Source organism: Ambystoma mexicanum, chromosome 8 (genome assembly GCF_040938575.1).
Source record: "Ambystoma mexicanum isolate Mex_15411 chromosome 8, UKY_AmexF1_1, whole genome shotgun sequence".
In the NCBI taxonomy this organism is placed as follows: Eukaryota; Metazoa; Chordata; class Amphibia; order Caudata; family Ambystomatidae; genus Ambystoma; species Ambystoma mexicanum.
The window spans coordinates 326,048,223-326,624,938 of record NC_090929.1 but is presented as its reverse complement, the minus strand read 5'-3'; the positions used below and the strand labels follow the sequence as shown (position 1 = coordinate 326,624,938).

General features: G+C 45.9%; 1 protein-coding gene across 2 annotated transcripts; it reads right to left on the bottom strand.

Moving 5' to 3' along the window:
* Window positions 1-236,877: 236,877 nt before the first annotated feature.
* On the bottom strand, window positions 236,878-539,385 carry LOC138471886 (uncharacterized). 2 transcript variants are annotated; one of them, XM_069609746.1, is made up of 15 exons: window positions 538,351-539,385; window positions 435,108-435,294; window positions 408,099-408,330; window positions 404,472-404,566; window positions 386,868-387,064; window positions 376,993-377,071; window positions 373,742-373,920; window positions 363,126-363,833; window positions 362,465-362,680; window positions 340,714-340,777; window positions 317,201-317,344; window positions 282,800-283,068; window positions 270,991-271,058; window positions 257,933-258,148; window positions 236,878-246,456 (listed from the first exon to the last, which is right to left on the bottom strand). In XM_069609746.1, exons 1-15 carry the CDS (start codon window positions 538,599-538,601, stop codon window positions 246,335-246,337), a joined length of 3,027 nt encoding a protein of 1,008 aa, XP_069465847.1. In that variant the 5' UTR covers window positions 538,602-539,385; the 3' UTR covers window positions 236,878-246,334. The 2 variants fall into 2 exon arrangements, with proteins under 2 accessions (XP_069465847.1, XP_069465848.1); XM_069609747.1 differs by lacking the exon at window positions 317,201-317,344.
* Window positions 539,386-576,716: the final 37,331 nt, after the last annotated feature.

Sequence of the window (576,716 nt, the reverse complement as noted above, 5' to 3'; positions counted from 1 at the left end):
ATTCGATTTTTGACAGGACAAGTTGAAAACAGATGCAGCAACTGGGCACAGCTAAATTAGCTTTTGGCAGGACAAGGTGAAACACATGCAGTAAATGGGCACAGCTAAATTCGATTTTTAGCAGGACAAGGAGAAAAACATATTCAGCAACTGGACACAGCTAATTTTGATTTTTGGCAGGACAAGGTGAAACACATTCAGCAACTGGGCACAGCTAAATTAAATTTTTGGCAGGACAAGGTGAAAACAAATGCAGCAACTGGCACAGCTAAAGTCGATTTTTGGCAGGACAAGGTGAAACACACAGCACCAACTCGGCACAGCTAAATTCGATTTTTAGCAGGACAAGGTGAAAACAAATGCAGCAACTGGGCACAACTAAATTAGCTTTTTGGCAGGACAAGGTGAAACACATGCAGCAACTGGGCACAGCTAAATTCGATTTTTGGCAGGACAAGGTGAAACACATGCAGCAACTGGGCACAGCTAAATTCAATTTTTGGCAGGACAAGGCGAAGCACATGCAGCAACTGGGCACAGCTAAATTCGATTTTTGGCATGACAAGGTGAAAACAAATGCAGCAACTGGGCACAGCTAAATTTGATTTTTGGCAGGACTAGGTGAAACACATGCAGCAACTGGGGAAAGCTAAATTCAACGTTTGGTAGTACAAGGTGAAAACAAATGCAGCAACTGGGCATAGCTAAATTAGCTTTTTGGCAGGACAAGGTGAAACACATGCAACAACTTGGCACAGCTAAATTCGGTTTTTGGCAGGACAAGGTGAAACACATGCAGCAAATGGGCACAGCTAAATTCGATTTTTAGCAGGACAAGGTGAAAACATATGCAGCAACTGGACACAGCTAAACTCGATATATGCAGCAACTGGACACAGCTAAACTCGATTTTTGGCAGGACAAGGCGAAACACATTCAGCAACTGGGCACAACTTAATTCAATTTTTGGCAGGACAAGGTGAAAACAAATGCAGCAACAGGGCACAGTTGAATTCGATTTTTGGCAGGACAAGGCAAAACACATGCAGCAACTGGGCACAGCTAAATTTGATTTTTGACAGGGCAAGGTGAAAACAGATGCAGCAACTGGGCACAGCTAAATTAGCTTTTTGGCAGGACAAGGTGAAACACATGCAGTAAATGGGCACAGCTAAATTCGATTTTTAGCAGGACGAGGTGAAAACATATTCAGCAACTGGACACAGCTAAACTTGATTTTTGGCAGGACAAGGTGAAACACATTCAGCAATTGGGCACAACTAGCAACTGGGCACAACTAAATTAAATTTTTGGCAGGAGAAGGTGAAAACAAATGCAGCAACTGGCACAGCTAAATTCGATTTTTGGCAGTACAAGGTGAAAACAAATGCAGCAACTGGGCACAGCTAAATTAGCTTTTTAGTAGGACATGGTGAAACACATGCAGCAACTCGGCACAGCTACATTTGATTTTTGGCAGGACAAGGCGAAACACATGCAGCAACTGGGCACAGCTAAATTCGATATTTAGCAGGACAAGGTGAAACACATGCCGCAACTGGGCACAGCTGAATTCGATTTTTGGCAGGACAAGGCAAAACACATGCAGCAACTGGGCACAGCTAAATTCTATTTTTGACAGGGCAAGGTGAAAACAGATGCAGCAACTGGGCACAGCTAAATTAGCTTTTTGGTAGGACAACGTGAAACACATGCAGTAAATGGGCACAGCTAAATTCGATTTTTAGCAGGACAAGGTGAAAACATATTCAGCAACTGGACACAGCTAAACTTGATTTTTGGCAGGACAAGGTGAAACACATTCAGCAACTGGGCACAGCTAAATTAATTTTTTGGCAGGACAAGGTGAAACACATGCAGTAAATGGGCACAGCTAAATTCGATTTTTAGCAGGACGAGGTGAAAACATATTCAGCAACTGGACACAGCTAAACTTGATTTTTGGCAGGACAAGGTGAAACACATTCAGCAACTGGGCACAACTAGCAACTAGGCACAACTAAATTAAATTTTTGGCAGGAGAAGGTGAAAACATATGCAGCAACTGGCACAGCTAAATTAGATTTTTGGCAGTACACGGTGAAAACAAATGCAGCAACTGGGCACAGCTAAATTAGCTTTTTAGTAGGACATGGTGAAACACATGCAGCAACTGGGCACAGCTAAATTTGATTTTTGGCAGGACAAGGCGAAACACATGCATCAACTGGGCACAGCTAAATTCGATATTTAGCAGGACAAGGTGAAACACATGCCGCAACTGGGCACAGCTGAATTCGATTTTTGGCAGGACAAGGCAAAACACATGCAGCAACTGGGCACAGCTAAATTCTATTTTTGACAGGGCAAGGTGAAAACAGATGCAGCAACTGGGCACAGCTAAATTAGCTTTTTGGTAGGACAACGTGAAACACATGCAGTAAATGGGCACAGCTAAATTCGATTTTTAGCAGGACAAGGTGAAAACATATTCAGCAACTGGACACAGCTAAACTTGATTTTTGGCAGGACAAGGTGAAACACATTCAGCAACTGGGCACAGCTAAATTAATTTTTTGGCAGGACAAGGTGAAACACATGCAGTAAATGGGCACAGCTAAATTCGATTTTTAGCAGGACGAGGTGAAAACATATTCAGCAACTGGACACAGCTAAACTTGATTTTTGGCAGGACAAGGTGAAACACATTCAGCAACTGGGCACAACTAGCAACTAGGCAGAACTAAATTAAATTTTTGGCAGGAGATGGTGAAAACATATGCAGCAACTGGCACAGCTAAATTAGATTTTTGGCAGTACAAGGTGAAAACAAATGCAGCAACCGGGCACAGCTAAATTAGCTTTTTAGTAGGACATGGTGAAACACATGCAGCAACTGGGCACAGCTAAATTTGATTTTTGGCAGGACAAGGCGAAACACATGCATCAACTGGGCACAGCTAAATTCGATATTTAGCAGGACAAGGTGAAACACATGCCGCAACTGGGCACAGCTGAATTCGATTTTGGGCAGGACAAGGCAAAACACATGCAGCAACTGGGCAAAGCTAAATTCTATTTTTGACAGGGCAAGGTGAAAACAAATGCAGCAACTGGGCACAGCTAAATTAGCTTTTTGGTAGGACAAGGTGAAACACATGCAGTAAATGGGCACAGCTAAATTCGATTTTTAGCAGGACAAGGTGAAAACATATTCAGCAACTGGACACAGCTAAACTTGATTTTTGGCAGGACAAGTTGAAAACAAATGCAGCAACTGGGCACAGCTAAATTCGATTTTTGGCAGTACAAGGTGAAAACAAATGCAGCAACTGGGCACAGCTAAATTAGCTTTTTGGCAGGACAAGGTGATACATGCAGCAACAGGGCACAGCTAAATTCGATTTTTGGCAGGACAAGGTGAAACACATGCAGCAAATGGACACAGCTAAATTCATTTTTTGGCAGGACAAGGTGAAACACATGCAGCAACTGGGCACAGCTAAATTCGATTTTTGGCAGTACAAGGTGAAAACAAAAGCAGCAACTGGGCACAGCTTAATTAGCTTTTTGGCAGGACAAGGTGAAACACATGCAGCAACTGGGCACAGCTAAATTCGATTTTTGGAAGGACAAGGTGAAACATGCAGCAACTGGGCACAGCTAAATTCGATTTTTGGCAGGACAAGGTGAAACGTACAGCAGCAACTGGGCACAGCTAAATTCGATTTTTGGCAGGACAAGGTGAAAACAAATGCAGCAACTGGGCACAACTAAATTAGCTTTTTGGCAGGACAAGGTGAAACACATGCAGCAACTGGGCACAGCTAAATTCGATTTTTGGCAGGACAAGGTGAAACACATGCAGCAACTGGGCACAGCTAAGTTCGATTTTTGGCAGGCCAAGAGAAAACACATGCAGCAAATGGGCACAGATAAATTTGATTTTTAGCAGGACAAGGTGAAAACATATGCAGCAACTGGGAACAGCTAAATTCGATTTTTGGCATGACAAGGTGAAAACAAATGCAGCAACTGGGCACAGCTAAATTCGATTTTTGGCAGGACTAGGTGAAACACATGCAGCAACTGGGGAAAGCTAAATTCAACGTTTGGCAGTACAAGGTGAAAACAAATGCAGCAACTCGGCACAGCTAAATTTGATTTTTGGCAGGACTAGGTGAAACACATGCAGCAACTGGGCACAGCTAAATTCAACGTTTGGCAGTACAAGGTGAAAACAAATGCAGCAACTGGGCACAGCTAAATTAGCTTTTGGCAGGACAAGGTGAAAACAAATGCAGCAACTGGGCACAGCTCAATTCGATTTTTGGCAGGACACAGTGAAATACACGCAGCAAATGGGCAGAGCTAAATTCGATTTTTAGCAGGACAAGGTGAAAAACATATGCAGCAACTGGACACAGCTAAATTCTATTTTTGGCACGACAAGGCAAAACACAAGCAGCAACTGGGCACAGCTAAATAAAATCTTTGGCAGGACAAGTTGAAAACAAATGCAGCAACTGGGCACAGCTAAATTCGATTTTTGGCAGTACAAGGTGAAAACAAATGCAGCAACTGGGCACAGCTAAATTAGCTTTTTGGCAGCACAAGGTGATACATGCAGCAACTGGGCACAGCTAAATTCGATTTTTGGCAGGACAAGGTGAAACACATGCAGCAAATGGACACAGCTAAATTCATTTTTTGGCAGGACAAGGTGAAACACATGCAGCAACTGGGCACAGCTAAATTCGATTTTTGGCACTACAAGGTGAAAACAAAAGCAGCAACTGGGCACAGCTTAATTAGCTTTTTGGCAGGACAAGGTGAAACACATGCAGCAACTGGGCACAGCTAAATTCGATTTTTGGCAGGACAAGGTGAAACATACAGCAGCAACTGGGCACAGCTAAATTCGATTTTTGATAGGACAAGGTGAAAACAAATGCAGCAACTGGGCACAACTAAATTAGCTTTTTGGCAGGACAAGGTGTAACACATGCAGCAACTGGGCACAGCTAAATTCGATTTTTGGCAGGACAAGGTGAAACACATGCAGCAACTGGGCATAGCTAAGTTCGATTTTTGGCAGGCCAAGAGAAAACACATGCAGCAAATGGGCACAGCTAAATTCGATTTTTAGCAGGACAAGGTGAAAACATATGCAGCAACTGGGAACAGCTAAATTCGATTTTTGGCATGACAAGGTGAAAACAAATGCAGCAACTGGGCACAGCTAAATTTGATTTTTGGCAGGACTAGGTGAAAAACATGCAGCAACTGGGCAGAGCTAAATTCAACGTTTGGCAGTACAAGGTGAAAACAAATGCAGCAACTGGGCACAGCTAAATTAGCTTTTGGCAGGACAAGATGAAAACAAATGCAGCAACTGGGCACAGCTAAATTCGATTTTTGGTAGGACTAGGTGAAACACATGCAGCAACTGGGCACAGCTAAATTCAACGTTTGGCAGTACAAGGTGAAAACAAAAGCAGCAACTGGGCACAGCTTAATTAGCTTTTTGGCAGGACAAGGTGAAACACATGCAGCAACTAGGCACAGCTAAATTCGATTTTTGGAAGGACAAGGTGAAACATGCAGCAACTGGACACAGCTAAATTCGATTTTTGGCAGGACAGGGTGAAACATACAGCAGCAACTGGGCACAGCTAAATTCGATTTTTGGCAGGGCAAGGTGAAAACAAATGCAGCAACTGGGCACAACTAAATTAGCTTTTTGGCAGGACAAGGTGAAACACATGCAGCAACTGGGCACAGCTAAATTCGATTTTTGGCAGGACAAGGTGAAACACATGCAGCAACTGGGCACAGCTAAGTTTGATTTTTGGCAGGACAAGAGAAAACACATGCAGCAAATGGGCACAGCTAAATTCAACTTTTAGCAGGACAAGGTGAAAACATATGCAGCAACTGGACACAGCTAAATTCGATTTTTGGCACTACAAGGTGAAAACAAAAGCAGCAACTGGGCACAGCTTAATTAGCTTTTTGGCAGGACAAGGTGAAACACATGCAGCAACTGGGCACAGCTAAATTCGATTTTTGGAAGGACAAGGTGAAACATGCAGCAACTGGGCACAGCTAAATTCGATTTTTGGCAGGACAAGGTGAAACATACAGCAGCAACTGGGCACAGCTAAATTCGATTTTTGGCAGGACAAGGTGAAAACAAATGCAGCAACTGGGCACAACTAAATTAGCTTTTTGGCAGGACAAGGTGTAACACATGCAGCAACTGGGCACAGCTAAATTCGATTTTTGGCAGGACAAGGTGAAACACATGCAGCAACTGGGCACAGCTAAGTTCGATTTTTGGCAGGCCAAGAGAAAACACATGCAGCAAATGGGCACAGCTAAATTCGATTTTTAGCAGGACAAGGTGAAAACATATGCAGCAACTGGGAACAGCTAAATTCGATTTTTGGCATGACAAGGTGAAAACAAATGCAGCAACTGGGCACAGCTAAATTTGATTTTTGGCAGGACTAGGTGAAAAACATGCAGCAACTGGGCACAGCTAAATTCAACGTTTGGCAGTACAAGGTGAAAACAAATGCAGCAACTGGGCACAGCTAAATTAGCTTTTGGCAGGACAAGGTGAAAACAAATGCAGCAACTGGGCACAGCTAAATTCGATTTTTGGTAGGACTAGGTGAAACACATGCAGCAACTGGGCACAGCTAAATTCAACTTTTGGCAGTACAAGGTGAAAACAAATGCAGCAACTGGGCACAGCTAAATTACCTTTTTGGCAGGACATGGTGAAAATATATGCAGCAACTGGGCACAGCTAAATTCAATTTTTGGCAGGACAAGGCGAAAACATGCAGCAACTGGGCACAGCTAAATTCGATTTTTAGCAGGACAAGGTGAAACAACTGCAGCAACTGTGCACATCTAAATTTGTCAATTTTTGGCAGGACAAGGTGAAACACATGGAGCAACTGGGCACAGCTCAATTCGATTTTTGGCAGGACACAGTGAAATACACGCAGCAAATGGGCAGAGCTAAATTTGATTTTTAGCAGGACAAGGTGAAAAACATATGCAGCAACTGGACACAGCTAAATTCTATTTTTGGCACGACAAGGCAAAACACAAGCAGCAACTGGGCACAGCTAAATAAAATCTTTGGCAGGACAAGTTGAAAACAAATGCAGCAACTGGGCACAGTTAAATTCGATTTTTGGCAGTACAAGGTGAACACAAATGCAGCAACTGGGCACAGCTAAATTAGCTTTTTGGCACGACAAGGTGATACATGCAGCAACTGGGCACAGCTAATTCGATTTTTGGCAGGACAAGGTGAAACACATGCAGCAACTGGGCACAGCTAAGTTTGATTTTTGGCAGGACAAGAGAAAACACATGCAGCAAATGGGCACAGCTAAATTCAATTTTTAGCAGGACAAGGTGAAAACATATGCAGCAACTGGACACAGCTAAATTCGATTTTTGGCACTACAAGGTGAAAACAAAAGCAGCAACTGGGCACAGTTTAATTAGCTTTTTGGCAGGACAAGGTGAAACACATGCAGCAACTGGGCACAGCTAAATTAGATTTTTGGAAGGACAAGGTGAAACATGCAGCAACTGGGCACAGCTAAATTCGATTTTTGGCAGGACAAGGTGAAACATACAGCAGCAACTGGGCACAGCTAAATTCGATTTTTGGCAGGACAAGGTGAAAACAAATGCAGCAACTGGGCACAACTAAATTAGCTTTTTGGCAGGACAAGGTGTAACACATGCAGCAACTGAGCACAGCTAAATTCGATTTTTGGCAGGACAAGGTGAAACACATGCAGCAACTGGGCACAGCTAAGTTCGATTTTTGGCAGGCCAAGAGAAAACACATGCAGCAAATGGGCACAGCTAAATTCGATTTTTAGCAGGACAAGGTGAAAACATATGCAGCAACTGGGAACAGCTAAATTCGATTTTTGGCATGACAAGGTGAAAACAAATGCAGCAACTGGGCACAGCTAAATTTGATTTTTGGCAGGACTAGGTGAAAAACATGCAGCAACTGGGCACAGCTAAATTCAACGTTTGGCAGTACAAGGTGAAAACAAATGCAGCAACTGGGCACAGCTAAATTAGCTTTTTGGCAGGACATGGTGAAAATATATGCAGCAACTGGGCACAGCTAAATTCAATTTTTGGCAGGACAAGGCGAAAACATGCAGCAACTGGGCACAGCTAAATTCGATTTTTAGCAGGACAAGGTGAAACAACTGCAGCAACTGTGCACATCTAAATTTGTCGATTTTTGGCAGGACAAGGTGAAACACATGGAGCAACTGGGCACAGCTCAATTCGATTTTTGGCAGGACACAGTGAAATACACGCAGCAAATGGGCAGAGCTAAATTCGATTTTTAGCAGGACAAGGTGAAAAACATATGCAGCAACTGGACACAGCTAAATTCTATTTTTGGCACGACAAGGCAAAACACAAGCAGCAACTGGGCACAGCTAAATTAAATCTTTGGCAGGACAAGTTGAAAACAAATGCAGCAACTGGGCACAGCTAAATTCGATTTTTGGCAGTACAAGGTGAAAACAAATGCAGCAACTGGGCACAGCTAAATTAGCTTTTTGGCAGGACAAGGTGATACATGCAGCAACTGGGCACAGCTAAATTCGATTTTTTGCAGGACAAGGTGAAACACATGCAGCAAATGGACACAGCTAAATTCATTTTTTGGCAGGACAAGGTGAAACACATGCAGCAACTGGGCACAGCTAAATTTGATTTTTGGCACTACAAGGTGAAAACAAAAGCAGCAACTGGGCACAGCTTAATTAGCTTTTTGGCAGGACAAGGTGAAACACATGCAGCAACTGGGCACAGCTAAATTCGATTTTTGGAAGGACAAGGTGAAACATGCAGCAACTGGGCACAGCTAAATTCGATTTTTGGCAGGACAAGGTGAAACATACAGCAGCAACTGGGCACAGCTAAATTCGATTTTTGGCAGGACAAGGTGAAAACAAATGCAGCAACTGGGCACAACTAAATTAGCTTTTTGGCAGGACAAGGTGTAACACATGCAGCAACTGGGCACAGCTAAATTCGATTTTTGGCAGGACAAGGTGAAACACATGCAGCAACTGGGCATAGCTAAGTTCGATTTTTGGCAGGCCAAGAGAAAACACATGCAGCAAATGGGCACAGCTAAATTCGATTTTTAGCAGGACAAGGTGAAAACATATGCAGCAACTGGGAACAGCTAAATTCGATTTTTGGCATGACAAGGTGAAAACAAATGCAGCAACTGGGCACAGCTAAATTCGATTTTTGGTAGGACTAGGTGAAACACATGCAGCAACTGGGCACAGCTAAATTCAACGTTTGGCAGTAAAAGGTGAAAATAAATGCAGCAACTGGGCACAGCTAAATTAGCTTTTTGGCAGGACATGGTGAAAATATATGCAGCAACTGGGCACAGCTAAATTCAATTTTTGGCAGGACAAGGCAAAAACATGCAGCAACTGGGCACAGCTAAATTCGATTTTTAGCAGGACAAGGTGAAACAACTGCAGCAACTGTGCACATCTAAATTTGTCGATTTTTGGCAGGACAAGGTGAAACACATGGAGCAACTGGGCACAGCTCAATTCGATTTTTGGCAGGACACAGTGAAATACACGCAGCAAATGGGTAGAGCTAAATTCGATTTTTAGCAGGACAAGGTGAAAAACATATGCAGCAACTGGACACAGCTAAATTCTATTTTTGGCACGACAAGGCAAAACACATGCAGCAACTGGGCACAGCTAAATAAAATCTTTCGCAGGACAAGTTGAAAACAAATGCAGCAACTGGGCACAGCTAAATTAGCTTTTTGGCAGGACAAGGTGAAACACATGCAGCAACTGGGCACAGCTAAATTCGATTTTTGGAAGGACAAGGTGAAACATGCAGCAACTGGGCACAGCTAAATTCGATTTTTGGCAGGACAAGGTAAAACACATGCAGCAACTGGGCACAGCTAAGTTCGATTTTTGGCAGGCCAAGAGAAAACACATGCAGCAAATGGGCACAGCTAAATTCGATTTTTAGCAGGACAAGGTGAAAACATATGCAGCAACTGGACACAGCTAAATTTGATTTTTGGCAGGACAAGGCGAAACACATGCAGCAACTGGGCACAGCTAAATTCAATTTTTGGCGGGACAAGGTGAAAACAAATGCAGCAACTGGGCACAGCTGAATTCGATTTTTGGCAGGACAAGGCAAAACACATGCAGCAACTGGGCACAGCTAAATTCGATTTTTGACAGGACAAGTTGAAAACAGATGCAGCAACTGGGCACAGCTAAATTAGCTTTTGGCAGGACAAGGTGAAACACATGCAGTAAATGGGCACAGCTAAATTCGATTTTTAGCAGGACAAGGTGAAAAACATATTCAGCAACTGGACACAGCTAATTTTGATTTTTGGCAGGACAAGGTGAAACACATTCAGCAACTGGGCACAGCTAAATTAAATTTTTGGCAGGACAAGGTGAAAACAAATGCAGCAACTGGCACAGCTAAAGTCGATTTTTGGCAGGACAAGGTGAAACACACAGCACCAACTCGGCACAGCTAAATTCGATTTTTAGCAGGACAAGGTGAAAACAAATGCAGCAACTGGGCACAACTAAATTAGCTTTTTGGCAGGACAAGGTGAAACACATGCAGCAACTGGGCACAGCTAAATTTGATTTTTGGCAGGACAAGGTGAAACACATGCAGCAACTGGGCACAGCTAAATTCAATTTTTGGCAGGACAAGGCGAAGCACATGCAGCAACTGGGCACAGCTAAATTCGATTTTTGGCATGACAAGGTGAAAACAAATGCAGCAACTGGGCACAGCTAAATTCGATTTTTGGCAGGACTAGGTGAAACACATGCAGCAACTGGGGAAAGCTAAATTCAACGTTTGGCAGTACAAGGTGAAAACAAATGCAGCAACTGGGCATAGCTAAATTAGCTTTTTGGCAGGACAAGGTGAAACACATGCAACAACTTGGCACAGCTAAATTCGGTTTTTGGCAGGACAAGGTGAAACACATGCAGCAAATGGGCACAGCTAAATTCGATTTTTAGCAGGACAAGGTGAAAACATATGCAGCAACTGGACACAGCTAAACTCGATATATGCAGCAACTGGACACAGCTAAACTCGATTTTTGGCAGGACAAGGCGAAACACATTCAGCAACTGGGCACAACTTAATTCAATTTTTGGCAGGACAAGGTGAAAACAAATGCAGCAACAGGGCACAGTTGAATTCGATTTTTGGCAGGACAAGGCAAAACACATGCAGCAACTGGGCACAGCTAAATTTGATTTTTGACAGGGCAAGGTGAAAACAGATGCAGCAACTGGGCACAGCTAAATTAGCTTTTTGGCAGGACAAGGTGAAACACATGCAGTAAATGGGCACAGCTAAATTCGATTTTTAGCAGGACAAGGTGAAAACATATTCAGCAACTGGACACAGCTAAACTTGATTTTTGGCAGGACAAGGTGAAACACATTCAGCAACTGGGCACAACTAGCAACTGGGCACAACTAAATTAAATTTTTGGCAGGAGAAGGTGAAAACAAATGCAGCAACTGGCACAGCTAAATTCGATTTTTGGCAGTACAAGGTGAAAACAAATGCAGCAACTGGGCACAGCTAAATTAGCTTTTTAGTAGGACATGGTGAAACACATGCAGCAACTGGGCACAGCTACATTTGATTTTTGGCAGGACAAGGCGAAACACATGCAGCAACTGGGCACAGCTAAATTCGATATTTAGCAGGACAAGGTGAAACACATGCCGCAACTGGGCACAGCTGAATTCGATTTTTGGCAGGACAAGGCAAAACACATGCAGCAACTGGGCACAGCTAAATTCTATTTTTGACAGGGCAAGGTGAAAACAGATGCAGCAACTGGGCACAGCTAAATTAGCTTTTTGGTAGGACAACGTGAAACACATGCAGTAAATGGGCACAGCTAAATTTGATTTTTAGCAGGACAAGGTGAAAACATATTCAGCAACTGGACACAGCTAAACTTGATTTTTGGCAGGACAAGGTGAAACACATTCAGCAACTGGGCACAACTAGCAACTAGGCACAACTAAATTAAATTTTTGGCAGGAGAAGGTGAAAACATATGCAGCAACTGGCACAGCTAAATTAGATTTTTGGCAGTACAAGGTGAAAACAAATGCAGCAACTGGGCACAGCTAAATTAGCTTTTTGGCAGCACAAGGTGATACATGCAGCAACTGGGCACAGCTAAATTCGATTTTTGGCAGGACAAGGTGAAACACATGCAGCAAATGGACACAGCTAAATTCATTTTTTGGCAGGACAAGGTGAAACACATGCAGCAACTGGGCACAGCTAAATTCGATTTTTGGCACTACAAGGTGAAAACAAAAGCAGCAACTGGGCACAGCTTAATTAGCTTTTTGGCAGGACAAGATGAAACACATGCAGCAACTGGGCACAGCTAAATTCGATTTTTGGCAGGACAAGGTGAAACATACAGCAGCAACTGGGCACAGCTAAATTCGATTTTTGATAGGACAAGGTGAAAACAAATGCAGCAACTGGGCACAACTAAATTAGCTTTTTGGCAGGACAAGGTGTAACACATGCAGCAACTGGGCACAGCTAAATTCGATTTTTGGCAGGACAAGGTGAAACACATGCAGCAACTGGGCATAGCTAAGTTCGATTTTTGGCAGGCCAAGAGAAAACACATGCAGCAAATGGGCACAGCTAAATTCGATTTTTAGCAGGACAAGGTGAAAACATATGCAGCAACTGGGAACAGCTAAATTCGATTTTTGGCATGACAAGGTGAAAACAAATGCAGCAACTGGGCACAGCTAAATTTGATTTTTGGCAGGACTAGGTGAAAAACATGCAGCAACTGGGCAGAGCTAAATTCAACGTTTGGCAGTACAAGGTGAAAACAAATGCAGCAACTGGGCACAGCTAAATTAGCTTTTGGCAGGACAAGATGAAAACAAATGCAGCAACTGGGCACAGCTAAATTCGATTTTTGGTAGGACTAGGTGAAACACATGCAGCAACTGGGCACAGCTAAATTCAACGTTTGGCAGTACAAGGTGAAAACAAAAGCAGCAACTGGGCACAGCTTAATTAGCTTTTTGGCAGGACAAGGTGAAACACATGCAGCAACTAGGCACAGCTAAATTCGATTTTTGGAAGGACAAGGTGAAACATGCAGCAACTGGACACAGCTAAATTCGATTTTTGGCAGGACAGGGTGAAACATACAGCAGCAACTGGGCACAGCTAAATTCGATTTTTGGCAGGGCAAGGTGAAAACAAATGCAGCAACTGGGCACAACTAAATTAGCTTTTTGGCAGGACAAGGTGAAACACATGCAGCAACTGGGCACAGCTAAATTCGATTTTTGGCAGGACAAGGTGAAACACATGCAGCAACTGGGCACAGCTAAGTTTGATTTTTGGCAGGACAAGAGAAAACACATGCAGCAAATGGGCACAGCTAAATTCAATTTTTAGCAGGACAAGGTGAAAACATATGCAGCAACTGGACACAGCTAAATTCGATTTTTGGCACTACAAGGTGAAAACAAAAGCAGCAACTGGGCACAGCTTAATTAGCTTTTTGGCAGGACAAGGTGAAACACATGCAGCAACTGGGCACAGCTAAATTCGATTTTTGGAAGGACAAGGTGAAACATGCAGCAACTGGGCACAGCTAAATTCGATTTTTGGCAGGACAAGGTGAAACATACAGCAGCAACTGGGCACAGCTAAATTCGATTTTTGGCAGGACAAGGTGAAAACAAATGCAGCAACTGGGCACAACTAAATTAGCTTTTTGGCAGGACAAGGTGTAACACATGCAGCAACTGGGCACAGCTAAATTCGATTTTTGGCAGGACAAGGTGAAACACATGCAGCAACTGGGCACAGCTAAGTTCGATTTTTGGCAGGCCAAGAGAAAACACATGCAGCAAATGGGCACAGCTAAATTCGATTTTTAGCAGGACAAGGTGAAAACATATGCAGCAACTGGGAACAGCTAAATTCGATTTTTGGCATGACAAGGTGAAAACAAATGCAGCAACTGGGCACAGCTAAATTTGATTTTTGGCAGGACTAGGTGAAAAACATGCAGCAACTGGGCACAGCTAAATTCAACGTTTGGCAGTACAAGGTGAAAACAAATGCAGCAACTGGGCACAGCTAAATTAGCTTTTGGCAGGACAAGGTGAAAACAAATGCAGCAACTGGGCACAGCTAAATTCGATTTTTGGTAGGACTAGGTGAAACACATGCAGCAACTGGGCACAGCTAAATTCAACTTTTGGCAGTACAAGGTGAAAACAAATGCAGCAACTGGGCACAGCTAAATTACCTTTTTGGCAGGACATGGTGAAAATATATGCAGCAACTGGGCACAGCTAAATTCAATTTTTGGCAGGACAAGGCGAAAACATGCAGCAACTGGGCACAGCTAAATTCGATTTTTAGCAGGACAAGGTGAAACAACTGCAGCAACTGTGCACATCTAAATTTGTCGATTTTTGGCAGGACAAGGTGAAACACATGGAGCAACTGGGCACAGCTCAATTCGATTTTTGGCAGGACACAGTGAAATACACGCAGCAAATGGGCAGAGCTAAATTTGATTTTTAGCAGGACAAGGTGAAAAACATATGCAGCAACTGGACACAGCTAAATTCTATTTTTGGCACGACAAGGCAAAACACAAGCAGCAACTGGGCACAGCTAAATAAAATCTTTGGCAGGACAAGTTGAAAACAAATGCAGCAACTGGGCACAGTTAAATTCGATTTTTGGCAGTACAAGGTGAACACAAATGCAGCAACTGGGCACAGCTAAATTAGCTTTTTGGCACGACAAGGTGATACATGCAGCAACTGGGCACAGCTAATTCGATTTTTGGCAGGACAAGGTGAAACACATGCAGCAACTGGGCACAGCTAAGTTTGATTTTTGGCAGGACAAGAGAAAACACATGCAGCAAATGGGCACAGCTAAATTCAATTTTTAGCAGGACAAGGTGAAAACATATGCAGCAACTGGACACAGCTAAATTCGATTTTTGGCACTACAAGGTGAAAACAAAAGCAGCAACTGGGCACAGTTTAATTAGCTTTTTGGCAGGACAAGGTGAAACACATGCAGCAACTGGGCACAGCTAAATTAGATTTTTGGAAGGACAAGGTGAAACATGCAGCAACTGGGCACAGCTAAATTCGATTTTTGGCAGGACAATGTGAAACATACAGCAGCAACTGGGCACAGCTAAATTCGATTTTTGGCAGGACAAGGTGAAAACAAATGCAGCAACTGGGCACAACTAAATTAGCTTTTTGGCAGGACAAGGTGTAACACATGCAGCAACTGAGCACAGCTAAATTCGATTTTTGGCAGGACAAGGTGAAACACATGCAGCAACTGGGCACAGCTAAGTTCGATTTTTGGCAGGCCAAGAGAAAACACATGCAGCAAATGGGCACAGCTAAATTCGATTTTTAGCAGGACAAGGTGAAAACATATGCAGCAACTGGGAACAGCTAAATTCGATTTTTGGCATGACAAGGTGAAAACAAATGCAGCAACTGGGCACAGCTAAATTTGATTTTTGGCAGGACTAGGTGAAAAACATGCAGCAACTGGGCACAGCTAAATTCAACGTTTGGCAGTACAAGGTGAAAACAAATGCAGCAACTGGGCACAGCTAAATTAGCTTTTTGGCAGGACATGGTGAAAATATATGCAGCAACTGGGCACAGCTAAATTCAATTTTTGGCAGGACAAGGCGAAAACATGCAGCAACTGGGCACAGCTAAATTCGATTTTTAGCAGGACAAGGTGAAACAACTGCAGCAACTGTGCACATCTAAATTTGTCGATTTTTGGCAGGACAAGGTGAAACACATGGAGCAACTGGGCACAGCTCAATTCGATTTTTGGCAGGACACAGTGAAATACACGCAGCAAATGGGTAGAGCTAAATTCGATTTTTAGCAGGACAAGGTGAAAAACATATGCAGCAACTGGACACAGCTAAATTCTATTTTTGGCACTACAAGGCAAAACACATGCAGCAACTGGGCACAGCTAAATAAAATCTTTCGCAGGACAAGTTGAAAACAAATGCAGCAACTGGGCACAGCTAAATTAGCTTTTTGGCAGGACAAGGTGTAACATACAGCAGCAACTGGGCACAGCTAAATTCGATTTTTGGCAGGACAAGGTAAAACACATGCAGCAACTGGGCACAGCTAAGTTCGATTTTTGGCAGGCCAAGAGAAAACACATGCAGCAAATGGGCACAGCTAAATTCGATTTTTAGCAGGACAAGGTGAAAACATATGCAGCAACTGGACACAGCTAAATTTGATTTTTGGCAGGACAAGGCGAAACACATGCAGCAACTGGGCACAGCTAAATTCAATTTTTGGCGGGACAAGGTGAAAACAAATGCAGCAACTGGGCACAGCTGAATTCGATTTTTGGCAGGACAAGGCAAAACACATGCAGCAACTGGGCACAGCTAAATTCGATTTTTGACAGGACAAGTTGAAAACAGATGCAGCAACTGGGCACAGCTAAATTAGCTTTTGGCAGGACAAGGTGAAACACATGCAGTAAATGGGCACAGCTAAATTCGATTTTTAGCAGGACAAGGAGAAAAACATATTCAGCAACTGGACACAGCTAATTTTGATTTTTGGCAGGACAAGGTGAAACACATTCAGCAACTGGGCACAGCTAAATTAAATTTTTGGCAGGACAAGGTGAAAACAAATGCAGCAACTGGCACAGCTAAAGTCGATTTTTGGCAGGACAAGGTGAAACACACAGCACCAACTCGGCACAGCTAAATTCGATTTTTAGCAGGACAAGGTGAAAACAAATGCAGCAACTGGGCACAACTAAATTAGCTTTTTGGCAGGACAAGGTGAAACACATGCAGCAACTGGGCACAGCTAAATTCGATTTTTGGCAGGACAAGGTGAAACACATGCAGCAACTGGGCACAGCTAAATTCAATTTTTGGCAGGACAAGGCGAAGCACATGCAGCAACTGGGCACAGCTAAATTCGATTTTTGGCATGACAAGGTGAAAACAAATGCAGCAACTGGGCACAGCTAAATTTGATTTTTGGCAGGACTAGGTGAAACACATGCAGCAACTGGGGAAAGCTAAATTCAACGTTTGGTAGTACAAGGTGAAAACAAATGCAGCAACTGGGCATAGCTAAATTAGCTTTTTGGCAGGACAAGGTGAAACACATGCAACAACTTGGCACAGCTAAATTCGGTTTTTGGCAGGACAAGGTGAAACACATGCAGCAAATGGGCACAGCTAAATTCGATTTTTAGCAGGACAAGGTGAAAACATATGCAGCAACTGGACACAGCTAAACTCGATATATGCAGCAACTGGACACAGCTAAACTCGATTTTTGGCAGGACAAGGCGAAACACATTCAGCAACTGGGCACAACTTAATTCAATTTTTGGCAGGACAAGGTGAAAACAAATGCAGCAACAGGGCACAGTTGAATTCGATTTTTGGCAGGACAAGGCAAAACACATGCAGCAACTGGGCACAGCTAAATTTGATTTTTGACAGGGCAAGGTGAAAACAGATGCAGCAACTGGGCACAGCTAAATTAGCTTTTTGGCAGGACAAGGTGAAACACATGCAGTAAATGGGCACAGCTAAATTCGATTTTTAGCAGGACGAGGTGAAAACATATTCAGCAACTGGACACAGCTAAACTTGATTTTTGGCAGGACAAGGTGAAACACATTCAGCAATTGGGCACAACTAGCAACTGGGCACAACTAAATTAAATTTTTGGCAGGAGAAGGTGAAAACAAATGCAGCAACTGGCACAGCTAAATTCGATTTTTGGCAGTACAAGGTGAAAACAAATGCAGCAACTGGGCACAGCTAAATTAGCTTTTTAGTAGGACATGGTGAAACACATGCAGCAACTCGGCACAGCTACATTTGATTTTTGGCAGGACAAGGCGAAACACATGCAGCAACTGGGCACAGCTAAATTCGATATTTAGCAGGACAAGGTGAAACACATGCCGCAACTGGGCACAGCTGAATTCGATTTTTGGCAGGACAAGGCAAAACACATGCAGCAACTGGGCACAGCTAAATTCTATTTTTGACAGGGCAAGGTGAAAACAGATGCAGCAACTGGGCACAGCTAAATTAGCTTTTTGGTAGGACAACGTGAAACACATGCAGTAAATGGGCACAGCTAAATTCGATTTTTAGCAGGACAAGGTGAAAACATATTCAGCAACTGGACACAGCTAAACTTGATTTTTGGCAGGACAAGGTGAAACACATTCAGCAACTGGGCACAGCTAAATTAATTTTTTGGCAGGACAAGGTGAAACACATGCAGTAAATGGGCACAGCTAAATTCGATTTTTAGCAGGACGAGGTGAAAACATATTCAGCAACTGGACACAGCTAAACTTGATTTTTGGCAGGACAAGGTGAAACACATTCAGCAACTGGGCACAACTAGCAACTAGGCACAACTAAATTAAATTTTTGGCAGGAGAAGGTGAAAACATATGCAGCAACTGGCACAGCTAAATTAGATTTTTGGCAGTACACGGTGAAAACAAATGCAGCAACTGGGCACAGCTAAATTAGCTTTTTAGTAGGACATGGTGAAACACATGCAGCAACTGGGCACAGCTAAATTTGATTTTTGGCAGGACAAGGCGAAACACATGCATCAACTGGGCACAGCTAAATTCGATATTTAGCAGGACAAGGTGAAACACATGCCGCAACTGGGCACAGCTGAATTCGATTTTTGGCAGGACAAGGCAAAACACATGCAGCAACTGGGCACAGCTAAATTCTATTTTTGACAGGGCAAGGTGAAAACAGATGCAGCAACTGGGCACAGCTAAATTAGCTTTTTGGTAGGACAACGTGAAACACATGCAGTAAATGGGCACAGCTAAATTCGATTTTTAGCAGGACAAGGTGAAAACATATTCAGCAACTGGACACAGCTAAACTTGATTTTTGGCAGGACAAGGTGAAACACATTCAGCAACTGGGCACAGCTAAATTAATTTTTTGGCAGGACAAGGTGAAACACATGCAGTAAATGGGCACAGCTAAATTCGATTTTTAGCAGGACAAGGTGAAAACAAATGCAGCAACTGGGCACAGCTGAATTCGATTTTTGGCAGGACAAGGCAAAACACATGCAGCAACTGGGCACAGCTAAATTCGATTTTTGACAGGACAAGTTGAAAACAGATGCAGCAACTGGGCACAGCTAAATTAGCTTTTGGCAGGACAAGGTGAAACACATGCAGTAAATGGGCACAGCTAAATTCGATTTTTAGCAGGACAAGGAGAAAAACATATTCAGCAACTGGACACAGCTAATTTTGATTTTTGGCAGGACAAGGTGAAACACATTCAGCAACTGGGCACAGCTAAATTAAATTTTTGGCAGGACAAGGTGAAAACAAATGCAGCAACTGGCACAGCTAAAGTCGATTTTTGGCAGGACAAGGTGAAACACACAGCACCAACTCGGCACAGCTAAATTCGATTTTTAGCAGGACAAGGTGAAAACAAATGCAGCAACTGGGCACAACTAAATTAGCTTTTTGGCAGGACAAGGTGAAACACATGCAGCAACTGGGCACAGCTAAATTCGATTTTTGGCAGGACAAGGTGAAACACATGCAGCAACTGGGCACAGCTAAATTCAATTTTTGGCAGGACAAGGCGAAGCACATGCAGCAACTGGGCACAGCTAAATTCGATTTTTGGCATGACAAGGTGAAAACAAATGCAGCAACTGGGCACAGCTAAATTTGATTTTTGGCAGGACTAGGTGAAACACATGCAGCAACTGGGGAAAGCTAAATTCAACGTTTGGTAGTACAAGGTGAAAACAAATGCAGCAACTGGGCATAGCTAAATTAGCTTTTTGGCAGGACAAGGTGAAACACATGCAACAACTTGGCACAGCTGAATTCGATTTTTGGCAGGACAAGGCAAAACACATGCAGCAACTGGGCACAGCTAAATTCTATTTTTGACAGGGCAAGGTGAAAACAGATGCAGCAACTGGGCACAGCTAAATTAGCTTTTTGGTAGGACAACGTGAAACACATGCAGTAAATGGGCACAGCTAAATTCGATTTTTAGCAGGACAAGGTGAAAACATATTCAGCAACTGGACACAGCTAAACTTGATTTTTGGCAGGACAAGGTGAAACACATTCAGCAACTGGGCACAGCTAAATTAATTTTTTGGCAGGACAAGGTGAAACACATGCAGTAAATGGGCACAGCTAAATTCGATTTTTAGCAGGACGAGGTGAAAACATATTCAGCAACTGGACACAGCTAAACTTGATTTTTGGCAGGACAAGGTGAAACACATTCAGCAACTGGGCACAACTAGCAACTAGGCACAACTAAATTAAATTTTTGGCAGGAGAAGGTGAAAACATATGCAGCAACTGGCACAGCTAAATTAGATTTTTGGCAGTACACGGTGAAAACAAATGCAGCAACTGGGCACAGCTAAATTAGCTTTTTAGTAGGACATGGTGAAACACATGCAGCAACTGGGCACAGCTAAATTTGATTTTTGGCAGGACAAGGCGAAACACATGCATCAACTGGGCACAGCTAAATTCGATATTTAGCAGGACAAGGTGAAACACATGCCGCAACTGGGCACAGCTGAATTCGATTTTTGGCAGGACAAGGCAAAACACATGCAGCAACTGGGCACAGCTAAATTCTATTTTTGACAGGGCAAGGTGAAAACAGATGCAGCAACTGGGCACAGCTAAATTAGCTTTTTGGTAGGACAACGTGAAACACATGCAGTAAATGGGCACAGCTAAATTCGATTTTTAGCAGGACAAGGTGAAAACATATTCAGCAACTGGACACAGCTAAACTTGATTTTTGGCAGGACAAGGTGAAACACATTCAGCAACTGGGCACAGCTAAATTAATTTTTTGGCAGGACAAGGTGAAACACATGCAGTAAATGGGCACAGCTAAATTCGATTTTTAGCAGGACAAGGTGAAAACAAATGCAGCAACTGGGCACAGCTGAATTCGATTTTTGGCAGGACAAGGCAAAACACATGCAGCAACTGGGCACAGCTAAATTCGATTTTTGACAGGACAAGTTGAAAACAGATGCAGCAACTGGGCACAGCTAAATTAGCTTTTGGCAGGACAAGGTGAAACACATGCAGTAAATGGGCACAGCTAAATTCGATTTTTAGCAGGACAAGGAGAAAAACATATTCAGCAACTGGACACAGCTAATTTTGATTTTTGGCAGGACAAGGTGAAACACATTCAGCAACTGGGCACAGCTAAATTAAATTTTTGGCAGGACAAGGTGAAAACAAATGCAGCAACTGGCACAGCTAAAGTCGATTTTTGGCAGGACAAGGTGAAACACACAGCACCAACTCGGCACAGCTAAATTCGATTTTTAGCAGGACAAGGTGAAAACAAATGCAGCAACTGGGCACAACTAAATTAGCTTTTTGGCAGGACAAGGTGAAACACATGCAGCAACTGGGCACAGCTAAATTCGATTTTTGGCAGGACAAGGTGAAACACATGCAGCAACTGGGCACAGCTAAATTCAATTTTTGGCAGGACAAGGCGAAGCACATGCAGCAACTGGGCACAGCTAAATTCGATTTTTGGCATGACAAGGTGAAAACAAATGCAGCAACTGGGCACAGCTAAATTTGATTTTTGGCAGGACTAGGTGAAACACATGCAGCAACTGGGGAAAGCTAAATTCAACGTTTGGTAGTACAAGGTGAAAACAAATGCAGCAACTGGGCATAGCTAAATTAGCTTTTTGGCAGGACAAGGTGAAACACATGCAACAACTTGGCACAGCTAAATTCGGTTTTTGGCAGGACAAGGTGAAACACATGCAGCAAATGGGCACAGCTAAATTCGATTTTTAGCAGGACAAGGTGAAAACATATGCAGCAACTGGACACAGCTAAACTCGATATATGCAGCAACTGGACACAGCTAAACTCGATTTTTGGCAGGACAAGGCGAAACACATTCAGCAACTGGGCACAACTTAATTCAATTTTTGGCAGGACAAGGTGAAAACAAATGCAGCAACAGGGCACAGTTGAATTCGATTTTTGGCAGGACAAGGCAAAACACATGCAGCAACTGGGCACAGCTAAATTTGATTTTTGACAGGGCAAGGTGAAAACAGATGCAGCAACTGGGCACAGCTAAATTAGCTTTTTGGCAGGACAAGGTGAAACACATGCAGTAAATGGGCACAGCTAAATTCGATTTTTAGCAGGACGAGGTGAAAACATATTCAGCAACTGGACACAGCTAAACTTGATTTTTGGCAGGACAAGGTGAAACACATTCAGCAATTGGGCACAACTAGCAACTGGGCACAACTAAATTAAATTTTTGGCAGGAGAAGGTGAAAACAAATGCAGCAACTGGCACAGCTAAATTCGATTTTTGGCAGTACAAGGTGAAAACAAATGCAGCAACTGGGCACAGCTAAATTAGCTTTTTAGTAGGACATGGTGAAACACATGCAGCAACTCGGCACAGCTACATTTGATTTTTGGCAGGACAAGGCGAAACACATGCAGCAACTGGGCACAGCTAAATTCGATATTTAGCAGGACAAGGTGAAACACATGCCGCAACTGGGCACAGCTGAATTCGATTTTTGGCAGGACAAGGCAAAACACATGCAGCAACTGGGCACAGCTAAATTCTATTTTTGACAGGGCAAGGTGAAAACAGATGCAGCAACTGGGCACAGCTAAATTAGCTTTTTGGTAGGACAACGTGAAACACATGCAGTAAATGGGCACAGCTAAATTCGATTTTTAGCAGGACAAGGTGAAAACATATTCAGCAACTGGACACAGCTAAACTTGATTTTTGGCAGGACAAGGTGAAACACATTCAGCAACTGGGCACAGCTAAATTAATTTTTTGGCAGGACAAGGTGAAACACATGCAGTAAATGGGCACAGCTAAATTCGATTTTTAGCAGGACGAGGTGAAAACATATTCAGCAACTGGACACAGCTAAACTTGATTTTTGGCAGGACAAGGTGAAACACATTCAGCAACTGGGCACAACTAGCAACTAGGCACAACTAAATTAAATTTTTGGCAGGAGAAGGTGAAAACATATGCAGCAACTGGCACAGCTAAATTAGATTTTTGGCAGTACACGGTGAAAACAAATGCAGCAACTGGGCACAGCTAAATTAGCTTTTTAGTAGGACATGGTGAAACACATGCAGCAACTGGGCACAGCTAAATTTGATTTTTGGCAGGACAAGGCGAAACACATGCATCAACTGGGCACAGCTAAATTCGATATTTAGCAGGACAAGGTGAAACACATGCCGCAACTGGGCACAGCTGAATTCGATTTTTGGCAGGACAAGGCAAAACACATGCAGCAACTGGGCACAGCTAAATTCTATTTTTGACAGGGCAAGGTGAAAACAGATGCAGCAACTGGGCACAGCTAAATTAGCTTTTTGGTAGGACAACGTGAAACACATGCAGTAAATGGGCACAGCTAAATTCGATTTTTAGCAGGACAAGGTGAAAACATATTCAGCAACTGGACACAGCTAAACTTGATTTTTGGCAGGACAAGGTGAAACACATTCAGCAACTGGGCACAGCTAAATTAATTTTTTGGCAGGACAAGGTGAAACACATGCAGTAAATGGGCACAGCTAAATTCGATTTTTAGCAGGACGAGGTGAAAACATATTCAGCAACTGGACACAGCTAAACTTGATTTTTGGCAGGACAAGGTGAAACACATTCAGCAACTGGGCACAACTAGCAACTAGGCAGAACTAAATTAAATTTTTGGCAGGAGATGGTGAAAACATATGCAGCAACTGGCACAGCTAAATTAGATTTTTGGCAGTACAAGGTGAAAACAAATGCAGCAACCGGGCACAGCTAAATTAGCTTTTTAGTAGGACATGGTGAAACACATGCAGCAACTGGGCACAGCTAAATTTGATTTTTGGCAGGACAAGGCGAAACACATGCATCAACTGGGCACAGCTAAATTCGATATTTAGCAGGACAAGGTGAAACACATGCCGCAACTGGGCACAGCTGAATTCGATTTTGGGCAGGACAAGGCAAAACACATGCAGCAACTGGGCAAAGCTAAATTCTATTTTTGACAGGGCAAGGTGAAAACAAATGCAGCAACTGGGCACAGCTAAATTAGCTTTTTGGTAGGACAAGGTGAAACACATGCAGTAAATGGGCACAGCTAAATTCGATTTTTAGCAGGACAAGGTGAAAACATATTCAGCAACTGGACACAGCTAAACTTGATTTTTGGCAGGACAAGTTGAAAACAAATGCAGCAACTGGGCACAGCTAAATTCGATTTTTGGCAGTACAAGGTGAAAACAAATGCAGCAACTGGGCACAGCTAAATTAGCTTTTTGGCAGGACAAGGTGATACATGCAGCAACAGGGCACAGCTAAATTCGATTTTTGGCAGGACAAGGTGAAACACATGCAGCAAATGGACACAGCTAAATTCATTTTTTGGCAGGACAAGGTGAAACACATGCAGCAACTGGGCACAGCTAAATTCGATTTTTGGCAGTACAAGGTGAAAACAAAAGCAGCAACTGGGCACAGCTTAATTAGCTTTTTGGCAGGACAAGGTGAAACACATGCAGCAACTGGGCACAGCTAAATTCGATTTTTGGAAGGACAAGGTGAAACATGCAGCAACTGGGCACAGCTAAATTCGATTTTTGGCAGGACAAGGTGAAACGTACAGCAGCAACTGGGCACAGCTAAATTCGATTTTTGGCAGGACAAGGTGAAAACAAATGCAGCAACTGGGCACAACTAAATTAGCTTTTTGGCAGGACAAGGTGAAACACATGCAGCAACTGGGCACAGCTAAATTCGATTTTTGGCAGGACAAGGTGAAACACATGCAGCAACTGGGCACAGCTAAGTTCGATTTTTGGCAGGCCAAGAGAAAACACATGCAGCAAATGGGCACAGATAAATTTGATTTTTAGCAGGACAAGGTGAAAACATATGCAGCAACTGGGAACAGCTAAATTCGATTTTTGGCATGACAAGGTGAAAACAAATGCAGCAACTGGGCACAGCTAAATTCGATTTTTGGCAGGACTAGGTGAAACACATGCAGCAACTGGGGAAAGCTAAATTCAACGTTTGGCAGTACAAGGTGAAAACAAATGCAGCAACTCGGCACAGCTAAATTTGATTTTTGGCAGGACTAGGTGAAACACATGCAGCAACTGGGCACAGCTAAATTCAACGTTTGGCAGTACAAGGTGAAAACAAATGCAGCAACTGGGCACAGCTAAATTAGCTTTTGGCAGGACAAGGTGAAAACAAATGCAGCAACTGGGCACAGCTCAATTCGATTTTTGGCAGGACACAGTGAAATACACGCAGCAAATGGGCAGAGCTAAATTCGATTTTTAGCAGGACAAGGTGAAAAACATATGCAGCAACTGGACACAGCTAAATTCTATTTTTGGCACGACAAGGCAAAACACAAGCAGCAACTGGGCACAGCTAAATAAAATCTTTGGCAGGACAAGTTGAAAACAAATGCAGCAACTGGGCACAGCTAAATTCGATTTTTGGCAGTACAAGGTGAAAACAAATGCAGCAACTGGGCACAGCTAAATTAGCTTTTTGGCAGCACAAGGTGATACATGCAGCAACTGGGCACAGCTAAATTCGATTTTTGGCAGGACAAGGTGAAACACATGCAGCAAATGGACACAGCTAAATTCATTTTTTGGCAGGACAAGGTGAAACACATGCAGCAACTGGGCACAGCTAAATTCGATTTTTGGCACTACAAGGTGAAAACAAAAGCAGCAACTGGGCACAGCTTAATTAGCTTTTTGGCAGGACAAGGTGAAACACATGCAGCAACTGGGCACAGCTAAATTCGATTTTTGGCAGGACAAGGTGAAACATACAGCAGCAACTGGGCACAGCTAAATTCGATTTTTGATAGGACAAGGTGAAAACAAATGCAGCAACTGGGCACAACTAAATTAGCTTTTTGGCAGGACAAGGTGTAACACATGCAGCAACTGGGCACAGCTAAATTCGATTTTTGGCAGGACAAGGTGAAACACATGCAGCAACTGGGCATAGCTAAGTTCGATTTTTGGCAGGCCAAGAGAAAACACATGCAGCAAATGGGCACAGCTAAATTCGATTTTTAGCAGGACAAGGTGAAAACATATGCAGCAACTGGGAACAGCTAAATTCGATTTTTGGCATGACAAGGTGAAAACAAATGCAGCAACTGGGCACAGCTAAATTTGATTTTTGGCAGGACTAGGTGAAAAACATGCAGCAACTGGGCAGAGCTAAATTCAACGTTTGGCAGTACAAGGTGAAAACAAATGCAGCAACTGGGCACAGCTAAATTAGCTTTTGGCAGGACAAGATGAAAACAAATGCAGCAACTGGGCACAGCTAAATTCGATTTTTGGTAGGACTAGGTGAAACACATGCAGCAACTGGGCACAGCTAAATTCAACGTTTGGCAGTACAAGGTGAAAACAAAAGCAGCAACTGGGCACAGCTTAATTAGCTTTTTGGCAGGACAAGGTGAAACACATGCAGCAACTAGGCACAGCTAAATTCGATTTTTGGAAGGACAAGGTGAAACATGCAGCAACTGGACACAGCTAAATTCGATTTTTGGCAGGACAGGGTGAAACATACAGCAGCAACTGGGCACAGCTAAATTCGATTTTTGGCAGGGCAAGGTGAAAACAAATGCAGCAACTGGGCACAACTAAATTAGCTTTTTGGCAGGACAAGGTGAAACACATGCAGCAACTGGGCACAGCTAAATTCGATTTTTGGCAGGACAAGGTGAAACACATGCAGCAACTGGGCACAGCTAAGTTTGATTTTTGGCAGGACAAGAGAAAACACATGCAGCAAATGGGCACAGCTAAATTCAACTTTTAGCAGGACAAGGTGAAAACATATGCAGCAACTGGACACAGCTAAATTCGATTTTTGGCACTACAAGGTGAAAACAAAAGCAGCAACTGGGCACAGCTTAATTAGCTTTTTGGCAGGACAAGGTGAAACACATGCAGCAACTGGGCACAGCTAAATTCGATTTTTGGAAGGACAAGGTGAAACATGCAGCAACTGGGCACAGCTAAATTCGATTTTTGGCAGGACAAGGTGAAACATACAGCAGCAACTGGGCACAGCTAAATTCGATTTTTGGCAGGACAAGGTGAAAACAAATGCAGCAACTGGGCACAACTAAATTAGCTTTTTGGCAGGACAAGGTGTAACACATGCAGCAACTGGGCACAGCTAAATTCGATTTTTGGCAGGACAAGGTGAAACACATGCAGCAACTGGGCACAGCTAAGTTCGATTTTTGGCAGGCCAAGAGAAAACACATGCAGCAAATGGGCACAGCTAAATTCGATTTTTAGCAGGACAAGGTGAAAACATATGCAGCAACTGGGAACAGCTAAATTCGATTTTTGGCATGACAAGGTGAAAACAAATGCAGCAACTGGGCACAGCTAAATTTGATTTTTGGCAGGACTAGGTGAAAAACATGCAGCAACTGGGCACAGCTAAATTCAACGTTTGGCAGTACAAGGTGAAAACAAATGCAGCAACTGGGCACAGCTAAATTAGCTTTTGGCAGGACAAGGTGAAAACAAATGCAGCAACTGGGCACAGCTAAATTCGATTTTTGGTAGGACTAGGTGAAACACATGCAGCAACTGGGCACAGCTAAATTCAACTTTTGGCAGTACAAGGTGAAAACAAATGCAGCAACTGGGCACAGCTAAATTACCTTTTTGGCAGGACATGGTGAAAATATATGCAGCAACTGGGCACAGCTAAATTCAATTTTTGGCAGGACAAGGCGAAAACATGCAGCAACTGGGCACAGCTAAATTCGATTTTTAGCAGGACAAGGTGAAACAACTGCAGCAACTGTGCACATCTAAATTTGTCAATTTTTGGCAGGACAAGGTGAAACACATGGAGCAACTGGGCACAGCTCAATTCGATTTTTGGCAGGACACAGTGAAATACACGCAGCAAATGGGCAGAGCTAAATTTGATTTTTAGCAGGACAAGGTGAAAAACATATGCAGCAACTGGACACAGCTAAATTCTATTTTTGGCACGACAAGGCAAAACACAAGCAGCAACTGGGCACAGCTAAATAAAATCTTTGGCAGGACAAGTTGAAAACAAATGCAGCAACTGGGCACAGTTAAATTCGATTTTTGGCAGTACAAGGTGAACACAAATGCAGCAACTGGGCACAGCTAAATTAGCTTTTTGGCACGACAAGGTGATACATGCAGCAACTGGGCACAGCTAATTCGATTTTTGGCAGGACAAGGTGAAACACATGCAGCAACTGGGCACAGCTAAGTTTGATTTTTGGCAGGACAAGAGAAAACACATGCAGCAAATGGGCACAGCTAAATTCAATTTTTAGCAGGACAAGGTGAAAACATATGCAGCAACTGGACACAGCTAAATTCGATTTTTGGCACTACAAGGTGAAAACAAAAGCAGCAACTGGGCACAGTTTAATTAGCTTTTTGGCAGGACAAGGTGAAACACATGCAGCAACTGGGCACAGCTAAATTAGATTTTTGGAAGGACAAGGTGAAACATGCAGCAACTGGGCACAGCTAAATTCGATTTTTGGCAGGACAAGGTGAAACATACAGCAGCAACTGGGCACAGCTAAATTCAATTTTTGGCAGGACAAGGTGAAAACAAATGCAGCAACTGGGCACAACTAAATTAGCTTTTTGGCAGGACAAGGTGTAACACATGCAGCAACTGAGCACAGCTAAATTCGATTTTTGGCAGGACAAGGTGAAACACATGCAGCAACTGGGCACAGCTAAGTTCGATTTTTGGCAGGCCAAGAGAAAACACATGCAGCAAATGGGCACAGCTAAATTCGATTTTTAGCAGGACAAGGTGAAAACATATGCAGCAACTGGGAACAGCTAAATTCGATTTTTGGCATGACAAGGTGAAAACAAATGCAGCAACTGGGCACAGCTAAATTTGATTTTTGGCAGGACTAGGTGAAAAACATGCAGCAACTGGGCACAGCTAAATTCAACGTTTGGCAGTACAAGGTGAAAACAAATGCAGCAACTGGGCACAGCTAAATTAGCTTTTTGGCAGGACATGGTGAAAATATATGCAGCAACTGGGCACAGCTAAATTCAATTTTTGGCAGGACAAGGCGAAAACATGCAGCAACTGGGCACAGCTAAATTCGATTTTTAGCAGGACAAGGTGAAACAACTGCAGCAACTGTGCACATCTAAATTTGTCGATTTTTGGCAGGACAAGGTGAAACACATGGAGCAACTGGGCACAGCTCAATTCGATTTTTGGCAGGACACAGTGAAATACACGCAGCAAATGGGCAGAGCTAAATTCGATTTTTAGCAGGACAAGGTGAAAAACATATGCAGCAACTGGACACAGCTAAATTCTATTTTTGGCACGACAAGGCAAAACACAAGCAGCAACTGGGCACAGCTAAATTAAATCTTTGGCAGGACAAGTTGAAAACAAATGCAGCAACTGGGCACAGCTAAATTCGATTTTTGGCAGTACAAGGTGAAAACAAATGCAGCAACTGGGCACAGCTAAATTAGCTTTTTGGCAGGACAAGGTGATACATGCAGCAACTGGGCACAGCTAAATTCGATTTTTTGCAGGACAAGGTGAAACACATGCAGCAAATGGACACAGCTAAATTCATTTTTTGGCAGGACAAGGTGAAACACATGCAGCAACTGGGCACAGCTAAATTTGATTTTTGGCACTACAAGGTGAAAACAAAAGCAGCAACTGGGCACAGCTTAATTAGCTTTTTGGCAGGACAAGGTGAAACACATGCAGCAACTGGGCACAGCTAAATTCGATTTTTGGAAGGACAAGGTGAAACATGCAGCAACTGGGCACAGCTAAATTCGATTTTTGGCAGGACAAGGTGAAACATACAGCAGCAACTGGGCACAGCTAAATTCGATTTTTGGCAGGACAAGGTGAAAACAAATGCAGCAACTGGGCACAACTAAATTAGCTTTTTGGCAGGACAAGGTGTAACACATGCAGCAACTGGGCACAGCTAAATTCGATTTTTGGCAGGACAAGGTGAAACACATGCAGCAACTGGGCATAGCTAAGTTCGATTTTTGGCAGGCCAAGAGAAAACACATGCAGCAAATGGGCACAGCTAAATTCGATTTTTAGCAGGACAAGGTGAAAACATATGCAGCAACTGGGAACAGCTAAATTCGATTTTTGGCATGACAAGGTGAAAACAAATGCAGCAACTGGGCACAGCTAAATTCGATTTTTGGTAGGACTAGGTGAAACACATGCAGCAACTGGGCACAGCTAAATTCAACGTTTGGCAGTAAAAGGTGAAAATAAATGCAGCAACTGGGCACAGCTAAATTAGCTTTTTGGCAGGACATGGTGAAAATATATGCAGCAACTGGGCACAGCTAAATTCAATTTTTGGCAGGACAAGGCAAAAACATGCAGCAACTGGGCACAGCTAAATTCGATTTTTAGCAGGACAAGGTGAAACAACTGCAGCAACTGTGCACATCTAAATTTGTCGATTTTTGGCAGGACAAGGTGAAACACATGGAGCAACTGGGCACAGCTCAATTCGATTTTTGGCAGGACACAGTGAAATACACGCAGCAAATGGGTAGAGCTAAATTCGATTTTTAGCAGGACAAGGTGAAAAACATATGCAGCAACTGGACACAGCTAAATTCTATTTTTGGCACGACAAGGCAAAACACATGCAGCAACTGGGCACAGCTAAATAAAATCTTTCGCAGGACAAGTTGAAAACAAATGCAGCAACTGGGCACAGCTAAATTAGCTTTTTGACAGGACAAGGTGAAACACATGCAGCAACTGGGCACAGCTAAATTCGATTTTTGGAAGGACAAGGTGAAACATGCAGCAACTGGGCACAGCTAAATTCGATTTTTGGCAGGACAAGGTAAAACACATGCAGCAACTGGGCACAGCTAAGTTCGATTTTTGGCAGGCCAAGAGAAAACACATGCAGCAAATGGGCACAGCTAAATTCGATTTTTAGCAGGACAAGGTGAAAACATATGCAGCAACTGGACACAGCTAAATTTGATTTTTGGCAGGACAAGGCGAAACACATGCAGCAACTGGGCACAGCTAAATTCAATTTTTGGCGGGACAAGGTGAAAACAAATGCAGCAACTGGGCACAGCTGAATTCGATTTTTGGCAGGACAAGGCAAAACACATGCAGCAACTGGGCACAGCTAAATTCGATTTTTGACAGGACAAGTTGAAAACAGATGCAGCAACTGGGCACAGCTAAATTAGCTTTTGGCAGGACAAGGTGAAACACATGCAGTAAATGGGCACAGCTAAATTCGATTTTTAGCAGGACAAGGTGAAAAACATATTCAGCAACTGGACACAGCTAATTTTGATTTTTGGCAGGACAAGGTGAAACACATTCAGCAACTGGGCACAGCTAAATTAAATTTTTGGCAGGACAAGGTGAAAACAAATGCAGCAACTGGCACAGCTAAAGTCGATTTTTGGCAGGACAAGGTGAAACACACAGCACCAACTCGGCACAGCTAAATTCGATTTTTAGCAGGACAAGGTGAAAACAAATGCAGCAACTGGGCACAACTAAATTAGCTTTTTGGCAGGACAAGGTGAAACACATGCAGCAACTGGGCACAGCTAAATTCGATTTTTGGCAGGACAAGGTGAAACACATGCAGCAACTGGGCACAGCTAAATTCAATTTTTGGCAGGACAAGGCGAAGCACATGCAGCAACTGGGCACAGCTAAATTCGATTTTTGGCATGACAAGGTGAAAACAAATGCAGCAACTGGGCACAGCTAAATTCGATTTTTGGCAGGACTAGGTGAAACACATGCAGCAACTGGGGAAAGCTAAATTCAACGTTTGGCAGTACAAGGTGAAAACAAATGCAGCAACTGGGCATAGCTAAATTAGCTTTTTGGCAGGACAAGGTGAAACACATGCAACAACTTGGCACAGCTAAATTCGGTTTTTGGCAGGACAAGGTGAAACACATGCAGCAAATGGGCACAGCTAAATTCGATTTTTAGCAGGACAAGGTGAAAACATATGCAGCAACTGGACACAGCTAAACTCGATATATGCAGCAACTGGACACAGCTAAACTCGATTTTTGGCAGGACAAGGCGAAACACATTCAGCAACTGGGCACAACTTAATTCAATTTTTGGCAGGACAAGGTGAAAACAAATGCAGCAACAGGGCACAGTTGAATTCGATTTTTGGCAGGACAAGGCAAAACACATGCAGCAACTGGGCACAGCTAAATTTGATTTTTGACAGGGCAAGGTGAAAACAGATGCAGCAACTGGGCACAGCTAAATTAGCTTTTTGGCAGGACAAGGTGAAACACATGCAGTAAATGGGCACAGCTAAATTCGATTTTTAGCAGGACAAGGTGAAAACATATTCAGCAACTGGACACAGCTAAACTTGATTTTTGGCAGGACAAGGTGAAACACATTCAGCAACTGGGCACAACTAGCAACTGGGCACAACTAAATTAAATTTTTGGCAGGAGAAGGTGAAAACAAATGCAGCAACTGGCACAGCTAAATTCGATTTTTGGCAGTACAAGGTGAAAACAAATGCAGCAACTGGGCACAGCTAAATTAGCTTTTTAGTAGGACATGGTGAAACACATGCAGCAACTGGGCACAGCTACATTTGATTTTTGGCAGGACAAGGCGAAACACATGCAGCAACTGGGCACAGCTAAATTCGATATTTAGCAGGACAAGGTGAAACACATGCCGCAACTGGGCACAGCTGAATTCGATTTTTGGCAGGACAAGGCAAAACACATGCAGCAACTGGGCACAGCTAAATTCTATTTTTGACAGGGCAAGGTGAAAACAGATGCAGCAACTGGGCACAGCTAAATTAGCTTTTTGGTAGGACAACGTGAAACACATGCAGTAAATGGGCACAGCTAAATTTGATTTTTAGCAGGACAAGGTGAAAACATATTCAGCAACTGGACACAGCTAAACTTGATTTTTGGCAGGACAAGGTGAAACACATTCAGCAACTGGGCACAACTAGCAACTAGGCACAACTAAATTAAATTTTTGGCAGGAGAAGGTGAAAACATATGCAGCAACTGGCACAGCTAAATTAGATTTTTGGCAGTACAAGGTGAAAACAAATGCAGCAACTGGGCACAGCTAAATTAGCTTTTTGGCAGCACAAGGTGATACATGCAGCAACTGGGCACAGCTAAATTCGATTTTTGGCAGGACAAGGTGAAACACATGCAGCAAATGGACACAGCTAAATTCATTTTTTGGCAGGACAAGGTGAAACACATGCAGCAACTGGGCACAGCTAAATTCGATTTTTGGCACTACAAGGTGAAAACAAAAGCAGCAACTGGGCACAGCTTAATTAGCTTTTTGGCAGGACAAGGTGAAACACATGCAGCAACTGGGCACAGCTAAATTCGATTTTTGGCAGGACAAGGTGAAACATACAGCAGCAACTGGGCACAGCTAAATTCGATTTTTGATAGGACAAGGTGAAAACAAATGCAGCAACTGGGCACAACTAAATTAGCTTTTTGGCAGGACAAGGTGTAACACATGCAGCAACTGGGCACAGCTAAATTCGATTTTTGGCAGGACAAGGTGAAACACATGCAGCAACTGGGCATAGCTAAGTTCGATTTTTGGCAGGCCAAGAGAAAACACATGCAGCAAATGGGCACAGCTAAATTCGATTTTTAGCAGGACAAGGTGAAAACATATGCAGCAACTGGGAACAGCTAAATTCGATTTTTGGCATGACAAGGTGAAAACAAATGCAGCAACTGGGCACAGCTAAATTTGATTTTTGGCAGGACTAGGTGAAAAACATGCAGCAACTGGGCAGAGCTAAATTCAACGTTTGGCAGTACAAGGTGAAAACAAATGCAGCAACTGGGCACAGCTAAATTAGCTTTTGGCAGGACAAGATGAAAACAAATGCAGCAACTGGGCACAGCTAAATTCGATTTTTGGTAGGACTAGGTGAAACACATGCAGCAACTGGGCACAGCTAAATTCAACGTTTGGCAGTACAAGGTGAAAACAAAAGCAGCAACTGGGCACAGCTTAATTAGCTTTTTGGCAGGACAAGGTGAAACACATGCAGCAACTAGGCACAGCTAAATTCGATTTTTGGAAGGACAAGGTGAAACATGCAGCAACTGGACACAGCTAAATTCGATTTTTGGCAGGACAGGGTGAAACATACAGCAGCAACTGGGCACAGCTAAATTCGATTTTTGGCAGGGCAAGGTGAAAACAAATGCAGCAACTGGGCACAACTAAATTAGCTTTTTGGCAGGACAAGGTGAAACACATGCAGCAACTGGGCACAGCTAAATTCGATTTTTGGCAGGACAAGGTGAAACACATGCAGCAACTGGGCACAGCTAAGTTTGATTTTTGGCAGGACAAGAGAAAACACATGCAGCAAATGGGCACAGCTAAATTCAATTTTTAGCAGGACAAGGTGAAAACATATGCAGCAACTGGACACAGCTAAATTCGATTTTTGGCACTACAAGGTGAAAACAAAAGCAGCAACTGGGCACAGCTTAATTAGCTTTTTGGCAGGACAAGGTGAAACACATGCAGCAACTGGGCACAGCTAAATTCGATTTTTGGAAGGACAAGGTGAAACATGCAGCAACTGGGCACAGCTAAATTCGATTTTTGGCAGGACAAGGTGAAACATACAGCAGCAACTGGGCACAGCTAAATTCGATTTTTGGCAGGACAAGGTGAAAACAAATGCAGCAACTGGGCACAACTAAATTAGCTTTTTGGCAGGACAAGGTGTAACACATGCAGCAACTGGGCACAGCTAAATTCGATTTTTGGCAGGACAAGGTGAAACACATGCAGCAACTGGGCACAGCTAAGTTCGATTTTTGGCAGGCCAAGAGAAAACACATGCAGCAAATGGGCACAGCTAAATTCGATTTTTAGCAGGACAAGGTGAAAACATATGCAGCAACTGGGAACAGCTAAATTCGATTTTTGGCATGACAAGGTGAAAACAAATGCAGCAACTGGGCACAGCTAAATTTGATTTTTGGCAGGACTAGGTGAAAAACATGCAGCAACTGGGCACAGCTAAATTCAACGTTTGGCAGTACAAGGTGAAAACAAATGCAGCAACTGGGCACAGCTAAATTAGCTTTTGGCAGGACAAGGTGAAAACAAATGCAGCAACTGGGCACAGCTAAATTCGATTTTTGGTAGGACTAGGTGAAACACATGCAGCAACTGGGCACAGCTAAATTCAACTTTTGGCAGTACAAGGTGAAAACAAATGCAGCAACTGGGCACAGCTAAATTACCTTTTTGGCAGGACATGGTGAAAATATATGCAGCAACTGGGCACAGCTAAATTCAATTTTTGGCAGGACAAGGCGAAAACATGCAGCAACTGGGCACAGCTAAATTCGATTTTTAGCAGGACAAGGTGAAACAACTGCAGCAACTGTGCACATCTAAATTTGTCGATTTTTGGCAGGACAAGGTGAAACACATGGAGCAACTGGGCACAGCTCAATTCGATTTTTGGCAGGACACAGTGAAATACACGCAGCAAATGGGCAGAGCTAAATTTGATTTTTAGCAGGACAAGGTGAAAAACATATGCAGCAACTGGACACAGCTAAATTCTATTTTTGGCACGACAAGGCAAAACACAAGCAGCAACTGGGCACAGCTAAATAAAATCTTTGGCAGGACAAGTTGAAAACAAATGCAGCAACTGGGCACAGTTAAATTCGATTTTTGGCAGTACAAGGTGAACACAAATGCAGCAACTGGGCACAGCTAAATTAGCTTTTTGGCACGACAAGGTGATACATGCAGCAACTGGGCACAGCTAATTCGATTTTTGGCAGGACAAGGTGAAACACATGCAGCAACTGGGCACAGCTAAGTTTGATTTTTGGCAGGACAAGAGAAAACACATGCAGCAAATGGGCACAGCTAAATTCAATTTTTAGCAGGACAAGGTGAAAACATATGCAGCAACTGGACACAGCTAAATTCGATTTTTGGCACTACAAGGTGAAAACAAAAGCAGCAACTGGGCACAGTTTAATTAGCTTTTTGGCAGGACAAGGTGAAACACATGCAGCAACTGGGCACAGCTAAATTAGATTTTTGGAAGGACAAGGTGAAACATGCAGCAACTGGGCACAGCTAAATTCGATTTTTGGCAGGACAAGGTGAAACATACAGCAGCAACTGGGCACAGCTAAATTCGATTTTTGGCAGGACAAGGTGAAAACAAATGCAGCAACTGGGCACAACTAAATTAGCTTTTTGGCAGGACAAGGTGTAACACATGCAGCAACTGAGCACAGCTAAATTCGATTTTTGGCAGGACAAGGTGAAACACATGCAGCAACTGGGCACAGCTAAGTTCGATTTTTGGCAGGCCAAGAGAAAACACATGCAGCAAATGGGCACAGCTAAATTCGATTTTTAGCAGGACAAGGTGAAAACATATGCAGCAACTGGGAACAGCTAAATTCGATTTTTGGCATGACAAGGTGAAAACAAATGCAGCAACTGGGCACAGCTAAATTTGATTTTTGGCAGGACTAGGTGAAAAACATGCAGCAACTGGGCACAGCTAAATTCAACGTTTGGCAGTACAAGGTGAAAACAAATGCAGCAACTGGGCACAGCTAAATTAGCTTTTTGGCAGGACATGGTGAAAATATATGCAGCAACTGGGCACAGCTAAATTCAATTTTTGGCAGGACAAGGCGAAAACATGCAGCAACTGGGCACAGCTAAATTCGATTTTTAGCAGGACAAGGTGAAACAACTGCAGCAACTGTGCACATCTAAATTTGTCGATTTTTGGCAGGACAAGGTGAAACACATGGAGCAACTGGGCACAGCTCAATTCGATTTTTGGCAGGACACAGTGAAATACACGCAGCAAATGGGCAGAGCTAAATTCGATTTTTAGCAGGACAAGGTGAAAAACATATGCAGCAACTGGACACAGCTAAATTCTATTTTTGGCACGACAAGGCAAAACACAAGCAGCAACTGGGCACAGCTAAATTAAATCTTTGGCAGGACAAGTTGAAAACAAATGCAGCAACTGGGCACAGCTAAATTCGATTTTTGGCAGTACAAGGTGAAAACAAATGCAGCAACTGGGCACAGCTAAATTAGCTTTTTGGCAGGACAAGGTGATACATGCAGCAACTGGGCACAGCTAAATTCGATTTTTTGCAGGACAAGGTGAAACACATGCAGCAAATGGACACAGCTAAATTCATTTTTTGGCAGGACAAGGTGAAACACATGCAGCAACTGGGCACAGCTAAATTTGATTTTTGGCACTACAAGGTGAAAACAAAAGCAGCAACTGGGCACAGCTTAATTAGCTTTTTGGCAGGACAAGGTGAAACACATGCAGCAACTGGGCACAGCTAAATTCGATTTTTGGAAGGACAAGGTGAAACATGCAGCAACTGGGCACAGCTAAATTCGATTTTTGGCAGGACAAGGTGAAACATACAGCAGCAACTGGGCACAGCTAAATTCGATTTTTGGCAGGACAAGGTGAAAACAAATGCAGCAACTGGGCACAACTAAATTAGCTTTTTGGCAGGACAAGGTGTAACACATGCAGCAACTGGGCACAGCTAAATTCGATTTTTGGCAGGACAAGGTGAAACACATGCAGCAACTGGGCATAGCTAAGTTCGATTTTTGGCAGGCCAAGAGAAAACACATGCAGCAAATGGGCACAGCTAAATTCGATTTTTAGCAGGACAAGGTGAAAACATATGCAGCAACTGGGAACAGCTAAATTCGATTTTTGGCATGACAAGGTGAAAACAAATGCAGCAACTGGGCACAGCTAAATTCGATTTTTGGTAGGACTAGGTGAAACACATGCAGCAACTGGGCACAGCTAAATTCAACGTTTGGCAGTAAAAGGTGAAAATAAATGCAGCAACTGGGCACAGCTAAATTAGCTTTTTGGCAGGACATGGTGAAAATATATGCAGCAACTGGGCACAGCTAAATTCAATTTTTGGCAGGACAAGGCAAAAACATGCAGCAACTGGGCACAGCTAAATTCGATTTTTAGCAGGACAAGGTGAAACAACTGCAGCAACTGTGCACATCTAAATTTGTCGATTTTTGGCAGGACAAGGTGAAACACATGGAGCAACTGGGCACAGCTCAATTCGATTTTTGGCAGGACACAGTGAAATACACGCAGCAAATGGGTAGAGCTAAATTCGATTTTTAGCAGGACAAGGTGAAAAACATATGCAGCAACTGGACACAGCTAAATTCTATTTTTGGCACGACAAGGCAAAACACATGCAGCAACTGGGCACAGCTAAATAAAATCTTTCGCAGGACAAGTTGAAAACAAATGCAGCAACTGGGCACAGCTAAATTAGCTTTTTGGCAGGACAAGGTGAAACACATGCAGCAACTGGGCACAGCTAAATTCGATTTTTGGAAGGACAAGGTGAAACATGCAGCAACTGGGCACAGCTAAATTCGATTTTTGGCAGGACAAGGTAAAACACATGCAGCAACTGGGCACAGCTAAGTTCGATTTTTGGCAGGCCAAGAGAAAACACATGCAGCAAATGGGCACAGCTAAATTCGATTTTTAGCAGGACAAGGTGAAAACATATGCAGCAACTGGACACAGCTAAATTTGATTTTTGGCAGGACAAGGCGAAACACATGCAGCAACTGGGCACAGCTAAATTCAATTTTTGGCGGGACAAGGTGAAAACAAATGCAGCAACTGGGCACAGCTGAATTCGATTTTTGGCAGGACAAGGCAAAACACATGCAGCAACTGGGCACAGCTAAATTCGATTTTTGACAGGACAAGTTGAAAACAGATGCAGCAACTGGGCACAGCTAAATTAGCTTTTGGCAGGACAAGGTGAAACACATGCAGTAAATGGGCACAGCTAAATTCGATTTTTAGCAGGACAAGGTGAAAAACATATTCAGCAACTGGACACAGCTAATTTTGATTTTTGGCAGGACAAGGTGAAACACATTCAGCAACTGGGCACAGCTAAATTAAATTTTTGGCAGGACAAGGTGAAAACAAATGCAGCAACTGGCACAGCTAAAGTCGATTTTTGGCAGGACAAGGTGAAACACACAGCACCAACTCGGCACAGCTAAATTCGATTTTTAGCAGGACAAGGTGAAAACAAATGCAGCAACTGGGCACAACTAAATTAGCTTTTTGGCAGGACAAGGTGAAACACATGCAGCAACTGGGCACAGCTAAATTCGATTTTTGGCAGGACAAGGTGAAACACATGCAGCAACTGGGCACAGCTAAATTCAATTTTTGGCAGGACAAGGCGAAGCACATGCAGCAACTGGGCACAGCTAAATTCGATTTTTGGCATGACAAGGTGAAAACAAATGCAGCAACTGGGCACAGCTAAATTCGATTTTTGGCAGGACTAGGTGAAACACATGCAGCAACTGGGGAAAGCTAAATTCAACGTTTGGCAGTACAAGGTGAAAACAAATGCAGCAACTGGGCATAGCTAAATTAGCTTTTTGGCAGGACAAGGTGAAACACATGCAACAACTTGGCACAGCTAAATTCGGTTTTTGGCAGGACAAGGTGAAACACATGCAGCAAATGGGCACAGCTAAATTCGATTTTTAGCAGGACAAGGTGAAAACATATGCAGCAACTGGACACAGCTAAACTCGATATATGCAGCAACTGGACACAGCTAAACTCGATTTTTGGCAGGACAAGGCGAAACACATTCAGCAACTGGGCACAACTTAATTCAATTTTTGGCAGGACAAGGTGAAAACAAATGCAGCAACAGGGCACAGTTGAATTCGATTTTTGGCAGGACAAGGCAAAACACATGCAGCAACTGGGCACAGCTAAATTTGATTTTTGACAGGGCAAGGTGAAAACAGATGCAGCAACTGGGCACAGCTAAATTAGCTTTTTGGCAGGACAAGGTGAAACACATGCAGTAAATGGGCACAGCTAAATTCGATTTTTAGCAGGACAAGGTGAAAACATATTCAGCAACTGGACACAGCTAAACTTGATTTTTGGCAGGACAAGGTGAAACACATTCAGCAACTGGGCACAACTAGCAACTGGGCACAACTAAATTAAATTTTTGGCAGGAGAAGGTGAAAACAAATGCAGCAACTGGCACAGCTAAATTCGATTTTTGGCAGTACAAGGTGAAAACAAATGCAGCAACTGGGCACAGCTAAATTAGCTTTTTAGTAGGACATGGTGAAACACATGCAGCAACTGGGCACAGCTACATTTGATTTTTGGCAGGACAAGGCGAAACACATGCAGCAACTGGGCACAGCTAAATTCGATATTTAGCAGGACAAGGTGAAACACATGCCGCAACTGGGCACAGCTGAATTCGATTTTTGGCAGGACAAGGCAAAACACATGCAGCAACTGGGCACAGCTAAATTCTATTTTTGACAGGGCAAGGTGAAAACAGATGCAGCAACTGGGCACAGCTAAATTAGCTTTTTGGTAGGACAACGTGAAACACATGCAGTAAATGGGCACAGCTAAATTTGATTTTTAGCAGGACAAGGTGAAAACATATTCAGCAACTGGACACAGCTAAACTTGATTTTTGGCAGGACAAGGTGAAACACATTCAGCAACTGGGCACAACTAGCAACTAGGCACAACTAAATTAAATTTTTGGCAGGAGAAGGTGAAAACATATGCAGCAACTGGCACAGCTAAATTAGATTTTTGGCAGTACAAGGTGAAAACAAATGCAGCAACTGGGCACAGCTAAATTAGCTTTTTGGCAGCACAAGGTGATACATGCAGCAACTGGGCACAGCTAAATTCGATTTTTGGCAGGACAAGGTGAAACACATGCAGCAAATGGACACAGCTAAATTCATTTTTTGGCAGGACAAGGTGAAACACATGCAGCAACTGGGCACAGCTAAATTCGATTTTTGGCACTACAAGGTGAAAACAAAAGCAGCAACTGGGCACAGCTTAATTAGCTTTTTGGCAGGACAAGGTGAAACACATGCAGCAACTGGGCACAGCTAAATTCGATTTTTGGCAGGACAAGGTGAAACATACAGCAGCAACTGGGCACAGCTAAATTCGATTTTTGATAGGACAAGGTGAAAACAAATGCAGCAACTGGGCACAACTAAATTAGCTTTTTGGCAGGACAAGGTGTAACACATGCAGCAACTGGGCACAGCTAAATTCGATTTTTGGCAGGACAAGGTGAAACACATGCAGCAACTGGGCATAGCTAAGTTCGATTTTTGGCAGGCCAAGAGAAAACACATGCAGCAAATGGGCACAGCTAAATTCGATTTTTAGCAGGACAAGGTGAAAACATATGCAGCAACTGGGAACAGCTAAATTCGATTTTTGGCATGACAAGGTGAAAACAAATGCAGCAACTGGGCACAGCTAAATTTGATTTTTGGCAGGACTAGGTGAAAAACATGCAGCAACTGGGCAGAGCTAAATTCAACGTTTGGCAGTACAAGGTGAAAACAAATGCAGCAACTGGGCACAGCTAAATTAGCTTTTGGCAGGACAAGATGAAAACAAATGCAGCAACTGGGCACAGCTAAATTCGATTTTTGGTAGGACTAGGTGAAACACATGCAGCAACTGGGCACAGCTAAATTCAACGTTTGGCAGTACAAGGTGAAAACAAAAGCAGCAACTGGGCACAGCTTAATTAGCTTTTTGGCAGGACAAGGTGAAACACATGCAGCAACTAGGCACAGCTAAATTCGATTTTTGGAAGGACAAGGTGAAACATGCAGCAACTGGACACAGCTAAATTCGATTTTTGGCAGGACAGGGTGAAACATACAGCAGCAACTGGGCACAGCTAAATTCGATTTTTGGCAGGGCAAGGTGAAAACAAATGCAGCAACTGGGCACAACTAAATTAGCTTTTTGGCAGGACAAGGTGAAACACATGCAGCAACTGGGCACAGCTAAATTCGATTTTTGGCAGGACAAGGTGAAACACATGCAGCAACTGGGCACAGCTAAGTTTGATTTTTGGCAGGACAAGAGAAAACACATGCAGCAAATGGGCACAGCTAAATTCAATTTTTAGCAGGACAAGGTGAAAACATATGCAGCAACTGGACACAGCTAAATTCGATTTTTGGCACTACAAGGTGAAAACAAAAGCAGCAACTGGGCACAGCTTAATTAGCTTTTTGGCAGGACAAGGTGAAACACATGCAGCAACTGGGCACAGCTAAATTCGATTTTTGGAAGGACAAGGTGAAACATGCAGCAACTGGGCACAGCTAAATTCGATTTTTGGCAGGACAAGGTGAAACATACAGCAGCAACTGGGCACAGCTAAATTCGATTTTTGGCAGGACAAGGTGAAAACAAATGCAGCAACTGGGCACAACTAAATTAGCTTTTTGGCAGGACAAGGTGTAACACATGCAGCAACTGGGCACAGCTAAATTCGATTTTTGGCAGGACAAGGTGAAACACATGCAGCAACTGGGCACAGCTAAGTTCGATTTTTGGCAGGCCAAGAGAAAACACATGCAGCAAATGGGCACAGCTAAATTCGATTTTTAGCAGGACAAGGTGAAAACATATGCAGCAACTGGGAACAGCTAAATTCGATTTTTGGCATGACAAGGTGAAAACAAATGCAGCAACTGGGCACAGCTAAATTTGATTTTTGGCAGGACTAGGTGAAAAACATGCAGCAACTGGGCACAGCTAAATTCAACGTTTGGCAGTACAAGGTGAAAACAAATGCAGCAACTGGGCACAGCTAAATTAGCTTTTGGCAGGACAAGGTGAAAACAAATGCAGCAACTGGGCACAGCTAAATTCGATTTTTGGTAGGACTAGGTGAAACACATGCAGCAACTGGGCACAGCTAAATTCAACTTTTGGCAGTACAAGGTGAAAACAAATGCAGCAACTGGGCACAGCTAAATTCGATTTTTGGCAGGACAAGGTGAAACACATGCAGCAACTGGGCACAGCTAAGTTCGATTTTTGGCAGGCCAAGAGAAAACACATGCAGCAAATGGGCACAGATAAATTTGATTTTTAGCAGGACAAGGTGAAAACATATGCAGCAACTGGGAACAGCTAAATTCGATTTTTGGCATGACAAGGTGAAAACAAATGCAGCAACTGGGCACAGCTAAATTCGATTTTTGGCAGGACTAGGTGAAACACATGCAGCAACTGGGGAAAGCTAAATTCAACGTTTGGCAGTACAAGGTGAAAACAAATGCAGCAACTCGGCACAGCTAAATTTGATTTTTGGCAGGACTAGGTGAAACACATGCAGCAACTGGGCACAGCTAAATTCAACGTTTGGCAGTACAAGGTGAAAACAAATGCAGCAACTGGGCACAGCTAAATTAGCTTTTGGCAGGACAAGGTGAAAACAAATGCAGCAACTGGGCACAGCTCAATTCGATTTTTGGCAGGACACAGTGAAATACACGCAGCAAATGGGCAGAGCTAAATTCGATTTTTAGCAGGACAAGGTGAAAAACATATGCAGCAACTGGACACAGCTAAATTCTATTTTTGGCACGACAAGGCAAAACACAAGCAGCAACTGGGCACAGCTAAATAAAATCTTTGGCAGGACAAGTTGAAAACAAATGCAGCAACTGGGCACAGCTAAATTCGATTTTTGGCAGTACAAGGTGAAAACAAATGCAGCAACTGGGCACAGCTAAATTAGCTTTTTGGCAGCACAAGGTGATACATGCAGCAACTGGGCACAGCTAAATTCGATTTTTGGCAGGACAAGGTGAAACACATGCAGCAAATGGACACAGCTAAATTCATTTTTTGGCAGGACAAGGTGAAACACATGCAGCAACTGGGCACAGCTAAATTCGATTTTTGGCACTACAAGGTGAAAACAAAAGCAGCAACTGGGCACAGCTTAATTAGCTTTTTGGCAGGACAAGGTGAAACACATGCAGCAACTGGGCACAGCTAAATTCGATTTTTGGCAGGACAAGGTGAAACATACAGCAGCAACTGGGCACAGCTAAATTCGATTTTTGATAGGACAAGGTGAAAACAAATGCAGCAACTGGGCACAACTAAATTAGCTTTTTGGCAGGACAAGGTGTAACACATGCAGCAACTGGGCACAGCTAAATTCGATTTTTGGCAGGACAAGGTGAAACACATGCAGCAACTGGGCATAGCTAAGTTCGATTTTTGGCAGGCCAAGAGAAAACACATGCAGCAAATGGGCACAGCTAAATTCGATTTTTAGCAGGACAAGGTGAAAACATATGCAGCAACTGGGAACAGCTAAATTCGATTTTTGGCATGACAAGGTGAAAACAAATGCAGCAACTGGGCACAGCTAAATTTGATTTTTGGCAGGACTAGGTGAAAAACATGCAGCAACTGGGCAGAGCTAAATTCAACGTTTGGCAGTACAAGGTGAAAACAAATGCAGCAACTGGGCACAGCTAAATTAGCTTTTGGCAGGACAAGATGAAAACAAATGCAGCAACTGGGCACAGCTAAATTCGATTTTTGGTAGGACTAGGTGAAACACATGCAGCAACTGGGCACAGCTAAATTCAACGTTTGGCAGTACAAGGTGAAAACAAAAGCAGCAACTGGGCACAGCTTAATTAGCTTTTTGGCAGGACAAGGTGAAACACATGCAGCAACTAGGCACAGCTAAATTCGATTTTTGGAAGGACAAGGTGAAACATGCAGCAACTGGACACAGCTAAATTCGATTTTTGGCAGGACAGGGTGAAACATACAGCAGCAACTGGGCACAGCTAAATTCGATTTTTGGCAGGGCAAGGTGAAAACAAATGCAGCAACTGGGCACAACTAAATTAGCTTTTTGGCAGGACAAGGTGAAACACATGCAGCAACTGGGCACAGCTAAATTCGATTTTTGGCAGGACAAGGTGAAACACATGCAGCAACTGGGCACAGCTAAGTTTGATTTTTGGCAGGACAAGAGAAAACACATGCAGCAAATGGGCACAGCTAAATTCAACTTTTAGCAGGACAAGGTGAAAACATATGCAGCAACTGGACACAGCTAAATTCGATTTTTGGCACTACAAGGTGAAAACAAAAGCAGCAACTGGGCACAGCTTAATTAGCTTTTTGGCAGGACAAGGTGAAACACATGCAGCAACTGGGCACAGCTAAATTCGATTTTTGGAAGGACAAGGTGAAACATGCAGCAACTGGGCACAGCTAAATTCGATTTTTGGCAGGACAAGGTGAAACATACAGCAGCAACTGGGCACAGCTAAATTCGATTTTTGGCAGGACAAGGTGAAAACAAATGCAGCAACTGGGCACAACTAAATTAGCTTTTTGGCAGGACAAGGTGTAACACATGCAGCAACTGGGCACAGCTAAATTCGATTTTTGGCAGGACAAGGTGAAACACATGCAGCAACTGGGCACAGCTAAGTTCGATTTTTGGCAGGCCAAGAGAAAACACATGCAGCAAATGGGCACAGCTAAATTCGATTTTTAGCAGGACAAGGTGAAAACATATGCAGCAACTGGGAACAGCTAAATTCGATTTTTGGCATGACAAGGTGAAAACAAATGCAGCAACTGGGCACAGCTAAATTTGATTTTTGGCAGGACTAGGTGAAAAACATGCAGCAACTGGGCACAGCTAAATTCAACGTTTGGCAGTACAAGGTGAAAACAAATGCAGCAACTGGGCACAGCTAAATTAGCTTTTGGCAGGACAAGGTGAAAACAAATGCAGCAACTGGGCACAGCTAAATTCGATTTTTGGTAGGACTAGGTGAAACACATGCAGCAACTGGGCACAGCTAAATTCAACTTTTGGCAGTACAAGGTGAAAACAAATGCAGCAACTGGGCACAGCTAAATTACCTTTTTGGCAGGACATGGTGAAAATATATGCAGCAACTGGGCACAGCTAAATTCAATTTTTGGCAGGACAAGGCGAAAACATGCAGCAACTGGGCACAGCTAAATTCGATTTTTAGCAGGACAAGGTGAAACAACTGCAGCAACTGTGCACATCTAAATTTGTCAATTTTTGGCAGGACAAGGTGAAACACATGGAGCAACTGGGCACAGCTCAATTCGATTTTTGGCAGGACACAGTGAAATACACGCAGCAAATGGGCAGAGCTAAATTTGATTTTTAGCAGGACAAGGTGAAAAACATATGCAGCAACTGGACACAGCTAAATTCTATTTTTGGCACGACAAGGCAAAACACAAGCAGCAACTGGGCACAGCTAAATAAAATCTTTGGCAGGACAAGTTGAAAACAAATGCAGCAACTGGGCACAGTTAAATTCGATTTTTGGCAGTACAAGGTGAACACAAATGCAGCAACTGGGCACAGCTAAATTAGCTTTTTGGCACGACAAGGTGATACATGCAGCAACTGGGCACAGCTAATTCGATTTTTGGCAGGACAAGGTGAAACACATGCAGCAACTGGGCACAGCTAAGTTTGATTTTTGGCAGGACAAGAGAAAACACATGCAGCAAATGGGCACAGCTAAATTCAATTTTTAGCAGGACAAGGTGAAAACATATGCAGCAACTGGACACAGCTAAATTCGATTTTTGGCACTACAAGGTGAAAACAAAAGCAGCAACTGGGCACAGTTTAATTAGCTTTTTGGCAGGACAAGGTGAAACACATGCAGCAACTGGGCACAGCTAAATTAGATTTTTGGAAGGACAAGGTGAAACATGCAGCAACTGGGCACAGCTAAATTCGATTTTTGGCAGGACAAGGTGAAACATACAGCAGCAACTGGGCACAGCTAAATTCGATTTTTGGCAGGACAAGGTGAAAACAAATGCAGCAACTGGGCACAACTAAATTAGCTTTTTGGCAGGACAAGGTGTAACACATGCAGCAACTGAGCACAGCTAAATTCGATTTTTGGCAGGACAAGGTGAAACACATGCAGCAACTGGGCACAGCTAAGTTCGATTTTTGGCAGGCCAAGAGAAAACACATGCAGCAAATGGGCACAGCTAAATTCGATTTTTAGCAGGACAAGGTGAAAACATATGCAGCAACTGGGAACAGCTAAATTCGATTTTTGGCATGACAAGGTGAAAACAAATGCAGCAACTGGGCACAGCTAAATTTGATTTTTGGCAGGACTAGGTGAAAAACATGCAGCAACTGGGCACAGCTAAATTCAACGTTTGGCAGTACAAGGTGAAAACAAATGCAGCAACTGGGCACAGCTAAATTAGCTTTTTGGCAGGACATGGTGAAAATATATGCAGCAACTGGGCACAGCTAAATTCAATTTTTGGCAGGACAAGGCGAAAACATGCAGCAACTGGGCACAGCTAAATTCGATTTTTAGCAGGACAAGGTGAAACAACTGCAGCAACTGTGCACATCTAAATTTGTCGATTTTTGGCAGGACAAGGTGAAACACATGGAGCAACTGGGCACAGCTCAATTCGATTTTTGGCAGGACACAGTGAAATACACGCAGCAAATGGGCAGAGCTAAATTCGATTTTTAGCAGGACAAGGTGAAAAACATATGCAGCAACTGGACACAGCTAAATTCTATTTTTGGCACGACAAGGCAAAACACAAGCAGCAACTGGGCACAGCTAAATTAAATCTTTGGCAGGACAAGTTGAAAACAAATGCAGCAACTGGGCACAGCTAAATTCGATTTTTGGCAGTACAAGGTGAAAACAAATGCAGCAACTGGGCACAGCTAAATTAGCTTTTTGGCAGGACAAGGTGATACATGCAGCAACTGGGCACAGCTAAATTCGATTTTTTGCAGGACAAGGTGAAACACATGCAGCAAATGGACACAGCTAAATTCATTTTTTGGCAGGACAAGGTGAAACACATGCAGCAACTGGGCACAGCTAAATTTGATTTTTGGCACTACAAGGTGAAAACAAAAGCAGCAACTGGGCACAGCTTAATTAGCTTTTTGGCAGGACAAGGTGAAACACATGCAGCAACTGGGCACAGCTAAATTCGATTTTTGGAAGGACAAGGTGAAACATGCAGCAACTGGGCACAGCTAAATTCTATTTTTGGCAGGACAAGGTGAAACATACAGCAGCAACTGGGCACAGCTAAATTCGATTTTTGGCAGGACAAGGTGAAAACAAATGCAGCAACTGGGCACAACTAAATTAGCTTTTTGGCAGGACAAGGTGTAACACATGCAGCAACTGGGCACAGCTAAATTCGATTTTTGGCAGGACAAGGTGAAACACATGCAGCAACTGGGCATAGCTAAGTTCGATTTTTGGCAGGCCAAGAGAAAACACATGCAGCAAATGGGCACAGCTAAATTCGATTTTTAGCAGGACAAGGTGAAAACATATGCAGCAACTGGGAACAGCTAAATTCGATTTTTGGCATGACAAGGTGAAAACAAATGCAGCAACTGGGCACAGCTAAATTCGATTTTTGGTAGGACTAGGTGAAACACATGCAGCAACTGGGCACAGCTAAATTCAACGTTTGGCAGTAAAAGGTGAAAATAAATGCAGCAACTGGGCACAGCTAAATTAGCTTTTTGGCAGGACATGGTGAAAATATATGCAGCAACTGGGCACAGCTAAATTCAATTTTTGGCAGGACAAGGCAAAAACATGCAGCAACTGGGCACAGCTAAATTCGATTTTTAGCAGGACAAGGTGAAACAACTGCAGCAACTGTGCACATCTAAATTTGTCGATTTTTGGCAGGACAAGGTGAAACACATGGAGCAACTGGGCACAGCTCAATTCGATTTTTGGCAGGACACAGTGAAATACACGCAGCAAATGGGTAGAGCTAAATTCGATTTTTAGCAGGACAAGGTGAAAAACATATGCAGCAACTGGACACAGCTAAATTCTATTTTTGGCACGACAAGGCAAAACACATGCAGCAACTGGGCACAGCTAAATAAAATCTTTCGCAGGACAAGTTGAAAACAAATGCAGCAACTGGGCACAGCTAAATTAGCTTTTTGGCAGGACAAGGTGAAACACATGCAGCAACTGGGCACAGCTAAATTCGATTTTTGGAAGGACAAGGTGAAACATGCAGCAACTGGGCACAGCTAAATTCGATTTTTGGCAGGACAAGGTAAAACACATGCAGCAACTGGGCACAGCTAAGTTCGATTTTTGGCAGGCCAAGAGAAAACACATGCAGCAAATGGGCACAGCTAAATTCGATTTTTAGCAGGACAAGGTGAAAACATATGCAGCAACTGGACACAGCTAAATTTGATTTTTGGCAGGACAAGGCGAAACACATGCAGCAACTGGGCACAGCTAAATTCAATTTTTGGCGGGACAAGGTGAAAACAAATGCAGCAACTGGGCACAGCTGAATTCGATTTTTGGCAGGACAAGGCAAAACACATGCAGCAACTGGGCACAGCTAAATTCGATTTTTGACAGGACAAGTTGAAAACAGATGCAGCAACTGGGCACAGCTAAATTAGCTTTTGGCAGGACAAGGTGAAACACATGCAGTAAATGGGCACAGCTAAATTCGATTTTTAGCAGGACAAGGTGAAAAACATATTCAGCAACTGGACACAGCTAATTTTGATTTTTGGCAGGACAAGGTGAAACACATTCAGCAACTGGGCACAGCTAAATTAAATTTTTGGCAGGACAAGGTGAAAACAAATGCAGCAACTGGCACAGCTAAAGTCGATTTTTGGCAGGACAAGGTGAAACACACAGCACCAACTCGGCACAGCTAAATTCGATTTTTAGCAGGACAAGGTGAAAACAAATGCAGCAACTGGGCACAACTAAATTAGCTTTTTGGCAGGACAAGGTGAAACACATGCAGCAACTGGGCACAGCTAAATTCGATTTTTGGCAGGACAAGGTGAAACACATGCAGCAACTGGGCACAGCTAAATTCAATTTTTGGCAGGACAAGGCGAAGCACATGCAGCAACTGGGCACAGCTAAATTCGATTTTTGGCATGACAAGGTGAAAACAAATGCAGCAACTGGGCACAGCTAAATTCGATTTTTGGCAGGACTAGGTGAAACACATGCAGCAACTGGGGAAAGCTAAATTCAACGTTTGGCAGTACAAGGTGAAAACAAATGCAGCAACTGGGCATAGCTAAATTAGCTTTTTGGCAGGACAAGGTGAAACACATGCAACAACTTGGCACAGCTAAATTCGGTTTTTGGCAGGACAAGGTGAAACACATGCAGCAAATGGGCACAGCTAAATTCGATTTTTAGCAGGACAAGGTGAAAACATATGCAGCAACTGGACACAGCTAAACTCGATATATGCAGCAACTGGACACAGCTAAACTCGATTTTTGGCAGGACAAGGCGAAACACATTCAGCAACTGGGCACAACTTAATTCAATTTTTGGCAGGACAAGGTGAAAACAAATGCAGCAACAGGGCACAGTTGAATTCGATTTTTGGCAGGACAAGGCAAAACACATGCAGCAACTGGGCACAGCTAAATTTGATTTTTGACAGGGCAAGGTGAAAACAGATGCAGCAACTGGGCACAGCTAAATTAGCTTTTTGGCAGGACAAGGTGAAACACATGCAGTAAATGGGCACAGCTAAATTCGATTTTTAGCAGGACAAGGTGAAAACATATTCAGCAACTGGACACAGCTAAACTTGATTTTTGGCAGGACAAGGTGAAACACATTCAGCAACTGGGCACAACTAGCAACTGGGCACAACTAAATTAAATTTTTGGCAGGAGAAGGTGAAAACAAATGCAGCAACTGGCACAGCTAAATTCGATTTTTGGCAGTACAAGGTGAAAACAAATGCAGCAACTGGGCACAGCTAAATTAGCTTTTTAGTAGGACATGGTGAAACACATGCAGCAACTGGGCACAGCTACATTTGATTTTTGGCAGGACAAGGCGAAACACATGCAGCAACTGGGCACAGCTAAATTCGATATTTAGCAGGACAAGGTGAAACACATGCCGCAACTGGGCACAGCTGAATTCGATTTTTGGCAGGACAAGGCAAAACACATGCAGCAACTGGGCACAGCTAAATTCTATTTTTGACAGGGCAAGGTGAAAACAGATGCAGCAACTGGGCACAGCTAAATTAGCTTTTTGGTAGGACAACGTGAAACACATGCAGTAAATGGGCACAGCTAAATTTGATTTTTAGCAGGACAAGGTGAAAACATATTCAGCAACTGGACACAGCTAAACTTGATTTTTGGCAGGACAAGGTGAAACACATTCAGCAACTGGGCACAACTAGCAACTAGGCACAACTAAATTAAATTTTTGGCAGGAGAAGGTGAAAACATATGCAGCAACTGGCACAGCTAAATTAGATTTTTGGCAGTACAAGGTGAAAACAAATGCAGCAACTGGGCACAGCTAAATTAGCTTTTTGGCAGCACAAGGTGATACATGCAGCAACTGGGCACAGCTAAATTCGATTTTTGGCAGGACAAGGTGAAACACATGCAGCAAATGGACACAGCTAAATTCATTTTTTGGCAGGACAAGGTGAAACACATGCAGCAACTGGGCACAGCTAAATTCGATTTTTGGCACTACAAGGTGAAAACAAAAGCAGCAACTGGGCACAGCTTAATTAGCTTTTTGGCAGGACAAGGTGAAACACATGCAGCAACTGGGCACAGCTAAATTCGATTTTTGGCAGGACAAGGTGAAACATACAGCAGCAACTGGGCACAGCTAAATTCGATTTTTGATAGGACAAGGTGAAAACAAATGCAGCAACTGGGCACAACTAAATTAGCTTTTTGGCAGGACAAGGTGTAACACATGCAGCAACTGGGCACAGCTAAATTCGATTTTTGGCAGGACAAGGTGAAACACATGCAGCAACTGGGCATAGCTAAGTTCGATTTTTGGCAGGCCAAGAGAAAACACATGCAGCAAATGGGCACAGCTAAATTCGATTTTTAGCAGGACAAGGTGAAAACATATGCAGCAACTGGGAACAGCTAAATTCGATTTTTGGCATGACAAGGTGAAAACAAATGCAGCAACTGGGCACAGCTAAATTTGATTTTTGGCAGGACTAGGTGAAAAACATGCAGCAACTGGGCAGAGCTAAATTCAACGTTTGGCAGTACAAGGTGAAAACAAATGCAGCAACTGGGCACAGCTAAATTAGCTTTTGGCAGGACAAGATGAAAACAAATGCAGCAACTGGGCACAGCTAAATTCGATTTTTGGTAGGACTAGGTGAAACACATGCAGCAACTGGGCACAGCTAAATTCAACGTTTGGCAGTACAAGGTGAAAACAAAAGCAGCAACTGGGCACAGCTTAATTAGCTTTTTGGCAGGACAAGGTGAAACACATGCAGCAACTAGGCACAGCTAAATTCGATTTTTGGAAGGACAAGGTGAAACATGCAGCAACTGGACACAGCTAAATTCGATTTTTGGCAGGACAGGGTGAAACATACAGCAGCAACTGGGCACAGCTAAATTCGATTTTTGGCAGGGCAAGGTGAAAACAAATGCAGCAACTGGGCACAACTAAATTAGCTTTTTGGCAGGACAAGGTGAAACACATGCAGCAACTGGGCACAGCTAAATTCGATTTTTGGCAGGACAAGGTGAAACACATGCAGCAACTGGGCACAGCTAAGTTTGATTTTTGGCAGGACAAGAGAAAACACATGCAGCAAATGGGCACAGCTAAATTCAATTTTTAGCAGGACAAGGTGAAAACATATGCAGCAACTGGACACAGCTAAATTCGATTTTTGGCACTACAAGGTGAAAACAAAAGCAGCAACTGGGCACAGCTTAATTAGCTTTTTGGCAGGACAAGGTGAAACACATGCAGCAACTGGGCACAGCTAAATTCGATTTTTGGAAGGACAAGGTGAAACATGCAGCAACTGGGCACAGCTAAATTCGATTTTTGGCAGGACAAGGTGAAACATACAGCAGCAACTGGGCACAGCTAAATTCGATTTTTGGCAGGACAAGGTGAAAACAAATGCAGCAACTGGGCACAACTAAATTAGCTTTTTGGCAGGACAAGGTGTAACACATGCAGCAACTGGGCACAGCTAAATTCGATTTTTGGCAGGACAAGGTGAAACACATGCAGCAACTGGGCACAGCTAAGTTCGATTTTTGGCAGGCCAAGAGAAAACACATGCAGCAAATGGGCACAGCTAAATTCGATTTTTAGCAGGACAAGGTGAAAACATATGCAGCAACTGGGAACAGCTAAATTCGATTTTTGGCATGACAAGGTGAAAACAAATGCAGCAACTGGGCACAGCTAAATTTGATTTTTGGCAGGACTAGGTGAAAAACATGCAGCAACTGGGCACAGCTAAATTCAACGTTTGGCAGTACAAGGTGAAAACAAATGCAGCAACTGGGCACAGCTAAATTAGCTTTTGGCAGGACAAGGTGAAAACAAATGCAGCAACTGGGCACAGCTAAATTCGATTTTTGGTAGGACTAGGTGAAACACATGCAGCAACTGGGCACAGCTAAATTCAACTTTTGGCAGTACAAGGTGAAAACAAATGCAGCAACTGGGCACAGCTAAATTACCTTTTTGGCAGGACATGGTGAAAATATATGCAGCAACTGGGCACAGCTAAATTCAATTTTTGGCAGGACAAGGCGAAAACATGCAGCAACTGGGCACAGCTAAATTCGATTTTTAGCAGGACAAGGTGAAACAACTGCAGCAACTGTGCACATCTAAATTTGTCGATTTTTGGCAGGACAAGGTGAAACACATGGAGCAACTGGGCACAGCTCAATTCGATTTTTGGCAGGACACAGTGAAATACACGCAGCAAATGGGCAGAGCTAAATTTGATTTTTAGCAGGACAAGGTGAAAAACATATGCAGCAACTGGACACAGCTAAATTCTATTTTTGGCACGACAAGGCAAAACACAAGCAGCAACTGGGCACAGCTAAATAAAATCTTTGGCAGGACAAGTTGAAAACAAATGCAGCAACTGGGCACAGTTAAATTCGATTTTTGGCAGTACAAGGTGAACACAAATGCAGCAACTGGGCACAGCTAAATTAGCTTTTTGGCACGACAAGGTGATACATGCAGCAACTGGGCACAGCTAATTCGATTTTTGGCAGGACAAGGTGAAACACATGCAGCAACTGGGCACAGCTAAGTTTGATTTTTGGCAGGACAAGAGAAAACACATGCAGCAAATGGGCACAGCTAAATTCAATTTTTAGCAGGACAAGGTGAAAACATATGCAGCAACTGGACACAGCTAAATTCGATTTTTGGCACTACAAGGTGAAAACAAAAGCAGCAACTGGGCACAGTTTAATTAGCTTTTTGGCAGGACAAGGTGAAACACATGCAGCAACTGGGCACAGCTAAATTAGATTTTTGGAAGGACAAGGTGAAACATGCAGCAACTGGGCACAGCTAAATTCGATTTTTGGCAGGACAAGGTGAAACATACAGCAGCAACTGGGCACAGCTAAATTCGATTTTTGGCAGGACAAGGTGAAAACAAATGCAGCAACTGGGCACAACTAAATTAGCTTTTTGGCAGGACAAGGTGTAACACATGCAGCAACTGAGCACAGCTAAATTCGATTTTTGGCAGGACAAGGTGAAACACATGCAGCAACTGGGCACAGCTAAGTTCGATTTTTGGCAGGCCAAGAGAAAACACATGCAGCAAATGGGCACAGCTAAATTCGATTTTTAGCAGGACAAGGTGAAAACATATGCAGCAACTGGGAACAGCTAAATTCGATTTTTGGCATGACAAGGTGAAAACAAATGCAGCAACTGGGCACAGCTAAATTTGATTTTTGGCAGGACTAGGTGAAAAACATGCAGCAACTGGGCACAGCTAAATTCAACGTTTGGCAGTACAAGGTGAAAACAAATGCAGCAACTGGGCACAGCTAAATTAGCTTTTTGGCAGGACATGGTGAAAATATATGCAGCAACTGGGCACAGCTAAATTCAATTTTTGGCAGGACAAGGCGAAAACATGCAGCAACTGGGCACAGCTAAATTCGATTTTTAGCAGGACAAGGTGAAACAACTGCAGCAACTGTGCACATCTAAATTTGTCGATTTTTGGCAGGACAAGGTGAAACACATGGAGCAACTGGGCACAGCTCAATTCGATTTTTGGCAGGACACAGTGAAATACACGCAGCAAATGGGCAGAGCTAAATTCGATTTTTAGCAGGACAAGGTGAAAAACATATGCAGCAACTGGACACAGCTAAATTCTATTTTTGGCACGACAAGGCAAAACACAAGCAGCAACTGGGCACAGCTAAATTAAATCTTTGGCAGGACAAGTTGAAAACAAATGCAGCAACTGGGCACAGCTAAATTCGATTTTTGGCAGTACAAGGTGAAAACAAATGCAGCAACTGGGCACAGCTAAATTAGCTTTTTGGCAGGACAAGGTGATACATGCAGCAACTGGGCACAGCTAAATTCGATTTTTTGCAGGACAAGGTGAAACACATGCAGCAAATGGACACAGCTAAATTCATTTTTTGGCAGGACAAGGTGAAACACATGCAGCAACTGGGCACAGCTAAATTTGATTTTTGGCACTACAAGGTGAAAACAAAAGCAGCAACTGGGCACAGCTTAATTAGCTTTTTGGCAGGACAAGGTGAAACACATGCAGCAACTGGGCACAGCTAAATTCGATTTTTGGAAGGACAAGGTGAAACATGCAGCAACTGGGCACAGCTAAATTCGATTTTTGGCAGGACAAGGTGAAACATACAGCAGCAACTGGGCACAGCTAAATTCGATTTTTGGCAGGACAAGGTGAAAACAAATGCAGCAACTGGGCACAACTAAATTAGCTTTTTGGCAGGACAAGGTGTAACACATGCAGCAACTGGGCACAGCTAAATTCGATTTTTGGCAGGACAAGGTGAAACACATGCAGCAACTGGGCATAGCTAAGTTCGATTTTTGGCAGGCCAAGAGAAAACACATGCAGCAAATGGGCACAGCTAAATTCGATTTTTAGCAGGACAAGGTGAAAACATATGCAGCAACTGGGAACAGCTAAATTCGATTTTTGGCATGACAAGGTGAAAACAAATGCAGCAACTGGGCACAGCTAAATTCGATTTTTGGTAGGACTAGGTGAAACACATGCAGCAACTGGGCACAGCTAAATTCAACGTTTGGCAGTAAAAGGTGAAAATAAATGCAGCAACTGGGCACAGCTAAATTAGCTTTTTGGCAGGACATGGTGAAAATATATGCAGCAACTGGGCACAGCTAAATTCAATTTTTGGCAGGACAAGGCAAAAACATGCAGCAACTGGGCACAGCTAAATTCGATTTTTAGCAGGACAAGGTGAAACAACTGCAGCAACTGTGCACATCTAAATTTGTCGATTTTTGGCAGGACAAGGTGAAACACATGGAGCAACTGGGCACAGCTCAATTCGATTTTTGGCAGGACACAGTGAAATACACGCAGCAAATGGGTAGAGCTAAATTCGATTTTTAGCAGGACAAGGTGAAAAACATATGCAGCAACTGGACACAGCTAAATTCTATTTTTGGCACGACAAGGCAAAACACATGCAGCAACTGGGCACAGCTAAATAAAATCTTTCGCAGGACAAGTTGAAAACAAATGCAGCAACTGGGCACAGCTAAATTAGCTTTTTGGCAGGACAAGGTGAAACACATGCAGCAACTGGGCACAGCTAAATTCGATTTTTGGAAGGACAAGGTGAAACATGCAGCAACTGGGCACAGCTAAATTCGATTTTTGGCAGGACAAGGTAAAACACATGCAGCAACTGGGCACAGCTAAGTTCGATTTTTGGCAGGCCAAGAGAAAACACATGCAGCAAATGGGCACAGCTAAATTCGATTTTTAGCAGGACAAGGTGAAAACATATGCAGCAACTGGACACAGCTAAATTTGATTTTTGGCAGGACAAGGCGAAACACATGCAGCAACTGGGCACAGCTAAATTCAATTTTTGGCGGGACAAGGTGAAAACAAATGCAGCAACTGGGCACAGCTGAATTCGATTTTTGGCAGGACAAGGCAAAACACATGCAGCAACTGGGCACAGCTAAATTCGATTTTTGACAGGACAAGTTGAAAACAGATGCAGCAACTGGGCACAGCTAAATTAGCTTTTGGCAGGACAAGGTGAAACACATGCAGTAAATGGGCACAGCTAAATTCGATTTTTAGCAGGACAAGGTGAAAAACATATTCAGCAACTGGACACAGCTAATTTTGATTTTTGGCAGGACAAGGTGAAACACATTCAGCAACTGGGCACAGCTAAATTAAATTTTTGGCAGGACAAGGTGAAAACAAATGCAGCAACTGGCACAGCTAAAGTCGATTTTTGGCAGGACAAGGTGAAACACACAGCACCAACTCGGCACAGCTAAATTCGATTTTTAGCAGGACAAGGTGAAAACAAATGCAGCAACTGGGCACAACTAAATTAGCTTTTTGGCAGGACAAGGTGAAACACATGCAGCAACTGGGCACAGCTAAATTCGATTTTTGGCAGGACAAGGTGAAACACATGCAGCAACTGGGCACAGCTAAATTCAATTTTTGGCAGGACAAGGCGAAGCACATGCAGCAACTGGGCACAGCTAAATTCGATTTTTGGCATGACAAGGTGAAAACAAATGCAGCAACTGGGCACAGCTAAATTCGATTTTTGGCAGGACTAGGTGAAACACATGCAGCAACTGGGGAAAGCTAAATTCAACGTTTGGCAGTACAAGGTGAAAACAAATGCAGCAACTGGGCATAGCTAAATTAGCTTTTTGGCAGGACAAGGTGAAACACATGCAACAACTTGGCACAGCTAAATTCGGTTTTTGGCAGGACAAGGTGAAACACATGCAGCAAATGGGCACAGCTAAATTCGATTTTTAGCAGGACAAGGTGAAAACATATGCAGCAACTGGACACAGCTAAACTCGATATATGCAGCAACTGGACACAGCTAAACTCGATTTTTGGCAGGACAAGGCGAAACACATTCAGCAACTGGGCACAACTTAATTCAATTTTTGGCAGGACAAGGTGAAAACAAATGCAGCAACAGGGCACAGTTGAATTCGATTTTTGGCAGGACAAGGCAAAACACATGCAGCAACTGGGCACAGCTAAATTTGATTTTTGACAGGGCAAGGTGAAAACAGATGCAGCAACTGGGCACAGCTAAATTAGCTTTTTGGCAGGACAAGGTGAAACACATGCAGTAAATGGGCACAGCTAAATTCGATTTTTAGCAGGACAAGGTGAAAACATATTCAGCAACTGGACACAGCTAAACTTGATTTTTGGCAGGACAAGGTGAAACACATTCAGCAACTGGGCACAACTAGCAACTGGGCACAACTAAATTAAATTTTTGGCAGGAGAAGGTGAAAACAAATGCAGCAACTGGCACAGCTAAATTCGATTTTTGGCAGTACAAGGTGAAAACAAATGCAGCAACTGGGCACAGCTAAATTAGCTTTTTAGTAGGACATGGTGAAACACATGCAGCAACTGGGCACAGCTACATTTGATTTTTGGCAGGACAAGGCGAAACACATGCAGCAACTGGGCACAGCTAAATTCGATATTTAGCAGGACAAGGTGAAACACATGCCGCAACTGGGCACAGCTGAATTCGATTTTTGGCAGGACAAGGCAAAACACATGCAGCAACTGGGCACAGCTAAATTCTATTTTTGACAGGGCAAGGTGAAAACAGATGCAGCAACTGGGCACAGCTAAATTAGCTTTTTGGTAGGACAACGTGAAACACATGCAGTAAATGGGCACAGCTAAATTTGATTTTTAGCAGGACAAGGTGAAAACATATTCAGCAACTGGACACAGCTAAACTTGATTTTTGGCAGGACAAGGTGAAACACATTCAGCAACTGGGCACAACTAGCAACTAGGCACAACTAAATTAAATTTTTGGCAGGAGAAGGTGAAAACATATGCAGCAACTGGCACAGCTAAATTAGATTTTTGGCAGTACAAGGTGAAAACAAATGCAGCAACTGGGCACAGCTAAATTAGCTTTTTAGTAGGACATGGTGAAACACATGCAGCAACTGGGCACAGCTAAATTTGATTTTTGGCAGGACAAGGCGAAACACATGCATCAACTGGGCACAGCTAAATTCGATATTTAGCAGGACAAGGTGAAACACATGCCGCAACTGGGCACAGCTGAATTCGATTTTTGGCAGGACAAGGCAAAACACATGCAGCAACTGGGCACAGCTAAATTCTATTTTTGACAGGGCAAGGTGAAAACAGATGCAGCAACTGGGCACAGCTAAATTAGCTTTTTGGTAGGACAACGTGAAACACATGCAGTAAATGGGCACAGCTAAATTCGATTTTTAGCAGGACAAGGTGAAAACATATTCAGCAACTGGACACAGCTAAACTTGATTTTTGGCAGGACAAGGTGAAACACATTCAGCAACTGGGCACAGCTAAATTAGTTTTTTGGCAGGACAAGGTGAAACACATGCAGTAAATGGGCACAGCTAAATTCGATTTTTAGCAGGACGAGGTGAAAACATATTCACCAACTGGACACAGCTAAACTTGATTTTTGGCAGGACAAGGTGAAACACATTCAGCAACTGGGCACAACTAGCAACTAGGCAGAACTAAATTAAATTTTTGGCAGGAGAAGGTGAAAACATATGCAGCAACTGGCACAGCTAAATTAGATTTTTGGCAGTACAAGGTGAAAACAAATGCAGCAACTGGGCACAGCTAAATTAGCTTTTTAGTAGGACATGGTGAAACACATGCAGCAACTGGGCACAGCTAAATTTGATTTTTGGCAGGACAAGGCGAAACACATGCATCAACTGGGCACAGCTAAATTCGATATTTAGCAGGACAAGGTGAAACACATGCCGCAACTGGGCACAGCTGAATTCGATTTTTGGCAGGACAAGGCAAAACACATGCAGCAACTGGGCACAGCTAAATTCTATTTTTGACAGGGCAAGGTGAAAACAGATGCAGCAACTGGGCACAGCTAAATTAGCTTTTTGGTAGGACAAGGTGAAACACATGCAGTAAATGGGCACAGCTAAATTCGATTTTTAGCAGGACAAGGTGAAAACATATTCAGCAACTGGACACAGCTAAACTTGATTTTTGGCAGGACAAGTTGAAAACAAATGCAGCAACTGGGCACAGCTAAATTCGATTTTTGGCAGTACAAGGTGAAAACAAATGCAGCAACTGGGCACAGCTAAATTAGCTTTTTGGCAGGACAAGGTGATACATGCAGCAACAGGGCACAGCTAAATTCGATTTTTGGCAGGACAAGGTGAAACACATGCAGCAAATGGACACAGCTAAATTCATTTTTTGGCAGGACAAGGTGAAACACATGCAGCAACTGGGCACAGCTAAATTCGATTTTTGGCAGTACAAGGTGAAAACAAAAGCAGCAACTGGGCACAGCTTAATTAGCTTTTTGGCAGGACAAGGTGAAACACATGCAGCAACTGGGCACAGCTAAATTCGATTTTTGGAAGGACAAGGTGAAACATGCAGCAACTGGGCACAGCTAAATTCGATTTTTGGCAGGACAAGGTGAAACGTACAGCAGCAACTGGGCACAGCTAAATTCGATTTTTGGCAGGACAAGGTGAAAACAAATGCAGCAACTGGGCACAACTAAATTAGCTTTTTGGCAGGACAAGGTGAAACACATGCAGCAACTGGGCACAGCTAAATTCGATTTTTGGCAGGACAAGGTGAAACACATGCAGCAACTGGGCACAGCTAAGTTCGATTTTTAGCAGGACAAGGTGAAAACATATGCAGCAACTGGGAACAGCTAAATTCGATTTTTGGCATGACAAGGTGAAAACAAATGCAGCAACTGGGCACAGCTAAATTCGATTTTTGGCAGGACTAGGTGAAACACATGCAGCAACTGGGGAAAGCTAAATTCAACGTTTGGCAGTACAAGGTGAAAACAAATGCAGCAACTCGGCACAGCTAAATTTGATTTTTGGCAGGACTAGGTGAAACACATGCAGCAACTGGGCACAGCTAAATTCAACGTTTGGCAGTACAAGGTGAAAACAAATGCAGCAACTGGGCACAGCTAAATTAGCTTTTGGCAGGACAAGGTGAAAACAAATGCAGCAACTGGGCACAGCTAAATTCGATTTTTGGTAGGACTAGGTGAAACACATGCAGCAACTGGGCACAGCTAAATTCAACGTTTGGCAGTACAAGGTGAAAACAAATGCAGCAACTGGGCACAGCTAAATTAGCTTTTTGGCAGGACATGGTGAAAATATATGCAGCAACTGGGCACAGCTAAATTCAATTTTTGGCAGGACAAGGCAAAAACATGCAGCAACTGGGCACAGCTAAATTCGATTTTTAGCAGGACAAGGTGAAACAACTGCAGCAACTGTGCACATCTAAATTTGTCGATTTTTGGCAGGACAAGGTGAAACACATGGAGCAACTGGGCACAGCTCAATTCGATTTTTGGCAGGACACAGTGAAATACACGCAGCAAATGGGTAGAGCTAAATTCGATTTTTAGCAGGACAAGGTGAAAAACATATGCAGCAACTGGACACAGCTAAATTCTATTTTTGGCACGACAAGGCAAAACACATGCAGCAACTGGGCACAGCTAAATAAAATCTTTGGCAGGACAAGTTGAAAACAAATGCAGCAACTGGGAACAGCTAAATTAGCTTTTTGGCAGGACAAGGTGAAACACATGCAGCAACTGGGCACAGCTAAATTCGATTTTTGGAAGGACAAGGTGAAACATGCAGCAACTGGGCACAGCTAAATTCGATTTTTGGCAGGACAAGGTGAAACATACAGCAGCAACTGGGCACAGCTAAACTCGATTTTTGGCAGGACAAGGTGAAAACTAATGCAGCAACTGGGCACAACTAAATTAGCTTTTTGGCAGGACAAGGTAAAACACATGCAGCAACTGGGCACAGCTAAGTTCGATTTTTGGCAGGCCAAGAGAAAACACATGCAGCAAATGGGCACAGCTAAATTCGATTTTTAGCAGGACAAGGTGAAAACATATGCAGCAACTGGACACAGCTAAATTTGATTTTTGGCAGGACAAGGCGAAACACATGCAGCAACTGGGCACAGCTAAATTCAATTTTTGGCGGGACAAGGTGAAAACAAATGCAGCAACTGGGCACAGCTGAATTCGATTTTTGGCAGGACAAGGCAAAACACATGCAGCAACTGGGCACAGCTAAATTCGATTTTTGACAGGACAAGTTGAAAACAGATGCAGCAACTGGGCACAGCTAAATTAGCTTTTGGCAGGACAAGGTGAAACACATTCAGCAACTGGGCACAGCTAAATTAAATTTTTGGCAGGACAAGGTGAAAACAAATGCAGCAACTGGCACAGCTAAATTCGATTTTTGGCAGGACAAGGTGAAACACACAGCACCAACTCGGCACAGCTAAATTCGATTTTTAGCAGGACAAGGTGAAAACAAATGCAGCAACTGGGCACAGCTTAATTAGCTTTTTGGCAGGACAAGGTGAAACACATGCAGCAACTGGGCACAGCTAAATTCGATTTTTGGAAGGACAAGGTGAAATATTCAGCAACTGGACACAGCTAATTTCGATTTTTGGCAGGACAGGGTGAAACATACAGCAGCAACTGGGCACAGCTAAATTCGATTTTTGGCAGGACAAGGTGAAAACAAATGCAGCAACTGGGCACAACTAAATTAGCTTTTTGGCAGGACAAGGTGAAACACATGCAGCAACTGGGCACAGCTAAATTCGATTTTTGGCAGGACAAGGTGAAACACATGCAGCAACTGGGCACAGCTAAATTCAATTTTTGGCAGGACAAGGCGAAGCACATGCAGCAACTGGGCACAGCTAAATTCGATTTTTGGCATGACAAGGTGAAAACAAATGCAGCAACTGGGCACAGCTAAATTCGATTTTTGGCAGGACTAGGTGAAACACATGCAGCAACTGGGGAAAGCTAAATTCAACGTTTGGCAGTACAAGGTGAAAACAAATGCAGCAACTGGGCACAGCTAAATTAGCTTTTTGGCAGGACAAGGTGAAACACATGCAACAACTTGGCACAGCTAAATTCGGTTTTTGGCAGGACAAGGTGAAACACATGCAGCAAATGGGCACAGCTAAATTCGATTTTTAGCAGGACAAGGTGAACACATGCAGCAACTGGACACAGCTAAACTCGATATATGCAGCAACTGGACACAGCTAAACTCGATTTTTGGCAGGACAAGGCGAAACACATTCAGCAACTGGGCACAACTAAATTCAATTTTTGGCAGGACAAGGTGAAAACAAATGCAGCAACAGGGCACAGCTAAATTCGATTTTTGGCAGTACAAGGTGAAACACATGCAGCAACTGGGCACAGCTGAATTCGATTTTTGGCAGGACAAGGTGAAACACATTCAGCAACCGGGCACAACTAGCAACTGGGCACAGCTAAATTCGATTTTTGGCAGTACAAGGTGAAAACAAATGCAGCAACTGGCACAGCTAAATTCGATTTTTGGCAGTACAAGGTGAAAACAAATGCAGCAACTGGGCACAGCTAAATTAGCTTTTTAGTAGGACATGGTGAAACACATGCAGCAACTGGGCACAGCTACATTTGATTTTTGGCAGGACAAGGCGAAACACATGCAGCAACTGGGCACAGCTAAATTCGATATTTAGCAGGACAAGGTGAAACACATGCCGCAACTGGGCACAGCTGAATTCGATTTTTGGCAGGACAAGGCAAAACACATGCAGCAACTGGGCACAGCTAAATTCTATTTTTGACAGGGCAAGGTGAAAACAGATGCAGCAACTGGGCACAGCTAAATTAGCTTTTTGGTAGGACAAGGTGAAACACATTCAGCAACTGGGCACAGCTAAATTAATTTTTTGGCAGGACAAGGTGAAACACATGCAGTACATGGGCACAGCTAAATTCGATTTTTAGCAGGACGAGGTGAAAACATATTCAGCAACTGGACACAGCTAAACTTGATTTTTGGCAGGACAAGGTGAAACACATTCAGCAACTGGGCACAACTAGCAACTAGGCACAACTAAATTAAATTTTTGGCAGGAGAAGGTGAAAACATATGCAGCAACTGGCACAGCTAAATTAGATTTTTGGCAGTACAAGGTGAAAACAAATGCAGCAACTGGGCACAGCTAAATTAGCTTTTTAGTAGGACATGGTGAAACACATGCAGCAACTGGGCACAGCTAAATTTGATTTTTGGCAGGACAAGGCGAAACACATGCATCAACTGGGCACAGCTAAATTCGATATTTAGCAGGACAAGGTGAAACACATGCCGCAACTGGGCACAGCTGAATTCGATTTTGGGCAGGACAAGGCAAAACACATGCAGCAACTGGGCACAGCTAAATTCTATTTTTGACAGGGCAAGGTGAAAACAGATGCAGCAACTGGGCACAGCTAAATTAGCTTTTTGGTAGGACAAGGTGAAACACATGCAGTAAATGGGCACAGCTAAATTCGATTTTTAGCAGGACAAGGTGAAAACATATTCAGCAACTGGACACAGCTAAACTTGATTTTTGGCAGGACAAGTTGAAAACAAATGCAGCAACTGGGCACAGCTAAATTTGATTTTTGGCAGGACAAGGCGAAACACATGCATCAACTGGGCACAGCTAAATTCGATATTTAGCAGGACAAGGTGATACATGCAGCAACAGGGCACAGCTAAATTCGATTTTTGGCAGGACAAGGTGAAACACATGCAGCAAATGGACACAGCTAAATTCATTTTTTGGCAGGACAAGGTGAAACACATGCAGCAACTGGGCACAGCTAAATTCGATTTTTGGCAGTACAAGGTGAAAACAAAAGCAGCAACTGGGCACAGCTTAATTAGCTTTTTGGCAGGACAAGGTGAAACACATGCAGCAACTGGGCACAGCTAAATTCGATTTTTGGAAGGACAAGGTGAAACATGCAGCAACTGGGCACAGCTAAATTCGATTTTTGGCAGGACAAGGTGAAACGTACAGCAGCAACTGGGCACAGCTAAATTCGATTTTTGGCAGGACAAGGTGAAAACAAATGCAGCAACTGGGCACAACTAAATGAGCTTTTTGGCAGGACAAGGTGAAACACATGCAGCAACTGGGCACAGCTAAATTCGATTTTTGGCAGGACAAGGTGAAACACATGCAGCAACTGGGCACAGCTAAGTTCGATTTTTGGCAGGCCAAGAGAAAACACATGCAGCAAATGGGCACAGCTAAATTAGATTTTTAGCAGGACAAGGTGAAAACAATACAGCAACTGGGAACAGCTAAATTCGATTTTTGGCATGACAAGGTGAAAACAAATGCAGCAACTGGGCACAGCTAAATTTGATTTTTGGCAGGACTAGGTGAAACACATGCAGCAACTGGGCACAGCTAAATTCAACGTTTGGCAGTACAAGGTGAAAACAAATGCAGCAACTGGGCACAGCTAACTTAGCTTTTGGCAGGACAAGGTGAAAACAAATGCAGCAACTGGGCACAGCTAAATTCGATTTTTGGTAGGACTAGGTGAAACACATGCAGCAACTGGGCACAGCTAAATTCAACGTTTTGCAGTACAAGGTGAAAACAAATGCAGCAACTGGGCACAGCTAAATTAGCTTTTTGGCAGGACATGGTGAAAATATATGCAGCAACTGGGCACAGCTAAATTCAATTTTTGGCAGGACAAGGCAAAAACATGCAGCAACTGGGCACAGCTAAATTCGATTTTTAGCAGGACAAGGTGAAACAGCTGCAGCAACTGTGCACATCTAAATTTGTCGATTTTTGGCAGGACAAGGTGAAACACATGGAGCAACTGGGCACAGCTCAATTCGATTTTTGGCAGGACACAGTGAAATACACGCAGCAAATGGGTAGAGCTAAATTCGATTTTTAGCAGGACAAGGTGAAAAACATATGCAGCAACTGGACACAGCTAAATTCTATTTTTGGCACGACAAGGCAAAACACATGCAGCAACTGGGCACAGCTAAATAAAATCTTTGGCAGGACAAGTTGAAAACAAATGCAGCAACTGGGCACAGCTAAATTAGCTTTTTGGCAGGACAAGGTGAAACACATGCAGCAACTGGGCACAGCTAAATTCGATTTTTGGAAGGACAAGGTGAAACATGCAGCAACTGGGCACAACTAAATTAGCTTTTTGGCAGGACAAGGTAAAACACATGCAGCAACTGGGCACAGCTAAGTTCGATTTTTGGCAGGCCAAGAGAAAACACATGCAGCAAATGGGCACAGCTAAATTCGATTTTTAGCAGGACAAGGTGAAAACATATGCAGCAACTGGACACAGCTAAATTTGATTTTTGGCAGGACAAGGCGAAACACATGCAGCAACTGGGCACAGCTAAATTCAATTTTTGGCGGGACAAGGTGAAAACAAATGCAGCAACTGGGCACAGCTGAATTCGATTTTTGGCAGGACAAGGCAAAACACATGCAGCAACTGGGCACAGCTAAATTCGATTTTTGACAGGACAAGTTGAAAACAGATGCAGCAACTGGGCACAGCTAAATTAGCTTTTGGCAGGACAAGGTGAAACACATTCAGCAACTGGGCACAGCTAAATTAAATTTTTGGCAGGACAAGGTGAAAACAAATGCAGCAACTGGCACAGCTAAATTCGATTTTTGGCAGGACAAGGTGAAACACACAGCACCAACTAGGCACAGCTAAATTTGATTTTTAGCAGGACAAGGTGAAAACAAATGCAGCAACTGGGCACAGCTTAATTAGCTTTTTGGCAGGACAAGGTGAAACACATGCAGCAACTGGGCACAGCTAAATTCGATTTTTGGAAGGCAAGGTGAAATATTCAGCAACTGGACACAGCTAATTTCGATTTTTGGCAGGACAGGGTGAAACATACAGCAGCAACTGGGCACAGCTAAATTCGATTTTTGGCAGGACAAGGTGAAAACAAATGCAGCAACTGGGCACAACTAAATTAGCTTTTTGGCAGGACAAGATGAAACACATGCAGCAACTGGGCACAGCTAAATTCGATTTTTGGCAGGACAAGGTGAAACACATGCAGCAACTGGGCACAGCTAAATTCAATTTTTGGCAGGACAAGGCGAAGCACATGCAGCAACTGGGCACAGCTAAATTCGATTTTTGGCATGACAAGGTGAAAACAAATGCAGCAACTGGGCACAGCTAAATTCGATTTTTGGCAGGACTAGGTGAAACACATGCAGCAACTGGGGAAAGCTAAATTCAACGTTTGGCAGTACAAGGTGAAAACAAATGCAGCAACTGGGCACAGCTAAATTTGATTTTTGGCAGGACTAGGTGAAACACATGCAGCAACTGGGCACAGCTAAATTCAACGTTTGGCAGTACAAGGTGAAAACAAATGCAGCAACTGGGCACAGCTAAATTAGCTTTTGGCAGGACAAGGTGAAAACAAATGCAGCAACTGGGCACAGCTAAATTCGATTTTTGGTAGGACTAGGTGAAACACATGCAGCAACTGGGCACAGCTAAATTCAACGTTTGGCAGTACAAGGTGAAAACAAATGCAGCAACTGGGCACAGCTAAATAGCTTTTTGGCAGGACATGGTGAAAATATATGCAGCAACTGGGCACAGCTAAATTCAATTTTTGGCAGGACAAGGCAAAAACATGCAGCAACTGGGCACAGCTAAATTCGATTTTTAGCAGGACAAGTTGAAACAACTGCAGCAACTGTGCACATCTAAATTTGTCGATTTTTGCAGGACAAGGTGAAACACATGGAGCAACTGGGCACAGCTCAATTCGATTTTTGGCAGGACACAGTGAAATACACGCAGCAAATGGGTAGAGCTAAATTCGATTTTTAGCAGGACAAGGTGAAAAACATATGCAGCAACTGGACACAGCTAAATTCTATTTTTGGCACGACAAGGCAAAACACATGCAGCAACTGGGCACAGCTAAATAAAATCTTTGGCAGGACAAGTTGAAAACAAATGCAGCAACTGGGCACAGCTAAATTAGCTTTTTGGCAGGACAAGGTGAAACACATGCAGCAACTGGGCACAGCTAAATTCGATTTTTGGAAGGACAAGGTGAAACATGCAGCAACTGGGCACAGCTAAATTCGATTTTTGGCAGGACAAGGTGAAACATACAGCAGCAACTGGGCACAGCTAAATTCGATTTTTGGCAGGACAAGGTGAAAACTAATGCAGCAACTGGGCACAACTAAATTAGCTTTTTGGCAGGACAAGGTAAAACACATGCAGCAACTGGGTACAGCTAAGTTCGATTTTTGGCAGGCCAAGAGAAAACACATGCTGCAAATGGGCACAGCTAAATTCGATTTTTAGCAGGACAAGGTGAAAACATATGCAGCAACTGGACACAGCTAAATTTGATTTTTGGCAGGACAAGGCGAAACACATGCAGCAACTGGGCACAGCTAAATTCAATTTTTGGCGGGACAAGGTGAAAACAAATGCAGCAACTGGGCACAGCTGAATTCGATTTTTGGCAGGACAAGGCAAAACACATGCAGCAACTGGGCACAGCTAAATTCGATTTTTGACAGGACAAGTTGAAAACAGATGCAGCAACTGGGCACAGCTAAATTAGCTTTTGGCAGGACAAGGTGAAACACATTCAGCAACTGGGCACAGCTAAATTAAATTTTTGGCAGGACAAGGTGAAAACAAATGCAGCAACTGGCACAGCTAAATTCGATTTTTGGCAGGACAAGGTGAAACACACAGCACCAACTCGGCACAGCTAAATTCGATTTTTAGCAGGACAAGGTGAAAACAAATGCAGCAACTGGGCACAGCTTAATTAGCTTTTTGGCAGGACAAGGTGAAACACATGCAGCAACTGGGCACAGCTAAATTCGATTTTTGGAAGGACAAGGTGAAATATTCAGCAACTGGACACAGCTAATTTCGATTTTTGGCAGGACAGGGTGAAACATACAGCAGCAACTGGGCATAGCTAAATTCGATTTTTGGCAGGACAAGGTGAAAACAAATGCAGCAACTGGGCACAACTAAATTAGCTTTTTGGCAGGACAAGGTGAAACACATGCAGCAACTGGGCACAGCTAAATTCGATTTTTGGCAGGACAAGGTGAAACACATGCAGCAACTGGGCACAGCTAAATTCAATTTTTGGCAGGACAAGGCGAAGCACATGCAGCAACTGGGCACAGCTAAATTCGATTTTTGGCATGACAAGGTGAAAACAAATGCAGCAACTGGGCACAGCTAAATTCGATTTTTGGCAGGACTAGGTGAAACACATGCAGCAACTGGGGAAAGCTAAATTCAACGTTTGGCAGTACAAGGTGAAAACAAATGCAGCAACTGGGCACAGCTAAATTAGCTTTTTGGCAGGACAAGGTGAAACACATGCAACAACTTGGCACAGCTAAATTCGGTTTTTGGCAGGACAAGGTGAAACACATGCAGCAAATGGGCACAGCTAAATTCGATTTTTAGCAGGACAAGGTGAACACATATGCAGCAACTGGACACAGCTAAACTCGATATATGCAGCAACTGGACACAGCTAAACTCGATTTTTGGCAGGACAAGGCGAAACACATTCAGCAACTGGGCACAACTAAATTCAATTTTTGGCAGGACAAGGTGAAAACAAATGCAGCAACAGGGCACAGCTAAATTCGATTTTTGGCAGTACAAGGTGAAACACATGCAGCAACTGGGCACAGCTGAATTCGATTTTTGGCAGGACAAGGCAAAACACATGCAGCAACTGGGCACAGCTAAATTTGATTTTTGACAGGGCAAGGTGAAAACAGATGCAGCAACTGGGCACAGCTAAATTAGCTTTTTGGCAGGACAAGGTGAAACACATGCAGTAAATGGGCACAGCTAAATTCAATTTTTAGCAGGACGAGGTGAAAACATATTCAGCAACTGGACACAGCTAAACTTGATTTTTGGCAGGACAAGGTGAAACACATTCAGCAACCGGGCACAACTAGCAACTGGGCACAGCTAAATTCGATTTTTGGCAGTACAAGGTGAAAACAAATGCAGCAACTGGCACAGCTAAATTCGATTTTTGGCAGTACAAGGTGAAAACAAATGCAGCAACTGGGCACAGCTAAATTAGCTTTTTAGTAGGACATGGTGAAACACATGCAGCAACTGGGCACAGCTAAATTTGATTTTTGGCAGGACAAGGCGAAACACATGCCGCAACTGGGCACAGCTGAATTCGATTTTTGGCAGGACAAGGCAAAACACATGCAGCAACTGGGCACAGCTAAATTCTATTTTTGACAGGGCAAGGTGAAAACAGATGCAGCAACTGGGCACAGCTAAATTAGCTTTTTGGTAGGACAAGGTGAAACACATGCAGTAAATGGGCACATCTAAATTTGTCGATTTTTGGCAGGACAAGGTGAAACACATGGAGCAACTGGGCGCAGCTCAATTCGATTTTTGGCAGGACACAGTGAAATACACGCAGCAAATGGGTAGAGCTAAATTCGATTTTTAGCAGGACAAGGTGAAAAACACATGCAGCAACTGGACACAGCTAAATTCTATTTTTGGCACGACAAGGCAAAACACATGCAGCAACTGGGCACAGCTAAATAAAATCTTTGGCAGGACAAGTTGAAAACAAATGCAGCAACTGGGCACAGCTAAATTAGCTTTTTGGCAGGACAAGGTGAAACACATGCAGCAACTGGGCACAGCTAAATTCGATTTTTGGAAGGACAAGGTGAAACATGCAGCAACTGGGCACAGCTAAATTCGATTTTTGGCAGGACAAGGTGAAACATACAACAGCAACTGGGCACAGCTAAATTCGATTTTTGGCAGGACAAGGTGAAAACAAATGCAGCAACTGGGCACAACTAAATTAGCTTTTTGGCAGGACAAGGTGTAACACATGCAGCAACTGGGCACAGCTAAATTCGATTTTTGGCAGGACAAGGTAAAACACATGCAGCAACTGGGCACAGCTAAGTTCGATTTTTGGCAGGCCAAGAGAAAACACATGCAGCAAATGGGCACAGCTAAATTCGATTTTTAGCAGGACAAGGTGAAAACATATGCAGCAACTGGACACAGCTAAATTTGATTTTTGGCAGGACAAGGCGAAACACATGCAGCAACTGGGCACAGCTAAATTCAATTTTTGGCGGGACAAGGTGAAAACAAATGCAGCAACTGGGCACAGCTAAATTTGATTTTTGACAGGGCAAGGTGAAAACAGATGCAGCAACTGGGCACAGCTAAATTAGCTTTTTAGTAGGACATGGTGAAACACATGCAGCAACTGGGCACAGCAAAATTTGATTTTTGGCAGGACAAGGCGAAACACATGCCGCAACTGGGCACAGCTGAATTCGATTTTTGGCAGGACAAGGCAAAACACATGCAGCAACTGGGCACAGCTAAATTCTATTTTTGACAGGGCAAGGTGAAAACAGATGCAGCAACTGGGCACAGCTAAATTAGCTTTTTGGTAGGACAAGGTGAAACACATGCAGTAAATGGGCACATCTAAATTTGTCGATTTTTGGCAGGACAAGGTGAAACACATGGAGCAACTGGGCACAGCTCAATTCGATTTTTGGCAGGACACAGTGAAATACACGCAGCAAATGGGTAGAGCTAAATTCGATTTTTAGCAGGACAAGGTGAAAAACATATGCAGCAACTGGACACAGCTAAATTCTATTTTTGGCACGACAAGGCAAAACACATGCAGCAACTGGGCACAGCTAAATAAAATCTTTGGCAGGACAAGTTGAAAACAAATGCAGCAACTGGGCACAGCTAAATTAGCTTTTTGGCAGGACAAGGTGAAACACATGCAGCAACTGGGCACAGCTAAATTCGATTTTTGGAAGGACAAGGTGAAACATGCAGCAACTGGGCACAGCTAAATTCGATTTTTGGCAGGACAAGGTGAAACATACAGCAGCAACTGGGCACAGCTAAATTCGATTTTTGGCAGGACAAGGTGAAAACAAATGCAGCAACTGGGCACAACTAAATTAGCTTTTTGGCAGGACAAGGTGTAACACATGCAGCAACTGGGCACAGCTAAATTCGATTTTTGGCAGGACAAGGTAAAACACATGCAGCAACTGGGCACAGCTAAGTTCGATTTTTGGCAGGCCAAGAGAAAACACATGCAGCAAATGGGCACAGCTAAATTCGATTTTTAGCAGGACAAGGTGAAAACATATGCAGCAACTGGACACAGCTAAATTTGATTTTTGGCAGGACAAGGCGAAACACATGCAGCAACTGGGCACAGCTAAATTCAATTTTTGGCGGGACAAGGTGAAAACAAATGCAGCAACTGGGCACAGCTGAATTCAATTTTTGGCAGGACAAGGCAAAACACATGCAGCAACTGGGCACAGCTAAATTCGATTTTTGACAGGACAAGTTGAAAACAGATGCAGCAACTGGGCACAGCTAAATTAGCTTTTGGCAGGACAAGGTGAAACACATGCAGTAAATGGGCACAGCTAAATTCGATTTTTAGCAGGACAAGGTGAAAAACATATTCAGCAACTGGACACAGCTAATTTTGATTTTTGGCAGGACAAGGTGAAACACATTCAGCAACTGGGCACAGCTAAATTAAATTTTTGGCAGGACAAGGTGAAAACAAATGCAGCAACTGGCACAGCTAAATTCGATTTTCGGCAGGACAAGGTGAAACACACAGCACCAACTCGGCACAGCTAAATTCGATTTTTAGCAGGACAAGGTGAAAACAAATGCAGCAACTGGGCACAGCTTAATTAGCTTTTTGGCAGGACAAGGTGAAACACATGCAGCAACTGGGCACAGCTAAATTCGATTTTTGGCAGGACAAGGTGAAACACATGCAGCAACTGGGCACAGCTAAATTCAATTTTTGGCAGGACAAGGTGAAACACATGCAGCAACTGGGCACAGCTGAATTCGATTTTTGGCAGGACAAGGCAAAACACATGCAGCAACTGGGCACAGCTAAATTTGATTTTTGACAGGGCAAGGTGAAAACAGATGTAGCAACTGGGCACAGCTAAATTAGCTTTTTGGCTTGACAAGGTGAAACAACACATGCAGTAAATGGGCACAGCTAAATTCAATTTTTAGCAGGACGAGGTGAAAACATATTCAGCAACTGGACACAGCTAAACTTGATTTTTGGCAGGACAAGGTGAAACACATTCAGCAACCGGGCACAACTAGCAACTGGGCACAACTAAATTAAATTTTTGGCAGGAGAAGGTGAAAACAAATGCAGCAACTGGCACAGCTAAATTCGATTTTTGGCAGTACAAGGTGAAAACAAATGCAGCAACTGGCACAGCTAAATTCGATTTTTGGCAGTACAAGGTGAAAACAAATGCCGCAACTGGGCACAGCTAAATTAGCTTTTTAGTAGGACATGGTGAAACACATGCAGCAACTGGGCACAGCTAAATTTGATTTTTGGCAGGACAAGGCGAAACACATGCCGCAACTGGGCACAGCTGAATTCGATTTTTGGCAGGACAAGGCAAAACACATGCAGCAACTGGGCACAGCTAAATTCTATTTTTGACAGGGCAAGGTGAAAACAGATGCAGCAACTGGGCACAGCTAAATTAGCTTTTTGGTAGGACAAGGTGAAACACATGCAGTAAATGGGCACATCTAAATTTGTCGATTTTTGGCAGGACAAGGTGAAACACATGGAGCAACTGGGCACAGCTCAATTCGATTTTTGGCAGGACACAGTGAAATACACGCAGCAAATGGGTAGAGCTAAATTCGATTTTTAGCAGGACAAGGTGAAAAACATATGCAGCAACTGGACACAGCTAAATTCTATTTTTGGCACGACAAGGCAAATCACATGCAGCAACTGGGCACAGCTAAATAAAATCTTTGGCAGGACAAGTTGAAAACAAATGCAGCAACTGGGCACAGCTAAATTAGCTTTTTGGCAGGACAAGGTGAAACACATGCAGCAACTGGGCACAGCTAAATTCGATTTTTGGAAGGACAAGGTGAAACATGCAGCAACTGGGCACAGCTAAATTCGATTTTTGGCAGGACAAGGTGAAACATACAGCAGCAACTGGGCACAGCTAAATTCGATTTTTGGCAGGACAAGGTGAAAACAAATGCAGCAACTGGGCACAACTAAATTAGCTTTTTGGCAGGACAAGGTGTAACACATGCAGCAACTGGGCACAGCTAAATTCGATTTTTGGCAGGACAAGGTAAAACACATGCAGCAACTGGGCACAGCTAAGTTCGATTTTTGGCAGGCCAAGAGAAAACACATGCAGCAAATGGGCACAGCTAAATTCGATTTTTAGCAGGACAAGGTGAAAACATATGCAGCAACTGGACACAGCTAAATTTGATTTTTGGCAGGACAAGGCGAAACACATGCAGCAACTGGGCACAGCTAAATTAAATTTTTGGCGGGACAAGGTGAAAACAAATGCAGCAACTGGGCACAGCTGAATTCAATTTTTGGCAGGACAAGGCAAAACACATGCAGCAACTGGGCACAGCTAAATTCGATTTTTGACAGGACAAGTTGAAAACAGATGCAGCAACTGGGCACAGCTAAATTAGCTTTTGGCAGGACAAGGTGAAACACATGCAGTAAATGGGCACAGCTAAATTCGATTTTTAGCAGGACAAGGTGAAAAACATATTCAGCAACTGGACACAGCTAATTTTGATTTTTGGCAGGACAAGGTGAAACACATTCAGCAACTGGGCACAGCTAAATTAAATTTTTGGCAGGACAAGGTGAAAACAAATGCAGCAACTGGCACAGCTAAATTCGATTTTTGGCAGGACAAGGTGAAACACACAGCACCAACTCGGCACAGCTAAATTCGATTTTTAGCAGGACAAGGTGAAAACAAATGCAGCAACTGGGCACAGCTTAATTAGCTTTTTGGCAGGACAGGTGAAACATACAGCAGCAACTGGGCACAGCTAAATTCGATTTTTGGCAGGACAAGGTGAAACACATGCAGCAACTGGGCACAGCTAAATTCAATTTTTGGCAGGACAAGGCGAAGCACATGCAGCAACTGGGCACAGCTAAATTCGATTTTTGGCATGACAAGGTGAAAACAAATGCAGCAACTGGGCACAGCTAAATTCGATTTTTGGCAGGACTAGGTGAAACACATGCAGCAACTGGGGAAAGCTAAATTCAACGTTTGGCAGTACAAGGTGAAAACAAATGCAGCAACTGGGCACAGCTAAATTAGCTTTTTGGCAGGACAAGGTGAAACACATGCAACAACTTGGCACAGCTAAATTCGGTTTTTGGCAGGACAAGGTGAAACACATGCAGCAAATGGGCACAGCTAAATTCAATTTTTAGCAGGACAAGGTGAACACATATGCAGCAACTGGACACAGCTAAACTCGATATATGCAGCAACTGGACACAGCTAAACTCGATTTTTGGCAGGACAAGGCGAAACACATTCAGCAACTGGGCACAACTAAATTCAATTTTTGGCAGGACAAGGTGAAAACAAATGCAGCAACAGGGCACAGCAAAATTCGATTTTTGGCAGTACAAGGTGAAACACATGCAGCAACTGGGCACAGCTGAATTCGATTTTTGGCAGGACAAGGCAAAACACATGCAGCAACTGGGCACAGCTAAATTTGATTTTTGACAGGGCAAGGTGAAAACAGATGCAGCAACTGGGCACAGCTAAATTAGCTTTTTGGCAGGACAAGGTGAAACACATGCAGTAAATGGGCACAGCTAAATTCAATTTTTAGCAGGACGAGGTGAAAACATATTCAGCAACTGGACACAGCTAAACTTGATTTTTGGCAGGACAAGGTGAAACACATTCAGCAACCGGGCACAACTAGCACCTGGGCACAACTAAATTAAATTTTTGGCAGGAGAAGGTGAAAACAAATGCAGCAACTGGCACAGCTAAATTCGATTTTAGGCAGTACAAGGTGAAAACAAATGCAGCAACTGGCACAGCTAAATTCGATTTTTGGCAGTACAAGGTGAAAACAAATGCAGCAACTGGGCACAGCTAAATTAGCTTTTTAGTAGGACATGGTGAAACACATGCAGCAACTGGGCACAGCTAAATTTGATTTTTGGCAGGACAAGGCGAAACACATGCAGCAACTGGGCACAGCCAAGTTCGATATTTAGCAGGACAAGGTGAAACACATGCCGCAACTGGGCACAGCTGAATTCGATTTTTGGCAGGACAAGGCAAAACACATGCAGCAACTGGGCACAGCTAAATTCTATTTTTGACAGGGCAAGGTGAAAACAGATGCAGCAACTGGGCACAGCTAAATTAGCTTTTTGGTAGGACAAGGTGAAACACATGCAGTAAATGGGCACATCTAAATTTGTCGATTTTTGGCAGAACAAGGTGAAACACTTGGATCAACTGGGCACAGCTCAATTCGATTTTTGGCAGGACACAGTGAAATACACGCAGCAAATGGGTAGAGCTAAATTCGATTTTTAGCAGGACAAGGTGAAAAACATATGCAGCAACTGGACACAGCTAAATTCTATTTTTGGCACGACAAGGCAAAACACATGCAGCAACTGGGCACAGCTAAATAAAATCTTTGGCAGGACAAGTTGAAAACAAATGCAGCAACTGGGCACAGCTAAATTAGCTTTTTGGCAGGACAAGGTGAAACACATGCAGCAACTGGGCACAGCTAAATTCGATTTTTGGCAGGACAAGGTGAAACATACAGCAGCAACTGGGCACAGCTAAATTCGATTTTTGGCAGGACAAGGTGAAAACAAATGCAGCAACTGGGCACAACTAAATTAGCTTTTTGGCAGGACAAGGTGTAACACATGCAGCAACTGGGCACAGCTAAATTCGATTTTTGGCAGGACAAGGTAAAACACATGCAGCAACTGGGCACAGCTAAGTTCGATTTTTGGCAGGCCAAGAGAAAACACATGCAGGAAATGGGCACAGCTAAATTCGATTTTTAGCAGGACAAGGTGAAAACATATGCAGCAACTGGACACAGCTAAATTTGATTTTTGGCAGGACAAGGCGAAACACATGCAGCAACTGGGCACAGCTAAATTCAATTTTTGGCGGGACAAGGTGAAAACAAATGCAGCAACTGGGCACAGCTGAATTCGATTTTTGGCAGGACAAGGCAAAACACATGCAGCAACTGGGCACAGCTAAATTCGATTTTTGACAGGACAAGTTGAAAACAGATGCAGCAACTGGGCACAGCTAAATTAGCTTTTGGCAGGACAAGGTGAAACACATGCAGTAAATGGGCACAGCTAAATTCGATTTTTAGCAGGACAAGGTGAAAAACATATTCAGCAACTGGACACAGCTAATTTTGATTTTTGGCAGGACAAGGTGAAACACATTCAGCAACTGGGCACAGCTAAATTAAATTTTTGGCAGGACAAGGTGAAAACAAATGCAGCAACTGGCACAGCTAAATTCGATTTTTGGCAGGACAAGGTGAAACACACAGCACCAACTCGGCATAGCTAAATTCGATTTTTAGCAGGACAAGGTGAAAACAAATGCAGCAACTGGGCACAGCTTAATTAGCTTTTTGGCAGGACAAGGTGAAACACATGCAGCAAATGGGCACAGCTGAATTCGATTTTTGGAAGGACAAGGTGAAATATTCAGCAACTGGACACAGCTAAATTCGATTTTTGGCAGGACAAGGTGAAACATACAGCAGCAACTGGGCACAGCTAAATTCGATTTTTGGCAGGACAAGGTGAAAACAAATGCAGCAACTGTGCACAACTAAATTAGCTTTTTGGCAGGACAAGATGAAACACATGCAGCAACTGGGCACAGCTAAATTCGATTTTTGGCAGGACAAGGTGAAACACATGCAGCAACTGGGCACAGCTAAATTCAATTTTTGGCAGGACAAGGCGAAGCACATGCAGCAACTGGGCACAGCTAAACTCGATTTTTGGCATGACAAGGTGAAAACAAATGCAGCAACTGGGCACAGCTAAATTCGATTTTTGGCAGGACTAGGTGAAACACGTGCAGCAACTGGGGAAAGCTAAATTCAACGTTTGGCAGTACAAGGTGAAAACAAATGCAGCAACTGGGCACAGCTAAATTAGCTTTTTGGCAGGACAAGGTGAAAAACATGCAACAACTTGGCACAGCTAAATTCGTTTTTTGGCAGGACAAGGTGAAACACATGCAGCAAATGGGCACAGCTAAATTCGATTTTTAGCAGGACAAGGTGAAAACATATGCAGCAACTGGACACAGCTAAACTCGATATATGCAGCAACTGGACACAGCTAAACTCGATTTTTGGCAGGACAAGGCGAAACACATTCAGCAACTGGGCACAACTAAATTCAATTTTTGGCAGGACAAGGTGAAAACAAATGCAGCAACAGGGCACAGCTAAATTCGATTTTTGGCAGTAGAAGGTGAAACACATGCAGCAACTGGGCACAGCTAAATTTGATTTTTGACAGGGCAAAGTGAAAACAGATGCAGCAACTGGGCACAGCTAAATTAGCTTTTTGGCAGGGCAAGGTGAAACACATGCAGTAAATGGGCACAGCTAAATTCAATTTTTAGCAGGACGAGGTGAAAACATATTCAGCAACTGGACACAGCTAAACTTGATTTTTGGCAGGACAAGGTGAAACACATTCAGCAACCGGGCACAACTAGCAACTGGGCACAACTAAATTAAATTTTTGGCAGGAGAAGGTGAAAACAAATGCAGCAACTGGCACAGCTAAATTCGATTTTTGGCAGTACAAGGTGAAAAAAATGCAGCAACTGGGCACAGCTAAATTAGCTTTTTAGTAGGACATGGTGAAACACATGCAGCAACTGGGCACAGCTAAATTTGATTTTTGGCAGGACAAGGCGAAACACATGCAGCAACTGGGCACAGCCAAATTCGATATTTAGCAGGACAAGGTGAAACACATGCCGCAACTGGGCACAGCTGAATTCGATTTTTGGCAGGACAAGGCAAAACACATGCAGCAACTGGGCACAGCTAAATTCTATTTTTGACAGGGCAAGGTGAAAACAGATGCAGCAACTGGGCACAGCTAAATTAGCTTTTTGGTAGGACAAGGTGAAACACATGCAGTAAATGGGCACAGCTAAATTCGATTTTTAGCAGGACAAGGTGAAAACATATTCAGCAACTGGACACAGCTAAACTTGATTTTTGGCAGGACAAGGTGAAACACATTCAGCAACTGGGCACAGCTAAATTAATTTTTTGGCAGGACAAGGTGAAACACATGCAGTAAATGGGCACAGCTAAATTCGATTTTTAGCAGGACGAGGTGAAAACATATTCAGCAACTGGACACAGCTAAACTTGATTTTTGGCAGGACAAGGTGAAACACATTCAGCAACTGGGCACAACTAGCAACTGGGCACAACTAAATTAAATTTTTGGCAGGAGAAGGTGAAAACATATGCAGCAACTGGCACAGCTAAATTCGATTTTTGGCAGTACAAGGTGAAAACAAATGCAGCAACTGGGCACAGCTAAATTAGCTTTTTAGTAGGACATGGGGAAACACATGCAGCAAATGGGCACAGCTAAATTTGATTTTTGCCAGGACAAGGCGAAACACATGCAGCAACTGGGCACAGCTAAATTCGATATTTAGCAGGACAAGGTGAAACACATGCCGCAACTGGGCACAGCTGAATTCGATTTTGGGCAGGACAAGGCAAAACACATGCAGCAACTGGGCACAGATAAATTCTATTTTTGACAGGGCAAGGTGAAAACAGATGCAGCAACTGGGCACAGCTAAATTAGCTTTTTGGTAGGACAAGGTGAAACACATGCAGTAAATGGGTACAGCTAAATTCGATTTTTAGCAGGACAAGGTGAAAACATATTCAGCAACTGGACATAGCTAAACTTGATTTTTGGCAGGACAAGGTGAAACACATTCAGCAACTGGGCACAGCTAAATTATTTTTTTGGCAGGACAAGGTGAAAACAAATGCAGCAACTGGGCACAGCTAAATTCGATTTTGGCAGTACAAGGTGAAAACAAATGCAGCTGGGCACAGCTAAATTAGCTTTTTAGCAGGACATAGTGAAACACATGCAGCAACTGGGCACAGCTAAATTCGATTTTTGGCAGAGCAAGGCGAAACACATGCAGCAACTGGGAACAGCCAAATTCGATATTTAGCAGGACAAGGTGAAAACAAATCCAGCAACTGGGCACAGCTAAATTCGATTTTTGGCAGGACAAGGTGAAAACAAATGCAGCAACTGGGCACAGCTAAATTCGATTTTTGGCAGGACAAGGTAAACACACATGCAGCAACTGGGCACAGCAAATGCGATTTTTGGCAGGAGAAGGCGAACCACATGCAGCAACTGCGCACAGCTAAATTAGATTTTTGCCAGGACAAGGTGAAACACATGCAGTAAATGGACATAGATACATTAATGGGAGTCCATATGAGATGGGGTGAGAGGTGGGACAGTCCCAGGTGTGAAGGAAGAGGATTGGTGAAGTTAGTTGAGGGAACTGACCTTCAGAGAAATGTTAGATGCTCCATAAATTTAGTGTGTCCGGAATGTGTGTAATACTCCTCACCCTCCATGTGCATGAGGGGGTTAGAGAGGACCCCCTGTCATGCTGGAAGTTGTGGGAAAGATTAAGACTCCAGTGATGGCCACTCACTTCTGCTCGTGGCGGTCTTGTCTTCCCTGCAAACAGCTCCATAGAAGAAGCCCACGCCCCCTACTAGTAGCATTACAAGCCGCTACCGCCAGTCCACTGACTCGCTACTTTGTTGCCTAAATCTCTTGATTTCCATCTGGGACACGTACCCTGTACACTGTCCCCGCTCTCCAGTCTTCTTTGCCCCTCTTGGGCAGTGCTAGCTCTGTTCTCGCCCCTTTTCTTTCTTGCTTTCACTGTGGCCGACGGGCCGACTCCCGCTTCCCTTGGTTCTGTGTATACAGAGCTGCCACGGCCGTGCCTGTCTTTCCTTCTTAGGGTTACTCTCAACCCATTACACCGGCTTCCGCTCCTTCCTCCTTCATTGTTCGCGGAGCCGGCATCCTCTCTCTCAGTCTCTCTCTCTCTCTATAATGGCTTCCGTGCCTTCTTCCTTCATTGTTCGCGGAGCCCGCGTCCTCTCTCTCTCTCTCTCTCTATCTCCCTTCACCACCGTCTTTCTGGGTTTCTTTTGTACCAGAACGTAGTCTCCCGGTTCTCTTCTGACACAAGGAGTTGGTGCATTGCCGCTCTACCCATATAGAGCGTTTCCTATCCTCCTCTTACCTGATCTCTACTGCTACAGTCCTTCTTAGGCAGACGGTTCTTGCTTCTCTCCACTGTGGCCTCCGCATATCTTTTTATCCAGCGTGCTCTCTTGGAGCTTGATCTTTCTCCTCTATTTTCTCTGTTCAAGACTTCCACATGCAATAGCTGTCATAGTGATTTCTCCAGTACCTCGTCACTCCACTCAGGGAATCGCAAGGCTGTGAACGAACACTCCAAACCAGCTGTGTGGAACAATCACCACCTCAATCAATGCAGTTTTTTTCCCACCAATTGGGATTTTTTCCCTGTTTTTGGGGGCCGCCTCCTCTGGGTCCCTCTCGACCGCTGTTCCTATCATGGTCAAGGTGGCCTCTGGTGGAGCTCGGCCCTACCTACACGAGAGAAAGAAATAATAGAAAACCAAGAAGAAGGAGGAAGAAGGAGTAAAGACCAAGAGGGAAAGAAGAAGTAAGAAGACAGAGACTCCAGACAGTTGCACGGAGGACCCAGGTGAGGGAGCCAGGGGGGAGAACTTTCAGAGTGTGACAGCTTGCAACGCCACCAAACCGACATGGCTTCCTTGGAGCAGTACCAGGAACTTGTGAACGCTTAGCAAGGGCTCCAAGTAGAGGTCCAGAACCTATGTGCAGAGAATGTCACCCTTTGTCAACAAGTAGCTGCACGAGAGGACAGCAGAGGCGATCTTCCACCTCTGGAAATATTTTTGGAAATATGATGGTAACCCAAGACACCTTAAAGAGTTCCTAGGTGTATTTCACCTTCCGATCTAAGGCCTACAACTGAATAGGTCTAAGGTTGTGTTCTTGGTGTCTAACCTGGTCGGGAACGCCCTGGCCTGGGCAACTCCTTTAATCACTCAGGCCGATCCTGCAATGAATGACTATATGTTACGCTCACCTGGTCTCTGCAGGGACATTGGGGCACGGTTGGAGCCCTCCCTCAACTTGGCTCCCTTGGATAGACTCTCTCCCCCAGCTGCTGCTGAGCCTGCTGTTGTGGACGCTGGTATTGCCCCTGTGGTTTTGTAACGCTGAGCTTTCCGTCCTGCTTCTTGTACCAGGGGCGCATAGAGTGGACCTAGTTGCTTCACTAGTCTGTGGAAGTGGTGATCCAGACCGGCTGCGACCAATCCGCTTAGAAAGTAAGTCTTTTGGTTATGATTAATGTTTGTTTTCTTATAATGTCTTTTGCCTTGATTATTAATAGTAATTCTTGCAATGTCTTATCTCTTTCCCAGTAGGTGTGAAGATGGCCAATCGGAGTCCTGGAGCGAGTCCGGGGATTCCCTTGAGGATGATGGAGCTCCCGAATTAGCTGGTAAATTGGCCTTTATAATGGAACTCTAGACTCAGGTACGGCGCGGCCAAGCGTTCGTTATTTATATGGTTTCGAACCTGTTGTGTACTTTTTCCCTTGCAGGAGAAGACTGGCAGCGTAGAGCGGAGTTTGGAGGCTTGGAAGCAGCACCGCGGCTGCAGGATGAAGGAACCACGAAGATGAAGAAAGGAAGTAGAGCTCCACGTTGCTGGATTCCGGTATCAGGTGAGGAAAGGCTCCAACTTCGATGGCGATGGGATGTAGGTAAGATGCTCACCCAGCGATGGAGCGGCTGGAATCAGATAAGGAGCGCCTTCAGCGATGGAGTAGCTGGATTCAGGTAAGAGGCGCCTTCAGCGATGGAGTAGCTGGAATCAGGTAAGATGGTCTTCCTGATTAATTAGAGACATTATTAAGAGTAAAAACTTAAATCAGACCCTCCAGCTTATAGCGATTTTGCGATCCCGCAAAATGGCGCGAAAACGGCCGTTTTGCGCAAAATGCCACGAAAACGGCTGTTTTGCGCAAAAACGTTAGTTTTTGCAAAAAAACCCTGAAAAAATTACAATAAAAAAAACATTTCCTCAGGGTCCCAGATTCTCAAACTTATCAATGCAAGAAATGACAAGGGACACCTGAATGGGCACATTTTTTAAAAATGTGCCCATTCAGGTGTCCCTTGTGGATTTTATATGCACGGCCACTCAGATGGCCTTTTTCACCTCTGAGTAAATCAGGGACGTTTCTGCCAATTTAAAAGCACATCCTAAATTTCCACGCAAGATGCACTTTTAAATGTTGCAGAAATTGTAGGCAACCCTACGTGCAAGCGCTGGGGCTGCCACTCCATAACAGGGGGCCTCATTACAAGTCTTACCGGCACGGCTGGCACTAGAGTAATTTTTTTTCTGGAGGTCCCTCCGGCCAGGCACAGGAAAAAAGAAAATCCCCATTCCCATCAGGTCCCATTGGACTCAATGGGAATGGGGAGGACGGATGCACAGATGTGTGCAACAGTGCCAGCGCATCTGTCAAGGTCTGCGAGCGGGTGCTGCTCCACCCGCCAGGTCAGACCTGGCGGGCTGAAAGGCACCTGCTCGCAGAACTCGTAGTTTGCCGGTCCAGAAGCAAGGGTAGCGGCAAGTTTACCAGTACCGTTGTTTCTGGACCGGCAACCTCATAATGACCCCCAGGGTCTTTCTTGACCCGGTCGTGCATTTTTTAAGGTATGAACCGCTGCTATGTCGCTTGCATTTCTGTTCCTCAAACAGGATAGAAATGCATTTTTTGGGTCGCGTTTTACAGTGGAGGCGCTGGGAGCTTGCAGAACACTGTCGGGAGAGCGCTTCTATTCAAGGTACTACCCATTTTGACTGCCAAAAAAATCGATGGAATGGTACAATTTGACCTATTTCGCCAGTACCATTTGATCGATTTTTTATAAATACCGAACCTGTGGGGGTTGCGGGGGTGTGACCCACTCCTTATGTTCAGTATTTTGGCCTTGGGGGTTGCAGGGGTGTCCCCCGCTTTCTCAAAATTGGAGGTGGGGGTCTGAAAACAAGAAAAAAAAACGAAAAAGGGACACTGCGGTGTCAGATCCGTCCTGCGTTAGAGGGACTGATCTGACACCGCAGGGTTGGAGGGGAAGCGGCAGCGACCAAGCAGTTAACTAGGGGAGGGGTGGGTTGGTGGCCAAAGGTACATTTTGGGTTGTTTGGCTGAAGTGCAAATCTATTAGTGGCAAAATTGGCTATGGTAAATTCCGCTGCAAATAATTACACTTCTGTCAAACAACCCAGAACCCTATTCAATGCAGCTGTCCAGCACACAATTTGCACTACAGCTCATCCTCGTGGAAATGCGAAGGTCGCCTTTGAGAATAAGGTGATCTGCTAATTTCCAAAAATGGGTTATCTAAAAATAGCATATCCTCGGTTTAAATGTCCCACTTTTTGAGGATCATGGTCAAAAGCTACATTTAAAAAAAAAAGGTTACACTATGAAAGGGAAGGGAGACAGAGGAAGAGTGATGGGTGAGATGTGACGTGGTAGGCAAGAAAGCAGAGGGAGAGCAGTGGATTAGAGGAGGAAGCAGTGCACAAGAGAGCAGAGGAAGTAGTGATGCGGTGGGCCAGAAATCTGAGAGCGAGCGGAGGTACAGAAAGTAGATGGAGCGTGTGTTCAGGGGGAGCAGTGAGCCAGAAACCAGAGAGGAGCGGTTGGCCGGAAAGAGGCAGTGAGCTGTAGCTTGGGAAAAAAGATGAGTGAAGAGTGCGATAGAATTAGGAGAAAGGATGCAAGATGCAGAAGCAGCACAAAAGAATTAAGGACTATATTGTGGGAGGAATTGTAGCGTGTAAGGTGCGAGTTGGGAGTATGATTTGGAGTTTGGAATGGGCGGGGAAGTGCAAATTGTGACTTGACAGTGTGACATAGCATGTTAGTATTTGTATGACAGAGTGAGAGGTTCAGGAATGCAAGTTGTAATGGGGAGTTGGTGAGCTGCGTGATGTGTGTTAGTGAGAGAGGTGTGTGGGTGTTTAGGGGATTGGAGAACATGAAAGGGGAAAAGTTTCAGCATTACAACTGATAATGGTCAATTTAGTTAATACTATTAAATAGGCATGCACATTAAAACAGAAATGTAGCCAAAACAAAAAAACTGCCAGAGACATCCGGGATTCTTCCTATTAAATTAGTACAAAAGATACATGATAATTACACCCTGACTCTTTTTTAGCCTTGCATTCTGCCTCTTTCCTACAATGTGGCAATCTTACACCATCCAGATAATACAAAATGTCCCACAAAAATGTTGCAATAAATACAGGTTTGTGCCGCAAAGTTTGCCATTTCATGCTGCAAAATTAGCCATTTCATGCCGCAAAATCCTGCAAGGTCTGTTAAATCATGTGACAAGACATTAATACTTATATGAATGTGGGATGTTTTAACCCACTCATCCAAGCCCTGCAACAGTACTGTGCATTGGAAACATCAGAATGGCCATTGGAAAGCATGCTGCTCGCTCAAAACCATCCAAACATGCGCAGAAAAATATCAGAAAAATAGGCTGACACCCACTTTTGCCATGTCAGTGAGCACAGGAGATCACTGCCTAAAACCACCATTGGGATACCTACACAGTAGCCTGAAACCACTTGGAACTAGCAATACTGATTAGCAAAAGCAACCCAGAGCTGTTTGGGAATTCATTTTCTTGATCGTCAAAATTGCTAAAATCATGGCTCACAAAACCACCAAAAGGATACAACTTCTTGTTGGGTGTTCTACATTACTCTACTGCAAGAATCCACATCAGTACAATGTCAGCAAGAATCATATGTTATTAGGACAAAATCCCATGTTAAAGACATTTGATTTAAAGACAGCTGTCAAAAATGGGTGCAATACTGGTGCTTGCCACTGACAGGTGCTGGCGATTCCTAATCCTGACAGGAGTGCTGTCTTGCAGAAGCTAAATAAGCCAAAGCAGAGAAGTCTATCAAAATGCCATATAGAGTGCCACACATTGATTTAATGTGGAAAAAGACTTGATTAAAGATATGTTGCTTATTTTCAGTTTATAATGTTATATTTTTTTTACAAGGAACTCTGGTGAAATTGACTAGAAGGCAATCTGATTTAGCTAAGACTTCAAAAGGCTTGCTTTTCTATGAGAACTCTTCACACCTACTCTTCTCAGGCCTCTACACCGGAAGGCAGGACATCACATGGTCCTGTTAATCAGATGGAGAGTGGCACCCTGGACTGATGCTCTGCCGGCAGGAAAAACAAGACAATAGACTTTTTCAATTGAATAGAATATGCTGATTTTGGGTGTAACTGTCAACACTGCTCTGGGAAAAACAAGACATGTGACCTATGAGTCAAGCCAGATTTTGGTGGCGGAGACAAACCAGTGGGTCTTACTGAATTGAAGGCAAATATATGTTTTATAAGAATACTGATAACTAATTGTAACCAGCTGACAGAAATGTACAATTTTGAGATTCTTAAAATGACACCTTCACTCACAGTTCAAGACTAAGTTGGACGCCGTGAGATGTTCTGAGGCCAAGCCTTGTATTTATTAATATTGTGGATGCAGTGTTTATGCTAGAAACCTAAAAACTTACAGTAATATGCGCAGAGAGGGTGTGTACCTCCGTGTAAGATTTGGTGCAAAACAAATATTGCGAAACCCAGTAAAATTGCGAATAAGTTGTAATTTCTGAAGCCAAGCTCTTAAAAAAAGCAGGGTTGAACAGAGACATGTCTTAATTAATATGTGACATGTAAATGTATTCTCAATAACTTGTGTACCTTGGAAACATGTTTGATTATGAAAAATTGTTTTTCTAAGTAAATGCAAGGGGGAGGGACTTCAGCCAAGCCATAAACATAGCATCACTCTGACTCATTCTGACTCACTACTCCTTTCTCCAGTCAGAGGATAGTAAATCCTTTAACCTATCAGGATCCTCAGAGGGTTGGGCATAGAAAGTCAGCCTCCACACCCCCTTTGGAAACACATAAAAAGAACCACTGAGACCCAGATAGGCACACTCATTTTTCCACTACTCATCGATTCCTGCGCAGCACGCTGCCCGGCCATATCCAGACAAAGACTCCAGACTCCTGAGGCTCCAGATTCCAGATGGACTCCAGAACCAAAACTCTAGAACCCAAATTCTAGAACCTTGGAGAAGCAGGGGCCTAACCCAAAAGCTGAACTCTTCTCAGCAGGCCTCAGAATCCAGCAACCTAACTAAACTATTCAACAGCTGGGCAAGCTGTTTTGCTTCTGGCTTGAACCCTGTGCCAGAACCAGATCCAGACCCAGAAAGCAGAGCTGTATCCAGAACCCATCAGACCCAGACCAGACCGCTGTGCAGTGACGATAGCAAGCCAGAGAGCGTGCTGTGAGCAGAACCTAGAGGGCCTGAGACCGTCCAGTGGGGAGTGAAGTCCAAACCTGACCAGATCGGTGACGAGGCCCATTTCCCTTCCAGTCCAAAACTAGAAGTGAATATCCAGCCTAGAACTGTACAGAACCAATCTCTTAGTTTAAAATAATCTTTTTTAAACCATTTCAACCTGACCAGAACTGCATAGAAATCGTGTGTCCATTCTATGATTTCAAATCTGTAAAAGCGCCATCTGTCATTCTGAAAATCTACCTCCACAAAAATGTCTGTATCTTTTGAACCGCACGTCCTTATAGTTTTTCCGTAATCGTGATATACGCACACGGAAAAAGTACAGCGAATTGAAAAATTCGCTCCATTTCACCACCTGTCAAAATTGCTGTCTTTTGCTTGCAACTGCTGAATTTCGTTTTTAATTTGATAATCATTCATGAATCATTGCTAGTGTTGACCTGAACCAATCCAAAGTAGTTATCACTTATCCTGAATCTCCTTTAGTGAATTAAAATCATTTTTAGCATATTTTTCACTTCATTGCAATCACATTTAAAAGTATTTTTGCCTGTTTAAAATCATACCGGTTTTCTCTAAGCTTGCTGGGGGGAACTGGAACTGAACTGCATTTGATTGTATTCTGGAAACCTGCGTGCCCTCCTTTCCATCTCTCCATATTGCATAGGGAGGGAGCGAATAGTCACAGTGGAAAAAGTGATTATATTATCTTCTGATTGAATTCATATCAAGTTTATTTCTGTGTTGCATTCTTTCCCATCTTGCATTTCCTTGAAACCATACAAAGTATTCTCTGCTGCCTTATTCTTTCTATACCAACTCCTAAGTGATTAAAGAATTGTGCTATTGTAATATTACCCATTGTTGACCACTATTATATTCATAAGTGTGCTATCAAATATTAACTTATTCATAAAAGTGTGATATATATATATTGTTTAATTCTTCAAATAAACCTTTTAATTTGCAAAACAAACCTACTTCTTGGCTAAGTGAGATCAGGGGGATTCCAAGAGAGGGGCGTTATATAAGGGTTTATCATCCGGATTCAAAGAATTTGACATAAAAATATATTAATAAGGGCTTCCATTGGGCATCCCAGACTAGGCATTGACTTAGTTGGATTGCTGGATTGAAGTCACTTACTGAGTGGTGTCTTGTAGCCGGGGATTCGGGATTAGATCTATCACTTGTGCATCTTAATACAGTGTGCTAACTGATAGGATACGTAAATCCTGTTGGATCACCATGCTGTGTTACGCTGTAAAAGCACCCCTCAAAAGGGAACACTCTCAGGAAACGGTCTGTTTTGCAAAATAAAAAACAAAATTCTGTAAGTCAGGAAGGAACTCGATTTCCAGAATGACGACACTGGTAGACATGAAGATAGCGAGAGAGCACCTCTTACATAAGCTATTTGTGAAAGGTGAGTGGGCTGAACACGACCAGAATGTCTGGTTGCAGGCAATCACACAACAGGTCACGGCAACTGGGTTAGATAACTGGAGAGATCAGGGCCCCTTACACATGGCCCTGAGTGAACTATACATGGCCCCTAAGGCTAAAGATGAGCACGAAAAGATTGTCAGGATAGCGGCATATTTATATTTATATATGGGAGCCATACAGGACAAATGTGCTGAAGGCCCAGATCTGGCAAATAGGCAATTGATGGCATTAGAGAAGGCCCAATCTGACCTGGACTCTTCTGAAAAGAGGCTACACAGGAGCCAGGAGTCAGAAAATGATAGTAGACAGTATATCATTAAAATAAAAGAGGATATGGATATCCTGCAACAGGAAAAGGCAGACCAGGATACCAGATTTCTGGCCTTGCAGAAGGAGTACCAAAAAGGTTTGGACTCCCTACTGCAGAGCCAGAAAAAGCTGGAGCAGCAACTGGACTTCAACAGGGCATGCGCAGAGCAGGTAGTCACCCTGCAAAGTCACCTAGATAGGGAGAGGGCAGAGAGCAATAAATTGATTTTGAAAGACCTGGATACCCAGGCAGAGTTTGATGAAGAGCGCCAGAAAGCTGGTGCTCTTCAAAGGCAGAGGGACGACCTTGCGGCACAGATGCAGGCTCTTACTCAGGAAAAGGATACCTTAGGCCAGGAAGTCTGCCACTTAAAAAAGAAAATGGAAGAAAATCACCTGGCCCTCCAGGGACTGGGTGACCTCCAAAAACAGCATCAGAACTTGTTAGAGCACACCAGGAGGGTGGAAGATGCTCTGGCAAGAAAGGAGCAGGCCAGTAGGGATGGCACCGAGGGGGTAACCCTCCTGCAGCAAAGACTGGCCCAGTACTCCAAGACTAACTAGGAAGCACAGAGAGAGAATGAAGCTCTCTGCCAGCACAATGATAGGCTCCAGCAACAGGTAGCCATGCAGGAGAGACTGATAGAGTCTAGTAAGCATTGATTGAGGAACTGAAAGCACAGGCTTTGGCAGGGCAAAAGGGAGCAGGGGCTGATAGAGATGAGGTTCACTGGGAAAGGGAAACACCTGAGCATAACCTCAGAAGCCCTAGTACCAGAGGCCTCCATCTCTCCCAGTCCCTGGACTCTGCCACCCCCAGGTCCCCTGGCGCACATGAGCCCAGGGCCACAGGGATGGCAGATTACTATCCAGTCAGAAATATGTGGCTCATAGGCCAGTACCCCCCAGGAATGGATGGGCGGGCATCCGGGTATGGGCACCCAAGTACAGCGTAATTTAGTGGGGAACCCCGGGAGAGTAGGCCCACTAAGGGCATCCTGAAAACCTCTGCCCAGTTAGGTCAGTGGGGGGGTACCCATCAAATCCAGGCAGCAAGGAGGAATCTGAAGACTCCTCTGAGCGTCCCAGGACACAAGAGACTAGGTCCCCACATTCCACCAGCCATTCCCAGGCTCGCAGAGTCCGGGAAAACCTGGAGGATCAGACGGGCACCTCTGGGAGCAGTGCTTCTGAGTCAGAGGATGAATGGACCAGGGTTACCTGAACCAAGAAGGCCAATAAGGCAAAAAGGACCTTTCTTAAGGACCCCTTAAAACAGATCAAAGCAATTGTCATGATGCCTACCTCTAAGGAGCCAGGCCGGGCCCAGCAACCCCAGAGGCAGACATCATTTTCCCCAGGGAAGTCTCAGTAGGCCCAAGTCGGGGCCCTTTGGACTCAGTCCTGGCGCCTTAGGCGCCAGGCTCATAGCAGACCCCAGTCCTGGCGCTTTAGGCGGCAGGCTCATAGAAGAGGATATGTGTTTAAGTGCTTGGGTGCACACTTACCTGATGCAGACCTTGCTGCTTCATCCAGGCCCTCTTGAGGCCTGAATGGGACTACTTAACCTGTAGGACTACTTCACCACCCGGGTGTGGTCGGGGAAGGATACATACCTGATTGGTGGAAGGATACATACCAGGAACTTCTTCCAAGGCTATTTAAACCCCACCCGAACAGCCACACATGCTTCGCGTTCTTCTACACCTAGCAGCTGGACGCTCACCGTGTCAGCTCCTGCATCCTGACTTCAGCCACGCCTGCCAGCACCCTGGAACACCTGCAAGGGGAGAAAGGAAGAGAATAGGAGAAGAAAAGCCCTTACCTGCTAAATCTGCATCCCGGAGTCATTTCTCCAACGGCCCTGAAAAGGAAGACATCATTTTAAAGGCATTTCGTTTCGATCGCTGCAGCGCTGCATTTTACTCACCTTTGCAAGGCGCTTCCATCTTCAGCAGCGATCTTCCGGATTCAGCTACGCCCCGGCGCCTAGAGGAAAAAAGACAAGAACAAAGGTGAGAGGGAGAAAAGGAATATGGAAAGCTCAGTTTCCTTTTAAGTCTTACCTGTTGGATTATTCCCACTGCATTTCGGGTCCTGCCGCTTCCTGGCATCTCCGGACCCCGGCCCCTATGGGGAAAAAAGACAAAGACATTGAATGAGCGAATGCAAAGGCATTACCTGAGCGCTCATCCAGAACTGTTTCACTTCGGGTCGGCGCCATATCTCCGGCACTCCGAACCCCGGCCCCTAAGGGGAAAAAGACATAAGCATTAGCGCTTGCTGCAATTAGACAACGAACATTATTATTAAGCTTGAACTTTTGAACAGAACTTTTACAGCGCCTTACCTGAACAGTCAAGCTTACCTGAACTCCCATCAATCCTCAATCCAGTGAAGTAACTGGGTTTCAACGCGCCCCTGCATCAGAATCAGGATGGAGAGCTCATCCTTCCAAACCCTAAGGTGAGGCTTCACGGGGAATCGTGGAGGAGGTATCGTGGAGGGTTGGAAGGGAGTGGGAGGCTTGAGCATTGTTCCACAGTTGGTAATACTCCCTTTTCACGCACAGGAGGGTATCCAACGAGCCAGGGAAGCCAGAATAGAGGGGCCCTTCCTGTCCATCTTCAGAGTTCTGCGCCTTCGACGCCGCGCCTCCGTGGGAACCAGGTGAGCGTTACAGCAATAAGGAGCATCATCACTCCTTACCATAAGAACTCCAAGTATTCTGTTTGGGAACACTTGGAGCTCTTTGAGCAAATGATGGAGACTTTCCATTTGAAAGACAGCAGTAGCTGCATTCAGTATGTAAAATGGACATCCTCCCCAGAATACTCCAGTTTCTTTGCGGGGCTGGAGGACCAAAACCATTCAAGATGGTCCACATATAGGGCGGCCATCTTGAAAAACTTTTCTATTCACTGAAATCCCCAAGAGGCTCGCAAGGCAGCCTACAATTTGCAATGTGGGGAGGATCAGGCCCACAAGAATTTGTGCAGGAGCTGAAGCGTGCCTTTACGCAGACTAGCAAAAGGGTGCGCACAGACAGTAAAGAGTTTGTAAATATGTTTTTCCATGCCTTGCCCAAATACATCATGACCCAGCTAGTGAGAGATTTTCATGAGAAAAGGTTACTAGACTGGGTCATTGAACAGGCCACCCGAATCTATAAGGTGCAGAAGGCCATAGAAAATAAAAGTAATGCTCAGAAAAACCCCAAACCGACCAGCACCCCTGCTGCTGCTAAGGTGGCAGAGGTAAAGGTTGCCCCCATTTTGGATTTGGAGATGGGGGGGCCTACAAACTTGCCTGCACAGAATAATTCCAAGCCCAGAAGGCCCTCGGGCCAGTCACTCACAGACAGGGAGCCAAGGAGGTAGTCCCACAAATGGGGTCCCTCACTACCCTGACTATGTAGGTCCCCGCTACAAGGGAAACCGACCCATCCTGGGTTATGTGTGGACTCCTCCAGCCCAAGGGGGGGGGATCCAGCCAAGCACCTAACCCAGGGAACTTACCTCCTAACTTCCCCCAGGAGGGCGGAAATTCTCCAAACCCTGGGCAGAACTTTTTCCCCAGGTATCCACCCAATTTCCAACCCCAAAACCATCCATCCGTCTTTCCCCACTTCCCTGAGCCCAGACCACCTAATCCGGGACAGGGGAGGACAAGGGTGGAGGGGTACCCAAATCTTCCCAACCCGGGGTATTACCAGAGAAGGGATAGCTACCCTTCCTGGAATTAGCCCAGGGGAGAAAACAGAACCCCGTATCAGCCTGAGCGGCTTTCACAGTTAGAGCGCCAGGTCCAAAATATGGCACAGGAGCTGGTTCGCATGCTGAGGGCTCAGCAGAACCCTCAGATGGGCATGCCGGCGCAGAATGCCCCAAACTCTGGGCCTGGTGCTCCAGAACAATGACAGGGGCAGCACCCCGATAACCCACCGGTTCCCAGGGAGGAGGCACAAGGGGAAGGGGGGTGTAAAGCCTCGGAGGAAGCTTCTTCCCCACTTGTGAACAGACCCTGGAAACCCAGGAACCGGAAACCAAATCTCCCACCCTTGAAAGTCTGCCACCCAAGGAGCAGAGAGGAGGTAGGAGAAGCAAATGACCCAAACAGACCCACTTTGAGGAGGAGGTACAGATCTTCTAATTTGAGGGAGAGGGATCCTCAGAGGATCCTGGGAAAAGGATCTTCCCCTTCAGCGATGGGGAACTCCTCCCAAAGAAAAATGGGTCCCAAGGGATTCACATCCAGACTGGGTAGATGTGGGGACTGAGCTAGCGCTGCCCATCATCTCATCCCAGAACCAACAGCATCAAAATCCCCTGGTTCAAACCCATTCTGGTGACTGCCTCCAAAAAGGGGGGGTGGCCCAGAACCGGAACCAGGGGAACCCAAAATCTCTAGTTGCCAACTTTTTCTTTCAGATTCCCAAGACTCTCCACAGAATTCTGCCCAAATGTCTTCTCTTTCAATGTCCAAAACCAGAAAATTAGCCCACCAGTTGTCCAAAAATGTGCATTATCTGTGCCCCCTTGCGGAGAAGGAGGGAAGATACTATGCCCCGGTACAAGTACATGGGCAGGGTACAATTTTGGCACTGGTGGACACTGGATCCCAAGCTACCCTTCTGTCCAAAAAGGCCTTTGACAAACTGAATTCAGGGAGGGGGGAGAATTACCAAATTCCTCTAAACTCTCTTCCTGGACAACTTCAGAACTTTGACGGGAGGGTAATTCCTGTTTAGGGTACTGCGGATTAGGACATTCAAATTGGGCGACACAAGGTGAAACACCCAGTCATAGTAATGACTCCAGAGGGCACCCCTTGTTTACTAGGGAATGACCTCCTGAGAAGGTTGTCACCCCTAATAGATTACGTAAACAAGGTCCTCTGGACCCAGACTAGCCGACCAATAAAGTTAAAACAGAGTGTCAACCATGTTAGTTTAAACGGCACATGCCACATGGTTGAGCAAAAATCCGACCAAGTAGAATTTCACTTCCAAATTCCAGATGTGACAGTAATAGCAGTAGGACAACAGATTGGTGATGGGGGGTCCTCTCTATTTCTGAGAATCAACCTTCCTTCCAGTTTGAGGTGGTATTCCACACTGGAAGGAAACACTCTGAAATTCTATACCAATCCACAATCAGACATTCCCACTCCAGTAGTCCAGAAAGAGGTGAAATCAGCTCAGAACCTGGCTGATATTCAGCAAATTGGAGAGCAGTTGTTCATCCCTGTTCAGTTAAATGATGGGAAGGACTCTGTTCTTGCCCGAGTGTGTGTGAACAACGGTAAGAGCTTCATCACCAAAGCCATGTTCCGCCAACTCCCAAAAGATCCAGCCATTCACACATTCAAACTGATAGACAAATGGGAAATGGACCTGGAAGCACCCAATTCCAAACATCTCTTGCCAAGCAGGTGTATGCTCAAAATCTCCATTGGCAACAAGAGCATAGTCCATAATTGTTGGGTTGTGCGAGACGTCACTGCCGCCTTTTACTTAGGCAGTGACATTCTCAATCGCTTTGCCATTAGTTTGGACCTAATAAACTTCAAATCTTGGTCCCGATTAGCGGATAATCCCATGGGCTTTGATGACCAAGAAAAAGCATTTAGGTCAGCTCAATTGCTACATTATGCAGTTGAAATCCAGATTGGAGAGGAAGTCACCATCACAGAAAGGACCCGACAATTCTCCCTGGAAGTGAAAGTTAAAAGAGGACAACATTGAAAAAACCTGATGCTTATATTAATCTAAATGCTTCTCTCCAACAGCAAGGGTTGGGGGTAAACCCAACACCATTAGTCAATATAGAACATGACACCATTCCAATAGAGGTGGATAACAGCGATTTAAAGAGTATCACTCTAGCCGCAGGCACCATTATTGGAATGGCGGTTGATGACCGACATTTTTCCATTGATTTAGGAAATGAACTGTTAGGACCAATCCCCAAGGACTGTTTTGACAGTGACAGTGATGACCATACAATACCAGACAGGATCTTTACCCGGCATGGGGGGAACTTCCTGGTGTACACTTCCTGCCCTTATGGTAAGGAAGATGTGACTTGTGACTTCAGGAGGAATGAGGTGATTTTCCAGGTCCATGAGGGCTGCCTTTCCCACCAGAGGCCACCAGTCCAAATCAGCACTCTGACCAGGGACTTCTCCACCCAGCTGGAGGAGGCCGCTGAGATGGAGAAACCAGAAGTCTTTCCAGGCTTCAGGCAGATGTTTGAAGAGAGAGTCAACCTAGCTGATGCCTGTGTGACTCTGGAGCAGAAGCAAAAGTTGAAACAAGTTTTCTTGGATTTTCAAGATCTCTTTGCGGTGGACTCATATGACTGTGGTCGCACCGACATCCACACAACAACAATTCCCACGGACCCTGGCATGACTCCAGTGTTTGTGAAGCAATATTGCTTGCCTCTCGCATCAATGGAGTCCCTTACTGAAATAATGAAGAACCTTGAGTCCTGGGGGATAATCCGTCCAGTACACAGCACCTTCAATAATCCGGTGCTGGGAATATTGAAGCCAAACGGCCATTGGAGACTCTGCGCCAACTTTGGGAGCTCAACAAACGGGTCCATACTTCCCGATGGAATTCTTCCCTACATTGACCAAGGGCTGGCCCAGATCCAGGGGTGACAGGTATTCACTGCAATAGACCTGACCAATGGATACTGGACTGTGCCTGTCAGTAGAGAGGACCAATACAAGCTGGCTGTTACCTTTGGGAGCCAGCAGTACACATGGACCCGGACTCCCTTCGCATACCTCAACTCCGGCAATTAATTCAACATTTTCCTACACAAGGCCATGCCCGACCTGGGTGCAAGGGGTAACCTGGCTTATGTAGATGATGTTCTCATCAAAAGTTCAACTGTGGAGGAACACATAGCGGAGATCCGTTATGTTCTGACACAGTTGAGGGCCGCCGGAGCAAAACTTTCCTTTCAGAAAGCACAGTGGTGTAGAACCCGTGTTAATTTTTTGGGGCGTGAGATTACTCCTCAGGGTCTCTGTCCCCAGGAAAAGAAAGTGGAAGCGCTTCAGAAACTGAAAGACCCCACAACTCTGCGGGAACTAAGGTGCCTCCTTGGACTGACTAATTACAGCAGAATGTTCATTGAGGGCGACGCAGAGATCACTAGACCCCTCATTCATCTTTTGAAGGGGGGGTCAAGTGGGAATGAGGTCCAGTACAAGCAGAGGCAGTAAGACAACTCAAAAGAAGCCTCTCACAAGCGCCTTGCCTAGCTTACCCTGTCAGAAACAAGGAGTTTTTCTTGGAGACAGGGTTCTCTAATACATGCTTGACTGCAGTATTATATCAAAAGCATGACATGGTTAATAAAGTAATCTCCTATGCGAGCAAAACTTTATCCTCTGTGGAGGAAAAATTCAACGATTGTGTGAAGGCACTCCTGGCAACGGTGTGGGCATTGAAGAACTACCACCCGTTTATCCAGGGGGAACACATCATAGTGGAGACTCCGCAACAGCCTCTGCAATATCTCCAAAGTGACAGAATCCGGGCCGGAAATGTGAGTAATTCCAAAATTACTTCCTGGATCCTGTCAATGCAAGTCTTTCCTGTGGAGGTCAGATATGGCCAAAACAAGAAGAATCCCCTCGCGCAAGGTCTGGCTGACTTGCATGATTGTGCCAGAGAAAACTGTCTCGAGGACGAAAGTCTAAAAATCAAGGACAACATGGAGGCATACCTTAATTCCCCACATAAAGTCTTTGAAGAATACAAGTGTGAGGGAATGCCCACTGTCTATGTGGATGGATGCTCTTACCATGTTGACAACAACGGGGAGAAAGAACTTGTGGCCGGCGTAGGGAATGCATGGGTGAGTGAGTCCCCAGAACCCTCCGCTGGGTACAGGATTGGTCCCCGAAGTAGTCAGGTGGCAGAGTTGATGGCTGTGCATCAAGTCATCCTCACTGCTGTCCAACATCAACTCAACGAACTTGTCATAATCACAGATTCGGATTATGTACGGAACGAGTTCGTGGAGCACCTGGTTAATTGGAAAACCAGAGGCATGCTATGTTCTAATAACAAACCCTTGAAACATGGGAAGTTAATCCAAAATATTGATGATCTGGTCACCTCGAATGGGATGACCATCTACTGGAAAAAGATCAAGGGTCATTCCAAAGTAGAGGGACCAGACAAAACTGGAAATGACTTAGTTGATCAGCTGGCCAAAACCGGGGCCATCTAAGGGGATCTAATAGAAATTGAGTCCCTGTTGGGGGAAATCCAGGTCACTGCTATAACTAGGTCCCAGACAAATGCTCACAATGATCTTTCAACTGCACAATGGAGTAAGGAGACCCCAGATGCTGATTTGATTACGGCTCATAAGGGGGATCCAATAATTGGTAAGTTTTACCAACACATTGAGGACCCTGAGAACCTTCCCCTGGCAGATACCGATTACATAGGGAAAGAGGACCTCAGAGTGTTGATGAAATGTCCAAAAATGTTCCGAATCCAAGACGGTTTGTTGGTAAGGAAATCCCAGGCTGGTCATGATCAGTGGGTGGTTCCTACCTCATTCCGAAGCCTGATGTTAAGTCACGCCCATGATGCGGCCACAGCCGGTCATAGGGGGTTTCAGACAACACTTGAAATCTTAAGAGAGGTTGCATACTGGCCACACATGGGGCAGGACCTCAACCAATACTTGAAGGGGTGTCTTGTGTGTGCACAATTTCAGCCAACATCCCTCACACACCGTGCGCCTCTCCAAAAGAGGGGGATGACACTGCCATGGTCAGATTTGCAAGTCGACTTCATAGGGCCTGTGATTCGCTCCTCTAGGGGGAATAAGTACATGTTGATTGTGGCATGCTTATTTATTAAATGGGTGGAATGTCTTCCGGCCCCAAACTGCAAGGCAGAAACAGCAGCTGCCCTGATGATCAACCACATGTTTTCACGTTTTGGACTACCCCAAAGGATTGAGTCAGACAGAGGTAGCCATTTCACCAGCGAAGTCATGACAAAGATGTGGGAGATACTTGGGGTTAAAAGGAAGCTACACATTGCTCACCGGCCAGCCTCTTCTGGTACAATAGAACGTTACAACAAAACCATTGTGAGCATCTTAAAAAAGTTTGTGGCAGATTCTGGGCCAAGTTGGGATATTCGATTACCTCTCGTCCTAATGGCCATCAGATTTACCCCTTCATCTGCAACTAAAATGTCACTGTTTGAGCTGATGACTGGATGCAGGATGGTGCTTCCCCAGCATCTGCTCTACAGGACCCAAGAGCAGACATTGATCAATGCCTCCACAACTCATGAGTATGTTGAAAATTTAAGAAAACACCTTCAACATGCTTTTGCCTATGCTCAGCGAAATCTAGTAAGATCAGCCGATAGCATGAAGACCCACTATGACCTGAAGACCACCAGGAAAGAATACAATGTAGGAGACCGGGTTTATCTGTACAATTTTCAAAGGAACCAGGCCAAACAGCAGAAGTTTCTGCCTACCTGGAAGGGACCTTTTGAAATTGTAGACAAGATCTCACCAGGGGCCTACAAGATCCGCATCCCCAAAGGCAGTTTGGCGGAAGGGGAAGACAAGTGGGTCCATATTAATCAGCCAAAGTGTTGCCATCCCAGGCACACTCTGCAGCAACTGGAGCAGTCCTCTGGAACCCCAGAGGGGGCCGCTCCAGAACAATAAAAATTCCAACCCTAAAACATCCCACACATAGTCCATAAAATATTATGATAAGAATGCAAATGTCTCCTGATTTATAAAATGTATATGTTCACCCCACTACCTTAATGGTGGTGGGGAAATGTCTAAGAATGTTTCTCTCGCTTTGCTTTGTCATCCTAGGAGAGATAAACCATGGAGACTGACGAGGAGGGGCCTGGGGTATCGCTCAATACTGCCATCAGGACTGGCGAGGAGAACCGATCGATCCACCCCTGATGAAGGAAAAGATGCTGAACTTGCCATCTATGGAATCCGGAAAGATGATGCGGACATCCCAGTCTTGCGAAGTTCCATCGATGAAAGTACAGAATAGCCATCGCAAGAGGGGGGCTTGTGGGATGTTTTAACCCACTCATCCAAGCCCTGCAACAGTACTGTGCATTGAAAACATCAGAATGGCAATTGGAAAGCATGCTGCTCGCTCAAAACCATCCAAAAATGCGCAGAAAAATATCTGAAAAATAGGCTGCCACCCACTTTTGCCATGTTAGTAAGCACAGGAGATCACTGCCTAAAACCACCATTGGGTTACCCACACAGTAGCCTGAAACCACTTGGAAATAGCAATACTGATTGGCAAAAGCAACCCAGAGCTGCTTGGGATTTCATTTTCTTGATTGTCAAAATTGCTAAAATCATGGCTCACAAAACCACCAAAAGGATACAACTTCTTGTTGGGTGTTCTACATTACTCTACTGCAAGAATCCACATCAGTACAATGTCAGCAAGAATCATATGTTATTAGGACAAAATCCCATGTTAAAGACATTTGATGTAAAGACAGCTGTCTAAAATGGGTGCAATACCGGTGCTTGCCACTGACAGGTGTTGGCGATTCCTAATCCTGACAGGAGAGCTGTTTTGCAGAAGCTAAATAAGCCAAAGCAGAGAAGTCTATCAAAATGCCATATAGAGTGCCACATATTGATTTAATGTGGAAAAAGACTTGATTAAAGATATGTTGCTTATTTTCAGTTTATAATGTTATATTTTTTTTACAAGAAACTCTGGTGAAATTGACTAGAAGGCAATCTGATTTAGCTAAGTCTTCAAAGGCTTGCTTTTCTATGAGAACTCTTCACACCTACTCTTCTCAGGCATCTACACCAGAAGGCAGGAAATTGCATGGTCCTGTTAATCAGATGGAGAGTGGCACCCTGGACTGATGCTTTGCTGACAGGAAAAACAAGACAATAGACTTTTTCAATTGAATAGAATATGCTGAATTTGGGTGTAACTGTCAACACTGCTCTGGGAAAAACAAGACATGTGACCTCTGAGTCAAGCCAGATTCTGGGGGCGGAGACAAACCAATGGGTCTTACTGAATTGAAGGCAAATATATGTTTTATAAGAATACTGATAACTAATTGTAACCAGCTGACAAAAATTTACAATTTTGAGATTCTTAAAATTACACCTTCACTCACAGTTCAAGACTAAGTTGGACGCCGTGGGATGTTCTGAGGCCAAGTCCCGTATTTATTAATATTGTGGATGCAGTGTTTATGCTAGAAACCTAAAAACCTACAGTAATATGCGCAGAGAGGGTGTGTACCTCAGTGTAAGATTTGGTGCAAAACCAATATGGTGAAACCCACTAAAATCGCGAATAAGTTGTCATTTCAAAACCCAAGCTCTTTGAAAGAGCAGGGTTGAACATAGACCTTTCTTAATTAATATGTGATATGTACATGTATTCTCAACAACTTGTGTACCTTGGAAACATGTTTGATTATGAAAAATTATTTTTCTAAGTAAATGCAAAGGGGAGGGACTTCAGCCAAGCCATAAACATACCATCACTCTCACTCATTCTGACTACTACTCCTTTCTCCAGTCAGAGGACAGTAAATCCTTTAACCTATCAGGATCCACAGAGGGTTGGCATAGAAAGTCAGCCTCCACACCCCCTTTGGAAACACATAAAAAGAACCACTGAGACCCAGATAGGCACACTCATTTTTCCACTACTCATCGATTCCTGCGCAGCACGCTGCCCGACCATATCCAGACAAAGACTCCAGACTCCTGAGGCTCCAGATTCCAGACGGACTCCAGAACCAAAACTCTAGAACCCAAATTCTAGAACCTTGGAGAAGCAGGGGCCTAACCCAAAAGCTGAACTCTTCTCAGCAGGCCTCAGAATCCAGCAACCTAACTAAACTATTCAACAGCCGGGCGAGCTGTTTTGCTTCTGGCTTGAACCCTGTGCCAGAACCAGATTCAGACCCAGAAAGCAGAGCTGTATCCAGACCCCGTCAGACCCAGACCAGACCGCTGTGCAGTGCTGATAGCAAGCCGAGAGCGTGCTGTGAGCAGAACCTAGAGGGCCTGAGACCGTCCAGTGGCGAGTGAAGTCCAAACCTGACCAGATCAGTGACAAGGCCCATTTCCCTTCCAGTCCAAAACTAGGAGTGAGTATCCAGCCTAGAACTGTACAGAACCAATCTCTTAGTTTAAAATAATCTTATTTAAACCATTTCAACCTGACCAGAACTGCATAGAAATCGTGTGTCCATTCTATGATTTCAAATCTGTAAAAGCGCCATCTGTCATTCTGAAAATCTACCTCCACAAAAATGTCTTTTGAACCGCACGTCCTTATATTTTTTCCGTAATCGTGATATACGCACACGGAAAAAGTGCAGCGAATTGAAAAATTAGCTCCATTTCACCACCTGACAAAAATGTCTTTTGCTTGCAACTGCTGAATTTCGTTTTCAATCTGATAATCATTCATGAATCATTGCTAGTGTTGACCTGAACCAATCCAAAGTAGTCATCACTTATCCTGAATCTCCTTTAGCGAATTAAAATCATTTTTAGCATATTTTTCACTTCATTGCAATCACATTTAAAAGTATTTTTGCCTGTTTAAAATCATACTGGTTTTCATACTGGTTTTCTCTAAGCTTGCTGGGGGGAACTGGGACTGAACTGCATTTGATTTATTCTGGAAACCAGTGTGCCCTCCTTTGCATCTCTCCATATTGCATAGGGAGTAGCAAGGAGTCACAGGGGAAAAAGTGATTATATTATCTTCTGATTGAATTCATATCAAGTTTATTTCTGTATTGCATTCTTTCCCATCTTGCATTTCATTGAAACCATACAAAGTATTCTCTGCTACCTTATTCTTTCTATACCAACTCCTAAGTGATTAAAGAATTGTGCTATTGTAATATTTCCAATTGTTGACCACTATTATATTCATAAGTGTGCTATCAAATATTAATTTATTCATAAAAGTGTGATATATATATATATATATATTGTTTAATTCTTCAAATAAATCTTTTAATTTGCAAAACAAACCTACTTCTTGGCTCAGTGAGGTCAGGGGGGTTCCAAGAGAGGGGCGTTATATAAGGGTTTATCATCCAGATTCAAAGAATTTGACATAAAAATATATTAATAAGGGCTTCCATTGGGCATCCCAGACTAGGCATTGACTTAGTTGGATTGCTGGATTGAAGTCACTTACCTGAACAATAATCATCACAAAGACTCCTACCTTCAAAGTGGTTCGGTCACAGCCGGCCTGGGCCACCACATCTATGGACCAGTGAAGCAACTGGGTCATCTTGAAGCGCTCCTGCTGATGAGAAGCAGGATGGAAAGCTGGCCCTAACTATATATCAGGTGAGCCTATATGGGTAAATGCTTACTTACATCATTTTGGCACGAAAGGTCAGAGGGGAGTCACGATACCTCCACACCCTTCTCATTGCCTCTCGTGTTCCCACAGGGGCAGTACCAGCATTCAGAACAGTGTACTTGGCAGCAGCTGGGGGTGGGAACCGATCCCGGGCAGTCGAATCCAGGGAGGGCTCCAACCATGCCCCAAAGTCCCCGCAGAGACCAGGTGAGCGTAACAGAACGCGAAGCCTCTCTGAATCTCTGCCTGGGCATTAAGGAAACCGACCAACTGGCCCAATTACTAGGGGAATTGAGGGCTGAAGTCCATGCTTCCAGACAAGAGACCAGTGCCTTGTGAAGGGACTTGATTGTAACTCGGGAATGAACCGATGATTTGGCAAGGCAAATGCTTCAGACACACGCAGGACATGCTCCGCTACCTGGGATGTCACAACCTCCTACATCACAGCCATCACCACTAGTCCAGGTGGTGCTTCCGGGGGCTGTTCTACTAGCCCCACCTGAATGTTTCACCGGCGATCCAAACAAATATGCAATATTTATGAATCAATGTCGACTTCACTTTCTGTGCTGACCTGTGGCCTTTCCAAACGATAGTGCATGAGTGGCTTTCGTCCTTTCCTATTTAGGAGGAAGCACAGCAGACGGCGGACCTGGAAATAACCCTTGTTAATGCTTATTGGCATATTGGTGTGGCGACCTAAATGACTTTTTGGAAGTTGTCACCCATACAATCCGGGACTGGCAGGGGTCAGTCCTGAACGGAAGGGTAATTCTGGCAGAGGATCTTAATTCTGATTGTTGCTTGTCGAGAATGGATGGCGAACTGTGGGAGATCTTGCCTGAAATGGTTTTGGATAATTTGAAGCAACAATGGGGGAGAAAGTGGAGTCTGTCGCTTGAGTATTTGGGTCTTGTTTGCTTAAATGGGGGAGTAAATGCTCTGGATACACCTATGCCTACCTAGAATAGAGGGGATGGTAAGTCAACTGTAGACTACATCTTTGTTGACACCTTTCTGTTCAACTGCAATGAAGGTCTTGAGATCATACCAAATGTTTGTAGCGAACACAGTGTACTGAAAGTGGATTTTGATATTATGGTAAATGAGACTGTCAGAGGTGCCTCAATACATTTTAGAACAGTGGGTCAGGGTAAAGCCATCTGTTGGTCTCCACATAACATTAAGATATTGAACATGGAATTGGTGTCCTTAATGAACTCCAGTACAATAGAATGGAAACTCTATATGTTCAATTCACATTGGTTTGACAAATTCCTCGGTAGCCTGATTGAAAGGGCTGAGGAGTGGTACTAAATCATGGGGTGAGGAGTGGTACTCCGTTCAGGAGACATCAACACATATTTGACAAACCGCATGCCAATGAAAAGGTGCTCCTGCAGCAAAGTGTAAGATCGATCCGCTGTTCTAATTGGGACCAGACACAAAAGTGTAGTAGCATTAGACACCATAAACAAAGGTATACACATTTCACTTACTTGATCAGGAACCGGTACTGCAGGGTCCTTTCCTTTTTTTCCCCTTCTTTTTCGGGTCAGCTGCAGGGGTGTCCCCCAGAACCCACGCTCACTATACTATACGGGACACCCCCGCAGCCTCCACTCACAGTATAGTAAGCGGGGGTTGGGGGCACACCACGCAGCCCCTGAAGCCCTAGACCGAATTGAAAAGACCTTCCCAACCAAAAGTCAAACTCTTAGAAGGTAGAACATTTGGTAGTATCTTATTTCAGACTTTTGGTTGGTAGGTATTTTCAATTCTGTCTTTTTGGACGAAACCCAAAAGGATGCTGAAGCTATGATTCACACTTTGCTGAAAAGGGAATTAAGGGCTTTTTGGGGTATGATCAATGGTCAAGAATTATCAGTGATTGTAAGCCAATTGAATGCAGTTTCAGAGACCCAATGTGTTGAATTCATCTCTGTGGGGTGGGCCCGGGGGTTCTAATGGAGATGGAAACCATCTGTTAGTTTTCAACAGTAAAGACTGGCAAGCTACTGTAGACTATGGGGTGGTTTTGAGGTTGATAAAAAATCTAAAGTCTCCCATGCAGCAGGTCCTAAGGGTTAGACAAACAATACATTCAATCAAATATTTGGGCTCATGGTCTAACCATGGTTTTAAAAAGTATATCTAAAAGCAGAGATTTACCGATTTCTTGCCAAACAGCACATGTGGTTATGATAATTAAGAGAGGAGTAAGAGATCAGGCAAGGAATTACGCCCAACTGCTCTTATAGACGCGGATTGTAAAATCTTTGCGTCTATATTGCTGATCCATCTGAATGAGTGGATGATTACAACACAGCACCTTAACAACTTTCAGACTGGGTTTAGGCCGGCCCACTCAACTAGTGTTAAGGGCCTATGGATTTAGGCCGGCCCACTCAACTAGTGTTAAGGGCCTAGTAATGAGGGCACTACAAGAATCAGCCTTGGGAGGGTACCCTGGAGTTATTTATGTGGCCTCAATTGAGCGGCCTTCGCCCGCTATAACAGAAGCTGTCATTGGCTAAAGTTGGTGACGTGGGGGCTGCCCGGGAGGGCTGCTGTGGCTAATCATGGCGATATATGACAAGGCAGGGAACTGTGTTATACTGAATCTAGATGGGAACATGTCACGTAGGATTCAAACTTTGGCTTAGTTTGAGGCAGGGGTGCGCACTTGCCCCCTGCCTCTTCAATCTATATGTCTCAGACATCGAGGATTGCCTTGCTTATGTGGGCATGATCACCCCAAAATTGGGGGAGCTGCGCATTCCCTGGTTGGCTTATGTGGACGATTTCCTCCTCCTCGATAGCACCAAGTTGGGACTCAAGCACTTATTGAAGACATTTGCGAAATACTTAGAGGACAATGGACTGATTGTCAACCCAGAAAAAACGCGTATTATGGTGCTGTCGAGGGGCCGGAAATGCAGAACGCTGAGATGGAACATGCAGGGGGTCTCGGTTACTAACGCAGGAAACATGCCCTATTTGGGTTTCCCTCTCTTGGCTTAGTCATTATGGATTGGAATTCACACTTTCCTGAGATAGAAAGATACAGTTCTGTCCAACCAGATGAGTAAATTGGAACAAAAATATGGGTGGTTTTCTATAAAATCCTCTGTCTGTTTTTATGAAGATAAGGTGGTCCCTAAACTCATCTATGTGATGGAATTGTACTATGATGAGATGGTAAATATTTTGGAAACACTTAAAGCAGGGTTGTGGAGCTGGACCCTGAAGCTGCCAAATGCTATACCGCCCTCGACTATTAGATTCGAATTGGGAATTGCAACCTTGGGGCCGCGGGTGCTATGGAGAATACTTTCCCTATTACGAAGCATGATTGATCCGTTGCCTAGTACATTGTATGAAGATCTGGGTAAGATATTGGACCACTCTGGTGTAGAAGATATCTCTAACAGGTTCCTGGTAAAAATTCAAGAAAGATGTGACTTGACATTGAGAGACCTATCTTTGGATAGGGATACTCTGGTTACTAATTCAGACAAGGTAAAAAAGGGCAGTGTACGAGAAAGACTGGGTTAAAATAACTGATAGGTTCCATGCATATCCATCTGTGAGTCATCTATAGTGGGAACATGAAAGACGTGGGGTCATTTCCATTCTCCTTCTAAAGTTCCCCAACCAATATTATTGGTCTATTTTGCTATAGTTACTCTTGAATATCCTACCGACCTGTGTGGTTTTAGTACAAAGAAAATAGGTTACTTTGGAAAATGCTTTTGTAAAGAGGAGGGAGAGATTGAAACATGGAGGTATCTTATATTGGTTTGCCCTGCGCTCTGCAGTGCAGGTCTGTTTTCATGGCTATGTTTGCAACATGGAGTGCTAATGCAAATGATGAGTACATTGGGCCTTCTGCATTAATATTCAGAACACATCAGAAGGTATTGCGATCGTGTCATTCATTAAGTCGATGGATTTATATAATTAATGTGAAATGCCATAATTTGATTACATGGAAGGGAATGCGCTATTAGAGGCACGACCCCTTGATTCACGTATTATATGAGAAGATTACATTATCCAAGGAACCTTCTGAGCCTTCAAAATAGTATTTTTTCTCTCTACTACTCCTCAGATGTGTCTTTCCATCTACTGAACTGTTGAACTGCGATACAGTTCTTGACCATAATATTACGTGTTACTCCACTTATGTGCTATGCTACCTTACTCATATTACGGCACATATTTATGATTATCATACTTTCTTTTCAAGACTTCAGGCCTTGAGGACGACCAGTTAGGTCGAAACATGTGGAGGCTGTTCAGTACCTGATTGAATATTTATGTGAAATCAATACAAGTGTATCTGCTACTACAGTATTTGCCTAATAATTCTCGCAGTGTTATTCTTTTCTGGCATTGCACGATTTACCATACTTCCAACCAAACTGGATCATTATTACCAAATCTGAGCCTTCTCTATGGGGGCTCTGTGGAGGAGTAAACGCAGCAGGCCATTACCTCTGTTATTTCACAGGTGGATAATATAGCGCACTGGCACATTTGTTGAACTCTTTACCCTTAATTACTTGGCAATTCAAGGTAGCTCAGAGAGCTGCGAAGGCTAACAGCCTGATTCATGAAATTATTTGAGTGAAAAACACAGATTTGCGTGCCTTTCTGCCCGAAAATCCCTGTTTGAAGTATGGGGATTTTCGGGCAGAAAGGCGCGCAAATCTGCGTTTTTCACGCAAATAATTCCATGAATCAGGCAGTAAGTCTCACGAGTAGTGGGGTGATCTGAGGTCTTGGATGAGCACACACAGTAGGACAACAAGAATTACCCTTAGACAGTAGTATATACACATATACAATTTATTAGGTCCAGAACAAACACAAGTGAATAATGGCAAACTCAGTAATATCACTACTTAAATACACACTATGTAAAATATATGTACAATAACTTTTCGGTGAATGCAGTAAAGTGCATTTTCCCACCAAGACCTGTCGGGAGGGAAAGCAGACAAACATCAATACATTGGCCAACTCCACAGATGAATATCCCTAATATAAAAAGTCCAGCCCTACGAATATTGGAGCCTTGTGCTCAGTGTGAAGTGTGTGCATAAAAACGCTTGGTGATGTGTAAAGCTTACAAAGGACAATAATCAAGGGGAAGGAAAAGTTAGCAAGAGGATTCTGAAGTGTGGAAATTCGGTTCCGAAAGTCAGAGGAGGATCTGCTGCAGAGAACAGGACTGTCCCCAACTTTCAGACATCTTTAGGGAGCAAGAGCCACCCAAGCCAAGCTAAGGACGAGAAGGAATCCTTTGTGCGTAAAAACAGGCAGGATGAACTAGGGGCCACCGGTAAGTGGTATGATTACTCACTGCCCCTAGCTCACACCAGGTCCAAACTTGGCAGGCTTGGAAATGGTCGCCTGGAGTATGAAATCCCCTCCTTGGTTAAGCTTCAAAGTGCACAGGTGCTGCGGGTGCAGATGCAGGTCTGGTTTACAACTGGAGCTGGATTTCTCGTCACAAATGCAGGACAAAGAAATCACTGATGCAGCCGTTCTCAGGACACTTGAAGAAAGGAGGCAAAGTCACCAGCAGCGACCGCCACAGTTGCACAGTGATGCAGGGACACCCAAGTCTCACGGTCTGACAAAAGCTCCTCTCTCGCAGCCCAAAGCAGATGGGTCAGCAAAATTTGGCAAGGAGATGCTTTGCAGTGCAAACTAGGATTTCTCCCAAGCTCGAGGCAAAACTCGATGTAGCAACTTTCCAACGCAAGTGCCAAGGGACAAGCTAGTCAGTCCACTGGAGTGCCCAGGGACACTTCTGAGGCATTGAGAGTGATTGGTCCCTCCACTCCAAGGAGCTGAAGGAGTTGAAGCACCTTTGCAGGCCTTCGGAGATCGAGCGCAAAGCAGGATAGTCCTTGGATCTGCTTTGCTTCTCTGGATACTTAGCTCTGTGTATAGGTCGATTCAGACCTATTGGTGATCTGCGGATCTACACTCAGGCCCTCTCCTCATATCCCAAAGTCCAGTGAGTTCTCGCACCCAGCTGGCCAATAAGGAGATCTGCCCCACTCATGCACGCCAGCAGTGGTCCAATCAGGGACCACTCACATGCTCTTGTACGCACCAGACATCCTGGCACCAGTTGTGTGGATTGGGACCAGACAATTCCAACCCACTTCCTGAGTACCCACACAAATAACATGCATTAGCCTGTTTTCGTGGGTGAATGGATACCCAAATAAGGACTCCCTGAGTCACAAAGACCAGGAGGAAAGTCAACTGAGAAAATGGCCAAAGGAGAAGACAGAAGACCTTGTGGCACCACCATGACAGACAGTAGCCACAGTCAGGAGCCAAACGCAGTAAGTGCAGTATGGCTCGGTAAAATCATTTAAAAACACATTAAAATGCTTCTGCTGCCACCAGTCTACTCATAGACACATTGTCCAGTTACCAAAACATCCTTAAGGGGTGTCTAGGGCCCAAAAACGCAAGGACCCCACTGCGTGGTACAGTAATGTACTTTGCATACTGAAATACAGTTGCCAGAAGTGGCAACAGTCATAAGACTAAGAGAAACAAAGTTTGAAGGATAAGTCAGTTTCTCCATAATGATGTGCAAAAGCCCACTGCAGTGCAGCTGAAGGATGTGCTTCACTGGCAGAATGTCAGGACAGGAGGCTGAAACAAAAGCAAAAGGTTGGGGGTCCACAAATATAGAGGTAAAATAGCAGTAAGTCAAAGTTTACCTAACACTCGCCCCTCCCAAACTAAGGACAGTGGGACTTAATCCACCCCTTGATGAGTCTCATGTTCAGGTTGGTTAAACATTCTGGATGTCACAATTCGGATATGAAACACACTGATCTACAGATGGCTTAACGAAGAGGGTAAGGTAATCCCCGAATCTGTCAGACCCCTGAGTGGAGATAGAGGGTCATACAGAATCGGGGGAAAACCCTTTAGGAGGGAAAAACCCCTGTATATTGTCAGTTCTTTTGTCTGCTGCATGGAGGTGGGGTCCGGGCGAGATGAGAAAAGTGAATCCTGAGGTTTCAGAGTATATTGCAATATTGGTGATTTGGTAGAGTAATCCTTTGGGAGTCAAATCAAGGGGATCTATGTGATCACTGCGCCACCCATAACTGTGACGGCGCAGCACACTGGTCATATAGATCACTGTGCCCGCTTCCCCGGCCTGCTTTTCCCTTCAGACCACCCACCCCAATTTACCTTTTACGGCGGCACACTTCTGCGTGTGCCACCTGCACCCTGCTATCCCTGTGACGTTAGAGCTGACGCCGCAGGGTGCTTTTCTTTTATTTTCTTTCGTGTTCCCCGCTTACCAAGCGGGGGACACCCTTGTAACCCCAGACTCCCGTTACGGTGCCCAAGCAGAGCACGGGACACCCCTGCAGCCCCCGCTGTGCTTCGCTGCAGTAAATGTCACCCTCATTTTGTGCCCCCCCAAAGTCGCAGTAGCTACGGGGGAGCACAAATGAGGATGACATTTTTGTACGATTCCAAATCAAGGCAGGCAGAAGAATTAAAGGATCCAGAAGGAATATGTTTGGTAAGTACTTGGAAAGGAATACAGATTAAATTTGTACCAGACGGTTGGTAGAGGGCGTAATGTGATGGAGGCAGGATCCAGGAAGTGGGAGAACAAGAGATGCTTTATTGCAAGGAATTCAAGAAGGGAATCAAAGTGACGGCTGAGAAAGAACAATGCTGTCGCGGCAGGGATATCGCGAGGACCGCTGTCAATGAAGGCTGTAGTTGCAATGAGAAGTGCAATGGCTGGAGCTGCAGGCAATGCGAGGAGCGCGCATAGAGGAGCTGCAGGAAACGTGAAGAGCGCAAACGGCCAAAGTTGCGGTCCTTGCGAGGAGTGCATGCTGCAAAGAAACAGAACGCCCAAGGCGCCAAAAAGTCATAAGAAGTTGCGCTGTTGGTATGCAGAGCGAGAAGGGAATGAACGGCAAGGCAGATGCTGCAACCGGGAGTTGCAGCAAAGTAATCCAGTGCAGAGCGCTGAGGGAAGGAGCCTCAGAGTACGCACAGAAAAGGGGGAGTAAGAGGCAAGGTCGGGCAGGGAAGGGAAGAGGAAAGCGCAAGGTGTGCGAGAGATAGGGAACCGAGGAGAGTCACCAAGTACAAGGAGGACCAGTGGGGAAGACAGGGTGTTACCGGGATCGGGATCAGTAGAGCGGAATAGCTGCCAGCAGGCTTCTTGAAGGAAGACATGCCGGAATCCACAGCTGCTGTCAACAAATGCAACAAGTAAGTAGCAACACAGTGTGCATCTGTGTTGTCTAGGTTTTAATAGGGAAGTTTGCTTGCCGCCCCACACTCCATTCCTCATTCCTTACTGTGTCCAATGTTGGTGGCCATCTTGGAGGTGTTCTTTGGCATAGATGGATGGGTTTTAGCCTCCATCTGTTGCATAATTTCCAGGAAATGGGACATTTCCTGACAGTGGACAACCCAACAGCATTGCTATGTTGGACACCTAGCCTATGCTGAATAGTGAAGTCAAAGCTTTGGAGGCCTAATGGACCACCTGAGCCACTTAGTGTTCTCTCCCTTCACGTAAGTCCTTAAACTGGCGACTTATCAATCCAATAGGGTGTTCCCTGCCTATCTCATCTAGCTGTGATAGAACTGCACCTATCCCAGTGTCAGAGGCTTCTGTCTCCACAATATAATATTTCTGATAGTCAGGAGCCCTGAGAACAGGGGCCTGGCACAAGTAGTCCTTTAAGTCTTGAAAGGCCTTCTCACACTCCTCAGACCAAGAGACCTTCCTGGTTTTCTTTGGAGTAGTGAGGGCAGTCAAGGGGCAGCTATGGTACCTTAGTCTGCCATGAACCCCTGTAGTACCCAGTGAGACCCAGGAAAGCTCTCACTTCGGTTTGGGTTTGGCTCATGCCCAAGGTAGACCACTGAACCCTGACCAATTTGACACTTGCTGGCCTTTATGGTCAGGTAGGCCTTCTGAAGAGCCTGCAACACAATCGCAAGGTGTTTTACATGTTCCTCCCAAGTGGGGCTGAAGAGTGATATATCATCCAGATATGCAATGCAGAATTCATCCAACCCATTCAGAACACGGTTTACCAACCTCTGGAATGTGGCAGGTGCATTCTTCAATCTAAATGGCATTACCCTGAACTGGTAAAGCCCTTCTGGATTTGAAAATGCTGTCTTCTCCTTGGCACTTTCTGTCAGGATATTTGCCAATACACTGCAGTGGGATCAAAGGTGCTGAGCTACTTTGCAGCACCTAACTTGTCTACCAATTCGTCTGTTCTTGGTAGGGGAGAGCATCCGTCTTGGTGACAGTATTCAGAGACTTGTAATCCACATAGAACCTCAATTCAGAGGTACCTGCCTTTGGCACCAGAACCATAGGACTGGACCATGGACTACTGGAGGGTTCAATCACCCCAAGATCCAACATCTTGTTGACCTCAGACTTGATGTGGGACATAACTTTGTCTGACATCCTATCGCTCCTACTTTTGGAAGGCACACTATCTCCAGAGTTAATGTCATGTTTGCATCAAGGTGTCAAACCTGGAGTGAATGAAAACAAGGGGGTGAATTACCTCAGCAAAGGTCTGACCTCGCCTTGCTGCTTAGGAGACAGCCAAGGGGCCAATTTGACACCCTCAATGAAGCCATCTGATGGACTACCTTGGAACAAGCCTGGGAGGGGTTCAGATTCCTCTTCCTCTCTGTCTGATGCCAAGAGCAGAGCAGCCATTTCCACCGTAGGGATGAATGCCTTCAGTCTATTTATAGGGAACACTTTTGGGGCTTGACCAGGCCTTCCAAGGTCCACTAAATAGTTCACCTCAACTATTTGCTCCAAAACCCTCTATGGGCCCGACCATTTATCTTGTACGGCCCTAGGCACTATGGGATTCATGATCAGGACTTCTTGACCAGGGGAAAGTGTACAAGTGAAGCTTTCTGGTCATACCAATGTTTGACCAATGCCTAACCAGCCTTCAACTTGTCACTGGCCTGAGCCATCAGTAAGGTCATTCTCATTCTCAATCCCAGCACATTTGTAGTGACATGAGAAGTGGAGAGCTCCCATCCTTCTTTAAAAGTGGCAGAGGGTCCCCTGAGAGGGTGACCAAAGAGAAGTTCAAAGCGACTATAACCAATACCTGTTAAGGGACCTCTCTTTTAGCAAAGAGTAGGGATGGTAAAAGGAGATCCCACTTTCTCCTCTGGGGCTCCTCCAGAGCTCCAATCATGCTTTTGAGAGTTCTGTTAAATTTGATTTTGGATGATAAGCAGATGAAAACTTATAGGAGACCCCACACTCCTTCCACATGGCTTGCATGTATTTGGACATCAAGTTGCTGCCTCTGTCAGACTCAACCTATTTACCTGGGCCCCCATGTTAGGGCAGTAGAAGTGCATGGATAACCTCTCCTTAGTCTCCTTGTTACCAAGATGACCTGCAAGGGGGACCTGATGTGCCAACTGCAGGAGGACGGGTACCACTTGAAGGAGGACCACCAACCTCCTATGTTTCCTTCAGTGGACACTGTGGGCTCACAATATAGTAACCCACCTTCCCAATAAATCACATGTTTTCCAGGAGGTTCACCCTCAAGCTCGGAACAGGCCTGTCTCCTAAGGCATTCCAAAGATGGGCACTCACGTTGGCCTTTACTGAACTCTTTCCTATCAGGAGCACCTTCTGCAAGTACACTCTGCAATTCAGGATGGTCATGTGGTTTAAGAATTGCAGGCAGCTCCTCTTCCTTGTTAGGTTCAGGAGCTTGGCCACCAGCCTCCACCTCAGTGGTAGGTGAGTTGGGGGTAATATTCTCTTTCCATCTCTTTTGCTTTTTGACTCCTTTAGTCTTGGGTTTCCCCTTAGGCTTTGGCTCAGCCTTGGAGCTGGCCAATGCCTCCTTGGTTTGAGACCCAGTGCAGGGTCTCTCTGCTGTATCTACCAACAAGACCTAAGTCTCCAAGAAAATGTCCCAGCAGCACTCTCCCAGGCCTCTGAACACGTACAGGTATCCTTACTACTCCACCATTCACAGCTAGCGTTACAGGCATAACTGGACACTTGTCAGGGGGTCCATCAGGCAACTTAGTGGGAATCGTAGGAGCTTTGGCAGGCTCCTTTGGGTTTACCAAAGTGGAATCGCACTACAGTACTGCTGACCACAGTGTCCCTGATGGTAGAGCTGTCTACACCATCCACCAAGACACTATCCTTCAAGTAATGCTTAGCATTGTCAGGGATGGAGACATATGCCTCAGACACTCTAGGTTCCCAGGATCCCAGGGAAACTAAAACTACTTCAAATCCCATCCCACTAGGAAAGGAATCAGAAGAGAAGGATGCCCCTGTGAGTATTTCTTCCTCCTCTTGGTGGAAGGCAAAATTCACAGATTGGACCCCTAAGATGTTGACCTTACATCTGGGGTCCCCTTCACGTGCTCACTGGCTCCACAAGCCACACAATAAACACTGGGCCTTGGGACATAGTGAAGCTTAGCATAACCAGAGTTGTGCCTGGGGTGATTAGTCCCACTACCCTGTACATGGTCATGTGACTTACCATTTTTAAAACTTTCATGGCCCTGTTGGGATGAAGATTTTTCAGTTGAACCACCCTCTTTCTCCTTCTGCTTCTTTCCCTCTTCCTGGTTCCCAGAAGCAGGTTTGTCCTTATGGGACACCTGGTGGAATAACCATAAATCTACTACAGTTGCTAACTTCTTAGAATCTATCTCCTTAGAGTCAGCCAGATGCTGCTTAAGCTTAGGGGAGCATGAGGCAAAAATATGTTCCAGCATTACCAAATGAATCATCTTTTTGTTTTTCCAGTTTTTCCATCTCTAGCTTAGCCATGTTAAACTCAAGTCCCTTTTCTCTCAGACTAAGCTTTTGCCTCTTGAGATCTAACACAGTCTCAGATTCAGAGGAAATAGAGGACACATGGGATTGGGAATCATCATCCTCTCCCTCTCTATGATGGCAGCAACAGACATATCATGACTAATAAGAGGGAAGAGGTACAATTCTACGTTCCTGCCAATCAACAATATTTTGGATTAGCTCCGTTTGTGTGCCAGGGGTAGTGATAACTCTTTCTGCACATAGCCTTCTGAGTGTTTCAAGTAAGTAATAGCAGTGACTGATTCCATTGTATACGTTTTTTAAAAAAAAACTTTCTTTGTAAGACGATCAGAACTATTGCACCTGAAGCTGCGAGAAACCATCCCTCCTAGCACCAGACGACCGCAAAGCCACTTCTACATCTTTATTAGGCCTGCCACCATTGCTAACCACGTGGCTCAGCCACTCAGCCACTCCAAAATGGCTGCCCGTGATCCTAGCTTCTTTGGACTTGCCTGACATCCTCCTGCTTGCGAGGAGCGTGACGCGATTGGCCCGCTTCCAACTCTTGAAGCCTATCACATCGCCGGCTGGCGAGCACCGCCCCACCAGCCAAGGCACACCTCCTGTTGAGAGCCGGCCCACCAGCCAAGCCTACGACTCCTGTTGGGAGCCTGTCAGGAGCCGAAAGAGCCGTGGTCCTGTGCTATCAATGGACTCCTGCATCCAGCCTCGAGAATCATTGGGTAAGCCCCCTCAACATTGCAGTGTGCGCACACACCGCTGTTCATGCAGCTTACTTTGCCACTTATAACTTTCACAAGGCCTGCCCTCTTACACTCTGCCTATTTTTCAAACTGGCACTGGCCTCACGAGCGCACCGGCATCATACTCCCTACACACTCAAGCACCTAATCCACAGATCATAAGAGTCACGTTGCGCTGCCTGTAAGTGTATGGGCCAGCTGCACAAACACCCCGGCACACGTGCCCTCACGCAATGTTCCCCTGCACTGATACAAGTCACTAAAGGGTATAACATTACCAGGGACTCCTTGCCTGTCTGCTTACACCTTTACCGGTTTGTGCCCTAATAATAATAACCAATCATGATTGCTATATGCCATTATTCAGTAATTGTAATTGTTTGCATTTCAACAAGTTATAACAATGTCTACTCTGCCACAGTCGCCATACCATTGGCTACGCTACTACAATTGAGTGTACTTTTCGCCCAGTGGCTACACTAATCTAAATGTTCTGTCAGTTATGTTGCAACTAACCCCTTTGCTAAGAATAACTTAGTGCACCCTAGCCATATCGTATACATAGAATTGACGGTTTATAGACATCATTTCGAAATCAAAAATTTCGAAAGTCAAAAAGTCGAAAAAAAAATGTCGAAAAAAATGTCGAATTTATTTTTTATGACGTTTTTTTTCGAAATGGGGGGATACTCCCTCAGCCCCCCCTTTTTTTAATCTATTTTTTTATATACACTAGATCAAAAAAAATATATCCAAAAAAAAAAATTCGACATTTTTTTTTCGACATTTTTGATTCGACTTTTTTGACATTCGAAATTTTGTATTCGATATTATGACTGGACACCAGAATTGACTACTGCCTGCTTTTTGTGCTGTATCTAGTACCCACTGTATCTAGTATCTACTGGCCCTGCCTTCTAATTATTGCATCTGTACCTAGCTACACTACCTTCTGACTGTCTCCTTAGCACCCAAACTCCATCTAGCATCCACTGGCCCTGCCATCCGATTGTTGGATCTGCATTGTTGCAATTGTGATTCTCAAATTCAGATGGACCTTGCTGCTACATGGTTCCTACCTGTGTGTACTTTGCATCTTAGCCTAAACTGTGATTTTTGAATTTAGAAGGACCTTGCTGCTATATTGTTCCTACCTGTGTGTACCTTGCATCTTAGCCTAAACCGTGATTCTTGAATTTAGAAGGACCTTGCTGCTATATTGTTCCTACCTGTGTGTACTTTGCATTTTAGCCTAAACCGTGATTTTTGAACTTAGATGGACCTTGCTGCTATATTGTTCCTACTTGTTCGTACATGTATACTCAGCCCAAACTGTGCTTCTGAACTTCGGTGAACCCTGCTGCTAAATTACCACTGTGAGCACGCTGCCAGTGCTACCTATATCATCCCTAGCTTGCCACACCTATGCACTTTACTTAGCCCATGTGTGCTAATATGAGCTGTCTCTTTACCTGCCTCATAGCGATGCGACTGTGACTATCGCGCCGCTCTCTGCTTGCACATTCTATTATACAGGCACCAGCGCCCATTCTGAGCTCACTCTTTATTTATGGTACCCCTACCATTAGCTAGCCCACCTCCCCATAAATTATGAATTTGCCAGCTACCCATACAGTCCTTTTGAAGACTATCCTACACTTACTCATCACAATAGATGTCAACATGCCTCCTTCTTTTCCCTCCCTGGCATCTGAGATTTCCCCGAACGATCTCAAAATCCCAAATGATATGACTACTAGACCATGTAATCTCTCCCAAAGAAACCTCAAACTTCGTGCCAGACTACCCAGAATTTATGAACCCACCGCCAAATCTCTAGACCTCCTCTCTAACAACTTTGCTAGAAACCCAAGAAGTGCCCAGCCCAATACCACAATATCCCTGCATAACTTGACCAACACTCAGCACCCACTCCAGCTCAACCGTTACGCTCACCTGGTTCCCACAGGGGTGTTGGGCGGAACTGGACAGTCACGGTCTCCACCAACGTGATGCGTAGTGCAGAGATGACTGACTGGACTGGCCCACCTAGCTTCGCCTGCTTGACCCGTAGAAGTAGTCTCCTAAAGGCAGAGAAAGGGAATTAGCCACCCGTGGAGTTGAGTAATAGCCCCTCACTGCGTCCCCATTTATCACCTCTGATATTCCCTTTCACCAAGCTCACCTTATAGTTTTGAATGATGAGCTCTCCATCCTGCGAGGAACGCAGGGGCGTGTTGATGGCCAGTTACTTCACTGGCTTGAGGATATTGGAAGAGTTCTAGACAATCTTGGCCCCAAAACTCCTGGCGAAGGGCCGTAAGGTTATAGTTCTAAAGAGTTCAAAAATGTCTGAATAATCACTCTTGTCCAATTCCTTTCTTTATCTTGCAGCTTAGACCCAAATGAAGATAGTTCTGTGGCAGCTGAAAGCGTTCTGGTAAGAGTTTGTGCTATTCCACACTGTTCGTTAAATGATGCCAAAGTTTAACTCGCTGCTGTCTCTTTTCTTACAGGTGCGGCGTAAGAAGATTTGGCGTGCTGGTGAATAATACCTCCGCCGGTAAAATCAGGTAAGTATATGATGGCAAGAGATTGTCCTTATTTGTTTCCCCTCGGCTCACCTTGTTGTTTTCTTGTCCCCCTTAGGTGCTGGAATGCGGCAACTTAATGATGGAGACATCGCCGGATCGTAGAGATGCTGCGAGGAACGGTGAGTATGGCGCGGCGCTGCTGCTGGCGATGCGCCGTGTTTAAAATAAAGTCTTTTTCTCGTGCAAAGATGTGATGAATCCGGAATCAGGTAAGAAACCCAATAATGTTCTTGTTCTAACCTTTCTTCTTTTTTCTCTTCTTTCTCGGAGCTCTGGACTCGAGGCGGGCGTAGCACGAGGCTGGATGCTGACTGCAGGCACGGTGAGCGTTACGCTGCTGGATGCAGAATAACGCGAAGCGTGTGCTGCCCTTCGGGCGTGGTTTAAATAGCCCTCCAAAGTAGTCCCAGGTAAGTATTCCTCCACAACCACACCCGAGTAACAAAATAGTCCCTAGGTAAAGTAGTCCCTTCAAAGCCTCACATGGGCTTGGATCTCTTGCAGCATGGTCTGCATCAGGTACGTTTTAACATATTTAACTGTTCCTCCATATGAGCCTGGCGCCATAAACGCCAGGACTGTACCCATATACCCCCTAACAAGGGTTGCTGGGTTTTCTCTGGGTAACATGATGCCTGCTTCCGGGGGTGCTGGACTTGGTCTGGATGCCCGGGGTAGGCATCATGACAGCACTCCCCCCAAAGGCCCCTCCTAAAGTCGTTCTTCCCCTTGGTCCTGGTTTGTCTGGGAAATTCTGGTGGAATCTTCTCACCAACCTAGGTGCATGAACGTGGTCACTAGGTTCCCATGGACTTTCTTGTGGTCCGTAGCCTTTCAAGTCGATTAAATAAAAAAGTTTTGACTTAACCATTTTGGAGTCCAGGATACTTTTAACTTCAAATTCGGGTTCCCCGTCTACAAGGATGGGGTCAGGTGGCTTGGTTAGTCTTGTTCCAGGTTGTACTGGCTTCAGAAGTGACACATGGAAGACAGGGTGAATCCGCATACTAGCAGGTAATTCCAATTTGACGGCCACCGGGTTGATAATGGCCTTAATAGAGTAAGGTCCCAAATATCTAGGGTTAAAGGTCAGCGTTCCCTTTAAAAGTATGTGTTTTGTGGCCAACCAAACTTGATCCCCAATCTGGTATTGTGAAGCATCACTTCTATGCTGATCAGCATTTTTCTTGTATTTTTCTTTCGCTTGCTTCAAATGTTCAGTTGCTTCCTTAAAGGCTTGTGTAATAGTAGCGTGCAGATGGTTCACTGCGGGCATTTCTAAGTGTTGAGGTGAGTCAAGTTCTGAGGTTCGAGGATGGTGCCCGTATATGGTATAAAAGGGGCTTTGTCCAGTTCCAGAATGTACAGAGTTATTGTATGCGTATTCGGCAATCCATAGATGTCCTTCCAATTACCTTCAGTCTGGTGTAACATACAACGCAGGTATTGTTCAAGAGTCTGGTTGGTCCTCTCCATCTGACCATCGGTCTTGGGGTGGTGACTGGTTGATAACCTCACGTCGATTTGCGCCAACTGACAACATTTTTTTCAAAAATGTGAAATGAATTGACTACCTCGGTCAGAGACCAATATGGAAGGAAATCTGTGCATGCGAACAATGTTTTCGAGGAACTCCTTGGCCAGGATTGAAGCAGAAGGTAATCCCTTTAAAGGAATAAAGTGGGCCATCTTGGAAAAAAGATCCACAATAACTAGAATGGTGTTAAATCCATTACATGGAGGTGGGTCTGTAATAAGGTCTAACGATAAGGTGTGCCATGGTGTAGGCGGGACATCCAACGGTTGTAAAAGTCCAGCTGGTTTTTTCTTCTGACTTTTGTTTTGGGCGCAAATGCCACACGACATTACAAATGACTTTATGTTTTTTTTTTAAATTATTTATTTATTTATAAGATTTACACAAAGATAAAAAAGCAAATCAATTAATACAATTAAAACAAAGCAATTAAGTACACACAGAATATAATATAGAAAGAACCATCAAAGAACTAATACAAACTCAGAAAATCATCCCAAATCTTTTCATGTAATCTCAACTTCCCTTGTCGCTTATAAATAACCCTCTCCATGGTTGCAAGCCCAGACATCCCCTCAATCCAGTCCTCCACAATAGGAGCAATCCGTGTCTTCCAGCCCCTCAGAACCAGTTACTTTCCCAACTAGCACCACGGAGCAGAAACTTCTTCCGTGAAATAGAGAGATCCTCTAGCAACTCACCTCCCCCCGAAATCATCGTCATGAAATCCAACTCAACATCCAAATTCAAAACACGCAAACAGACACAACAAACATCATGCCAAAATCCCCGCACACGCACACATTCCCAAAGCAGATGTTCCAAACTACCCAAGGCATTCCCACAACACCAGCAATCATCTGAATCAATCATCCCTCTCTTGAACATCCGTTCTGGATACCAAAACACTCTATTGAGGATCTTTACCTGTCTCGACCTTTCCTCCAAACTAATAGCACAAAGCTTAACATTCGCACACATTTCGAACCACATCTCTGGCGAAATCTCACACCCCAATCTCTTCCCCCACTCATCCCTCAATCCAGAATTCTCCTCATAAGCAGACACAATACTATTGTAACCTGCTAGCAATTGAACAACCACTTGGCTCCCTCTCCTTAAGAAAGAGATTCACCATTGCACCCCCTTGCTCCACTACATCACCAATACATCTTTTCAATTTTCTGAAATCATTAGTTCGGAAATTGTCAATGTTGAATCTCGCCTGTAATTCTCATTCACCAATCCACTCACCATCCACAAAGACATCATAAATCCAGTAAATTCCACTCAAAAACCAGTCAGGCCAGAATAAAGCCCTACCTCCAGCAGAAATCAACGGATTCAACCAGATGGATGCATGAGTGGTTTTCATAGCAACCAATCCTAACAATTCATGTACATGTCTCCACGTTTCTCTCAGAAAAACTGTCAAAGGCGATTTCTTACACAATTTGTTCGTAGCCGTGAGGACCGCCCTAGGAGGAAGCGGGCCCAACAAACTCGCCTCAGCAATTGCCCAATTATCAGGTGAGTCTACCAAAAAGGGTACAATGAAATGACTGGAAAAAGCTAAATGATACGCTTTAAAGTTCGGAACTTCCAGTCCACCCTTTTCCACAGGTAATTGAAGTTTCCATAACTTGAGCCGTGGCGGCTTGTTATCCCATAAAAAGGACTGCAACAAACCATCAATTCTCTTCCAAAAGTGTTGACCAATTTTCACCGGAATCATACCCAGAATGTAATTAATTTTCAGAGCCGCATTCATCTTAAGAGCGTTTACCCTGCCCCAAAGAGACAAATGAAGTAAAGACCACCTCAAAAGGCTCATTTTCAAGTCACTACACACTTCACTCATGTTCACCACGACCATCTCGTCTACCTGCGGGGCCAGCCAAATACCCAGATATTTTAGTTTCCTCTCACACCATTGAAATCCAAGTCCAGTAATCAAATTCTTATCACAGTATCCTGAAATCGGTAACACCTCGGATTTGGACCAATTGACCTTAAACCCTGCCACTGCATAAACATCTAATAAGACCGGAAGGGACACTCAAATTCCGCAATAATAATAGCAGATCATCTGCATAAAACCACAATTTTTGATCGGCACCATGAAAGTTCAATCCCTGTATGTGCACATCGCACCGCAATGTCATGGCTAATGGCTCCATTGCTAAAACAAAGATCAGAGGAGACAAAGGACAACCCTGTCTCGTGCCCCTCTGCAGTACAAAAGAATCTGATGTTTGTCCATTAGTTCTGACAGTGGCCGTTGGACAAGCATAAAGCAGGGCAACCCATGAAATAAATTCTTCCCCCAGGTTCATAGCATGCAGTACTGAAAAAGGATACTTCCAATCAACACGATCAAACGCCTTCTCCGCGTATAAAGAAAAAATGGCCACATCATCATCCAAATCCTGTGCATGCGTCATCAGCAGCAATACATTTCTAATATTACTAGAAGTTCTTCGACCAAGAACGAAACCTGATTGGTCAGTGTGCACCAATTTCACAAGCATAGTCTGCAAACGTATAGCCAACAACTTCGCCAATATCTTGTTATCCGTATTAATCAAACTGATTGGACGATAATTTGAAGGCAAACTGCTGTCTTTACCCTTTTTAAGAAAAACCAAAATTGTGGCATGGTTGGTAGAAGCAGGAAGCAGACCCCCCTCCCTGGACTCCACTACATATCACGTAAAAGTTCCACCGCTGAATACGGCAAGATTTTGTAAAATTCAACAGGCAGACCGTCGGGACCAGGAGACTTGCCTGAGTTCAGTTTTCCGATCGCCAACTTCATCTCATCCACAGTTACACTCTCAACCAAGATGCCCTTCTCCAAATCATTTACTCTAGGCATATCCAAACCATCCAAAAAGGACTCATCCACACCACCAACACCCAATTCATTCTGGTACAATTTCTCATAATATTCCTTAAACGTCCCATTAATCTGTTTTGGATCAGAAGTCACCATACCACCCGCCGTTTGCACCTTCCGACTGCCATTGCCTCAATCTGTGTGCAAGCCAGCGGTCGCATTTCTCATCATACTCATAATAGGAACATTTCAACCTGAACAGATATTTCTCAGATCGTACTATCAAATTCTCATTCAGCTCTCTCTGCAAATTCCTTAATGTTCTTTTATTTTCCAGGGTTGCAGGATCATTCATCAAGGCGTTTGAGCATTGTTTAATACGTTGTTCTAAATCTAAACTTTTTCTCTCCAAATTGTTTCTCCTGCTACTGGACAAGCCCAGAATCAGACCCCGCATTGTACATTTAAAAGCCTTCCAAATCGTCCCAACAGTAATCCCATCTGTTCTGTTTTCAACCACAAAATGTTCAGCCTCGGATCTGATTTTTTCCACAATCTGCTCGTCCTGAAGAATAGAGGTATTCATTCTCCAACAAAATGACCTGGATGTATCAAACTTCAGAGCTATATTCATAAACAACGGTGCATGATCGGTAACAGCAATACAACCAATCTCGCAACTTGCCAAATTTGATGTTGTAGATCCAGCCGTGAGAAACATATCAATACGGGAGTGTGAACCATGCGAGCCAGAATAATAGGTATATTCCCTCAAGTCGGAATTACGCAATCTCCAACAGTCCTCCAAGGCAAATTCAGATACAAGAGAGCAGAAAGAACAATAAGTCGGGTCCCTTCTCCGAGCAGCACAGGGGCCACTACGATCTTTGGCATCATCCATCACCAAATTAAAATCCCCCCCCAGGATCACATTCCGTGTACCCAAATCTTGCAACATCTGAGCCACAGTTCCAAAAAAAGAGCTGTCGTCCACAGAGGGAGCATAAACGTTACAAAGAACAGTTTGAACCCCCTGAACCTCCACCAAAAGTGCAATGACCCTTCCCTCACCATCAGAGCGGGAACGCAAGACTTTAATTGGGGCATTTTTCTGTATCAGAACAGCCACCCCTCTACTCCTAGAAGAAAAACATGAGACAAAAAAATCCCCAATCCACCCTTTGCGCAACAAATTAATTTCATCCAACAATACATGTGTCTCCTGAAGGAAATAAACATCACAGTGCATATCATTCAAACAGTTAAAAATCGTTTGCCTTTTGATAGGATTGTTGAGGCCATTCACATTCCAAGAGGATATGGACAAAAGGCCCCCCTTCCCTAGCGACATTGCAATAACAGTAAAAAGGCAAAAACCAAAAAGCACAAAAATTCTGCCCCCCAAATAGTCAAAAACCCACCCCCGCCCCCTACAACAGAAGTTTGAATCCAACTTCAACAAGAGCTAACAAAACCCAGACCAACCCCCGGTACCCCACCCAATCACATATCAGAATTCAAACAAGTCATCCCAAACCAGAAACACCCAGAGCACATATATAACCACTAGTCAAGTAACAAAGTACCCGGCAACCCAAATTACCCCCAACTCCATCTAATCAACTAGACAAATGAACATTATAAACAACACACAAAATGGCACTGATACATCATGAGAACCAACAAGAGTGCACAGAAAACCCTCTCTTCCCCACATAGAAAGGTGGAAACGGTTCAAACCAATGAACAGCCCCAAGAGGGCACTGGAATGAATTGAAGACTAAATGTAGAAAACGGATTTTCAAAAATTCATATTGAAACCGATGGATCCAGTAGAAAACTTCTGCATTTGACCAACGGGAATGCCACTACTGAGTGAATCGCCTCTCGAGAATTATTGTTAGCATTCAGAAGACAATATAATGTCACACGTGGGAGCTGGCGCAGCCAAAACCTTAGAGTGAGTGGTACCACTTCAGCGTCAAGTCACATGGAAAGGTGATGCAGTAATAAACCCATGGAGAAACATTGTGCACAAAACTGTCCAATTCACTTTACACTATATTGCTGCTTACTGATGGCATGGACCGACCCTATGCTTTCATGCGGTGCACGCAGTCACATTGCAGCAGGTAACGCTACAGGTTACTGCAACATGCCGCTCTCCAGAAGTCCGGGACCACAACTCCCATAATCCCCTCCCAATGACTATGCTGGCTAGGGCCGAAGTGAGCTGTAATCCACATCATATGGAAAGCCAAAGGTTGGAGATCCATAGTCGACATGTTCTGGCTCAGGGTGTTGAACATTCTATGTCAGGATTTAAATCACTCAGTTACCTCTTTTTCCCTTTTTCATTTAATTCAAAGTTATTTATTCTATATGTCCAGACGTGTCCAGACAGTGCAACTTTGAAATGTTGATCGCTGCGTAAATTGGGCCTGCACTTAGGGCACATTGGCAATTAGCTAACAACACCGCTCCACAATGCCAGCACACCTCAAAGCAGCAGTACCCTGGGAGGGGCATATCCACTCACCGGCGATATGCATCCCCTGCTGTCGATGGATGGATTCTCGCAGCTCCGGCAAGCAAACAAGGACAGGGCATGCCATACCACATAGTCCGTAGACCAGCCGATCGTGTAAACTGGAAGCGCGAACATCCGCGACTCAGACAGCCTCCATGCGTTGCACGCGTTATCCACCAATCACTCCAACCCCCACCTTTGGAGGGGTAGAGTCATCCGAAATTCAGCCGAAAGTGAAGGCTAACAATGCGCACGCATCCGGATGCCGACAAACAGCGTAATGACGTGCGACGCTGAACCCGTACTGACCAAAGGTTCTTTACTCAGGAAATCCAGCTTACTGTGTCACGAGCCATCGCACGTTCAAAGATAAACACACCAAGTTCCAAAAACATTCAACTGCATTTATATCCAGCGCCATTTTGTCGTTGTTCTTTTGTAAATTAACCATTAGTTCTAAAAAAAAAAAAAAATTTACTATAAAAATATATCATACTCAACATAATCAGAACAGCTGACGGCCTCAATCTGCAATTGTAGCACGGGCTTCCTTAAGTGTCTCCAACCACATAAGAGCCTCCTTTGGATCAGAGGTGATTTTCTCCCCATCAGGCAATATAACAGTCAAAGCATTAAATCTGTTAAGAAGGGTTTTAACCTTCAAGGTCTTAGCCATATCTTTTACACCTTTAAAGTTCCTCCTGGCAGCCATGACCTCTTTAGGGTAATCCGGGTAAACAAATAAAGATTTTTCCTTGTAGGTGACAGACCCCTTGCCCCTAGCTGCATGTAATAAGCTTTCCTTCTTTCTTGCCAGAACAAATGACACCATGACATCCCTTGGCTTAGAGCCGGGCTGCTAACCCACCCGGAAAACATTGTCAAAATCATCTTCTTTGAAAGTCATACCAGAACAGTCTTTTGGAGTCAGGATAAATCCAAGGAATTCAATTTCCGTAGCATGAAAAATGCATTTTTGCAATTTTGCATATAACTTGTGCTGGCGTAATTTCTCTAGGACTGCACAAACGTGCTTCACATGGTCTGATTCTGAAGAGGAGTACACTAGAATATCGTCTATGTATACGACAACACAGACGTCAATGAGTTCACGAAGGACATCGTTCATAAAATACTGGAAGGCTGCTGGTGCATTGCACAACCCGAAGGGCATCACCTGGTATTCGAATAACCCATACTTAGTGTGAAAAGCAGTCTTCCATTCGTCGCCTTTCTTCACACGGACCAGATGATATGCCCCTCGGAGATCTAATTTAGTGTAGATGCAAGCGCCCTTTACTTGGTCTAGTAATTTGGGGATCAGAGGCAATGGGTATCGGTTCTTAACCGTGATCTGATTCAGTGCACGGTAGTCAATGCACGTTCTGAGGTCACTTTCCTTTTTTGGCACGAAGACCAAAGCTGAAGATGCAGGGGACTTGGATGGACGAATGAAGCCATTGGCAAGGTATTGGTCCAAGTATTGTCGTAGGTGAAGGTTTTCAGGTTCAGTAAGGGCATAGATCCTACTACATGGAGGATGTGCACCGGGTATGAGATCGATTTGACAATCGTATGATTTGTGAGGAGGTAAGGTGTTTGCCTGTTCTTTTTGGAAAACATCCTGGAATTCTTGATATTCCTGAGGTAACTGCACGACTGGAGTAGCGACTGCGGCCAGGCCTTCGTTCAAGGGTTTTTTCGGGTAACAAGTATGTGCACAATCCGGGAAGGTTATTCTCTTCTCTCGCCAATCAATACAAGGATTATGTGTTTCCAACCAAGGTATCCCCAGTATTATTTGGAACTGCGGGGCTTTGATTAAATCAAACACAATAGTCTCTCGATGCCCATCCTGACCCAATAGTGTCATCTCTGCAGTGGAATGAGTTACAGGCCCAGAGGCAATTTCAGTTCCATCGACTGTGGTGATGACATCCGAAGTGGTCTTTCTGCAGAGAGGTAGATTCATCCTAGAAGCCAATTCGTGGTCCACATAGTTTCCTATGGCCCCGCTATCAATGTATGCCCTTACTGCGTGCATACGTGATGGTTGCCTTGGATCTATTAGGACCATTGGTATGATAAAGTGCGAGGTCTGAGTATCCTTCTTCAAACTCGGCAAGCGGACCTCTACGCTTGTCGGGCGTGGTCATTTCCCGAGTCAGACTCCATATGGCTTTTATCAGCAGCTCCTACCACTTTCTTGGGTGGTTTTACAGGGCAATCCCATAGAAAATGTCCCGAAGTTCCACAGTATAGACACAATTGCATTTGCCGTCTCCTTTCTCTTTCCCTCTGAGTCAAGGGTCCTTTAACCCCTCCAATTTGCATGGGTTCTGAGGCATCTGCTCCTTTGGGGGTAGCGTTGGGTTTAACCAACACCCGGTTCTCAAACTTGGCTCGGTCAGCCTTTCTGTTCTGAAGTCTGTGATCTAACTGGACCACTAAGTCTATATATTCAGCACAGTCTTGAGGTGGGTTCACAACTTGAGCCAAAACATCTTTGAGTTCTCCTCGAAGTCCTCGATGAAATAACGTAATCCGTTTTACCTCGGGCCATCCAGTTTCCACCACCAACCTATTGAAGGTTGAGATGTAGGTTAAAAGGTCCTGGTTACCCTGTCGTAGAGACAAAAGTCTGTTATCCAGGGCCTGTCCTTGGGAGAGCCGGGCAAATAGTCTTTCCATGCTTATTTGAAAACCCTGAAAATCCCGAAGAATAGGGTCATCCTGATTGACTAGTGGAATTGACCAATCCGCTGCACAGCCGCTGAGATATGATAATACAAAGGCTACTTTGGCTTGATCGTTTGGAAAGGCTCCAGGTCTGCATAAAAAGTGCAAGCGGCATTGGTTCATAAACACGGCAAACTTTTTCGGATCCCCAGCAAAACGTTCCAGCGGGGCTAAAGGAATGCTCCCTGGTAGAACCACTTGCACAGGATTGCTTGATGAAACAGGAGTTGAATTCCCCCCCCGAGTCCAGGAAATGGTGTTTGGCCAACTTGGTTTTGCAATGATTGTCTAGCAAGATCATCAGTGCGTTCCTTAGAAACAATACGTTCTCTCCTGAGGGTATTAGTTTCTTGACGAGCGGCATGTACTTCAGCCCTAAATTCCCCTAATAATAGGGCCAATTGGTCAGTTCCTGAGGTATCCATGACACCCGGGTGAGGATTTGTAGAGAGGCTTCGCGTTCTGTTACGCTTACCTGGTTCCACCAAGGGTGTCGGGCGGAACTGGACAGCCGCGGTCTCCAGCAACGTGATGCGTGGTGCAGAGATGACTAACTGGACTGGCCCACCTAGCTTCGTCTGCTTGACCCGTAGAAGTAGTCTCCTAAAGGCAGAGAAAGGGAATTAGCCACCCGTGGAGTTGAGTAATAGCCCCTCACTGCGTCCCCATTTATCACCTTTGATATTCCCTTTCACCAAGCTCACCTTATAGTTTTGAATGATGAGCTCTCCATCCTGCGAGGAACGCAGGGGCGCACTGATGGCCAGTTACTGGCTTGAGGATATTGGAAGAGTTCTAGACAATCTTGGCACCAAAACTCCTGGCGAAGGGCCGTAAGTATATAGTTCTAAAGAGTTCTAAAATGTCTGAATAATCACTCTTGTCCAATTCCTTTCTTTATCTTGCCGCTTAGACCCAAATGAAGATAGTTCTGTGGCAGCTGAAAGCGTTCTGATAAGAGTCTGTGCTATTCCACACTGTCCGTTAAATGATGCCAAAGTTTAACTCGCTGCTGTCTCTTTTCTTACAGGTGCGGCGTAAGAAGATTTGGCGTGCTGGTGAATAATACCTCCGGCAGTGAAATCAGGTAAGTATATGATGGCAAGAGATTGTCCTTATTTGTTTCCCCTCGGCTCACCTTGTTGTTTTCTTGTCCCCCTTAGGTGCTGGAATGCAGCAACTTAATGATGGAGACAGCGCCGGATCGTAGAAATGCTGCGAGGAACATTGAGTATGGCGCTGCGCTGCTGCTGGCGATGCGCCGTGTTTAAAATAAAGTCTTTTTCTCGTGCAAAGATGCGATGAATCCGGAATCAGGTAAGAAACCCAATAATGTTCTTGTTCTAACCTTTCTTCTTCTTTCTCTTCTTTCTAGGAGCTCTGGACTCGAGGCGGGCGTGGCACGAGGCTGGATGCTGACTGCAGGCACAGTGAGCGTTACGCTGCTGGATGCAGAGTAACGCGAAGCGTGTGCTGCCCTTCGGGCGTGGTTTAAATAGCCCTCCAAAGTAGTCCCAGGTAAGTATTCCTCCACAACCACACCCGAGTAACAAAATAGTCCCTAGGTAAAGTAGTCCCTTCCAAGCCTCACATGGGCTTGGATCTCTTGCAGCATGGTCTGCATCAGGTAAGTTTTAACATATGAGCCTGACGCCTATGGCACCAGGACTGTTCCCCCATATGAGCCTGGCGCCATAGACGCCAGGACTGAACCCATATAGCCCCTAACAAGGGTTGCTGGGTTTTCTCTGGGTAACATGATGCCTGCTTCTGGGGTTGCTGGACTTGGTCTGGTTGCCCGGGGGTAGGGATCATGACAGCAACAGCCGACTCTCTCTCGAGTCCCCACCACCTGCCCAAAACCCCACAATACTGCGATACCACCCACTGACCCTACACGGCCAGGTATAAGAGGTGCCTTAATAAATGCCGATCTCTGGTGGCACATGCCACAGAAATAGCGGACCTTATTACTACCGAGAAAATAGACTTCCTCGCTATTACGGAATCCTGGCTGCATTCAGAAGCTGGCCCAGCAATAATGCCAGCTATTCCTGAGGACTACACTCTTTTAAGAATAGACCGCACCTCCTCTCGAGGCGGTGGCCTAGCCATAATTGCAAAATCTAGCCTATCACTGAGACCTGCTACACCACTAAAGGTAGACTCTTGAAAACTCCTGACTGCCAAACTAACCACCTCAACGGTTACCAGACATTTTGTCGAAAAAAAATGGTTGACAGGACATTTTGTCGAAACCATTTGGTCGAAAACCAAATGGTTGAATTTTTTGTATTTTTTATTTTCACTTTTTTTTTTTTTTTGGGGGGGTCCCCTCCCCAAGCCCCTTTTTTTCTAAAAAAAACCTTTTTTCCCTAAACTAAAACCTAAAATATATATATATAATTAAAAAAAAAAATTCGACCATTTGGTTTTCGACCAAATTCCGTCGACCAAATGTCTTTCGACGAAATGTCCGGACACCCACCTCAACTACTCAAACTATATCTATCCACCTTATCTACAGACCTCTAGGCCCTTTAGGATCCTTTGAAGAAGATCTCACTAACATCCTTTCGGATAACCGCAAAAATACATCACCAATCCTCCTCCTAGGAGATTTTAATCTCGGTCACAAAGACCCCTTAGATCTTAATGCCACACTAATCAACAATTCCATTGAAGAATTAGGCTTCACCACAAAAGGTAACAGGAGCCACTCACACTAAGGCAGAACCCTCGATTGGATAGCAGAACACCATTGTGCAACATCCATCAAGGCCATAACACCTCTGTCCTGGTCTGACCACCACTTGATCTCTTTTACCCTTGAAGCCACAGCCCCCAATCACACCGTCAACATATCTCCTACAAGGAACAAAAAGAACATTACAGCTGAAAAATGTATTCCTCTGATCATCCCTACCTTGAATTCCCTGCTTGACTCTACAGACCCATCTACCTTGGTCGAAGAATACAACAAGGTAATGCTATCCGCCTTGGACACTATAGCACCTTTGAAAATCAGAAAATGTAAACAGAAAAAACATGTTAATTCCTGGTTCTCTCCCCACCTAAACACCATTAGACTTGAGAAACGCAAATGTGAACAAACATGGAGACCAAACCCTTCTGACACTAACAAAAACAACCCCACTAAACTAGCCTCCCTATACAAAAAAGAAATAATCATTGCTAAACAAGAATCGTACAATTTGCGCATCGCCCAAGCCAATTCCAATACAAAAGAATTATTCACAATTCTTAAAGAATTGGAAACACCTATCCAAACCCCTGACACCTGCCTTAAGGACAAAACCTGGTGTACTAGCATTCAGAGTGCTTTAGCTAACAAAATAACAAAATAACGACCTTGCAGGCTAAAATCAACAACAAAAAAGAATCCCTCCTCCTCGCCTCTAACTCTAATAATACGACCACTATGCCCCCGAACACCTCACCCCTCACCCTGTCCGAAATACCTAAACCCCTCTTTAACTTTAAGAAGGTATCAATTCTAGAAGTTGAAAAGGTCATCTTAACTCTCAAACCATCCAACTGCCACGGTGACCCATGCCCTGCACTAATTATAAAGGATGCTGCAAGGGACCTCTCCCCATTCATAACCAAACTTATAAATGCTTCATTCTCTTCCGGCACCATTCCCAACAATCTGAAACAATCGTGGGTCCTCCCACTTCTGAAAAAACAAACACTTGACCCGACCTTTCCCACAAATTATCGCCCTATTACGACAGGGCCATTCCTGCTTAAAATTCTGGACAAGGTAGCGTACCTCCAAATTCAACAATATTTGGAATGCAACCACCTCCTAGGAGTACGTCAGTCAGGTTTTAGACCGCAACACGGAATGGAAACTGCACTGATTGACCTTAAAGCACAAATAGACACTTTGCGAGACAATGGTAACACAGCACTTCTCCTGCTGCTCGACCTCTCAGCGGCGTTTGACTTGGTGGATCACAAGACCCTTTGCCACCACTTAGACTCAGCTACTCACTTCTCACAAGAAGCTATAGGCTGGATCCAATCCTTCTTATATAATAGAACCATGCGGGTCTTCTCACCCTCAGCAGCCGCAGACCCTATTCCTATCACCTTTGGTGTGCCTCAGGGTTCATGTGTCTCGCCCACTCTGTACAACATCTTCACGAAGCCCCTTTTTGATGATCTAGACGGCCTGGGTATCACCTACACCAACTATGCAGATGATACACAGATCCTCATGCCGTTGACGGGAGATTACAACAAGGATTTGGCCTTTGTGAACAAAGTATATCTCATCATCGAGGCATGGGTGGCCTCTCATGGACTATGCCTGAATGATGATAAAACCGAACTCCTCATCTTGGGCACTGCCGCTAATCTCAATAAATTAGGCCATCTATATTCTAACTTCACCATAGATAACAACAACATCCCAGTAGCCAAGGAAGTGAAAACTCTTGGCTTCTACCTAGACTCCACTCTCACCTTCAAAAAACAAGTAAACTCCATGGCCTCGGCCACTGCCTACACGTGCAAGCTAATTAGAGCAGCTAAGCCATTCCTCACACCTTACAACTGCATTACTTTAGCAAGAGCCTTGGTATTATCTAAACTGGATTATTGTAATGCCCTATACATAGGATGCAACAAATACATTACCAATAAGATCCAAATCTTACAAAATAATGCTTTAAGAGCAGCCCTCAACATCCCCAAGAAAGCCCACATATCTGACTTTAGAAGATCCAACAACTGGCTCTCCACCAAAGACAAAATCCTCCTCAAATCTGCCTCCCTAACTAATAAATGCTTACACATGGCCGCCCCCCAGTACCTTACTTGCAGATTCTGGAGACAATCCACTAACCGCCCCTCCAGAACAGCTAATACTAACCTACTTCAAGTGCCTAGATTGAAACGCATGAAGACTGGTGGTAGTAGCTTCCCGGTCAAAGCTGCCCACTTCCACCCTCTTTAAGAGAAGACTTGCCCTACCCACGTTTCAGATCTAAACTCATCCACTGGATTAAGGAGCATGACATTTGACCCTCTACCACACTACCACACCACTGACTACTACCGAGTATAACTGGATATATATATCTGTATCTGTATAAGTGTATATATTGTATATAACCGTTGCTCTGTGCTTCCTCTTGCTTAACTCTATGATTTAGGCAAGCACTGTTTATTATTACTTGTACTGTAACGCACAGCGATGTAACCTAAACTGAACAATCCTCTTTTTCTTCTTCTGCGCCCTAATACCTTTGGGTCTGGTGCGCATTATAATTAAATAAACAAACAAACAAACAAACAAACAGAACATGAAGAAAAAGGCTAATTGGTGAATTCATTACATGACATTGGTACATTTATAAATACATGGATTTCAAATACATTAGTCACACTCGAGGGTTCTCAAGAGGTATTCAGGGATATGGTCTTAAGTTTGGTGAGAAAGGATCTAAATGGTGACCAGATGTCTTTTGGTCGGCTAGTGGGAGAAACATTTTGGACAAAACCTTCTTCACATTTATTCACATATATCATGCCCTTAATCCAGAAGTTCAATGTGGGTGCAGTTTTAGCCTTCCAGCATTTAAGTATATTCCTTTTTGCCACGGCACAGGCCACGTTGAATAATCTGCGTGTCTTAACAGGGACCATTCCAATGTCGCCAAGTAGGTATTTGATGGGGGCAAGGGGAATGGAGATATTAAGGATGTCCTCTACAGCCCGGGCAACTTTCCGCCAGAATTTCACCACTTTTTGGGGAGTGAGGTGCAGGTGGTTCAAGATCTTGAATTCGATCAATCTTAAGTTGGCAGTAATTGACACTGTTTTGGTAAATTGACAGTATTTAGCCCACTGTGTTTCGTCAATGGACAAGCCCCAGTCCCGCTCCCATGCACTCTTAATAGAATTGCGATAGGAAGTATGGGTTTGTATTATTTTGTACAATTTGGAGGTTCTACATTTAATCCCGTCAGATGCCATGACATCGGTTATAAATGGGTGTGTCTCAGGTTCGCCCAGAACTGAGGGACATCGTCGACGAAATGCTGCCCTCATTCTGTGATATTGAAGTGACCTCAATGGTCTGTGTTCCACTTTAGTCATAAAGTCTGTCAATGACACAAATTTCCCGTCGGGGAACATGTCGCCTGGTTTTGGTTGGGCATGGGGGTCCCATGTGTTCCTGATGGCTGGGTCATATGTAGGGGCTATCCCAGGGAAACACCATAAGGCGCTTAAATATTCTGGTCCATGCATTTACTGTGGGATTAACCGGGTCGAAAGAACTAGTATCTGAGTAACGCTCAGCGAATAAGACAGAGCGAAGGTTAATAGGGGATGCAGCATAGCTCTTTACCCTGAGATGAGCAAAGTCATCAGAGGCGAAGAACCAGTACCTCGTGTATTGGGCCTGAGTGGCCAAATAGTATACCTCGAAGTCGGGTGCCGAGAGGCCGCCAGTATCGTATTGTTCGGTCATCTTTGCCCAGCTCATTCTAGCTGTCCTTCCACTCCAAGTAAATGAGGCGACCTTGGATTGCAATTTGGAGAAGAAAACCCTCCCAGGTCATATGGGGATGTTGCTGAACAGGTATAATAGTTTGGGTGAAGGTATACATGTGCAATATGATTCTCCAATTTTTGCACCATTATTTCTGAAACTGAATCTTGGGCTCTCCAATGGTATTATCTGCAAGGGTCCACCTCTGTCGTCGATCCATGTCAGTAATTTAGCAAGCTTTGGACATAATGGCTTGCATCCATTTTGCACTATGTCAATGGTAGCCTGGTAACACCCGATTACTACCCATGCTCTGGAGATCACTACTCCTTTCTCCCATCCGTCTAGTGAAAGCAGTGTTCCCCAGATTTGCATTTGACCTCTGTTCTTCCATCTGTGAGATTCTTCTGAAGTCTTTCCTGTAGTCTCCAATTTCTTGTTCACTTCTCTTCTGATCTCTGCTCCTTTTATTCCAGGTGTTTCGTATTTGATCACAATATTCTTTGTTTTGGCATTGTTTCTTGTCTTTATGTCTTGAACATAATCATCTTCATCTGGATCTTGTTTTTCAGTCACCCATTTGAGAGAAGCAACACTTCCCATGAACTGACCTCTGGTTTTTCACATTTCTATATGAGATAGACAGTGTGCTGTCTGCACATCTATCTCGATAGCTACAAAGATTTTTGACTTTCCCATGATATAGAGCAGAAGTGCACATGCAACGCATTCCTCATCCGAAGTTCGTCTTCCAACTTCTTTCATATGTTGGTACCATATGTTGTTTCCCAAATGTGCTGTGCTATCCAGGTAATCATTAAATTCATTATTGTCGTCTTGTGTGCTTCTTTTTGCTCTTATTATTTTGATATGAGCTTTCACAAGAATGTCACATAATACTTCTGTATAGCTCCTTTTTGCTGGAGGATTCTCAGGCATCTACATCAATGATCCGGTCGTTACCATTTCTACTGTTCGAGTAGGATGTTGTGCAATTTGCTTCATCCTTTCAATATACCAATTAGGCAAGGAAATGTCTCTTATAATTTCTGTTTGTGTCTTCCCACCAGGCACTGCCCTGATATTATGTCTCGCAGGATCAGGGGTGCTTCCAGGTGTTATCTTTCTTTGCTTATTCTCTAAAGCCTTTGTCTCCTTAAATGTTCAGCTTTCTCCATTTGTCTCTCAACTTCTCTTGGTTTGGAGCTTCTCATCGTTGATTGTCCAAACTCTCCCCATTCTTTGGAATGTGATTCTGATATCATTGACACTAGACCAAGTGTGTTTGTACTCATTATCTGTAGAGTTGTAACTTTCATCAACCCCTTGTCTGGTTTACTTTGCTGACCCTATCTCCAGCATTTCAACTAATTTGCTAAAACAAGAGTCGTGTGTGTGTGTCATTGCTTACCACATCCATTTCAAGCGCAGTCACTCTGTCATTTTTTCTTGGAACAGGAATGACTATATAAGGTCAGGGCGCTCTTGTGGGTATCAAGCGTGCATTCTCAGGTGGGTGCACGGGAACAACACTTTGTGCCCCTGTAAAAAATGAAGTTCTGATCGTTAATGACAGTAATACGATTATGAATATAATGCACGCATAAACAATGCATCGGTAGGTTATTTTACAGCATTTGTTCCTTGGGCAATATGAATGTCTTGCCTCCTGAGGGAGAACAATGCTGCTGCTCTGGCTTCCCATCTCGATCTTCGAAAGAATCAAAAAGTGGTTCTTTAATACATTTTCATTATTATCGCTTTTTTCTGGATTCAGCTGTCTCAGCTTTATGGATCAATAGTTCTGGACCAGTTGTCCTCTGATTTTGGATAATGGACTGTCTCTTGTCTCTGGAAACAGTTCTGTTTGCAATGTAATGTTCCAACAATGAACAATGACCTTGGTAAGTCTACAATACTTGTTCCATATAGACTAGTTCCCAGTCTATACCTCGAATCTGCTTCACTCCAGATGACATGTTGCTTCCCTGTCAGCAAAAGTGTATTTTTTGTCAATACTTCCACGATCTGTCCCTCGAATGAAAGTCTCTACACTCTTCTGTGATTTTGATGAGAAGAAAGTGCAACCTGTATTGTTATGCTATGTAGAAGCATACTCAAGTTAGTAGTGTTATCTGGGTCACGGATGAATGTGAGTACATCAACATTGGCATGTCTCCCAACAGGGAAAGTCTTCAATTAAACGAAAAAATACTGCATTTGCCAATCTACGATTCTCTGGTGATAGGGACATTTGTCTTTGTCCTCGCTGTAGTCTGGAAGTAAAAGAAACTGTTCTCCAATCACTGTGAGCAGTCTACTTATTGTTTTTTCATTATCAGGATCTTGAAGAAATTCTGTTATGACTGTAAGTCTCCCCACCAGTGACGGGTAGGATCTCAATATCAATTCGAAATAGGTCAGTATGTGCCGAGTGAGGTCACTATTGTGTGACACCATAAGTAAGTCCCAACAAAGACTTTGTGTGGAAGGATTCAGGATATTGTATTCTTTTCCAGATTATATATCCTCGATAAAAATTTGGGATAGCTTTTCTTATCAAGGCTTTAGGGTGCCTCAGTCCAAAATCAATAAGCTACTTGTGGCTCAACGAATGCAATTCTTCCTCTCTCACCCTGCAACTATGATTCACAGAGTGTTCGTATTTATGTCCTTTTTTTCCTTTATTTTGCTCAAAGGAAATGTCATATAACTGGGCCACAACCTTATCACAAAGGTTTCCTTGCTTTCTTCACTTGACTGGTCATACGTCCTTCTTCCTCGTCATAGATCTCGTCTGCATGTGCTGTGGTTCTTCCCCGTTGTCTGTAGTTTCTCCGGGTTGGGGTGCGGGCAGAGGGGTCTCTCTGATGTATGGCTTGATGTCTCCAAGGAAGATCCAAGCTCTTCTTCCCTGTAACTTGACTGCAGATGGCGTAATATCCTCTACAATGATATTGGCTTGTCCCACCTTTTTTTGTGTGATTCCGAACTAACAGAGTATCCCCAGGGTATAGTTGAGGTACACGTAACTCTGGAACCTTGTCAGCTGTAGTATCTCCTTCTGTGTTCTGTACTGCCCTACATCCTGCTTGTTGTCACTGAAGCTGTCCTGAAATTACAGAAAAACTGGAAGTCATACAGTTCAGGTAGTTTGCATTTCCAATCCTAGCACATGTGGCGTAAGATGGTGGTCAGAACCAGGCTAGCTTCTGAGTGCATACAATGCCAGTGGAAGGCATTGCAACCATCATTTCTTCAGAGTAAGCTTCAATTTGACTATCCTTTATTTTAACAAGCCATTGAGCTTCTCGCATATCCAAATGACTTGCGGAATTATACGCTGAAGTAAACTTGTGCTTTATACCAAGTAACAAGCTGATCTGTTCAAATACTGCATTAACAAAATGAGGACCATTATCTGACCTCATTACTTCACAAACTCCCCATCTGGGAAACACCTCCCTCACCAAGAATTTGGCTGCACGGGTAGAGTCTGGGTGTGTACATGGACCTGCTTCCATCCATCTAGAGAATGGTCACACCACAACAATTAGATACCTGTACCCGTTACATACATGAATCATATAGTCGATGTGCAAGTGCTGAAAAGGACCATTAGGCCTTGGGATGACTTCTCTGATCACACGTAGTGTATGCCCAGCTGTACATTTCTGACAGATTATGCAATTTATCATAAAAAATGCAACATGCTCCACTAGGTTTGGTACAAACCAGTCTTCGCCAATGGTTGCTGCTAGATTCTCTCTTGTTATATGCGCTGGATATTGTAACTGTTCCAGTGCTATTTTCAGTAGGGCTATAGGTATTACTGGATTACCAGTGCTGTCCTGTCACCATAAAGCCTCAGAGGGGTTTAAATAACACCCTCTTCGCTTCCAAAGGTTATTTTCTTCCTGCAGTGCCTCCCCTTGGAGCTCCATTAACTGAGTATTTGACATGTTACTGTAGCCTTCCGGCTCACTTCTTACAACAATCATTTTCTCATGCACATCAGGCATTCCCACATCCATCATTATTTCATCTTCAGTTGCCCCACGCTTGGCTTCAGCGTCAGCTGCTTGATTTCCATGTGACATAAAATCTGTCCCCTTCGTGTGGGCTGCACATTTCACGACTGCTATGCCCACTGGGAGTTGTAGTGCCTTAATCAGCCTGTCCAATAGGGCTGCGTGCTGCACTGGCATGCTGTCCGCTCGGAGGTAAACTCATGAAGACAATTTCTCCTTCTGCCAATGCATTTTCTTTTACTCGGGGGATCTCATCATAGAATTCTTCACAGTTCGCGCAATCATGTATTGGCTCTCCTTCAGTAACTGGCTCTGCTATAAACATAGCTGGGTTCACTATTCTGCATCACATCATTTTAATCGCTGAATTTGATATGACCACTTTATAAGCAGAAGCTCTTTGTGATGTCAATGTACCTTTTGGTTTCTCGAAAATGGCGAATAATGCGTGCTCAACAAATAACGTCATCAGGCACCCCATTACAATGGTTGTAGCTTTCTCTATGGCGAACACGGCAGCAGCCAAACTTTGTTCACACAGGAAATTACCTCTGATTACTGGGTCTAAAATCCCACTGTAGTATGCCAGGGGCTTGTACCCCAAGGGTGGTTTTCTGTGTAAGGACTGCTGTTATAACAATACCATCTGTGTGTGAAAACAGGTAGAATTCCTCTGCATAATTGGGAATCCCTAAAACTGGTGCTGTGCAAATAATCTTTTTTAGTTCATCAAGCCGTTCCTCCATAGCCTTAGTCCACATGATTTTTTCTTTCGTTGCCTGTGCTGTCTTTAAGGCTTGTAATAAGGGTCTGGTATAAGAGCTGTAGTCAAAGACCAATGCCCTGACATAATTACATAATCCTAGAAAACTTTGCATTTGTTTTACCATGTGCGGCTTAGCTGTTCTCAAAATAGCTTCAGCTCTTGCAGGAGTAACCTTTTTCCCTCATGTGAAATCAATTGGCCTATGTACAACACCTCTTGTTGACAATACTGTAACTTCTCCTTGTCAACTTTATATCCTTTCTCAGCATGTTTAGTGAATAGCTGAATGGAATCGCGGCTGCACTCTTCCTCTGTTGTGCTACAGACTAAAATGTCATCCACGTATTGGAAAACAACACTCTCTAATGCAATGCTGTTTAAGTCCATCTGCAGGAATCTATTGAAAATCGAAGGAGACTCAAAATAACCTTGGGGCAACCTTGTGCTTTTCATATGAACTTGCCTGAACGTGAAAGATGTCAAATCTTGTGAGTCTTTGTGCAATGGAATTGAGAAGAATGCATTTTTTAAGTCGATCACCGTGAAATAACGTGCCTCAACGGGTATATTACATAGGATTGTAGATGGGTTAGGGACTAGAGGGAACTCTGCCTCTACTATCTGGTTTATCGGGCAAAGATCTTGTATTAAACACCAAGACCCTCCCTTTGATTTTTTCACGGGGTACAGTGACGTATTACATGGTGACTCTAATGTCACTAAGATACCTTGATCCATTATGGCAGAAATTGTCTTGAAAATCCCTTCATCTGCCTCCCTAGACATGGGATATTTTTGTGCTCTTTTGGTAAGATAGCTCCTGGTTTCAATTTAATCTTCACTTCTCCAACTCCCTTTAGTAGGCCTACGTCATAAGGGCCTGTAGTCCATACTGAGACAGGCACCTTTGCAATGTCGTCATCAAAATATTCAGGACATTTTTGTGCCAGCATCATCCTCTGGGGCTCTCATTTAATCATTTTCACCCAATAAATGAGATGAACCCCAAATGTCATCTCACCCTCACCTATTCGTTCTTCAAATAGAGCGTCATCAGTGACGTCAGTCAATCTGTAACCTTCCCCAATGGCGATTTATAGCACACCATTGTCTGCCTTCATCATCACAGTCACCAAGCAAAGCCATCTCTCCTCGCACTATGGCTGCATGTATTGTCAAGGGAAACACTTGTCTCTTTTCCTCATGCATAGGTATTCTTGGTCTGCACAGAAACTCATCTGGTGTTCTCATTGTTCTGTCTGCAAGACCTGGTAGCCAAGACATTAATATGTGCACTCCATATGTGAATATCTCAGGTTCTAATGGAATAGTTCTCATAGCCACTCGTCCTGCGTATGATCTAATCATTTTGCACACATTCAAATAATGCATTCCTGGAGTTGAACACACTATGCCTTCCTCAGTGAACTATGCCTTCCTCATATTTAGCTTTGTCATTAAATCTCCTCCCAATATATTGACAGGCATGTGTCTCGAATATAATAGCGGCATTTTCATGTCACATTCTCCTATAAAAACTGAACTGGAAGTTCTTTTGTGAAAGGAACGCGGCTTGCAAAACCTTGGGTATTCATGGCGTCGCCAGATAAAGAAAACTTACCTTCACGTATAAACGAGCGTATCGCACCCGTGTCCACTAGGAACGAATCTTCTTTATCCCCTATAGTGACATCTACCCTTGGTTCCTCGTGAGGGTTTGGTGTCACTGATAGGATGGAACACATCAGGTCTCCCAGTGAGCTGTCCTAGTCCATGTACAATTTCATCCCACAGTTAGTGAATGGATTTCTGTCACGCTTTCTCCTCATTCTGTCCCTATTTCACAAGCATCTAGGTCAGACAATACTCACGCTCTATCCAGGACAGGCAACACTCACAATGCACCAGTTACCCCAGCCAGGTTTCCATTCCCTGTCACTCACAGTGGACGGGTGTCACGTGAGTGGGTTTACCCCAAGGCCACATATGCAGACTCAAGGGTTCCCCGTTCCTTCACTGGCGTCTGCCATGGCATCTGCAGGAGGGAGCTTGCAGGCGCCGGTTACAGGATGCTGCGCGCAGAAAGTCATTTCCGCAATCATGGAAACCATTGAGATCTAAACAACGCTCATGTGTCGCGTCTGCAGGTCACGTGACGCATTCATCCATCTCACTCACGGATCAGGTGACACGGAAGCATCCACTACTTAAGCGCTGAACTTCCGCACGTCCACGCTTCACAGCTGTTCTTTGCAGGACTCTGTACGGCTTTTGGATACTTTATGTTTCACGGCTCTTGACTCTTGGGCTGTTTTCGGATTTGCTTTGCTCACGTCTTTTGGCTCTGTTTACTGGATCATTTTGAACTCGGAACGCCTTTTGGACTGTCTTGGATTACCCTTGAATTGGACTTGGCGTTTTTCCTCTTCACTGCATTACATTATCAAGTACTTTGGATTTTGGTCCTTTCGTTTCATCAAGTTACAGGAGGGTGAGTTGGGTTTTTAACCCAGCCTTCAGTTCTTCTCCCTATTGTCATCGGGGAAACCAGCTCACGTGCCCCTCCACGGAATTATAAACCATCATAGGATTCTGGGCTTTGTCACCCATCAGCTTAGGTAAGCCCTGTTCTTTATTCTGTTTGTTTGTTTGTACTGTACTCATTTGATTGCTAATAAAGGTTTTCCTTTACAGCTTCCTTGGGTTTCAACATTTCCGTGGTTCCGGGCTTCGAGAACTACCCACCTGTGGCCTCAATGATCGCATAGGGAGTAATCTTGTATTCTCTCTTTGTGGTACTTGGGGACGGAGGTTTCAATGCACGACAATCAAGCAACCTGACAATTTCCTAGAAGTTGCATAGGAGACTGTTGAGACTGCCCTTGGGGGAAATTGGTCACAGTGTGTTGTGGCTCTAAGCTTTGTTGCACTGTCGGCGCTTGCTGCTGTACAGTTTGATTCTGTGCAAATCCGTCTCCACCCTGCTGCGTGAACGCAGGTGGATTCATCATCCCCCCTCGTGTAAATCTTGCATATATGAAAACCTCCCTGATTATTTTGCCATCCCCTTCCTCGGTAGCCTCTTCCTCTTGGGTTAAATCCATTATTGCTTTGATCAAACTGCCTTTGATTATTGACCTGTTGCGTATTAGATCCATCTGTGCTAGTTAACAGTGCCCCTTCAATGGCATATTTCGACATTTTTTTCTGCACTAATTTGGCTTCCCCGCCTTTTCTTGCGTCATTCTTCTTGCGATTTTTCTCTTGCAGCAGCCTGCAAAAATGCACAATGGTCAGTTGTATTTCTGACCATGGCTTAGCTTCAATTCCTACCAACTTCTTGAGCTGCTTCAGTACCTGTTCTGGCAGCCCTTGACATAATATATGGTAAAACACGGGTATAGATTTCCCCCAAGATTCACGAGTTTCCAGCACCCATGCGTCTTAAATCAACAGATCATCTCCCTCTTTCATCTTGCGTGTCATTATGGCTCCCATGTCGGAAGTGTCCGGGTATAGCACTCGAAGCGCTTTTCATACCGCGGTTCTGCAATTGTTAAACGGCGCTCAGTCATGTGCAGTATTGACTGTAATCCCACTGGGGTAACCTGCTCGTGTCCAAACATCGTCAGCTCTGTCACCAAGTATGGCGATCAAAAGACCCTTGATATCTCCTATAGCCAACGTATTACCTCCCGTCATTTTTTCTAACTCGTGTATCCATTTCCCAGCTCCGGATGTCAACATTGGGAGCTTGTTTTAGGTTCTCTCTATCAATCTGTGGTCATGGTATATACTGTGGGCTTGTCTCTCCCTTCTCTAATGAGGGAAACTGTGACACACTAAACTCTTTTTCTTATCTCATCATTGGTCTGTCTACGCAGGGGTAATATTCCTAAATAACCGTCTGCCTGGCAATGTCCTTAATCTGCTTATGTATTGTGGAGGAGACACACCCCTCTGACCGTGTGGCAGTCCTTCGTGCCGGTCTGACTGTGTCACTGACTCTGGCACTTTAGATGTGGACGCGGTTGAATCTGACCATCTTATTCCCTTTCCCTTAGAGAAACGTTTCTCGCTCCCTCGCTCTGTGTCTCTCTCTTTTTCTTCTCTTTCTTCTCTTTCACAGGCTTCCCTTTCTTTGTCTGATATTGCCTGTGCCCAACTCGTGCAGCTTCTCTCATCTTCCTCATTTCTATTTAGTGTTAGCCGATCTAACGACAGCTCTCTATGTTTTCTGCTGTGTGAAGCGTCCTCAGTGTGTTACAACTGAGTGCTTTCAAGGTGCTCATCCTTTCCTTTTCCTTGGGGTACCTTTTCTAGTCCCATCTCATCATATATCTTATCGATTGTCTCTCCGATACTTCTGGTGTCAAAGTCATCTTCTAGATTTACCCTAGACGTGCCTGGTACTGAATCGTACTCAGGAAATAATTCTTCTATATCTTGCCATTCTACCACTGGATCGGGTTTTCTAACTTCCCTTTCCAGATATTCTGGATCACGTGTTCTCTGTCTTTGCTTGCATTCTATGTCGTCATCAAACTCTCTACGTTTCCTCGCTTCTTCTCTAACCCTATCTTCCTCTTTTTTCCTAGTATCTCTACGTTCATTTGCCCTTCATATTCCTCATCTTTCCGTCTTTTTATTCTCTTTTCCCCGTATCTTTTGCTCTTCTTCTATTCTGTCCTGATCATCAGCTGTTCTTTGCTTATTGTTGTCATACCCGCGCCGCTGGCACACGCATTGGCAACCATCATGGACTACTTGGTACTCATTTATCCTCCTAATACTCCTTGAACAACTCCTTTTCACGCCTTGGTCTTTTATTTCCATTTGCTCAACTTTGGTTCTTTCTTATTTTATTCAATTAACTACATTTGCCATAATGCACCTGGCTACAGTCCTCAATTCCTGGCTATTCTCATTCATCGTTATTGGGACCACAATCCCCAGAAGCCCTAGCGGCCAGTGCTGCTTCCACCTGCTCAGGATCAGAGAGGGAGGAGGCAGATTGTCATCAGGTGTGCTGCCCCAGGTGCTGTCAATTAGCCTGCCTCAGAACAGGGCAGGGCTGTATATAAGCAGCGGCCTGCAGGAGCACAGTGTCTTGCATCTTGAGATCTCCCCGCTCCTGTTTGCCTTGACCTGCTACATTGTATGCTGTTCCTGTTGCTGCATTATCCTGTTTTGATCCAGTGCCCTTTCCGGGCTCCCTGCCTTGCAGGCGATCTCGCTCTCGTGCCTTCTACCTACAGCCCTTGTCCTCTGGGCTCCCTGCTCTGCAGCCTGCCTCACTCCGGCTGGCTACAGTACTTGTCCTCTGGGCTCCCAGCCCTGCAGCCTGCCTCACTCCGGCTGCCTACAGTCCTTGTCCTCTGGTCTCCCTGCCCTGCAGCCTGCCTCACTCTGGCTGCCTACAGTCCTTGTCCTCTGGGCTCCCTGCCCTGCAGCCTGCCTCACTCCGGCTGCCTACTGCCCTTGTCCTCTGGGCTCCCTACCTTGCAGCTTGCAACACTGCTGTCTCCAAGCCCTTGTCCTCTGGGCTCCCTACCTTGCAGCCTGCACCTCTTCGCTGCCTACAGCCCTTGTCCTCTGGGCTCCTTCCTTGCAGCCTGCTCCCTCCGCTGCCTACAGCCCGTGTCCTCTGGGCTCCTTCCTTGCAGCCTGTCTCCCTCCGCTGCCTACAGCCCTTGTCCTCTGGGCTCCTTCCTTGCAGCCTGTCTCCCTCCGCTGCCTACAGCCCTTGTCCGCTGGGCTCCCTGCCTTGCGGCTTGCTACACTCCTCTGCCTTACAGCCTGTTTTACACTTAGCTACCTACGGCCCTGCTCCTCTGGGCTCCCTACCTTGCGGCCCTATTCTTTTGGGCTCTCTGTCTGTCGCCTACTACTAATCTCTCTCTGTCCTGTTCTTCTGGACTCCCTGCCTTGCAGCCTACTACAGTCCTCCGCAGTCCACTACAGTTTGCCTGCACCTAGTGCCACTCTTGACTGCAGACCTGCTTTCTACTTGCAGCCCTTCTGTTTTCCTGACTGCTGCTCCCTTGTTCTCTTCCTGGAGTCCTCTGTACTCCACCTTAGGTTATCTACTTCAGTCTAACTGCCTTTCCTTCATTTCCTTCTGCTAGATTGCTCATTGACTTCCTTTTCGCTGTATATATCTGTTCTTGTCTTCTCATGTGTCTTATGTAATCCCTTTGTACAGAGCTTGCCTGTTGGTTTCTGGCAGGCAACCTCTGCCGCTTCCGTTGTCGCGTTTTCAGTGTTACAGACACCCACTGCTGTTGTTCCCAGCCATGAGCATACAGCGTGGGCCTCTGTTATAGCAATCTGTCCAGAAGGCTGGAGTTTCCTAAGGTTCGTGGAACACTCTTTCCCATTTCAGCATACACCCCAAGAGGGAATCCAGTTTGTTTGTACCTTTGTATCTTTTGCCCCTTTTGGCTCACAGCTACGGTTTCCTACTCTTCTTTCTTGTTTAACTCCCTGCTGTGTGTGCCTATCTGCTACCTTGCTTCGGCACAGCCACCCAAAATCTACCTGGGTACCCTGTGCCACTCTTGACAGAGTGCCATTCCTGACAATTGTCACGTTTTCTTTGTTCTTCCGCCTTTTCCTGTTTTCTAGCCTGTTCATTGTGGTATAACGGCTCTCGTTTATGCCTATCCTTTCTTCTTGCGCCTTCATCCCTCAATCGTTCTGCCTTTTCCTTATCCCTTCTTTCTTGTTCATCTCGTTCTCCCCTTTGTCTCATGCCCTCAATGCCTTTACCATCGAGTTTCAATAAAATCTGACCTCCCATCCATTCGTTCTGTGTGAATGCCATCTCATCAGTTCTATCATCATCTCCTGTCCATCTCTTTACCTCTCTTCCTGTACCTAGAGATGTACTTGCTTGTACTTGATCACCTTTTTCCTTTTTGCCTCTCTCCTTGTCCCTCGGGACTTTGGAGGTAATATTGCTTTCCCTATCCTTCTCTGGGCTTTCGTCACTTCTTTGTGCAGGCGACTCATATGACGGGTTGCTATATCCCGTTGCTGCTTTAAGTTCCCTCAGTGGGTACAATCCTTCGTCTTTACTAGCTTTGTTTTTTGTTTCAGGCGGGGCGGGTGGCGCAAAAGGCTCTTCTTCCCCCCTCTTTGCAGATATTCAGTATCCAATCTAACGGCAGATCCTCCTCTCTTTCTTCCTGGTACATCTTCCAAAGTTCTAAACTAGCCAGGCGCCTCTAACTTTTTACCCGAGCATGTAGCATGTAACTATGTCGTCATGTGCTGTAGGACCGTTTTAGATAGCGAACCGGCTTGGGGCCATGGCATAAACATTTTGTCTGCTGCCCCTGTAACCCATTCTGCACTGAATTGTTTAAGCTTAGGTGCGTGTTTCTGCAACTGTTTGCACATGTGTACTAACAGAGTGATATCTTCCATGCTTAACTCGTTTATCCCTTACTCATATAACACTTGCTTATTATTATTTTATTTTTTTACTTTACACTTTATTACAATTGCGTCTCAACAATCAACAATATGAGCGAGCACCAATCGTCGCAAGCTCCAATCCCGTTATTTCAACAATATCTTTTGCTTTAATCTTGCTAAAAAACAACCATCAATCAATGTCATGCACCATTTTCCTTTTACAATCGTGCAATTTTCATGCTCTTTTTTCACAAAAAACAGTTTTCAATTATGGCATCACAAATTTACTTAAACACATAAAACAAACAGACAAACTCTGGCCAGCCACATGAACCTTATGCCGTCTGCTCTCTCAGACGCATCTTACCCCTATGTTTATTCCTTCACGGAATTCAAGCCTATCTCTTTCATATCGTCGTTAATCGATCTGGTATCAGGACCTTAGATAAGGGCTTCTGCTAGCATTCTTTAAAATCTAGGAACTGAACGCATATTCTTTATCGCGGCCACACTGACAATAACTCTTTATATTGCTCGGCCACGCTCAAGTCAATTTCTTTGCTCTTATATATATTACACTCTTATTCTAATGTTATTATTTATCCTGCCTCTCTCCGTTACCTTCCCTTTACTTGTTTTCTAAGCCATGCAGGCTTTGCCAAAACATTCAGTCTTTTTTACTCACTGTTCGCATGTCTTCATCTACAGACGCTCGGGATCACCACCTTCGTTATGGCCTCTCCGTGCCGCTCGTACGATCCGCTACTCATAGAAGTAGGAGGGTTTTTTGGGGGAAAGCAAGGAACCTGTCACACCTAACCTGCACGATGTTTTAATTAATCTATCCACTATCTACGGGAGCTTCTCGTTCTATCAGCCGGTTGGCAAAGGACGTGTGATATTTCTGAGGACCCAAAGTTAGTTATGTCGACGGTCGATGGGTATCTTTATCTAATCTAACCATCTAATCTCTGCTACCAAGTGAACTGGATGATCTCCAAAAAGCCCTTTAAGATGAGTAGCAATACCCTTCAGATAGATGGGGATGCAGATTCATAATAATAATTAAGACAACTCAATAGTTTGGCAAAGGGAGTCCGTTTAATGACAAGTTTATAAAACAGGGAGTACAACGAACATCAGCAACCGCTCGATCTTCTCGCTCTCTTTACTTTTAGAAAAACACAATATTTATAGCAAAAACTCTTCACTGCTGACGTACAACCTGCGCACGTACTAACGTCATTCTACGTGGCAATCTTAAAAACCTAACATGCAACGTGATTGGTTATAGGAAGGTAACTTAACATAGGTACTATATCTGTATATGGTAACGGGGAGAGGGGATTGGATAATAAATGTCAGGTGGGGAAACTAAGCCTTCCCTTCAAAATGGCCACTATGAACGTCACTAAAAGTATGCAGTCCCATTGGCTCTACTCACTATAGGACCTTAGATTAAATGGTCCACTATGATTGTGTTGATATCAACCCCACTCATATTTTCCCACCTATGTCTAGCAGCATGCAGAAAAAACACCCAGGTGCAGAGAAGCCCGTCTGCACCCCATCTTCCCACCAATTATGCTACAATCACTCATCACCTCAGTAGACATGAGTCGATTACTGCTTTGTAGTTTGGCCTTGAGTCTGCTCTGTGCTCTCAGAACGTTCAAGGAGTATGGGCATGGCGGGGATCCATGCGTAGGTGTGATAGTTTCACCCTTCTAGCCTGCCTCTGTCACGTGACTGGACATCGTGAAATCAGCTTTTCTCTGTGTCTTTTCCTATATTTGATTTAATTCTACCAGTCATCTGACATCTGTGGCTTATCTTGACCTTTCTGAACAGTATCCTCTGTTCTCTTCTTTCCTTAATTGTACCCAATGTCGGCCCATTCCAGTCAGATAAGACCTTGGCTTCTTGGCATGGTCATCCTTTAGCTGAGTTTTGTTCTGTCTTGATTCTCGGTTTTCTTGTTGTGACTATCAAGGAGTTCCCCCCTTCTCACCTGGGTCCGTTCTTTGCTGGAGTCCTTGGTCGCTGCCTTCTTGCGGACAGACATGGTTTTGAACAAGGCTGCCCGAGTCTCTTCCGACTCCAGAGTGCGTTCAGTTTCCGGGACGCGGGTCCAGGAATCCGGGGAATTAGGAAAGGTGCAACTAGCACACGAGTCCAGGAAATAGGAGGAAAGGAAGGGACAAGGAACGGATAGATGGACAGGTGCAAGGGAATAATACAGCGAGCTATGGGACACACGTCAGATCGCTACTTTGCAATAGCATTGAGACGCGCAGAGCCGTGTAAGGCGTGGTCTATTAATAGAATACGTTACGTCCAGCGCGTGGAGCGAGAAAGGGGTTTCACGCTGGACGACCATGTTGGGAGTATTATGGAGTGCAAACCCCATTGTGACAAGGACCAGGAAGTCTGAAAGGGACGTGCTCTTTAGTTCATGACAGTGACACACTCCATCTGAGGCCTTTTGTAACCTTTGTTCAATTCTGCTTATGTGCGTAGTGGATTTACATTCATACATAAAGTGCTTCTTGAGGTATATATTTGTAAACGTTGGCGCTTGCCGCAATCTATTAACTATAAAGCATAAGCAAGCTTCACAATGTCTTTGCCTCTTGCAGTTATTTACTTGCATCTGTACATGTTTAAACTAACTAAATATCTTCATTATGTATGTGGCATAAGTTTCTTCATCTTGACATCAACTTCTTCACCTTGGGCTCAAGATGTCAGTTATCCATGGTATTTCATCTCTTGTCAGTATTCTCAGGTCATTATATCTTCTATATATGCGTCACTCCAATTTCTTATGACTTCACCATTCATCTTCCTTCATTATCTTCTTTGCTTCCTTAGGTATTTTATTCAAACAACCATCATATTGTTTAGAATGTTGGTATGGCTTTTTTAAGGGATACCTTACTGTCCAGGTTTTCTTAGGTGTCGGTATATTAACAGGTGCTGTCACCCTGGTAGGCACTGGGCAGAGCATATATGCTGGTCTCTGCTGATTTAACTGTTCTTCATAAGTCACATACTTTGGTGTGAACTCAATAGGCAATGGGAGGAGGGCAACTGGAGTGGGGACGATACTCGACACTTCCTCTTCATAAGGGTTTGGAACGAATCAACGCAGCTAGAAGTTCAATTATGAGGGCAAATAATAGGAGGCAAAGAGGGCATCCCTGCGCGTACCTCTGCCTAGGGGGAATGTATTCGAAAGGGTGTAGTTAGTTCGGACCACAGCACTGGGGTTGGTGTAGAGAAGTTAGATATAACTCAGCAATTGTGGGCCGAACCCAAAGCGTTTGGCTAAGATAGCGAAAAGATCTACCTAAATTCAGAGAGGTCGATCTAGTGGGTATAAATCCTGATTGATCAGGGTGTATCAAGTGAGTCATAAAGGGTTGCAGGCGGTTAGCAATGACTGGCGAATATTTTGGCATCCAAATTTATTAGAGAGCGAGGGCGGTATGAAGCAACTTCCTGTGGGGGCCTTTGTGGTTTGATTAAAACCAAAGTAACCCGTTCTCATAGCGATAGGGGAAGGGTCCCAGCTGTGAGAGCCTCGTTCCACACAATGCTAGAAATTTATGGGCAAGTTCGTGCGTGTAACATTTGTATAAATCAATCCCCACGCCATCAGGGCCGGGAGTCTTCCCAGCAGCTAGATCCTTTATAGCGGAAGTAATTTGGTCAATGGTAAATGAGCCTCTAGAGTTTCAGCCGCCTCTGATGACAAAGCGGGGAGTGGGATCGCAGCTATGTAATTGATGAGATCGCAAGCAGACAAGGTATCAATATTGGTTTACAGTGAAGAATACAATACAGCAAACACTTTGTTAATTGCAGTTTCTCCTACACATATTTCCCCATGTTGGTCACATATACTGATGATTGGTTGTCTAAGGTTTTCAGCTTTGATCAGTCTCGCTAACGACTTACTGGCCTTATTACCCTCACCATATTTTCTCCCTCTGATGGGTTTAGTACCATATAGGGCCTCGTTACGAGTGTGCCGGTCCGGTAACAACGGTGCCGGTAAGCCTACCAGCACCTTTATTACCGGACCGGCGCACTCTGAGTTCTGCAGGCGGTTGCGCACAGTGCCGGTGCTTCCGTCCTCCCCATTCTAATTGAGTCCTATGGAACTCAAGCGGGAATGGGGATTTATGAATGCCGCTGCCTGACTTACTGGACCGCCAGGGCTGTAATGCCCTGCTTATTCCGGCAAGCCAGGTAGCAGTAAATCATCACGGGTCTGGCGGCAGCCTTCCGGTTTTACTGGCATGGCTGCCGCCAGACTCGTAATGAGGCCAATAGAATCTCTCTATCATTTCTTTTTAGAACTCATCAAGTTGTGTGTGGATTTGAGCCAGCGTTGATTCCTCAGGATCAAGTGCATTAACGTTCTCCAGTGTGCGTATTTTAGATTCAGCCGTTTGGAGGTCTTGGCAGATGGTGCAAGGGCGCAATGTGTCTTGGATATAATCTGGCCTCGCAGCCAGACCTTAAAAGCCTCCCATGTTGTGGACAGAGAATCTACTGTACCCTCATTACATTAAAAAAAGATCTGTTATCTCTACCCTAAGTGGGGCCACCATAGTAGTATCATGAAGGAAGGCTGGGGGCATTTCCCAGAGTTGGTGGCTCTTACTTAAGTGTGTCTGCTTAGTACGGGAGAGTGGTCTGAGATTGTGTGTGGGAAGATTGTGCATTAAATAGTGTGCAGGGTCCAGTCAGGAGTGATTTACCAAAAATCGATTTGTGATCCTGAATTGTGCATGGATGAGTGAAAAGTGAATTCCTCTTCATGAGGGTGTAATTCCCGCCATATGTCTACCAGGGGCAATTATCCCATTGATTGGGTTATAGCCCAAGCTCTTCTGGTCAGTGTATGGGGGTTCCTGGAGGTTCTGTCATACATTGGGTCCAGAAAGGTGTTGAAGTCCCCACCCCAAAGTACCCAGGTATTGTCTATGGGGGATGTCAAGTTTATGATATGATAAAACTCTGGATCGTCTATCTTCAGGCCATACGTGTTAATATGTACAGTGGGCTGTCCATGCAATTCACCCCAGACAATGACATACCTGCCTAATGGATCTTTAATCTGTTCAATGTCCTTTCTGTGTGTGGTAACCATACCTTCTAGGTCTCCAACCCGGTTTTCAGCCTGCATGATGCGTCCACTCTCCTTCTCGAGTTTTGCCTTCAATGAATTTACTGTTGAGCCAATATCGTCTAGCTTGGCATTTACTGCCGCAAATCCTGCCTGCATTTTGGCCATATATGGGTCCATGGCTGGGTTAGTGGGGGAGCAAGTGTCAGAGGGTAGGTCCTGTGGGAAGGTGGGGTCGGTGCCACGCTGGGATGTGCCTGCAAATGCGTCCATGGGGCCCTTCTTGCGCCCCTGGGCTCCTCTTCGGGTCAATACCAGCAGGGAATTCCCAGACAGTATGTGCTTAGGCTGTCGTTGGAGGAGCAGTGTTGTTGGTGCTCTGGTGATAGCTGGGGCCAGTATGCACTCCTCATACGATGGTAAACACAAGCTCAGGATTTGTTGGTAGTGGTGCTAGGCCAATGCGATGGGGTTATTGTTTGTTCAGAGTGCAACCTCAGTGGATGACTGGTGCTCAGCCATGCATGAGGGGGAGACTCACCTGTACTTCGTCGTCGCTGTGCTTGGGTGTTTCCAGATTGTAGTCTGTCTGCAATTAGTAGGCTCCACAGGTTTGGGGCAGGTTGTTGTATGTACTGGGGCTGGTGTCAGGAACCGGGGTATTGCTGGCGGCAGGTGGCCAGTGAAAATCGGGTGGGCAGGTGGGTGTGCAGAGCTCCTCCTCACGGACGCCCATACTCAGCTGTTAAATGTCTTTATGACTTAATTCTGGTACCCGTATCACTAACACGGCCAGTGTCGGTTGAGGCTGTGATTGGCAGCAAGTCGCGGATGATTGAGCGGGTGGGCCGAGCTCCGCCTCTCGACCACCCACACTTTGTTATTCAATGCCCCTATAACTTTTGACTCCAGCACCCGTGTCCCTGGTAGGGCCGGTGAGGGTAATGTGCTGCGGTGTGTAACGAATGATCGGGCAAGTGTGTTCAGGGTGGCTCCACTGCAGCTTGCAGTTCCTGGAGGTTGTCCCTCAATCGCTGGCTCTGCTTCCCACGTATTATATTAGCTGCTGTCTGGATGCATGGATTTTGGGCCCGCTCTGCAATCAGCCTGTGAAGCCGCGCCTGACTTCAAGGGGGATTTCGTACCTGATTGTAAGGTGATTTGGACCAGGATTCGCTCCAGTAATTCTGCATACGTTCCCACACGCTACGCTGCAATCTTATCACATGTTTAAAACCTTGGAAGTTAGGATTTTTCAAACAGGATGTGTGTAGTCACAGAGCTCACGGGTCAGGCAGCCATTTTTGTCACTGCTCAATAGCACCCCCCTTCCATTTTATAGGTTAAGTGGTTTACAACTACTGGCTAACAAAAGTCACTGTGTTACTGTGTAATCCAGTGACACACCAGTGTGCAACACCCAAGTACTTCAGTTCTCATCCCACCGCTGTACACCAATTTGTTAGAATGGATTTCTAAACTCTGCTCTGGTGAACAGATGTTTTGGAGGCCACCCTTGGTAGTGGAACATGGAACACTTCTGTGAAATTAGCCAGGACAATTCAAGGTAGCTTTGAGAGTGGCCAAGGCTAAGTATCAAGCGTAGTGGGTGTGGGTGCGGTGATGTGAGGTCTTGGATGAGCACACCCATTAGGACGAAAAGAATTACCCTTAGACAGTAGTATATAAAAAAACACAGTTTATTAGGCCCAGAACAAACTCTACCAGGGTGGGCTTCAGCTGCAGATCGGGACAGCGCCCACTCAGAGGTGCGGGGCGGGGCCAACCCCCCATACAGCCCCAAGCTCGAGGCCGGTCCCCCGAGCTTCGGCTCCCCGACTAAGACCACAGATCAGACTTGGTGACCCGCTGAATTTAAGCATATTACTAAGTGGAGGAAAATAAACTAACCAGGATTCCCTCAGAAACAGTGAGTGAAGAGGGAAGAGCCCAGCGCTGAATCCCCATCCAGCAGCAGGCGCAAGAAATGTGGCATACAGCAGACCGACTCCTCAGCATCGGTCAGGGGGGCCAAGTCCTTCTGATCGAGGCTCATCCTGCAGACAGTGTTAGGCCAGTAGCGGCCCCTAGCGCACTAGGATTGGGTCTTTTCAGAGTCGGGTTGCTTGGGAATGCAGCCCAAAGCGTGTGGTAAACTCCATCTAAGGCTAAATACGGGCATGAGACCGATAGACAACAAATACCATAATGGAAAGTTCAAAAGAACTTTGTAGCAAGAGTTCAAGAGGGCTTGAAACCATCGAGAGGTAAACGGGTGGGTTCCATGCAGTACGCACGGAGGATTCAACACAGCGGACAACTCGGTCGCCCAGAATGGCGGTCCCTGTGCGGGTCCACCGCCAGGGTACACCCAGCCCCCGCAGGGCATATTTCTTCCCTGGCGGTGCACCGCAACCGGCTCTGGGTCAGGTGGGAAGGTCCTGGGGGGCAGGTGGCTCTCCCCCGGCGGAGAGTGTTACAGCCCCCTGACAGCAGTTTTGTTGTGTCAGCGGGCCCGAAGGAGATTGACTGCCACTGCACCCTCCTCAAGCAACCGTCCCGGTCCCTCTCGGGGTCCCCTGCTCAGGGTGCAACTGTCGACTGGGGTGAACTGTCCTTAATGCGTCAGGAGTGTGTTGCGTTGTAAGGCTGGGAGGCCCACGAAGGGCGCCAGGAGCCTGCGGTAATGCTGGTTACCCACCTAACCCGTCTTGAAACATAGACCATGGAGTCTAACTCGTGTGTGAGTCAGAGGGCCAAACGAAACCTTGTGGCGCAATGAAGGTGAGGGCCGGTGCATGCCGCCTGAGGTAGGATCCTGTTGCGTCGGGTGCACCACCGGCACGTCTCACCCGCTCTGTCGGATAGGTGGAGCATGAGCCGAAAAATGGTGAACTATGCCTGGGTAGGGTGAAGCCAGAGGAAACTCTGGTGGAGGTCCGTAGCTGCCCAGACCTGCAAATCGGTTGTCTGACCTGGGTCTGACCTGGGTATAGGGACGAAAGACTAATCAAACCATCTAGTAGCTAGTTCCCTCCGAAGTTTCCCTCAGGGTAGCTGGCGCTCAGAAACGCCAGTTTTATCTGGTGAAGCAAATGATTAGAGGTATTGGGGCCGAAACAATCTCAACATATTCTCAAACTTTAAATGGGTAAGAAGTCCAGCTCGCTGGCGTGGAGCCAGGCATTGAATGCGAGTGCCCAGTGGGTAAGCAGAACTGCCGCTGGGGATTAACCGAATGCTGGTTTAAGGCGCCCGATGCCGACACTCACCAGACCCAGGAAAAGGTGTTGGTTGATATAGACAGCAGAATGGTGGCCATTTAAGTCAGAATCTGCTAAGAAGTGTGTAACAACTCACCTGCCGAATCAACTAGCTCAGAAAGTGGATGGCGCTGGAGCATCAGGCCCATAACCGGCCATCGCCAGCGCTGAGAGATGCAGGCGCTAAGTTGCGGATAGTAGGAGCGCTGCTGCGGTGCGCACGGAAGCCCAGGGCGAGGGCCTGGATGGAGCCAAAGCAGGTGCATATCTTGGTGGTAGTAGCAAACATTCAAACAAGAAGTTGAAGGCCGAAATGGAGAAGGGTTCCATGTGAAGAGCCGTTGAACATGGTGTTAGAATGGATTTTTTAACTCTGCTCTGGTGAACAGATGTTCAGATAGCCACCCTTGTTTAGTGAAACAGGGAACATTTCTGTGAAGTTAGTTAGTTTCATTTATCATTGTTGAGCTGTTATTGACAGAGAGCCTGATTTAAAAAAGTGTTTTCAATGGAAAGCCTCCATTGAAAAACGCTTTGTAACTCAGGAGAGTGCAGAAAGGAGGCAGGAGATAGATGACACAAGAACAGCTAGTGACACTAGGGAGGTCATTACGACATAGGTGGTAAGAGGTTAACAGCGCCGGTAAAGGTGCCGGAGCCGTCAACCCCTTACCGCCTCATACCAGTCTGCTTGCGGGAACCCGCTAAGGACGCCCTTAGCGGGCCCCGCGAGCAATCCAGGGTGCTAACAATGGGCCTGTTATTAACGGGCCCGTTGTTAGCACCCTCCCCATTCCCATTGAGCACTATGGGGGCTCGAAAAGGAATGGGGATGGGTTCCTTGAATGAGGAATTACCGGGTCCTCCAAGGTCGGAATGACCCGGTAATTCCTCATTCAAGGAACCCAGACCCGGTACCCACTAATAGCGGCATGGTTACCTCCTAACTTGTAATGATCCCCTAGATCTTAAATCCACCTTGGCCGGCATGGTGGATAATGGTCATCCTGCCCTGCTGATGCTTCTGGACCTCTCGACAGCCTTTGATTTGATGGACCACTCTCTCTTAGTGACAGGCTTGGGGGAGGTTGCCCATTGTTCCGCTGGCCTCATGCCTGTCCCCAACATTGTTCAATCTTTATATTCGACCACTTCTTGACATGCTGTATGCTTTGGGGGTCCGGTATACCAACTACGCCGATGATACTCAGGTTGTCTTCCAGCTTAGTGTTAACATCATCTATAAAGCCATCCAGGCCTGGATGGCTGATAATTCACTTGCCCTTAATTGTAAAAAGACTGAGCTCTTGATTGTAGCCTCCAAAGCTCGTCTGGGCAAATTAGACCCTGCCTATGCCAACTTCACTATTGCTGCCAACACCATTCCAGTCTTAAAGAAGGTGAAGACGCTGGGAGTCATCCTTGATGATGAGCTGTTCATGCAGCCTCATGTACCCTATATCCGCTCATCTTGCAGCCTTATCATTAAGCAAATTAATTATATTTGCCCCTTTATTTCTACCAATAACTGTGCCATGCTTGCCACCCGCTAGTCAACTGTAGACTTGACTATTGTAACAGTATTCTGGCAGGCACCACACAGACTAATATTCAAGCCCTGCAGGTTGCACAGAACAACGTGGTCGAGCCATTCAGGGACTGCCCAAATGCACCCATGTTTCAGAGGCCAGGAGGGCCCTTCATTGGTTGCCTGTTTGACACAGGATTACACACAAATTCCGGAGACTTCCATTCAAATGTCGAATCAATACATGCCCCTCTTACCTCATTGGCAGAGTAAAGCCTAAGATAGGCGGAAGGAAGCTTTGCTCCGCCGCTTGCCCTACATTCGCTCAACCTAGGTACAAATTGGTACATTTTCGGAGGCACATCTTTTGATGTCCAAGCACCACTGCAGTGGAATCTTTTCACAGGACATATACGTATGGCTGAAAACCTGGCTCTTTTTAAAAAAGAAATAAATATATTTCTCTTCAACCTGAACCCAACCTGAACCTTAGCTATCCCTTACGGCCTCCCCTGCTTTCCCTCCTGCTGTTGTCTGTCCGTTGTTTTATGTGTGCTCTGAGGCCCACGGGCATGTGGTGTTTTATAAAAACTGAAATAAAAAAATAAATAAATAGAACAACTTGAGGTGTTTAATCTGCTGTGTGTTGGTTGAATAATTAATAAACCTTGCTTGCTTTTTTCATTATTGAAAACAGACATTTAGGATATTGCTCCTAGGTATTGCAGAATGTGCAGCTTTGCAACAAATATATTTTTTGATTTCATACAAGCCAGTTGCTTTGTACATTTCTATGATATAGTTGACCATTTCTTTAAAACATAAACTAAATAGCTTGTGAGAGCTATTGTCTGGAATAAAATGCATATGGGCCATGACAATTAACAGCCCCAACATCAGCACTTTGCATGAAGAGTTGGAACTTTGCACATGAAAGGGTCAATGAAAGTGAACTTGGCTCACGACCATTTTCCATTAATTGCTGCATCCTGGAGATCCCTTATCTGAAAATAGAGCTGAAATTACAGCTCAGGGAACACCACTGAATCAAAATGCAATTGAGAGCCTGTCTGGAAGCCCATTCATGACCACTCCGGCTGACTCACACCTTAAAACACCACAGACCACTTACGTTGCCAAGCCCTTAGAGTCTTGGAACTCAGACTGCCTTGCCAGGGAGAGATCACATCCGGATTTATTGTCTGTCAACTGGACAACCAGACAAATATGATCAGTCCAGATTAAGGGCCTCTTTACGGGTTTGACGTTATGGCAAAAAACGGCGATAATGCAGTGAAGTTACCACTGCATTACTGCACCGCCGAACTATGGGTTTGGAGGTAAGGTGGAGGTAGTTACTCCACCTTACTGCCAGAAAATGGCCAAATCGGCAGAATTACAGCCAGCAGTAATTCTGACGAAATCCCCATGGTGTCCTATGGACTCCAATAAATGGGGGTGAACGCAGCCTACCACCACTTCTAATTTGGCGGTAATTCCACCGGACCAAGTGGTGATAAGAGTGAATCTGTGTGGTGGGATTTTTGGGAGATTTACTGCTAAAATAACATCAGATCTGTAACGAGGCCCTAAATCCTGAGCGGGTGGAAACACAATGAAAAGGGCAACAGTCCCTGGTGGCAACAGGAGAAAAACATCTTGTGGGAGTAGGACCTATGCTGCCGATGGTCATGAGCACCTTTCAGGGGACTAGACAATACTGCAGTTATGTAATGTTATAGTGACTTGTACCTTGCACCAGTGCAGTTTTTCATGGTCTCCAGGCACCCATGCGGATCTGAAAAGGAAGGGGGTTGGGGTGAGTTAGTTAGTCGGATTGATAGGGAAAAGCGCAATAGAGCTTTGATGTGCTGTGGGGGGCTTCCGTTCGGAAAAAACGGTCACTGTGTGCTGTTGATCAACATTTGGGTGCTGTTTAGTGAGGGGTTGTATGTAGGCGTTATATGTGCTTCTTGGGTGTTGTGGAGAGTTAGCAGAGTGTCTGTAGTTTGGGGTGTTTTTGTTATTTGTGGCAAAGGTGTGTGTCTTGTTTCTTCAGTGTTGGGTGGTGGTTATGCAGAGTATTAGAGCGTTTTTTGTAAGCTTAGTCGGGGTGTTGCCTGGGTCTTTTTCCTGTGCTTTGGTTTGACCCATTAAAATAGTCTTATTCTATTGAGTTTGGGGTCGATATTTTCTTTGGATGATCTGTTTTCTTATTGTGTTGTGATGGTGTTTTTCCTCTTTCCAGTGTTCTTTATTTAGCTTGGTGCGTTAAAGGGCAATGTTTTTAACAGTTTTGTGAATTTGTGATCTTCTGTTGAGCAAGCTCCAAAGTCTCATGGCTATGCAGGTGGATGCTGATCCCCTACATTTTTGTTTTGCGTATTCTTTCGGTTTGAGTCAAATGTCATTGCTGGACCTTAGTGTTTGTGTTTGTGTTGGTTTGTAGATGGAGATTTTCTCCTTATGAATTCCGCTCCTTGACTGTGTATTGCTCTGTGTGTTCTGCAGAGTGTTTTGAAGAAGATTCGGTTTTTGACTAGTAACCAATGTAATGTTCTCACCACTGGGGTGATGTGTTCTCTCTCAGTGACTCTAAGGAGTAGTCTTGCTGCTGCGTTCTGTATTCATTGTATTTTTCCTCATAAGCTATTCTGGTATTCCGAGATAGATACTGTTGGTGTACTCTGTTTTGACATGACGAGACAGATGATGGCAAGTGTTCTGTGTGTGAAGGTGAAGAATGGAAGTATCTACTTGATTGTGTGTAGGTGTAATAATTACTGCATTAATTTGTGGCTCTTGTGTTAGTCCACTGTCCATTAGGATTCAGAGATTTCTTACCAAGTTATTTCTGTTCTTTCTGTCAAGAAGGATTTTAGCCAGAGAAGATCAGTGTTGCCGATTTCAATACCTTCTATTCTTTTGATCAGTGTCTCGTGGTTGACTGTGTCAAAGGCTGCTGACAGATTGAGTAGTATTAGTACTGCATTACCATTGTCTTTAGATCGCCCCACATGGGTCGTAGTGTAGTTTCCATTTCTCTCATGGGCCAGGAGCCTACTTGTGTCTAATCTAGTACCTGATTGTTTTATACATGTTGCAGAGTTTGTTCGTAGATGTAGCTTTCTAGTAGTTTCATGGGGTGTGGGATATTTGAGATTGGTCAGTTGTTGGTTAGGTCTTCTGTGTTTCCCGATGGATCTTTAAGGAGTTTCTTGATGTACGCTGATTTGAAGGCTTGTGGCATGTGGCATGGTTCCTGTTGCTAGTGAGTGGTTGAAGAGGTTGAGGTAATATTCTGCTGGTGTTCTCTGGGTGGGGATGATCTTGTAGACTTCTGGTGGGCAAGAGCCTGCTGGAGAGCCGGCTCTGTTGCTTTTGCTCACCAGGCTGTTGAATTTATCTGTTGAGCTCGGCGGGAGGTGGTATAGTTTATTAGGTGCTTCCGGTTTTGACTGGTTGAGGTGGTTGATGGTGCTTTTTGGCTTGCTCTCTATGATTTGCTGGATGTTTGCGATTTTGTTGTTGAAGTGGTCAGCAAGGTCATCGCACAGTTTTTGTGAAGGGGTTGGTCTGTTGTTGCATACAGATGGGATTCTTAGCTTGTTTATTATGAGTATGAACATCTCTTTCTGGGTATTGCTTAGGTTTCCAATCTGTCTTTGGTATGCATATTTTTCCCCTGGTCATCGTTCTTCCTCCATTCTTGCTCCAGCTATCAGTTAGTTGTTTTCAGTGCTCTAAGGTGGGGCGTGAACCATCTTGCCATTGTTTTCTTTAGTGGTGAGGTTATGAGGGGTCAGTAATGTGAGGCTGACAAGTGCTTGTGTTTTTCTCAAAATGTAACATTGTATTAATGGAAAAACGTTTCAAATAAATCCTTGCTAATCCTACTCTATCAGGGCATTCCCTACTAGTCTAAAGGCTAAGGGAATAACTCATAACATAAACAAACTGTCCCTCACACTAAACAACAAAACATTTAAAATAAATCATAAACAACATAAAAGAGTAAACAACAATTAACCAGTACTTGGATGGCCTTCACCTATCTTTGGTAAATCACTTCCCCCGGATTGTTCAAAGTCAACTTCCCTAAATGTTCAAAAGGATAAGTAAAGTCTTGAACCAGTTCTTAGAAGTTCCAAATGAAACAAAAGTTCACCAAGCAGAAATCTACTGGTGACAGTTCTTCCGCTTTCAGTTGCAAAGATCCCCTTCCAATGCCAGCCAAGAAAATAGCACCAATGGTATCCTGGATATCCTCTTTCCAAGATTGTTCTGCTACAGTTCAAATAATAGATGTACAACTTCTTCTATAACTTCACAAGTGTTTATAACCTTTGCAAAGTACTTGGTATAATTGTCAGGATGATTCTTCTTTTCTTCTTGGCTTGTTGCTTTCCTCTTGACAACCACCCTTCTACTACTGTCACTGTGGGAACAGACTCCTTTGTTCCACAGTATGCCACTACTTCAACCAATTTCAATGTAGCATCCCCTGGCAGTGTTATACACAACCACAGGATTGGTATTTCTGCACCAACTTTGTACTTCAGGATTGTTAGGCATTTAAAGACAAGACTCTTCAGCTTCTCCATGTAGGCGAGGCACTCTTCTTTGCTATGCTCCAAGAAAAGGGCAGCCTCTTCGCCTCTTCTGCCTGTCTTGCTGCCACAAGTATAACCTGTCTCTGCTTCAGGACTGACTTTCTCTTATCTTCAGCCATCTCAGCATTATAGAATATTTGATCAATCTTCTTACAACCACCCAGTTCCCTTCCCCAGCTTTATTCACAAGGTTTTGGTTCCAGTAGCTATCCTGAAGCCGTTTTGCACACTTGCAACATTGGATAACAATGTCACACTTGTGTCAGAGGACAGTGGACTTCAACAACTTTGCAACTCAGGTTGATAGTTTTAAACAGGGCTTGCTTCACTATAGAAAGGGCTTGTGTCTTGGCTTGAGTAATGCGTGTTCTTCTCGTTAGTACAACAACTCTGAGGTTTAAAGAATACTTGTTCTTAATGTTAAAAGGTTCAGTCTTCAAAGGAGAAACAGATTTAAGCACATGTGACAACTCTTTATGGTAGATCTTTAACCTTAAACAACTACAAGGGCTTGTATTCTTATCTATTATCATGGAGAGACTGGGCCTCATTGTGAGGTCAGCGGTAATCTCGGGTACGGGTGGGTTTCAGCCGACCTCGTAACACTGTTTCCGCCGCCTGATATCCCGGTGCCACCGAGATATTACAAGTGGCGGAAGACTGGGTTGTCAGGCGGTGGAAAACAGTAAGTCCCCATTCCCGTGGAGTCCCACGTGACAACAGTGCTGGTACTTCTGTGAAAACAATGTTTCAGGGGCCAGTATGCCTGGCAGGTCAGACCTGCCAGGAGATCGGGCCACTGGAGGCATTCTTGTAGTCTGGCAGTCCGGAAAGGGTGCTTGTACGTTGCTACCGACACCCTTATTTCTGGGCTATCAGACCAAGAATGAGGCCCACTGTCTAACTCCTGTCGGGAATCACAATTGTTCACATACAACCTTGCTTTGATAATAAATGTCTGTGACAATTGTGAAAGTCAATGTGATGGTTGTTGAAATGTTTTGGCAAGATTTCCCTTTTTAATTCAGGACACACAAACACTCCAGCAAGGTTAATGGTTAAACAATGAGAATTGCAATGCTTTTCTTCTCACACGAGCACTATAACTTTCACTAGAAGTGTGTGTAATACATTTCCATTGTTAGCAATACTTTCACAATGCCGAACAGTTCATAATCGCTTCTAGTCTTACGCGAGCCACTTTAGGGCTTGTAACAGTTATCGGCAAGGTTTTCATAGTGAACCTGAACGCCAAGCTTCACTCACCAGCTCCAGGAACCCTGCGGTTCCGGGCTGCTTCACCTTCTGGATTTCTTCCACTTCTATTACGGCTTTGGGCACACTTGGGAAACACACCCTTCTGCGGCATGGGTGTCTCAGGTCCGGCCACGCCAACTGGGAATCTCATTTACTCCTCTGTCCCTTGGCTTGCCTCATGCTTTAGCACTGTCACAGCTCTGCAATTATAGCCACTAGGCACACCTAGGAAAATCTTCACTCTCAGCCCGTCTTTCTCAGTGCAGCCACGGCAAGTCAGGGTATGTGAACACAGAACCCTCTCAGAACTTGCAGGCGAAATCTGCTTTCTCCCTGTTCCGGCGTCCCTTGAGTGATCATACTTCCTCATGAACTGCCAGCCTCGTGCTCTTTTCTTCTGCTACTACTGGCAGCCTTCCGGCTCCTGCTCCAGTTCTCTTCCCTCTCCTGCTGTAGCCTTTTATGCCTCATAGGTGGGGCAGTCGGTTTCAAGTGCAAGCCATTAATGTAAATTGCCTGACCCTTGCAAAGACTGTCAGGCCTAATTGCCTGTCTTCTACATCTTCGTCAGCTCTCTTCTTCGTCTCAGTCCCTATGGGATTCTGAGACACATAGTTTATTTTCTCAAAGTGGGGTTTTTCTACTACTTGTGTCTTTTTAAGGGTGGATTTAATTCCCTTAGTAATTTTAACAGTGTTATAACCTTACCACCTTAGATTTAATAGGAGGCTGAGAGACATTAAAATGACAATAAGCCATAACCCCTTCAGGCATAGTGGTAAGAATCTCCCTGTCAGAGTACAAATACAGTGTCTCATCCCACGGAATTTCCTCACTTCCCTGAGTGTTGTCTCCACCCAGGTGATCCTCCCGCAGTACACCAACCCCAGGGTTGGGATCAGGAAGCATCTGTCCTCCCCTGGCCACCTGGGAGGAGACTTTAGGCAGCGTTTAAGTGAGGGATCTGCAGGATAATTCACATACCCTTCCCCTAAAAACCTGCCCTCCCAGTCCAGGTCCCATTTCCCCTACTTTTCCTGCCTCACCCGCATTTTTAGTAGGTCCACAGTTTTCCAGTCCCATACTGGGTCATCTGGAAAGAACTCTTCATGAGCCCAAGAATAATTTGCACAATATGAAAAATGGTTAGGGCAATTGACATTCTGGTGTAATTTTTCAAAATTTGGATAATCAGTGCCAATAATGATTTCTTCTGGTAACCCTGGAATGAATGTAATATTCCTTTGGGTGATATTTCCTTGAATCCCAATGTGACAGGGGTGCGATAATAAATCTCTTCATCTCCATGAACACAAATAACTCTAATAGGTTGATTTCTAATATGATTTTTAGATGATATTAGATTAGGTCTTATAGCTGTTTGTCGGCTTCCAGAATCAATTAAAGCTTGAGCCGGAATACTGTTTACCAAAGCATTGTGAAATAACGTGGTACCATAAACCAACACCCGGACCAGCAGGTCGGTTTATTGGTAGATAGTTGCCAGGAAGGCACTGGCACGTCCCTCCATGCCAGCTTACACTCTCCAGATGTAACTGTTGGAACCCCTGTTCAGAACATAACACCATAGCACTCTACACTCACTGACATCACAGCATTCCAGGGTCAGTGATGTCACCAGCACTCAGAGATAAACTACAACACTTCTCCCTCCTTACATTTCTGAAACAAGAAGGATCTCACACTCTAATACTTACACCCAGAACAATGCCCCCACATATACGTGTGGCCAGCTGTCATGCCTCCGGTTACCTGGAGGCTCTGGAATAGGTACAGATGGGGCCGCCATTAGTGGTTCCATCACGTTCTACTGAACGTTCTGGTAATGGTCTAGTCTTTCGTTTGCACTATGGTGGCTTGGATATTCGTATACTGCTTCCTCCCAGTATTCTTTGCGTTGCAACCACTTCACAGCTTTCGCTCTGTTGCTCTTCGGTTAGCTAACGCTCCCAGTGATCTTTCCCTTTTTATCCTGCATTCATCTTTCCTTCTCTCTTACCTGGATCTGCACTCTTCTGCGCTGTCTTTCCTTCCCTACCTTGCCGCACCGCTGTGCGGTTCTCCTTTGACCGTGCCTTTTTCCCCAACTGCCGCGGCTTTGCTTTCGGGCTGTTCTGCCCCGCCAAGCGGCAGTCTGTTCTTTTTGTTTTTTGTTTCTATTGCCAACCGGATCCTGCTTTTTCCCAGGGCCACTTTTCTACCTTACCATTTGCCGCCAAGTTGTAACTAAAGAGCCTACATCACCCAGAATCCACCGGAACCTGTTTCCACGACTTTTGATTTTTCATTCTTTGGAACCACTTACCTGCAACCGCTGTTGTTACTCTCCCTGGGGTTTTTTCAGCCTTTGGCTTTATCCCCATTGCGGTCTGTCTTGGTGAAGGGGCCAGAGGGCTACAGCACACCGGTGGCCACTGTGGCTTCCCATCGAGACAGATAACCTCAGCGGAAGTAAGAAGAAAGATACAGGTACAGAAAAAAACGGGACGTATACGGATCAGACTCCAGCCGTACAGGTGAGGAGACGGAGGAGGGCAGTGGAACAGAGGAACTTGAACAGGTGTGTGAAAGAAGGGTACAGGTGTGTGACAGAACGGAACAGGTGTGTGACACCAACACGTAAATGCACCAACACAGCCGACCCCAAATGGACACCATTCACATCACATACCTAGAAGACACAGTCCACCTGGAGCTCGCTCACCATCCCAAAACAAACACACCACCACCAAAAGACTGGATGCCAACTGACCTAAAACAGCACCAAAGACACTGCGCCTCACTTAACACTGAAACCACAGCGCAACTGTAAACCTACGTGGCACCCCAAGAATCTGCACCCTAACCGTGCCAACAGATAAAATGATACAAAAGAACCTGCACTCTCTTCGTACCGAAGAATACACTCAAACCCCACTCCGTCCCCACAAGACCACAATGGATGAGGACCCCACCGAAGTAGAATAAGGGCTAACAGCTCCCCAAAAACTTGAATTGGGAAACACTTGAGGAAAAAAAATAAAAAATCATGCACTCCACCTGTTTCAAGCTGCCCCTTGAAACCTACAGCTTGCCACGCACCAGCGTTCCACAAATGTACATTACACTAACCATCTAAACCATCCATGCACCAACAACCTTCCACCCTGGTCTGCACCCCAGGGCACCAGGGCTGCCACCCCCGGGCACTATCCCAACTCAACAGAACAACAACAAGCACATTGCTGCTAAACATCAGTCCACAACAACACTCAATACAGAGAAGACTCAGAAACGTGAAAACCATCAAAACCCACGGTCAACCTTGACCGTGCCAAAATACGCCTAACCAACCCCACCACAAAACACCAGATCTCTGCTAACTGTACACTGCGGCACACCACATGTGCATTATACCACTGCACATCCTGAACCCCTAGTCCCTGCTAAAAAGTCACCATCAAACACAACCACGGGACACCTTTGCCCCAAAAAGACTGCCCACCGGGAGCAATTACCAGATATGGGACCCCTGGCACAAATTTCACTGCAGTACCCTAAGGCTGCAACCAAACTTATATACGCCAACTCACCAGGGCCCCAAGCCCCTGCCAGACTGTACCAACCACAGTTCAACCTCACAATACCGGACTGCTGGTCAAAAGCACACCGCCCACAATGTATGGGACCCCTAGCACAGGCCAGGCTACCATACTAAGATATGGAACTCTTGGTCATTTAAGGTCAACACCACACCAGAACCTGGGTAGGTATCATACACAACGCCCCCTCACCACACCACGCACAACCCATGCCACGCACGAGACAGATGACACGTATGAGCATAGCACAAAACTTTGGTATTGATATGCAAATACTCCCAATAAGTGCAATCTCACTGAACGACGAAAAGCTGCACTGCAAAGTCGTTCAGAACTTAGTTAACAACGCTGCCGTTAACCACGGAATAAAACCCACGAGTTCAACCCACCCACGAGTCCAAGTCGAGAAGACCAATTCGGCCCCACCTGCAAAATAAATCATGTTAAAACAACACAATAATAACTGGAACCCGCAACCCACGAGTCCAAACATCTACAGTTTTAGGCCACCTGCAAGAAAAACATGTTACTCAACAAAATATAATCCATATTCCAAAACGTATTCAATTTAAAATGACATTTGATTGAAATAACATCTGGGCCACAGCAAAAACACACGCATCCACACTGGCCGTGACACAGATACACTGGTGCGAAACACAGACAGGCCACAACACATAAACAAGACACCACACAACCGGTCAGACACCATACACTTACTACTGTCCTGAACAGAAACATGTTGTCCTCCTCATCTAGAACCGCACTTGGACAACAGAACTCAACACATCCAGGTTTCCAAACAGCACTCTGCAACTGCCGTTAATCTCCAGGAAGGGACACACGACCACCACTCCAGTCAAACAGGCTGTCCTCAATGTGATCCCTGTCAACCGTTCCGGCGTTGCACGCTCCGAAACACAATTTACAACTCCACCAAGATATGGCATCCCTGTCATGGTCCTGGAAGTAACCTTGCACATCATCCAGAACTTGACTCCCAAACAGGCTCCACAAACATGCGCTATACGTGCTGTGTGTTGGAATCCTCTTCCGCGTTCCAGCTGCCCACACTGGAACGCTCCACGACTACGAAGAGACGTCATCATTTCGCCGGGGGCGCCGCAGAGGATGCATCCCCGCCTCTCACACCTCACGGCGAACTCCCTTTTGTCCACAGCGCCGAGAAACCTCACCTCGGGCGCCCTCCGCCCCAGCTGCCACCCGACCATGGAACAACTGGGCAATTCGGATTCGGCCGCACCACAATACACACTGAAGATCACGGTGCAGCTCCAAGTCAACTGGACCTCCACCAGCCATACTGAATGTACCTGGCCCGCTCCGCACTGCCTGGGAGGAACGCGACTGCGCCCCCCGCCCCCTCGAACAGGCTCAGCACGGAGTGGCCAGGACAACACTATGGAAACTATAACACTGCCAGAATTTCTCCATTTCCTGCCACGCAACTCCAGCCGCCTTCAAGCACCGCCCAGCCTGCTTAGGCACACGCCACTGGAGCGCAGCTCACTGCTGGAGCACCCGCCAAGGGCACGGACCTCCGCCGCACACCAGACTGTGTGCCATGCAGCCCCCTCCTTGCAGGGGGCACGATGAACTAGCGCCCTGAAAGCCACAGGGACTTCAAAAGGGTACCTTCTCCACGGTACCCTCCTCCTCTGCACACAGCACTAAGTGCAGTTCAGCTCTGCTCTTAAACGCCTGTACTCTCGAGCTCAGCACCACCTGGCTTGCTGAGACAACGTCCCAGCTCAGGAAACCAAAAGCTGACATAACTCGCATGGCCCATGGGACGTGAGCACATGGAGGGCAATGTTCCTGGACTCAACTGCTGCCCTCTCCTCGACAGGATCCCATCCTCGTTGCCAGTGAAATAACGTGGTACCATACTAACACCCGGACCAGCAGGTAAGTTACTTGTAGGTTTATTGGTAGATAGTTGCCATTGTCATGTGTTTTAAACTTCTCTCCTCCTATGAATACGTTGTTTATAGTTTCTATGGGTTGGTATTCTTCCTGTTGCTCTTCCAATTCCCCTTCCTCCTCATTTTCTATCGTATATTCAATTTCCATAGGTTCTTCTTTTAGAGGGACAGTGTCGAGCCAAATGTCCAGCTTGTCCACATCAGAAACATAATATTGTTGATGGCTTTAATCTTCTAGTTTCTTCTACTTGAGTATTCTCTTTTCCTTTTATCTCAGATATTCTTTTTGGTTCTATCTCTAGTAGGTGGTTTGGAAACTTCCTTTGAGGTTTAACCTTCTCTATTTTATGAGAAGAAGGTGGTATCATTTTAGATTCCCTTTTCACCTCATCACTTTTATGTAGACTTTGTACATGTTTTCTGGCTTCTATAAAGGTTTTGGGCAGTTTCAACAACCAAAGATATATTAGGTTTGTTAATCTGTAAAATGGCTTTTTGTAAAAAATGTGGTACAGAATTAATAAATTGTTCTATAGTCAAAGTTTCTAATACGTCTTCTAATGTTTTCTTCCCCAACCCTAAGGATAAGGTGTTTTGAATCCCAGCAGCTAATTCTATGGGAGTTTCATCCGGGTTTAATTTGATGTTACTTAATTTCTGTTTGTAAACATTTTCTATTTGACCCACCTTCTTTAACAATAGACTAACCTTTCAAAGTTGAGGAAAAAAAATTCCCAGGTGTTCTCCTTCCTTATATGGTTTCATCAAATACTGTATCTCATCCCACGGAATCTCCTCACTTCCCTGGGCCTTGTGTCCATCCAAGTGACCCTCCCGCAGTACACCACCCCTAGGGTTGAGATCAGGAAGCCCTCCCCTGACCACCTGGGAGGAGACTTTAGGCAGTGTTGGTGTGCTTGGTTTGGATTCTTCACATGGGGTACATGGTTCTTCTGGTGAAATGTTAGCCAGTCTAGAATGGTGATTGATGGTTTGGTAACTTCCAGTCTCTCTTTTAGGTCCACAGTGTTAATGGAGTTTCAATTTCTTTCCAGAATTGGAGGATTTTTTGTGAGGTATCCGTGTTGGCAGTTGAATCATGACGGGTATAACAAGGTGGTCGCTCTAGAGGATTTGCATTGGAGGTGCAATTGTGACCAGATTTGTGTTGCAGAAGATTGCTTCTAGTGTGTGGGCTGCTGTGTGTGTTACTCCTTTCACAAGTTGTTGTAGATGCATTGTTGCTAGTTGGTTAGTTAAAGTTTTGGGTGAGTTAATGTTCCCTTCTTTGAACCAAATGTTGAAGTCTCCACGTATGATCAGGTGATCTGATTTCATGATGATTTTGGTGATGGTATCCATGAAAGTGTCTTTGAAGCTAGGGTTGTAAATCGGTGCCCTGTGCATAGCAGCAATGTTAGATGGTTTGAAGTTCAAAGGCTAGGTGCAGAAGGGGTGATTCACAGTTTGGGATGTTTAACAGTGGTGCTATTTTTATGGTCCTTGTATGCTACGGCAAGACACCCTCCTCTTTTTCCTTCTCTGTTGGCTTCTTTTAGTTTGGAATTGTTGGGTAGGCATTCATGCACTATTACCTTTGTAGTTTTGAGTTACCCAGGTTTGAGTGAGGAATAGGATGTCTGTCCCTCCATGGCTTTGCATTTCTTATATTTCTGTTGTGTGTTTGGACATTGATCTTGCATTGCCTAGGCTGCAGTGTATCTTTTTGTTTCCTGCAGTTTGCTTGGTCTTTGGCTGTGCATTTTGGCAATTGTGTTGGTATTGGTAATTCTTTCCATCGGCTTATTGTTCAGATCTGTTGTTGCTGTTTCTTCATTGAGTAGTTCCGCCAGGTTCCGTATCAGATTTTTGTCTTCTCCATGGTCATCATCCTGATGACGTTGATGAGTAAATTTGTCGTGCCAATTTTATATGAGGAATGGTGTGTTGGTGTTGTTTCTTTACTGTTTAATTCTGTGTGTTTCCCATCTTTCCACAGGGTTTCCAGTTTTACTACTAATGTGATTACGGTTCTTGACAATAGATGGATGTCTAAGTGGGTGGTGTGGAAAATCCTTTCGGATCCCTCACTGAAACCCTGTCTAAAGTCTCCACTCAGGTGGCCTGGGAAAGGCAGTCGCTTCCTGATCCTGACCCTGGGGGTGGTGAACTGTGGGAGGATCATCTCCTGGGAGGAGACAGGGCCCAGGGTGAAGAGGATATCCCATGGGATGAGACACAGTATTTGTCCTTTGAAAGGAAGTACCTTTCTGGGTTGCCAAAACAGCTAATGCAATATTACCATTATAATGTCCCTGATCCATATATAAGACCTGGGACCCGGGGTACAAGTTCTGTTAAATGAGAGCAAACTTTAGGAATAGAAGAATCTTTCAAAGTGTCCCAATTTAAACACTGTTTTTACTTCCAAGGGTAAATCTGAAAACGTCTTAAATAAATAACTTTCCTCTGTAACAACTCATTCTAACAGTCCATCCTTTAATTAGTTTAAGGGAAATAAATCTACCCTTAAAATAAACTCAAATGTTAGAAGAAACAACTTTTCAGAAGGAGACTACACGTCCCACAATCCCAGACGTACTGGAACGAAGAAGAGAGCTGAAGAGGCATGTAGTTGCAGAAGTCAGGCAATTAATCCTATAAGCCATTGCAGTAGTCAGGCACTTGAACCTAACAGCCCACTCCTAAAAGAACTTGGGAGCCATACAAGGCTCCCTCAGGTGCAGGCAATTAGGAGAGGAGGGAGCTGGAAATGTGACTGGAATGCAAGTTATATCAGTAGTAGCAGATGGAAGAAGGCACAAGGCTGGCAAACCAAGCACACGTGGGAGAACAAGAGGGATGCCAGAATGTGGAAACAGCAGATTTTACCTGAGAGGGTCCTGTTCCCCCAAACTCTGAATTTCGGAGACTGCAGGAGAGCTCTCTTTCCTCATGTGAGCCTGATTGCCACCATGATTGTTGCTTTCTGAACGTGCTGGGGACTGAGGCAAAGAGCAATTACCAAGCCATGGGTTTCAGGAGCTAGAGGGTCTCCAGAAACGTGTGGCCAGACCGGAGACACCTTCATGGAGGAATGGTGTGGGTGATTAAGCAGCAAGAAGCAGCAGAAGCCATGGTAGAGGTCATAGAAGCAGTGCGACCCACAGAGCAAGTGTTGAAGAAGCTGATGAGTGAAGCTCAGCATTCTAATACCTTACACAAGCATTGTAGGCGACAGTATTCTCTTTGTATGCAGATAAAAAGCCTTCTCATTTAGACACGAATGCTACATTTCCCATTATTCAAGTAATCCAGATTCAATTAACAACTTGTACTCGCTTTAACTCACTTGCGCGTAAATGAGAAGGCTTTTTACTTGCATACAAAGAGAAAACTGTTTACATCCATTGTTCACTATTCTAAAACGGTTACTATTCGAAGAGTGGTCAAGTGTCACCAATTAAGGGGGGTGAACGTTGCGAAGGTCATTACAGAATACCTAACCAGTGGCAAACTTTAGAGGGCGCCTGGATTGAGTCTGGTGGTAACCCTTAAATATGGCATTAGCGCTATTACCGCCGCATTTAAGGGTCTGCCAGATCATGGGCTTGGTGGATTTGCCCCCAGCTCGGAGCTGGGGGCAAATCTGCTGTGATTTTGCTGATTTTCATCGCTATTACCGCTGGCGCTAATACCACCGGTGGTAATAGCACGTAAATTCCCCATTGGGCCAAATGGGGAATGGGAAATTCCCGAATGGGCCCAACGGGGAATGGGGACTTACCATTCCGCCATCCGGCACTAATAGCACTGGGGGGTTTGGCGGTAGGGCTAATAGCCCCGGCAGTAACACCGCCGGGGTTAGCACCCAACTCATGATGAGGCTGAATGTCTAGCTTCAGAGCACATCACATTTCATACGCAATGGCTAATTTCAGTGCACAGTAAGTTTAAAGGAGTGGCAAACATCAGAGCGCCCCTGAATTCAAACAAGATTGCTAAAGTCAGAACGCAGCAACTTTCAAGCCGTGTTAAACACAGTGAAGGATTTATAATTTGAAGGATTTATAACGTGCACACAACGAACTTAATCGAGTCCTGGCGCAGGTGGTACCATATAATAAAAGGGAACATCAGCCTAGTAGAGACTGACGCCATGGAAATTAACAATAGCCAGGGTCATCAGATTTGCTTGAATAGGTAGGTCTTTAGACCCGCTCTAAAACTCAATAAAGAGTTTGCCTGTCTTAGACTCAGTGGAAGACTATTCCATAGTCTAGGTCCGGCACATGAGAAACAGCGATCTCCTCTCGAGATACAGTTAGTCCTAGGAATAATGAGAAGAAATTGGTCTTCAGACCTAAGGGCCCGAGTAGGTCGATAGCGCTTCAGTTTATTTGTTAGATAAATTGGTGCCAGCCTAGTCAGACATTTGTAGACCAGACACCAGATTTTAAATTTTATCCGGTCTTTCACCGCTAACCAGTGCAACGACCGACGGAGACCAGAAATGGGGGTGTTCTTAGCTACATCAAAAACCAATGTTACACCTGCATTTTGCGAATGCATTTTTTTTTTAATGCAGCCGATCTGTTTGCCCGGTGCCCCAGCCAAAAGTCCATTACAGTAGTCTAAATTGGAATTGACTAGAGCCCCGACCACCACGGCACAGTCAGCGGTGGGAACCTAAGGTAATGCTTGACGCAGAAGGCGAATATTGTAGAAAACCCATTGCACTTTGGCTGAGACCTGGGCATTACATCCCAGATCGCTCTGCCAAATGCAGCCCAGATTCTTTACCTTAGGGGTGTACTTAAGGCTAGTTCCCAGAAACTGTGGTGGAGGGCATCTATTTCCTTCAAGCAGATGCTTTGGACCAAACAGAATCACCTCTGTTTTTTTGGATTAAGTTGTAACAAATTTTTTTCCATCCAAGTTCCTATTTCTTCCAAACACCTCCATATCGTCGAGGCTGATATATAGCTGAGTATCGTCAGCATACGATTGAATCTGAGATGAAATTTCTCCAAGATATCCATAAGGGCACAAAGATAGATATTAAAGAGGAGTGGAGAAAGTGCTGACCCCTATGGCACACCACAGCACTGGAGTCCACATTCACAAGATTTATTATACGGTCCAACAAAATACAGTGGTCCACAGAAGCAAACTTCGGAGCACAGCAAGGATTGAAGCTGTGGCAAACTTCCCAAGGCACCTAGACTCAACACAATGGGCCTCATTACAAGTATGGCGGTAAGGCAAAAACGGTTCCGGTATCGCTACAGGCACTGTTGCTACCGTACCGTCATACTAGGAGTTCTGCTCGTGGGTGCCCTTGAAGCCACCAGGTCTGACCTGGTGGCCGAACTGGCACCCGCGAGCAGAACATGATGGTAGCACCGGTACTGTTATTAACAGTACAGGTGCTACCACCCTCCCCATTCCCAATGGGAATGGGGATGTACCAGGCCCGGCACCCGTGAAAGGGCAATTACCGGGTACGGCTGGCCCAGAATAGCCCGGTAATTGGCCATTCACGGGTGCAGGACCCGGGTGTGAGTTTGGAGGTAGCCATGAGGCCCAGTGTCTAACTTCAAAGCGCAGTAACTTATAAAGCAGTGGAAAATTTCACAAGGCACCTGGATTTACCAAAATGGCTGAGTTCAGAGTGCAGCGACTTTTTGAGCAGTCACAAGTACAATGCCTAACTTCAGAGCACATCAACCTTTAGAGCAGTACACAACACAATGGCTAACTTCAGAGTGCAGCAACTATTTGAGCGGTAGCAAACACAATGGCTAACTTCAGAGCTCAGCAACTTTTAGAGCAGTAGCAAGTACTATGGTTAATTTCAGAGCGCAGTAACTTTTGGAGCAGTAATAAACACAATGGTAAATGTGAATAATCTGATAATGTCTTCACTCCTTTCCCTGCGGTAGCTTCTCCTCATGTGGCCAGGGGATGGCAGCCACTACCTAATACTGAACCTGGGTGTGGCTACGCAAGGGAGGATCACATGAGGGGAGACGACCCTCTGAGGGATGTACAGGCGTTATTAGATGAGACATGGTGTCCCCCCTTTCCTTTTAGGGATATCCCCTCCATTCCCTATGCGTTGATGGCATATTGTGATAACTCCCTACAATATCCTGCAAAAGCTGCTGACAGAACTTGTGAATATTTTACACCTAGTAAAACTGCATGCACTGAGTCGAAGAACAGGACTGCCATGAGAAAAAGTGTGAACCATAATGTACAGTCTAGTGTTGTGAGGAATATGATTGGTCCCAGGCATTTTCCAGTCTGGATGCATGAGTTTAAATCAGCCGCTGCTGAAAGATGGAGAGAGCTTACTTTTCTAAGGGTCGATCTGAGAAGGAACCCTATAGGCAGTCTAGTGGAGGCGGTGTAAGAGGGAGCTGACCCAAGCACTCTTGGTTGGTCAGGCAGACCTGAAAGCAGAGGGAACCAAGATCCGTGGTTGCAGAGCACTAGCAGAGAGAGGAGAAGTACAGAAGCAAGCTCCAGATGGGCCACATAGAGAAGCGGTGCCAGTTGGCAGCAGAATCACCATACAAAGAAGAAGGAAGTTGCGGCGGGAACTGAAAACCAGGAAGGACTTTGTTCCGATGCAAGGAGCGAGAACGCTCTGTGCTGCTGACTGGGGAAAGCTGCTTGAGTACAGCAAATACTGAGGCGAGTACCCGAATATGTATAAGTGGAGTGAAAGAACGTGCATGTTACAGTTGAGCCCAGAGGGAAAAATGGGATGATGAAACTGAGGCAAAGAAACCCTGAAAGTATGAATTGATTGCCAAAGTGGGGAAGAGAGTCATCTTCATAGTCACAGATCTTTGCCATGAAGCAGCATGGGGAAGAACCATACCCTTTGCACTGATTGAGAAAGAGAGATTGAAAGCTAAAGTCCTGGAAGGGGAGTATACCAGGTGACCGGCAGATGTGGGATTCACACTCATAAGGAACTGTACAAGAGAATCTGGCAGCAGAGTATACCAGGTGTTTTGGGAGTCTGGGATCTGCACCCAATTTGTGTTATCTTGGAAAGAAAATTCCAAGGACGACCCATGCCCTTAGGATCTGAATTGTATTCAATGTGAAAAAAGTCCTGGGGAAGGGAGTCATTTCCCCTGGTGTGGATTGCAACACCAAGAGGAGGGAGGTATCCTCTTGAGCTAAAAAGAACTTGGTTATTCTTTTGAACTTTTGTTTTTCCTGGAGAGAAACCTGGGGAGTCATACCCCCGGAACTGGGAACATGATCTATTTGGAACTTTTGTTGGAGTTATACCTTTTGTTCAACTTGAACATTTGCGCACTTTGAAAGCCAAAGACAATAGCCTTAACACCTCAGAGTTTGTTTCTAGAATGAGAGGGCTAGGATAGGATTTTGGACACAGGACATGTTTTTTTTCTTTGGACATCTTGACACCTGACAGACCCTTAGTTTTGGTTAAGGTAGGGAAATAGCTCCTAGATTAGGGCTAGTGAGGCATTTTTCAACACCCTTATTATTTAATAAACGTTTATGCCAGTCACTGTGAATCCTCTGTGTCTGAGTCCTATTGCTGGTTCATCAGACTAACTTCAGAGCTCAGCACCTTTTTTGGGCAGTTACAAAATGGTTCCTTCAGAGCGCAGTAACTTTTGGAGCAGTAATGAACACAATGGCTAACTTCAGAGCTCAGTGGGCCTCATTACACGGTAGGAGGTAACCATGCCGCTATTAGCGGCATGGCTACTCCCTTACCGCATACCGGGTCCGGGTAGGCGGTATGGGGACTTACCGGGTCATTCCGACCCTGGAGGACCCGGTAAGTCCCCATAACAAATACCATTCCCCATTCCCATTTGAGTCCCCATAGGGCTCAATGGGAATGGGGAAGGAGCTAATAGCGGTACCGCAATTTGTGGTACCGTTATTAGCTCTGAAGTCCCTCAGCGGGTCCTGTCCTTAATGCCTGGTCAGACCAGGCATTAAGGACAGGACCTGCTGAGGGAACTCCTAGTAGGGCGCTAAGGGATTACCGGCACAGGTGACCTTACCGGTGCCGGTAATCCCTTAGCACCTACCGTGTAATGAGGCCCAGTAACTTTTAGAGCAGTAGTAGTTTTTTGCAATTTTCACAAGGTTCCTCGGTTCTGCCGGGGTTCAACAAAATAGCTATCTTCAGAGTGCAGCAGCTTTTAAAGCAGTAATAAACACAATGGCTAACTTCAGAGCTCAGTAATGTCTAGAGCAGTAGCAGATAGAATGGCTAATGCCTGAGCGCAGTAGCTTTGGAGTAGTAATAAACACAATAACTAACCTCAGAGTGCAGTTACTTTTAGAGCAGTTGCAATTTTCACAATTTTTACAAGGCGCTTGTGTTCAACAAAACAAATCTATCTTCAGAGCACAGCAACATTTAGAACAGTAGCCAACACAATGGCTGACATCAGAGCGCAGTAACCTTTGAGCAGTAATAAACACAATGGCTAACTTCAGAGTGCAGCAAACTTTAGAGCCATGGCAAACTTCACAGGTGTCTGGATTGGACAAAGTGGCTAACTTCAAAGCGCTTTTCCTACTTAGTACCAGATGTGAGGAACCAGGAATTAGACACAAACACAGAAACTTATGCTTTTGGCCATAAACCTTTATTGAGAAAAGAAAAGGGGTTTGAGAAATGCTTCTATATCACTACACTAAGAGGCGTTTCCCTAACTCGAGCAATTCAAAGGGTCGGTCGGATGTCCGAATGTCCAAAGTAAAACATCCTGTCTCCAAAGTACCATTCTGACCCTTACATTCTAACAAAATTAACTATAAGGTGAACATGGAAATGTCTTTGGCCTTGGTAGTGTATACATGTTCAAAAAGAAAGAATGCGTACCACCAGCACAAAAGTTCTAGAAATATTGAGTTCCTTGTTCCCGAGCGTGGTTCTCTTCACATGGATTTCTCTTCACTCATTTTTATATTTAAGAATATCAGTTCTTTGAGTTTCTCTTGATCAACAACACAACTTGCTTCATTAACAATTATTTGGCCAACGGAAATGGGAACCGCACCAACACCATCTAAGGTAGTAAAAAATCTGGGAGTCCTGATGGACAACACCCTAATCTTAGAACCACAAATAAATGCAATCATCCAGAACTGTTTCTTCCTCCTCCACACAGCAAGAAGAATCCTACCTTTCCTGACCTTCACTCACAAAACACTCACAATTGTTGCCCTCATCATGTCAAGAATCGATTATGCAAACAGCCTCTATCTCGGGATACCAGAATACCTCCTGAAGAAACTATAACAGATCCAAAATACAACAGCCAGACTGCTCCTCAAACTATCCAGACGAAACTCCAGCCCTAAAAAAACTGCACTTGCTCCCAGTCAAACATTGCATCACCTTCAAAACAATGTGCATAACACACAGGGAAATCAGCGGACAAGGAGGTGAATTCCTATAAAAATAAATAATCTACAAGCCAATGAGACTCATCATATAAAACAACGAAATCTGCCTGGAACAAAAACCATATCTTAAAAAAAAACTTGGGGGCTCCTCCTTCTCCCACTTAGCCGCAAAAACCTGGAACAACATCCCGAAAGAAATAAGAAACACCTACAATTCAGAAAATTACTAAAAACCTGGCTCTTCAACACCACAGACTCAAACTGAAAAACCGAAACAACCAAACGGGAAATACAAAGAAAAGGATCACAAAATTTTGGATGACACTGACAACACCCAGAACCGACCAGAGAAACTCTTACTACAACAAGAGAGACAATGCTAAGTTGAATAGGACACAAGCGACACCCATGAGGACAGAAATCAGCATCCCTAGCCAATTCCAGCCAACAACCTCACCCGCCCATAAATGCTACCAGGTATCATTCTTGTATAGAGTTGTGTGAATGTTAGCACTTGCCACACTTGAACTAAGTTGTGGACATTGGCACAGGTATTGACCGAATGGAGTTGTGAACGAAGGCCAGTGCCACCCCTGGATGTAATTGCAAGCGTTGGCATGTGCCACGTTTCGAAGGGGCTGGGAGCGATAGCCTGCATAAACTACTGAATAAGATGATGAATGCCAACCAACTGCCATATATGGATGGAGTAGCCTTTGCTAGTTAATGCTGCGCACCGACCGGACTGGGAATGCTCTCTGGGCCAGATTTGAAGGGACGCACAAATGCCTGCCTGCCCCGCATACAGAGAGATGTCACGTAGGTGCCCAAGGCCGAACTAGGGTAAGGTTATTGATTGTGAGTGGAAGCCATGTGTGAAAAGGACTGTGAGTCTCAGACGGCCCAGATCAGGACAGAGGCGCTGAGATGCTCCCACATCCCACCTGGAGAGAATACGGAAATTCAGCACCTCACTCCCAGACAGCATTGCCAATTAACAATCCACTAACAATTTCACCCCTCTGCATACACCTCTCAAACTCTAACCAAACACAACCACAAGTCTACAACACAACAATCAGCACAAACCTCACTACACTGCAACAACGAAACAAACCACACATAGACTCGCACAGCAGCACACAATGACTACCGACCGTAAAACACCCCAAGCACAGCCAACGGACCCACCGCACTGAGGCCACCAACAGCACATCACTGCTCTCTTGCTCTTTTCCAGCTTATTCCCACTAACTCACCCCCTTTCCCTTTTCAGAGCCACCAGAGCGCCAGGGGACCACTCCGGTGGTGATAGTGCGCAGTACAAATATCCTTTAACATTAACATTTGGGTTTGGCATGGCTGCCAATATGCCCCAGTGTCCCCTCATCCCTTGGGTGGACTCACCAGCTCTTGCTGGAGTACTCTGTTACTCCTGCGGCAAGCTGGTGGTGGTTGCTCAGCATTTCCTTCTTTCTCGCTGCCTCTGTTTCTCAGCTTCTCTGCCTCTCATGGTTCCTGCTCGGCTCTTCTGCTTCGTTTCGGGCTTTGGTAAGGCAAATGCTGCCGCTCAACACCTGCAAATGCCCAAGAGCCCTCATCGGCTTCTGGCATTCCCACAGTATGTTCACCCTCGCGGTCAGCTTTCATTTTCCTGGTTTTTGAGCCGGTTGGCTCCATGGGACTTTCTGCAGCCTCACAGTCTCTCAGTCCGTACCGAGAGAAGCAGCTTCTCACACAATCAGCGTGCCTCAGTCAGCTGCATTGCTTGTTTAAATTCCTAGCCACAGGTATGCACTCGCAACAACAAGAGGGCAGCTTGTTCTCTTGGCCTTCTTGGATTTGCATTACTCTGCTCAGCTTCCTCATCACAGTATTCTTGTAGTTATGGGTATGGAAGTCCATTCTGGCTGATTTGCATGTAAAGTCTGGGTAAATGTTCTCAGTGATCTTTAAGGGCAAGTCGGATCTGGATGACTTGTAGGTAGAGTCTGAGAAGGTTTTCTCATGAGTATTAAAGGGTAAGTCAGATTTTGATGGCTTAAATACAGAACTTGTGAAAAGGTCTTCCTAGGTAGATGAGGGGAGGTATAACAATATGCCATTTAGGCATTGGGAATGGATGGGGTATGCACAAAAGAAGAAGAGGGATACAATGTCTCGTGTAATGATGCCATAATATTCTCCCCCATGTGATCCTCCCTCATATAGCTGCCCTCGGGATCAGGTAATTATCACAAATACAGTACTTGCTATCAAAATAAAATGTCATTGTCGCTTACCTGGAGGTTGCTGTAGACAACATTATATGTTTGGCAGGGGCTCCCAGAGAGAATAGGCAAACAGGCTGTGGGAGCTGCCCTTTGCCTTTGGCCCTTCGCTGGCTGCCCAGGTAAGGCTGCCCTGGGAGGGCTTCTGAAGAGCAGAGGATTCTGGTCACGTGACTAATTCACTGACCAATCATGAGAAAGGAAAGAAGGCTCGGGGAGTGGTGGAGAGGAGGGTCTGAATGTGAAAGAAAATGGATGGATCCCGCATGAGGAACACAAGCCAAAGTGTTCGAGGAAAATAAGCAATCACCACGAGGAACTGCCGTCATGTACGTAATGAAACAAATGGAGCAAGACGATTTAGCAGAAGAGATCGAAGGAGAGCTCTAATGTGATGTGCAGGCTGAGCAACCTTTCATTACATGGGGAGCTGGATCTAGTGGCGGCTGGTAAATGTTTTAATTGGAAGGGCTTACATTTTGCACTCAAATATGTGGGTGAGACTGAGCGTAACGAGGGAGCCCAAACCAATCAAGAGTGCTTGGGGAGTTTCTGTCCATGGGAATTCTGTTAAAATATTCATGTGAAGAATTGGGTAGAATGCCACAGTTTGCAGCAATGAATTTTGTAGGATAACGCATAAAAAAATCCAATAGATGCAAGTCAACAACATTGCACAGGTGCATTTTCCGTTGCACAAAATATATGCAAGAATAAAAACGTTTTTCATGTTGTCTTTGCCCATACATGTTGATTGAGGCTACATAATTATGTGCCACTATCGCCATATAAGAACATACTCCTGTTGGCTTTACCAGTACCAAATGTCATGCCACAGTAAGAAAATATGCCTAGACTGGACCCACCAAGGTGGGCAGTACCATGTAGGATGACTCATTGCGATGCCTTCACCTCAGATGTTGTGACGATTCACAGGATCTCATCACTTATCCCCAGGGTGGAGCCCTTCCCTGTGAGGCTAGGGAAGGTGAGGCCGCTACCCAATAGTCCCCGTAGAGGGGGTGGGAAGCAGGACCTCACAGGGGTAGACTCTCCTCATGGGGATATGGACTCCTGTTCCGTGATGGAACTCCTTATCCCTCATACGCTTGAAACCATGAAATCCTTAAGGTGCTTAGAGAACGCACATGGAAGTACTACTGTCTGTTACTGCAATGTTCCCTCTTTCACTTGCTTAAGATTTGACCCCACCAAGAAGAGGAAGAATGAAAGGAACATACAAAGTAATATTGAGTAATCTCCCAAAAGTACTGCGAAGAAGAAGATTTGAAGGAATTATGCAAACTACTCCTTTGTCAGCTATAAACAGTACTGCGAAGTGGTGGCCCAGAGAAGAAATGAAGAGTATGAGATGGACACAAAGGAAAGGCTGTAGCACTCTGCTGGGGAGGGTCTAGCTACAGGACATTAAAAGCAAAGAAGGGCTTCTTAAAGGAGGAAACCAGCATGAAGACTATCAGGCCAGAGAAATTAAAACTTTGGAACAAGGAAGTCTGAAGAAGGACCAAGCCCACTGTCAGGATCCCTGCCCCTGGTCCTCTGGGACACCATGCTGGAGCCAGGCCACAATCCCCCACATGGACCTTAAGGGCCTCTCCATCTTACCAGAGACCCACTTGGAGTCAGACCTGGCGCCTATGGCACCAGGTTCACACATACCTTTGAGGACAACTTGGCATTGGACTTGTAATGCATTGTGGGAAAGATGGATGCCCCCACATAACCCAGTTCCATAAACTGAGTATGCGGTCTAGCCTTTTGGGTGTGGTTCGACCCAGGTATACCTGGGATACATGGAAGCTATTTAAACCACGCTCAGGCAGAGAAACACGCTTTGCGTTTTTCTGCACCCGCAGCGTGACACTCACCGTGGTCGGATCAGTCTCCTGAAGGCCTTTGCCTTTCCTCTGCATCCCACGCACCTGCAAGAACAAGAACAGCATTAATATTTTTACTTACCTTGAAGATTATCCTGGCTTCCATCCTTCGCTCCTCCAGTCCAGTAGGCAGCTTTACGGCGGTGTCACCTCCATCTCGGCACGCCGCATCCTGGGAAAAGATAACAAACAAAGGGAAAGACATTAGTAAGCATTCTTCATATCCCAGTTTACCTGAAAACTGAAAGAAGTGTCAAACGCTTACCTGAACTCGGACCACTCAGGGCAACTTCAGCTCCAGAGCTTCCTGTCGACCTGCAAAGGGAAAAGACAGTACAGGTTAGCACGGAAAGCATAAGAAGGCGCTGCACATCGCGCTTACTCACAGCACCTTATTCTCTCAGCCGGCAGCCACACTGGGACACTGCAGCGCCTGTAAGGGACACAGAGAGAGACATTGGTCAATACAAGAAAGAGTGAACAGCGCAGTGCAAAGCCCTTTCACTCACTGCTTAGTGCTCGGCTTCCATAAGCAGCACAACGCCATCTCCGACCCCTTCAACACCTAAGGGAGAAGAGACAAGTTATAAAGGGGACAATAGACAAGAAAGGAACACTTCATTAAGACTCAGTTTTAGCAAAGGTGGAGCTGATCGTGGCGGGACTCCCTTTCTCCTGCGCACCTCCTCTTTTCTTATTGCCGAATCTGACCAGCAGCCTGGATCCTGGTTTGTTGAGGAAACAACTCCGGGGTTCCCATTAAATGTAAGAATTGTGGGGATGACAAACTCTGGATCAGTTGGGCGCTGGTAGGGTATGGTGGCCCAATGGTCGCTTGTTGAGCGATTAGATCAATTATATGGTCCAGTCAGGTCATAGTCATTAATTTGTTTATTTTTGGCTAGTTGGCACCAAAGAAAACATCATTGTAGAAATGAATGACAAGTTTTTGACATGGTAACTCGCTACACAGCCGACGCGCGTTTCAACCTAAGTCTTTTTCGAGGCCGATTGAGTTTGGGGGTGGCTTCAATTGCTGTAAGCTGGTCCTCCCAGATAAGGGCGCCAGGGGGGCTGGATAGCCGATCGTTGGCTGGGTCCGGCGAGTTCGTTGCGTGCGAGTGTTCTCAGGAATCCGTGTGCACACGGATTCCCGAGAACGCTTGCACGCAACGAACTGGTCCCCTTATCTGGGAGGACCAGCTTACAGCAATTGAAGTCCACACGTCGGCTGTGTAGCGAGTTACCATGTCAAAAACTTGTCATTCATTTCTACAATGATGTTTTCTTTGGTGCCAACTAACCAAAAATAAACAAATTAATGACTATGACCTGACTGGACCATATAATTGATCTAATCGCTCAACAAGCGACCATTGGGCCACCATACCCTACCAGCGCCCAACTGATCCAGAGTTTGTCATCCCCACAATTCTTCATTAAGACTCATCCAACCTACCGGTTGGGCTGGAGTTACAACAAATCCAGTCCGTTGGGCCCGCGCCAGTGAAGCAACTAGGCTGTACAGACCCCACATCCATTGACGCGCCCCCGCACCGAAGGGCAGGACGGAGAGCACGCCACACAAGAAAACAAGGTAAGGAGAGGACATCGGGGAAGGGTTGGTCCCCAAGGGAAGAGGAGGTCAAGCAACCAGAGGCAATAGAGTTAAACTCTGGAATCCTGTATTTCAGGCCCAGTCTCCAGTCGAACAGATTCCAGGGAAGGGTAGGAAGTCCGAGCAGGCTGAGTGGCGTCCCCGTGGATACCAGGTGAGCGTTACAGAACGCAAAGCTTACACCATAATCCACCTGGAAGTCTTGGAAATGTCAGAAACCGACCAGTTAGCCCAAATGTTGGGGCAGCTACCTTGCCGAAGTACATGCAGCCAGGCAGGAGACCAAAACCCTGAGCAGAGAGTTGATAGTCGCTAAAGAACTCACTGATGACTTAAGCCGGCAACTCCTCCAGTCACAGGCGGTACATGCACCGTTACTGGGTAACGTGTCTTCAATGCCAGTAGCATCAGCCAACCCTGTTCAGATCACCCTTCCTGGGGCCGTTCCTTTGGCCCCGCCCGAGCGATTCACAGGGGATCCCAAGAAGTATGCAACATTTATGAACCAATGCCGTCTGCATTTCCTTGGTATGCCAGGGACCTTTCCAAATGACCAATCACGGGTCGCTTTTATGCTATCCTATCTGAGCGCAGTGCTGCAGACTTGTCTGTACCCTGCTACATGACTTCAGGAGTTTCCAGCAGTAGATGGAGAAACTATTTGCCCGTGGTACTCATGGACAGGCTTTAGACAACAAACTTTTGTCCCTTTGTCAAGGGAACCAAGACCTATTAACATACATAGCCACCTTCAATAGACTTGTGGTTGAAGCAGAATGGCCGGAGGAGAAGAGAACCACGTTATTTCATCAGGGTCTGCGGGGAGAGCTAAAAGATGTTCTCGCACAAGTGGTGGACCCCTCAAAAGACTGTGCAGAATTCATTAACCTTGTTGTCCAATTAGATCAAAGGTTGCAAGACCGAAGAGCAGATCGAACCAGACCGGACCCTCGCCCTATGTATGTGCGTTCAAAGGACATTGTTTCTCGAACAACAGAGAGCTCGGGGGAACCAATGCAGATCGGAGGGGTCATATCTCCCTTGACTAAGGCTGAAAGGGATAAAAGGAGACAGCAGCAGTTATGTTTGTACTGTGGAAATTCAGGCCATTTCCTGAAGGAGTGTCCAGTGAAACCACCAAAGAGAACAGTAGGGCCCACGGACAAGGAAGATACTAACATGGAATCGGAAAACTACCAAGCCCGGCAAGTTTAGGGGTCCACTTGTCGATCGAAGAAAGTGAACTACAGACCTCCCATTTTGCATTGTCTGTGATCTTGATCAATCACCAACAACCATCTCGGATGCACGCAGTAAGAGCGTATATAGACAGTGGAGCCGTTGGGAACTATATGGACCAAGATCTTGCAGTGAAGATGGGGCTTCCTTTATGCCCTAAGTCAACCACAGACACTGTCACCACTGTTGATGGCACGAAAATAGCTTCTGGTCCAGTATCACAATGCACTACAGCCGTAACCCTTCTATGCCAGGATGGACACCAGGAATCTATCACCTTCGACCTCATCAAGGCGCCTCAGTTCCAGTTGATTTCAGGGATGCCATGGTTGGTAGCTCACAATCCTCAAATAGATTGGCGAACAAAGGAGTTGGCATTTTCCGAAAGCTGTGCTCACACCTGTCATCGCCAATGGAAACAGCCAATTGACACCGGAACTTCTGCACTTGGAAATGTGGCAACTGGTACCTTACCAAGTGAATACCAGGATTTTCAAGATGTATTTCAGAAAGAACAAGCCAATACCGTACCGCTGCACAGACCATACAATTGTCAGATCAACCTGATACCCGGCGCACAGATCCCTTGTGGGCGAATCTACGCAATCTCTGAACCAGAAAACCAACCCCTGAAGTCCTATTTAGGCTAATACCTGGCAAACGGATTCAACTGTCCCTCGAAGTCACCAGCAGCCTCTCCCCTGTTCTTCGTGCTGAAGAAGGAAGGGGACTTGAGAACGTGCATCGACTATCGCGCACTGAACCAGATCACCGTAAAAAATAGTTACCCACTGCCACTCATTCCCGAACTGCTTGATCAAGTCAAAGACGCCCAAATCTACACAAAGTTAGATCTTAGAGGAACGTATCACCTCGTTTGAGTGAAAAAGGGTGACAAATGGAAACAACCTTTCGTACCAAATATGCCCTGTACGAATATCAAATATTGCCCTTTGGCCTTTGCAACGCTCCCGGTGCATTTCAATACTTCATGAATGATGTTTTAAGGGAATTAATTGATGTCTGTGCCCTAGTATATATTGACGACATCCTGGTATATTCCGCATCAAAGCAGGACCACGTCAAGAATGTTCGATCCGTACTGGCAAAAATCTGCCAACACCAGCTCTATGCCAAACTTGAAAAGTGCTAATTTCATGTCTCCGAGGTGGAATTCCTTGGCTTTGTTCTCACCCCGAATGGAATTCGAATGGATGTACACAAAGTAGATGCTATCCTAAACTGGCCATCGCCAAATTCTTTCAAGGGAGTCCAGAGCATGTTGGGATTCGCAAACTTCTACCGCCGATTCATCTCGGGGTTCTCGCAAATAGTGCATCCCATCACATCATTGCTAAGAAAATGCAATAAAAAGTTTCACTGGACAGAAGAAACAGAAAAAGCCTTCCGGGAACTCAAGGTGAGATTCACTTCTGCCCCGATTCTACTTCATCCTCGCCCAAACCTCCGGTACGTGGTAAAGACGGACGCCTCAAGTATGGCTATGGGAGCCGTCCTCTCATAAAAGTACCCAGAAACGGGTTAATTACACCCTGTTACCTTCTGGTCTTGTAAATTTACACCATCCAAGCTCAATTACGCTATCACGGACAAAGAACTTCTAGCCATCAAGTCAGCCTTTAAGGCCTGGCGGCATTATCTCCCAGGTGCCAGACACACAATCACTGTAATAACTGACCATCGAAATCTCCAGTACCTAAAAACAGCAAAAGCTCAATCTTCACGACAACTACGCTGGGCCCTTTTCTTCGCTGAATATGATTATGTGGTCACGTTTCGACCGGGAGTTAAAAACAGAAAAGACGATGCTCTTTCCCGTATGGGTGTTGATGAAGAAGGATACAAGACCCCGGACCCAATAGCCATCATTCCAGATAACAAACTCCTTGGAATCACAGCAACCATGACTCAGAACGAGTTACATGAAAAAATACAAAGCTTAATGAGTCCCGAGCAATTGCAAGAGTGGAGTATGCAAGTGGAACATCACACGATAAAGGACCAGTTGCCTTATTTCAGGAAACGTTTATTTTTGCCAAACAAACAACTACAAGAACAACTCATGTCCAGTTATCACAATTCTTTAATCGAGTGCCATCCTGGAATTGCAAAAACCCTGGCCAAGTTAAAGACGGAGTTACTGGTGGCCCACATGGCGTAAAGACATTATCCAGTTCATCCTATCCTGTGGATTGTGAGCACAAAACAAATCATCCAAGCAGAAACCAGCTGGACTCTTACAACCATTGGATATTCCACCAGCGCCCTGGCATATGCTATCCCTTGACTTCATTAGCGATTTACCACCCAGTCAAGGGTTTAACACCATTCTAGTGGTTGTGGACCTGTTTTCAAAAATGGCACACTTCATTCCTCTTAAGGGTCTCCCAAACGCATCCACTCTGGCAAAGGTGTTTCTCAAACGCATTGTAAGGCTCCACGGGTTTCCTTCGGTACTGGTCTCAGATTGAGGTACTCAATTTGTGTCCAACTTCTGGAGGGAGTGCTGTTCTATGGCACAAAATCGACATCCAACTATCCACTAGTCACCACACCCAAACGGATGGCCAAACAGAGAGAACAAATGAAACGCTCGAGCAGTACATACGTTGTATACTACATCAAGCAGAAAGAAGCTGGTCAGACCTGTTATGGATAGCTGAATATACCTATAATAATTCCCTACACACCAACACTGGGCAGACGCCCTTTTACACCATATATGGCAGGCACCCACTCACTTCCGAGCTAGACGCCCCTGCAACCCTGGAAATGCCAGCAATTAAAACCTTGCACACGACCATTTCTCAAACCTTTAAATGGGCAGCCGAACACCTACTCCAAGCTAAGAACCGCCAGAAGGAATTTGCTGACCAGCGCCGAGTAAAGGCCCCTAATTACCAAGTTGGGGATGAAGTCTGTTTGGCATCTAAACATGTGTCCATTAAAGGAACCCGGACCTTCCGCCCAAGATACATAGGTCCATTCACCATCACCCCTGTGATAAATCCAGTAGCAGTTAAGCTAGCCTTACCATCTAACATGCAAATTCATCCTGTGTTCCACGTATCTCTCCTTAGACCTGTTCAACCTGTAACCCGTGTTACAACACCACCGAAGCCAGTAGTAATCAATGGAGAGCCAGAGTTTGAGGTCAAGGACATTTTGGATTCAAAGTATGTCAGATCTAATCTATACTATCTAGTGGACTGGAAAGGGTATGGCCCGCAAGACAGAACATGGGAAACTTGCAAAAACATCCATGCACCTCGCTTGCTCAAAAGGTTCCATCAAAACCATCCAACCAAACCAGGGCCCGACAGGAGAACTACCATGAGAGGGGCCTTAGGGGGGAGTGCTGTCATGATCCCTGCCCCTAGCCCTCTGGAACACCATGCTGGAGCCAGGCCACGATCCCCCACATGGACCTTAAGGGCCTCTCCATCTTACCAGAGACTCACTTGGAGTCAGACCTGGCGCCTATGGCGCCAGGCTCACACATACCTTTGAGGACAACTTGGCATTGGACTTGTAATGCATTGTGGGCAAGATGGATGCCCCCACATAACCCAGTTCCATAAGCTAAGTATGCGGTCTAGTCTTTTGGGTGTGGTTCAACCCAGGGATACCTGGGATACCTGGAAGCTATTTAAACCACGCCCTGGCAGAGAAACACGCTTTGCTTTTTTCTGCACCCGCAGAGTGACACTCACCGTGTTTGGATCGGTCTCCTGAAGGCCTTTGGCCTTTCCTCTGCATCCCGCGCACCTGCAAGAACAAGAACAGCATTAATATTCTTACTTACCTTGAAGAGTATCCTGGCTTCCATCCTTCGCTCCTGCAGTCCAGTGGGCAGCTTTACAGCGGTGTCACCTCCATCTCGGCACGCCGCATCCTGGGAAAAGATAACGAACAAAAGGAAAGACATTAGTAGGCATTCTTCATATCCCAGCTTACCCGCAAACTGCAAGAAGAGTCAAACGCTTACCTGAACTCAGACCGCTCAGGGCAATTTCAGCTCCGGAGCTTCCCGTCGACCTGCAAAGGGAAAAGACAGTACAGGTTAGCACGGAAAGCATAAGAAGGTGCCGCACATCGCGCTTACTCACAGCACCTTATTCTCTCCGCTGGCAGCCACGCTGGGACTTTGCAGCGCCTGTAAGGGACACAGAGAGAGACATTGGTCAATACAAGAAAGAGTGAACAGCGCCACATATTGCGCTTTCACTCATCGCTTAGTGCTCGGCTTCATCTCGATGCCATCTCCGACCCCTTCAACACCTAAGGGAGAAGAGACAAGTTATAAAGGGAACAATAGACAAAAAAGGAACAGTTCATTAAGAATCATCCAACCTACCGGTCGGGCTGGAGTTACAACAAATCCAATCCGTTGGGCCCACGCCAGTGAAGCAACTAGGCTGCACAGAGCCCACATCCATCGACACGCCCCTGCACCGAAGGGCAGGATGGAGAGCACGCCACACAAGAAAACAAGGTGAGGAGAGGACATCGGGGAAGGGTTGGTCACCAAGGGAAGAGGGAGTCAAGCAACCAGAGGCAATAGAGTTAAACTCTGGAATCCTGTGTTTCAGGCCCAGTCTCCATTCGAACAGATTCCATGGAAGGGTTCGAGGTTGTAGGAGGTCCAAGCAGGCTGAGTGGCGTCCCCGTGGATACCAGGTGAGCGTTACACCCACAGCCGTGAGGATGCCGTGGAAAGGTAGGAGAAATCCTTTAGAGCCAGAGGGAGGCACGACCCGAGTAGAAGCTGGAAAAAGGCTGATGGTGGGGTGACCGTATAGTAAGGCGCTGCAGAGTATTACAGAGGCACTCCAGAGCAAATGCCAGGATCTGCAGAGGCAGTGCTGCGAAGTACAGTGATGTACTTTAACTGTGAGGGTGTTTTTTAGAAAGCAAACAGTGCCAGTAGGAATTGAAATCATCACAGGACGTCCAAGGGAACAGTGCTTTTAAATCTGGAGTCCAAAGACTTTCCAAGTATCTGCAGAGGCGCAGACAGCAGTTTCCATTACCTGAAGGGTGGCCGCTGCTTGAGAGACCGTTGGGGTTGCGAGCTCCGTCTTCATCAGCTGTTCAACCTGACTGATGACGTCGGGTGGAATGCTGGAGGAGTTTGTGATGGTGCCAGTATGGATTGGCTGACACAAGTAGCGACGTTCAGTTACTATTATGGAGCATTGGAAAAGGGAACCCAGCAACGTGCAGGGGAGAAGTTTGTCGCTGACGACGAAAAGACCCCAAAACAAAATGGAGGAGGCAGCATTGTAACCGCTGCAGGGTCATGTCACCTACAACCTCTGACCCTCCCCCTGGGAAAGGGAGGGCAGGGGGCGGAACGGTGTCAGGGTGCCAAAACAACACAGAAAGCCTGCGAAGGGCTAACAAAGGAAAGGGGCGGGGCGAGCGCCTTATAAGCGGCAGGGCCGGTCTGCAGAGGCATCTCGCTCCTGCAGTGGGACCCCCCCGACTCGCCGGATCAGAAGGATTTCGTTTTGAGGACTTCGGGTTGCTGAGGATTTCGTTTGGTCGAGGATTTCGTTGGTGGCGTTCACAAAGAATCCTCTGCCGGGACGAAGTGCTGTGGAGCACTTCCCACTTCCTTCTCAGCGTGAGGCGTGCAGCTGACGGTGGAGAAAGAAGCCGGAGGAAGGAAGCAGAAACCAGGAAGTCGCGGAAAGAGACGCCGGCTGGGGCAGAAGCACCAGGTACGGCCGGTAGCTGCGGTCCAGCGCAGAGGAAGAGGAATAGGACCGGCGCCGACTAAAGCAGAGGGAGCAGGCAGTCGCGGCCACCGGTGCTCTTGGGCGAGCCGCGGCCGCACTGAGGGACTCAGACATCGCTAACGGGCGGCGGCGGGCGGACTGACCATTTTCACGGGAGCCCAGACACGCGGTCAGGGACGCATACCCGCCGGAGGACACTGCCGGTCCAAGCGGGCAACGGCGTACAGGCTGTTCTGTCGCCAGCGCTGCCTGCACACGCACTGGTCCCGCAGCACGCCAAAAGGCAAGGAAGGCCTGGTGTGCGATGGAGGGCAGGTGCCTACGTTGCTCACTCCAAGGCACAGAATGTCAGCGGCACGCAACACGGCAAGAGAACGGGAAAGGGGCAGGAACGCTCGCACTGAACCCCACCCAGGGCCCTCGAGCAAGCAGGGATAAACAGCGGCAGGTGAACAGCCGACAAGGAGGGCGAGAGGGCTAGAAGGAGGCAAAAAGCCCAGACACAGGGAGACAGGAGGCACGGGGAACGCCAACAAGCTTCCTAGAGGAAAGGAAGAGGACAGTTGGCCCGGCAGTACCTACAAGGCAATGGATCTGGCAGCCTTTCTAGAAATGGCCAGGGTGGCAGCGGCTACCCACGGGCCAGATTGGATGACGACAATGGTGGCCCAACCAAGCACGGAAGGGAGAGGACACAGCCAGAGGGTTGCAGGCTCACCACTTTTGTTTCAGGACAGCGAACCGACGGTGGTGGAAGTAGAAATCCGTAACGCTCACCTGATTCCCGCAGAGGCGCCGGTCTTGACTGGGTGAATGCCGTATCTTCAAAGGTGATGTGTAACACACGGTTGGCTCTTTGGGCTGGACCTCTGTGCACTGTATGTCTGACTCGAAGAGTAAGATGTCTGCAGATAGAAAATATGGGATTAATGAACTGGGGTTATTGGGTGCCTCTCTCCTCTTCCCTTTCTCTTCTCCTGTAGAACCCCAAAGGTTAACGCCCTCACCTTAAGTAAGTGAACACCGAGCTCTCCATCTGCCTCGGGGCAGGGTGCCGTAACCAGTTTCTTCACTGGATAAGGGTGCAGGCCTCTTGACCTCAGAGGACTGCTGTCCGTCGTTAACTGCACGAACGGTAAGTTCTGGGCACTTCAAATGTCTTAAAAGTCTTTTGTAATGATATCTCTTGTTTTGCAGGGTTCCGGCGATGGCGGATGGCGGGCTGATGAGAGTTGAGGATCGAACCCGCGTGAGGAATAGAAGCGCCTGGAAGCACGTAAGTAAGCGCTTGTAGCCTGCTTCACGATGCGCACTAACTGTCCCTTTTATCTTGCAGGTACAAGTTCGGAGCTTTAGAGAAGCTGAAGGGTGCTGGAATACCCACTGGATTCGGCGTGGGAAGGAGTAATGGCACGTGAGTAATAAAGTTGCCCAATGTCTTTAAACGCACCTTCTTTTGTCTTTCAGATGCGGTATGCAGCGCCGAAGGCCTCCAGAGCGTGCTAAGAGCTGGTAAGCTTTTGTCTTTCAGATGCCGGAATGCAGTGTGAAGACCTCCGGAGCATGCGAAGAGTAGGTAAGCCTTTGTCTTTCAGATGCCGGAATGCAGCGCGAGGCATTGGTGACAGCCGATGGACCAGGTAAGAGATGCGCTGCCACTGAAGACCGTAGTGCTAACGTGTTCTTTCTTTTTCTTTACAGGTGCTGCTGAAGACTGGATTCCAGGATGGTAAGCCTTTGTCCCCTTAGGCCCATGATCAGAAGCAGAAGACACGATGAGCGTTCTGCTGCAGAGAATGCAGAATAACGCAAAGCAAGATTCATCCATCGGGTGTGGTTTAAATAGCCTCCTGTAGTGCTTAGGTGTCTCCTTCCACAGCCACGCCTAGGTAAGAAACGAGTTCCTGCTTTCCAGAAGAGTTCCAGTGTTCTGAACCTAGGGAGTGGCTCCTGCCCCACCCAACAGGAAAAGTAGTCGCAAACAGAAGAGGATCAGGGGTTCAACTGGCAGGTAAGTAAGCAGCATGGTCTGCTGCAGGTAAGTCCACCCAAGCATTATGAGCCCGGCGCTTCCAGCGCTTGGACTGGGCATCTTTATGAGCCTGGTGCCACTGGCGCCAGGACAGGGTCCAAAAGGTCCCAATTGGGACTGGCTGGCACTCGGAACCGAGGTTATGGGTCTGCTTCCAAGGGAGTCGGGCAAGTCCTGATCTTTTGGAAGCAGAGATCATGACAGCACCCCCCCTCAAGGCCCCTCCCAAACCGGGCTTCTCCGGGGGTTTGGGCTTGTTAGGAAATGTTCGATGAAATCTTTTGATTAGACGAGGCGCGTGGACATATTCTGCAGGTTCCCAGGATCTTTCTTGGGGACCGTAGCCTTTCCAGTCAATCAGGTAAAATAGTTTAGATTTGGAGATCTTGGAATCCAGAATGCTTTTTACTTCAAAATCGAGTTCTCCATCAACTAGAATAGGTTTTGGAGATGTAGTTAGTCGGGTTTGAGGTTGCACGGGTTTTAATAGAGAGACGTGGAAGACCGGATGTATCTTCATGTGAGGGGGCAAGTCCAACTTGACCGCTACTGGATTTACTATGGTAGTGATGGAATAGGGACCAAGGTATCTTGGGTTGAATGTGCGTGGTCCTTTTAGAGGTAGATATTTGGTGGATAACCAGACTTGATCTCCTACTTGATATTGGGGGGCTTCCTTCCGATGTTGGTCTGCTCCTTTCTTGTATTGTTCTTTAGCCCTTTGAAGGTGAGAAACGGCTTCCTTAAAGGCTTGGGTGATTGTAGAATGCAGGTGGTCTACTGCTGTTGTTCCAAGATCTTGGAGTGGATCCAACTCCGAGGTTCGAGGGTGACTACCGTATAAAAGAAAAAACGGGGTCTTCCCAGTTCCCGAGTGGACAGAGTTATTGTAGGCATATTCGGCTATCCAAAGGATACCTTTCCAAGTTTTTTCAGTTTGTTGTAGCATGCAGCGCAAATACTGTTCCAGAGTTTGATTGGTCCTCTCGGTTTGTCCGTCGGTTTGAGGGTGGTGGCTGGTCGAAAGTCTCACATCAATTTGAGCCGACTGACAGCAACTTCGCCAAAAATGAGAAATAAATTGACTACCTCGATCCGAAATTAGAACTGAAGGAAAACCGTGCAGTCGGACGATGTTTTCGAGAAATTCTCGGGCCAGAGTTGCTGCTGTTGGTAAGCCTTTGAGTGGAATGAAATGCGCCATCTTGGAGAATAGGTCCACGATTACTAGGATCGTATTGTATCCGGAGCATGGAGGTAGATCGGTGATGAAGTCCATAGAAAGCGTATGCCAAGGGCGAGGCGGGATGTCAATAGGGCGTAAGAGGCCGGCTGGTTTTTCCTTTTGACTCTTGTTTTGGGCGCATACTCCACAGGACATTATAAAGTCTCTGATATCTTTTTTCCAAGACGGCCACCAGAAGTAGCGCTTGATCTTTTGCGAGGTCTTGGTCATACCGGGATGTCCTTCCATTAAAGAATCGTGATAACAAGAGATTACCTTTTTCTGTAAATCTGTGCTGGGCAGGTATAACCGTTCTTGGAAATATAATAGGTTGTCCTTCACCGTAAAGTCCTTTCCCTGCAGATGCCAATTCTGTATGTCTGCTGGAGTTACCAGTAGCCTGGCTTTATCCTTAACTTCCTCTATGGATTGTGTGGTGATTACACCTAGAATTCTTTGTTCGGGAATGATAGGTACAGGTTTAGGATTGATCAAATGTTCTTCCACTCCCATCCGAGAAAGGGCATCAGCTTTACCGATTTTTGTACCAGGTCGATAGGTAATTATGAAGTCAAACTCGGCAAAGAATAGTGCCCAACGGAGTTGCCTAGAGGATTGAACTTTTGCGGTTTTCAAATATTGCAGGTTTCGGTGATCTGTAATCACAGTAACGGTGTGTCGGGCCCCCAGAAGATAATGCCGCCAAGCCTTAAAGGCGGACTTGATAGCTAGAAGTTCCTCATCAGTAATAGTGTAATTGATTTCAGGAGGCGAGAATTTGCGGGACCAAAATGCCACGGGATGCAACTGATTGGTTACTGGGTCCTTTTGTGATAGAACTGCCCCCATGGCAAGGCTCTAACCATCAGTTTCAACGATGTAGGGGAGTTCTGGGCGAGGATGTTTTAAGATCGGTGCAGAGATAAATCTAGTCTTCAAATTCTGGAAAGCTTGTTCCGCCTCGGTAGACCATTCAAAACGTTTGTTTTTCTTTAACAAGGCGGTGATGGGCTGGACTATTCGAGAGAATTCGGGGATAAACCTGCGGTAAAAGTTAGCGAAGCCTAACATGCTTTGAACACCTTTTACGGAGGATGGCGATGGCCATTTGAGAATTGCATCGACCTTCTTTGAATCCATACGCACTCCGCTAGGTGATAATATGAATCCCAAGAATTCAACTTCAGTCACGTTGAAAACACATTTTTCCAACTTAGCGAAAAGTTTGTGTTGACGCAATCTCTCGAGGACCATTTTCACGTGTTTCCGATGTTCAGTTTCCGATGAAGAATAAACGAGGATGTCGTCAATGTAAACAACAACACACACATCTATGAGCTCTCTGAGGACATCGTTCATAAAATATTGAAAGGCGGCCGGGGCATTGCAAAGTCCGAAGGGCATGACCTGATATTCAAATAGCCCATACTTGGTGCGGAAGGCCGTCTTCCATTCATCGCCCTCTTTTACTCGTACCAAGTGGTAGGCTCCTCTAAGATCCAGCTTTGTATATATGTATGCTTTTCTGACTTGGTCCAGGAGTTCAGGGATCAAAGGTAACGGATATCTATTCTTAACGGTGATCTGGTTCAGGGCGCGATAATCTATACAAGTTCTAAGGTCCCCTTCTTTTTTTGGAACGAAGAACAAAGCTGAGGAAGCAGGGGGCTTGGAAGGACGAATAAACCCATTCGCTAGGTATTGATCCAGGTATTGTCGGAGGTGAAGATTCTCAGGCTCGGTGAGGGCATAAATTCTACTACAAGGAGGAGTAGATCCAGGTATCAGGTCTATCTGGCAGTCATAAGACCTATGAGGAGGTAGAGAGTTAGCCTGATCCTTCCGGAAAACATCTTGGAATTCTAGGTATTCAGGAGGTAACTGGGGAGCCTCCGAGGAAATTGCTGCCAGTGCAACACCAGGTCGAGGGTGACAAGTAGAGACACATTCTGGAAACTGAACCGTTCTTGCTCGCCAATCGATCTGAGGATTGTGCTTCTCTAACCAAGGAATTCCTAGAATAATCTGGAACTGAGGGGCCTTGATCACATCGAACACGATCTTCTCATGGTGTCCATCTTGACTTACTAGCGTCACTTCTTGGGTGGTATGCGTTACTGGTCCGGAGGCTATCTCCGTACCATCTACCATAGTAATGACGTCCTTTACAGCCTTTGGACAAAGAGTTAGATTCATCCTCAAAACCATTTCATGATCCACATAATTGCCGATGGCACCGCTGTCGACGTAAGCTTCAATCGCATGTAATCGATCCGGATGTTCAGGGCTAATGAGGACCATAGGTATCACGAAATGCGAGGTCACGGAACTGGTTTTAACGCTCGGCAAGAGGACCTCTATTCTTGTCGGGCGAGGTTGTTTCCCTGCTCAGAGTTTGTGACCCTGGTAACTGCAGCTCCTACTGCCTTCTTGGCTGGTTTCACCGGACAGTCTCGAAGAAAGTGCCCCGAGTTTCCGCAATAGAGGCATAATTGCAGCTGTTTTCTCCTTTCCCGCTCCTTTTGTGTTAGTGGTCCTTTCAGGCCCCCTATTTGCATGGGTTCCCCGGAGTCTACTCCTTTGGTAGGAGTTGGTGGTTTGGAAAATACTCGAGCATCAAACTTGGAACGATCGGCCTTCCTGTTCTGCAGACTGTGGTCAATTTGAACGACTAAGTCAATATAGTCCGAACAGTCTTGCGGGGGATTCACTACTTGGGCTAACACATCTTTGAGCTCTCCACGTAGACCTCTATAAAACAGCGTAATCCTTTTGTCCTCAGGCCATCGAGTTTCCACTATCAGTCTGTTGAAGGACGCAATATAAGCCAAAAGGTCTTGATTACCCTGTCGCAATGAAAGGAGCTCATTGTCCAAGGCCTGCCCCTGTGAATGTCTTGCAAACAGTTTTTCCATACTGAGCTGAAAAGCTTGAAAATCATGGAGAACCGGATCATCTTGATTAACTAGAGGGATCGACCAGTCTGCCGCATTGCCACTAAGGTACGAAAGCACGAAAGCTACCTTAGCTTGATCAGTTGGAAAGGCTGCTGGCCGGCATAAGAAGTGCAACCGGCACTGATTAATAAATACTGCAAACCTCTTTGGGTCACCAGAAAATCGTTCGGGCGGAGCCAGAGGTACATTCCCAGGTAGGTTGATCTGCACTGGGTTCGTAGAGGATGTTGAAGGAAGATTTGCCCCTGATGCGGGTAACAGAGTTTGTCCGGCTTGTGACTATAGCAATTGTCTAGCGAGATCGTCTGTTCGCTCCTTGGAAATAATCAGTTCCCTTCTTAGAGCATTCGTTTCCTGACGGGCTGCATGCACTTCTGCTCTTAGTTCCCCAAGTAACTGGGCTAGCTGGTCGGTATCCGAGGTTTCCATAGCGCCTGGGTGGGAGTTTTGCAGTAGGCTTTGCGTTCTGTAACGCTCACCTGATTCCCGCAGAGGCGCCGGTCTTGACTGGGTGAATGCCGTATCTTCAAAGGTGATGTGTAACACACGGTTGGCTCTTTGGGCTGGACCTCTGTGCACTGTATGTCTGACTCGAAGAGTAAGATGTCTGCAGATAGAAAATATGGGATTAATGAACTGGGGTTATTGGGTGCCTCTCTCCTCTACCCTTTCTCTTCTCCTGTAGAACCCCAAAGGTTAACACCCTCACCTTAGGTAAGTGAACGCCGAGCTCTCCATCTGCCTCGGGGCAGGGTGCCGTAACCAGTTTCTTCACTGGATAAGGGTGCAGGCCTCTTGACCTCAGAGGACTGCTGTCCGTCGTTAACTGCACGAACGGTAAGTTCTGGGCACTTCAAATGTCTTAAAAGTCTTTTGTAATGATATCTCTTGTTTTGCAGGGTTCCGGCGATGGCGGATGGCGGGCTGATGAGAGTTGAGGATCGAACCCGCGTGAGGAATAGAAGCGCCTGGAAGCACGTAAGTAAGCGCTTGTAGCCTGCTTCACGATGCGCACTAACTGTCCCTTTTATCTTGCAGGTACAAGTTCGGAGCTTTAGAGAAGCTGAAGGGTGCTGGAATACCCACTGGATTCGGCGTGGGAAGGAGTAATGGCACGTGAGTAATAAAGTTGCCCAATGTCTTTAAACGCACCTTCTTTTGTCTTTCAGATGCGGGATGCAGCGCCGAAGGCCTCCGGAGCGTGCGAAGAGTTGGTAAGCTTTTGTCTTTCAGATGCCGGAATGCAGTGCGAAGACCTCCGGAGCATGCGAAGAGTAGGTAAGCCTTTGTCTTTCAGATGCCGGAATGCAGCACGAGGCGTTGGTGACAGCCGATGGACCAGGTAAGAGATGCGCTGCCACTGAAGACCGTAGTGCTAACCTGTTCTTTCTTTGTCTTTACAGGTGCTGCTGAAGACTGGATTCCAGGATGGTAAGCCTTTGTTCCCTTAGGCCCAGGATCAGAAGCAGAAGACACGATGAGCGTTCTGCTGCAGAGAATGCAGAATAACGCAAAGCAAGATTCATCCATCGGGTGTGGTTTAAATAGCCTCCTGTAGTGCTTAGGCGTCTCCTTCCACAGCCACGCCTAGGTAAGAAAAGAGTTCCTGCTTTCCAGAAGAGTTCCAGTGTTCTGAACCTAGGGAGTGGCTCCTGCCCCACCCAACAGGAAAAGTAGTCCCAAACAGAAGAGGATCAGGGGTTCAACTGGCAGGTAAGTAAGCAGCATGGTCTGCTGCAGGTAAGTCCACCCAAGCATTATGAGCCCGGCGCTTCCAGCGCTTGGACTGGGCATCTTTATGAGCCTGGTGCCACTGGCGCCAGGACAGGGTCCAAAAGGTCCCAATTGGGACTGGCTGGCACTCAGAACCGGGGTAATGGGTCTGCTTCCAAGGGAGTCGGGCAAGTCCTGATCTTTTGGAAGCAGAGATCATGACAAAATCCACAGCGTAGAAGAGGACGAGGATGAGGAGGTGCAGCCGACAAAAAGGAAAAGGACACTGACGTCAAAAGCCAAAGCAAACCAGGAGCGGGCCAACGGCACCAAGAGGCCTCAACAGAAGGGGAGGGCGCAGGAGGATATGGCCTTAATGGCTCCTACACCTGCTGAGGCTCCAGGGAACCATGTGAGCCCACCCAGCACTCCTGTGACCAGAACGGTGGAAGTCGCTGGGGAAGGAACCACATCCCTGGAGATGGTGAAAGGTATGGTGATGGAATGCATGCAAGCATGGGGAAAAAATGGGCAAGTGCCAAATGTTGTTGCTAATGCCAGTGGGATAGAGGGTATGGTGAATAGTTTGGGTGCAGCAACTCAGCCCGGGGCAACCCAGTGGGGCGGAAATGGGAATCAGGCATGCTCGCAAGGAGGGGGAATAAGTCAGTTGCCACAGATGAGCGGGATACCACCCGGGGGATTTCTATCAGTCGGTTTGCCTAGCGTGGGTCCACCTACAGGGGGCAGTCAGCAGTCGCGGAGGGCTGCCGCAGCTGGGATGCCAGGGGGACACGAATGGGTGAGTCAGGGGACGGGGGCGCCTAACACCACGGGGTTGGCTCAGGCACCGGTACCAGTGGCCCCAATAAGTGCGCAAGCGATCCAGAGTGGATGTGGGCTGGGGCCGGGGGCGGTCTCGTCAAGGGTGCAGAGCACAGCGCAGTTTCCAACAACAAGCCCGACCAGCAGTGGACCAGGGGGAGTTTGGGGTCATGCAACCCAGTATGGGAGACCAATGCCAGGGTTTGCGCCAATGCGGGCAACAGTGAATCTGTTGGTATGGCATATTCCATGGGCGGTCAAAGAAAGGTTGTGGAGGAAAGAATATATTGACATCTTTGACTTACTAGGAATTGTGCCCATGGGGGAAGGGTGGAAAGAACTGTCTGAGAAGGAGAAGGAAAAAAGGGACAGGGAGAGCACCAAGGTGGAGCACTCTATTAACAATTGGCTCAAGGCATATAGGATGTACATGTCAGTGATGTTGGAAAGGTACCCACAGGATGCGCTAGCAATGATAGCTTATGAGCATTATGTGCATGACTTGTATCAGAAATATGGCGGCGAGGGGTGGCTGGAGTATGACCGGGGTTTCATGCTAAAAATGCAAATATGGCCTGCAATGTCATGGGATGAAATGGATGTTGGTGGATACATGGACAAAGTAGTACCCTGTAGGGAGCCAGAGGACAAGCCGCAAGGGGAAAGGTCCCGGGCAGGGAGGGGCAGAGGGGGTTACACACAGAGGGGGAGAGGGTTCTTTCGCGGGCCCTCCTCCTGGGTGTACCGGGCAGCAGCCCACCAGGGGGAGCAAGAGAACTGCTGGAGGTTTGCTGAGGGGTATTGTTCGTATGGGAAGACATGCAGATACAATCACCAGAGGGGTGGCAGCACCGGTCCCCGCAGAACCACCCCAGGCGAGGCCAAGCTCAGGGTCAGTAGCAAAGCTAAAGAAAAAACAAATGTTGATTAATATGCCGGCAAAACAATGCAATATGGGGGAAATTGTGAATGTCAAACGTGTGATTAAAGGGACATTACCCACGCCAGTTAGCCTCCTTGCCATGACTCCCTTTCTGAATATGTATCACAACAAGGCGGATGCTAAGTTGTTGTGGCAAGGGTTCAGGTGGGGCTTCCAGATCCCGGGGGCGGGTAGCCAGGGGGGGAAGGAGGCGGCCAACTTGCGGTCGGCATTGGAGAAACCCGAGGTGGTAGAAAGGAAGGTGGAAAAGGAGGTGAAACTGGGGAGAGTGGCAGGCCCATTCCCGGCTCCACCCATGAGCAATCTGCTAGTATCCCGAATAGGGTTGGTACCGAAGAAGGAAGAGGGCCAGTTCCGCCTGATCCACCACCTATCCTTCCCCGAGGGGCAGTCAGTGAATGATGGCATTCCGGAGGAGTGGTGCAGGGTGCAGTACGCCTCCCTGGAGGATGCGGTACAAATGGTGAAAGCAGCAGGGGAAGGGGCTATGTTAGGGAAAGCAGACATAGAGTCAGCTTTCCGATTGTTACCAATCCACAAAGACAGTTACCACTTGCTGGGTTTCAAAGTGGGTAACAACTACTACTACGACAGGTGCTTGCCAATGGGTTGCGCCATTTCATGCGCATATTTCGAGGCATTCAGCTCCTTCTTGGAATTTACAGTGAGGCAGAAGAAGAAGGAGGGGGGAATTTTGCATTACCTAGATGATTTCCTCTTCATTGGGAGAAAGGGGACAGAGGAGTGCAGGGCCCTGATGGAGGAATTTCAGGGGCGAATGGAACAGTTGGGGGTGCCGTTGGCACCAGGGAAGACCATGGGTCCAACTACGACATTGACATTTCTGGGGATTGAGGTTGATTCAGTGAAAGGGGAGTGTAGGCTCCCGCAGGACAAGGTACAGAAGTTACAAGTCTTGATATGAGACCTATTGGGGAAAAACAAGGCGACCTTGCGGGAGCTACAGTCATTGGCAGGTAACCTCAATTTTGCAGGGAGGGTAATACCATTGGGCAGGGCATTCGCCAGAAGTGTGGAACTAAAGACAGTAGACTTGCAACACGCCTCTCAGAACGTCCGGTTGGGAACCGAGGTAAAGGAGGACCTCAGGATGTGGGATACCTTCCTAACGGAATCCAATGGGGTGGCGATCTGGAGGGCAGAGTGGGCTAGCAGTCAGAGGCTCAAACTGTTTACCGATTCCTCAGGGTCCTTGGGTTTTGGTGCGATCCTGGGGGACAGGTGGTGTGGCATGGCATGGCCACTGGAATGGCACAAGGAAGGGGTGACTAAGGACATCACGCTATTGGAACTATTCCCCATAGCAGTGGCATTTAAGTTATGGGGGAAGCACCTGCTGAATACAAGAGTTGCCTTATGGTCGGATAATTTGGCGGTGGTCCAGATTATTAACACAGGGTCGTCCAGCAATCCGAGGGTTCTAAGGCTACTCAGGGAACTTATCAAAAGTCTGTTAGTCTGAACTTTGAAGTCAGGGCACGGCACATTCCCGGGGTAAATAATATGGCCGCTGATTCTCTGTCTCGTTTACAGTGGGACCGGTTCCGGGAAAGCTGCCCCGAAGCAAGGAAAGAAATGGCCGCGTTCGGAGAACAATGTTGGGGGATGATTGGGGCGATCTGAGCTCTCTGGTAGAGACAGCACTGGCGCCTGGTACAGCTAAGAGGTACAGGGCATGTTGGGACCGTTTTACGCAATTCCAAGAAGAGGTGCTAACAGGCGACTGAGGTGAGAACCCGGTACGGGCATTTGTGGGATGGTGCTGGAAGACGGGGAAGACCCGGGCATGGGTAGGATACCACTTGGCGGCCATTGCGCATTACGCAAAGATGAAAGGGGAGAAGGACCCCACCAAGGAACACTACATCATGCTAGCTATGAGAGGCTGGGCAAAGCAAACTGTAGCAAAACCAGATGAGAGGCGGCCAATTGATATTTTCAAATTGCACGGGTTGATTAAATGTCTGGGTGCCATATGTACCGACGAGGCCGAGAGGGTACTGTTCACGGCCGCCTTTACGGTGGCATTCTTTGGGGCGCTCAGGGTCAACGAGCTGGTGCCGGAGAACAAGGATGGCAAGGGTAACGGGTTTTTACGCTTAAGGGATGTACAGGTAAACAGCACCCAGGTTGTCATCTATGTGAGAAGGTCAATAACGGATCAGAAGGGGAACGGGGCGGCATTAACACTGCAGGCCATTCAGACAAGCAGACTATGCCCAGTGACAGCAGTGGCCAACTTTCTCCGGCAGCGGCTGCCATCTGAGGCAGAGGCGCCGTGGCTCTTGCACAGAGACGGGTCCGCCTTAAGCCGCTTTCAGTTTAAAAAAGTGATGGCACAAGGTATGGCAAAGATGGGGTTGACAGGGGGCCGGTTTGGGACACATTCATTCCGAATAGGGGCCGCCAACTCCGCGGCAGTTGGGGGATTGGGGGCGGAGGACATCAAGAAATTGGGGAGATGGTCTTCGGGGTGTTACAAACGATATATCAGGCCTGAAAAAATGTAAGTTAACCATGCCGTTCCCTCCATTTGTCATTTCCCAGCAGCACAAGGAAGGAGGAAACGCACCGTGTGGGTAGTGGGGCACTCATTCATCTCAAGGGCCAAGGCGAGCTGGCCTCAGCAGCAGGAGGCGCTGACGGCCGGCGAGTTCAGGATTGAGTGGCACGGGGTGCGAGGGATGAAGTGGGCTCAGCTAAAGGGGCAATTGCAGAAATTACTGAATAGGCAGCGGAAGCCAGAGGTGTTGGTAATACACTTGGGAGGGAACGACCTGACCAGCCTGGGGATGGGTGTCCTGCTGAGGGACATTACGAGCTCATTGCAGGAAATCTCAGCACAGTTGGGCGAAACGGAAATTGTATGGTCTGAAGTTATTCCCCGGGCGCAATGGAGAGGGGCAGAGAGCCATTCAGCAGTTGAGAAATCAAGGAGGAATCTGAATGGGGCCATTGCAAAATTCTGCAGGGGCAGAGGTTTCCATCAAATCAGGCATGGCTTGATTGATGGGAAGACGCCCAAGTACTTCCTAAAGGATGGAGTACACTTGTCCACAAAGGGAATGGAGCTCTTTTTCTGGAACATTTGTACCAAATTGCTAGAGTTATGAGAAGGAGACAGGAAGGAGGGGAGCCACAGTGGGCGAGAACCCACTAAGTGGCGTGGCGGTGTTTGGGCAACCAAGCACAAATGATAGACTCCGGAAGAGCCAGAAGGAAACGGAATGGGTCTTTGCTCTTCCGTACCAGCGCCTCTTGGGGGCCTAAACGGCAGGGGCGTCTGGTGGTAACGAACAAGGCTCAGCTTCCCCCAAAACAAACGGCGCTCTCCCCAACCACAGACACCTGCACGAGCAGGATAGGCTCAGGTGCAAAGGGTCGGGGGAGTTGGGGGCCTACTATACAAAAGTATAAGGGGAAGCAAGGGAAAGCCGGAAAGCAAGCGCCAAACTTGCAGACTGAAGGTCACAAATGAGTACAATAATTCTGTTGTCATGCAAATAAAACTGCGGCCAAGTTTGCCATTTTAAATACTGTGTCATGCCAATTGATTGTGTGGAAAGTAGCAAAGCGCAGCGGGGTGCATGCGCAAAGGAATAATTGGCAGAAAAGGCAAATGGACAAATGCAGTGGTTATGTCGCTGACGACGAAAAGACCCCAAAACAAAATGGAGGATGCAGCATTGTAACCGCTGCAGGGTCATGTCACCTACAACCTCTGACCCTCCCCCTGGGAAAGGGAGGGCAGGGGGCGGAACGGCGCCAGGGCGCTAAAACAACACAGAAAGCCCGCGAAGGGCTAACAAAGGAAAGGGGCGGGGCGAGCGCCTTATAAGCGGCAGGGCCGGTCTGCAGAGACATCTCGCTCCTGCAGTGGGACTCCGCCGACTCGCCGGATTAGAAGGATTTCGTTTTCCACCCACCCACCCACGAAAGGGCAGGGAAGGAGGGTGATACCTGGATGTCGCTGTCGCAGGACGGTCAGGACTATTGGAGACGGTGTTGGCAGTGTTTGGGCAACCAAGCACAAATGATAGATTCCGGACGAGCCAGAAGGAAACGGAATGGGTCTTTGCTCTTCCGGACCAGCACCTCTTGGGGGCCTAAACGGCGGGGGTGTCTCGTGATAACGAACAAGGCTCAGCTTCCCCCAAAACAAACGGCGCTCTCCCCACCCACGGACACCTGCACGGGCAGGATAGGCTCAGGGACAAAGGGTCGGGGGAGTTGGGGGCGTACTATACAAAAGTATAGGGGGAAGCAACGGAAAGCCGGAAAGCAAGTGCCACACTTGCAGACTGAAGGTCACAAATGTGTACAATAATTCTGTTGTCATGCAAATAAAACTGCGGCCAATTTTGCCATTTTAAATACTGTGTCATGCCAATTGATTGTGTGGAAAGTAGCAAAGCGCAGCGGGGTGCATGCGCAAAGGAATAATTGGCAGAAAAGGCAAATGGACAAATGCAGTGGTTATGATTTCGTGCAACGTTGCGCAGAGCGGTTTGGATTCGGTTCTCTGTGAGGTGCCCTGAAGGGATTTAAACAACATTAGAACTAGTGGCTGTATCATAAGAAAGGGAGCCCGACATTGAAGTGGCTTCGCTATGTGCTGTTTGAGGAGGGAGCGGAGCAAGTGGCGATATGAAAGAAGTAATTTCCATTTCAATTTGGGGTTTGGCATTTTTTATGGACCTTTGGAATCGAATAGCAATGAAACACTTGGCCGCGTAGATTAGGAAAGCATGTTGGGAGCGGCTGCAGTCAGTGATTGATGCAAGCAGAGTGGGCCATGTTCCCCACACCAGGTACTTTTGTCTAACGTTAGTGGCAGCGTGAAGCAGGAGGAATGCAATTGAACTCACGCTCTGAGACACTTGTGTACGAGAGCGATAGAAATAAAATATCAATCAATCAACTGCCGATATCTATGGCTTAGAGGTTTTCCATCACGACAGTTCTGAACACGTTTTTAACAGTTTTTCACTAATTTTGAAATGGAAGTGAAGTGATTTTACAGAAGAACCCATGAAATGAAATGTGTTTTCATGTAATGATGCATATTTTAGTGTTAAGGTATTGTGGTTGCATTACTGATGTCAGAAACAACTTTTTTGGCTTACTGCACAAAAACCCAGACTCATTTAAAAGTGGAAAAGGTCGCTTTAATGTGACAGGCCAAAGCTTACAATTGAACGCTTACCTGGCTCCATGGCCTTACAAACTAAAGACATATTTTAAACAACCAATTAAATAATTAAACATTCTCATTTTTTACCCAACAATTAAATAATTAAATAAAGCCATTTCCTCCCTAACTATCCCTTGGACCCTACCGTCTCCTTACCCCTTTTCCAGGCGTCCCGCTTTCTCCCCGGGGCCATGCCCCTCCAGGCTCAATACCTGTTCCCCCGTGGTGGCCCGCTTGTGCAAACAGTGCCACCCCATCCCGTGTCATTCCCCCATTGTGCTTCCCTCCCCCCACATCAAAAGGGGCCATGCCCCCGGCACCAGAAAAACCCTCCCCCGAGGTGTTCTTTCTGCCCCACCCCCCCACCAATTCTCCTACCTCCAACTCATCAAGCAATCTCCCAGCCAAGAGCTCAAGTCCGCCAGATAATGATTGTTCCCAAACCGGAAAGTTTACCCATCCTCTCTAACTCTCATCAATCCTTTCTAAACCATCTCCTTACGTTCCAAAACCTGTACTGACACCGATGCACAAAATTCTAACATCTCTCTGTTTATCCCCTTCCTTGCCCGCTCTATCGGACCCTCATTTCTCGCTCCCCTCCCAACTCCCTGTGGCAAACACTTAGTCCCCCCTACAGTTGCTTGAGGCCACACTTGTCGGACCCATAACAAAATCCCTTTTTATTTTCCTGAAAAGAGCCACACCCGTATCCCGTACCAAATCATTTTTCCCACCAAGACTAATCCCCTCCCACAACTGGAGGCCCCTAGTTTTCCTTCAACCCAGCCCACATAGGAAGCAACTGATCCCAGCCAGCCCCCCAAACCCGGACCATGTTACCACCACATCTTTATAGTTGCAACCCAGTTGCCTGTCAACAACCCTTTCCTCAGCTTCTTTCCCCGCCCACTTAACCCTAGAATGTCCCAAAAACCAGATTTTTGACATCTGACCGTACCTCCTGGCAGCATCTGAAAAAGAAATTACAAAATCACTTGCAAATCAACAACATCCTAATAAATGCAACACTCCTGCTACCTACTGAAAAAAAATGTATAACGACCTTCCGTTTGACCCGGTCCCTGGCATACCCTTTGTATCTCCCTTACTCCCAGCGTCCCAACCTATTCACCTACTCCTCTGACTAGTCCAGCCTGCTACCTTCAAATGCTGCACCCCTCCTAAGTGAATGAGTTCCAACCTCCTAACCCTTCCCACACCACTAGTAACACCTTCCTCCGTACCCTATCCTTTCTGGCCATCTCCTTAACCCTCTCGGGAAACACCCAAGGTCCTCTCCTACCTGTCCCCCTATGTTCTGCCCCTTTCACCTAACCTTTAAACAATACACCTAAACCCACTTGGCCCCCCCTTTTTCCCCTACTATTACCCTCCTGCTCACCCTTGCCCCCCACCTTCCATCACCTTATTAATTGGGCCCTGCGTTGCCCCCCCCTGCACCGGGGGTCCACGTGCACCCCCGTCCATGCAGTCCCTTCCATATAACCATCTTCAAGCTCCTTGCGTCCCTTACCACCTGTTTCCCAGCTGCACCAGGGGCCCTAGTGCACCCCCGTCCATGCAGGCCCCTTTTCTGCCTTACTCCTCTCCACCGCTGCACCAGGGGCCAAACCTGCGCCCCCGTCCAAGCAGACCATTCCTCATACATTCCTCTTCCGGCACCTTGCTTCGTTGCTCCACTTTTTTCCCCCAGCTGCACCAGGGGCCCTAGTGCACCCCCGTCCATGCAGACCCTTCTCCTCACTTCCTCCTGCTGCACCAGAGGCGCTCCCGCACCTCCGTCCATGCAGCCTGAAGCTTACTCACCCTGTCGTGCGGCAAGCGTGAGGGCTTCGCCACCGTCAACCATGCCCTCCAAACGATGGCCACCACCCCTTAACAATTTCCACAAATACACCCCCCTGCGGCCCTCCCCTACCTACTATTCTTCCTCCTCACCTCTCTCCTACCCCCTTTAAATCGCCCCCAAAACCTTTCATCAAACCTTGTGCCTCCCCACCTTTTACGCTAAACTGAGCCCGACCTACCAGCACACCCCAATTTACCTGGCATGCGGTCCTTCCCCCCCACCTCCTTGCCCCGCTCCTCGCCCTGACCCACTGTCCCCCGCCTGAAAACAATCCGTAACCGGATGCCGACCCACACACCTGCTGCACTTGTGTTTAAATTTGCACATCCACCTCGTGCAGCCTTCTTTATTGAACGCCCAACATGCTGTCGCGGGCTGTCCTCCGCCTCCTCCCCCCGCCCTCTCATGGGCGGGGCGACCAAGAAAGGGCCGGTAAGGCACAGGCAGCCCACTTGCTGTGTGCAATGTCGGGGCAGGCCTCGTTGGAGCCATCCATTGCAGCCAAAGATCCATGTCTATCTCCCCCCAGACCGCCTGACTGTCCTCCGCCATTCTCGCTCTGAATTCCTCATCATAGCGTACCCAGGCAAAACCCCCAAAACTTGTGAACGCCCTCCTAATTACGTCCATATATTTAAGCAGGGCCACGCAACGCTCTGGGAATTTTTCACAATATACACTGGCATAAATGATAAATGCTGACGTCCAATTCTCAATAGTCACCGGGACCCTTGGTCGCGCAGCCAGTTCCCTCTCCTCTTCTTTAGACCCCTCCTTAGCTCTCACTTCCCTATGGAGCAATTTAAAAACATCTACAAATTCCCCCGCCTGAATCTTTTCCCTGGTCGCCGCCAACAAGTGTGCCCCCAACGGTTTTGTTATCCCCATGTATGGCAATTTTCTCTCCTTTCCTTTCATTTCAACCTCCTTTTCTTTTCCCCCTTGAACCTCGAGCCCCAATGGCTCCACCACCTTGTCCGTCTGAATTTCCACCGAGCAAATGCTCGTCTCAACCCCCAAGGCTCCAATGGCCTGTACACCAACTTCTTTCCTCAGCCCTTGAAAACCCGACCCTTCCTTTCCCGTCCCCCCTCCTGGGACCCCTCTCTGCCATGCAGATGACCATTCCCTTTCCCGCTCACCTCTTTCTGCGCCCACCGTCTGCTGCCTTGCGTCCACACCAATGCTCCTCATCTCCTTCCTTATCTGGCTCCTACTGCGGGGACAAAACATGTCAGCAGACTCACCCAGCCAATATTTCCCCCTCCCACTTGCCCCCCGAGCCCCTGCACCTGTCTTTCCATATCCCAAGCCCAACTTCTTCTCTCCTCTCCCCTTACCCCCGCCGACCTATAACCATCCACCTCCCACTGCCCCACATAATCCTCCAAACCCATTTCATCACCCATCAAATACCATTGTGGCTGCGAGCTCGTGCCCCAGTCGAGTTGCTCATCCTCCTGCGAGCCCGGGGTGTCCACTCCGCCACTCCTTTGACGTCTTCACGGCGGAGCCGTGGAAACCCCTGCCTGGTCCTCTTCTCTCGGGCGAGGCGCTCCGACCTCCACCCTGGGTTCTTCATTGCTAGGGGCCGTGCTGCACCCTCTAGGCTCTCCGTAGGCTGACTGAGCAGGGGCCGCTCTCAAACCCTCTACTTCCATTTGACCAGCGGGGGCTGCGCAGCACCCTCCGCCCTCACTCACCCTACCCGGGGGGCCGTTCCGCACCCCGCCCTATCCACCTCAATTGATGGGGACCTCCCTCTCCTTCTCCCACCCACACTCTTCCGTAGGTATTTCCCCCCTCTTCCCCGCTGCCCTTGCACCCCCTTCTGTGCCCCAACCTTAGCACCGCCGTTATTCCCTCGAGCCCCCTCCCTTTGAGCACTCCTTGCTTCCTTAGAGCTATCCTTCATTACCTCCCCACATGGCTGCCCACCCGAATTCATCTTGTCCCCGTAAGCCCTCCTGTCTATCTCCCTCCTCAAACTCCTGCCCCTGGATTCCCACACCTCCCCTCTCCCCGCCGCGGGGGTGCAAGCCACCACTGCCGCGAGAGCCCCATCGGCTGCGGCTCTGCGCTGCGGCCTACCCCCACTTGTTTCCCCCTCACCCGTGACCTCCCCCACCACCCCCTCCAGCTGGGCCCTAGATGCCCTGCTAATTATTGCCAGGGCCTCCCTCAGTGCCCTGGCATCGATCAAACCCTCCTTGCCAGCTCCCCGGCCCAATATTGTGCCACACCAATCTGGTTGTGCACTAGGGGTAATCCCAGTCAGGCTAGCTAACTAAGCCCCGAGCCAAAACCTACCCGTGGACCTACGCCCAACAATGCCAACCCAGCTAACCCAGCACAGAGTAAAATTAAACAATAATAACCCCTGGTACTAGGAAACCCCCAGACACAATATGACCTACTCTGCTTATGTGTCTATTAATTTATTTTCTTTTATTTATTATTCTTTTTTATTTTTTTTTTGTTTTTTTTTGAGTATTTGTTTACTCTAACTATTATCTAAAAAATTCATTTTTTTCTCTCCTTGGAACCACCCCCACCCTTCTACCTCACCCAGCTCCCAAACAAAGAGCCCAAAACCACAGCACAGGCACCAACTATTGGTGCAGCAATGACCAGGCACACTGCCACCTGGCGGTGCTCAAGCGTCACCGCACTCCTCAGAAAAAGCACACCGCCTCTTTAATAGGGCTGCACTGCCCCCTTTCAAAAAGGCGCTGACACCGCGCCCTCCCTCGGCGCCGAAGCCGGGATACAAACAGCGGAGCTGCGGAGGAAAAAGGGGGCTAGCCCGCGCTCACTCCCTCCCCCGGCCCCCCACCCTGCCGGCAGACGAACGAAAGACACAACATGCCGACACCACTTCAGGGAACACCCGCAGCCCTACAGCCCCCCGACCTCCTGCACTGCCCCCGCTGTGAGACCCGGAGATAACGGGGGCCCCAAGGTAACAAGCGAGGGGTGTCTTATCTACGGCACCCCTCCTATAAATGTGCGCGCCCCGCTTAACTATACCTCTCCTTTTACGTTCCTTTTTTTTTAAACCTGACCGCCCGCTCTTCACAACTCCCCTACCTCACCTTACTATTCCTCCTGCCTCAAGGCCCAGCTACTACCAGGGAAGGCTCGGGAGCAGGCAACAGGACTTGACAATCACCAAGTCCAACTGTCGCCTGCCTCCCGAACCTTCCCTGGCCCCTTAAATACCCTGGGGAGGCGCTCTGCCCACCACGGCCACTTGCTGGCCGTGTGCAGCGCCAAAAACTTCCCCGGGGGGAAACACTTCGCGTTCCCCCTGGGGCCCCCCTTACAAAGCGCAGCTGTGATGTGAGGCCTGTCTGAGTTACAGTAATGGAATTAATATATATGCTGTGTACTGGTGTGTGCTGGCTTGGTATGTGCAAGCGCTATGGCCTTTGTTGAGTTATGGTGTGAGAGTTTAAGTGGATGTCGTGGCCTCTGTTGTTAAGGAAATTTGGTGTATTTTTAGAGCACCAGGAAATGTTGTGTAGTTTTTTTAAGAACATCCCAATTGCACAATTGTTGTTAATGTATTTTTTTTTACAGGTAACATCACAAAGGACTTTGTAGCCAAATATGATGGACTCAATTGATGTTTATACACTTGTTTTTCAAATATTTTGTGTGCAAATTGCCTAGTGTGTGATGTGACTCTGTGAGAGAGTGGAGGTGTGCAAATGGAAGGAGGGACGTGATTCCCAATACTTGATGTAAAATGTTGTGGGGGATGAGAATCCCATGGAAAATCTTGACACTTTAATGTCAAAAAGAATTGTGGGGGATGGAGATCCCGACTCGGTGTCAAATATTGTGGAGGATGGATAATCCCAACACGGTGTGTCAAATATGGTGGGGGATGGAGAATCCCATGAAGAATCTCAACACTTTGATGTCAAATACTGTGGTGGATGGAGAATCCCATGGAGAATGTTGATACTAATGGTGTCAAATGATGGTAGGGATAGAGATCCCTGGCATTAGCGGTGCAAAACTTTGGGTACTGCTATTATGGCTTTAGGCTGCGTGAGGGGTTAGGAGCCCTCAATGGAGTTTTTTTTGTAACACCACTAAGGACTTTTGTAAGCTAAATATATTGGACTCAATTGATGTTTCATACTCTTGTTTTTCAAATATTTTATGCGCAAATTGCCTGAGTGGGTGCAAAATTTTGGGTACTGCTATTATAGCTTTAGGCTGCGTGTGGGGCTAGAAACCCTGAATGGTGTAATTTTGCACATTTCGTTGATGATGGATAGAGGAAGATGGTTGTGAGTGTAGTTTGGTTTGTTTTGGATGATTCTTAGATTTTGGGCTGGTTCCCTGGTGTCGAGTTTCATGGTAGGCCAGCTATGGAACAGTTGTTTTGATTTGGTGAGAATGCATCTATGTGTTAGCTAGTGTATGGTCCAGTTAAGGGAGAACTTTTGCTCGGAGCGCTAGCTTGGTAGTTGTGGTTTTGGAAGCTCAGCAAATTATTTTATTATATATATATTTGAGTTTTCCCTTTTCTTATATTTCCCACTGGTTACACCCTAGTATTTATTGTGGTTGGTTGTCCCTATAGGGGGCAAGATGTGTTATGATTAGATATGCCTGCAATAGAGTGGAATGTTGAAATGGAAGGCAGAGCGCAGAATGTTTACCCATGAGTGAGTGTTCCAGGGTGGTCAGTTGAAAGATGTAAGCCCTGAGTGAGGATGCCGGTGGGTGTCCTATTTTCCCCAAAGACTTATCTGACATAAGAACTGTAATTAATAAGCCCACACTAAGTAAAGAATTTACAGTTAACAAGAAGTTGTCGGAGTCATTTGTAACCAGACCCAGAACCCAATAAGTAGCTTGGGGGGAATCTCCTTCATCACAATAATCATGACAGAGACAGTCGGAATAAAGGAAGTAACAAGAGTGGTCTCTCTAAAAAATGTGTTGTTAAGAATAGTGGAGGAAGCCAATGACATTTCAGGTGTGATCTCCCCATTTTCATTACCCAAAGAGACGACCAGGGAAGCCTGGGTGTTTTTGTAGTTTTAAGAAGGAAAAACTGTTGGACCTTTGATCAAGACAAGGAAAGTCCATGGAAGGAACTACAAGGACATTTAAGGACAGTCACAGAAGACTATCACCTTTGGTATTATTAGCTGTTGCACAAGACTGTTAGAAAGCAGCCCCTGAGGCTGATCCACTTAAACCAGGAGAAGGGAGTTATTCTCCTGGCATTAATTCTGTTTGTTAAAACCTCTTTGATTAGTGGTAGGCTCAGAGCAGGACGTGGTGGGCTGAGGACAGACTCTTTTGTTTGACAAACCACACTGCATACAAGCACCTGAGCTATTATTCATGTTGGTAGGGAAAGCTCGCAAGTGATACAGAGAGTTAGGCTCTTTTCTCATTTGTTTAATACAATCTTATCTTGGAAATGCCACCACTTTGTCCTAATCCTTCTGACATACCACAATATCCAGAAACAAATCCATACCATAGTTAGAAAAAAGTATGCCCAGACTCCACCCACCTTTGTGGGCCAATACAACATAGGAACAGTCATCATGCTGCCATCACCAATTATGTCCAAAAAAAAGCTCATGCCACAGTAAAGAAACATGTCCATACTGGACCCACCAATGTTGGCCAGTATGACCTAGGAACTCTCGTTATGCTGCCTTCCCCCTTAAAGCCTAGTTTAAAAAACCATGCCACAGCGAATATGTGTACATTCTAGACACAACAATAAAAAAGGTCCTTCCAATCCGAGGCCTGCTCCCCAACTGGCAAGCATGCATCAGCATTCATCATTCATACAGCATTCATTCTTCAATCAATCTCACATTCACACACACATGCATCTGTATTCATATGGCATCATTCATTCTTCATTCACTCTTGCATTCTCACACACACTCAGCATTTATATGGCATTCATTCATTCACTCAGCTCAACAGGCACTCGAAGGTCGTCAGAAAAGAGTCTCCCTCCAATCCACACAGACACTCAAACACACCAATATGCTAACTCTCTCCTCTACACCAACAAACAATATAATGCAGCTATACCCCTCGATTAATTCGGCCTAGCTGCACACAAACTTATACACCTCCAGGAACACCTCAACAGTCTACAGAACGCAGGTATACCCCATGAAAAATCAGCCTAGCTGCACACATAATCCCATTCACAAGCTCCACCACCGCCAGAATGCAGCTACCCCAAGTCCAATTGTCCTTGCTGCACAGATTCTACTGATCTCACACAACCACTGCACCACGTCAAGCACTAGAATGCAGCAACCTACCACTTAATCCGCCCTGGCTGCACACATACTGAGTGCACCCAAACACTATTTACTACCCACCTCTCTCCACTGTCCTGGACTCCGGTCACAGAGGGCATTCAACCCACAGTGCTTTGAAATCATACCAATGGTAAAAGGTGCTATACTAATGCCCAATAACATAACATAACATAACATTCTCACATTTATCCTTACATCATTCATACGCTCTCACATAAACGCGGGCCCCCAAACATACATTCTCTCATTCACGCATCCACTTACAAACACAAACCCTTGTATACACACTCCCACACACAAATACATTCTTTTTATTTTCTCATTTTCAGCCCCACTCTGGATTTCAGTACACACAGCCTCACACTGCCTTCTGTAATGAAGGCCCTCTATTTTATGTGAGGCATACAACAGGAACCAGGAAGTAGAGAGTGCTTCCTGGCCCCTACATATGGCAATGGAGCTGCAGCACTTTCATATTGATGCCCATTGAGCATTCAATGTGCGAGGATGCTCAAGAATGCCCCCACACACATTCAGGCCTGCATTACCACAGCCTGCATCCCCAGTGGGCCAAGCGAAGTGAAGCAAAACACTGTTGGCCTTGCATGGCTCATTGGGCATGTGGGCTAGGGGTAACTGTCGAATGGAAACTGTGTTTCAGGGAACATAACTAACAATTTCTACAGGTGATATTTCAAAATGGTAAAGTTTATGTATGCAATGCCTGCAGGTGATACAGGCACATGCTAAATTAAAATGTTGTCTTTAAAAGAACCGAATCCCCTTTTCAATATTCTAATGAGAGATTAAATCTCTGTTAGCAGGGCGCATAACAAGCTTAAGGTAAGATAACACCTATTGCAGCCCATGTACCTCCACACTCCCTTGGGCTGAAACCCCATTATAAGATGGCAACATCACAAGTTAATATTTGGAAAGTCTGTTTGGGCACAGACGCTTCAGTACAGTAGAGAGAGCTGGAGAAGGTGATTGGATGCTTTTCATAGAAGAGTCATGGGTAAGGGAGAACCTGAACAATCACTGATGGGAAGAAACACCATTCCTCATAACTGTGCATAATAAATTAAGTGATACATACTGCAAACATCATTGCACTATTGTCCAAAACACCCAACACCCCCAGAGTGAAACTGAGTAATGTGTCGGACGTTCCAGCACAGAATTATCTTTATGTGTCTGCTTTAGGCTATGGAGTATGTCAGCTTGCATTTGTGGTAGTTTAGATTTTTTTTTTATCTCTTTAGAGTTGGTTGGACTGTACAATACAAAGGAACATTGACTATGGGCCTCATTACACGGTATGCAGTAACCATGGCGCTATTAGCGCCATGTTGCCGCCGGTATTTTACGTGTCCGCCTTGGTGGATGGCGGAATTACCGTGCTACTCCAAGGTGAGCGGGGGCCGTAATTCCCCATTCACCAAGGCACTTCCCCATTCCCATTTTTGCCCCCATAGGGCTCAATGGGAATGGGGAAAGAGCTAATTACGGTACCGCAGATTGCGGTACCGTAATTAGCACCAAGGTCCCTTTGCGGGCCCGTTCCTTAACGGCTGCTAAAACCAGCCGTTGAGGTCGGGTCCGGCAAAGGGACCTCGTAGAAAGGCGGTAAGGGTTTACCGGTACCGGTGCCCTTACCGGTACCGGTAAACCCTTACCGCGTTCCGTGTAATGAGGCCCTATGACTCCCATTATCCCTCACCACTGACTAGTCTGGCTAGGTTGATGTGAGTTCTAGTCCAAAACATCTGGAGGACCACAGAATGCAGACCCCTGCTTCACACTCAATTGGGCCTGCTGTCATCTGGTATGTGTGTTTTCCCTCTGCCACAAGAGGGGTGAAAGACCGCTCAGGACAGGGCGGAGGTAGCCTCTTGTCCAGCGCTACTCGTGCTGAGAGTGGAAAGGACATAAGCATTGCATGATGATGTCAAGGATTGGTCCGACTGAAAGAAATCTTACATTTTAAAAATGGCAAAATATGAATTGATCATATTTTTTATTTTTTTATTTAATGCACATGGTTAAACAAAAACCTTTACACCATACATAATAATATAAACAATGAACAAAAGAAAAACATTTGATTAATCATTTGATCATTCATAAAAGACAGCCTTTGATTGATCATTTATTAATTCATAAAAGACAAAAAAGAAACTAGAACATTCTTAAAATATAGGTAGGGATTACCAAAATGGAGATTTCAAGGCTCTATACCTATAAGCTCTAAAAATGTCAGTGTGTTTAAAATCAAGGATACATATGCTCCTCTAAAGGATACATATGCGCCTAGAAACACTTGTGTACAGGCGCGTTATAAATGCCACATCATATCATATAAATCATTGTCCAGATAGTTTCAACTGAGAGATTCATAACATCTTTAAAATGATTCTGCAAGAACATATTTCTTGGTTCCTTTAGTGTAACACAACTTACAAGTAGATGTTTTAAGGTTTCAGTTTCTTTACCACAAAAGTGGCAAAAAACAGACATTTCATTCCTTTGATCTCTGGCTACCAATATTTCTCTCGTTCCGCATGAATTTAAACGAAATTTTAAACTATTCGTACACTTCCGTCGACAGGAAAGTATTCTAAATAGGTTGGGAGTACATTCTATGCCTTGGGTTCTTGTTTTAAATGTACAAATAGCTTATATCGTTGGCATTCCTCAATTGTATTACACCAGTCAGCCCTCCAGAGTCTTATTTTAACTGAATCTGGTCTATTTACTTATGCTTCCCAAGACGAGCCAATTTCATCTAACCAAGTCATGCATTATGCCTTCCATTTAGTCAGTGGAATAGAGGTCGGCTGTTCTAATGCAGCTGCTAGGATCTCAAGAATCGATTCCTGTGGTTCAGTGGTCATTTTTCCCCAAAAGGATAAAGCTTTCCATTTCACAAAAGCTTGCAGAGAAAGTAACTCAAATTCATATATTATAATCTGGAAGGGTATACTATATGGCACAGCTAGCACCCTTTTGCAGAATATACCTTCTAATGTATTCCAATTAATCTTATCTCCTGTCAACTTGCCACCCAATGCATAAGTCAGGGTTGCAACTACCTTTTGCTTATAAAATAATAAGACCGGGAGTTAAGAGTAGGTGGCATATTTTTTATGCAGGATCAAAGCTTGTGATGCAGCTGTTTCAACTTTATTCTTTAAATCCTCTCTATAAACCACTTCCGATCTTGTCGCTTTCATCAAAAGACCCAGGTATCTATACTTATAAGTCACCAGCAACCGTGTATCGTTTATTTTCCATGTATCGTTTACTTTTTTATGGGATCCTGCAGTAAAAATCATAATATTTGATTTTTGAATGTTAATAGTGAGATTATTCATCTGGGAATATTCGCCCAGCATATTTAATTGGTGCTGCAATCCAATGGGAGTCTGATCAATAAGGACCAAGTCATCCACATAAAATAGCCTCAGGACTGCAGCAGCACCTAATTTAAGGGGGACTGTATGAGTTTGGGTCAATTTATCACTAAGGTCTCTCATAAATAAATTAAACAATGTTGCAGCCAGAACACATCCCTGTTTCAATCCTCAAGTTGTCCTGATCTGTTGAGACAAGTGTCTCTGCTGATTTAGACAAATTTGAATCGAGGTGTCTGAGTATAGCTCCTTTATGATCTCCAGCAGATGCACCGGACATCCCCGCCTTTCCCTCTTTGCCCATAACGTAGATGGGTCCACTGAATCAAATGCAAACTTAAAATCAATAAAAATCAAGAACAATGGTTGGCCAGAGATTAATGCTGTTTCGTTGATTAGTGATAGTCATTAGATTAGGAGCAGTTCCCTATCCTGCTCTGAATCCTGATTGAAATCTATCAATTATTTCCTCCTCTTCTATCTACCTCAAAAGATCCCTCAAAACTAATCTCACAAATACTTTACCAACAACATCTGATAAGGCTATAGGTCGATAATTTAAAGGGTTCTGACGGACTACCTTTTTAAAAATTGAAACAATTATTGATTTTTTCAAAGATTTTGAGATGTGTTTAGATTTTAATATATAGTTACAAAGTGTAGTTATTATGTCTACCCACATCCCGAGATGTTTCTTTAACATTTTATTAGAGATGCCGTCAGGTAAGGCAGCTTGTGAGTTAGCTAGCCTTTTTATAATTTTTTCAAGATCGCCAGTATCGAACTCCAATTTCCATGTAGAAGTTGATGTAGAGATAATAAGCTCACTGTCCAAATGTAGGGTCATGAATAATGTCTCAAAATGGGCAACCCAACATGCATCAGAGATGGTATTTATTTGTAAGGCTGTCTCACAGGAAGTGGTGGCATTCTTCAACAATGCCCATATGCTTGCACTATTTTTAGGAATCAGCGCTGCCAGCATCTTTTCAGCTTCTCACTGCAGAGTAATTATCTTATGGCTTTTTTTTGCCAATTCTTTAATTTTTGTTTAAGCTGTTTGATATCCATTAAGATATCAACTTTTTGATGTTTCTTTACTTATTAATTTCACTCCTCATTTGTTTCTTCGTATATACTCCTGTATCAAAATTATGTTTATCTTTCAAAAGCTGTCATCCATAGATTGGCTGTTGAGTCATAAATGGGTGCAGTACTGTACGATACTCGATTATTTGATATGGGTTATTCTTTAAGTGCTTATTTGTGAGTAGCAATTAGGAGTTAGTGCATAGCAACAGTTTTCTCCAGAGGACACTTCTACTTGTTCGGTATACTGTTCGTGGGTTTTTAGAATCATTGGGAATGTGCACATAGTGGTAACTAGATGATGGTCACTATTTACTTGTGGGTTAACAACCAAATCCTTTCTCCACCAAAATATATCTCTAGAAGCAAAGCAATAATCAAGTGTAGCTCTTTGTGAGCCTTTAGACGATTATAGGTGCTGCTGGTAAATCTCCAGGAAATGAGTCATTGATTAACAGTACATCTCTTGAATTCATTATTTCCAGCCACACACTTTTCCTTGACAAAGAATTACCATCTGACAGTCCTATATGTGAGATATTAAGGTCACCCATAATAATCACACCTGTTAATTTTGATTTAAGGGCACATGTATCTACAAGAGAGTTTACATCTCCAAGGAATCTAGAGGTTGTTATTCCCATTGGGTTCCAATACAGGTTTATCAGTCCTATAATTCCCCATGAGTCAGCACCGTAGATAGGCCAATGTAATTGTGTCAGCTGGGCAAAAGCATTTGGACTCCTTCATAACTTTAATTCCATACCACAATTATTTCTACATGCTGTCACCAAACCTGCTGTCGGTCGGCCACAAATCCCTTTGGAGGCTGGCAAGTGAATACATGTGTAACCATCAAAAGTGGGGACTGATAATAACCATGTCCATTGAAGACAAAAGATATCTAGATGTATCAGGTGATTATCACACCTTTGTAAAAGGTGCTTATGCCCTCTAATGTTCCAGCTCCCCATTCGTATGGGAACTAGTTCAGGTGACCCTACATGAAATAATTGAGACTTCCTTACTGGCTAATTACTTTCTCTGTGAATCAATAATGTTTCTGGTAACCAGGCCCAATCTTCAATCTCTTTGGATTCTATTTGTGTATGATAGTATTCTATATGCCTACAGATTTGCTTATCCTTCCATGAACAGGTTATTCTTAATGGGAGACAATCGCTCGGTTGATTCCAAGTGGCAGGGTGAATAACCTGTGTTTTTCTTTGCTGTTGTACATAAGGGCCCTTGATCTCTGTAGAGTATAACTGGGGAGGGTGTTTTACTGGCTGTAATTCCCAGTCATAAACCTCCAAGTTCACATAGCCCAAAGCACGCAGTTGAAAACTTGCATCCATAATTATCTGCTTTACTCCATTTGATGCAATATGCAAGAACACCCTATCTGTTTCCCACTTATTTACAAATTCCACCTGTTGAATATCACTTGATAAAACCTGATATAATATTGGGATTTGGTGCAATAATGCCAAAATATTTTCTATTTAAGTTCTTTTGATGGGTATTAGTATTTAAAAGTAAAAGATGGTTGATTGTTTTTGGGATATCGTTTCTGTTTTTCATCTTATTCCTACCAGTACCTATTGAGGTAAATTCATACATATCCTTACAATTCAATATTTAATTATTTCCTTGATGTGTGCCTAATATAGGGAGTGAATGTACATGATTTAGAGTTTTAAAAACATCTTCTCTAGCTCTTGTAGTTAGTTAAGAGTCAGTCATAGGAGGTATTATGTCTTCATGCAAGTTCAGCAGTTGAGTTCTTTTATTCTCCAGCGTCATAAATGCACTGGAAGAATGGTTCACAGGAGGTGTTGATGGTTTCATTTGTCAGGAATGGCACTCTGTCAAGAGTGGCACAGGGTACCCAGGTAGATTTTGGGTGGCTGTGCCGAAGTAAGGTAGCAGATAAGCACACACAGCAGGGAGTTAAACAAGAAAGAAGAGTAGGAAACTGTAGCTGTGAGCCAAAATGGGCAAAAGATACAAAGGTACAAACAAACTGGATTCCCTCTTGGGGTGTATGCTGAAATGGGAAAGAGTGTTCCACAAACCTTAGGAAACTCCAGCCTTCTGCACAGATTGCTATAACAGAGGCCCACGCTGTATGCTCATGGCTGGGAACAACAGCAGTGGGTGTCTGTAACACTGAAAACGCGACAAGGGAAGGGGCAGAGGTTGCCTGCCGGAAACCAACAGGCAAGCTCTGTACAAAGGGATTACATAAGACACATGAGAAGACAAGAACCAATATATCCAGCGAAAAGGAAGTCAATGAGCAATCTAGCGGAAGGAAATGAAGGAAAGGCAGTTAGACTGAAGTAGATAACCTAAGGTGGAGTACAGAGGACTCAAGGAAGAGAACAAGGGAGCAGCAGTCAAGAAAACAGAAGGGCTGCAAAGTAGGAAGCAGGTCTGCAGTCAAGAGTGGCACTAGGTGCAGGCAAACTGTAGTGGACTGCGGAGGACTGTAGTATGCTGCAAGGCAGGGAGTCCAGAAGAACAGGACAGAGAGAGATTAGTAGGAGGCGACAGATAGAGAGCCCAAAAGAATAGGGCCGCGAGGTAGGGAGCCCAGAGGAGCAGGGCTGTAGGCAGCTAAGTGTAAAACAGGCTGTACTGCAGAGGAGTGTAGCAAGCCACAAGGCAGGGAGTCCAGAGGACACGGGCTGTAGGCAGCTGAGGGAGCAGGCTGCAAAGAAGGAGCCCAGAGGACAAGAGCTGTAGGCAGCGAAGAGGTGCAGGCTGCAAGGTAGGGAGCCCAGAGGACAAGGGCTTGGAGACAGCAGAGGGTTGCAGGCTGTAGGGCAGGGAGCCCAGAGGACAAGGACTGTAGGCAGCCGGAGTGAGGCAGGCTGCAAGGCAAGGAGCCCAGAAGAGCAGGGCAGCAAGGAGTGAGCCCAGAGGATCAGGGCCGCTGGCTGTAGAGGGCTGCAGAGGACTGTAGTAGGCTGCAAAGCAGGAAGCCCAGAGGACAAGGGCTGTAGGTAGAAGGCAGCGGAGCATGATCGGCTGAAAGGCAGGGAGCCCGGAAAGGGCACTGGACCAAAACAGGATAATGCAGCAACAGGAACAGCATACAAAGTAGTGGGTCAAGGCAAACGGGAGCGGGGAGATCTCAAGATGCAAGAGACTGAGCTCCTGCAGGCAGCTGCTTATATACAGCCCTGCCCTGTTCTGAGGCAGGCTAATTGACAGCACCTGGGGCAGCACACCTGATGACAATCTGCCTCCTCCCTCTCTGGTCCTGAGCAGGTGGAAGCAGCACTGGCCGCTAGGGCTTCTGGGGATTGTGGTCCCAATAACGATGAATGAGACTAGCCAGGAATTGAGGACTGTAGCCAGGTGCATTATGGTAAATGTAGTTAATTGAATAAAATAAGAAAGAACCAAAGTTGAGCAAATGGAAATAAAAGACCAAGGCGTGAAAAGGAGTTGTTCAAGGAGTATTAGGAGGATAAATGAGTACCAAGTAGTCCATGATGGTTGCCAATGCGTGTGCCAGCGGCGCGGGCATGACATCATTCCTCTTGGTAGCTGTGGAGGAACAACCAGAATTTCCTCTTCATCCAGATAAACTGACAAATCCGCTATGTCAACTGATCATTTCACATCAGCTGTATGTGGCATTTGATCTAAGGGTAAGTCGATGGTCTTATCCTCTAAAAATGTACAGGATATATTTGCTGTATTTCTCTTCTTCCCTTCTCTTGAGCGTTTGCGTCTCGCAGAGGCCTTAGTCTGAGCTTTGCGAGTTGTTCCCAGCGAACGCATTAAGTATTTTGAGCTGACTTGTGAGTTCATTTTTGATGCCTTTACATTTTTGGATTTCTTTATGATAGTTTGTAAATTCTGACTCTGCTTCTTCTTCTGGAATATTTCAAATACAGAGTGGAGTGGAACAGCCACAGTCACAGTCTCTTCACACACAGCTCTATTTTCATTATTCTCACTGGTCATCTCACAAGCCAATCGTGGGAGCAGTACAGGAATAGTAGTAGAGGGAAAAGAACGTTGATTCTCAGCCACCATAATCTGAGCTGGAATTAAGGCCACCTGGTCACTCATCGATACTTTCGAATTGCTCATCATCTGTGGCTCATCATTTATAGGGCACGCAGTTTTTGTGATTAGCTTTGGGAGTGCCTCTTCAATAGCAGTTACTTTTTGGACCAATACTGTAAAGATATCTGTTTTAGCCAGAATTGTAATGTTTAATAAGTCATATCATTTTAGCAGCGTGCCAAGTGATGTACTCATTGCTACTAATGTCAATTCTATGGCAGGAGTAATCAGATTCATCAGTCGAAAGGATCGTCTTGGTGTCGGCTGAACAAATGTGACCGACGAAGATGTTGATAAATCAGAGCAGTCTGGAGAGTTTTGTCGAAATGTTGGAGATGCCGATAATTTCCTGCTTTGAGAATAGAAGAATCTCCCAAGTCTTGGGGGTTTTTGACAAACAGATAATTGTCCTGATCATAAAGAGATTGACTACTAACTGGAGATTTTATTTCCTGAGATTGGCTTCAATTTGGGGGTGAAGCGTCGAAGAAGTCTCTACTCCATGCACCTGCGCAATAGCGATAGATAAAGGTGTAGAGGTTTGCTGCACCATGGCCGGTTCTGAGACCTGTAGATGTAAGTTTGATCATTCCTCATGCACCGCCACCGTATCTACCCGTGAGATCAGAAGGACAGAGGTCGATGCTTCCACAGTAATTGTTGTTTGCGTTGGAGCATAGTCTGTAATATCAATACAGGATAACAGTTGGCCATCTGGGCAGTTAACAGAATGAATAGCTAGTCATCACAGCAGTAATAGGTAAGTCGGCTTGTTTTTCTCGTTGTGCAGTAGATATAGTAGACTTTTTACCACCCATATAAAGTCTAATATCTTTTCCTTTAGTAGAGGGAGTTAAAATCCCTCTTGAGAGAGACCCCACCGATGGTACTCGTTGATTCTAAAGGTCCTGTATCTAGAAGCGACATGGTTTTAGTTGTTCTCAGCATGGTAGATTTCAACATATAAGGGCGAGACATTTATCACAGTACTGATGTTTATTATAGAATCAATATCAGAAAATCCTTAGTACTGAAGAAACATCAGTTTTCCCTTGCTGCTGGAGCCACAAAAGTTATTCAGCATTGATACTTGTAAGTCATAAAAGGGCGTAGGCAGGTGTCAAAGAGAAACTAACGGACCAATGCAAACCACGCTGCTTCAACAAACGGTATAACGTAAGACGTGTGTGAGCAGTAGTGGAATATGTTGAAAACATGAATATAAAAGCAGTTATGCAGAAGGGATACGCACCTGATATCGGGGTACACACGCCCCAACGCTCAAAATAAACTGGATTTAAAAGTAGTCCAATTCATATATGTCGGGTTTGATGAAAATTAAAGGGCAATGTGCCTCTAGCTAGACACACACTCCCAATAACTCGTAGTGTGTCGGGATAAATCACAGAGTCGGGCCGTGTTGATCAGACGAGGTGCAGATGAGATGCTGCAATATCGGCTTCACAGGATGAAGGTATCTAACGGAGAGAAGGGCTGGGCGCCTGATATCAAGACGCACACTCCCAATAGTTTGTTGGTGATGGGGTTCAAGCGAGGGAATCACATGCCCCAGTAAGTCATTTGACAGAATATATAGTACTCACCATGGCTCCCGGTTGTAGCTCGTTAAGATGCGACCACGACTCCGAACACTGCAGGTGCAGTGTTTATATGCATCAATTCTCCACACAGTTATCGTACCTGGTATTGTGTCAATGCTTCATGAAAGAAATTGACTGCTTGCTAAGTATGAACCTCATATTTTTCAGCAAAAAAATCTGTCTTTTTATATCACAAACTTAACATTTAGAAATTCTGTATTCTTGTTGTAAACTAGTCATTACATCATTGCTCTAAGTCATTCCTTATGCACTGGTGACAATGGTGGTAAGGTATTGTTGGTATGGTATTGTTAATTTATAAAGCACATAGACACAGGCAAGTGTTTCAAAGCGCTTTCAATGGTGCTAGCAGTGCTTAAAACAGTGCAGAAGTGCTATGACTGGTTACTCTAAAATCCTGCTGGGCTTGCATTCTCCTCTGTTACGTATTCCCTTCTTCCAGGACTAAATGGCTCTCCCCCTGTGTTACACATCACCTCTTATATAGACCAAAGCCCCCCTCTCTCTCTCTCTCTCTCTCTCTCTCTCTCTCTCTTTCTCATTCTCTCTCTTTACCTTAGCACATCGCCCTTCTGGGCTCACAGGGCTCTCCTTTCCCTCACTGGACCACACCCCTCTTCTAAGATTCTAGGGGCAGACTGTTCTTCACTGGCACAACCCCTTTTCTAGGGTGCAAGTGGCTCTTCACCCCCTCACTAGCACACATGCCTCTTCTCGCCGTCACATGAACACACCCTTCATCTGTGCACAAGTGGCTCTTCTAACCCCTCACTGGAGTGCACATGTCATTTAGGGATCCAGGGGCTCTACCCCCCCTCACTGGAGCACACCCCTCTTCTGGCTGCGGTCCATGGGCTCTTCTCCCTCTTACTGGAGCACACACCCCTATCATGCATCAAGAGGCTCCCCTACCTGGTGCTTTCTAGCTTCTTCAACAAACTCCTCTCCTAGCGCCCAGCCCAGAGACTCTGTCTGGGATCTTCAGTTTCAGTTTTAAAGTCTCACCATCTTTCCATTGGCTGAGGCAAACTTTCATATTGATTGGATAATTGGTTTCCTACTCTATACCAGATTAAGGAAGTCTTGAAACGCTTACTGCCACTTTGGGTTTCTTTCAGTTTGTTGCCAGTGAAGGACCTGCATTGCCTCCTGGCTGTTGCTCCGCAAATAAGTTGTTTTTCTGTGTTTCTGGTGTTTGAAAGGCAACTATAAGGCCGGGAAACCTCTGTTAAATTTCCCATCTCTGAAAAAACGTTCTCCTCTGGGAAGGAGGTGCAGGTGGACATTTCTCTCCTCAAATGCTACAGCTGCAAGGGAGGGAAAAGGGCATTCTCCTTCACAAGGAATGCTGTCGGGGGATGGTGGGCTGGAATAAATTAGGCCTTTCCCTTCATGGATCTGCACCTGTTGTCTAAGGAGGCTCTATGAATATTCAAGCGTTTCCAGATGGTGTATCTTTATATGAATCCCTGGTGGACTCTACAGAATCTTCTCTGGGTTTGACAGCTCTAAATATGATGCATCCAGGGAGATATAGTCATGGATCTCGAGTTTCTTTGGGAACCTGGAACTTATTATCTATGTATTTTCTAAAGGTGGTTCAAGGATGGTCCGCCTAACATCCAAGGTCTGATTTAGAGAGACTTTCTAGTAAGGTCTTCGGGGAGAATCATCTGGGGTTAGACTGCAAGGGCCTTCCCCGCTAATGCATGAATTCTATTCCTGGTGCGGAATAACATTTAGGATACTTAACTGATTGCATTGGAGCATGTGTAAGCATCTTGTTAGTCTTCGTTTCAGGCAGACAGTAGGAAGGAAACAAGGTTGACGCTGTGACTTTATCACATATGCCCACCATTTGTCTCTGGCTCCCTCTAGCTTTTCATGCCCTAGAGAATTACCACTGTGTTTTATTAAATATATGGGATGTTCTTTTTCTTAAATTTTCAGAAGGGTGTCTAGATGCACGTTCATCTTCTTGAGAGGTTTTCCATGATAGCATTATTTTTGGTCAGGGTCTTCCCCTTTTCCAAGGCTTCCTCTGACCCGCATAACCAAACGACAAGTTGAATTTAGGGAGGTTGTAAGAGGATTCAGTTCAACACTACAGCTAAGTCAATGGCTAGTCTGGGATACTGAATGGAAACCCTTATTGATATATCTTTATGTCCAGTTCATGCGTTCTGGATGACTACCCCTATATAACACCCCTCTCTTGGAATCCCCCTGGCCCCACTGAGCCAAGAAGTAGTTCTGTTTTGCAAGTTAAAAGGTTTATTTGAGAATTTAAACAATATATATATATATCACACCTTATGATAAATTAATAATTGGATATCACACTTAATCTGAGCAGTAATCAATGATGGATAGTCTGGCACTAGCACACTTGTGAATAGGAACAGAAGAATAAGGTGGTAGAGAATGCTTTATATAAGTTCAGATGGATGTAATGTTGAATGAAAATGCAATACAGAAAATACTCAATATGATTTCAACAAAACAATGTAATCACTTTTCTCTGGCAATCCCCTCCCCCCTTTTATGCAATGCAAGGAAATGGAAGGAAAGCACACAGTTCTCAGAAATGCAATCAAATGTAATTCAGTTCAACTCAGCAAGCTTAGACTACAGAAGTTTGAAACACAGGCCCAAATGCTTTTACATGTGCTGGCAATGAAGTGAAAAATATGCTAAAATGCTTTTAATTCCCTCTAGAGGTTCAGGGTGAGTGGTATCTAGTTAATATTAGTCCAGGCTCACCACTCTAGCAATGATTCAGGGATGGTTCTTAAGAGGCAAACGAATTTTTAGCAAGGAAACTGCTGTTTTCACATGTGGAGAAATTTGCAAATCGCGGCAAATTCGCGAGTGCGTTTTTCGCGAATGCGGCGAAAGTATATGGAGTAGGAATGCGGTTCTCGGTTCGTTGAAAAGCCAAGGTTCCCAGCGTTCAGAGGAAAGTTACTGCAAGTCTCTAAGAGAAACGGTCACGGAGATATGAGCGATATGGTAAAGGTCGTTTTTCAGATTTGAAATTTTAAAAGTTCAAAGTGACAAGTGACAGTTTTGCAAAATGACAGTTCTGGTTAGATTAAAATAGATTGAATTATATTATTTTAACTAAGAGATTGGTTCTACACAGTTCTGCTAGGTACTCACAATATATTTTTGAAATAAATGGGCCTCGCCACAGATCTGGTCAGGTTTTCTTCACTCGCCACGGACGGTCTCTGCGCACAGCGTCTGGGTCAGCTCTACTCTGCTGGTCTGGTCTGGGTCTCTGGTTCGGATCAGGTCTGTGGGTCCGGTTACAGCGGTCTCCGGTTCAGCTGGTCTCTCTCTGGATACAACACTGCTCTCTGGCAAATGGCAAGGGTTCTTGCAAAGAATTCAAACAACTCGCCTGGCTGTGAATAGTGGCAATGATTTGAGGCCTGCTAAAGAGGGATTTAGCTTGTAGTTGACCTCTCTGCTACAAATTCTGAAGTAAAGTCTTGGTCTCTGAAGGTGGATAGATTGAAGTCTCTATGTTGGCTCTCTGAAGGTTGATGGAGGTAAAGTATGGATTTTCCCGGCAGAGGGTCCCGCAGCAAATGGAATTGAATGTCCCTATCTGTCCTGACTGTCTGCTTTTATGTGTTTTGAAAATGGGTGTGTGTGCAGCATCTCTAGGCTCTACCCCTCTCCACTTGTCATTGGCCACTTCATCCTCTTCCCCTTGATTGGGGGAATGAAATGAAGTGTCATCATGATGAGGTCTGTTTATGGTACAGAGAACCCACCCCTGTCAAATTACACACAATCTATATTTTGACCCAAAAGACATATTTGCACAGGTACACATTTGTTTAAAATTACATGCACCCATCACATATCACAGGAGGTATACCCTGTCCAAATCTGCTCTTCCTGGGAGCTTGCATTCAGAAATGGCGACATTTGCACTTTTTAACTGGTTTCGCAATATCGGACATTACCCCAAATTTATACACATGTGCGCAAGGAGTATGGACATTACTTGATGAAGTGTCAGATTTTTAACATGCATACATTTTAAGTAATACCCTCTTAACTGCTAGCTTGCCCCCAGATCATGCCACCAGTTCTAAAAACCTCTTAAAATGTGGGCAGAAAAATCACAAGAATTATGGTATCATTTAAATAATTTTCACAAGTCCGCTCTATGAATGATCCATCTTTTTAGAGTTATGTTCTGGCCCCAGAGGGGTGTGGTTTCCCCCCAGCACAAGGTTGAATTTCTGGTTTTTCCAGTTCTGCCAAGCCAGCTTGCTCTCACAGGCAGTGCTCCTCCCCTTTACTTCCAGGAGGAAGCCACTTTTACGGCCCCCATAATAAAACATTTGCCTGAGTCAGGACAGGGCTTTGTTCAATTTCCCTTCAAAGCCCAGGTAATTCAATCAGGGAAGTGTCATATCCCTTTTGGTGGGAGCAGCAAAAGGCAGATAGGCCTGGGAACACAGCTGTTGTGCAAGTCTCATCTCCTGTCGGGGGTAGCTGGTGGGCAGAATTCAGTTCCTTAAACCAGGCCCCAGCTAATGTCACTTTTAGTTACCCAGTTTTCTGCATTCAAATAAAATTAACCATTTTTACATATGCAGCTAGAATGCTGATTCTAAGTTTAAAACTATGACATTTAAATAATTGCAACCTATATGACACTCAAAAGTAGGTCACTCATTTCTTTTAAACATTTAGATTTTTAGTGTCTTTCAGTCCAAATTTACTTAAACTGCTGAAATCCACAGCTCAGCCAGTCTTGTTATAAACCTTCAAGTCACTTCAGAATCTAACTTTACATTGTATCCACCTCTCAGTAAGTCTTTATTTGGCCTGCTTTGGGTTCATCTATTCAGTTTTACACAAAAAAAAAGTCTGGTGTTGTTTTAAAACGCCGGCTTTCTGATAGTGGTGAGTACTGGTACTGCAACCATTTTTGGGATTTAAGAAAATGAATTCCCCACAATTCTAGGTTGCTTTTGGCAATCAGCATTGCCATTCCCAATGGTTTCAGACTACTGTGTGGGTAGTCCAATGGTGGTTTTAGGCAGTGCCCTTCTGTGCCCATAACATCGGCAAAAATGAGTGGCAGCCTATTCTTCATGCATTTCCCTGTGCATTTTCTGGGAAGCTCTGGCCATCATGATGTTTTCCATGTCAGTACTGCACAGTTTTGAGGTAGGGCTTGGATGCATGGATAAAAACATCCCACAAGGTCTGTTCCCAAGAGCCGGTCTTCTGGTATCGCCACTGCCATTACTTCCTCTCCATCTACATTAACATCTTGGAATTGTAGTAATGTTCCCAACAAACATGAATGCAGACAGTTATTACTGTGGTTTTCCCCAGCCTGATTTTAGGATTTCTGGGTGAACCTCATTCTCTTGGCTTCCTGAGTCCAACTTGGTCAGCATGTTCGGTCTGTTTAATTTTACTGGTACCTAAAATCTTCTTTGGGCCTTATCGGAAAGCCCATATAAATACCTTGAGGTTTTCCTCTTGGGATCCATCCCTTTCTTGTGGGTTTTACTGAGGTCTGGTATCACTTTGTCAGGACTACAGGTTTCCCTCAGATCCTCTCATCTTGAATATCTCTCATGCTCTGAATTGGTTTCCTCATTGACAAATTACTTTCATGTTCTTTAGAATCCTGTTTGGTCTACATTATCAGAAAGCAGGACATTCATTGGGTAGGGGATTAGTGCCATAAACTACTGTTCTTTGTCCATCACCTTCAACTTCGGGCAACATTCTTTCCAGCATCTCTCACATGGACACTAAAGGGTGATCCTTTGAACTGGTAATGATCAGACCCTTTCAGATGTCTCCTGTGCTGGTGGTCTGATGTTCTCTGGATTATTAGGGTCTTCCTTCTTATCTTCCTTAAAGGTTTCATCAGCTCCTGTTCTACCTCATCCAAGTGCACGGACCGTCTGAACTTCATGCTAGGGGATGCAGTCCTGAATCCCCTGTTTCTTTTGGACCTGGTATTTACCAACTAGTTGTTCTCTCAGGGGGTTCAGGAATAGGTCAGGGATGGTCCGCCAAACATTAAGGGTCTGATTTAGAGGGACTCCCTGGAAAGTTCTTTGGGGAGAATCTTCTGTATCCAAGTGTTCACTCTGCATGAGTGGGACAGGTGCATGGTGAATGTGTGTCACTCCATAGTCTCCACTTCACTGGAGTCTACAGCTTGCTTTTGTCTTGCATTAAACAAGCCGTGTTTGTCTGGCCTCTGCCTACATCTCAGAGAATAGTGTGTGATCCCCTGTTTTCTCCAGCCAGTTCCACCCTTAACTCTATACACATGAGGCTGGGGAGGGAATGGAGGCTTTGGGGATCCCCATTTGCCAAGGGTTCTCCGCGTAGCAGGTAGTTACGCCTGCCTTCCAGCTTCTCATGGTTCCCCTAACGTGTGCCTGCATGATGAATTTGTTACATATCTCACTTCGGAATAAATAAGCTTTAAACCTGGGTGAATCTAGAGTAGATTTGATATACTGATGTACATATTTCATTTAGATGGCCTCACCCATTGCCAAATAACTTTGAAATGCACCATCTCTGAGATGCTCATGAGCAGGTGTGATTCACAAAGACTTAAAGGCATGCCTTAGATGCTCCAGGAATCACGTCACTTACTCAAGTGTTCCTTAGGCCGGGCATGCATGCATTACCAGAAGCTGTATTACGTATCATCTTTCTACAGTGCCAAGGTCACTTTGTACAGTAGTGCACATCTTTGTGAATCAGAGCCTGTGTGCATGTAGCATCTTTAGCTGAAGCATGTACCTGTTGCAGCCTTTAATGATGTCCCTTTTCTGGTGCTGTTGCTTATCAGTTGGCTGTCCTAGTCCATCGTCCACAGGACCCTGGTTTCAGCAGGACTCACATCACGACCCACCCACCTCCAGTTCACTTGGTGTGATATTTTGTGGCAAGATATTTTTCCCTCACTTTCTTCTGCAGTTGATACCTTTGTAATGTTAATTTACATGCACTGCAGAGGCGGCTTGTCCACAATGGGCGATGAGATGCAAGCCTGCCACCCCTTATTGCGGATCCCTAAATAATAATTATCTTTAAAATTGGCAGCTGAGTGAAATCACTGAGCGCTCCCTGAGCTGCAGCAGGCAGATGAGGTAAGACTACTGGGCTGGCCTTGTTGTAGGGAAACAAGGATGCCCTGTGGATTACAGAACCTAGCCAGCGCATGCCCAATGGGCCATACAAGGTTGTGCAGTGTTTTGCTTCCCCAGGTTTACATGGCCAATTGGGCAGGGGGGCTAGGTAACTGCAGGCCCTAATCCATGTAGGGTGTGCTAGTGTACTTCCCCGAGTCTTAGGAATGCCTGCACTGCGTGTTGTAGCTGCGTGGCTCAATGCCCCGTCAGAAACCGGAAGGGAGAGGTGTTTGATTGACACATCCCCCGTTTTCTGTCTACAGATTGCCTGAGATCCAGAGAGCCTTCTGGCAGCGTGTGTGGTGGTCCTGGAGCTGGAACTCACTTACCCTGGAGCAACTCCATTGCTTAATGAGCAGCACAGCCTGAAGTTATCCATTGTTCCTGTCTCCCCCTCTCTTGCCCTTGAGCTATCCTGCTGGCCCATAGTTTTATTTTAAAAGCATTGGAGATACGTATTTAACCGAGCTCTAACGTGACTGGTAGGAAGGGAGCACTTAAGGATGTCCTGTTAGGCAGTGTTGTATTCTTGTTTGCAACCTCTTCTTCATTCATACAGCTGTTTTGGTCTCTGATTCTCAGCATGGCACTGCATCTTTTTGTTTGTAATCTATCTCATTCACAAAATGCTTTGGACTCAAATTCTCCGAATTTAACATTCTTGTACACTATTTACTTGTTTCATTAGATCTTGAATAGTGCACCCATGGGCCAACAATTCGAATCCTCAGATTTTTTGTAATCTGTCTTCTTACCCTTCTTAGATGCGCTCATTCAGGTGCCCTATTTCCCCCCTTTGCACATTTTCACAAATAAGCGGGCATTTAGCGCATCCCGAATTCACAAACAGGGGGCGTTATTAAATGCCCAGAAATTAGGGTAATCCCCCAATGCCTGGAGGTGCAAATCATGGGAGGATCATTTCTGACCCTGCCATGATTTAAGTTTTAAAGGTGTGACAGCACTGGTTTAATCTAGCCCTAAACGGGGATGGAAATGCTTTTTTACCCCCAAGTATTCCACCAAGAGAGGCCCTGAAATGCGCTACCAGCAACCACTTGGTTCCTGCACACTCCTGACACTAATGCATGCAAGGGGGATGGACAACACATCTTTGTGCCACTTTCCAGCCCCTCCTGAAATGCCCAGGACACATTTCAGAATAAGGGGGCCCGAGTATTTCAGAAATTAGCACAAATGAAACGAGTGCATACTCTGCCCTCCTTTCATTTGCACTACTATTTACGAATCTGCCCCAGCGTTTTTACTACCTGCAGTAGACATGCAGAGATTTCACAGGTTTTCTAGCACTTCCCAAACCTTTCCTCGGGCGAGCTTATCGAATGCAGTTTGCAAATCTAGAAAAGCAGATTGGATGCTTTTTTTAACAAAGCAAACTTATACAAAATCATTTGTCAAAAAGACAAAATGATTGGCTTGCTCAAGCGATAATGCCTTTCTATTCTCTGTGACGACATGGCAAACAGAAGGGTCTCAGACTTTGGGTCTTTTGAAAGCAAACTCCTCATTATGCAAGAGTAAGACAAAAACATGGCTTAAGGAACAACCCGAAGTGTTTAAACGTAAGTGACTTTAAAATCCATCCCTTTGTCAATAATGGAAACTTAAAGTACACTTCACCTATGAAGGAAAAAGGTGCCCAAAGTATTAAAAACCCTAAAGTAAACTCGCCTGTCACAACTAATCCTCGAACTTAAAATGAAGGTTTCCTGAATCAAATGTTCCAAAAAAGGGATTGTCAGGATAGCCAAATCAAATGGTGCAATGAGGAAAATGACCTTAGAATCCTTCCCTTAGGTGAAAAGTGTTGAGGGTGAAATATCTAACTTGAAATCCTGATTTATCAAAGTCCAGCCATTCAAAGAGCTCTTCTGTTAGGGTTTCCTCGGGTAGACAACCAACAGGGCCACTTATGCAAAGAACTCAAACTGGGACCTGTAGTTGCCTTTCAGGTGCAGGGCCTCTTAGGTAAAGGAACAGCTGAGTCCTGCGCTTTGGTTCTTTATCTGAGTCTTCTGGGTGATTCATCCCTTTCTCCCTCTCTTGGTTGATTGATATGTTGCCCCAACCTCCTGTTGGGGTTCTGTGGTTTTCTCTCCCTCCTTCTTCCCCAGCCTTTAGCTTCTCTCCCTCATCTGCATCGAGGGGTCTTTTGCGTCCAAACTCCTGTTGGGGTCCGTTCTTCTTTCTCTATTTGACCTTAACCATGTCTTCGTTTCAGGGGTTTTGACCTTACCCTGTCTTCCTCCAGGGGTTCCTGGCAGTGTCTCTAGCTTCTGCCTCTTACCCCCTCCATGGGGTATTCTCACTTCTTACTTGATGGGCCTTTTCTCTGGGATTTTCTCTTTCCTTTTGCTTTGTCCGCTCCTCTTCAGGGTGTTTGGCGTGGCTCCTCTTTCCTTCAGTGGTCTATCTTCTTTACCTCCTTTCTCTCTTTGCCCCTCACATATTCAGTGGACCTGGATTGGTGTCCCTCTCCTCTTCAGGGGATCTTTGCTTTTGCCCATCTTCTCGCCTGGTATCTCTACCAGGGTCTTTGTGAGGTTTTGCCTTAGCCTCTGGCGGGTCAGCTCTCCTGCCTTTTTGGCTTAGGGCTCCTCCCCTTCTTCCCCCTGGGTCAGTCAGTTTCCTCCAAGCAGCTTCCAGGCAGGCAGTGCTCCATGGTAATCCAGGCTCCTTCACCCAAACAGCATCTCCTCCTCCTTCAGGATACAGCTACTCTTCATGCACCAGCATCTGGAGAAGGGTACAGGGAACTTGTCCCTGGCTGGCACAAGTTCAGATTGAGCTGGCTCTACTTTTATAGCAAGACTCCTCATACTCTTATTCGCTAATTGGTGGAAGAACTCTGTTTACAGGATCAGATGGCAGGATGTTTCTACTCTGTTCCTCCTGTGTCAGGCTCTCTTTCTATTGGCCAGTTTGGACATATGTTAGTTCAATGAAGGTTTCACTTTTCCTGATTGTTTTTTTATTTATTCCTGTTTTATCGTGGGCTCCTTTTAAATTTGATTTTTCCTCAGGTTTTTATTTTTATTAATTTAAGAACCTCTTTCATTTTCCCGATTTCCTGTATGGGGAATTGAACTCCGGTTCTCGCATTGGCTCTATGATGGTTCAAACATCCTAGATGTGTGCTGGTGCGGCTGAAGGAAAGGGAAAAGGTCTGTCCTCTGAGGTCCTGCAGATCCCCTCTGCCACCAACTCTCCTCCTCCATCCCGCAGCGTCGAGCATGCCGTCAACCCAGCTCCTGGTGCTCCAATACAGGCAGTCAGTGGAGCATACACCCAGCTGTCCCTCAACATGATGTGAGCTGTGCCACTGCTGCTGCTTTCCTCCCCGGTGTCCCGCTTCCGCAGCCAGCGCGGCCACCACCGCCAGGTAGTCATTGGTAACTCTCTTGTGGGGATCACAGCACAGTGATTCGCTACATCTCGCACCATGTTTTCAAGCAACCCTAAATGACCTCTTGAGAAGGTTTTTGAATGCAAGTTCAAAAGGGAGATATAGCAGTTGTTCGTCTACACATCTTGTTCGCCTTCCTTGAATAAAGGACTATTATTCTGCTCTTACACTACAAGGTACTTGCTCCTGGAATCTCAATTAGTAAATTGAAAAATATAACCAGATAAATTAACTTATATCTCAGGGTTGTCCTTAAAAGTGCCTAGTGGGATGCAATTCAGTCTGGGAGCTTTATCTGCCCTCTCAGAAGATATAGCTGAAAACGCCTCATCAGTTTTAAAAATGAAAAATTGGAAGTTGTGTCTTGTAGGGCCACATGGTAACACTGTGCAGCTCTCCAATTTGGCACTACACTCTACTTCATCACCAAAATCGTCATTACACAAAGTTTGGAAATGGTTGAACCAGGTGCTCTCAGTTATATTATTGGCTGTGGGGTGCAAATTACACACACGTCCCTTATTTACTCTCAGCCAAAACTCACACTGATTTCCCATAGTAGAAGCATTATTTAATGCCATCTATTGTTTGTTACAATGCTCCACATTTTTCATCACTATATGATCTTTGTAAATTCTCCTCTTATCTGCCACTATCATTTTATTCGTAATCTTTAACAGTTACAACTCCACATGTAGGTTCTTATTGGCTAGTCTACATTCTTGATCAAACAATCCATCTTTCTTAGAACACTCTTTATTAAGGGCTTGTATCGGTTCAATTACAAAATAATTCATCGTAGTTGAGATTTTCTTGTAAAATTCCAAAGAATTAAGGTTATAACATGGAGAAGAATAATCGATATAGGTTGTATATTATTATATAATGTAGAGTTGTCATTGTTCCAGTCTAATTTGAACCACTGTAATAATTTGTTATTAAAGCTGGCTGTAAACTAGTATTATAATGGATCTGTGTTTGTAAACGATCCTGTTTTCCCGGGAATTGCAAGTCTTGCCACCAGTGGTTCATTATCGAATTGAAGGTGTTCCTTCACTGAAAAGGTCTTTAGATATCACCAGTTGGCCAGATCGATTAAAACATAATAAATATGTGATTGTTGAAATTGAATTCTACTGGCCGTCTGGGCCAGACTATCACTCTCTAACCTTTTATTACATGCTCTTAAACCTAAAGAAAACAAGTTTGAGCCAGCCGCTTACGATTGCAATATGCTTGTTGTGGATGATCTAAGTGTGGGAATCACCAGGAACATATCCTCCATCTCAATTAGACCATCCAAAGTGGGTGAATGCTCAAATTGCACATTAAAATTATATAGCACCATTACACTTTCAGAGCTATAATAACTACGTAATTCATGTAGTAAATCAAGTGTTTTTTCTTGTTGGATTAAGGCACCTAACTGTGGTCTAACGTAAACGTTCAACAGAATTAAGCTAAAGGGGGACAGTGCATTTAATTGTTTAAGCTAATGTATCAAGAGAGGAAATATCCATAACTTTGCATTTAAGGTTAAGCACCACTGAGATCCTAACCAGAAGGCCTCCACTGGGGCATCCTTTGGCACCTTTTCAGGCAACGCTATAATACGTCCAGTAACCTGGAATGCATTTCGGTTCAAGGGACCAGGCTTCTTGTAGACAAATAATATCAATTTTACTTACAAACTCAGGGCCAATCAAGATCTTGCAGTTTACTTGCTAGCCTGCAAATATTCCAGATAACACACTATACAGCTCTATTTTCTGTGGAACCCTGCTGGGATGATGGGGAAGAGTTACAAAAAGATCTAACATTACTAACAACAGGAGGTGGCAGGTGTCGGCCCAAATTGAAAAGATAATGTAAAGTAGCCAACAGGTTATTATTTAGTGAAGGTGTAACTCTGGGCGGATCAGGATTTTTCCTCAATGGAGGCTTCTGGGAAGATGGAAAGGTGGCAGAGCTCAGTGGGGCAAGTAGAATCAACTGCCATAGCTGTATCATAGAGTATATTGGGAGGAAGGTCCTACATTCTATGGCTAGGAGTCCCTGAGCTAGTTCCTTGCTTGCTAAAAAGACCTTTATAAGGTTCCACTGATGGTCTATCTTGTCTGATAGCTTCAACACCTTGACTGAGTCTGACTGGATAACTGAAAGAGACCCCTTCTTATGCCATAGCCAGAGTATAAACCTGTTCCTGATTGAGTCATCAAATTCTCTGACAGTTTGTGCTATCTCTGGCGCCTTTGTCATATATGTGAACAAGCACCAAGTGGTGTGAAATGCTTTGCTGTTTGTTTTTCCACCGACTGAGGCTTTTACATTTAATAATTTATTTTTTCCAATCTTCCGACTGCCGTGAAGTGGATTCACCAGACGTCCCTGTTATTTATTTTATTTATTTATATTTATATAGCGCGCAAGTAACCCATGGGCATTGAGGCGCTGTTACTTGCAAGAGCTTAGTTACAGGTATAGAGTCATTCAGTGCTACATTATGAATTCGACAAAGCATAGAGCTGACATTTTGGTTGGTACAGTTGGTCATTACAATACAGTTTATGCATTAGGAACATATGAGATGTATTCGACTGGTGCGAGGCATCTTATGTCAATAAGATGGTTTTCATGGTTTTGCGGAAGGTGCTGAGGGAGGCCTCCCCTCGGATTGTGGGAGGTAGGTCGTTACCAGTGAGTGGGTGCGAGATATGGGAAGCTGGATCCGCCCGCTCTGACTTTTTTTTACTAATGGCACAGAGAGCATGTTAGTATATGGTGATCTGGTTGGCCTTGTAGAAGAGACGGGATGGATCCTTTGGGAGAGGTAGTCAGGGGCAGTAAGGTGAATGCACTTGTGGGTCAGTGTCAGAGTCTTGAAGATGATCCTTTCTTTTATTGGGAGCCAGTGTGCTAGTTTTCTGGCCTCCGAGATGTGTTCTCTTTTGGCAATGCCTTGGGCTGCCCGGAGAGGACTATTCTGAATGATTTGTAACCTCTCTAGGCTTTTGTTGGAGGTGCCTAGAAAGAGTACATTACAATAGTCAAGCCTAGATCCAGTGATGGCTCTGGCTATGTTAGTGCAGTTCTCTTTGGAGAGAAAGGGCCTGACTGCGTTGATAAGTTTGGCATGGTATGCAGCTGCAGAGGCTATAGCGTTGACTTGTTTATCCATGGATAGGTTGGAATCCAAGTAGACTCCAAGGGTTTTGACTGATTCTGAGACAGGTATTTTGATGGAGTCTATGGTGAAATGACTGAATTGGGAGTCTAGATTTTTCAGCGTGTCGGGTGAGCCTACCAAAAGGAGTTCAGTCTTGCCTGAGTTGAGGCATAGTCCATTGTCTGCCATCCAGGCTTTGATGGTGTTGTAGAGGTTGTTGAGGGTCATGGAGTCAGTGTCATAGTTGCCAGTGAGGGTGAGGAGGATCTGTGTGTCGTCGGCGTAGTTAGTGTATGAAATGCCCATGGTGTCGAGGATGAGAAAAAGTGGTCGTGTGAAGATGTTGTAGAGGGTGGGTGAAAGGCAGGAGCCTTGGGGCACACCGCAGAGAATGATAGTTGGTGATGCGGATGCTAAATCCGAGAATACTTGCATGGTTCTGTCTTGTAGGAAGAAGTGATCCATGCTGTGGCTTCAGGGGAGAATTTGGCAGTAGAGGAGAGGTGGTGGCATAGGACGTCATGATCCACAAGGTCAAAAGCCGCGGATAGGTCAAGAAGTAAGAGAAGTGCTGGTTTGCCCATGTCTCTGGCATCGTCCATTTGGTTTTTCAGGTCAAGCAGGGCAGTTTCAGTCCCGTGTCTGGGGTGGAAGCCTGATTGGCGGAGTCCTAGGAGTTTGTTCTCTTCAATGAAGTGTTGAACCTGCAGGTAGGCTGCTTTGTCCAGTATTTTGAGGAGGAAAGGGACAGTGGTGATAGGTCTATAGTTGTTGGGGGATTTGTGGTCAAGAGTTTGTTTTTTTAAGAGAGGGCGGACCCAAGTTTCCTTGAGGGAGGCAGGGACTTTCCCAGTAGCAAAGGAGGCGTTTACAAAGGCTGTAAGGAAAGGAGCTAGCGCTTCAGCGCAGTCCTTGATAACGGTGGCTGGGCATGCATCACCTTTGCAATTGGAGGGTTTGATGTTCCTCATTATGTTGGTGATGTCTTTTTCTAGAATGGGTTTGAATGAGAAAGGTTGGGGGGGTCCGGGGCTGGTGGTGGGACAGGGGTGTGTGTGTTGGGTAGGGCTTGCTTCGTGGCTAGTATTTTGTTTTGGAGCAGGCTCAATTTATTTTTCATGGCTGTTTGTATATCATCACACCAGGCCTTGTCTTTGGTGAAGTTCTGGGGGGCGGGCGTAGGTGTTTCAAGCTCCCTAAAAATGGCAAAGATTTCTTTAGTGCTGGATTGTGCTTCAGAGATTCTGGATTCAAAGGATTTGGCCTTAGCTATGGTGATTGCTTTTTTATATCTAGTGGACCATGATTTAAAAGTCATCTTGTCTTTGTCGGAGTGAGACATTTGCCACTGAGTGAGAGCGGCCTTTTTTTCAATGCGGAGTGCGAGGAGGTGCGGGGTGAACCAGGAGTTGGAGTGGGTGGTGGGTTTGGACTTACAGGGTTTAAGGGGGGCAATGGAATTAATGGCTGCTTTGATGGCAACTTCGTAGGCTGTTGCGAGTGTTTCTGGGTCTGTGGAGAAAGGGGGTCTGAAGGCTAGGCCTTGGAGGAAAGGCAGTAGCTTTTCCTTAGTGAGTTGGCGGGAGCTTCTGGCAAGGCAGGGTGGCAGTGGTTGGGGTGGGGGGGGTGGTGGAGCAGGTGGTGAGGATGCTGAAGGTGATGATGTGGTGGTCTGACCATGGGGTGGGAGAGTTTCCAGTGATGATGAGTGGGCAGTTATGTTGCGCAATCCAGTCAAGGGTTCTGCCCTGGGTGTGGGTTGGGCTGAAGATGGTGTTATTGTACCCTAGAGCCTTGAGGGCTGAGTCAAGGGATTTGGCTCCTGGGTCCTTCCTGTCCAGGAGACCTAGGTTAACATCCCCAAGGAGAATGGCTTTTGATTGATTTTGAGGTTGTCAGAGAGGAGGTGGATGAGAGAGGCTTGGAAGTCACCTGTTGGGCCTGCGGGGCGATAGACAATGTGGACAGCAATGGTACATTGGGGAGATAGGTTAATTTTGACTTGGAGGTAGTCACTGTTGTGCAAGGATTTCTCTACCTCCCTGATAGAAAGGCAGTCTTTGGCAATAATTGCTACACCTCCACCTTTGGAGAGACGATCTTGTCTAGTGATGGAGTATCCAGGTGGTAGTGCGAGGGCGAGTGCCGGGCCAGAGGCCTCGTGTAGCCATGTTTCTGAGATCATGAGCAGATCGAGGTCATGGGTGGTTAGGAGGTCGTGGATGTCTAAAGCGTGGGCATTGATGGACCTAGCGTTAATCAAGGTGCATTTAAGATGTAGTTCGGTAGTGGCTGGGGGGGGGGTGGACACAGGAGGTAACACATTTGGAACAGTAGCATTTAAAATGGTGGTAGAAGAATTGCAAACCACAGATTTTACACTGGGGGGCTCATTTTTAGTGGTGGTGGACACAGGTGGTAACACATTTGGCACAGTAGCATTCAAAATGGTGGTAGAAGAATTGCAAACCACAGATTTTACACTGGGGGCTCATTTTCAGTGGTGGTGGACACAGGTGGTAACACATTTTGTATGGGGGTGGCATCCATGTGGGTGTGGTAAAGTACTTCATTATCTGCTATATTGTCCATATTCATAGAAGCTGTAGGCTTTTTGCGGAAGAGTCTAGCCGTGGTCACAAGTGGCGGGGGCGGCAAGGTGCGTGAGCATAGCCGGGCATTGCGGGTGTTCGTGGGGAGGGGATGAGACTTGAAGGTGGCCTGCAGCGTGCGGGTGCGCAATCTGAGTCATCTAGTATGAGGGCATGGGTATGCGCGAGTTGACTTGTAGTTCTGACTCTTACCTCCGAGATGCGGCCTAGATTCCGGGCAGGCGGCAGACGAGCAGCAAAGAGCTGATAAGAGCATGGGAGGCCTTTCCTCACGGCCTTCCCTGCTCGGCTTCGCCTCTCGGCCCTCTCCCCCTCCATTTAAAGCAGGAGGGGAGGGGCAGGCAGAGGAAGGCAGCAAATGGGCGCTCGGGCCCGCGGCGGTGATTACAGCTGGCTTCGTTGTTGTATGCTGGTGCCATGGACGCCATTTTAGGAGGTTGCAGGGCCGTGGAACACGCGGCGAACGGAGATGAGTGTATGAAACACTCTGAATATCCAAATGCGATCGGATCAGCTCCCTGCTGATCCATGTGTCGGTGAACTCGCAGCAGAGCTGATAAGAGCGTGGGAGGCCTTATGTTAAACACATTTTTAGAGCGCACAAACACCCGAGGGCACCCTGGCGCTTGAACGAAAACAGAGCTGCCTGACAACAAATTAAAACACCCAAGTTTTGAGCAGACGCTGAAAAGTAAGATGGTCAACTGTCATCCATAGTGCCAGGGGAATGGCATTCCAGACCTTGGCGGCAGCCACCGAAAAGGGACGGCCGCCTGGCTATGGGTCAGTCTAAACTGGGAAACCTTGACCAGATAGGCAGAGTGAGAGTGTTGGAACATGGTGGGGGAACTTTTCTTGGATATATTCCGGCCCAAGGCCCTGGAGTGCGGTCTTCCCGCTTTGTGTGGGGTTGGGTTGTCCTCGTTTGGATGAATACCCCTTATTGTGGTACTGGGGGTGACCACTGGACCCAAATTGGGTCTTTTATTCCTCCAATCTTCTGCGGGTTGTTACACAGCTTCGGGGGAAGGAGTGGAACAGCTATTACCTGTTTGTGTGCTACCTTTGCATATCTGCAACTAATCTATCTGCATTATTTCTATTATCCTGGATTGATTAAATGTTTAACTAAAGGCTTGGTGTGATTCCTTGTTAAAGTGTGGTAAATCGGTGGCATGATTACTTTAGAATACATATATTACTTTAGAATGAAAACATACTTTCAGAATGATGTGACTAGCTCGCTGCTATGTTACTAGGGAGGTGTACGTAATGTGGCAAAAGAAAGAAACACTGCACATTAAACATTCTAATAAAGATGTATTGATTCGAGACCATATTCACTAAACAATTAATTGTAGATTGCAATTCAGTTTCCTAGAGCAAATTAAAAGTAATTGTAAATAAAAGAACGACCAAAATATACATTTAAATCTCGCGTACCATGGTGGGGATATGTGGGCTCAGACATACAAAGGAACTGTCCATTTTCAAACCCCTGGTCATGGGGTAGACGTGTTAAATACATTACATACTGTATGCATTTAAAGACAGTGCAATTGTTTTTTTACTGGTAGTGTGCTTCTGGAACAAGGGTCTGTGTGTGTAACATTTGGTAAATGAAAGATTTGGACAACAAACGGATATTCATATTCTCAAAAATGGTTGCAATGTATGGACTATCTCCCTTCAAGGCCCAGAAGTGGTGAGAGCAGGAGCAGGGATATCCTTCAAAAGGATCTTGGACATGCAGAGGGGAGTACTTGTGGGCTTTGTCAGTGTTGATGCAGATAGGGAAAGAGGCAGACACGTTGGAGGGTCTGTCCTTCTTTAGTATGAGTTTGAGGCATGTGACTGATGGACAATATATTTAGATTTATGTATATTCATAAGCAAGATCTGCATGTCTCAATTGGAACAGGCCACATTAGCAGTTCTTCTCTGAGCCAACCACACACTTGTTGCCATCTTGCAGTGCCAGTTAGCATCACACCTGAGCAAGAAACAATGCTTCCAAGCCACAGCCAGCATTAGCATTGACAGCGCATTACATACCACAACACTGCATTTTACAATCCACAGTATTAGTTTACTGTTGGTACCCGTAAGAGATAGATGTTGATGTGGATATTATATTAATACTTCTGATCAATTTTATATGCTGACTATGAATATCTGTGTGATGAATTGTATGCACTAATATCTGTTATGCAATGAACAGACTACAGCCTACCAGAAACCCAGAACTGTGAAGTGATGCACACTGTGACATCCTAGAATGCAACAAGGCCATACCAACAGCAGATCATAACTTTATAAATGCCACATAATATTAAATCACATAACATCCGCCTAAGCTGATGCTAGTTTCCAGAGGTGTGTATCAATATGACTCTGAATAGAATATTGGACTTGAGGGTAAGCAGCATAAACCTTTGCCTGATTAATAGTCGGCCTAGGCATCGTGGGGGGCAGGGAATAGCTCACATTGTGCTGCTGTTTGCGATCCCTGTGATTGAACCAATTTGAGTACTAATCTTTAAAACGTAAGTTTCCCTTCCACTTTTCCTAGTATTGGATCTAGGTATTTGTGCCTGATAATAATTACTGTTCATGAAAATGCCCTTTCCTCTAACCCTTTTGTTACGGTAAAATGACACAACTGATAGTCTATGAGATTGGAAGTTAAGAACATTTCATGAGGTTTCTGTTGAGAGTTTGGTGGATACAGTAGATAAAAGTCACTCACCAGGCTCATGGTGTGTAGAAGAGAGATGACTCTCTCTGGGCTGTCTTTGGGAGTTGAAGGCAGGCCGTGAGAAATCTATCACACCAATAACAACGCTGGAAAAAGTTCTTATTTTTTACATGTGATATTTGACTTTGGTAAGACAAGTATTCATGCACGCCGGAGACCCCTGTCTCATGACTGGATTTGGTTGACACTGGAAGTGGGACACTGTATCCCTTAGCTTGTGCAATGGTGAGGAGTTGGTAGAAGCATATGATGTTAGTTTCATGCACATAGACCATGCAGGGAAATGTGTGTCTACGTATGCCTGGCCCATGGACTCTTTGCCAGGTAACACTGCATTTCACTTCATTTGTCTGAAAGGGTAAATGGCAGGATGACTGTGAATGACAGAGGGAGATTGCAGGTATGTGAAATGCTGGTGGTGCCGGCCGCCTCTGACCCCTTTTTGATCTCTCTCCATGAAGGCTTTCCTTGAACTGATTAGTTCAAGGAAAGTCTCCATGTCAAAACATGCCCTGGTGGGGCAGCAGGAAAGTGAGACCAGTGGGTGGCAGAGACTTCAGAATATGTAATCAGTGAGAGAGTTATCCGCAATCAACCGTGGTGATGACCACTAGACATGTGACCTCAGTGGCTTGTTCAATCACAGAGGGCTTCAGTGCTGATGATAGAAAATAGAAGAGGGCCCAAAAGGTGGGGCCCTCCCGTCCCCTGCACACTATTTACTGATGCCACATAGGGCCTTCAAATATATAGATATAAATCTATCAATGTATAAATATATAACTGCTGCCGGGGGGCTGTAACACTCTCCGCCGGAGCGGAGAGCCACCTGCCCCCCGGGGCCTTCCCAGCCGACCCGGAGCCGGTCGCGGTGCACCGCCACGGAGGAAATGCGCCCTGCGGGGGCCGGGTGCGCCCGGGCGGCGGTCCCGCGAGGGGATCCGCCGTTCCGGGCGACCGACCTGCCCGCCGTGTTGAATCCTCAGTGCTGATGATGACAGCAGCAAGCAAAGCGCTTTCTTCAGTCATTGTTCCCTCCTTGGTCAGAGGAACCTTATTCCATTCAATAACAGAGTCTCACTTATTCCCAGACGCTGGCGTTTTGCGCTTCATTGATGTCCAAACAATTACTTAATCATGAGATTAGCTCCTCAATGTTTGCTCATGAAGCCCCACCCCTTATACTCCTATGGACTTGGGGGTTGTCTTTCTCATGTGTACATGACTAGCCTCCCACGCTCCATGGAGTGTTACTCATTCTCGACATCCACTGGCCTTGTGCACTTCAGTGTAACGTTCTTCTTGTTGGCTACCTTGAATCCTACACATGCTTGAAGAGCGGATTCTTCTGCCACCGATGCCATCATGGCAGCCAGCCTTTCTGCCCCTCATTTTATCCCATTCAAGGTCAGGAATGCTATCACTCCCTGCACTGATTGCCGGGAGAAAGGATTTGGAAAGCATGTAAATTGGTTCATCCTTACAAGCAGAGCCAGTAGATAATGCTTGAAGTTCCTCCTTACTGGTGGTCCTATGTCCTTGGTTTAGCCCCCCATCGACCCATGTCCCAGCTCCTACACTCCTGTGATCTACCAAAGAGTGGCCTGGCTTCCTGGCACAGACAGACAAAGACTCCTGAAGTGGATTAACGAGCTGCAATCATGGCAACATTGCATTTCAGCTTGGCGTTTCACAGGCTCTCCAGGGCAAAGCTTGGAGTAACTGGACAGAAGATCGTGAGGACAGGAAGCCTCAGACCTTTATGAAAAATGAGGTAACCCTTAATTAATGATCATTACATTTGAAGGTCTGTGTGCCTTGCTGAACCTCAGTGGTCAAGATATAACAATGATTAACACTGTGGTGCAGCAAAGCTCACAGACTTAGTTATATTGTTATATCGTTTAAAGTTTCATGCTTGTGCCAACTGATGAGGACTCAGGAACCATATTCTAAACTGCTCGCAGCACAGAGGAGAAATTGACATGTAGTATTCACCATTTCTATTATGGATCTCCTGGTGGTTTTGCAGCAGGAGTTTCGATGAAATGCGTTGGTTTCAGAGCTTCCTAGAACCCTTCCTGGGTCCTAGCGCAGCCAGAAGACACCATGATCAATCTGACACATGTATCCTAAAGAAGCAGAGGCCTGACAACTTTGAACTTTGTGCAGTTGCTTCAGTGACTGCTTCCTGAGGTTTTCCCTGCATGCTTTCTCACTGTTCAACCCGACCCCGCCGATTCTGCAATTATTTCCTTCCTTCCAAGAGTTCTTAATTTGTATTTAATTTTATTGATTTGGGCATTACTCATTTTAAGTGGATCTGAATTGCTCCTACTTAATCAAGGTTCATCGGCTCTTCTGGATAGAAGCCTTGTTCTCTGCTTGTGGTGCCACAAGAGGAAGCTCGCTGTGATGACTTGAAGGAAGCCTTTGCTCCAGACGAAGCAACCTGAAACGCTTCCTTGGGTGCTGAGACTCCCCGGGAATACTGTTCTTGGGCGGGAGCCCAAACCCTCACATACTGGAAATTAGTGTTGTGCAGCAGACTGATCCCTCCATAGAGATTGGTAATGTGATTAGGAATGTAGAGGAGCGCTCACACTCTCTAACACAGAACCAGGGGCCATTGCAAGAGTGTATGTAGCTTCAGACAAGGTTGCATTTTTGCACACTCCTACCGTGCAATAGGATTACATTTGATGGACGTATGGACAATATGGCAACTCGTGTCCCCACTCTCTTGCTGGCACCTTAGGTCGCCATGTATCTTATTGTAGCACCAGCTTTACCAAGAATTTGGCATAGAAAAGGTACAACAAAGAGGTCACTCTCTGGGCTGGTTTGCATTCCTTGGTTCATACTGTTAGTAGAGAGGTATGTGCACTGTTATAGTGTGAGCATCGGGTAGATGTATTTCACCTCACATAACTGTAGCTAGCTTTGTGTGCACACACTGGTCGTACAGAAATAGGTATTAGGCATAGCTAAATGAACAAAGAGTTGGGAAGTTGCACTCAAAGACTTGTTAGGCATTCAAGTGTAACACCTCTCATCAACCATGTGACAACAAATGTATGCTACAGCCTTTAGCTCAACTGCTGCCTTGATTTATGTCTAAATTCATGGGTGGGAGGAACACAGCCCTGCATGAAGAGGTAGAACGTGCCAGCAACGCCCAGTTGGCTTTCCATGCTGAAGGCCAGACATCCTGCACAGCAGACAATGGAGATGGGCTTCCTCTGCCATCGCAGCTCGGCGCCATGCTGGATTTCCTGCTGCAGAGCACTGCCCCAGCACATGGTTGCTGTTCACCGCTTGCTGGAGACAGGTTTCCCCAGAGATTGTGTCCCCCCAGTGCGCTGAGGCTGGACCTGCAAAAGACGCCCCGGATGGAGCTGGGACCAGGTATTCAGACGCCCTTGAAAGGAGGCTGTGGGGCAAAACATAGATAGGTTAGTAATAAGGAAATTCACATAGACTGCTTCACAGTGTAGCTCTTACAATATGCATTGGCAACTCAGAATGTGCTATAGCCTTGACCCACACCTGCATAACGTTCGGTGGAAAAGAAAGGGGGTGCAAAGGAGAAGAAAGGAAGGCGAGATAAGGGGAGTACCAAAAGCACAAGTGGTTAGAGGGACACGTGGAGATGGAGGAGAAAGATTGCAAGGGAAGTAACAAAGAGCTGAATGGTAGGAACGACCGGTCAAGCGAAGTAGAAGCAGAACAGGAAAAGAAAAGGGTGCGAAAGTAAGGCAACGTGGCAAAATGTGGCAGAGAAAACAAATCACTCTGTGCCATGGTGTTATGAGTGCAGGGGAGAAATCTGCTCCCGCCCGTCAACCTTTGCTTTACTATTTATGTTCCAAACCGTGAGTAACACTTTGAATCATTTCCAGGGACAGTCACCCCTTATGGCACAAGGTAAGAATGTCCTCGCATTCTGTGTAAGGAATCTCTGTGAGTAGGCTGCCTCTTAGTCTTAAGATTGTCTTGCAGTGCATTTAATTATTATTGTGTGAGAGTAAAGTTTGTAGCATTGTCCTTCAGGGATGTAGCCATGGACTTTTTTTTTTATTCTCTAAGGTTTAACCTTGTTTATAGTGTGTAAACATGGGCCGGCGTAGTTAGGTTCCAGGAAAGGGCTCTGGCACATGGGTGAGCCTCCTCGTACTCTCTGCATCTTTGCCAGGATTTCTAGCTGGGTGGTAGAGAATATACATTGGGTTATTTGTAAGAGGCCCAGCAGGCCCCATACAGCAGATACCATTCCTTGTTTCTTACAGTCCTTGTATTCCTGCATAATTGGAAGCCTGTAAAGTGCTGTTGTGGGTGGGTTGTAAAGATGCCCTGCAAGTAATTATTCATCCCTTACCCTGAAAAGCTTTGCTTGTGTGGAAGCAGCCAAGTGGCCCCCTATTTGAACATGCACTTACTCTTTCCTTGCTTTGTCTGAAAGCAGGCGCAAGAACGCCAGTTATGAAGTACCTGTATGGACCTTGCTCCCTGCCCCTTAGATGAGGTGTGCCAAACTTAAGTCAAAAGGGTTGTGTGAGATGAAGCAAGGGGTCCCCACTCTTCCAACTCCAACCCTTATCTTTACACCTAGTTCTTTAAACAAGCTTACTTTATTCTATTCTTTATGTTTCACTCAAGTACATTTTTATTTGCATTTATTTAATATTATCAGTGTATTGGTTATAATTTCTTTGTATAGTGAATTTGATTGATTATTTACTTTTGTCTGTCCAATGTCTCAATAGGAGCTTTGACGGCAGCCTCTTAGTAAAAAGAGAGGATGGGGACCTTCTAAGAGCAACTCTTCCCTATTTCTGAAATACTGACTGCGTGATTTGGTGGAAGATTTGGACAAGCATTATCTCAAGCCAAGACCAACCCTCCCTCCTACTCCTACTGAGGGTTGACTTAAAATATCATAATGGCAAGTCAATAAACTGCATGAAAAACAGAGTGGGCAACTTTATGGTGTGTGAAAAGGCCCCGGTCCACAGACCGATGAAGTCACATTACAGCCTTAGGAGCCCTTTCTGAGGACCACAAGTCCCACCAGAGCCAGAGGAACCCGAAAGAAGAGAGCCTCCATCGTGTAGAAGTAATATGTGACTGCCCTGAACCAGGCCCGTTATGGCGATGGTGAAAGCGATCCCTTTTCCCTTTAAGGTAATAAAGTTGCAACATTCATCAAACCTGGACAATGGGAATGATATATTTTGCCTTCTGGCAGCACTGCCGGAGGAATCATCGTTACTAGTTTGTGGGATCTGGGCAGTTTGCGGGACCCCTGCAAACAGCTTCCAAACACACAAGTTGTAGCTTCTGAACACAGTGAATACAAAGAAACGTATGCGCTTCTCTTGCTCGAAGTAAACATTGGGCCTCATTCCGAGATTGGTGGTAGTCATGGCGCTATTTGCGCCATGACTGCCACCAATAACGGGTCCGGCACTGGTCTAGTTCAATGGGGACTTACCGGTGTAGTCCGACCTTTGCGGGACCGGTAAGTCCCCAATGAAAATGCCATTCCCCATTCCCACTGAGCCCCCATAGGGCTCAATGGGAATGGGGAGGGCGCAAATAACGGGCTTGCGCATGTCAAGCCCGTTATTTGCGCCCTGGTCCCTTAGCGGGTCCCGTCCATAACGGCTGGTCAGACCTGCCGTTACTGTCAGGACCCGCTAAGGGACCTTGTAGTAGGGCGGTAAGGAATTACCGGCACCGGTCTCCTTACCGGTGCCCGGTATCCCTTACTGCCCACCTTATAATGACCCCCATTGTTTCTTGTCTCTGACGTCCATGTTGCAGGAGTTACAATGTTTTAATTCACAAACAATAAATACATGCTAATTCGTACAAATACTTCCCAAGGCTTACCACAAAATGGTCAGGCTATTAAATCATATGGGGGGAATACAGAAAGCGCGTATATAAATCAAATAAATACAAAATGTCTATACACAGGAGCTCTACTCAGAGCAGGCAGTTGCAACTAAGCTTCCAGGGAAATGGAAGGCGAACAATTGCATTACTAAGACCAGTATGAAATCCAAAATGATGGCTGGCCCTGATATGACTTCATGCAAGCCCCCAGCAAACCACGTGACCCTGAGCACACAGACCACTCACAGCAGGCCAGCCCAGCCCACACATCCCATGTGTAAATCATGTCCCCAAGCATCAACCATTAGGAGAGTTTAACCTTTAAAGGGAGCCAGCCCAGTTAGTGTGAGTCACACCTGGGAAGAGATTGTAGAAGGAGAGAAGCAGACCCTGGGAGGCCAGGCAGGATGGTTGGAGGAGCTGGCAGGAGGAAAGTGGCAGATCCTGGGAGAACCTTGCCCTAAAGACTCTGAACAGAGGCCTGTTACATCCAAGGCCCTAGAAGAGGAGCGACTGCCAAGCGATGGGGAGGAAAATCATGGTACAGAGAGGAAGAGGGTACTACTTTTAAGGTTGAGCTTGAGGCATTTTGGCAGGTAAGTAGCGGGGTTTAGAGCAGAATGAGATTCTGGTAGGTTGGTGTCAGAAGGGAATTGTTTGGGACCAGAGACAGAGGTTTCACCTTGGCAGGCAGAGTAAGGGGTACCATCTAGAAGGAGGGGAATGTGGTGTAGGAGAGAGAGGTTATGTGGAAGTAGACAGAAAAGGTGTTGTATGATTTTAGGTGGAAGGAGATACCTAGCTGAGGCAGATACTGCTAGAGTTAGGAAGGGATGAGAGACACATTTGCTGAGAGAGACTAGCAAGAGAGACTGCTTTGCATCCGATGAGGATCAGAAGAGTGGGCTAGAGGTTGATACTAGCGGCGGAAACTAGAGTGCCCCAACAGTTTTTTTGTTCAAAATCTATTCACCTCTCAATGCATAACGCCACCAATAAATCCATCATGCATCATTATATCTTTTTTAATTTAAAACACTTAAAGTGCCTGATGTATAGGAAGCTTGTGTATGTTATACTTTCACAATAATGTATAAAGAAATTTGGTAAAGCAAACATTTAGGGCCTCATTGCAAGTATGGCGGACCCGAAATATGGGTGCTGGTAGCAATGTACCGGCACCCTTTCCGGACCGTCGTACTACAACAATGCTGGTAGGGGCCACAGATCCCCCGGCAGGCCTGACCTGCTGGGGGGGTTCAGGCACCTACCGGCATGGTTGTCATGGAAGCACCAGCACTGTTAGCACAGGACTCCATGGAAATGCGGAGTAACCGTTACCGCCACCACTTGTGATGTCCCGTTGGCACCAGGATATCAGGCAGTGGTAACAGTGTTACCGGGTTGGCGTCAACCCGCCGGTAGCACCGCCGAGTTACCGGCAACCTTGTAATGAGGCCCTTATCCTTAAAAATACTTTCAAGCAGTGAGAGCCAACCACCAGAAACAAACACAGAAAGTGAGAAATGAGAAACGCTGTGTTGATATGCATTAGAGACGAGAGTGTCTTCCGCATTTCCATGGCGATAAGTGATTGTGACAAGACGTGGAGTGAGTGTTAATATCTTGCGGCTGCATACATCAACAGCAGGGGAGTGTGCTAGGATCTTTGGTCCATCATTATGAATGATAAATGAGATTCCGGGACCAGTTCATCCCTTCGAATGGGAACTTATTTTCACTAATTGTTTTTTGAAGGAATATGGACATAAATAAATTGCTCTACAAAGTCAACCTATTGTTAGATGACCAATAAAAATGGCATTAACTATATAAGTCTCAACACACTGGGCCATATTCTCCAGAAATAGCGCAGACCAGAAAAAATGAGCACAGAGAATGAACTTTTATCATTTCCACTACTTTTAGAAATAGTGAGGTGATCTTATTCAACAAAGTTAACCTGAGCATTTCAGAAGGGGCTGGACTGGACAGTGGTGCAAAGATGCACTGTCCATCCCTCCCCCAACCACGCCCCCTGCTCACAACACTTATGAATGGCAGGTTCCCAGCAACCACGTGGCTGTTCGGAGCGCATTTCACAGAGTTGGGGCCCATAAAGATCTTGTTGTTATGTCTTGCTTTCTCTGCTGACCCTGTGCTTTGAGCTTGCGTGCCCTGGAATGCAGGGCTGGAACGCATGAGCTTGTGTGCTTTGGAATGCCTGTGGAATGCCTGCCTCTGGGATGTTGAGTCTGTGTTTGTGTTTGAGTGTTCCCTGAGTGTCGGTTGGAAGGTCGCTGCTTGACTGAGAGGGTGCCGATAGATGTCTCTTTATTCTTTCTTACCTAATATACTTATCTGATACCTTTGGAAACTAGTAACCAGAACTAAAGTAAAGAAGTTACTTATTCCAGCAACCGAGTGAAGTGTCATCAGTGAGGAATTCATCTCCTTTAACACTCATCTCTGTGAAATGATTGGAAAAAAGCATTGCCACGCCCTTTTGGGGATGGAAATAGTAGTGTGACAGCCACAGTTCAACTCACGGCTGTCACACTCTATAAGAACATAATGATAGGGAAAGAGAGGGATGACCCTCGTTTCTGGGTATTTTAAAGCGGTTCCCATTCATGATTTTGCGATGCACTCAGAAAGGCCCCTTATGATTTGCAAAGGGAAAAAAGGGCACCTGAGTGAGTGCATCTTGGATGTGGTGTGAATTGAACAGATACTTTTTTTGACGCAAGTGGGGAAATCCAATTGCGCATCTCCTCAATTGCGCAAAAAAGAAAGATTTGATAATCTGCTCCATTGTATCATCTCGGTTTAGTTAGGATTCATTCTGGGACTATATTCTTATTTTTTGTTTCATGCAGAGCTTGTATCTCATAGCTTTGAAGCTTTGATTTTAGAAGACTTATCTGGGCCCAGTAACCTTTTCCAAATCAAGCTTTCAGTTTTCTTAACCCAGATTACCCCTTAGTTGTAAATAACCTCAGCACAGTACACAACATTTTCACTTTGAACCTCATATGGCCCAAATAGTTTAAGCAGCTTTTAACCAAATGTAGTACTGAATGACCCGGTTATGTACTACAATAATTGCTATCTGCTCCATGTTTGAGTTATGAGATTTCCAATTTAAATAGGTGTAGAACATACTGAGACGAGTTTACTATGTTAACTTTGCTACTTTTTTATTTGCTATTGTCCACTGAATGGAGGATTTCTTCCTACAACCGTAAATGATCATCACTTTGGTTTAAAAGAAATACATGTTCAAGATATAAAGGGGGACGGTACTGTCCTTTAGTCATTTTAGTGCTTTTGTGAAATTTGGTATAAGACATAGTTGTATGCTGGGCACCCTGCTTAGTTGAAGCCATTTCATTCGAAGACAGATAATGTGCTAAAACTGAGGTGTAAAAGATGTACATCAGAGGTAACAGAATGCAAATTTGTTTTAGTTAATTCCTTGTCGGTAGACTGTGTGTGTGTGTGTGTGTGTGTGTGTGTGTATTGTCGACTCAGATCTTAAGTCGGTATGATGGGGTATACTTTATGGGATTTTGTGCTAACCGAATCGGGAAACCAACTCATTTGTTAGAAATTTCGTGGCTTATGTTTTGTATGGGGTATAGTAGCTGCAGCATTAGAAACTGACTGATATGTGTACCAAAATATCAAAATCTGGAAGAAATGTAAATGGGTGTCCCGTTCGCCTATGGACATAAATTGAGGTTATATGAAAAGGTTATTCTCTAAATTTGTGGTTTAATCATAGTCTGGTAGTCCCTTTTTATTAAACCAGTCCAAGTTTAATTCTCAATTAATTGTACATTATTTCAGGGTAGGATTGGCTATGCGTTTTTTCAGGCCTACAAGTGTTTCACACATAGAGCTCCATCAGCGCTTAGATATCGAGCCACATGTGTTGTTAGACACAAATAGGTTATTTACAATTACCATGAAATCAAAGAATCATGTGAATGAAATAGAGATGATAATTTATTTTAAAAGTAATTTGCCAAATAGAATTGAAAAATTATAAAAAGAAGGGAGGGGGAAAATAACAAATAAGACCAATAAAAAGAACAATTATTAGTAGTTTTATACTTTCCGATTGAGAATACATACAGGTTTTGTCCGATACTCTACTACAAAACTAATATGCGTAATATATATATACACAGCAAAGTTGTATAGCTTCTTGAGATAGGAAACGGGGGCACCAAGGGTCCAAAAAACCAAGGAGGGCTACCACCACAGTTGAGGATGTACTCTTGTATCACACTACTCAGGCCCAGAAGGGCATAATACACTCCAAGGAAGTAGACATATGTAGCAAGGAAAGATATATTATAATTCAAGAGAAGGGAGTGTAATACACAGATTAAACATTCCTGTTACATCGCTGGTAGGTGCTTAAATCCCAGTCTTGGTGTAACAATCCAGGGACCCCACGGGCACACAGGAGAAATGCCACTGTTCAGGTAAGTACCTGGGAATTCCATTTGTAGGAAGTCAGTAGGCAGACATGCGGTTATGGTGAATAGCCAGGTCAGTCCCAGTTCTCCCCTACAGGTGCAGATAGAGCTGGAAAGTATCCTAGAAAATACCAGAAGGGTCCCTAAAAAGGAGCTCCAGAGGCTTGTTGGAGAACCTGCAGCCCCATAAGAAGAGTCAGTACAGTAGGGTCAGCCCCCAAAAGAAGTGAATGCTAAAATGTAGTTAGGACCCACCTGTATGGAATCATTGCCAAGGACTACAGGGACCACAACAGGAAAGTATGGCAAATGATCTACCAACCCTAGACCCGAGGTAGGTACACACAGTGATGGTTCCTATAAAATCAGTACAGGAGACCTGAAACACCCTAGTGAGTGCAAGTCTTCTTTTCCAGGTGTGGTTCACTGGATCTGAACAGTCAGGCTTGAGCTCTGGACCAATAATTACACAGATGGTGAAAGGTTTAAAAAAACAGGGCTTAAAGCCCTAGTGAAGCCAAAACTAAAGCACAGCTGCTACCGGCCCACTCCCTTAAACCAATGTAGGGTGACAGAATCATCCTAAAGACAAAACAGGTTACTTAAATGGCACTCCAGTCCTAGTAGCCAACTAGGCTACCATAGGACCATAAGTCAAAAAAGGGGCAGGGGAACTTAAGTTGAAAGCCTAAAAACCAATGGGGGAAAAGCCAAGAGTGTACAGGTCCAATAAAATGAGACTACAAAATGCCCACAAATGTAATTCTTCCGTACACTAAGGTATTTTTTAACCCCTGCTCTGCCCAATTTGTTTCTTTGTTTGCAGAAACTGCAAGGCCGGCCTAAAATGGCTGTTGTGCACAGATGGGATCACTCTATCCCAGCCCTGCACACTTTAGAGTTTCTAGGCTGATTTAGACCAGCCTCTAGCCTCACACGTGGTCACTACACATTCTGTTGGGGTGGTCCTCTGTGTTTCACAGTTTTTTGGGCTAATCTGATTAGCTAGCCACCAGAACTGTTGCTTTGAGCCCTTTGTGCTATTGGAAGTGTGTCTAGGCCAGCCCTTGTGTGTATGGGATATCTAGGGGAGACCCTGTTCCTACACTCAATTCTGTCCGAATTATCAGGTTTGCAGCACGTGTACTTATCTGCTGGAAGAATTTTGTTATGAAGTGGTGTGTAATTATTTAGGATCAGATACTGCTATAAGAGTTGGACCTTGTTTCCTGGGCAAAGCTCCAGTTTGGATTTTCAGCTGCTGGATGTCCTTCCTGGGATGCCATCCTCCTCCCATCAGGCCCTTCGCGTTGACTGCGTCAGGATTCTGTGTTGGGATTGTTTTCTGGGCCATTTAACAGCCACTTCCTGTTTTTATTGCATGTGCCATGTGTCTTGGTGTTGGAAGCACTTCAAGACAGCGAGCGTATCAGCGATGGCCACCCCCATTTTCAATTTATCATCTGTGCCCCTTAGGGATATACAAACACGATTATTATTTAGAGGTTCAAACTTTGTCCCAACCCAAAGCACTAGCATTAGAAAACCTGAGTTGGAACTTAAAAGATTTCTCCCAACCTTTAGACTTAAGTCCTTTTTTAATGGAAAAGAAATTGATGAGACTGCCCATAATACTCATTATCGACCACCATCTAACTTCATCTCAATTGACTCCAATATACCCACTGAAATTGTTACCTTTGAAAAAATGGTTCTCAAAGATCTACCCAAGATATTCTCTGAACCTGCACACCACAGTTTAACTAGGGAAGAAATAATAAGCCTTTCAGAATTGCAAAACAATACCACTCTCACTATTAAACCAGTGGACAAGGGAGGAGGTGTAGATCTGACGTATCTCTCCGTCTTCACCATTCAAGTTGGCCAAGTCGCTGATTTCACAGTCGTGCTTACAGTCGTGCATACAGGGCCGACTAGGGAATCTGAAATTCAAAAAATATTTTCTTTCTCCGGTTACTTGCGAAATTGTAACCCCAGCCAAAGGCTACCAGTGTGTCTTGCTATACTGAGTGACTGATGGCACCTGGTGCTGATCATTCATATACACAGTATCCATTAAGAAGTCGACCATCTGTACTCTTCTCTACTGCGGCCTCTCTTGTTGCTAGACTCGCGGCAGAGTACCAATGTTCCAACCTCACCACTGAGGTCCATTGTTTGCGTATTACTGGGTTAATTACGATACTTACCCCCAGGGCTCCCAGTGGTCTGTGATCATTGAGATCTGAAGATTGCCTTCAACTACATTTTGCCATTGGTTTACATTGGCTCAATCTATGCTCTACATCTCTTCTCTCTGGGGTTGATGAGTCTCAAACCTGCACTAGATCTCATTCTCCAAGAGGGTCTTCCCTGGCATCCCCAGGGGGTCGGATGTGGTCTTCTCTACAACTCTGGGGTAGAACCGCAATTTACCTGTTTTCATCACAACCCCAGATCTGTCTACTGACATTTTTCTGTTATTTCTATGTGGAACTTTTAAAACTTACCTGAAATTCCTCTGAAGGGACTTGGTACTTTCGTGAACATTTGCATTTTCATGGGCTCCACTGTGTCCCTTGAGTTTTAAAACCAAAGACTAGAATTCTAGCTTGTACTCCTGGTTTTATCTGCATTTTTAAAGTTTTGCATTACATTGCTGCCTACGGAACTTCCTTGTTAATTTGTCTTACTTGTGACTTCTGTTGTATAACTATATTTTCTAGGAGTGTAAAGAGCCATTGTGGCCATGAGTCCTGTAGCTAGTACTATCAGTCTTATCTAATCTTAGCTTTTGCGATTCACTCTGGGGTTAGTTATTAAAGTGTAAGCCCTTTTTCTCCCTCTAGGTCTATATGCATTTAATGTTTAGTGTGCATTTGTATCAGTCCTGTTACTATGTGCTAGAGGGTTAGGAACATTTTGATCATGGTTTGGGTGGCTTCCTGGGTCCTGATAATGACTATGTGATTGGAATATTTTACTGTTCGTAGGGTTCCCTCATCTTCCCCTGCCACTTAAATTATATGCGCAGTGCCTATCACTAGGTAGTGGATTTACATGTTAGCAGTAGAGGTGAGTTGAGTCTTAATTGACCTAAAGGCACTAACGTGACCTAATAGAGCTCATATGTGTGACTAATGTGTATATTTTATTTTTCCAGTACACCAGTGTTGGGTGTTTTCTTTGGCTAACTGTGTGGACTACTTGAACCAGCCCTCTTTCACCCCTGAAGTTCAGTCTGATTGCTCATCTATCGTTACTTCATTTACAGAAGATTGGCTTCTCTTTTGATTGTGAGTATTGTTTTACCATTAGGCTAGATAGTTGCACACCAACTACCAGAGGGTTGTGTAGACATCTCCTTACCATCCATTGTGTCTGGGTTTTCTTTCAAAAATGACAACTGGAATTTCAGCTGGCCCAGATAATCTTTCATTTTCTTCATTCTCTTAAAAACAATTATTTTTTAAATGTATTTGTGCAACACACATGACCTAACGGGTCTGACTATTATATTGCTGGCCATGGAAACAACTTAATACGGAGAGAATTATATGATTTGCATTGTGTTGTTTTATAGAAGTAGTCATTCTCATTATTGAAGATCTCCATTTGCATGGTCCTGGAACTCTTTTTTATTTTCAAAAATGTTAATTTGTTTAATACAATATATATAAATCCATCATGTCTCCTTAATTTGTGAGGCTTTGATCTTGCTTTCAGATTTTATTCCCCAGGACAAATTTTGCAAAAAGATTCTAGGCTTCATTATTTCGATTTGTTAACATCATAGAAAGTGTGTTGCATTTTTTAAGATGTATCTACCAGTTTAAATGATGCAGTTTATATGTTTGATGTATTTCAGAGTAAATAGGGTTGTGCCATTCCTGAACCTCAATCATGCCAACCAAATGTAAGTGCATTTTGATAAGTCTTACATTTTTTTCATCTGATCTCTGCCATATACTAGTATTTTCTACCAACATTTTCCATACATTTCTATTGAAAAGTTCATCGTCAGTGAGTGACCTTGTTGTTTACTTTGACAACTGATTCTTCAGAATATATTACATTATATGTCCTATTACCTTCCTGTTGGGACATCCTCTCACTATTTGCCAACCTGTGAAGAAACCCCATTTGGGGGCCAGGACATTTTCATTTGCTGCATCAGAACTTTGGAATCAAGCCAGCCCACCTACACTTTAAGAAGCTAATCAAAGCTGGGCTCTTTCGAAAAAAACTGTAAACCTGCTATTTAGGGAACAGTGCTAACTGTTTCGGTGATAATTCAGTGCCAAGATACGTCTATATAATCACTGTTGTGCTCTTATTTTATCTAACTAATAGAACACTTATGTGCAAATGATGCTAGATGCTGTTGTACCTGATAGTCACTGCAGGTTCCTATTGTTTTTCTTGACATTCTAGACATGTACAGTTAGTTGTAACTTCACCATTGGATTATAGGAGCTATTGTTAGCCATAGAAAGTACCATTGGTCCTGACACTCACCCCTCGCTTGTGAGAACAGATGGTCTTTAAGAAGCAGGTTCTTTGGTACATGAACAGACAGCACCCTTTTCTGCATGGGTGCAAAAGCAGTATTCTTTCCATATGCCCTGGGTAGTTCAGGTTCCGATATCCGCCATGATACTGGGTACCCCAGATCACTGGTATGTTTCCATGTTTCTCCTCCCAAGTTCCTACGGTTAATTCGCAAGATGAAATCTGTGATTGGAAAGAGGAAAATATTCTTATGAATATCTATACCATATTATAGAGTCTATGACATTTACTTAGAATTTGACTGGATTTGTATAGATTTTTCAGAATTAAGGAATTGAGAACCACGTCCTCAAGAATGCATGAATGTTGTGCTCATGCACCATATAACTAAAGTACCATGACACTTAACCCAGATTGCTGCATCTAGTGGCCTTGATACCCAATATGACCCCCATTGGCATGAGGTTAATGGTGACCCTAAAACCTTATCTGGTGTGGCAAACCAGGACTTCGGTGCAGTGATCGGTATCAAGGTCCTAAAACAAAGAATAGCATCGAGATCTGCAGTGGTGCCTGCACTTGGAGTGAAGCGTACATTGACTCTTAATTAAGTAGTCAAACATTTTGTTGTAGAGTTGCTGCCAAGCAAAGGAAAAATGTGAATGTGTTGAAATTACAGGCTCTGTTAGAAGTGGTTCAAATATGTACATAAGCAGAGGGTGTTTCAATTATATGACTTTTGGCATGGTGTCGCTTAGACCTTTTTTTTCTTTTCTTTTGTATTAATTTATTTATCAGTTTTCATATTAAATGAACAATCATGTACAAAATGAAACTCCAAATACAGAGGGTCATAACTACGAATTAGTGTAACTTCCGAAATACATTCAAAACAGTTATTGAAATTTGAAGTAACCAGCAACAGTAAAGAAAAACATCCCTCAGGTTTACAACTAACAAACACAAAACCACAAAAACCAGACACAAGACACACAAAAATACATGCATCTACCCCTCACCTCTACAACACAGCGCAAACCCATTCCACAACATATTTCACAATGCACACCTTCAACACACGGCAGTTATGCAAATCATTAAACGGTGTCTACAACTCAAGGTAAACATTTTCACGGGCCCTGTTCAACAACATCACCTTCTCATAACTAGACAGAATCTCCACCAACCAATACACCACTAGCGGTTTCTTTCTAGTCGTCCAAACTTTTAAAATCTATTTTTCTGCAACCACTAAAGCTTTATTGAGCCACTCCTCATATTCTTCAGTAAATCCACACCTCCCTTCACCTGGCAACAACACCACCTGAGCAGGTAATCTAGGGAACTCAATATGTAGCACCTCATCAATCCTATCCAAAACTTCCCCCAGAACCCTCTCACTCTCAAACACTTCCAAAGCATATGCAACAAAGTCTCCACCACATTCCCAACAAATATCATCATTCAACAACCCGAAGCCAAACATCTGCATAGGTGTCCAATAAAGCTGTCACAAAATCTTCTGCCTGACTAATCTCAAATTCATATCCATTCTGGACCAGAAACCAACCCTGAGCAATCTACCCCACTCATCAGGTGAAATTACATACTCTAGATCATCTGACCAAATGTGTCTCGGTCTATCCCAGGAGTCTAAATGCGATGGCTCCATGTGCATCATAGGACCATAAGTAGACACAATGCTTGGTGACGTCTCAAAAATGTTAGAGTTCTGGCTTAGCCTCCAGCGTTGTACTCAACATAATAAGTCTCTGTAACAACAAAGACTGCATCATCCTAAGTGAAACCTCTGCTGAAGTTCCTGGAAACCCACCATTCTCCCCTCCTTCAAAACATTCCCCGCCCTCAACACTCCCCTCCTGATCCAGCTACGCCAGGACAAGCATTTGTACGCTATCTGGAGTGCTGGATGGTGCCACAGCGATGCAGAGCTGCCCTAGCTGCAATAACAGTAGGTGACTTATTCTTCACAGTCGGCAACTTCCCCATCGAGTACAAATTACAAAGATCATATGGCCTGAATGCATCTCTCTCCTTCTCAACCAGAGTGGAGACATGCCTTCCTCTATTGTGAAATAATGAGCAGCTTTTTTAAGTATGAACCCTTTGTGGTATATTTCAAAGTCCGGGTAACCAAAGACTCCTTCCTTGACGCTGCGGAGCATAATGAATTGTGGAATCTTTGGACGTTTCCCAACACCCCACAAAAAATTATGGAACATTTGTAAGGGAGGCATGGTAACACAATTAGACATAGACACAAGATTGGCAAGTTCAGAAACCTTTATTGTAACTTGAAAGGCGGCTTTGAAAAACTCCTAACTTGCCCTATAGCTACGGATGGGAGTACTCTCAACCATCAAAGTAAAAAAAAACACAGTTCTAGTCATTTGTCAGTCAAAAAAAGTGGCCTATACTAAAAAAACCTATTGCATGCCCTTACTCTACTACAATAAATGTGTATAGGGAAAGATGTATATGTAAAGGAAAAAGCAGTGTTCGGAACAATATGTCAAGGTAACTGAGCAAAACCCCCTTCCTCACTCTTTTTTATTGAATTTACAACAAAACACAGAACAGCCAGAACAACTAATCCCAAATACCCCCCCCCCCGAACCCCCCAAAGCACATCTGCTCAGGCTTCAGTCCCACCCTACCATGGGCCACTCCACGAAGTTAATTGCAGATCCAACAGTCTTAAACGTTGCGGACACCAAACCACCCGGAAATCATCCTTAAGGAAAGCTAGGATCTCTCTCCAATCATTAGCAAAATTGTGGACATTGTCATTCATGGCGTATGCCGCCCATTCGAGTGCAATAATCTCCCATATTTTACGGAGCCAATCCTGCATCCTGGGAATCTCTGCGCTCTTCCACCTTTGTGCTACCAACATTATGGCTGGCAATGTCAGGAATACTCTGCCTTCTCACGTGCCCTGGGTTCCCCACCTGCCGGGCCTTTCCTCAACCCCAACAGAGTCTGCTCCGGCGTTCGGGCCCCCCTGGGACCGAAGGCCTGCTCTTGCGCCCTCTGAATTTCTTGCCAAAAGGGACCAATTATCGGGCATCCCCACCAAATGTGATCTGCCGTGCCTATCATCCCACAGCCCCTCCAGCAGACCCCAGGTACCTCTGGCCATAACCTGTGCAGACGGGCCGGTGTATAGTGCTTGCCGAACAGAATCTTATACCAAGCTTCTTGCAGCTGAGAAGCTCTAGCCAACTTGGGAATCATTCTCCACAACCTTTCCCACTCCTCTCTGCCCAGTTCTCTCCCCAGTACCTCCTCCCATCTCCTCATATAGGGCCATTGCTGCCTAACAGTTGCGTTGTCCAATATCTTGTAAAGGTTCGAAATTAGCCCCTTGAACCCATCATTTGACAGTAGGAATTTTTTAAATGGTGTAGCCTCCCTATTTACTGTTTCCTTGATGCCAGGGTTCATGACCCAATGTCTCAATTGCACATATCGGAGCCTCTCTCCCTCTTGTACCCCGAATTCCCTTTTACATTCCACAAAGGATAGTATTTCCCCCCCTCCTAAACAGGTCTCCCAACTTCCTGCATCCCCCATTCTTCCATTGTATAAGGGCCCCCCCTCCATCCCTGGAGTGAATTCCCCATTGTTGAAAAGGGGCGTGAAGGGGGAAGGGAATGTCGTTAACCCCTTGGTTCGCACCAGCTTATCCCAGTTGTCCGCTACCAACTTCGTCACTGAGCTCATATATAAATGTGTTGGTCTACTATATTTAGGTAGCCACAGAACCTCCGCCAGAGCACGATGCGCAACAGCCCTGTCCATTTTCACCCGCAACTTATTTTGACCCGTTTCCCCTTCCTGGAGCCACTCTCTAATCACTCTCAGCTGCGTAGCCTCATAATACTGCTGGAAGTTCGGTAGCGGCAGCCCCCCCTCACGTTTGGGTGCCTCCAGCAAGTGCCTACTAATCCTAGCTCTTTTCCCTTCCCAAAGAAATTCGTTAGTTAGAGTTCTCAACTCCCTAAAGAAATTTGCTGGCACCTCCTGGGGAATTGCTTGGAAAAAGTATAGCAGCCTTGGAAGAGTGACCATTTTCACTGCCGCTAGCCGACCCAACCTATGGAAATCCCGCTTAATGTCCTTTAACAATTGTGGGTAGTTGGCCCCATACCAACCCTCAAGTTTCGCTGTAATCTTCACCCCCAAATACCTGATTCCCCCTGAGCTCCATACAAAGGGGGTGCATGCCCTTAGAGCTTCCCGTTCCCTATCCTTCAAAGTGAGATTTAATATTTCTGATTTATCAATGTTCACCTTTAGGCCCGACGCTTCTCCAAACCTTTCCAATATGACATTACACTCCTTAATAGATTCGACAGGTGTCGTCAGAGTTAGAAGCATGTCGTCCGCAAAGGCCGCTACTTTGTACTGTTCGCCCCCAAACGGCATGCCCCTCACTCCATCCGCCTCCCTTATTGCCTGCAAAAGGGGCTCTAAGTGTAATGCGTACAGCATCGGGGAGAGCGGACAGCCTTGCTTCGTCCCTCTGCTCAACCTAAACGACCTAGAAAGGATACCATTCACCACCACTCTCGCCATTGGTGTCTTGTAGTTTGCACGTACCATTGTCAGAAATTCTCCCTCCAAGTCCATCTGCTGCAGTACCTGAAAGAGAAAGGACCACTCCATGCGGTCAAATGCCTTTTCCGCATCCAACGCTAGTAGGACTGCAGGAGTGTCCGTTTTGTGGGTCTTTTCCACCAGGTGTGCCACTCGCCGGATATTGTCCGCCGTCTGCCTGCCCCAGATGAACCCTGTCTGATCTGGAGAGACCAGATCAGGAAGACACCCCTCTAACCTGTTTGCCAGCACCTTTGTGTAGATCTTGGCATCAACATTAATTAGCGCTATAGGCCGATACGATGTCCTCAGCTCTGGGTCCTTATTAGGCTTTATAATTAGGGTTAGCTTAGCTTCCTCCATGGACGGGGCCACCCTGCCAGTTGATCTAAAAGAGTTGAAGAGGGATGTCATGTGTGGGATGTTAATGCTTGCAAATGTTTTATAGAAGGCAGCGGAATAGCCGTCCGGGCCTGGGGCCTTATTTGGCGGCAAGTTCCCTCTGAGATTTCCCGGTTAAGAACCCCTTGTTCTTCCTTTCCTATCTTATGCAGTTGTACCCCCTTCAGAAAATCCACTTGTCTATCAAGCTGAGGGTCTTGGGATGTATAAAGGGATTCATAAAATTCTGCTAGGGCTTCCTGAATATCCCCGGAGCGCGTGATCCGCTCCCCTGTTGTCCCTTTCAAAGCTGTAATCGCATTGTTTGAGGTCGCACCCCGCAACAGACGTGCTAGAAGCCCGTCTGCCCTGTTTGCTTTGGCATAGAATTTCTGATGCACCGATAGTCTCTGCCTTTTTAGTGCGAAGGATCTCCAGCTGCCCTATCGCCCTCTTATACTCCATCATAGCTCTCCTAGATGCGGTGGAGCCAGCCTTTTGCCTAGCCTCCTCGACCTCTTCTTCAAGCTGTCTCTCCATCTCTCTCATTTGTTTCAGCCTCTGTGCTGTAGCCGCTATGAGCTCCCCCGGAGTGTAGCTTTAAAGGCGTCCCACCTTGTGTCTTCCCCAGTAGCCCCTTTAACATTGTCCAAGAAGTAGTTTTGTATTTTCCCTTTCATTTCCTCGCTAATGACTGGATCTCTAAGTAAAGACTTTGCATATTTCCAGCACCACACCCCTCTGTCCTTACGTCCCATTTCAATGTGGACGGCTACAGTTTTATGATCGGCAATCCCTATGGGGCCCGTTTGTACATCCCGAATTTGCCCCACCAATCCCGCTGATACCCATATATAGTCAATCCTCGACTGGGACCCATGCACTCCCGACAGGAAGGTGAAACCTTCCTCCTCCCCCTTCAGCTCCCGCCAGACATCCCGTAAGCCCACTCTCCCTATTCTGTCTCTTAAATCCATGGACATCACCGCCCCTCCCCTTCCGGCAGAGCCCCCAGACCTATCACGCCCTCTATCCCAGGTTATATTGAGATCCCCCATCAGGATGATGTGCCCCCATGCTTTCTCTTCCAGTAACGACAGTACTCGCCGTAAAAACTGCTCCTGCCCAATATTAGGGGCATACACCAGGGCTATGGTGTAAGGGATATCCAAGTATGTGCCTTTGGTTATCAGAGACCTCCCTTCCTTATCCCTTAAGGTTTCAGTGACTATATAGTCCAACGTGTTTTTTATCGCCAAAGCTACCCCTGCAGTTTTATTCTGCCCAGAAGCGTGCAATATTAAGTCAAAACCCCTCAGGCGGAGCCGACCTTGATCCTTACATAGTAGATGCATTTCCTGCAACCCCAGGACATCAGGCACTTCCTTCCTAGTGAACAATTCCAATTTTTTCCTCTTGAGAGGGGAGTTGAGCCCCCTAACATTGTGAGTCAGCCACTTGAATGGCAAGGATAATGAAAAGCTCCCACCATAACCCCACCTTTGGGTGACCCCTCCGTCTCCTGAGCCTCTTGATGTGCCCCTCCCCCCCCTCCCTCCCAGATTCCCACCTCTCCCTTCTGCCCCCTAAGGGCTTCCCTCCCCTCACCTATTATTACCTCTGGCATCCACGCCGTTCCTGATCCAAAACGGTTTCTCCCCCCTCCACCCCTTACTGTACCATGCCTGCGATATTAGGTCCCCCCCTGCACCCCCATCTCCTTATCTCCATTCTTCCCCTTTGGGGTCGGCCCACCCCCCTTTTGCCCCCTTCTTCTCTTCTCCCCTACAGTGGACCACTCCCACGGCCTCAGTCGGGATCTGGGATCATTTGTTTGGGAGTTGCTCCCTGCAGAATTACCCTCGAGGTCGATTTGCAGCAAGTCCACTCCTTCCTGCGTCGTTGTAATGCGCTTTTGGATTCCTTCCCATTCAAACACCAGGCCAAACGGAAAGGTCTAGTTATAACGAATGCCCTTTTCATTGAGCACCTTAAGGACGGGCCCCATCTGCTTCCTCTTTACCAACGTGCTTCCTTGCCATCCGGAGGACAGCCTCTTTCTGTGCGTACCTGGTGAAGGCAGCCAACACATCCCGCGGTCTGGCTGCAGCACCCTTGGATAACCTTCCCACCCTGTGTACTCGGTCCAGTTCTATCTTGTCCGGTAGCTTTTCACCCAGAATGCACGCAAAGATGGCCTGTATTTCCTCTTTGAGATCTTTATCCTTGACCGTTTCCGGCAACAATTTCACCCTAATATTGATTCTGCGGGATCTGTTTTCCAGGTCTTCCATTTGGGCTTCCAAGTTCCGGGTGGCCACATCCAGCCTCTCGATGGCTTAACTATTGGCGGTCGTGTCCTTGTCCACATCCTGGAGGCCCTTCTCCAGGAGATCAGTCCTTTCTCCCAGCTGTCTCAAGTCCTGCCTGATCTCCCCCAGGGCTTCGTTCAGGTCTGACCACATGAGTTGAAATTGCTCTTGGAATGTTTTGCCAAATTAGCCTGCAGGTTGTGCACTTCCCCCAAGAAGTCCTGTTTCGACATTAGGGCTGACCCCTCCGCATTGTCCAGGGCGGCGCAGCCCATCGCCTCGCCTTGGCTTACTTTCAATCCTTCCCCATTATCTTATGGGGGCCACAGAGAATGGAGAGTGCCCACCATGTCACTCGCAGCTAGGGGTGCCTTCCCCCCTTTGGCCTTCATTTTCGTGGTCATGACTCCTCGGGGGACAAGCCCTTCCCACCCGTCGTCCTCTGCTTGGCAGACTCCCCCAGAAGTATCTCTTGCCAGATCCCCTCTTGCCGGGCGTGCCCCTCACATATGCCAGTGCCAGACAGATCTTCACTCTCCTTACTCCCTCCTAGTCGAGCTACACGAAGGGTCTCACAGAGGGAAGAGTCTCGTTGGCCAGCCCCCGTCGGGACCTCCCCTGGCCAGCTCCTCCAGGGGGTTCCCCCTCTCCTCCTCTTCGTTCCCAAGTCCTTGCTGCAGGGTATTCTGAGAGCAGGCTGGCCTCCCCAGCCCCCTCAGGGCCCTCGCCTCTCACCGCGTGCCTGTGGGCTCAGCAGACCCCCCCGGAGCCCAACCACTGCCCACTGGGTGCCCCGCATACAGGCCGGCCCCTCCCAGGCCCCTCAGGGCCTTCGCCTCTTGCAGTGTGTCTCCAGGCCCAGGCAGCTAACAGCCCCACAAGGAAGGCTCAGGGGCCCCGCACTCACCGCCTGCCAGCGCAGTCCTCCTCCTGGCACCACGTGGACCCAATCGACCCCCGGGGGGGCCCATGCTTGTCTGGAGGTCTCTTCCTAAGCCCCCCCCACCCGGGGGGATGCACCGCCTCTCACCTCCTCCGAGCAGCAGCCGCCGTAGTGGAGCCCCGCACCCCTCACAGCTGGCCGGGGCTCGCCATCGGATGCTCCCTGCTCCTCCTCCTGTAGATACGGCGGGACGTCCTCGGGCACTACAAGCCCGCAACTGCTTTCCCCCGACAGCTTCCAAGTCAGCGGGGTCTGCGGAACTCTACCCAGGCACGCAGCGCAGCCAGGGGTCCAAGATCCTCCTTCTTCCCTGCTCGCGCCACGTCTTCCCAAACTGCCGATGGACCCTGCTGCCGGCACAGCACACGTGTTCCCCAGGTCCTCCGCCTCCCATGCCACTCGTTGGAGGTCCGCTCCTGGCCCATTAGCGGGGTGGTGGGCACCTAATGCCTACGGGGCCGGAGGAGCGCCGTCGGCACGTCTACGCAGTACCGGCGGCCATCTTGAATCCCTTCCTCACGTTTTTAGCACGGGAGAAGGTGGCACACTTGGGTTTTAGAACACACTCTGGTTTTAGACACAAGGATGCAGTTCAGGAAGCGTACCAGGGCCTTCCATGAAGAAAGTCTTTTGTTCGCACAAAGTTTCTTATTCACAGGATGCTTGAGTTCATTCAACAAAACAAAAGTCCCTTTCCTTCAGGATTCATAGTTCACAAACCTCAGGTTTTATAGTTCACATAGGTCTCCCTCTGTCTGGCTCGGACCTTCCGATCACACTTTCACACAGTTTGCTACAGGTCTCCCTCTGTCGGGCTTGGACCCTCCAAATCACAATTGCTCACAGTTCGCTACAGGTCTTCTTCAGTCGGGCTCGGACCCTCCAAATCACAATTGCTCACAGTTCGCTTCTTTCATCGAAGACTTTCGAATGTGTGAGGGGTTTTACGAATACCTCAGCATGACCACTTTGAGTACAGTTCACTTTTCATTTTCATTTTCCCACTGATGTCAGATACATTTGTCATTCATGGATTTCTCAGCTTTTCACTTTTCCGCTTGCACCACTATGCACATTTAAACATAGACCTTTGACTGGGCACTTTTGCTATGCCAGACCGCGTCTCCACATCTTCCCCTCTATGATTCCCAACCAGGAGTAAGACTTCATGGGCCAAAGCTCCAAACCATAGATCCACTTGGGGACAACTTTCCCCTCATAGAACTGAACTGCTGCTTAATGTAGAATCTCCATAGTTTCAATCTATAACTGTAAGTTTTCTTGTTAAGCTTATTGCCTTAACAGCAATAGCCTGCTGAAAATTCCTCATCAAAGGATGTGCCGAGACATGATATCCCAAGTATATCACGCTCCGAGTGGCCCTTACAGCGATATCCTGGAGAAGCCAGCTATGTGAGCTGCCTTTCCTGCCCCTCAACAGCTCCAGAATTTAGGTTTTAGAGGGATTCACCAAAAGACTGTTCTTACTAGCTAAATTAGAGAAGGCCAGAAGAAGCCTCTGCATGCCAATCCAGGAATTGTCGAGAAGCAGGAAATCATTCTCGTAAGCCATCCAAGATGATTTTATTGTGCTGAATTTTGGAACAATAAGTGCTGCGGGTTTTAAACTTTCTCCTAAGTTACAAACAAAAAGATTAAAAAGTTCGGATGCCAAGACGCATCCCTGCCTTAACCATGAGGAAGTATTTATCAGACAGCAAAGAACGCCCTCTTGACTCAATGGAACATAAATGCCTGAGTCCTCATGTATGCCAATGACTAGTCTGAGGAGACTTCTGGAATTCCCCATTTGTCAACTTTAGACCATAATCTGGAGCGATCTACCCTATCAAAAGCTGAAGAGAGGTCAATTGAGGCCATGTATGTACACAACCTCTTGTACTCCCAGGCTTTTCCCTGAAATTCTCTAACGTCTACCTCACTAATATTAGCAGAGTAGCCCCTGCGAAAGCCAGTTTGAAATGTGGCAGTGTACTTACAGAAGTTGCCCATTCTTCAAGGTGCCGCATCAAAACAGGTGCAAATATTTTGCTGTCGACATCCATTGGAGCTATCGGCCTATAGTTCTTAGGGTCAGTTTTCCCTCCCTTCTTATAGATGGGAACCACGTATGATGACTGCCACGATTCGGGAAAACGCATGCTCTCTATTACATTCTTAAACAGGAATGTGAGGAGTGTGCACCAAGTATGCGAGTCTCCCTTCAAAATAGCATTTGTCAGGCCATTAGGTCCGGGTGCTCTGGAAGATTTGCGTGTCTTGATTATAGCAAGTGTTTCTTCAGGGGTAGGAGGAGTTAAACTGTTTCCCGAGGCATTCACTCTTCGAGGAAGCTCCATTACATCTAGTGGGGGCTTCCTCCTAGCATACAAAGCCTCAGAATATTCCACCCAGGAGACTTCAGGGACAGCGTTCAATTGGGCATTGGTATTTACGGCAGCCAAAAAGTTACTTAAATCCTTATAGATAAAGAGTTGAAGCATTAGCTCGGCATCACTCTGAAGAAGCAAGTTCATATGCTATTTGTAAAAATTCCTATACGATTGATTAAGTTGTTTGCTTTTGCGATTTTTCTCGTCCTGTAAATCAGGGATATTACGATTAATTCTAATTGCCTTTGTAAAGGCCCTTTTTCGCACAGCTAGCTTATCATTGTATCTATGCAAATGAGCAGTGACTCGCCTCTTTACAACAGCCGAGCCTAAGGGAACCACTTTAGATATACACTCAGACAAACTCTTCCCAAAGTTGTCCACGTTAAAGCATTCTATTTTCCATTCATATGTTGTAGATTTCAATGTTGTTAACAAGGTTCTATTTAAGTGATCAATAACCTTAGGGGACCAACGCAGTCTATTTCCTCCTTCATTCACAGTTAAATTGACCAATGCACTTCTTTCGACCTTACCACAGTGCATTTCAAAATTGCCTCTCAGCATACAATGATCACTCCATTGATTCTGAAAGATGGAAAAGTCTGAACAGAGTGAAGAAAGGGAGTAGTCAACCAATATGTAGTCCAAAGTTGCGAAACTACTACCCCTGTGCCATTTTGCTAAATGTTTGCCAGAGACCCTCACTGTATCATTAAGCAAGTGTAGGCCAGTAGCTGAACAAAATAATGACCACTTACGTCCCAACTGTACTTTCGAATTCAAGGTAGCAGAGACCGGGGGGCATCCCACTGGCCCTCCTCAATGTCAAGATCAGGGCACTCTGCATTTCAGTCACCAGTTACTAAAACATGGCCTTCAATATTCCCACATCGCCAGGACACTATGCACTCAACGATTGGCTGGAGAAATGTGTCCAGGTCTCCCACGCCCTTATGCCAATAGATGTTTATTAAGAGAAGCAAGGCGGATCCCCAGGACTATGCACTTGGACGGCTAGTACTCCAACTGGAAGGTTTGCAAAGGCCCCAGCAGTGGTTTCCATTCCGAACCTAGTATCCGTAAGGAGTCCACCCGCTGGACGGCCTACCCGACCCACCTTGGCAGATTGAAAGAACACTTAATAACCGTCAATCATGGGACAGGCAGTCAGCCAAGTCTCCTGTAACAAAATACAATTATTGCTCTTCAAACAGTGCTTATGTGTTTGAGCCCAAGTGCAGGTTCCGTCGAGAACTGCAAGTGACACATTTAAACAGCATGTTTCCAGAAAACGAATTGCTAAGGTCATTTGCCACACTTATTCCAACGTTCCCGCGTTGCTCTCCCGCTTATCCATCATTGGACTGTGGCGGCAAGTTAGACAATTATCTGACTCCTAGGAAGCCGTAACACTTCCCCTACTTTCATTCCACTTAATCTTGCGGAGCAGAGAAGAGTCCACTTTGCAATGCTGAAGCCTATGTTGTTAAGTTGCAAGGCTTCAGCCAACACTAAACCCATAACCATACGTGAATACAAATTCTGTCAGGAATGATTAGTTGTACAATATAGCCATGGATTAAATCCAACAGAACACAAAAAAGTAGAAAACATAACAATATATCAAAGAATATGGATGAAGAATACGACAAAAGAAAAAAAAAAGATTAATCTCAAATAGCAATTCATCTAACATATACAGTACATTATCCTTTACACTTATTGTGGGCTTGTAATTCATATTACTGTGATCAAGGTCAAAAGCTGTCTGATGTCTCTTGTTTTGTAATTGGGGTCAATGTTCATGAATTGTCACTTCTGCTCATGCCATCAGGGGAGGTAAAAGGGCATGTGATTGGAATTCCAATTCCCCTACGATTTTGGTGAAAAGATGCCAATGCTCAGAAAGTGACTGGCACATAAGAAAATGGTGGATGCTGCACATGACAAGTTTTGAGATTAGCAATGTATTGAATAACAGCTCATTAATATCCTTGATGCTTTAAACACTGTAAAAACAAAATGACTGTCATATTCCATCTATTTTTTCTGTATAGTAGATACTGTGGCCGTTTTTATAACCTATGTGTTTGTTTCAATGTTTGCACTATGCACGCCTTCCTAGAATAAATGTGTTTTTATTTTGATTTCATGTGCCCTACTGTTGTAATCTAATTATGTTACACTAGGCTTTAGAACTACGTCAACTACCGCCTAGCGCTACCAGGGAGAGGTAGCCTTTGACTCAGCTCTTTTCTGAGGATGCTGCACATGTACAAAATTGCCTTTTGAGATATAGTTGTTAAAATGTGTTGCATGCATGGAGTCACTCTGAAACATCATTGCAATGAGATAATTGTACAATAACCCCCCAAATTCTGTTATCTTCACCCGCCCATGTGGCCATACCTTTCTCTGGCTCCAACGTCTTGTGGAAACAAACACCGGGAGCCTTATCCAGCAGAACATAGTCCAGGCTAAAGATTGGAAAAAAACAGCATTTAAAATGTGTTGCAAGAAAGTTATTCCAAAGATATCTGATGTTCGATTTCACTAAATAGCAGCCACATTGATGCCACATTGAGCTGGGGAGTTCCTATATGCACTGCTTGTTTTAAGGCAAAATTGGCTTCACGGTGGCCAACTAACCAGCAATTACAGGTTAGTAAATAAGGCCTAAAAATATGTTCCAGTACATTTTCGTGGTGCTTACATCATGCCCTACAATGTCTCTTTGAAGCAGATTTTAAAAAAGTCCCTCAAAACACCTGTAAATAGCTGTCAACATGCAGGTCTACATGGCAGGGCCGCTGTTTTGCACCGGTTTGCACTGATGCATACCTTGTGTGTGGAGGAGGAGTTAGAACCAGCTGGAGCTCTCTCGGGGGTCGCGTGGGGGCTTCTATCTCTGCCTGCAGCCGGCTTGCACCCTCCTCCCTAACCGCAGAAGCTCCTGTTTTGTTCTCTTTGTATTCCTTCCTGCTCTACTTAGACCCAAGCAACGGCATCCTTCCGGACCCAGTCACAGAGAGCATGAGCTGCATAGACCTTGCGCCACCCTATTTCATCGCTACCTCATTCAGTTAATACTGTTGCTTGTCCACTATCCAGAACTTCAGCTGTTTCGGTAAGTGGGAGAGGGTGCATCCCCATGCTTTCTCGTTTTATAGGAGCCTTTATTATGCCACCATTTTTCTCCTTTAAAGTCTTCACCACGTACCATCCCCCAACACATCTACAGCTGCCCGTTCTGTAGAGACTTGCTGCTTAGAGACAGGAGCGCTGTGTTGTTTGTTTGGTGGAGCCGCAAAATGTGTGTTAAGTGAGCAGTATTCGTAACATAACCTATTTAGTGAGCGGTGTAAGGGGTGGCTTGTGTCTTAGCAGGCAAGAACACACAATATCCCTGGGTGTGCATAAATGTCTGACGCATGCTTAGAATTCTGTATATCGTTCAAACGAAGTTTGGCATTTTTACTTGCATTAGTTGGCTTCAGGACTACTTTGGACAGGTGGGCAGGGCAAAGGCCGTACCTGGTGCAATCCACAACACTGAGCACCACATATGCAGCAATACACACCACAGAAAGTCGATGCAGCTGTTTGTCATACTTGAGGGAGACGTCTTGTCACCCTCTTCACCACGCCCTCCACCCCCCCCCCAATATTCCCAGTCACATTGACTCCTCTGTGACGCTTGGTGTTGAAATTTAGTTAGGATATTGCTTGCTAATAGTTGGCATTAACAGAAAAATGCATAGCCGATTTTGCAAGAAGTCCTACACTGAAAAAGTGCCAGGTTTGGAACTAATTATCCGCGGACCTAACATTTTTAGCACTGTGGCATACCAGCTGAAAATATTTTGTCTGGCCCCAACCAAAAAGGCAATTCCTCCCTAAGTGTTGGGGAAATGCCTTAGTAGCTACAGTAATTACAAATCTCAGGCAGCTTTCTTTTCTGCCTTGTTGGCCGTTATTAGTGAGATGCATCATGCAGCTATCTCATAGGCAGATACTGAAGCCTGGAAAAAAACAACTAAACATTGGTCAACGTGAGTGCAAATACCGCTATTTTGTGGATAGTTGCTAACTATTATGAGCTGGGAATTAAACACTAAGGCAAAGTTAGTGACCAGAGCCAGTAACTGGAGGACCGAGCCTAAATTAATCATTTAGGGCCCTCTGGCCAGTTTCTTTTACTATGTACAGATTATGCATTCCTGTGAAACGATTACCAAGAAAGGCGCAGTGTTGGGACTCAGTTTGGAGGTAACGCAGAGGTTGGGGATCCATATCTGTAAATAGCCTACATAATCTTTCATTGTGGAAATGACCACCCTGGTAACCTAGACAACTATTTCAACTGTGCCAAATTAAGGCAAATGGGATTTTTTTAACCAAAAATACAATGTACCGTCTTGTTTACAGTACACAAGTTAACAATGACCTTATCAACTTTTTTGTGTGCCGTATCCATCCCACAATCGGAAATGCAGTCTGCAGATCAGTAAAGCAGCAAGCGGAGGGGCGGAGGGTGCTTTTCCTTTGCACTATCAAGCTTACCTTTCTACTAATCTTTCCCCAACAACTCAAGTGGTGTCTGAGGGGCGGAGGGTGCTTTTCCTTTGCACTATCAAGCTTACCTTTCTACTAATCTTTCCCCAACAACTCAAGTGGTGTCTTTGTTACCACTCTCAGTGATATTCTTATCGTATTCGTTTTTTTGGCAACCATTTTGTTACTACTTGTGGCAGTAGTAGCAATAGTACCTATCACAGTACTATTCTCAGTACCAATATTGACCATGTTAGTACTACAACCAATTCTTATCATTTGAACAGTACTTCTACTACTAATACTATTAATACACGTGCTACTGCCAATAGTCTCTTGAAAGTAGTCCTAGTACTGCTTTGGTCTGGTTGTGGTAAGCCTTAGTACTACCACTGAATCAACTGGTATCATTGCTACTACTTTTGAGTAGATACTACTACTACCAATGGTAGCAGCTGCAGCTGGTAGTATTAGTGCTGCTGGCATCTCCATTTCAAAAGCTGGTAGTTGTGGTACAGCTCTGGGCAGTAGTGCTAGTAATGACACCACGGTGCATTTCAGTCAGTGTATGTACAGCAGTAGCTCCTGAATTGGTCACATCCTTTGAGGGTAGCTTGGCTACTCCTTAGCTGTCCTCTCCTTGTGGTGCCCTCCTACTCTGGGAGTCCCCATCAGATTAAAGTGGTAGTAGGTGTCTGGACCCCCAGACAAGCAGACAGCGCCTGTGACCTCAGGCACTGCTTGCAGTTTTCTGGGTCGAGTTGTCAGAGGTGTCCCACCTAGGAGTCCATTAGCACAATTTGTATTTTATTATGTGGAGAGTAATTATTCTAGCTAAATACAGTTAGCCTATATCCTATCCCTGCCCGGCAAATGTTAGTATACGCTGTAAGTTGAGATGTTTGGATATCAGGTTCAGTTAAGGCTCTCTGGCAGGTATACAGTGCTGAAAATGTTGACCACAAGCCTAAATTCCAGCTTCCTGATATATTCCAAGAACAGGTGGAAGACAGTGAATGAAGTTAACTCATCAGTAGTAGACCAGAACCCAGAGTGTTCCCATGATATACCACATATCCAAACAAGCCCTGGCAATGCCAACATGTTGGGCTTTTGTTTAGGCACGGGAAAGGCTCTTGCCAGGCACAGTCATAGTGGTATTAACTGCCCATTGATGGTAGCAGGTACAAAATGGTGCGAGTACCAAGGCATCTTATAGCAGTACCTGGGAAATTACTAATACATATACACAAGCCAAAACTGTTGGCTTTGCCTAATGCTTGTTTAAGAAAACTATGGCAGTGGCCACCTTATAACAGGTTAGTAAGATGCTATGGTACAGGGAGAGGTAGCTGCAGCTAAGTAGTGGGAGGGCAGAAGAAGGAGAAGGAACGATAGTAGCAAGGGTGTTATGGATTTGTGAGATTCTAGTCAAAAAATATAAACCAAGCCATCAGCGTACAGTGAGATGAAGGAATGGAGAGTGGTGTTGAGGGTGCCAATATTGCCTGTAGGGTCATGCATAGCTTACAGAAGTTAGAGCGTATAGAAGAGTCCAGGTTGATGTAGTAAGATGGCAACAGTGTTGAGGGAAGAGGAGAGCATGTGGAGAGATTCCTTGTAGGTGCAAGAAGAAACAAAGAGGCAGGTTTCATGCCAGCAGCATAGGTGGGGGTATATAAATGTTCTCATCTGTGGAATAACTTGAGAGACCCAGGGTTTATGATGGGAAAGAGAGGAGGTGCAAGAGCAAGCAGCTTGGTAATGTTCAAAGTGGCTCTGAGTGCTAGGTTGAAGTCTAAAGGGCATTATCAAAAGAATTAACAAGTAGCAAAGAGAGTACATAGGGAATCCTGGAGTCAGGTCGGAATTTGAACTTGGTGAGGAATGAATGGAGGAGCAAAGTGCAGGAGAGACAAAGAAAGAAAAGTGCAAGAGGGAGTGGTCTGAGTGGGATGGATAAGTGGAGGGAGGTGAAGACTGAAGAGTGGATGAGAGAAAGATTAGATCTGGTGAATTGCCACAAAGGTAGGTTGGCTAGTTTCTGGTTGTTGGAGGATGAAGAGTGAGTGGTCGGAGAGGGAGGTGTCAAGTTGAAATTGAAGATGGTGGGTTAATTACCAACCCGTTTCCTTCGCCTTCACTATTCTAATATCTTACAACCACATCTCCATATACCTGAAACACATGGATTTTCCAAACTCCTCCAGCCTAGGTTCTGGAGCCATCACTCCATCAAAGCAGCACAACCGATGTTTCTAACTTCCACACTGATGCTCATCACTTTCCCCTACCTTTCATGATGTGTCTGCTGCCTTTGATAGGGTCGACCACTCATCTCTCCTCCTGACTCTTTCTCACCTCAACTTCCAGGTCACACTCTCTGCTTCGATTGCCTCTTACCGAGCTGGTCACTCCTTTTCTAGCTTCTGGTTGGGAGGAGTATGGGGAGGGGGGTTGGGGATTTGTTAGGTTTAGTTACAGACAGGACCCGTCAAACGCATAGGATGATAAGGCTAGATAAGACAGTGTTCACCTGTGGGCGTATCTGCAGCTGGTGTATAACACCGTCAGCGGCAACACAGGCAGTGACCATCACGAGCACCCATGGCATCACATAGTGGTAGTAACGACGCTCTCAGAACACTGAGGCTCATGACTTGGAATGTTAATGGGCTGGGCAGCGCAGTCAAGCGTCGGCTGGTGCGGCAATTCCTCAACAGGCGGGGGGCTGACATAGTGTTCCTGTCTGAGACCCATCTTGCAGGCACTGACTGTACCCTATTCAGACGTACAAACTACAAGCTGGCACTTCACTCAGGTTTCGCGATAGGCTCAAGAGGGGTCATGATCCTGGTACACAAAAACCTTCCCTTCCACCTCACGTCGGTGACCCATGACACAGGCGGCAGATATATCTACGCGGCAGGCAAGCTATGGGATCACTCCATCGCTCTGATAGCGACCTACGCACCCCCTACCCTGCTTGAGCCGCTGCTTACCGACATTGCCCCGTTAATCGCAAACGACACATCCAACCTCATGATCCTGGGAGGTGACTTTAATGAAGTCATGAACGTAACCCTTGATAGATCACACTTGAGGAATAGAAACCCCAATGTTCCCACCAGACTTGCCACGTTTGCCAACGCACTAGGCCTATGTGACGTGTGGAGAGAACTCCACCAGGACACGAGAGCATACTCTTTCCACTCAGGGACACATGCCTCGCTCTCCAGGCTAGATTATTTCTTCATCCCAGCAACTGATTTACATAGGGCTCAAGAAATAGATATTCCCCCCCGGGGCATCTCTGACCACTCCCCATTAGAACTGACACTCATAACATCCAGGCGGATTCCACCGCCGAGCTGGCGCCTAAATAGCTATTACCTGGGTGACCCTGCGCTTGTGGACAAGCTGCAGGAGATGACAGTACATACTTCGAGCTCAACTCACAGACGGCAATGAACCCAGGAACACTGTGGGAGGCCTACAAGACGGTGTTAAGAGGCAAACTGATATCGTGGACAACCGTGAAAAAAAGACAGCACTGGAGCAAGACTCTTGAGGCCGAACAACAGGTCAAGCGAGCAGAGGAGAGGCACATAATTGAGGACACACCGGCCTCGAATCGATCGTTGCTACTGGCACAGACAAAGCTGCAAAACATAGCGATGGACAATGCAAAACAAGCGCATACTGCAATGCGGGCGAGAATTTATGAAACAGGGGACAAGGCGGGCAAGATGCTGGCTTGGCTGGAAAGGATGGAACAGGGACGCAGCCATGTCCGAAGGCTCGAGACAGGAGGACCGAAACCAGGAGTGACCGATCAGGAAATAAGTCAAGGCTTCGCGGATTATTATGCTGAGCTGTACAGAAAGCCCACGACACAGATGGACGTCACGATCATGGAACAAATTAACATCCCCACCGTAACGGAAACGCAACTGCAACTGCTGGAGAGGGAGATCACAGAAGAGGAGATCCTAAGTGCCATGTCGAGCCTCCGATCCGGTAAATCCCCAGGACCTAACGGCTTCCCGGATGAGCTATGGCGAAAGGTGGGGACCAATGTGGTGGCCCCCCAACTTCTCCAAATGTACCAGCACGCGCTAGAAGAGGGCATTCTTCCACCAGATCTGCGAGAAGCAACAATAATAGTGATACCCAAGCCGGACAAGCCCCAGGAAAGATGCAGCTCATATAAGCTCATCTCACTCATCAATAGCGAAACTAAAATTCTGGCGAAACTACTTGCCGACCGCCTGCAACAGGTGATTCCCACCCTGATACATCTGGACCAGTGCGGCTTCATGCCCCAGAGATCAACACGTATGAACCTCCACAGGCTATATTCGGCCCTGGAAAGGGCCAACAGCATACAGGGCCCGCTAGCCCTGCTAGCAATTGACTTCGAGAAGACCTTCGACTCGGTGAGATGGGAGGCCATCTGGATCATAATGCAACGCATGGGTTTCGGTGAGAACTTTATGAAGTGGGTGCGCCTGTTGTACGAACCCCCGGTGGCCAGGACCAGAGTTAATGGCTGGCGTTCGGACCTCTTCAATCTGGGGAGGGGCACGAGACAGGGCTGCCCGTTGTCGGCCATGATTTTTGCTATTGCCATCGAACTACAGGCAATCCTCTTGCGAAACACGCCAACCTGGGAAGTCTTCCGTTGGTCCGAGACCTGGGAAGACAGAACATCTCTATATGCAGACTACCTTCTCATATATCTGAAAGACCCAAGCAATGCCTGTCCCAGAGTCATGCACCTGTTAGAGCAATACGAGGCATTCAGCGGATTGCGGGTGAACTGGTCCAAATCCATCCTCTTCCCGCTAGGGGACACCTCGTCGGCAAACTTGACATCTGGCCCTTACCAGATCGAAAGAGAACAGTTTAAGTATCTGGGGATAGGTATCACGAAGCAGTTGACTGAATACACAACCCTGAATCTCTCCCCCCTCATGACAAGATTTGCAGAAGATACTCGCCATTGAATCTCCTTGCCATTAACGCTGATGGGCAGAGCGGGCCTGTTCAAAATGATTGCCCTTCCTAAATTCTTATATATCCTGCAAAATGCACCATTATACATTCACCAGTGAGAATTTCACAAAATAGAGTGCACCCTTCGGAAGCTGCTATGGGGGGGAGGACACCCACGAATTGCTCTCGCCACGCTCCAAAGGTCTATCTGGGAAGGAGGCATTGGACTGCCCAGGATACAGTCATATTACTGGGCCAGCCAGATGGCGGTAGTAAATGATATGCTCCACGAAAACAGAAGCCTCCCACATATCAAAGGTCTTATCTCTAATGCCACAACCACACCTCTAGAGCATCTGAATGGAGGCCGGAACCGCACATCACACACGGATATGACAACGCATATAGTGAGAATATGGAAAGATACACATCAGTACCTGGGAAGGGGCGGGAAGCTAACGCTGGCACAACCCCTATGGAACAACTGCAACCTTCCCGAAATAAGAAAGCTGCCCAGATGGCCTGAGTGGGCCCAGCGAGGAATCGCCAGTATAGGAGATGTGGTTCACGAGGACAACCTGGTACCATTCGAGACATTGCATGAAAAGTTCTCCCTCCCAGACACAGAGAGGTACCACTATATGCAGCTGAAACACGCTTGGATGACCCACAGACTCATAACACGAGACATGCCGGAAAGCTCGGAGAGAAACATAGTTTTGGACTGGGTGGACCGGAAAGTCACCTCTACCATGTACAATGTGATAACATCCTTCGCGACACCGGAACTAACCAGCCTGAAGGCAAAGTGGGAACGGGATGTGGGTCCCCTTCAACCGGAGGACTGGGTGGAGGCCCTGATGTACCCGCGAGAAACGACCATTTCCTCCAGACTTAGACTGGTCCAACTGAAGATCCTGCACTGCACCTATTACCCAAGAGTGGCTCTCTTCCGCTGGGGCAAATCCTCGGACGCACGATGCCTGTGCTGCAAAAGTGAAGAAGGTACCTTTTTCCATATTTTGTGGGAATGTAGTAGGATACAACGGCTCTGGCAGAGATGCTGTGATAAACTGTCTAGCATTATAGGTAAAGAGATACATAGATGCCAAAAACTCTTTCTCCTGGGGATCTCCAGTGACACTGACTTTTCCCGTTATGAGAAGTTGCTCTGGTCGACTGCGGTAGCAGTTCTCAGGCGTAATATTGCGCAACTGTGGGGATCGGAACGTATGCCAAGCTTTGAACAGTGGGTCACGGATGTGGACATATGCGCTATAATGGAACATAGAGTGTACGCGGTGAGAGGTTGCCCGCAGAAAGCGGACAAAATATGGAGAAGATGGGAAGAGGCTAGCTAAAGGACAAGATTGGCTCCACAGCCTCTGGGACTGAGAGTTGCCCCGGGAGAGGGGGGGAGATGCCTCTGCCGAGAATATCCTATGCCAAGTGATCATCTGTTGTCAAGTTGACGGTCTGTCGGACCATGGTCCGGAAGTTGAGTTTAATTTTTTTGGAATGTTTGTTTTTTTCTGTTTTTTGATTGATTGTCTTTCTCTCTCTACATTCTATCACATGTATCTGGAAATGTAGATTTTGCATATGTTCCTCTCCCCTCCTGTCCACCCCTTCCTTTCCCTTCCGCTATTACCCCAAACTTTCCCCTCCTTCCCCACGTCCCTACCCGGTACTGCAGAGAGATAAGTGTAATGTTGTTTTATGTTTAAAATCAATAAAATCTTTGATTAAAAAAACACTGCTTTTAGTGCTCCCTTCTCTTCTCACTTTCCTCTTACTGCATTCACTCCTAAACCCTCCCCTCCACAGCCTTGGACCTACCATCCACCCACCTAAAACAAAGATCAGGAAAATCCTTTGCACTTAGCAAAGATCTAGACACTCCAAGGATCCCCAACTCTACCTGACGGCTCTTCAAAACTACCCCTCTCTTTCAACTCTGCCAAACGTTACTTCTATTTCTCTCTAATTTTGTCTCAATCCTCTAAACCTAGGCACCCAACAAAATCTCACAACTCAATTCCCTCACCTCAAAAACCCTCCTAGATCTCTCTTCTTTCTGCTAATGATTTTGCTCTCTATTTTGCTTCTGAAATGTCCAACATTCAAAATACCCTTGCAAATTACCTTCAATCACCTGGTCACTTTTCTCCACCACACCTACCCTCCTCTCCTGTGGCAATGTCTTCCTTTATATGCCTGCACATAGTGAAACACATAGCTCCCAGTGCTGCTCCATATCTTACTTCCCTCTTCATCTCCTCTCTTGACAGTGCCACTTTTCCATCATCCTACAAGTGGGCTACTGTCATCCCTATTCATAAGAAACCTGACCTAGATCCTAACTGTCCTGCCAACTTTCATCCATCTCCCTTCTACCTCACTATTGCAAAATCCCAGACCATGTTGTTTTCAACAGACTCACTGAGATCCTTGACACAAACCACCTCTGGTATCCTCTTAAATCTGGCTTCCAATCTCCTCAATGTCAGAAACTACATCTCTCTGCTAGTCATGCTAACCACTCATCTATTCGTATTCTTCTCAACCTCTCTGCTGCCTTCGATACCATCCATCATTCTGACCATCTCTCAACGCTATCTCTCCCAGCTATCAGGGACAAGGCCCTTGCTTGGTTTGCTTCATGTCTCACTCCCAGACACTTACAGGTGCCCTGGAACAGCCTTTCATCCCCACTCACCCCCTTACTGTTGGTGTTCCCCAAGGGTCAATCTTGGGTTCATTCCTCTTCACTCTCTATACCTCTTATCTTGGCACATTGATGTCCTACTATGGCTTTTCCTATCAACTCTTTGCCAATTACATTTTTGACCGTAGCTCATCAGATAAGGAGAAAAAGTGAAAGAATATCTAACTGTTTCTCTGCCATCAAATGCTACTAGCCGATCTCCACTTAGACTGTTGTTTTCTACTTCCCATTCAAACAGGATATCTCTATCTCTCCCCTCTTCTATTTTTCTCTCCTGACCACCTTCTCTACTCTGCTTCTGCTCAGACCTTGTTTTTGGTTTTGCCCCATCTCACAACTTCTTGCTCTAGATCTCTAAATCTGCCACTGCGGCCATACTTAATCTCCTCAACATCAGAAAAATAAGGCATTTTCTCCTCTTCAACACTGCTAAGCACCTAATATCCTCTTTAGTACTCTCTCCATCTGACTACTGTGCCAGTCTTCTCTATGGTCTTCCTAACTATGCTTTTTGAAATTTGACCCCTCAACAAAGTCCTCAACTTTGCTGTCCGTACACTTTTCAACCTTCCCCGTTTCACTTCCACCTCCCAAGCCCATTGTCATTAGGCTGGTTATCTATGAGACAGAGGGCAAAGTATAGCCTCATTTCTATCGTCTTCAAAACTATACATGGACTTGCCCCACCCACCCTACCTATTGGCCCCTCTCACTCCCTACTCTCCCCCTTGCTCCATACAATAATCCTCCGCTACCCTCCTTGCCACCTATTGTGCTCCTCGCGCTCCCTCTCTTTTCTGCACTCTCCCTCTCCTTGCTCTATTGCTATGCAATGATCTTTCTCTCCCTCTCTGCACCACTCTGACTCTTCATTATTTAAATCCAACCTTCTAGCTCTCCTCCTTTCTGAAGAACCACTTTCATAGCAGTCTATGACGCCACATCTCCCTGTTCTCCTCTGCCCCCACAGCACTTATACCTCACCCCATCATCCTTAACTTAACACTTCTTCCACTATCCCATTCCTATAGCATGCATTACAGTCCTTGTCCCTGGTTGATGCTTCTACCTCCCCTGCATCACCTGGTCTTAAATCCTCATCCTCTGATATGATATGATATGATATGGTATTTGTAACGCGCCTATACACAAGTGTTTCAAGGCGCGACAACCCATTGTTAAGGACACTGGTCCTCCGCTCTGTAAATCAATATAAAACATTTTATAAGCATTATAGTGCAATGAATGCATTACCTCCCCATTAATTTACATAAAGAAAGAAAGAAATGTGAAACAAGTAGGAGAGACTGCGGCCAGGGACTAAGATGTGGGACTAGGAGGCGAACAAGGGACTTGGACAAGGGACTAAGATGAGAGAATAGCACTATTAAGACAGATAGGACTAGGACAAGGGACTGTGTACTAGCATGAGAGACAAGGATAACAGACCAGAACTAAGATTAGGGACTATGATGGAGGACTATGATGGAGGACAACGATGAGGAATGAAAAGGGTCCCAACATAGAAGTAGGGTTGGGATCATCTTAGCATTCTTCCTACTTTCGTAGCCATTGTTTACTCACTTTCTATCAGTTTTCATTCCCACCTCCTCCCCATAGGCGCCCCTCTTTCTAAGGTGTAAGCAGAGGTGGGGGGGGACTGTGACACCTCTTCCTCCCCTCTCAACAGTACACTCCCGGGTGCTCTCCCTAACCTGTGTCCTCCCTCATCTCAGACGCTGCTGTACACGCAAAACTCACCACAACAAAATGAATGCAGGAGGCAGGCTCTCATTATCACTGCTGCAACTTCTTGACCCGGTGGTACCCATAGCATCTATTAATTCTAAAGATTCAAAATGTATTTCTTTTGGCAGTAAAGATCAGCAGCCACTTTCATATGTTTACTTACCGAGTTGTGCATTGCTTTTTACTCACTTTTTCCACTTCTGTCCTTTTTCTTGTTTCCCCCGCAGAGGTCCCCTGAGTAGCTCACTCTCAGTTTTTGAACGCTGTTGCACAAGGAACTCCGGACCCAGACTCTCCAGGATGGCTACAGAGACCGACCGGTCGCTTCTCGTTGCGGGAGGGCTTGTTGCTTTTGGAACTTTCCCCAAGTCCGCAGTGAGGCGCGTTGGATGGGACAGCGTACACAGATGATACTGCCCTTCCAAAGGCATGCTGCTTGTAGAACAGGAGATCACTGGCTAGTATAAGGATGAGGAAACACCAGAGTTGGTGACAATAGTGAGAACAATGCAGGGGTGCCTTTTGTGCAAGAGGCAGAGTTTGTAAATAGTTCACATTTTCTATTTGCTTGTAGACCCACTGTACTTAAGTTCCAGAAACAATCATAATGATTGAGGTCCTCTTAGCATAACTTCACATAGAAATTGCATTGTTTCATTTAAGGGAATAAAGGTCCAGCCTCTTGAATCGGACAACAAGTTTGCAGATTACTTTATTTCCTTCTGTGCCGATGCCAGAGAAGATACATAAAAACTATATTCCTGTTGTACAGTTGCCAAAGAAACTGTCCGGCATTCTGTCTACTCCAGTGGATACCAAGCAGGACAAACAAAGCAAATCTAACATGCTTACCAAACGTGTACATGGCTTTTAATTTAGATGCCAGGGAGACAGAGGGATCCAGTATATGGCAGGCAGTACTAGAAAGACTCCAAAGGTGGAGAAAGCCGACAAGCCTCATGACCCAAGCCATTCAAGATTCTGAAATGATGACTGGCCTTAAAGTAACCCCAGACACATGCTACCCCACATGACCACAAGCTCATGGGCCCATCACAGACAGTCCCAATACACACAGCCCAGGTGTCTCTCAGTACAACTCAAGATGAGGAAAAATAAGTCTTTAAACACCAGCCAGTCCAGTAAGTCAGCGGTCATTCCTTGGGAGTGCTGGTAGACCATAGGACACCCTTGTCCTGGATATCTCTTTTGAGGAAAGTGCAACAATGGAGACCTGGGAGGAGGATACTTTGGTGTTTTATGAAGATGGAGAACCGTAGAGTAGAAAGGAGACAGCCAATCTGTTGATGCGAGAGTTTTTGGGGATAAAGGCTAACCTGGCCTGTTAGAGGCAGAGAAAGAGATTATTTGGGAGCATAAGAAGAGGGTTACCAGCTGGGATAGGAACACTTGTGGTACCATCTAGAAAGAGAAGAGGACCATTCTGCAGGAAAGAGATCTTATCTGGAAGGACATAGTGGAGGATATTGTGCTGTTAAATGTGAAACAACACATCAGTCGGGAGAGGAAGGGAGGTGATACCATCTTGGGGAAAGATTAGAGTTAGTGGTTGGGAGAGAAGGAAGAGATATGTCAACTTAAATAGGAGGGAGGAAAATACCAGATTGCAATAGTGCCTTGGGAAGAATGAGGTTTGTTGAGGTCCAGGAGGAAAGGTTTGTTGTGCAGAAGAGAAAGGAGAACACTTGGAGGTGAAAGAGAATTATTTAATACAGGAGCAATCCCATCAAAGGGGAGCATGTTGAGGGCACGAAGAAGAAAAAGGATACCGTCTGGGGAGAGAGGAAAAGGCTAATCTGTATCACAGCGCGGCTTAGATAGGGAGCATATGGAGGTTCTGGAGGATTACATGGGCCCAGGGGGGAGAGTGTAGGCAAGCAGAGGTACAAGATGGCATTGCTGTGCCTGAAAGCCTCGGAGGAAGCACACTGCTAGTGAGGATGGAGAAGAGTCCTGGAGACTAAAAAGTGATTGAGGGAGATTAGGGCCTGACTTGTGCTGCAAACTCCACCCTAGCCCACCTGAATATACAGCAAGCCTCTACCTTGCATTCAGCTGAGCGGGAAGTTCCTGTTGTTCTGCCAGAAGTGAACACCAAGAAGAAAATCCAGAAGGCAGCGGTCAGGAGGACTACGGAAACACATGACTGCCCAACAGCCCAGGTAAGCCCACAGCGAAGGCCAGTGGGCAAGACAGTCTCTCTCCCCTACTGAACCCTGAAAGGGGATATATGCCCTTTTTGCAAAAAGAAGACATTTGGGTACATTATTTGGGGATTTTATTGGGTGGAGACCTTTGCGACATTTGATTTGAACCCACTACCTGACATTGGATTTCACTAAACTTTGGAATACTCAGCACCTCATTAAAAGAAGAACCCCTGTTGACCAAGAGGGGGTCCCTGTTCTTTTGGACCCTTTCATTGAGAACATCAATGACTTATTCCATCATGTTATACCCTGAAACTTGCAGGTATCTCCTTGACACCTTATTGTTGAGCCTCTACAACCTAAAAACCAATGGCCATAATAATCATCCCTGCTGGGTGCCGCTTGTAATTGGCAATATCGTTGAAAAATAGCCATTAACCCGAACACCAACAAATAGCCCCGGATAGATCACCATCACAGCCCTCTGGAAAAACTCTACAAACTCAAATCTCAGTATGACTAGCTACAGGATACAGGAACAGCCACATGAGTGAAACCAGGACCACAAGCATTTTATGTCATATTCACAATATCAATCAGATTAAGTACCCTCCTAAGGTTTCTTGCTCCTTGTCTCCCCAGCACCAATCATGACTGTTCTTCATTCTCCAGTTTGTTAGTGAGAATAATAGAGTGGAGTTTTCTTTGTGTGACTGGCAAAGCCAATTGGCCTGCAGAAAGAGCACGTAATGTAAAACGTGCCATTCTTGGGTAGGACTGCTGTGGTGGCTTCTGCCATGATTTGGGATACAGCTACAATGGGATAAAGCCATAATGTTATTGAAAAGGTCCACTGAGGAATGCAGTAGTTCAACCATGGAAGGTCATGAAAAACAGGGTGGTGAAAGCCATCTCGGTTAGGGGTTTCATTCAACTTTAAAAAATAAATCGACATTGTCAGTTCTTTGGATATTTAGTGATCTAGTATTTCCTTGTCTATGGGTGAGAGCAAAGGAAATGGAATGTCCTATAGAGTTTCCCTGTCCTTGTATTACCTTTGAACCTTTGTGAGGTGTACTCACCAAATGCTCCTATTTTCTACTGTTCCGTTTACAGTCTGCCCAATCCCTTTTTCAGCACGCTGTATGTGATTTGCCTTTACCCTGCCCTAGCCTAGGCTTGAACGCCAGTAAGAATTTCAGCTTGTCTCCCTACTCACAAAAAGTGTATTTCACCCTCTGGAGGGCAAATTAAGCATTACTGGCGATGAGGGCATTATTAGTCAGACATCTAACCAACTGCAGTTATCTGGAAAACCTTTTAGGGACAACTTCTCTGATGATCTCCTTCCAGATACTTAACCTCTTTGGTGCATTTTGAAATTTCTGCCTCTTTAAGCTTTTTAAAAGGGGGACTTTCCCAATAAATGAACCCCTCAGTGTGGACTTCAAAACATTCCAGTGAGCCACTTCTTTGGTGTCTACTATAGTACTGCTTAAGAAAAAGTTATCAACTTCGCCTCCTGTTTCCTTATATGCCACATGGTCTCTGAAAAGGCTTCGGCTTAATTTCCAGGATTTATGTCTACTCCCGCTGGGTCAGATGCTGAACGTTGTGAACAGGCACGTGATCCAAAAACATAATCAGTTCCACCGGAGCTTAAGGTATGTTTAAACCCATCACTTTGGTGGACATCTGCCGCAGGCAGGGCTATCCATCCGCACACTTTAGAATGCAGCTTCGACTACGAAAAATATGGTGTAGCTAGACGCGTAACGGATTCGCCCTTACACCAGACTTGCATCAACAGCTCTGCCATTAAAATACAGTGACAAACTACGACAATTTTCGCTCTAGCTGGGCACACATCGTTTCTATTGCACTAGCGCTCTGTTGTGACTTTCCTCAGCACCCGTCTACATGCCTGATATGATATGATATGGTATATGGCATGCCTGACTTCTTGGGTTGTTTACTGGAGCCTAGCCAGCCCACCTAAGTCCCAATCTTGGCCAAATCCACACATGCTCTTTAAGCCTTTACTGAAAATGTTCCAATACCTGGACTTTGGTCCCCGAGGGCGTTCCTACCACAAAGCGGGTTCAGGCCATACAAATGGGAAAAGGCACTATATAAAAGACATTACAATTCCTTGAGGAGGAAGGATAGCTTAGGGGCAACGCATTTGTCTTGGAAGCAAGGCAACGCAGCGCAATACAGGTTTGAATCCTGAACCCACGCTTAGAAACCACTCAATGACATTAAGCGTGTTACAAAGCAACAATTACAACTACAATAAAATAATTGTAGCCTCCACTGACTAATGAAGTGCCATTATGAGATCTATTGGAGAGTAGGAATCATATACATGGGAGAAATACGAGAAGTTACTATTGTTAGGGTCGGAAAACCACCACATATCACAGAGATCTTCCTCCTCAAAGGCCTGAGTTGGGTCCCTAGATGGAGCCTGGATGCGATTCCATCAGCCCCTGTGGGATCTATGTTTATGGGAGTATAAAGAAATCTGAAATTACATGATCTATTAATATGTTCCTCAACACATGGTAAACGTCTGGGAAGAATGTCCCTCACAAAGGTATTCTGTTGTCCGTTAGGTGAATATATGATTATGATGGCATTGTTTTTCCCACAATAACCTGTTTCAGCATCTGGAATCTCCCCTCTTTTTCAGTGATTAGATTTTGAATCATGATCTGCATATCCCAGGTGGTAAACAAGAGGCCTACTCCCCTCTTTTTATATGTGCTGAGGCAAAGTATTCATGTGGGCATTTTCTTGACCACAATCTCTGCTTATTGGCCCAAAGAAGATGCATTGCCACTATACTGCAACGTCTTGTATGTGGTCCCTGTGAGGGGTCAGAAATGAGAGATGGACACAAGGATGCTGTATTTCCAAGTGTAGACATTTTTATTAAATGAAAATGGGTCGGAAAAACACCTCTCTAGCCCTATTCTAAAGATGAACTTCTCCACCTAGAAACTAAAACTAAGTATCTGTCTGTGTCATGATGTCAGTAACTGAAAAACCGTCCTTGTGTCCAAAACAACTTATCCTGACCCTCACACTTATAAACAAACAAAAGGTTCAAGGAAACTTCTTTAACTTGATGTTAGAGAAAAGTGTTCAAAACCAAAAGGGTAAGAATGACTCCAACAAAAATGTAAAAAAAAGGTTCAGACCCTTGGATCCAGAGGATGACCCCCTTTCCCTGGATTCTTATACAGGATGAAAAAAGTCTCTTTGGCTAACAGATCCTTGGTGTCTTCACAGGACTCACAACGTTCTTATTTAACCAAAAAGTTATGTTTAAGCAAAAGGTTCTGCAACAGTCTTTCCAATAAAGTTCTTGTATTTATGCACATTACCTGGTAAACTCCCCTGCCAGGAATCTTACCACTAGCACACCTTTCAACTGCCTGGTGTATTCACCTACCAGGACTTCTCTTCTGTATTCTCATATTTCCTGGTGTACTCTACTGCCAGGAATCTTTGTACAATCTCAACTGCCTGGTATACTTCCCTGCCAGGACTTCCTCTGTGTTTCACAGTTCTCAGATTCAACTTCTTCTGTCTGGGATATTCACCTGCCAGAGTTATTAGGCATTTCAGAGTTCTTAGGTTCAACTTCACAGTTCTCAAGAGTACCACAATAGCATATATAATGTGACCCTTGGTATATCTGTATGTGGAAATATTCTGCTCAAATGTACTTGTTCAAACCTCTTCCCCACATTGGCATCTCAAGCTTCTGTATTTGATTGGGTTTTTACTTGTGTACTTTATCTTGTCTTCATACAAACAGTCTTCTCAAGGCACATTGCCTTGGTTCTATGCCTTGGCTGCATCCAACCAAACTTTGCCTCTAAACTTTGCCTTGGCTGCATTCAAACAAACTTGGCCTTTGTACTTTGCCTTGATTGCATTTAAACAAACTTTGCCTTTGTATATTTTCTGCATCAAACATTCTTCTTATTGAGTGTTGAATCTGTACATTGCCTTGACTGTAGTCAAACAAACTTTGCCTTTGTATATTTTGTGCGCTAGCAATCTTGTACCTTTCAATCACTTGCTGGCATGGTTGTCAAAATGCCCTGGGGTCCCCAGCTGCTTTGAGCAGAACAACCTGTCTTCTTCAGCGTTGCTCGCACCCCTCCGGTATAGCTTGTTCCTCTGCTTTCCAGCTTGGAGTGTTCAGATGCTTCCCAAGCACCTTGCGTGCCAGCTCTCCTTCTTGACCTAGGGTGAAGTCTGCTGCCTTGTCGAACGACCGTACCTTCAGGAGCTTTAGCACTGTTCCTGGCAACTCCACAGTCCTTTCTGCTCACACGCCGCCATCATCTTCCTTCCCCAATGCCATCTTCTGCTTTGCCTGCTCCATCGGTATGATCTGCGTTCAGGAGCCCTGGCGTGAATAGAAACGTCTGCTTCTGCACTCCCTTGCTGCCTCTCTGCTTGCCATAGAACAGTGGCCATTTTGAAATGTCCCGCTCATTACAGGTTTGGAAAAACAACTAGTCTGCATGTTGCAGTTTGAACTCCTATCACTCTGTACAAACTCCATTGTCCTCTTCCTCGCCTCAGTATACTCTTACCTGACCTGTGCGGGAGCGTTGGGAGCCTCCGTTCAACGGGTGCTGTGGGCAGCCTAGCTGGGGTTCAGTGGGGGCCTCTGCAAGCAAGAAAACAAGAGACACTATCCAGTGGATCCCAAAAACCTACACCCCCCCATGGTCCAACCCTCTTAAACTCCCAGGACTGAAACTAGGCCTTCGCTCACCTGTGTGCTATATAAGATGAGCTCTCCATCCTGCTATCATGCAGGGTCGCTATGTTCCTGATGGAGGCAGTTGCCAGTTACTTCACTGGCGCTCAAGCCCAGTCCTGCTGTAGCTTGAGAAACGGCCTTGTTAGGTGAGGGTTGTTCAAGATGACTGTCCACTTCCTTGCCGCTACTCTGCTGGTGCGTAGAGAGCTTAGTGTTAGCTTGTTTTGGAGGTAAGTGTTGTCTTCTGAGGGAAGCGCATTGGTTATGCGCGAAATGCAGCCTGAGGCATTGTTTGTTCCCTCTTCCCTTTCTGTAGGCAAGAGTGGGAGTGGTTGGGGGGGGCTGGGAGTTTGCTGCTTGCAGGTAAGTTACTTTAATGCGCGGGTATGATCCGTGGCGCCAGGCGTTTGCTGTACTTGATGATTTGGCTGTGTTTGTTTCTTGCATGCACGCGTAAGCTCTGAGGCGCCAGGCGTTAGCTTTACTTCATGGGACAATGGTGAGTTTTGCCTGTTGCATGCGCGTGTTTGAAGCAGAGCATGATTTATGGCAGTTTGTGAACTAACTTGCCTTTCCTTCCTTTCTCACAGGTGTGTGCGGTCGGCAGCTACAGTTCCCAAGATGCAGCGAGTGTCGGAAGTTCGGAAGTCATGGAGTGCAGAGATGCCAAACGCCGAGCCCAGCTGTAATAGGAGTGCCGGAGTTCACGCGTCATGACTGCTAAGAGCTGATTCAGATAACTCCTTCCTTGGTTGTTTGTGTTGGTCTAACATATGCCGTTTTCTTTGGAGATCAGATCAGGAGCACCGTAAGCATTGTGCTGCAGTCTGCAGATCAACAAGAAGCACGGGTGGAGCTTAAATAGGCAGCCACGCTCAAAGACTAGCACACCTCCAGAAAAAGCCTACGGCCAGCTGCCCACCCATTTTAAGAGAATAAGGAAGCCCTTATCCTTCAATAGTGTTATGTGATTGTGACTGTAAGGAGTGCCAGGAGCGCCAGGCCAAGACCCATCTAGCCCCCATATGAGTGATCTGGGAACCCTTAATGTCTAAATGAGAGGAGTGCCCTGGCAGTGACTTAGTGATCATGACAGTATCAGATTGGTTATGGGAGTTGAAGCCCATAACTTCTTTATGGCTTTTAACTTCTGGGTGTTTTTTTTCATGGTTTCTACACAAAAAAGGATATCAAGAACAAAAGGTGTTATGTGTGAGTCGTGAGTGTTTGGGTAAAAAGGTGGAGACCTGACTGGAATAGCAATAGTGGTACAGATGCATGACTGTTCTGATATTCTTCTAATAATCTTATGAAAAGATTCAGCTAGGTATATTTATATTAAACTAGACTTGATTTTGATTGTCAATATATTAGTGCATGATTTTAACTAGTGTACATTAAATTTGCCTTTGTATTTTGGTAGGAGTCAAGCACCCGTCTACATTTTCATCAACTCTTCTTTTTGCCCTGGGGAAGACTTGGCCCTTTGAAATAATTTTGGCCGGTTTTAGCCAAAATTCTAGTTGGCATCTGACATCCTGCTAACTTTGTGACTTGGTTTTTATTTGTTTGCCGATGTGCCATTATGAATTTTAGACACCTGTTATGTTCTGGGTCAACACACGTGTGGCCTAAGGTGTATTTTCTGTTGGGCATTTTCTGTGCTTTTTCCGCTTTCTGCTTCTTTTCTCAGTCTGTTTATTTATTGCACACACTTTGTTGGCACATTGGTGATGGAGAAATGTTTCAATTGCTCCTTCTGCTCTCTTTTGGTGGGGTTCTGGTTGGTTGTGTTTTGCAACTCACTTGGTGCTTGCATTTATTTTATTTGGATTACATATTAATTTCTAATTATCCTTATATGTCATTGTGATTGTGATGTTGTTTATTTCTATTATGAATTTAAACATGTGGTTGCGTATTTAATAAACATTTCAAAGACATTTAAGTATTGTTATACTGCGCATAATCCTGGACCTGGTTAAACAATGTTGTGTTCTAGAATAACAATAGGCCATTAAGAATCCGGGTATCAGAGAGTCTTCCTCATAGGGAAGGGGGGACCACTGACTCCTCGAATTAAGTCATGACATCTCCCGGTAGTTGCATCCTCCCATGTGATCCTCCCTAATTAAACCGCCCCCAGGGTCAGGATCAGTTAGCGCCTGCCGTCCCCTGGCCACATGGGAGGAGGTCGCTGCCAGGGAATTCGTGATTACTCCATTGGATTCATCACATCCCTTAACGTGTGTAATAGGCATGCACTTTTATTAGGTAAGTTAAGGCCAATCACATTGAAGTTATTTGGTGAGATTTGCCATCATTATTTGGGTGTCAAACTCCTACAAGTTGAAATGCTCCCAGGTGCCCTGTAATGGCCATCTTTTATGCCAGTGGAGTGGAACAAGCTCCACCTCCCCTCCCCCCAATTTCATCCCAAAGTAGAGAACATCACCACTTGTTATAGCAGGTTATTGTGAAACGTCAAGACAGAAAAGTGTGACAAATGAAATCACCCTTCTCCCACCCTCAGAGGGTAACACTATCCCTTCTGAATAAAGAGCTAGTCTTTCCTGCTCTCAAAACACTCAAAAATGTTAACATGAATAATCATCTGCTTAATATTTCAGAGGTCATGTGCCTTGCATGGTGAAGACAGGGAGAGAGAATGGTGGGATCAGGCAGAATTAACATTTTCTAGTAAATTCAAGACCATTAATTACAGACTTTTATATATTGCCTAAAATTCACAAGAACAGTACAAATCCTCCTGGTTGACTCATTGCTTTAGGCATCAAATCAATGTTGAAGCCTTTCTAACTATACTTTTTTCGATTATTTCTTTTGTAAACAAGTCCCCATAATATATGACTCTCCTGCTCTCACACACTCTCCAGTCTACCTCCCAGCAGCCATCCACTACTCTAAGAGAGACTGCACATCACCTTTGCCATAATAATGCAGCTATCCCCCATGATAAATTCAGTCTGCTGACCTCACAGCATTCATCCAGATACTTAGCAGAGAAACGTGGGCCCATCAAAGACTCCCCACTGCAAGAACGGAAGACTCAGCCATGGAGCAAACCTATACTGCCCTTATTATCCAATACAGATAAGCACCACACATTAAGAAACTATTTTCCAGCATTCTCAGCTCCTGAGCATGTGTCACACGGTTGACATCACAAAAATCGTGTCAACCCCAAAAACCTATGGGGCGTCCTCATTTGTCAGTTTGGGCTAACTACATATACAAACACTATACATTAGTATATTTATTGGCTCCCTTTATCAGGTGGCTCTACCTGCACTACCCCTGAAGGTTACAAACTACGCTGTTGCAGGGTCGCAGGAAAATCATTGCCCTGTGCAACATTCCACCTCACAAATGGAGCTTCTGGATTGGCTAGAGCGGGTCCACCTAGGCCTGGGACCTGCCTGGTCACAGAGTTGAGTGTACCTTTTCAAGGTAATAGGAAAGAATAGGGAGGGCTTTGTGTTCCATATTGTTACCACTGTCTGATCACCTAAGCCTGAGAGAGTGCCTGCAGGTTGCAGTTCTGGTGGGCAGCACTTGTATCATTCCACTCCAGATCCCTTGTGGAAAAGCTCCCATTTAACACTAATACACTTTTTTTGAATTTTAGTTTTATTAATTCATACAGTATAATCGCAAGTGTGCATTTCAATTCTCATTTACAGTTTTGTGTTATTCCTCCCCCCCCCTTATACCACCACCATTTCTGAGCCTACTACACACCTCAGCCGTTCTTAACCTCTTCTACGGAAAACTCCCTCCTCCCTTTCTGATGGGCTGTCTTCCTCCGGGCTTGCCTGGTCAGACCCAGACAGTGTAGCCACTATTTGCCTCCAGGCTACCCCTGCGCCTCTGTTTGCTGCATCATTCCACACCACTGTTTCAGCATTCGCCCATTTCTGGAGATCATGCCACCAGGCTTCTGCTGTCAGCCTTCTTCTCGCTTTCCAACTCATTGCTATCCTGAGCTTGGCAAGTATGTACGCCAGGTCTTTGAGTTTGCTCACATGTTTGGGTTTGTGCAGCCTGTGGAACCCCCGTAGCATGCACACCCACAGGGAGCCCACATCTAAGTTTATCCCCTTCTCCAGCATAAGGTTGGCCACCTCCCTCCAGAATGACATTATTTCGGGGAATGCCCAGAACATATGTACCATCCCTGGGTTCACCTCCCCACATTTTGGACATGCTTGTGTTCCAGCGTTTCTAAACTTGGCTATCTTCTTAGGGGTCATGTTTGCTCTATGGGTAACATACAGCTAAAACTGTTGCAGTCTCATATTCTGTGAAACCTTCTTGTGGCATCTCTGTACCCTTATCCACAGCCCATCTTCCATTGGTTCCCGGGCCTCCTCCTCCCAGTCTTGTCTCATCTGGATCACCTTCCTCCCTACCTTGGACATCAACAGTTCATATATTCGGGATACCTCATGGCCTCCATCTGACACATCATAAAAGGTTTCTATGGCAGCGTTGGGCTGTCGGGTCAGAGTTCTCTCTGTCCATGTACCTTTTATCATCTTCACCAGACTAGCATATGTGGTGTATTGCCCTCTGTGTAATCCTGTATCTGCCGCCAGTGTGTCATACTCTAATGCCTTCCCATCTTGCCACACATCCCCAAGGGTAGCTATACCAGTTGGCTCCCATTGCCTCCTAATAGTTTTCCTCATTTGCTCATCCATCCTATCCAGTGCCACTAGCGGTATCTGTGGGGAGCACAGGAACGGGTTCCCCATTACCTGGCAGGCTCTTTGCCACATTTTCCACGCCAGATTCAGCAGTCTTGTCCTTTCTTCCTGCCGCGATTTGCACAGCCATATCCATTTATTCAGGAAATAGGGAGTGCATTTGGCTCTCAACAGTTTGGACTCAGGTGTAGGATCCCTAGTTAACCACCTTGCTACATATTGAAGTTGTCTAGCCAGATAGTATACCTCAAAGTTGGGCAGTCTAATGCCCCCCTGTCCGTATGGGTTATCTAGCTTCCACAATGCTATTTTATTCCTGGAATCGTGCCATATAAACCCCCTGCAAATACTCTGGACTTTAGCAAAGAAACGTTTGGGCATCATATATGGAATATTCGCAAAGTAATGTAAAAGCCTGGGCAGCACCACCATCTTCAGCAGCGCCATTCTCCCCATCATAGTTAAGGGAAGCGTGGCCCAGAATGTCATGCTATTTTCAATTTTTGACACCGCCCTCTCTGTGTTTTGCTTGTGCTCATCTACAACATTGTGTTATAACTCTATTCCCAGGTATCTGAACGTATCAGTTTCCCACTTTATTTGTAATACCAGCTGTTTATGTCATGGTATCCCCACGTATCTACCGAGGGGGAATATGCTAGATTGTGTGGGGTTAATTCTTATACCAGAGAGCATCGTGTATCTTTCCATAACCTCCAAAATATACTGTAGGTTTTCCTCAGGATACTTCAGGTACAGTAACATATCATCCGCATACATCGATATCAGATGTTGCCCCCCCCTTCATGCTGATCCCTAATTCTCCGTATTGATGTCTCAGGTATATCGCTAGGGGCTCAAGTGCTAGAATATAAAGCATTGGGGATCACAGGCATCCCTGTCTTGTACCTCTGATAAATTGCCACTGCTCAGATATGGTCGCCCCTGTTTTGACTCGAGCCAATGGTTGACTGTATAGCAATTGAACCCACCTCAAATGTGCATCAACCAAGGCCAGTTGACCGAGTCGAAGGCTTTCACTGCATCTAATGAGATTAATGCCACCTCTTGGGAGCCCTCCTTCGTCTGCTCTATAACGTGATGGAGCCTTCTGAGGTTGTCAGTCCTGCATGGGACATACCCCGTCTTATCAGGATGTATGAGCTTATTTATAACAGGTCTCAACCTATTGGCCATCAGTGCCGTGAGTATCTTCCTGTCCTGGTTAAGCATTGATAGCCGTCTATATGATCCGCAGTCTGTGCGCGATTTGTTGGGTTTAAGGAGCAGGATGATAATCGCTTCCCTAAGGTACTCAGGCAACGTACCCTATCAAACGCCTCATTCAACATATCCAGCATCGGGGGGAGCAATTCCGATCTGTATGTTTTGTAGAATTCGCTTGGGTGCCCATTCCCCCTGGGGCCTTATTAGTGGGTAAAGGTTTTATAACTTGTACTAGTTCTTCAAACGTGATTGGAGCCTCCAAGTTCTCTCTCTCTCCTCTGCCTCAAGTTTGGGGAGATTAATCCTGTCAACGTCTCCAGCACATCAATTTCTTCCTCCTCGGTTATGTCTGTATACAATCGCTGATAGTACTCAAAGAAACATTTGTTCACACGTTCCTGGGTATCTTGTATCCATCCCCTGTATTGCCCTGACTGTTTGTCTTGGGGTCTCGCTTTTATACAACCAGTCTATTAATCTTCCGGGTTTGTCTCCCTCCGCGTGCTGCCTTTCTACATACTTTTTATAGTTTAGATTGCAGAGTCTATCCCATTGATCCCTGCAACTTTGTGGTAGATGTTGTATGATCTCAGCTTCTTCTGGAGAACACCCGCCCTCCCGCATTTTGGCCTCTATTTTCCTCTGTTTCCTGCAATTCCTGTATTGTACCGCCTTGTAGCCCTTTCGACTTTGATATTGCCGCCCCCCTTACCACCACCTTGAATGCCTCCCACAATGTACCAGCCAACCTTATACTGCCAGTGTTGTGTTCAAAGTACTCCCATATTTTTTCCCTTAGGTCTTCTCTGAACACTGCGTCTTTTAGAGCGTCGGCCCTGAGTCTCCATGTCGGGATTCTCACCCTAGGAACTATTCACACCCTACTATCAGCGTCGTGTGGTCTGAGAGGACCACGACTTTATATTCTGATCTCCTCACTTCTCCCATTAGCTCTGATGCAATAAATATATAATTAAATCGGGTGTGCAGGTTCTGTGGGGCCGAATAGTGAGAATATTCTCTATTCAGTGGATGGTGCATTCTCCACATGTCCACTACCCGAAAATCAATTAATAGGGCCCCTAGAGCTTTAGCCACTGGGGTAGGCCTCTCGACCTTCTCATCAGATCTATCGAGCTTGGGGTCCAATGTGCAATTGAAGTCCCCCCCCCCATATCACCATTCCATCCATATACAGGCTAATCTTGACATATAAGTTCCTGAAGTAAACAGTGGTGTCTTGGTTTGGAGCATAAGTGTTAATGATGTTTACTTCTCTTTTTGTACCATCCCTCTTATTAACACCATTCTCCCGTCTGACACTATGGTGGATTGTAGTAGCTTAAACGGGACATGTGGTGCTATCCACGTTATAACCCCTCTGGCTTATGCTGAGTATGTAGCTCCTATGGTGGTCCCTTTCCATTTCCACGCCACCACCTCTTGCTTGTCTTTGGTTAAGTGAGTCTCTTGCAACAGGGCAACATCTATTTTCTGCCTCCTGAGGTACATCATGACCTTGTTCTGTTCAATATAATTATTCAGCCCTCTCACATTCCAGGTCACCATCTTTAGGTCTTTCATATCATCCATTCCCCACTCCGCCCGCCTCCTCTCCTACCCTCCTCCTTACACAGTGGCTTGTGATTGTAGGCTTGTTCTGTCTGAATATTCCAAACTCCCCCCCTCCCTTTTAAACACCCCAACTATCCACTCTCCCTCCACCCTCCGCCTCCCAAACTGTTGCCCAGTTCCATCCCTGGAACCCCGCATCTAGACCTTTTCTCGGACCTAGCCGATACTTGGAGCCATGCAGGGGGATACCGCCCTACCAGTATCCCAACTAAACAAACTACTGGGGTTGCTAACATGTTCTCATGGTACCTCCCGCCTCCACCTTCCAGTTGACGTAGGCCCCGCCTGTATTCCATGGGCTCCTTCCATTACTTAATAGTACTTTCATGTGGAGCCCTCGTTCACTTCTCCGGTCTGCTCTTTGTCTGATCCTCTGCTCCTGTCGGGATGTTCCGTGCGTCAAGCCATGTCGTCGCTTCACCCGGAGTGACAAAGAAATGTGCCTTGCCATTGTGTATCACTTTCAATTTCGCCGGGTACAACAACATGCATTTGTATCCAGCCCCGCGCAGCCTCCTCTTGACGGACACATAGTTCAAACGCTGTCGCTGAACCAAAAAGGTATATTCTGGGTACGACGTGACAGTCGCTGATCCTCTGTTTATAGTCCCTCCTTTACGGAAGTGTTCTAGGATCTTCTCCATGTCTTTGTAGTTTAACATTTTAGTGATGAGCGGTCTGGGAGGTGCTACTGGCCACGGCCTCCTGGTCACGGCCCTATGCACCCTCTTGACAGTGAATCCTTGAATGAGTGCTCCTCCCCTTATCTCCTGTAACAGCATATTCTCGACAAAGTCGGTCGAATGCAAGCCTTCTTCTCCTTCTGGGAGCCCCAGAATGCGTATGTTATTCCTGAGCGCCCGCCCTTCTTCTTCTTCTGCCCAGTTTTCTAGGTTGCGTACTTGCTGTTCCAGTACCGTGACCTCTGTAGCGTTCGCAGTGCAGGTGCTTGTGTTAGCCTTCACATCATTTTCCAGCACACCCGTGTGCTCTGCTAGCTTCCTGATATCCTGCCATAGGAGGTTAGCATCCACACTGACAGCGTCAATTTTTTGTTCCAACGAGGTTCTCAATTCTGCAATTGCTGTGTCGATCTTGCATTCCCACAACGTCTTCAGTTCTGGTATGGCATCTAGGATCTTTTGATCATTGCTTGTCTGGGTCGCTTCCCCACGCGTGTCCTGTTGCTTTGGTTTCGCCCCGTCCCCTGCTGCAGACAATTTGGTAAAGTCCTCCATTGTCGGTTGATTTCCTTTAGGTTTGCTCCCCTTGGCTGCCATTCTTGCTCCTGGGTGTACGTAGTCCTTGCTTCCTGTGTCAGGTCACCCAGTTGTTTCTATCTCCATACACTCAGTGTTGAAGTTCGTAGTGCTCGCTCCGCAATGCAGCTCCTCCGCTCGCGATTTCACTTGAGCTCTAGTATACTCGCCCTTACTTGTTTCGGCTCCTCCTGACGCGGAGCCCGTCACTTCACGTTGCCTTGCTTCTCCCCTGCTGATGGTAGTTGCCCTGCAACTGGAGCCGCACCCCTATGGGTATTTGGTTGTGTGCCTATTCACCAGATTCTGGCAGCTCCCTCACTCAGTTACACCCCGTACTGGGACCATTATTATCTCTAATCCTCCTATCTGTTGCATTTGATGTCCAGCTCTATCCCATCGGGCCTCTGCGTAGTACTGCTTCTCGCACCTACCACCTACTGTCAATTATGCTTTGCCTGTTAAAATGCACTTTGGGCATTGTCTGTGCACTATTCTGTTCACTTGCTCTGCAGCTGTGAGGGGCCAAGGTATGCACTTCATATCAGTGGCCTCCCTACATCACTCCACTATTGTTCCAGTGTCCGGTGGTTGCCCTCAATGAATTCCACTATGCAATGGGCATCGGGTAATGTTGTGTAGGTCCAGGGATCTGCCTCAGTCACATGTCGGTTCACCCTTCCCAACTTGTGTTTACACTGTCGCCTCGCTGGTGGTCTTCCTGCACCCGTCTGTGTCCAAAAGTCCTTTTCTGGACCAAATCCACAGGATGTCCAGTGATCCTCATTCTGTGCTGGTGCAGGCTATTTCACAGCCTTCGACATCCCTCTCACCTTCTTGCCGGGCATACTTTCCTCCATCTCATGTGCCTGTAGCACAGCTGCTCTGCCATCAGTAACACTTGCTTCCTTCCTGTTGCCCTCTTGTAGCTTGGGGTCTTTGTGTCCCCATCAGACGAGTGCCATCTTTGGGTCCCGCCCCCCGGGACCACAGAAATTTGCAACCACCTTACTCTTTCAAGCAGCTGCTATGGTCTGGCCATGTGCCCCCCTCATTTCACTTTATGGGCACATAGCTGCCATGGCGTGCTGCAGGCACAGCTAGTGCTGTGTGTGCATCCTGTTTACATACACAGTTCGCTCTGCCACGTCTACCTCCAATGTTATGGGTCTGAGGTGTTCCGCGGCCGCAGTGATCAGCTGGCCATGTCTCTTGCAATCGCCCGCCAATCTACTGCGTAGCACGCTCCAGGTTTCGTTATGTGTCTCTGCCAAGTCGTTTATCTCAACTCGGCGCTCTGGGTGCCACAATATATCTTCACCAAATCTTCTCACTGCAACTATGTCCTTCTGCAAATATACAGTGCAGCGTCTCAATGTAATCGCTCCGTTACCTATTCCGTGCTCGTTCTGTTTTCTTTGCAAGTCAGGGCTTCAAGTCCCTCAGAGTGCCTCTCATGCGTGCAGTATTTGTTCCTTTAACAGTCCGGTGCCATTTTGCTATGCATCCATATTGTCCAGCAAACTTCTCGGCTGCCGCATTTCCACCTCCAGGCTCTGATTAGTTTAGACGTTGTAGCGCTGCATGCACCTCCTATTCATTTCGCTGCAGCTCCGGTTTTTCCCATATCTGCATACATTAGGCGCCCATATTTCAACGGTTCATTAACGGATCTCGGAAGCCCTCAGTGAACATGATTTAGCCCATGGCCATGTAGCCACGCCCCCTAACACTAATAAACTTTTGCTATTGACCCATAACATGCATAGCCTTTATACTTATATATCCCGGAAGGAGGCTTTGGAAGTTTTCTTTTCAATCATAGGAAAGAGTCCCACCTCACAGGATTTCTCGAGTGATGTTCTGACTGATTTGGCAGTGCTGGAAATGATAATTGCATTTTTTTAAAATGTGTTTTTGTAGCTTTTTCTTTCCCCAAAACAAAAAGATGCAGAGACCCAAAATAACCACCCCATATGCAGAAAATGTCCCTGAGAAATATACATCATACAATGATCCCATAGAACTTTGGTGGCCTAATCGAAAGCCAGGGGAACATAATAGCGCTGACAACAATATATTGTTTAAACATAAGTTAATGAGAAGCGAGGATCACACAGACACCACCCCGACCTAGCCCACCCGATGCAAAAAACGGGTGCCCCTTCACCCCAGATACATTGTAATCCTATTTCACATCAAATTTTTGTAAAAGAGGACCATTCCCCTTCCAAAGCAGATCTCCCACCATGTATTGAGGAGGGAATATTATCGTTTAAGTACATCTCCTTGGCTTTAGAGGCCGACTCCTTTTCTGATGGTAGGTACTTTCTCTTTCAATGCATTGCCAAGCAAGCCCTCTCAGCCAACAACATGAAATTAACTATGTGTGGGAGGGACCTCCAGTCCTTCTCCTCTGCATCCAAACTGAAAAAAACAAAATGGGGTCCAAAAATGTCTTTCTATACCTTCGGCCCACTTTATCCACCCCAAACCCTCAGTCCAGTACCCCTTCACCTTTTGACAAGAGCACCATATATGCCAGTATGTTGCTCGTTCTCCACATTTATGATAGCAATATGGACTCACCGGCTGGAACATCTTGGACAACCGGACTGGATTATACTGCCACCTGTGAAACCACTTCACCCCATGTCATTTATATTGCCAGGCGATCACAGTATACACAATTTCCACCATAATGACCCTTCCAATTCCCAGTCCAGTTCTTTTTCCCATTTAGCTTTGAGGCCATCCGTATCCTTCCCCCTTGCCAGTACCAATGTGGCACATAACCTGTATATCAAACCTTCAGTGTCCTCTTGTTTATCTAATATTTTCTCTGTTGCTGTAAGATCCCTTTGTATTTCTAACTTCAATTTTTCTGCCCTAACCACCCCCTTTAACTGTAAATATGAAACACTGACAGCTTCCTAATATGCAAGGAAGCTTCCAACTCTTGGACTGAGATATATCTCCCCTTCACCCACAACTGACCCACCCTCCCTAATACAGCTTAAAACCATTCCTGATATCTAGACAATCAGGAATATCGTCGTGAACCGGTGGTGCCCATAAATGACTCACTGGTGAATGCCAATTAGTGACCCCTTACACCCCGTACTGGGACCATTACAATCTTAATGTCCTGTTGCAGAATTGAACAATGTAAAGAAAGAAGTAATCAGAACATTGGGGACTTCAAGTCCCACAATGCCCTAAATACCGGTCCGAGGAAGGGAGACTAAAAGACACTAAACTGCAAGATGCAGACTAGTGGTTCTAATGAACAACACCTGAGCAGGACCTTTGAATATGTAAAGCCCCCTCAGGTGCAGGCCATTAGAACAAGAGGGTGGAGTTATACAGACCACCCATTGCAGTTGCAGGAGAAGAAGTGGAAGAAGAAGGGGGACGCCAGAGCCACCGCTATTTATAAAGCAGATGTTGGTCATGAGAGGGTCTCCCAGGTTAATAACCTGAATTGCAGAGGGCGCACAGTGGGAAACAGCACTGTAGCAGGCTTTCTCCCTGGAGATAGAGGCTCTCCTGTTGGGGTATGGTGTCCCGGTGGCTGGCAAGTACTGGCGACCACTGGGAGCGAGGGAAGCTCATTTCCTGTTTGGTGCAGGCCGCAGGAATCCCGAAGCAGCCTGCTGTGTAGCCAGAGGCAGAAGAAGCAGAGCGAGCAGTGATAGCGGATTGTACAGACACATATGCTGAAGCCGGTGAGTTTATCAGTGAAGGGTAATCCCAGTATGCTGACCACTGACAGTTATTTTGAATACCGAACTAACATAAAGAAAGCATTTTGGCAAAATGAGATCTTTGTAAAGAAGCAAGACGAGAAAGATTACTATTATTATTATAAAAGTCAACACCTTTGCCAAAATAAAGAAGCAGCAATACCGAAGCAAGCTAAGTACAAACATTGTTGCCAAAGTAAAGAAGGGGCAATTCTGAAGCAAGTTAATCATAGCCACCGTTGCCAAAGTAAAGAGGGGACAATGTGTTACAGATCATATAATCCATGTTTGCTAAATGGCAAGAGAACAGTGTTACAGTAAGATTGTAACTGTTGTTGCCAGAATAAGGAAGAGGCAATAGTTAAGCAAGACAACCACAAACATTGCCTGAGCCAAATTGAAGAAATCATAAGAAATACATATTGTCAGTAGTTCATTGATGTGAAAGTAGGAAAATAGAAGTGGCAGGAGGCCCTCCTTTATATAGAGTATTCAAAGCGGAGCATTACCTGCATTGCCTGTGGCAAAACCAAGAGTGGAACAAATAGCACCTCTGTGTAACATGTTTTCCTAAATGAAGTTGTGAATGTCGATGTTGTTGAAAGTGAAAATACTTTTTTGAAGATTTAAAGAAGACCTCACCATGGAGTACTTGTAGTAGTGTTAGGAATTATTTTGCCCTGGCAGGCGAGTATACCAGGATAGGGAAATAGTCCAGGCAAGTTAGTGGACCAGGAAGAAATCATTGAAGTTCTGCATTGTGGTTGAATGTGTTTTGATCCTTGTGAAGAAGAAGAAGTGGCAAAGCCACTAAAGTGTTTCATGAATTGTTGTGGAATCATCCTGACAAAACTTTGCTGTTGATACAGAAGCATTGTGAATGTGCTTTGTTTCCCAAGAGGAAGACGCTGTCTTGAACATTTGCTATAAGTGTAGGCACAAAGACTTGTTGTTTAATTGAACTGTTGGTTAAAGTCCAAGTGAAAGACTTATGGAGTAAGAAGAACTTTATGATCAAAGCGTGGCTACAAAACAGAACTTGCTTATTTGAACGTCTTGCTTTGAATCTGGGGTAGTGGAGCCATACCAGGTTGCAAGGATATACAGTTATCAGATCTATGTTTGATGTATGTATACGTGTGAGGGACAGATTCCTTTTTTTTTACTTTGATAGTCAGGGAAAATCATCATTAGGTTAGGGATAGTGAATCAGTTATCAAACCCTTTTGAGTTAGTAAAATGGCATCTTATGAAAACCTTTACCAAGTTGTCCACCTCACATTTCTGACCCCTCACATTTATTTACAAATGTAACACAAATATATTAATTGTTTCATGGATCCCCTTGATTAATATTGAACACCTTTAGGTTACCAAGATTTCCTAAAGTAAATGAATTCCAGAGAGTCCTTCTAGCAAAGGCATCAGTTCTTGCTTCAGCTGTGGGTGAATGGGGAATAACACTTGTTTGTTTGTTTAGAATTTATTGTGCGCACCGGACCCTGGAGTATAAGGGCGCAAACAGTAAGAATATGTACAGCTTAGAGCATAGGTTACAGGTTACAGTTACAAGTTACAGACATTACCAGTTACAGAAATTACCAGTTACAGGTGCAAGTTTACAATACAGGTTTACAATCGTATGATGCAGATACTGTGTAGCAAACAGGCGTGAGCATTATCAATTAGCAGTTGCTGTCGTTAGCCAGTTAATTACAATTTGCCTGAATTTGGAAAATGAATGTTCTAGCCTCGCAGTAATGGGTAATTCGTTCCACAATTGAGCAGCTTTGACTGGGAAACTAGCTCCGCCTATGGTGGTCAGTTTAAAGCGTGGTACTTGTAGGCGGTTGGTGTAAGCAAGTCTGGTTTGTCTTGTGGGGTGTGTTCTGGTGAATCTGTCCTTAAGGTATTGGGGGGCTTTGTTGTGTAAAGATTTGTATGTGAGAGATGCCGTTTTGAGTCTGATTTTCTCGTGGGTGGAGAGCCATTTGTGTTTCCTTCTTATTACTGTAATGTGTTCTCTCCTGGGGATGTTCAATGCCGCTCGGAGGGCCTTGTTTTGCTGTATCTGGATTTTGTTTATGATAGATTTATTGGCTCCTATGTACAGTGCGTTACAATAATCTAGTTTGGAGATGATAAGGGCTCTGGCTAAAGTTAGACAGCTGTGCTGGGAAAGGAATTGTTTTCCTGCTCTAATGAGCTTACATGTGTAGGCTGTCGAGGAAGCTAGGGAGTTTACCTGTTTGGAAAATGATAGGGTAGAATCAAGGTAGATCCCTAATGTTTTAACTTCTTTGGTAACTTGTATGCAGTTCCCATCTATGATAAAGGAAGAGTAGTTTGTGCTTAGTTTTTTGATGAGGGGTGCGGTGCCTAGGATAAGAAGCTCAGTTTTATCATCGTTCAGGCATAGGCCATGGGTTGCCATCCATGCCTGAACGATGCTGTATATTTTGTTCACCATTGCTAGATCTTTTTCGTAAACCCCTGTGAGTGGGAGGAGGATCTGGGTATCATCAGCGTAGTTGGTATACGTGATACCCAGAAGGTCCAAATCATCAAACAGAGGCTTAGTGAATATGTTATATAGCGTTGGTGAAACGCATGATCCCTGTGGCACGCCGCAGGTAATAGGGATGGGGTCTGCAGCTGCTATAGGTGAGAAAACCCTCATGGTGCGGTCACTGAGGAAGGATTGTATCCATGCTATAGCCTCAGTGGAGAAGTGTGCTGCTGAGTCTAGGTGGTTACATAGGACTTTATGGTCCACTAAATCAAAAGCGGCCGATAGGTCTAGTAGCAGGAGGAGTGCTGGTTTTCCAGAGTCTCTTACTTTGTCTATTTGGGCTTTCAGGTCAATCAATGCAGTTTCTGTGCCGTGAAGAGGGCGGAAGCCAGATTGTCGGGAGCCTAGTAGTTGGTTTTGTTCCAGGAAACTCTGGATTTGTATATATGCCACCTTATCCAGTATCTTCAGAAGGAATGGTACCGTAGTAATAGGTCTATAGTTAGTGGGTATGGTGGGGTCTAGAGTAGCCTTTTTTAAGAGTGGGAGCACCCAGGACTCTTTTAAGTTACTGGGGATAATGCCTGTGGTAAAGGAGGCATTAATTAACTTGGTGATAAATGGTGCTAGATCTCGTGCGGCATCTTTGATGAGTTGTGCTGGACATAAGTCTCCTTTGCAGTTGGACGGTTTTAGACCGAGTATTACTTTCTCTACTTCTAGTATGGAGACTTTGGAGAAGTGGAATTGCGTAGTGGGTTTGGAGTTAGGAAGTGTCTTGCTAGGCGGTAATATGTTGGGTGCTAGGGTCTCACGTTTTAGTTCTATTTTCTTTTGGAGGTTTCGGACTTTGTTAGAGAGGGCTTGCTGGATTTCGGAGCACCACTTTTTATCTTTAAGACAGTTGTCTTGAGGTGTTATTGGGTTTTCCAGTTCTCTGAGTATGGCGAACAGTTCTTTAGTACTTGATTTGGCTTGTGTGATTCTGTTATTGTAGGTCTCTTGTTTAGCTAAGATGATTTCTTTTTTGTAATGAGAAGAGATTTTAGCTAGTTTCAGTTTATTTTCTGGGCTGGGGTTAATTTTCCATGTATTTTCCCATTTCCTTTTTTCTAATCTCAGATTTTTTAAGAGAGGGGTGAACCAGTTGTTCAGGTGGTTCTTTGGCTTGCTGTTTCTGAGCTTGAGTGGTGCGATGTTGTCAAGAGTTTTGTTCATGATATTGTTAAATTCTTCCACTAGGCTGTTAGGGTTAAGGTTGTCAGGTAGAGCGACCAAAGTGGGCATGATGCCGGGGAGTAGTTTGTCTAGTGTCATGTTTTTTTTATTTCTGGTAAGTGCAGGAGGTGCACATGGTTGTTGCAGTTTGGGGGTGGCAGTGTCCAAGGAGAATGAGATTAGATGGTGATCTGACCAGATTTGGGGTGAGATGGTGAGAGTGGCTATATTGCAATTGTGGTCAGCAATCCAATCAAGGGTTCTCCCTTTGATATGGGTGGGCTCAAGCACTCTTTGTGTGTAGCCCAGTTCTGATAGGGTGTTGGAGGCTGCTGTGGCTTGTAAGTCGTTGATATCATTGAAGCCAATATTGAGGTCGCCTAGTAATATTGATTGAGTAGTATCTTTAAGGTTTTCTGATAGGATGGTAGTTAAGTCTTCTATGAAATTCTTGATTGGACCTGGAGGTCTGTATATCAAATGAATGTTAAGGGTTTGTGAGTTAGCTGTAGGTGTCTTGGTGGACATTATCTCACAAGATTCAATGGTTGGTGAGGGGGTGAGTCTCATCTGGAGTTTAGTTTTGACGATGATGGCTAGTCCTCCACCTCGAGCTCCGCACCTATCCGATCTGAGGATAGTGTAATTATTGGGCACAGCTAGGGATAGTGCTGGGCCTGATGCCTCATGTAGCCAAGTTTCTGTAATGGCTAGGAAGTCGTAATCTTCTGTCAGGATAATTTCCGATATTTCTATGGCGTGGGCGACTAAGGATCTAGCGTTTATTAAGGCTCCTTTGAGTTTAGGTGTGCGGTTAAGATGTGTAGCAGTATTTTTTGCAGCATTGGGAGCGGCAATTGTTTCTTTATTGGTTTGGTAGTTGTTGAGCTTAACGTGGTTATGGGTGAATGGTTTGCTAATCAAAGATTTAGGTGGTTTCATTATATCAAATGCAGAGCTAAACAATACCCAGCAGTTACACATTGTAGCGTAATACTTTTCCTCAGGAAGGGTTGTAATGTATTGATTTAAAAATAAACAATACATCACAGGTATCACCTAAGTTTATAGTCTGTAGGGACCCAGGTTTGACCCAAGAAAAATGCCAATATTCAAGCAAGTACCCCATACGTCACTTTGTAGGAGTTCAAAAGTTGTAGAAATGTTTCCCATAGGAAATAACAGGACAAATCTAATAGGCAGTGTTGTGGTTATTGGTAAAAATCAGATAAGTCCCTGTCCTACCCCACAGGGGCAGCAAAGGTGCATTGAATACCCAGAGGAAATCAGGGGAGCCTCATTTCCAGGTTTGAGAACCAAAAGACTCACGAAGGAAGAGTGGAGAGCAGGATTCCAACCAATATAAGTCAGTCCCCTGCAACATACCACCACTCCAGGACCCAGGAGACCCCTGAGGGGAAATCCAAAGAAAAAGTAGGACTCAGGAGCAAGTACTGAGGGTGCCAGAATCAAAGGGCTTCGTGCAAAATCAGTCAAACAATTCGGCGAGTTCAAAGCTTTTTTTCACAGGGTGAGTTCTGGGATCTGGTACCCAGAGTCTTGCACTACTGACCAGCAACAGACATGATGACCCAAAACAAGAATCATCAGCATTTCCAGGAGGGTGAGTCACCAGCCAGGAGCAGGAAGGTGTAGAAAGCCAACAAAACAGATACGGACTGCTCAGAAGGCAAAATGGGAAAGTTAACATGCGGGATATGGTCACACAATGAGGGTACCAATGGAGGCTCCTCAACACAGCCCAGCTGAAGAACAGATTTTGGGGGGAGAGTGGTGTCCCACCATCCTTCTGGACAATGGAGGCTTTCTTTCGTTAAGCGCAAGGTCCGCAGTGGTAATACTGGCAGTCAATGGTACTATGGCTCAGAAACAGCCAGAGCATGGAACATCTAGCCGAGCCAGTGACAAGGACCAAGAGGTGGGTGAGGGACAGCTTAGGAAGGATATCCAGCAGCCAAAAGATGAAACAGTAGCAAGAATCAAAGGGCACAGTGCTCAGCCGGTATGTCAAAAGATGGTCATAAAATTCAGTAGCCCAGCTTTGTGGCAAATCATGCAGCAATTCAGGTAAACATTTGCAGAATTGATGAATGCCCAGGTTTGGTATCCCCTAGATGTACACATACACCAATAGGCTGGCTTACGCCACTGCTCTAATCAAACACCAGGCATAAACAAACACAAATGTTTTGACAGCCAGCCAAACAGGCTGCACTATAAACCACAAGCACTCAGGTCTACACATACAGTTTGTGCATTGGGGCTGTGAGGGGCAAGTCTACACCAGTCCAGAACCACTGTAGAGTGAGCCCATGTGCGCAAAACAGCCATTTTAGGTCTGCTTCATGGTTCCCATATATAAAGGAATGACCCAAAAGAAAATGCCCAAGAGTGGTCCTCAAAAATGCATTAGTACCCCAACGGCTAACATAAAGGTGCATTGGGCAACTAATGTGGTAAAATTGGCTGCACACTTGGCAAAGCCAAAACTAAATTACAACTAACACCAGCCTACTCCACATTGCAAGTGTAGGGTGATTCAATAAACCTAGTGCAGAAAGCACCCCTGTCCTAGGTGCTAAATGGGCTGCCCTAGGACAGCATAGGAAAAAGGGTGATAATGAAGGGGTACTTCAGTAGAAGTCCATTTGACCATATCTAACTCAGAATTCATTACCACATACACAGGTACACCCATGTTATGAAAGATAAGAAAGATATTATAGATATGTCACAGATGACCTCAAGAACACACCAACTCTTGAAGAAGGTTTAATGGTTTTTATTAGAATGTTTAAGAAGGGGCTCACAAAGGGCTGACCCTCTCCTGGTCTCCCTTGGGCTTGACCCTCTCTAGCCTAGGCATCCCTAAACCCTGAGTTGGTCACTAGAGATTGGTACCCCTACTGTCTACGATCTGACTGACTACTGATGAGGGCCTAAAGGCAGTTGCCTTATCTATCTTACTCTCTTTTATAGGTGGATCCTACCCTTAGGCCACACAGTAAGAAAAGATCACAAACAATGGCACCTTTCAATTACCCAGGCCCCAATTAGTCTTTAACTCTCATGCTCTTGTATTCTCCCCTGATGTTCTAACCTTCCTTTCTCTTCCTCCTACTCTCCCCTTCTCTTCCCCCCCCTTCCTCTTCCTCGTGCTGGCCCTCCAATGGTCTTCTGCTTAACACTACTCTCCCTCGCTCTCTACTATGCTCTCCACTCCACTACTCTCCACACTCCACTCCAGTAGTCTCCACTCTCACTCATCTACTCTACCCTCTCCACTCTACTACTCCCCTCTCCACCACTCTCCCCTCTCACTATTCTTCACTTCACCCACACCGACTCCCACACTCATTTCACTCTCCCACTCAATCTCGCCCAACCCAGTTCTCACTTGGACTCACTCAACTTACACACACTTTCACACCCAAGTACCACTTTCTCTCGCCAACCAATATCCGACTTCCACACGCCTCCAGCAATTCTCTGCATTGTCCTTCCTCCTCTCCGCCTCGTCCCTTGGCTTGCCTTCTCCTCCCTTAACCTCATCCAAACAATCCACATTGCCATGTCCTTGATGCCCTCTTTTGTGTCCCGTCCCCTTCCTTCTTGATTCGCCCTCTGAGTCAGCTGGTTCCCTAGGCCAATTGCTGCCTTCCCTTTCCCTACGGACCGGGCTGCAGGCATCAGAGAGCATAAAACAGGCTTTATGCACCAACCCGTTTTCATGAGCATGTCCACCGGGTCTCTGCAATGGCGGCCCCCTACAATTTCTGTCAATTTTAAAGATTGTGTTTCCATTGGATGAAGCATTGGGATTGCTGGTCTAACTCACATGGCGCTCCAATGCTTTCCCGCATGCCGCCTCTCTCACCAATGAGCTGTGTTGTCTGGTGTCTGCTGCAAAGGTTTCTGGTAGCTGAAGCCCTAGGGGACGAAAAAGAGAAATGCTGGCCAGCATGTTGCACTGCTGGTATGGGACAAGAAGATGTCATACTTCCTATATTTAGACAGGCACATGAAGAAGGGATAGAGACTGGGGCCCTCCAAACTCCCTCACCCCACCTCTGGAGCAGGATTGGCTTTGTCAAGTACCCTGGTAGGCCTCCTGCCGCAAGTTCAGGGCACTCTTCATCCCCTCTTGACAGGACTCTGATACATGTACTAAAGGAGGTGTGGGGTAAGAACTCAGAACCTTCATATTACCGTGATGTAGGTCCCAAGTCTGAATCTGGGGAGCCCAATGTGTGTGTCAAACAGCGCCGGGTACCTCCTCAAGCCGGTGGATGATAGGCCTGTGGTCAGTATGGGCAGGAGACTCTGGCCACTTGTGGCAGAGGACAGGTACTGCGCAAATCTATATGAACCCCTTTGCAGATTATACAGACTATGGTCACCTTCCATACTGAAAGTCCCTGAGAGGAAAAATAAACAGACCAATTAATTGTCGTTCAGCTTTGTACACAAGATACTTTCAAAACTCACACTGTTACTGTTGCCAGAGTTCATGTGGTAGGGAATTACTCACTTCAAAAGCCCATGGCACTAATGTTTCCAGTTTGTAGTTTTCGGCAGCATTTTCACACACAAATAACAGAAGCATACCAATCTATGCTCCACCGACAGAGTTGTACCTTGCAGGATACAAAATTGCAAAGTAAGCATTCCTTTCACACTAGGAGGAACTAAATATGAAATTCAGAGCATTTATCAGCATCAGGCAAGCTGGGAGCTGTTTCCTTCCCGATCACTGTGCTACAGGAACCGGGAAAGGGAGGTGGATCCCAAGATGGCGGACAGCCAAAATGCTTCGTCCAGCCCATACAACCCAGAGTTAGCACAGAAACAGCTATGAGTGGCACCCAGTCCCAGCCTCTCACCAATTTCAGGACATAGGAACAGACCCTCACAAAGAGCCAAGCCTGGGGAGAGAGAACACAGGTCTATAAAAGTTGTGAGAAACCTGAAGGTGTCTCCCTAGGTCGTCTCAGGGAATCTGTCATCCAGGTGACCAGGACAGGGCCATCGCTATTGGATCCAGTTCCTGGGGGTAGACAAGTGAGGGAGCATCACCTGGATGGGGGGTCCTTGGAAAGCATCAAACAAAGTAATTTGATGAATATGGCAAATCAAAGACTGCAGACATACACTCTACAAGGATCAATGAAACAGATATAGATGGAAGGGGTCAACATCTCATGCGAAAACAGAGCACAGGAACAGTTAAGAGTTCCCCCTGAGAATGGGCACCACACAAGAAATCATAACGATGACTCTTTGATCAGTGAAGACGTATTTGAGGACAACAACATTGATGTTGGCATGCCCAAACAAACACGCTCTTCTGATCAAAGGCCTCCAAATAGACATGGAAAAAGTTTTCAGTCACAAGGAGTGCACATGTCAACATCAATGATTGGGAAGAGGCGGAACACAAGACGGGAAAGTCAACATGAGATCTCACTTGCTGATGAAATTAGAGAGATTGAATGACGGTCTAGTTTCAGTTTGAGAAAATTAAACTTGGGGACACTTGGTGCCCAAAAAGGCAACCAAATCAAAACATTAAAAAACCCCAACTGCAAGAAGAAAACAGATCGATACACAAAGCAGAACTGATAAAATCAAACAGAGGAAAAATACAGTTAACAAACAAGAATTAATCCTCAAAGGAAACAAATATATTACAAAAAAGTGGAGATAAAATAAGGAACACTGAATCAAGGAAAAACGCAGGTCAAATATTATTGGAGGAAACAACAAATAACACAACGAAAAACTGCTCATGCTAATAACCCAAAAAGAGGAGAATCACTGGACGCAACAAACGGGCATAATGATGGACCAAACACAGAAGAAGAAGACCTGCCAGACGATTCAGTAATACGAGACTGGCACAAAAAGAAAAGTAGGAATACAAAAACAAAGGATGCAAACACTTTACCCTTGGATAAAACACAATTATCTATTGCAGCATGGACACAGATCCATAAAAATGTTATGGCCGCCATGCCCATTTCGCTGGCCCCCGATACAAAGTTATATGAAGCAATTAATGAGAATGTTAGCGATAACTCGAACATGCTGGCAACGATACACAACAAATTCATACAAATACTCATTTACAGCAAAAATTGAAGAGAGACTCATTCAAGAGGCAGAAGCCTCAGCAGTGTGGCAATGGGGACTATGTGACCTGGCAAGCAGTGACCAAGGGGAAAAAATACGTATTATGTCGGAATTTATGGAAACCATAAAATGGATGAGAAAATCCGGTGATCAAAAGGAGAGAGAATCCATGAACACTGAAAGAAACCCAAGATGTACACAACACACGGAAATACAAGAAGATAAAGCATCACAGACAATAGATGAAAAACAGCTAAGGGGACGTGCAAATCACACATTCATCAAGATCAAGCAAAAAGCTTAGGACCTGAAGTTAGTGAGAAACAAAGAAGCAGGCAAATTGAAGGTAATCAAAAGTAATCTGAGCCAAACAAAATAAATAAAGTATGAGTCAGAACCATATAAAGAGAGAGGAAACATTGTGAAACAGACGATAAATCAAATAAAGAGATAGTACATCAAAAGAAGAAATGTCAAAAACAAAAAAAAGGAGAAGAAAACATAGGAAGTGGGGCGCAAAATGGGAATGGCATGAACAAGTCTCAGAAGAGGAAGTGGAAAGTACCACAAACGAGATATACTCGATTTCCACATAAACCGAGATCTCCCAAAAAAAACTCAAGAGCTGCACAAAAGAACATATCAACAACAAAACAGTAAGAGAACCAAAGATGATAAAACAAAAGAGAAGAAAACGAAAAACATTAAAAAACATACTTAAGAGGAAAGAAAATGGGTCTCGGCATTCCTGCAAAACATTCAAACGCCACCCCGAAAACTTACAACCGAAACTGATCAAGAAAAAGAAACTAAACAAACTAGAGAGCTAGAGAGTAAAAAAAGAAATCAGAGGAAAGTTGTAACAACAACCATCTCATTATCAGAAGATAGTGAGATAGACCAAGATAAAGACGAACAAGACGCGTCATACGATCTTATCGATGACACGTCGTACTACATAGAAGCAAATGAATCTTGGTCAGGAAAGGGAGAATAAGATGAGGAGCATGAAGAGCAAGAGGTTCAGACTAGAAAGCAAAGTCAACATGCATCATCATTAAGGCTGGATAGCGAAGACATCGAAAAAGAAGCAGACTTATTACTTGAAGAAGATCATTTTCGCACACTGTCACAAAAAAGGAAGGCCCAAAACAGTAAAGAAATGCGGTCCAATACAAAGTGGCAAATGAAGGACTCACTGACACATTTAAAATGGAACCCAAGAGGCCCGGCAATAAGACCCAGCGATGGACATTCAAATAGGAATGACGAGAAATTAAAGAAAGATAACATCGAGACAGATATAAAAGTGAGACTGGAAAGCATACGCAGGGAAAAGAGAGATACCAATATAAATCGGAACAACTTTATCCGTATATTAAATTGCTTACCAACTCTAAGGAATATTTCATTGAATGAAATTGCCATCGTCGAATATATTGACGAAGAGCGAGTGGATAAAGTGTTAGTACATCTTAACTCACTCAAAGTGAAAAAGCAATTGCTGAGCGGAAAAAAAGGAACGGGCAAGTTTAGGTTTTGAGGTGAGCGATCAAGATTCACGAAAAGGAGGGACATCAAAATCACGCTACCACATAGCAGAAAACACAAAAGAAGACATAAAGGCAGGAAGTAAATGAAACAAAGCATACTCCATCGAACAATTGAGAAGAAATACAATAAAAGTGACAATTGGTAACAGAAGAGCTGAGGAAGAAGGCTCTGGCTCTGTGAATGTCACAGCAGAGAAAAGAAAAAAAAAAGAAACCGATTGACACTGGCTTGCAAAAGCTCTAGATAAGTCAGACATGGAATAAGAAACAACAGAAGAGGAGGAAGGAGATGATACATTCATCTCCTGGAATACTAGGGGATTCAGCCATTTACTAAACCAACTAGAGCAACATGTGGAGAGTGCAACAATAATTTGTCTACGGGAAACATGGTTGCAGGAAGTTCCAGAGTGTGAAAGCCATGAGGTGCTAATAAACCCGGCACTAAAAGGAGTAAATGGAAGACCCTATGGAGGTCTGATGATTCTGACAAAATATGCAAGAAATGTGAAAGTAATTGATCATGGGAATCCAAACTCATTCGTACAATGGGCCTTAATACAAATAAGTAACATACAACTTATGGTAATAAACATCTACTGGAACCCGGTAAAATAAGCACAACAAAGTTGTTGAACGCAACAATGGAATTAATAAGAAAGTTGCAGACACAGGAGAAAATCCAACAATTGTAGTCTATGGAGACCTGGATATAAAATGTCTCAATAAGGAAGGCATGCCACGCCTTGAGCAACTAAGGAATGGCGAAAAATGACTAAAGGTGGGTGCAGATGGCCGACGCCCACAATTTATTCATGCTGAATGGCCAAACAATTGGAGATGCCCCTGGGAGAGAGACTTGGCAATACAGAAATCAGAAGTCCATAATAGACTACATATGGATAACGAGAAATCATCTAGACCAAGTTAAACGTCTAGATGTCCTCCCTTAACATGTAAGTGATCACAACATCATAAGACTAACATGGACGTGTAAGAAAGACAGGACGAAAAGGAAAAGGAAAAAAATGAACATTTAGAATTAAACCATGCAGGTAACCAAATCAGATTAAGAAACCTAGTGTCAATCGTAAACAAATACAGTGATCGAACTAGAGGATTGGGAGATGAAACATCATATGACTGGCTGCTAACGGCCTACACAACAAAGAAAACTGGCATGAAATTAACCCTTACTGAAACCGAAACATCAATACAGTGAGCTGGTTATCATGATAAAAAAGAAACTGAAATAGGAAATATCACAAATAAATAAAAACTGTGAAAGCAGATTAACAAAACTAAGATTAATCAAAACTAAGAAACAACGTTACAAAAACTGGTTGACCAGATTTGGAAACTAATGAGAACAAGAGCAAGGGGAACTAATGCTAAGAGCAATGGGACAATCCTCAACAAGAGACATGTGGACCCTATTAAATAACCAGACCCTGAATCAGCAAAGCCGACTAAACAACAGAGTAACAGAAAGAAAGTGGATAACCCATTACTCCAAAGTGTTTGGCAGCAAAGACTCAGATTTATGGGTAACAGAAAAAACAAACAGCCAACACTGGGTGCTTAAAAATACAAGAAGATCAAATAGAAAATCTAATAAAAGGGCTCAAAAACTCTTCTGCAGCAGGTCCTGATGGGCTAACAAATCTGGAGCTAAATAGAGATCCTACGGGCTGGGCAAAATTTATAACAACAGTTTTTCAACCGATTGTGGAGTGTAAGTCAATACCAACGTCATGGACAACAAGCATAACAGTACCAATCTTTAAAAAAGGCCAACGCGAAGATCCCTCAAATTATCGGCCAATAGCGCTACTCAATGTCATTGGTAAATTATTTAGATCTATTCTGCAAAAAAACCTTTCTGATTGGGCAAAAAAACTAAGAATCATCGAAGACAAGATAACCAAGACAAACAGGGTTTAAAAAGGGACTGGAAACAGAGCTCAGTTTGTTGATACTTTCAATATTGAAGTTAAATGTATTAAGATAAAAAGAGAAACTGTACTTAGCCTTCATAGACTTAAGGCAAGTCTTCAACGGTGTGAATCGTCAAAAGCTATGTAAAAAATTAAAAACCTGGAAATGTCTGGAAGAGATTTTGCAACCAATCAGAGCTCTACATAACAACACAACAACAAGAGTATGAACAAATAAGAAAGGAGCACTGTATGCGGCTATAAGAACAAAAAGGGGAGTAAAGCAGGGGTGTCCTCCGGCTGCAACCCTCTTTAATCTGTACATAGCAGACTTACCGGACGCACTGAAAGACACAAACCACCATCCACCAAAATAAATACCAACGAGATAGCGACCATATGCTATGCAGATGAATTGGTATTGGTAAACCAGACAGAAATAGGACTAGAGCGCCTTCTGGACAAACTTCGAATGTATATGGAGAAAAACGATCAGGTCATAAACACTGACAAGTCAAAGATCCTCACAATTGGCGGAAACAGTAGAGCAAGAGTAAAAGCATTCAAATGGAAGATAGGAACAGAAAAAATTGAATCTGTGAAAGAAATCCGATAGTTGGGTATATATATATATATATAGACCGATGGGAACAAGACCTTACGACGAAAATTAAGTGCTATGCTCAGAAGGAACAATAATAAATGGACGCTACAGCAAATTCTCACTAATACCACTACAAGCCTTTTATATACAGAAAGCCCTCCCAATAATAACATACAGAGAAGAAGCAGGTCTTAACTTATCATGCAAGGTTTGGGACAAGTTAGAAAGTAGGTTCTGGAAACCAGTCCTAAAGCTGCCAAGATCTTTACCAATAGCCGCAATAAGAGCTGAGCTGGGACTTCAATCCTTATACTCAATAATATGCTGGAAATCACTTTCATTATTAAGAAAAATAATACTAGATGATCCTGTAATTGGTTATACGATTCTAGCAGCTAAGGGGAAAGGAAATAGTGGAACGTTATTAAATCAGTGGAAAGAAAAATGGTGCAACTACCTTGCACAGCTCGACTATGTTTAATGGAATTAAATTATATCACAAAAAAAATATTGGGTGGGCTGCATGGAGAAAGAGGATCTATGGACTAATGCGTTCTCTGAATATGGATGTGTGAGCCATGGTCTGATTCAATGAGAAAGAACCGAAACATACACATCTTAGAGCTGTGTGAATGTTCACTCTGCAAAGTAAAAACCCAGAAAGTCGCATGCATTTCACCTTGAGTCCATGATGTTGACTCCAAATGTTTATAAGAAAGTACCCTTTAAAAAGTTATTGTACGAACGTGTATTGTGGTGCTTGACTTTGTTTACCAACTCAATGAATTGTAGGCTGATCATTCTAGGTGTATATATGTCCATACAACAGAGTGGTTTACAATGTATTTGCATTTTCACATAACCACTTTCTATGAGCCTCTTTGTCCCAAGGATACTTTGCACTCACGGGTAGAGAAAATAATTAAACTTTGTATTTATTGCAGTCTTGTATTGGGAGGGGGTGGGGGCAGGTTGGCAACTTCCTCTGTATTACTGAGATGCCCAGAGAGCACTCTCTTCTTTCAAAAGTCCTGGTTTCAACTAATACCATACCTTGCCGGTCAGGATTCCAGCTTGATGAGCTGATTCTTTAAAATGCCCTTCTCCGCAGGCTTCGACTGGAAACTCTCTCGTCAAGCTCTTTAGGAGCGGTGTTTTTGGCTCTGGTTGCCTGGAAACCATTGAAAATCTTACCACCTAAGAAAGATAAGATACGTGCCTGTATATTGTAAGTCATATAATCTGCACACCAAGCAAGGACATATTTGTTTGCATTAGGACTCAGTTCTGAGTTACTCCGAAGAATTTGGAATGTGGCTAAAAATATTTGTCCTCAACTTTAGCAGACTTCACTTCACATTTGAAAACATTAGTAACTCTATGAGGGTCATTACAACCCCGGCGTTAAGGGGTTACCGGCACCATAAAAAGGCTGCGGCGCCGTTAACCCCTTAACGCCTTACTACGAGATCCCTTTGCGGCTCTCGACCTTAACGGCTGGTCTCGACCAGCCGTTAAAGTAGGGACCCGCAAAGGGACCTTGATCGCAATTATGGTACCGCAATTTGCGGTACCATAATTGCTGCCTTCCCCATTCCCATTCAGCCCTATGGGGCAAAAATGGGAATGGGGAAAAGCCATGGAGAAAGGGGGAATTACCGCCCCGCCAACCTTGGAATGGGGTGGTAATTCCCCCTTTCTCCATGGCGGACTCCAGCGTGGACCATGGCGCTAATAGCACCATGGTTTAGCGCCGGAGTCCTAATGAGGGCCCATGTCCCTGTTGGGCTCTAGTCTAAATACAATTTCAACTAAGTTATAGCAAGGTTGATCAGGGTCAGTGGTGGAGTCAGCCTCAACATTTTATTTCGGCAGGGTGAAAGAGGAAAGTTTAAAAAAGTTGATTTTGAGTGGCATGATGAGTGATTACCCAATGCCACTCCACGTGCCTGTATGCTCAATTGTTCCTTTGCTTTGTCCACTTTGACCTCGGTAACCCTCGCCATACATAAGCTGTCTCTATCCTCCTAAATGAAATGACAAGAATTGAGGAATGAATTGAAGCCAAGGGTTCAGGGGTAATAAGTTACTTTTGATGGGATTCAAACAAGACACCTTCTCTAGGTGATGTGAAGTAACAAGGTCTATCTTTGGCCCATTACAGCTGATTTGAGCATAGTTAGTTTCACAAATATATACTAATCATCGTAAGGTGTGAGCCATCTAAAAGCTGATGCCTTACCGGGATTCCAGTCGGGCCGCTGCGGATCCTCCACTACCCTGACTAGGTTCCAAGCTATGTGGTTGATGCAAGGAGGGGAGGAACCCAACAGGATAAATGGTGATGAGTGTTCAGCCAAATATTCTCATTTACAAATCTCTTGTGCTTTATAAATGTTCTTATTGGAGTGGGAGGTGGCCAGCACAAAGCTTCCAAGAGCAGTTGTCTTCATTGGTGTTGCTGAATAGGCCTGCTATCTCAGTCTTCTTTGACTGTGTCTTGTCGAATGACCTGATGGCTTTGTTCCTTCACTGGAGGGTGATGCGTTTATCGCATTTGTTTCATAGGGCTTCAGTGTGAGCATGTGACTCTTGTTCCTCAAATGTCCCTTATTACATTGAGTAAAGTCTCAATGTTATTGCTTTGGAAGGTATTGAATTCTCAACAATAAGGTGCCAAGATTAATACAATTAGTACCTGGTGAGGGGAGTGTGGTGACCTCCCAGCCATTCAGGAGGCTCAGATTGGGGGCTTTACCACATGGTAAAACCCCTGCTTTGAACCTCCTCGGAACTGGGAGGCTATTGTCTTAACCGCTGAGAGTCAGGAAGTGCGCCCCTGCGCTCCCACTTGTCCCCTTCTCCCACCCACTGTTTCCACATATCCAAACTCCTCAACCCCAACCCACTTATCTGGCACTGCATTGCCCCTTGCAAGTGCCAAGAACACTATTGTTCCTGGCTTATCCCGTTGCGGCAATGGCCGCCATGGAAACAGAGAAGGGGCTCTGTGTAGATCCCTTCTCCCTCTTCCATAGATGCCATCTTGGATTGTAGTATTTTTCAAGTTGACAAACGGCAAACACGCTGTTTCTCAACTTTAAAAAAAAACTATTAGTATCCTGGTACAACACGCTGGGATACTAACAGCAATAAACCCCTTCACTCAGGTTTCTAACTGGCTTGGGGCATAACCTGATATGGTAATGCCTCCGCCTCGCAGGATTATTGCTTAAGTGTCTTCTTTCTTTCCTAACAGGTAATTCTGAAATCCAGGCTAAAATGGCCAGGTTATGAGTGTGAAGTGAACCTCAATGGCAAGCTATTCCCAGGTATGAAGATCATGCACTTGTTCTAATATTGGCTTTTTCCCCTTGCCTAGGAACACATGGATTCTGGAGTGGCGGTGCGGGATACATATATGGACCCAGGGCAGTGGAAAGTCTTCAGAAACTGAACTTGGGATTAATCTACGCAAGTGCGTGTGTGAAGTTCTAGTATGGCTGAGTAACCTACTCCTGGTGGGCTTGGCTTAAAGAGAGAAACCAGGAACATGGCTGCTAGAATCTTCCAAGTCTCACAGTGAAGCTTGGCACCCTGTGAGTTGTGGTTCTGGCATCTTGCCCCTCCATACTCATGTAAGCGTGGTCCATTCCCCTTTTTGGACCCCGGGTTGTGTCTTAGGATTGTGGCTGGCTTGGTGGGCCATGTGATCTGGTGATTGTCCTAGCAGCATGAAGGTGATGGTTGAGCTGTGGTCTGCGGGGTGTTAGCTGGGAAATCACTGATGTGAAAATGGGAGAGGTGGGACTCCATAGGGTACCACTAAGCCTGTAGTCAGGTAAGATCCCCAAGTAGCATGTCAAGATTTTTCGTGGGTCCTTCAAATGTAAATGTTTAGTGGATACCGACACTCTCTCACCTACCTGGTAGTTGTGGAGCTGCCCTGCATGCTCTATCTGCAAACCGTTTGTATGAATTCTTGGCTTGATATATTTTCTGTTTGGCTATTTGTATGGTTTGGTGTACCTTGGTGTGATGTTCTTAGACTGCTAGCACTGGAGTTTTAATAAGGGAGTCACATAAAGTGCAGTCTGTGGCAGTCAGGAAGTGTTATTCTAGAGCAAGAGCTCAAATTTGTGATGGGAGAATCTTTCCTCATTTTACCCGGACAAGGAGTCTTTCTTCCATGGACCTGACAGGGTTGGATGCGGCCCTAGAAAACATCTCCACAATGCAAAGCACATGCAAAGTGCACAAAAAGTGAAGTCTTACGCTCTCCGTGAGCGTTGTGGCGCAGTGAGTCTCTTGTGTTTCCACTTTCATACCTCATTTTGTTTAGTTATTACCCATAATGTATGAACTTAGAAGTGTGTAGAAGGAGGACATTGACACACAGGTGGCATTCTTTTGGCTATAGACTTTTATTGATGTTAAAAGTAAAGAGAAACCCCTAACTCTCCCTACTTTCTAAGAGGTATTTCCCTGCCTCAACAAAACACTAAGGAGTGTGTTAGGATGTCCAGAAAATAAAAAGTCCACCGTCCTGTGTCAGAAACCCATTTCTTTCCCATACACTTGTATCTAAACTAAATGATTGGTGAGTCTTCATGGTGCAGAAGAATGGCTCTCCTCTTCTGGAGAGTCAACCCTAGTTCCAGTGAAACACGGGACTGTTCCCAGAGGGAATGGCTCCCTTCACCAGGTCACAATCATTTCCAAGGTGAAAACAAAGGTCCAAGTAAAAGTCTTAATGAGGACCACAGATTCTTGCTTCAACTCAAAGGTCAAAGTTCCAAAACATCAGCATTCCTTATTGACCATGATTTCTGTTTTTACTGTTGGATCTCTGGAGAGTGTCCCCATTCTCCAGGTTTTCTGCTTCTATCCCAGGTGGTATGACTTTCTTCCCTTGGATCTTATTCAAACTTCCTTCTGTGTGATGTCTGGTGCGCAACACCAGATGTGATGTTTTTTCAGTACCAAAGGGTATGCCCTTCTTCCCCTGGTTCTTTCCATGCTTCCCACAATGTCAAAGGAAGTGACTCCCTTCCCCCGGTCTTTCTCAGGCTTCTCTGCTGTTCGTGTAGCAGACCTGGTTCACTATGCTGCTAGGTACTGCTATTATCCATTTAACTGCTATACTTTCTTTTCTGTACTTGGGAGTCCCAGACCCTTACTTCAGGTGCAATTCTTTCATGATCTCTTTCCCAGACTCTCTTTCCAGCCCAGTTCTTTAGGGTATTTCAACCCTTCTTTGTAGGGCCCCCAGCCCTTCTTCTGTCCCCACCAGCTAGCCCTGGCAAGCCCCTACCTTCAGGGAGATTCTGTTCAGGCTCTGGCCGGTCCCAGGACTCAATCTTGTCCATCCCACACTCTCTGCGAGGTCTGCTCTAGCTGCGGCATCTTCGTAGCTGCTGTTCCACGCTGGCCTGCGTTTCCGGCATGGACCGCATGGTGCCTTCTCTTCAATCAGTGCCTGCAGCCTGCTTCCAGTCAGGAGAAGGGGCCTCTCTCTCCTGACCCTTTTCGGAGGTTTCACCTTCTTGCCTCGCGTCTCTGTTCCCGCCGGTATGACCTGCTTGCGGCTCCTCAAGGGAGGGCAGTCCTTCTTCCCTGTTTATGTTCCGGTTGCTTGCATATTGACTAGAATGCTGTCATTGATTCCGCAGAGCACTCTTCATTATTTCGCTCCTCTTCTTCATCTTGGTACGGGTGTTATCATCCTTAACTTGGTTACTAGAGTTCTTCTTCCTCACAGTCTTTCTACATAACTCACATAGGTAGTCCCTACTCTTCATCGTCTCTGTACTTTTAAAGGAGGTTGGATTATCTACCTTACACAAGTACATGGAAGTGTGGGGGACTATGGTACCCTGTAGAGGGTAAGAGGATGAGAAAGGTTGTGGCATATTCTGGGTATAACACGTTCTCCCTGGATCGTCGTCCCTATTCTCATAGGGGGATCCCTCCCCATGAGATCCACCCACTGAGTAACCACCCCCAGGGGGACTATCAGGTAGCAGCCTCATCTCCCTAGCCTCATGGAAGGGGTTCCATCTACAGAAGAAGGGACGACATCCAAGGATTTGTCACACAGGGCAGACTTCTGACCTCTGCCACTGTACATTTGTTGCTGCTATCTATAACCTTTGACTACATCTGCTTGGGTGTGCATTTCTTCTTGTCTTTCAAACTAATACCGTTTGAGACAGAGATCAGATGACTGCCCCTACAGACTGAATTGTCAATAATATCAATAAATAGATCATGCATACTGAACCTTGAGAGTACTTGTTGAGCACTACGAAGTTGCTTTGCACCTTCAATGCTTTAGTGGCGTGGTTGCTATGATTTACTGTCAGCCACGAGACAAATGGACTGAGTTATCCCTCACTAAAAGCAAACTACATTGAAAGGCTCTCAAAGAAGCCAAGTCTCTTCTTGTGGAAATCCAAACTTTCAGTGACAGTAGCAGGGTCCGGTAGGACCCTGTCAGGCCCTGCACGCCAGCTCGGCAGTAGCAGAATTTCATGTTGCATGGTAATGTCACAATAGCTACTAATCCTTTTAAACGGTCTTAGTGAGGAAGTTCTGAGATGCATATGTCTGCACATTCAGCGTGTGTTCTGTACTGTCCTTGGTCCTTCCAACAGCATAACTTCAGCACATGTTCAAAGTCAGTAAACGAAAAATGAGCCATTTTATGGTCTCTAGCTTGCATACTCCATTTCCCAACAGGCTCTGGCTTTGTCCTCCCAGCAAATGGGGTGGTTCGGAACGGGGGCATTACCGTGGAGTAATCCTGCCACTCTGAGCCTCCTCATGGCTGGAGGCCACAGTCTCCCCCACCAGGGAACAAGGTAAGTGAACCCCCCTTCCTTCCCCAACCCCCCTCAGATTTCCCTCCCTCCCCCTCCCGCCCCACTTACTTTCTTCATTCTTGACCTGATCGCGAGCAGATGCGCCAGGTACACTTCTGGCCCCAGCGCATCCGCTCCCCATCTGTGACACGCCGGTCATTTAATGGTAACCATGGAAATGGAGCCGTTCCATTGCGGCCATCTTCTTTGTTTACTTTTTAAAACTTTTTTAAATGGCATGCATGAAAAGGGAGAACCAACTTCGTTTCCCGATATGTGGTGGCCATTTTTTTGTTTTTGGTTGCGAAACGCCAGAGTGTCTCACAAGCGAAAAAGCAAACTATTAGTACCCCGGTCTAACGTGGTCAGTGTTCTAATAGCAATAAGCCCCTCGACGGGAGGCATTACTGTGTCAAGTAATGCCCCAGAGCCTTCGTTAAGGCCCTCGCTTCACCCAGGCCTGTAACTATGGATACCGGGTCATTCCCTGATGTGGTAATGCTCTCCCGTCTCGGGGCTTATTGCTTAATTAAGCTCTTTCTACTTCACATTAACTATTCCGACTGGCATTACAAGAACAATATTAGTCCTTCAGATCTGGGCTCCATGTTATTCTCCTCTGAAAATCTGCTCCTGCACGCTATTCTTCTCTGACCATGCATGAGTCCACTTTTATCTTTGCAAAACAGTCCTTGGTCACATGTACTCCATACTACAATGCTGCCAGACTTCCATAAGGTCAGGTGGTTGATAGAATACTGTTGCAGACTCCCCTTAGGCTCCTACAATAAAGTGGCTTTAATCACTGGTATATGCAGGTCCAACTGTATCCGCTTCTCTCATGGGCCATAACTTCCAGCTTCCTGACAGCAATGTGAGGAAGTTTCACTGCACATTAGATATGCTGCAACAGCCCTCTGATATGTCTGGTGTACAGCAACTACCAATACATATTCAATGAAAGTCATTGTTGCTGAGATCAAAATTGAGAATCATTGCTTTGTGTAAGGAAGGCATGGTTATCAGAAGTACGACATACACAAGGAGTACAATCCAAGGGTGTTTATTGAACAGTATATGTGTAGAAAAATGGCTAATCTAAGCCTAAATCTAAGATGGGAGCAAGCTACGACCATCAAAGTTAAGAAAGTGCTGTCCTAGTGGTGTCATGTCAAAGAAAAATGGCCTATACTAATAAACCTATTGCCAAATCCTTACTCTATATAACAAAAGGGTGTGGGACAATGATATCTATAACAAAAGACTGTAGTGCAAACTGAAATGTCCAAAAGGGTTTCGGTAGTTCAGGACTGCTGAACTAATGCACTCCCTTCCCCACGTCACATCACGGGACAAGGCGGAACAGTGGCATGACTGTGAGCACCCCTTGAGTCTATAGGCACCAGGAAGCAGTTTCTTCAGAAAAGGCAGGATCCCTCAAATCAATGTCTTTGGCTTGACCTCACAAGACTTTTCCCAAGCTCTCACCATGTGGGATTCCCCACTCATGCCAAAGGACGCATTCTAAATTGGGTAGCGAACCATAACTGCAATGCAGACATCAGCTCCAACACCCCTTGCCCATGGACGGACCACCACCTCATTAATTTCTCCATCCCATCCACCATTAAAACCATTACACCTAACACTCCTTCACCACCTGCTTTGGCTAGAAGCGCTCGTAAACTAACGGAAAACAATATCCTACCATTCTTAGAGATTCCGGCCCTCAAGCCTCCGTTCTCCATGGACCGCCTGCCTGTAGCAGAACTCTACAATTTGACTTTTAAAAATGCAATCAATGCCATTGCCCCTCTAGAAAAAAGAAAGCAAAAAGAAAAATACACGCCAACTCCCGGTTCACTACTGAACTCAAGGAACTACGCGCTCTCAAGCGCATAGCACTCACTGAATGGCAATCCGATCCATATGACATCACCCTACATGCCGACAAGAAACACACCGCCCAATACAAAAAAGCCATCACAGCAGCTAAATCCGCCTCCTATAACACCAAAATCGCCAATGCCAAATCTGAATCTAAGGAAATGTTTGCCATATTCAAGGAATTGGCCATCTCAGCCACTAGCACCCAAAATCTCGTAAAAGACGAATCCTGGTGCTCGAGCATCCAGTCTGCCATGCTCAACAAAATAGATCTCCTGCAAAGCAAAATCAAATCCCACTACAATGCCCTGCCCAAATCCAATCTGCCTACCCAGCCAACTGAAAACTCCCACTCCTCGGAAGACAAGACACTTTTCGCCTTCAGAGATGTGTCGGAATCTGAAGTACTAGCCATAAAACCATCCAATTTTAAAGGTGACGCCTGCCTGGCCAACCTCATCAAAGATTGGGCAGACACCCTAACACCTTTCTTGACAGCATTCACTAATGCTTCGTTCACCTCCAGCATTGTCCCACCTTCCCTGAAGGAGGTGTGGGTTCGCCCACTCCTGAAGAAACCTTACTTAGACCCTGCCTCTCCAAACAACTACAGACCCATCACCACCATGCCCTTCTTGCTACAAATCTTAGACAAAGCTGCATACTGTCACACACCTGGCTGGCTCTCCTTCCTGGCGCTTATGGTCGAGATGGCAGTTCCGCCGTCATTGAAGGGTTCCACGCTGTTTCCCTCTCACCTGGAGTAGTGGTCTAGCTTCTGTCCTCCAATTGTTTTTCCTTCTGGTTTTAAGCCCCGCCTTTGTTTCCTTCAGCACGTTGCAACCCTTTCGCTCTGTGCTCGTGTGCCGATGCTCCGTTGGTTTAGTGATTTCTCCTCCGTGCCTTTTTTCTTCTTTCTCGGGTCTCATCCCGTTGCCTTCCTTCCTGGTTTCCATTTAGGCTGCTCCCGGCTCGACTCCCTCCTTTTCTTTTTTTTTCATTCTGCCTGCTCGTTGTGCTGCTTTCTTTCTCCTCCTGCTTTCCTGCTCGGCTCCTCTGCCTTTCATCCCTTGCTGTTGTTCCCTCGTGTTCTCCTCTTTATTATTTCCATTCTTCTTCCCTCCTTTTCTGTGCGGCTCATACCTCAGTGGAAGTCTTCAGCTCCAGATTCCTGCATTTCCTTCTCTGTCCCTGCTGCAGAATCCACCAGCTGGCTCCCCTGGGTATTCCTGACATCCAGTCATCTGCTTCTTCGCTTTCCTCCACAACAGCAACAGACCCTTTTGGACTACACGCGCACCTATCAAGATACCACCGTTAAGAGAGGTTTTTTTTAGCCAACGCTTTTTTCCTCTCGCTGGCCATTCCGGGAGGGCGTCCCCTGCATCCCTGTCACTCTAAGGAGGCAGGGTGGCTTCCGTCCGGGATAGGCCATATCTCTACTCAAAAGAAAGTCACAGAAGAAGAAGGGACGTCGAAAGAAGTCATCTTCAGAGGAATCAGGTGAGGAGGAGCGTGGGCTAACAGAGAGGAGAAGTTCATTGATTGACACTGACAGATTGCAACGCCAAACTACTTCGGATATGGCCTCTGCCGAACAGGTCCAGGAGCTGCTTTCTGCCATACCAGGACTTTCTCAAGAGCTCCAGAGCCTCAAGGCAGAGAATGCAGTCCTTAGACAGAGGGTGGATAATTATGAGAGAAGTGAGACGGAGTTGCCTCCAATACCACTTACTTCTGGAAAATATGATGGTTCACCACATAAATTTAAAGAATTTATGGAAGCCTGCATAATCCATTTTACATTTAGGCCACAGACCTTCTTGACTGATCAGGTCCGAATAGGGTTCCTGATTTCAAACCTTATCGGCAATGCTTTAGCATGGGCCACACCTTTGGTTACCAGCGTAAGTCCCCTCCTACAGGATTACAATGGTTTTACGGCCCAGTTTAAGGAAGCCTTCGAAAGAAAGGAGACCGTCCAGGTGGCTAGCGAACAACTTCTAGACATACGTCAGGGAAGCAGCGATTTGTTAACCTACATCTCAACCTTTAAGAGAATTGCAGCAGAAACCGGCTGGCCCGAGACAGCACAGTATACCATCTTCCGGCGAGGGCTACGAGAGGAGTTGAAGGACGAACTCGCCCGATTGTCGCGACCGACTACACTTGCAGATCTATGGTCCACGGTGTTACAATTCGATTTTCGTATAGCTGAAAGACGCTCGGAACGGCGCAAGGGACGCACTCCTCACAGCCTCCAAGATCTTCCTGTTCCTTCCTCTTCCTCACCTATGCCTGCCAAAGAAGAACCCATGCAGATCGGTACCACAAGCGGTCCACTCATGATTGAAGCAAGAAAGAGAAGGAAGGATAACAACTTGTGCATGTACTGTGGTTGGGATAAACACCTATTAAGAGATTGTCCCCAGGTCCCTCCAAGGAGGTCGGGAAATGCTCGTTCTTGGAACTATTAGGGGCGAATTGCCGAGGAGAACGACCTAGTCCCTATGTTTCGATGTCCATAGCGTCTGTCACCCCCTCAGAAGACAACCGACTTATGGTGGTCACGGTCCAACTGGCTTTCCATCAAGAGGTTTTTGATGTTCTGGCCCTTATAGACTGCAGAGCCGCTGGCTGCTTTATGGACACGGTTTGGGCCAACAAATCTGGAATAGAACGTCAAGAGAAGGAAGTAGATCAAAAAGTTGAGGGGGTGGATGGCAAACCACTCAGTTCCGGTCTTATCACTCATACCACTCCGCTCCTTGAGATGAAGATTCTTCAGCATACTAAAACTCTTCAATTCGATCTTATCAGAGCTTCTCCTCTGTATTTCAGGGCTACGGAGACATGTTTACAGTGATAATTTCGACAACAAAAATGTCGAAAGTCAAAATATCGAAAAAAAAATGTCGAAAAAAAAAATGACGACTTTTTCAATGCATTTTTTTTTTAAATGGGGGGGGGTTCCCCCCCCAACCCCCCTTTTTTAATTTTTTTTAAAATTTTTCCCTTTTTTTAACTCCCGAACCCCTAAAATAAATATATAATTAAAAAAAACGAAAGTCGACATTTTTTTTTCGACATTTTTTTGTCGACATTTTTTTTTCGTAATTATGACCACCCACCACGGAGACATAATCCCTCCATTGACTGGGAAAAGAATCAGATAGCTTTCTCTTCAACCTACTGTCTGAGAACCTGCATGTCGGATTCCCACTTTACTAAGGTACAGACAGTCGAGGAACTTTCTTCCCACTCTGTGGTCATTCATGTAATACCCACTGAGTTGCATCAATATAAAGAAGTCTTTGTGGACAAGATACCTCAAGAGCTCCCACCACACCGACCGGAGGATTGTACCATCGACATAGTCCCTGATGCCATCGTTCCTTACGGGCGGATGTTTTCTCTATCTCTTAAGGAGAAGAAGGTGCTGCACAAGTATCTGGATGCCAACCTCCAGAATGAAAGATACAAGTGAATTACGTCCTTGTATCGATTACAGAGGGCTTAATCAGATCACTATAAGGGATCGCTACCCCATGCCCCTCATCAAAGATGTCCTGGTGTCACGCTCACCTGATTCCCACGGAGGCGCAGGTCTGGCTTCGAGTGCTGATGCTTCTTCAATGGTGAAGCGCAGGACTCTGATGATGGACAGGAAGGGCCCCTCTACTCTGGCTTTTCTGGCTCGCAGGAATATTCCCCTGTGCGTGAAAAGGGAGTATTACCTACTGACGGAATAATGCTCAAGCCTCCCACTCCCTTCCAACCCTCCTCGATACCCTTCCACGATTCCCCGTGAAGTCTCACCTTAGGGTCTGGAAGGATGAGTTCTCCATCCTGCTTCTGATGCAGGGGCGCGTTGAAACCCAGTTACTTCACTGGATTGAGGTTTGATGGGAGTTCAAAATAAGCTTGACTATTCAGGTGAGGCGCTGTAAGAGTTCTGTTGCAAGTTCAAAAGTTCAAGCTTAATAATAATGTTCATTGTCTTATTGCAGCAAGCGCTAATGCTTATGTCTTTTTCCCCTTAGGGGCCGGGGTTCGGAATGCCGGAGATATGGCGCCGACCCGAAGTGTAAGTTCTGGATGAGCGTTCAGGTAATGTCTTTGCATTCGCTCATTTAATGTCTTTGTCTTTTTTCCCCATTGGGGCCGGGTCCGGAATGCCAGGAAGCGGCAGGACCCGAAATTAAATGGGAATGACCCAACAGGTAAGTCTTAGAAGGAAACTGAGCTTTTCCTATTTCCCTTCCTTCTCTCACCTTGTTTTCTTGTCTTTTCTCTCTAGGCTCTGGGAAGTGGGTGCGGATCCGGATGATCGCTGCTGAAGATGGAGGCGCCCAGGAAAGGTGAGTGAAATGCAGCGCAGCAGCGATCGAAGCGAAATGCTTTTAAAATGATGTCTTCCCTTTCAGGATAGTCGGTGTGATGTCTCCGTGATGCAGCTTTAGCAGGTAAGGTCTTCTTTCTCCCCAATTCTCTCTTATCTCCCTTTGCAGGTGACCCAGGATGCTGACAGGCGTGGCTGAAGTCCAGATGCAGGAGCTGACACGGTGAGCGTCCAGCTGCGAGGAGCAGAACAACGCGAAGCGTGAGTTGCTGATCGGGCGTGGTTTAAATAGCTTTGGATGAAGTTCCAGACATGTATCCTTCCACCTATCAGGTATGTATCCTTCCCCGACCACACCCAGGTGGAAAGTAGTCCCACAGGTAAAGTAGTTCCATTCAGGCCTCAAGAGGGCCTGGATGTAGCAGCATGGTCTGAATCAGGTAAGTGCACATTAAAACACTTGAACACATGTCTAGCTTTATGAGCCTGGTGCCTAAGGCGCCAGGACAGGGGTCCAACATGAGCCTGGCGCCTAAGGCGCCAGGACTGTTTCCAAAGGGGCCCAGCTTGGGCCCGCTGGCACTTCCCTGGGGGGAATGATGCCTGCCTCTGGGGTTGCTGGGTCGGACCTGGCTCCTTGGAGGTAGGCATCATGACACCTGGAGGCCGTCCAAGGGGCCGTCATTTTTTCTAAACTGGACCTACGGCGCGCCTATCATCTCTTGCGCATACGCGCGGGGGATGAGTGGAAGACAGTGTTCAGGACCCCATTCAGCCATTTTGAATATCGGGTGATGCCCTTTGGAATATGGATGGAGCATTAACAAGGCCAAAGATTCATGGATCACATTATTCCGATCTTCAGTTCCAATATATCATCATCTACCTGGATGATATCCTGGTATACTCGACGTCTACACAACTTCACATCGAACATCTTCAAAAAGTGATGGAACAACTGAAAGAGAACTGCCTCTTAGTGAATCCAGAGAAATGTGTGTTTCAAGTCACCAGCGTACCATACTTGGGATTTATTCTGTCTGCAGAAGGCATACAGATGGATCCCCACAAGGTTGAATCCATACTCCATTGGCCTATTCCCACATCTATCAAGGACATACAAAGATTTTTAGGACTGGCACATTTTTACTGGAGGTTCATCCAGGGATTCTCCGAAGTGGTACTTCCATCACGAAATTATTGGAGAAGTCTTCTTCACCCTTCCTATGGTCCGTCGAGACAGACAAGGCCTTTCGACTACTGAAGATAGCCTTCTGTTCGGCCCCGATATTACGACAGCCCGACCAGAAACGGCTGTTCATCGTCGAGACTGATGCTTCTGCCGAGGCCATAGGTGCAGTCCTACTCCAAGACTATGAAGGCGCTGTCATGATGCCTACCCCCGGGCATCTGGACCAAGCCCATCAGCCCTGGGAGCAGGCATCCAGATATTTATTAAAACCCCAGCAGCCCCGGCTAGGGGCTGTCTGGGTTCAGTCCTGGCGCCTTAGGCACCAGGCTCATAACAGAAATCAGTCCTGGCGCCATAGGCGCCAGGCTCATAGACATTACTTACCTCTGGCAGACCATGCTGCAAATGAATCCAAGCCAACGTGAGGCCTGGATGGGACTATTTTACTACAGGGACTATTTTTCACTCGGGTGTGGTTCTAGGGGACTTCTTACCTGGAATTACTTTGGAGGCTATTTAAACCACGCGCGAACAGCAGCACATGCTTCGCGTTACTCTGCATCCAGCAGCGTAACGCTCACCGTGCCTGCAGTCAGCATCCAGTCTTCAGCCACGCCCGTCTCAAATCCAGAGCTCCTAGCAAAAGAGGAAAGAAGAAGGAAAGGTTAGAACACCAACATTATTTCAATCCTTTCCTGATTCCGGATCCATCACGTCTTCGAACTTGAAAAGGGTATTATTTCTGCACGCGTCGCATCGCCAGTTGCAGCGCCGCGCCATACTCACCAGTCCTCACAGCATTTTTCGATCCGGCGCTGCCTCCATCATTTTCTTTGCCGAACTCCAGCACCTGGGGGAAAACAAAAGAAACAACAAGGTGAGCCAAGGGAGCCGACAAATACAATCTCTTACCACCATAGGCTTACCTGATTTATCACCGGAGGCATTACCCTTTAATACGCCTCATCTTCATATGCCGCACCTATAAAAGGAAAAAACAACAAGTTAAACTCATGCAACTTTTACCGAACAGTGTTGGGTAATACAGACTCTTACCTGAACGCCATCAGCTGCCTCCAGGCAATATTCTTTTGAACTAGCTGCAATTCAACAAGGGAATGGAACAAGAGTGAACATTGGACATATTGAACTCTTTGAACTTTATAAACCCCGGAGTCAATATTCCTCCGGAACTCCTCCAGCACCTTCAAACCAGTGAAGTAACTGGTATCTACGCGCCCCTGCATGCCATGCAGGATGGAGAGGTCATCATTTAAAAACATAAGGTGAGCTTACTAAAACGGGATATCGGAGGTGACAAGAGGGGAGAACGAGAACAGTGGGAGGGGGCCATCACTAAAATCCACGGGTGGCTAAATCCCTTTCTCCACTTGCAGGAGAATACTTCTACGGATCAAGCAGACGAGATTAGACGGGCCAGTCCAGACAGTCATCTCGGCACTATGCATCACGTTGGTGGAGACCGCAGCTGTCCGGGTCCGATCGACGCCCCTGTGGGAACCAGGTGAGCGTAACAGGCACAGAACATCTTGTAGCCTATCTATCCGAAACCTTAACCACCAGTCAGATTCATTACTCAGTAATCGAGAAAGAATTGTTAGCCATGAAGGTGGCTTGTGAGGAATGGCGCCATCTATTGCAAGGTGCATCTTTTCCCTTCGAGATGAGAACCGATCATAAGAACTTAAAGGTAATCCAACGCATGGAATGTATAAACTCTCGACAAGCTTGGTGGGCCCATTTCTTCTCACAATACGACTTCGTTCTGACTTATTTACCTGGGTCTAAGAACGTTCTGGCCGATGCCCTCTCGAGAATACCCTTACCTGGTGCTTCCAACAGAGAATTGCCTAACCTCATTTTGCCTCAAAAGAGGTATGTGGGGATTGTATCCTCTTTTTTGGAAGAGGTACGAAAGGGCTCCTGGACATATCCACCTCCGTTCCCCACCAAGCCTTCGTTAACGCCCACAAGACCAATGGGCTCCATTTTATGGACCATCGTTTGTTCTTACCCAATCAGAAGACCCACCTGAGAGCTCTAAGATGGTGTCACGACGATCCAGTAGCAGGACACAGAGGAACTGCCAATACCATCGACCTTCTCCAGAGACATTTCTGGTGGCCTGACATGAAGCAAAAAGCAACCACATATGTCACAACCTGCCCCGTTTGTAACAGAGCAAAATATAACACACAGAAGCCCTTAGGATTTCTCCAGCAAGAACCTCCACCAGATAGGCCATGGAGTATCATCTCTACGGATTTTATCGTCGACCTACCCCCTCTGAAGGGTGTTCCTGTATAATGGTGACCGTAGATTGCTTTTCTAAAATGACCCATTTTTCTCCCCTTCCAGGTCCTCCAAAGGCTGCTGAGATGGCTTCTATTTTTGTTAAGGACATTTTCCAGCTGCACAGTTTACCTAAAAAGATTATATCTGATCGGGGATCGCAGTACACTTCCTGCTTTTGGAAGACCTTATGTTCTAGGTTGGGTATAGAGAGGGTTATGTCTTCTGGTTTCTACCCGCATACTAATGGTCAGACCGAACGGACAAACGCTTCTTTCGAGCAGTATTTACAGTGCTTCGTCAATACTCAACAGAACAACTGGGTTTCCCTACTGTCTACAGCTGGGTTTGCCTACAATAATGCAAAACATAGCGCTACCAACCTTAGCCCGTTCTATTGTACCTATGGCTTCCATCCCAACTTTATCCCAGACTTACAGTTGCCTGCTTCCAAAGTGCCTTCAGTGGAGGCTAGCCTCTCTAACATATCTGAGGCACATAAAATAGCCTCAGACTGTCTACAAGCTAGCCAGACATGCTACAGTAACCAAAAGAATCCACATCGTCTTCCTTCTCCTATATGGACCATAGGCACCAAGGTCTGGCTGTCTACCAAATATTTGCCTCACTGGTTACACCCTTCAAAGCTTACCCCAAGGTTCCTGGGACTGTTTGTCATTCTTGACCGTCTCAATCCGGTGTCCTACCGCCTTCAGTTACTCAAACACATGAGACGGATCCACCCAGTTTTTCATTCCTCTCAGCTAAAAGAATACCGAGAGGACCCTTATCTCCGTACCCTGCCAAAATTGTCTTCGGTCAAGGACACAACTCCCGAAGAGTTTGAGGTAGCCGATATAAGAGACAGTAGGTACAGAAGGGGCAGAATGGAGTATTTAATTCATTGGAAGGGTTATCCACATTCCGATGACTCTTTGGAACCTGTTTCCCACATACATGCTCCTAGAGCTGTGCAGAAGTTCCACTGGTCCTATCCCGGTAAACCGGGGGGGTATTCCCTTGGGAGGGGGCATAGTGTCACACACCTGGCTGGCTCTCCGTCCTGGCGCTTATGGTCGAGATGGCAGTTCTGCCGTCATTGAAGGGTTCCTTGCTGTTTCCCTCTTACCTGGAGTAGCGGTCTAGCTTCTGTCCTCCCATTGTTTTTCCTTCTGGTTTTAAGCCCCGTCTTTGTTTCCTTCTGCGCGTTGCAACCCTTTCGCTCTGTGCTCGGGTGCCGACGCTCCGTTGCTTTAGTGATTTCTCCTCCGTGCCTTTTTTCTTCTTTGCCTCTTTTCTCGGGTCTCGTCCTGTTGCCTTCCTTCCTGGTTTCCATTCAGGCTGCTCCCGGCTCGTCTCCCTCCTTTACTTTTTTTTTTCTTCCCGCTTGCTCGTTGTGCGGCTTTCTTTCTCCTCCTGCTTTCCTACTCGGCTCCTCTGGCTTTCATCCCTTGCTGTTGTTCCCTCGTGCCCTCCTCTTTATTATTTCCATTCTTCTTCCCTCCTTTTCTGTGTGGCTCATACCTCAGTGGAAGTCTTCAGCTCCAGATTCCTTCATTTCCTTCTCTGTGCCTGCTGCAGAATCCACCATCTGGCTCCCCTGAGTACTCCTGACATCCAGTCATCTGCTTCTTCGCATACCTTCACAACAGCAACAGACCCTTTTGGACTACACGCGCACCTATCAAGATACCACCGTTAAGAGAGGTTTTTTTTAGCCAAGGCTTTTTCCTCTTGCTGGCCATTCCGGGAGGGGTTCCCCTACATCCCTATCACTCTAGGGAGGCAAGGTGGCTTCCGTCCGGGATAGGCCATATCTCTACACAAAAAGAAAGTCACAGAAGAAGAAGGGACGTCGAAAGAAGTCATCTTCAGAGGAATCAGGTGAGGAGGAGCGGGGGCTAACAGAGAGGAGAAGTTCATTGATTGACACTGACACATACACATAAATCCAACAATTTCTAGAAACAAACAACATCCTAGGTAAGAGGCAATCAGGTTTCTGCCCCGGTAAAGGGACCGAAACAGCCCTGCTGCACCTTAAAAACCAACTGGGGGAAATTATGGATGAAGGCAAGCCATCGTTGCTCCTCCTTCTCGGCCTGTCTGCAGCATTTGATCTTGTGGACCACAGGACACTCTGCAGACAACTCATTTACTCAGCCCAATTCTCCTCGGAAGCCACTGGCTGGATTACCTCCTTCCTTGAAGGGAGAGCCATGAAAGTATTCTCAGAGCAGGATTGCATAGCTCCCACCACCATACATTGTGGAGTCCCACAGGGCTCCTGCACCTCTCCCACTTTGTATAATCTCTTACCCTACCTCTCTTCAATGAATCGGACAATCTCGGCATAGCCTACACCAACTATGCCGACGATACAAAAGTACTCCTTCCTCTCACTGGCGCATATGAAACAGACGCAGAAACACTATGCAAAAACTGCACCACCATCCAAGCTTGGATGGCAGCCAACAGGGATAAAACCGAGCTCCTCATTGTAGGCCCTAAGGAAACACTTAACAAGCTTGACAAAAAGTACAACACCTTTATCGTAGAGAACACCCAAATCACTGTTTCTGCAGCAGTCAAAACCCTTGGGGTGTACATTGACTCTAGTCTCTCAATGACACACCAAGTTAGCGCCATTGCGTCCTCAGCAGCATTCAAAACCAAACTAATCAATGCGGTCAAACCTTACTTATCCACGCGTAACTGCCTCTCCATAGCTAGAGCCACCTTTGGAGCCAAATTAGACTACTGTAACGTCCTACTTTCCAGGAACCTCGTACAAAAATCTTAACAGACTTCAACTCATTCAGAATAATGCCCTTAGAGCTGCCCTCTGCATTCCCAAAAGGGAGCACATCTCCCGGCTAGTAAAGATGCTCACTGGCTTCCTGTCAAAGAACGGATACTCTTCAAGACACTAGCCATAACCCATAAATGCCTCTCACTCACAGCCCCCCTTATCTTGCTGAAAAAATAATCAGAACTACCCCCTCCAGACCCAAAAGGTCACATCACTCTAATCAGCTTAAAGTCCCCTTCTTCAAAAGGGCCAAAGCAGGAGGTGCCAGCTTCATTTTCCTTGCTCCAAACCCTGGAATTCCCTCCTCACAACCCTTCGAAATGAGACCTCTCACCTAGCGTTCCGCAAATCTCTAAAAACTGAGCTCTTCAATCAGCTCACCACTGTATTTACTGCCCACTCACTCCTCCATCCCGGGGAAGGCCTCCTGCCATCTGACTGGGGCATTCTGTTTCTTACCTTAACCTTTGAGCCTGTAACTATGCAGTTTCTGTATCAATGTAACATTCACCTGTCTGGTATTAGGTTCAATGTAACCAAGAACCACAGACAGGCGCTCATGTCTATTTTCCTTTTAAGTAAGTAAACACCGCTGTAACAGCGCTGCAAAGCCCCAGGGCCGCTTTGTGCGCTTTATAAACGTAAAAAATCTACATTAAAATAGCTTTGCCTACCACTCATGTTCCGTAGGGACCTACACTTGTTTCCATTCTTGAGTTATTAATGCTAACGCAGCTAGACTGAGAATCAATATTACTTTCAGGGTCCCAGACTCTCTGCTGGGGGCATTTCTCCCCCTTCTCTGCTTGCCATCACTTTCTCTTTCAGAGTCCCCGACCCTAGGTACGGGCTATATCTCCCCTTCTCTGCTTCCCACCACTTCCTCTGCTTTTCAGGGTCCCAGACCATAGATTCGGGCTATTCCACCCCCTCATCTGCGTGCCACCACCTTCGCTGGTTCTCAGCGTCTTTTTGGCCCTCTAAATACCTGTTTTCCTGGTTTGCGAGGGTGTCCATAGGCTTCATTTATTCTGCGGCGCCTCCGCTGCACAAACCACCTGTCTGAAAGCGGTCACGCTTCCGAAACTCAGGACCGCCTGTCGCTGCGTCTGCTGGCCAGCCGCCCATCTCTCCCTCTGCCTCAGGACCGGCTCCTGAGCTCTCAACTTCTTTCTTGGTATCCAGGCTTTCTCTCCCGTTTCTGGCAGACACAGTGCCTTTCCTGGCGTCTCCTCAAGGGAGGACTGCTCCCTGTAGGAAGTCATTCTTCCTTTTTATTCCATAGCTGGGTTCGGCTAGATGGAATAGGCTGGTCTGTTCACTGTGGTTCCGCAGGGTGCTCTTTTGCAGTCCATGCATCTTTTTCGTCTCAGTACATTTCTCTGAGGTTTCATAACTGTTCTTTTTCGTCTTAGCACCATTCAGGGGGGACAACGTTCTACTTTGCTTACATTTATTGAAGTATGAGAGATTCCAGGATTCTGGAGAGGGTAAGAGGGGAAGGGAGCTGGGACAGTGGTAGGAATGTACTGCATCTCTTCTAGGGTGTCATCCCTTGTCCGATGATGGTTTTCCCTCCACATGTGATCCTCCCACGGTGCACTAACTACAGGGGGATTATTGGACTGTGGCTGCAAAGCCCTGGCCACAGAAGAAGGGTGCTCCCCCATGGGAGTAGGGACAGCATCCATGTATGTGTCACAGTGATTGTTGACCCATACACCAAAATGGGACATTCTGTGGCTCTCACCACCCCTCTGTCTTTGGAAACTTTGGCCCAACAGTTCATATGACAAGTGGTCCCCAGCTAATGTAGTATGGGACTGAGGACCCTAATTCTCTGAAAAATTCTGGCATGCATCAGTGTTGGATTTTAAGGTTCAGGATTCCACGGTTCTCCATCCACACACTGACAGTCAAATCATTAGGGTGTATCAGACCATTGAACAATACTTACAATGTTTTATTGCTCGAAAACAAGATAATTGGAAAGATCTGTTCATATCGGCAGAGTTTGACTCGAATAAACATTACTACTTTTCCATCAGCATGTCACCTTTTTGTTGTTCTACTGGTGCACACCCACCCATGTTGCCTATACACATGTCCCGGACAAACCCAGTCCCAGCCGCCAAAGAAATGGTGGATAAGATGATCAAAGTCCACAAGGAGGCTTAAAAGAAGTATGTAGATGTGGCACATTGACCTGCCCCTTCATATGCAGTACACGACTGGGTTTGGTTGTCCACAAATATGTAATTGTTCTGTAATGCCATAAAAAGTGTATACCCAGATGTATGGGCTCATTACATATAGTGAGGATGGTCTCTCCACAAGCAATGAAGTTGCAGTTGGCCTCACACTGGTGGGGTAGTGTGCTAACAAAGGAGATGGGTTCCAACGAGTGATCAGTGAATTCATAACCCACCCAATCTACCAAACATTGCAAGTATCTACAAACCACCCATAAACCACCCAAGGACCAGGGGCAGTACAATACTTAAACTCTGGAGACTCAGTGATGAGCTATAGAGGAGTAGGTAATGATTTTACAAATTGAGCTGCAGCCAATTGTAAATCGGACACATGACATACCAGATGCATCTTTAAAATCAGAAGGAAAGGCCAACTAGGCCGCAATCTGATGACGCACTGCTGTAATTTGAAATGGACCATAAAGGCACGGGCAATCTCTAATGAAGCTAGGGATCTTAAAAAAATAAAAGACAAGCATATAGACATGTGAATGGCGGAACAGTGGATGCTGCATAAATGGGCAACATGTTCTTTAACAACATGCATGAGATTTAGGGAAGAAACCAATGGAAGCATTTTAGGATGAAAATGAAAGGTCCAAAAAAACACAGAAAAATGTGTAGATGAATGGTGCAGGCTGTTATAAATAATGAACTCGGTCGTGGGTAGTCGTCATCCAGGCATCCTGATGTTGAGTCAATCAGCCACACAGATAATGTTTGAGAGTTTGGTTACCTCTTTCAGTCTGTCCATCTGGCTTTGAGTGGCAGCTTGAAGACTAGGACCACTACTGCATAGTAAATAGTTGACAATTGCAAAAAAAACTGCGATCACTTTTGATCATTCAGCACGATGAGTTGTAAACAAATCAGTCCATGGTGTTAGCAGTTCATTGTTAGCTAAACAATGCTGTTGAAGCATGATTTTAAAACAGCAATTTTACAATGCAAAAACCTTTCACCCCCTGACTGAATAGGAACTTTTATGATTAATCTTTTTACTAGATTCTAACAAATAGTATACTATAGTGTACTACTTCAATGAGCATTATATCGTTTTTCATACAGTAATACAAACTAAGACTACATAATGGGTATTGTAACCCTGGAATGTGACACCTGTATTCAGACTGGCCAATCTGAAGGCTCTATGAACCGTTTTATATCCCGCAGGTTGTTCAGAATGCCACATTCCAAGTGACTCAACCAGCAACCAGGAAGGGAGTGAACCTACAGCCAATTTCCCATGACCCCCCGGAGCATTTATATACTATGCAGCCCTGTGCCCATGGGAGCGATGTCATCTTTGGTCTTGCGAAAATATCACATAGCACACATAAACTGCTCACAATATTTATACCTTTACCCTGGCAAGCCTGAATTCAATATATGACAAGTGACGCTACACACTGCAAATGGTAAACAGGAGATTACTGGCAATAATGATCTACAGTCTACATTGCCTAAACCGATTTGCAATTGTATTTCTGATCAATTTCTCTTTGTTCTTTTATATGACGAATATGCAACCTCCATCAGATAAAGAGGTGGTTCTATGTAGTTTGGTGGTAACCATAGTACCGAGTATTGTGGGCCGTAAGCTTTTTTGAACTCCCTGAGGCCTTGAACTTGGTCTTCAGGAAATGGGCTCATGCATATTGTAGATAACAAGGGAGGCAGAGCTCCTCCCTACTGATGAGGTCCAACCAGACCGAAACACGTGTCTGGGGATGCTGTTGGTACTCTTGTTCAGAGGAGAATTGCCTAGCATTTCGGTGCTGGACTGCCCCAGGGCAGGACAAAGACTGATATGTTTGGGATATTTCTTCTCTGTGAAAGATAGTGAGCTAAAGACTCTGGGTAAGTCCCTTGTAACCAGGACTAATGTCTGGCAGAGGGACTCCCAGGACCCCCCTTGTCAATTTGCATAATTAAGTAACTTTGGGTCTCACCCTAAGTTACTAGGGGAATCCAGACGTGGACCCCTTGCTCACTATTCTTAGAGAGGCACAGCTCATCCCTACTGATGAGGTCCAACCAGACCGAAACATGTGTCTGGGGATGCTGTTGGTACTCTTGTTCAGAGGAGAATTGCCTAGCATTTCGGTGCTGGACTGCCCCAGGGCAGGACAAAGACTGATATGTTTGGGATATTTCTTCTCTGTGAAAGATAGTGAGCTAAAGACTCTGGGTAAGTCTCTTGTAACCAGGACTAATGTCTGGCAGAGAGACTCCCAGGACCCCCCTTGTCAATTTGCTCATGCATATTATGCAAGCCAAATCTCCCGTCCAAAAAAGAGAGGGCTGCCCCAAAGTGAATATTAAAGGGGTGAAGTCCCTTTTCTATTTTATGGTGGCACGCCAGTGAAGGAGCATGGGAGCAAGAGCCGGGAGCCCTAGGACAGCAGGAAAGTAGTGCGAGGGGAGGTTGGGGGATGATGTGTGGGCCATGCGGGCTGGCGGTCGGTCCGGGGACCGAGGCCCCTAAAAGAAATTGTGGCACCTGGGGAACGGGCTTAAGTGGCTGGTGGAATATGGGCGGGACACTGGCAGTTCTCCCCCGTTTCCAGCCACCTGATTGGCTGAGCACCATTCATTGTGTGGGAATATGATTTTCTATACATAGTGTTTGACTTGGAGTCTGTTTGTGGGAGACGATTTGTTGTAAGAGAAATGCAATTGGTATAATTTGAAAATCATTCGAATATATTTTGAATCATGTTTTGAATCATGCAGTATGCCTTTCTACACTTCTGACAAAGTCAAGAATCAGCAGGTACAGAAAGGAAATGCACTTAGTCAAAGTCTTAAATTTGGCCTCCCCTATCACAAACACATGATGTATAGACAGCTCTGTGAATTATCCGGACAGCTCTTTTTCTTATTTACAAAATCACTGTACCTCGTTAGATAGCTGCTGTGGCTCCTCACTTGATACTGTAGACCAGGAGAAAGGCGAGTCTCTCCTGCATGGGGAAAACACAAGGAAATGCTGGTATCGTCATGAGTGAGAAAAGTTGGTGGGGAGATCTTCACAATCACAATCTTTGAGATGCATCTGAAAAACATCAACATAGGTTCTCTGACAGATCATTTCCATTCTGCAAAGAACTCGGACAGAGGCACACAGGCCCCATGTGCACAGTTAACTTCTTGGTCTTGGTAAAGAATACAACTTGATCTGATGAGCATTTGATGTAGATCCCCTGAAAGGATATGAGGCTAAGGACTGTGCTTGAGCAGGAAGCACTCATGGCCTCTGCTGCATGCCTTAGAAACCATGATTAATCATGTAGTCAAATCCTGCAAAAACAACCAAAGAAAACCTACTTGTGAAGATGGTGAAAGGAAGTACAAGTGCAAGGAAGTGATCCCCCCCGTTACCCCGCCCTTTAATCATAAGCCAAATGCTGCCAACAATTTTTTTAAAAGCACCATATGGTAAGTGGTCATAATCACCTAACAGGATCACCCTCCTTCCTACGTTCCCCACATTCACTTGGATATTAAACATCACTGGGTGAAGTGAAAAGCATATATTTAGTGGCTGGACAGCACATGAGGAATGATCCCATGTTCTGAATCGCTGCAGGTTTATTATTAGTGCAATTGCCAGATGGCTACGCTTGCTACTATTATTTTTCTTCTCCTGCTCATGGCCGAGATCAGCAGTTTGCAATCTTTTGCTCACAAGATGATATGGAATGCATCTCCCTAACCTCTACACTGAATGGTGAGGGGTCATGGGCATTGAGGTCCAAAACGTCTTGAGATACGCAGGTTGCAGACAACTGGCCTTGATCATTGAAGCAAAATGTCTGAGAACCATTTAAGGCCTCTCAAAAATCTGCATGTGTCGCAAACGAATTGCTCAACCTTTGCTAACAGATCCTGCCATAGACACAGATGAAAGAAGGAGAAAGATTAAATGATAGTGAAAGAAAAATAAAGGTCAAGGCAGAAGGAGAGAGCAAGGTGCAACTGTGGCCTGTACCTTTGCTTTGGGTAGGAAGAGTTTGATTTTTTTTGGAAACCATAGATAGAACCAGACTGATTTGCTTTTTACAGACCAGAGATTTGCAGAAGACATGGATGTTGTTGAGGAAATCAAGGGATTTGGTGCAGGGTCTTAGGTACTGGGTCTAACATTGGAAAGATCATTGTTGAGAGGCAGGTTTGTACTTGGGGTTGGAGTTTCTGTCTACAGGGCTTATTTAAGTATTTGAAGAGATGCATTCCCTTTGTGAATCTTGTATCATTGTTTGAATGAGGCAGATGCAGGTTCTCAGTTGCTAGTAAATATTGTCTGAAAACACATTTAAAGAGACCTGCCTGCCCTTGGAATTTTCGTGTAGGAAGATCACTTTGTTTGCTAGCAAATGCCCTGTGTAAAGATTGTATATAACATTAGACAGGATAGAATCCCGGGGGACTCGACAGGTAACGGATAGCAAGAAGGATCTGGACGTCTTCTACCGGATGAAGTGGTGCCTGTTGGTTAAGAAAAATGAGAGCCAATCTATGGCTTTATGTTATAGTACATTATGTTATGACATACGGGGGTCATTTGTCTTTTGCATGACCCCTGAGCACTTATGTTAAATGCTAATATAAAATGAGATATTGAGATGTCTAGCCCTGAAGTAAATATTAAATAACACTGTCAGTGGGTGAACATTTTATAAATAGACAGAAATAGTATTGGCATATGTCTTGAAACACCCCTTCTTCTGTGCCCCACCCTATACCTTGTTCCAAAGTGGCTGGGTAGGAGGAAGAAGAACCCTACTGTAAAAATAAAATAAAATAATTGTAAAGAAACATACAACAGATACATACACATTACAGTGCAGGACATAAGGTGCATGCATACATGGTTAATTGATAAATACATGTCAGGTTGTGGCAGAGATTTCTGGGAACTGGCCTGTGGCCAGTCCACTCCCACAGTGTCCTGGCAGGCACTTTATTGTGGAGTTCTGGTGGGTCTGGTGTTCTGGGGTGTACAGGTCTGTCCCACTGCAATCATGTCAATACAATTCAGCAAGTCTCGAGAATCCCTTCCCCAAGAAGTCAGCTCACAGTTCACAGGGTCTCTGGGTTTCCATCCACAAGAAGATAGCTCTTCCAGGTTTCAAAACAACAATCAGTTCAACTCTCAGGACTTTTAAAATGATTCCAAATCAAATCAACTCCTTAATCATTCAGGCTTTCCCATAGCTTGCAAAGGTTCATTTTTCCCTCTCTGTATTTCTTATGCACAAGTAACTGTGTCAGAATGCAAGCTTCTTCACATTTGCTTTCCTGGGCTTTTTTCAAATAGGGGTCACTCGGTCTAGGATTAGTTGTCAGACCACACATTCCACCAATTACAGGTCACTCAACCGATAACCCTTAGCACTTTGTTATACTTCTGTATTCTTCAGATATATCAATCAACATTGATTTTAGATTCTTCTTGGCATTCTCTTGGCTTTGCCACACACTGTATTGCACATAACTTATTCCGTGGTGGTCTTCACCTTTTTACAGGAATACTTATAACCCTTTGCAGCTTTATCCGGTATTCAGTAATGTTCGTAGCACTCTTGAAAGTACTTATGCCAATTTGCAGCTTGTTCGGCATTCAACAACTTTGGACTTAATCTTCCATAGCAATTGTAATGATTCTTAGTTCGTGCTCTATGCCAATATGCCTCTCTCTAGCCCTGGAGCGCCCTGCTATGAATGTTCCCTTCTCTTACACTCACTGGTCTGTTATCGCTCATCCTGGCCTCTCGATTTCGGCTTCTCTGCTTCTTTCAGCTCCTCCTGTTCCTCGTGTGAGCTTCTGCGGGCAGCGCTTGCCATCCTCGGTTTCAGCTGCGCTTAGCCCCGCGCTTCCCTAGTGGAGGCTACCAGTGGCCTGCGGCAGTTGGGAGCTTCTGCTGTGGACACCGGAAAAAGGGGACAGCATGCTTCTTGACCCTTGCATGGTCTGTGCTGGCCCCACCGCCCTTTCTGCACTCCTGCTCAACCCGGCTTTGCTCCAGCCCACTCTGCATCTGCATGCCACGTACCTTTCTGGATGGCTCACCCCAGGACGGTTCTCTCCAGGGTGGCTCTCTCCAGGATGGTTCTACAGAGCTGCTGGGCGATCACTCATTTTATACACCTGGGACCTGTTTAGTGGTGTCAGGTGTAAGACCTTCACTTTAGTTGTCTAACCATAATTAAACCAATTAGCTGGACATACCTGACTTTTACAACAGTAGTCCTCCACAGCCCTCTTCTGTTCTGTCTTGATGGTTGTGTAGATTATAGAACCTCCGTCCCCAAGTACCACACAGGAAGATAGTAAGACAACTGTCTGTGCAGTCCTTGAGGCCACAGGAGTTGAGTGACGTCAGACTGGAACCAGGAACGCCGGAAGGACCCCTGACCACTAAAAGGCAAGCAATGAGTACTTAAGACAATGGCAATGCAGTATATAATCAGAACACCAGAGAGGCACCACAATAAGGCTTATCTAAATGTAAGGGGAACGGATGCCTACCATACCCCGGGTGGGACAATGGGGGCAGGAGCCTGCAGATAACCGGCGGCAGCATAAGGCGTGTAAGCACTCTGGATGGAGTATTAACACCTGAGCCGGCAGAGAGGACCAATGAACAGTGTGCCCAGGAGGTTGATCCGTAAGCAGTCTTACAAGCAATCCAAAGTCAGAAGCCAGCAGGTAACGACAAGTCCAGGGGAATCCAGATCAAAACCAGGTAATGGAGCCAAGAGTCGGAAGTTCCAGGAAAGACAAAACAGCATGACAGTTCGAGGGAGAGACAAAGGAATCCGTAAAGCTGTCCGTAGTCAAGGTAGCCATAGACATCAAAGGAACGAAGCGCCAAACAGTACTCGTAGTGAAGCAGCTGTGAAGTGTTGTTTGAGTGCTTACCTGGTCCTTTTAACTGCACTGATGAGACATGTGACCTGAGTCACATGACGCGTGCTCTGTGTCACGTGTTCCGTGTTGATATCAGGTACTCGCTTCTTCCTGATTACGTGACGCGGAGACCGACGCGAAACCAGGTAGGGCCGATGTCCACGGCACACCGTTGAATAACGCCATGGTATTTGCCAGTGGAGGAACAGTCGCAAAGATCTCGGGTGACCGTCCAAGCCTCACCTCTTCCGGGTCTGCCGGATCTGATCACCAAACTGCTGCCGTCGGATATGTGGAGGTAAACCGGTTACAGATGGGAATGGTGGGTACATAAAGGTGCACCGAGGCAGCAAGAACGGGGTCTCGTGACAGGAGACATGACATCTTCCTCTTTTCAGTACCAAAGTGGTGTGAATGAATGGAAGTGTGCATTACTCCCAGTTACTCCTAGTTGCTTCTTCCTCGTTTTGATATTGACCTGATATCTCTCTATATTAATAAGAGGAGGCTGATGTATATTTGTCCAGCCCACCTGAGGAGTTGTGGATTTCTTCCTCGTTCTAGTAAAATATTGTCATTTTAGAGGGTGACTTGTAAAGGAAGAGGAGGAGAAGGATTGACAATAGCCTACAAAGGCTGTGCGGACCGAAGGCTCATTGTGACAAGGGAATGGGGAATACCATGCCTCACACAAGGGTGTCCTCTCCCCAAGTGTTCTACACTCAGGTGATCCTCCCACACATATTGACCCCCAGGGGCATCAAAACTATCGACATATCAAAAGGCTATGGACAGATATTCTGCAGAGCAGACAGACCAAAGATAGACTAGCGAGAGCAGACAGACAGACTATAGAGAGACAGATAAAAATGTAAACAGAGGACAGATAAACACAGACTGCAGATAAGTTACAAAAACATAGGATACATTCAGGCATACTGGCAGACATGGGGCCTTGAACCCCTATTTCTTTGCTCCTGCACGGCCCCTGAGCCTGTGATTGGGCCTTGAACCCTCGTTTAACATCCTAGCGTGGAGGCACTCCTCGGTGCATTCACTGCTTTTCAGGCATTTTTCTACCAGGACTGCAGGTAAGGACTTGTCCCTGGGGCCTGCTAACCCCTTTCTCTCAGCTTTCTTGCATTCTTTTTGCAGCACTATTCCCCTTCTCCCACCCCCACCCTCTTCCTTGTTTCCCTGCCTCCCACACTGCACACAAGCCTCTGATTGAGCCTTGAACCTTTGTTTAACATCCTATCGTGGATGCACTCCTTAGTGCATCCACTGCTTTTCAGGCACTTTTCCACCAGGCCTGCAGGTAAGGACTGTTCCTGGGCCTGCAACCCCCTTTCTCTTTGCTTTCTTCTTGCATTCTTTTTGCTGCACTATTCCCCTTCTCCCTCCACCACACGCTTCCTTGTTACCCTTCATCCAGCCACCCACACTGCCCCCAAGCCTCCGATTGGGCCATGAGTCCTCGTTTAACATCCTAGCGTTGATGCACTCCTCGGTGTATCCACTGCTTTCCAGACACCTTTCCACCAGGCTTGCAGGTTAAGGACTGGTCCCTGGGGCCTGCAACCCCCTTTCTATTTGCTTTCTTCTTACATTCTTTTTGCCATGCTATTCCCCTTCTCCCACCCCCCATCCTCTTCCTTTTTTTCCATCATCCGGCCTCCCGCAACACCCCGAACCTCTGATTGGGCCTTGAGCCCTTGTTTAACATACTAGCATGGATGCACTCCTTGGTGTATCCACTGCTTTCCAGGCACTTTTCCACCAGGCTTGCAGGCAAGGACTGGTCCCTGGGGCCTGCAACCCCCTTTCGCTTTGCTTTCATCTTGCATTCTTTTGTCTGTGCTATTCCCCTTCTGGCACCCCCCACGCCCCTTTCCTTGTTTGCCTTCCTCCCACCTCCCACAGCCCCCCCCAAACCTCTGATTGGGCCTTGAGCCCTATTTCCGTCCCTCCTCCCAGGGCAGCCCCACTGCTCATGCAGGTGCCTGTGGCGAAGGGCCCCGAGGCAAAGAGTAGCTCCTTCAGTAGCAGCTCCAGACTGTGTTTGCCGGTGTTCGCCGGTGGAGCATGCACCACAGCCATCAACCAGCAGTAGCGACTGACAAGGGAAGAAAGGTGCAGTCAGGGAGAACAGCCATCACTGCTCCCTATTGTACTGTTCCACCTCTGTTATTAGTCTTTTTTGCCCACAATTGTATGTTGTCCATCTCGGGAACTTAGGTCCTATCCAGGTATCTCACATCTAGGTGTTTTTGCTTGTAATGCTGTATGTTGAAACCTAGACTGTATTCCCTCTTCCAGGAATCTCGCATCTAGGTGTTTTTGCTTGTACTGCTGTATGTTGAAACCTAGGCCTTTTCCCTCTTCAGGAATCTCACTTCTAGGTGTGTTTGCTTGTACTGCTGTATGTTGAAACCTAGGCCTTTTACCCTCTTCCAGGAATCACTCATCTAGGTGTTTTTTTCTTGTACTGCTGTATGTTGAAACCTAGGCTTTTTTTCCTCTTCCAGGAATCTCGCATCTAGATGTTTTTGCTTGTCCTGCTGCATATTGAAACATAGGCTTTCTCCCTTTATCCTGGATACTTCAATCTAGATGGCTGCATTGCTGTTATGTTGAAGTTGCTTCTTGCTTCTCCCTCCCCCACTATCAGGCCTCCCTTGGCCCTCCTCTCCCTGTACCTTCTTCTCTCCTCTTTCTCTCCCTCATCACCTGGTGAGGTCTCTGGAAGGCCCGCTCTGTGAGAGTCTCATCGAAACAGGTTTTTCCCATGCTCCTCCTGAACTGTCATGGACAACATTCCCTCCGTTAATCCAGTGTTGGTGGATTCTGTGATCACTCCTTGCCACTGGCTCCATCACGCTTCGCCTCCAGCACTCCTTGTGTACCCTCTCCTCTAAGTACAAGTGAACCTATTCATTTGCACTTAATGTATCGTTCTCCTCTTTCACTCCGGAGCTTTACCCTTCCTCCCCAACCTTCACGTCCCCTCCTAACTCTCTCCCCCCACTCTGTTACTGCACTTGCACGCTCTGAATCGTCTCATGACCTAGTAGGAATGTTAATGTTGTCTTCTTCCCTGTTCATCCCCCATCCTTCTCCTCCCCTCCTCTGCCATCCCTTCATTCTTTTTACGGCACTTGCACGTTCCGAACGTCTCAAGACCTAGTAGGAATGCTATTGTTTTTATTTTCTTCCCGGTACCTCCCCTTCCCTTGTTTTGATGCACCTTGAAAAACCATTTGGCTGTACAGGTCGCATTAGAAAGACCCAATAAATGAATAAAATAAATAAATATACATGGGCCCAGCTTACTTAGCTGGCACAAAATACTTCTCACAAGTCCTTCTCATCTGTTTTTGCATTTAGTAATGTGTTGCAATTCTGCATTCGTTTTGATACTTCTGTATTAATGCTGGTATTTTGTGAATGAAATTAAATTCTTTTATTGATTTTAATTGACTGGCGTGCTTATTTTGCTATTCTAGTCGTAAGAAAATGTTAATCGCTGGTACTTTCGCACTTCATTCCCAGACTAGTTAGTGCAACGTTTTTACGCTATCTTCTTGGTCCGCTACGCAAAGCCTGTTTTGCCTGACCATGAAAGTGATCAGGCCGTTGTCAGTACAGGATGTTTTTTTAAGGATCTTAAATTCCCATTTTATTTCACATTATTGCAGTTATTTGTATCCATCTACCAACTGGAACATTTGTAATGTTTGTTAACGATCAAATACAGTTGTGTAAGCTTTGGGCAAACGGGCGGTTTGATTATGAATGTTTAACAGAATCGGACCGTAAGGAATTTATTTTGAAAGCAAAACCATCCTTTCTCTCAAGCATTTCAGTCCGATACTTTCATTTCATATCTTAAATGTGCACCTATTAATGCCAGATCTTTTGTAGCCAAAGTAATCCCCATTGCAGAGCTTCAGATAACCAACTCAACATAAAATTGACTGCCATCATTTTACTTCTTTTCGTCCCAAACAACTACTCAATCAAATAGATCCAGCAAATGAGTTTGAGGGCTGCCTATGATTTTTAAAGGACATTTAATCTTCTCTAATACTGAGCAATCAATATGTGTCAAGGCTCTCAAATTCTCTTATCTAATGAGACTACTGGTAATAGTACTTTCTTCAGACTAGTACTTTGTTACCATACTCACGGCTAAACCAAATCTTTTCTGCAATGGCTCGAATCATCACAGATTCTGAATTTTAAATATAATATTGATTTTAGGTGACCTGATTATTTGGTCTGAACACCCGGATAGCACATAGGTGGCTAGACTGAATTATCCACTGGAGTCACACAATCTCTCCTCCCTTTCATGTTCAGTGTCACATGTTAAAGGGCATTATAGGTTAGATCATGCTTCTTGTCACTGTTCAACTCTCTTGGAGTGATCATTTTACCAGATTGTTCAAGATTTCAATACCAGGTGCCTTAAATTCAACCTTTTTCGATGGCCTGGTATCCACTTCAGGTAGAAGCTAAACTGAAACTTCTTTTATTTCATTCTGAGGAACTTTTCACTGATCTTCCCATGTTTGATCGTCAAGGCTCTTGTACTGTCTGTTTCAACAATTCAAGACTGAGGTTTGAGCAGTCTGTGTTGCCCCCCATAATGTAATCCAAGCAAGAACACCCGCTGCTTTCTCGGTTGTCCCATTCTCCTCAGGCTCTGAACTCATACTAGTGGAAGAGGGAGACAAATGGGAAGCATTTGAGAATCCTGAGGGTTGTAGTCTATTCAATGTGGCCATCAGAGTTTATAAAAAAAGCTCAGATTGGCTTGGTTTATTATAAGCCAAATTAAATGTGTCAGCCCTCCCTGAACCAAAATGTACCCAATCTACCTTATAGTCTATTAACACTTGCTTTATTTCTAAAATAGCCGACACCCAGAATGACATGAAAGAAAATAAAAGCATAATTTTTCCTCTCACTTGCCAGCTGAGTCTACCTATGTTGATTATCAGTTCAGCTCTTAATTCAGCTCTCATGCTGATTGTCTTTTAGGATTCCTTCTGGTATTGACTGGAGATATGGCCTCACTACAAAGCCCATCCTAAAGTTAGAAGATACTGTACTAGCAATGGTTGCCCTTTAACATGCTAAATCACTGGTTCACTCCATTGCTAATTGTTATCAATTTCTCTCTCCAACAAGGTGAAGCTCCTAATTCCATTAAGGAGCCCATCACTATGGCTGACCTAGAAAACGGACCCTGGATTCTACTCTTGTAAACAAATACTATCATGCTGTTGCTGGTTTGCCCTGGCCCTCAAAGATTCTTGAAATGTTGTAACCTCCCAATTGTAACATCACAGGGAGAAGCACATCTTAATGGAGCCTTTACAATCTGTGTTGCGCCATAAACCTGGATCTCAATCTTCCTTGGTCACAGTGGTACAATATATTTTGGAAAATGCAGAGAAGGTGTGCCTTCCTCTTTTGGTAATGCTAGACCTCTCTGCAGTATTCATCATTGTTGACCATTGGATTCTCTGGTTTTGTTTTGCTCTATAGCAAGGTTTTCTGAGATTTCACTTAAATGATGCTCTTTATTCTATCAGGAAGGATGCATTGTGTGAGATTAGGGCCATTCCAGTCAGCTCCTTCCAGTGTAGACTACGGTGTTCCTCAGGGATCGCTACTCTCACCTCCATTGTTTAACATTTACATTTGACCTTAAATTGTGTTCTCTTGCCGCTCCGATGCTGATGAAGACCAGGTGTATTTCAAGATCTATGGGAATCACAAAGACTTCCATTGACTCTTTTAATTGTATGAATGAGAGGAAATACTATATGCTACCAAACGGGATGGAATTGAACCGATCTAAGAAAAAGGTTATTCTCCTCATATCAGAACGCTTGCTCACTGAACCCAAACTGCTCCCCTTTCCACCCTTTGTTGTTTGGACTTCAAAAACATTTTTCTGAAAAAGTCAAAAATGTGGTAGTCTTTTAGGATGCTGATTTCACCATCAGCGGCAAAGTGGTAACAATCTCTGTTTTTTTTAGACTATGGCAACATTGCCATTTTATCCTTTGTCTTCCAAGGGAAGAACTTGCTTCATGTGTTGAATAGTTGATGAATACTAAAATAGATTATGGAAACACCTTGTACATTGGGATACCGGATTTTCTCTTGCACTTGCAGCAGGTAGACCCAAATGCTGCCATTTGGCACATTTGGTACCATTAAAATCACACTATTTTAGCTGCTGCTTTTCAAATTACTTCATGGCAAGGCCACTGAATACCTTTCTAAGAAGACTGAATTCTATAAAACCTCTTGGATACCTCTGGTCTCACCCTTTAGGATTTAGGAATATTTAGATGTCCACAGGTTTCACAAAAATGCTACAGATCGGTAGATGGTCCCAATTTATAAAATGATCTGTTCATTTATATTTGTAATTCCAACTCCCTTCTCTCTCTTAACAAAGCATTAAAGATGTCCCTGTTTTGGTGAAATGAAAATCCTACTGTTTGATTACTGTTCTGTCATCTAGCCCTTGCATCAAAATGCATTCCATTCTGATGGGTTCCCTCAGTTCAAACAAAAATGACAAAAAACACAGATAAACTACAAACAGGCTACAGTGTGGGACAATGAACAGAATGAATAAGGGAAGCCTACAGACAGAAAAATTGCAGACAGGCACAATCCAGACGGCATACAACCAAAATAGAAAGCAGAAAACTACAGCCATACATGCAACAGTCTCGCTGTAATGTGCAGTGTACACCTAGTAACATTTTAAATTCAAGTCAAAAACGTTATTCTCATTAGGAAAGGAGTCCTTTCCATTCACTATGGGTTTACAACAGAAGTTTTTTGGGTTTGCCACGAACATCTCAGACCATCTGCTTGTTGCCTTGAAATGTCAGTGTTGACCTTTCATGGGTTGGGTTCTCCTTTGATTATGAAAACCTTCTTTGTATGGGTGGACGTCCCTCCGGTAACAGCTGAATAATGTGAGAATCGTGGTTGGAATGAACCTACTCCCATATGCCCGAGACTCCTTACCTTGCATCAGAGGACTTCTCTCTTGTAGTAGCTAAGCAATGGGTCGGACTGTGGGTTGAACAAATCTCCTCCCAATAGGCTAGAGACTTCTTTCTTTTTGCAAGGATCAACTTCTCGTGTCCTCACAGTGTCCTATTTTTATACGGCGTGGTCCAGGTGATAGTGCAAGTCCTGTACTCAGACTGCCTTAAGCAGGGGTATGTTAGATCGCTATTGAAGTTATTAGCCCAATAGCCTACAGTAATATGAAATTATAACCCAATTAATGGCCTGCCTTTTTGGGAAAAATTATAAAGGCATGTGTGGTAGCCTTTCTAAGAAAGTCACTTGCAATAAGATACTTAAATCCTACCAGTCTTGCTCGCCATCGGGCTGCTGCAGAGTTGGAGAAAGCTCCTCTCCAAGTGCTGGACTACACTCTGTGCACACTAAATGCTTGGGCCAGCTTCCTGCTGGATTCCAAAGCCTATGAAACCTTTGAGATGATTGTCCAATTGGAGTGCCTTATCGTCAGATACGTAGTGAGCTCTGGGTGCAAGGCTATGATTTGTTTATCTGCCTTCATTAACAAACATTAGAACCAAATTTGGAATGGAAGTGGGGGCGTTGTCAAGTCCAAGTGACTCATGGTGGGAGCTTATTCCTCATGTTAAATAACATCAGTAAGTGGCCATTCTGGGACTTTGATGAAACTACTGAAAACAACGCACACCTGAATGCAGTTGATATATGGATATGCCCAAGTGTGCCACCAATTCAAGAAATGCATCTCTGATTAACTCTTGAAACTATCAAGGGATTATTGACCCAACATTGCATATAAATAGGATTCATAATCTCAGGTAAATATTGTTGATTTACACTGTTCACTTCCATCTAAGTTTAATTAACATATTCTAGATGCCCTTACACCAATAGTGTTTGTTCAGGCTAACTCCTTCAATGGCTTGAACCTAGACCAACATATTAATGTCACTGTTAAATCTGCCATTGTTTAAAACTCTTTTTGCTATTTAATTAAAGTGACAGACGATGGATGCATTAGTTTATCTATCTGTTTCATGGAGCATAACGCACTAGCATGGTACCTCTTGGCCACTATAAAGAACAAGTGTAAGAGTACGTTTAGACAACAACGGCCACCTCTCCGAAGCAGTTCCAGTGGAAAGAGGGGTAAGACGGGGCTGCTTGGGGGCACCCACATTCTTCAACTTGTTCTTAGCAGATGTAGGAGACCACTTGATCTCGTCCGCATTGGCGAGCCCAGTCATAAATAGAAGAAAAATATTCTGGCTGGCCTATGCGGACGATATCGTCCTGCTGGACAGAACTCCCATCGGCCTGCAGAGGCTATTGGACGGACTGGGCAATATGCCAAGAAAAATGGGTTGGTAATAAATCCTAAGAAATCAAGGATATTAGTATTTAAAGACCCAAGAAAAAAGACATCATACAAGCACTGGGTTCTGGATGGGCAAAGAATTCATCAAGTTGAAGATCTTACATATCTGGGGTATACGATCTATGCAAGCCCAGCCAATTATAAAATTGAGAGAGACATCATCACCAAAGCCCATGTGCTAATTCCTCACCTGATTAAAATTAGGAAAAGATTCTGTAAATTCTCAGTGGTCCCAATGGTAAAATATTACCTGAGCAAAATAGTTCCAGTCCTGCTATATGGATTAGAAGCCAAACCACAACTATGGAACTTCAACTGGGATAAAATAGAAGGAAGAATTTGGAAAAAAAGCCTTAAATCTGCCATGGAGTACATCAGGGGGACAGATATGCTTTGAATTAGGCTTGAAGTCATTGAACCGTCTGGCAGAATGGAAACTAACGTCCCTCTACAGAGAAATCATAAATCCTAAAAAAGACTCCTTATATGAGGATATCAATGAACATCATAGCAAATTAAGATCTGAAATTCTACAGAGTCTTGACCAAAAAATAAAAATTGCAATATTGAGAACAGAGTCAAGCATGGAAATATTGGTGAATAACCCACTGAAGATAAAACGGGAGTTGGAAACATTAGACTGGATAGACACGATAGAAAAAACAAGATCTCTAACACCAAAGAACACCTTCCTGACAGTTGATAAAAAAATAGGTACACTTCCAAGATACCTAGAAAAATGTCCGGACGCAAAAATCAGAAATAATTTTCTCAGAGCGAGAATGAACATACTATTAATGGGGGAAATTCTGAACACTCGGAAACAGTCAGAAAGAACAGTTATCTACTGTAAGGAATGTGCAATTCCAGGAAATCAATCGCTAAGGCTCGCTGAATGTAAGGGAATGTGGAACCTGCGATTGAAAAAACTAGGAAGATTTGTAGAAAGAGCTTAGTGGCTAACATTGGAAAATATGTGGCACATAATAATCGCAGGTCACGAGATCCAGCTGACAGCAGCAGTGGTGAACTTACTTCAGTCCCTACACTTAGTATAGAGGAACATCAAAGGAGGAGGGAAGAGGCGAGGAAGTAAACAATACCAATATGCAAAAGATAAGAATAAGAGGAAATCAGAATTGTAAGTGTAATCAAAGTGTTGGGTCTGGAAGAAACGACGAGTAGGGGCGGCCAAAACACAAGACAGAAGAGAGGACAAAGAAAGAATAAAACAACAGAACCTGCAGAATTACTGAGCTGAAACCCACTTGGACAATGGTTGCAGAAGAGAAAAGAGATGAGCGAGGTCTCTGCAAAGCCTTCATTCTATTTCATCGAACTTTGGGCTAACATGCTTTTGTGGACTTTTTGCTCACTCTCCCTTTTTCTTCCTTTAACTTCCTTTCACCTCTTCTCTTTATCTTCTTCCTATTGTTCCTTTTTCTTCTCCTTTTTTTCTCTTCCTTCTCTTCTGTTCTATCTTCTTTCTCCCTTCCTTTTAACCTGCCACTTTACTAGACAAGCACTCTTACATATTGCGCTTACCTTGTTTCCTTTCCTACCGCTCCTTTCTTTGGCTACCTGCTTCTTCTTTCTGCTCATTTCTTCTTGATATTTTAGAATTTATTATTTTCCCCCTTCTTAAGAGGGGTAAGAAAGTTGTCTATTTTATCAGTTTTATAGGAGGAACTCTCTCTTTCTTGTTTTCCTTCTTTTTTTATATAATAAATTGTAAAGGTTTTTTTCATGTCTGTGAGACATAGATTGTAAACCATATACAATAAAAAAATAAAAAAAAAATAAAGAACTCTTGCAATCTAGGTTGCTTGGTTGAGGTTAAATAATACGTCTATCCACGGTGGGTCAGGTCCTACCAGCGGATTCTCAGTAAAGGACTATTCTATGCTAACTATATTACATGTGTAGACAAATGTGGTTTCTGTGTCTCCTGACTTCTCTTCCGCATCTCTCTCTACACCCCCCCTCCCCCCGTGTTCTCATTGCTTTGCAAACAGCTGTAATTTGCTGGGACCACAACAATCTTCTGTGCATCAGTTTACTTCCTTTTTTTGTTGTAAACACGGCACTGCAGCTAGTGTGATTGTCAGAATGTTTAGTCTTTTTAGTGTGGGCTATTAGTTGTGGCAGTAAGCCTAAACTATTGCAATAGAGCACAGATAGGGAGGAATGGCATATGAGGAGAGACACAGTGGAATGACATACGAGGAGGGACACACAGTCTATACGTGTTGTTTAGTTATGAGCCCACCCATTGACTGCCCATGGCCATGCTAATCCCTATGGCCATTCCCACCTATTCCTGCCTCTCCCCACCCAAAACTTCTCCTCATGGTAACTCTTTGGGCTTGCTTTAATCAAGCCCTACCATCAGGCCTTGCACTCGAAGTGCCTGCCAGGGATTTTTCATAGCAGTCTTTGGAAAGTTAATGACTTAATTGGGGTTGTAAATATGCTGCTGATGTATTAAAAACATTTGACCAGGCCTGCCTTCAGCCAATCGATGTATATGCACTCTGCATATCCTTCACTGAAGTCCTGTTAAAAAGCCCAAACTAACCAGGGCTGGGCAAGCTTCAGCAGCATGGAATGGATGTTCCCCAGGGAAGTTCAGCCTCCATTGTCACCACCACCATTTTTTGGGCCATTCTTACACATTGTGCAGGGGAGAGCAGTGGAACATCCGAAAATCATGCCTAGGGGCCGTTACCTATAGCTGTGAAAACCTGCTAGTGTATGTTCATAATAAAAAGGCATTGATCTGGTGCAGTTGTGGGATTTCAAATGCAAAACAGCATTTGAAAAATGGTAAACACGTTTTTTTGGGCACAAGCAGTTTCTGTTGGTGAGTTTTTTTTAAATCCCAGGAGCACATATATGATCACAAAATCCATGTAGAGTGAATTCAGTGCAACCTAGGATAGAGGACTTCTGTTAGTGGTGGCAGCTGTGGGGTGCATAGATTAGAATAGGAGAATATGCTCCTTAATGCAAACTGAATTTGTGATTTCCCTGGTTTTAGCTTTAAGACTGGATAGCTTGAGGAGTTCCACTGTTGAACTTTATTAATTTCCCTGCATATTAGATAACCCACTCCAAAGAGCTGAAAGAAGGGTGAAACATGTCTGTGATTATTGAACAGTTTTTGGAAATGTCTGTCTTTGGCCAACAGTGCACAATTAAAGGGTGGCAGCCTTCAATTTGTGAGGACTAGTGTTTCTTTAGGGCGTATATACCCACCTTCCACTCCAACCTGTGACATCATCCCCTGGGAAACCTTAGATGTAGCAATACAGAGGATGTTAAAACTGCAGATTATCACAGGACTGGTTTGCTGGCCTCTACATAGCAACACAAAGAAAGGCAGGCAGCAGGGCAGCTTTAACCCCCAAATTAACCGCTTAAGAAAAGCTATTAAGCTTTCTTATCAAATTCGACTGGGGGGCCCACAACAAGTAACGTTCCCTTGAAACTAAATAGTTTGAAAGGGCCCAATGCCAGGCCTGATTCTAAATCACCATATTATCCCAGTTTATAATCTTCAGACTCTGATCGCCAGAGTATGGCAATTCATAATGCATGGACCCAGAATCCCTAGGCCTCCTCTGGGTGAGAGTCAAGCCCCATTATCATCATATGAGTAACCTCGCCAGGGTGGTTGCTTGGTAACTAAGCGTAACTGGTTTCTGGAAGTATTTCTAGTTTCTGGAGTACAATAGGGGCTGTTGCTGGTGCAGTGGAGTCTCAAGGAAGGGCCAGGCAGACCCCTTCCATAAAGCCTGCCCTCACCCGCTTTAACCTTCCATGCACTGAGCAGCAGGAGTCCTGCTGCTGGGGACGTGGGGCACACAGAAAATGTGTTTGTTACAGATTCTAGTCGGTTTAAATGTGTGCAGATTGCAATTAATGCAGGCTACAGTTCGACATTCGCACCTCAATTCCCCCTGCGAGGAAACTTCCTCATTTCATGTAAGGTTTGGCTTTGTTTCAGTGGCTAATGTGCTTTTTTCTCAAGTATACAGGTAAAGATTAGGGTTTGTCAATTTAGGACAGGCAGACTAAATTATTCACTTCAAGAGCTTCTTATATAGAATTAACTTGACTGTTCTATTGTTCCATGGCCTATCATGTTGGGCATGCCAAAATATTCCATTTGGTGCTACAGTGGTCTAAGGCTTCTCTAATGCTGAGAGAATATGTTATTATATCACATGTTTATGTGTAGCACTTCATGATTGAACCCTCCCACTTCTAAGGGCTGTAACAATGGTGGAATTACTACCAAATGTAATAGTACTCAATTTATCAACCTCAGGTGGATGATGGGCTGATTAGGCAATGCCAAGATTTGAACCTGGAAAGTGCAGGCAGGCACATATCACAGTTGAGCATTTAACTCACTGAGCTATACACTCTGTGCAGATAAAAAGAAACATTCATCATATTTGCCCTGTACCCTCTCCTGCCCATGTTCCCTCCTGTCCTTTTTCAGTACAAAATATAACATTAATACTATGGCATTCATAAGAAGTGTGCTATGACATATTTGTCCTGCTTCTAAGCACTGTAATAAAAAATAAAAGAATAGGTGTTATTTTAATAAGAAATGTAATCCCACAGTCAAAGCATTGGTTGTGGGTATTGTGACGATTCACCAAATCTTGTCACTTCTCCCCAGAGAGTAGCCCTTCCCCATGAGACTAGGGAGGTGAGGTCGCTAACCAATAATCCCCCTAGGGGTGGTAAAAAGCGGGAGGACCTAATAGTGAGAGACTCCCCTCATGGGAATGGGGACGCCCGTCTGGTGAAAGACCTCCCTAAACCCTTGCCCCCAGAAGCCTTGCCATTGCTGGCTCCTTCCCTTTCACCACTAGAGAATAATACTGTGTGTTATTACAAAGTTTCAACTGTCTCATCTGTGAATACTAATAGCACTGAGACGAAGAAGAACCAAAGAAATATACAGATTAACAATGAAAGTAATCAACCAGGAACTGTGATGAGGTGGCCACAGGAAGGCAGGATGATCGCCTCTGAGACATTGGCGGCTAAAGTTGACGCTATTCTGGGGCGGGTCCAGCTGTATAAAGTAAACATCAAAGAAGGACTGACAAAGCAGAGAAGCAGGGACAGCCGCAAGTGAAGCTGACGTTCTTCCAGTTCAGCCCGGGAAATTCAAACATGGAACAGAGGACGTCTGGAAAGACAGTCAGTCCTCAAGTGAAAAGACCTTGCACAGGGAACGGAGATGCCTTCCATGAGTCGGTGCAGGCCAGGCTCCCCTGGCAATGACAGGGAAGTAGGTGGTGGCGCAACCTCTATGAGGTGGACTGTACGGTCCATAAACTGTGCCGAGACCAGCAGAGAAGCTACAGCAGTGCGGAGCCACGCTGAGAACAGAGAAACCGATAGAAGACACGCAGAGGACGCATGCAAAGGAAGAACCGATTCGAGACACCAGGGAGAACCGGTGATGCCCCCCAGCCACAGTCAAGGTAACGGGGGCCAAGGGAGACCTGGGCGGGGTGCAGGGAGGTACATAAGTGAGGATAAGAGTCAGAAAGTATTCAGGAGTTATCTCCCTCATCACAATAGTGATACCCAGAGAATCAAGAGTCACAAAGTACTCAGAGGTAATCTCCCTCGTCACAGTAGTGATACCCAGAGAACCAAGAGTCAAGAAGTACTTGGAGTGATCTCTCTCATCACAGTAGTGATACCCAAAGAACCAGGAGTCAATTATTCCTCTGGAGCGAACTCCCTCATCACAACAGTGATACCCAGAAACCCAAAATTCAAGTCTTTGTTGGAGGTGATCTCCCTCAGAGTAGTGTGAAGATAAAAAGCTACAGACAAGTACAAGAGTGCCTTGGGAGTAAGCTCCCTTGTCACAGTGAGAACCTTAAAATATCTGAGAGACACCAGAAGGCTAAAGAACGGTCTGAGGTAATTTTCCCAGTAAAGGATTGACAACTAAAAGAATAGTAAATAAGGTCTTGACATTGTTGTTTAACTAAAGAGACTTTTCAAAACTTTTGAGAAGAAACGCCAAGAACCATTTTACAGAACCTTTCCAGACAGAACAGGAGAAGGGAGTCATTCTCCTGGACTAGGTCTAGTTGGTAAATCAGAGACTATTGCAAGAGACTGTTGTTGAGTCACCCTGAGACTGAGGTACTTCACCAGGAGAAGGGAGTCATTCTTATGGTGGTTAAATAAGAACTTCATTGAATGCCTTTTGGTTTGCTTTCTTAGTGGCAGGGATAGAGTAATTGGTTTGGACAGAGGACCGTATGTACGTTTCTTTTGACTTACATCCTGATAAGCACCCGAGTTATTCTAGGTTGCGGTAGGGAAACCCCTCCTCTAGCAGTAGGGAGAGATACGTTTCTTTTTTGATTTAATTAAAGTCTATAGTCAAAATGATATCACCTCGTCAGCCTCCTTACTCCATTTTGCCTTAGTATGCACATGTAAGGAGAAATGCCTAAATGTTAGAATCAATAATTCCATACAAAGGTTCAGCATTATGTTATAGTCTTAAATCAGTGTTGTCAATGTTGATTTAAGTGCGACTGCTGTGATTATTACTAAACTTCAAACATGCCCCAACAAAAATCATACTGCAAGCAGTTTGTAGAGAGGTGGAGTGTACGGCCCGCCTTCCCTGTTCCGGCATGACAGACATGAATGGTGCATATCGCTACTGGCATCTACCCCTCCGGTTTAGAGAGGAAAAACATGCACCCTATCTCTCTTACGCGGAAATACCAATCACACAAAAATACATATAACTGCTTGCTTGATGCAGAATGTGACTAAACTGAGTGGCCATGTAAAGATGAATGGGAGCCATCTGTGGGAAGTAAGGTCCAGTCTTGCTGAGCACGCAAAAAGAGACACAGCTCGGAAACCAAGTGCACAGCGCCAAGGTCTTTATGAAAAGGCAGGTTTGAGCCAGCATTGGAAAAGTACAGACAGTAAGCAAATCCCAGGCGAGTGACATAACTCTATCTGAATAAACAAAGCAACACATGTTGCAGAACTGTCAGGTTCTCATCCGTTTACACCTGACACACAGGAGGAGACAGCCTGAACGAGTCCCACCACCTAGAATCCTTACAATTCACTGAGCAGGACAATCGAAATGCAGTCGCTACACACGTGACTTGCAGTGGCATAGAAGGCCTATTCAGATAATCCATTTCAGTGGGAAAAAAAGATACAATACATCATGAAGCGGAACGCTAGAATGCCCTTGCTTGTGGTCAGGGGACTCAGAGAGTGGCAACCTTATTGGGACAAGGTGTCACCCTGAGGACCTTCTCACCATGACCCCATTGTGCTCATGTGTCTGTAACTTTCCCAGGCTGAGAAAGCCCACACTGGCCAATCCCTACCCACCTTCCGCGCTAGTGGAAATGGAACATTTAGGATGTGTTCGCAGGTGGAGCCACCAGATAGCTTGTAGTCAATGGAGTTATTACCCACATATAGTTTATATATGTAGTCTGTCTCACTAACCAATCCTATCCCACCTTAGGTTTGTGAACATATTTTTTGTGTATGACGTTAGAGCTGAATGAAACTCCATGACAAACCTGTAACCATTTGAGAGCATTGGAAATCTTGAGATGTCCATGTGTATTCCTGCTGTTTTGAAACTGTACAGAGGTTGTCACATTTTTGGACCGCTCCGTTAATTGGGTGTCGGGATTTCCCCTGAGCCAGACCTTGTGCTTTTATGTTGGGCGCTCTCCCATCTCCCTCACCCACTTCAAGTTTCTTTGCTTCCATGAATTATGTACTAATCTAACTAGTTTACACTATTAGGTGGCACTTGCGCAACCTGTAAACTGAAACTATTGCATTAGAGTACAGATTGGGAGAAATGCATTTGAGGAGGGACACTCGTCTTGTAGATGTTGTTTGGTTATGTGCACACCAATTGACTGCCCATGGCCATCCTAATCCCTATCGATATTCCCGCGCAGGTTCACGACCCTCCACGCCCCAAGAAACACCTCATAGGAAATATTTGTGTTTGCTTTCTCAAGCCTTCCCATCAAACTTTGACCTTGAAGGGCCTGCCAGTGTTTTTCAAAAGTCTACTGAGAGTTAGTGGCTTAATTGTGGCGGTAAATGCGCTAGTGGTGTAACAAAAATGTCATAACCAGGTCTGCCTTCAGCCACTCAATTTATAAGCACTATGCATTCCCTTCAATGAAGTCTTGTTAAAAACAAGCATTGGCAAGGACAGCAGTTTTGGTTTCTGTATAAGTATTAGGTATATGCCCAGTACAGCTATTAAATGCCCAGTAACTTGCACCATTTTGCACCTGCTACCATCAATGGCCAGATAATACCACTATGGCAGGGCCTGGCAAGTGATTTTCCTATGCCTACACAAAAGCCCAAACTGTTGGTATTGCCAATGCTTGTTTTGGTTGGTATTGACTGCTAGAATTCCTCACCAAGCCCGCTGCATGCGAGACATCTGTGTACACCAAAATGTATGTTCTTCATGCATTGTATGTAAAAACTGGTGCTATATTTTCATGTAATTCGTTGCTCTAGGATTTTTTGGGTATTGATCAATAATATTTTGAAAGATGTGTCTTTATTATGTTGATTTACTTTACACATGTTTTATACAGTGTTAAATCACCCTAACGTTTACTTACATGCTTAAGAAATCTTTTAAAATCAAATTAAGACAGTCTGATTGCAAACATCATATAGAGAAACTCCTCTATGGGCAGAATAAAGTCAGACTACAGATCTGCTAAAGAGAGACTACCTACAGAAAGACGGCACACACACTACAGACTGAGCATTCATCTACATACTTGTAGACTACAGAAAGAGACAGAATACAGACAGCGAAAAGTAGAGTATGGAAAGGCCCATAGATTGCCGACAAGTATATTACAGAATACAGACATAGTGTACACGCTACAAATAGCCATACTACAGACAGTGACACGGACAGGCTTAACACATAGCATGCAAACTAACACACTACAGGCAGACCTGCTAAAGTCATATAGACAAACAGCAGTCTGGTAACCTATAAAAGGACAACCAGGGAATAGACAGTCAGACTACATGCAAGCTAAATACATACTCTACAGATAGCACGACTACAGGTAGACAACAGACTGCAGAAAGACAGATATACTATAGACAAACTATTAGCCAGTCTAGGCTGACTTCCAGCTGAAAAGGCACAAGAAAAAAACCTGGGCTCACCTGGATCTTATAGATGGTTTGGCAACACTGTCCTCTTCTCTGGACCTGTTGACTCTTTGGCTAAGAAGAAGGTGGGCCTTGAGTGTCTTTCCTGGAGAACGTTTTAGGGTTTCTGCCCCATTGCTACCAGACTTTGCTGGCTTCTCAGCTGTCTCTTGGGACCCTTGACCAGATGCAGTTGTAGCTGGTTGGCTGCACCACATAGGAGAGTAACCCCTGCGGGAAGATGCAGGAGTAGGATGAGGTCCATGTATGCATGGATGGATACAGAAGAAGGATGAAAAGAAGCAGGGAAGGGGTTTAAGACACATTTTGTAATCATATCTGGGACTGATGTAATAGAGGGGATGTCTTTACAGCGAGAATTGGACCCCTGCCCATTTAAAATAAGTAGCCACAAGTGTGCAATGACCTTTATGATATGCTGCTCCCAAATAGAAAGGAACATGTGACATTCTGGTTAAAGACCCTTCAGCACTCTGGCAAATGGCTGACTTGTCCAGCTGCATGCTTACATTGCCTTCGATTCATTTAAGCCACCAGAGAAATCATATTGTATCTTCTGACAGTACTCTGACATGTGGTTGACATGCACTACTTTGTCTCCAAATGGACACACGAGAGATCTATGGAGGGCGCTGAAAACAAATGAAAGACTCACTTGTTAATGTTCTCATACTCATCCTTCGCAGTCCGCCTGGTTACGGGCCGGCTCTCGCAGCGCCCCTCGCTGGTGATGGCACTGACAGTACAAGTGTATTCTGTGTTGGCTGTGAGCCGCCTGGCAGTGTAGGTGCGCTCAGTTCCCAGGTAAACCACCTTCCCATTCATACAAAGTTCATAGTTGAAGAAGCGACCCAGTGGAAACTTGGGGACATCCCAGGAGATGAAGATCTCGCTGCGGCCCATTATGTAAAGTGTTAATTTTTCTGGAGCATGATCACCAGTGTCAGTAGTCCTAGCCTCCACAAAGGCCTTCTCCCCCTTCCCTCTGCTCGTGCAGGCACATACACTGAAGGTGTAGCTGGTGGCAGGCAAGAGTCCTCCCACAATGCAGCTCAGTTCCTGGGTAGAGTCAACAATGGTATCCCCCCTACACACGGTGTAGCTTTTAATCACTCCGTGCGGCTCCGCAGGGGGAGCCCAGATCAGCTTCATATGGCTAGCTGTCCGGCCAATGACACGAAAGTTCACTGGGCAGCTGGGCACTGACTCTTCCTGGGAAACGACTCGGACACTGCTGCATGGGCTGCGATCTCCTTCGGTTTCCATGATGAGTGTGAAGCAGTACTCCTGGCCTGGCTTGGTGCTAGGGAACTCATAGCCACACTGGGGTCCCTGGTAGATCAACCTGTCACCCTCAAAAAGCCTGTGAATGGAATGAAAAGGTTGTCAGTCTTTAGTCAGAGAAGGAAGGATTGTAGAGAAAAGGTAAGAACATGGAAAGAGAGAAAGAAAACTATCTTAAGATCTGCCTCTGCAGTTTGCTCTCAGCAATGCTGTTCTGTTTTCTTTTAATTCCATTTTTGTGCATCATTTTATAAAGAAGGCAGAAGATTCAGCTGATAATTTCCAACAATGCCATATCCCCTACTTGCAAACCTTTATGTACAAACTTCTATTACTACATTGCATCGTCCAGGCAGTGTCAGTGTTAGGCAGATTTTGGTCAAGCCGTGTGGCTGGGATCTGTATTTGTATCATTCTCAGATAGTGATTCCCTCAAGCTCACCAGGCTCTCCAAGTGGTAGTCGCGACAGAGCAGCTGAGGCCTAACTCTCAGCAGGTGGACTCGGATGAGTACACATATTTTATTTCTATCCAATGAGAAAATGCTTGCACACTAAAAGAAATAAAACCTGGGGGTCCTGATGGACAACAATCTCACTCTAGCGACACAAGTAAATGTTCTACTCAAGAAATGATTCTTTCTCCTGCTAGCAGCAAAAAAATCCTACCATTCGTGTCATTGGCCACCAAAACACTTACCATCATCGCCCTGGTCATGTCCAGAGCAGATTATGCCAATAGCCTATACCTGGGTATGCCTGAACGACTCCTAAAAAAACTACAACACATACAAAATGCAGCAGCAAGACTCCTTCTCAAACTTCAGCGAAGAGAACAAATCACAGCCGCACTAAAAATACTACATCAAATAAAATTCAAATCAACGTGCACCACGCACAGAGCAATACACAACCAAGGCGCAGAATTCCTGAGAGATCAATTACGCCTACACCAGCCGTCAGGAACGTTCAGATCAAGCAACGACATCCGCCTGGAACCAAAACCCTACAACAGAAGAAATCTCAGAGGATCCTCTTTATCTCACCAGGCACCAAAAACTTGGAATGATCAACCAAACAATATACGGAACACAAGAAACCACCTAGTATTCTGGGAACTGCTCAAATCCTGGCTCTTCACTGCGTAACTAGAAGACCACCCACAAGAACGCCCACGCCGCTAAAACAACGATGAATAAAGATACCATCCCCGGTTTCCGCCAAACAAGCGACGGCGAAAAGAATAAAAGGAACGCACTCCATGACATTACATAAGAGATAATGAAAGATAACCATAAGAGGACACTAAAGACTGAACATATAGACAAACCAAGACAGAAGCACTTAGACGACTCACCTGTAGCATCCCGCCTGTACTATACCAGAAGCACCAACAGACAAATTCACTCAGATAATAGGGAAAGACGACACCACAACTCCAGCTCCGACATCCAAGGAGAAGAACAGACTCCCCCATCATACTATACATAGCTCATTTGAATACTACCCTACTGTACATAGGTCACTACAAACAACAGGAAGTCGCCAGCGCCAAAACCTTAATTGATCTGTCAGGCGTGAGCCTTCCTCCCATTGTGCAGGACCACTGGATCTAGGTGTGTTCTGGGATGGTACTGAACGGCTCAATTGTTTCTCATATCCAGCGGTGTATGGTACCATATACTATTGCTCTGCTGGGCATAGGCCTCTCTCCCACCATATAGGACTCTCAAGTCTAGCTGCTTTTACGCCATGCAGGATTCATGAAATGAGGACTAACTGCAAAACTTGATGCACTAACCGAGAAGCTTAAACTTTCTGCATACTTAACACACTTAATAAACCCACACAACCACCTCTCGCACAGCAAGCCACACGCACTTCACCACACCGCAACAACACATAAGCCGCACCGACAGCACACGATGCCTGACATCACTCCGATACTTGCACCAAAGCTCAGAGCACCTTGTATACCAAGATGAAGCTGCCAACAGAACACCACCCCTCTCACTATAATACTACTTCTTCACCCTACTAACCCATCCCACCTTCTCGTTTACAGGTCTGCCAGAGCGCCTGGGGACCAATTCCGTTGGTGACGGTGCGCAGTACAAATACCTCTAACATTTAACATTTAACTATATCTTCAGAAAACACTAGCAGTTCTACCCGTGCTTCACATGGTAATTCATCATTTTAAAAAAGAACATTCGACAAAGGTATATATATTTTATACTTTTTACATTGTATACACCATGGAACCTACCCACATGCCAAATTTCACGTTTGTAGCATGTTGAAAAGCATGCAGAACATTTCGAACAGACACACACACACACACACACAGATGGCCAAGCATTGCAGACCGCTTCCAAAATAAAACCACTTAAAAATGAAAAATGTATATTTTATACTTTACCAGAGCCTTTTTTTGCACCACAGTAAAAAGGTCCCCTTTAAATGAATGTATGCAGGGTGTGCTGGCCGTGCCCACCCACGCTGACTCTGCCCACAGGCCTCACTTGCCTGTCCTTTTTACCATTTGATGGGACTGGACACCTTGCACCTGCGGTGACGTGCTTTTCTTTTTGTCGTTACTTTCCATCATTATTTTTCTTTTGCTGCATGCTAGCCTACCTCACCATCATACCTGTTTATGCCAGTGATAATACATTTTCGTCCCTGCACTTGCTGCAGTAGGAAGTTCTCTTCTTCGGACGCCCATAGCCACTGCCTGAGGTGTCTGGGCCCTTCCCTCCTGTGGGATTCTTGTTCGGCCTGAGAAGCACTCGGTTCCTAGGCATTGCAACGCCGCCTGAGTCGTTGGCAAGACCTCCTAGATGACTCTCCTCCCAGTCGGGCTAAGTACTTTGTTTGGACACGATAGATCAGATCGTCCCGCCTGCTCAGGTAAGTTCTATTCTTTTTCACACACCGTGCGGCCAAGCGACTCCTTCCCCAGACCCTTTTTGATGGGAAGGGATTGTCAAGCCCTGCTAAAACTACCTGGGATGGCCCAGGGGCAGTACAGACTAGTACCGACTCCTGGGTCGACGGCTCTACAAAGCCTACTACCGTATGGCCGACTGAGGGCTCTTCGGGGCCTATTGGAGTAGCTACCCTCTGATGACTCTTTGGGGTCTGTCACCAGGCAACCGTCTGAGGGGGTGAAATGTACCAGTGATATATCCAATGCGGGTACGGCGGTGCCTTCCAGACGTATGTCAGAGGCTCCACGAGCTCCTGTCACTGGATACGATCCTGAGGGTCATCAATGACCTTTGCCTCAGAGTAACGCGTTGGCGGACAATAGCCCTTGTGTCCCTACCAAAGCAGTCCATGTGCTCAGCCCTAAAATGGCAGAGACCCAGGCCAATCCTTGAAATACAAAATGGCAGACGCCAGTAGAAGGTATTCTCTAGCCGGGAAAAATCTGGGCCCAAGGACCGCTTGTCGATGGCTCCTGGGCCACACCATAAACAAAGTGAAGTGATGGGGTGGTCCCCTGTATCTTTATCCCAGTACTACCCATTTTGACCGATGCAAATCGATCGAATGGTAGAATATGAACGATTTTGATCGATTTTTAAAAATACTGAACATATGGAACGGGGGTTGCAGTGGTGTTCCCCGCTCCCCATGTTCAGTATTTGTGGGCTTGGGGGTTGCAGAGGTGTCCCCTGCTTCTTCAAAATTGGAGGCGGGGGACCAAAATCTTTTTTTTTAAAGTAAAAAAGGTGCCCTGTGCATTCAGATCTGACCCGTGTTAGAGGGATGGATCTGACGCTGCAGGGTTGCAGGGGAAGTAAGGGCGAGCAAGCAGGTAAGTAGGGGGTGGGGAGTGGTGGTGAAAGGTACATTTTGGGTTGTTTGGCAGACGTGCAAATCTATTCACTGTGAAATTGACTATGGTCAATTCCACCGCGAATAATTACACTTCGGTCAAACAACCCAGATCCCTTTATCCCTGGGCTATCTGGCAACCAGACCCACCGCCAAGGGACATGTATCTGGAACCACCATACTGCCAACAGTCTCAAATGTGTCATTCGTACTACAAACCTCATAGAATCCGGCACAGCAGAGCACAGCCTATCCAGCCTACCCCGCTACGCCCTAGTCCCTGTAGGATTTTCAGCTACGGCAACCTTACTGGGTCCCTGTAGAATCAGTCAATAGGATGCCTGCTTCCCCTATGGTCACCCACACTTGGACACCTACAACCTCGTCTTCTGTGACACCTGCGCAAGAGGACAGTAAAGTTCCAGACTATCAAGAGATCAGGGACAATGGCAGAATATTTCTGGGGGGTAAGGGAGATGATGCCTTAACCAATAATGCCAACCGCTCCTGCCCGCCAACAGCACCACTTCTGCTGCTGTTGCATCGGTCCCCTTTAGGCACAGAGGCCCCGGCTCTGGCGCATCTGAGCCCGATCTCTACGCCACAGCCGGCAGCACCACCTCCACCTGCAGTACCACCTCAATCTACACCAACATTGGAGGCCACAAATACCAGAGGTCCCCCTGTACAAAAGTCAAAGAAGGGGGCTCCTGCCATTACAGACTCGGTCACTCAGGACGCACAAGGCAAGGGTTCTGATACAGATACGGAGGAGGAAGTTGCTCACTGTGTAAAGGCTTTCAATGAAAGAATGATATGTCTGGCCAACTACCTCGGGGTGCCTCAGCTGGAAGATCCTCTGCTATCAGAGATTTTGGCCCTCCGCTCCTCGAACGGATCAGGGTTAACATTGCAGAAAGATGTCCTCTCTGAGGTATTAAAGCTCTGGGAGAAACCTTACTCACTCCAACCGACAAACACAAGGTCGAAGGCCAGATACAGGTCCCTCCCATTGGACAAGCTGTGCCTAGTCCCTCAACCACAGCCCCTACTCACCTGTTGTGGCGTCAGCTTCATTGTTCACTAAGCCTACAGGCTCCAGTGCCACAGCATCATTGCCGGATCTCGCGAGCAAGGATGACAAGCTTCTTGAGGCTTATGGGTAGAAGGTCTACTCTAATGCCTTGCTAGCTGCGGGTAATCAATGACTCTGGAGAGAACTGGCAGATGGCCTGCCTTACATGCCAGCAGATGGGCAAGAGGCCTTCAAGTCGGGTCTGCCGGAGGCTAAGACGGTGGCTCAGGATCTGCTAGAGTCATCCCTTCATCATATCAACATGGCTAGTAGTGGAATGGTGATGTGTGTGGACATGCGAAGGATCGCCTGGCTGCACGCTACCAAATTTACGCAGAAGATACAGGATTGCATCATCGATTTCTCCCCTCTGATAGCCAAGATCTGTTCCTCTCCTCCACACACAATAAGCGCAAGGCTTCCACCCAGACGGCCAAGTCCCTGGCCGTCCTCATGAAGACTAGCCAGAAGACCTTTCACCAGCCCCCCTTCCTCAGCAGAGACTCTAGGCAGATTTTGGGGCTACCAGGATAGAAAGGCAAGGAACGAGATCACTCCCCCAGTGGTCACAGAAGGAAGCAGTCAAGACCTTCTACCAAATGGTGCTTCACTAGCCGCTCAGGCACTGCACCCACCGATCTGAAAAAGCAATGATGAACAGGATTGGGTCCAAAACACTCCTGTCAACTGCAGGTTGTCATTGAGCTGAGCAGTTGGTTGAGCATATCGCAGGATCCCTGGCTTTGTTCAGTAGTCTCCAAGGGATACCGCCTCAGGCTTCCTAGTCTCCCCGTATTCCACCATTGATTCAGATGAGTTCCGCTCTGCTTTTACAGGCATCTGCAAACTCCATAAGATACAGGCCATAAAACATGTTCTCCCCTAACAAGAAAGGTCTAGGGTTCTATTTGAGAATCTGCTCCATCCGCAAGAAGAACCAGGCTTGCCTGTGGGCAATCCTGGATCTCTACTCCTTCAACCTCCATCTTCCCAATGATTGTTCAAGATGATTACGCCAGCACAGATTCCGAGCTCAATTCAAAGCAGCTATTGGTTCTGCGATGTGAACCTCAAGGACGCCTACCTTCATGTACCTATATGGGAACCACACCGGATATTCCTCAGGTTTTCCCTTGGCAGGCACCACTACTAATGTCGGGTCCTGCCGTTTGGACTCAATGCAGTGCTGAGAGTATTCACCAAGCTGATGAGCGCTGTGGCCAGTTCATCCAGTCCTTGCTGACCCCCGCTCAGAAGCTTAACTTCCTGGAGTTTGTCTGGGATTCAAAGCTGGCCAAGATTTTCACTTTGCTCCAGCGCATATTAGATATTCATTTGACAATGGTGTGTTTTCTTCCCATGAATGTTACTACAGCATGGTGGTACCAGAGGTTGTTTGGCCTTGTGACTGCGTCCGTCCTCTGTGTGCCACACGCCAGACTGAAGACGCCTGCAACTCCATCTCAGCAGCTCATGGTCATAGGCCAAGGCCAAGCAATTGCAATGCATTGCGATACCAGCATCTCTGGGTCAGGACCTACAGTGGTGGGCAGACCAGAGAAATCTGTTACAGGGAGTCCCTTTCAAGGAGCCGCTGTCCAATGTTGCCATAACAATGCACTTATCCTTCAGCAGGTGGGGATCCACCTGGGGGGTCCTCAAAGTCCCCAGGTTGTGGTCTGAGCGGGACAGGACACCACACATAAATGCTTTGGAACTACAAGCCATCATCTAAGCGCTGCACATGCTCCTGCCGAATATCTGCAAGAAATCGGTCCTGGTACAAATGGACAGCTCCACAGTGATGTTCTACATAAATAATCAGGGGGGTACAATGTCCCCTCCTCTATGTCATCTGGCCTTATTTATCTGGGAATGGGCCGTGGTGAATGATATACTGCTCAGGGCAGTCCATCTGGCCCGGGGTTCTGAACAAGGAAGCAGACCTCCTCAGAAGGTTGCATCATACCAACCACGAGTGGGAGATCAATCCCCTGGCTCTGCATCCCATCTTCCAGGAGTGGGGTCTTCCAGAGACCGATATGTTCACACGGCACGGGCGCAGTGTATCTAGGAGACACTCTAAGCATTCCCTGGTCAGAGGAGTTCCTCAACATCTTCCCGCCAATTCTGCTGATCCTCAGAGAATTGGCCAAAAGCTGCACGATCATACTAACAGTGGTGAAGAGGCCAGCCAGCTTTTGGTACTCTGAACTGGTGTGACTGAATGGGCTGGTCCCGATTCCTCTTCCACAGTGGCATGACATCCATATCCAAGAACAGGGCAATATTCTTCATCCATGCACTGCTTCCTGAGGACTTAACTCTAGATCATTCAGGGCTGTCCGCAGAGAACATGAAGATCATTCAGGCGGCAAGGAAGCAATTGACGTGGTCTCAATACCAAAGTAAATAGACCAGATCCTGTAATTGGGCCTTGAAAAAGAGTATTAATCCCCTCTCCAGTGCTTGGATGACATACTTTTTTTGTCTTGCACATGGCATCTTTGGGCAACTCGGTCAATCCTGTTGCACCTACTTAGCGCCCATTGGAGAATACCAGAATGTGGGCAAGTTGTCCTAATCTCTATGGCAAATCCAGTGTTTCGCAGACATTAGGAGGCCCTTCTGCGGTTGCACCCTCTGTCTAAGAGGCCTCCCCCTATGTGGTATCTGAAAATGTTATCTTCATTAACTGGGAAGCCATTCGAGCCACTGCATTCTAAGGAACTCAAGTTCCTCTCTTAGAAGGTGACCCTGTTGGTTGCCTTTAGTTCCGCTAGGAGAGTGAGCCAGATACAGGTCTTCTCGGCCTCAGAACCTTCCACTTTCTTTCACAGGGACAAGGTAGTGCTGCGCACACACACAGCCTTCTTATCCAAAGTGGGCTCCTCCTTCCACGTTTTTTCCGGAACCCAAGTCCTCTGCACACTCTACACTTCACACCTTAGCTGTCCATAGGGCGCTCATATTCTACCTTCACAGGACCAAACAGTTAAGCAAATTGAATTCTGTCTTTGTCATCTTTGGGGGACACAAGCCAGGCAGTCAGGCATTCAAGGCATTTATCGTTTGGTGGCTTGTCTGCCATTAACTTCTGTTTCTCATCTAAGAAGCTAACTCCACATAAGGGTATGCATGCACACACAGTGAGGGCAAAGGCCACTGCAGTAGCTTTTCAAATTCACTTTCCATGGGACGTCATCAGCGAGACCGCCATGTAGTCCACACCGGCAGCCTTTTGCAAGCACTTTTGTTTGGATCCCGGTTCCAGGGCTGATGCCAGATTTGGTCAGGAAGTTTTGCGAAACTTGTTTGCTCCTAGTTAGACAACCTCCACCTGTGAGTGTTTCATGCTACAAAATCTCCCATCAGTATGGAGGAAAGGGGACATGTTGCAGAGGTAAGAAACAGCTCCTCACCGTAGTGACCACTGTACTCCTAGTTCATAGTACCCTTCCCTCCATACGACCCTCCATCCAACCCCCTGCCAAATTGATTCAGTTAGGCTTTGTAGCCAACGAGCAGGAAAAAGGACTGGCCAGTGAGGCATGTGGGCTGAGTCAGCAGTGGCGGGCACGTCATGCACGCCATGAGTGCATTTATATAAAAGGAACGTTTTTGTTATGATATCAGGTAAGTATCAGGTAAGTAGAAACTTTCACGAGGAGTTCTGTAGAGTTCAATAAGAGTCCTTCCTAGAAAAGAAAATGCAGTAACAGGTAGCAAGTGCAGTCTTTGGAGGGGAAAATATACATTTCTGTGAAAGTGCCCCCAAGGAGCAGTTCCTGAGATTCTGGTGGAGTGTGTCCCACAGGGGAGACTTGGGGAAGAAGGAGAGGTCCTGGGATTAAGAAGTGCTCTGAGAAAAGAATCCCCAGCACCACTAGAGAGTCAGAAGAGCAAAACTCTTGTGCCAAAAAAGCAGTCCTGCAGCAGCCGGTTGTTGTGCACGTTTTTGAGCAACCACCAACAGTTACAGCGATGTCACACCGATGCACTAGGGACACCAAGCCCTGACTGGTACAGCAGAGGTCATTGTTGCATGGTTCCATCACAAGGGCCATGCAACAATTTATGGTGTGCCCAGTGGCGTCACTCCAAAACCCTTTGGGTCACCACAGCAGCACCCCTTCCGTATAGCAGTGGACCATCACATGGATCACTGGATAGGAAACGCTTCGCCTGAGGAAACCCCACCCTCAAATAGCCACGCTGCTATCGGAAAGATGGGACAAGAGCATAACATTTTTCAACCTTCGAATACAACAAGATCACCGACACCAATAATGTACATTGCTCTGGGTCTTTGGCTAGATTAAGGGTGTGCAACCCACACCGCTGGCTTTCACTAACCAAGGTCCACAGTTCTACCATTATCTTGAATGGCCCATGCAGAGGCATTTTCCAATGGGTATGCACCCCTCACTTTGACATTAACGAAAAAAAACAATAAACAATTGCGAATACTGAATTTACCTATAGCGGTGTCTCCTCACCTAGACTTTGAAAACACCATAACTCCCACAATTCCCCACTTGGTCAAAGGCAAGAAATGATCCAGATTCAGAAAGTGCGACTGGGGATTTAGGAGGGAGACCCCATGAGTAATGGCCAGCCAAGTCCCAGAGGGTTGATAGAATGCTAGGGTATACTTCCCAAAGACAGGTCATGCAAGCCTACTGAAAGAAAACTCGGATCAGACTAGTAAGCCACAGGGACAGAACAACTTGGAGGGAAGCTTGGCCAGCCCACTGGGGTGCTGTTCAACCGTTAGGGAGGATGGCTTATGGGAAATCCCGACACGAGCCCAAAAGAGGGGAGATAGGGGACCCCCTTTCTAAAACCAGTCCACGCATTGCAGGCAGAATGTTCAAATTAAAGAGAGGGTGAAGTGGAGGAGGACCACTGGAATCTTGGGGCAAATGACTTCACAGATGAATGTGCTCTGTGATGAGCTTTCCTTCAGTGTGGTTCCTAACATTATGATAACCAACACCGTGTCCACTCAGTGAGTCTCATAACTAGCATCAAGTTTAGGGCTTTTTCAGCAGCACTCACACTCACTTGTAAATGACAGGCATCCCACTTGGGGGCTTGTAATCGTTCCATTCCAGCTTTATGGACCCATGGCTTAAGGGTTTAGTTTCAGGGGTCCGAGGTCTTGGGAGTCGCTGGAGCTTGTGTAGTGTGGCCGTCACCTCCTCAAGGAGCTCCTTTCCAGCAGTCTTAGAGGAAGAAAGTCTCTAAGGGATGGGAGGCAAGAGGAAACCATCTGTTTTAAGAGTAATCAAACAAATAAATGTCACAACAAAGATATTGTACTTCATTTGGTTCTTACAGAAGGTCATTTTTATTTTAGATCAGGATGGTCATTTGACCATGGGATGGAATGGGATGGTCAGTACAACCCTCGAGAAATAGAATAGGGGGACTTTACAGGTTTTTGGTTTTCTACATTTGACCACAAAAAGTACCCCACTATGCTCTGGACAGCGTCCTCTGCTACACCTATTGCAAAGTAGTGAATGGTGCCTGACATCACATTGAATGGATGATCATTTTTTAAACGCTATCCAAGTTATATTCCGACAAAGAAAGACATATTGGGATCACAAGTAAGTAAGGTGTAAAGAAAGGAGCATGCCGTGTATGCCTTACCTCTTCACTCCAGGTGATTTTCAATGCATTTGTAGTAGGTGTAGGCGCAGAGAGCGGATTAGCTCACCCTTTAAATGCCTGCTGGTTTTGCCTACACATGACATTTTCATTCAGACATAAAACAAATTGATTCCTATGGAATTCACCTGTGTTTACCACCTGCTAAAGGCAATTACGCCTGTATTTACTGCATGTTTCTTCTCTGCGTGTTTGTAAAAGTTGAAAATAGCAAGCGGGGGGTTCAACAGCATTTATGTGGTAACATTGGTGGTCCCCTGCATGCAATTAACACTTTGTAAAATGAGCACCAATGAGGTTGGTTTCATTTGTTGCATAATCCTAACAGCTCCTGTAGGAGCTCATGGCAGGAAAAATGTGTCCACAATATTCAGTTCATATCTCTTACAGCAGCTCTAGAATCACACAACTTAGAGGAACTATGCATTCTGCGTCTTGCTTTCTACCAGTTTGCCTATAACCAGCTTTCACCACCACCCTGACAAATGGCCTTGTCCCTCGATCAGCCAATATTAGAAGGCGTGTATAACTCTCCCAGGAGTGTGGGATCACATTGGGCGGGACCCCATTTCTTGCAAACTTCTTACCCCATTCCTACCGTGGAATGAACCCCAACTCATACCTTTTTCATAGGTAAAATGGAATCATACACAATATTAGCATACTAACTGGTGTTCGATTTGTATGAATCTATGTGCAACCTCTTGGCAGTGAAGGTCAAGAATATCAGGCCCCAGATAAATCAGAACAACACAAGGAGGAGCAGATTTAGCTTACTCTACGAGGGAAAAGTGAACACTACAAAGACCAACATGTTACTCAGATTGCTTCATAATGTCATGAATAGGCCTCCCTTTGCCTCAACAAATATGGGGCTTCATTACATGTTTGATGGTAAATCCCCCAAACTCCCACCAACTCATTTACCATTACCACCACTTGGTCCCCTGGATTTACCACATTTACCTTGGGGATCTTTGCAGAATTACTATGGGCAGTAATTTCACTGATTTGTTTACCTTAAAGTGGAGCATTTACCTCCAGCATAACTTGGAAGGGCAGTAAAACAGCAGTCATTCCGTTAATGCCAAAATAAGCGGCGGTAAAGGAGTTACCACTGCTTTTTTAGAGCACCAGAAAACTTGTAATGAAGCTCACGGTTTTTTAGAATGAACTTTGTCAAAAACAATATTTGCATCACTTTTGTCGTTTTTGGCTATATGTGGAGTGGTACTATGTATCACATTTTATTTAAAACATTGGAGTACTCATGGGTGACATCATGATGATAGCATAGGATCACGTGTAGATATGCAAATCAGTCCCCAAAATGAACCTTTAAATGTACTCTGGGGGAGAAGTTTTAGAATGAAACTTTGCCACCCTGCAGCATCTTTTACAAAGTAACACATATACACTGATGAGTTGGAAGTCTGACATTGATTAGCTGGGGCTACTGCCTGTCTGAAAGTAATACCAGGCCTCGTGGTATCTCTGCATTGCATTGATCAGTAGAGAGTGTAACAGAAATTGACATTCCTATCCAAGTCCATATCTCTCTCTCTCTCTCTCTCTCTCTCTCTCTCTCTCTCTCAATATCGCTCTATATGGAGCTCTGCTCATGCCCTTTTTCTCCACCTCAGAGCGGCTAATGGGCAAGGGAGGGGAATGGAACAATAGATTAGCACATTGAACAGCTAATGTGTCCTCGACAGGATCATGTAGTGGTCCGGACATAAATGAATGATGTGGCGTGAGGGTGAACCACTGGCCTAGCTTCTACGTGTTCCTATTGAAAGAGCCGAGGACCTAGGGTTTGTTAGGTGAGCAGCCATTGTCCAGGCTCAGGCATCAAGCAGTTGTTGAAACAAAGACAAGTAGAACCACGAGATTAATTAATCCTTTTCAGAATGGGTGGCTAGTAACTCGCAGCTTGGGGATGTTGACCTTCGGTGCCTGGTACACGCATATACGGCAGGAGTAACAGAGGTATTCTGCTGCATGTCCAACCTTGTGGACCAGGAAGATGGTTTTGGTATAGGTTCCCTTTCTGAGCAGGTGATTATATCTTACCTTCATACCTATTTGTTCAGATTGCCCACAGTGTTACTATTCCACACTGCTTGAGCTGGCCAACAGAAACACCTAATGATGTTGCGTGCCTCGCCCATTTGGCTAATAGTGATGCAGTAACTATGTGTGTTCTTATTGTCCTATTGAGCTCCTGGTCATTCAAAATAACGGCCTCACCTAAAATAACCTCATCCCCTATGAGCACCCAAGAAATGAGTTGCAGGCTTGAGACGCAATGAGTTTCTTAAGGACACTTCTTCGTTTGCACTAAAGCCAGTGCTGATATTGCTTCTGCCGATCAATGCTTTGCCCCTTTGGACACAAAGGCTTGACTAAGCAATTATTCTTGAGCTCTTTGGGTACAAGCGAAATAGACATGACAGGGTATTATCATTATTAAGCATTTCCTTTCAATGACACACACCTTAGTGCTGCCTTCTTCTCGCACATCCCTATAGCATGGGCCTTGATCACTGTTCCTCTCCTAGGTGTATGGAGCATCTCTATTCCATCTACTGATCTCTTTTGGGTGTGAGGCAAATGTAAGCAACTCATGAATCTGTTACCTTTAAAACTCCTTCAAGCTGTGGATGTTCTCTCAGCTTCACCACTCCCCTAGGCTGACTGGCCAAAACCTTCACTGTCCTGAAAAAAGAAAGATTAGTGAGTGGCCATGTGGTAAGCATGATATTACACTTGTGAAAGAGCAGGAGGATTGTCTTAGTTCCACATTCCGAATGCAGGGAATGTTATCAGACCATTATATCATCCCACCTCTGAGACATATATGATGATCATTGTATTCTGGTGATAACTGGTGATGACTCTTAGGGAGATTAAACAATAGCCCTCTGGTAAGAGCTTAGGCAGATCAATGTGTAGGCAGGTTTATCCTTCTGTTTTTCCTGACTCTTAGTGTGGTTGCAGGAAGGGCAGTCTTCACATATATCATTTCTATGTTGTTTATGAAACAAATTATTTAACTAACAAAATTATGTTTCTTTTTAATATATCATGAAAATACTCATTCAATTTTAAATAGTTGCATACTGATGGTCAATGAAATCCCTAGTATCGTTGATATACATTACTCAATCGGGGACATATAGGAAAGTCCGGGTGGAGTGACTATGAAAGGATATAAAGGTGTAATCTGGACGGTCATAGCCCTCTATGGGATTTTCTTCCTTGGAGATACTGACGCCAGGCAATAGGCAAAGAAAACACCCTGGTAAGCTTTGGACTTTGATGGACAATGAGTGGACTGATGTAATTATCATTTGAGTATCGCAGGAATTAAGTTGAAATTAATAGGTTTTGTCACTGGTACAGGGCTTTAGCGTATACCTTACGCTGGAAGCTGGTCAGTTGTTAGAGCTATGGGGTGGACTGCTCCTGACACGGGGCATAAACAGCCATGGGTGAGGCTGGTTTTGGAAGTTTTGGCAGTAATGGGGAGGACTATTAGTGCTACCATAGTTCTTCTGATTGCTAGGTAGGAGGTGGGTTGTACCTTTCAGACCAAGAGATGTGTATGTAAAACATGAGAGTGCCTTATTGGGAAAGTGGAAAAAAGTGGAAAGGGTAAGGATTTAGTCACAAGTTGGTGGCAAAGTTTATGGTATATGGAGAGCCTCCTCCCAAAGGATTCCGCAGCCTAAGAATTGCTTGGTTTATAGCTTCTAGGTGCTACTTTTCTGTTAGGATAAAATGGGTGTGTATCTCGCTCTTGTGTCTTGCCTGCATCTATCTGCAGCAGGGGGGAAATAGCCACAAAGTAAGGATTCTTCAACGTTTAGTGTGCTGTTTGCGAATGTGTGTGACCCTGATGCCCGGTCAAAGTGTATTTTTCGCCTTGCTAGGGAGAGTTTGGTCATTCATCAGTTCATCAATTCTATGAACAAATGACCCCATCCGCAAAGATTTATTATGGGGTGGAGAAAATGATATTGGGAGCATGGATCCTTGTCTGTAGCATACATTGATTCGTTTCCAGTTATCCGGTATTGTGTTTTCTTCAAATGAGATAAACGTTTGTGGTCCGTTTCTTAACATTCGGTTTGGTCACTTGTGTGTTAGAAGGTATAGACAGTGTGAAACTATTGAGTGGGTTATGTGACGATTCACTATGTATCGTCACTTCTCCCCAGGGGGAGTCCCTTCCCATGAGGCTAGGGAGGTGAGGCCACTACCCAATAGTCCCCTTATGGGTGGTTTAATGGAGGAGGACCTCATGGGGAGGAACTGGGGCGTTGCTAGGGGGGGCTCAGGGGGCTATAGCCCCTGATCTTTTGGTTGTAGCCCCGGATAGAATCTCAGGAGCTACAGCCAAAAGACTTGCTAGCCCCCAGTCCCAACAGTTCCGACATCAGCGTAGCCCCGGGTCTTTTCCAGACCTGGCAACTCGCCTGGGGAGGAACTCCCTCCTTGGGGACAAGGATGACCACCTAGGGTGCAGCCCTGGAAATCACATCACCCCACACATTACCTAGTCCTACATCCCCCCTCTAACTCTTCCTCAGAGAACAAACCCATGTGTTATTGTGATACTGAAGAAACCAGCTAGGTAGGAAGGACTAGAATGAGGAAGAACACCAGAGGCATGAAGGTTACACCATCAAGTACTGCCACAAGGTGGCTCACAGGAGTAATGAAGAGTGCCCCGCAATCATACACTGCAGGTGTTGACGATAGGTGGAGGGGGGACCAGCCCTGCATAAAGAAAATGAAAGACGGACTCAATGTTGCATTTGAGGAGCGAGGAACCTTAGAGAGTTAAATCCCATCACCAGGAGAAGCAGGCAGAGCAGCAGACGCCAGTGCGACGCTGAAAGAGTCAAAAGGGGACCCTGCAGGAGCGGATCCTCTGCCTGACCTGAAGAGAAGAGCAGTGGTGTGGCCCTGGCCAGATGGAGCGACCGGTCCGACAAAGAGGCAGACACCGCAAAGGTGGGAGATCCGTGAGAATGCAGTGAAGCCTGCCAGGACGAAGTGGAAGTTGCATGGAAACAGCAGTGCGGGAAGCCCATCCCCGAAAGAATCAGAGCAGTGCCTGACCCCACATTAAGGTAAAGGGGGCACTTGAGGCCCAGTGGGGACCCATGGGAAACTGCTGGTACAGGAAGCATCGGGGGAGCGCTTCCTCGTCCCAGTGGCGTCCATAAGACCACAGGCCACCGGAGAAGGTTCGGGACCCTAAGAAACCTAAAGTGAGCATTGAAGGAGAACGTCCTTACCTCAGTGGCATCCATAATACCACTGACCATCAGAGAAGGGTTGAGGACCCTAAGAAGCCTAAAGTGGGCAGTCAAGGAAAACATCCTTACTTCAGTTGTGTCCATAAGATCACCGACCACCAGAGAAAGGTCAGAGACCCTAGGAAGCAGGAACTATACCTAGAAGGAGAATGTCCTTGCTTCAGTGTCATCCATAAAACAACTATCCCCCAGATAAGCCTCTGGGACCCTCACCAAGGAAAACAGCAATCTTGAGGTGTCTATCCTCACCTCTGGGATGCAGCACGAGTCACTGAACCCATGAGAAGAGATTGGGACATTGTTAAAATCTGTAAAGAAAGCCCAAGCAAAAGGCCAAGAGTGAGTGTCCAACAGAGTGTGGACTCCTCTACCAGAAACCGGGGAAAGGGAGTCATTCCCCCTGGTGTCAAATATGTGGACATTGTGAAACCTTCACAAAAGTCAGGAGAAGCGTGTCTTTCTCCTGGCAAACAGAACTCCAAGTTTGTTGAAAGCCAAGTCATGAGAATACGAGGGGAAGGGGGTCATTCTCATGTCCCAAAAGGACTTGTTCCTACTTGAGGAGAAGGGAGCCATTCCTTCTGACAGGTTCAGTTTGAAAGGATCTTTGAGCTACGCCAGTGGACGGGAGCCATTCCCCATGGTCATTTGTGTTGCAAGAGAACTCTCACCTGGCGTTAGGGGAAGGGAGTCATTCCCCCTGACCAACTTCTGTCAAGAGAACTTTATTGTGCCTTCATCACCCAGCCAGGAGGAGGGAGTCATTCTCCTGGTAAAGGAACCTTGTGTTTATTTAGAGTTCTATTAGTTGTAGAGTAGAGGGATAGAAGTAGGATTTTGACACAGGATGGTGCAATTTTTTAGGTTTGGACTGACATTCTGACAGCCTGTTTAGTTTAAGTTGAGGCAGGGAACACCCCTCTGGAAGATAGGGATAGATAGGTTTATTTTTTTATAATAATGAAAGTCTTTGCCGACCACCATGACAGCTCCTTGCCAGTCTACTTCTTCTGCATCCTTACAGAAAGGAATATGAACATATTCAACAAGGGTCTTGCTCATGAATTATTAGCAGGAGAAGGTGTCATACATTCTTCCTGGGAACTGTTCTGCCCCATAGCAAATGATCCTTGCTCAAGAACTCAGAGACATTGGAGGCCCAGCTCCCATCATGCAGCTCAGGGCCAAGATGCACCTCATACCTCGAGGGTTCTTTGTATTCGGCATCTAATGCCAGAGAGAGCAAATGGTTGCACTAATACCCACTAGGTAGCATTAGGGACGAATGGATCAACAGATGACTTGAAACTCATGTGAGGATTAAACAAAGGACTTTAATTTAGTTAATTCAATTCAAAATACCAAGGGGGGAGGTGGATTCATGCTAATGAAATACAGATGAATCAGCATAAGAGTAATAGGGTTTAAGCATAACCAAATCAGCGGATAGAAATGCTGACAAGGTACAGAATCATGATCCTGATAGGGCCTTGTCGTACGTCTGAAATGTATCAAACTATCTATGGTCGTAGTCAGGGTTAGCCTTCCCCGAAAGTATTATACACAGTCACTCGCAGTTTTTTTGGTTGGTTGTTATCATACGGTGGCCTCTTTGATTTCAGATGACAGTTCATCTCTTCCCCATCTATCCCAGCTCAATTTTCAGGCTACCGTCATTATTAGCCCCCCAATCATGGGCAATGCTGTATGAATGGGACACCAGGCACTGACCTGGGGGCCTTCAGTGTCATATCCTGGCGTGGACATCTAGTGAGCCCCCCATATGCTTCTTGTGGATAAGAAGGCATGTTTTTCTTTGGACTCTGATTCTCAGTGTGCCCACAAGGTTCAGGTCTCCAGGAACCCTTCAAGCTCGGCTTTGCCAGTTGCCTCTATCAGTGTCCATTTGTCTTGGAAGCAGAACAGTACAGGTTAGAATTCCGGTCCCACCCTTTGAGGCTGGTCTGCGGCATGGAGACAGTTATAAAAGGTCAAATGTATTTTTCTAAACCCTCACCACCGAGCCTTCTATCTCTCTGGCTCACAATGAGACAATCCCTCTGAGTTCCCTGGTAAATCGTGACTCCCTCACCAACATCATCACCTGGAGCATGACTCCAGTCAACGTTGGCAGTATTCATCTCTTGTCTGACTTGGTTCTCATTCTCTTCCCTGACTTGTTTTCTTAAGCATGCACTGTTTATTTTCTGTGGTGGGTTTTCTCGTCCCACCATTATCCAGAGTATGATTCCTGGTTAGCATGTGACTATTCTCCCTTCTTCTCATCTTTACTTGGGACTGTAGGCCTTGCCCCTAACAGCCTTTGAGCACTGGTACACAAGACTGGCAACTCTTCTAGCCCAGGTACCCTTGATGCGAACTAGCTGTGGCCTAACTGGTCTCACCTTATCCCTCTCACAATCATTTTCAGTCATTGGATCGGTCCTCTTTACTTGGCCAATGTTTTCCACCTCAATCACCTTCAATCAGCCTCCAATGACTTCCTCCTTCTCTTGCGTTCCTCTGCCCTCCTCCTCCAGCTCCTATGTCCCACATCCAATGGCTCCCTCCCACTTCCCCTTCTGCTCTCCTGGACTTTCCCCACTACAAGTCTTTCTTTTCCCTTTTTCCTTCCTCTGCTCTTCGGGTCTCTACCTTCTCTAATGACTTACTTTCCATGCTTCTTCCTCTGCCTAAAGTGACCCAACTCTGTGCACAGGACTTCATACTGCCCTTGTGTCTAAGCTCAAACACTCTAGTTTAGCCCCAGCCCCCATTTATATTTTGGTCCTGCTAGGAAATGGGACTCTAAAGGCTGCAGAGGAGACACTTGCAATCCTTTATTGATATTGCTGTAGGATTTGATGAGGGCTGCATATCCCACTCCCTTCACATGTTTAGCCACAAGTTACAGTACTGAGTGTCAGTCTGCAGCTGCGGATTGAAAAGGTGGTGCATCATCTGCTGTCTTGTATTCAGGTGGCCCTTTCATGGCTGCTGCCTGAATTTGCCATGGCTCTCCAGCACTGTTTCCTTGGAATGTTGCCAATGTTTGCGGTTTCTCTGTGCTTCTATATGCCACAAAGAACAGGTGAGCTTGTGGTCATATTCTGGTGAGGATCACAATCTGCACTTGTGCCCCTTCTCTCTCTCCAGGGCCTGCTCCTGCAATCGTGATCTCTGCTAGTGGGCCACAGGCACCCTGCCAATGTTAACTGTTTTCATCTGTCTCACACACCGTATTTCTGAGGATTAGGAGTGCCCCTAATAACGAGTTTGGGAATGAGGGAGAGGCTCTGGAGGATCCCCTACATCCATCCTCTAGGATTGGCAACACTTAGCTGGTGGTCTCCACTGACTCTCATGGTCTCTCTCACCCACTCCCTGGCCTCACCAATGGGACTCCTTCATAGTAGGCCAGCCCTTGTTAAGAGATGATCTCTAGACCACAGCTTCTAATAAGGGATTAGAATCTATCATTGCCTGGGACATTGACATGGACAGTGGCATAAATGCTAACAATCCTGTCATTCATTTGCACATTGACTAAACGATACATGAGTTTTTGTGGTGGTTCACTAGCTAATTTAGTGAATTTAGCACACCCATATATCAAACCCTCAACGTGACTAAGCCTCTGTCTACTACAGGAATTCTAGAGGAAGTATCTCTCAGCCCAGTGGTCCAGATGTGCCATCTGGAAAAGTTTCACCCCACTCCTTTTCCGATTCAGATGGAAGGTTGACAGCCTGTATGCCTAGTGCCTTACCTGAACACTTGAGCTGCTCTCTGGTGTGGCCGGAGCTCACTTAGGCGAATGGCTAAAGATGGCTGTTCGCACTATGTGATACAAACAAGATGGGTAACAAAGCCAATTGCCAAGTCACAGGACTTTAAAAACACATGGCAGCAATGTTGTTCCTGCTTAGTGAGAAAATGACTACCAATGCAAGAAAATGGCTACAACGCAGTGCCGCTTTGTTTATTAATAATACGCCATTCCCAGGCTTTAAAAGTAGAACTATCTGGGTGCGCAACCTTATTCAGTGATACTATGATATGAAATGATATGATATAAGTAATTTATAACGCGCCTATACACAAGTGTTCCTAGGCGCCACAAGACAAGGAAGGGAGGACAGGAGGAGGACAAAACAACAATCTTACTAGGCCTTGTGTCATTCAGATCACGCTAGTGTGGTGGGCGGAATGGAAGAAATGCCAGGGGGGAAGGGAAGTGGGAGAAGTGCCAGGGGGGATGGGGAGGGGAGAGTGCAAATAACTAGTATGTGCATCCGGGAGGTGGCTCTTAAGTGCAGAGAGTCAGGGGACTGTAGGGTTGCAGATACAGTCCCTTAAGTGGCTGGGAGGCCCGGAGGCAGTGCCAGGGCAACCGATTCTGCAGGAGCCTGGTCCTGTACGTTCAGTGGGTGGCCAGGAGACCAGCATGCACAGCAGACAGGGAAATCAGCAAGGCAGAGGGAGAGAGAAAGCAGAAGCGAAACGGAAGGTCTTGAGTTGCTTCCAGAACTTTAGGTGGTCCTGCTCAAGTTTGAGAAAGGCAGGGAGGCGGTTCCAGAAGGAGGACCCTGCCGAGGATAGAGATCTACCCCCCATTCTCTGCCTGGAGAAGCATGTGACCCTCACAGAGTTGGAGGTGGATGAGCCGAGAGCTCCAGAAGGAAGATGCTTAGGAAGAGAAAGTTGGATGTAGTGTAGTCCCTGGCCCCAGAAAGCCTTGTCGACGATGCAGAGGTCTTGAACTTTATTCTTGCAGCCACTGGGAGCCAGTGGAGAGATTTCAGGTTTGTAGAGATACAACACCTGGGCTTGAGGCCAAGGACAAGTCTCGCAGTCCTGTCCTGGATAGGCTGTAGAGGGTGAAGAGTAGAGGCAGGCAGATGTAGAAAGAGGCTATTGGAGTAGTCCAGCCTTGAGAGGACCAGGGCTCTGGAAACAGTGAGCCTCTGGGGGAAAGTGAGAAAAGGGTGGAGTCGAAGATGACCACAAGGTTCTTAGCCTCACTGGAAGGAGCAGGTAGAGGGCCAGGGTGGACGGCCAGAGCGAGAGAGGGAAGGCGGGAGCAGGAGTCACAATGAGGAGGATCTCGGTCTTACAGGCATTAAAGCACACCATTCCTGAATAGCGGACAGACAGTATTAGAGAGAGAGAGAGAGAGAGAGAGAGAGAGAGAGAGAGAGAGAGAGATAGAGAGGATGGGGCACCTCTGTAGTATCCCTGCCATGGTAGCCATATGGGCTACCATTGCAGCACATAAATAGTGAGTTTCAGTCTTCCGTCATGCTTAGGAAAAAGTCTAACTGTTAATAAAAACATGTTGAGACTAGTGGATTACTAAAGAGAGCTAAAAAGGGTTTTCTGGCCAAACAAAACCATCACATTAAATCTGTGAGATGGCAGGGGTTGAATTTCTGCTTTCAGATGTCATGCATGGTGTTCATTTGTGGTGATTGTATTCCAGCTGCAAGACATCAGTGATTTAAGCTATCATCTCCATGTCAGGGGCCTACAGGGCCAGTAACAGCCCGCCAGCCCGAGCTTAGGTAGACTGAAGCAATGTGAGACCCTGGACGAGAGCTCAGAGTCGTTATCAGTCCTGTGTGTCTCCCAGAATTATAGCTATTCTCCCTGCGGGGCTCCTTCCAGGGTGCTAATAATTTTAATGTTTTTTGGGGTGCTGGGAGATGGGCTCTGCATGTAGTGTGTAAGCGCAGTCTACCATCAAATAAAAAAAAAGAAAACATGGCCACCGCCATAGGAATAGAACAAAGCGTAAGTCCCTTTTCTATTTCTACAACAGCAGCCCAAAGGGAAAGGACCACAAGAGCCAGAGCCAGGAGCCTCAGGCCAGCAGGTAAGTGGGGTGTGTGGTTGGGGGTTGATGTTTGGGCCAAGAGGGGGCTGGGAAGAGAGGGTGGTGGAGAGGCTGACGCTGAGTTGCCAAGGCGCCACAAAAAAATATGTCAGCACCGGGGGAAAGGGCACAGGTGGCTTTTGGAATGCAGGCAGGACACTGGCAGTTCTTGCCCTCGTTTCCAGTCACTTTATTGGTGGAGCGGCCTTCCCCGGGTGCAAACAACATTGTATTACATCTGTGAGATGACAGGGATTATCATCATGTTCCAGTTGTGCTATGATAGTGGGCACCGTCACATTCCATCTGTGAGGTGACAAGATGATCATTGTATTACAGCTGTAAAATGTCAAGGATGAGCATCAGATCCCAGCTATGAGACGTCAATGATTACCTTTACTTCACACATGCAAAAAGAAAGGGATTATCATTGCATTCCTGCTCTGAGAAGTCAGAAATGATGATCCTATTCCAGCTGTGAGAATTCAGCGATTACCATCACATCTGTGAGATGACAGTGATGGTCCTCGTAGTCCATCTGTGAGATGGGAGAATTAATGTCAAATTTAAGCTCTGAGATATTCGGTATAATGATTGCATACCTGCTTTGAGGGAGCAAAGGTAATCACCCTTTTCAGTTGCTAGACACCAGCAGAGTACATCATATTTCAGATGTGTGACGTCAGGCATCATTGTCACATTTTGAATGCTAGACATCCGGTATGATCGTCACATTCTAGTTGTGAGACGTCTACTATTATAATCATATTGAATCTCTGAGAAATCAGGGCTCCTTCGCATATCACTTATGGTTGTGTGAGGGCAGGGATTAAAACCATATTGCAGGTGTGAGCTAGCAGTGAATATATTCCTAGTCTAGATAGTTTATTGAGATCTCAGTGTTATAAGACGTAATGCACCCTTTCTCTGGAGAGATCAATAATCCCAGGGCAGCAGACTACTAGTTTAATTACTTAATTTGTGTTTTCCTGCGAAATTTACATTTTCAGTAGAACAGAAAGTATGGAATGCTGTAGATTATTCATTTCACAAAAGGCTTTCATTTGTTATTTACTTTTTAATGCTACTTTTTAGTGGTTCTTAGTTTGCATTGTGTGTTTGTGAGGCAATAGTTTGTTCTAGCTACAGGTCTTAAATCGCGAGCAAGGGAAACCACGAGCTTGCTTTCACAAATCAAACCTGCTTCGCCAGATTGGCTCTGTAAGGACCATCACTGAGAGTGAGCGGGGAGATCAGTATCTGTACAGAGAAAGGAAAAGGAGAAAGGGTAACATGAAATGGAGCATACATTGCAGCAAACCAGGAGGACTCCTGCTCCTCGGACTGCAGTAGCCGGCAGAGTGCATCGATGATTCTGCTGTAGGCCGGGCTCTTCAGGGTGTGCTTGTGGCCCTCTGTGTCTGCTGCTAGGCAGCTAAGCGCAAAGCAGGCATTTCGACTTCCTCCAGCATCTCCATGTGCCATCATTAACTCCAAAGCAAGAACCTTAAGACAGAGACAGGCAAACATTTCAGAAACATATTTTCTCATAAGAGCCCACAGTGAAAGTTGTAATTAAAAAAGATAAACCTGGAGTTTTTAAACAATTTAATTCTGGTTATGTTTAAATTGCAGACCTTGCCATCCATGTTAGGGCTCCAAAACATGTTATGCTGAAATTCCCTTGAGTAAAAAATCATTTGTTTTGCACTGTGAAGAATCTGTGGATGTCGTCCCTTCTCCCCTAGGGGGAGACCTTTCCCATGGGGTCAGGGCGGTGCATATACAGTACAATAATGGCCCTGAGGTTGTGCACCGGGGGAGGATCACATGGGAGAGGAAGCCCCTAATGGAATTAGGGACGACAATCCCCAGAGAATGCGGTATACCTCAGCTATGTTAGACCCTCCCTCTTTCCCAAAGCCAACTTCTCCTTCCTGCTAACCAACCAGGGCCAAAATCTGTTATTGCAAGATTAACCAACCTAGTATGTCAAACTTGACTAGCAGTACTGAGAATGCACATTTCTTTCCAAATTGCTCCAATACAGGTACTGTGAAGAAGAAGATGACCTGGACTATGCAGATCACTCCAGAGAACCAAATTGAATGGTCTAGTCCCTCATAGTATTTGATTGGTCAAAGGAAATACAAAATAGCATAGGGAAGCAAACATGGAGAGAGCCAGCCTCCAACGAGGAAACCTGAGAGACGCCGACCCGGCAAACAGGGGACCGCAGCAGGAGACACTGTGCACAGAGACGAATGGGAACATGAAGGTAGTCCAGGGAGAAGGAGCTACTTCGTACGCTGCCCGAACAGCCCTCTGGGCCTCCCAAAGTCTGGAAAGTGGACGCAAAACAAGAGCACAGCTCAGCTCGACAAGGAAGTAGCGACTGGCGGAGCAGCAGCCGACAAGAAGGAGAATCTGAATACAGCTGGAGACGGAAGTCTATACTTACACCCATGGGGAAAGGGGTGCAGGTGTTTGCTTGGGTCGGAGCCAGTCTTTCCTTGCTGCTTTCCTTGCTGCCTGCTGTTTGAGGCCTCGTCCCCACTTGAACAAAACCTGCAGGAGTCTCCCGCGAGGGTGAAGCCCGCGGGGGAAAGCGTGCAGGTGTTTGCGCCCACTTGGGTGCTCGCCGAGTGAAGCTCCTGAAACCAGCTTGTTAATCACTGCTCGTTTTCGGGAGCAGCTGCTGGTGTGATTCTTTTGTATGGGCCACCTGCAGTCATCCGCATAGTTCATGAGATACCTGAAGCAGATATTGGTTTGAGAGGTGGAGCGTTGGACTGGGACTATGCTAATCTGTGTTGAACACAGGTGAGAGTTAAGCCGAGCGAGTGAGTGCCATCTTGTTGTTCTGCAATTTGGGCCCAAGTGGGTATTGTGTGGAACTGGTCCTGTGCTGGCTCTGTGCCTCGCATTTTGCCGTAGCCATTTTAGACTGAACTTCCAGTGAACACAATGGCTAGTTCAACCCATGCCATCACTGACGTGCAAGTAAAGCCTGCATTTGTCCCTGCTCCTATATCGCAAAGGAAAACTATACATATAAAAGGGAAAAACACAGTGCCAGTTTACCGGCCAACTGCACACACTACAGAGTCCAGTTCTTCGAGCATCATAAGATCTGTTGGCGAAGTCCACTCTCTTATTGATGAAATCAACAACTTCTTGGGCTTGTTTGGTCCCGCCACCAGTCTGGTTCTCCAGTCTTAGCCTCGCACTCTGTATTTCAACAAATGGAAGTGGGGAATTTACAATGCAACCAAGGATGCCTGTAACTGATGAATCCCTCTGATATCGAGGTGAAAGAAATTAAGTGTACCTTGAAAGGTGTATGTGTTGAAATCCCAATTTGAGTTTAAGTAACTTTTTATATATAATGTATTCAGGTACAATCATGAGGGGCACACCCCTACAGCATATTTGCAAGTCCCACCTGCTATATAAGGACAAACTCTGTAAATATAGCACAGAATGGACTTGCAGCACAGAGGGCAAATTGGCAAAGCCCTGGCCAAAGGAGGGGAGCTTCTCCAAATGTGTGCAGCAACAATTACACACGCACATACACAAGGCTTACAAGAGGAAAAAGATTAGCAAACGAATGACCATACTAGAGTTGTGGAAAACGTTTCAGGACGAGGAAAGGGACCTGGCATGGCGACAATGGATGCTGAGCCAACGAGAGGCAGAGAGCGAATCACCCTCAGCTCCCTCTCCTCAAACAGAGAGCAAAGAGGGAGCAGCGGGGCCCCAGGGATTATACCCCGCAAGTGAATTAAAAGTAGCGGCAGGTGACACCAATCTCACATTTGCACCTACAGCATCTAGTAAGAAGGAGGGGCGAGGCGAGACCGAACAGATGATTAGGGGAGCGCAGAGGGCAGGCGGCGAATGGAAGGATTGCAGCGAGATCCAGGCAAGGTTAAAGGAAAATTAACTGGGGAAAAGGGGAAGCCTTGAGGGGAAAGAGCCAATAAACCCAAATGAATGGGTAGGCGGACAGATATTACTTAAACTTGACTGGAAGGCTGCAGGAGAAACGGGGTGCATGAGAAGGGAACTAGCAAGTGACAAGAACACAGAAGAAGCGTGAGAATGGGAAATGATAATAGAGGAAGTAGAAAGATGGGAAAGGGACGAGAAGAAAGAGAATGAAAGGGTGTGCAGAGAGAAACACAAGGATAGAAGCACAAGAGCGAAAGGAGCGGTAAGCGAGAAGACAGAGAGAGCTTGAGGACATGGCAAAAAGAAAGGCAGAAGAAGAAAGGGAAAGGAAAGTACAATTAAAGAAGGATAAGAGGAAGTTAGAAGTGGAAATGTCCCCTTAGGGAGCGATGACGCAAAGAAGAGCAGGGACATCCCTTAAGGGCAGCTCAGGTAAAGATAGGTTAGCACGTTTTAGTGACGACGAGGAAAAAGAAACGCAAGTGAGGAGAGAGTGAAACAGAATCGGGAAAAGCAGCAGGGCTACTCCATGGATAGACAGAGACGAGATTGATTTCTCCATGAGGGGGAACATGGAAGTATAGGTCAAATCGGAGGAAGGCAGTAGGGAGACGCATTATTGAGGAGGCTCAGCTTTCAGGAGGGCATTGACAGTTCCAATGAGGACACAGGGGCCGACGATGATTTATTGGGGAGTGAGGACGACGAAGAGGAGAGACCCTCTCGCTTCTCCCGAGGAGCTAGCCCAGAAAGAGGCACAGTATGGGGTGACGCCAAAGACATGGATGGACATAGGAAAGACGGAGGGGGGCAGCTGCAGCATCCGAAAGATATATCGCACAGTACAGGCGATATTACCCCTTTGCGCATAGGCTTAGGGATGTGCCAGGGAGGAGGAAAGGAGAAATTACAAGGGTGTTTACCACCACCAAAGAAATGGGAGACAAAGCGGAGGGGTGGGACTGACAAAGTGTCCACTATTAGAGAAGGGAGGGGGCGACCTCAATATATACCATGGCAGCAGATGGACAAAGACAATTTAAGATGTATGTTACCATCGTTGACTGCAGGGGCTGGAAGGTGGATATATGAGCTACAGAGACTGACAGAAGGGATGACCTTGGAGGTGGGTGACATGAAGAGCTTGTTTTCAACAATTCTTGGGGAGGTTACAGATGATGTATGGAAGAGAGCTGGTTACCCCGGAGTAACAGTACAGAACACGGCGCATGATGGTCCACCATTCAATAATTATCGAGCGGCCATTTGGCACGCTCTGAGGATACAGTACCCAGATTCCTCAGACATAAGCATGATCAGGCATGCAAAGTGAGTGAGGATGAAGATCCACTCTAATATATTAAAGCTATTCCAAAGAAATGGATGCTGGAGACTCATGAACCATGGGACAAAACAGTAGGATTCTTTTATCATATATTGTGTCTGCGTTAACTGAACAAGTGCAAAAGCAGCTTGAGAAACTACTGGGGAGGAAGGCCAAACCGTGGTCAGAAATTCATCTGACTATAGTACACTATTGCAGGCTAATGCAAGAGAATGCAAGGAAAAGGCATGAGGACAGAAAACAGGAGGAAGAAAAGCTATTGCAGAAAAAATGATCAAAGTATACAATGGAAAGGGCGATGTTAACCAGCGCAGAAGGAGCTTGTGCGCTGCATGCCCGGTATACACCGCGACCCACTTGTGTAGGCTTTGCGGGCGGGGAGACATGCACCAAGGGTTTAGAGGAAGAGGAGGAGCACCCAGGGGAAGAGGGTATGGACATCAAATGCAGCAAGGACCAGAGGGACTTCAGGGGGGCTGTCAGAGATCAATGGATGGGCCACCACAGGGCTTGGTGTGCAGACAGATACGGCACATTTCTCGAGTGTGCAGAACCAGAGGAGGATGTCACAGAATGGGGGAATGCCGCACCAACCCACATACCAGGCAGAACAGCCTGACTATTATGCCCAGGACCAAACACAGCAACTTGCACAGAGCCAAGGCGCGTACATGCAAGCATATCAACCTATGACACAGGCACCACAAATACATGGACCTGTTCGGCCATACCCATATGCAGCACCTGCACGGCAGATGCAGAGGCACATGCAGCCACCACAAGCAGCACAGAAGGATTCTGGGGCAACAACACTCACAGACCCCAAGACTCCCATTTGGAAGTTGGGGGGCACTGTTGTGGGGGGCAACCCATTCATGAGAACAGGGATGTCATTATACCCACAATAGGGACAGCCCACAGATGGGCCTGATGTGTTCAATCCTACCGGTTACACCCAACCCAGCAGAGGAACCGCGTATATGGTTGACGATAGGTGACAAAACGTTTGCCTTTCTCGTGGACACAGGGGTGACTAGATCCTTTATCAGGGACGGGAGATACCCAATGTTAGGGAAATGTCAAGAATGCGCAGGGATTCTCTGGGGCAACAGACTTGTTTCCTTTTGCAGACAAACTCTCACTGTCTATAGGGGAGCATGACTTAGCTTGCTTTGCCATTATTGTATTCCCGACAGACACCAGTGAACATAATGGGAAGAGACATAATGAGAACGCTCAATATGACAATTTCATTTACAGACCAGGGGCTAGTGTGTTCAACACCAGGAATTAATTACATGAATGTAAGGGAGATTATCCAGGCTTATTGTGGGCACACAGTAAAGAGTGGGGTACCAGCAGATATTGAACTGTTCCAATACTGGGTGTAGGTATTGATAGCATGGCTTCCAGGGATCCAGGGAAAGCTATGGCGTTTACCCAATGAGTATATATTCAGGCTACAAGTTCTATTAGATGAGGCTGAGGGGAAAGTGGTCCCAATAGACCTTGAGGCGGTGATAGTGGGGGAGGACAGGATAACATTGCATGGGACAGACGACAGAGGACGATCCTGGAGGACAGTGATTGCAGTGGGGGAGGATTACAGGTTAACTGACGTGACTGACGAACAACTGTTTCAGGAATATCAATCAGATCATGAGGTAGTGTTTTACATCAGCATTACAAATTGGGTGAGAATACACTACAGAGAGGTACCACAGAGAATGGCTATGTTGCAGAAAGCACCATCCCCATTTCTCGAGAAAGACTTGGGAAAGGTACACAGTAGGAGCGCACTGAACTTCGGCTTCGAGTAAGTATTCGGCCGAATTCTGGCTGAAAAAAAGCTATTAGGCTCTGGCTGAATAGTTTCTTGCTATTCGGCTCTTGCCGAATACTTTGACATTCTCATTTGAATACAATGCAACATGAACTCAAAAAGGAAAATATAGACTTCAGTTTCCAAAACTGAATAGAATTAAACCAGACAAATTGCTATCATACAGCTGAAAATATCTTATATTGTAATCTGCTCTTTAGGGCATGTTTTGTTACAGATTCTTATACAAAAAAAGGTGCTCAGCTTTTATAGTTAGCCTGCAACAACACAGGAACATCTTTTTTCATTTGGCGAATGTTTATATGCAAAGTGCCCTTTTTTACGTTGGAAAAAACAAACTGAAAGAAATGTGCATAGATACTTTCAGTTCCTGTCATGTCACTTCCCATTGAGCACGTCATGGTCCCCCCTTTTCTTTTTTAAGGACTTGAGTCCTGAGTTTAACATTATCTGATATTTTATCAGGAATTATGAGTTGCACGTGTGTGTATTGGCGAGAATGAGTGGCTAGGATAAGTGAAAAGTGAGCAGCATTTGTTTGGGTGGGGTGAATAGTTGTGAGATGGAGTTCAAGCATTTCAGATTTCCCCTTGACTTGTGTCCTGCATGAGCTGACATGAACCATTTTATACATTTCTATGTGAGCTTCAAAGAAGTTTTGAAACTCGACCCCATCGACTTTGCAACTGGATAGAGAAGGCAATGCATCTGATTCACAAAGGCAGTCCTTTTGCATTTGTGAAGCCTTCTACTTTAACTGGCACTGAATAATCAACACTACTATGTTCATTTGGTCCCTTCATTTTGGTTAAATCTGCTTTATTTCTGGCTTTTATACCTTAAATAAGGATGCTACATTAATTACAATGAAGAGAAATAAAAGTATAGAATGTATTTAAAATGGTGCTTTACTTGTTTTTTTAATAAGTGTGTTTTTTTGAAGTTTGGAACATGATTTATTAAATAAAGCAACTATTTGGCTTCATATTCGGCTTGAGCCGAATAGTTGACAAACTATTCGGTATTTGGCCGAATACTAAGTATGCTATTCGGTACAGCCCTAGTACTCAGTGTTTTATGGACCACAGGTCTCTATGAATTGGGGCTATTGAAAGGGATAGGGGCAGTGAAAATCAAACTTAAACCAGGAGCAATTTCACCAAGAGCAAAACAATATCCCTTGTCAAGAGAGGTGGATGAGGGGACATATGAGACAATTGCAGCATTAGTGAAACAGTGCATTCTGGTACCATCAGTGTCACAGTGCAATACCACAGTTCACCCTGTGAAAAAGGCAACAGGGGGATCATGGCGTTTTATACAGGATCTGCACACATTGAACCAGATTGCAGTGGCAGAATTTCCCAAACATTTTGTGTAGCATTACTGCGGAAGCTACCCACTTAGTGGTAATAGCTTTAAAGAATGCCTTCTTCTCTATACCACTTCACATAGTGGCATAGACCTGACTTCCTTTCTGCCTAGGGACTGGATGTGGAAAAATACTAGGCTCCCACAAGAGTACTGTGAGTCACCCTTCATATTTAATAGGGTTTTCCAAATCGATCTAGGCAACGTACAATTGGAAAGCACCATCATATAGTATATTGACAACATTTTGATTTACAGCAAGTCAGAAATGCAGGGCAGAAATGACTCAGTGCACATGTTGACAGTTCTAACAGAAAAGAGGTACAAGGTAGATGAGGCGAAATTACAGTATTGCCAAAAAGAAGTGTTGTACATTGGACAGCTGATCTTGCAGGAAGGGCAGAGAGTGACACCAGAAAGGGCGGAGGCAATCTATAGGATGCCACAACCTATGACAGTGAGATGAATGCATTTAATGCAGAGCTTGGATATTTGACTACAGCACATACATGAGACCTTTTTCAAGTGCACTTAAAAGAAGCACAAAGAGGGGAGGGCACACTACAGTGGACAGCAGAAATGACAGATGCATTTGAGGAGCTGAAAAAAGTGATTTGCACAGCTCCTGTGTTAGGGATCCCAGGTTATCATGACACATTTTATTTGTTCTCACACTCCAATGGAGTATTGATGACTGCAGTACTTACACAAAAGACTACTTTAAGACACAAACCACTGGCATACTATAGAGGGAAATTAGACCCAGTAACGAGGGGACATTACCATTGTGAGAAAGCACTGGCTTGGGGTGGGGTGCAGTACTCCTTTTTCGTGACGCATGCTTTTTTTGCAATACTCAAATGGCCCAAGAGTACTTTGAGCACACAAAGGTCTTCAGGGTACAACTTAATATTTAATCCAGCCATAAAAGTAGTAAGATGCAGGAATGTGAACCCAGGGACATTTCCAGCAGAACCAATAGAGGAGGGAGACAACATGCATGACTGCACCACATACATGGAGCAGCATGACAATCTTCCAGAAGTAACTTGAGGGGGGAGAGACACACACTAGGACAGCAGTATTAAAAATAAAGACAGATGGGACAGCTGAAGTAGTAGTAAGTGCATGGTTACCGTCACATTTTTCAGTGCAGCCAGCAAAATTAGTGGCTCTTATATTGGCATTAGAGCAGGGCAAAGACCAGGAAGTGACAGTCTATTCGGACTCTGCCTACGTGATGTCGAAATCTCCGGATTGTTATGATGGCAGAGGAGGGGCTTCCGACGTGCTGATAGCACACCAGTGCCACACGCGCCTGTATTGGGTACACTCATAGTGTCGCTTCAACTCCCTGACTTAGCGGTCGTGAAGTGCCAAGCCCACACGAGGGGGGAGGACACATGTAATAAAGCGAAGCCTGAAGGATTTGCTGAGAACTACCTATTGTTTGGTACATTTAATAATCCCCAAGAAAGGCCTACAGAAAATGTTATCTATCTATGCAGACATTCTGAAAAGCAAATGTTCCTAACCAGAAAACATATCAAATACAACTAAGGTCTATCAAACGCCCTTTATATATGCAACCAGCGTGTACTGATGATTTTAATCTGCAGGCGAAACGGGAAAGTGAGCAGATTATGGCCAAAATTATCCAATATTCCAATGGATCAAATTGTGGCCAGTTCACTAGCGCTTAGGGTGGGTTTGCGGGCAGGTTGAAGGAGGCAGGTATTTGAAATAGGATTATTTACATATTTCAAATAACAGAATGTGGCTCGGTTCAATTGGAACCATTTTGGGGTAAATGTTTGGATGTGGCACACTGGGCAGTGAGGGGGATAACCTTCACTACTAAGCAGGCTACAAGGAGAGAAGCTGGAGCAAGGGGTTGTGAGGTAGAACTGGGAAGGGCAACTCAAAAGGGAACATCGGTAACATTATTTATTGCAAGGGTGAAAGGGAGGTTAGCATGATTCGGCAGGGGGCCTCTGGCAGGTCTAATATATAAGCTGCTACGTGGGAGTTAATTCTAAAGAAGGAAGTAGATGCCAGTTGGGATGAAGAATTTTTATAGAGAGATGCCTCACTAAATTTGTTGATTGCGGGCTGTGGGCGCCGGAGTAAGGTAGAGGGTATTGCAATTCCATGGTGTTTGTAATGTTCCCTGCATACCGGCGTGTAGCAAGAACATGTGAAATTATACTGTGCGCTGTACTATGATAGTAGTCGTCAAGCACTGAGGATGTCTGAAAACAGGCGTTTGGGAGTTTGACTGTATGTCTTGAATTTGGACTATGGAAAGCAAATGAGATGAGTAAGGGTGAACAGGGCAAGGAATAGTGGGAGTGGCCTCAGGGGGTATATTAGAGCAGGCAGATAGGGTGGAGTAGGGCTGCCAGTTGATGCTTGGTATATACGAGTGCTGCAAGCGCCAGGTGAAGTGGGAATAAGTGAACAGGTGGCAACATGTCAGCAGTGGCATTGTAATGTTCAGGTATGTTGGCAGGTCTTTATTATGATCCCTGCAACCTACTCTCTAGTATTCAAAGAGTTGACAGCAAGAGATAAAGGCGTCTCCTTTGTATCAAGCATCACCCCGTAAACAGGTGCTACCATGGGGGATAAAGGAGCTGGTATATGACTTGCAGCAAATGTAACTTTTTCATGAGAAGCAAATTATAACATTGTATCCATTATATATGATTCATTATCCATCAAATGTTGTTTGCTAACCTTGTCCTCTACTTGTAACCCTCGGGTTGCAAGTCCCTATATTCAGCACTGTGTTGCTTCTCAAACAAGTTTGCAGTTTAAAAATACCCCACATGCATATATAAATACTGGGAGTACGAACGATCCTTTATACACATTCCAGAGTTGCTGTCCAGCTAACCAGGTTCTTTTAGGCTTCATGCAAGAGCTAAATTGCTCCAAGCATTTTTCAATCACTAAAACTGTATTTTTGCAAGGGCATTATAAACGGATAGGAGCACGTGGTAATGGATTAATGGAAATGGAAAGACCATGGAACATAGGGAATGAGTGGTGCTCAGTTTCGTGAGTTGAAAGACAGAAGGGTCTAGAGCAGAGGTGATTATTTGCATGGCAGCATGGTGGGGGTGGGGGGGATTTGGTTGCTAGCTGAGGTTCTTAAAATGGTCCTAGGTGGGGTGGGGAGTTTGGTGATGGGCTGAAGAATGATATTTGGGGCAGACATTGACTGACTGGGTGGAAAGAAGGATGTTGGACCTTGAATTATAGTTTTGCCACCCTTTTTCCCCTACTTAAGCAGCCCTCAACCCTCTTTTCCTTTGCAGTTGGTGCAAGAGAATCTAGGTCACGTGGCCTAAGGCCCACCCACCTTCTTAGCCCTGCCTCTTCCTTTCTGCTCTTAACTCTTAGATCAAGGGTGTCTCTCGCACAGGCGTTGGAAGGGCAGATGAAGAAAAGGGCAATTACTGTTTGAACCAGGAGGACCTCCATGCTCAGACAACAGTTAAGCATGGGCTAACGTGTTTTCTCCCTCTGTCGCAAAGGTCATCCCCACCATCACCAGGCAACGTCAAAATCGCCTCTCCTCTAAGGCATGGACTCTGCAATGTAGCAACCTCACCAACATCAGCCTCAAGCCCATCTGCACCTCCTCACCGTCCACAACATGAAAGTTGATGCTCCCCAACATCCGCTCAGCTATCACCCATGCAGCAGACATCGTAGACCTCATCACTACACACAACCTTGTCGCCATCTTCATCACAAAGACCTGGATGATACCCACCTCTACCCATATTCTAGACATCCTTGTCTATGATGGCTACAGCATCCAACACAGAGACTGGCCGAACAAGACAAGCAGAGGCCTTGCAGTCATCCATAAGACCTTGTAGACCTGCACCAGACTTGACCTCAACAACATTGGCTCCTTATAAGTTATCTCCTGCCACTCCGCACTCTCCCCGAGGGACACAGTCACCTTCCATCTCATCTACAGACCACCCAAACCCAACAACACCTTCATCTGAGACTTCACCGACCTGGTCACCATCATGTCCCTCAAGCACACCAACAACATCTTCCTGGGCGACTTCAACCTCCCAGGCAACAAGGCCACCAAACCAATGAAGGAAGCTCTCCTCAGCCTTCTCGACACCCTCAGCCTCACAAGGCACACAAAAGATCCAATTCAACAGAAAGGTAACTTCCTTGACCTAATCATCACCACACTGCCGTCCCTTCACTACAGCTCTCCTTTCCCGCTCGACTGGTCTGACCACCTGGCCATGTCTTTCAACATCCTGCACACCACCCCAGTCAAGCACTCCCATCAGAAACCTATCATACAAACCTTCAGGTCCTTCAAGAACTTCCTGGGGGAAGCCCTCACGGACGACCTCACCAACCTCCACCTCACATGGACCGAACGCCCCCAACTGAACTGTGACTCTCTACTGGAAGCACTCAACACCACCCTCTCAGCCTCTATCGACCGACACGCACCTCTGAAACAATGCACTTGCAAACTGAAACCGTCAGCACCCTGGTTCATGCAAGAACTCAACCTCAGCAAAAGAGTCATCAGGAAAAAAGAGAAAACATGGCACTGCTCCAGGACCACATCCAACCTGGTGCTTCTCAAGTTGTCGCACTCTGATGACAACTAATGAACAGAGCCAAGGCCTCCTACTAGCAGAACACCATAGCGAGAAGCTGACAACAAATGCAGAGCCCTCTTCAGAGCGGTCAAGCACTGCGTCAACTTGCTACACGACCCTGCTATACCACACTCCATCGAAGAATCCACCGCCATCAACACCTTCTTTATCGTCAAAATCAGCAAGATTCGCCAGCACATAGACACCAGCTCTGTATCCATAGACCTACCCCAGGTCCCTCCATGTGAAATCTCCACACCCAGGACAACATTCAAGACACACTCTACAGAGAACCTGGTAGAAACCCTGGCTGCCCTCAAATGGTATACAGATGACATCCTCTCAGCATCCATCCTCAAGACCCTCCCTGCAGAAATTCTCCTTCCCTACCTGGAGATCATCAATGGCTCCCTAACTCAAGGCAGCTTCCCATCAACCCTAAAGACAGACCAAATCCTCCCTCTACTAAAGAGACCCACTCTGGATCCCGACAACCTAGGTAACTATCGCCCCATCACCCATCTTCCCTTCCTAGGTAAGATCATTGAGAAAGCGGTAGCCGTGCAACTGTAGCAACACATCAACACCAACAATCTCCTCCAAACCTACCAATCTGGGTTCAGACCCAGATGTAGCAGAGACACAGCAACTATACAGGTGGTCGATGACACCCTCAACATCCTTGACGATGACCACCCCTGCCTCCTGGTTCTACTCGACCTCTTGGATGCTTTTGGCACAGTAGACCACCAAGCACTCCTGGACATCCTACATCAGCGCATTGGGGATCAGCAACCTTATTGTACGCTGGCTAAAGTACTACCCCGCAAACCGCCAGGAGTTTGTTCAGATGGACTCTTCTAGATCGCCAATGCTACCCGCTATCTGTGGAGTCCTGTAGGGTTCCCTCCCCTCCCGATTGATCTTCAATCTATACATGGAGCCGCTAGGAGCCGTCCTAGCTCCACACAACATTCACATCCACCAATACACTGATGACACACAGCAATACCTCAAGATTGACTCCATCAAGGATTTCCACAGGCTCAAAGCCTGCCTCTCGTTGATCGATTCTTGGATGTCCAGTGCATACTTCTTGAAGCACAACCACTCCAGGACCGAATTCCTACTCTTCACCAACAACACTGAACACCCCGAAATACAGGCCTGGCTATCAACCATGAACCCTGAGGGCTGAACACCTGAGCTCGCCTCCTATGCCAGGTCCCTCGGGTTCCACATCACACCTGAGTCCCGGTAACCACTAACCACTGTGTATTCACCCGCAAGAAACCAATGCAGGTAATTATTCACCTACAAAGGTTTCCAGCCAATTCTATGAGCAATAATAGAAATACAGCATCAGTAGCTTACTCTATTTATGTTTTACCTGACACATCAAGAATATTTGTTAGAAAAACCACGCTTGAACGATTGCAAACACCACAGCGAACCACGCTTTTTAAAATATCTAGGTGATCAACTCCTGATGAATGTTCAACATTAATGTACATACGAACTGAAACATGTTGAGACCACAACTTGTGAAGTAATATACAGTGTCAAGAGAACAAGACGAGCATTAGGCTCGTCCTATACCGTATGACTTCCGGCTCCTATACTGAACAAACCCAAAGACTACCATGTTGAAAATGTAATCTATATTTCATGTATATTGTGTTGCCCAGGCCAACCCTGTGGACATTGTAAATAATAGGACTAGTGAATAGTACCTTGTGTTTTAAAATATCATGTATTGATTGTTGTATGAATTATTGTATGATTAAACTGCTTTTAATAGTACTGAACGATTTATTTTTATAATCTTGTCAGTGTCCTGATCTGTCAAGATCAGTGTCTATCTCATGATTGATAAGAAGGTACATGATGGTCTTGGTTTTGATAGTGACCTGGTAAAGCGCAGTGAAAGAAGAACCAGTCAGAGGTACTGTCAATAAGGAGCCTCTTGATAGATAGCCTTAGTTGGGAGGGAGGCAGTACGAGGTAGTGGGAAGAAAGCTGGTAAAAGGGCTGGCTAAACAGGGATGAAATGTGTATTAATTGACAATTTGGGGTGGGTTTGTAATGGGGTGGGTTTTAGAGGAGGGATGGGATGAGTCTGTCTTTGTATTAATACAATTAGAGTAGTCTGTAAGGCAATTTGCAAGGTTGGCATTGTTTGTGAGCTTAGACTTGTCATATTAAAAACGACCGTTTCATACTAGCAGTGCAGAAACTATCTTTCATATCGCAATCTCGCCCAATGCATATCTGATAGCCACATTCCATATGATCCATCGGAAAGCCTGCAAATGACAAAAGCATAGAAACAGATTGGGCGTTCCCTGGGTTTATGGAGTGCTTGTTTTGGGATAATTAGCTGAGGTGCCTTTCTGGCTAGCTGATATGGAGGGACAGGCTATTAAGGTGGCTGGAGCGGACCTTTTCAATGCTTTGTTTGACTAACCAGAGGAATTCAAAAAAGTTGTTTGGCACGGATCAAGTAGTGAAGTACAGCTGAGTTCATGTTTCAGGATTGTCGTGGTTCAGTGGCCCATGGATAGGTAACTTCACTGATCTAAGCATATCATCACTACTACAAGGATAACAGCAATCGATTATATAGTGAGGCCAATAGTGATAATCCCATGGATCAGACAAAATTGGTGGAAAACACTCTTAACTTCAGAGATCACTTGTGGTATGATGGACGGATTGGTGTAAAATATTACTACGATCTTACCTTTAACGTAGGCACTGATCTGTAGCAGATCTTGCATTAAAAAAAGACCACGCAGAACAAGCCCTGAAACATTCCTTTAGCTGCCACTGAAGTCTGACCCCTATAAGAAAACCTGCCTGAAACAGAAAGCTTCCAGTAAGAAGCAACTTAAGTAGACCACTACAGCCAATAAAAGCATATCTGATCAACCACATCTCGTCTGATATATCAGTGAATCGTCTAACACTGAAAGCATGTAGGCAAGTCACTAGACGTTTAGGGCTTTAAATGGTGGAAGTTACTGAACCCTCCCACCTCAGGCCATAATATGACATTCCTCCCCACCATCCCTCCATCACTATCTGAAATGTCGTCAGGCCTAGTATGATAGTCGCTTGTTTTTTGTTCCTCCACTCCCTTTTCTGCACCCCTCTCCCTCACCTTTTGTTTCTCTCCGGCTCTACCAGAAATGTCGTCAGGCGTAGTACGGTAGTCGCCTGTCTGTTTCCATTTCCTTCCCACTCTCTCCCTCCCTTCCTTATCTATGTCTTACCTATTGCACTGAAATGTCGTCAGGCCGAGTACGATAGTTAATTTCACATCCTTACTGTTCATGGCCTGTAAGAAAGTGGTTGTATTTTCCCTTGTTCCCTCCCTTGCCTTGAAGCGCTTTGAAACACATTGTGTATAGGCGCTATATAAATAAACGATCATATCATATCATACACTTCTGGAAGCTTCTTATATCTGTAACCTTCAAATAGGCTTTTATCAAGAATGAGTAGCCTGTGGGCAGCTATTAGAGAAAACCAGACAGGGTAGCATCTCTCACATCTGGCTGGAGTGCAACTCACTACATGCAGCAGTCACCACAGATTCTGTATGCCCATCAATCTACACCAGACTACTGAGCATCAGGGAATTCAGACACTGCTATGATGTAATGTGCCACACTTTGTATAACTACAACTAAATAAATGAAAAATGAGAAGGGGTAGTGGTCCAATGGTGTATGTCCAGTCCAGAGTGGGAGTGGTTTCATCTGTTAGATCCTCAAGCAACAACTCAGTCTTAGCCAGGATTAGGCATAGCTAGTTCGCATTCATTATCCAGTTTTGACATGTGTCAGACAAACGTCCAATTCGATATGACATAAAAATCCCTTATAACATTTGAGGTGTATTGAAGTGTTGTTAGTATGCATATGAAAACAAAGTTGATAATACCCTCTGCTTTTCTCCAAAGGGGACATGTGTATGTGGAACAGGATCTTCCAGACCACAAGCCTTGAAGCACCTCACAGGCAATGTCAGAGATTTCAGAAAGATGGTTAGGCCAGTTTATCTGTAGGAGCCCTTTGCCAGAAAGAAAAGTCAAATGTGGAGCCATACCTCTGATGCACTCCACGGACATAGTTAATTAAAACTCCATAGCCAATGGTGTGGATGAACACTGAAAGGTCAAGCAGAAAGAGTGCCCCAGTGCGTATCTAGTGCCTGATGGCGGGTCGATCCTATCTGATGTTCATGGTTCCTCTTCATGGTGGTTTCTTTGCTTTGTCTTAAAAAGAAACAGGATTGGCAGCCACTCAGTATACTGTTTTGATACAGATTTTATACAAATTGTGGCTTTATAGACCATAGCCCCCAGGTTAGGCATCAGATTGGTCAACAGGTCAAGGACAGTGGGAGTTGTCGATGATGCCATTCATGCTGCTTTCTGACTATTTTGGGTTATCAAATGTTCATGACTGGAGAGAATGCCTAGAGAAGTTTAATGATCTTAGTCACTTTACAACATAAGCCTCCTGCTGGTTCAAAATCACTTAAGACTACTGGGTATAGATTATCGGTTGTGCAATCATATTTAGATGTTGTATTGTAAGATTGACTTTTGGCACATACAAAGGTAATCAGAAAATAACCTGGGAAAAGTGACATTCATCAATGGATCTGTGTCAAGTCAACATCTAGTAATGAGAACATTTAATCAGCAACTGCATTTTCTCAGTGGGAACAGGTGGAGAACAGTTGCATCAATCAATGGGAAATACCATTGCAGAAATCAAATGTTAGTCAGTGAATTTAGTTAAGGTTGGACAGTGCTTTGTTATCTATCCTAGACAACCATCACCTATCACATGAAACATGGCGAGGACAGTCAATGTCAGAATCGGGGGACATAACATGGTCCAGCAATGTTGATCAATACAAATCTGCCAGAGGCAACCATTGCTCATGGTTAAACACAAACCATGTTCAAACTTCGGTAAGTGGGGCCCCCTTGAACCTTGGATAAATAGGAAACATCAATACAAGTATAGAAACAATCTAGTAACAGAATAGTTAGCAATGATGTTTTCATTGACAGTTTTGTTGAATGTTTTTTTTTCTTTCTGTTTTGAATGAAGGTACGAGGTTTGTTGTGCTGTTCTACCCAGTCCTCAGTGCAATGAACATATAATGGTGAAATAATAGTAATACTATATCCTATGGATAAATTATTTCCATACTTGTTTATGTACATACCATGAGCAAAAAAGATTTACCACTCAGAAAATGCCCATGTATATGACTAGGAACGCACACAAAAACCCATTCATTATTGCACGAACGACAAGTATAGTCTTTCATAAGGAAGAAGAAGAAGGTGACCAACCTTTGAATTGGGAAAACCTCAAGGTGAGTTAGTTTGTGCAACAGCAATAATGTTAAGGAGAATTGCCCTGTGCCATTGGGAACAGTCCCTTAAATCTTAGATTTGGGGAAAAGGTGGCAAATCATAGTATAGCACTGGGATACATGTTTAAAAAGAGATCGGATAAGTTGGAGGTTGGAGTGCGAAATTCCAGACAAGAATGTGTAGAAAAATGTTTTGACATCTTAAAAAATGTGCTTACATTGCAAATGTTTTAGCAAGACCCGAGCCTAAAATTCACAAACTCTTTGGACTCAAAAAGATGTTCATGACACAAATGATAAGGGTTAAATATCTCGCTGCTCTCTGGTTCATCTCACCATGTGTACTGCTTCAGGTAGAGAGAGAATCCTCTTCAGACCATTGTCTGTCCCACAAAGGCGTCCAATGGCGAAAGCAGCATTCATACCACACCCTGGAGAAATGAGAAAGTGATTAAAAAATCCATTGATCACTCTCAGAATTTCAAACAGTATTGCAAGAGACCACAAACTCCTGTGCTGATCTCATATCACACACACACACACACCACACACACACACACACACACGAACGCCCATCCTACCATGGCTCTCATAGTTTGAGTCTCCTTATAAGAAGTCATTTATTTTCCCTTAAATATTCAGAAATTAAGAAATGGTTTAAGGAAAAACCAGCAATATTCAATGTACAGTCTCAGCATCTATATTTGTATCTAATAACTCTGATTCTCCGAATGCCATGTTTTATGACCAGAGCGTTCATTGAACAATTTAATGCACTGGGAGCTGTATTCTTGGCCAACAGTTGGACAAATTGGATGTAAGTACAATGGTCCTTAAAATTAGATGCCTAGACTAAAAACAAGGAAACCCCAGTGACACTGAGTTTTGTGGTAATCTGAAGTATGGCTCTATACAATCTAATTAGATTTAACCCTGATTTTGGGCAAGCGAAAGACAGCCAAGATCATGCAGTTGAACCCCAGATGTTACTTTTATGGCAGGGTGATCTGAGCTCATGTTCAACACAGAGGGCTGGGGCTGGAAGCAATGCAAGTGGGTAATGGAGAACAGGATTACATCCTCCATTCCAGCCAATAGTTATGAATATCTTGGATTTAAAGGCTTTCTCTGCAACATGTTCATTTAAGGTATCTGAAAATATCTGTGTCTTTATAGGACAATTAAGGCAATTTACCCTGGCCTATGATAGGCAACTAGTATGCATATATTTGGAAGTGCTTGATTGGATGGCTGGTTGAACAGTAATGTACGGGATGGGAAAGGAATTTGTTTTAGTTGTCCCCCCAGAGAATGGCTTCCTCACGTTTTTGATGAGGGTGCCAAAGAGCACCTGAAGGTTGCTGGATCACAAAATGAAATGAACATTACACATTTGTTCAAGAAATTCAGACTCCAGATAAAACTCTAGTTAGAGCATTTAGCAGTGGTCAATCCAGCAAGAAGGCTAACATTGCTGTGGTTTTGTCAGATTGTTTTCATGAAGGGAAGATTTAATTTGACACAGGCATTGTCCAGAGTAATTCTCTCTATGTTTACGGTGCAAGAGTTGCTGAGAAGACCTGCAGTACTTACAAAATATCTATCTCCCATTGTCTTCAAATCACTCTGCAATGCATACTTCACATCTCTTGCCTGCTTAGGCTAAGCTAACACAGAACATGATTCATGGATTATTTGCGCCGAAAAAAACAGGATTTGTGCGCCATTCTGCCCGCAAATCCCTATTAGTTAAACAGGGATTTGCGGGCAGAATGGCGCACAAATCCCGTTTTTTGTGGCACAAATAATCCATGAATCAGGCCGACAGTGTGTGCCACTTCTCTGCGGCCGCACCTCTTCAACTTCTTAGCGTCGACTACTGCATGTGTGTACGTTTCAGTGTGTTCCTGTCATGATGTGGCTCCAGCGTAGCTTTACACCGCTCCAGGGTGCTTGGCCCAGTCATCAACAATGACTGCACCAACAAGCCTGCACCAAGCTCTGGTACTGCTGCAAACCTCCGGCATAGCCATATCTCATAGCACGTTCTTCTCTGCTCCAAAAAAACTAGTACATTTCATGGCAGCCATCTTGCTGTGTTCCAACTTCATCTGCAAACAATTCTGATAAATCACTCTCCTGAAAAGCTTCTATTAAACCTTCCTATTAAGAAAAGCCCACCAATCATTTCCAGTGTACCATAGCCTTTGCTGCCTTTCAAAGGAAGCTTTAATAGATACTCACTGGGCCACTATCTTGCTATTCCTCTATGACCTTTTGCTTGCACCATATAGCTCCTGTATCCAGTTTCTTGCTGGTAATTGTTTCATACTCAAGACTTGTGTTTCTGATATTGATGCTCTGCTTCCTGATCCATGTGACATACTGCAAGGAGGGGCCAGCCTTCACAACATTTATTCTTGGCCTACATTCTGCCTTATTTCTCTTTTTCTGAAATCTGACCTTTCATCTCTGGTTTCTGCTTACGGCTCTTATGTAGACCATGAAGTCTCTCTATACTAAGAGTAAAGGTTCCGAAAAGAAACATACACCCAACGTTTTATCCAGCGAAACAGCAAGATGCCCAGCACAAATGCACAGAAAAATCATCCCATTAGATTCTCACTGGTCATAGATTGTCAAGCTTGGTTCACTAAAACCCCCAAACTAGTCTAATAAGAGCTAGACCTTAAGAGTACATGCAGGAGTAATGTTCTCCAGATCATTAAGAGCTTTCTACCTGAGAAAGTCGATAAGACAAAAACCCCTTTTAATTTTTGCTGTGCAGGAAATTCAAATAACGCAATAATGTTTGACAATACAATGAGGGAAAAAGACATTAGAAATTCCACTGCGACTTTCAGATTCCTGCTGGGATCTGGGAAAATAAAATACTATGTACAGTCACTAGGCATAGTAAACAAAATAAAGCCATTAATTCAGATGCTGTGTTCAACAGAAAAGCAATGCTGTCAATTGGATGGCAGTCTATTGCAACTCTGCTATATGAGAGTGTATGTCTATACAGGTGAGAGCAACATCAGTGTGCATGAGAAACACCTCCAAATGTACTCAGATGAGGGGTTATGGGAAACAGTCTTGTACTGTTTTGTTCCCAGTAATTCTTATATGACCCTAGATTCCTGTGGGCTTCTTAAAGAACAAACAAGGGAATCATCTGGTGAACAGTGAGAACACTATATTCTAGTATTTTCACATAACAGTATAACAAGCTGGTATACCTTCTTTTGTGAATTTAGTACAGCAACTTTCTGGTGAGTACATGTTCTTTCAGCTCCTGTTTGTTTAGAGGGACTCATTTGGATTTCTTTAGGATTCTAATTAATTCGCTATAGTATTCCTGTATGAATTATATTAAACAGCAGGCCACTCAGAGATGATGTACTTGCCATCAGTCGGATCAATGAGTTACGTATTCACTGCTGAGGCCTGTGGTGAACCTGCAGGTCAAGGTTTTGAGCCTTGCCAGTCCTGACTCAGCCTTTGTTCCTTTCTGAAGTACATCAATAGCATGACAATACATTGTATAATAGTAACCACCTATTTAGAGAGCACTATATCATAAATAAGATATCCTTGTTCTATGCCAGCAGAATATTGAGCTTCCTACATGTTTTGTACAAGAATCTTTTTAGCTGTCCGATAGGTAACTCTATTCCATTCTCCAGTTACTCTTATGTTAATCACTTCCCCCTTTTGATTATGTGCCACCCTTTTCTGTCTTATTTGCTCTATCGCATTGGCCCTGCACATATTTACACATCATTTGCCTGGTTGTTTTTATCACATTAAACTGGAATACAAATTACAAATGATACTTGAAACACTTATACAACATTATCTTATTTCCTGATTATTCTCTACCTCTCAGTTTCCTGGTACAATTTATTATGCCGGTTAACCCTTTCTGTAGAAAGCCTTCCAATGGACTGCTTCACTCACCTGCTTCATCCACTTTTAGGGAAGCAATCAGCTTTTTCAGTGTGACGTCAGAGGTGGCATGGCTCAGGAGCTTGGCACACCCTTCGTGGCATAGGGAGATCCGTGCCAGTACCAAGGCAGAGTTGCTGGCTGTCCATTCATTGGAAGAATCTAGCAGGAGTGTGATGTTCTCAATGATCTCATCGCCTTGGGGATCTTTAAGGAGCCACTGTTGGCCCATACTCGTCTCGGCCTACGAAGGGGAGAAGGCACTGTGGCTTTAAAGGTATCTTATTTCACATTGCTAAATTCTTTAGAAAATAAATACCTACAGCTTGCTCATCTTAAATAATTAGAACAGTGACACTTTAAAGACCATCTCTAGGAACATATCAAGCACAGCCAGCTTCTACTAGCAACATTTTAAGTGCGGCCCACAACCATTTCTAGGAGCATTTGATGGAAAGTTAACAAAAATCACTGCGATCCTCCTTGGGGTAATATCATTCACTAGGGACATTTCAAGGACTGCCGACAACTAAGACTGAGAACACGTCAAGTATGTTACCATCAATGCTTGCCACTAAAAACAATGCAAGAATTAACTTTCGTGACTATGTACATAGCCAGGGCAGTCATGAACAATCACTAGGTCTATTCTAAGGACAGCCAACACTTATCAAGACGAATATTCACCTATTGTCTTGCCAGAGACATACACAGGCAGTGTTAGAATCTCCCTCTTGCAGAGAGTCCTGGGAGCTAAGTTGCACAGTGCGGGAAGACACTGTATTGTTCATGAGAAATAAGTGAGTGAAAAGGGATGCAAGAAATTCCCTGACTCTGGTGTATTCCTGAATAGCTGGAAGAGGGAGCTAGCAAGACCAGAAACCTAGTCCTGCTTCAGAGTATGGCTGGTGGGTCCAGCAAGTGCCAACAACCTTCAAAGGAGACTTCACGTAGCGGGATTAGAGTCTGTCAGGTGCTTCCTAAGACCAGGATAGATCTGGAAATATATCGTTAACCTAAGAATTTGTATCTGGTTAGGGATTCAACCCGTTTCAGCCCTGGCAGTTTTCTGCATGAGTATCTACACAAATTCAAAAATGTCCTAACACGGGATACCCAGTATCAACCAGTTTGAGTGATATAGGCATTTCAAAAGTAAAAACTCAAGAGGCGAGACTAGAAATGAATATTATAGGCTGTGTTGTGAATCTTTCATTTACATGGGGCCACAAACCCCCCCACATGGGCATTTGTGAGGTGCCCATATTAACACGGCGGGTACCTGTTATGTTTAGAGTTTTGAGTAAACACTTCTTGCCACAGAATTTTCCTCATTTGCACGGTGAAGTGCAAAAGGGGAGTGTGAAATGGTAGTGTACATGCTTATATGCCATCCTTTTGCACTACACCATGCAAAATGGGTAAACACTGTCTGTCATGTGTGCATGGCAGGCATTACAATGGATTCCTATAGAATCTGGCTGCTTTTTGCTGGTGTATAAAGCAGGTGAATTCATAGGAATCCACACCATTTGCACCAGCATGAAAATACAAGCTGGCGCAAATGCCGTAGTAGTTGCATGGCGAAGTGGAAGTGCGAGGCCGAGTTGTAACTTATGAACCTTGCCGCCTCTCCACCATGCGAAAGGTTGAAAATGAGCTGCATCGTTAATTGAATGTGTAAAATCTTACACAGGACTTTTACGTATTCTATTAACCGCACGGCTCAAGGGAAATGAGCCCCCCCAGACTTGCCAGTGAGCTGTGTGCATCATGTACTTCCTTTGGGCCAAGTGCTGTGACCAATTTCATGAACAATATATAACCTACAAAAGACACGCAGAAAATAATGTTGGCGATCATACCGGCTCACTGACTCCAAGTTCCAGCTCCCATAGCAAGAAGGTGGCAAATGCGGGGCTTCCTGACCCTTTGAACCGCCTACTTGCAGGGGGATAAAGGACTTCTGCCAGAGCTGAAGCAGTGCTTGTTCCAAATCATGTTGGCCATCATACCGGCTCACTGACTCCAAGTTCCAGCTCCCATTGCAAGAGGGCTCTACTGCAGGGCTTCCTGACCTTTTGAACCACCTACTTTCAGGGGGATAAAAGACTCCTGCCAGCACGCAAAGCGCATCGCCGTCAGGTGGTGAGTTGTTAAGACATGGCAACAACCGAGCAGCCGAATCGCATCGTTGCTTCTTCTCGACTAGAGACCCTATTGTGGACGAAGACTATGGGGTAAGAAATTATGCTTTGCAAGATATATCAGAGTGCACCTAACAATTAATGCACCCAAGAAGCTGCCCCCTTAAAGCTATTGAGGCTCCCTCCACTGCCTTTAAGGAGACCGCCCCCCTACAAAAATGAGGAAATTCTTTCCTCTCAGAGATGATTCCATGTTAGATGCATCAGACTCACTACAGCATGAAATATCATCATTGCTTGCTTGCTCATGCTCTGAACCTACAGAACATGTACTACACTCTCTCTCAACGTTACCAGCCGATGCATGTACAACAGACTGCAATGTTCCTAATCTTCCTTTATAGTCATATTTGCCCTCTTTTAACAGCAATGAAGTCACAACCTCTTCCTCAGGGCAAATACAAATTCTTTCCACTCTCCACACAGACTACTTCTGAGAGTACCTGCCTTAAAGACTGGGCAATCGTTTTTGAGCCAATCGACATACCTTTATGATATGATATGATATGGCAATTATAACACGCCTCCACACAAGTGTCACTGGAAGTCAACACTTTCATTTCTTCTACTCCTCTACTACTACCACCGCATATGACGCTTCCTCTTGTGGAAGACCCACTAGAGGATGCCCAGGAGGAAGTCTATTTGTCTACCCCTGTCCACGACAATCAAGAACAAGACAGTGGGCCTCATTACGAGTTTGGAGGTAGCCATGCCCTTCATAAGGGCATGGCTACCCCCAAACCTGGGTCCGGGTTCCGCAAAAGGGGACTTACCGGGCCATTCCGACCTTGGAGGGCCCAATAATTCCCTATCGCGGGACCCAGAGCCGGTACGTCCCCATTCCCATTTGAGCCCCCATAGGGCTCAATGGGAATGGGGAGGATGGGAGCAGCGGTACTGGTCACAACAGTACCGTTGCTACCATCCTGGTCTGCTTGCGGGTGCCGCTCTGCACGCCTGGTCTGACCAGCCATCCAGAGTGGCACCTGCGAGCAAATTCGTAATGTTGCAGCATGGCAACAACGGTGCCGGTAGCACTACCGGCGCCGTTATTGCCTTACCAAAACTGTCATAATGAGGCCCAGTATCTCTTCCACTAACCAATCTGGCCATAGCTAGGCCAATTATTAATGTAAACTTGTCCCTAGATAAAAGAGCTCCTCCAGTAAATGCATAGATGACAAATCTCATATATTCAAATTACGATTATTTATATTCTCATCAAGGAATTCTTATGCTCACAATATCAAAGTCAAGGTGTGTTAGTAAAGTGTGACATTTGCATAGACTCAATGCTGTAGCAACTGTATGGCCATCAGTTTCGCCCACACCTTGACATTGATATTGTGAACATTTGAATTCCTTGATGATACTATAAATTATCTAAAAGGAATATATGAGTATTGTCATCTATGTATTTTTCTGGAGTAACGCTTTTATCTAGGGAAAAGAATCAGTTTATTTATAAATAAGGCTTTTGGTTGTAGGCCTATTCCCTAGTTTTGCATAATTAAATATCTGAACTTGTGCAATAGTTTTGATGATTTGTGTACCCGGATGGACTCCTTGGATAAATGTGTAGGGAATTATCATGTGATCAAAATGGATAAGCTAAGCCAAACTGACCCTTTAATCCCTCACATCAGCATCCAGGTCATTTGAATAGCCATGGCCAGTTACCATCTCCATCCGGGATAAGCGACTGGCCCTTACAAACCATACAGTTAACATGTGATGACTTGGTTCCTGTTAATGGCTCTCATTCAATGGTTGAGCCTTTTGTCCCTCCCGTGGAAGTAGGTGAGATGTCTGGAGGTGTTATTCCTCTACCATTGGCAGATGTAAAGATGTCCAATCCAGGCCCAATTGATGTGGGTCGGCCTGTGAAAGGCCATACTTTCTCATCCATTTCGAAAAACTTTAGAGTAAGGAAATTATCAATGCCGGTACTCAGGGACAAGACTCTATGAGATTCTGTCATGGATGGCAGGAATTTTATTATTACCAGTTTAGAGAAGCCATGTGGGAAAGAACCGAGAGAGGCACTTGGGAATAAAGTTTTGGCTTGACTCCGTCAAAGAACTGGACCGGGAGTGGTTAGCAGTTCAGAGTTGGAAACATTACACAGGCTGGAGATTGATGTGTGGTGCACTCAGGAAACCAGGGATTGTGCTTTGGTAGGATGTGGGGCCAGCAACCTGCCAAGTTTCCTTAGTATCTGCAAGTATCTTCCTAAGGGCTTGTTGAACCTAAAACTCATAGTGGACTAGCTTTTGGGCTATGAACTCCATGTTAAGAATGTTTGTACTGAAATTCCATGTCAAGACGGAGGCGAGCATTAAGCTTTCATCTTCTTTATTTTCTACTCTCCAGCAGTTTCAACAAATATAACTTTGTAAACTTTCAATTTAAATCTTTTCTTTTTTTAATTTTTTTTTTCAAACAAGCTTCAAATCCCATCAATCCTGTAGTCCCCTAGTCTCTGGCCATGTGACCTAGTCCTTCCTGTTCCTCTGTCCTCCCTCTTCTTTTCCTGCTCTCCACAAGATAAGTACCAGTTTATCTTAGCTGTGTAACATTCGCTTAACAGAACATGTTTTATGTCATTAACGTATATGGAATTGTACACTTTAGAAGCGCGAGTACGCAGCCCCCACCCTTGGAAGGGTGGAGCTCTACACAGGCGGGAAACTTCCTGCGGACCGAGCTGAGGAACAACCCCCACCTCTCACGAAGGCGGCCACGCGCAGCGAATACGCCAATAGGAGTGCGCTTAGCAACGAACGCCTCCTGCGCGGGGGCGGGGCTTTAGACAGCGGAGCCACACGATTATAGAGTATTACCAGTCAGAATCTGAAAGATATATCCTGCAAACATACATGCTCTATAAGGAAGGTGCAGCCTCGAGCAAAGTGAATCAGTGGATGCGCCACTACACCTAGACAGGTATTGATTCAGGCACCGGCCAGCCCAATGTCAAACTTCGAGTGGAGCAAAGAGGAGCAAGAGGCAGTCTACCAAGAAGACCTAGCCTATAGCTTCAAAGAAGTGCTGGGAGATTCACTGACAGAGGCAATGGCCCAAGGAGTGCCACCTTTACAAGAAAGGCTAGATACCATAGAGCTATTCCTGAGCCAGAAGGAAGAACGCACCAAGCAGGAAGAAAGCGCGTCCACAAGGGCAACGTTTAACGACCCTAAGGGGTGTAACAGGCCCGGAAGAGCAAAGACTCTTCTGACCCCCCGGGCCAACCGACAGGGGCGAGTACAGGAGCCCCAGAGGCTACGGACTCGTTCCTCAGACTAAAGGAAGCGTTCATGAAAGATTCCCAGGTGCTGAGCCTCCGGACCCCCTACCCAGCGGAAGACAATATGGGTTGTACAGAGGAGGAACCCCCAGAAGGCTTCCCAGATGAGGAACAGCCGATATCCGCCACATCTACTCAAGTGGATGCAGATAATGAAGGGGATGAGGGGAGCCAGCCTCCGCCTAAGAAAAGGCAACGAAAACTCCACCACCTAGAAGAAGATGAAACGGCGGATATGTTCCAACCGGAAGAGATCAGAAATCCGAGATCCTAGGAGTGGGTACCATCGCCGAGAGTGGTGAAATACATGACGCAGAGATTGAGGAAAGCTCTCAAAAAAGAGGTCAGACAAAGACTGAGGGCTGAATGTCCAAGACCAGACCTGCCAGACAAAGTCACGGAAGCCCCGGAATTGGACCCTAAAATGTTGTCATTCGTCTCCAAATTGAACAGAGACTCGAGGAACGGCATAGACCGCTCCTGGAGAAACTGCCAAGAAAAACTCCTCGACCTAGAAGGCCCTCTAGCTAAGATCATGGACCTAGTCGAATGAGCCAGAGATGCAGGCGAGGAGGTAGACCCAGGAGTCCTAGCGAACTGGGCCCAACGGGCCGTATGTATACTAGGAAACGCAAACTGTGTGATTTCATCGGAGCGCAGGAGAGGCCTCCTTTTTAAAATTGACCGTAAACTAGGAGATCTATCATCATACGAAGCCGGCGAGGCAGCTCAGGGCCTGTTGTTCGGAGAGACATTTGGTAAGGAGATGGGGAGGTTCGTAGGGACCTACACCTCCCTGGAGAAAGCACAGGCTTCGATGAAGAAGATTTTCCCAGGGAGAGTTTTTGGCTGGACCGGTCGCTACAGAGGTCGCTCGACCGGTCGATACCAAGCATCTAGAAGGCCTCTGAACAACAGAAACCAATACTGGGAATCCAGGCAGCCTGATACCTTTTTTCCCCCAAGAGGCCACTTCCCTAGAGGAAGACGAGGCAGAGGACAGGGAAGAGGACAAAACTTCCCCACAGGTGAGAAATTTTACATATCCGCCAGTAGGGGGGAGGACAACTATATTCTGGGAAAACTGGCGCTCGCTTTCCAGCGACGCTTGGGTCCTTCAAACAGTGAAAGGCATGTGTATAGAATTCACAGAGACTCCCGTCAGGACCAAGCGCCGCGCCCTGTAGTCACGACACTGACCGAGAAAGAGCTGCTAGACAAAGAATTGCGAAGCCTAGCAGAGAAACGGGCGATCGAACCATGCATAACGCCGCCAAGATTTGTGAGCAACATGTTCCTGGTTCACTGAAAAGACAAAGTGAGACCAGTGATAAATCTAAGACACATGAACAGCTGGGTGGCCTACAACCACTTCAAAATGGAAGGAATCCACCAGCTCAGAGATACGCTTAGACCGAACGACTGGCTGGCGAGGATAGACTTGAAAGACGCTTATCTTACGATTCCTGTACAGAGGGATTTCCGTCCATTCCTAGCATTCGACTGGGATGGGCAATTATGTCAGTTCGCAACAATGCCATTCGGGCTCTCCTCGGCGCCATGGGCATTCACAAAAGTGATGAAGCCGGTAGCCGCAGCGATCAGAGGAAAAGGAATTTGCATGATTATATATCTAGACGACATCCTACTGATGGCCGACAGCAGAGAGACCCTAGTCTACCAGACTGACTGGGTAGTATACCTCTTAACCTCGGTTTCCTAGTGAACCGGGAGAAGTCGGAGATGACTCCGGCGAGGAGGATAGAATTCCTGGGGTTTGTTATAAACACCAGGTCGGCGCCATTGGAACTCCCAAACAAAAAGATCAGAGACATAAAGAGAGAAATAAGAGCATGTCTCAGCAAAACGAGTATATCACTCCGCACCATAGCGAGAGTAGTATGCTTATAAGCGGCATCAATACAAGCAATTTTCCCAGGGCCATTACACTACCGAGCCCTTCAGAGGCTGAAGATACGACATCTTCAACACGGCCTACACTACCACCAACTGGTATTCTTAGATCAAGAGTCCAAGACAGAGTTGGAATGGTGGTTATCGAACATGGAGGCCTGGAACGGGAGGGCCATCTTTGGCGACCGCCCAGACCTGATAATAGAATCAGGAGCCAGCAGAGCAGGCAGGGGAGCCCGTTGCGGGGATCTCCAGACAAGAGGGAGATGGAGCGCATCGGAACTCCAATTACACATAAACTGCCTAGAGTTACTAGCCGGATCCTTTGCGATCAGGGCATTTACGAAAGGGACAGTGAACTCCTGTATTCTGCTAAAAATGGACAACATGTCGGCAGTCAAATACATCAACCATTTAGGAGGAACAAGATCCAAATTACTGGCGGGAATAACCAAGGATTTCTGGCATTCCTGTCTAGAATCAGGGATCTCAGTGGTAGCTGAATGCTTACCAGGTTTGTTGAATGCAGTAGCGGACTGGAACTCCAGACATCTCTCAGACTCCAGCGACTGGAAGCTGGACAGCATGATTTTTCAGAAACTGGAAAAGATCTCGGGCCCAATATACACAGATCTGTTTGCGTCCAGGCTGAACGCTCAGAAAGAGAGGTTCTTCAGTAGGAGATTGGACCCAGCGGCAGCCGGAGTGGACACTTTCCTACAAGATTGGAGGGAGCAGACACTTTACGCTTTTCCCCCATTCATAATGATGAACCGAGTACTAGCAAAGGTACGCAGAGAGACAGCGAACCTGATAGTAGGGGCTCCGATCTGGAAATCTCAAGTATGGTTCCCAGCACTCATGGAACTATTGGTAGATTACCCGAGAATCTTGCCCCAAGGAGAACGCCTCCTCACGGACCCAGCTGGGTCATCTGACCCTCCGAGAGTGAAGGCGACACTGCCATTGGTGGCGTGCAGGATAGCAGGAGACGCTGGAATCTCCCGGGCATTTCGTCACAAGCTGCAAGCCTCATCGCCGAGTCATGGGCTCCATCAACTCGAAGGAGCTACGACGCAGCTTGTAACAAGTGGTCGACGTGGTGCAGAAGGAAAAATATTCATCCCGTTTCTGCCCCTCTAGTGGAGATCTTGAATTTCCTAGCGGAACTCCTCCAGGACGGCAAGGCATACAGAACAATAGGGGTATACAGATCTGCGATCTCAGCAGGTCACCTACCCGTGGAAGGAGTACCGGTGGGAGAGAACGTAGCAGTAATACGGCTACTAAGAGGAATAAAATTCAGGAAACCACCGCAGCCGAGATATGAATCTTTATGGGACGTAGCGGTTGTATTGAAACTATTTGCGGACTGGCCCGATAACAAGTATCTGTCCCTAGGACAGCTGTCCGAAAAACTGGCCATGCTATTATGCATGGTGTCATGCAGGAGAGTAGCAGACGTGAGAGTCTTAGAAGTGAATAGGAGAACGTACAGACCGGAAGGCGTGACGTTCAGCTTAGCTAGAAGAACTAAAACTGATTCTAGTACTATCACGTACCCGTACATGCAAGAGCCCCCGAAATGATGCGTAGCGGCATGTATAAAGGAATACGAAAATAAAACAGCCGAACTAAGACCGGCAGGGACAACTCAGTTATTAATTGCGTGCAGAAAGCCACACAGAGGAGTAGCAACAGCCACCATAGCACAGTGTGTCAGAAACATCATGAGTTTAGCAGGCGTAGACATGACACGATTCGGGCACACTCCGTTAGAGGAGCGATGGCCTCGAAAGCACTAGGACTACGCGCAACATTACAAGACATCATGAAAGCCGCAGACTGGGCTAGTGATACGACATTCAGAACGTTTTACTACCGACCTATTAATGCAATGGCAGGAGTAGTAGTAAGAAGCTTTGAACAAGCTTAATGCTCGCCTCCGTCTTGACATAGAATGAAGATTCCCCCTGCTAATAGCGCAGGGAGCTCTTGATTCTATTAAAGACAAGGAGGCAAGCATTAAATTCCCATCCCGAATACACAATGAATGCAATGATGAAATAAACGATGTGAAGTACTGTTGATAATTAACATGGCTATTTCTTCCAGAATAGGGTGTGTATTCCCGCCCTAACATACACAATTTTCTTTCTTATTGACTTTAGGGGATGAGCAAAAGAACAGCTGAAAGCCCTAATCAGATCAGGTCGCCTGGAACGGACTTGCAAGTTCGTATGTGAGAGATCAAGCCAGTACAAAGCAGGAAGTTCAGCACAAGTTCAGCAGTTGAGTGCGCAGTTAAAGAGAGATGACAGTTCAAGCAGTCAAAGAAGAGGAAGGACAGAGGAACAGGAAGGATAGGTCACATGGCTAGAGACTAAGGGACTACAGGATTGACTGGATTTGAAGTTTGTTTGAAAAAATAAATGAAAAAAAAATAAAAGAAAAGATTTAAATTGAAAGTTTACAAAGTTATATTTGTTCAAACTGCTGGAGAGTAGGGAATAAAGAAGATGAAAGCTTAATGCTCGCCTCCTTGTCTTTAATAGAATCAAGAGCTCCCTGCGCTATTAGCAGGGGGAATCTTCATTAATTTCGACTGAGTTTTACTTACTGTGTTCTATCTGATTGTGTATTGTATGTTATTCTATGTTGTAAATTGTCTTTGGTTATAGTGCTCTGATGCCTGTGGGCTACAGTGCTTTATAAATAAATAAATTAATTAAACAATGGCACAAGGACTGGTCAGGGTCCTTCTGAATGGGAGCCAGAGATTAATGATGACGAACGGTACTGGCAATGGCAACCTAAGGTGCTTCAACCTCATTTCGTGCAGAGACCCTAATCATTGTTTTACAATTTGCTCATGGAACACTTGAGGCAAATCAGAGGACTGACTATTTGAAAACATTGGACGGACGATTGGAAAACATTGAATTATTTTCTCTTGTGGCCTTGCAGGAGACGTGGATGGTGGACAACATTCATATTGATGGAAGACATACTTTACATTGTCCTGCCATTAGTGGCTTGAGGAGCAGGCCAAAAGGCAGATTGTTAACACCAGTCCACAACTCCTTTGGTACTAGAAACATGGAACCTAGCACTGATAGTGTATTGGCTGGGCTTCTCAATTGTAACAAGAAACATGACATGAATAACACCATTATCATTAGAAATGTATATGATCGACCTAGCTTTGCGCTACAACATAGGAATTTGGAAACTGGAAGCACTAATTCTTAAAGCTTCTGAGACCATGCCTCTCATACTCTGTGGTAACTTTAATACAAACATTTCTTCTTCTACTGAGGTGTTTCTTTCTAACTTAGCTTCTTCTTCTATTAGGAACACTGCATCTAATCAGAAAGGTGTCTCATCATGGGCTAACCTATTATATCAATTTAATCTCAAAATGCTTAATGGCCATTGTCACAGGGACTCTCCGAGGGGTTATACTAGAGTGAGTGGCAAGAGTGCTTCAATCATTGATTATATTTGTATTAACCTTATAGTACATCCTTGATTGATAGGCATGGCTATTGTCTCTAGAGAAGAGAGTGGTCGCGTTCCCTTATGTGCGTCTCTTAAAATGGATACCAAACTCCCAAAATATGACACCATCAGTATATTCACTATTAATTCTGGACATAACCAAGTAAAATGGAACCCTTCCAATTTGTTCAAAGCAAAGTAAGGCGCTAGTGATGTCCTTGGTGATTATACACTCTGTGACTTGAAGCGTGGCACAAGAGAACATTACTACTCAGAGTAAAGCACTGTTGATGAAGTATGAGGCAGCAAGCTCTGAAATCACTTCACAGGCTCACACTCCTAGAAGCAATAAGAGACCCAGAGATGTGTATCATATTAGACGTGTAAAGGGGCGTAAACATGACAGTACAATACAACTGACCAAAAAACAATGAAGTCGAGATCTGAAAATCATTGGAGGAGCTACAGGAACAGCAGGCCCGACAACACATGTAATTCTCTACTTAAATAAAATCCTGCACTTTGGACTGAGTCACTTCATGTCCTCTTAACAAACAGTCATACTGGATTACACCCCACCTCAGGACTGATAGTAACACCGTTCCCACAGATTGCTAGCAATGCTCGGCGTCCCTTCTAAAGTATTTGCTAGAGTCTTACTTAATGTATTAACTTCCTGGATTGATTTAAGTAATATTATTCCTTACAACCAGACAGACTTCCGCAAGAAATCCTGTACTTTGTTAAAGGTTACTTACTACATATCTTACAAATAATGATTTGCTATTGTTCATGAATGTATAAATTCTTAACTTAATTAAAATTATTTAAACTAGAAATCCTGTACATTACACAATCTATTAGCACTAGTTACTCTAGTCGAAAATGCTTGGATCTCTCTCTCCCAACCAATGTATGTAGGCTTTATCGACTTCAGTGCCGCCTTCGACACTGTCCTCCGAGATCATTTGTGGTGCAAACTTGCAGCATGGAACATCCTGGCTGACTTATTGTCTATGATTATTCATCTTCATACAAACACTCGGGTTAGGTCTGATTGGATAGATTGCGCGGGGTTACCTAATGGATCCCTATGTATAAGGGAGTTACGCAAGGCTGCATTTTAGCACCCACACTTATTAACTTATATCTGTTGGTCTTCCAAACGAAACCTCGCTACTGATTTTCATCCCCTAAAATGTGGGACCGATTTGATCTCTTGGCTTGGATACGCAGATGACTTGCTCATTCAGGATCACACCCCTGGAGGCCTACAAGCACAGTTAAATGTGCTTAGTACTCATTCGGCACAAAATGGCGTAAACATGTATATTGAAAAAACTAAAATGATGCCCTTTACTCCCAGTCATGCTAAGATTAACCTATTTTTTTGGACTCTCAATAATAACAAAGTAGAGCAGGTGGATACGTATAAGTATTTGGAAGTTATCATAGATGACAAGCTAAATTGGTCTGCCCAAATGGTGGTGGTGTGTTTCAAGACAGCTGAGCAAATTGGTGCACTTAATAACTTTGCATATAAGAATGGAGAACACACACTGCATGCAATAACTACAATATACCATGGCAGAATATTGCCATACATCCCTTATGATGCGGAAATGTGGGCGTGTAAACATAGTCTCAAATTAAGTAAACTTGAAAGTAAATCTCCACGGTCATTACTTCGACTCCCCTTATCTACATCTATAGATTACATTCTGCTCGTATTCGATCTTCATAATATAAATTCAACACTAATTATGAAGAGATTGATGTTGTATTGGAGATGTACCTGGTCGGACACAGCAACACTGCTCTGGCATCTGGTCCATGCCTTTACATACACAAAGCCGCTCCTGCGTACCAGCTGTATTAGTTACATCTATGACATTGTTGCATCTTGGTCGACACAGATAACTACTCAGACCGTGTCCCCTCCTTTTCCTAGATATATAAGCCTAGTAAAAGCGATCTTGACATCATACGATAGCGACTGTACCACGATCAGACACACTACAAAAATGAATAGCGGACCATATATTAAATATATCCAGCCACGCGTCGACCTTCCTGCTTACATAAAGGCCTTTCCAATAAACTACACTGCTCGGATGTACCTACAAATAAAATTCAATTTGGTAAACTCTCTTGGGATAATGGGAGTGAGATTGTGGGTCTCATTACACGGAAGGCGGTAAGGGTTAACGGTCACCGGTAATGGTACCGCTGACCGTTAACCCTTACCGCCTTACTACGAGGTCCCTTAGTGGGTTGGTACTTTAACGCCTGCTTTTAGCAGGCGTTAAAAACCAACCCGCTAAGGGACCTTGGTGCTAATTAGGACACCGCAAATTTGCGGTACCGTAATTAGCACCTTCCCCATTCCCATTATGCCCTATGGGGCAAAAATGGGAATGGGGAAGGGCAATGGTGGAAGGGGGAGTTACTGCCCCGCCAACCTTGGAATAGGGCGGTAATTCCCCTTTCCACCAAGGCGGTGCCGGTATTTTACCGGCATGGACCAAGGTGCTATTAGCACCGCCTACCGTGTAATGAGGCCCTGTATATCCCTCGCTTACAGAGAGTAGATTGTTCAGTGAGGAAACCATGTAAACAATTAAACATCTATTAGCTATGTGCACTAGTCCTCTCCATTTACGTCATACTTTCCTTAGGGCTTACATCCACGAAGCAACCAGTCTTACCCCCACTATAATATGGAAATGTTTTATGTATGGCAATGACAACAATTTGATATTTTACTTTAGAACATTTTGTGATTGTGTGCTTGAGATTTTAGACAAACTTTGTAATTAGCTTAAAGAATCGAACTATCTATGCTATATTTATTACAAAGAGACACTAGCTTTTAGAGGATTACTGATAGATGTGAGTGTTGTTCTTGTCAACTTGCACTCACATTGCTATTTGTTTATCTGCTTTTATTTTGATTTATCCGTGTCTGTATATAAAGTCTAATACGGACTAAAGTTTACTAATAAAAAACATATGTGGTGGAACATAATAATTAGACAGCAGAAATAAACAAAAGCTTTGTAGAAGATCAAAAGAGCATATGGTTGATCAATCCCATTTTGTACAAATAAACTTCCCAAGCAATGATCAAAACAATCTCAAAATATCAGCCATTTCGACCAAACTTATGGGAGTCAAAACATTTTTTACAAACAAAAACATAACATGTGTATGTTGGGATCAAGATATTAGGCTACTTCTCACGCCTTCTGCATAGTTAAGGACAACCCTTCCCTGGAGCAACTGTGCCCGATTTGGAATAAACACAGGTGCAGAGCGGCCATTGTCCAAGAACGCAGGCTGGACGGACAAGTGCCAAGTAGAAAACTCATCCCGCCAATAGGCATCAGTCTGTCCGTTCACAAGGACCACTGCCAAGAAGATCAGATGAACAGCAGCACAATGCCAACCATTGAGCCAAGAAAAAAGAGCAGTAGTAGTGAGGAGTCGTCCTTCCAGCAAAAACAAAAGATGATGGCTGGAAGGCTTTCATTCAATCATAACCACAGACACTGCTCTGGGCAACCTTTCAGGTCATTGTTTTTCAGCCTGTCAAGCCTAATGCAGAAGGGGAAACACCATTTTCAGATCAGGCTTGGTACTGTCCCAAATGAGGGAGTCCAGCCTGAACTGCTAGGTCACATCTTTTGCATCATACGACAAGCCACCCAAGTTATGTTTTAGCTTCATTGAGCATCATCGGTGAGGTGTAACTTTGGTCTCTAGACCCAGTCGGCTGGTGTCTCATAAGTGGACCTACATGTCCCACACTGCATGATTAAAACAAAACCAAAAGATTGTGACTGGAAGGTATTAATCCTTCAAAACTACAGCCACAGCTCTAGGCAACCTTCCAGACCATCGTTTTTTCAATCTGCCAAGCCGTTAGAGAAGAGGAAAGACCATAAGCAAATCAGGCTTGGTCCCGCGCCAAAAGGGGCAGTCCAGCCTGAATTGCTGGGTCACATCAATTCTGCAGGAGACTACTGGTATTTAGTGTTAATGTCTCGTCCTTGCTGTTGCTGAGAGGCATCAAGCTTGACATCCACCAAAACTCATGGGCTTGGCCTGTCCTTGATTATCCATGGCTTTGCTCCTCACAACTGCATTACAAAGCACTTCTGACACACAAGTCACACACCAACCATAACTCCTTCTTTTCTGCTCTATTGGCCTTTTCTTACAGACCCAGTTCCACCGGCCACAACACTTGACCATGGTCATGGAAGAAAGACTCTGAATACATGATCTGCTTGTTCTTATGTAGGGTTCTTTACTACAGTTCATACATTTCTTGATCCTGGTGAATGCATAATTGTGAAGTCCTACTGAGGAAAAAGCTAAGGTCTACTGGAATGACTAATGATTTGACATTAGATCTGTCATAGTACCTTTAGACTGCTATGAACAGTAACATTTCCATACTGCACATTTTTCATTCATTGGCAACCCTCTCTCAATAAATGAGCACATCAGCTCACTAGGAGATAAGATACGAGAAAGATAAAAAAAACAGGATGCTCTAATGAACATATTTTGTGAATTGCATTGAAAACCACTTATAGCTCTATCAAGCTTATAATCCGGCAACAAATCATCTATAAGTAATGAGATGTCTCAGAACTGAGCAAGAGGAAAATGCTATTTTCAAAACTAGAAAGGAATGTTCAGTACGACCATCCCACTTTAACCCTTACACCAAACCTACTGCTTGAGCAACAAAGAAATATTGGAAGTCAAATGGAATAATTATGGCTAAAACTGCCTACGGAACATAGCAAATGCAGGAAAAATTGCGATTCCCTTTCCAGTGATGGTGGAAGTCATTTCAATGCAGCTGCTATCTTCTTGGGATAATTTGCCAATTTACAGACAGATAAAACAAACCCCAAAGAATCTGCAGATTAAATCTTAACTACACATTTCACAGGTTAGATAGCGAGTTGATTTACCTGCAGTTTCTCTTGTCTTTTGCTATATGACCTCTGATGAATTGGGCCAATTCGTCTCTTCACCCTAGGGGAAAGCCCCAGAATATTTGAGGCCAGGGATGTTAGCCTGCTACGCAAGACCCTTACTAGGGGTCTGGGCAACTGGGAGCTCACTGGGAGTGACTCCCCTTTTGCGGACAAGGACTTCCATTCCAGAGCGGAACTCCCAGTCCAAACCACCTTGTCTGGATGTAGAAAAGACTTTAATATCTCTTGTAATTACTGTATTTCACAATGTTCCTACTTTACCTCTATGGGTTACAAGTAATGCTGAATGCCATGGACAATGAAAAAGGACACAGTTCTGCATATTCCTCTGACGTTTATAAGAAAGGAGACACCTACGGAGGGACGAGAATGGCTAGGCAAAGGTAAGCCTCTGGAGCAATGATGTCCTGCATGGAGGGGCAGAGCCACGCTGAAGAGCCTGTGGCAGCGAGTAGGGCGAGACGCTGGCCGAACACCTGGAGGTTGGCGCTCTCCCCTACTGAAGAACCGAGATTGGAGAAGAGGGAACAGAGCAGTGGTCTAAATGGGTGGGAGTGGTTGGTAGTGGTGCTCCTCTACTTAATTTTTGTGTTACTGTTCCTAAACTTTTATATTAAAAAGAAACCATTTGGAATGGTTTAGTTTTAAAATAAAAGTGTAGGAAGAAGTTGAAACTTGCACTTCAGTTCACTGCACTGAATATTCTCTTAAACAGCAGATGTGTTTGTTTGGGGGTTTGGATTGCGTGTGGGAGGGGGCGTAACAATGGGGGTTGTGGGGAGCGGGTGCAGCCAGCAGGGACATAGTTACACAACTTCTGGAGCAGAGACGGAAACACACCTGTCCCATTTGGAGGCACGTCCACAAAGGAGCGGTGGTGAGCTGGTTGGCCAGTAACTGATGCCAAGACCAGATCCTATGAGGGAGCCCAGGTCCCCACGCTCCTCACATGTCGGACTGTAGCTACTGAGACCAGTAGCCACAGTGAAAGCTGATGAGGTTATGTGACCCTGAAAAACCCGACAGAACATACCGATAAAAGGTACAGACATTGTGAGCAACAGCTGGGAAAGCTATCAAGGTTACGGGAGCCTGAAAAACCTGAGTGTGCAAACACCATATGAAAGAGGGATCAAAAAAGATACAAACATTGTGAAGAACAGGTGGGAAAGCTATCAAGGTTATGAGAGCTTGAGAATCTGAGTGTACAAATACGCTATGAAAAGGGAGAAAGTGAGAGACATGAACACTTTCAATTAGGACTGAGAAAACCACACAAGTTACAGAGCTCTAACAGAACAGTGGACAGCTGCCCCATGTGAATTACCTTGGGTGAAAGAAAACATTCTGTCTGAGGATTACAGGACTTTGGGCAGTCCCAACGCCTCAAATGTGGAAGTGTTTTTATTTACAATGTTCACAACAAAAGACAGTTTTCTTTGCTAAAAAGTAGAGCGTGGGCCTGATATCCCTGTTATCCTGTTAAATCCTGGGTCCTTGCTGAACTAGAGCACCCAGACTAGGGCTCTGAAGACGCAGCGCATGAGCAGAGTGCGAAAACTGGGTTTCAGGACCACTGTGCGGCCTGGCGGGTTGGATCTGGCAACTATGTACATGTCCCTGGAAGTCAGAAGGCCTATGCTGCGGTGAGGGGCAGTGACGGCGAGCGTGCACTGGAGTCTTTGGAGAGGCTGTGGCGGTGGATTTCCAGTGGCACCATTGATCTGCCGCAGGTGGTGGAGGAATGGCCCGGAGCTGGGGCAATGACAGAAGTGCACATACAGAACCGAGGACTCAGTGACATGCTGTAAAGAGGCCGCTCTGAGGATGTGGATTGTGTGCCCTAAGAGGGGGTGGAAGACCGAGCAGATTCCTGGGTGATCTGCAGTGGGTTTAGCGGGGCCCAGTGTGTGACAGATTGTAGGGAGTTTCAGTTGAAGGAAGGAGAGGAGGACGATTCAATGGGCACTAATGCTTCATGAGGTTAGGGCAGGCTGGAATCAGCCTGTTCTTTCAGAGTTGGATTACAGCAAGGTGGTTTGTGAAAGAACCTGCATAGCAAGGGGGGCGCACTATGTCACCTGCAGCTTTGCAACACTTTGAAGGCCGTGGGGGTGTGATTGGCTGGGCCGAGTGGGGGTGATTTTTAACTGGGCTGGGGACTGACCTGGTTCCCCCCGTCACGGTTAGACAACATTGCTAGTATGTAAGACGTTGAGACTGTACGGTGCCTTGGAGAGAACTGTGCCGAGTGTGTAAAAGCCCAGGTGTGGAAAGACAGGGGTGCTGAGCCTCTGTTGACGGCCGATCGCACAATGGTTAAGGGCCAGCAGCAGAAGCTGGAGCAGTGTCTGTGGGCAAGGGCAGGCAGCTAAAGCTGAAGCAACTCCCTGTGGAGGAAGGTGGGGATCTGGCAGCACTGTAGGGAGCTATAATGAGAAGGCTCTTGGAGGTGATTCAGGACTCTTAATGTCTTTATGGCTTTTCACCTGCTTATTCGATCTCTCCTTATGTTACGACTAGAACACTTTGTTCCTCTGACAAAGGCCAAGTCAAACCCATCTGCTTTAAATGGTCCATTATTTTAGCCATTTACCCACAAACAAGTCAATGGAATGTGTTTGTGCTGGTAGAGAGTTTCCCAGACCCCCCTCTTGTTTTGCATAAATGAACTTTGGGTCTAACCCTAAGTTACCAGGGCGATCCAGACGTGGACCCCTTGCTCACTGTTCTTAGAGAGGCACAGCATCACCTCACTGAAGATGCCCAACAAGGCTGAAACACGTGGATGGGGTTGCTCTGGTACTCTTGTTCAGAGGAGAATTACCTAGCATTTTGGTGCTGGACTGCCCCTGGGCAGGACAAAGACTGATATGCGGGGACATTTCTTCTCTGTGAAAAGAACAGTGAGCTAAAGACTTAGTTGAGACTCTCCCAGGGGCCATCCACCCAAGAACAAGTCAATGGGCTGTGTTCGTGCTGGTAGAGAGTTTCCCAGACCCCCCTTGTTTTGCATAAATTAACTTTGGGTCTAACCCTAAGTTACCAGGGCGATCCAGACGTGGACCCCTTGTTCACTGTTCTTAGAGAGGCGCAGCTTCAGCTCACTGATGATGCCCAACAAGGCTGAAACACGTGTATGGGGTTGCTGTGGTACTCTTGTTCAGAGTAGAATTGCCTAGCATTTCGGTGCTGGACTGCCCCTGGGCAGGACAAAGACTGATATGCGGGGATATTTCTTCTCTGTGAAAAGAACAGTGAGCTAAAGATTTGGTTGAGACTCTCCCAGGGGCCATCCACCCAAGAACAAGTCAATGGACTGTGTTCGTGCTGGTAGAGAGTTTCCCAGACCCCCCTTGTTTTGCATAAATTAACTTTGGGTCTAACCCTAAGTTACCAGGGCGATCCAGACATAGACCCCTTGCTCACTGTTGTTAGAGAGGCGCAGCTTCACCTCACTGATGATGCCCAACAAGGCTGAAACACGTGCATGGGGTTGCTGTGGTACTCTTGTTCAGAGGAGAATTGCCTAGCATTTCAGTGCTGGACTGCCCCTGGGCAGGACAAAGACTGATATGCGGGAAACTTTCTTCTCTGTGAAAAGAACAGTGAGCTAAAGACTTGGTTGAGACTCTCCCAGGGGCCATCCACCCAAGAACAAGTCAATGGGCTGTGTTTGTGCTGGTAGAGAGTTTCCCAGACCCCCCCTTGTTTTATTTTAGGCATATAGTTTCCTGCTATTTCAGCCAAAATCTGGGACTCATTTCTCCTCAATCTAAGGCTCAAGAATAACACATACAGATTTTGTCGTAAGCTAAAAACTATGTTGTTTGAATAAGTCCTTTTTCCTTTTAGGTCTCTACTTGTCCTGGTTTTTTTGTTTGTTCCCTGGTGTTTATGTCATGTGCGCCCTGATGCCTGCGGGCACCATTGCCTTATAAATAAATAAAATAAATAATTCTTGGAGAATAACATTCAAACGGTCTATGTGGAGCCATCACTGGTCAGGCCGGACCCTGGACCTGAAGAAGGTGGGGGATCGAGTGACCGAGGTGGAAAGGAGGGTTGGCGATCTGGAGGATACAGTGATGGTGCTGCAATCACAAATGAATGTTCTCATGGCAGCTACAAGATCGCTGGAAGGAAGGACTGGTTAGACATTGGTCCCTCGAATGGAACAGCAGCCATACATGGGGGCAGGCTCAGATTCAAGCCGGGCCAGGGGGGCCACACCCCAAACTTCTGGAAATGTGACAGCTGGGGCGTTGAAGGGATGGATCTATGTGGGAGAGTATGTAATGCTGGCCCTTATAGAGAGGTCACGGCCATGATGACGAGGAGACTCCTGCTGATCATACTGGCCCAGACAAAGAGGGGACTGTGGACACTGGCTGATGATGGAAGGAGGGGGGCTAATCAGAGCCGGTCTGAGTGGGAATAAGGACTGCTCATGGAAGGGGGGGTGCTGAGTATCTGCTGTTGCTGGCTCTCTACTGAGGGCTCCTTAGCCAAGGCGGGGAGGATGCAATGGAGGCTGGTTATATCTTTTAAGGATCTGGGGGTGTGAAGATGTTATTAGGGTTTTGTGCTACTGGCGGATAGAGGACGGATGGTGTTTGGGGGGGTTCTTGGGTGGTGGTGGGAGTGGCTCACCCTAAGTGTTCTACCTCTCGTGTTTGCATTTTGCCCTGTGTAGGCATGACCTAGCTACTGGGTAGAATCTAAGTTTGAGGTGTGTTAGGGAAGCAATGCTGCAGCATTTGGGATGGGGTGTTGGGGTGCGTCTGTTGTTGGGGATGTTGGGCGTGGGCGGAGGTTGGGGAGCCGAGGGGTGTATTGGGTTGTTTGGGTTATAGGTTAGCTTGTCATGCATATGGTGGTCTTCATCTTGTTCACATAGGTGGCAGAACGTGTAATGAGGGAATTGGGTCTAATCAATGACTGTGTTGACTACACTTAGCTGGAATGTACAGGGGCTTAACAATGTGGTGAAGAGGAGCAAGGTTTGTTCGTATCTCGTCAGACATAAGGTGGAAGTGACAGGGCTGAAGGAGACTCATCTCGATGAACATGCGTTGAGGGCATTGGGGGCAGAGTTGAAGGGCAGAGTCATCATCTTTTCTTCCTACTCCAGAGGGGTCCCTACATGGTTCAGAGAGACTTCTGGACTAAGAAGTACGCAATTTATGGTGAAGCTCTTCATTAGCAGGGTTCTGCTTTTCGACATAGGTAGGGGTGCGCAGAGTTATGTCAGGGGGAGGTCTCTCCTGAGATGGTCGCTGATGCCAAGAGTGAATTGCACGGGGCTAGAGAAACACTGGATAATCATGCTTATGCCGGGCAAGTCACTAAACAGCACTCTGAGGGGGATAAGACGGGCAAGCTTTTGGCCTAGTTGGTGAGGACGGAAGGAGGTCAGCACATCTGCGAAGGTGTGAAGGATCAGGAGGGTGTGCTCATCACAGACTGCAAGGGTATTTGTGGAGTGTTTAGGGAGTCTTATGCCTCTATGTATGCCGAGAAACAAGGGTTTGATGCAGAGCGGGCATCCCTGTGGTTGGAGGAGGCGGCTCTCAGTAAGCCCATGGAGGAGCAGAGGGAGCACTTAAGGATGGTCATGGACATTCATGAGGTTGGATGGGCTGTCGGGGATTACGCTCAGGCAAAATGCCAGGAATTGATGGGATTACAATGGGGGTATCTAAAATATACAGGGAGTAGTGGGTACCTAGGCTCCTGGAGGTTTTCCTAGATGCTAGGGAGCACGGTGGGCTCCCTGCATCTATGTTCAACACACTGGTCATACTCTTACCGAAGGAGGGCAGGGTCAATAGGGATTGTGCTTCATACTGTCCTCTATTCATGATCAATGTAGACATTACAATTCTGTGTCAGCTCTTGGTGGGTCGCCTGACACCGGTTATGCAGGTATTGTTATATCTGGACCAGACAGGTTTTACCCCAGGTAGTTTTACATTGCAAAATCTGAAAGTTATTCTTGAGCCTAGATAAATACAGAGACTCCTCAGTGAAGTTGGCCATGGTTAACTTGGATTCTTATAAGGTCTTTGACTTAGTTAACTGGGACTTTCAATGGTTGGTACTGAGATGCGACTGGGGGTCCAATTTATGGACTGGGTGAGGCTGCTGAGGGGCTTGACATCCAAGGTGCAGGTCAATTGGGTTGCCTCAAGCCCATGGAAAGTGCATCGGGGTACACAACAGGGGTGTCTGCTGTCTTTGCTGGTTTTTGCATTGGTTTTCGAGCCACTGTTACTGGTCTTTCGGAAGAGGCATGAGGCGGTGTGTCTGCGGATGGGTGGGGTGATGCACTGCATACGGTTATATACTGATGTGCTTTTCTTTGTTCTCCACGGTAATGGCCATGGTAGGGGAGTTTGGGAGACTCTCAGGCTGGTTATCAATAATTCAAAATCTGTAATTTACACTTTGCCTGGGGAGGTGGTGGACAAGCTAGTGCATCATCGAATGGAGATTCCTGTAAGTGGGGCGGTATTTAGGTATTATGGTGAGTGCCAATTGGTATTGGGTGTATCAGAGTAATGTGGAGTTTGAGGTGGCAGCCTTTGACAAACTGATTCAGTGCAAGATAGTGAGGCGTGCCTATGTCACACAGGTGAGGGTGGTCAAAATGGTCCTGTGAGCAGGTCCAAATTGCTGCAGGTGTAAGAGGGCGATAGAGACGTATCTACATATGTGGTGTGGGTGTGCTCTGGTGAGGGGGTTTTGGGAAGAGGGTCATGAAGAGATGTTTGGGTTGATAAAGGTGATAATCCAACCTATGGTACAGCACGGCGTGCTGGGGCTATGGCCCATCAGGAAGGAGAGGTGCAGCAAGGCGATCTTCAGAGTGCCAGCACTGGGCCTTTTGCTTGCAAAACATGGCATGGAAGGCTGAGACTGGACCAAGCATGGGAGATTGGCATAGGGCAGTGCGTAAATGGATTAGGGGTGGGAAAGATGTGGCCTCATTGCTGGATCCTAATGGGGATGGTGTCGGTATACCAAATGGCATGAGGTTTGGGACATGCTTGAGGCCTGTTCGGACTTATGGCCACCGTACACTGTATGACAGTCGAGGGTGGGGCAGGATGCTGTAGGGAGGCTGTCCCTTGCAGCCATTGCAGGAACTGGCTTACTGAAGACAATTGGTTCTTGGCACGAATGGGTATGGGAATTAAGTAAGGATGTTTGAAGATGTAATACTATACGTGGACAGAGTTCTGTGTTTGCAATCACCATTTGTTTTATGTTGAAAATGACCAAATAAAATGTTTAAAAAAAAGAAAAGAAGAAAGAGAGAGTGACACCCATAACTTGATACAAAGGCTGGGAAGAACATCCTGTTGTGTGAAAAGGAACTTTAAAGACAGAAAATGATATGATATGATATGGCATTTATAACGCACCTATGCACAAGTGTTTCAAGGCGCGACAAGGCAAGGGAGGGGAAACACAGGCAGGACAAGAAACAACAATCTTACTAGGCCTTGTGACAGTCAGATCGCACAAGTGCAGGGGAGCGGGGAGGGGTGAAGTGCCGGGGGTTGGAGGGTGGGAGGATGGAAAAATGCAACACAAGGAAAACAGGAAAACAACAAGTAGTGCAGCCAATGGGTGGCAAGTGCGAGTGTTAGGAGTGCAAACAACAAGTGTCAGATAAGTTCAGGAGAGGGGAATGTAGGGTTACAGATACAGACCACAAGTGCAAGGGGTGCCGAGAGGCAGTGCGGGTATGCAGCTGGACAGGCAGGGACCTGGGCCCGGGTTCAGGGGATTGCCAGTGGACCAGTGCATGTAACAGGCAGGAGATCAGCAGGGCAGGGGAAGAGAGAAGGCAGAAGTAAAGAGGAAGGTCTTGAGGTGCTTCTGGAACCAGAGATGGTTCTGCTCAAGTTTCAGAGAGTCAGGGAGGCTGTTCCAGAGGGAGGCACCAGCCGAAGAAAGAGATCTTCCCCCAGCTCGTTGCTTGGAGAAGCGACTGAACCTCAATGAGTTGGAGGTGGAGGAGCAAGGAGCTTGAGTAGGAAGACATTTCGGCAGAGGGAGTTGGAGGTGTTGTGGTCCCAGGTCCTTGAAAGCCTTGTGGATGATGTAGAGGGTCTTGAACTTAATCCTTGCCGAAAATGGGATCCAATGATGAGATTTCAGTGCTGGAGAGATACGATCCCTGTGCTTGAGACTAAGGACAAGTCTTGCATTCCTGTTCTGGATGAGTTGTAGTGGACAGAGAGTAGAGGCAGGTAGATTTAAAAAGAGGCTGTTGCAGTAGTCCAGCCTAGCGAGTTCTGGAGACAGTGAGCTCCTGGGGGAAAGTGAGGAACGGAAGGATACCTCTGAGGAGGTGCAGCTGGTAGTTTGACTTCTTAGAGACATGAGGATAGAAGGAGAGTGTGGAGTCGAAGATGACCCTGAGGTTCTTAGCCTCACAGGTAGGAGTAGGAAGTGGGCCCAGAGTTGGCAGCCTGAGAGTGAAAAAACATTGGGCCAGGTAGAAGCCCTGCTGAGGCTATTGTACAAAGCCTCCCCTTTCCTATTTTAGTTAGGCATTTTCTAAAGTGGCAGAGCCAGTTAGTTGCATAGGATTCGGATTCAAGACTTCCTGCTACATCTTTAGCATTTACTATGTAGGGAACTTCCCTTATAGCGACGGGGTTAGTTAGGCGTTTTCCAATCTTTTATTTTAAATAAAACTCTTTGAATATGACCTCTAATCGTCCGAGTCCTTCTTCTGTTTCACCACAAACCTCTATGTTGCTAATAATTATTTAAAAAAATAAACATAATCTTTTCAATTATTGCAAAGTGGTTCCGTAAATTGGGAAAAATACAATGCGTACACTGTTGAAAAATTGAAAGAGCATTATATAACTCAATGGGCATTACAAGTTAGTAATGCCTAATGGGTGTTCAGAGTGCTCTTTTCCACTGCCTCATCTGCCCATATGCCACTCACAAATTCGGTCCAGGAGAACCAACTGCTCCAGATACAGGCCCTCATTACGACCCTGGCGGAAAGGGGTTTACGCCGGCGTAATGCATGGCGTACCTTTCCGCCTGACTACGAGTTCCCGTAGCGCCATGGTGATTTTTACGCCTGCTTTTTGCAGGCGGAAAAATCCATGGCGCTACGGGACTTGTTGTTAATTACGCCACCGTAATTTACGGTGGCGTAATTAACGCCTTCCCCACTCCCATTATACCCTATGGGGCAAAAATGGGAATGGGGAAGGGTAAATGGGGATTGGGGACTTACCGCCCCGCCAAGGTCGGAATGGGGCGGTAAGTCCGCCAACCACCATGGCGGAGTTGGCAGCTTAGCGCCATGGACCATGGTGCAAATTGCACCATGGTTCTCCGCCAGGGTCGTAATGAGGGCCACAGACTCCACATATCCCCAATCCATGGTAAGGAATAACAATCATTTACCTATTTCTTTTTAACCTTCGATGGCCCACACAGGTGGGAATCGGGAAGATTATTGGCACACAAAACACATGTGCATCTGTGGAAGGGTTGATAGACCCATTTTGAAGGTTCTCCTGTAAATATCCCTTCTCAGCCCTCTTCTCTTTCTCAGACCGAGTGGACAAGTGAGCAAAGGAAATGGCAGTATTTCACTACAACTGTACACCGCAGTCCTAATCGCTTAGAGGAAATGCTCTGTTTGTTGGCTTTTAAGTTATAGAGACATCCACAAACTCTTGATATTGAGTGGACATGCTAGGCACAAACCTCTGAGAGCAGTACACCAGTTTATGAAAGCATTGAACCATTACATTCATAGAATTGCTTTGTCAGTATTTGCTTATTCATATTTTTAAAAATCCATAAAAACTATAGAAATATATCACAAACAATACATAAAATAAATAGTACATAAAAGCAACAATTATAAAAAACATTTTCAAGAAATGAAAATTGTTATTACATATGCACCATTAAGTTATATCTGCATTTAACAGCACACTTAAAATATGGTAATATAGTCCATCCAACCAGAGGAGTATCCACCATTATTAAATTAAAAAAGAGCAAATCCCTTTGTTCTCAATATGGGAACTACTGCTATTATATGAGCTTATGCTGGGCAAAAAAATACAATGTGTAAGAGATCCTCTTTAGGGGCAACACAGAGTAAGCATGTGTTATCTTTCAGAGCACCAGACCATCCAGCCGTGATCGCTCTAAGAGAAAGACAATTAAATCTAGCTCTACCTAGCAAAGAGAGTTCAGAAGGGTGATTAGACCAAGTTAAATATTGCTGTATGGTGTTGGAAGATAGTGTGCCACCGGTTGAAAGGATTAGGATTCCAAAAATATGTGAATCAACTTGAGGCAGCTGCACTTCAACTAATGTGTTCTCTACTTTGATCATTTGTACACGTTTTGGAAAATTGTTCAGAGAGAATGCAAAGGTATAGTAACTGCTTATGGGGCAGAAGCTGTACCACATAAAATGCATGTTTAATACATGTCTGAAGGAGAATCTGCAAGATATGGGATTATATTTCAGATACAGTTATTTACTGCTGTAATTCAATCTATATTTGCTAGATTAGTGGCAATAGAAATCAAACCCAAAAGTAAAGAAGACTGCTTCATTTGCAAACAATACAGCGATCCTTATCGACAAAGGGTTCAGTGCATGATTATCTCAGCAAAACCTGCTGGCAGTGGGTCGGTAGGGAGCTGCAACCTTTGCATCACCAATTGTTTTAAACTGCAACTTCCACTAGACATAGCCAGCATTGTCAGTGGTGAGGGATCATGGAAGTTGTAGTCCAAAATAGGAGATCCCCGATTGTATCGGGAAAACTGCACAGCGCTATTAAGCAGAGATTCATAATTCAATTGGCAACTACAATATGTGGCCACCTGTCCTGCTCTACTAACTCTACTTTTTGGTGACTGGAGATTTTAAATGACTGGTTTACATTTCATGGTATGTGTACAGTTGCTCAAGTGTTTAAAGACCAGAGGGCAGTCTATAAGGGCGTGCGGAGAGGACTGTAAAGAGAAATAGGTCTAGTATGGGAAAATATCTTACCAAAGTTCCCAGCGTGCCTGCAGCATTCATCACTGCCTCAGAGTCCTCCCATTTCAGCATAGCACCCAACATGCCCAAAAGGCTCCAGTCCTCCGATATTGGCCTCTCTGCCAGCAGCACCAGGTGTGATGCACCCACCTCATCTTCAGCAATGGTGCCCAGGATGTAGGCAACATTACTACACAGCCTGGCAAAAGTAGACAACAATTAGGGCTACCCTGTGATACATTCAAAGCACTGACAACAGAACACTGTAAGAAAGCAACCTCACTTGCACCAAGTCAGCAGGTCAGATGTGCCAACAAATCATTTATTTCCTGTTTTTTTAATTCATTCTGTACTTCAAAAAGCATTCTTTCTTTCATAATGAATTCCATCATGCAATTTACACGCCCTTCTTTTAATTAGTCCAAATATCTTTTTTCAGTCCTGGATTTAGGTTTGAAACAAAGTCATGTCCTAAACCTACACCACATGGGTTTACTTCAGGTCTCCAATGTAAGGTGTTGCCTTAAATATCCCATTCATAGGTCCCATCCATTAATACTTATTTATTCTGTGTCTTTTTTTAATATTGTCACTTTCAGTCTGCCCATTCCTTTCAGTTGTGTTTCTCATATTGGCATTACATTTTGAATACTTACATACTGCAAACATCTTCAATTCTGTCCACATACCCATGTGGCACCTTGTGAAGAATTATGGAAACAGCAGAAAGTATAAATGCAAAGTTTATTCAAGCGGAGCCCGCCGTGCCGGTCCACCGAACACATCTCACCAACGGCTACCTTGTCACGTGAACCAAGCTCCGCACAGAACAAACAAGGAGAATGGTTCGCATGCCACAACATTCTAAATGCATAATCTCTACATATCTTCCTCCTTAAGGAAAACAAAAATATAAGACAAATGCATATAATGAAAAAATAAAATTAACGGCAAATACATATAATGAAAAAAGAAAATGAACGCCAGCAGAATGTACCCTAATAAAGTTAAACATACATACCTGAGAAAGATAATGACCATTTCCCCTACGCATGTGCATGCTAAGATAATTAACTCATGAGAACTTAAGCAAAATTCTGAACACCTATGACACATAGCCCTTCATCCAGACTGACTTAAGCCTGGACCTCTGAAAACTACCAGAACTGTTTTGAACACTTCCATTCTCTTCACCCCTTATTCCACCGTTATCATCACACTTGCTTGTAACCACACTGCCATCTATACCATATGCCTTAGCAATCTTCCGTTTTGACCAGACTTCCCCTCCTTCTAATATGACCACGCTCTTCCTAACTGCAGAAATTCTTCTAGGACCCATGAATTTGCTGTCCCAACATTTATTTACCAATCTAGGATTCTTCACATACACCATCTCTCCCACTTTCCACTCCTGATCCTTCACTTTTTCATGAGCATCAAAACCAATTGTATTCCTCTCCTGGCTCTCCTTGATACATTTCATTATCTGTTCTCTATCCACTTTAACCACTTCAGCCATTCCCAACCAACCAGGACACAATTTCCGTCCCTGGTTCCCTTCCCTTTAGAGAAACAAAAGGTGAAACTCTAGTCACCGAATGCGGTGTAGTGAGATAATTCCACGTCATGATCTTCAACATCTCCCTCCATGGCTGCCTCACCCTCATAGCCAATTGCAACCCCTCCTTCAAAAAACGGTTAACTCTCTCCACCAGGCCATTTGCCCTCGGGTGATACAAAGCAGTTCTGACATGTCTAATGCCATAACCACTGAGAAACTTCTTCATTGCCAATAAGACAAACTGAACCCCATTATCTGAGATAAAATCAGCGGGCACCCCCTCTTTAAAGAAAACTTTCTCTAGAAATTCAATGAGTTCTCTGGAAGTAACTTCCCTCACTGCCTCCCATTCAATCCATTTTGAATGAAAATCAACTAGAACAAACAAAAACTTCAACCCATTACCTATACCCATAATGGGTCCCATGATGTCCACTGCAACCTTAGACCACAGTTGTTCCGGTACCACATTAGGAATTAACGGAACCTCCCTATCACCTTCATTTTGTCGCTCACTTGACACTCCATACACTCCTTCACCACCCAATTCTCAGCCATTTTGTCAATGCGTGGCCACCAATAATTCTGACAGAGCTTTCTCTTCATTGTCCCTTCCCCTGGATGCCCCTCATGAGCCAGATCCAAAAGACTCTCTCTGATAGACTCAGGAGGAACCACACAACGCCCCCTTCTTAGTCTATCACCCTGCATATTCAACTCCTCCTTGACCTCCCACCATATGTCAAATCTCTTATCCAAATTTTTCTTTTGTGGCCAACCCTTCACAGTCCACACTTTAATTAGCTTGAGATCTTCATCAGAGCCTTCTGCCTGCAACCACTTCTCCTGAGCAACCGCTAAACTGACTTGAGCCACCACCGATTCTTCTATTGCCTCATCCTCAACATTTTCTGTGTCAGACGAAGGCATCCTAGAAAGGCAATCCACCACTACATTTTTCTTTCCAGGCAAAAAACTCAGATCAAAGTTAAACCCCTGAAGGCCCAAACCCCACTTGCTTATCCTGGGTGAGCCCAAAGCCCATCTCCCACTCTCGAACAACTGAACCAATGGCTTATGATCGGAATGAATCACAAAACGCCTGCCCCACTAATAAAACTTGAAATGCAAAACAGCCCAGAACATAGCTAAAGTTTCTCTCTCGATAACTGAATATCTGGGTTCTGCCCCTCTCAGCGCTCTTGACGTGAAAGCAATAATTCTCTCATTGTTCCCCTTATCGAATTGCACTAACGTTGCTCCGAAACCCAATAAACTGGCATCCACGATCAAAACCGTTCTGTCCATGGGATCAAACCTTCCAATTGAATGTGCTCTACTGATACACTCCTTGATGTTCTCAAAAGCTGTATTACACTCTGCGGACCACTCAAACCTTGCCCCCTTCTTAAGTATCATTCTTATGGGAGCCGACACCATAGCAACGTCTTTTATAAACCTGTGGTAATATTCGGCAAGACCTAAAAAATACCTCACCTGATCTTTATCTGTAGGAATGGGAGCTCCCTTTACTGCCTCCACTAGGCACTTCTTCGGTTTTATACCAGACTCATCAATCTCATGCCCCAGGTACTCCACCCTTCCAACTGCAATTTTGCATTTATCCCTTCTCACAGTCAAACCAGCCTCTGACAACCTGCACAACACCTGCCTCAGAACCACATCATGCTCAGACTTTGAATTTGCAAACACAAGCATGTCGTCTTGAAACACCACAATGTTCTTCATCCCTTCCATAATCGTGTCCATTACTCTTTGAAATACGGTCGCTGCTTAAGCAAGACCGAAAGGCATTCTGCAATATATAAAGGTACCAAAAGGAGTGATCAACGCTGTCAAATGCTGGCACTCCTCCTTCAATGGAATCTGATCGTAAGCTTGAGAAAGATCAATCACAGAGAACACATTTGCGTCCTTGAGAGTTGATAGCTTGTCACTTATTATCGGCAAAGGATGTCTGTCCACCAGGATTTTTCTGTTAATGTCTCTCATATCCACGCAGAGTCTTATATCTCCGTTGGCCTTTGCTGCTACCACCACCGGCGACAGCCATTCAGAACTCTCACTTTCCTCAATAATTCCTCTTTGTAATAAAGTCTCAATTTCTGTTTTAAGTTTCTCCCTCAAGCCATGTGTTATTGGTCTTACTTTGTGTACTTTAGGAATTGCTCCCGTCTTCAAGCGAATCTCGTGCTCAAAACCTCTCAGCATTCCCAAGTCACCTTGAAATACCAATGGAAATTCTTCTTCCCACTTGTCTCGGACTGCAGCAACTGAGACTGGTTCCTCAGCACTTGCCTGTATCCTAATGCCCAGTTTGCACTGTTCTTCCCAGCCTAACAGCGACAAACCTTCTTGCGTCACATATACCTCTGAATTGCAACTTCTACCTTTGTATTTAATTACAGCCTGGAATTTTCCCAATGATTGGATCTTGACATTGCCATAGGCATATGGCTCTATTGTATGCACTTTCAGCTCATCCACCTTCACTTGCAGACAAACTTCATATGTCTTTCTCAAAATCAGAGTCCATGGAGAGCAACTATCTACTTTCAAAGTCACTACTCTACCATTCATCAAAAAGACATCTGTTGGAGCATTTTGCCTGTTAGACACCACTGAGATTTCCAATACGTGTTTGGCTTGAGCTACTTGAACAATTTACGCATTTTCTTCTTGTTCTGAGATCCTTGTTGCTGATCCTATACATTGTACCTGTCCCGTTTCTCTACATACCCTAGCAAAATGTCCATTTTTCTTACATTTCAAGCAGAAGACATTCCTCGCAGGACAAAATGTGCTTGTAGAGATATGGCGATTGCTGCCACATTTATAACATTTGATTACCCTATTCAAATTCACCATTTTAAATCCCCTCACAACCGCCACCTCGCCCTCTTGCTTATCACTCTTCATGGTGGACATATTCTTGTGGGTTTGTTCCATTCCTCGGGCTGTCTCTATCGCCACCTCTAGGGACACATCTTTAGTTAACAACCTCGCCTGTAGCTTCATGTTGTTATTTCAGGATACCAATTGATCCCGAATGAGAGAATCAGTCACCAAACTCACATGTTAAAGATCTCAAAGCTGCCACAAAGTTCTCCACTGGCTCTTCGGGGTCTTGCACTCTCTGAAAGAATTTGAGCCTCTCAAAAGTTATGTTTTTCTTCGCCTCAAAATGAATTCCCAACTTCCTTTCAGCTAGAGTGTATTGATCTATCTCGCCTTGACCTTCCAAAGGGGGCTGAGGAAAACCATCATATACACTACGACCTTTAGTGCCCAGATTATGTAAAAGAATTGCCTCCTTCCTCCCTGCTGCGAATTTGTCATCCCCAATTGCCACAAAAAATCTTCTTCCACCTGTCCCACCTTATGGGAGGTACTCCTCGCTAGGATAGGAAGGGCGGGGGCGGTGCCATGCTGGCTGCAGCCATGATCAACTGTAATTGTCACTAGCTCAAAACAGTGAAATTCAGAACTTGCTTGAAGCTTCTGAAGTCCCAGTAAACGTCTAAATATGCACAACTCTTTAATTGCTTTAACATGCTGTTGGAAATTACTTAATCCACTTTAATTAGCCGTGACATCACCTGCTGAAATGTCTTTAAATTTCCCATCCTTTAAACATTCTATTTTTTTTTCTGAGCCGGTTGGGCTTGTTTCACTATGTTGAGCTTCTGGCTTGTGGGTGGATCGAGGGATGGGGCTGTTTACACATACATTGCGAGTGGGCCGCCTCCTTGCTGTGCATCCTCCCATAGTCATCTCCCTCTGCCCCTCCTCACCTCACTTGCAGCTTTGTCCGCTGCCGCTCCCCGTTTCAATGTGAGAGGGCGGGACCCAGATAGTGTTGTGGGCCAACAGAGCGCAACTATGACTGTCGCCCAACGCGGCTTGGGGAGCCGTCCTCCAGCTGCGCCGCCGCTCCGCACAATTCTGGGTCCTTCAGAGCCTGAGAGGCCTGTGAGCGGGAGGGGCTCTTGTGGCGCCGCAGCCGCTGTGCTGGCCGATCTTCTCCGCAGAACCCGATCTGCGTATCCCTCGAAGCCTCCGCGGCGGGCCCCCTTAATCCTCGTCGCCAATGTGAAGAATTATGGAAACAGCAGTAAGTATAAACGCTAAGTTAATTCAAGCGGGGCCTGCCGTGCCGATCCACCGAACACAACCCACCAACGGCTACCTTGTCACGCGAACCAAGCTCCGCACAGAACAAACAAGGAGAATGGTTCGCATGCCGCAACATTCTAAATGCATAATTAATTTCCAAAAGCAACGTTTCCAGCAGTACCCGAACGCTGACATTGTGAGCCAGTGGAGGGCCCCTGTCGGGAGTAATACGCTTCCTGGAGGAGGCAGAGCTGCGTGGACCACGTGATCTTACACGTGACTTTCCTGGGACAACAAAGCACCGAGGTATCTACCATTGCGGCGCTAAGCCCGTCAGGTGCAAAGGGCGCCGACTGTTTTGTGGCTGTTTGGTGCTGGTTGCGCCTCGAGGGAGACTGCGGACCGTGGAGTACCATCATCTAACAAGACGTGAGCGGTAAGCTGTTAGGCTATATATATCCCATTGACAATTTGAAGCAGAGGAGAACGTAGCTGCTGCATGCTCCGTCCTATCTGCATGGAGGAAGAAATGCGCCTACGTAGTTCAAAACAAGGGGGGGGAGGCACCAAATGCAGTTTTAAGGGCCGACACAAAGCACACACCTCGCCCACACACCATAACCAAGCATCGCCCACAGGTGCAGAGAGCGTTGGGCGATGCCATCTAAGTTAAAAATGGTACATCGACTCCCCCCTCAACTCCTCATCTATCTCAGAGGTATCAGAAGTGGAAGTAGAGGTAGTGACCTTAGAGGTGGAAGTGAGTCAGTTGCCGCCAAAGCGTACGTTGATTGAAGCAACAGAAACGCATATCGCAGCAAAGCACGGCGCAGTCGAATTAGCCAAGCCGTGGCCTCCCGGAGGGGTGACCAGGCAAAGCACTAGCTGCTGCCTTGAAACTGCTATGGAGCAAGTCATTCACGAGCTTGATGCATATTCTAATCAAACACTGTGTGCAACCATCATTGCTCCATTACAATCGGATATGGCGATTCTACATCTATCGCAAGACGCGGTCCAGGCTCAGAGTTATGAGGACAATCAAAGTGAGGAATCAGGAGCGGCATCTGTACAAAGAATTATTGCACAAGTTCACATTTCCAGCGAAAAAAAGAATATCCAAGATGGAGAGGAACGGTTACCTACACCACTAGAACACCAGGCAGGTACCGGGTCAACAAACACTCTATCAACTACTGAAAATAGAAAAAAAAGATCAAGAGAAACATGTACAATAAACAACAAGAGAAACTCTTCACATGAAAAAAAAAAACAAATCTTGAAACACACTAAGCAGACAAAAAGCAAAGTAATGATACAAAAAGGAAAAGTACAACAGCCATTAAGTTACAGTATGACCAACAATTAATCTTATGCAAAGTTGCGAAAAAACCATACATGGCGTATACTGACTGACTTCTTTGATATACAACCACCAACAAAATCCAATCATCTTGCAGAAGTTTCCGATGCAGAAATGCTCGCTGCAGTGTGTGACCCGATGCCCCCAACAAAACAATGAAAAACTCAATTGCCCGACAACACACATTGAAGAGCCGGTAGAAGAATCGCAGCCTGCGGAAAATCCAAAGAAACCAATTGACAATGAAATAGACACACTGAGAGATGAAATTGCACCATAGATCTCACAATCCAAATTCCATTCCATGGAGGAAGATCAAGAGCAACTAAATACAAAAGAACAAAAGAAAGCATTTGATAAAAAGGAAAATGAGATGAAAACGAGTGAAACCTCTAGCCCTCAGATCCTAGAAAGACTCAAACAAACCAACATTAATATAACACCAGCGTCAAAAGAATATAATACACCAAATCAACAGTCAGCTGAAAGCAATAGTGTCACAAAGAAATCGAACAGAGCCTACTACCTTGACGAGATCCACAGTGACGATCTCGATGACGAACTTAACATCGATCAACAGCAATCCCATGTATCACTGAGGAAACGGTGTCCCGCAATATACATATCCTCGAGCGACATGGCACAAACCCGAGGTCTGCTGAGGAGGTAACTGCTGATCCGTCATCGCAAGCACAACATCATCTTCCGCAAATTCCAATGTTGGATGATCGTAAAAAGGCGGCTTTTGCTGGCCAGGAGCAACCATCGATGTACTTTACCTCTCCCATGGAAAGCAGTATGGCAATTGTCGATGAGCGGATCACGGCAGTAAAGGAATCAGCACCCATTCAACAAAGCCTGAACGCACATCAACTACCAATAAGGACAAACCCATCTTCATTTGAAACAGGAAGAGGCACATACTGGCCACAGACACCAAATAAAAGACATTCTGAACCTGGCCACAGACCTACAAACAATATGACCCCCATCCCTCAACTGCAGCACATGACTCAGCAGCAAAGAAAGCAGACTTGCAAGGCATAATGTCAGTTATAACCACTGCCTTGAACCCCTTCTGCAAATTATACGAAACGATGGACGAGGCTGTTAAAGATCAACAGGTCATTCTAGCCATGATTCTTACCAAAGTCTTGCATCTTGAGGGCTATATAACAGCAAAGGAAAACTTCACCAATGCCAAGGAGACGACAGAACAGAATCCTAGCAATAGTACAAACAAAACGCCCACATCGCCTGATGTCACAACGATGCTCAAAGCCAATGAACACACTACAAATGAAGTTGGAACACAGACTAGTAATTGATCTAACAACAGATAGAAGTTCATCTGGCAAGGAGACAGCTTCCACACAAATTCAAGCACCAACTGGCAGAAGTAACCAGAAATCAAATCTGACCACAAAGTCCCAAAACCAGGCAACTAAGGTGATGCTGGTACTCAACAGTGCGCAAGCTAACACTCAAAATGGTACTGAAACAAGAGAATCAACCTATGTAGTGTTTGAAGCAGCCAACTGCAAAGATAAACAGAGTGTAGGAATTTCCGCAGTAACCACAAACAGTAACATTGTCTCTCAAAAAAATAACAGCGTACCTCAAAAAATCAGTTCTAACAACGATATCGCAGAAAAAGAACAAACAACGGGAGCAATGCCTACAAGAGCAAACACAAATCCAAAAGTGTCAACTGGCAACGTATTATCATCAAGGGAGGGTGAGACAATTGACAATCATAACGTAAGAAGGAACTCTGCGGCAAGAACCTGCTCACCAGAAGTAAACACAGAAGATGAACTAATGAATCTTAGTGTCTACCCCGATGACGACTCAAATTCTAATAAAACACCAAAACGAGTCATAAAAGTCAATGAAAGCGGACTCCACCCAAACCAAAAATCAAATGCCCAAACTGGAGGAAACAACAAAATTCAAAAGGAGCGCGATTTCGAAACTTTAGAGGAAAGGATCAATCGTCTAACATATCACTTTCAGAATAGTGAGTCAGGCACGCGTCACAGAGATGCAAACCACAAGATGAAGACGCCTAGCAAGGATCGCAAGTACAGTGAATCAAACGGAAACTAAATTGAAAGCCTGCAGGATAAGATATCTAGGAGGGAGAGAGTAGCTGTAAACAGGCAACTAAGAGAAACCCCCCAAAAACAGAAGAAATCACAAACATCATGTCATGACTCACGCAGCACCCCTCACGGGAACCAAAATGAAAGATCCAATAGAAATTCAACGAAAAATAACCATGACCAAGATCAGCATGCACGTTCGGATAAAACAGAAACAAACAAGTCAAGTAAGAGACAACGCAAAGAAAATGCTGTAAGAGGCCAAATATCAAAAGAGCTTCACGACAAATCCGACAGACAAGGTAGATACAGATGGATAGTCAAGATGACTCAAAGAACCTGCAATACCGATGACATCATTCTAAATAGAAGATCTGTCATGGCTATACTCCACTCTATTGAGAAACTGCAAGAGGTGCACTCGGCTGACATTAAAATTGTGGAACCATGGCATAATCAATCAGGTGCCGCCACTCTACTCCATTTGAACTCCCGCACTGTGTATAACAAGATCCTAAAACACAAGTAAGACATTCACAGGTGTGGATTCTACATTGAAGACAGATCTGATCATTAGGTTCATGAAAGTCAAAATGCATCATCGTGTAGACGACAGAGTTCAACAAGAACCAGACGTGATAAATCAGCACACAGAGAACCGTTGCATAAAAATGTAAATACAAATTACCAGAAAAGTCACACCTCAAAGAAAATGGCCGAACTAGACTTACGAAATCACAAGGCCAGCTATGATGAAGAAAAGAGAGAACATTGCATACTTCCACAAAACCAAGTATCCTCCAAAATAAGGGAGAAAAGCCAAGAAGTAAAACAACAACAATCAGATAACACCTTAAAGCTAACGAAAAAAATAAATACACAAGCTTTGGAGCGGACACAGAGCACACAGAACAAAAAGGAAGCCCCTAGCAGCAGCAAAACAGGCCTATGAGCGTGGCTGCCGAAAGCTCTTACTACACAACGTAAGAAATAGCCACCCAAGAATAATGAGACAGCGACAAGCGACATGTCCCAGGAAAGCGTAACACAACTAACCCTCTGCTCCTGGAACACTCGAGGCCATTCCCATCTGACAGCTTCAGGGGAACCAAACCTAGGGGAATTTGACATAATCTGTCTTCAGGAAACCTGGCTCCAACAAGCACCAACGATGGAGGGATACCAGATCATTTTAGCACCAGCAGCAAGGGGCAACAAAGGGCGTCCAACATCTGGCTTCATGATAGCTTGCCGTAATGGAACAGGAGTACAAGTAGAAAAAATATTAACGGCCAATCAATTGATACTAGGAGTACTAGTCTCCCTAAAAGGCACGTTAGATCCAAAACCTGAACTAAGACGCGTCATCATAATCAACCTATATTGGAATCCTGCAACAGTATCTGGAAAAAGATTTATCGAACAATGTGAAAGTCTGCTCGTTACAGTCACGACTGAACATCCAACCACAGCCATATTAATGTGTGGAGACCTAAATGCGACATGCAAAGAATCAAAGAAAGCAACAGCTGCCGAACAGGCGTCTGCACAACGAGGCAAAGAATGGACAAATTTCAGCAAATCACAGGGGCTACATAATCTAGGCGATGCATTTCCTGCAGCAGACAGACTACCAACGTGGGAGCGTCCGCCCGCAGCCTCAACCATTGATCACATCTTTGTATCACAATCACTACTTCTTATTACAAATTTTTTTAAGGTGTGTTGCACCCCTACCAGCGATCAACCTGCTCGAAACTGCCTGGATTCTAACCAGTAATAAAAGTACGAAATACACCACCCAGATTGTGCCCACCGCGCAAGGTACAAGATTAAGAATAAATGCCGCAGGCATTAGTAAAGTGACCACTAAGTATATTGCAAATACATACTCAGAAGCAATGGACGACATTGATTATCAACCACTTCTGATTCCGTACATCCAACAAAAAAGGCACCTTGAGTCCGTCCCAAAGCAAACTAGCAAGCATGTCTACAATAAAGAACTGGTTGAGAAAAGGCGCGAATATAAGAGAGAGCTACGAACAGCCCACAAGGTGTCAAACACAGACTTGTCAGAGAACATCAAAGACATAAAAAAAAGATACAAAGACTGGGTGAAATTCCACAGGCACAAATTACATCAGGCTAACGCGGAACAAATAACTAAAACCCTTATTACGAACAACAGCAGTAATTTTTGGGCACTAATACATGATGCAAACAGAACATTAGATAACCAAATCTTAAATAATATTAATCAAGACACCTGGGAGAAGCATTTCGCAAATGTTGTCCGGTCAGCGGTTAGCCACCAGGTGAAAAAACAGCGACAGAAGGGTCTTAACTGGATCAATCTAGACAAAGAAGAAGACATCCTTGACGCCATCAGGAAACTAAAAAACTCGAGAGCTCCCGGCCCAGATGGCATTTCTAATGTAGAATTGAAAAGCCACCCTGAAGAATGGGCCAGTCTGATTAGCGCGATCTTCCGGCGGTGCACTGAAACACAATCTATCCCACAGTCATGGTCCAAAGCCATAATCATTCCGAACTACAAAAAAGGCAATCCATCAGATCCTGAGAACTTTCGACCAATTGCTTTACTTGATTTAATGGGCAAGGTTTATGCCTCACTTCACATGACCAAATTCCAAACTTGGGCAGCTGGAGCTAAATGCAATGACCCCTATCAGGCGGGCTTTAAGAAAAATGCAGGAACCACCTGCAACATTTTGGCATGCAGCACGCTAAAAGCCAAAACACGCCAGAACAAGCAACATCTGTTCGTAGTATACATCGACTTTACTCAGGCTTTTGATCGGGTGGAGAGACAGGGAGGCCGATTCATGGAATAATTAGCGCGGCGCAAGTGGGCAAAAACGTGCAAATCGCAGTGGAATAGCGAAAATCGCAGTGCAAGTGCGAAAATCGCACGAAAAGCAGCGCACGTCGATTCATGGAAGTCGTGCGCGAGAAAACCAGCGGATGTGCGATAAAAAAGTGCGCCGCGCACGTTGGCGCACAGGCCATCTATCAGCGTGCGCCAGGTCACAGCGAAAATCGCACAGGCCACAGTGAAATTCGCACATAGCGCGGCGCACGCAACAAAAGTAGGCGGAACACGGGCGTAACACTCGGAATGGGGAACAACTTGCAAAAACGTGGGCGTCACGCGGGAAGTACAGGGCACAAGTACACGCTCGCTTACAACACGTATTCATGGAATAGAATAGGGCAAAAAAGCGCACGCTCAAACCAGCGCACATGCACAAACACGACCGCCACAAGAAAGCAGGCGGTAGCGTCTCTGCGGCTGTAAGAAATGTGCGCCAAAAGGTGCGCCAACAAATAGCACCTATATACTGCCATGATGAATGTCCTATACTGTGGCCCTCCAGGACAAATGACGTGCAAACGGGTACCCAAAAACACGGACACGCTGACAAAAAATTACGTGTGCGTGTATACTGGGGTGCGCGGGAAGTCTCACACGCGATTTGGCCGGGTACGTGGATTTCAGGGGTGCGCGGGAAGTTCCACACGCGAATAGCCTGGGCGCGTGTATTTCAGGGGTGCGCGGGAAGTTCCACATGCGAATAGCCTGGGCGCGTGTATTTCAGGGGTGCGCGGGAAGTTCCACACGCGAATAGCCTGGGCGCGTGTATTTCAGGGGTGCGCGGGAAGTTTAACACGCGAATAGCCTGGGCGCGTGTATTTCAGGGGTGCGCGGGAAGTTTTACACGCGATTTCAGCAGGGTACGTGTATTTCAGGGGTGCACGGGAAGTTCCACACGCGAATAGCCTGGGCGCGTGTATTTCAGGGGTGCGCGGGAAGTTTAACACGCGATTTCAGCTGGGTATGTGTATTTCAGGGGTGCGCGGGAAGTTCCACACGCGAATAGCCTGGGCAAGTGTATTTCAGGGATGCGCGGGAATTATCACACGCGATTTGGCTTGGTACGTGTATTACAGGGGTGTGTGGGAAGTTACACACGCGATTAGGCTGGGTGGGTCCTCACAGGTGTTCCCTGTACACCCTCGACGGCCCCTGCAGGCAGCCCACAAAACAGGGGACTACCCTGCACACCTGCTCATGTCCCCCTGCACCCCCACCCCCCAGCAGTGCATGGGCACCCTCCACCAGGCCCCCACTCATGTCTCCCACCACCCCCACCCCCCACCATCCAGGGGCACCCTCCACCAGGCCCCCACTCATGTCTCCCACCACCCCCACCCCCCCAGTCACCAGGGGCACCCTCCACCAGGCCCCCACTCATGTCTCCCACCACCCCCACCCCCCACCATCCAGGGGCACCCTCCACCAGGCCCCCACTCATGTCTCCCACCACCCCCACCCCCCCAGTCACCAGGGGCACCCTCCACCAGGCCCCCACTCATGTCTCCCACCACCCCCACCCCCCACCATCCAGGGGCACCCTCCACCAGGCCCCCACTCATGTCTCCCACCACCCCCACCCCCCAGCAGTGCAGGGGCAGCCTCCACCAGGCCCCCACTCATGTCTCCCACCACCCCCACCCCCCCAGTCACAAGGGGCACCCTCCACCAGGCCCCCACTCATGTCTCCCACCACCCCCACCCCCCACCATCCAGGGGCACCCTCCACCAGGCCCCCACTCATGTCTCCCACCACCCCCACCCCTCAGCCACCAGGGGCAGCCTCCACCAGGCCCCCACTCATGTCTATAACCACCCCCTCCCCCTGCCACCATGGGCACCCTCCACCAGGCCCCCACTCATGTCTCCCACCACCCCGACCCCCCAGCAGTGCAGGGGCAGCCTCCACCAGGCCCCCACCCATGTCTCCCACCACCCCCACCCCCCAGCAGTGCAGGGGCAGCCCCCACCAGGCCCCCACTCATGTCTCCCACCACCCCCACCCCCCAGCAGTGCATGGACACCCTCCACCAGGCCCCCACTCATGTCTCCCACCACCCCCACCCCCCACCATCCAGGGGCACCCTCCACCAGGCCCCCACTCATGTCTCCCACCACCCCCACCCCCCAGCCACCAGGGGCAGCCTCCACCAGGCCCCCACTCATGTCTCCCACCACCCCCACCCCCCTGCCACCATGGGCACCCTCCAACAGGCCCCCACTCATGTCTCCCACCACCCCTACCCCCCAGCAGTGCAGGGGCAGCCTCCACCAGGCCCCCACCCATGTCTCCCACCACCCCCACCCCCCAGCAGTGCAGGGGCAGCGCCCACCGGGCCCCCTCTCATGTCTCCCACCACCCCCACCCCCCAGCAGTGCATGGGCACCCTCCACCAGGCCCCCACTCATGTCTCCCACCACCCCCACCCCCCAGCAGTGCATGGGCACCCTCCACCAGGCCCCCACTCATGTCTCCCACCACCCCCACCCCCCAGCATCCAGGGGCAGCCTCCACCAGGCCCCCACCCATGTCTCCCACCACCCCCACCCCCCCAGTCACCAGGGGCACCCTCCACCAGGCCCCCACTCATGTCACAAACCACCCCCAACCCCCACCATCCAGGGGCACCCTCCACCAGGCCCCCGCTCATGTCTCCCACCACCCCCACCCCCCCAGTCACCAGGGGCACCCTCCACCAGGCCCCCACTCATGTCTCCTACCACCCCCACCCCCCACCATCCAGGGGCACCCTCCACCAGGCCCCCACTCATGTCTCCCACCACCCCCACCCCCCAGCATCCAGGGGCAGCCCGCACCAGGCCCCCACTCATGTCTCCCACCGCCCCCACCCCCCAGCAGTGCAGGGGCAGCCTCCACCAGGCCCCCACTCATGTCTCCCACCGCCCCCACCCCCCAGCAGTGCATGGGCAACCTCCACCAGGCCCCCACTCATGTCTCCCACCACCCCCACCCCCCAGCATCCAGGGGCAGCCCCCACCAGGCCCCCACTCATGTCCCCTATCACCCCCACCCCCCCGCCACCAGGGGCACCCTCCACCAGGCCCCCACTCATGTCTCCCACCACCCCCACCCCCCCAGTCACCAGGGGCACCCTCCACCAGGCCCCCACTCATGTCTCCCACCACCCCCACCCCCCACCATCCAGGGGCACCCTCCACCAGGCCCCCACTCATGTCTCCCACCACCCCCACCCCCCAGCTACCAGGGGCAGCCTCCACCAGGCCCCCACTCATGTCTCCCACCACCCCCACCCCCCTGCCACCATGGGCACCCTCCACCAGGCCCGCACTCATGTCTCCCACCACCCCACCCCCCAGCAGTGCATGGGCACCCTCCACCAGGCCCCCACTCATGTCTCCCACCACCCCCACCCCCCAGCATCCAGGGGCAGCCCCCACCAGGCCCCCACTCATGTCCCCTATCACCCCCACCCCCCCGCCACCAGGGGCACCCTCCACCAGGCCCCCACTCATGTCTCCCACCACCCCCACCCCCCCAGTCACCAGGGGCACCCTCCACCAGGCTCCCACTCATGTCTCCCACCACCCCCACCCCCCACCATCCAGGGGCACCCTCCACCAGGCCCCCACTCATGTCTCCCACCACCCCCACACCCCAGCCACCAGGGGCAGCCTCCACCAGGCCCCCACTCATGTCTCCCACCACCCCCACCCCCCTGCCACCATGGGCACCCTCCACCAGGCCCCCACTCATGTCTCCCACCAACCCCCACCCCCCAGCAGTGCAGGGGCAGCCTCCACCAGGCCCCCACCCATGTCTCCCACCACCCCCACCCCCCAGCAGTGCAGGGGCAGCCCCCACCAGGCCCCCACTCATGTCTCCCACCACCCCCACCCCCCAGCAGTGCATGGGCACCCTCCACCAGGCCCCCACTCATGTCTCCCACCACCCCCACCCCCCAGCATCCAGGGGCAGCCCCCACCAGGCCCCCACTCATGTCTCCCACCACCCCCACCCCCCAGCCACCAGGGGCACCCTCCACCAGGTCCTCACAATCCCCAATCCTGTGCGTCATGGTCAGCCTCCACAGCCAAAAAGCCCTACCAAGTAACCCATTCACCCCCATGGAAATGGAAATTACATGTTACACCCCCAATGTTCATGAAGCTAATGAACCCATGTCTGTCACACACAATGGTTGCAATTGAATGGGAAAACACCCAACATGACATGCATGAAACCAATGAGATGATACCACACAGTGAAGTATGAAAACAAAAATGTATAGAAAAAAATCAAAGAATGCTAAAGAAAGGAAACAAACTACAATGGGAATGAGAAAAAATAAGCTGCATGTCCGTATAAAAATAAAAAACTGCAAATCAGAATCCAAAAAAATTCCGTCCAAAGTCTATTGTAAAAAAATCTCTATGCAAGAAAGAACTATGTAAAAAACTACCAAGGGTCCATGAGCCCAACTGAACTAAGGAAACCTACTAAAAAACCTAACTAAAAATCAACTATATACAAAAAGTGGAGCAGTGTCCGTCGACTCCAAATCATAATAAGAAACAAAGGAAACATAAAACTAAAGAACTATATACAAAGGCGGCGGGCAAGTCCAGCGGCTCACTCTGTGGTGTCCCGGCCCAGGGCATCATCGAACTCCTGTTCGATGTCCCGGAGGCGGTCCAGTTCCATGGCCCCGAGGGTCCGCAGGGACGACGCCGTGTCCTCCTCCAACCCCCTGCGGATTGCCTCGAGGCACTCGGCCCGCCTCAGGGCCCTCTGCATGGAGTTCTCCGCCCTGATCATTGTGAGCCGCACCTCTTCCGCCCGCCGCCGCTCCGCACCTATGGCGTGGCCCAACCGCTGCCACACGGAAGACACTCTCTGTCCTGGGTCCTCCTGCCCTCCGGCCGATGCCTGCCCCTCCGATGTCGAAGGCCCCGAGACTTCATGGCTCCCACCATGTTGCTGCTGCTGCTCTGCCTCTGCCCGTGCACTGCCTCCTGCTGCCTGCACATCCTCCGCCGGCTGGGGTGCAGTTGTTGATGTGGCCACCCCTGCTGGACCTCCGACTCCCGACTGTGGCAGGGATGCCTCCTCCACCAGCCTGGCCGCACCGTCAGAGGCAGCTCCACAGGGCACCCAGGTGACTGATGGGTGGGAAGATGGCACAGAGGACGACTGGCGCGTAGGGTGTCCAGTTGAGGAGGGGGTCGGAGCAAGCCCCATCAGACGGTGGAATCCGGCCTGGGTGACCTGTCCCAGCAGGCTGACGTGGTCAACAAGCCATTCGAGATGACGTGCAGTCTCTCCATGAAAAGACTGCAGGTCACCTCGCATGGCCCGTTGACGCAACGCCACACCAGCCAGGACAGGCTCAACCCGGACCTGGATGGCCACGTCCGCAGGCAGAGGAAGGCCAGTTGACGTCAGCTCATCCCCTGCCTGAAAACGGGTCTGGACGTAGGCATCCCTGCTGGTGCAAGATGATGCAGGGACAGGATCGGGGACAGGATTGCACACAGGCACCTCCGCGGCCGCCTGTGCTGCCTCCTGTCCCTGGTCCTGCACTGCACCACTAGCACCAGTGGGATCCCCACCTCCAGACCCCGTCTCTGGTGCTTGCACGGCCTCCTCCTCCACCAAACCCCCCACCAACCTGGATGACTCCGTGCCATCTTCCCCTGTTGGGCCCTGTGGGGTCCCAGCTGCCCCTTCTGCTGCCGAGGAGTCCAACTGCAACCTCCGCCTCTTGGACCTCCCCCCGGCAGCTGCGGCCTGGGACGCGGCACCGGACTCCTCACTCCCCGACGAGATGACAATACGGGAGGGGAGCCGGGCCTTGCGTCTCCGGCTGGCGGTCGGATCCCCGCCGCTGTGCTCCACAGCACCTTCTCCGCCCTCTTCATCAGTTGACGCTGCAGACAGGGAGAAACAAAACACAGGCATCAGGGCACTGTACAATGGACACATACACACATGACAGTTGCACATGAGTGGCATTGGCAAACCTCAGACATGTCATCACAATCACCAACACACATGTCATTGCAACTCCCACACATGAGCCGTACCACAGCCATATCGCAACTGCCAGCACCATCCCTACACATACAACAGCATGAGCAGCCAAAGGGGAGCCAGACATCACATGAAACACAGGAAGTGCACCACACATGTACACACACCACCACACTTGCATGCATGTGTACACCTCTGCCAAGTGTTGCACTGTTCAGACGGGCATCCATGTCACATCTGCCAATCAGGCTTACACATACCGCAGTCACATGCATCCATGGTGCATCACTGTTGCACCCTTGTCAAATACACACACATGCACATGTACACAGTGCACGTACATGCAGCGCAAAACAACATACATGCCTGACATCACGGACATGTCTACTTACATACACATTCATCCAAACATGTGTGCACGCACAACTGCATTTGCCATGCAAGCCTACACACACAAGCACCATCCATGTCTCGCACATCACAGCCCTCGCATGTGTCAGCCCCACGGCCCTGTACACCCCCACCCATACTCGACCCCATACAAACAGATGTGCAACCTGCACAATACCGAATAATCACCACACGCACTGCTCACAATCAGGATGCATGTACACTCACCGCTCGACTCCAGACGGGTCTGCTTCTCCAGGACCTGGACGTGGAGCGCTGGGGATATGCGTTCCAGGACCCCCACCTGTTCTTCCGACAAGTGGCCCCGGCGCCCCTTGGCATCCGCTGCCTTCAAGAGGCGCCGGGCCTTGTTCAGGGTCCTGGACCTGAAGTCCTCCCAGCGCTTCCTGGCATGTTGGAAGTCCCGGACTGCCACCCCCTCCGCGTTGATGGCAGTCACGATGTCAGTCCAGATCCGAGTCCGTCCTTCCTTGTCGGCGCGGGAACTTCCGAAGAGGGCATCATACTGCCCCAGGACTTGCTCCAACAGGACACCAACTTCGGTGGCACTGAAGCTGGTGCCCCTCTGCCTCTCTGGCCGGGGGTTGTCAGTGGTCACAGATGGTGTTTGCCCCGACATGACAGCCCCAGAGGCAGGAGTAGGTGGGCAACTGGGTCCTGGGGCTGGGCTGTGGAGCGATGGAATTCCAGTCGGGAGTCTTCGGTTCCAGCAGGGGTGGTCACAGCAACAGCACCCCTGGCTGATGTGCAGGCAGGAAATGGCAGTGCATGTGGGCAGCAGGCAGTCAGGCAGCAGCAGATGGCAGGTGGGAGCGTGCTCGTGGCTCTGGGGGGCAGTAGTTCGGCCTTCTGGGCAGGCGCGTGGTCTTCCTTGTGCTTACGCGTGGCCAGCTTGGTACGGAGTGATTTGGCACGTAAAAATCCTGCATGTCAGCGTGAAAACCGAGGAAAGGCCCTTAGCGCTTAAGCGCGTCTGTGAGGTGACCCGCACGGGTGTTTCCCACACAGCACGTGATGACAGAGCACACGTGGAAAGACTGCACGTCAGAGTGTCATCGCGTGTAATTGGACTGCACGTCAGAGTGTCATCGTGTGTAATTGGACTGCACGTCAGAGTGTCATCGCGTGTAATTGGACAGCACGTGAGAGTGTCATCGCGTGTAATTGGACAAAAGTGCGCGTACACGCGATTGGCGTATGTACGTGTATATCAGGGGTGCGCGGACACTTACACACGCAAGTACGTCAGCACACCTGTATCCCGGGGTGCGTGGGAATTTCCACACGCTATTGGACTGGGTACTGGATTTCAGGGGTGCGCGGGTCACACGCTCGCCTACAACACGCGCAACACATAAATTTGCGCGCTAACAAAAGAACAAGCTCAGACCCAGGATGAACATACCGTTCCTAGCAGCAGTGGGCGTGGGCTACCAAAGGAGGAGGAGGAGGATAGTCAGGGCCAGAATATTCACACCCAGAACCAGCCTTTTCGGGATGCCTGATGACCAGGTGCATGGGAGGTACAGGTTTCCACCACACATTATACTGGACCTGGTGAGTGAGTGGGAGGATGACCTCACATCACCCACCCTGTGCTCCCAAGCACTCAGCCCCCTGGAGAAGGTCCTCAATGTACTGCACTTCTTAGCCACTGGATCATTTCAGCGGACAAGTGCCATTGTGGGTGGTGTATCACAGGCCACCCAGTCACGCTGCCTACACCAGGTCTTGAACATCATCACTGCACGGCCATCAGTCCGCAGGCACATATACCTGCCCAGAACACCTGCAGAAAGGCATGCTGCCACCCTGGATTTTTACGGTGTGGCACGATTCCCCAAAGTGCTAGGTGCCATCGACTGCACCCATGTGGCTCTACGTCCCCCCAGGGCACCAGAGCACATCTATAGGAACCACAAGCACTGGCATTCCATCAACGTGCAGGTAGTATGTAATGCCAAGGGAATCATCACCTCAGTATATGCCAACTATCCCGGGTCAACCCACGACAGCTTCATTTACCGAATGTCCACCCTAAGCCGGGACCTAGAAGCTGGGCGGCATGGCGATACATGGCTGCTTGGTGAGTATGAATGCCACTGCACATGCATGCATGTCAGATACTGAGCAAGGTCACAACCCCACCAATGATACCAATCACCACCTCCACAGGGGACAGTGCCTACCCTCTCAGCCCCCACATGATGACGCCAATTCGGAACCCCACCACGCCACCCCAGGTAAGATATAACACAGCCCACATTACAACCCGGGGCATAGTGGAGCGCACATTTGGAGTGCTAAAGTCACGCTTTCGCTCCCTTGACCGTTCTGGCGGCCAGCTGTTGTACGCTCCCCCAGTAGTGTGCAGGATCATAGTGGCAGCATGTGTCCTGCACAACGTTGCAACACGCCGGGGCCTGGCCGTGGACATGGTGGTGGCCCCACATCCCCAACCACATGCACAGCCGCTGCGCATGGGAGGGGAAAGGGCACGGGGGGAGGCAGCCCGTACACAGCTAGTGGCGAATTACTTCACATAGAAATCACACCCCTGTGGAGTGCACACTGCCCTGGCACATTCCATCTGACAATCAATGATGACTCAACCTGACACTGATCCTGAATGTCTGGAGAATGAACCGTGAATACCATATCAGCCTGAGATTGTTCACCTTGAAGTGTCACAATGTGTGCATCCCTACCCACACAGACACCACCAATGCAGTTTTGTGAAGTTACACATTCAAGCAGCTAAAATGAATACCCACTTGCAAAATGCAACAAGAGGACAGTGCCATGTCAGCCAACCCAACCCAAGCACCGCCACACGACACACCGTGCCATGTCATGCTATTTGCAGGTAAACAAAGTAATCCCCACAACATGACACTAGTGTCACTATGTACAGTGTCCCTATTAGAAACCTGCAACACCTGAAATGCTCACAGCAATGCCGGACCAACAACATACTTGAGCACGTACTACCATTAACATGACATCACAAATGTTACATATTAGTAGTCTCACCACCTGGAAATGCCTGCACTCCCACCACTACCAACTGTGCAGTGTTGGCGCCATGTAGAGTTGTAGGTGCACTGCTGCCAACATGGACCCCATCTCCAGACTAGAGGTCCTTGTGTAGACATGAGGAAGGGACCTGCAAATTGGGAGGTAGACACAGAAGATGAGTTACACATCAATGCAACATGCAGTGTACAACACAACAGCAATATGCACTAGGAATGTATACACAGTATTGACTACAGACTGCCCACACAGCTCATGGGAGTCCAACGTCACTGTGTAATTCACTGTCACTTGGGCACACCCTTTGCAAGCCCATGGAAACGGGAAGCAGGAGGGGTGTGTGTGACTCAAACCCAAGCATCTGAACCAAATACATTACAAGCCTGCATGTGCCCAGCCACAATGCAGCGTATGCCCACAGGAACCACGGAAGCCAACAAATCGTCCCAAAAAAATAGGGAATAAAATAAATAAAAATAAAAATAAAAATAAGAAACAATCAAAAATGGCCATTGATGGGCCCGGGGGGGTTGGGGAGGCCACCCAGGAGGTCCGAGGACAGGATGCACACCAGAACCCACCTGCGTGGATCCTGGGAAAATAAAACACCTCCATGGGCTCATGGCCCACACGGCTACCCTATTGTGGGAGTATCACTGCTGTCGCTATTATCACACTGTGCAGCTGCATCCGGAGGTGGTTGCACTATGGGAGGCAGCCCACGCAAGGCCCTAGTCTGCTCCTCCATGGCTGCAAGCATGCGGGTGTGGTAGGTCTGGTTCTGGAGGATGAGTGTGCGGAGGTCCCCATGCAACAACTCACGGGATGCCCGGACCTCCGCCCTCGTTGCCTGCATCTCAGCTGAGAGCGTACAGGTGAGACGTTCCAGCTGCTGTTCTGTCCTTTGGTGTGTTGAAGCCTCAAGCTCAACAAGAGTCGTCCTGAGGTGAAGGAGCTCCTGCCTCAGGGCTTCCCTGTGGCCCTGGGACTCAATGGAGATGGCCTCCTGCAGAGTCGCCAGTGCCGCCCGCCTGTCCCTGTTGGACCCCAACATGTCCTCCCTGTGTGACTGGCAGATGGAGTCGGTTGCCTGCTCTAGTCGCTCCATCAGCCTTTCTGGGGGGACAATGGAAGTGGCCACCCTATCCATGGCCTGAGCCATCATCTCGGATGATGCAGCCTGTTGGGTTGCCATACCGTAAATGGATTGCTCCCATGCGGTATTGCCAGGTGGCGTACGGCCACCACGTCGGCGGGCACCACACCTGTCTGGGGCAAGGCGAACTGCGCCTTGCTGTGCCGGCACTGCCTGAGGCTGCAGGACTGCATTCCCCCTCTGATCTGCTGGCCCAGGAACAGGATCAGATGTCGCGGAGTGTGACCCTGCATCCGTAACCACCAAAGGCTTAGCTGCCAACACTGACATCCCCATTGAGGGTTCTGACCCTGGTGCAGGTGGGTGAGACAGAACAGAATCCCTCCCTGGAACACTCACCTGCGACGGCACGTAGGTCTCATCCGAATCAACACCTGAGTACAGCTCGGGGGAGGTGCAGCCAGAGACACCCCTTGAGAGCACGACCTGCAGCACTTGTGGGTTCTCCCCCACCACCACACCACGTCCCTCACTGGTGGTTGGTCGGCCCTCGGACCCCTCCTGGGTCTGCACCATCTCCACAACCCCAGCAGTATCAGGTGCGTCTTCCCCTGCAAAGACATAAAAACAAAGAAATGGAAACAGGCATTAGCACCATGGCACACAATGAGGGCTGAGAAGCAAGAGAACCAGTACTTGATTGACACATGTCCCACATGACTAAAACCCTCCAATGCATGCACCCTCACTGCGTATGAAGGGCAGGCAAATGGCACACACTGATGACACCAAGATGGAAGATGAACACATTTTCTGCATGCTGCCTGGCAGTGGCATCACACATTGGCCTGTGATTGCCAGGTGAAACACACATGCCATCACACAGATGGCATGTACCATTGCTATTGAGTGAAGATGGAGAGGAGGGCAGCACCTATTCATTCAGTCCAGTTCCCGCATGTAATCGCTTTTCTAATTCTAACAGGTCAGATTTTTCACCTGGAGCTGCCAGTCTGAAATGGTCCAATTGCACAGGGACATGTGTGAACAAATGATATCCAGGTAACAAAGTCACTCCACTTTACCATAGCCATGTCAGACATGTGACTAGTGGACAGTGACATGCCTAGTAAAAGTGGGGGAATGCAAACAATCTGACTGAATGAACAGTGGAAAATAAGCAACTATGTTGTGGCAAGGTGACACTTCAAGGGCAACTGGCGTGCAGTTGGGCTAGATGTCTACTGTTGGCAGAAGGGATACTGCTATGGCCAAATGCAGCTGCGCAGGAAGTATTGCATGAAGCACATGGCTGACCCATACGACTCAGGCGCACACACTCTCACCTGGCACACAAACAGAAGCCCTCACACACACACCATGCACATGGATGACACACACATGCATGTGCACTCACTGGACAATGCCTCGTAATCAGCCAGATCTCCCACGCCTTGGATCTGTTCCTCCGTGACATAGGTCCCAGCGACTGACTCATGTGGAGTGAGTTCCATGTCTACTACTGGAGACCCACCTCCAGTCACTAGAGTTGCGGCATGACTTGAGGCCAGCTTACTCTTTGCCCTGCGCTTTAGGTCATTCCAGCGCTTATAGCAATCATTGGCTGTGCGCCTCACGATTCCAAGGGCACTTACGATGTCCGCAACGGTCTGCCAGTGTGCCTGGCGTTGTGCAGGTATGGTCTTGGATCCTGCAACAATGACCATCTCGTTGTCATGTGCGGACACATACTCGACAAGTGCATTCAGTTCGTCATCCGTGAAGCTGGGCTTCCTGGACGGGCCGGACTGTGTAGCTGTGTCTGGGGCATCAGCCTGTGCCGGACGAGCACTCTTCCTCTTCCGCTTGGAAGGTGGTGGTGATCCTGAGTGTCCTGCGCCGCTCTGGACACTAGGGGCAGGAGCCCTGGTGGACTCTGTATCAGGAGTGTGGGATTGCACACTCAGCATGGGAGTTGGTGCAGGCATTGGCTCTAGTGTGATGGTATCAGGGGGAATGTCAGCAGTATGGACTAGGACCGACACTGTCCTGGCTGGGTGTGTGAGGGCTGGGGTGGATGGAGCCGCAGCTGCCCCTGCAGCCTCTCCCCCCTGCCTTCTTGGTGCAGCAGATGACCTTGCTGGCCCAGATGCACGTGGCATGGTGACCTCAACGTGCACCAGCGCACGTGTCATAGGCCTGCTGACCTGGAAGTCAGCCATGGAGTCAGCCAGATCTGGTGCCACAATGGGCTGGTCCAACAAGGGCTGAGCATGGATGGTGTCAGCCACATCAGCCTCAATGGGAGGGGGGGGGATTATGGGTGCCCTTGACTGGTCCTCCACACATGGGGGGACAGGCTCACCCTGCAAGTAACGGCCACGTCCCCTACCGGATCCACCACGGCCACCACTTGTGGCTCTTCCACCTTTGCCACCCTTACGGAATCCTCGCCTCCCAGCCATGGCACTGATGTAAATGTGCGTATGGGAGTGGCTGTAAACTATTGTCCTGGGCAATTGGGGGTCAAAGGGGTTGGGTACCAGATGGTAATTGTACCCTAGTGCTCTTGCAAGGCTGATTGTAACCCCTGGGGAAAGATGACGGGTCACGCTACGCACAGGAGCCCCAAAAAAGGGAGATGACATGCACGCAACCCCTCCTAGACCACGTGTGCAGAAAGAAAAACCTGCACTACGCTGTGGCACCCAGTAACACAAGAATGAACGTATGCGTGTCACACGCAGCCTAGAATGACCTCTGAAGGGGTAGGCTACACACGGGGCAAGCACAGATGTTAGATACGTGCGTGACTCACCGTCTGCCTGGTAAACGAGCATGTAAAAGGAGCACGTTTGGTTGGCAACACCCCCGCCAAAAGAAGATTTGTACGCTGTCTGAGGAGACAGGACAACAGTAGAAGGGAACACTGTTTGAGGGAACAGGCCCAGGTAAACCAGTAAAAGCGAAAAAAAAGAAAAAGCTGTCAGAGGTAACAGGGAATACGAACTTGAAACGCCGTGAAGTAAATCGCGTGTGAAACGACAAGAAGTACAGAATTCACCCACTCGCTCTCCACGAAAAGCACGTACAAGGAAAACGTGTTCTACACGTACCTTTTATACAGGCCCACACGTCCAGCGTCACTTACGCGGCGTGTACGCGCTAGGGCCATTTCCACCAATTACATGCTTTGTCACTTCTGCGTGTAGGGCCATTTCCACCAATCACACGCTTTGTCACTTCTGCGTGTAGGGCCATTTCCACCAATCACACGCGATTACACTCTGACGTGCAGTCTTTCCACGTGTGCTCTGTCATCACGTGCTGTGTGGGAAACACCCGTGCGGGTCACGTCACAGACGCGCTTACGCGCTGAGGGCCTTTCCTCGGTTTTCACGCTGACGTGCAGGATTTTCACGTGCCAAATCACTCCGTACCAAGCTGGCCACGCGTAAGCACACAGAATACCACGCTCCTGCCCGGAAGGCCGAACTACTGCCCCCCAGAGCCCCGAGCATGCTCCCACCTGCTGCTGCCTGACTGCCTGATGCCCCTGCACTGCTGGGGGGTGGGGGTGGTGGGAGACATGGGTGGGGGCCTGGTGGAGGCTGCCCCTGCACTGCTGGGGGGTGGGGGTGGTGGGACACATGGAAGGGGGCCTGGTGGAGGGTGCCCCTGGTGGCTGGGGGTTTGGGGGTGATAGGGGACATGAGTGTGGGCCTGGTGGAGGCTGCCCCTGCACTGCTGGGGTGTGGGGGTGGTGGGAGACATGGGTGGGGGCCTGGTGGAGGCTGCCCCTGCACTGCTGAGGGGTGGGGGTGCAGGGGGACATGAGCAGGTGTGCAGGGTAGTCCCCTGTTTTGTGGGCTGCCTGCAGGGGCCGTCGAGGGTGTACAGGGAACACCTGTGAGAACCCACCCAGCCTAATCGCGTGTGTAACTTCCCACGCACCCCTGTAATACACGTACCAAGCCAAATCGCGTGTGAGAATTCCCGCGCACCCCTGAAATACACGTACCCTGCTGAAATCGCGTGTAAAACTTCCCGCGCACCCCTGAAATACATGTACCCTGCTGAAATCGCGTGTAAAACTTCCCGCGCACCCCTGAAATACACGCGCCCAGGCTATTCGCGTGTGGAACTTCCCGCGCACCCCTGAAATACACGCGCCCAGGCTATTCGCGTGTGGAACTTCCCGCGCACCCCTGAAATACACGTACCCTGCTGAAATCGCGTGTAAAACTTCCTGCGCACCCCTGAAATACACGCGCCCAGGCTATTCGCGTGTGGAACTTCCCGCGCACCCCTGAAATACACGCGCCCAGGCTATTCGCGTGTGGAACTTCCCGCGCACCCCTGAAATACACGTACCCTGCTGAAATCTCGTGTAAAACTTCCCGCGCACCCCTGAAATACACGCGCCCAGGCTATTCGCGTGTGGAACTTCCCGCGCACCCCTGAAATACACGCGCCCAGGCTATTCGCGTGTGGAACTTCCCGCGCACCCCTGAAATACACGCGCCCAGGCTATTCGCGTGTGGAACTTCCCGCGCACCCCTGAAATACACGTAGCACGCTGGGAGACATGAGTGGGGGCCTGGTGGAGGGTGCCCCTGGTGACTGGGGGGTGGGGGTGGTGGGAGACATGGGTGGGGGCCTGGTGGAGGGTGCCCCTGGTGGCTGGGGGGGTGGGGGTGGTGGTAGACATGAGTGGGGGCCTGGTGGGGGCTGCCCCTGCACTGCTGGGGGGTGGGGGCGGTGGGAGACATGAGTGGGGGCCTGGTGGAGGGTGCCCCTGGTGGCTGGGGGGGTGGGGGTGGTGGGAGACATGAGTGGGGGCCTGGTGGAGGGTGCCCCTGCACTGCTGGGGGGTGGGGGTGGTGGGAGACATGAGTGGGGGCCTGGTGGGGTTGCCCCTGCACTGCTGGGGTGTGGGGGTGGTGGGAGACATGAGTGGGGGCCTGGTGGAGGGTGCCCCTGCACTGCTGGGGGTGGGGGTGCAGGGGGACATGAGCAGGTGTGCAGGGTAGTCCCCTGTTTTGTGGGCTGCCTGCAGGGGCCGCCGAGGGTGTACAGGGAACACCTGTGAGGACCCACCCAGCCTAATCGCGTGTGTAACTTCCCACGCACCCCTGTAATACACGTACCAAGCCAAATCGCGTGTGAGAATTCCCGCGCACCCCTGTAATACACGTACCTGGCCAAATCGCATGTGAGAATTCCCGCGCACCCCTGTAATACACGTACCCTGCTGAAATCGCGTGTAAAACTTCCCGCGCACCCCTGAAATACACGCGCCCAGGCTATTCGCGTGTGGAACTTCCCGCGCACCCCTGACATACACACGCCCAGGCTATTCGCGTGTGGAACGTCCCGCGCACCCCTGAAATACACGCGCCCAGGCTATTCGCGTGTGGAACTTCCCGCGCACCCCTGTAATACACGTACCTGGCCAAATCGCATGTGAGAATTCACGCGCACCCCTGTAATACACGTACCCAGCCGAATCACGTGTAAAACTTCCCGCGTACCCCTGTAATACACGTACCCTGGCTAATCGCGTGTATAACTTCCCGCGTACCCCTGATATGCACGTTACCCGCTTTGCGTTCCTTGTTTGGCAGCCCTGTAAACTGGTCCAGGGTTAGCGCAGCCCTTTGCGATGATTTAGCGATTTTGATGGCTTTTCCTTGCGCGAGGGCGTTCTTGGGGGCGTTACTGGCGCTGCTGCAGGGTCGCTGTGATACTCTGCGCCACGGCTGGTTTGGGAGCCTAAAATCCATGAATACGCTGTGCGCGGAAATCGGTTTTTGCGCACATGCCTGGCGCAGACAATCGCACGCGGACACTCTGCGCCAGCCGCTTGCGACACTTTTCTGCGAAATTCTATGAATTACCCTGAGGTACTATGGAACAAATTAAAGGCCTGGCAATGTCCAGAGAACATATTAGCCCCCATTCAAACGCTACACCATAGCACCACTCTGAGAGTACGACTGAACCGGGAAGGCGTGCTATCAGATGAAATTCAAAGCGCACGCGGGGTTAAACAAGGATGCCCGTTGGCATCAGTGTTGTTTCTCTCTTACATCGGTGACATCAAAAAAATAGAAGAATCTACCAGGGCATTTCCACCGAAATTGGGTCCAATGCAGATCGGACACCTTCTGTACGCAGATGATCTGACAATATTTGACCAAACTGAAATTGGGCTCCAGCGGAAACTTACTGCTCTCCAAACTTATGCCGTAGAAAATCATCTTGAAATAAACACGAGTAAAACGAAGGTCATGATTCTTCAGAATTGTGGGACGAAACAAAAAAACAACTTCAACTGGCACCTGGGAGAAGCCAACATTGAAATTGTAACAAAGTTCAAATATTTAGGAGTGATTATGGACAGTTCAGAAAAGGAATCTGCCATGCAAGCAGAATTGTATGCAAAAATCAAAAAACTAGCTGCCCAAGCCAAAGTCATCGATGGCAAATTTGGAAAATTTTCACTAGTACCAACGATAAACTTCTACAAAATGAAAGTGGTGCCCACAATAACATACTGCGTAGAAGCAATGCCCACAATTCCAAAACAGCTATGGGCCAAGTTAGAAGCTCTATTCTGGCGCAAAGTGCTACACCTCCCGGCATCAACATCAGGGACAGCCATAAGACTAAGTCTGCAATCCTTAGAATGCTCAGTGACATGTAATTCGATGATGTTATACAGAAAATGTTGAATGGCACATAGCAATGAGGTCTTTAGACTACTAAAATGTGAGATGGACAGCAGAAATTGTAACATGCTAAAAGACTGGCAAGATGAAAATCAAGTGGTGCTAAATAACATCGCATCAAATGAGGAGGAACTCATAACGAATCCTTGTAAAATTCTAAGAAAAATAAAAGACAATGGGCCTCATTACGAGTCCGGCGGTAACCGAGGCGGTTAAACCGCCTGGTTACCGCCGGACTCGTATTACCATTCCGCCTCCGTGATTCCCGGAATTACCGGGACATTACAACCCCAGTTTTCCGGGAATCACGGAGGCGGAATGGTGTTAATCCCCATTCCCATCGAGTCCTATGGGACTCGATGGGAATGGGGATCATGGAAACACCGGCAGCATCTCGTAATGTTGCCGGTGTTTCCTCGGCCGCTTGCAGGCGGGCGGTGTTAAACCCGCCAGGTCAGACCTGGCGGGAACATCACCTCCCGCCTGCAGGAGTCGGGATCAGGCGGTCAGGAAACAACGGTGGCGGCGGGTTTACCGCCACCGTTATTTCTGGACAGCCTCAGTTATAGTGAGGCCCAATGACTGGGCCTCCACAACAGATGATGCTGCAAAGCTAAAACTCACCAGACATCTACCAAGCAAACAATGTCCTAGCAGACAGGCTCGAAATCGAACTCTACAAGCACGTTTGAATTTGTACAAAACCAACGAGATTTTGCACATTAGGGGCCAGGCACTAACAAACACCTTGTCGATTTTGCAAACACAATCCTCATCCACCAAAAGAGACATTAAGGCATCTGATCATGCAATGTTCAGCTACCAGTGCCATCAGGCAACAATATCTATCATGCATGGCAGGCGTTGATATCCTGGCCGAAGAGGATACATGGTGGTGCCGATTGATAGGAGGAGAAAAAACCACATGGAAAATTGCACTGGCCAAAATGACTGAATATATCGAGAACAATCTACTAAATGAGAAGAGCTAAGCAGTTTCATAATTCAGCATACTCATCTGTACTGTGATACATCAACGGGCCCCAGAAAAGTCGTCAAAAAAAAAAAATGTTCTGACACAGACTTGTAAGATCTACGCAAAAGTGAAGTAGAAATCTGTTTTGTTTTGTTTCGCTTCGAGCATCTGACGAAATGCTCTAGAAACAATAATGAATTGTAAAATCTTATTTTTGATCAAACAATAAAAAAATTAAAAAAATAAAAAAAATGCATAATCTCTACATACCTCAACCTATGAACTGTTCTCCTCTCAGTCTGCTTGCTTGCTTCACACTATCTTTTAGATGCCATGAGGTCATAGATGCTAGGCTAAGTAGACACCCCCCAGTGCCAGGGTGCTCTCTGTACAAGAGTAGGTTGTAGAATGCAGTCTGGAACAGGGTTATGTATGTTGGCAACTTCTGATACCAGGATGTATTATCAGGGGTACAGCAATAGTCATTTTCCAGTTATGGGCTGTGGAGACTTTTTATTACGATTAGGATTTTCTGGAGTATTTGTCCATCACAAACCTGACAATGTGAATAAGATCTTGAGTGATGGTCATGCATGCCAATGACAAAATACTGCATTGCACTTTAAAGACTGCTTCATTGAATGCATCAGTCATTCATTATACCAGTCCTTTGCAGCAGCTTGGGTATATTCTCAGTGTCAGAAATGCAGGATTTCGCCATACTGGCAGTATAGGAAGATACATATTTAATACCAGCCTATGTTTTTGGGCCCCATGCTATACTTCTAAGACTGCCATGCTAGGGCCCGTGCATTTTATGCTTGTTAGAAACAAAAGTTTGGACATGGCAGTAAGCAAAATGCGTCGCTCGATTAGAATATGTAGCAGGGATGTCCCCATTGTCCAGGACTGATACTCCTTTTTCATGGCTGTTTGTTAGACTAGATCAATTGGCAAACCCACCGGAGTGATTCCATATAGAAGGCTTTAAGCATCTGAATTTGTATAGTAGGAAATGGGGCCATGCTATCATCTTCAATACGCTTATGCAGCCCATGACTGATAGTGGTAACCTCTCCCTCCTTGGCCTTTTGTGATTGAGTTTGCCCCATGTAATAGGGAGTTTGCCTTGTACCTTTCAGAAGAAATTAATTCACTTTGGATCCCCAGATATCTGAGTCCTTCCAAAAAGCACAGGAAGACTAGTCAAAATACTGGACATTCTTTTACGTCACAATAAGTAGTACAGACATCAACCAATTTATCTGATCCCTGAAATTGACATCATCTTCAACAAAGGACAAAATAACAGCACGAGACTTAAAATAGAACGTTGTCACTAATTAAATTAATTACTCAGTCAACCTGTCCAGCCACAAGCTAAATATGGCCATTTGTGCACTCTATTATTTTTAATAACAGGTCAATGAGGATGCCAACAAGGAGTCCAAAGGGGCATATCTGATTACATTGAGCAACATCATCTCCTGTTAATTCTATTACTGTGATAATATGTGCATGTGCACTTCATTGGAGGAAGGATAGCTCAGGGGCGCTGCGTTTGTCTTGGAAGCAAGACAATGCAGTGCAAGACAGGTTCGAATCTCACTCTTGTGCTTTGTCTGATCAATGGCGGAAAAACTCAGGAACCAGTCCTAACCTCCAAGTAGGATATGTTACGCCAATATATTCCAGATAGTTCGGACTACATATCAGGTTTCCTCTACTTTTGTTTTTGTTCCAAATTGTAACAACTGTGGGAGATCTTAAACCAAGCAATACTGTGCCTGTCATGGCACTCAATGTAGCCAGAGCCGTCTGAAGCCTCTGGGCCCAGCCAAAGATGGCTGTAGGGGGGAAAGGACCACGTCGGTGAAAACATGGCTCATGACCTGCAGCATGAACTTCGACATATCACCAGAATCACTTTTCCAGCAGTAAAAGGCCTACATTTTGTGGCACAACATATTTTTGTTCCCGGGGCCCTCATGCATTAGTCGCTGAAAAGTGTAGTCCTTCAGGAAACTCTCTACATCCTGGGCCTGGTCTATCAAGTTATCCCCGAGGTCGCCAGCCTCTTTCTTGACCTCCATTCTCTCTCTCTGTTTTCTTACATTTTTCTGTTGCTTGAAAGCTGGTCAGATATCATCCATCCTAATGTTGAATACTTTATTACCTGATGCAAGTCCATTTCAAACAGATGGATAGAGTTATCTACGGCTAATTATGGGTAAACGGCTAGCCAGATTCCCCTCCCTAAAGACAGATTTCTGTAGTGTGTGGGGTTGTTTTTTTCTACTTACCCATTGTAAGGTTCAGTAATATCACACCAGATGCCCACAGTGTAGATGCCCTGAAGATTATGCATACTCCACCTACTGAATGCAGCTGCACTGTCATGCATTGTGCCAGGATCTGTTATTACTGTTTTATTTGACAAATGTAATGTCGGATCAGTTTTCCATTTTTTCTTTGCATTCGGCCACTGGCCTTTGCAGAGAGTTTTAAGAGTACATTGATAGAAAAAGAATGACCTGTAACACATCTATTTCTTATTGTCATGGTACTGGCTTGAGGGTGGTATGTGAAGCTAGCTGATATGTACCACAGGGTAGCAAGCAACGTCCAGTATCATGTCCACTAAAACTATTGTTAGACAGAGTATCCAGAGTGTACGCAGCATGGAACCAATCACACATCAAAGCTGGTCAGGATGCCACAACTCCAGACTCGTAAGAGGGCAGCTGAGCAGGACAGTTCAACTCGAGGAGTCCCTGAGAGAGCACAGGGATGGGATATTAGTACTCTAGTCATGACTGGTGCCCAGATGGTCCTGATCTTTCATCTGGCATGGTGTGAGAACCAACAAATGCAGTGTAACTAAGATGACGGCCGATAGGCAACGTCTTGAGGGCAGAATTGGGGAATTGTAAGTATAAGTATACCACTGAAAGGCAGGTGTCCCAATGTAAGGTGCTTCCAGGCGTCTTCTGGTTACCTCCAGTGGGAAGGCCACCCCACTCACAGATCTTCTATTCAGCCGAGAAGCCTAGAGCCAGCTCCTGATCAGTCATCTAGTCTTTGAAGGGTTCTACATGATTTCATCGACAGAAATCACTGAGTGGTAAGTTACATCATGGTAGGTTACTTCGTGGCATTTTCTATTTTTTATTTTCATACAGGGTTCCGCTGTACCCCAAACCATCTCCCTATTGACCCCCTCTCAACCCGTACCAACACTGCTATGCCCATTACCCCTACACATATACCTAGCTATTTTACCCCCACAAAGTAACCTGCAACAAAGTAACTTCCATTCAGTAATTTCTATCCATTGAACCATGGGATAAGCTTTGGAGGACAACCACACTCAGACAGAGTGGGGAGAAAACACCTGCCTTGATAGTTAACAAGGCCAGGCAAATTGGCAGATGGTGATGCCAATACATGTCGAACAAATCTATAACAGTAAGTCACCACCCAAAACTTCACAGCGCCCATGTAGAATTCACCAGGCCAGCCCTGCCCACCATAGGCATGGTAAAGTGATCTGATCTCTGACTGCAAAATTCCTAAGCCCAGGCCGATTTGTATTTTGTATCTTGCATTTCATTGGAATGTATTTAATGCTGTTGCCAAAGTACGGGACACATTTTCTATTAACAGTACAAAGATGAGTAATGGTGACGAAACCCACGAACACACAAGTAGAGTTAGGAAAGGGAAGAAAGACGGTGAGCTCTTAAGCGAGAGTGAAAAATATGAAGGGAAATGGAGGAGCGAATGTCAGGATGACGAGAGTTTCCTAGTTTGGGGGCAATAAGAGAAAAAGTGTAGAAGCGGCAAGGGGCACCAGGTGGTTTAGGGGAACATAAAAGATGACGTGAGCAGAGGGGACGAGAAAGGGAGTGAGACCAGAGCTGCAAGATATTTAAAGACCACTCAAAGATAACAGAATAAGGGCTGTGAATCATAGAGAAGGGGTGAGATGACAGAAGAGAAGGGGAAATAGCTGACGGGGGGGAGTGAGAAAATAAGGTGGATAGCAGCAGAAATCAAGATGGAGTAATTAGGGGTCGGATAAGAGGAGCGATGGCTGACGAGAAAAGCAGAACAATAGTCGAGGTGGGATAAAATAGAGGAGGAAATGAGAATTTTAATGGCATAAAAAGACAAAACGGGTCGACTACAGCAGATGTTTTAGAGGTGGAAGCAACCGCTGCAAGCTGTTGTGGAAATATGAGATGAGTCGAAGCTGACACCCAAGATTGCACACAGAGGAAAAACAGGAAAAAACGGAAGGTGGGAAGAATTGTTTATGGGGAGATTGGAGATGGGAAGGCGGGGATGGCAGGAAAAAGAGGACTTCTGTTTTGGGAGTTTAAAGAAATGGGAAATGCATGGCATCCAGGATTGAACAGCAGAGAGACAAGCGAAGACAGAGGAGTGAAGAGAGTCTGAGAAGGAGATGAAAGAGGAAAAAGTGGAGCTGTCTGCATAGAAGTGGCTTAAGACTTTAAAGGATTCAAAGAGCGAGGAAAGGAGAATGGTATAGCTAGAGAACATCAAAGGACCTAGGAATGAGCCTCGTGGGACACCGTAGAGGAGAGAGTGAGGAGAGGAAGTGTGACCAGCCAAGAAAACAAGTGTGCTTGTAAAGATGTGAGTGCAAACAGGGTCGGAGAATCCTGGAGCAGATAGCAAAGTGGGTTGATCAACAGTGTCAAAAGCAGCAATGAGGTCAATGAGGATAAGGATGGAGGAATTATTGTGTCTAGCGGAGAGGAGAGAATTGATGACATGCAAAAAGGCAGCTTCTGTAGAGTAAGTGAGCGGAACCCAGTTTGGGTCATTGGAAGTAAAGAGTGGAGATTCAGATAGATATTTATGAGTAAACAATGCTTTCAAAGAGTTAGAGAGGAATGGGAGAAGAGAAATGGGTTGAGAGAGAGGGTTAAAGGGGCAAGAGTAGGTTTCTTTAGAATAGGGATAATAGTAGTGTCTTTGAAGGGGGAGGGAAAGGAAGAAGAGGACAGGGAATGATTAAATAGAGAACTCAGGTAAATGATTAAGAAGGGGTATATGGAAGGGATAAGGGGTGGTGTAGGAAAAGGATGAACCTAAGGAAGAGACCTTGGAAGTGAAAAGAGTCTGCAAAGTCGGAAGAAGAAAGCTTAGAAGAGATAGAAGGATCAGGAGGGGTGGGAGTGAGCTTCTGTATAGATAATTTGGAAGACAATACTTATGCACCCACAACATCCATTGGAGAAGGGGAGGATAGAACAACAGAGGCATGCAGCCTCAGATAGTGTAGAGCCCAATGATTTACCAGAACAAAGAACTGCCAGGATCTCATACAACACACTACAAATGTGTCATGGATCCCATGGAAATACCCCTGAATGCCTCCCCCTTGACCACCAAGTTGATACCACCCTGGGGAGCCAAATCCAGAAGATCAAAAGACTGAAGAGCTGAGAACTGGGAAGAAGTACTAGGTAGCAAGCCAAAAGGTGTCCACGTTACTGGTCAGGAAGCCACAAGGAGGATGATAAATCTGTGCACGAGAAACCTTTGTGGTCAGTCTCTCATCACTATTACTAGATGTATGTACTCTTCCAAAATGAATGGGATATGGACAATTCAGTTACAATCACACTCAGTGTTGCCCGAAGGATGTGGGGGTGAGACACCACTCTGTGTGTAATTGTCGCCAGAAATGTGGTTGACATTTGTGATTGATGTGTTTCCAGCATAGGATAAATAGATCTCTAATTCCACTCAGAATTTCTATACAGAAGTGCTTGGTTGGTAGCACTATTTGGAGCGCATGTTCTACGTTCAATGGTGTTCTGTTCTATGACTCCTTCTATAAGTGATAGTTGTACTTGTTTTAGAACAATTTTGGTTTCTGGGGACCTCTAGTCCAAAGTCCTGAGGCTTGCTACTTTCTAATTGTTTTAGGAGAGGGTGACAAAGACTAGACACTGGGCTAATGAACTAATTACTTACCACTAATCTTCATTGCCATGCGCCCCTATCTTCCTTGTCCTAGACCTCTTCCCTTACCCATCCCAACATTTCATTCATGTTTGTTCTAGGACACATTTAAGGTAAATATGATGAAGAAGTTATATGGTAGAGTGTATTCATATTCTAAGTGGGCAGAGATTCCTTTCTCAAAGGAATGAAAAGTAGCGAAGTGATTTTATTTTTGGAAGAGTTCTTTAGCCGGGGAAGATCACCTTGTTCATCCTTGACAGAAGTTGGAGCGCAGTTCTGCAGCAACGAGGTTGAAAACCATGTCTTGTACCATTCAGAGCGTAATGTAAGACTGTATTGTGCAAAGAGAGTGATTATGGAAAGTGTGAGACCAGCAAAGCTGAACAGTTGACTCCAGCCCTGGCTCAGGGATGAGATTGTTGCTTTGAGATTCTCCAGACAAGGTATCACTGAATTCATTCCATGTGAGGCACTCAGGGGCAGAAAGAAACATACCAGGATCTGCCCACAGAGGCCTTAAAAGTTGAAAACATTGTCTTGTGGTGATGATGCTGTTCAAGGGACAGTGGAATGGAAACGAACATGGGCTAGGGCATTTTATGATTCATGTAAGGCAGTTTCCCATTGATGTGTCAATGGATGAGATTGGGTAATGGTTACTTTCCAAAGGTGTAGGAAAAGGTGATGGCAAGTGGTCAGGCTCTTCATCAGATGGAGGTCATATCACAGGATTCTCCGTGTACCCGAAATAAAGTCATGTGTTGTCTACACTGCAGTAACCAGTGATGATTAATTATATGAGCTTGTATTTATTTTTAATGAGATGCTAGGGCATATATTCTATTATTACAACACCACTTGTTCTTCTACGTAGGTTGGTTTTGAGATTTTTGGAACTCCCCACTTAAACCCTCATCACACCTTGTCTGTATTTGTTTAGAAGATTCACCACTGCCAGTGATAACCTGAGGGTCAAACCTGGCATAACAACCTTACCAAAGAATTTGCTTCGGAAAACCTTCCAAGGCCACTTCCCCTTCACAACCTTTGTTTTTAGTGTGTCAACAAATGACTGTTCAAAATTGTTTTTACATAAAATTGAATACATTCAATATACGATTCGTTTTTTCTGTCAAAATAAAGTTCATAACAAACGTAAATCATAACAGAAATCTTCTGATTTTTATTATTTTTAATTAGTATTATTGTTTTAGAATTTTATTTTTGAATACTACCTAAAAATAATATGACCTAGTGCAGAAAAGTGTCAAAGCTGAGCCTTTGCGGCATTAGATGGTAAAATTGCAAATTGCCCATCGAAAAAGAAACCTGTTACCCTGTATGAATAGGTACAGGTTATAACAGACACACGTGGTAGGCCTCCCCTCCATCTTCACCTAACGTCCGGTAGCCTGAGACTCATTATATGTTAGTGTGGAATCATAGAGAACATGAATAGTCTTTCATTCTCTGATGAACACTTTCAAAGGTTGCTTAATGCCCCATCTCTTCTAACATCCAATCCCGGTACCTCTGTGCCTAACTCGACTACCAATGACTTAGATTTGACCACACAAAAAGAAAAAGCTTGTCCAAACAGAACTTCATGGCAAATTAATGCTTCAATACCTCAAGTTAGGTGTTATCCAAGAAGGCAGGGACGTCATTTGGGGTTTGCTCTGCCACCCCTACACCTAGACCTTTCCCCCTCTGCTACCCCTAGACCTGTCCTTGAGACCCCATGCCCACAGGACAAAGAGGCCGTGCCAAGAGCAGATATATGTGTTGCACCTGACAAAGGTGGCTGAAAATGCAGCTAAATGTGACACAGCTTTTTTCACCTGAAATCTAGATCTCAGTAGCTGGAGAAATAACAAGGATGAAGGAAAACGATGAAGCCTGCGATCATTTACAGGTTGGCAGTTAATTAGTGAAGAATGCCCGAATGGTTAGATTCAGTGGCAGGGCTGTCTGTGCAGCTCATACCCAGTACTGTAGCAACAGGGAGGGTATGGGGGCTCGGCCTAGGTAGCTGGAAATGAATAAGAGCAGCCTGCAATACTCAGTGACAGCACAGCATGAAGGCAAATCGCATCCGTTTTTCTCCTTGTCTGCTTTGCACATCCAGTGAGCCACTGGGCCTGTGTTGAGAGGGGTGTGCCCCAATGTCTTCTGGCACTAATCTCGCCTGGGCACTGTGTGACCTGACCCAGATGTGCCAGACCTGTATTACAGGCACACTGTAGATACACGCAAGGTGAAATTATTGATTTACATGAAGTTGCCCTGCGCCTTTGAAGTAAGCCATCTGTCGCTTCCTCAAGCGAAACAAAATATATATGGAAGGTTAGCTCAGGGGCAACACACTTGCTTTGGGAACAAGGGGATGCAGTGCACCATGGGTTCCTGTTCCAGTGCTTAGAAGCTGGAGAAGGCTGGCATTAAGCAAGATATAAAGGACTAAAGAAAATTATAAAATGGCCCTTTCCTAGGGGTGATGTCATGGAGCTGCTGCTGCTGTCTACATTTTAAAATAAAAAAAAACCTTCAGCAATTACTGTGACCTGCAACACTCTATCAGAATTGTCCCTGGGCCTAGTATGATAGCAACCTTGTCTGTCTCCTCCCCCTCTCCTTACTTGTCCCCCCCTCCAGCACTATCTGAAATGTTGTCAGGCCCAGTACAATAGTCGCTTGTTTTGTTCCTCCCCTCCCTTTCTACACCCCTCTCCTTCACCTTTTGCTTTTCTCCGGCTCTAACATAAATGTCGTCAGGCCTAATACGGTAGCCGCCTGTCTCTCTCCATTTCCTTCCCACTTTCCCCCTCCGGTCCGTTCTATGTCTGAGCTCTTGCACTATCTAAAATGTCGTCAGGCTGAGTATGATAGTTAATTTCATATATTTAACTGTTCATGGCCTGTAAGAATGTCATTGTATTTTCCCTTGTTCCCTTCCTTGTCTTGAAGCACTTTTAAATGCATTGTGTATAGGCGCTGTATAAATAAACTATCATATCATAAAGTATCATATCCTTCCCCTCCATCTCCCATCTAACAAAATAAACTGTGGGTTACTTTGCAAATAAGCAAAACAGAAAGGTGATGGCTGGAAGGTTTCAAATCATGCATAACCACTGCACAGCTCTGGGCAACCCTCCGGACCATTTTCTGGATGGACTTGTGTTGGTCGGTTGCTGTTTCCACTCTGTGACCAGACACTTGACAGGCATTAGATGTCTGTGCTTTGGGGTGTAGCCTCTTCGAGATGATCTGTTTACAGTTTAGCCCAAGTGATGTACAATAGTGCAGGTTGTTGTGTTGGATGTCTGCTTATATTCACAGTAATTCGGTAATATGGGTTTATACACACTGATATTAACGCTACAAATGGTGATTGTAAAGACTTGAGGGGGGGTCTGCACTTCCGCTCTCTATATGGTAGAGGGGAGGCACAGAGGCCCCTGCCAAGATTCTCTATTATTGGTACGTGGTTGAGCAATCAAGGCCTAGCTTCTCGGGAGGTGATGCAAGCTGGTTCTTAAGTACAGTGTAGTCCCTGAGCACCCACGGAGGAATGTCCACACACTGTATAAGTTTAAAACACAGTCTTTATATGATTAATATTCAAAGTCATCTACACGATCACAATAACTCACTTTGTGCTCCGAAAATCAACAATGGTAAATATGTACAATTCTAAAGTGGTACCACTAACGTTACTCGATCTTAGTAAAGTGCATATGGTCAGAATGTCACACAGATCAAAAATAAAGAGGAAACCAGCAGTAGAGAGAGGAAGGAAAGCAAAATGGTTGAGCAATAGGCAGAATACTGGTAACTACCGTTAAACACAGCTCTGTGTGGAGATCCCTCCACCTGGGCAACCTGTAGAAGAAAGATACAAGCCCAGTCCATATATTGTTCACCTTTAGACTTCCCAATAGTTCTGCAATCCCAAAGTACCTTGGTGTTGTAGCGTTCCGTGTTGTGGAAATTGACAACCCCTCTTTAGTGTCCTCCCCTTCAGGCAGGAGTCACGGGTCGTCGAACGTCCGATGGAGAACTGGTCGAGCTACGACGGGGAAGTGGCCGCGTCGTTCCTAGCAGTGCTCGTTGACGGGGAAGCGTAAACGTCCTGCCAGGAAGAGGCGTGCGGGACACCTCAGTGTCGATAGTTCTGGACCGCAAAGAGTTGAAGAACTGTGGCCCAGCAAGGGCGTCAAGTCATCGGCGTCTCTATGGTCTTTGGGTGGCGGGAAACCCATTGGTGGATGCTCCTCGGCGCGTCGACGGTCAGGCCTTCTCCAGCAGGATACAGCGGCGACGATGCGGACGAGAGCGTCCTTGGATCAATGAAGTTCTTAGGCAATGGGAGCACGGCGGCTCCGGTCGGCGACGGCGGTCGTCGACAGTGGCGGACAACAGTCCGGGCGCTTCTCCTTGGAGTTCAACAGCAGTCCCCGTATCGGGTCAGCAGCCTGTCGAAAGTCTGTCTACCAGGGAGCTTAGGCAGAGATCAGCTGCGCACGATGGTCCCTTGTAGCTCAGGAAGAGAGTGCCTTACCAGGTCCTCTCTGGGTCAGTTCTTGAAGCGCAGCAGCTTTCCGATTGCGAAGGAGAGCAACAGCAATTCTTCTTGTCCAGCAGGGCTTCAGGATCAAGCTTCACTCCAGTTACTCATCGTAGTGGACTTCAGCTTCTGAACACGATTCCTAGCAGTGAGAGGTCCCCAGATATACTGTTGATCTCCCATTCATTCCGCTGAGTCACACTGAAGCATCCAATCACGACTACGGGCATTCATGCAGGCAGGCAGCCAATCAGGCACGCAAGGTATTCAGGCCATTCACTTCTCTCCAGACACTCACAATAGGTTATGTGTATTGGGACAAGTACCAAGCCATTCAACACTCCAAGCTGCATTCATACCGGTTTCGGGCAGGGCTGTCTCAACCATTGTGTCAACCACCAGATACTAGACAGCCACAACATAGAATGTATATTTGTCACACACTCCATTCACCCAGGTCCCACCCACAGGTGTACCCACAACATACGGTCGTTGAGAAGGCTCCAGCCAGTCTGGTCGGCACTTCCCCACACTACCATATACAGAACTTTCACCCAGCAGCCAGTCAGGGGGAAGGGACAGAGGCAGGGCTTCCCGGGACTTCAGGAAGATCAGGGTAACAGGTGATGGAAGGCAAGAGGCCATAGGGGCCATTTTGTCTCCATCAGGAATCTACCGATTCCAATGACAGGGCCTGGGCATCCCAAAATGGAGGACGCTCAGGGCACCAGTCATTTTAGCATGGAGCTGCCACCAGCCCATACCCTGCTCTGTGGGTCACACACAGGTGCCCAAAAACATACACTAGGGGCACAGGGTTGTACCCCCACCCATGGGTGCCATAAGTGTATCCCATGCGTTCGTTCACCAAACCGAAGGAGAGAGAGCTGCACCGCCTTGAGTCGCACATGAACTCCTGTGCGGAAAACACAACAGAACACATGATAAAAAGCAGTAAAGGACAAGGATACAGAGGCCCTGTCCCTCTGATGCATTTCCAGCATCACAGTGATCCATTCTTGTATGAAATGTATATCACATTACAGTGATATCGTAATCATATTTTTCTTAGTGTACTGAGGAACAATGCTATATGATGCCAATTCCTGACTTGTCAAGGGATCAAAGGTCATGTGCCATCACATGCTGTGATGTCACTTGGGGCTGGGATCACATGACATCATTTCCTGTGTTGTCATCATAGGCCAAGGGACGTGTGATGTCACTTCCGCTACCCCTGGCATTTTGGTGAAATGACATCCCTGCAAGTTCGCAATATTCTATGGGTATTCATCGATAACCCGAAGTTCAAATTGAATTGGAGTGGACAACAAATGTAGCTCGGATTGAAAGAGTTCCCATTACAGAGACTGCAGAAGAAGAGAATAAGAAACAGGGGGGATCAATTGCAATTTTTAGAGAGAAAGATTCTAGAAGAATCAATCATTCAGGATGTGAAAACGAAATTAGAAAAATCAATGAAGAAATTGTAAAATTCAAACAGTTTGCACTCGACAAAGAATGGAAATTGAAAAGATGTTGAGGTATATCGAGAGGAGAAAACATACACTTATCTCATCCCTGTTTCACATCTCCGAATTCTATCATGAACAGAATACGATGTATGGGCATAAGATGCAGGGAAAGAGCGCAAGCTACAAGAACATTTTTTACTTTTTCGGACACAGTAAACATCACAAGTGGTAGTGAATTTGAGTCCCATATTGAAGATACCTGTTCCGCCTCAAATGTACAAAATGTCTAACCTCAACAGGGAGGAGGGGCAGATAGAGGAGGGGTTATCAGCAGGGAGAGTTCGGTGTGAGAATTTGTCAATGGAGCAACAGGCAGGAACAAATAAACTGCAGCCCGTAAAAGGTTTGAGTTTTGTTCCCACCACCCAGGCCAATTGTTTTGAAACAGAGGCCAAACTTAGAGTCTCCTTCCGGGTTCTCAAATAAAAAATTATTTTCATGATAGCATTTTTTTAAAACTCTTTTTAATTGGCATTTTGCAAACAGTAACAGCATGACATCTAGAACTTAAACAGCAACAAAAAAAGAAGCATCTCAGTCCGAACATGAACTTTGGAGTTCCCCCTATTCATTGGTGTACCTTCAGAAAATTCTTTACATTTAGCAATATTACAATTTCTCATGGAGAGGGTTACATGGTGCCATGTAGCTAGGCTATCCCCTATTGGCTGCAACGGGTAATATAGAAATGTATGACTCTTGAGGAAAAGAACATAGAAGTAAATAGCCATTGTCCTCTTGCGGCTGCGGTAGTAACATTTTCGTTACTTGAAACTCATTCCCATTATGGTTCCTGGTTCTTATCTCCTGCTGGATTCAACTGATAATGTACATGGCTCCCATATGCTCGGTGAGCTTGAGCGATAGGATGATAAGCCTTTGTACCCCATCTCCATATCGTTACACTGCACCACATCCGAATGCCAGTCCTCTATCTTGGGATACGCAGGGCCTTTCCATTGTATTGACACCCTTCTCTTAGCTAGCAGCAGGAGCAGCCCTGTTAATCGCCTTCTGCCCTTGAGAATAGATTTAGTGTATCGCAGGAGTGCTGTCATGGGTTTTGGGTCCAACCCCTCGTCAATAATTGTTCCAATAGCTTTAAAAACTACTTCCCAAAATGCTAGCACTGCGGGGCAACCACCATGCCATGTGTATAAAGTCTGCCACTGGTACATTGCAACTGGCACAGCCAGTGGGTGTCCCTGTGGAGTAATCATGAATTTGGTTTGGAGTGTAATTAAGTTGATGTAGGTATTTCCAATGAATTAGTTTAAATCCGGCATTTATTGCCGCCCTTCTGGTTCTCTCACAGCAGTATCTCCATTCTTCATTGCATATCCCATGCCACAGAGACCGTTCCCATTTTTCTGTAGGGGACGAGATCTCCAGTTTAGAGCCAAGGCACATGCCATACATACCCAAGACTACCCTCCTGTTCTGCCCCCCGGTGTGGATCTTATCGAGTATTGGGGCAGCTGCAGGTTGTTCGGGGAAAGTCGGGAATACCTTTTGGATCGATGTTTTCAGCCTATAGTATAAGAACACCTTTAATGGGTTTAGACTCCCCCTGGCTTTCAATTCCTCTAGTGTTATGAACCTCCCGTTGGGAAATAGATCACAAAAACAGTGCACTTCTAGTTTCCTCATAAGATTGACAAAGCCCTTTTCCGAGGTAAGCAGGAGTCCCAGAGTGAATCGGACCGGCAACGTTAGAGAGCAGAGGACCTCTGTCTTTGACTTACCTTATATGTGTGTCCACGTTCTGCATGTGAGTTCCACCATGTTCCCAGTCCTGGTCCCTCTTTCGAGAGTGGTAAGGATACTAGATCGTAGTAAAAAGTGTGCCGCTAGTGCCCTCTCAACTTCCATGTGTCTCCTTTCCCCTTTACCTCAAAACCAGTAGAGAGCGACCCCGGTCTACGTCTCCATATCGGGTAGGGCCAGGGATGGCACCCCCCTGTATTGGTGCCATCAACTTATCCCATGATATGCTTGGTTGTTTACCAGCCCATATAAACTGTGTGATTAGAGTTTTCAACTCTCGAAAGTAGTCTGCTGGAATCACGATAGGTATACTAAGAAAAACATAGAGGAACCGGGTAAGAAGTACCATCTTGATAAAAGAGATCCTGCCGTATAGGTTAAGTAGTCAACTTTTCCACCTGATGGCTACCTCCCTCGCTTGGTTAAGTGCCATTTGATAGTTACTTGCGTATAGTGTATTCGCATCTCATGCTATGGTGACCCCCAGATAACGAGTCTGTGTGATATGCCATTGAAACCCCCATTTGTCGACATGTTGTGCCACACTTTCTGTTAGCAGAAAAAGGACAGATTTTGTTGCATTGGTCAAAAAAGCCCAAATTGAAAGATATCTTCCATAATGGGCTCCATGTTCTGCTCAGAGTCCCTTAGGAACAGCACCATGTTGTCTGCATAGAGCGAGATAACTACTCTATGTTTGAAAAGTTGGATACCCTGGTGTTTGTGGGCTTCCTAACCCTTTTGGCCAACGGTTCAATCGCCAGGGCAAACAACAGCGGGGAGAGGGGACATCCCTGTCATGTGTCCCTGTTCAGAGTTATTTCCTGGGTGAGTTGACCATTCACCCACACTCTGGCGATAGGTGATTCATATAGCAGTCATACCATGGCGATATATTGCTCTCCTAACCCCATTCTATGCAAGACTGTAAACAAGAAAGGCCATTCCACTGAGTCGAATGCCTTGGTGACATCCAGCAGTGCTGCGACTACATGGTCTTCCTGATTTACGGCTGAAACCAGCCCAAACATCCTCCATATCCCAAAGGAGGTGGAGTGCTCCGGGATAAACCCTGCCTGGTAGGCCCTCACCATCTTATTTATCAAGGGTGCCAATCTAGAAGCCAATATCTTAGCTAGGATCTTATTATCTAGATTGATGAGGGAAATCGGTCTATATGATGCACAATCATTCAATGGTTTACCAGGTTTATGCAAGACTGTGATTAGGGTCTGTCAGGGACTCCGGAGGCGTCCCCTCTAGGGAACTTTGATGATACATTTGTAAGAGGTAGGGGCCTATCTTCGCGGCAAAGTACTTGTAGCATTGCACCACAAAACTGCCTGGCCTGGGAGCCTTCCCGGAAGGAAGAGATCTGATGGCCGCTAATATTTCTTCTAAAGATATTTGGCGATTCAGTCCTGCTCTATTCTATTCAGTGCACCAATGTAGGGCCACCTGATCCAGGTATCCATCTAGCTCAGCCTTGGAGGTACGTATATGGGATGAATACAAGTCTTTATAGAATTAGCAGTACTTCTGCATTATCCGAGCATCATCAAATCTCTCTACTCCTTGTTCGTCTAATATTGATATGACCCGTCCCCTGTGAGTTTCCAGCCTTGTGGCCCTTGCCAATAATCTGCCCGGTTTCTGCCCCTCTCCATACTGCCCCACAGCCGCTCCCCACCCCAGTATCTTTACATCTCTGTGTGCCAACGTCTTAAACTGCTCCATGAGTTGCTTTATTTCTGCCTGTTGACTGGGGTTTGCTGAGCCCCCGGTTGTTTGTAATGCGCTTATGCGTAACTCCACGTCATCCAGTTCCTGTCTAATCTGCTTTAGCATCCCCACCTCTTTAGCAATGCACTTTCCTCATATCACACACTTAAATCTCTCCCAAAGGATTCCTGCTGATTCCCTCGTTGGCCTCAAAGAAAGTATCTATTGACTTCGATAGGCCTTCGCGGAACAATGCATCCATCAGAGTCTCACTTTTAAATCGCCAAGGTTTCCTCTCCCTCACCCTACCCAACAATTCCATATTTAATAATACGGGTGCATGATTCAAAAGCGTGTGAGCCAAGATAGTGACCTCCGTTATGACCCCTATTAATGTCTGCGATATCAAAAAGAAATCCAGGCGCGATACAGTATTATCGACTGACGAGTGGAAGGTATATTGCCTCACCCCTTGATTTTTGAGTCTCCACACATCTTCTAGCTCCCACGTCTGACTCATGCCTCTTACCTCATTATATACTTTGGTCAGGGGTCGAGGTGGGCCTGTTTTGTGGTCAAGCACCGGGACCATCACTTCATTAAAATCGCCTGCCCAAATTATATCCCCTAGTGAAGCGTCCCCCAAGTGCCGGTTAAGCCATTCTAGAGTCGTGACTGTGTCCTGATTGGGACCATAATAATTAACAAGAGTGTACAAGCTATGCTGTATCATGCCCACACTATTAGGCCCCTCCCCTCACAGTCCCTGACCACGGAGATCAACTTAAACCCTACCACGCTGTAAACAAGGATGCCCACCCCTCTCACATAGGACGAGTAAGAAGTAAAAATATCGGTGTCAGCCCCAGCCTTTACCAAATTTTGATTCAGCTTCTGTTGTGAGATGCGTCTTCTGTAGGAACACAATTCCCACTTAGCAATGCTGCAGCTAAAGGAGGACCCTCCAGCTTTTTGATGGGCTGTTCAGCCCACGTACCTTCCATGTAAGGCATTTAACCGATCCTATCACTCAAGTTGTCACACTCCAGTTTCCAAACCCTGTTTCCTGACCCGCGTATGTCCTAGCCTGTAGTTCTGGACCATCCCAGTTGTGTAACCCACTCCTTTCCGTGTATTGTGATGCTTCCCCTCGTTAAATACCCTTCCCTTTACCCTTCCTGCCCCAGCGACAACCCCAACCTGTTAGTAATATGCATTCCCTCCCCCTCCCTGGGCTGGCTACCCCAACCAGCCAGCGTCTTTATATGTTAAACTTCCTTTTGCTTGAACGGCAGCTAGTGGCCTGACCATGTCACTACACTTACTACGATAAGGTCTGTTCCTGGCCACTCAATCTCTATTTCTGCAAGTCAATGCCTATCGGTCCCTGATAGTTGTAATCATTTTGGCGAGGTCTCAGTCATTGTTTCCTCTGGGTCTTGGGTTCTGAGGTAGGCGTTCAATGAATTAATTGGCTTCGACCGGGGTGGCAAAGAAAATTGTCCGTCCTTCATTTTCCACCAGCAGCTTTACTGGGAACATCATGGCATAGCGAATGCCCCTTTCCCGCATCCTCTTCTTCATGTCTATATAGGTTCTACGTGATGCCTGGACTTTGTCAGAGAAATCCAGGAAGATTTTTATGGTATCGCTTTTGAACGTGAGGACCCCCCACTCTATCGTCTTCTGAGGAGCTAAGTCTCCATCCTGATAAGTTAACATTTGTGTGATAATTAGTTGTGGTGGAGCACCGGGTATCGGCTTCCTGCCGCTGGGTATTCTCTGTGCCCTTTCCATTACAAAGATGTTCGAAAAGCCATCCAGTCCCAGTGCTTCCCTCAAAATCTCCTCCACCATAGGTTCCATATTTCTCTGGTCCATTGCCTCAGAAACTCCTATTATTCGAGGGTTATTGCTTAATCCCAAGTCATCTTGTTTCTCTGTCAGTTCTTTCAGTGTCCTGATCATTTGTTGCAGATCCCTGAATGTCGAGGCCGCCTCATCTTTCACCGTTGAGATCCTTCCCTCTGCGTCATCTAGTCTTTCTCCATGTTTGTCCAGGTGGACTTGCATGTGATCCACCTTACACATTAACGTGTCCATCTTCCCATCGAGGGACTGTATACTGCTTTGCAGCTGACTGAACATCCCTTATATGTCTTGGAATGCCGTTGAGGTGTCCTGAGTTGTCTGCCGATTACTCCCTTCAAGAGGGTCCATAGTCTTTGCATTCTTGGGCAGAGAAGAGGTCTCGATAATATTCTTCACTTATGCTTCTCCCCCCACCCCCAGGCTAGGTTCTTTGTGGGTTATGTGCCTCTTTCCGGTGGCTGTATGGCTATGTCCTTGGATATTCTGGTCCAGAGATGATAAATGCTCAAGGGGAACTGGTGCCTATGGTGGTGTATCCCCTTTCTCCTTACGATGCCCTAGTGTTAGACACTATGTTATCATCTAGTCCGCTGTTATGTTCGTTTACTGTGACTAAGAGGAATGTTGATTCAGCGTTCTCTGTCTATTCCTACCAAGGAGGTTTGATATGGTTACACCCCCAACCCGGATCTATGGAAGGCAGTAGCCTTCAAAGCTGTGAGGTTGAGGCTACTGCGCAGGGTAGTAGAGCGGCTTATGCGGGTTCATTTAAAGTGAATGTTCTCTCTGCGGTAGGCTGCTGCAGGATTCAGGCTCTTTATCTCTAGGGCCTAGGGTAGGGTGTTCCCAGGGCTCCCGGCCTTGCACTCTGTAGCAGATACTCCTCCGGTCTTGCCCTGGTCTTGTGTTGTTTCTCCTGTTGTTTCCAGCAGCTGAATGCCCTCGATGTGTGGTCTGCCAGGGCAGCACCCTGCTTTGTTATTTAGCTGTGAGTTCACATGAGTGGATGAGTGCCTCTGTTTACTCTGGCCCCTGTGGGATCTGTAGTGAATCACCGATAATGGAAGGAACTCAGAGGACCCGGGCTGAGGTATTGTTCATGTGCCCCAATGCATTCTGCAGCAATCAGCCCTGGAACCCCACATAGTGTCTCTCTTTGCCGGCTCTGGGTCGGTTGGGCATGTGTTTGTCTGGCGCTTCACGTCCTATTGCAGGTCCGAGGGCTCCCCACCCTTTGGGAATGGAGGACCTTTTCGCTCCACTGCCCTTGGCACCTGCCACTCCCCCACAAGGGGTTCGACTCACTTCGCCACCCCACCGGGCTGCTTGCAGTCACTGTATCTCTTCTGGAGGATGTCCTCCGGTCCAGCTTAGCTAGGCGCCCACCACGCTGTGTTATTGCGCCCTGTTGTGGGAATATGATTCTGTCTGAAATCCTCTCAGGCTTAACCGGGGGCCACTTCTCCCTTTCACGGTAGCCGTGATAGTTCTCTCCACTTGATGGGGTCCGTGGCTTCAAGAGTCCACAGGTGTCTACTACTCCCCACCGACCCCGGCATGGCACCACTCCAGCACTTCCAGCTGCCACGGTTCTTCAGGTGCCGATGGAGCATTACTCCCCCAGTACAAAGGCAACCCTTCCCACTCAGCTGCTATCAGTGTGGGTCTCCTGGCTCGTTCCTGGGCATGCGGGTGTCACCGGCAGGCATTCACTCGGTGGCCCTCGATCCACATCTTCTATTCTGGCGTATCACCTCTCGGGCTGACTCGGATGCTTGCCCGCAGCTCCTCTCCGATTAGGCTCCGTTGACGTCTTCCTTCTCCTAGCGTGCCATGTTCCTGTATGGGGCCCGCTCTGGCCATGCGGCTCCGGTCTCCTCACGCAGATCTCTGCAACACGGGACTCAGGGATCTTCAGGTTTCAGCAGGGTATGCCAGAGACCTTCAGCTGGTTTTTAGCATGGATCTTGACCGGATTTATTCGTAGTGTAGAGAGCTCACAGGCTCGCGGCCATCTTGGTCATGCTCTCTAGCGCACCCCGCATGATAGCATGTTTGACAATGATGAGAATAACAGCATAGAGGCAAGTGGGTTGAAACCCACATCCACCTTCATTCTGCCAGTCGCTGCTATTTGTCCTGAAATTTTCACGTTTGTAAATAAAATCTTGAAGGCAGCTGAAACCTTGCTAGCAACTAAAAATCACACAAAGGACAACTTCACTAGTAATGAGTGAAAATCTTTTGGAAATGCAATGACATTAGGAATGAAGCCATGGAACTTTTGAGAACCCAAGAACACCACTGCAAACTAGACACTGATCCTACATCGAGATCACAAGAGGAAATGCCTAGCCTTACAAGACATGCAGTGCCAGAGGGCTGGCTTGAAGAGGAGGAAAAACAATGTTTAAATAAGCTGCATCCTGCATTTTATATCCTCACAAAAGTACTTAAGGATAGTGTGAATCATCCTGCAAGGCCAATTGTCTCTGCTACAGGCACCATCCTTGAACCTCTATCAATGCATGCTGATTGTTTCTTGAGGCCCTTTGTCTCCAAGATGCAATCATATATATATACCTAACACCACTACATCATTAACATTCTTTCAAATATATGCTCACAACAGCAAGATCTTTTAGTGACCTTTGATGTTGAGGCATTATACACCAATAACCCCCAATATGCGAGCATACAAGTAATGAAGAAATATCTAGATGCACGATCTGAAACTATTGATAGAGTCCCCACAGAATTAATCTTGGAGTGCATCGGGCTAGCACTCGCAGAATATATTTTTCTGTTTGAATGTCAACTTTTGAAACAGGAATGCAGTACAAGCATGGGTGCCACCTTTGCTCCCGATATTGCAAATTTGTATGTGAATGAGTTTTAAATAACTCATCTGTAGTTTGTACATAATCCTTTCCGCAAATACATTATTGGTTGGTATAGGTATATCAACGATGTTGCTATGGTATGGAGAGGGGATATGCAACAGCTAGTCAATTTCAAAACATGGCTGAATGTTTGGGACCCTTACATGACATTTTCTAGGATGTTTGATCAGCAAACAATGGTCTTTCTTGATTTAACTTTGACCAAAATTTTAGATGGCACAACTGGCACTACTCTGTACTGTAAACCTGCTGATAAAAATATGTTACTGCACTTTAGCAGCTTCCATCCATTAAGTCTAAAAGTGAATTTACCACATGGTCAGTTGCTTAGAATTAAAAGAAACTGTACGCAGGATGAACATTTTAGATGCCACACTGATGACTTAGAAAAAAAGATTGAAAGAATGGGAATATCCCTAGAAGGCAGTGAAAGAAGCAAAGAAACGAGCTAGGAACCAGCAGAGGGATTTGACTGACCAAACAGATGAAAGCTAGAAATGAAATTATCACATGTGTTACCACTTACAGTCCCATAAGCAATGAATTGAGTAAGACGATCTTGGAAAGTTGGAATATCATCCAGACCCCTGATTTTCCACACATAAAACCACAGTATGCCTTCAAAAGATCAAAGAACCCAAGGCAAACACTAGTACATACATATGATCATAAATGGCAAAGAGCACCACAAGTCACTTGCCTCTTGGACCTGCCACCTGTGGGCATTTGAAATGTGGTAACTGCCCTGTGTGTGTTCTTACACAAAATATGAAAAATATAGTTCTCTACACACTGAAATGGGAATTCAGAGAGTTCACCAATTGCAAAACCACTTCAGCAGTCTATGGGCCTCATTACACGGAAGGCGGTAAGGGTTAACGGTCACCGGTAAGGGTACCGGTGACCGTTAACCCTTACCACCTTACTACGAGGTCCCTTTGCGGGACCCGACCTTAATGCCTGGTGTAGATCAGCCGTTAAAGTTGGGTCCGGCAAAGGGATCTTGGTGCTAACTACGGTACCACAATTTGCGGTACCGTAATTAGCTCCTTCCCCATTCCCATTATGCCCGAAGGGTCAAAAATGGGAATGGGGAAGGGCCATGAAGAAAGGGGGAATTACAGCCCCGCCAACCTTGGAATGGGGTGGTTATTCCCCTTTTCTCCATGGTGGTACCGGTATGGTACCGGCGGCAACCATGGTGCTAACAGCACCATGGTTTACCGCCTTCCGTGTAATGGGGCCCTATGTCATCAACTGCCCTTGTAATCTAATTTACATAGGCAAAACAAAATGTGAGATACGTCAGCGAATCTGCGAGCACAGATCGTGCATTAAAAATCAGGTCCCTGAAAAACCACTGAAAGTACACTATGTGGCAAAAAGCATAAAGTGAATGAATTTCTGTGGTTTGTAATTCTGACTGCGTAAGCAAACCTGTGGGGAGGTGCCCGAGACATGTCCTTTCGGGCAGTTTGAACAATGGTGGATACGTCTTACTACTGTAAGGTATGGCTTGAACAGCAGTATCGAATAGAATCTTTTTCTGAGATAGATTAGCAAGGTACAAGTACGGGCCATGGTTTGCTTCGCACTTTATCTGCACTTGTTTTGTAATTTTTCTAAATGCTTCTGCATCCTTTTAAATGAAATCAGCGTATAATCCCCCCCTTGAACAGAGGGCTTAGGCTGTAGTAATTTTGCAAGTTTTATTGTATGCATGTGCTTAAAGAATAACATTGATTACTGGTCTGACTAGGTTCATGTTGCTGTGGGAATATTTCTCTACTAATTTACTAACGTATTAAACTGGTTGCAGGGGTTTAGTAGTATGTAGCTATGGGTAGCATTACATCCAAATTGCCCATGCAATTTAATGAGTGTAAATCAAAGAAATGTGACAATTAATGGGGATGGATCGGGATATATTCCAAAAGCCTTGTGCGCTGTATAGTTGTTCAAGGCCAAAGGACAGCCATACGTTCATGTGACTGAATACGTGGTTGCATGCATGGTCAGCTGCACGCGCCAGCCTTTACAACACAACAGACGTGGGTTTTGTAAATAGGGCTTAAAACCTTTGGCACAGCGACACTGCAGTCTGCGAGGTTCGTCTATAGGCGGCATACAAGTGCTTTTCAAGTAGGTTTACTCTGTATTAGACAGGGTTGTGTTCCAAGGTGGGGTGCATCTCCCCCTTGCTCAAGGAATGAACCAGCACGCCAAGCAAGTGGAGCATATTGGTGCTGCGGGGGACTGTGCAGAGTATGGCTGTTTTGAAATACATGTGACGACGTATACCGGGTTTGCTTTGAAATGTACATATGTATAAAAGGGTAGGCATATATAACACGTGCCATTCAAATAGACTTCGCCGAAATAGTGGTCACGCTAAAGTTCATTGGAGTTATTAGATGAATTTGGTGATCAGACGACCTTTAGTGGTTTTGTATGCATGACAAGCTACCTTCGGTTGGTCTAATACTAATATGCTAGTTGTGGTTGTAGCTGAATTAAATCTTGGGCGCACACATTATTGTCCACACACAATCTATGAACAACGGTGTTGGGCATTAAGCATTCTAAGTGTCCTGTGTTGCTCTCTTAACAGAGAGGAGTGGTTGAGGTTGTGGGGAGGGTGCTTTTTAGTACAACATATAGCCATTATAACCGGCATAGAAAGATGTGGGAACAAGGGTTACTGCATGGCCACAATCTAAAAAGTATAAGGTATTGAGTAAAAAAAGAAAAAAGGTCCATGTGCAAATAAATATACACATTTCTCTGTATAGGTCCGGCAGATGCCAGAGATGTTGAGATGAATGATGCAGATACAGCCTTTCATGAACCTTGAGCACTGGAATCTAAAAGCCAGGTCAGTATATGGTGTAAAACCATGATTTTATGTTTGATACCATGTAACAAATTGAACTTTTAGAGTATTCATTACATTTGATTTTTAGAGATGGGTCTGAGTCATAACGTTGGCATCAAAAGCGTAGTAAAATAATTATCAATGGTCCCCGTATGGCAACTCCAAATGAAGGTTGGTAATATACCCAAGACACTGTATTAGCGGTATAGCGGTATATATTCCCAAAAATGATTATGCTTCACCATTTATTTTAGTTGTTCTTTAGCTTTGTTGTGATGAATGTGGAGTGGTACAAGAGAATCAATTTCTGCATTGAATCAACTTCCCTGTCCTGATGAAGGGCTGTGCAAACATCTGAGCAAGAACGCTAAAGGCTGTATCTGGTAAAAAGGTTGAAACACTGTGCGTGGACAAACTGTTTTAATATTTACACCCTACAGATCCAGGATACTTGGTTACAAGACCTGCAGCTAGACCTGTGTTATACCACTCCAGAGCAATGTTCTTACCTATTAGCAGTCCACCTAGCAATAACCAATATAGATTTTTCAAAAATGTTGAATAAGTACTAGTGGACGTATAATTCAGGTGGGAGTGTAGGAATGTTCCCCCAAATGTAAAGGAATAGAACATGTTGTTTCCTGGATTGCACTGTATTGCATTTCTTGCACCTAATACTAACCCCTGAAGCATTTTATGATTGCATCTTTTGCAGCTGTATATCACAATTTGCATATGTATTAATTTACAATGTTTTTAATTGATGATGCCGATATTGTTTAACTTTGATGACTAATAAAAATGTGATTTTACTCGTTATAATGTGGTCTCAACTAGTCAGGGTACAGAACGTTAGGTAAAGAGGGAGGGGAAGCCTAGCACTTTTGTCTATTATAACCTGTTTCTCCCCATTCAGTGTAGCCCACCCCCCCCGCCCCCGACATAACAAGAAATGAGGGGATTAGGTACAGGTAAAATCGCCGCAAAGGTTTTGAGGACAATTTACTATTTACAATTTTTATCTTCACCTTTTAGATGAAGGAAAGACATTACTGGAATTTGACCTTGCAATCCAGTGGTATTTACAGCTGGCGGTATTCTTATGGAATATATTAACTCATTTAGTACTGTAATGTGGTATGTGTAAAAACAGAAGGCATTTGTGAAATACTGCCTGTTCTAGAGTTACCACCAGATATTCTGGTAGATAAGGAGGAGACAGACCAGTTTGTCATTCTTACTGATGTTTTTTATTGAAATGATAAGAAAAAGGCCTCACTGTCTCTAATATGTGGGCTTCACTGTCTAACAATATTAACTAGGTGCTCATTGTCAGTTGTGAAGCCCAAAGCAAATGTCTGTCCTCCATCCAAAACTAAGCTGCATTAACCTTAATACTAAGACAAAACAACTACATTCCAGGAGAAATACTCCCTCCTCCTGGAATGGCTCCCTTAGCTTTAGTATATTATTACATGATAGTGGTGATCTGTTTGATTAACTCATTCAGTTCACTTAGGGGACTTTTCCAACTCCCTGGTTCCCCTTTCTCCTGGCGTTGTAAGATCCTCTTCCTCAGTGTTCCCGGTCTTTGAGTTTCCTTTATTGTGCTTTTCTTAAGTGTCTCTAAAGTCTCTCTTTCTCTAGTATCACCTGGAAAATAAAACAGGTCTTTTTATGGTTCCAGCTCCCATCTTCCTCTGGTTATTTAATTCTTCACAAGGACCAGTGAAATGCACTATGTAAGAATGTTCCTTCTCTGCTTTACTTGATCTCTCAATGGGACGAGTATGGTAGACCTAGTAATTATTCGCACTCTCTTGGTCACTTTGTGTTCTACTGGGACAAATAGCTTGAGTCTAGTAATGAGGCTCACTCTGTTGGTTATTTCTTGTATTACTGCGATGAACAGGATGAGTCCCTTAATGATTCTGATTCGCTCGGTTATTTTTCGTATCACTGGGATGAGTAGGATGAATTCCGTAACAACTGTGTCAATAATGATCTGTGCTTGGCTTTCTTACATCAAGGTTACTGCGACAAGTATGATTCTGGTATTCGTTGCACTTGTGTTCCCTCCCCGGCCCCTGCCATCCCCATTACCTTCTATTCCACTGGCTGGCGTCACCGGGCCTGCTAGCAGGACGAGGAGTGCTCTTTGTCCTGTCAGGACTGCTTCTGCCTTTGCTCGACCCTCTCAGCTTCTTGTCATCGGCTCTGCAGTGCCAGCCTTGTAGTGGGCTTAGCGTAGTTACCAGACTGCACAGCCCACCACTCCTGGGTCATGCCACCACCCATGATTGGCTCTCTTCTCTGGGGTTTCATTCCTCTGCTCTCTCCTGTCTTCAGCTCTCCTGGAGCGTCATTCGCATGCCAGCTGGTTGCCTCCTCAGCACCGAGTATCTTGCGGTTTCTGTCAGCTTCCACAACAATGCTGGTTTGAAGCTCCCAGGCACCTCTTCTCACTGATAACGGTCCTTCTTCCCTTTTTGACTCATGCCTGGGCCCTCCCCAGCATAGGATTATACTCCTTTTTCTCTTCCAGTGCAGCGCTCTCCATCATTCATCCATTCTTCCTCGTCACAGTATTGCTACTCTCTAACAGATGAGTGATCGGTATCACTCAATCACTCTTCTTCTTCTTGGTATTCTTACCATGTATTTCTTCAGGTTGGATCTTGGTCCCTATGGCACAATAACAAACCGTGGCTTGATCTTCTTGGCCCTTGTGGAGCCTTGGTGTTATTGTTGGTTCAAGAATGAATGATTTTGGGAATTCCTCAGTGGAACGGGAGTCCTTGTCCCCAAAGGAGGAGTCTCTCCAGGTGAGGTCCTGCTTGCCTCTGTCCCTAGGGGGAATATCACGTAGCAGGCTCACCTCCCTATCCTCACAAGGAAAGCCCACCCCACCCCCAGGGAGAAGTGACTGAATCCTGCGATTTGTCACAATATGTAATGCAGAACCTTCGTCTTTCAAAGTAAAATAAATGGACATCTGTATTTGTATAAAGGAGGGGGGTGTAGGTGTACAAGTAGACAAGGAAACTGTACACATTTACTTTATGAAAGGTACAATTGCTTCACAAAATAATATGAAATGTAGTTTCTGAGTGAGGCGGGCGATTGAATTTTAACCTGCAATTTTTTTTACAAAACACATAAATATTTACTATCAATTACAATAGCTTAACAGTGAACTCTGTCAAGTGACTGACAGCAAGGCAGCAAGGCAGGCCTGTTCCAGTCTATTATTGAGTATGCCCACACGTATGCTGCACTTGCCACCAAAGCATGCCCTTACAGACTTGTTCACTCCTTGAAACATGCAGAAAGGCTTTCACATTTTCCCCTTTATCCACAAAATCTCCTTAGTGTGGCTGATCCCTATGCTGTGTTCCATCCTGCCCATGGACATACAGGAACACTGCACACAGACCTGTGCAGTGTAGATACCCGCCCATTCCACATGGGCAGGAACCCCTGGATATTTACAGTGTCTTTGGCCATCTTCCGAAACATCTGCAAACCTGCCACAATCCACATAAATTACTATTTGATGTTCATGAAACCTTAGACAACCTCCTCTTCTACTACCACCCTCGCAATTCTCAATGGTCATTCACTATACTGCATCATCTCCAAACAGCTTCCAGTCAGTGACACCGCCATTGCATCCAACATGTGGTTTGACCACCTCTTGATTTTCTTTAACCTCACTTTCGCAAGATCTAGGAAAGACACTCTACCAGGCAGAGAACTATGATTTGTGATAAGTAGGCTATCCAAAGAAAGATTAGTGTTTATGCCATCTATGTTGATCTTCAGACTTCATTCGACACAGTACAGAGGAGTCGATTGTAGGATGTCCTTCGTGGATTAAATATACCCCTGCACTTGTTAGCAGCCACCCAGAATGTGGACTCTGATAATGCAGCCGTCGTACATTGGGGCACTGATGGAAGCACCACTCAATCCATTAAGATTGAGAAGGGAGTCCATCAGTGATGCATACTGGCTCCCAAGCTATTTGGTATTTTTATTAATGGAATAATGACAGAACTGCTATCATTCTACTGGGATACTAATTTTTGCTGATGATGCGGTTTTACTGTCTCTGACACCTGTGGGGATTGGAAAGCAATTGAAGAAGGTTGTGGACTTTTGCAATAGAAATCGCTTGATTCTTAACATTTTTAAGATTAAATCTATGGTTTTTAGTGCGGTAAGAAAAAGGAAACCCAGAGCTCTGTGGTAAGAATTAGATGAGGATCCCATTGAGCAGTTTGATCATTATGATTACCTCGGTGTTAGGGTAATGCTGTTTTGTCGTTGGAATATGCACTTGGATAAGGCAAGGGTCACGTTAGCAAGATATAGCTGCACTCTTTCGATGTTTACTAATGAATATGGAAACAGCACGGTTTGTGTTTCCTTAGGGACCTACAAAGCCCAAGCTCGGGAGGCTGCAATCTAAGGGGCAGAGTTATGGCGGCAAACAAGCTGTGTCCCCTTATCCATTGTGGAAAACAAGTATTTGAAGACCATTCCATGGTTACGATATGCTGGTCCTAACTCCCCTGTATTTTTAGAAACAGGGATGCAAGGCTTTGAATCAATCTGCTGCATGCAGCTGGTATATTAATGGGTTCGCACATGGTCAAATGATTCCTTGATTAACTTTAAAGAATCAGTGTTGAATGTTATGCCTCGGGAAGAGGGCCCTCACTCCCATGGTTTTCCCACATAAAGGAAGAATTGTGTACCCTGGGCTTGGGCGAGTACTGAACTGAGCGAGTAACATGACTAGTTTATTTAAGGCAGAAGTTAAGTCCGCATTCTTGCTTCAGGTTGATCGTGACATCAGCACTAAGGTAGAAGGATGCTCGCTCCTGATTTGCTATTGGAATGTGAAGTTGAATCAGGGATACGAGGAGTACTTAGAGTATGTGAACCCAAAATACAAAAGAGCATTGTATATCAAATTCTGCATGGGAATTCTCCTGACTGCTAGCCTTTGTAATAAATGGAACAATGCTGTATCATTGTTATGCCCACTTTGTGGTTGTTCCATTGAAACTCTGGCATTAATACCGGACCGGCAGATCATGAGTGGCACAGGCCCCATTCGCCGGAATCACCAGCACCGGTAACACCTCCCACGATATTACCGGTACAAGTAACATAGACAATGGTAATACCGGCATAACGGTAACACAAGCATATTATGAGCATGTCTAATGACATTATTACACAAATTCTGACAAATCAGTTGTTTATACAGTTATTCTTTTACTAATGTGCTAAGGGTTTGCCAACACGTGTTTGGACCTTCACATGAAGGCCGCCTTGAGGGCCACAGTGCCCACAAATATATCTATAATTTAACATAAGTGATTGTACAAAATAATGTTTAGAAACACAAATAAATTATGTATTTTCATGTCAACGTCACAACTGATCAAAGTGACATATCACATTAAAGAAACATTATAAATTGGTACAAATAAAATGAATACCATAGAACATAATTCCATAATCAGACACGGTTATAATAAATGAAAAAAACATGTGAACCAAAATGCTGAATCACAGGTAGGTCCAGGTAAAGGACAAAAGAACAGGAACAAATCAATACAATATAATTACTCCTAAATAAACTGTGACCACTAGCAACTTAGTGGCCACCTTAAACCTGGTGTCCCTACCTTTTTTCCATATAATTGTGTAAGACCACACTGTCACAAATACAAGCATGCAGACACCACCAAGCTAACCAAGGCATGTGTAATCTGTGAGAAACCAAAGGATGTCTCACTTGCTGTTCCCCGGGGATCTCTATCTCAGGTGGCCTGGGCACGACCATAGCCTTTGGATCCAGACCCTGGGGGTGGAGCAGTGTGGGAGGATCACCTGGGTGAGGGATCTTCTGGGAGTGGGGGTGAGGCAACCAATTGTGAGACGCTGTATTCCCCCTTTTCCTGTGCTCATACTCCATCCTATTATATCGGATTCTCCAATGTCCCAACTCCTTGCCCACCCCCACCCATTTCTACACAAACACTGGGCCGAGGAAGAGGACGACTCATTGAACATGTTCCGGTCAGGCAAAGTCAGGCACTTGATCTTAATCACTTACACCTGATACCCATTAGCTCCCCCCACACGGATGAAAGGTGGAACATGGAGACACACACTGAGCAACGAGAAACACGAGAAGGAGCAGATCTTTTGGGGAGAAGGCAAGCCCACTGGAGCAGGATGACCGATCGAGGGACTAGAGCGAGGGATAGAGAGTGCCTGAAGATCCCTGCAGGAGGTCGTTGCCGACAGGAAACCATGAAGGATTTGCAGAGAAAGCCAAATCCCTGACGAGAAGAAGCCTGCATTGTGTTTCAATAATGCCAGTAACCCTCCCGGGTGAAGGGCAGAGTTGGGGAGGCGAGGCCAAGCCTGTGGTAGCAACCCTGACTTGTGAATCAAAGCCGCAGAGAAAAGAAAGGAATGTGCACAACTGGTGAGTTAGTGAAAGACATGAAAGGCTGGTTTGTGTCAAAGGAAGATTGAAGCTGCACCAGTGTATCTTACAATTGAAGGTTGTGCGCATGTTGATGAGACGCAAAAGAAAGCAAATCAGTAACAAACTTTCAAGATTCCTATAACTGTGATGCCAGTGATACAGAGTAGCAGAGTGGTCCGGCGAAAGGAAGTAGCCCACTCGAAAGTCTTCACAAAATTCTTGTTAAAAACAACAAAGTGAATGAACTCTGAAATATGCAATGGTCAAGATTAACCCCGTTGGGAGGGGAAGTTAAAAGGTGAATGAGAGAAAGATTTCTTTGAACTTTTCTGACTGTGTTATGGAACTACAGAGACCAGGAAACACTGGGGCAAATACCATAAGGAAGAGACAAAGTGAAAGTTTGTGTCAAGGAAAGATTGAAGCCATAACAGTGAATCTTACAATTGAAAGTTGCGCGCTTGCTGATAGGGGAACGAAAACAAATCAATAATGAACTTTAAAGATTTTGATAACTGTGAAGCCAGTGATACATCGTAGCAGAGTGTTCGGCGAAAGGAAGTAGCCCACTCGAAAGTCTCAGCAAAATGTTTTGATGTCTTGTTAAAAAGCGACAAAGTGTAGGAACTCTGGTCAAGATTAACCCTGTTGAGAGGGGAAGTTAAAGTTAAAAGGTGAATGTTTATAGAGAAAGATTTCTTTGAACTATTCTGATTGTGTTATGGAACTACCGAGACAAGGAAACACTGGGGCAAATACCATAAGTAAGCGATAAAGTGAAAGTTGAAGTGGTCCTGCAGAAGTCTAAGGAAAAAGCCTTGCACATTCGAAGGTTTTCGACATCAGTGAAAGGTCTGAGCCTGAAAATGGAATGTGAAATAAGTTAGTGAAAGGGAATCTCTAACAAATCTGAATGAAGCTCGGAGAAGGGAAACCCTGCAAGTGTTGTGATTGTGAGCTCTGAGCCCAGGTGAGGGAGATCTACGATGAATCGGGTACTTTTTGTTGAGAGTCCGAGCCCGATTGAGGGAGTCCTATGTAACATTGAATCAGGGCCTTTTTGTTGAGAGGTCTGGGCCCATCTGAGATAGACCTACGCAAACTGTTGATGCCTTGAGCGGCCCGAGCCCAGCAGAGGGGATCCTACGTCAACTTTTGTTGAACTGTGAAGGAACTGTTGGTGAACTGGAAATTAGAGACTTTAATGTGGAAGGTTCAGCGGGCCTCTACCCACGTTTTGAACTGCCTTTAAGTTAGGGTCTCAACCTGTCTACGGGGGGCCTCCTTACTTCGTGCTGTCCAACGTGGGGAGGAGAGCTGACTCAGCCATCTGGATTATTTATGTTATAACACTGATTTTCCTTTACATACACATTCCCCTTTACACACTTTTTGTATAAGAGATTGGACAGGCATTAGGTTTTGTTAGTAAAGGTCATTTTGATTTGACATAGACTGACTAGGACTGTATTTTCTTTATTATTTGATGGTAGAGACTACTCCCATCATAGCTTCAGGGCAAATTATGAGTTTTTCCAAACCCACAGAATTGAATAAAGGTTTTGAAACATGTAACTCATGTGTCAGTGTCATACCTATGATACCATGCCTCCCTTACAAGTCCCAAATCCTATTAGAAAAATGACAATTTACAAATAACATGCTTCCACTACATTATATCCCAATGTAAGTATGCATTTTCCCAAACTTGTACCTAAAACTGGGCATATCTTAAATACCTTGTATCCTTAAATTCAGATTATGTCATTGATATGCAGAAATGCTCCCCCTAATAGATTCAATCAATCATCCAATCTGTGGGGGTTAGGTCTTCGTAGAAATGTATTGATACACTAAATATTTGTAGTCAAGTTGCAAACAACATCTCAAATTAGAATTGTATCTTAAAAGGAAATCTTATATTACCTGGTTCCAAATTCCCATAGTATGATCTCCTCCTAAATGTCAATACATGATTCTTATTTCCAATCATGGGACATTCCCCTTGCAAAGTTCTCCTAAAATGGTCAAACAAATCAAGGAAAATGCCCAATAAACACTGATAGTCTAGAAAGGTGAGTAACCCTATCAGTGTTTTGGTGAATTACCACATTGCACTACAACAGGAATCTAGAATGAGCATTGGTTTATATAAAGCTCAGTCACATCCCTTACTTTTGGGTTGAATTTAGGAGGTTGGCAAGGTAGCTTTTGAGAGTTTTATAGCACATCTGTGATTCTTTTTGCTTTAAGAGTTTGGGTTTTAAACTGCTCGTGGTGAGCACAGAATCCAACAGGTTAGTACTGATGAATTACCCAAATGGAGAGTGTATTTAACAGGTTGCTCTAGATTAAGAATTGCTGTAGGAAAGAAGGTTGTAATTCCCCTCAAAAAGGCTCGATGATCCGAAAAAAGTTAGGCATAAATCAAATTGATATAAATGTCATCGAATGGAATTTGTTTCTCCATCCACTAAGGATCTTTTGACACCATTACAGTTTTCAACATTATAGAAAAGTGTGAATGTTTGTATATTGTGTTAGAATGTACTGTTTCGGGAATATTTCCAAACCTTTTTGTTATTGGAATATGGTCTGATGACTAACTAAATGAATGTTTTATGATTTTGAACTTTTCTTAAGAATCCAGTCTGATTAGTTTCTTAAATGCATGCGGCAATGGCAGAGAAGAGTGCTGAGGGGTCTCTCACTGGGAGCCAGTGCGCTGTATTCTTTGGCATTCTCTTAATGTATTACATGTATTGCGGAGGCCATACATGAACTGCAGGGGAGTGACCCGAGTGCCTGGAGAAAGGTTCAGGCCTAGAATCGGCAAGGATGAGGAAGTAGTGCAGGGTGACATCGATATATAGACCTAGGCCATGATGAAGCCTGCGCCCGCATCACGTTCAGCGAGTTTGCCACTTCCTTCTCTGCAGTTTCAGTGGCACAGGGCGGTTTGGGAGAAAAGAAAAGCAAAAGCATGTATGCTGAGCACACAGTAAAGAGGAGTGGGCCAGATCCGTTTGCAGGAATTAGAGGCAAATGCAATAAATGTGGGGCGAGCATCCATTTTATTTATACAATTGTTTGACAGACACGGAGAGGGAGGGGTTGCGTATTGTAGGGGGCAAGGGAGACGAAAAGGGGTTCTGCAGAAAAGGTATTTATGCCAGTTACGGTTATAGGAGTTTCTGAAAATGTTTTGAACACTACCCTGCCAGCGAAGTGTAGGATCAGGGTTGGCACTGGTCCCATTTTAAAATGATGTGGCACCCTTTGGGCCGCCCACCGCCTCCCACTCCCTGGGCGGCAGGTGAAGACCTGCCCTTGGAGTGTTGTCAAGTCCCCTTATTATGAGCGACTTTCAGTGGTCGAAATGGGCAGGAGCGGTGCTCCACTACGTTTAAACAAATGTATTCCACTGTTCCTATATCTATATTTGAAAAAGAAAAAGGTTCCAGAATGGTTTCGTTTTAAAATAAAAGTGTAGGAAGAAGTTGAAACCTGCACTTCAGTGCACTGCACTGAACGTTCCCTTAAACAGCAGGCACATTTGTTTTAGGGTTTGTTTGGCACGTGGGAGGGGGCGCAGTGATGGGGTTTATGGGGAGCGGTAACCGGCCAGCAGAGAACATAGTTCCACTACTTCTTTTGTACACTGTGACCTCTGCCAACTTTGCGCTTGTTGTCATGGATGCGCGTGTAATTGGGTTTGTTGACTTTGCAGCAAAGCCCATTAAACATCAACAAATCCCATTATACACCGTGGCTGCACAGAGCTCCATGATTGACCTACAGGCAGCCCTTCCAAGGAACTGCATTAATGGCCTAAATGATCTGCAACTCCTTTGCCTTATCAGTGTGACCATCTTCTTGCATACGATGGGCCCTGTATTCCATCTGAAAGGCTCCTCACAGCTGGTTTACCTAGAACATAGGCGTCCCTTTAGAAGACATTTAAAGTTACACAGGAAAGCTTATTTTTTCAATGTCAGTGATTAAGTCTACTACTTTAATATGGAAAAATCTGATTCCTTTATAGGGATAGTCACATTTTCTTAATAAGTTGTTACTATACTACAAAACTTTTTTCGTGATTCTTAAAGTGATAAAAGTACAGTTGTGTAAAAGGAAGACATTTTTCAGGCTTGTACCTTCTGCATTCTGCGACTTATTTTCCTTTCAGGATGTGGACTAGAAACCATGTTTCACTAAGGATTTGCACGGTTACTTTAATTTGAGATATGTGTGTTTTGCAAGTAAACTTTCAGAACTCTCAAGTTTTCCATGGCCAATTGTGAGAAGGCCATCCAGTTGTTTTTCCTCCTTTGGATACTGGGACTTGTATTTTTTTCTTTCCCATTTGAAATTTAGGAAAACTACAAGTCCCAGAATTACAAGCATAAACAGGACTGGGTCGCCTTCTCAGGCATGGCCACGGGAAACTTGAGCACTCTGCTCTGTAAGACAGCATAAATATAGGCCTAGAAATCCAAAATGTATATATGTGTACCAGGCTGAGCTAGGATCAAGTGCCTAAACTATGGATTGGGTTTAAATCCCATCTTGACTGTTTAACCGAAGTGTGTGATCTTGGGCAAAAAATGTAATCTCTTCATGCAAAAAGGACTGACCTCGTCAGAGCCCACAATTTCCTCCTCTTTTGCTGCCAGTCACCAAGTAGCGTGAGCCATCTATAGTCCACAGGAGAATGAGTGGAACATTTGCTATCCCCAGTTATGCCCTGGCTCTTGTATAGCACACAGTGAACCATTTTCACAGTTTCATGGGTTTTCAGGCTCTTCAAGAGGTGGGGTAGGAGACTAATGCAGAAGCAGGGCAAGGTTGCTGTGTTGCAATGTTGATGAATGATCTGAAACAGTAAAGTTCCCTGTGGTGTGTACATTTTATATATTTTGTGAGTTGTCTGGAGCAGTGGTTAATATGTGCTCCAGGTTGGTAACGTACATTTTTGTGATTATATTGTCTGTCGTTGTGGTGTTTAAGAAGTGTGGGGATCTGTACTGGTGTATCTGTGGTGGGTTAGTGTTCTATTTAGGGAATTTCTTTGGGTGTGTAACCCGTATTGATTCAGTGGGGTGTTGTATGTGAAGATGTGTTGTTTGTTATGGGGGGGGCGTAGAACTGTTTTCAGCTAGTTACTGTTACCATACATTGCTCAACAGGCCACATGATAAAAACTGGCAACAACCATTTCCACTTTGGAAACATCAGAGTCACATGTATTTGCTTATATTAATGGAAAACATTATTTTTCCAGCTCTTCTATGCCTTGTTATGTCGTATTGTGTAATGTTAGGCTAAGTGTTGCTAAATCAGGTGACAATATGCCAAGGCAAATAGGTAGAGCCCACGGTTTCTAGTCAATTTCCCAGGATCTCCCTTATAACTGTCCCCCTGACACCTCAAAAACACTCCAACTATAGTAGCGCTCAGTCTTACATGGGATTATGACACACCACTGCCCGGCACCTTGCCTAATGCTTCAAGCATCCCTAAGAGAAGCTCCACTGACACCTAGCCAATCAACCCCCCACTGAAATGCACCCTAGTAAATGGTAGATACATCCTAGCCCATCCCCTTGGCATCCATGATCTCATTACCGCCAATAACCTGGATATCCTAGCCATCTCAGAGACTTGGCTACATGTGGCAGCAGGCCCTGCCCTCTCTATCGCCATCCCCCAGGGTTTCACTGTTCTCTGTAGTGATCGCCTCAACTCTAGAGGAGGGGGATAGCATTGACAACCAAAGATTTCCTCCCTATAAAACAGTTTAGCTCCTCCCTAGGAGCTTACAATGATATACTCTGTCAAATTGCCTCTCTCGCATACAGAAACCATGTCCATCCATGTTGTCTACCGCCCGCCAGGCCCATTACTCTCCTTTGAAGAGGACTTCCTACTCACATCAGGCACTAACATCAAGCTTACTACCAAAACTATCCTCTTGGGAGACTTGAACCTAGGCCTTAATGACTCTGAAGACTTGAATGCCACTGCAGTAGCCAGCTCCCTCACAGCTCTAGGCTTCGAAAATTGTGTGCTGATGCCAACGTATGCCAATGTTCGAACCTTAGACTGGGTAGCAGACATAAACTCGCAAGTCTGGGTCTGCTCAAATATCCCATACCTTTGGACAGACCACCACGTGATATCCTTAAACATCTTGCCCCTCAATCTACCCACACAATCCCACACGTCTGCTCTAATGTTCAGTTCTCGCAAGCTTACCAAAGAAGAGATCCTGCATTTGTATGACACTCTACAATCTGAATATCCTCGCAACTCAGACCCTGCCATGTCAGCTGACCTATACTCAAAAACGTTGGCCTGTGTTGTGGACTCTATCGCTCCCCTAGTACTCCAGACTCTATCACTCCCCTAGCACTCCTCAAAATAAAACCGTCACTACACCTCAATTCCTGGTTCACCCCAGATCTCCAAGCCCTCTGCACTAAAAAGCATAAGTCTAAATGAAGAAACTCACCTTCAGACCCCCATAAACTGCTATTTGCCTCCACATCTAAACAGGAAAAAAAGAAATTCTACTTGCAAAATCAACCACCTACAACACAAGAATCGCTAACACCAAATCCAGCACTCGAGAGATCTTTTTTTTCTATACTCAAAGAACTCAAAACCTTTTCCCCCCTCCACCCACCCAACTTCACCAAAGATGAGGCATGGTGTACTAAAATTCAAAACGCCCTCCTACACAAAATTGCTACCCTCCACGAAAATATCCTTCTTATTCAAACCACCCTCAACAGCAATCAACCATGCCCCCTTGGGCTACCACAAGCCATGCAAGACCTCCTCCCATTCAGATTCAACAGCATCACCCTTCAAAGAGGTCACTACCATCATGAAGGGCATGAAACCTTCCAGGTGTAAATGTAATGTTTGCCCAACTACCATCATTAAGGAATGTGCAGATGCCTATTTATCATAATGTTTATGAACTCCTCCTTCACCTCTGGCCTTGTCCGTTCCAGCCTTAAGGAATTGTGGGTACTTCCCTTGCTTAAAAAGAACTTGCTTGACTCTACTGCCTCAAACAACTACCGACCTATCATCACTGTCCATTTGCTCATGAAACTCCTGTACAGGGCTGCTTACCTCCAAATACAGCACTACCTTGAATCTAATCACATCTTGGGAATGCGTCAATCTGGCTTCCGAACAATCCTCTTGATGACATCAAAGATGCAGGAAAACCAATCCTCCTTCTACCTCTAGACCTTACGGCAGCATTTGACTTGGTAAACCACAAGATTCTCTGCCAACACCTCTCTTCTGCAGGTAACTTTTCACCTGAAGTCACAATATGGAATGCATCCTTTCTGGAGGAATGATCCATCAGAGTATTCACCGACAATGCTTGAGCACTGCCAGCACCCATCTCCTGTGGTGTCCCTCAAGGCTCTTGTGTATCCCTCACCCTATGCAACATCTTTTTACGAAACCTCTTTTTGATCTCTTGCACTCAATAGTTATCTCTTATACCAATTATGCCGATGACACCCAACCCAAATTCTCCTCCCCCTCTCAGGCAACTACTGCGAAGACACTGATACCCTCACCTTGGTCCACCTGACCATCTAGGCGTGGATGGCTTCACACTGGCTCTACCTTAATGTTGAAAAGACCGAAATCCTCCTTGTAGGCCCCCCGCCGGTCCTCAAAAACCTTAACGCGCAGTACGCCTCCTTTGCAATCTGTGGTATTTTGATCCCAGTCTCTTCTTCAGTTAAAACACTGGAAGTCTATCTGTATGCCTCACTCTCCCTACCTCACTGAGTGAATGCCATTACCTCCTCTGCTGCCCACACCAGGAAATTGATCAATGCATGCAGACCATTCTTATCTCCTGACAGCAGATGCATGTTAAAATAACCTATCCCAAAAGATCGAATAACAAAATTGCAGAGCCGACTTACTTGCATTTTGTAATTCGATCCTTTGGGATTTTGCCTGCTTGTCCCACGCACTGCCTTTAATGTATGCAGGGAACACCCTCGCAGCTCATAATACCAAACTGGGGGGGGGCGGGAACACCCCCACAATCCCTGCTCCCCTGTTCGGTCTAATCTACCATGACGAATGCACACTAAACGTGAATTTCGGTATTTTAGATTCTATCTTTTCGTGCATTCCCCCGGACAGCTGCCTCGCTATGTCACGAGCCATGATTGGTGTGAGATTATACAATTGTAATGTCATGTCTAAACAGAACATTCAAAAGATGCAAGTCATCTAAAACTACAATCTCAGAGCATCCCTCAACATCCCTAGACAAGAACATATCTCTGACGTCAGAAGAAATGTACACTGGCTCCTGATACGTGAAAAATTATTTTCAAGGCATTATCTATCACTCACAAATGCCTCACAAACTCTGCCTCGGTACCTGTCACAGAAAATTGGCAAAGCCCAGTCTACGAGACCGACCAGATCAGCCTATGCTCACAGGCTCACAATGCCCAAATGTAAATGGGCGAAAGCAGACGGCTCGAGCTTTCCTGCCATGGCAGCTAAGCTATGGAACTCCCTTCCGCTGCCGCTGAGAGCTGAACAATCGCATTGGACTTTCCGTAAACTCTTGGCTCTTCGTGTAGGTTTTGTCCCTTGTACTCCTTTCTCATGACAAACTGCCAGCACAAGTACTTCCTTATGCAACATTGTATGTAACAGCGCCTTGATGCCTTCAGGTTTAGTGCGCTCAATAAATGTAAAAATAAATACAAATAAATAAATGGTACAATGCAGATGTGCATGCACCATCCACTGCTGACAAAGCCAACCATGTACCACAGACCAAGCAGCAGAGACATGATGGACCTGAGGAGCCTCTCACAAGCGAGCCAATGACCAGAGGGTTGATGGACAAGATGAGATGAGGACCAGCGCAGAGGGACCTGTCAGGAAGCCAAGGACCAGGCAGCGACTGACCAGGGGAGAGAGACACACCAGGGGAGCAAGGGCCTTTGGGCTGACGAAACAGAGGAGCAACTCAAACGGGCAAAGCTGCCAAGTGGCCCCATGTTACGTGGGACACCATGAGCCATCCCTCCGTTTTCACTTTGCATGCTGGTCATTGTGGGCCCATATTTCTAAAAGGAAGAACAACAATACCAGTCATGGCAGCACCAGAGTAGCCAAAATACTGGAAAGCGAACAATGTGCATTTAAAAATCCCATTCATACAAGACATAAAATGGAGAGACAATAATTGTTGGAAAAATTGCAATTATAATAGACGTTTTTTGTTCTAAAGCACTATCTCTGTCTTCCCTCAATATATGTTTGTTATTTTGTTAGGTGTTTTACTTTTGAGACTCATCCCCATTGTTTTAGGTGTGTGCTTGTTTTTTCAGATTTTTTGGATGGGAGTCAGCTTGCTTTCTAGGGACATTCACCTTATTGTTTCCCTCCGAACTGGCAACACTGCCGGGCGGGCGGAGCCAGGGCGGGCTGGGATGCACAGCACAGACCAGGAGAGGAACATACTTTCGGGCTGACGGCCCGGGACCAACTTTGGGAGAATGTTCGGCGGCCGCTGCCCAGATGCACATTTTTCGCACAGCACTTACCTTCTTGCCGGCCCCACGTCCACTTGGTTCCCCTGCTTTGCCTTCGCGCCACCATGACCACGACCGCCCGCACTTGTGGCAATCTAGCGTCTCCACTGCAATGCAGCTTGGCCCCTTTCTGCTTCCAGGCGCCACTTTGCCAGCTGCTGAGGAGTGGGACCTGCCCAAGTAAGTGGCTTGTTTGGGGTGGGAGGGGGTGGCAAAGGGTGTGTAGGATGCCATTCCCTAGACAGTATGGGGATTATTTTGTGGAGGTGGGAGGCAGTAGCCAGGTAGGCAGCTTGGGCTGTGGTGGTAGGGAGGCAGGATTCCAGGCATGTCACCTGGGTGGTATGGTAAGGAGGCCAGGTATAGGCCTGGGTGGTGGGCAGGCGGGATGCCAATTACAGGGCTTGCATTCTGGCCTCTGGCTGTTGGGGAGGCAGGATGCCAGGTATGGGGCTTGGGCTGTGGTGGCTGTGAGGTAGAATGCCTGGTATGGGACTTGTGTTCTGGGGTGAGGGGGATGCATGCCATGTATGGGGCGTGGGCTCTGGTGGTGGGGAGGAAGGATGTACGTATGGGACTTGGGTTCTGGTGGTGGGGAGCCAAAATGGCAGGTGTGGTGCCTGTGCTTTGATGGTGGGGAGGCAGGATGCCATGTATGGGGTTTGGGCTATGGGTGTTGTGGGAAGGATGCCATGTATAGGGCATGAAGTCTAGTGGTGGGGAGGGAGGTTATCCAGTATGGGGCCTGGGCACTAACAGTGGGGAGATAGGATGCCTGGTATGAGACTTGGGTTCTGGGTGTTGGGGGGGGGTGGGGAAGGATGCCAGGTATGGGGCCTGGGCTCTGGTGGTGGGCAGGCAGGATGCCAGGTATGGGACCTGGGCTATGGTGGTGAGGAGGGCAGGATTCTAGGCATTGGGTTTGCTTTCTGGCTTCTGGCAGTTGAGGTGGCAGGATATCAGGTATGGCATTTGGGCTCTGGTGGTGGAGAGGCAGGATGCATATATGGGGCTTGGGTTCTGGTGGTGGGAATGCAGGATGTCCCGTATGAGGCTTGGGCTCTGATAGCAGTGGGAATGCAGGATGTCAGATATGCAGCCTGGGCTCTGGGTGGTGGGGGTGGAAGAGGATGCCCGCTATGGGGCCTGGGTTCTAGTGGTGGAGGAGGTAGGATGCCAGGTTTGTGACCTGGGCTCTGGGTGGTGGGGGTGGAAGGATGACAGGTATGGGGCCTGGGCTCTAGTGGTGGGAGTGGAAGGATGCCAGGTATGGAGCCTGGGCTTTGGGTGGTGGGTGAAAAGGTGCCAGGTATGGGGCCTGGGCTCTGGGGGATGGGGGTGGAAGGATGCCAGGTATGGGGCCTGGGCACTGCCACTGGTGAGAAGGATGCCATGGCTGGGGTCTGGGCTCTGGGTGGTGGGGGTGGAAGGATGCCAGGTATGGGGATTGGGTTCTGGGTGATGGGGGTGGCAGGATGCTAGGTATGGGGGCTGGGCTCTGGTTGTGGCAGGATGCCAGGTATGGGGCCTGGGCACTGCCACTGGTGAGCCAGGGTGCCATGGCTGGGGGCTGGGCTCTGGGTGGTAGGGGTCGAAGGATGCCAGGTATGGGGATTGGGTTCTGGTGGTAGGGAGGCAGGATGCCAGCTTTGGGGACTGTGTGCTGCCGATGGTGGTGGGGCAGGATGCCAGCTATGGGGACTGTATCAATTTGGGAAAAGCATACTAGTCGCCCTTTCATAGGCAGCCCCCCTGCTTTTGCCTGTGGTACCTCCTGTGCACCCCCTACATTTTATTCCTAGAGATACAACTGCAGGTAGGTCCAAAGTTTTTGGGATAGGATAGAAGTGACCATGAGTGAGGTGGCGGGAGGAAAGTCTGAAGTCTCTAAGGGAACAGGTGGAGGTGGTGATGACGAAGTTGAGAATGGATATTTGTATTTTGTACTTAGTGTTGAGACAGCAATTACAGAGTTACATACTGTAGCCAGAGCAATTCTGCAGGCAGGTTCCATCGAATAGAAGTAAATGAATGATGTCCCATTAGCCAGGCAATGATAAGTGAACAGTGGAACATACACCAAGGATGAGGACAGATAGCGAAGGCAAACGGTGAGTGGTATTTACAGGGTGGTGTCAGGATATACACAGTGCAGGTGTGGAGCAGTTGTAATTAGGGGAGAGTGTGGGTGCTGGGATGCCCCTTCAAGGTTCATAAGGTGTAGCATTGGGGGTTGATTGGGATGTATGAGTTCTGTTAGGATGTTTGATATCGCGGGTAGAGAGTTCCAGTGGTGTTAGACAAAGAGGAAAAAGGAACAGAAGCAGACAGGGTCGGCGAGGGATGCAGAGACTGAAATGGGTATCACAATGGAGGGTGCACCACAGAGAAGAGTGTCAGGAGAGGAGAGCGGCCAGATGGACTTGGTGATCCTGAATAAATTTAAAGACAATTAGCAGGAATTAGAACAGGGACTGGTTGTGCATAGAGTGCTAACCAGCATGGAGATGATGAGGGGAGGTGGAGCAGATTGGGGTAGATTGTGGAGTGTGGAACATTTAGTCCAGCAGGCCAAAGGAGTAAAGGATGAGATATAAGCTGTAATCAATCCAACTGAGTACCAGTGTGGCGATAATCGTATTGGTAGCACAGATCTTCCCGATGTTCAGAAGATTGATCCTAGTAGCGGTGGTGGTGGAAGTGATCAAGTGAAGGAGATTGAGTTTGCTGTCAGAAATGACCCCCAAGTTTCCACACTTTGTCAGAGGGAGTAAGGTGGTCGCGGGGAAAAGCTATTGAGGAGACAATTGGGATGTGGCATTGATGGCTGGACGATAGATTACTTTCATCTTATTCATCTTGGATGATCTAAGCATGAGGCAGCCAGGGATGGACAGCAGAACATGGTAATTGGAGTACTTCATAGTATCCTCATTGGACTATTTTGTGAACAAGAGGGTAGCCATGCCAGTCACCCAGACTTGTCCTCATTGTACGAGGGACCGTGGCTTGCCACTGGGGCAACAGGGGTGATAATGCTGGTGTTGCCCAAAACTACAGCACTACTGCAAAAACTCAGAGAGGATGCAGCATGAACACACGGAAGCAATGGCTCTGTGCATGGCACTGCTGGCTGTTTCACCTGCTCCTTGACCCATGGGCCTTTCCCTCTGGCATCTGCGTGCACTGTTTGCCTAGCAACTGAGGTGCTGGGGATTTGGGCGTCGTGGGTGGCTTCTTTGACCATGTCGGATCCAAGGAGGCATAGATAGAATAAAGTTTATTCAGGCCCCTTCGGATTTCCTTTGTGGCTATTGGTGTTCCTCTTTCAATGATGTGTGCCCCACCCAGTGGTTTTTAATACTCCTCCCATTTCAGCTACATATAAAATACGTCCAGGTTACCAGAGAGATTCTCCCTTAAAAGATAGTGTGCTCATTTAGCTATTGTGTCTTAATGTTTCAAGTTTCTTTCTTTTCTCACGCCATGATAGTATTTTTTTTTTGTAATTGGTTAGTTATAACTTGCTTAACACCCAGAGGTTCCTAAGCGCAGACCCGGGGATCAAACCTGTGATTCTCCGCTGTCATCTTGCTTCCAAGGCGAGCACATTGCCCTTGAGCTATCCTCCCTTTCAGGTTTCCTGTGTTTTCTTTGTGCTTCCTTCTGGAAAAAGGTCTTGTTCACTTTGTCTTCTGATCCCGAAACATTGGTCATCTTCCGGGATCATCCATTTAAAATCACCTAGAGAGGTATTTTTTCCTGGTACCTTTGACTTGTTTTTCCTCTCCCGCGTGGTTTCTTCTACTAGTAAGCCTGGTAAAGGGCACTGCTCACTCAAACTCCCATTCAGGAAAGTAACGGTACACCAGGGAAAGGTCTAACATTTACAGCAGTTTTGGAGATTACTGGATCCTCCTTCTTCATGCAGGAATGATTGCATTAATGAGCGGGAATGTTTGGTGACCTGTTTGAGTATTGACCTGTCTGAGCCATTGATTTGGAGTGCACAGACAGCCAAGTGTTACATTAGTGTGGAATTAAGATTTTTGTTTTGTATGCTTTCTCTGATGTTTTTGGCTGCTTCAAATGCAGTTTGATGGATAAGTCCTTGCTGACAAGAGCATTCCATTGTCAAGACCCTTTGGTGTCAGTTGGTGCCATGAAGCTGTTGTGATCAGCACTCTTTCCATCCCACAGATGTGGAAACAAATATTTCCAAAGGATTCCATGGTACAAGCCCACCTGATACTGAATACTATGGGCAGAGAGATCCCCTGGCTTTTCTGGAAGACAAACTCCCTCCCTAATTCCTGGTGCTAACCAGCCTAACAAGAAGCACAGACTCAGAGCTAAGGGGACTCCAGGGAGGGGATCTTTCTTCAGAATCAATAGGAAAGGTTAGAATATGAAATAATTGCTTGTGTGTGTTTGTGTTTTAGGTGATTGTGTGTGTATTTGCATATGGTGTGTACTCTAGATAGGTAGGCTCAAGTGCTGGTGTATATTTGTGTGCATGGTGTGCATGTAAGGCAAGGCAATGGAGAAGGCAGGGTAAAGTGTCCAGCATCTGCATGTGTGGAGGCTCCTGCGGTGTAACTTTGCATGGTGTAAACACTGCAGTCTTGGCAGTGCAATCACAAGTGTTCTTAAAAGGTCAAATACTGGCATGTTGGGGCAAAGTCATCCCTCATGAGGTCTTACAAGGTAACATTCTACCATGCTGGGTCAAAGCTATCACTGGTCAGGGGTGTAGGCCGAGTAGCTGTCTGAGTGGGCAAGCCCCCACACCAAAGTGTGTAAATGCCCACTGTGCAGCAAGAGCGGCAGCAAGATGGAGGTGCTCCAGCTCCAGTGCGCATGTCAGAAATCATCCAGGAGATCACCCTAGTTCCTGTCTGCTTGGAGAACCGGAGCCAGAGGCCGCCACATGTGGGGCAGCTGAGGAGGCAGTGTCACATTGAGTCTGGAGAGAAACCAGTGAGTGAAACTGAGAGTAGGAATGAGAGTGCAGTGTGCATGGTGTGTATAGGTGTAAGTGCGAGTCTTGACTAGAAAACATTTATTTGCATTTTGTTATCTTAATACAGAAAAGAAACATTCCCATAAGTCATGTAAGCAATGCAGTTAGACACAAGGGTTGGGGAAAAGGCTAGAAAGAGAAAAGAAAACCTATCACCCTAAGTTCCTCCCCCTCCAAAAATAATTAAAATAACTTATTTTCCAAGTTCCACCAATGTTCTGCCAAGAGCAAATCCCTCCACATCCAATTAGAGAATTCCACCCAAAATACTATAAACAGCGGTGCCTTTCTTCGGCAGTCGCAATGTTACCCTTTCCATGTTGCAGGTGGAGTACATCTCCTGCAGCAACATATCCTTTGTTGGCACGACCGCAGATCTCCAATTTTGCAAGATGAGTCTCTTGGCAACCATCGAAGCCCTCAGGAGCCAAGTCACCTCTGGGTACGACAGATCCTCCACACTCGTGTCCTCTCCTGGATTCAAAGTCCCAAAGTCATTCTCTCTATCCACACCAAGGACAGTGTTCATCACTCTTGTCACCTTGCTCAAAATGTCTTGGCTCTATAACAATAACATATGTTCTAGGGATCCCACTTACTGGCCACATCCTCAACAGTTGTCTGAATGGCTCCAACCGTGTTTGCAAATTTGTTCAGGAGTCCAAAAAACCCTGTTTAACAACTTCACTTTTCGTGCTCTCTCTCAGATGTTAAGTGATCCTCTGGAACATTTCCAGAGTGCATGTGTGACTTTGAATGAGAATGGAGTGTGAATGTTGTGGGTGTGCATGTGAATGATTGACAGAGAATCTGTATTGGTGCATGATTGGTCAGTGAATGGGTATGAATGTGTCTGTGCATGTGAGGCTTTGTCCCCAGGTTCATTGTATAATGGACATTTTCTTTCAGTGGCATGATATGTTTTACTGGTATTTTTGGGCAAGGCAAAGCCACCTCGATGAGAGTTATTATGTGATGGTGGGGTTGGGGTGGGGGCAATACAATAGATCAGGCAGCCAGGACATTTTCTTACTGTTGCATTCCCTTTTGTTATTGGAGGGAATGACAAAGCTAACGGAGGAGTGTTCTCATATGGGAGTGGGCAGGCATTTGTGCAGCCAGCAAAGAAATGTTTTTTTTTACATTGGCATGGCATTTTCTACTGGTGTTAAGGGCAAAAGACAACATGATGAGTGCTCTTACATGGAGGGGGGATTTGTGCAGCCAGCAACAAAATGGTTTCTTACTGTAGCATGGCAATATTACTGGAGCGAAGGGCAAAGCCACCATGAGGAGTGTTATTATATGGGGGTGGCAAGGCAATTATGCATCCAGCAAACAAATGTCTTCTTACTTTGGCATGCCATTTTTTTATGTTGTTAGGGGCAAAGACAACATGAGTGTTATGAGATGGGCGGGGGTATATTGTGGTGCCGGTCTGGAAGGTTTTCTTTCTGTGGCATGGCATTTTTACTAGCATTAAGGGCAAAGGCAAGAGGAGTATGTTCATACTTGGGCACACTGGCATATATCGGCAGAGCCAGCATGGACATGTTTTCTTATAGTATCTTTACTGGCATTATGGGCAAAGCAATCATGAGTATGTTCTAATGTGGAAATACTGGCATATATTGGTGCAGGCAGCATAGACATGTATAGACACAGTCAGAATGAAAAGGTTCTTTTACACTGGCAGAACACTGGCATACAATGGGAAAATGCATCTTGAAAATCTGTTGGAAAAGGCTCCTCTGCATGGTGCTGACTTGGCACCTAAGGGAATTTTTCATGTCATACCATACAAAGCAGATTGTAAACTGATTGGTGTTTTACCCAGTCTTTCACTAAAAATGTGCTGTAAAATGAATCATTTCAAATCATTATTTTAATAATTCTCTCAGGGGAAAGGGAGAACCCTGCCCCAAAACCCACTCCGTTGGTTCAGGCTCTCTCCCTTAGCTCATTCTCTCCTGCATATTCAGCTGAGGCGGGGAGGAGAACAAATACCTTTCCCTGTGCGGGCTCCACTTGGGGTGGCACAACTAGATTAGCCAGAGGACCCACTTGTTAAACAATCTTGGCTGTGGCCCTGTCACTGTTGGGTTCTTACAGGGGCAAATGCTGGCATTGTGGAGCCAAGCCACCTCACGTGTGCTTTTACAGGGGCAAATACGGGCATTTTGAGGCAAAGCTGTCACAAATATGGTCTTTCATGGGAATATACTGACATTACTTACAGTGGCACATACTGGCATTTTGGGGAAAAGCCATCACAGGTTTGGTCTTACTGGGACAAATGCTGATATGTTTAGGGCAAAGCCATCACAGGTGTTTATGTACAGGGATAAATACTGGCATGCTGGCTCACACTCATCACTGATAGTTTCTTACACTGCTAATTACCAGCATGTCGAGGCAAAGCCATTGCTGGAGTGGTCTTGCAGGGGAAAATACCATCACATTGCGGAAAAGCGAGCACTGGTGGGTTCCTACACAGGTAAATGCTGGCATCCTGGGGCAAAGCCACAATGGGGTTCTTAATGGGGCAAATATGGCATGATGAGGCAAAGATATAATTGGTGTGTTCATACAGAGGAAATAGTGGCACTTTGGGGCAAAGCCATCACAAGCGTGTTCCTATAGGGACAAATACTGGCACTCTGGGGCAAAGCCACAATAGGTGCGTCTTTACAGGGGCAAATACTGGCTTGATGTGGAAATGTTAAGACAGGTGTGTTATTACAGGGACGACTACGGGCGTTGTTGAGGCAGAGCCATCACAGGTGTATTCCTACAGTGGCCTAGGCCTGCATGCTGGGTGGGGCAAAGCCCTCATGAGTGGGTTCTTAAATATTGGCATTTTATTTTGTTGGTTTTACTGTATGTCCACAATACTTACCAATTAACAGCTAGACAGCTATTTGCTTTTCTGCACATGTAGTACAAGTTAATTGCTGTGTGAAGTTACCAGTATGTATTTGTTCTTATTTTCCCAATCTGACATTCTCTCCATTGAAAGTGTGTCTTATCAAGCATCTGCCAAAATAAATAGCCAGTTGTGAATAATAACTCAATCATACTTTTTACTTACTCATTAAAAGACAACTAAATGGTGAGTCTCGGTTACTATTAATAACTTATTTGCAAATCAAATGGGCCATTTTTAGTTTAGGTCAACACTAAATCAGAAGGACTACTTCAAATATGAAACAAAAATATTAATTAGTGGAAATATCTGGTGCCTTACAGTGGCACTGCCACTTTGATTTTTGGGGTGGAGTTCGATCAGGTGACTTATTACTTGGATAATTTCCTGTTTGTGGGTGTGCTACGAGCCAGTGGGGAGGGTCTACAAGCCTTTACACCATTGGAAAGCATGCTGTGTGGTGCCATAAGAAAAAGACTGGAGACTGGAGAGACTGACCATTTTAGTGGTAGAATTAGATCAAGTGGGCAGATGTTCCAGGTTACCTGAAGACAAACTTTTAGTGTTACGAGGGTTCCTGGAGGAGGCCTTGAGTGCTGTGAGGTTAGGGTTGAGGAAAGTGCAGCCAGGGAGAATGTACGGGCTGTACATTTCAGAATGTCCCCGCCGGCTCGAGGAAAGAGGTTTTGAGACCAAGGATGACTTTTTGATTAATATTAATGGTATATGTGATGAATCATCACTGAATCCCCAGTGGTGAGTTCCTCCCACATGACCAGGGGACGGCTGCCGTTCCTGATCCTGACACTGGGGGTGGTATTATGAGAGAGGATCATGTGGGAGAAGATGATTGCTTGGAAGAGACGGTGTCTTCTTTGGAAGGGATGGAGTATTCCCGCAGCCCTTTTGAAGATAGCACTATACCACCTAAACTGCATTCTGAGCAAATAGCCATTCATACCTCATATGTACATAACACACAAATCACATCTCCTATCTCTGATGAGATTCTTCTAGGTAGAAAATCACCAACAAATCTCATTAGAAGGACTCCAAGTCCCATAATGCCTCAAGTACTAGGACGAGGAAGAGGGAGAAGGAGTTAATGTGGATTAAAAGACACCCTAAGCAAGACATGTGGACTAGTTGTTGCAAGGTGAATCAGCTGCGCGGGACATTTACAAGTAGTTTTCACTGCCAATCAGAAGTTGGAGAGAGGAGACGCGGCTTGGGTGAAGCAAGAGGCAGAACCGCAGGTGAAAGCAGATGCATGGGAGCAGAGCGGGTTGAAGCAGGTAGGTGCTTCCAAGCTGACCCTTGTTACCATTTCGCACCGGAGTGACGAGAGACCCACAGGAGCGTGGCAGGCTCCAAGGAAAAGCTGCGAGGGGACCGACATCATAGGAGAAGCTGTGCAGGACGCGGTCGAACCAAAAAGCAGCCACTTAACCGGCGAGTGAATACGAGACCATGGGAAGAGCTGAACGAGGGTCTGCCAAGCAGGGGACGCCATTCCCGCACTGAGACTTTGCTGCAACGACGTGCAAGAGGTCAGAAATTCCATGAGACACTAGTGAGTTGGCACAGAGATAGTGGGAACCCCCGGGGCATACGAACAAGCACATGGAGAATTGAAAGTGCATTTTGAATAACACTGAAGTACATTTATAAGACTGAATTTGCACAATTCCTTATGCATGATATGTTAATATGGGGAAAGCTGGAGCAAATGTGATTACAAGCAGATGAATATTAATAAAGAAGCTGTATCACAAGATTTGCGCAGGCCTCCATACATGAGACGTTTGGGGAACGTTGGAGCAAGCATTGCCATAATCAAATAAGTACTGGTAAAGAAGTTCCGAAACAGATCATGAACAAGTCTTCATATGTGAGAGGTCTATATGCGGGAGCTTGGGACAAGTTAAATCCAGAGTTAATGAAGTGTAGACAGTACAGCAGTACAACTGTGCTATACTAGGAAATAAAGAGAACATTGAAAGAAGACCTGATAAATTGGATATATCGGGCAGTGAGCCTTTTAGGGGAAAGATACCTGGCAGGAGAGTAGACCAGTGGTCTATTTCATAGTGTATGAAAGAAAGAGACATTGCACAAAGATACCTAGCAGGAGAGTATACCAGGAAATCTTAGGAAACTAAAGACACTTGTGCTATCCTTGAAACAACAGTTGTGTAATAGAGACACTTTTGCTGACCTTGAGAAACTGGTACCTGAAAGAGATATTCGTGCCCTCCTAAAAGAAACATTATTTGGGAAAAGACAATTTTGCCATCCTTCCTGAAATAATCCAGGAGTAGGGAACTATCCTCTGGATCCAAGGACTTCTCTTTTGGAGAAACCATGTTTGTTGGATTTATTTATTTGTTTCACTTTTGAAAATGTTGTTTAAACATAAGTCAGAGACACTTTTTCCTTACATTTCTTAGTTGTTCATTTTAATGTGAGGGTCAGATATGTTTTGCCGACAAGGCACAGACTGATCTTTAGTTTTAGCTTCCTAGGCAGGGAAACTTTCTTTAGGATAGAGACAGAGAGGCTCTTATCCAACCCTTTTCTTTTATTAAAGATTTTAAAAACACTACCACTTTGCGTCCGTCTCTCATTTCTGATCCCTCACATATGACAGTGTCCATTTTGGGGGACTCCGGGGAGAAGTCTTAATAGATATATTTGGATGGAGTTGGGTCTGGCAATTTTAGTGATTTTGGGAAGGGAACCGGTGTGTGAAGCATTAGTTGGGTTGGGTTGGTGGAGCATAAGAAATTTCAGTATTATGCGCTTTGACTTTTTTGCCCTGTTGTGGTAATCAGTTTATGGGCTTGAGGATTGCAAAACGCATGTTTCAGTAAATGAATGGACGGCGGTGACAGCAAAACAGGTACTAAGGAACAACTTGCAGAGCTGGAAATTGACATTATCAACTGCGGGATCCCACCAACGGCAGCAGAGTGGGGGGGTTGGCAGGGGTGGGGGTGGTCGCACACAGGAGTTTTTCGATGCCCGAACCCCCATTAAAACTTTTCCACTTCAGGGGATTTATTGATTAACACCTGTAAAATAACATAAGAGGGGATTTGTGTTTCCTATGATGTTGCAAGCCAAGTATGAAAGGCGATGTATGACCTTTTGAATCTAACAAGCTTGTTTACATATTTTCTGAAGAGTGCAACCCTAGCAAGCATTTTCGCATGGGCCCTGACCAGTCATTCAAGCGGTCTAGTCGGCGAGTCTCTAGACTTTCGTCCTCGAGGATGTGGGTTCGATTCCCTGCTTCTGTCACAAAACCAGGCTACAGACATTAAAACCCTTGTAGGGTGTACATGCATTTCCCGCCCCCTGGAAGACATATTTTGCTGGATACCTGGTAAAATAAAGTGCCCTTTTAAGCACTATACTAGAGGGCCTGTGGATGGTGGTGAAATTGCGCCTGAGGTATTTTATGGTTAAGTAAAAAACCCAGTTCTCTTTTACCAAACTTGCATCACCGACAATTCCATGCAACACATTTCAGATTTCATGGCATCCCAGGGTTTGCAATTGGTCCTTGGAGTCTCTGGCAGCAAATGGGCCCTTTATATTCCTTCCCTATAACATACCCCATTTGCACGGGTGATTTTGAAGATACTGCGGTTATTTTGCTAAATGTGGCCTGCCTGGATACAATGGCGGATACAGGAAAGGGGCTAATCAGCGTTTGTCAGCGTCTGTGTTTCACTTGCCCCCTTGTCTGAAATGGAACAATGCGGCAGCTCTTCTCATTGGACGGGCATCTGAGCCCGAGATAAAGCACCGAGGCCCCTGTTGCTGCGACGAGGAGTATGAAAGGGTTTAATGGGCATCGTAAAATGCCACCAGCGCCTCCGAGACGACATTTAGGGGGATGGGTGAAGGAAACGAGCAAATCAGTGTGCACCCCTCTACATCAGTTCCCATCAAGCCCCTCCTTACTGCAACTTATGTATATACTTACACTGTTTATGTAGCGCAGGCTGCTACGAAAAAAAGGAAAACGCTTTATAAAATCAGACAGAAAAATGTGTAGCAACACTACAATTGTATCAAATGTAATCACTGAGCGTTTGGAACTATTCCAGCAGTCAAAGAGCAGTTAATGGCTGAGCTTAGGTCTGCTATTATGCATTATTTGATTAGACTTGCTGGACATGGGCCATGCGGTGGGTCACTGCTCATCCATAAGCTTTAGCAGTCAAGTCTCAGCCACTTGTCTGAAGGAGTCATGGTGGGGGTTGGGGGCTACATAGGGCAACCCGATGCGTGCAGATCCACGGGTCAGAGGCTAGAGGTCGTATCTGGTGTTAGAATGAATCTGGGGAAATACATAAGCAGCAACGTGAAGCTAAAGTCATAATGACTGTGTTGCATCCTTGCAGGTAAGAATCCTGGGACAGTGGCAAGCGGTTCGAGTTAGGATAAGATGCGAAACACCTAGATGTGTAAATATGCAACATACTTAGAGATGCAAGCAACATTCGATTTATTAGATTGCCAGTTTGTTTAAAAAAATAAAGACATTTTACAATCGCCAGACATCTTTAATCACCCTGACACATACCACAAAGCACTTTTACCAGTTCTAATTGTGAGTGGCTGAAAAACTGGTCATCATACATGTCGCCTCTCCCAGAGCATGTATGAAAGCCCTGTGCTTTGATCGTTCTACACTGACTCTACAGGCATGAAAACTATTTAAAAAAAATAACATCCCTACTACCCACCATTCTCTTTCTTTTTCTTACCTCTACACATTGTACATGTGCGTTTCCTCCCTTTGCCCTTTTCCCTTCCTTTGTTGCCCTTTTCTGTTCATCCGCAGACCAAGGTCTGATTACTCCTAGCGGGTGCACTAACAGTTCCTACTTCACAGCCATCTCTATCCTATGCATTTATTGTGCAGTACCTAATCATCTTCCTACCATACAAAAACACCAGTAGCCTCAAAGTTGAAAAAATTCACTCATAATTCACAAACATTCCATATCCAATGTCAATGTCCATATTAGACAAAACCCACTACGGAATCCCAGCCCATAAGACTCGTGACCAATAAAGCTAACTTGTTCTTGCTGTGTCTAAATAATATATACTGCCCACTGCTCTACCTAATTTGCATCAATACTTTCATATATCCAAATGTGCATGATACATTGTGTCAACTATACATATTACACATTATTAAGGTGCAATTATCTAACATGTTTCTTTCCATGTTGGCCTTCCCAGGCATTCTTCACAAGAATCCCAGGCAGAATAAAAATGCCTTTCTCCCTATAATGTAGGAGTCATTTCGTATGGTGCAATCAAGGCTAAATGATCGGTCTACCAACAACGAGGGGCTTGAACTGCGGAGTGAAACAGTGCCCCACTGAATTCATGTGTTCACACTTCTTGTGATAACTCCAGACCTTTACAACAGTTGAAGCCCAGGTTGGTTCCAATAAACTTCACTCTGATATTTTTAACTTGAGAACACAGTATTTTTCACCAACACCGCGGCTTGTGTCATGAAATTATCACTGTGCTCAGAAAGGTACCCGATGTGAACAACCTGATGTAAAAATACTTGTAATGCTTAACGTGCCCTGTCCTCGTAGTTCTCTCGCAAACTCATCTGAATGTCAAAGGATCCAAAAAAGATTCCATGGGTTATCAGAAGAAATGGGACACCATATGCCACTCTCCTGACAAGCCTCAACACTGTAAGACCTTTACAATTCTCACTGGTGCAGTATAATGAGCTGTGAACCTAACATAAAATAACATAACATACAATATGCTCTCTTGTCTCCTAGTTAAATGTTCATGTATTTGTTTTATAATTCACCACAGTGGGCACAAACACTTTGTAGCACTTTGTAGCATCTGCTTAAAAAGCCCACTCTGGAACCTACAGCGCCAATCAATGACCAGCCTATCTCACAGCTCTCATATAGTGGTAAACTGTTGGAGACAGTGCCAACTTCTCAATTACAGACTTTTCTGATACTTCCGGGTGGTTAGGTGAAAGGCAAGCCGTCCTTCCGTCAGGTTCAAATACTGAACTGGTTGCAGAAACAGCACTGGACTTAGGTATGGGTAGACAGATGGGGGGGAGGAAGGGATTGGTGCTCTCATCCTCCTAGTCTTTTCTGCCGCATTTGATACTGTGGATCATGACATTCTTTTGATGCGTCTCTATAACATGGGCCTTCCAGGAGTAAGCCATGGAATTGGGTCAAACCTTTTTGGCCAATCGTGGACATATAGTAGTCCTACCACCATTTCAATCAGCACAGAGAGTCATGGCTTTTGGAGTACCAGAAGGTTGTTATTCAATATGGACATTAAATCTTTGGCGGAATTAGTCCACTGGTTCAAAATGACCTTTTATATGTATGCAGATGACACTCAGATAATTATTCATCTTGGAAATGCAGAACCAAACCCAAAGAACCAATTTAAACTATCTACGTGGCGTGCAATAGAGAGTGGCTGCCAATCGACCTCAGCTTAATGCTGGAAACACATGAGATTCTTCTCTGGGAGAACAGTCCAGTACAACACAGAGATATCTCAAATGATTCTCCAGTCTCTCCGACGTGGTGTGACACGCTTTGGCCCACATGATTAGGGCTCTCTGTAGAGTCATCAAAGACGATTCGGCCTTGCTAAAGGATACTCAAATTAACAATTACCAAGCAGCTGTATTTGTTAACCAAGAACGCAGAAGAGACTTTCAGGCTATTTCACTTTCTCTGCGGGGGTCCAGCTTCTGAATGATTTTATAGTGATCCAATTAGAGCATTGTAATGCCATCTATCTTGGTCTCCCGATGGACAAGCTGATTAGGCTGCAGTACATTCAAGATTCTGCTGCCGCCTCTGATCAGCATCAGCTGCTTTACAGGTGTCACAAATTGAGGGTTTGTCAGTAATGTCCAAATCACTTTCTAGTTCTGTTACCTCCCCCTCCTCCTCACCTGAAGAGATATCTTTGGAAGTCTTCTTTCTTCTTTCTTTGGCTGGCGATTTCTTTTTTAGAAGATACGGTCTGCCACTGAATGACGCCACACTGGTTGCGGAGGATTTCCAGAAACCAGGGGCCCCGGGACCGTGACAGCCAAAAAAAGGGGAAAAAGCCACTTAGGCAAACAAAAACGAACCTCCTGCAGAAGAGATGTACTCGGAAAGGGCGCCGGTGATCCAAAAACGAGACACGGAACTCAGAGCAGGTAAGAAAGTGTCCGTCGCGGCCCAGAAGTAGAGGAGAAAGTCCTTGTGGAAGAGGGGGAACACTGGCGAAGGAGAAACAGAGAGCAAAGACAGAAGAGAGGAGCGAGAAGCCAAGGAAAAAACACTGAAGCCTCTCAGGAAGAGGAGAGGAGAGAAAGCGAGCGATAACAGACGGAACCGCAGGGCGGTCCAGAGGAGAAGCGAGCAGAAAGGGAAGGCGAAAAAGGAGCTGAGAGAGCGGTGGGCACGGGCCCGAGGGAAAGCAGGGCTCAGCAAAGCCAAGGGAAATAACCAGGAGCGTGGCAACAGCAAGGGAGAGAAACACACACAGTTGCAACGCGGCGAGCCGGGGGCAACTGTGCACAGATAAGCTGTGGGCGGCCATGATGAAAAAGACTAGACCGCAGCCCAGGAATGCGTCAAACGTAACGGGACAAGTAATGGCGGCTCAATTTCCATCGGTCCCAATGCTTGACGAAAAAAGGGCGCATGACAGTATGCCCCCCTCCAAAGCGAGAATACCCTGGTTTACCCGGGTGGGCCCGAAAGAACTGTTTGATCAGACGGGAGGCGTGAACATTGGAACTGGGCTCCCAAGAGTCCTCAGATGACTGGTAACCCTTCCAAGAGAGTAAAAATTCCAACCGTCCATGATGATAACGGGAATCTTTGATCTTGGCTACTTCGTACTCCTCATCCTCAGGACCCTGTTCCTCTACCAAGAGACCCAGAGGGGCTGTCGGAATGCTAGCCAAAGCCGGACGTAACTGAGAAGCATGGAACACAGGATGAATCCTTTTCATGCGAGTGGGCAGTTGAAGTCGGAAGGCCACCGGATTGATTTGAGAAGTCAACGTATAAGGACCCACAAACCTGGGTGACAACTTAGACGGGTGGACCCAACTTGGAAGAAATTTAGTGGACAGCCAAACCCTTCATCCAACCTTAATTGTGGGAATCTCAGTCCTTCTTCGATCTGCCGAGTGTTTGTACCGGTCGCGAGCTTGGACCAGGACAGCCTTAGCGGTTCGATGGGCTTCTGTAATCTGTTGTAAACGATCCTCAATGGCAGGACATACCACTGTAGATTCCGAATCTGGTATAATGCTTCTCGGGTGAATACCAAAGGTTGAAAAAAAAGGACTCAGTCCCGTGTCAGAATGATGCTATTATTATAAGCAAATTCTGCGGTGGGCAGTAAATCGTACCAGTTGTCTTGTGTATCATTTGTGTAGCATCGAAGATATTGTTCCAATGTTCCATTGAGTCTCTCGGTCTGTCCGTTAGTCTGAGGATGGAAGCCTGAGGATAGCGCTCGTTCGATTCCCAGTCTCTGACAGAGAGCAGCCCAGAATTTAGAGGTATATTGGCTTCCTCGGTCTGAGATGATTTTAGTAGGCAATCCGTACAGTCGGAATATGTCCCGCACGAATACCTCTGCCATCTGGGAGGCCGTAGGGATTCCCGGGAGGGGGGAAAAATGAGCCAATTTGGTAAGTTTATCAATGGTGACCATGATACATGTGTGATCTCGAGACTCCGGGAGGTCAACCACAAGATCTGTAGAGATTTGTTCCCAAGGGACTCTAGGTAAAGGAATCTGTTCCAATAATCCGATGGGTTTCTGATTACAAGTCTTACTTCGAGCACATTGAGCACACGCTTGGACATACTTCTTTATGTCTGGTGACATTCCTTGCCAAAAGAAGGATCTTTGAACAAGAGCCTCTGTGTTCTTCATACCCCAATGTCCTGCGGTGGGGTGGTCGTGAAACCAGGATATCACCTTCTTCTGCAAGCTGGCCCTTGGCACAAACAACCTTTTGTCAACAAAGCATAATCCGTTTCTCATGTTCACCTGAATATGAGGTGAGGAAAAAGCAAGTAATGATGCTTTAGTGGTGGCAGACCTGACTTGAGAGAGGAAAGATGAGGCAAAGCCAATAAACACTCTGTTGGGAAACAGTCTTTCTTTAAGGCTCTGTGAAGAATCTTCTGTGGTATCTCGACGGGAGAGTGCATCTGCAATTACATTTTGAGTTGCTGGTACATAAGCGATCTCAAAGTCAAAATGAGCGAAGAAGTGTGCCCACCTAGCTTGGCGAGTGTTGACACATTCCATATTTTGTAAAGATCTAAAATTCTTGTGATCTGTCCTAACTAGAAAGGGTTGACTTCCTCCTTGCAACAGATGCCTCCACTCTTCATATGCCAATTTGATGGCTAATAGTTCTCGCTCATTAACGGAATAATTCCGTTGACTGGAGGTGAGAGTCTTTGAGAGATATGCAATGGGGTGTTCTTCTCCTTCCTCTTCCTGCAGGAGAACAGCTCCTACCGCGTTAGCTGAGGCATCTGCCTCTACAATAAACCTTTTGGTTTGATTGGGTTGAACCAGAATGGGTGCAGAACTAAACCTTTGCTTCAAAGCCAGAAATGCTGTTTCAGCTGCAGGAGACCAAAAAAAGGGTTAATTTTCTTTCTTCAAAAGAGCGGTAATAGGAGCTACCGTAGCCGAAAAATTTTGAATACATTTTCTGTAAAAATTTGTGAACCCCAGGAACCTCTGGCCCTCTTTTAAAGTCTTGGGAGGGGGCCAGTCCAGGATGGCTGAAGCCTTCTTATTGTCCATCTTTATCCCTTCTTTAGAAAGTATGAATCCTAAATAATGGACAGATGAAACAAGGAATTCACATTTACTGGGTTTCACTAAAAGATGGTTCTCTTGTAAGCGTCGGAAAACTTTGTCGAAATGACTGATGTGTTCTTGGTGGGTCTTGGAAAATACCAAGATGTCATCCAGATAAATGATCACTGAATGAAACAGTAAGTCTGAAAATGTGCGGTCCATGAATCGCTGAAAAATGGCAGGTGCATTAACCAAACCAAACGGCATGACCTTATACTCATACAGACCATAAGGTGTTCGGAACGCCGTTTTCCATTCATCGCCTGTCCGGATGCGCAAAAGATGGTAAGCATTTCTCAAGTCGAGCTTAGAAAAAACTGTGGCACCTCTCACAGCCTCTAGTATGTCTGCAATCAGAGGAATGGGGTATCTATCCAGAATGGTTACCATGTTGAGTCCTCTATAGTCAATACAGGGTCTAAGCTCTGTAGAGTCTCTCTTGCCGATAAAAAATAACAGGGCGCCGGCTGAAGATTTTGAGGGTTGAATAAGGCCGTTGGTTAGGTTGGCGTCTAAGTATTTCCGGAGCACTTCCTTTTCTTTTAGAGAAAGAGAAAACATTCTGCCAAAAGGAACTAAGGCATCAGGTACTAAATCGATAGCACAGTCTTCAGGATGGTGTGGTGGAAGATCGTGGTCAGCCTTTTCCATGAAGACTTGACGATATACCTGAAACTGAGGGGGAATCAAGTGTATAGTTCGTGGTTGGGCTTCAACCGCCTGTAGAATCGCTGGAAGGTAACTGGCAGATTGTAAGCAGGAATGTTGGCAATGGGGAGACAGAAAACTGAGGGTGTTTTTAGACCAGTCTATCGTGGGATTGTGTAGGCAAAGCCAAGCGATGCCCAGAATGATGTGGAAATGAGCGGCCCGAATAATCTTGAAAGAGATATCCTCCTTATGCTGTTGGATGGTAAGGCTGATTGGTTCCCTGGAATGGGTAATGGGACCTGAACAAAGAGGAGTCCCATCAACTCCCTCTACCTTGAGATCTTCCTGGTTAAGAATGCGTCGGATCCAAATCCTTTCTACCCACAAGGTGACAACAAAATTGCCCGCTGCTCCGCAATCTATAAGAGCGAGGGTTTCCACTGACTTATCCCTCCAAGATAAGTGTAGAGTAACCACCATCAAACGAGTATCCTCTGACTGTGTAGAAGGTGTGATGGATAACGAAACATAGGGACTTTCAGTAAATCCTCGAACCGTTGTCCCCCCTAGGTTCGAGGCGCCCCGTTTCCCGTCCGCCTTGAAGGGACTTCAGGACAATTCCGAAGCAGATGTGAAGAGGATTCACAATACATGCAGAGACCCAAGTCTCTACGTCTCTTCCGCTCTTCCGGAGTTAGTGGGGCTCTCATGGTTCCAATTTGCATTGGCTCTTCCTTGCTCATGGTAGTCGGTGAAGGTGAGTGAGGAGGGATGGGGGCAGGATAACTTGTAGACCCTTGCCTTTCTTCCTCTCTTGCCTGCGTTCATTAATTTGGTGCTCCATCTGAAGAACTACTGACACAAGCTCTGAGAAAGAGGCAGGCCGCGGAACACTTGCCAGTTCATCCTTCAGTTCCTCCTGGAGACCTCTGCGAAATATGGTAAATTGTGCTTGCTCTGACCAAGTGGATTCAGCCGCTAGTCTTTTAAACTTGGTGATGTAGGACAAAAGATCCAGCTGACTTTGGAGTACATCCAAAAGCTCCTCACATGCCATGTAGGTTATTGCAGGTCTTTCAAAGGTCTGCCTTAGTTTAGTAAGAAAGGCTTCCCAATCTTGCAATACCTGATCATTTCCAGTAACCAGTGGGTTGGCCCAGGCCAAAGCGTTTCCGGTCATGTTGGAAACCGCAAACCCTACCTTGCTCAGACCTGTCGAATATGCAGTAGGTCGAAGGGCAAAGTACACATTACAAGCTTCAATAAATTCTTTGAGTGATTTGGGTGTGCCATCAAATCTGCCCAGAGACACAGGGAGTGAAGGGAGATCAGAACGTGTCTCCCTGGTAGACACAAATTGTCGGAGTACATTGTTCTCAACCTTAAGGTTCTGTACTTCCTGATTGAGATTCCGGACTTCCACGTTCAGGGATTGAACTGCAGTAACTAATTCTTGAAGTTGTTCAGGTGTAGCCATCTTGGTTGGTGTTTGGCGTTGCAAACTGTCACAAATTGAGGGTTTGTCAGTAATGTCCAAATCACTTTCTAGTTCTGTTACCTCCCCCTCCTCCTCACCTGAAGAGATATCTTTGGAAGTCTTCTTTCTTCTTTCTTTGGCTGGCGATTTCTTTTTTAGAAGATACGGTCTGCCACAGAACAACGCCACACTGGTTGCGGAGGATTTCCAGAAACCAGGGGCCCCGGGACCGTGACAGCCAAAAAAAAGGGGAAAAAGCCACTTAGGCAAACAAAAACGAACCTCCTGCAGAAGAGATGTACTCGGAAAGGGCGCCGGTGATCCAAAAACGAGACACGGAACACAGAGCAGGTAAGAAAGTGTCCATCGCGGCCCAGAAGTAGAGGAGAGAGTCCTTGTGGAAGAGGGGGAACACTGGCGAAGGAGAAACAGAGAGCAAAGACAGAAGAGAGGAGCGAGAAGCCGAGGAAAAAACACTGAAGCCTCTCGGAAAGAGGAGAGGAGAGAAAGCGAGCGATAACAGACGGAACCGCAGGGCGGTCCAGAGGAGAAGCGAGCAGAAAGGGAAGGCGAAAAAGGAGCTGAGAGAGCGGTGGGCAAGGGCCCGAGGGAAAGCAGGGCTCAGCAAAGCCAAGGGAAATAACCAGGAGCGTGGCAACAGCAAGGGAGAGAAACACACACAGTTGCAACGCGGCGAGCCGGCGGCAACTGTGCACAGATAAGCTGTGGGCGGCCATGATGAAAAAGACTAGACCGCAGCCCAGGAATGCGTCAAACGTAACGGGACAAGTAATGGCGGCTCAATTTCCATCTGTCCCAATGCTTGACGAAAAAAGGGCGCATGACAGTATGCCCCCCTCCAAAGCGAGAATACCCTGGTTTACCCGGGTGGGCCCGAAAGAACTGTTTGATCAGACGGGAGGCGTGAACATTGGAACTGGGCTCCCAAGAGTCCTCAGATGACGGGTAACCCTTCCAAGAGAGTAAAAATTCCAACCGTCCATGATGATAACGGGAATCCTTGATCTTGGCTACTTCGTACTCCTCATCCTCAGGACCCTGTTCCTCTACCAAGAGACCCAGAGGGGCTGTCGGAATGCTAGCCAAAGCCGGACGTAACTGAGAAGCATGGAACACAGGATGAATCCTTTTCATGCGAGTGGGCAGTTGAAGTCGGAAGGCCACCGGATTGATTTGAGAAGTCAACGTATAAGGACCCACAAACCTGGGTGACAACTTAGACGGGTGGACCCAACTTGGAAGAAATTTAGTGGACAGCCAAACCCTTCATCCAACCTTAATTGTGGGAATCTCAGTCCTTCTTCGATCTGCCGAGTGTTTGTACCGGTCGCGAGCTTGGACCAGGACAGCCTTAGCGGTTCGATGGGCTTCTGTAATCTGTTGTAAACGATCCTCAATGGCAGGACATACCACTGTAGATTCCGAATCTGGTATAATGCTTCTCGGGTGAATACCAAAGGTTGAAAAAAAAGGACTCAGTCCCGTGTCAGAATGGATGCTATTATTATAAGCAAATTCTGCGGTGGGCAGTAAATCGTACCAGTTGTCTTGTGTATCATTTGTGTAGCATCGAAGATATTGTTCCAATGTTCCATTGAGTCTCTCGGTCTGTCCGTTAGTCTGAGGATGGAAGCCTGAGGATAGCGCTCGTTCGATTCCCAGTCTCTGACAGAGAGCAGCCCAGAATTTAGAGGTATATTGGCTTCCTCGGTCTGAGATGATTTTAGTAGGCAATCCGTACAGTCGGAATATGTCCCGCACGAATACCTCTGCCATCTGGGAGGCCGTAGGGATTCCCGGGAGGGGGGGAAAATGAGCCAATTTGGTAAGTTTATCAATGGTGACCATGATACATGTGTGATCTCGAGACTCCGGGAGGTCAACCACAAGGTCTGTAGAGATTTGTTCCCAAGGGACTCTAGGTAAAGGAATCTGTTCCAATAATCCGATGGGTTTCTGATTACAAGTCTTACTTCGAGCACATTGAGCACACGCTTGGACATACTTCTTTATGTCTGGTGACATTCCTTGCCAAAAGAAGGATCTTTGAACAAGAGCCTCTGTGTTCTTCATACCCCAATGTCCTGCGGTGGGGTGGTCGTGAAACCAGGATATCACCTTCTTCTGCAAGCTGGCCCTTGGCACAAACAACCCTTTGTCAACAAAGCATAATCCGTTTCTCATGTTCACCTGAATATGAGGTGAGGAAAAAGCAAGTAATGATGCTTTAGTGGTGGCAGACCTGACTTGAGAGAGGAAAGATGAGGCAAAGCCAATAAACACTCTGTTGGGAAACAGTCTTTCTTTAAGGCTCTGTGAAGAATCTTCTGTGGTATCTCGACGGGAGAGTGCATCTGCAATCACATTTTGAGTTCCTGGTACATAAGCGATCTCAAAGTCAAAATGAGCGAAGAAGTGTGCCCACCTAGCTTGGCGAGTGTTGACACATTCCATATTTTGTAAAGATCTAAAATTCTTGTGATCTGTCCTAACTAGAAAGGGTTGACTTCCTCCTTGCAACAGATGCCTCCACTCTTCATATGCCAATTTGATGGCTAATAGTTCTCGCTCATTAACGGAATAATTCCGTTGACTGGAGGTGAGAGTCTTTGAGAGATATGCAATGGGGTGTTCTTCTCCTTCCTCTTCCTGCAGGAGAACAGCTCCTACCGCGTTAGCTGAGGCATCTGCCTCTACAATAAACCTTTTGGTTTGATTGGGTTGAACCAGAATGGGTGCAGAACTAAACCTTTGCTTCAAAGCCAGAAATGCTGTTTCAGCTGCAGGAGACCAAAAAAAGGGTTAATTTTCTTTCTTCAAAACAGCGGTAATAGAAGCTACCGTAGCCGAAAAATTTTGAATAGATTTTCTGTAAAAATTTGTGAACCCCAGGAACCTCTGGCCCTCTTTTATAGTCTTGGGAGGGGGCCAGTCCAGGATGGCTGAAGCCTTCTTATTGTCCATCTTTATCCCTTCTTTAGAAAGTATGAATCCTAAATAATGGACAGATGAAACAAGGAATTCACATTTACTGGGTTTCACTAAAAGATGGTTCTCTTGTAAGCGTCGGAAAACTTTGTCGAAATGACTGATGTGTTCTTGGTGGGTCTTGGAAAATACCAAGATGTCATCCAGATAAATGATCACTGAATGAAACAGTAAGTCTGAAAATGTGCGGTCCATGAATCGCTGAAAAATGGCAGGTGCATTAACCAAACCAAACGGCATGACCTTATACTCATACAGACCATAAGGTGTTCGGAACGCCGTTTTCCATTCATCGCCTGTCCGGATGCGCAAAAGATGGTAAGCATTTCTCAAGTCGAGCTTAGAAAAAACTGTGGCACCTCTCACCGCCTCTAGTATGTCTGCAATCAGAGGAATGGGGTATCTATCCAGAATGGTTACCATGTTGAGTCCTCTATAGTCAATACAGGGTCTAATCTCTGTAGAGTCTCTCTTGCCGATAAAAAATAGCAGGGCGCCGGCTGAAGATTTTGAGGGTTGAATAAGGCCGTTGGTTAGGTTGGCGTCCAAGTATTTCCGGAGCACTTCCTTTTCTTTTAGAGAAAGAGAAAACATTCTGCCAAAAGGAACTAAGGCATCAGGTACTAAATCGATAGCACAGTCTTCAGGACGGTGTGGTGGAAGATCGTGGTCAGCCTTTTCCATGAAGACTTGACGATATACCTGAAACTGAGGGGGAATCAAGTGTATAGTTCGTGGTTGGGCTTCAACCGCCTGTAGAATCGCTGGAAGGTAACTGGCAGATTGTAAGCAGGAATGTTGGCAATGGGGAGACAGAAAACTGAGGGTGTTTTTAGACCAGTCTATCGTGGGATTGTGTAGGCAAAGCCAAGCGATGCCCAGAATGATGTGGAAATGAGCGGCCCGAATAATCTTGAAAGAGATATCCTCCTTATGCTGTTGGATGGTAAGGCTGATTGGTTCCCTGGAATGGGTAATGGGACCTGAACAAAGAGGAGTCCCATCAACCCCCTCTACCTTGAGATCTTCCTGGTTAAGAATGCGTCGGATCCCCATCCTTTCTACCCACAAGGTGACAACAAAATTGCCCGCTGCTCCGCAATCTATAAGAGCGAGGGTTTCCACTGACTTATCCCTCCAAGATAAGTGTAGAGTAACCACCATCAAACGAGTATCCTCTGACTGTGTAGAAGGTGTGATGGATAACGAAACATAGGGACTTTCAGTAAATCCTCGAACCGTTGTCCCCCCTAGGTTCGAGGCGCCCCGTTTCCCGTCCGCCTTGGAGGGACTTCAGGACAATTCCGAAGCAGATGTGAAGAGGATTCACAATACATGCAGAGACCCAAGTCTCTACGTCTCTTCCGCTCTTCCGGAGTTAGTGGGGCTCTCATGGTTCCAATTTGCATTGGCTCTTCCTTGCTCATGGTAGTCGGTGAAGGTGAGTGAGGAGGGATGGGGGCAGGATAACTTGTTGTTCCCTTGCCTTTCTTCCTCTCTTGCCTGCGTTCATTAATTTGGTGCTCCATCTGAAGAACTACTGACACAAGCTCTGAGAAAGAGGCAGGCCGCGGAACACTTGCCAGTTCATCCTTCAGTTCCTCCTGGAGACCTCTGCGAAATATGGTAAATTGTGCTTGCTCTGACCAAGTGGATTCAGCCGCTAGTCTTTTAAACTTGGTGATGTAGGACAAAAGATCCAGCTGACTTTGGAGTACATCCAAAAGCTCCTCACATGCCATGTAGGTTATTGCAGGTCTTTCAAAGGTCTGCCTTAGTTTAGTAAGAAAGGCTTCCCAATCTTGCAATACCTGATCATTTCCAGTAACCAGTGGGTTGGCCCAGGCCAAAGCGTTTCCGGTCATGTTGGAAACCGCAAACCCTACCTTGCTCAGACCTGTCGAATATGCAGTAGGTCGAAGGGCAAAGTACACATTACAAGCTTCAATAAATTCTTTGAGTGATTTGGGTGTGCCATCAAATCTGCCCAGAGACACAGGGAGTGAAGGGAGATCAGAACGTGTCTCCCTGGTAGACACAAATTGTCGGAGTACATTGTTCTCAACCTTAAGGTTCTGTACTTCCTGATTGAGATTCCGGACTTCCACGTTCAGGGATTGAACTGCAGTAACTAATTCTTGAAGTTGTTCAGGTGTAGCCATCTTGGTTGGTGTTTGGCGTTGCAAACTGTCACAAATTGAGGGTTTGTCAGTAATGTCCAAATCACTTTCTAGTTCTGTTACCTCCCCCTCCTCCTGACCTGAAGAGATATCTTTTGAAGTCTTCTTTCTTCTTTCTTTGGCTGACGATTTCTTTTTTAGAAGATACGGTCTGCCACGGAATGATGCCACACTGGTTGCGGAGGATTTCCGGAAACCAGGGGCCCCGGGACCGTGACAGCCAAAAAAAAGGGGAAAAAGCCACTTAGGCAAAAAAAAGGAAACCTCCTGCAGCAGAGATGTACTCGGAAAGGGCGCCAGTGATCCAAAAACGAGACACGGAACTCCGTGCAGGTAAGAAAATGTCCGTCGCGGCCCAGAAGTAGAGGAGAGAGTCCTTGTGGAAGAGGGGGAACACTGGCGAAGGAGAAACAGAGAGCAAAGACAGAAGAGAGGAGCGAGAGGCCGAGGAGAAAACACTGAAGCCTCTCGGAAAGAGGAGAGGAGAGAAAGCGAGCGATAACAGACCAAACCGCGGGGCGGTCCAGAGGAGAAGCGAGCAGAAAGGGAAGGCGAAAAAGAAGGAGCTGAGAGAGCGGGGGGCAAGGGCCCGAGGGAAAGCAGGGCTCAGCAAAGCCAAGGGAAATAACCAGGAGCGTGGCAACAGCAAGGGAGAGAAACACACACAGTTGCAATGCGGCGAGCCGGCGGCAACTGTGCACAGATAAGCTGTGGGCGGCCATGTTGAAAAAGTCTAGACCGCAGTCCAGGAACACGTCAAACGTAACGGGACAAGTAATGGCGGCTCAATTTCCATCGGTCCCAATGCTTGACGAAAAAAGGGCGCATGACAACAGGTGATCCCTACGTTCAAATTCCAAAGATGGGGCGGCCACTCTTTTGCCGTTGAGGACTGGAAGCTGGAGAATTTACTTTGGTCTGGTTTGCGTCTTCTTGGAGACCATCTTGAATTTGAAAGCAATTTGAAAACTCTTCTTTTACCTAGATAATCTTCAACCTTAACTTGTCTTGGTGCATTAAGGCATTAAGATCCCATGCTATGCTGCTTCTTTTGCGGCATAATGTTGTGCTTCACAAATAGCCAACTATATACCATATTGCATAGTTATGCGTAAACCATGTCACCAACTAATAAAACTAAACTAATTGATGCAAAATACCAATAAATAAATTCAACTTGCATCCCATGAAAACCCATGCTATTCTAGATATAGTCAGCCAGTCCTGTCTTTTTTCTTTGTATTTAGTGTTTCGAATGGTTGTTTTTCCTTACTATAAATCCCGAATTACACATTCCAGAATGCAAAGGAGAAAAAAGGACTGGATAAGCATCAGGATATTTTGTGGGTTGCCGTGTTTGTGGGGATATAATGCTTGTCTTTGCTCGGCTCGGACTGCTGCACCTCATTTCTACAAAGCAGTGCCGGCCCCAGGTCTGCTGGTGCCCTGTGCGAAATGTGCGCGCCCCTATCACCCCCGCCCCGCCCACTACAAATGCATAACACCAGGGGACTCAGTTCTGTAAAGTGTGTGTAAGGGCCCTTTGCCTCCAGCTCACTGTCATGTAAAGAGCGCCTGGTTCTTTAATAGGCGCTATTTACATGACACTAAGCTGGAGGCAACGCGCCCTCAGCTCTCTTTTGCGGCCGCTACCTCTGAGCGCACCTTGAGCCAGCGCTGAAGTAACGTCACTCACTAACAAATCTCAGGGTGAGACAAGTCGTAAAGTCTCCAGTTTTTTCCTGTGTAAAAGCTTGTCATGGGCCAGATTATCGAAAGTTGGCGTTTTGAATGTTTCTTTCTGCGTCAGTTGGAGTGCTGGTTTGCAATTATCATTCGTGTACGTTGGTGCTTCATGCGACTTCGTTTGCTCACATTTTGTTGCCTTCTGCGCCTCTTATCTCAGCGCTCGAGGCCTTTAATGTACAGTCAAGTGAGACGCAGACAAGGCGTACACTTCCAGTGCAGGAATCTCACGCCTGAACCCACCCGACCTCGTTCACTGCTTAGCTACAATCACAAATACCCCAAAAGATAAATTAAAAGACCATTTACAAAGGGGGTCGTGCTTCCCGTAAAATAAAATAAAAAAGGAAGCTGTGCCTTTAGTGACAGACGCTCCCCGTGGAGCGATTCCGCAGCGTGGTCCATTGTAAACACAGCCCTGGGCTGAGCGAAGTTCAGCGGTGGCCGCCATTGCCATGGCCCCCATGTAAACAAAGGCCGATGGAGCAGCCCTGGCGCGCCTCCAGCTTCCCTAAGCTTGGCAGAGCCCCGCTCAAGGGGCGCGCCTCCAGCAACTGCTGGCCAGCAAAACGAATGCTGGCATAGCCCTCTCTGGCATGGGTTCACGCTGACACACGCAGCACACAAGGGTTACCCCATATCGCACACAGTACCACACATCAATACATCGATCACCGGAAAAGGGCTTTCCACGCAGGAAGACACTTTCAAACGTATCACTAAATACCTCTCAACCTGTTGACTCCACAAGTCTTGTGAAGTCAGTGGTTTTTGGTGGTTGATCCAATTAATGTCTACGGAAATGAACTATTTTGGGCAGGTTATCGAGTCTTCTTGTGAGGTTGTTCCTATTGAAGCCTATGGGTAGCATTGGTCTTGTGGGGGTCAAAATAGGTCCAAGGAGTGTGACACCCTCCAAATGTGAGTGAATGGAGAATTCCACGGGTGAACAGGGAACAGGAGCCGCCCAGAAACAGAACTGTCTTTTGCTGTAGACCTCACTGACTGCCTGGGCAAGGCTGCCCTGGTAGGGCACATGAAGAAGGGCGTTCTGGTCAAGGAGGGCAGGACAAAGGGAAACCAGGCCGGGAAATCTAACAATGCAGCACGATTCAGGGCAAAATGATGCTACAGAGAGAATAATGTGTGAACCCAAAAGATTTGGAAAAAAATAAATAAACACCTACCCGACTGAGATCAGCGGACAAGTGGAGGGCGTGGCTCTTGAAACACGTGTAAGGTGCAATATGTACGTCCCGCCATGTCCTGCATTGTTCTTACCCATCATTGATACCGCCCCAGTATTTTTGTCTCCATCAATTCTCTGAACTATAAGGCACCCAGCAATGTGAATACTACCAGCATACTTTGTCGTTTCTACATTGTCCACCCCCCACCCCCACTCCCATTACGTCTCTGCTATCACCAATAAATACAATTAAAAAGATAATAAAAACTACACAGCCAGCTCTTGATGGCCTTAAAGAATAGGATTTGAAATCCTAATGAATTTCCTGATTGCCACTCTTGCCAACATCTTTGACACATGACAACATATATGATAATTTCGTGAATTAATTAACCATTCATATGAATCGTACAAATGTGCCAAAAGCTTGCCTCCGCTGAAGGGCCTCCTTCTCGTGGCCCTGGTGAATGAGGGTGAAGGAGCACGCTTACGCATGCGTGCACTCGGGCTTCACCGCCATGGCTTTGAGGATCCACAGCTTACGCATGGAAATGCATGTATGTGCCTTCCATCAGCGATGCATGTGATGAATAGAGAGTGATGTCCACCATGTTCGCACGTGCACACTGGAGATAGGAAATGACGGCTTCCAAGCCAATCATGCGTCCATCATGGTCCACTGATTTCCATACACTGCACCTGCTTTTTAGTTTTGGCTATTTGAAGCCGAAACTGTTGCACTAAAGTACAGCTAGGCAAAAATGGCATATGCAGAGGGACAACAAGATTGCAGGTCTTAGTTGACCATTTACCCACCGATTGATTGTCTATAGCCATGCTAATTCCTATAGCCATTCCCACCCACTGCCTGCCCCTGCCCGCCCAAAATACATCCTCCTGGGATGTCTCTGAGCTAGCTTTTTCAAGCCTTACCATCATACAATGTGCTCGAAGTGCCTGCAAGTGATTTCTCAAAGCAGTCTTCTGACAGTTAATGATGTATTTGGAGCGGTAGATGTACTTCTGGTGTAATAAAAATGTCTTAAACACGTCTGTCTTCAACCACTCTATAAGCATTAAGGTGTCTTCATTGAAATCCTGTTAACAACACGGATTGGCAACAACAACACGTTTGGCTTGTGTATAAATATTGGGCATTCGCCAGGCACTGTTATTATATGCACATGTATTGCACCCTTTTGAGCTGCTACCATTGATGGCCAGTTAGTACCACTACTTCAGTGCCTGGTAAATGCCTTTCCCACGACTACACAAAAGCCCAAACTGTTGACATTGCCAATGTTTGCTCCTGGTGCAAGGAAAGTGGACCAGTCTGCAGAAAGCCACCCACTCTGCGTGCATCAGAATACTAACCTCTGCAGGCCAGTTGCTTGAACGTTCCCTTACGTGGAACAGGAACGCTGTGTGAGAGCTATGTTTCAGAGTTTGCAGAATTAGTATTGGAATTGGGCGGATGCAGAATGAGGTGGCAAATGCCCCTTTTCTCTGGCTTTTCTTCCACATTCACCTCATTGACAGTAGAAGAAAATATGTGTCACCTTGGTTTCAGGGACTGCGTTAGGCCATGTCAAACTTTTCAGTTGAAATGAGTCCTGAGTTCTGCCCCGTGTTGGCAGTTGGCAGTGTTTGGAAACTGCAGCATACTTCTTTCATTCTGGACTTTAAGGGCCTGATTAATGGAATATTTGCCTGGATGAAAGTGACTTTGCACTGCCGACACAAACCCTGATTCATGGAATCGTGCAAAGTGTATTTTTGCTCTGCAAAGTCCGGGTAAAGTCAGTGCATAGTCATTTTTGCAGTACAAAATGACTTTGCCGAGCAAAAATACACTTTGTACGGTTCCATGAATCAGGGTTTGTGTCGGCAGTGCAAAGTCACTTTTCAGCAGTGCAAAGTAACTTTGAACCAGGCAAATATTCCATGAATCAGGCCCTAAATGTGTGCGCTGCCGTGAGCACGTTACCAGCTGCATTTGCGCAAGCCCTTCAAGCCGTGGCCTACCCCAGACCTCTAGGGTATCCAGCTACACTCTTATCACCTCGTTCCCTTTTTACTCCAGTTTTGTGTAAATGAACCCCTTGCTAACAAAGACGGATTAGTAGCTTTTCAGTGGACATATTGTGATCGCAAATGAAAGTAGCGCAGAGAAGGCACTTCTTCATTTGCACTCACTGCTGAAATGCGCAGGTCCCCTTATTCTCAAAGATGGCCTGAGCATTCCAAGAGGGTCTGGACAATAGCGCAAAGATGCGCTATGCATCCCCCTTGCACCCCAGACCCCAACGTATGACAGGCTCCCAGCAACCATGTGTTTGCCAGGAAAGCATTTCACTGAGATGGGCTATTAAAGGGCCCGGCCTGTGGAATGCCAGGGAAAAGAAAAACACATTCCATCCCCGTTTGGGGGACGGAACCGCGGGTGTCACACATCAAAAACAAATCACGACAGGGTCAGAAATGGAACAGGCACAGAGGAAGACCTTAATTTCTGCGCATTTAAAAGCTCATCTTATTTCTGAATCCTGCGTGCGCTTTTAAATGCATAAAATTGACCCATTCTTTGCACAAATGTGCAAAGCAGTGGGAAAGGGCATTTGAATGAGCAAATCTGAGATGCGCTCATTCGAATGTCCTTTGTGAATTGGGCTGCTCCATTTTTGGCGCAAGTGAGGAGATGCGCTAGCAACATCCCCTCACTTGCGCCACAGAAAGGTTTGAGGTCTGGCCCTTGGCGTTTCAGCTCCCAGCTAGTTGCCCGTCCTGTGAAAAGCCACAGCGAGCAACCCCACAGCTGGATTTCTGTCTAGCCATTACAATGTATGCACCCCAGGGAGCCTGATACTGTTCTCCCTGCTCTAGGCAGGGGGACCCCCAAACATCATGTTGAAACGGGCCCCAAGATCCCTGACACATCTTCAGCCGGCCCTGCTTGGTTTGTAGCCAAGGGATCCCACATCCCAGGATGACCTTTGGCACCCACAATAAAGTACTGAAATATTCACCAAAACAGAGGTTTCAAGGGATCCCACATCCCAGGATGACCTTTGGCACCCACAATAAAGTACTGAAATATTCACCAAAACAGAGGTTTCAAGGGATCCCACATCCCAGGATGACCTTTGGCACCCACAATAAAGTACTGAAATATTCACCAAAACAGAGGTTTCAAGGGATCCCACATCCCAGGATGACCTTTGGCACCCACAATAAAGTACTGAAATATTCACCAAAACAGAGGTTTCAAGGGATCCCACATCCCAGGATGACCTTTGGCACCCACAATAAAGTACTGAAATATTCACCAAAACAGAGGTTTCAAGGGATCCCACATCCCAGGATGACCTTTGGCACCCACAATAAAGTACTGAAATATTCACCAAAACAGAGGTTTCATATGAAAGTGTGCATACTTTCATATATGAGTAGCATTCCACTGCAGATGTCATGCTACTCACATTTCCAGGTTCCATGTAATAATGTCCCCACAAAAATATCGCTGAAAAATGGACTTTTTTTGTGGGGACATTATTGCATGGAACATGCGAGGGACAGCCCTGCAACCCCCAAATCCTTTTTTTTAAATGTTTTTTTTTGGCTGCCCCTGTCCCCATATATATGGTCACCCATATAATATGGCCACGACCTTTTCCCGGCAATATTATGTACGGCGACCATATATATGGGGACAATATTACCTGATACCCATTTCCAACAGGTGAACAAGTACAATCACCTTACTAACTTATAAGCCCACCTTACGCACAGCTCAGCCTGCTCATTAACTGCTCAGTCTCCATCATTCACCATTCAGTTTGCCAGTCTCCTAGTTCAGTGTGCCTCAATCATCGCTCATTCACCCCTCTCCCTGGCATACTCTCTGAGCACCCTGCCTTAGTCTCTGGGCAGTGGTCGTCTTTCACTGCTCGGTCTGCCATGATCCCTTCATCAGCCTGCCTCAATCATTGCTTAGCCACTGTCATGTACTGTTCAGCCACTGCCATCCACTGCCATCCACTGCTCACCCGCTCACAGTCACTGATCAACCTCTCCGAGTCATTGCTCAGCCTCCCACATTCACTGCTCGCCCTCCCTCATTCACTGCTCATCCTGCCGTGCTCCCTGCTGAGCCTGGATCAATTACTGCTCAGCCTGCCCCAATCACTGCTCAAAAGACCTCATTCGATGCTAGCCTGCCATGCTATTTGCTCAGCCTTCATCATTCACTGCTCAGCTTTCCATGCCCCCTCCTCAGAATGCCTCGATAACTGATTAGCTGTTGTCATTCACTGCTCAGGCTCCCTTATTCAGTGAACAACCTGCCATGCTCCCTGCACAGCCTACCTCAATCACTGTGCAGCTGCCATTATTCACTGCTCAGCTAGCCATGATCTCTGCTGCCCCTGACCCCATCACTGCTCAGCCTCTCTCAGTCGTCGCTCAATCTCCCACATTCACCGCTCAGGCTCCCTCAATCACTCATCAGCATGCCAGGCTCCCTGCCCAAAATACCTCATTCAACGTTAACCTGCCAAGCTCTTTGCTCAGCGGCCTCATTTACTGCTCAGCATGCCATGCTCCCTGCTCAGTCTGCCTGAATCACAGCTCAGCTACCATCATTCACTGCTCAGCCTCTCTCATTCACTGCTCAGCCGCACTCATTCACTGCTCAGCTTCCCACATTCACTGCTCAGCTGGCCATGCTCCCTGATCAGCCTGTCTCAATCACTGCTCAGCTGCCATCATTCACTGCTCAGTCCGCCATGATCCCTGCTCAGCACTCCTCAATCACGGCTTAGCTGCTATCATTCACTGCTCAGCCTCCCTCATTCACTGCTCAGGCTGCCATGCTCTCTGCTCGGCCTGCCTCAATCACTGCTCAGCTGCCATCAATCACTCATTCACTGCTCAGCCTCCCTTATTCACTGCTCAGCTTCCCTCATTCCCTGCTCAGCCTGCCTCAATCACTGCTCAACACTCCTCAATCACTGCTTAGTCGCTATCATTCACTGCTCGGCCTGCCTCAATCACTGCTCCGCTGCCATCAGTCACTCATTCACTGCTCAGCCTCTCTTATTCGCTGCTCAGCTTTCCTCATTCTCTGCTCAGCCTCCCTTATTCCCTGCTCAGCTTCCCTCATTCCCTGGTCAGCCTGCCTCAATCACTGCTTTCTGCCATGATCCCTGCTCAGCCTGACTAGATCACTGCTCAGCTGCCATCATTCACTACTCAGCCACTCTGATTCACTGCTCAGCTTCGCTCTTTCACAAATATACGCACGTTTTTTAGACATGCTAAGATTTCGAACCCTTCCACCTGTCCATCCGTAACTCCCACCCTCCCCTCTCTATTTTGACAGCTACCTTTAAGGTCCCTATCACTCACCTCACATCGGGAGCAGCCAGCAAACGACCGAGCGCCTCCAGGTACAGCTGGCACTTGGAATCCCCCACCAGGGTCTGGAGCAGCCGGTCCCTGTCCTGTCGCAAGGCGCAAAGTAGGCCCTCCACCGCCTGCAACCTCTCCCTTGGGTCCGAGGACAGAAGCCAGGGCAGGATGGAGGCAGCCCCCAGCGGGGGGCTCTTCTGCAGCATGTTCACCTCTCGCGGAGCTGTCTTCCCTGCCCAAGACTTCATGCGTCCATCTTCACCCGTGCAGCAGCCCAGCCCAGCGCCTTCCCCATCAGAGAACTGCAGCCAGAGACGTTTCGGAAAGTGCAGACTTGTGCAATAGAGTCAAGCCCAGATCTAAAGCTGTGTGAAAAGCAAGGGGACAAACTACCCCCCTAACCATATATAGTATTGCCTGTGCCCAGTTACACTGGACCATTACCACCGCCTGGTGAAGGTAGGTTAGTCAGGGGGACATGTGTTGCAAGTCAGCGCGTGCTTGCTTGTGCCCGTGCCAGGGTGGGCAATGAAACGTGTCGCCTCAATTAATGTGGTAAAAAGCAGGAATGGAGGCAGGTGTGCTGTTTCCCTGGTCCTTCCTCACTTCCCGGCAAAAAGGATAGGGCGGCTGGGTCCCTCTCCTCAAAAGTACTCTCTGGGGGTACTTTACGCAATATCTGTCGCTTCGCTGCCCATCTCGTTTACAGGGTCAGAGAGATACCAAACTTCAGGCGCTGGAGGCGAAGTCCCGTACGATGCCACTCCGCGCAAGCTCGGGGCCCATGGGGTCGCCACCGGGTCCCCTTATGCTTCAGCCCCTAGAGGGTAGGAGCACGCCCTCTTCTGGCAAACGTTCAGAGACGGAGAGAATCCCGGCGCTACCACCAGCCCAGCGACGCGTCTCTCCCGCTTTATAGCTTCGTACTCCCCCATTCACCACAGCCCGCCCTTTCACTCTCCTCCTCTCTACGATTCTCTAATCCCTCACGTATGCTGTTCCCCGCTCCCGGATAGCCCTCCCTTCCCCCAGGCCACGCTTCTATTTGCCCCTCGCCGCTCTTGCGTGCTTTCGCCCCCAACTCTCCCCGCCCTTCTACTCAGCTCCCTCTTATTTTCCTACCATTTCCCAAACCCGCTGCCCTCTGGTTTAACGGCCCCTTTCCCCATGACCCTCCCCAGTTCTGCCATCCTTTCCTACACGGCCACCCCCTTAGCTATTTCTGCCTGCACCCTCTGCGTCTCTTAAACTCTCACTAATTCCCACACCCTTTAACTTTACCCTCCCTCCTCCCTCCCATACTTCCACGAGCTTTGTTTGCTGGTGGGTTCTCATAACCGATTCTTGTCCCCCTGACTCTCCTTGGGCCTGTAGCTCCCCCTTTTAGGGGCTGTCCCGCTCCTTCTCCATAAAATAGATGCCATCTGTGCCTTCCAATCAGGGCTGGGCTCCCTTGGAGACCTGGTAGAGAGCCAGGTCAATCAGTAACCGCGTTTTGTTCCCTCTGTTGCCATCTCACGCTTCGCCTTTAATAAGAACAGTCCACAACTTGCTAAAGTAAACAACCCCCCAGGCCTTGCCTCAGAACGGCAACTGACAGAACACTTCTGTACAGCTTTTTCTTGGCATAGTGGGGGAGTTCTGTACAGAGTTTAAATATCCCAATACACTTTAATAAGAAGGGGGCATGGCACTGAACCAAACATCGCACATTCTGAAGCACCCGTTTCGTTTTCAATGAGCAGTTTCATTTAAATACATCTTCTCGTTTTTGTTTACCATTCTCGGTCATTAAACTTTTTTTTGTTTATTAAACCAAGTATTCTTGTCAAAGATTTTAATAGCTGTAGTTAGGGCAGCCAAATGAAGGGACATGGTTGTAATCACAGCATCTGCGTGACACAAACTGTTTGATTCTGGGCAGAACCCATATTACCCATTTTGTCTCAGTTGTTCTTATTTGGTCATATTGAGAGCATTGGACGTGATGGCTGGAAGTTTTAGGATTAATCTGAACCACTGGCATAGCTCAGGGCAAATCTACAGACCATCCTTCTTCAGCCCGCTAAGCCATTCCAAAAGGGGAAAGACCATATGCGAATCAGGCTTGATCCCGCCCCAAAAAGGGCAGTCCAGCCCGAACTGCGTAGTCACATCCCTTCTGCAGGAGACCACAATCAACCCCAGGCATGCTTCAGCCTCATTGGGCATCATGAATGGTGTGTAGACTGGGTCTCTAGGACAAGCAGGCTGGGGGCCCACAGCTGCCCATACCCGTTCCACTCAGGATGACTACAGAAAAACAAAACAGGTGATGGCTAGAAGGTTTAGAATTAATTTGAACCACTGGTATAAGCCTGGACAACCCTCCAGACCATCATTCATCACCTGCAAACCATTAGAGAAAGGGAAAAGACCATATGCAAATTAGGATCAGTGCCAACCCAAAAGGGGCAGACCAGGCTGAACTGCTTGGTCACAACCCTTCTGCACAAGACCACAAGCAACCCCAAACATGCCTTATAGGGCATCATCAGTGAGGTGTAGCTTGGGTTGATCGGCCCAGCAGGCTCGGCACCCACGCCTGGGCATGCCCTTCCTACTCGGTGTGACTAAAGCAAAGCAAAAGAGGACTAAATCTATACAGTCGGGAGATAGTACTCAATTGCGTTGGTCTACCCATCTCTTGCCTTAAAATAGAACCCAAGATATTGAGAACTCTGCTCACCAGTTGAGGCAACACAACTTAATAACGAACTCGCAGATCAGCAACAGACTGGACCTCTAAATGTAAGACTCAATAATAGAAATCCTCATTAATCCCAAAGTCCCTCTTTTCCTAAGTAACTCACTCACCTCTAAATGTTCTACCACCTAACACTTACACACACAGAGACCACCTCAGATATGCTTAATTCATGCCTACAAATGCAACATCAGCCTTGAAGGAGCTGTGCAAACGCTCACATCTGGAGCTCTAGCACCCATTCCCCACCCATGCCGCCGGCTTTCCCAGTCTCCCAGTGCTCGGATTGATCAGATCTCTGGCAATCCCCTCTCATTAAGACCCAGATTCAAGTAGCAATGTCACATCATCTAGAACCATACCAGCACTCGGACGCTGGTACCTCTGGCCTTTCCTCAAGAACACATCAGCTTTTGCATCTGCCACCACCCTGCATCCCCCTACCAGCACTTACCCCTCTCTTTTTACACAGTCCACATGTAACACTAAGAATGGTAGGAGATTATAGTAAAGATTGGACCCCCACGCCAATCTGTTCTCTCAGGTTTGACAACAGTTCTTCCTGCTGCCTGTATGTATGTATGTATGTCTGCTTATATAGCGCCGGCAGCCCGAGGGCATCAGGGCGCTTTGACAAACACAAAACAGTTATACAGACAGCAATAACAGTAAGGCAAAGGCCTTAACTCTACTGGTTCCAAGTTCCATGCCAAGGAAAGACAGCCAGAGGAGTCATATCTCACCTAACCCGGTGGGTCTTCAAGTTTTTCCTAAATTTTAAGTGATTTTCTTCCAATCTAAGATCTTGAGGGAGACTGTTCTACAGCTGTGGCGCCAGCACTACAAATGATCTACCCAGGCCTCTCTTCAACTTGTATCTAGGCACTATGAGTAATCCTTTGCCTTCAGATCTTAGCTGTCTCTGTGGGGTATACCTTTCCAAACGTTTTTTAGGTAGCTGGGAGCTTTGCCAAAAAGACACTTATGAACAAGTGTTATGGCTTTAAACTTAATTCTCTCTTCAACCCTAAGCCAGTGTATGGCTAAGATGTGTTCACTTCTTCTTAGTTTCTTCACTATCTTCACGGCATCATTTACTATAACTTGGCATCTCCCTAAATCTTTTGCCGTTGCACCAATCAAAAGGGCATTACCATAATCCAATCTTGATAGAACAATAGCCCTGCCTATTGTAGCTATGTTATCTTCCTCCAAGTATGGGCTAATGGCCTTCATAAGCCGCTGGTAGTAGGCTGAGTTGTTATACAGGTAATTAACCTGTGCTTCAGCATTAATTGAGGAGTTAACCATCATTCCTAGGGTTTTAACCTGGTTAGGTACCTGTATTTTAGCTTCATTGATCTTAAAAGTCTCATACTCATTCCCCAAATTGCTAAGTGTACGACTAGGGCCGAACAGCGTAAGTTCTGTTTCAGTGTCATTAAGCCACATCCAGCTCTTCTGCATCCATTCATTGATTTTACTATAAACAGTCTCACTATCCTCAGAGTATGAACCCTTTAATTCGATGACCAGCTGCGTGTCATCCACATAGTTTGTGAAGAAGACTCCTGCTTTCACCAGGATATCACACAGACTACGCATATAGATGTTAAATAACATAGGTAAGAGACTCACACCTTGAGGGACTCCAAATAAGATTGCGATGGGGTCAGAGAAATGATTCCCCCAATGCACTTTCGGTTGGCGGTCTGTAAGAAAGAATACTAGCCACTCTAAGGCTACCTTGGAACAGCCCACATTGTCTCTCAATGCCTCTACTAGCAATTGATGATCAACAAGATCAAAAGCAGCACTGAGATCCAAGAGCATCAATATCCCAGTTTTTCATTTATCCATCAGCCCCAACATGTGATTTTGGAGGTCCAGCATGGCTGTCTCGGGAATATGAGATGCCCTAAAGCCCGATTGTTGTTGGTGTAGAACCTTCTGTTTTTCTACATATTCTTGTAATTGCAATGTAGCAATTCTGTCCATTATTTTGAGTATAACATTCGAGTTAGTGATGGGTCGAAGGTTACCTGGATCCTTTGGATCCAAGCCCACTTTTTTTTTTTTTTTACCAAGGGTGCAATTGTAACCTTTTTTATTTCTTTAGGTACTATACCCTCCTTAAAAGAGGCATTGACAATTCTCATCAGAATAGGTGCAAACCGTTCCTTGTTTTCAAGTATAATGTTAGCAGGGCGTACGTTTTCAGCGCATGACGTGGGTTTCATTTGTCCCATGACTTCCACTAATTCTGCTGCAGTAATGGAGGTAAAGTTAAAATTCCCCAGCCCTTCCTCCTTATTACCATTATTTAACCTTGTTTCCTGTCTCAGGGTTTTCCTGGCATTGATTATATTTTGTCTTGCTTTTGCAATTTTGGCTGCAAAAGCATCTTGTACCGAGTTGCAATCTTCCTTAGACGGAAGAAATGGTGGAGTGCAATTCTTTAGTTTCTCAATATTCTTCAAAATTTCAAAGAGTTTACTAGCAGAATTAGCTGCAGCTTCTATATCCTTGTTAAAGGAATTTGCCTTAGCTATTCTTATATTATCTCTATATTTCCTTTTTACTAACTTCCATTTATCTTTATTTTCCTTGGATTTGTCCTGTTGCCACTTTCTTTCAAGTGCTCTTTTTTCTTTTTTGATAGAGTCTAGCTCAGTATTAAACCATTTCTGATTATTACTGTCTTTCCGGGTTATCTTGGTTTTAAGTGGCGCTAACTGATCAACAAGCTCCTGGATTTGTATTAAATATTTATCTAGCAAAATCTCACAACTGTCCTGGGCCTGAAAAGATTTTAGAATTTTATCTAGATAGGGCTGAAGTTGATCAATCTTCAGGTTTTTAAAGTTTCTACTAGTAACCTTAATGTAGGGGATTTAACTGGAGTTTGTAGGACAATATCCAAAGTGACCAGAAAGTGGTCGTTCCAAATAAAGGGTTCAGTGGCAATCGTATTGGTCTGCAAATTGTAGGATAGGATCCAATCTAATTGTTTCCCTTGTGGTGCTGTAGGTTCATTATTAATGACCATAAAGTCAAGATTGTTTAGTGTTTTTTCCAGGGCAATGGCGTCTTTATCTTTCCTGTTCCCTCTCCAGTAGTTAAAATCGCCAACTACCAAAGTGGATACGTTACTGGATCTTAGATTAATAAATTGCAAGCTAAACTCATTAGAGAACTCTGAGACAAAGGATGGTGGCCTATAGAGAACCACTATGTTAAGACAGTTGTTAGGCGTGAATACTAACTTCAACAGAATGGATTCACAGCCACTACAGCTGAAGCTGACCTTTCAGCCACGTTTCAGTTACACAAAAGATATCTATATGTTTTTCCATGATCAGTTCATTTAAATTATTTGCATGTTTCATCATGGACAGAGTATTCAACAGGCCCACTTTCAGCCTCTGACGCGGCCCAGTGGGTGTGACATGATTCTCTTTCATATCCAACTTGGAAAGTCCCTGAGCCCCTGGGCTTTCTTTTACCTGACATCTCTCCCTCTCCCCTTCGCTTGAACCCAACATCCTAACTGTAAATGGAAGGAAAAAAAAAACACAAAAACAGTTATCTGGGAGGAAGAGGCTGGAGAAAGAGGGAGGGCAGAGCAGAGCACTCCCGGAGCAAAACCGGAGTAAAACGGCCCCTACGCGCTGGTGCTTACACGCCTGACGAGTAAATAAGTACGGTCGCGAACTACAAAAATTGTGGGGATTGTAGTTCGCGGCTCTTGCAAACGCGTGTTCAAACTTTTAGCTTCCTACTACAGATGCCAAAACACTCGTACAGCGATGCTAAGCAATTTGTTATACTGTTGTTATTCTATTAATGTCTAATCAACGTAGTCACTGGGGCCCGCCAGGCTTTAGAAGCTACTCAGCTACCCGCCCCAGGACCTACCAGACATGCCCATACACAAAGCTATTCAGCTACCCACACGCAGGACCCAACTGGCCTGCCCATCCACGCCTTGAAAAAGTCCCTAGAAGGAAACACGTGTTGGCATTTCTTGACATACAGCTAGCATATAGATAATATGCAATTGTAAACTAATGTATCTGCCCACACTTGTCAGTCTTTGTGACCTGGACAATGCACCAATAAAATCAGAGGAACCAGAAAGATCTAACTGTGTCCAATAATTATTGGATAGGTATACTAAGGTACTACTATATACCTCTTTGCAACTGCCATATCAAGCGCCATTACAAGCGAGGTTCCAAACCCAATTCACATTTAACGCTACCATGAAAAAATGGCAGTGGTAGGTTATATAAGACTACTTTACATTGCTATACCTACCGTTGAGTGGGCGAGGTTCTGCAATGGACCTGGGGGTTGAGCCATTCTCCACCTCACAAAGGGTATTTAGAGTCAACATTCAGTCGACCCCATTGTTTTTGGCCATCTCATTCAACACATAATTGTATCAATTATTCATTAATTCCTCTAATAATTCACATTTTCCTGGCTGCATCTACTCATTGTTAGTATGTACTTTTTCCTTCATTCATTCCTGCATTTAGCTCTCCTGTGTGTATTGTTCTTCCCGAACCACACTGCAACCATGAACGCACAAGCTGGCGATCTAATTGGCCAAGTCACACAAACAGTGGCGTCTCCAGGATCAACACAGCCATCCTCCCATCAGGGTGAGGGCTATTGACACAATCCGAGGATTACTGGAGTACAGAAGTAAGTGGCAGAAAAGGATCCATCACAGCTTGCATGCTGGTTTTCATTCTATCTAATCACCTGATGTTGACACAGAGAATTAAAGGGCTGCACAGAGAAGATATATTGTATGCTGATGTCAAACACTAAGGCCAGGCAAGCAAAGCCTTGGAAGGGCTGGGTTCAGCCCTGTAGTGATCCTGCTTAATGGGCCATGAAGTGTGTACCACTCAGCATCCCTAAGGAAGGATTAGCTGTGCCACAAAACGCGGCAGAAATGCTGCTTGACGAGGAAGTGTCAGATGTGCGGTGCACGGTGCACGGGTGGGAGCATCAATCATCAATTTCAATTCTCTATTCACCTGCATTGCGTGCACAGAAAAGGATCAACACGAGAGCGACCTACACAAATACACCAGCAACGCAAGAGTCGGGTGTGCTTTAAAGCTGCAGGTGCATAGCTAAAGTGCTGTGTGGGTCCCATGTCAGGACTTATCTGCAGCCGATGAGTCATAGACCCCTTCCTTTGGCCCTGTTTCCTTGGCTAGAACTAGTTGGGCATATTGGTTAACACGTGATATTGGGCACCATGGATTACATATAGAACTGTCGATGGGTAGTTATCAACTGCAGGGATTTAGCTCACAGAGCAGTTCTGAAAGACATTGATAGATAATGAGAGCCCTTTGTGTGTCCCTTAGACGCATAAGGTGAAATGCTCTGCACGGATGCAAGCTACCTATCTGTAATTCTGTGCAGGCTGCTACCCCCCACGCTCCTTTTCCACTGCCTGCACTATCCTCACGGGGCAGCATCGCAGGTGGCAAGAAGGGAGAGGCATGGCAGAGCGCTGCACAGTCATCTCACTGGGGCGCTGGGCTTTCTCGGCTTCCCTCGGATCTCATGAGGCCATGAGGAGGTCAGAACATGTGGCGCCCTTCTGCTGTGACCTCACAGCAGTTCATTATGAATTCCATAAACCCCCGCTGTGACAGCACCATCCGAGGATGGAGGATTTTGAAAAGGACATATTTGCCTATGCCTTCCAATGTGGCTCATACACAACACGCATGCATGGATTGCAGGCACAGGTGCTACTGTGGGCAATGCAAATGACATCTTTAGATGAGAGAAAGGTTGGGGACCCTCCCACAGCCTTCATACCCTTTTTTCAGGCTGGTCTTTTTTTCTTCAGGCTCACTTCAACGCATGCGTTTTCTTCAAACAACTTGTCCATGATGCCAATCTCCTCTCCTCTGGCTTAATTTCTTTCCCTCAATGTCATTGGCATATGTTCTGACTCAGCGCCACGATGCCCCTGGGCTGCTGTGCGCTTTATACATTTTAATAAATAAATAAATGCTTTCTTTTTCCCATCACATGCCTCACCCAAGGACACTTTCTTAAGGTCCATTTCTCTAGTCCATTCTTCAAATGTCCCTTGGGAACACTGCACGTCTGACCGCATAATCTTGAGGAATGCCACTCTATAGGAATTATACCATCCTTGGTGTGCTTCTAATTAAAGTCCCCTTCATTAGGGGCTTCAGTCTCTTGCATCCATCATATATTTTTACTTCCTTACCCGGTGGGATATTCGGTCTCATTATAAGTTTGCTGGTAAACAGTAAATGTGGTAGTAAATCCAGTTACCAGCACTTTTACTGTTCCGGCAAAGTACAAGTTGGCGGCAATACAATTGCTGGTATTTCCAACACTGCTATTTCCATTTCCGGAAATACCGGTACCAGTAATACTGGCAATGGAATATCCAACGGTAGAACAACCAGTGCTGGTATTATCGGCAAAACAGTATTATGGGCTGATTACGAGATGGGAAATGGCAGTAACACCGCTGTTTTCTACCAGCGATACTGGCAAAATCAAGGAGGAGATGCCTACACCTGAAAACATGGGGTACATGCATACAGGTGATGGAAATGAGGCCACAGGTGCACCAAAGGCACCCAGGTGCACCCAATGCACACATGAAGAGACGAAACAGGCCACACCTTCCCCAGACTCACTAAATCTGGCAGCAAGAAGTTTAAAAAGGATATCCTGGTCTCCAACCCAGGCCTCCCTATTGCTGACACCTATACCAGTGCCTCCTCTAGGCAAACCCTGCCCGACATCCTATTTGTCGTTCCCTCGCAAGACCTATGGACTCTTCATATGGTCTCTGTGCTTTTTCCTCTCTCTTCTTCTCCCATTAATGGTGGCACCCGGTGGGAGGCCCTCCTGGCCTCCTTCCACTCCTCCAAGGTCATCATTAATGTTTACTTGAACGGTATCATCTTGGTCCAAGGCCCTCAGGCCACTCTTCTCCTCTTTGATAGACGCTTCCCGCGCCGCATCAATTTCCTTCCTTCTCCTGCTGTCCCCTCTCTTCCAGCCATGGCGTCCTTGCCTCCCCCTGCTGTGTCCTCCTTGGCTACCTTGCCCCTTTCTCCTTCCTCTTCTGCCCCCCCTCGGGCCTCCTCTACACCTCTGATTTGTACCCCTCCCCGGAAGTCTTTGAAGGGTGGCAACCTTCTTCAAATTGCCACTCTTCACTCTTGCTCTGCTGACAAACACTCCTCTGACATCTGCCGCATCCTGGAGGAACTTGACCTCGATGTCCTCGGTCTCACCGACATGGTTCACGGCCAGCTCTGTCACAAGCCTTGACACTCGCCTCGCTGATGGCTACAAAATCCTCTCTGCGCCCAGTTCCAACCGTACCGGAGTGGGTGTAGCCCTGATCTTCCCCGAGTGGATTCCTGGTACTCTGTCATCCCTACGCAGGCCTACTCCTCTTTTGAATGCCTTGTCTGCAGGCTCTCTCTCCTAGTCATTCACTTACTGTGGCTACTATCTATCGGCCACCTGATCAGATCTTAATGGGCGGACCTCTCCTCTTCCCTCCTGGTCTCGACCACTCAACTCCTCCTTCTTGGAGACTTTATCATCCCCTGAATACTTCTTGTCCTTCCTCCGGACTCTTTCACAACCTATGCAACTCTCTCTCATTCTCTATTCTCCCCTAGTGCCTGACTCACTCTGCAGGGCACACTCTGGATGTTCTGATCTCTTCAGACCTTCCCCTTTCTATCCCTCTCACCACTCCTCTCTCCTGGAGTGATCACTTTCTCCTCTCCTCCCAGCTCACCCTCTCTACCCCACAGGCCAAGCTAACTTCATCATGCCACCCACCTTCTCGGTCACCCGACCCATGAAGCGCGTGTCAGTTGAGGCTTTCACAACCACTTTCTTACCTCCCTCTCCCCCTCTGGCTGACTCAGACCCTGAGACAGCCCTTTCCATGCTCCACTCTGCGATATCTGATACTCTCAATGTACTTGCCCCTGTCATGAGTATCCGCCTGAAGTCCAAAGCCAAGTGCAACTCCTGGTACGACTCAGACCTCGTCACCCTCAAACGCAAGTGCAGGGTGGCTGAGAGGAAATGGCGTGCTTCTAGTTCATCCTCTGACAAACTTGCCTGCCGCCTGCTCCAAAGGCAATACCGGCTCTTTGTCCGCACCAAGAAGAGAGCTCTCATCCAAGCCTGCGTGTCTGCGGCATCTAACAACTCGGCCGAACTCTTTAAAATCTGCAAGGAAGTGGCCAATCCTGCTGCAGTCTCTACCTCTCCTGTCCCTTCCCAGGCCCTCTGCATGGCTCTGACTTCCCATTTCATCTCTAAAACTCAGGACATCATGTCCTCTCTCTCTTCCTCTCCCTCTCCTCCCTCGACTCCCTGTTCCTCCTCTGGCCACCTCTTCTCCTCCCTCCTTCTCTGCCTTTCCCCGTTCTCCCCAGACGAAGACCGATCTATGAAAGTCTCGTCAAAACAGGTTCATCCCTGTTCCTCCAAAGCTATCAAGGACCACATCGACACCCTGGCTCCTGCTCTGGCCGACTTCTGCAACCACTCCATCGCCACTGGGGTCTTCCCATCCCCCTGAAGCACTCCCTTGTGCACCCTCTTCTTAAGAAACCCTCTGCTGACCCGTCCTGCCCGGCTAACTGTCACCCAATCTCCATCACTCCTTTCCTGGGCAAACTCCTGGAAAAGCTGGCCATCTCCCAGCTCAATCTCCACACTGAATCTGTGGGTTGTCTTATGATCATCAGTCTGGTCTCAGAGCGGCCAGAAGCATGGAAACTGCTCTCCAGAACATCCGTGAAGACCTTGATTCCAACACCCCCTGTGTCCTCATCTGGCTTGATCTCCCCTCTGCCTTAAATACAATCAACCATGCCATCCTACTCAACCATCTCCATGATAACCTGGGTATCACCGGTCAGGCCTTGGCGTGGCTGGCCTCTTTTCTCTCTGATCGACCCTCACAGGTCCAACTCAGGTCCTTCCTCTCCTCTATCTCTACATGGGGTCTAACCTCTCTCCCTGGTTGTTCAAGCAATACCTGGCACTTCATGCCCACTGCATTGTTGCTCTCTGCCGCAACTTCCAGTGCTATGCGGATGACACTCAGCTCATTTTCTGGCTATCTTCAGCCACCTCTTCTCCTTCACTCATCTCTGACTGTCTATCTGCTATACAGGAGTGGTGTGCTGCCAATGATCTCTGCCTTAATGCCAGTAAGACCGAGATTCTCCTCATCGACACATTTGCTCCCTCCTTTCCTGCCACTCTCTGGCCGGCCTCTCTTGTCCCTCTTCCTGCTCCCACCTGCAAGGCTAAAAATCTTGGGGTCATCTTCGACTCCACACTCTCCTTCTCTCCTCACATCTCTGATGCCTTTAAGAAGTCACACTACCAGCTGCACCTCGTCAGAGGTATTCTTTCTTTCCTCTCCTTCCCCCAGAAGCTCACTGTCTCCATAGCTCTGGTTCTCTCTAGGCTGGACTATTGCAATAGCCTCTTTCTAAATCTGCCTGCTTCTACTCTCCGCCCTCTGCAACTCATCCAAAACAGTACTGCAAGACTTGTCCTTGGCCTCAAGCCCAGGGATTGTATCTCTCCAGGACTGAAATCTCTGCACTGGCTCCCAGTGGCTGTGAGGATTAAGTTCAAGACCCTCTGCATTGTCCACAAGGCCTTCTGGGGCCTGGGGCCTCAATACCTTCAACTCTCTCTTCCTAAATATCTTCCTTCTCGAGCTCTTGGCCTATCCGCCTCCAACTCCCTCAGGGTCAGTCGCTTCTCCAAGCAACGAGTTGGTGGTAGATCTCTCTATTCGGCTGGGGCCTCCCTCTGGAACAGCCTCCCTGCCTCCCTGAAACTTGAGGAGAACATCTCTGGTTCCGGAAGCACCTTAAAACCTTCCTCTTTGCTTCTGCTTTCTGTCCGCCTCTCACTTGTTGAGTTCCGGGCTGAAACTGCACTGGTTACCTGGCCACCCTTCTGATCTCTGGCCCAGGCCCTGCTAGTTGCACACCTGCACTGCTGCCTGGCAACCCCAGCACCTGGGGACTGTTTTCTGTATCCCTACTTTCTCCCTAGCAGCACTTATGTCTGCACTTACCTTGCTCTTGCCACCAGCTGGCTGTTTTTTTAAAAATGTATCTTATTTGTTCTACTATCCCATGTACTGCACTTTCCCCTCCCCCTTCGCCCCGCACTTTTCCCTTTCCACCTTCCCATGCACTTGAGTGATCTGAATGACATCTGGCCTAGTAAGATCATTGGCTGTCTTCCCTCTGTTCCCCCTCCCTTGCCTCGCCGCGCCGCGCCTTGAAACACTTGTGTATAGGCGCTTTATACATGCCATATCATATCATATCATACCCTACACCACCATGCTGCCACTGGTCTCTGTCAGCATTCACATGCAGCTGCTCCAGGCCAACATAGATCTGCAGGGGCTGGAGGACTACCATAGGGAACATGAAGCAGAGGAGAGGAGGAGGATGATGGCGAGAAGAAGATGCCACGCAAGGCGGGTGCCCATACCCAGGGTAAGGGCCTCACTATGGACCCTTCCTGGCACCCCGATCCTCACCCTGTACAACCTCAACAGGGACACTATTGCAGATCTGCTGAACCAGATCCAGGAAGACATAGGGAGCAGGATCGCAATCAGGGCAGCGATACCACTGCTGGAAAAGCTGGTGTTGGTCCTGCACTCCCTTGCCACAGGCATGTTCCAGCACACCGTGAGCCAACTGCATGGCATCTCGCAGCGTGTGTGCGGTGCTGGACGCACTCCTGCGCCATGTGGGACAGCACATTTCTATTCTCACAACCCTGGCAAAGGTGAATGCCACAAAGGCAAGATTTTACACCATGGCACACATGCCTAATGTGGTAACAGCCCTGGACTATACCCATATAGAGTTGGTGGCACCCCAGGCATCAGAGGAGGTCTACAGGAACCAGAAGCATTTCCATTCACTCAATGTCCAGGTCACCTGTGATGCAGACTTCACCATCACCCTCTGCTGTGCCCGCTTCCCAGGATCAACCCATCCGTGCCATGGTCCTGCAGAACAGCGTGCTGCCGGCATACAATTTAGGGGCACGATATTGGGTGAGTACATGTTCCATCACAGAAACCTTGCTGTACAAGTGACATGCAATGTGGGGGGGGGGGCAGACATAGAGATTGCATGCCCTGACAATGCCCTGTAAATGCAGGACCCACTTGCACACCCCACACATGACAGGCTGCAACCCACAGGAGTAGTACATGACTCCTGATCCAGGTGTAGATGGCCCAAGCCATGCTTCCCCCAACAGGCCAGCCACACACACTGGATTACAGTTACCAGAATGCAACATCACACATCTCACAACATGCATGGGCTGCAAAAAGAGAGTGGGCGGGGGGTTACAGACCACCTGGGGGTGCACAAGGTAGGTCTAGGTCTAGGGGGCACCCCAGGAGCCAGGGGAAAATGGTGAAGATGACAGTTAGCAACACAATCAATGACCAAGATTACCGTCCATTCAAAGTAAAATCACACAGTACAACAATACACAAGGTGATTACTTGCTCCATTGACACTCTGAAATACTGAATAGCCTGTCCACCCCCAGTCACCCTTGGTGTGAGCTGGGTGTGTGTGGAACGACTAGGTGTAGGGCCCACAAACACCAATGGAGTCCCTGTGGTGTCCATTATGTAAATGTCTGAAGAACACTGCCATACATGGAATGACGTTCTGCTGAACTGCAACTGAGGGTCATGCAGCTAGCATTTGACATGGCATTGACTCAGGTCACCATGTATATGAATCCATCATGGAATCCATACAGACGACCTGCACATGTAACCCAGACTCCCATCTGGAACCATGCATGGGTGCAATGCACAGGCCCAAACCACCCACCAAGGCATGCTGCCCTATCAATCCTCGACCATGAAAGCAACGAGTGTTGGTCGAGAGCTGTGTGCATGAAGTACCAAGGCAGACTGAACCCCCCAACCTCCCATGAATAGTTGACTCCACATGCACGAACTGGAATGTGAAATAGTGTTGTGCGACGACACATGGGACATACATGCACAGACTGTCTCTCGAGATGCTGCTGTTACAGGCAATGCATCCACAGTTCATCATGATTTACACCAATTTCTCTTCCCCTTGCATGTGACTCTGGATACCCCCAGCTTCCATGGCTAATGACTCCTCTGAGGAATCTCCATATGCCACAGGAGAGGACATACAGCTGGGCACATGTCCGGACTAGTGTGTGTGTTGATCGCACCTTTGGCCTGTGGAAGGCTCGCTACCGATGTTTACACCGGTCTGGGCGTGCGCTTATGTATAGGCCAGACAATGTGGGACAGATTGTGCTTGCATGTTGCACAACATCTGCATTAAGAGGAACATTCCCTATCCCCCGGATTTGGACATGCCACCCCCTGAGGAGGATTACGTAGTGCATACGAGTGTTATGCATGCGCACACTGAGCATTTAGAGGCCAGGAATGGATGCCTAGCTCGCCAGGAACTGATTGAAATTTATTTGGGAAAAGCCATTACATTGAACTCCCCTTGCACCTTTGTAAAGAATTTTCTGGCGTGTTAAACACTTATACACAATAAGGAATGTCTTGTCATTGCTTCAAGTGAAAATGATTTTTATGTAGCAACGTGTAACGTCTAACAACCTTCCCCATAACATCATCCCTCCGCCCCAAATCCACCCTCAAAACACTCACCCCAAAAACCCTCAGCCAAAACAGCCTCCCCAAAAAGCCACCCTCAAAGCACCCCCTCCAAAAACCCACAGCCAAAACACCCTCCCCCAAAAGCCACCCTCAAAACATCCTCTGCAAAAAACCCACAACCAAAACACCCTCCCAAAAACACACAACCTAAGTTCACCAGCACTGTCCAACTGCCACTTTCTGTGACTCTTAGGCACAGGGCTCTTCATCAGGTCCTTACCAGTTAGGAGGTGCTGTGAGTGGCACCTAGGGGTACCAGGTAGGGAGCCCTCTGTGGGTGTCACAGAAGTGGAGGCCTCTGACTCCTGGGCCCGCATGAACTGCAGGATACGCTGCATGCATTGGTGCAGGGTCTCAGTGGAGGTGGAGGTAGCCCCTGTGTGCTGCTGCACCCTCTGTCCCATTGCAGTCATGGCGGTGATGGCATGGCCGAGTGACCTGGCCATCCTGCAGCTGTAACCCAGCATGCACTCATGCATGACCTGCATGCACTCATGCATGGCCTGCATCTCCTGCAACTAATGGTCCGCCAGATCCTCGATGGAAGCCTGCTGCTCTTCAATGGCACTCAAGCATGCACTCTTGGGGCACCGTCATAGGTGGTAGGTTGTGTGGAGGGCCAGGGTTGAAGCATGGAGATACACCTCCCATCCCGTGCTCCACCTAATCCCCCTCATCCTCATCTGTGCTGACCGCGTGGGCCCTACCATGATGGTCCAGTGGCTGCACTGCCCATGATGGCAAGGTGGGTGTGCTGGAACCCTGGCATCTTCCGGACACAGGAGGGACGGCAGTACTGTGTCCCATGACAGGTGCTGACTGTGGCATAGTGGTGGTGGCTTGTCACCTGCCTGGCTGGTGGAACAGTCACTAAATGCTGCCATGGGGATTGTGTTATCCCGAGGACCTGCTGGTGTGTCCATAGCAGTGGCTGGTGGAGGTAGTGGAGGTGGAGGCAGGCCAGAAGCCCTGCCCTGCTGTCTGCTCCTGCTAGCAAGGGGTCTGGCCTCTGTAAAGGTGGGGGTAGATGTTGTGCCTGCTGTGGAGGGTCTGGCCTTGTCACTGTCCGTGAACTGTGTTCCTGTTGGGAAAAGAATGACATGCTGTTAGTAATCTGGCAGCATGTCTGCGGCTTGCATTACACACATGCAACATTGTGTTTGCCCCAGAGATGCATATTTCCTATGGTTGGCTTGGGTGGTATCACTCCAATAAGTGCTGCTAGTACATGGTGTTTGTAGTGCCTGCAGAGGGTGTTGTGATGAATCTGATGATGTCATCACTTCTTTCCCAGAGGTGGCTTATCCTCCTGTGGCCAGGGGACGGCAGCTGCTACCTTATCCTGACTCTGGGGGTGGCTACGCGAGAGAGGATCACATGGGGGGAGGCAACCCTCATGAGGGGGAGTTGACATCATTGGACGAGACATGGTATCCCCCTTTCCCTTATAGTGATGTTCCCTTCATTCCCCATGCCTTAATGGCATACTGTGGTAAACCCTTTCTACAGACCACAAGACCTTCTAATGACATGTTTTACTACTCCATGAATGAGCTACCTAGAACTGCCTATCAATCCCATATGCATAGAAATAACGGGCCGAGGAGACTAAATGGAATAATGAAGATAAATGAGTCAGAGAAGCACATCACATGCTCTAGTGTTTGCAAACCTATGACAGGTGCTGGGACATTTAAAAATCCCAACCAGCATGCAGAGCAGAGACGCTGCCTGGGAAAGCTTTGCCCTCTCGGTATGGACCAAGGAACAACTGAGCCAAAAAAGCAGACCGTGGATCCAGCCAGCTCAGGGGGACGATGAAGGAAGGAAGACTGCAGATGCTGGTTAGCCGTATCAGAGCCGAGACAGGAAGAAGAGGGAAGTTTCCCTGATGGCCGCGGGAGCCGAGCAGCAGTATCGAAGCTGCCCAAACATGGAGAAGGGCTCCACAGTAAGGTGGGAGCTGTGAAGGATGTGGGAGCAGCTAAGCAAGCCAACCCACCTGTGAAAGGAAAGCGTGACCCTGGGACACTACAACCCATTTACTGCGGAAGAGTTGGAAAACACATGGGAAAGCCTGTGTGTCCCGAGAAGGGAAACTGTGACACCTGGGCACTCTAGAAACATTCTCAAGGACAGATGAAAGCAAGTGAAGTGAATGAAAGGAAATTTGAGACCCAATGTCTTCGTCATAATAACAAGGTGAGTGCAAGGTAAAGTCAAGTTTGCAAGTGTGTAAAGTGAATCACATGAGGAAAGCCCTGGCAGGAGAGTATACCAGGCAAAGTCAAGTGTGCAAGTGTGTACAGTGGATCACATGAGAAAAAGCCTGGCAGGAGAGCATACCAGGCAAAGTCAAGTGTGCAAGTGTGCACAATGGGAACCACATAAGAAAAGCTCTGGCAGGAAAGTGTAATAGACAAAGGCCCTCATTACAACCCCGGTGTTAACCAATGGCGCTATTAGCGCCATGGTTAACGCCGGTAAGTTACTGATTCCGCCATGGTGAAATGGGGAATTACCACCCCATTCCAAGGTTGGCGGAGCGGTAATTCCCCATTTACCCCATAGGGCTCATTGGGAAAGGGGAAGGCGGTAATTATGGAACCGCAAATTGCGGTACCGTAATTACCTTCAAGGTCCCTTTGAGGGTCCCTACCTTAACGGCTGGTCCACACCAGCGTTAAGGTCGGGAGCCGCAAAGGGACCTCGTAGTAAGGCGTTAAGGGGTTAACGGCACCGCAACCTTTTACGGCACGGTTAACCCCTTAACGCCTCGGTCGTAATGACCCCCAAAGTCAAGTTTGCAAGTATGCAAAGAAGCCACATGAGAAAGTCCTGGCAAGGGAGTAAACCAGGCAAAGCCAAATCTAAGTTGTTTTGTTGACCAGAGGACCCTCCCCCCACGACCCCCTTAGCAATTTCTAAGTGTTTTAAAGAGACCTGGGAAGGGAGACAGCTCCCCAGAAGTGAGCTGTGACACCAAGAGGGAGTAATCCTCTTGGGCTATAAAGAACTTTGGTTGTGTAATTGATTCATTGTGTTGGTGAAGAGAAACCTGGGGGAAGGCAGCCATCCACTGGAATAGTGTACATTTGTGTTGGAGTTACATTTTTCATTTGATCTTGAACATCTGTGCACTTTCAAGCCCAAAGACAGTATCCTTATCACATTAGAGTTACTTGTAGAGTGTGAGGGCTAGGATATATTTCGGACACAGGACATTTTGCTTCAGACATCTTGACAGAGGACAAACCCTTCGTTTTTGGTTGAGGTAGGGAAATACCTTTTATGGTAGCGACAGCTAGGCATTTCCTAACTCCCTTTTATTTTATTTTTTAAAACATGTTTTTATTATTTTTCAACAAACAATAAACATCATCACAAGTGTTCTCCCCAACAATCCTCCCGCCTCCCTCCCCGCCCCCCGGAAGAGTCTGGTCCTCTGTGTATTCTTATTCGGGAACTCTTACGTGCTATACATGTCCGATATTTTAATGTTGTGTGGACACCATTGTTCCATATAGTCTGATTTCAGGTAATCCAACACTGAACCCCATTCCCTCGGGAAGGACTCGTTCTGGGCCTGGAGATGGTTCGTGATTTTTTCCATGGTCATTTGGGACCACACCTTTCGCAGCCAGGTGTAAGCCAGGGGTGGGTCTCGTTTCTTCCAGCTTTGCGCTATTGTTGCCCATGCCGCAATGACCAGGCCCATAAAGCTCCTCCATTGTGCTTTGCGAAGTTTCTTGGTATAGGGGTCTTTGAATCCGCCTAACCACACCCTCTCCCCCATTTGGCCCGCCTCTGGGTATATTTTTGTCATTTCCGTTTGCACTTCCTTCCAGAAGCTCTTCACTCCCTGACACTCCCACCAGATGTGTCTCCAGGTTCCTACGACCTGGCACCCCCTCCAACAATGGTTCGACGCTTCCGGGTACATTGTCCCAAGTCTCTCTGGGGTATAGTGCCATTGGATAATTATTTTCAGCCACATTTCTCTGGTTTGGACAGCCCTGGTGAGTTTGTGTCAGGATCGGTGGGTGGAAGGCGTGGGATTACTGGCGGCATTAATTCTATTCTGGTTAGCGCTCTAGTCCTCATCCAATATGGTGGTCTGCACTATAACTTCCGACTCCTCCCCTTCAGCCGGTGCGTTGTATCTGTGTTTCTCTTGCTACTTCGCTCGCACTCCGGTGCTACTCCTGTGCATTTATCTTACGATTATTCCTTTGAATCCCGGACCCTCCTGGGTCCATCTCATTCGGTATCTGTGTTTTCAATTCTTTTGTTGCCTTTTGTACGTACTTCTTCCAGTTTAACCGCTACCCTTGTTTCTGTTGCTTCTGTCGCCTGTCTTTCTTCCACCTTACTATCACTCACGGCGCCCTGCCATTCTAACCCTGCCGCTTTTATTTAACAATCAAGCGGCAGTGTTCCTATTCTGAACGCGAACAGCTTTCGCGACTTCCATTTCATTTTTCTTACTTGCTTCCGGCAACTAGCCGTTCCTGCTTTTCTTAGTATTTCTTCGGTATTGGGGAAATCTTTACCACAATTTATACTTTTACATTTCCTGTCAGCTCCAGTACTTGTTCTGTTCATAACATTCTTCTGTGTGATTGAACCTTTCACATCAGCAGTATTTGGAAACAACATTTACTTTCTTCTGCAAGACTTCAATACCAGGGTTTTTTCTGCCTTCGGGCTTTTTCCCTGGGGCGAGGCTGGCCCTCCTGGGGGCCTCTCTGGGCAGTTTCTCATCTCTGTCACGGTGGCCTCTGGAGGGGCCAGACCTTATTTACACGAAAGAAAGGGTCGGAAACCGAAGGATAATACACCCAAGAATAGGAAGAAGGACATTAAGAAGCCTGAAACTGTACGTAAGGATCGTTCCTCAGAGGACTCAGGTGAGGAGAAGGGGGAGTTTGAACCTGAACCTGACAGCATACAACGCCCAACTCCCACTATGGCATCATTGGAGCAATACCAAGAACTGTTTGCGGCTATGCAGAATTTAACTGTGGAGGTTCAAGCCCTGAGAACGGAGAATATTGCACTCCGACAACAGGTTGTTTTACGTCGGGAGGATCATGGTGACTTGCCCACTATGCCACTCTCCTTCGGCAAGTACAACGGGGACCCTGGAGGGCTTAAGGACTTTTTGGATGCATGTAAGGTGTACTTTGCCTTCAGGACCCATGCGTATGAAACGGCCAGATCAAGGGTCGGTTTCATCATCGCAAACCTTTCCGGAAACGCATTATCCTGGGTCACACCGCTGGTTACTAATAATGACCCATCCCTAGATGATTATGACCGTTTTATGGAACTGTTCAAAGAAAGGTTTGACCGACCTGAGGTCTTCTACTCTTCCTTGGAAGCCATTCTGGATGTTTGTCAAGGAAATTCGGATCTTCAAACCTACGTTTCTCGCTTCCAGAGATTAGCAGCTAAGGCAGACTGGCCAGATTCAGCCCAACAGACCATTTTCAGACGAGGTCTTCACGACGAAATCAAGGATGAGCTTGCTAGAGTTGCCAGACCAGCATCCTTCCGAGATTTGGTAACATTGTCTCTCCAGATAGATTTCCGCCTACAGGAAAGACGACAAGAAAGAAGAGAAAGAAGACGAACCTATGGAACTCCTCAGACCATGAGTCTCCCTTCCCCTTCTCCTCAGACACGAACCTCAACCGGGGCAGAAGAACCCATGCAGATAGGAGCCACTCGAGGTCCCCTGACTCCAGATGAACGAAGAAGACGACGGGACACAGGATTGTGTATGTACTGTGGGTCTTCCAAACATTTTTTGAGAAACTGCCCGGAGGTACCCCCTCGACGGAAGGGAAACTTCAGCCCCCGCTCTGTTGCAAGGGAAGTGTCGGGGCACTTGATAAATACCCTTGCAGCAACTCAAGAACCTTAGACAACACGGAAGAAAACAGTCTGATGGTGTTCAAGGTGAAACTGTGGCTGTCTGATTCGGTTCCCATTGAGGTATTAGCCATGTTGGATTGCGGAGCAGCAGGCAATTTCATGGACCTTAGATGGGCCAAGGAACACCAGGTGGCCACGAGACTCAAGTCAACCCCTATTCCTGTAGAAGGGGTTGATGGCAGGCCTTTATCATCTGGACCCATCACCTTAGAGACTTTCCCGCTTAAGATGGAGATGGGCCACCAGGAAGAAATCTTGGTGTTTGATCAGATCAGAGCCGCTCATTTTCCTGTGGTTATAGGGATCCCGTGGTTAAGAAGGCATAACCCGCAGATTAACTGGACTGACAATAAGGTGTGCTTTGATTCGCTGTTTTGTAGGACCAACTGTATGGACCCACCTATTACCCAAACCACCAATGCCAGTTCGGAAGAAGGAGGATCTACCCACAATTCCAGAATCATTTCTTCTATCCCTCTTCAATATCAGGCGTTTTCTGAAGTATTCCTGGATACCATACCCAAGATTCTGCCTCCTCATAGGGCAGAGGACTGTTGCAGCGACTTGATACCTGAAGCAATAGTTCCCTTCGGACGCATGTATCCGTTATCGCTTCTTGAACGGAAGGCTCTTAGGGAATACCTAAATGAAAATCTACAGAATGGCCTTATCTGAGAACCAAGGTCTTCTTGTGGGGCTTCGTTATTCTTTATCCCTAAGAAGGATACAGTAGAGTTACGTCCTTGTATAGACTATCGAGGCTTGAATAAAGTTACCATTCGTGACAGATATCCCATGCCACTTATAAGGGATATATTAGAAGCCGTACAAGGATCAGTCTATTTCACTAAACTCGACCTAAGAGGTGCCTATCACCTATTACGGATACGACAAGGAGACGAGTGGAAGACGGCATTCCGCACCCCATTTGGTCTATATGAATATAGGGTCATGCCGTTTGGCCTTGTAAACGCTCCAGCGATATTCCAAAGATACATGGACAAGGTGTTTTCCGATATGTTGTTTATAACAGTGGTGGTTTACCTTGATGACATCTTGATATATTCCAAGACGCTTTCTGAACACAGAAGACTGGTTGTACAGGTGTTGCAGCGCCTTAAGTTCCATCAGCTGCTTATCAAACCGGAAAAGTGCCAATTTGAAGCTACATCAGTATCCTATTTAGGATTCATCCTATCTAAGGAGGGTATAGAGATGGACCCTATCAAGATCAAGGCTATCAGAGGTTGGAAGGAACCTACCAACATAAAGGAGCTACAGAGTTTCCTGGGTTTAGCAAACTTTTATCGGAGATTTATATCCAAATTTTCTAATACTGTACTTCCGCTTACCTCTCTGTTGAAGAAGGGTGTAAAATTCGTCTTTGATGAGGAACCCAGAAGAGCCTTTCTAACACTCAAGGAATGCTTTTCTAAGGCACCTATACTTATCCAGCCAGATCCCACTAAACCATACATATTGGAAACGGATGCATCCGTAGGTGCGGTTGGGGCTATTCTACTACAGAAAGCAGAGGACGAAGTGGAACATCCTGTGGCCTATTTTTCAAAGACCCTTACAACTAGTGAGCGCAACTATTCAGTACTGGAAAGGGAACTGTTGGCAATCAAGTTAGCCTGTCAAGAGTGGCGTCATCTGTTGCAAGGGGCCGCTCACAGCTTTGACATCAGAACGGACCATCGTAATCTTAGGGTCTTACAACAAATGGAATGCACCAATGCACGCCATGCCAGGTGGGCCTATTTCTTCCTGCAATACGACTTTAACATTACCTACATTCCGGGTACAGAAAATTTAAGGGCGGATGCCTTGTCTCGTAGTCAAGGGGAAGGCTCTGGGACCTACAGGGGACACGAATTGGTCTTCCCAGGGCTTAGGATTGTTGCATCCACTCTATCCTTTCTTCAAGATTTGATACCTCAATATCAAACTGGCTCAGATCCTCCATCCTCTATCGTCCAAGGCAAGGATGGGTTATATTATCAGGGTGATGCCTTGTTCATTCCCACCAAGAAACTTCAGACTCTAGTCCTGTCTTGGTGCCACGACTCCCCTTTAACAGGACACCCAGGAGTCAGGAAGACTTATAACTTGCTACGCAGGGGTTTTTGGTGGCCTACCCTGCGGAACGATGTTTGCCGGTATGTTTCTACCTGTTCGGTTTGTGCCTCCAACAAACATCGAACGGGAAGACCGCTAGGATTACTACAGCAAGAAGCCTTACCTGAACGTCCCTGGGAACATATTTCCACTGATTTTATTGTGGATCTCCCTCCTTCGGATGGCATGTCGGTGATCATGGTAACGGTAGATTCTTTCAGTAAGTTGGCTCACTTCTCCGCTTTCAAACAGGTTCCATCAGCCTCAGAGACCGCAGCTGTATTCCTTCGGGATATAGTCCGCTTACATGGGTTGCCTCGGACTGTGGTTTCAGACCGAGGACCTCAATTTACTTCAAAATTTTGGGCTTCTCTTTGCCAGTCACTGGGAATACACAGGGCTCTTTCTTCGGGTTACCATCCTCAGAGTAATGGACAGACCGAGAGATTGAATGCCAGTCTGGAACAGTATCTAAGATGTTTTTGTAGTCCCCAGCAGGAGAATTGGTATCGCTTCCTCCCACAAGCAGAGTTTGCCTATAACAATGCCATTCATACTTCCATCCGGATGAGTCCTTTTTTTTGTACCTATGGGTATAATCCCCAACATTTGCCCTGGCTCAGTCCCCCTTCCACCAAGATTCCTGCGGTGGACGGGGTTCTGAAGGACTTACATGAGGTACATGAACTTGCGAAAAGAGCACACCTGGTCAGTCAACAGGCTCAAAAGAAGTGGGCAGACAAGAGTAGAAGCCCCAACCCTACGTGGCAGGTGGGACAATTGGTCTGGTTGTCTACCCGTTTCCTGCCCAGGTGGGTCCATTCTGGTAAATTTTCCCCCCGATTCCTCGGACCTTTCCCCATTGTCCAAAGGATTAATCCTGTTGCTTTTAAGATCAAACTCCCTGATTACCTCAAGAAGGTACATCCGGTTTTTCATGTCTCCTTACTCAAAGAATACAAGGAGGATCCCTTCCAAAGACCAGTCCACAGGGTACGTGCTCAAGTTAAATCAACACCTGAAGAATATGAGGTGGACTATTTGGTTGATTCTAGGTACCGCCGGGGTAAGTTACAATACCTAGTGCATTGGAAGGATTATCCGTTGGATGAGAGATCCTGGGAACCAGTGAGCCATATTCATGCACCCCGATTGGTTAGGAGGTTTCACCACTTCCACCCGGGCAAACCAGGGGGACCCCCGAGGAGAAGGGGGTATACTGTCAGGATCGGTGGGTGGAAGGCGTGGGATTACTGGCGGCATTAATTCTATTCTGGTTAGAGCTCTAGTCCTCATCCAATATGGTGGTCTGCACTATAACTTCCGACTCCTCCCCTTCAGCCGGTGCGTTGTATCTGTGTTTCTCTTGCTACTTCGCTCGCACTCCGGTGCTACTCCTGTGCATTTATCTTACGATTATTCCTTTGAATCCCGGACCCTCCTGGGTCCATCTCATTCGGTATCTGTGTTTTCAATTCTTTTGTTGCCTTTTGTACGTACTTCTTCCAGTTTAACCGCTACCCTTGTTTCTGTTGCTTCTGTCGCCTGTCTTTCTTCCACCTTACTATCACTCACGGCGCCCTGCCATTCTAACCCTGCCGCTTTTATTTAACAATCAAGCGGCAGTGTTCCTATTCTGAACGCGAACAGCTTTCGCGACTTCCATTTCATTTTTCTTACTTGCTTCCGGCAACTAGCCGTTCCTGCTTTTCTTAGTATTTCTTCGGTATTGGGGAAATCTTTACCACAGTTTATACTTTTACATTTCCTGTCAGCTCCAGTACTTGTTCTGTTCATAACATTCTTCTGTGTGATTGAACCTTTCACATCAGCAGTATTTGGAAACAACATTTACTTTCTTCTGCAAGACTTCAATACCAGGGTTTTTTCTGCCTTCGGGCTTTTTCCCTGGGGCGAGGCTGGCCCTCCTGGGGGCCTCTCTGGGCAGTTTCTCATCTCTGTCACGGTGGCCTCTGGAGGGGCCAGACCTTATTTACACGAAAGAAAGGGTCGGAAACCGAAGGATAACACACCCAAGAATAGGAAGAAGGACATTAAGAAGCCTGAAACTGTACGTAAGGATCGTTCCTCAGCGGACTCAGGTGAGGAGAAGGGGGAGTTTGAACCTGAACCTGACAGTTTGGGGATGCCTGACCACAGTTCCTCCCATTGCTGCCTGGTAATTTCCTCCCCTAGTGTGGTTTCCCATCTTCTCATGTATGTCCATTTGATTTCCTCTTCTGGTGTGCAGATGAAGCTGTACAGCGTTGACACCAGCTTTTTGTCTCCTGGGTTGGTTATTAAATACGTCTCAAAGGGTGTGAGGTCCCTTGTGGCCACCTGGAAAACCTCTGGTGTACACAGCCAGTGCTTTAACTGTTCGTATTTGTATCTGTCTGCTTCTACTAGCTTCCACATATTTTTACAGGCCACAAAAGATCGTATTTCTTTGTCCTGGAACAGTTCCCAGATTTTCCTACATCCTGCTCCTTCCCACTTCTCGAAGGCGCTGGGCTCTTGTCCTGGTGGGAACTGCGGATTCCTGCAAATAGGTGTGAAGGGAGCCAGTGGGGTGGTCATGATTCCCTTTCTGGTTTGGGCATCCCAGGCATTTAGTGTAGTTCTCATGACTTCGCTTACTCGAAGGTTCAGGTGTCTGTATTGTTTATTCTACCCCCTTTTATTTTTAACAAAAGTTTATAACCAAAGCTATGACCTCGATGTGTCCGCATCTCATTCCTGGCTCCTCACAGGGTACATAGTGCATGCATGTGGATATTGTCTGTTGGCCTGCCAAGGTTGGCTTGTTGTTGGTACGAAGGGGCCTCACTTACTGACATGGACTATCTTGGTACACATCGGTGCTTCTCATGTCCATGTGTAGGCATGAATGTTTCCACTACAGTGCAAGTGCGTTGCTACATTCACCAGCCTCCCCTAGCATGTGTGTGTGCTTACTGGCCCTCTGCTGTGATTGCTGTTTGTTGAACCGTTCCCATGCCCATTTTGTGCACCACTGGTGTGGGATGTATGTAAACTACATTCACCTGTACATGGTGTCAGGTGTTCTTACTGCCTGTGCTACCTATCTCCGCAATACCCTCCATGTGGAGGATGGAGCTGGCCATCTTCTCCCAGATACAGGGGTTCCACCGTGCCTCCTTGATGGGTGTGTGCACGCACTTGATAACTCATACAGCAGTAATTCCGCTGCTAACCCCGCTGGTAACAGTAACACTGCCGGACCCGTATTACCTCAGTTTTACCGGCAAACCCACAATGAGCCCCAGTGTCTCTTGTGCTCAAATGATATGATATGGCATTATAACACGCCTATACACACGTGTTTCAAGGCGTGAGGTGGCAAGGGAGGGGGAACGGATGGAAGACAGAGACAACGATCTTACTACGCCAGGTGACATTGAGATCGTGGAAGGGGAAAAGTGCAGGGTGAAGGGGGCGGGGCAGTGCAGTGCATAGGATAAACAGTAGGTATTCTTTCTTTAACTGTTGTCATATTTACCATTTAAAATTGAGGGTGTTTTTAGTGCAGGGATATTTCTTTCCAAATGATGAACTAAGCAATCTTTTTCATATCTTTCATTGCTGAAACTGTTATTTTTTTCAAGGGTGACTTCTAGCTCTCACTTTTTTGAGTGGGGCTAGTGTTGAGTTCAAGTTCATTAGAGCTTCACTTAGCTCAGATCTCCCAGATACAGGGATTCAATCTCTTTTCAGATTGTTATTCTCATCTGTGACCCTGGTTGGGATGTGTGGCAGCCAAAGAGAGACTTGTAGCATTTTGTAATATGGTCCAAAAAATAAATAATGCAAGTTAAACGTAGCATTCATTCAAAAAAGTGTCATGATGCCCAAAAAGAGACCTGCACACTTGAGCTGGTAGGTAGACTCTATACTTCTGTGGAACCCAACTCCCCTTTCTGGCCTTTAAAAACAGGAAATAGTAACTATAACCCAGGTACAAATGGTAGAGAAAAGTGGAAAATTCTGCATTATAATGGCAAGAAGAGTCCAGCTTCAGCCAAAGAAGGATCCATCCCCCACACCACTATAGTCATCCCAAATAAAAATACTAGCTGGCCAAACCAACTTTCAAGCATCCCAGATCAGGCCTTTTTCGCAGTGGAGCCACAGTTCAAAGCCCATCTTCAATAAGGAGTAGCAGATATCCACCAAGCATTCCTTTCTATCAAACCGGAACATTTGGATGGGAATCTACTCTCCTTTCTCCTGGGCATGGCAAGAACCCAATATAGACCTGCCGCTCAACTGAGCCGGTGTAAAGCTTAGGGCAATGGAGGGTAAAGTTAGGAGAGTTTCTTTATTCCCTATTTCTGCTTGGACCGACTTCCTGTCCCATTTTGAACGGCTCCTAGTTCTGCAGGCAGGAGACCTGAAGACTAGCTTTTGTCCCACCCAAATCCAACCTACCGGGCCCCACAATCAGGAAAATACTTCACTAGTTACTCTTCTCCAAACTCTAGATGAAATACCCAGTTGACTGAGTAGCAGTGATGCTGGAATAATTTTTAGAATCTGGTGCTGGATGCTATCATCTTTTGAAAATGATAGGGGTCGAAAACAATCCTAGTACTAATGAACTAGCGACAATACAAAACACTCATTGGCCAAGCCAACAGTTTGGGCTTTTCTTTAGGCATATGCTAGGCATTTACTAGGCACTGATATTATGGTACTACCTGGCCATAAGATGGAAAATAGTCCAATCACCTGGACATATGATAGAAGTGCTTGGAGAATGGCTATTTAATACTTATAGATAAGCCCCAACTGCTGCCTTTGTCAATGCTTGTTTTTAACAGAACTTCAGTGCAAGGAACAGATAATAATCAAGTGGCTAACGAAAAAAAATCATCACATTTATTTTTCTAAATATTTTTTGGGGGGTTCCCCCCAATTCCCACTCCCCTATTTGTTTGCATCGATTCATGAGCACCCCCACCCCTTATATGCCCTTTCTGACCCCCCTATATTTTCCAATGAGTTTTTCCTTAAAAATAATTCTGAAAAAAACCCATCTGAAAAATGACAATCCGTGTAAGAACGTTATACGGTTTATTACAATGTTAGAAATGTACAGCTGCAACTAAGCCATTAACTCTCAACAGACTGAAGTTTGATCTTACTGCCTGACAGAGTGAGCTCAAAGAGTTCCCTAAGGGTGTGTTTTGGACAGTGAGGGACAGGGAGTGGACATAGGGATTAGCATTGCCATTGACCATGAACTGGGGGTTCCCCAGCCCTATAAGGCGAGAAGCAATATCCTGGATATGGATGGGATGCATCAATAATCAAAATGACTCAGGTAATTTGGCAAAAGGAAAACTGTTTTATTTTCAAAGATCTAAAACAGGGAGTACAATGAACATCAACCCACCCGCTCAATCCTCTTACTCAATGCATTTTAAAAAAGCTGGGTTCTTATACCCAAAATGAGTCATCAATGACGTTAACCTGCATACTACCAACATCATCCTACGTGGCAAACTACAAAAACCTATGCGCAATAATGATAGGCTCTCAGTGAATAGCTAAGTATACGTTCTATACTAGCATGAGTCAGTGAATGAAAGTGAATGAAAGTGATAGGGTACTTAACATCAGGTGGGGCAACTAAGACCTCCACTTAAAATGGCCACTGTGAACGTCACTAAATGTATGATGTCCCATTGGCTACAAAACTTTAGGACCCTTAATTACGTGGTCCTCTATAATTGGTTGGCTTCTAACATTCGTCAGTACTTTTCCACCTACATCTAACAGCTGGCAGGCTGAACATCCAGGTGCTGGCGAGCTCGTCTTAGTACCAGCATCCCACTAATTAGTATACTAATCCATCATCACCTCAATGGTCTAGTGTCAATTAGGGCCTTTGAAATTCAGCCTTGAAAGTGTTCTTAGCTCTGAGAAATTCAGGGAGTGAAAGCATGGTCTGCCCTCGTGCGTATGTGTGACCACCTTGTTCGTCCAACTTCATTCTCCCACATGACTAGAGACCATGGAATCGAGCTTCAGGTGCATTTAAAATACTAATTCTTAATAGACCTCTGACGTCTTTTGTTTTTGTCCATGCCTTCAGAACAAGACTTCTGTTCTTTTACACGATTTGAATCCAATGTCAGTTTGCTCCAGTTTGGTAAGACCTTGGCTTCTTGGCTCATCCAACCTTGCCTTCTGAGATTCATTTAGTTAATTCAACTGCTTTTTAACTGCAACACACTAGAATGAGGCCTTCTCGTTACTGTTCAGCACTGCTAAAATGCGTAGTGGAAACATCCCTCCTTTACTTAATCAATTGCATATATGTATATATTGGCGCGTGCCGCAATCTATTCACTATAAAGCATAAGGCTAGCCTCATGATTACTTTGCTGCTTGCGTTTCTTGCATCTGTACACATGTAAACTAACTTCATATCTTCATCAGTTCTGTGGCATAAGCTTCTTCACCTTGTTAAGTATTTCAATCAGGCGATACACCCTGGTCTCAGCCTAGAATGCAGCGCACAGCTGAAATGCTTATTTTATTATATATCTAGTTTCAATATTCTGAATGATATACCACTCATATCACACCCCTTCTCAAATACCCCAGGTCATGATGGACCAGAAATCAGACTGGTTGGTAAAGGCAATATTTATTTATTTATTTAAAATTCAAATCAAACATATACTTTTGAATAGGGAGTGGCATCACCAATGTGGGGACAATAACAGATAAAAAGGTATGTAATGCACTTAAATTCACTCTTTAGCAACACAAAAATATAAAACATCAGAGACTAGAACACTTTCGGCTTGTTTGGAAAGATTGCATCTTAAGTTACAATTTCCCCCTGCAATATTCCTCAACCCACAAATAAACAATTCTAAATAGATATAAGGAAGCAGCAGGCAATCAGGAATAAGGAATGGAAAACAGAATTTGAATCCAACCTTCCCTCCCCAAACAAGAGAGAAAAATGGATTTGAAATCTTACACTTTAAAATGACAATTAGGAAATGGCTGGGTAAAACAATGAATGTGTGCAAAAATCCTTAAATCAGTACAAATCCGTATGGAAGCAACATTGGAAAGATACTAACAATCATGAGCTATAGTTTGAGCAAAAGTAAACACTTTGAATCTGAATGGAAGGTTGAAACGAATTTAGAATAAAAATCACATGTAAAACTTTGCAAAATTGTGGATTCCCGCCTAAAATTAACCAAACGGTTTTTAAGAAAAAAAGGTGAAATACTGATTTTGAGTGCGGTTTTTGGGTTGGGATGTAGCTACAGGTCTTAGGTATAATTCAGAGTTGAAATGAAGTCTTTGGTTATTAAACTGGGGAAGACATGCAATGTTGAATGAGAGGCATTTTTAGAAAAATCGGGTAGTGAAGACAGAAAACAAATTCAATTTGGACAACACAATATTTACTATAGTTTTTACTCTATGCTAGAGCAGGCAGACTAGAAAACCAAAGAGGGACACAGTAAGCTCTGGAGTCGATTCATGACTTCAACCCCAGATCCCCAGCGCCCGTTCCGGCGGCACCAGACCGACCACTCGAAATAGGAGTGATACGTTAGGATTTACACAAGATAAAAATGACTAAAGAAATGGCGCTTAGCAAGATAAATCAAGACAGGATGGCAATAAGGATTCTGACAATGTTACAAGTTATTAAGGTAAGGATAGGATGGTTTAGAGATTGGGATGAGGCAAGGCAAGTATGCTATGGTTTTCTATGATTCCTATTAATAATTACAATCCACTTTAATTTAGGATTTTGGACCGTCAAGGGTTCTGGTCATCGCACTGATCGGGTCTAACCAAGGACAGCTGGGCAACTTGGGCAGGACAGGATCATCTATGCCGTTCTGGTCACCAGACTGCACTGGACTGGCCCTTCTGGTTCCTGGAGACTGGAGATCAGTGGGATGGTGAGTTTGTAGCATGCATGCCGCTAGTAGTAGCAAGCCAGGTAGGATCAGGATGCTTCCCTTGTTGGGATTTTTAGAATTTGAGGCCTAGCTGAGAAGGAGTTCAGCAATGCATAGACCTTGGCTTTGCAATGAAATCTGGAATCAGGATCAAGCAGGATGAAGAAATCAGGAACAGGACGCCACACAGGAAATCAAGAAGAAAGTCAGGAATCAGTGTGTCTTTGTGTGCTGTCAGGTTCCCTTATTTATCATGCCAAATGACATCACTACAGTATATGGCAGGGACAGGCTTACTACCCACACCCATAATGCTTGGATTGGGCAAGAGCATAGTTTCCGTCTTGCTCTTTGCTGATTGGATCACAGAAAAGGATGTCATGTTTATGGGAGGATTTTTACAATGACTAAAAACCTCCCCTAGCAACTGGAACCAAAATCTAACTTTCCACAAATACATATTTATGCATTTATAACCTCTGAGAAAATCAGATACACAGGTTACATATTTTGTGGGTCATACTTCAATCCAAACCCCAAGTCTGTGGGACATGGTTTTGCCTTTCTGCTACATTTTGGCAATTTTAACCACGAAAGATTTGGCCTAAAATGTCCCAACTTTGTACACAGATGTGCAGTTACCCCTGGAATGTGTGTACAAAATGTTATAATCGCAATATTAATACTTTCCCCACAATCTGTTATTCCTTACAACTTCTGTTCCTTATGCAGTAATGAATTCTACCAAGTCTTCAAAGAAAGGGCATAAAATTAGCTTTAGAACTACAAACTTTTCATATTTTTCCTTACTCTTGCTGCAAAGTTAAATTTCTTTAAAGTTCAGTTACAAAATAGGCTTTTTAAAAACAAAAGGAAGTCTATTGTCACTTAATTCCGTTTTTTTTCTTTTCTTCCAACTGCAAGCAAATGTCAATTTCTTTGAAGCAGGATGCGGTGCTTCCCTCTTGATTGAAGTTTACAGCCACTCACACTTGACAGGTGAGAGTCTCAGCCTGCTATTGTTCCAGCCTGGAGCAAAGACGAATGTCTGATGACGACTTGGGAAGTCCCTTTGTCTTGGGTATTCAAAGCCTTCAAGCTTGAAATTAGCCTTTCCTGTTCCAGAAGTTCATGAGGTGTCACCCTTTCTCAGGTCTAGCAACTGGCAGAGCAAGTGTTTTTTAAATATAGTTTGCCAACTCAGCCTGGGTTTTAGCTTTGATTTTCTCCTTTTAAATCATGACTTTAAACCTATAGAATTAAAACAGTTTATGGGTGTATTTTTAACAGTAACAAATCCTTTTACATTTCTAAGTAATCAAGCCTTTACACAACGATGTACTTTTAAATAGGCGATTTACCCCCTTTAGTCAGGAAAAAGCACATTTTACTATTTCTTTAAATTCGGTTTTCATCTCCAGCAAATATACACTTTCTGCAGCTATAGTTCATTTCTTGAGTGCTGGATACAGTTACAGGCATCTATTTAGTGTCTTTCTCTGGACAGCTGATTCTTGATACTGTTGCAAAGAAAATAGATGTGTTTCCCATGTAAAATGAAAACAAAGCCCCTGGTTGATTTTTCAAGGATACATTTGGCAGGAGCTGTCATTCAAATGTGGCCCGGTTCCTCTGAGACACAAGGAATGATCCTGGGCATTGCAAGGCCCTTTTAATCACAGTGGTTCATGAGAAATTGATTAATTTAGCGCTAAGGAGCACTTTTAATGTTGAAAGATGTCATTTTAAAGAGGCATTTTTGGGTTTTCAGCAAACTGATGCTGCCTCTTTCACTTCACTCCATGTTAAATGTTGCAGAGCACACTGGCACATTCCTGCAGTGAGTACTCTGTTCCACCCCCCCACCTGAAATGTGTGCGGCAGGGTGGCGCAGCCATTCTCTGGTTGTTACAAAAACGCAGTTTAGAGATTTTGGCGCGCACAGGAGTTAGCGCGGCCATTTTGTGCTGTTTCTTGCACCAATGCAGCAACGTGATTTAGCATAGCACAGCTGAGTGGGTCAACATATCCCACAACCTTGATCCCAAGATGTCACTTATCCTCAATACTTTCTTGATGCCTTATAGAATATATGTATTCTCTGGTCTCTGCATCTCTTCTATACATGTCAGTTTAACTCTGTGTGATGTCACCATTCATCTTTGTCATTTATCTGCTCTGCTTCTTCAGGAATCTCATTTAAACGAATGTCATACTTTCTTGAATACATGTATGACTTCCTCATTGGGAATCTTGCTTCTAGAATTCTCTTAGGTATGTGGATTCTTAAAGGTACAGCACGGTTCTCATACTCTGCCCTTTGTCAATTCAACTGCTCTGTGTATGTCTCATATTTCGGTATACAGTTTATATGGCGATAGGCGATATAGGTGAAGTGGTTGAGGTGTGGGTACTTGGTTCCTCCTCTACATTCCCCCCTCTGGGCAATTCATCGAGCACTCTTTAATCATCCTTTACATCCAGCCATCCTCTTCTCAAAAAGAGCTTCTTTGGGACCCATATCTGTATGACTCCCTGCAGGCAACCTGCTGTTTTGACATGCTCATCTTTGGTCCATGTCATGTGTTGACATTGTCCATTTGGGCTGCAGTAGACCCATCTTCCCACATATTTCTTATGATTCTTCGAGTATAGGAACTTTGTTCCCTCAGGTGCATGGAAACTGGCCTTCGCATAGTCTCTGATTTCTTCATCTGTCAATTATTTGGCCTTCCATCCCTGCTCAACATCGATCATGATCTTCATTCCTATTGCTTTCTTTGCTGTCTTCCTCCATTGCGAGATTATCAGCTTCATCACGCAGAATCCAAGAAATATCATTACTATGAGAGCTCCATGAAACTTGAAGATGTCTGACATCCATTGTGGAATCCAAGAACAGATTGAACCAAACCAGCTGTCATCAGCAATGTCTTCATCCTCGTCTATCATCTGACCATGGAGCGTAGTCAGTATGTTTATGGCCTCTGTCAAGGTTCCATTCTTGTCATCATGAGAAGGTATGAATGTGCAACATGATTCTCCAATTTTTGCACAAACACCTCCATCCATAGCTGTGATCATATCCAAGCCATACCTATTCTGGAGAGTCATTAGTTTTATGGCTCACATTTCTTCTCTAATTGTGTTGAATCCTTCGATAGTCGTGTTGATCGTCTGTAGCAATTCCCATCTGGTTATCTGTCACCACTTTGTATTTGCTCCAATCTGTATTCTTGGCATAAAAATCAACGTGAACACTGATGAGGTCTTGCTGAACAGCCTGTGCTCATACGGAATGGCATCAAAGGCTTCTATTGATTTTGCTGAAAAATAGTTCTCTCTCTTCATTCTTCTTAGCAGCTCCACAGATCTCTTCTTTCTCAGGTGAGCATCTGCTTTCGGGAAACTGTCAAGATTCAGATCACTCATTGGAATTACCAACGCTGGAACATTGACATTCACCAAGGAGCATATTCCTCCCCAATCTGCAGGTAACCTTATATATGCCATGGCTCCACACGCCCAATAGTGATCCATTATCACTGCTGTGCCAATGTTCATTCTTGGTGCATCAAAGATCCGACTGCAGTTCTGATTCTTTCCCATTTTTCTTGTGCCATTATTTCTGAAGCACAACTCTGCACTTTACAGTGGAACTATCTGGAACGGTCCCCCTCTGTCTTCGACCCAGGTTAATAACTTGGCGAGACTCGGACAAAGTGGTTTGCACAGCACTTGTACTTTCCATACAGTTGATTCAGGACGATCATACACCATCCATGCTCTGCAGATAACTACTCCTTATTCCCAGCCATTTGGTGATAACACTGATCCCCAGATCTGCATCTGGCCTCTATAATTCCAGTGTTGAATGCTTTCTTCAGTTTTATTTGTACTGTCAAGTTTTTTGTTCACTTCCCATCTGATTCCAGCTCCTTTTTCTCCAGGTTTTTCGTATCTGATCACATGATTCTTGGTGTGTTCTCTGTCTCTCGTCTTTGTATCTTGTACATAATCATCTTCATCTGGGTCTGTCCTTTCAGTTGCCCATTTGATATAGTCATCAAACTGGCCTCTGGTTTGGCAAAGTGCTACATGCGACAGGCAATGTGCTGTCTGGACATCTATTCCAATGGCTACGAAGATCTCAGACTTCCCCATACTGTACGGCAGGAGTATACACACAAAGCATCCTTCCTTTGAGGTTCTCCTTCCCACTTCCTTCATATGCTGATACCAGATGTTATTCCCCAAATGTGCTGTACTGTCCAGTTAATCAATCAGCTCAAAATCATCCTCTTTGGTACTTCTCTTAAACCTCATTCTTCTCCTGTGACCTTCCATAATTATTTCATGAAGAACTTCAGCATAGCTCTTTCTTATGGGACCAATCCTAGGAACATTTATCAGTTGTCAGAGAGCGTTCATTTGTACAACTTGAGTAGGAGAAAGTTCAGAAAGCTTCATTCTCTCAACATACCTTTTAGGCATAAAAATGTCTTGCAAAATGTCCATGCATAACCTACTTTTAGGGGCTACCCTGGGGCCATTTGTCACAAGATCAGGTGTGTTTGCATGCATTGCTTGTATAGGCTCACTTTCTAACAACTCTTTTCTTTGTTTCCCCTGTAAAGCCTGTTTCTGGAGTCCAAAAATTACTTCTAAGACCTTTTTTGCATGTGAACGACTATCAGTACCATTTATATCAGACTGGGACAATGTGTCATCTTTCTTTGGAACAGGAATGACTACATAAGGTCTTGGCTGCCTAGTAGTTGCCACGTTCATACCCTCTTTCTGCTCAGGAAGATTCACGGGAGCCTTAGCTCTATGCACGTCAATGTAATATGACATTCGTATTGTGAGTGAAAGCAATACAATTATGAACAGGATGCAAAAATAGATTATACACAAATAGGAAAGCAGGCAGCATCTACTTTATGAACAACGTGGACGTCTTTCTCGGTCAGGCATGAATACATTACTACTAGCTACACCCATCTTTATTGCCTAAGGAAGTAAAAACTCAAACTTTAATACTGCAACATTCTGTACTGCTTCTTGAAAACTGTCGACTTGACTCAGCGCTTTGTCCTGGCTGATCAAGGACAAGACCATCAACGCTCTTCTTGCATAAGTCGTTTCATCGGACGAAATGTAGACGTTTCTTAAGCATGAAGAAAATGATTTCACCAATGTACTTTACACTTTTCTGCATAAAGTGTCCTTTTACAATGTTTCTCATTTGCTTCACTGTCCAGACAAGCTCAATCACATATATCAGCTCCCAGTCTATGCCTCGAATCTGCATCAGACCAGAAGACATGATGAATTTCTTTCAGCATAGAACAAGTCTTTCTTTGACCAGCAGTCTCTCGATCTGTCCCTCGAAAGAAAGTTTAACTCTGACCTCAGAGTTCACTCGGAATACAGACTCACTTGGACTATAATGCCTTCCAAGATCACATTTAGGTCTGCAGTGATTCTTGGTTCCCTTAGAAATATATGCACATCTGTGTGCCTTCCAACAAGATGTGGGTACTCCTCAATCAAATGAAAGAACACCACACTAACTAGTCTGTGCAATTCATCAGTTGTTAGGGGCATTTGTGCTCTCCCCACTGTACTCGGGCAACTGCAAAATCTGTTCAGCAATAACTATAAGCAATCTTCTTATAACTGGCCCATTTTTAGGATCTTGCAGGAAATCAGGAATGCGATTAGTTCTCCCCACAAACAAAGGAAAAACACACACCACGAACTCGAAATAAGCAAGAATGATCCGCAGAACGTGGTCATTGGGTTACACCATAGGCAAATCCAAACAGGAACTCAGTATGGAAGGAATCAGGATACTGTACACTTTTCCAATTGTCAAAACCATGATCAAAATTTGGCATATTTTTCTCTTCTTATCAAGGCTTTAGCATACCTCAGTCCAAAGTCTATCAAGCTCCTCAGTGGCTCAAAAACAAAGATGTTTTCCCCAGCTCTGCAAAGACTGCACAGAGCATTCGAATCAGCTTTTCTCACTCCTTTATGAATGGCTTAAAAGAGTGTCCCGAACAAAGCCAAGTCCAATTAACTCTATGACCTTTCACTTGTCAGCGTCTGCATTCTTCTTCCTCGCCATAGACCTTGTCTGCATGTGCTGTGGTTCTTCCGCGAAGCCTGTACTTGCTTCCGATGGGTGCGATGGCAGTGGGGTTTCTCCAGCATGAATTTTGACGCTGCCTATGAAAGTCCATGCACGTCTGCCTTGAACTCTGACTGCAGATGGCGTGATGGTTTCCACAATGAATGGGCCGTTGAAGCGGGCTTCATCCCACTTCTTCCTTGTGGATGATAAGCCAAAGAAAACATGTGCTTTATACCAAGCAAAGAGCTTATCTGCTCAAATATCTGGTTCACAAAATGAGAACCATTATCTGACCTCATGACTTCACATACTCCCAATCTAGGAAAGAATTCCCTCATAAAAAATGTTGCTGCACAGGTGGAGTCTGGGTGTATACATAGACCTGTTTCAATCCACCTTGAAAAGGGATACACCACTACAATCATGTATCTATATCCCTTACATATTTGTATCATGTCGACATAGTCGATATACAAATGCTGAAAAGGGCCATTGGGTCTCGGAATAACCCCCCTAACTGTGCGCAGTGTATGTTCAGTCGTGAATTTCTGACAGATTATACAATTTATCATAAAGAATGCAACATGCTCTAACAGATTTGGTACGAACCACTCCTCAGCAATAGTT

Excerpts from the sequence above, each read along its gene's own strand:
- LOC138471886 (XM_069609746.1), bottom strand. The coding sequence starts at position 538,601 with ATGAAGTCTTGGGCAGGGAAGACAGCTCCGCGAGAGGTGAACATGCTG. Across the intron at positions 404,567-408,098 it reads CCTAAAAGTGGATGAAGCAG|GGTGTGGTATGAATGCTGCT; the intron begins GTGAGTGAAGCA and ends TCATTTCTCCAG. Across the intron at positions 387,065-404,471 it reads TACCTGAAGCAGTACACATG|GTTCTTGCTTTGGAGTTAAT; the intron begins GTGAGATGAACC and ends CTCTGTCTTAAG.